The sequence below is a fragment of the Equus quagga genome, chromosome 12, assembly GCF_021613505.1.
Source record: "Equus quagga isolate Etosha38 chromosome 12, UCLA_HA_Equagga_1.0, whole genome shotgun sequence".
In the NCBI taxonomy this organism is placed as follows: Eukaryota; Metazoa; Chordata; class Mammalia; order Perissodactyla; family Equidae; genus Equus; species Equus quagga.
The window spans coordinates 81,620,773-82,064,778 of record NC_060278.1 but is presented as its reverse complement, the minus strand read 5'-3'; the positions used below and the strand labels follow the sequence as shown (position 1 = coordinate 82,064,778).

The window sequence follows — 444,006 nt, the reverse complement described above, 5'->3', positions numbered from 1 at the left end:
GCTCCAGGTGCTGCCGCCCGGGGCTGCGGCAGGGCCGGGGCGCCGGGGCACGCGGGGCGCTGGCGGCGGCGGCGTCTGCTGGCCCGGCGCTGCCCCTGCCTTTCCCCGGGACGCGCGGCTGCTGCTGCTCCTACCGCCGCTGCCGCCCCTGTCGCCGCCGCCGCCGCCGCCGAGCTCCGCGCCCGCCGCCTCCGCCTCCCGGATGGTAATCAGCGCCCCGCGCCGGCGCCGCGGGCGGGCGGGAGGTGGGGGCGGCGAGGGGGAAAGGGCGGGCAGCCCCGCGCCCCCGCCTTGCCGGAGGCAGCTCCCGGGGCGCTCGGGCCCCCCCTCCGACGACCGCGGCCCTGGGCAGCCGCCAGAGCGCGCCTCTGGGGCGCCTCCGCGCGGACCGGGAGCCGGCTCCGCTCCCGCCCTCCCCGCCCCGCTCGCAGTCCGCCCGCTGGCGCTCAGGCCGCGGGGGAATCCCTCCATCTCCCCGCCCCGCGCCCCGGGAGGGGAGGGGACAGCGCCGGCGCTCGCGGACCCGCTTTCTCCGAGGGATCGCCCAAGAGGCTAGCGCGCACTGAGCTGCCGGGACGCGGAGTGCGCGGCGCTCCTGGAGGCGCCCGGTGCCGTCGGGTCCCGCGGAGCTGAGACGCCCGCAGCCTCAGTGGTACCGGATCCCCGGCGGGGAGGGCGCCCACCGACTGCGTGCCCTTATGTTCCCTGCGCAGGACGCTCTGCCCCGCGGCGGGCTCAACCTGAAGGAGGAGCCGCTGCTGCCCGCCGGTCTGGGCTCGGTGCGCTCCTGGATGCAGGGAGCGGGCATCCTGGACGCCAGCACCGCGGCGCAGAGGTAAGCGCTCGGACCGGACCCGGCGCGCTCGGGTTGGACGGCTCCGCGCCGCCTTCCCTCCTCTTGCTGAGCTGCTGGGGCGAGGGGTAGAGGGAGCCCTAACTCTGGACAGTCCCGGCAAGCTCTCCCGCCCGCCCTGCCCCGAGCGCCTGTGCTTCCCCCTGAGGATATGGGGCGGGCCGGGGCGGGGCTTCTGTCTCCAGTCCGGACTGTCCGGGCTCTGATTTCTCGCTGTAGCTCACGGGCTCGGCCGTCCATGGCTCTAGAGGAGGAGGCATCCTGGCTGCCGAAGTCCCTGAGCCATGTCCCACAGGCACCAGCCGTCAAGGGAGGGCCAACCCCTCCTTCCTGGGCAGTCCCCGTACCTCTCCTTGTCCAATTCCGCGGCTCTCTGCCAGGAAAGGCACGAAAGCCAGCCCCCTTTCTGCTTTCCCACGCCCCTCAGAGTTGGAGGATGGGGGTGTGCAAAGCTGGGGAAGTGAAGCGGCTGGGGGCTGAAGAGTGGGGAAGAGAAGAGGTGGGCAGTCGGCTTGGCTGGAATGATTGGGGCTGAGAATGGGCAGGGCCCTTCAGGTTCCGCCCCTCCTCAAGGTGTTTCTCTGGTGGGTCCTGTGGGAAGCAGGGCTTCCTGGGAACCCAGCATCCACGCCCATCTCCTCTGGTTCCTTTAAAGGAGTCTGGGGAGGGGGCTCGTGGGGGGTGGACTCTCAGATTTGGAAACGAAGTTTAAAGGTTTGTTGATCTGCCCCCCACAACACCTGGGCCCCAGGCTTTTTGATCCCCAAGTTGTGAGCATGGGGGGGAGGTTGAGACATCCTCCCAGGAGTTCTCAGTGGTTGGGACTAGGGAGGTGCTGCCTCTGCAGACAGGGGCAGTGGGAGCTGAGCTTCCCAGAGGTCTGAGCAGCTGCTTGTCTAGCAGCCTGAAGGGATTCTAGTGGCCGGATGCCAGGGCAGACCAGGTGTGGCACCCGGGTCACACATTGACATCCTCAGTCCTGTTCAGGGGACACCACTCATAGTCCAACCCCAATCTCACCCCTTAACAAACACATACCTTGTTTCACATGCAAACTGAACTGGTGTTTTCGAGGTCCTGTCCTTCCATGACTGTCAGGAGGGAGCACTGGGGGCTCTCGCTGCAGCTCACCTCTTCAGGAAGAGAAGGGGTCTTGCCTGTGAATCAACCTACATAAGTTTTACTCATAAAGTAACTATATTCCAGGAAAATTGGAAAATAGAAAACAAAACTCCACCTCTCTAATACAACTACTGTCAACATTTTAGTGTATTTCCTTCCATCTTTCTTCCCGTTAACATGTTTTTTCTTGTGCTATGCATACTGTTCTCTATCCTGCCTGTTTTTCTGTTGGTTCATTTTTTTAATTTAACTTGAGATGGGTAATTTCTTAACGCACCCCATCTTTTTCTCTACCACAGTGGTGAGAGCTCCTTGTAAGGTTGGGTGGGGAGTTCCAGTGGGGCCTCTGGGATTTAAGGTTCTTATTTGTCTCCGACCCTCCCCTGTGTCCCTGCCCCAAGCCAGCAGATTTGATGAGGCGGAAGCAGATGTGAATGAGGCAGTGTCCTTGTCGCCTGTGTGGGTGCAGAAAGTGTGGGGATGAAGCTCCTCCCAGAGGATCGGGCCACCAGCAGTGTTGTGGGATCCACATGCAGGGGATCTTGAGTGGGGCTGGGGTGTCCAGTCTGAGTCCCCAGGGCCACATCACTGGAACTCAGAAGGCTTCTCCAGTTGGAAGAGGAGCATTTCTTCAGGCCTGGGCTGCTTATCTCCAAGTCTGGAGACTTCTCCATCTCAGGACACAGGCTGGGAACCCCCACCCCCTTTTGGTTGGCTCTGGGCTGCCTCCTTCCAGAGGTGAGCAGGCTAATCCTTTTTCCTCATTCTTGCCGAGGAGGCCCATCATCTCTCCCATTTGTATCTTGATCCTCAGTCAGTTCTCTGCTCACGTCTTCCCCTCCCAAAACAAAAATGCCTTTCCTGTCCCCACCTCTCTCTTCATCCTCTGCCTGGTTTCTCTCCCTCTCATGTGTGAGAAACTTACCCAGGAGCACCCCCACCCAAGGCAGTTGTCTTTGATGCCTTACTTGCCTTTGCCCCACAGCTACCGGGTGGTCAAGGCTTCTGGATGTTCCCTTTGAGTCCTACTCCTAATCTCAGTGCCCATGGCCAACCTTTAACAGTGACACACCCTTACCCTCCACCACTTTCCTTCCTGGCTTGAAGGTTAACCTATACAAGGTGACCACCTCAGCCTCCTAGCCCCACTGCCCCAGCCCCAGCCTCTGGGCACTCCCCAAAACCATCTGCCATGCACTGGGACCACAGCAATATTTCCAAAGAACTCTTCTCTGATCCTATCCCTCACCGATTAAAAACTTCAGTGACCCCCATTTCCTCCCGGATATTCGGCATTCAAGGCCCATGACAGTCAGACCCAGAACTTCCTTCCAGCCTCTGTATGATACTTGACATCCAGCAATGTTGGAGAATTAGTTGTTTCTCTTGAAACAGTTCTTCTACTCCCAGCACCCACACACCCACTGAATAAAGTCTTGCAGCCCCCGGGACCCACCCCACCCAGCACTGTCTCTCTCTGTGCCCTCCCACCCTGTCCAGGGGAATGGTTTGTAGTGCTGTCCAAGGATGCTTGCCACAGGCCAGAGTCAGCTGAGCCTTGCCTGTCCCGAGCTTCCTTGCCCTGCCAGCCTGTGCCTTCCTTTAAGGCAAGGATGATAGCTCATTCATCCTTGTTACCACAGCACCAGGACAAACTCGAGCAGTCAGTAGAGGGGCAATGAGTGGCTGCTCAGGGAAGCAGGAGTGCATGTCAGAAGGTTTCTGAATCCCTGTCTGTTGGGCTCCCCTTTCCACGTTGGTGGGCTCCAGGGCCTACCCGACCCCAGGAACCAGGTACTGAGCAGCTGCTGCTCCCCAGCTTTACCATGCCAAGGTTTTACAGAAGGTGGAGGAGGAGGAGAAGGCCCAGGGCCTGCTCAGATCAGTGAGGGAGGTTCTGCCAACAGGAAGGAAAGTTCTGAGCAAAAGAAGGAGTAGGTAGAAAAGAGGGGCTGCATACCCTTACACTGAAGGCACCAGGGAACGGGAGGCTGGTGCAAAGGCTGGCTGGGTCTCCCCAGTAGGGAACTCTACACAGAGCCCCTGGCCAAGCTGTGACTGTCCCTACCTGGGCCAGCAGGACTTTATCTCTGAGACCCATATCCCAGCCCCAGCCCACCTTCCCCGGACCTCCCTGTGGACCCATGTCCTCTTGCTAGGGTGCTCAGCCCAGAAGCAGCTCTCGTCTCCTACTGGTGGGATTCCCAGCCTAGGGAGACCCCTGGAGGACCCAGGCCAGCCCTCCCCCTTGAGCTGGTGCCAGTGCACTAACAGGGTCTTGAGAGGGAAGCCAGCTGGGGCTGCCTTTCCTGTAAGCAGCTGCAGGCTCGCCTCCCTGCTAGGAAATGCTTTTGTTTGCTTTAATAATTAATAGCTGCTCCTCAGCCTGGGACCTGGCAGGCAGGCCTGTGGGTGGGTGGCGAGGGGGTAGGCAGAGAGAAGCAGGGTGGGCAGTCTGTAGGTAGAATTGAGGGCAAGAGGAAGAGTGGGAGAGCTGGCTAGTGAGACCCCACACACACACATTTTGGTGGCTGAGACAATTCTGTGGGGCAGATGAGCAGAGTCGCTGCTGGGGCCGTGGGATCAGGATATGAAGCAGCCCCAAAGCCTCCTCTCTGACAGCCCCCTCTGGACACCGGTTCTGGGCAGCTGCATTGTTGAGATGGGTGTGCCCCCGTGAGATGCTGCTTTTATCTTTCCTGGTCTCTGGCACAGCCAGGCTCTGGGCATGTCAGGCTGGGCCAGCCTAGGCCAATAGATCTTGACTGGGGCCAGGAATGCCAGGTCCAGCTTGATGATGATCAGCAGTCCCGGGGGCCAAGGGGATGCCCGCAGGGAGAACGGGGGCCAGTGGGAAGACTGGAGGCAGAGGAAAGGAAGAGGAGACTGATGCAGCCATGCCTGCATGGGGAAAAGAAGAGCTGGATTTAGCAGAGACTTTAGGAAAATCTGAGACAGGGGTGAGATGCAGCAGACACAATTTTTGCTCTTTTCACCTCCTGGGAGGGTCAACAAGGAGCTTCTCCCATTGCTGATGACCTCAGGGCTTGTCCCCATTTCCCCAGCATCTCAGCCTCCAAGACCGTTCAGGCCCAAGCCAAGGCACTGCTCAGAACCTTGGGGTGTCAAGATGGGCAAAAGTTAGGATTTGGTGGGGGGCAAGGGGAAGTAGAAGCCCTGGGGGTGCCTCTGGGGGAGGCCAAAGCTCTGGCCTCGGCTACTGTCCTCTGTGGCATTTGGCATGCTTGTTTGAAATTGCTCGTATTTATAATAAGCGTGTAGTCAAGGATGTAAGGAGCTACAAGTGGGCTTCTGAGTAGAGAGCAGAGACCATGAGGGAGGCGTTGTGTCCAATAGACAGCAGTGGTAGGGTCCAGGGGTTCCCACGAGAAGGGCCCTGGGGCATCCTGCTCAGCCTCGCAAAGGAGCATCTTCAGGGACCCACTGGGTGGCCCCAGCAATAGCAGCCAGACAACTCTGCAGCCCCAGCATGTCCCCACATGCATCCCTCTGTTCTCTGGAGCACAGGCCACCTGAACAGCCCAAGCTGTGAAGGTCAGGGTGTCCTTGGTGTCATCTTTCACCTGGATTCCCAGCACAGTCCTCAGGAGGCCCTTGCACACCCATGTTTGTTACAAGGCAGGTGTCCCCCAACCAAAAAGGTAGCTGTGCAAACCGAAGCTTTTCTGTCACAGTCTCATTGAAATTTTGGGCTATTTCAGAACAAAAGGTGGGAAGGGGGCGAGTGAGCCATGGTGGAAATATGAAAATGAGCACTTTCTCCTCTCACATCCGGGTTCTTTGGTACAGGAGCAAATGCTTCACCGCCTTATCACACTCCGGAGTTGATAGGAAAGTATTTTGAACATTTTGTTGAAAACAATCTTTTTAAGAAAGCGAAGAGATGTGTAATTCATTTTGGAGTCTTACAAAAGTGGTTAATGTGGCTGTTTTCATCTCTCAGCTGCATTTATCTGAAAAAGGTGCTTATGTAGCATACTTTTTGCACTAATGATGCTAAGTGAATGAGATGTTTCTGAATTATAGGCTCCAGCAATCCGTGTACCAGGTGAGGCAGTTCTTATGTATATCTGCCAAGCTGCACTCAGGCCCTGGGCTGCAGCTGTGCTGGCTTCCATCACACCACAGGCCTCTGGATGGCTGGGAGTTGGTGCCCCGCCCTTATCCCCTCAGGGCTCCAAGGGCCTGCTTCCCCTGCCGGCATCTGCTTCCTAAGACTTTCTTAGGCTGCCAGAGCCTGCTCTGCCCACTTGCACACAGGCCAGAAGTACCTGAGAAATGAAGCCCCAGAAGTCACTCCCTGAACCAATGACTGACCGGAGCTGGTGGACGGATACTCCAGCTCCCTCCCCAGCCCTCTGCGGGGATCACTCTGAAGCACATGTCCTAGACTCTTTCCAGAGCTGCCCGTGGGACTGAGCTGCCGTTGCCCACGGTGGTAACTTGTTGATAATGCACCCTTCATGGATTGCCTTTCCTTTTTCCTTCTCTCTCCCTTCCCATCCCCACTAGTGTTTCCTGGAATCACCTCCCACATAAGCTGTTTGCATTTGAATCTTTGTCTCTGGGTCTGTTTCTGGGGAAATCCAAATAAAACCCTTGCCTCTCCAGACTTCAGGGGCTCTCATCTTGCTTCCCTTCTTTCTTTTAGATAAAGGATTCATATCAGTAGACATCTTCGCAGTTTCTCCCCACACCCCAGTGGTCGTCTTGGGCAACCCCACTTTGGAGACCGCAGAATCAGACACGTTGGCCTTCATCTGCACCTCTCAGTCTCTAAGCTAGTGTGAGAGCAGACAGTGCCCCACCTCCCTCCTGCATCCTATACCTGCGCACCCAGGTGCGCCCAGCAGGGGCTCCCAGACCTCTGGGTACCCTCTGTGTCTACCTCCTGAGTAGTTTGAGCGGATCTCTATGTTTCTTTCTTTCTGTTCTTTAATCTGGGTTTGTTTACTCATTACAAGAGCATCAGCTGTTCCCAAGGGGAGAAGAGCAAAAGTCTCCTCTCCCCCCCTCAGGACTCCCCCTTTGGGGCTTGCAGTTCCATCCAGGGATGTCACTGGTCACCTACTGCACATTGAGGGTAGGTGTCTGGGGGAACCAGGAGAAGGACCCACCTCTGGGCTCTTGCTGATGTGCTGATCCTTCTGTCATCCTCTGTCTCTTGTTCACGGGAAGTACTAGAACGTCTTTAAAGCTGAAGCTTTTCTCAGTTCACCTTGCTCTTCTCACATGTCCGGCAGGGGTATGAACTGGGTAAACTGGAGACATTCACAGACCAGGAGCAGCCCTGGTGTGCCCAGCAGGGGTCTTGGCCATTCTGCAATCCTCTCCTGGTCTGCAGGGGGCTGGGGCTGTCACTCATATTGTTCTGTTGTTCATGATAGCGATCTTGTTCCAGAGCCATAAACTAGCCACCTCTGTCCCATTGCTTTGCTTGGATGGGTGTGAGCCCAGGAGGATGATTGTGCCTCAGACCCACTAAGCAAGGTGGGGAAGGAAGGTGATGCTGAGCTGCCTCAGGGGAAGTGGAAATGAGCCTGACCCCACTGCAGAGTAGGGCACAGGCCTGGGAGGCAGTGTGACCCCTCCATGCCCCTCAGCTGGCAGCACTGGATACTGGTCCACAGACCCAGGCAGGGGTGCCTGCTACCTTTCCCCTCCCTGGATCCCCTGACCTCTCTCCCTGGAAATCCCCTCCAGTGTGGAGGGCAAGCCCTGTGAAGGGAGCTTGACCTGGGGATTAGGCCAGACTTCCCAGGTCTGGTCCTCAGGAGCCTGGTGGGAACAGCAGGCAGCCGGGACCCAGGACTGACTGATATTTGCCAAGAGGGATGGGTGAGAGAGGAAGCTCAGCAGCATTGATGGACTCTTGGCCTGAAAGTGCGGGCACGTGTGTAGAAAGGGTATGTTGAGTAGTCCCTGAGAGTTTCTCTTCCCCTCTAAGCTGATCCTGGGGGCAGGAGGGAGGAGTCAAAGTTGCTGCCTCATTAGCATATTCATCAACAGTAATCAGGGACCTGCTGTGATCAAAGCCCTCTTCAGGCCTCCCTGTCTCAGCAAATGGGAAGCGGGAGGGTCAAGGCCTGGACTTGAAAGGACTGTAACCTGACAGGGAGGGAAGAGGAGGAAGGATGGACGGAGGATGGATGTCCCTGGAGAAGGGAACATGTGTAGAAAGAACCTTTGGTGGGAAAGAGAAGGTGTTGGTGGCCCCTCTCCTCATCGTGATCAGGGACAAGCAAGACCCATCACTTGTGCCTCTGAGATCAGCATTTCACATACACCACTGAGGATCCGAAGCAGACTTTCAGGAGAAGGAACAATTTTCATTTTATTGTTTATATATTTACTGTAATCTGTATGAGTAAAAACACAACAAGCCTTTCAAGCCCATGACATCCCAGATATTATAGGTTCACATGAAACAAGTGTCAATTGATGTAAAATTATACGAAGAAAACTATTAAGTAGTAATGAATATGGCAGATATTGTCACAGTGGCACGTCCATGATGGGACTCTGGCCTGAATGGCTCTCAAGGCAGTTCCAACATCCTCATCCTCTCTGCATCGCTGCAACAGCCTCCCACTTTTTCACCACCCTATGTCCTCCCCGCCTGCAGCATCTTCTAACCCCTGCCTGGCTTCAGAACCTTCTGCTGGCCTTTAGTCCTGTTTCCCAAACTATGTCCCTCAACCAAAGAGCTCTGTAATCAAGTAAGCATGGGGTGTTAGTTATGTGCTGCCACATAAAAATTACCCCCAAACTCAGCAGTGTAAAACAACAGACATTCATTATCTCATACAGTTTCTGAGAGTCAGAAGTCACGGAGCAGCACCACTGGGTGGTTCTGGCTCAGGGTTTCTTATGAGGCTACAATCAAGATGATAGCCATGGCTGCAGTCATCTGAAGGCTTGACTGGGGCTGGTGGAGCTTCTTCCAAGGTGGCACACTCCCACAGCTGGCAATTTAGTGCTGGCTATTGGCAGGAGGCCTCAGTTCTTCTCCATGTGGTCCTTCCATAGGGCTGCTTGAGTGTTCTCACAACATGGCAGCCAGCTTCCATGAGAGACAACGAGGCAGAAGCCACAATGTCTTCTATGACCTAATCTTGGAAATGATATGCTATTGCTTTTGCCATATTCTATTGACTACATAGATCAACCCTCGTACATTATGGGAAGAGACTACTCAAGGGCATGAATGCCAGGAGGCAGGGACCCCGGGGACCATCTTGGAGGCTGGCTACCACACATGGGGAACACTTGCCTGAGCGAGGTCAAGCAGGGTCCACTCCTGGAGGGTGTCTCAGGGCCCCGCTCATACACTCATGGGTGCTAGGAAGTCGCATTTCCTAGCAATTGTGGCCATAGCACTTTACTGTAGAGGGAGGATGTGGGGCTATGAGAGATCTAAGGGACACACTTTGGAGGAACTTGACCCAGGGAAGACGGTCTAAACTTTGGTTTTCGTGTCCCTGTATAGTCTGATACTTCACATGCAACCTTTTCTCTCCTCACTTCCCTTTTTGAAATCTGTCGTCCAGCTGTAGGTCACACCTACAGCTATTTCTTATGCTGTTTGTTCTGCCCTTTGCCTGCTCACACCTGCTGAGCTCCTATCCATTCCTCAAGGACTGGGGAAAAAGCCACCACCTCCATGAGGTCTTCCCCTCATCTCTCACAGAAAGAATTCATTTCTTCTTCCTTTGCTTCTATAGTTTTTTCTGTAGTAATATCTTTCGGGGGCTCCCACCACTTCGTCTTGTGTTACAGCTCTCTGTATGTGTCTTCCCTCCCTTTCCAGATATTTGACTCCGGCCCCACTAGGTGCCTTGTGTCCAGCGCTTGGTGTATCACTGAGGGTCAGGAAAGATTTGGTGAATAGGGCCTTGGCTCTTCTCCTCCTGCTCTTGCCCTGGCCTTGCTTCTGGGAATTGTTTCTGATGAGCCAGGAGAAAGCCCTGGGCAAGGCCAGACCAGAAGGTCCTCCTGCTCAGGGGAGCTAGTGGCTGTCTTTCCTAAGGTGTAGAGGCAGATCCCTCTACTTAGAGAGGGCATCCCCTGCCTTCAGCCATGGCCCAGGGTCCAGGCTGAGCAGACTAGTGGCCCTGAGCCAGTTTGATGTCTCAGAGAGTCTGTTGGGCATCGTCATCTCCCAGGCAACACCACAGGCTCGTGTACACAGCCATGCGCTGCATACAGCGAGATATTTGTTCCAGACCCTCCCAGTTGCCTCTTAATGCCCTAAAGGGCAGTCACAGGAGCCTCTGGTCAGTAAGATGGGCTGTTTGTACATTTGATTTTGGAGATCGGCCTTTCAAAATGTGGGGCCTGGGGAAAAGCTGGGAGGGATCCTGGCAGGGATGCCTCTGTTTCCACCTGCTGTGCCACTTGTTCCCAAGGGAGCAGACTGGGGTGACCTTGGTCCCAGGAGGCCTCTGTCTGGAACTGAGATGGCCCTGACAAGGATGGAATGGGCCCATCTAATTTGATTTGTTGCCCAAACTCTTGACATGTCAGAGCCAAGTCCTGTCCAGCCCACCTTCCTGGTCAGAGGCGATGGGGTCTTTCTCGCCGGAAGGCACGTTGGTGGTTTTCCAGCTCCTTTCCTCCCCACAGTGGCATAGGCCTGGCACGAGCACATTTTGAGAAGCAGCCCCCCTCCAACCTCAGGAAATCCAACTTCTTCCACTTCGTACTGGCCATGTACGACCGGCAGGGGCAGCCTGTGGAGGTGGAACGCACAGCCTTCATCGACTTTGTGGAAAAAGACCGAGTGAGAGGCCCGTGGGCTCGCTGGGATGGAGCCTGGGGTGGGGCAGGAGGGCTTCAGGGACCCCCCTTCCCACTGGGGCAGATGAGTGGATAGATGGTGGAGGAGTGGGGAAGGGGGGAGGGGAATGGATGGGATGGAAGGAGAGAGGGTGGGGTTAGGGAGGAGTGTTGGGCGGGGGTGGCTGGAGGATCCCTGGGAACACCAAGCATCCTCCCCATTTTGTCCCTGCAGGAGCCTGGGGCTGAAAAGACCAACAATGGGATCCATTACCGCCTCCGGCTGGTGTATAACAATGGTGAGTGAAGCCCACTGCCCACTGGGCACCACAGCACCATGTGACGTAAAGCCCCACTATCAGAGCTGAGGAGACCCCTGGCTCCAGAGGAGAAGATGTGGAGTGTGGTCCAGTCATCAGAGGCCACATGTGCTCCCCATACAACCAGCCCTCTCCACTTTCCCACCTTTAGGACTTCGGACAGAGCAGGACCTGTATGTGCGGCTCATCGACTCCATGTCCAAGCAGGTAAGCCAGTCCAGGGCATGCTCAGGCCTGTCCCACCCTCCTCTCAGGCCTGTCCGCTCCATGGTCTGAGCTAGCATCCTTGCCCCTGCCCTTGTCTTCCTGGTGCCATCATCCCCACTGGTCCACTAGCTCCCCCAGTTCTCACCCCGCCTACCACAAGAGGATGTGTGACACTTGCCCTCTGGTCTAAAAAAGGAAAATATTTGTATAAAGACCCTGTCTTAGGTCGAGTTTCCTAGAAGCCCAGCCTAGATGGGGATTTAGGTGCATGAGGTTTATTGGGGAGACAGGGAGAGGGGCCTCAGGAGAAGGGGAGGGAGGGAAGTGGGACAGGGCAGGGCATGCTCAGTAAGAATGGGGTCTCAGTTGGAGCCTAACCTCAGCCTGATCCATAGGGAGCTCTGGAGAAGGAATGGTGTTAGAGCTGTCCCACCTTGAGGCAAGGAGGCCAGGATTCTATACCTCGTATCAGTCAGTCTGTGGCTGGGGATCACTCCCAAGGGGAGAATATAACCTTCCGGACATTTTCAAGGGAGGCAGCTCCTATCTGCTGAGAGCAATACTCAAGAGAAAGTCCTTAGCAGCCATCACTAACTGCAGCTGGGGGATGGGTGCACGGGTCCAGTCCAGGTGACTGGCGGGGGGGTGGGGGGGGGGGATGGGGCCCAAGAGCTTCTAATGCAGACCCCCACACCTTGCTGATGTGGAAGGTCACAGGAAGGAGGCTCAGAGGCCAGTGTAAGGTGCTCAGGGAGACTGAAAGCTGAATAAGCCCTAATGGATTCTGCAGAGGCAGGGCCCCATCTCAGGGCTTTTCAGATAAGTTGTACTTGCTGGGAAGGAGGGGGCTGGCTCTCAAATGGGCCCATCAGCAGCCCGAATGCAAGGTGGGGACTTGGGCTTTCTCACCCACGCAAGGTCTTCCGGCAGCCTCTACCCAATCCCAGGGCAGAAGAAGAAATGGGTTGTTTCTAGAAAGTCTGTGGTCGCTGTGGTGTGGGAGGAAGACCAGGCAGTGGGAAAGTGGGATTGTGTGGGGGACAAGTGTGGAAGGGGTGGGAGGAAGTCCAGAGAGAGAGGGACCCCACGAATGAGGGATGGCTGGGAGGCCCAGGGGGTTATCAAAAGGGAAGCCAGATTTGCAGTTTAGGAAGCTCCCTCCTTGCTTCAGGGCAGAGTGGAGGCTGGGGGACTGGTGGAGAGGCTGATCCAACAGTCCAAGGGAGAGAAGCTGGCCTGGGCTGGGGAGGTGAGGGATGGGGAGAGAGGCTGATTAGCTGACGGGGATAGCCTAGAGGGACAATGCTTGTGAGCAGGAGGCAGAGGTGCACTAGGGGCATGGGAACAGTGGAGACAGAAGTGTGCTACCCCGCTGGCAGCCTGGCCTTGGTCCTTGTGTTCTGGGGGCCTCCCTGGCCCCAAGCAAAGCTGGATGTGGAAAGAGCTGCCTGTGGACAAACAGAATCTGTAGACCTCATGCCACTCTTGCCCACCCTGGTGCTGGTCCTGGTTTGGGGAGCCAGTCTCCCAGCTCCTGCTTTGCACTCCTGGGCGCCCCAAAGCAAGTTGGAGGGCCTGATCTTCCCTGGGGGCAGGGCCCATCTCTTCCCCTTACACTTGGACTTAAGAGAAGCCGTCTTGCCCTGAGCTGTGAACTTCCCCCGAGCTGTGAACTTCCCCCTCCCCAGGCCATCATCTATGAGGGGCAGGACAAGAACCCCGAAATGTGCCGAGTGCTGCTCACCCACGAGATCATGTGCAGGTAAGAAGAGCTGGGTCACTTGCACCATGTCCCTTGGCCAAGAGGTTGCCAAGGACTCCCACCAGGCCCTGCCTCCTCCTGCTGCCACCACCCCCCTCCCTGCTGCTCCCCGGGGAAGCCTGGTCGGGAGGCAAGCAGGGAGGAGGAAGGCCCCTGGGCACAGTGCTGGCTGAGGAGAGGGTCCTTGAGGCCCCATTAGCCTGGACTGTTTATGTGGCTTCTCCAAGTGTTTTTGTAAGAGAGGCCTCCTGCTGCTACTGGGAAGCTTAACTAATAAAGCTCTGGGGAGGGCCAGCTGGGGAGATGGGGGCAGGGCCTGGGCCTCCTAGAGTAGCTCTGAAACAGGAGGGAGGAAACTCCGCTGCCTGCTAGTGAACCTCAAGGCGGCATCCTGGGTTGGGTGGAGGGAACACAGCCCTTGGCTCCCTTTCCCCATTATCTGAGAGCATGGCATTTCTAGGCAAGGTATCCCCAGGAGATGCCGGGGAGACGGGGTCCCCAGAAGCAGTTCCTCATGCACGGAAAAGGCAGTAGTGTTCAAAAATCTGGTTGGGACAGTAGCTACCTTCGGGAAGGGCAGTGACAAGGAGAGGGCTCGAGGGGGCTTCTGGGGCAATGGTCACATGATATTTCTTGGTCTGGTACTGGTTACATGGGTGGGTTCACTTTTCAATAATTCATGAGCTGCATGCTTACAATTTGAGCCGTTTTCTATATGTATAAAAAGTGTACAGAGAGAGAGACCCTGTAGGTGGCCAGCAGCCTGCCCTTTCCTGCATCCTCCAGGAGCATCATGCCTTTGGGACCAGGGTTTCCTGGCCAACCTTATCCCCAGGGCTGGGCTCTCCAGGTCCCCGCAAGGGACCGTCACTGCCTTCCTCTCCCAGACCTCTGGGAGTGAGCCCTTCTGGCCCACGGACTCCATACCAAGAGACAGGACATCAGCATCCTCACCCCAGAGCTACACACACACACACACACTCTCCATAATCTCCTTCTCCTTCACTCCCTCCTCATCTTCCTCCAGCCGGTGCTGTGACCGGAAGAGCTGTGGCAACCGGAATGAGACGCCCTCAGACCCCGTCATTATTGACAGGTACAGGCTTGGGGAGGGGGCCTGGGAGCTGCAAGGCCAGGGCGGTTGGCCTCAGTCACAGAGCACTGGTGGTGGCTCCAGGGAGGAGCGGAGCTGCCTGCCCCGCCCCCCGCCCCCATGTTTGTGGCTCCCAGCAGAGAGAGAAACTGTCAGACACTAGGGAGCCGCCAGCCAGCCATGGCTCCCTGAGTAAAGCCCCTGGTGGCAGACTCTCTGAGGCTGGAGTTAGGAGCTGTGTTCTCCGACAGAAGGGGCCCGGGAAGGGCAGGGGATTGGGCGGGGTGGAGTGGGGTGGGGTGGGGTCAGGGAGTGGGAAGTGAACCGGTGCCCAGAGAGAGGCTGCAGAGGATGGAGGGCTGGCGGGGACCTGGCAGCGAAAGCTCGCTTCTGGTCCTGGCGCCACCTCTGTGCTGTTTGGCTTGACTTTTCTGAACGTTTGTTCCCTTCGTTTGAAAACTAGGGAAATGCTTGGCAGGTTGCAGTCTTAGGACTGTCAAGATGGTGCATTGAAAACGCTTTCTCCCACCATGATCTTTTGAAGTTATTTTATTTCTTTTTGAATAGGAAATGCATATATAAGGTACAAAATTCAAAAGATACCAAAGAGGAAATAATGAGAAGGAAGCCTTCCCCCACCCCTGGTATAGCACACTGTACACACTTTTTTGTACGTTCTCTTTATTTTATTTGTGACAATATATCTTAGAGATCATTCCAGATTGGAACATAAACTCTACCTTATTCTCCTTTGAATAGATAAAACATTCACAAGGTGCAGGGATTCAAAAAGTTTGAAAGGGTTTACAGCAAAGTTGACCACCTCTGCCTCTGACCCATCCATTGCCCTCCAAATAAGCAGCGACTGTTAGCAGTTTCTTGAATGTCCTTCCTGAGATAGCCTGTGCATAGACAAGAAAATACAGATATATATTCTTTTTGTGCCTTTCCTTCTATTTTTATAAAATTGTTGGCATACTAAATGTACTTTTTAGCACCTTTCTTTTTCTCTAAAAAACATCTATCTAGGAGCTTATGTCAGGACACAGGAAGTCTCCTTATTCCTTTTTGCCACTGCAAAATATTCCATTGTATGGATGGACTGTAATTTCTTTAAATAGTCTCTATTGCTGGACATTTTGGCTGTTTTCGTTCATTTTCAGGGATAAAATATGCTGCAGTGAATTATTTTCTCCATGTGTCATTTTGCACATATAGGAATTTATATGAAAGATGTTACTAGAAGTAGAATTGCTGGGTCAAAAGATATATGCATTTGTAATTTTGATAGTTATTGCCAGTTTACCTTCTGTAGAGATTATACCAATTAACATTCATACCATCAATTTTGAGAATGCCTCTTCCACACACTCTGGCCAATTGAGTATGTTGTTTATTCATTCAACAAATAATTTTTTAACATCTTCCCCATGCCAGGGTCTCTTCTATATGCTGTGGATTAAGCAGTGACCAAAACAGACAAAAAGCCTTGTGTTCATGGGCTTACAATCTAGCAGAGGAGAGAGACATAAACTACCTGAATGAGTAAAAAGTGTGACATGTTCGTTGGTGATAAAGGCTAAGGAGAAAAAGAAAGCCATCGCGGAAGATCAGAGAGTCCCCAGGAAGGGGATGTTGCAATGTAGAAGATTTAAGGAAAGCCTCACTGATAAGATGACATTTGAGCCAAGACCTGAAGAAAGAAGGGAGTGAGCCATGTATGAATTTGGGGCAAGAATGTTCTCAGCAGGCGTGTACCTGGTGTGTTTAAGGAACAGTGAGAAGGCCCAGGTGATTGGAGTGAGAGGACAGTAAGAGGACATGATGTCAGAGAACTAATGGATGAGGCAGGAGGGAGGCACGATGGTGCAGGGCCTTGTAGGCTGCATGTAGACTATTGTAAAGACTTTGGCTTTTATTCTGAATGACATGGAAGCCATTGGGGAGTTTTGAGCAAAGGGGTATGCCCTGATTTACATTTTAGCAAGATCACTCTAGCTCCTGTGTTGAAGAGGACTTGTAGGAGGAAAGGGTGGAAGCAAGGAGATGAGTTAGGAAGCCGTTCCAATTATCTAGAAAAGAGATGACAGAGGCTGAGATGAGGGATGTTAGAGAGGAGGCTGTCAGAAGTGGCTGGATTCTAGATATATTTCATAGGCAGGACTCACAGGGTTTGTTATGGAAGGAGAAGCAAAGTGACAGAAAGAGAAGTCAAAGACATCGTCAAAGGGGACCAGCCCTGTGGCCAAGTGGTTAAATTCACGTAATCCACTTCGGCAGCCCAGGATTTCTCCAGTTCAGATCCTGGGCGCAGACCTAGCACCACTCACCAAGCCATGTGGAGGTGGCGTCCCACACAGCACAACTATAAGGACCTGTAACTAGAATATACAACTATGTACCGAGGGGCTTTGGGGAGAAGAATAAGGGGGAAAAAAGGAAGATTTGCAACAGATGTTAGAAAAGAAAAATAAAGACATCTCTAAGTTTTCTGGCCTGAGCAACTTAGGAGGATGGAGTTGCTGTTTATTAAGAAGAGGGAGGAGCTGGTTTGGGAGGAGGTTGATCAGGAGTTTGGTTTGGGGCATGTTATATTTAAAGTGCTTACTAAACATCCAGGTAGGGATGTTGAAAAAGCAGCTAAAACCATGAGTATAGATCTCAAGGGAACGGTCCAGGCTACAGATATAAACTTGAATGAAGAAATCATCAAGGGCATGAGTGTTGATTAAACATAGAAGAGGTTCAAGGACTGAATCCTGGGGTGTCTAGTGTTTAGAAGTCATGGAGATGTGGAACCAGCAAAGGAGAATGAGAAGGAACAGCCAGTGAAGTAAGAGGGAAATCAGAGGAGTGAAGTGTCCTGGAGGCCTAGATAAGAAAATATTCCCCAAAGGAGGCAATAGTCAACTGCATCAAATGCTGCTCATGCATGTGATAAGAAGACTAAGACTTGACTATTAGATTTAGCAACGCGGGGACATTGGTGACCTCAACAAGAGCTAGTTCAGTGGATTGTAGGGCCAGGAGTCTTATAGGAGTATGTCTGAGAGAGGACAGGAGAAGAGAGATTAGAGAAATGACTAGAGGGACTCTGGAGTTTTGCTCGAAAAGGGGTCAAAGAAATAGAGTGGTGGCTGGAGCATGGTGTAAAACCAAGAAAAAAGATAGCTTCTTCATATGCTGATGAGAAAAACGCAGTCAGAACTGGGAAAATGATGATGCAAGAGATAGAAGGGAGAATTGCTAAAAGCATGTCCTTTAGTGAGCAAAGGGCACGGGATCTCATGCACGGGACTGATTTTAGCTGGGAGCATAGATGTTTATCCAAGGAAACAGCAGGGAAGACAGAGAACCTGGACACAAAGTGTGTAAATGGGTATCTCCAATGTAGGAGCTTGCAGACATTCTCTTCTGAATGCTTTGTTTTCTCAGTGCAATAAGAAACAAGGTCAGCAGTTGAGGATGAGGATGGAGAGGCAGACACTAGGGCATGAGATAGTTGTCCAGGAGGGTGAATAGGCCATGGAAAGCCTGTGTGATTGCCAGGCAGCGCTAAGGACCTGCCTGAGGTTTGTGGTCATAAATTTAAAGTGAGGGCTTTCTTTGGCCGTGCAGAGCTGCGCAGATGCAGGCACAGAGTGGTGGCATATAACCAGATTTAGGAGTTTGCCAGGGGAGTACAATGAAACACGAGAGGGCAAGAGTGTGCAAAGTGCACGCAAGGGGTGTTTACAAAAATAGAACCAGGAATTTAAGCTAGGTAAGGAGAGGAATATGGGAGGGTGAAGAGAAGGCAGGATGAACAGAACGCAGATTCTGATGGGACCAAAGAATCATTGGAGTTGAGAGACTAGAAGAGGGTTGAGCTGAAGGTTAGAAGGTGGTTAGAGAGTAGGTTGCTTGTAGGCAGGCTTATTCAGGAATTTATTAGTAATGTGTGGCCAAGGGAGGGTGGCCAGGTCATAGGAGGAGAGGTGCTCAAGGACTGGAGAGGAGAATGTGTTGGAAGAATTATCTATCTATGTTGATATTGAAATCACCAAGAATTATGACAGGACCAATGGTCAAAAGCACATATAGTGTTCCAGGAGTGAAATCTTTAAAGAGTGAAGACAAACGATCTCAAGGTTGAGAAATGACTGCAACAAGCAATGGGTGCTATAATTATTTTTTGTCTTTCTCCATCATATAAATGAACTGTGATATCCCAGTGAATTCCATTTCTCTTACACTGACGTTGAGCACATTTTCATGACTTTAAAGTCTGTTTGTATTTCCTTTTCTGTAAAATATCTGTTCATATCCTTTGTTTTTCTGTAAAGGATTGGCTTTTACTGATTTGTAGGAGTATATTTGTATTAAGGGAATTAGATGTTTGTCATGAGTTGTACTTATTTTTTCCTAGTTGGTTGTTGTCTTTTAACTTTTCTTAGGGTGACACTTGCCCAATTCCTCTATCTTTTAAGTACTCTGGATTTTTATCATATTTAGAAAGGCCTTTCTCATGCCAAGATTATTTTTAAAAATTTATCCTGTGGTTTCTTCTAGTACTTTTATGGCTTCATTGTTTACATTTAAATATTGATGCATTTGAAAAAATTTCATTATGATGTCCAATATGATACATACAAAAGAAAAATATAGCAAAATAGAAATTATGAAGCATAATAATCAATGTAGTGCTATGAACCTACCAACAAACTTAGAACATTAAAAATTCCACTGAAGCCACCTCTATGTTCCTTCCCGGTCCCATATCACCGCCTACCCCTCCCCTAAAGGTAGTAAGTAAATTGAGCTGTGTGTTTATCATGGCCTTTCTTTTTAAAAAATACTTTACCACAGATTAGGTAATCTTAAACAATAGGTTGTTTAGTTGTGCTTCTGTTTAACTCGGCAAAAGTGATATCACCTTGTAGTAGTCTTCTAAAATGTTCTTTTTCAATTCTGCGTTATATTTCTCAGATTTTTCTCTGTTGCTGTATTTAGCTGTAGTTTATTGTATCGCATTTTTGCTGCGGTAAGCAAAGGTGCTGTAACCATTCTTGTTTGTCTCTCCTAATGTGAGTAGGTACCAGAGTTCGTTAGGCTATAGACCTAGGATTGGAGTTGCCAGGTCGTAGGGTATGCTCATGGTCAACTTTATGAGTCAATGTCCAGCTGTTTCCCAAGGTGATTGTGCTGAGGAACACCCTGCCCACACTGACCAAGCTCCTGTTGTTCCACATCCTCACCAATGCTTAATATGTCAAATTTCTTAATATTTGCCGGTTTAGTGGGTGTACACAGAATTTTGTGGTGGACTTAATTTGAATTTTTCTGGTTACTAGTGAACTTAAACATCTTTTTATTTGTTTATTGGGTTTTGTATTACTTCTGTTAAGTAGTTGCTGAAGTCTTTTGCCCACTTTTCTTTTTGAATTGTTTGGGTTTTTTCATATTGATGTTAATGGTTCTTGTAGACCCTAGATACTGATCCTTTGTCAAGGAAGTATATTTCAAGCATCTCAGTGGAGTTGAATTTATCAGTATTTTCCTCATGGTCTTTACTCTGTGTTTTATTTAAGAAATCTTTCCCGGGGCCGGCTCCGTGGCCGAGTGGTTAAGTTCACGCTCTCCGCTGCGGCGGCCCAGGGTTCGGATCCCGGGCGCGGACACGGCACCCCTCAGGCCACGTTGAGGTGGTGTCCCACATCCCACAACTAGAAGGACATGCAACTAAGATATACAACTGTGTATGGGGGCGGGGGGAGGGGGGGGGGGGGAGATAAAACAGAAAAAAAAAAAGATTGGCAACAGTTGTTAGCCCAGGTGCCAATCTTTAAAAAAAGGAAGAAAGAAATCTTTCCCTATGCCAAGTCAAAGATATTCTCCTATATTTTCTTCTAAAGGTTTCATAGTTTTTCTCTTTTACATTTAGGTTTGTAATCCATGTGGAACTAATTTGGGGGCATGGTGTGAATTAAGGAATCAATGTAATTATTTTTACTTATATATCACTAATTATTCCACTATTAATTATTTAGTTCATCCTTTCCCACCAAAATGCGGTACCATCTATGTCCCAAATCGAGTTTCCTTCTATTTTGTGGGTCTGATTCTAGAATCTTTGTTTTTATTCCTTTGGTCTGTCGATGATTCTTGTGCTAGCATCACATTGTTTTAATGACTATAGCTTTGTAATAATGATATAGACAAGTGTGTAGGGCAAGTCTCCCACCTTCTCTTGTTCTTCAAGGGAGGACTGGCATTTTGGCATTTTGTCTTTCCATATAAATTTTAGAATTCACTTATAAAGTTACACACACACACACATATCTTTGGGGATTTTGATTAATCTTACAATTAACTTATATGTCAATTTGGAGGAGAATTTACATCTTCTTGCTACTGAGTCTTCCTATCCACAAATATAGTGTGTTTCTCCATTAATATAGATCTTCTTTAATGCCTTTCAATAAAGTTTTATAATTTTCTCAATAAAGGCCACCTACACTTATTGTTTTCATTCATTTAGTCAATATTTATTGAGCATCTAGTATGTACGAGGCACTGTTCTAGGATCCAGAAATACCAGAGTAAACAAAACAGACAAAAATATCTATACTCATGGAGGGAAAAGACATGAGAGTGGGCAATAAAAAATAATTATAAGTATGTTAGAAGGTGATAAGTGGAAAAAATAGAAAAAAATAAAACTGAGCAGGAATTTGGAGTTGAAGGAGGTGCAATTTTAAATGGAGTGGTCACGGTAGGCAAGATTGAGAAGGTGGAGTTTGAGGAAAGACTTGAAGGGGTGAGGAAATGAGCCATTCTGATATGTGGTATGGGTAGCTTATTTCTAGGTACAATTTATATTTTGTTGCTGTTGTAAATTATATCTTTTGTTATGTTTTCTGTTTATTGATAGTAAAGAGAAATGCAATTGATATTTACATGTGGATCTTTGTCTTTAGACTTGTTTTGTTTTGTTTTTTACTATATAGACGGCCATCTTACGCAAACGATGACTGTTTTGTTTTTCCTATCCAATCCTTATGTTGTTTTTTTCTTGCTCTGTTGCACTGACTAGAACGTCAACTACGGCCTTGACTATAAACAGTGGTAATGGGCATTCTTGTCATGTTTTCGATTTTAGAGACAATGCTTCCAGTGTTTCACCATTACAACCGTTGTTAATTGTAGCTATTTGGTAGCTATATATCATCAGGTTAAAAGTCTGGTAACAGTTTTTGGGTTGTTGGGTTTTTTTAAATCATGAATAGATATTGAATTTCACGTGTTGCTTTTCTCCACATGTATTGAGTTGACCATATAGTTTTTCTCCTTTAAACTATTAATGTACTGAATTTCATTAATAGATTTTCTAATACTGAATTTCTCCTGGTATAAACCTAACTTGATGATTTACTATCTTCTTTATATGCTGCAGGATTTGCTCTGTTAATAATGTGTTTAGAGTTTTTGCATTTATGTTCAACAGTAATTGACTTGTAATTTTCTCTTCTTATAATGTCCTAGTATGAGTTTGACAATCAGTGGCATACCAGCCTCAGATAATTAGGTGGAGCATATCCTTTCTTTGACTATTTGCTGAATGAGTTTGGATGAGTTCGGAATGATTTGTTGCTTGAAAATTTGTTATAATTTACCTTGAGTTTTGGGGAATGAGGAGGAGAAAATTTTTAAACCATTGATTCAATTTTTTAGTGGTCATAGAACTATTTAGGCCTTCTATGTATTTTTTACTCTGTTTTGGTGAGTTATATTTTTTAAGGAATTTGTACGTTGTACCTAAGTTTTCAGATTTGTTTCCGTAAAGTTGTTCATGGTGTTCTCTTATCTTTTTGATCTCCACTGTATCTTTAGCCGTGAACCTTTTCCATTCTTGATATTAATTGTTTGTATCCTATCTTTCTCCTTGATAAGTTCCAACAACAATTTGTTTTTTATTAGTCTTTTTCTAAAAACTAACTTTTAGCTTTTTCAGTCTTTTTCTAATGTGTTTGTTTTGCACTACATTCATTCTGCATTTATCTTTATTATCTCCCTTCTTCTTTTATTGGGTTTATTTTGTTGTTCTTTTCTAGCTTCTTAAGCTGGATGCTTAGCTCATTAATTCTTAGCCTTCTTCTTTACTAATATAATCATTTAAGGCTATGACATTTCCTTAAAATACTACTTTTCCTGTATCTCACATTTCCATATCTCATATTTTCATTATCTCTCAGTTCCAAGGATTGTTAAATTTCTCGTATGATTTTTCTGTTAATAAATGAGCTATTTATGTGTTTTTCTTTATTCTTTATTTTTAAATTAACTTTGTGATGTATAATTGATATGCAATAAAATGTGCATAAAGTATACAATTTGAAAAGTTTTGACATATGTATACGCTGATGAAATGATCAGCACAGTTGAGATAGTGACCATATCCTTCCCCAAAAGTTTCTTATGCACCCTTGGAATCTCTCCCTCTATCCCCTTACCTCCATCCTCAGGCGACCATGGATCTGCTTTCTGTCGTTATAGATTTGTTTGCGTTTTCTAGAGTTTTGTATAAATGGAATTATACAGTATGTGCTTTTTTTGTCTAGCTTCTTTTGCTCAGCATAATTATTTTTTTGAGTTTCATCCGTGTTGTATATATCAATAGTTCGTTTCTTTTTATTGCTGAGTAGTATTCATTTTATGAATATAGCAAAATTTGTTTGTGCCTTCATCTCTTGATAGACATTTGGGTTGTTTCCAGTTGGGACTATTACAAATAAAGCTTTATAAACCTTTATGTGCAAGTCCTTGTATGGACAAATGTTTTCATTTCTCTTAGGTAAAATACCTAGGAGTGGAATGGTTGTATCATACAACAAGTGTATGTTTAACTTTATAAGTAATTGCCTGTTTTCCAAAGTGGTTGTACTATTTTACATTCCCATCAACCTGAGAAGGCTCTTTTTAATTTTAGCCATTCTAATAGGTGTGTAGTGCTAGCTCATTATGGTTTTAATTTGCATATCCCTAATGACTAATGATGCTGAACATCTTTTCAGGAGCTTATTTGCCATTTATATATTTCCTTTGGTGACGTGTCTGTTCTAATTTTCCATTACCCTTCTTTTTTTATGGGTTGTTTTTCGTATTACTCAGTTGTGTGAGTTCTTTATATATGTACTGTGGATAAAAGTCAGATATATATTTTGCAAAAAATTTTTCCCAGTCAGTGGCATGTCTTTTCATTCTCTTAACAGTGTTTTTTGAAGAGTATGAGTTTTTAATTTTCATAAAGTCCATTTTATAAATTTTTCCCTTTGTGTGTTGTGCTTTTGGTGTCGTAGCTTAAAAATCTTTGCCTAACTCAAGGCCACAGTAATATTCCCCTTTCTTCTATAAGTCTTGTACTTTTAGGTTTTAAATTTAGGTTTAGGATCCATTTTGAGTTAATTTTTGTAGGTGATGAGAGGTATGAATTCAAGGTGCTTTGTTTTGTGACATTCATTTCTTCTAGCACCATTTCCTTTAAAAAGCTATCTTTTGTCCATTACATTGCCTTTGCTCCTTTGTAAAAAAGTCAGTTGCTTATATATGTGTGGGGTTATTTCTGGACTCTCCATTCTCTTCCATTGATCCATTAGTCTAGCTTTTATGCTAATACCACTCTGTTTTTATTACTGTTGCTTTAAAATAATTCTTGAAATCACATAATTTAGGTTCTCCAAGTTTGTTTCTTCATTACAACTTTTTTCTTTGCATTTCCCTATGAATTTGGGGATCAGCTTATCAATTTCTACAAAAAAAACCCATTGAGATCTTGATGGGGATTACTTTGAATCTATAGATCAATTTGGGAAAACTGATAACAATATTGACTCTTCTAACCCATGAACAAAGTATATATCTCCATTTATTTAAATTTTTCTTTAATCTCTCTCATCAATCTTTTGTAGTTTTTAAAGATTTTATTTTTTCCTTTTTCTCCCCAAAGCCCCCTGGTACATAGTTGTATATGCTTAGTTGTGGGTCCTTCTAGTTGTGGCATGTGGGACGCCACCTCAGCATGGCCTAATGAGCGGTGCCATGTCCGCGCCCAGGATTTGAAACAGTGAAACCCTGGGCCACTGCAGTGGAGCGCAGGAAATAACCACTCGGCCACGGGGCCAGCCCCCTTTTTTTTTTTAAGATTTAACTTTTTCCTTTTTCTCAAATTTTTGTAGTTTTTAGACTACAGATCTTTCACATCCTTTGTTCAAATTTATCCCTTAGTATTTCGTTATTTTCATGCTATTGTAAATGCTATTTTAAATTTTAATTTCCAATTATTTGTTTCTGTATATAAATATGCATAGTTTTTGTATATTGATCTTGTAGCCTCCTTAAACTCACTTATTAGTTCTAGTAGTTTTTTAAAGAGTCCATTCGATTTTCCACATAGACAATCTTGTCATCTGCAAATAAAGACACTTTTATATATTCCTTTCCAATCTGGTTGTCTTTTACTTATTTTTCTTGCCTGATTATACTGGCTAGACTTTCCAGTACAATGTTGAATAGTAGTGGTGAGAATGAGAATGGACGTCTGTCTTAGTCCTTGTCTTAGGTGGAAAGCACTCAGTCTTTCACCATTATGTATGTGTGTATGTATGTATGCAGCTATACGTTTTTCATACATGCCTTTTATCAGGTTGAGGAAGTTCCCTACTATTTTTAGTACTGAGAATTTTGTCAGGAGTAGATGTTAGATTTTGTCAAATGCTTTTTTCTGCATCTATTGAGATGATAATATTTTTTTTCTTTGTTAGTTCAGTATGATGAATTGCATAAATTGGTTTTCCAATGTTAAACCAGCCCTACATTTCCCAGATAAACCTCACTTGATCATAGTGTATTATCTCTTTAATATACTGTTGGGTTTGGTTTAAATTTTGATTAAACTTGATTAAAATCTTTAGAATTTTTGCATCTGCATTCATGATGCAATTTGTCTGTAGTTTTCTTGTAATTTATTTGTCTCGTTTTGGTATCAGGTATGCTGATTCTATGAGGCCATAGAATGAGTTGGGAGGTATTTCCTCTTCAATTTTTGGAAGAGTTTGTGTAGAACTGGTATTACTTCTTAAGTGTTTGGTAGAATTCACTAATGAAGCCATCTGGGCCTGGAGTTTTCTTTGTGGCAAGTATTTTAACTATAATTTTAGTGTCTCTAATAGAATAGGTTATCTACTTCGAGAATTGGTAATTTGTATCTTTCAAGGAATTTGTCCATTTCTTGACTTTGTTGGCATAAAATTGTTCATAATATTCCCTATCCATCTAATATCTCTAGAATCTGTAGTGATGTCACCATTCTCGTTTCTGATATTGGCAACTTGTATCTTCTCTCTTTTTTTCCTGATCAGTCTGGCTACAGGTTTATCCATTTTATTGATCTTCTAAAAGAACCAGCTTTTGATTTCATCAATTTTATCCACTGTTTATCTGTTTCCTATTTTGATATTTATTAGTTCTTTTCTTCGCTTACTTTGGGTTTAATTTCCTCTCCTTTTTCTGATTTCCTAGAGTAGAAGCTGAGGTTGTTGATTCAAGATCTTTTTTTCTGTCTAAAATAGACCTTTAGTGCTATACATTTCTCCCTAAGTACTGCTTTAGGGGCATCCTACAAATCCTGATATGTCATGTTTTCATTTCCTTTCAGGTAAAAATACTCTCTAATTTCCCTTTTGAGTTTTTCTTCCCCCATGTGCTATTTAGTTTCCAAAAATTTGGTGATTCTCCTAGGACCTTTCCATTATTGATTTCTAATTTACCTCAATTGTTTTCAGAGAACATACACTTTGTACGATTTTAATCCTTTTGAATTTCTTGAGATTGTTTTATGGCCCAGAATATAGCCTACCTTGGTGAATGTTTTGTATGCAGTTGGGAAGAATGTGTATTCTATTGTTGTTGGATGGGGTGTTCTATTAATATCAAATAGATTAGTTGACAGTGTTGCTTGAGTCTAGTATATCCTGTCTGATTATCTGCCTGTTGATTCTGTTATTAAAATCGCCAACTATTATCGTGGATTTGTCTCTCTCTCCTTGAGGTTCTATCAGTATTGCTTCATATAATTTGAAAAACTGTGACTAGGTGCATAACTTTTAGGATTATTGTGTCCTCTTGTTTAATTCACTCCTCTATCATGAATCCATGAAACCTATTTTGATAATAATATAGCCTTTCCAGCTTTCTTTTGACTAGTATTAGCATTAAATCTTTTTCCATTCTTTTACTTTTAATTTGTTTGTGTCTTTAGATTCAACATGCACTTTTTGTAGACAGCATATAGTTCAGTCATTTTTTAAATCCAATCTGATAATCTCTACCTTTTAATTGGGATATTTAGACCATTTACATTTAATGTGATTGTTGATATGGTTAGCTTTGAGTGTATCATTTTGATATTTGCTTTCTATTTGTTCTGTCTCTTCTTTATTCTTTTTTTCGCATTCTTTTAGATTATTCAAGTATTTTTTAATTTTTCCATTTTATCTCCTTGGTTGGCTTATTAGCAAAACTCTTTATTTTGTTATTTTAGTGATTGCTTTAGGACTTAAAGTACACATCTCTTTTTTTAATGTTAATTTTTTATTTCTGTATCATTGAGACCTGTCTTGTTATTTGTCTAGCTTTTATTATTTTTTTGTGAGAAAGATTGGCCTTGTGCTAACATCCATTGCCAATCTTCCTCTTTTTGCTTGAGGAAGATTATCCCTGAGCTAACATCTGTGCCAATCTTCCTCTATTTTGTATGTGGGATGCTGCCACAGCATAATTTGGTGAGCAGTATGTAGGTCTATGCCCTGGATCCGACCCTGCAAACCCCGGGCTGCTGAAGCAGAGCACATGAACTTAACCACTATGCCACCAGGCCAGCGCCTAAAGTACACATCCTTAGCTTATTGCAATCTACCTTCAATTATACCGCTTCGTGTGTAATATGCTATTGTTGTCATGAATTTTATTTTTACATATGTTACAAAATCCACAATACATTGATGTTATTTTTGTTTAAACAATTATTTTTAGAGATTTAAATAATATGAAAAATATCTTATATATTTACCCATGTAGTTACCATTTCTAGTGCTCTTCATTCTTTTCTGTAGATCCAGATTTCCATCTGGTATCATTTTTCTTATGACTGAAGGACATCCTTTAATATTTCTTGTATTTTTTGAAAGATATTTTTGCTAGGTATAGAATTCTAGGTTGACAGTTGTTGTTGTTATTGTTGTTGTTTTAAGATGTTGCTCCACTGTCTTTTCTCTTGCGTTCTTGATGAGAAATCTGATACCATCATTATCTTTGTTCCTTTGTACCTAACATGTCTTTTATCTCTGGCTGCTCTTAAGATTTTCTCTTTATTCGTTTTTAGCAACTTCATTATCACGTATCTTAGTATCGTTTTTCTTCATGTTTCTTGTGCTTGGAGTTCATTGATCATTTTGGATCTATAAGTTTACAGTTTTCATTACATTTAGAAAGTTTTTCACCATTATTTCTTCAGGTATTTTTTCTGCCCCCTTCCTCCTTTGAGGACTCCAATTACCCAAATACTAAAATGGTGGAGGTTGTCCTGCAGCTTACTAATAATCCTTTCATTTGGGATTTGTTTTTTTTTTTTTCTGTTTTTCATTTTGGATAGCTTCTACTGCTATGCCTTCAAGTTCCCTAATCTTTTCTTCTTCAATGTTTCATCTGTTGTTAATTCTGTCCAATATATATTTTATCTCCAACATCGTAGTTTTCATCTCCACAAGTTTGATTTGTATCTTTTACAAAGTAGAGACTTCCATGTCTCTATTTACATTTTTTTAACACACCAAGTACAATTATAGTAACTCTTTTAATGTCCTTTTCTCCTAATTCTAACATTTGTGTCTATTCTGTATCAGTTTCAGTTGATTGATTATTCTCCTCATTATGGGCCATATTTTTTTGCATCTTGGCATGCCTGGTATTCTGTGATTGGATGCCACACACTGTGTATTTTTCCTTGTTGGGTGGTGGAAATTTTTGTACTCCTATAAATCTCCTTGAGCTTTGTTCTGGGAATAGTTTGATCTTTTTGAATCTTGCTTTCATGATTTATTAGATGGGCCCATAGCAATACTCAGTCTGGGATAATTATCCCAAACTGCTAAAGTAAGATCTTCCTGAATACTCTACCCAATGTGCCATGAATTATGAGTTTTTTCAGCCTAGCTAATAGAAACAGGCACTATTCCTATCTCTATGTGAGCACCAGAATTGTTCCTTTATTTCTTTTGGGTGATTCTTTCCTTGGCCTTAGGCAGTTTCCTCATATGCATGCACTGATGAGTACTCTAGTAAATACTCAAGGAGGACCCTCCACAAGTTTCTGCTTTCTCTTTCTGTGTACCTCTCACCTCTTTGAGACTCTGTCCTATGAAATCTAGCTACCTTGGTCTCTCTGGACTCTCAGCTTCATCTCCTCAACACTGGGAGTCTGCTGGGCTCTGCCTCAGTTTCCCCTCCCTGTGCTGCAGCTTGGAAACTCTCAAAATGATATGGTGGGAGTTTTGTCAGGTTCACCTCATTTATTTCTCATCTTTCAGGGATCACTGTCCTTTGTTGTCTGATGTCTATTGTCTTGAAAAATGTCGTCATGTATATTGTATGGTTTGTTTTGTGTTCTATTTTTTTCAGGCTGTAGGTAAATGTGGTCTCTGTTATTCCATCTTGGCTAGAAGCAGAAGTGAGTTTTGTAATTTCCAAACATGTGGAATTTTTGTAGTTATTTTTGTCACTAATTTCTAACCTAATCATGTGTCTAATTGGGTCTACCATTTTACATATGTCCATTAAATCAAGATTATTAATTGTGTTTTTCAGAGCTGTCTTTATCTGCTTGATCTATTAAAAATTGAGAAATTAGGTTACAATCTTCCATGAGAACTTTCAGTTTATCTTTGTGAGTTTCATCAATATTTGATATGTATTATATATATAATATATGTGATATTTATAATTAATATATAATCAGTAATATGTATATTATTGACTGTTTTATTAAGTGTGGATAAGTTTTAAAATCTTAGAACTTTCTTCTGAATTGAAACTTGTATCAGTATTTATTGATCCTTTATTTCTAATAATATTTTTGCTAAAAAGTCCTTTTTGTCTGATATTATTTAGAGGCTCTCTCAACTTACTTTTGGTTATATTTACCTCATATACCTTTTTCCATCCTTTTATTTTCAAACATTGTGTGCCCTTATGTTTCAGATAGTTCTCTTTTAATGGCACATTGCTGATTTATTTTTTAGAATCTAGTCTATTTTTTAACTGGCAAGTTTAGTCCACTTTATTGAGATTACTGATTTATTTCAACTATTTTCTACCGTCTTACTTTGTGCTTTCTAATTGTTCTGTTTCTTCTATGTTTCTTTGTTTTCCCTTTTTCCTATTTAAAAAATTGAATATTTTGTTTGGTGTAGTGTATGTGTTTGTTTTTCAGTTTTTCCCTTTATTGGTTTAGAAGTTTATTTACTTCATTTCTATTCTTTTAGTGACTACTCTTGAAATTTACTATATATTCTTAGTAAAATCATAGTTCCTTTCCTGACTAATATTAGAATCTTTAACAGTGGTATGCTGGAGCTGGCTCATACCAGTTCACAAAAGCTAATTGTTAGCATCTCTTCTCAACTCCATAATCACTGACATCACGTTGGTAGCTTGAAATCAGCCATGGGGGGACATATATATCCGTGGAAATTAACAAACATTATAAATCAGGGGTTTTTCCTCTCTGAAAATGGTTGTTAAACATTTACCAGCACACCACTGATCTTGGACCATTCTACTGCTCCTGCCTTATTTATAAGGCTTATTTATAAGCCATGTAGTTCAGAATTTCAATTCTTTTTAAATTCCACATATTGTTATTATTCTTTTTATTATATGTGAACAATTTTTCTATAGATTTACCAAATTTTTGCTCATATTTTCCTTCTTGCCTCTCACAACTTCCTCTAGGGTCATTCTCTCTCTTTCTGAAGTACATCTTTTAGAAGTTCCTACTTTAGTGAAGGTCTGTGGTGGTAAACAGTATGCGCACCTTTGTTTTACTATTAGTGTCTTTATATCACTCTCTTTCTTGAAAGATGGTTTTCCTGGGAGCACAAGTCTAGGCTGACAGTTATTTTTTACTTAGCACTTTGAAAATATTTGTGTTGTTGCTGTTGAAAAGTACGGCATAGTTGTCATTCTTTTGTGGGTAAACTCGCCTTTCTCTCTGGCTGTATAGAAGAACTTCTCTGGGTTCGGCCCCATGGCCCCCCCGTGGCTGAGTGGTTAGGTTTGCGCTCTGCTTCAGCGACCTGGGCTTTCACTGGTTTGGATCCTGGGCGCCAACATGGCACTGCTTATCAGGCCACGCTGAGGCAGCATCCCACATGCCACAAGTAGAAGAACCCACAACTGAAAAATATACAACTATGTACTTGGGGGATTTGGGGAGAAAAAGCAGGGGAAAAAAAGATGAGCTTCTTTTTGTCATTGGAGTTCTTCAGTTTCATTCTAAGGTATCTAAGTGTGGATTTTTTTTTATCCTGCTTAGAATTTGTTGGCCTACTTGTATCTGTGGATTTATATCTTTCATCAGTTTTGGAAATCTGTTAGCCTTTATCTAATGTTACGTCTCATTCATGTTCTCTCTTTTCTCCTCTGGCACTTCAAATGACACTCCAATTTAGACTTTTGATTCTACTCTCCATATAGCCTAAACAATTTTATATTTCTGACCTACTTTCCTCTTTGTGCTGCATTCTGGGTAATTTTTTATTGATCTTCCAGTTCATTAATTCTCTGTTTAGTTGCATCTAAATTATTATTTAATTCATCCATTAAGCTTATAATTTCAGTGATTTTACTTTTCATTTCTAAAAGTTTTATTTAGTTCTTTTTCAAATATGTCTAGCTACTTGCATAGTCTCTTGTTGCTTACTCATTTTCCTTTAGTAAACTTTTTTATTTCTGTAAAGTTTTTGTGGTTATTTCCCATTCTGTATTTGATGATTCTGATATCTGAAACTTGGGGTACTAAATCTCTTGTTCATTACTTCTGCTGACTCTCATTCTTGATGGTTTGTTTCTTTGTTGGGTGTTTTTGTTGTTATTGTTGTGATAGTGATGATTTTGGCTCATATATAGTTGAACCAAATCTGGGCCAAAATGGGATATGCTTTCCTCTGAAAGAATTTATGTTTGAGGCTACCAGGAATAGAGGGTGCTACCAACATGGGACCTTTCCAGATTCCCCTGAGGATCCAGCATCATCCTCTGAGGTGAGGTGGTCCCTATTCTGCATCCCAGTGCTTATATTGGCATTTGCCACCAGTACAATCCTAATATTTGTGTTAGCTCATAATTCATGGTTCCCACTCAGATTTCAACTCGCTTCTGTTTTTTAATATCCTTGGAGATTCTCCTTGCCTTTTGGATTAAAGCTCATGATCTAGTTATATTGGGAAGGCACTTCAAGATATGTAGTCTGCCATAATACTGGACGAGGAAATCATCCATTTGGAATTGACTCTGGTGAAAGGGAGGAAACATGGGTCCACTTCTATTTTTTTTCTGATGGCTTCCAGTTGTCCCAACAGCAATTATTGAATAATCCATCTTTCCCCACTAATTTTAATGTCACCATGCTATATTCTAAACATAATTGTATGTATTTCTGGATTTTCCATCCTATTTCATTATTCCATCTATTTATTCATTTATAAATATGCTGTTTCAATTTTTGAAGCTTATAACATGTTTTACTAACTGGCAGATCTAGTGCTCCCTCCCCACTACTCTTATATTTTAGAATTTTCCCAACTATTTTAAGTTATTTTTTGTATCAACTTTACAATTAAGTTGTCTAGGTCACCAAAACATTACCTCCTGATGTCATATTTTTAATTGGGGTAAAAAACACATAACAAGGGGCCAACCCCGTGGCCGAGTGGTTAAGTTCATGCGCTCCACTTCAGCAGCCCAGGGTTTCTCTGGTTTGGATCCTGGGCGCGGACATGGCACTGCTCATCAGGCCATGCTGAGGCGGTGTCCCACATAGCAGAGCCAGAAGGACCTACAACTAGAATATACAACTATGTACTAGGGGGCTTTGGGGAGAAGAGGAAGAAAATAAAATAAAATAAAGATTGGCAACAGATATTAGCTCAGGTGCCAATCTTTAAAAAAATAATAAATAAATAATGTAAAATTTACCATGTTTACCACTTTTGTTGTCATTGTTGAGCACATATGCTGTGCCTGGGACTGTGCTAAATGCTTTACTTCAATCTTATTTAATCCTTGCAACATCCCTGTGAGGCAGGCATTATTTCCTCCTTTTCAGCTGAGGTACTTGGGGCTCTGAAGGTTAAATACCTTGACCAGAGTCTTACAGGTGAGGAACTAGGAGAACCACAGCTGTATCCAGATCTCTCTGTCTCTTGAGCTTAAGCGGGCCTGCTGCCTATTCCCCGATGTCTGATCTGTCGTAGGGCCTTCGCAGGGCTTTTTGGTACCGTCTCTGGGTTGGCCCCTTAACTCTTCTGTCTCTCTCATGAGCCTGGTTCAGACCCTCCTCACCCTTTTCTCATTATTGCAGCAGCTTCCTTGCTGTTATCCCTGTCTTTACCAAGTTGCTCCTGCTTCCACACCATCTCACTCTGCTACCAGTTTAATCTTCCAAAAATAGTTTTTCTTTCTTTATTTATTTTTAATTATTTTATTGAGGTCGTAATGATTTATAATATTGTGTAATTTCAGGTGTACATTATTATTTATCTGTTTCTGCATAGACTGCCTCGTGCTCACCACCAATAGTCTAATTTTTATCCATCACCATATATATGTGCCCCTTTACCACTTTCACCCACCCCCTAATGCCCTTCCCCTCTGGTAACCACTAATCTGTTCTCTTTATCCATGTGTTTGTTTATCTTCCACATATGAGTGAAGTCATGCAGTGTTTCTCTTTCTCTGTTTGGCTTGTTTCACTTAAAATAATACCCTCAAAGTCCGTCCACGTTGTTGCAAATGGGACAGTTTTGTCTTTTGTCGGGGGTAGGGGGGAGGAATATTGGCCTTGAGTTAACATCTATGCCAGTCTTCCTCAATTTTATGTGGGATGCCACCACAGCGTGGCTTGATAAGCAGTGCTAGGTCCATGCTGGGATCTGAACCTGTGAACCCCAGGCTGCTGAAGCAGAGCATGTGAACTTAATCACTACACAGCCAGGTCGGCCCCAATTTTGTCCTTGTTTTATGGCTGAGTAGTATTCCATTCTATATATATACACCACATCTTAATACACTTGTCAGTTGATGGGCACTTGGGTTGCTCCACGTCTTGACTAATGTGAATAATGCAGCAATGAACATAGGGGTGCATAAGTCTCTTTGGATTGTTGATTTCAAGTTCTTTGGATAAATACCCAGTAGAGAGAAAGCTGGATCGTATGGTATTTCTATTTTTAATTTTTTGAGAAATCTTCATACTATTTTCCATAGTGGCTGCACTAGTTTGCATTCTGACCAGCAGTGTATGAAGGTTCCCTTCTCTCCACATCCTCTCTGTCGTGTGTCATTTTTTGTCTTGGTGATTATAGCCATTCTGACATGTGTAAGGTGATATCTCATTGTACTTTTGACTTGCATTTCACTAATAATTAGTGATGTTGAACATCTTTTCATGTGCCTGTTGGCCACCTATATATCTTCTTTGGAAAAATGTCTGTTCATAGCCTCTGTCCATTTTTTGATTGAGTTTGTTTTTTTGTTGTTGAGCTGTGTGACTTCTTTAAATATTTTGGAAATTACCCCCTTATCATATATATGATTTGCAAATATTTTCTCCTAGTTGATGGGTTGTCTTTTTGTTTTGTTCCTGGTTTCCTTTGCCTTGCGGAAGCTCTTTAGTCTGATGTAGTCCCATTTGTTTATTTTTTCTTTTGTTTCCCATGCCTTGTTAGACATAGTATTTGAAAAGATGCTGCTAAGACTGATGTCAAAGAGTGTACTGCCTATATTTTCTTCTAGGAGTTTTATGGTTTCAAGTCTTACTTCAAGTCTTTAATCCATTTTGAGTTAATTTTTGTGGATGGCTTACTGTCATTCTTTGGAGTATGACTATCCCGTTTTCCTAACAGTTTATTGAAGAGACTGTGCTTTCTCCATTGTATGTTCTTGGCTCTTTGTTGAAGATTAGCTGTCCATGGATATATGGTTTTATTTCTGGTTTTCTATTCTGTTCCACTGACCTGTGTGTCTGTTTTTGTGCCAGTACCATGCTGTTTTGACTACTATAGCTTTGTAGTATATTTTGAAGTCAGGGATTGTGATGCCTCCGGCTTTGTTCCTTTTTCTCAGGATTGCTTTAGCTATTCGGAGTCTTTTGTTGTTCCATATAAATTTTAGGATCCTTTGTTCTATTTCCAGGAAGAATGTCATTGGGATTCTGATTGGGATTGCGTTGAATCTGTAGATTGCTTTAGGTAATATGGACAATTTAACTATGTTTGTTCTTCCAATCTGTGAGCATAGAATATCTTTCCATTTCTTTATGTCATCTTCGATTTTTTTCAATAATGTCTTAGAGTTTTCAGTGTATAGGTCTTTCACCTCCTTGGTTAAGTTTATTCCTAGATATTTTATTCTTTTTGTTGCAGTTGTAAATGGGATTGTATTCTTGAGTTCTCTTTCTGTTAGTTCTTTTATTAGTGTATAGAAATTAATGTGTGGAAAACTGATTTTGTAAGTTGATTTTGTACTCTGCAACTTTGCTATAGTTGTTGATTATTTCTAATGATTTTCTTGTGGATTCTTTAGGGGTTTCTATATATATAGGATCATGTCATCTGCAAACAGTCAGAGTTTCACTTCTTCCTTGCCAATTTGGATACCTCTCATTTCTTTTTCTTGCCTAGTTGGTCTGGCCAAAACCTCCAGTACTATATTGAATATGAGTGGCAAGAGTGGGCACCCTTGTCTTGTTCCTGTTCTCAGAGGGATGGCTGTCAGTGTTTCCCCATTGAGTATGATGTTGGCTGTGGGTTTGTCATAGGTGGCCTTTATTACATTGAGGTACTTACCTTCTATACTCATTTTATTGAGAGTTTTTATCATAAATGATGTTGGATCTTGTCAGATGCTTTCTCTGCATCTGTTGAGACAATCATGTGATTCTTATTCCTCATTTTGTTAATGTGGTGTATCACATTGGTTGATATGCATATGTTGAACCATCCCTGCATCCCTGGTATAAATCCCATTTGATCATGGTGTATCATCCTTTTAATGTATTGCTGTATCTAGTTTGCCAATATCTTGTTGAGAATTTTTGCAGCTATATTGAACAGCAATATTGGCCTGTAAATTTCCTTCTTTGTATTGTCCTCATCTAGTTTTGATATGAGGGTGATGTTGCCCTCATGGAATGAATTAGGACGCATTCATCTTCTTCAACTTTTTGGAATAGTTTGAGAAGGATACATATTAAATCTTCTTTGAATGTTTGGTAGACTGCTCCATAGAAGCCATCTGGTCCTGGACTTTTGTTTTTTGGGACGTATTTGATTACTGTTTCAATCTTTTTACTTGTGATTGGTCTATTCAGATTCACTATTTCTTCTTTTTTTTTTTTTAAAGATTGGCACCTGAGCTAACAACTGTTGCCAAACTTCTTTTTTTTTTCATTCTTCTCCCCAAAGCCCCCCAGTACATAGTTGTGGGTTCTAATTGTGAGTGCCTCTGATTGTGCTATGTGGGATGCTGCCTCAGCATGGCCTGATGGGTGGTGCCATGTCCGCACCCAGGATCCAAACTGGCAAAACCCTGGGCCGCCAAAGCAGAGCACGTGAACTCAACCACTCGGCCATGGGGCCAGCCCCCAGATTCTCTATTTCTTCTTGATTCAGTTTTGGGAGGTTGTATGAGACTAAGAATTTATCCATTTCTTCTCGGTTATGCAATTTGTTGGTAGTTTTTCCTAGTATTCTCTTATAATCCTTTGTATTTCTGTGGTATCCATTGTAATTTCTCCTCTTTCATTTCTGATTTTATTTATTTGAGCCTTCTGTCCTTTTTTCTTAGTGAGTCTAAGTGTTTGTCAATTTTGTTTACCTTCTCAAAGAACCAGCTATTTGTTTCACTGATCCTTTCTACTGTTTTTGTTTGGTTGGTTGGTCTCTCTTTCACTTATTTCTTCTCTAAGTTTTATTATTTCCCTCCTTCTGCTGACTTTGGGCTTTGTTTGTTCTTCTTTTTCTAGTTCTGTTAGGTGTAGTTTAAGATTACTTATTTGAAGAGCTGGCCCCATGGCCGAGTGGTTACATCCGCACACTCCACTTCAGCAGCCCAGGGTTTTGTCAGTTCAGATTCTGGGCGTGGACATGGCACTGCTCATCAAGCCATGCTGAGGCAACATCCTACATAGCACAACCAGAGGCACTCACAACTAGAATCTACAACTATGTTCTGGGGGACTTTGGGGAAGAGAAGAAGAAGGAGAAGAAAAGATTGGCAACAGTTGTTAGCTCAGGTGCCAATCTTTTTTTAGAAAAACAATCCATTTTAAAAAAAAAGATTACTGGGGCTGGCCCCGTGGCCGAGTGGTTAAGTTCGCGCGCTCTGCTGCAGGCGGCCCAGTGTTTCGTTGGTTCGAATCCTGGGCACGGACATGGCACTGCTCATCGAACCACGCTGAGGCAGCATCCCACATGCCACAACTAGAAGGACCCACAACGAAGAAGATACAACTATGTACCGGGGGGCTTTGGGGAGAAAAAGGAAAAAATAAAATCTTTAAAAAAAAAAAAAAAGATTACTTATTTGAGATTTTTCTTGTTTGTTAAGGTGGGCCTGTATTGCTATGAATTTCCCTCTTAGGACCACTTTTGCTGCATCCTGTAAGAGTTGGTATGATGTACTTTCAGTTTCATTTATCTCCGCATGTATTTTTTATTTCTCCTTTGATTTCTTCATTGATCCAATGGTTGTTCAGTACCATGTTGTTTAGTCTCCACATACTTGTCACTTTCCCAGCTTTTTTCTTATAGTTGATTTCTAATTTCATAGCATTGTGGTAGGAAAAGATGCTTGATATTATTTTAATCTTAAATTTATTGAGGCTTGTCATGTTCCTCAGCATATGGTCTATCTCTGAGAATGTTCTATGTGCACTTGAGACAAATGTGTATTCTACTGTTTTGGGATGAAATGTTCTATATATATCTATAAAGTCCATCTGCTCAAGTGTTTCATTTAAATCCACTATTTCCTTGTTGACTTTCTGTCTGGATGATCTATCCATTGATGTAAGTGGGGTGTTGAGGTCCCCTACTATTATTGTCTTGCTGTTAATTTCTCAGTTTAGGTCTGTTAATAGTTGCTTTATATAATTTTGTGCTCCTCTGTTAGGTGCATATATATTCATAAGTGTTATATCCTCTTGGTGGAATGTCCCTTTATCATTATATGCTCCCCCTCTTGCCTCTCATTGCCTTTTTTATCTTCAAGTCTGCTTTGTCTGACGTAAGTATGGCAACACCTGCTTTCTTTTGCTTGCCATTTGCTTGGAGTATCATCTTCCATCCCTTCACTTTGAGCCTGTGTTTGTCTTTAGAGCTGAGATGCATTTCCTGGAGGCAGCATATTGTTGGGTCTTGTTTTTTAATCTATCCAACCACTTGTGTCTTTTGATTGGAGAAGTCAATCCATTTACATTTAGAGTGATTGTTTATGTATGAGGCTTAATACTGCCATTTTATCTCTTGTTTTCTGGTTGTTCTATATTACCCTTGTTTCTCTTCCCTTGTATTTCTGACTGTCATTTCAGTTTGGTGGTTTTCTGTGATGGTTTTTTGTTTTCTCTTTCTATACTAATTATGCCTCTGCTCTGAATTTTTGTTTAGTGGTTACTGTGAGGTTTGTATAAAAGATCTCATAGATGAGATAGTCCATTTTCTGATAGCCTCCTCTCCCTTAGCCCAAGTAGCTTCCATCTCTTTACTCTTCTCCTTCTAAGTTATTGTTGTCACAAATTATTCTGTTTTGTGTTTTTGGGTTTGTGATTAAAATGAAGTATTTATAGTTATTTTTTATGCTTTCCTTCCCTTTGTCTTTTATGTTATAACTGTTTGCTAACCTCTTCTGATAGAGAGCTGTAGGTTTCTAATTTGTATATCTATTTGTCTCCTTGCTCAAAGCTTTGTAAACCTTTGCCTTTTTGTTTCAGGTATGACGCCTTCCTTCATCATTTCTTGTAAGGGAGGTCTAGTGGCAATGAACTCCCTCAACTTTTGTTCATCTGGGAAAGCTTTTATTTCTCCATCATATCTGAAAGATAGTTTTGCTGGATGGAATATCCTTGGCTGAAAGTTTTTGCCTTTAAGTATTTTGAATATATCATTCCACTGTCTCCTAGCTTGTAAGATTTCTGCTGTGAAATCCGCTGAAAGCCTGATAGGGGCTCCTTTGTAAGTTATTCTCTTCTACCTTGCTGCCCTTAATATTTTTTCTTTCTCGTTGACTTTTTCCAGTTTTACTATTATACGCCTTGCAGAAAGTCTTTTTGCACTGACATAATTAGGAGTTCTATTGGTTTCATATACTTCCAAGTCCAGTTCCTTACCAGGTTTGGTAAGTTCTCAGCTATTATTCCTTTGAACAAGCTCTCTGTTCCTTTCTCCCTCCCTTCTCCCTCTGGAATATGTATAGTCCTTACATTTCATTTCCTAATTGAGTAGGATATTTCTCAAAGAGTTTCCTCATTTTTTTATGTCTTAGTCCTCTCTCCTCCTCCACCTGAAGCATTTCTTTATTTCTGTCCTTTACATTACTAATTCTGTCTTCCATAAAAAGTCAGCTCTATTTTTTAAGGTTTCTAGATTGTTTTTTATCTCATTCATTGTGCTCTTCACCTCCAGAATTCCTGTTTTTTTTTTTTTTTAGTGAAGAATTCCTTCTGCTCATTAATTTTATTCCTGGGTTCATTGAACTGTCTTTCTGTGTTTTCTTGTAACTCATTGAATTTCTTTATGACAGCTATTTTGAATTCTCTGTCATTTAGATTGTAAATTTTTGTGAGTTCAGGATTGGTTTCTATAGACTTGTCATCTTCCTTCTGCTCCAAAGTGTTAATGTAATTCTTCATGGTGTTTGATGAAGTGATCCTTTGCCAGTACATAATGGTAGTATCAGGTCACAGATCCCATCAGCCACCTCTGGGGGGTGGGGACAGCAGCTGTGTCTTCTGAACCCTTCTTGTCTGCTGGAAGTTGTTCTTATAGGGCTCATCTGTATTTGCCTGCTGGCCACAGCTGCTTAGCAGGTCTCACATGCACATGCAGGTGTTCTGGTGGAGAACCACTGCCTTGGCTGGAGACTAGCCAAGCTAGTGTGCTAGGCAGGAGGGGAGCGGTGCTTTCTTTTGCACACACGGGCCCGCTCTGTGCTCATGGGTGGTTTGTCTGGGCTGCTGCACTTGGTAGGGGCACCCACATGCTGGCTGAGCCATGCCACTCAGTTTGGAATGTTCCCACAGGTGGGACTGCAACTCCAAAAGTGAAAGCATTCACACAAGCCTGCCTGCTCCCCCTCCTCCTCTTATAATCGCCCACTGGCTGCTGTGTGAGGACCCATGACCCAGATTTCTGCCTCTGAGGAGGGAAAGGGGATCCGCTCACCCTTTTCCACTGTTTCCCTGGGATCCAGTACCCCTACCTTCAGATATATGGCTGCATGGATCTTGCAGAAGTCCTATTGTGCTTTGTAGGAGAACCTCTGTTGGTTAATGAATGTCCATTTGGTTGTAACTTAGGGGGAAGAGACTAAGGGAACAGCTCACTCCACCATGATGCTGACCTCACTCCTCCATCTTTACCATTTTTTTGTACAGTTCAGCAGTGTTAAGTATATTCACATTATTGTGCAACACATCTCCAGAACTTTTTCTTCTTGTAGAACTGAAACTCCATACCCTTTAAACAACTCCCCATTTTCGCTTCTCCCAAGTCCTGGTAGCCACCATTCTACTTTCTGTTTCTATGAATTTGGCTACTTTGGATACCTCATATAAGTGGAATCATACAGTATTTGTCTTTTCATCTCTGGATTATTTCACTTAGCACTGTTCTCAAGGTTCATCCATGTTGCAGCATGTAACAGGATTTCCTTCTTTGTTGAGGGTAAATAATATTCCATTTTATGTATATATCACATTCATCCATCAATGGACACTTGAGTACTTCCATCTCTTGACTATTATGAATAATGCTGCTATGAATATGAGTGTGAAAATATCTCTTTGAGACCCTGCTTTTAGTTCTTTTGTATATATACTCAAAAAGGGGATTGATGGATCATACAATAGTTTTTTAAATTTTTTTGAGGAACACCATACTGTTTTCCATAGCAGTTGTGCCATTTCATGATCCCACCCACAGTGCACAGGGTTCTAATTTCTCCACCCCCTCACCAAAATTTGTGTCTTTTTTTTCTATAGTAGCCGTCCTAACAGCTGTGAGATGATATCTCATTGTGGGTTTGATTTGCATTTCTCTAATGATAGGTGATTTTGAGCATCTTTTCAGATGTTTGTTGGCCATTAGTACATCATTTTTGGAGAAATGCCTGTTAAAGTCCTTTGCCCATTTTTTTATTGGGTTATTTGTTTTTTTGTTGTTGAGTTGTAGTCTTTTATATATTCTGTATATTAACCCCTTATTAGATATATGATTGCATATATTTTCTACCATTCTTTATGTTTTCTTTCCACTCTATTGATTGTGTGTAATTTTCATTGAGATCATGTTTAATGTATACTAACCTAGGTAGAAATGAAATCTTTATGATGCTACATCTTAAAAGTGTTACATAAAATGTAACATTTATTTTATGAGCTGCAATAAAGAGGGTTGTTCAAGTCTTCTGTTTCCTTGCTGATCTTCTGCCTAGTAGTTCTATCCAAAAATAAATTTGTAATGTCTTTTATATTCTGCATAGTTACTTTTCCTAAGACTCTTTGTTTCTTCATGTGGATTCTAATTACTGCCTTGTGTCCTTTCATTTCAGACTGAAAGACTCACATTAGTATTTTGTGTAGGAAAGATCTGTTGGTGATGAATTCTCTCAGTTTTTGTTTATCTGGAAATGTCTTAATTCATCCTTCATGTTTATTTAATTTTAATTAATTTATCCTTCATTTCTGAAGGATAATTTTGCTGGATGTAGAATTTTTGGTTGACAGTCATTTTCTTTCAGCTCTTTGAATATGTCTTCCCACTGTTGTCTGACCTCCATGGTTTCTGATGAGAAGTCTGCTGTTATCTTACTGAGGATCCCTTGTATGTGATGAGTTGCTTCTCTCTTTTTGCTTCCTTGGTTCTTTCTTTGTCTTTGTCTTTGAACAGTTTGAGTGTGATGTGTATACACGTAGATCTCTTTAGGTTCATACTACTTGGAGTTCATTATGTTTCTTGGATGAGAGGAATAAGATTTTTCATCAAATTTGGAAAGTTTTGGGGCATTGTTTCTTCTTTCTTTTCTGCCCCTTTCCCTTTCTTCTCTCCTGCTGAGACTCCCATTTTTCCTATGTTGGTATGCTTGATGGTGTCCCATAACATCTTAGGCCCTGTTCATTTTTCTTCATTCTTTTTTCTTTCTGCTCCAGAACTGGATAATCTCAATTGACTTATCTTCAAGTTCACTGATTTTTTTCTTCTGTCAATTCAGATATGCTGTTGAGTTCCTCTAGAAAATTTTTGTTTCAACTCCAGAATTTAAATTTGAGGGTTTTTTTGTAATTTGTATCTCTTTATTGATGTTCTGTATTGAGTGATATATCATTCTCCTACTTTTCTTAAATTCATGAGACATAGTTTCCTTTAGTTCTTTGAACATATTTATAATAGCTGATTTAAAGTCTTTGTCTAGTAAGTCTAACATGTGGGCTTCCTCAGGGACAGTTCCTATTGAGTCCTTTATTTCTCACATATGGTCCATAATTTCCTGTTACTTTGCATGTGTCATAATTATTTGTTGAAAACTGGATATTTTAATAATAGAATGTGGTAAGTCTGGAAATAAGATCCCTCTTCCCAGTGTTTGTTTGTTTAGTGACTTTCCTGGACTACTTCTATAAAGCCTGTATTCCCTGTCATGTGTGATCACTGACGTTTCTGTTCAGTTAGCTTAGTGGTCAGTTCGTGAGTGGACAGGTGTTTCCTTAAATGCCTTGAACCAGTAAGTCTTCAACCTTTTGCTGAAAGGTTCTCTGTGTGTTGGGCATGACTTCAATGCTCCAGCAATTTAAAACTCTCCCTTAACCTTTAATTTGTGCTTGTACAGGGTTCCTAGGTCAGCTAGAGATGAGAGACTAGGGCCTTCTGAGATCTTTCCTGGGCATATGCTGTTCCCTGCACATACACATTGCCTTCTAGATCTCCAGGAACATATAAGAACTTTTCAGAGCCCCCCAAGAACATCTCATTCCCACTTTTCCTTTAAAATTTTTTGGCCAGACTCCTGTCTGCCCCAACTGGTATCTCTGCCTCAATCAACAGCAGTGTTAAACAGTTTCCCCTGGTTGTTTTCAACACCCTAAGGATAGGGCTTTTCCCACCAAGCAAGCTCTGAGTCAGGTCAAAGTGACAACAAGTCCTGTGAATGGGGTTGTCAGGGAGCTGCCAGACAGGTCAAATAATGACAGTTGTCTGGGGATACAGACAACTGTTGAGAAGCTCCAAATCCAGTCTGTCCCTTCCAGTGGCTATTAGGCTGCTAGTTTTCACAACTGCCATGTTTGCAAGGCTGCTGATTTTCAAGGCTACGGCAGAGCTGTGGAGAGGGGGATGGGCATAGGGCAAATTAAAACACTGCAAAGCTCTCTGTTCTTACTAAGATTCAGCCATTTTTCTTGGGTAAATACTCCTTGGATTGTTGCAAGCTTTTGTTAATTTTTAGAGTTCTGAAAAAGTTGGTTTTGACTGTTTTTGCCTATGTTCCTGTTGCTTTATGGAGGAACGCATTTTCAGAGTCCTTGATCTGCAATTCTCAATGTTCTATCCTGCAATTGACATTTTTAATCTAAGTTTAAGATTTTACCTTGTTTCCTGTTAAAAGTGATTTGGGGGCTTTGGTCTAGCATTCATTCTATCACAGTAATTTTGACTCTTGAATTCCATAATGAATCAATGAGCACCTGCTGTGGGGCAGGTACTATGATGGATGCTTGGGAGAAGAGAGAAAAGTTTAAACAATGATTCCTGCCCACTGAGAGCTTATAGAGCAGTTGAGGGGACAAAACATAATTATGTGAGCCTTTATATAATGATAAGAGGAAATAGAGAATAATATAAGGCTTTAAGACGACATTATCCAGTAGAACTTGCAATGATAGAAATGTTCTGCTCTGACCAATGCAGTAGCCAATAATCACATACATCTGCTGGACACTTGAAATGTAGCTACTGTCACTGAGGAATTAAATTTTTTATTTTATTTTATTGTAATTAATTTAAACATAAGCAACCACATGTTGCTACCTTATTGGACATCACAGCTCTAAGACCAAAGGTTTCCTTAATTGGCCAGGATGACTGGTGTAGGAGTGGGTGGGGAAGATTCCCACCCATGGGAGGCCCACAGCTCTCCTTCTCTGGCTCCCAGGGGTGGGCAATGGACACTCTCTGGCACGTAGTTGTGCTTGGTGCACGGTGGATGTTGTGCAGTGACGCTGTTGAAATAGGTTTTGTCTAAGCCACTTGGCAGAGGTAAACTCTAGTCTATCTTGTTGTGGGCAAACTTAGACCCCAATCCCTAGATCAGGCATAACCTGACAAGTGCAATTTGATGAGAAGGGTTACGGAGCTGCAAAAGAATCGGCCCCGCTTCCTTACCCAGTGGTCAATGTGACATTCACTGATTTTTCTCTGCAGCCATAAAATAAGCTCACAACAGCATCCATCTCCTTCCAGCCTTTTCAGTAGATTCTCTTTGCTCCCCCACTGATGCTGTAAGCATAGGCTTCTGTCTAGGGCCCATTCTGGCAATTTCCCCCTTAAGGTCCTAGAACCTTCCTGCTGGGTCAATGCTGAAGAGGGGCTGAGGTTTTCCCTCTTGCCTGCAGAATGAACTACACTTCCTTCCCTCACCCCACCCCTTTCAGAGCTGGGAGCATTTGAGGGAGGGAGAAGCAGAAGGGGTTAATGAGAGATTCCCTCATGCACCCTGGGAGTCACGTGGGCTGGGATGCCAGTTACAAGGACAGGGTCCCCCAGCCGCCCTTAATTCAGAGCAAGGACTTAAGAGAAGACCTCTGGGCAACTGAAGCCAAGCTCAGAGTCAGAGTGGCCCCCATGCTGAGGCAGGAGTAGAGCTGTGGACAATGTCCCCAGAGGATATTGGAGGACAGGGTGAATGAAGGCATGAGGAGGCCTGGGGACCGTAATAGGTGGAGTGGGAGATGGCTAGTGAATGAAATGTCTGCAATTTGACAAATTCTTTCCATAAAGTGAAGGGTTCTTCAGGGTTTGAGGACTCAAGCTAACCTGGAATGTCCGGCTATATGGCTCAGAGCAAGGGCTCACCTCCCTCAGCTTCAGTTTCCTCATTTGTAAAATGGAGCTGACTCTTAACCCCAACCAGTAGGGAGGTTGTGAAGTTAAGTAAGATGCATTTATGCAGTGCCCAGCCCAGGGCCTGCCACCATATCATTTCATACCCGACTCCGCCCTCCCTGCAATGGACCATCTTAGAGGGTATGTGCAACTGAGCCTAGACAGCAGCAAGAAAGTCAGTTAAAGCCAAGGAAGAACTTTCTGACTCTGACCACAGTCAGATGAGCAGGAGAGGAGTATGAGCCTCTGCCAGGGGCCCTAGGATGTCCGGGCTGGGATTGGGTCCTTCTCCGAATAGGAAGGGGACACTCTCAGCCTTCTGTCTGTTCTCTCTGCCCTGGGTCGCTTGGCACATTGTGGAAGGTGCCAGGCCTTGCCAACCCCCACCTCTGCCTCTCTCATGATTCATACATAGGAGGTGCCAAGGTCTCTGGCTTTGGAGCCTGGTTCACCCGCCCAAGGCCAGAGGCGCATTCAACTTCTTCCCTTCAGTCTTGGGACCCCCATCTTCCCCTTTATATCCCCAAATTACTCACAAGCACACCTTCCTCCTCTGTGGCTCCGTCTGCCTGTCCATCCCCCAGCCCTGCATCCTACCTGTTCTCCATCCCTCCTCCTCGTCTCTTCTTCCCATGGAGTCCAATATTCTGCATTTACAGAAGACTCCCTGGGCTGGGGGGACATGCAGGTGATGTGTGTTCAAATGAGCACAAATGGACTTCATGCTTAGGTGACCCACTGTCACCACTCCAGCCTGTCCCTGACACTCCACATGGGGTGCCCAGAGGCCTCCCATTAGCAGCCCCTTCACCCCTTTCCCCCTCCCCTCAGGCCCCGTAGGGGAAAGTGGAGTCACCACCACTCTTCATGGGCAGCTGGGGGCCCCTTAGCAGTCTTTCCAACTCCTCTCCCCCTCTCCTCAGGCCCCATGCCCAGCCCCGAGGTTTGGAGAGCCTAGTAAGTGCCCTATCAACATGTTAATCAAATTACTTAGGAGCTAAAATTGACGCTGTTCATTAATTATACAAGATTATGCTAATTGTGCATGCAAATGCATGCAGGGGAACAGAAGGTGTTCAGGCGCATGGTGGGCCATTAGCATAGAGGATGGGGTGCGGGTGCATTGGCATGCTAATGTATGCGCTGGCTATTTATAGTCCCCCAGCCCATCTGCACTGCAGCCACCTCTGTCCCGAGTGGGGATCATGATGGGGAGGCCAGGTCCAGGCCTGGCAGGTGGCTATGGTCCTGGGGACACTGGGCCTTGGCTGCTGTCCCAGATCAAAACTGGGAAGTAGTGTGTGCCACCCCCACCTGGGCCACCCCTACCTGGGCCTGGACTCTCGCACCAACTCCTCATTCACCATCACTTCTCTGGCCTAGGCCCTTTGGTACCTGCTTCTCCCTGGAGGCAAAATGACTCTTCCAAATGACACAACCAAGAAGGCACCCCCTGCTGACTCTCCATCACCCACAGGTCAAAATCCACATGATTTGGTACCAACTCCCCAGGGCCAGGTCCACAGCTGCCCTCCTCAGTCTTGTCAGGCACCACTGGGAAAGTGTGCCATGCATGCCACCTGCCCCTTGGCAGGGCTGTAATTCCCTTTGCATGGAGAGCCCCTGCCTCCTACTCCTCTTCTAGGGAAAATGCCCCTGGTCCTCCAAGACCCCAAATGCCCAGGATCATATGCGACCTCTAGGAACCCTTCCACCTCCCCCAGGCCAAGTGACTGCTGCAGATTACACTTGGCAAGTTATCTTGCATGCCCACCACTCTATCTTACTGGTTGTACTTTGAGTTTCTCTCTTTCCTGCTTGATTGTAATTTCCTTAAGATCTTGTTCAGGGGCGGCTCCGTGGCCGAGTGGTTAAGTTCACCCGCTCAGCTTCGGCGGCCCAGGGTTTTGCCGGTTCGGATCCTGGGCATGGACACGGCACTGCTCATTAAGCCATGCTAAGGTGGCATCCCACATACCACAACTAGAAGGACCCACAACTAAAACTATATAACTGTGTACCTGGGGGCTTTGGGGAGATAAAGGAAAAATAAAATCTTTAAAAAAGATCTTGTTCACCTCTAGATTCCACTGCCTGACACATAGAAAGTGTTGAATACATTTTTTAAATGGTCCAGTCATCTGTACCCTCCTCTGTCCTCGAGCTGGAGGCAGGGAGCAGCAGCAGACAATGAAAACACAGACGCTGCCCCAGAAGATGTTCTGTTTCTTCTGAGCCTCATGAGCTCAAAGGCAAGCCGTTTGGGGTTAAATTAGCAGAGGACACCCCCCCCGCCCCGCCATTTCCCCATCACAGGCTGTAGGCTGTAATGCCAACTTTGGACTTGGAAATAAATACTAGTTTTATTCTACCCTTTGCTCCCAATCTGCTTTCTTTCCCAAGGCATTCATACACAGGGTGCTCTGTTGTTTTGAACACGCTGCCCCAACCCATGTATCCATTCACATCACTTCTTCGTTCTAGGTCTGCACTGTCTGATACAGTAGCCATGAGCCACATTTGACTACTTAAATTTAAATTAATTAAAATCAAATAATGGGGCCGGCCCCATGGCCAAGTGGTTAAGTTTGCGTGCTCCGCTTCAGCGGCCCAGGGTTTCACCAGTTCGGATCCTGGGCGCGGACCTGGCACTGCTCATCAGTCCACGCTGAGGCAGCATCCCACATGCCACAACCAGAGGCACAACTAGAATATGCAACTATGTACTGGGGGGCTTTGGGGAGAAGGAGGAACAATAAATAAATAAAATCTTTAAAAATGAAATGAAATTGAAAATTTAATTTCTCAGTCACACTAGCTGCATTTCAAGTGCTCAGTTGCCACATGCAGGTAGTGGATATCATTTTGGGAAAAGCACAGTGCTTGCAATCCAGACATTCGTTTCTTTGCTCCTAACAGTCTGTAGTTGCAAGCACTCTTGGGCTCAGTCCAGCTCTTTCAGTTACTAACAACTTTCTCTTTGGAAGTGGGAACATAATTTCAGCTCTAAGTAGGTATCTCATGGGGATGCAGGGAGGAAAAAGCTGGTGAAAAGCTCTGTGACCTGGTTTCTTGGGATAAGATTCCTAGAAGCAGAGCCGGATAGGGGAATCCTTGTGAAAGTGATTTATTGGAGGAGAGCTCTTGGGAGAAAAGGAGTGAGGGGAGCAGGATGGGCAGGAGAAGGAGCTTAGAAGGAAATAGTTTCAGCTGCAGGATAGCATCCTCCTGATCCTTTGGGAGTTCTGGAGTATGAATAGAGTTGGTCCTCCTTGTTATGTCAGTCTTTGGCTGTGGGTTGCTGGTGGGGAGCGTATGCTTCTGGCTGAGGATAATTCTTGGGTAGTGGGGGCAGCTGGGAGCCCTTTAACAGGCGACACTCACAGGAGCTGGGGCATGGGGGAATCCAGGCAGGCACCAACCCACCACATGATACCGGGACACTGGCTTCCAACAAGCAGCTCCATCCTGCTCTGCTCTCCATCCCACTCTGCGTTCCATCCCCTGAGAACCCAGAGTTTAACAGTGGACTCACATCAGTCACCTCCACATTTCGCTTATCTGTTGTCTCTTTTGAGTAAAGCATTGCAGTAGGGGAACTTTCCTTATGCAGTGGTGTCACCCCTGAGAAGTTACGTATAAGTCAAACTTTTGCACTTGAGTCATGTTCAGTGCAGCAGTTGCTTCTTTGGTAGGAATATTCCATTGACAAGGAAGGTTCATTTTAATTTCCTCTTGAGTCGTTTTTACAGAGAGGAATAAAAAACATTTATTAGAAGTTTTTAGGAAGGCTAGACTAAGTTCAGATACGGTAAGGTAGGTGTGTGTGTGAACTGCTCTTATGTCTCACTGAAATCATAGGCATCAGAGTCATGATGTGTAACCACCACCTTTTAATTACTTTATTAACTGAATGACCACTGCTCACACCTCTTCATCTGGTATTTTGTTAAACTTTTTTTTTTTTTTTGACGAAGAGATTAGCCCTGAGCTAACTACTGCCAATCCTCCTCTTTTTGCTGAGGAAGACTGGCCCTGAGCTAACATCCGTGCCTATCTTCCTCTACTTTATATGTGGGATGCCTACCATAGCATGGCCTGCCAAGCGGTGCCATGTCTGCACCCGGGAACTGAACGGGTGAACCCCAGGCCGCTGAAAAGCAGAAGGTGCGAACTTAACCGCTGCACTGCTGGGCCGGCCCCTGTTAAACTTTTCATTGTGGAGAATGTTGAACATGTAGACAGAATAGAGTGACGAACCACGTGTACCCTCCACTGAGCTTCAGCAGTTGGCTTATCTTGTACAACTGATCTTTAACCCTGAAAATCTTCTCAGACTAAGAGCAGCAGTCACAATAGCCAAAGGCCCAAAACTAGGAGCAAGGGGACCTGAGTCTCCTTTGCGACCCTGATGAATTTGTAACCTTGAGGAAATCCCCTGAAGTAGCTGGCTGGTCCCTGCACAGCCTGCTTCTCCGGGCTGCTTTGGAACCCGAGCTTGCTGCACCTGCTGCAGCGCCACCCTCAGGGCTGGGGCGGGGCTGCACTCTGAGAACCCCACTTCGAGGGCCTTTCCCATGACTCTTGTCAGTATCAGTGATTCATGAAGTCCTGAGTTCGTATCCCGACTTTGGCATTTACTGTGACTTTGCAGTTTATTCTCGCTCATCCTCGGTTTTCTCATCTGTAAGGTGGGAATGATTGCAGACCTACACCCCCTCAGGATTATGAGAGGCTTAAACAAGGTAATTCAAGTGACGTTCTGCAGAGTTCCAGGCACTTTCTTGATAGATTGTGCTTGATAGATTAGACCCAGATCACTTTTTAAATTTTTTTGCATAGTTTTGCATTTTATCTGTAACCCTTGCTTATATTTATGGTGTTTTCTTCCAGTCATTCTAACAGCAACTCCTGCACTTGACCCTTGTCTTACAACCCTTTCTATGAGGCCCAGATGAGGAGACCATGCCCCTAAAGAGCCTCATGACCACAATGGGGATGACGCTGGGCACAGGTCCTGCTCCAATCCAGGGGGCATCCTAAAATGCTTACCCTCCTTGGGGGTCTCAGGTCAGCCGGGGCTATGGGCTTGGCCTCCTCTTGCATCCCCCAGCCTGTGGCCCTGCCCAGCCAGGGAAAAGGGACTTCCCCAGGCTCCCTTCCAGCCCCATAGGGCAACAGAGGTTGGGGTGCTGCTCACAATCCCCTATCCCCCTACGCTCCCTACTCTCCCACCTCTCTGTCCGCAACCCCACCCTCTGCTCATCCAGGCTTGGTGGAGAGTGCTTCCCTGGTGACAAGCAGGACTTCACAGACCCTCAACAAAGTACACATCCCTTCTTACTTCAGGACCCTGTGGGGTGTCCCAGGTCCCAGAATCTTGCCCTCACTTACTGAGACCCTGCCCAGGCTCTCTTCTTTCCAGCAGAGTCCGGTGCCTCAGTTTCCACATCCACATGTATATTTGTCTCTCTCCGGCTCCCTTCCCACCAGCTTCGCTGACCCTCCCCAGTTCTCAGCCCTACCCCTGGCCTCCCCGCAGACATGGCCTGGAGGACCTGCTGCCCCTCCTTCCTCTTCCCTGACTCCATTCTCATCCTTCCCCAACTGCTCTGGGTGGAACAGAGTGTCACCCCATGGGTTCCAGCCTACAGACAAGTCTCCTGGGCTGTCCTCACATTATTCCCCCAACCCCGGCCCTGCAGCCTGGCAGCTGTGGATGCTGTGTCTGCCCCTCAGTGGTGGGAAAGCCAGGCCCAGCACCCTGCCCTGAGGCTGAGGAGTAGCCAGGCACTGCTGGGACAGGGGAGAGTTTGGGCCCTGTTTCCTGTTCCCCTAGAGCAGAATGGAAGTCCCCCAACTCCAGGCCCTGTGATGCAGCGTTCGTGACACTAGCCTTGGAGGCAGGATCCTTTGGGTGCCAGGCACCCTTGTTAAAGAATAATGTTCAAAATGTTAGAAACGTAATTCTCATACATATTGTTACTGAGCATGTGTTGAAGTTTTCTATGACTTATTGATGAGAGAACTAGCAGGATGACATAGCTGGTTCAAAGAAGGCTGAGAGGAACTGACATATACTATATACATATATATATATATGGAGGAGCGGGGAGGGGAGAGGGAATTATTTACGTTTCCCCAAAAAACACATTTGCAGCTTTCTGCAAATTAACACTTAACTTTACAGAGTCTGGGCCCCAATCAATAGCAAATACAGTCAAAGTTACTTCCTCCTAGAGAATCAGATAACTCATAAGTGGCTTTGTTAACATAACACTCTAGAGCAGCATTGTCAATATAAATATAATGCTAGCCACATATGTGATTTAAAATTTTCTAGTAGCTACATTTTAAAAAACAAAAAGCAACTGGTAAAATTAATTGTGACAATATACTTTAACCCAATATGTCCAAAATATTATCATTTCAGCATGTAATCAATACCAAAAAATTACTAATGGGATATTTTGACATTCTTTTTTTTCTAACTAAGTCTTTGAAATCCAATGTATATTTTACACTTCCAGCACATCTCAATTCAGACTAACTTCATTTCTGGTGCTCAGTTCCAAGCAGGGCTAGTGGCCACCACATCAGATAGTGCAGCTCTGGAGCAGTGGTTCTCAAACCTTAGGGTGCGCCAGAATCACCTGGAGAGCTTATGACAACACAGATGTCTGGGCCCCAGCCCGAGAGTTTCTGATTCAGAGGGTCTGAGCTGGGGCCTGAGATTCTGAATTTCTAGTAAGTTCTCAGATGATGCTGATGCTGCTGGTCTGGGCACCACTCTTTGAAACTACTGTTCCAGGATGACTTTGAAAGGACTCGCAGTCATCCTTATGCCTATTTTCATGTTGTGGATAATTGTTCTCAGTAGCCCTGAGGCTCTGGGGGGCAGGGTGCAGCGATAGCAGCAGGCTCTCTAGAGGGTGTTTGCGTTGGTTTGGCCTCTGGCTGAGTGGGCTGCGGGCTGTGAGCAGCTCACGCACTACCAAGTGGCAGTGGGAGAGATTTCAGCAGCTCTACCACTGATGGCATGAATGTGTGGCTCTGACCAAGAGTTCAGAGGGAAGGGAAAAGGGGACTGACCCTCAACACCCCCACAGAGGGCCCAGGCCTTGGCTGCTTCTTACTCAAAACCACTCTGCCAACCAGGCTCAAAAACAGATGTTCCGGGGCAGGTCTGCATAGATGGAGGTCCCGGCAGGGCCCTGGGGCTCTCAGGGAGGGATGGCCCCCAAACCTAGAGTTGGCCAGAAAGACTGGACAGACAGGAAATGGTAACTGGTGTAGACCCAAAGGACAAATGCAACCTGTAACTTATTTCTTCAAATAAGTTATACTGGAAAGGGGAAAGGTAGGAAAACCTACTGAGCAAGGGCTATAGAAGGGCCAGAGGGGGCTCCCCCATGGGGAGCCAGGACCCTGCAGGAAACAGCAGCCTGAGGCCTTGGGAGGTCAGAAGTAAAGAATGTCCTAGAGGCAGCACTGGAAGGCATCTCAGCAGCCATGAATCACTGCTGCTCTCCTGGTTCATAGATGAGGATGGATACCAGAGATGCAGGATCTACCCCGGGTCTCACAGCGAGTCTGTGCCTGGGCCGGAGCCTACATCTCTGGCCCCATCCCAGGAACCCTTCCTCTGGATCCCGTAGGTTTAGGGGCAGGGTTGGGTGCAATGGGCACGCGTGTGGATGTAAGGGAAGTACGTGTCATCTTTGAGACACTCCTATGCTTGGTGCATCATCAGTGATATCCAAGAATTAACATTAATGCCCTTTAGGACAGGGACTGTGTCTTATCTTGGTGTTTTGCCCTCCTCCTTCCAGCACCTTGTAAAGGACTGAGCACATGAATATGGAATTTAAATGAACTTGTCTGCACTATGTGTGATTATGATGTCTACACTCTATGTCACATAAATGTGGGACATGCAGGAGGTGACTACTGTAGACATAGGGGTGTCTACACCATAGATGTCTTATAGGGGTTTAGGGAATCATACTATGGCATATAATGTGAGGCGAATAGAGTGTCTACACTGCGCAGGTGTACTATTTGGGAGCATTTGCTGTGTCTACACCTTGGGGTGACCTATAGGGGTATATAGGGCGTCTCTACTATGATGACTACTGTTTGGGGCATATAAGCTGTCTGCACTGCGGGGCATAGGGGGGTATGGAGTGTGTACATGGTGGGCGTGCATTGTTTGAGGTCATACAAGGTGTATGTCTGCACCTCAGAGTGCTCTGCAGGGTTGTGTAGAAGGTCTACACTACAGGAAAGTATTTTGGGTGGTGTCCACTGTGGATGGAAATGCATGCGGATGTAACGTCTCTATGGAAAGAGAACTGAAAGGGGCTCCCAGAGGGGCTCCTCTTGTGTGGGGGAATATGGCAGATGCTGAAGGGCCAGCAGGGGGACAGAGGCAGGGCCCGTGGGGAGGTGCATCTCCAGGAAAGTGACTGGTGGCTGCACCAGTCACCAATGGGGGGCTGCCCCCGGCACACCTCTGTTCCAGGTGTCCCAACACTTGAGGACCTCCTCTTTAGGGACTAGCTTTCAGAGCCTGTAACAAATCTTCCTCTGAATGTGAATTTCATGTTTGTAGACTGGAGGCAACTCTGATGAGTTCCATGGATGTTCAAATTTGAGGTTCAAAACCAGAGGGCAAGGGGCTAGGCCCACGGCCGAGTTAAGTTTGCGTGCTCCACTTCGGTGGCCCATGGTTTCTCCAGTTCGGATCCTGGGCGCGGACATGGCACCACTCATCAAGCCATGCTGGGGTGGCATCCCACATGCCACAACTAGAAGGACCCACAGCTATGTACCAGGGGGCTTTGGGAGAAAAAGGAAAAATAAAATCTAAAAAAAAAAAAAACAGAGGGCAGTGGTAAAACAAAGAAGCTGGCTGGAGAAACTCACAGTGTGGCCCAGAAGGCTGTGCCACAGGCCAGGACCCCCGCACACTTTAGCCAAACACCTTACAGTTTATAAAGCACATCTCCCCAGATACTCATAGAGTCCTGTAGAGGCTAAGGCAGATATTGATAGTATCCTGAGTTCACTAAGGGTACAAAACCAGAGCATTGTCCAGGGTTATCTTACTGGTGCATGGCAGGACCGAGGCCCCACCATCCCAACCAGCTGCCTGGAAGGACTGGAGGACCAAGGGCTCATGTGTTTGTCTAAAAAGCAACCTCATCACTCCATATACTGTGCCTTTTCCTGATTCCTGTATGTGAAAAGGAAGATCTTCACTGTGTATCTGTACAGCGTGTCTGAAGGTACCTGTGTGTCTGTGATGGGCATCTACTCTGTGTAATTAGGTTTGTACTCTGTGTGTAATGGACATAGAAGGCATGGAGATCTGTTTCCAGGGGGACGTGCTGGGGCAGGGCATCTGCTATGTGTGAGAGAGATCTGCTACGTCTAAGGGGGATCTGCTATGTGGCAGGCGGATTTGTTGTGGGGGGATCTGCTTGCTATATGTGATGACTATACAGTATTTGCAACAACCGTCTTTTGGGTGATCATATACAACGTAAAATGGTGTATTCATATATATAATCTATGTGTTCCATATTCTTTCAGTGCATATACTATGTAGGATAGTTACACACTCCACGTGAGGGATACAGACTTTGTGTGCATAGTGTGCCATGTGTGCGTGATGAGTACAGGCTGTATATGGAGCACATATTGCATACGCTCCTGTGAAGGGTATACCCTGAGTGTGGGGTACACGCTATGTGTTATGGCTATGTTTTGTGAGTAATAGAATGTAAGGCATATGCAGTGTATATAATGGACATACAGTTTATGGCGAGTATGCATTGTGTGGGTGATGAGTATACTCTGGGGGAGGGATATGCCATGGGATATGGATGCACTCTATGTGTGATGGGCATATACTATGACAAATATGCATGGTGCGGGATGTTTACAGGTAAATGTGAGTGCCTGCTATATATGGAGTATACATTGGGTGATGGGTATAGCTCATGAGTAATCAGTATACATACTACATTTAATGGACATACTCTTTATGATGAGTATATTTGTGTGAATGTGATGAGCATACACTTTGTGGGACAAGCACTGTGTGATCTGTACACCATGGGGACATATTCTGCGTAGTGAAGGAGTCCTTGGGACCGGTCTCCTCAGTGTGTACACCCTGTGTATATGCAGCTTATGATGGGAATATGGGGTGTGAACCTGTGTGTGAGCAGGCAGAGGGGAGTCACCTGCAGGAGGGAGCATGGCAGGAAGCAGTTGGATCTTCATCTGTTTCCAGAACCCCAGACCCTTGAGCCCACCGACCACACTGTTTCAGGTTCTTCCTCAAGTTCTTCCTCAAATGCAACCAGAACTGCCTAAAGAATGCAGGGAATCCCCGAGACATGCGCCGCTTCCAGGTGGGTCTGGGGGGATAGTTCCCCCTGCAAACCCACCCTTTCCAGATAGTGGGGGAGGGGGAGGCTGTGGCCCTGCCACGCTGGGAAAGGCCCCAGGGCAGACCTCTGCCCAGCCCTGTGCTTCAGGGCCTGACGCCTGCTGGGGGTGGGGCAGCTCCATCTCAACTGACGCTGGCTGCCAAGGGAGGCTTCATTAGAGTCCCACTTAAGGAGATGCTAATTGTGACATTTTTACATGATTAACGACCCAGCTAATTTGCATAGCGTGAAGCAGAGAGCAGCTGCCCTTAGCACATCCCCAACCTGTACACCCCTCCCAGTGAAGAGCTGGGGGGAGCAGGCAGTCCCAATTTCCTCCCAAGGGTGGGGGCTCCCACTGATAGGTTCTCTAGCTAATGCTGCCCCCCAACCCAAAACTCTTATTCCCAAATGCCTAAGACCCATCCCTGCCTTGGAGCCCCAAGGATACAGCCTGGGGGGCTGGAGGGGGGAGTTCAAAAACAGGAGTCACTCTGTCCAAGGAGCCAGAGTTTTTTCCAGGGTTCTTGATTTTTCTAGCTCCTGGGCGTCAGTTCCTCTAGGCAGCTAGAGACTGTGCATCTGTGGGTGTCACCTAATCCAGCTGACCCCTTTCCACCAGCTCAGTCCCTGAGGGCCTGAAGCTCTTCCCAGTGCTAGTGACCCTGAATTCCATCATGTAGCCATCAGCCTCAAGTTGCTGGTGCCCGGCATCAGTCCCCTCTCGCGAGCCCCCGAGGGCCCCAACCAGGCTGGCCTCGGCTCTCCCCGCAGGTGGTGGTGTCCACGACGGTGAGCGTGGATGGACACGTGCTGGCCGTGTCTGACAACATGTTTGTGCACAACAACTCCAAGCATGGCCGCAGGGCGCGCCGCCTGGACCCCTCCGAAGGTCAGGACGCCTGGCCCAGCCCGGGCTGCCGCGGGTCCAGCCAACCCCCCAGTTCCCACCTTGGCGCGGGCCCCTGACCTGCCTTCTCTCCTGCCTCCCAGCTGCCACCCCCTGCATCAAGGCCATCAGCCCTGGAGAGGGCTGGACCACAGGGGGCGCCACCGTGATTGTCATCGGCGACAATTTCTTCGACGGGTTGCAGGTCGTGTTTGGGAACGTGCTCGTGTGGAGCGAGGTGGGCCACCCCGGCCAGTCTCCCTCCGGACCTCGCGGCTGGGCCCTCCCCTCGCCCGGTCGAACCGCAGGCCTCCCCTCTCCCCTCACAGCTCATCACGCCCCACGCCATACGGGTGCAGACGCCCCCGCGGCACATTCCTGGGGTGGTAGAGGTGACCCTCTCCTACAAGTCCAAGCAATTTTGCAAGGGAGCCCCGGGCCGCTTTGTCTACACAGGTAAGGAGTTGGGTTGGTGGAAGGAGCCACATCCCGCGGGAGCCCAGGGTCCGAGTTACCGAGTATCTACTGTGTCACCACGCCCCCTAAACAGCTGCATCTCCGCCCATGCCCCAGCCTGTACCCTGTGACTCCTCGTCTCGCAGGACAGTCTTCCCCTGTTTCTTCTAGGTTTCCCTCCCTGGCCTCTAGTTCCCGATCCCCTCCCCGGAGTGGCATGGAATCCCCTCCCTGGCCAGACAATTCTCCTGGCCTTGGGCTTCTTGCCAGGGCGTCTCCCCTGCCCCCATCCCTTCTCAGGGTCTAAAATATCTCCGTGGGAGTGTTTATTTCAAAGATGTCCCCAAATAGGCTCGCTGCTCCCCGAATCTTCCCTGAGTCTGTTGGTTCCCCCAAGCCACCCCAGGCTCCACTGTGCATGCACATGAACATACCCCCCACCACACACACACACCCCTTGCAGGAAGCCAAGGTGAGAAGTTAACACAAGACATGAGTGAATGCCATTCTCTGAAGAGCCATTGTAGAATTCCCCCATCCTGGCTCTCTTTGGCCGTGGGCCAGGACTCTCTCTGCCTCCACCCTCCTGCCCTGCCCCAGCCCAAGCCTCTCACTTCTCCCCATCCCCGCACCCCACCCAACGGATATACAACAAGCCTTTCCTGGGGCGCTGGACACTAGGTAGTGACCCTGCTTACTGTCAGGGAGTTCCAGTCTAAAGTGGGGAGGCCAAGCAGTGAACACAGGGTGGGGCAGATGGAGTTGCAGGTGGCGGGGCTGGCAGTCAGAGAAAACCTCCAGGAGGGAGTGTGGGCTAAACTGGCCTAAGGTGGGACAGAGGGATGAATAGGGAGGTAGAGATGGGGAAGGAAAGGCTTCTGGGAGAAGGAATACAAACACAAAGACCCAGAATAAAGAACATTCACTAAACCTGCAGTTGGAGAAGATAGGTAGTTTGAGGCTGGTGAGTTAGATTGGGCCAGGCTGCAGAAGAGGAGGAGGAGAGTAGAAAAGGAGAGGATGAGGGCTTCTGGAACCTGGTCAGGAGGCCACTGCGGCCCCCTGAGAGCTCTGGATGTGGGCCAGTCCCTTCCTTGGGAAAACATGCTAACCTCCAATGGTCAGAGTCCACCTGAGCTGTGATAAATGGAGATGGTTGAGTTTTTTCTTTTTTACAATAAATAATTTGCTCCTGATAAGACCAAATGCAGACAGAAAATTCTCCCTTCAGCCCTGCCCCTAGGAATATAGAAGCTAATATGTACATACAGTTTCCTTTTTTTCTAATCACAAGTGGGATCTTTTAGTGCATGTGGGTTAATGCCAAGCTCCTGGCCCAGGGCTTGGCTCAGTAAATGAATGAGCAAAGAAAGGAACTGAGGAAACTTCCTAAATCTCGCTGACCCGGGTGCCCTGAGTTTTCCGAGAGGGTTGGGCTGGGCGGGGTGGAAGGGGTCTGCAGCCAGGCTCCTGGCCTGGTTGCTTGAGGGTTTGCCCTGAGTGCCTGGCGCTGGGAGGGGCCTTCCTCCAAACACAGCCCCTCTCCCCAGCCCTGAACGAGCCCACCATTGACTATGGATTCCAGAGGCTACAGAAAGTCATTCCCAGACACCCCGGAGATCCTGAGCGGCTGCCCAAGGTACTCAGAGGGGCGCTGCCGGGCAGGGATGAGGGTGTCCTGTGGCCGAGGTGGGGAGAAGGAGGAGGCTCCCAGCCCCTCCGCCACCGCAGGGGCTGCCCCTCCGTCCCTCTGTCTCCTCCCCTGCCCCCAGGAAGTGCTGTTGAAGCGGGCGGCCGACTTAGCCGAGGCTCTGTACGGAGTGCCCAGCAGTAACCAGGTATGGCGCTTCCGCCCGCCTCCTGGCGCTGCCAGGCCCGGGGCTGTCCCCCTCCCGGCGCCTGCGGCTGCCTCGGCCGTGCCCTGCTCTTGTCTTCGCAGGAGCTCCTCCTGAAGCGCGCGGCGGACGTGGCTGAGGCTCTGTACAGCGCCCCCCGTGCGCCCGCGCCACTCGGACCCCTGGCTCCAAGCCACCCGCACCCCGCCGTCGTGGGCATCAACGCCTTCAGCAGCCCGCTGGCCATCGCTGTCGGGGACGCCACGCCCGGGCCGGAGCCGGGTGCGTCCCGCCGCCCCCTCCCGGCAGTGCCCGGCACCCGGATGGCCCCTTCCCTGCCGGCGCAGGGCCCCTGACTGCCGCTCTCTCGCAGGCTATGCGCGCAGCTGCAGCAGCGCGTCCCCCCGCGGGTTCGCGCCCAGCCCCGGCTCGCAGCAGAGCAGCTACGGCAGCGGCCTCGGAGCCGGCCTCGGCGGCTACGGGGCACCTGGCGTGGCCGGACTCGGCGTGCCCGGGTCCCCTAGCTTCCTCAATGGCTCCACAGCCACCTCACCCTTTGCCAGTGAGTGTCCCCTACCCGCAGAGGGCGGGACCGGGGTCCCGGGAAACAGAATGGGGCTCAGCCCTGCCCATTCTGAGCTCTTAGGGCGGGCGGGCGCGGGGACGGGGGTGGCACACATGTTTCTTGAGGGTGGACCCTGGCCTTCCCCTCGGGAGCCAGGCCAGCCCTCTCTGCCTGCAACCTCTCTGCGTTGGGCACCTGTGCCTTAACCCCACCCTCCATTGCACATCCCAGGACCTTAGGGCCAGAGCAGTTCTTGCACGTTTAGTTCTTTTCGCTGACTCCAGTGGTACACATCGCTTCTAGTGCTCCCCTCCTCCTGAAACGGGCTTTGATGAGCAGACGTCCAGCTGAAACCTGGCGGACTGCCACCTTTCCATCTCATGCCAGGACTTCGAGAGGAGGCTGGCGCCCCCTGCCGGAAGCCTGAGGGAACTCAGGGCTCGAGAAAAGCGGTCCTTCCCCTGGCCCCGAGCCCCGCCGGAACCTGAGTCTGAGAGGCAGGGGTCGCGGGAGGGAAGATGTGGTCCCCTGCTATCTGGCTGCGCAGAGCGAGCAAATTTTGCGTGGTCAGACATCTGGATTCAGAGTTTGGATGTCCAAATCAGGAGCTGTCTGACATTCAGCAAGTTACTTTACTTCTTTGAACTTGAGTTTCCTCTCTGAAAATGAGATCAGTATCTCACACACACACACACACACACACACACACACCCCTTGCTTAGGGTTGTTCTCAGAACAGAGTGTGCCACTGTGCGTAAAGAGCCCAGGCACAATTCAGAAAGAGTGTATGATTTCATAGTCTCAGCACTGACTGTGGGCACTGTGACCATCCTCTGTCTGGCGTACTGGGGGGGCAGCTCAGAGCTGGGTAGATGAGCAATAGAGATTTTCTGCTTTTGCCATTTTGCACTGCCTTCAAGTCACTCCTTCCAACACCAAGTTCAAGAATGTCCTGTTTCCAGCTCCTTATAGTTTAGCTATTCAGCAGACATCTATAAAACATCTATGGTGTGCCAAGCACTGGGCTCGGGGTTTAACTCCATCCCTGCTCGCCTGCAAGGAGCCTCCCTATCAATTGTAAGAGAGGTTATACCTCAAGTCCTGGGAGACGCTGCTGAGCCAGAGGAATGGGGAAGGCTGCCCAAGGGGGAGCTGGTTGTGGCTTTTCCTGCAGTTCCCTCTCCCCATCCTCTGGCTTATGTTTGCTCTTGCTAAGGACTGAATATCTGGCCCCTGCCCAGCCTTCCTGGGTGCTGTTCCTTCTGACTGCGCATGTGAGATTGGCTCTCTTCTCATGGCCTGCGCTCCCTTCTGGGACCCAAAGCCTCGTATGGCAGCGTCCACGCAGACCATGACGCTCTGGTGGCCCAACCAAAACCCCATCTCTCCTGGCCCTTTGCTCACACCAGGCTCCACTGCTCCCACTTCCCTTCACTTCTGGGAAAGTACTTTTACAGCCTCTCTCTGGGTGCCCCTCAGATTTGAAACTGGTGGGGACTGGAATACCAGCCACTCTCCCCACCGCACACAGTGCTGTCGGCAGAGGAACACACTACTCCAGGGGGCAGAAGCCAGCCCACCTGGGGTCTCCCCATTTAGCCAGAGGATTGAGAGTTCTAGAGCTGCTTAAGCCCCACTTCCAGCATCAGCTAGGGACACCTTGGACACACCTGAAGGTCCATCCCACCTCCTGATATTGTCTTAACCGGTGCTTACCCAGATCCCCATCCATTCTCCATGTGCATGGTACTTTGTGGCACACCTCCAGGGGATGTCATTCTCATTGAGTTTGCCAGGACCTGCGTGGAATGACACCCACAACTGTTCCAGACAGAGAGTCTGGGGCTGTCTGCTTGGACCTCCCTTTAGTCTTCTGCTTTAGCTGCCAGCAGCCGTGGACTGACCCACAGCTCCCAGTACTACCCAAGCTACACTATGTGGCTGTGAGCCCCAGGCCTGAAGAGATATAGTACATTTTCTGGCATCCGTCTCAAGTCATCTATGGAGATCCATGGGGCTGAGAACATTTAGAACAGGGACAGCTGTTGAAGGCATCTTTGCATGAGGGGCAGGGGCAGCTCTGATACCAAAGGCAGCCTTCTCAGGCTATTGGTTTCCTCCAGGAGGGTCCCAGCCCCACCGAGTTGCCGGCTACTTGGACAACACTCAAAATCACAGCCTTATGGGTCTTCAGAAGAAAGAGTCAGGGAATTGGGCTCAGATGAGGATGTAGAAAGGGGATCCAGAGATGCCTTGGGCAGGCAGGAGCTCCCAGGAGAGGACGCTGCAGGAAGGAGGGGCAGGCCAAGCCTGTTTGCAGGAGGCTCCCTGGCTATTCCCAGGAGAAGAAGCCACAGCCCTGGATGGCTGGGGGCTAGAGAACAGGAAGATCTGAGGATGTCGATCCCTACACCTTCCTTTAAAATGGACCAGCTGGAAGAGGGAGATACAGGAGGCCTCTTGGACCCTGGCTGGAGATGGCAAGGACCTGCATTAAGCTGGAAGAGAACAGAGTGCCTGGGGTGGGGGGTAATTGGTAAGGGAACATATTTGTGGAGGAAGTTAGGGTGCTTGTTGTGTGAGCTGTGATTCTAGACAGAGAAGCCTTATAACAGGAGCTTATGTATACCCCCAAACTTCATCCCTGACCACTTCCCCGAGCTCTGCTATGAACTCTCATCTTTGACTCTAACCTTGGCACCCCAGGGCCTATAAATGTTTCTTAGCATCTCAGAATCCTGGTGGTTTTCAGTGGGAACTCTAACTTGTTCCTTCTCTTGCTCATCCCTCTTTGAGCATACCTCCCAGTCTTCAGTTTTGTTGGATGTTCTGGTTTTGCTTTCATTTTTACCTAGTCTTATCCTGTCACCTCCAGTTCTGAGAAGGGGTCTGCAAAACCCCCAAAAAGGCGAGTGCTGGCCCAAGACCCCAGACGCTTCCAGCTTGTCTCTAGTCCCTGCCCTGTGCTGGTCTCCCCAAAATCCTCACAGCCCCCATTGAGGTCTGAGCCTGGTGCCCAGGTCAGCAGCCCATGTGGGGCCCACTGCCCAGACCAGGGCCCCAACTGAGCTGCTCACTCTGGTGCTGTCTCCCTGTTGTGTCTCCCACCGCCTTCCCTGCTGCACCTGCCCCTCCCCGCCCCGCCCCGGAGTCATGCCCTCTAGCCCCCCGCTGGCCGCTGCCTCCTCCATGTCCCTCCCGGCCGCTGCCCCCACCACCAGTGTCTTCTCCTTCTCGCCTGTCAACATGATCTCCGCTGTCAAACAGAGGAGCGCCTTTGCCCCCGTGCTGCGCCCGCCCAGCTCCCCACCCCAGGCCTGCCCCAGAGCCCACGGAGAGGGGCTTCCAGGTGAGTGAGCGGGGCTGCCCCACTGGGGCGTGGTGGAGCAGCAGGGCTTGAGGGGCCCACTCCCTCCACATCTCACCATACCAGTTGACCAGTTCTCCCTGGAGGCTGCAGAGCAGGGAGCTCTACGGGTGCCCAAGGAGGTCCATCTGGACCTCACTTTCCTGGGCCTCATAGCTTGGGATGCTCACCACTCTGGATGCTATCAACTGGCCACTTGGTTGGGGAAGGAGACTCACATCTCAGTTGAAGAAGGTCTGGAAACTACCCCAGGGCCCCACCCCCATCCACCTGAGCCCAGAGCAAACTCTCGGAGCTGAAGGGACTCCACCCAACACCGGCTGCGTGCCTTTGACCTGTGCCTCCCTGTGTCCACTGGGGGGTAGCACACACCATTGTGAGAGACTGGGTAACTGGATGGAAGGGACTGACCTTCTATATGGTTTAGCCCAGCTTCCCCTCCCCCATTTTACAGATAAAAAATTGAGACCAAGTCCTCCCTCCTGCACCCATTAGTGAAATGGTTGTCGTTTGCCATTTATCAATCTCCTCCAAGTCAACATCCAATTTAACAAAGCCTAGCCCTAACCGGTAGTGTATAGCAAGTCAAAAAAAGTCCCCGAGAGTAACATGACCCTTAGGGTGGGCTTGTTAGATAATAATGCTCTAGGATGATTTAAAGGGTACCCAGTCACTTTTTGCCTTGTTTCCAATTTTTGGATAATTTGTCTTAAGATGTCTAGAGCTTAAAATATGAGGGGTGCGGAGGACAGTAGGCCACTGATTTCTCCTTTGAGCACATCATGGGAGGGGGTTAGGCAGGGGCCGGGGGTGATGGAAGTGATGAATTTCGTGGAGATGTGGGAGGAAGACAGGCTGCTGCTGTGTTGGCTCTTTCCTTTTCTGTCCTGGTACTTGGTCATATGTCAGACAGGCCCTCTGAAGGAGGCAGGGCTGGGAAGAAGAGCCCAGAGTCATCTCTCTCGATTGAGGAAGCTAGGGGAGCCAGGACTCAGGGCTGCACCTCGTAGGAGGTCTAGTTAGAGACGTCACCTAACTCTCTGCTGTGCTGGCCCCAGGCCAGGGCTAAGGGTGACCAACTACCTTCAAGGCTCTTGATACCTCTGCCCTCAGAAAGTGCTATACACCCTGCATGCTGTCCCTAGCCCAGAGAGGGACAGGAGATAAGGTCCCCATGCTACACGTGGATTATGGCTTCTCTCCATGTGTTATCTCTCCTTGTGTTATTGCAGACCAGCCTTTTGAGGATTCCGACAAGTTCCACTCTCCAGCCCGGGGGCTTCAGAGCCTGGCATACTCCTAATTGTGGTAAGTCTCTGGCTGGGTCAGCCCTGGATGGGCTCCCTCTCCAAAAGACCTTAGCAGGAATGGGGAGCTGGGGTCCAAGTCTCTTTCTCTAGGTCCAGGCCACATAGCCCATCCTGGTGGCCCAAGCTGAGCAAGTGGAGAGAAGTGTTTTCCTGTCTCCTTGCAGCCAGCCTTCCTTCAGGATCTTCTTTCGTTCCACCCACCAGGTCTGCAGGTGTTGCCCCCACTGAGACCAGACTGTTGGTCCCTCCAGGAATCACACCCACGCCCTGGATAGCAGCACAGACAGATACAGGGCCAGCGCTGCAGACAGACCTCAAACCGTGGGCCTGGACGGGGAGAGGCCTTCCTCCCCATGCTCAAGGCCCCACCCAGCCCCACAGGCTTCTCTCACCTCCCTTTCTTGGGGCTGGTTGGAAGCCCAGCACTGTGCTGATGCTCTTGGCATGAGAGCATCCCGGGGAGGTGCTAGGATGCCAGGCCTCACTCCCTGGGTCGGTTCCTCTGGAAGAGAAATACCTTGTACAGACCAAGGGCATTGGGTGACAGGAGCACAGGATGGGCACTGTGGGAAAGAGGACAACTCAGGGAGAGGTGGCCTGGGAAGGTCCTGTTTGCATCTGGCCAAGCATCCCAACTTACCTCCAGGGCAAGGGGTGGTGGCCAGCAGCCTCGGGAGGCCTGCCCAGGCTCCCATGGAGCTTCCGATGGCCACTTGACCCTGTAGCTGCCTCACTCCTTTTGAGACCTGCGCACTCATGCTTGCCACATCAGGAATCTCGGTGGGGGCTTTGGACATGGAGGGTGCAGAAGAGGGGGTGCCAGGCCCCAGAATTGTGGGTCTTCCCCATAATGGATGTCTCATGGACTGTGGCCCCCACCCACACATGACTCTGGCTGGCCCCATAGAACCATGGAATGGATTCAGCTGCCCCTGACCTCACACTCTGCTCTGCTGAGGTTGGGGAAAACAGAACAATAAACACAGATGCAGGTGGCCACCCAGCCTCTCTTGTCTGCTTCCTTGGCATGGGTCTGCTTTTTTCAGCGGTGCTGTAGCTCTCATGGGGCCCCTCTAAACCATGCCTCTGGGCAGTCTTCTTGCACCCTGGGCTTTTCAACAGCCCCAGAGTTCAACTGAGCAAGTATCCTTTGCTCCATCTCTGCTCTCAGGTACTGTGGTCTGGGTAGGGGCACGCTAGCAGGCCTGAGAACCCAGGACACAGGCTCAGCCCTGAGAACCCTGGCAAGGAGCAGAATCTGGCCACAGAGGACTCAGTCCCCCAGCTGTCTGGCCAGGACCAAGGTGGTAGTTGTCAGAAGGACATTACTCAGAACCAGAACAGAGCAAACTAAACACTACCCAGATGTTTTGAGCTTCATCCCACTCGGAGGCTGCAGGGCCTCACCTGGGCTGTGTCAGGCAGCTTTTGGCTCACAGGGGAGCCTATTTTGAGTAACGCCACCCCTCCTGCCTCCTCTCTCCTCCCCAGGCTAGGTACCTTCTGGTTCTCCTGTCTCAGAGATTGGGACAAGGGGTAGTAAAGAGGCAAGGCTCCCAGGCTCATTTACTGCCCCCCCCCCCCCCCCCCCCCCCCCGCAATGAATCCCAGTTGTCTCCATGAGACATGTTCCCTAGACCCCACAGGCCTAGCTGTCTGACCCTGGAAGCCACTTTTTTGACCCACTGTCCAGAGAGCCCACTGTCCAGCCCCAGTCTCAGGCCTTCCTCTCTCTCCTGGCAGCACTCCTTGGCTCTGGCCTTTGGAAACCCTGTCCTTTCCTGACCCACTTGCCCACACTCTGCAGCCCTCTGGACAAACACACTTGCCAAGGCAGATGGGCTGGCCCTGTCCATCAGAGGCCTCCACTGCCTTCTCTTGTCTTATTGGCCAGTACCTGGGATTCATCTCACCTAGGACCCGTGACAGGGTTAGTGTCTGTCATCCTGCCCTATTTTCAGTGCTCACCTGGCCTGTCCGTCAGTTCCTGCTTCCAGCCTGTGTTGCAGAGCCCCAAAGCCTGCGAGCCCATGCCCTGCTGCATTCAGGCTCCGCACAGTTCCCACTGCCTAGGGCCCTCCCAGGCTGGGCACCCGCAGGACTCCACTCTGACTGGACGTGGGTGGTTACTGGATGGTGATCACACTCTGCTTCTTGGGATGGGTCAGGTGCCGTGGTTGATATAAATGAGGTGTGATATCTGTCCTCAGAGACCTCACAACAGTGTGCTCCAGCCACCATGTGGGTCAACACTGCCCTCTCCCTCATTCACAGCAGGCAGAGCTAATCAGTTATGAAGTTTGCTATGGACTGAATTGTGTCCTCCCAAAATTCATACCTTGAAGCCCTAACCTCTCCTTCCCATGGGACTGTATTTGGAGACAGAGCCTTTAAGGAGGTGAAAGGTTAGTAAGGTCGTAAGGGTGGGGCTCTAGTCTGATAGAACTGGTGTCCTGTATAAAGAGAAAGAGACTCCAGAGCTCTCCCTCCACCATGTGAGGACACAATGAGAAGGTGGCCGTCTACAAGCCAGGAGAGAGTCCTCACCAGGAACCAAATCAATTCAACTGCCACCTTGACCCGGGACTTGTAGTTTCCAGAACTGTGAGAAAATAAATCTCTATTGCTTAAGCCACCCAGTCTATGGTATTTTATTCTGGGAACCCGGGCTGACTAATACAATGTTCTTTCCCACATGTTGTAGTTTTGGTTCCCCTAGAAGCAGAAGCTGAGACAGTCCCTGCCGGAGAACTCTGGGAAACACTTTAGAGCACACCACAGAGTTTTTGCACCCAAGGGACAAAGGATCTAAGATGCTGATCCTCCAGCCCTCATCTCTCATTGCCTGAGGGCTGCTCCCAGGAGATTAACCCTCTAGCACTTCTGGCCTGCCCCTCCCACCTGCAGAGAAAAAACCACCAGTTAGGCTTCTGTTATACAATGTAGTAAGCAAATTCTAGAATAATGAGTCAAAGGGATATAGGCCAGGCACCGATAGCCTCTGCTATGCCTCAGAGCCACCAGGATCACAGAATCCTTTTCAACACAGCCCCTGATTAGAGCTGTAACTTGAGATGAAAACTATTAACCAAATGTGGTAGATATCACACCAGGCCTTTTTGTAGCCAATAAATCAGTCACAAGTCCGTGTAAGACGAGCCTGCAGCAATCCTGGGCCTGTGTCTGCGTCTGCGTCTGCAGCACCTCCAACAAAGCAACAAGGGCATCTTCTGGGCCTCACAGACGGATTACTTCCTGGACTGCCCACATTCTTTAGTCTACTCCATTTTCAGTAGCTCCAGCAATCCTAAATCTGAGGATGACATTGAGCCAAGTGACAGAAGCTCAGTCTTGATCTTACATAAACCTGTATGGAGACCCCACTGCCCAATAAATGCTATCAGATAACCAGGTCTTAGTTTAGCAACAGTCCTGAGGCCTCGTACACAAGACAGAATTGATTGATTCCTGGGGCTTGACCCCTACATGTGCTGGACATCCCAGACCAGTGATGGAAATCCTAATCTTGGCTCCAAAGCCTACGTTCATGTTGGTCAGAGTGGTATCATTCACTTGGAATGGAGGTTATCTTAGTATGGATTCCTCTCAGGAGCAGAGCCCTGAGACAAGGATTTGGGTTCAGATGGTTTATTTGGGAGGCAATCTCAGGAAGCACCAGTGAGCGAGGAAGGAAGAGAAGCAGCGAAGGGAAGGAAACCCAACACAGTGTGTTATTGAGCAAGTTACTACTGTGGGTTTTCTGGACCTCAATCCCACTGGGGAACTCTGGGAAACATATTAAATAAATGCCTCAGAGATTTCCCACCTGAGAGGCGAGAGAGCTTGCGTATTTGTATACTATCTTCCATCAGTCAGGGGTTGAGGGCTTCTGGGGGCAGTGGGAGGGAAGCACTACCTTCCTGGCACTACAGTTGGCCCCTTGGGTGAGAAAACAAGGCCCCAGACACTAGAGAAAGCTCTCAGGCAAAGAGATGCAGGTGCTGGCAGATGGAGTCAGACAAGTATACACCAAAAAGGTAAAGATGAGGGAATACAGATGGGGTATTACAGGATCTGCCCTGGAGGTGGTCCCTGGCAGTCAGCCTGTGGAAAAGGAGGCTGGCTTTTCATACTTAGTACATTTAGAGTGGTCATGAATTTTCCTCTACCTACAGATCCCACTGTTCTTGGGACTAGGTGACAGAAACTCTGCCCAGGCTGTTTCTAGTTGAGGTATCAAGATGCCAGGTGACAAAGGGACCCTTCGCAGCATCAGCCCGCCCCCAGGCTTTTTCCCACAGGGCCAATGAGGATGGGGGTTGGATGGGGGTCAGACCCTTAGTTGCTTGCCCTTCAGAGAGAAAGCATCTCCAGGAAGTCCTCTGCTTTCTCCCCATGTATGTTTCCCGGCAGAACCAGACTGCTGTGTTCTACATCCTACCCGGGGGATCATACAGCCTCTGGGGCTGCATTTGGCTGGAACAGGACCCACTGTGGATAGGCCTCACTGATTCAAGGGAAGCCACACAGCAGCTTTGACCAGCCCTACTACTGACTATTCTGCAAAATATCCTTCTTCCTCCCACCCACGTCCATGTTGGTGGGGCCCTTAGCTTCTTCCAAAAAGGAAAAATCTCCCAGAAAAATGGAAACTGCCACACAGTGGGGAAAGGATGGTCTTTTCAGTAGTGGCATTGGGTCAGTTGGATACTCATATAAAAACATTAAACTTGACCTCTGCCTCACACCATATACAAAAATCAATTCCAAGTGGACTGTTGATCTAAACGTGAAAGCTAAAATAATAAAGCTTCATGCCCTTGAATATAGACTAGAAGTCTCTTTCCAGAGTAACCTCCAAGGTCTATTTCCTCACTGTATGATCAACTTTAGAATGAGGCAAGCATTGAACATATTTGAGGTGATTCAAATGGACCCCAAGATCTCTTTTCCCTTCCCTAGGATAGCGTTTATAAATAGGAAAAATTTCACAGATCACAGTGTCTTTCTCTCCTGGAATAGACAGGCTCTTCACAGTTAGTGATTCTCTGAAGCTCCTAGCTCCTGAGCCTAGGGTAGCTCCCTTCCCCCTCCCCATCCACACCTTCGAGGCTATAAGTATACCCTTCAGCTTCCTTCCTCTGCTACCACCGCAGTGGCAGTGACAACACTCATTGGATGGTGGCAAAGAATGAACCAGCTCCTTGAAGCCACCAGGCTTGAAGTTCTGTGTTCACAAGACTCCCACTGTGAGAGTCCTCATAGTTGTGGGGCATTGGCTACTCCTGTGGACTCAGATCCTCCTGTCACTTCTTTACATTCCCCTTCTCTTCACTCTCATTATGAGCTTTTGATGACTGGAACTTATTAACTGAATGTAGTGTAAGTTGTCAATTTTTTCTTTATAATTAGTGCTTCTTGTATCCTTTTAAGAAATCTTGGGGCCAGCCTGGTGGCATCGTGGTTAAGTTCATGGGCTCTGCTTCGGCAGCCTGGGGTTCACAGGCCCAGATCATAGGCAAGGACCTAGCATCGCTCAACAAGCCATGCTGTGGTGGCATCCCACATAAAACAGAGGAAGATTGGCACAGATGTTAGCTCAGTGATAATCTTCCTCAAGCAAAAAGAGGAAGGTTGGCAACAGATGTTAGCTCAGGGACACTCTTCCTCACACAAAGAAAGAAAGAAAGAAAGAAATCTTCACCTACCCCAAAATCAAGAAGATAATTTGATTTTTTTGTGTATGGTATAAGCTAGGAATCAAGTTTAATTTTTTCTTTTTTTGTATGGATAGCCAATTGGCTCCACACCACTTATTTGTTGTTGTTGTCGTTGTAAAGATTGGCACCTGAGCTAACATCTGTTGCCAATCTTCTTTTTTTCCCTTCTTCTCCTCAAAACCCCCCAGCACATAGTTGTATATTCTAGTTGTATGTCCTTCTGGCTGTATATGGGAAGCCGCCTAAGCATGGCCTGATGAGTGGTGCTAGGTCTGTGCCCAGAATCGGAACTGGCAAAACCCTGGGCCACCAAAGCAGAGTGCATGAACATAACCACTTGGCCATAGGGCCAGCCCTCCCACACCGCTCATTGACATGACCATCTTTTCCCCTACTGCACTGCAGTAGCATCTTTATCATAAATGAAGTGTCCATATATGTATGAGTCTGTTCCAGATTCTCTGTTCCTATCCATTGATCTTTTTGTCTATCTTTATACCAATACTACACTATCATAATTACTTTCAATTTACAGGAAGTTTTTATATCCAGTACAGCAAGTCATCCAACTTAGTTCTTCATGATTATCTTGGCTATACTTGGTCCTTTGTGTTTCCATATAAATTTTATAATTAGTTTAATAATTTCTATTTTTTAAAAACCTGCTGAATTTTCATTGAGATTGCATTAAGTTTATAGATCAGTTAATGGAGAATTGACACCTTTAACAGATTGAATATTTCAATCTATGGATATTGCATATTTCTCCATTTATTTAAATCTTTTAAAAGTTCTTTTAATAGGATTTTATAGGTCTCTATGTGGGAGGCTTACACATCTTTCATTTATTCCTCAGTATTTGATTATTTTGTGCTATTATAAATATATCACTTTCTTAATTTCACTTTCTGTTTGTGGGTACATAGAAATACGACTGATTTTCGTACAATAACCTTCTATCCAGCAACCTTGCTTAGCTCACTTATAGCAAGACTTTATCCATAGATTATCTTGAATTTTCTTAAGTAAATAATTACGTCATCTGAAAGAAGACAGTTTCATCTCTTCATTTTCAGTCCTTATTTCTTTTACTTCTACACTGGTTGGAAGCTCCAACACAATGTTGAATAGAAGTAGTGGTGGTGGACATCTTTATTATGTTCCTGGTTGCAGAAGGCAAATTTTTAACATTTAACCATTAAGTATCATATTTGGTTTTATACATATCCTTCTATTCTTAATTTTCCTTTAAAATTTTAAAATTGTGAATAGATGCCAAATTTTATGAAATGCTTTTTCTGCATGTATTAAGATAATCGTGTGACGGTCTCCATTATTTTGTTAATGTGCTGAATTACATTAATTCTATGTCTAGTGTTAAGTAATTGCATTAACTGTTTAATTATATGTTTAATGGTACACTCCTTTGTCTCCTTTACCCAGAGTATACCAATTGTTAACGTGTAGCCCCATCCCCCCCACGTTTGTACTACTCTCCCAGAAGGCACCCTTTGGCCCTCACCTTCCCCACTTCTCCTCAAGAAGCTAGGCTTCTGGGAAACAAAATGCAGAGATCTGCAGACTACCTCGGTCCTTCACCCTGCCATGCTACCTTCTGGGAGCAGGGGAGGTAAAAAAAACCACAAGAGCAAACACAAATTAATCTCTCACTAAGTCATTCTACCTCAATTCTACCCTGTCTCTCCCCAGCTGGACTCTTAGTTCTGGGTTCCCTCTACTGGAGCTCCAGAATAGCACTTGTGGGCCGTCTGTCCAGGAGCCCCTGCCTCCACTCACTTCCCAAGGGGAAGGTGTCCAAAGCACCCCGCCTCGCCTTAGCCTTGGCAAGGGAGTGCAGAGTGGCAGCCCCCAGGGGGATTGCGGGGTTCTGCTTTTGGAGCTGCGGGGACTGCCAAGGAGAATGGGTGGGAGGGTTCTGAGTGCACAGACCCCTTTCCCCACCCCCCGCCCCCACTGGAGACACAATGGAAGAAACTTCGTGACTCCAAAGATATAGAAGAGGCTTCCCAGCAGGGCAGTAACAGAAACAAGATCGTTTTTGCACATGTCTTTGGGCTATTTTATTCCTTGAGAGAGAAGGAGCCAAGCATTTAAAGGAGAAAGGAAAAATGCCGTCAAGTAGCACTGTTTTTTGGGGCCCAGCATCCTGGCATCTTGGTTCTCCAAAGCCTTTCCTTCCTCAGCCTCTGCCAGCTTGGGAGTGAAAGCTGCTCCCAATGTAACCTGGGCTGTGCGGTGGGCCCCTCAGGCTAGGCTGCTGGAGTTCAGGGGATGAGCTGGGAGAAGCTGCGAAGGTGCCAGGAGAGGGGAGGTGTGGATGTCGCCCCACGGCAGGGTTGTAAAGTCCTGTCCATCCAGCACCGTGGCCAAGGGCCACTCCATAGCCTGGCAGCCATCCCCTGAGTCCAGTTCCTGAAGGCCTGCCTCGGGATGGAGTGTGGGGCAGGAAAGTCCTTTGGCCTGGGTCCTTGCCCTGCTTCATCTCCCAGGGTTCCACCCACCTGGGAGCCTGGCCCTCCTCCATACATCCATCAGCTCACCTAGAGCCTGAGTCCACTTTCAGGTGAGTGAGGGAGAGTCTGGCCACTTCCCAGCTGGCACCATCCAAAGCCCAGCCAGCCTTGGCTTCTGTGGTAAAAACTGGTTTGTCTGGGCTGTTCCCCAGGCCCTTCTTGGAGCCAGGCCTAGAAGGCCACCTTGCCAAGACAAATTGTGGCTGCTGGGTGGAATGTGGTAGAATGGCTGCTGAGCAGGCCCAAACCTGACAGGCCTGTCAATCGTGTCCCTGCCAGTTCCACAGCAGGGAGCCCCTTTTCCACAACAGGGTCCCCAAGGTGAGGCCAGGCCAGGACCAGGTACCAAGAGACTGTCAGGCATCTCTCCACCCTCTTTTGAGTGAGTAGGGGCATCCCCTACCTTGGTCTCACCTGAAAACCAAAAGCCCATAATGAGGCCTCAAGGTTGACAGAATTCCTCCAAACCCGCTTCCTCCGGGGGAGCGGGGAGAGGCTCAGTAGCAGAAGGCGGGAGAGGAAGGGTGCAGGGAGATGTGTGTGCCTCTGTGTGTGCCTGTGGGTGTATGTGTGGAGTGGGGGCTGCCAGAGCAGGAGAAAGAACCCCAGCAGGGCTTCTTCCTCCCTCAACACAGCCCAGTATAAGGGGGCTACATTGCCATTAGATCCTCCACTTACTCAGCACTTGCCATAAACCCATTCCCTTAGGTGGGATTCCCTGAAAGCAGGACCTGAAATGGGGATTTGGGAGCATGTGAAAGTACTCTCTGGAAGAAAAGGGGTGAGGGTGGGGGAGCTAAGCAAGAATGTGCTCTCGGCAGGCTCTAGCATGATCCCCCCGGGAGCTCTGGAGCATGAGGCACAGGTACCACAGTTGGACCCTCTTAGTGGCAAGGAGATGGCTGTAATACCCCTGTGCCAGTCAGTCATTGGCTGCTGGTTGCCAGAATGGGGTGGAACGTAACCACTGGGTCAAGTAGCTCCCTTTGGCCAAAAGCAGTACTTGGGGGCGGGGAGCATCTGTGAACTGTTAGCAACCAACACCCCACAGTTAGGGGATGGGTACACTGGCTAGGAAGGAGGATCTTGGTGAGACGCTAAGGGACTCCACTATACCCATCTGTGTATTACCTCCAAGACCAGGGCCTAGGCCTTCCTTTATGGTACCACCCCTTCTTGGATGGCAAGGACTCTCCTTCTGTTTCAAGCAGGGCTTATAGAGAATATCCTGGGCTGTTGACAAACAAAGGGCAGCGATCCACCCATCAGATGAGGCTCTGGAGAGCTCTGCAGCAGAGGTGGACTTATAGCCAGTGGAACAATTGACTCAATAGCGGTCACTCATTGGAAGAGTGATGGGTGGTGTCTACAACACTCTGCTGACCCAGGGCTCCTCATTCATTGCCACAGATGTCTCTGAAAGCTGGCCCACCCTCTTGTGCCTGTCATTCTCTGCCTCCTCACCCCTGCTACCCAAGTTGGCCCCATTTCCTTTCTCTTCTACCTCCCAGATCAGGTGACCCTCAGCCAGTCCCCAAGGTAGGGGGAGGGGTGGCAATCTTGCTGTCCCTCTAGTCTCTTTCCAAGAGATCATCTTGGCATCCACTCCTGCTTCCCTCAGGCCTTCCCTTTTGATATTCAAAAGCCAACTTCCAAAACAAAACAAAAATTTCTGAGCCTGCTCTGTTCCCCCTCTGACTTGCTGGGATAGCATCTTAATTCTCCTTTGGGCAATGTGGGCATTACTGACTGACTGGGGGAAGATCACAGAAATGAGGGAAGAGAGGAGGAGGGAAGTTCAAAGGGATGCAGTGTCCGGAGCCTGGGAAGGGGACACTAACAGGAAGCTGATGGGAGGGAGCGTTAGGAACAAATAAAGGATGCGTGGAAAGCACTTCATGCACCAAAAGACAAGCAAAACAAAGCAAAAGCGCAGTAGAGACTCCCACTTTGAGAAGACGGAATAGATGTACTTTCCCCTATTCCTTCTGCTAAGTATAACTTAAAACCCTGGACATTATATATAAAACAAACACAAAAAGACTCTGAAAGGTAGAGAAAAGGAGATAATCTGGGGACTTCAACATCTGAGGAAAGAAATGGCAGTGAGTTCCATGGGTTTTCTTTTTGCCTTGTATATTCCAGATTTGGAACTGAAGAAGCTGGCAACCCCAAAATGCCAATGGGTACAAACAACAACAAAAAAAGGCCCCAACGAAAACCCACTCTTTCTAGCCAAGGGACCAAGGAAGGAGCAACCTGGTAAGATAAACTTTTAGATAAAAAAGTCTCTACTCCAGCCAAACCCCTAGAATAAACTCTGGCCCCACCTATGCCCAGGCCAGCAAAGGCCCAGTGGAGAGCCTAAACTTCCACCCTCCCGAGGCTGCAATGAGGTACCCAGCAACCCTGCTGGAGTGACGTCAAAGAAGACCAAGTGGAGAGCTGAGACTTTCATCCCTGCCAGCTGACAACGAGGTCTCCACTTGGCCCCACCCATGTGTTCTTACTGACTCCTCAGTGAAAACCACGTAAGGAACCCAGATTTCCACCCCACTCAGCAGTTACAAGCGGCCTCTCACCCTCCCTGCTGGGATGGTGTCACAGGAAGCCTAATGGAGAGTCAGGACTTAGGTAACAAGGCTACTCCCCCATGGAGGTGTCAGTGGCAGTCACACTTGGAGCCAGACCTCCCACCTCTGTCCATCAGTAAAAAGGAGCACCCTCATCTCCAGGTGTCAGCAGAGGTCAAGTGAGAAACTTGTACCTTGGACCTCCACCTAGCAGTTCCCACCGCTTTCCCTGACAGATTGGTGTCAGAAGAAGCAAGTTAAAATATAAAATTTAAATAAGATCTAGAGTCTCGTAACATAATGCAGAACTTTCAGGTCCTAATTGAAAGTGATTCATCACACCAAGAACCAGGAAGATCTTAAAATGAGAAAAGACCATCCATAGATGCAACACTGAGATGACAGAGGTATTAGAATTATCTGACAAAGATAAAGTAGACATGATAAAAAAGGCTTCAGCAAACAATTACAAATACTTTTAAAACAAACAAAAAATAACCTCAGCAAAGAAACAGAAAATATCGGTGAAGAATTATAACATACAAAGAAGAACCATATGGAAATATTATAACTGAAAAATACAGTAACTGAAATTAAAAGCTCAGTGGATGGGCTCACCAGCAGAATGGAGGACACAAAGGAAAGAATCAGTAAACAGAAGACAAAATTATAGAAATGACCAAATCTGAGTGAAAACAGACTGAAAAAAAATAAAGAGAGCCTCAGAAACCTGAGGGTTTATAACAAAAGAGTTAACATTAGTGTCACCAGAGACCCAAAAGGAGAGGAGAAAGAAAGGACTGAAAAAGTACTTCAAGAAATAGCTGAAAACTTCCCACCGATGTCGTAAGGGCCCTCCACCATTGAGAAAGACGCTATTTGAAAAAGAGACCTCTGACGGCTCTCTTGAGTAGTAAGCTAATTCCATATATGCTTGTGTTTCTTATAAAGCTGTAATTAAAAGAACATTTGTAACTTCAAAGTTCCAAGAAGCCTGAGGAGTTGAGTCACTATATTGGGTGTGCTCCCCCAATTCTTCTTCTTGCACACAGATTTTAGTAAGTGATAGTTTGACATTGAATTGTGAGCCTGTGGCCTCTATTTCCTCCAGGCTGCTTTCACAAACTTGGGGGCATTTAGCTTGAGACTCATCTTTCACAGGCTGAAACCACTTGTGTCTCCCTCTCCATGGATATCAAACAGGTTTTGTCTCAAGCACATACTAGTACATATGGTGTCTTTGTACAAATTAGAAAAAAAATCACTTTCTCAAGGAGAAAAAAAGAAGTATGTCATGTGATTTATTTCTTAACAATAATAATTAGGACAAACATACAGAAGCACCTGGTTCCTCCCAAAACTGAGAGCCCTTTATGTCACCTGATATGTTTCTAGATGAGGAATGTGCTATCTGCAGAATCCAAAGAAGCCGCCAGGCATTGTGCTTCCTTCCTTGTGGTGGGGCATGCAAGATGCAGCAATTGGTCTCTTACTTTGGAGGAGACATCCTGGCATGCCCTTGATTAATGGATCCCATAAAACTTTATTGAAGTAGCAGTTCCCTGAATCTTCATAGGGTTTATTTCCCAGCATCTGGAGTGCATGTGTCTTACCAAGGCCTGTAGTGTGCTAGCCATGTCATGCTCATCTTGCCCAATCAGCACGATGTCAGCAAAGTAAAGAGCCCTTGTAGTGTTCCACAGGATGTACAGATGGTCCAGATATCTTCAAGCTTACACTTAACGTAGCCCTAGGGCAAAACTCTAGATGAATATTCTTGACCATTCTGTGTGAATGAGAAGTGTTTCTGATCCTCTTTTCTAATTGGGATGGAATTCTAATATAGAATTCACCATATTAACAAACTTAAAAAAGAAAAAATATATGATCATTTCAATAGATGTAGAAAAAGCAGCTGACAAAATCTAACGTCCATTCATTCCGATAAAAATTCTCAGCAAACTCAGATTAGAAGGGAATCTCCTCAAGATGCTAAAGGACATCTTTAGAAAGCTAACAGATAACATCAAACTGAATGTTTCTCTCCTAAAATCATGAAGATGGCAAGGATGTCTACTCTCACCACTCCTGTTTGGGGTTTCCTGTACTTCTTTGATCTGCAAATTTATGTCTTTCACCAAATTTGGGGCGTTTTCAGCCATTGTTTCTTAATTCCTATTTAATATAGTACTGCAAGTCCTAGCAAGTGAAATAAAGCAAGAAAAAGAAATAAAAGGCCTAATGTTGTAAAACAACAACAAAAAAACTATCCCTATTGACAAAGGACATGATCATCTATGCAGAAAATCCTAAGGAATCTATTTTTTAAAAAGCTCCCAGGGAGCCGGCCCCACAGCCCAGTGGTTAAGTTCGTGTGCTCCGCTGCAGCGGCCCAGGGTTTCACTGGTTTGGATCCTGGGCGCAGACATAGCACTGCTCATCAGGCCACCTTGAGGCAGCGTCCCACATGCCACAACTAGAAGGACCTGCAACTAAGATGTACAACTATGTACCGGGGGGATTTGGGGAGATAAAGCAGAAAAAAAAAAATTGGCAACAGTTGTTAGCTCAGGTGCCAATCTTTAAAAAAAGAAAAAGCTCCCAGAACTAATAAGCAAGGTCACAAGAATTGAGACCAATATACAAAAATCAATCATATTCCAATATACCAGCAATAAACAACTAGAAAGTGAAATTTTTGAAAAGAGTACTGCTATTAGTTTGCTAGGGCTGCCGCAGACTGGGTGGCTAACACAAGAGAAAGTAATTTTCTCATAGTTCTGATGTGAAGTCCAAGGTCAAAGTGTTTGAAGATTTGGTTTCTCCTGACACATCTTTCCTTGGTTTATTGATAGACGCCCTTTCACTGTGTCCTCACATGGCCTTTTCTCTTTGCACGCGTTTCTCTGGTGTCTCTCCCTCTTTTTATAAGGACTGGATTAGGGTCTATGCATCTGACCTCATTTATCCTTAATTACCTCTTTAAAGGCTCTATCTCCAAACTCAGTCACATTCTAAAGTTCTGGGGGTTTGGACTTCAACATAGGAATTTAGGGGTACACAATTCAGTCCATATAGTACCTTTTACAATAACTAAAAAAAATGAAATAGACATAAATCTAACAAAATATATGCAGGATTTGTAGGCTAGAAACTGTAAAATGCTAATAGAAGTGATCAAAGAAGACCTAATAAAAGGAAAAACATACTGTGTTCATGGATTGGAAGACACAGTACATTTGAGATGTCAATTCTCCCCCAAATTGACCTATAAATTTAATGCAATTCCAGTCAAAATCTCAGCAGGATTCCTTGTAGATATAGACAAGCTAAATCTAAAATGTATATAGAAAGGTAAAGAAACTAGAATAGGCAAAACAATTTTTAAAAAGATAGAGGATTTACACTAGACAATTTTTTGTAGAGTTTTTTTATTGTAATAAAAGTTACCATTATGATAATTTTTAAGTGTACAATCGGTGACATTAAGTACGTTCACAATGATGTAATGCTGGAAGTACTATCCATTTCCAGAACTTTTTTCAACATCCCAAACAGAAACACTGTACCCATTGAAAAATAACTCCTCACTCCCCCTCCTCCTAGTCCCTGGTAACTTCTATTCGACTTTCTGTCTGTATGAATTTGCCTATTCTCAATACCTCATATAAGTGGAATCAAATGATATTTGTCCTTTTGTGTCTGGCTTATTTCACTTAGCATAACATTAACAGGTTTTGTCTCTATTGGAGCTTGTATCACAATTTCATTCCTTTTCATGGCTGAGTAATACTCTATTGGATGTGTATACTACATTTTGTTTACTCATTCAATTTGTGATGAACACTTGGGTTGTATCTACCTTTTGGCTATTGGGAATAATGCTGCTATGAACATTGGTATGCAAGTATCTGTTTGAGTTCCTGCTTAAAATTGGGGGGGGGGTGGTATATACCTAGGAGTGGAATTGCTGGATCATTTGGGAATTTTATGTTTAACTTTTTGAGGAACCACTAAACTCTTTTTGACAGCAGCTGTAACATTTTATATTCCCACTAGCATTACAAGGGTTCCAATTTCTCCACATCATTGCCAATACCTGTTATTTTCCATTTTATTGATAATAGCCATCCTAATGGGTATGAAGTGCTGTCTCATTGTGGTTTCGATTTGCATTTCCCTAATGACTAATGATGGTGAGCATCTTTTCATGTAGTCATTGGCCACTTATATATCTTTTTTGAAGAAATGTGTTGAAGTCCTTGGCCCATTTTTTTTTTTTAAGATTTTATTTTTTCCTTTTTCTCCCCAAAGCCCCCCGGTACATAGTTGTATATTCTTCGTTGTGGGTCCTTCTAGTTGTGGCATGTGGGACGCTGCCTCAGCGTGGTTTGATGAGCAGTGCCATGTCCGTGCCCAGGATTCGAACCAACGAAACCCTGGGCCGCCTGCAGCGGAGCGCGCGGACTTAACCACTTGGCCACAAGGCCAGCCCCCTTGGCCCATTTTTTAATTGGTTTGTTTCGTTGTTGTTGTTGAGTTGTAGGAGTTCTTTATATATGCTAGATGTTTAAATTTCTGTAAATATTTTCTCCCATTCTGTGTATTGTCTTTTCACTCTCTTGTAGTGTTATTTGATGCACAAAACGTTTTAAATTGATGAAGTCTAATTTATCTATGTTTTTCTTTTGTTGCCTTGCTTTTGGTGTTCTATCCAAGAAATCCTTGACAAAACCAACGTCATGAAGATTTTCTCCTGTTTTCTTCCAGGAGTTTTATAGTTTTAGCTTTTAAGTTTAGGTTTTTGATCTCTTTTGAGTTAATTTTTGTATATGGTGTAAGGTAAGGGTACAACTTCATTCTTTGGCATGTTCATACTACCCAATTTTAAGATGTATCATAAAGCCACAGTAGTCAAGACAGTGTGGTATTGGTGAAAGGATAAATACATACCCATGCAATAGACTAAAAATTTCAGAAATAGACCCACACAAATATGGTCAACAGATCTTTAACAAAAGTATGAAGGCATTTCAATGGAGAAAGAATGGTCTTTTCAACAAAAGGTGCTGGAAAAACTGGACCTCCATATGCAAAAAAATAACCCTCAACTTACATCTCACAAATATAAAAATTAACTCAAAAAGGGATTATAAATCTAAGTGTAGTGTGTAAAACTGTAAAACTTTCAGAAGAAAACATAGGAAAAAGTCTTTGTAAGTTTTGGTTAGTCAAAGAGTTCTCAGTACACAAAAAGTACCATGTATAAAAGAGAACATTGATAAATGGAACTGCATCAAAATTGAAAACTTCTGCTTGGCACAGAACACAAGTAAGAGAATAAAAAGATAAGCCACAGATCGGGAGAAAATATTTGCAAATCACGTATCAGACAAAGGACTTGTATTCAACTCTCAAATTTTTAAATGGACGGAAGACTCCCTTTTTTGCCCCCTGTACGTGATGAGTCACTTCTCTCTTGCTGCTTCCGAGACTCTCTCTGTCTTCTGACAGTTTCATTTTATATCTACATGTGGATCTCTTTGAGTGTATCCTGCTGAGAGTTCATTGAGCTAAGGCAAAAATAGAGGAACAGAAAAGTTATCAGTGATGGCCTAGGGTTTGCACAAGGGAATTCTTTATGTTCGTGTCTACAAACAGGTGATGGGTACAAGAATCTATGTATGTGACTCACTGAAGTGTACTTCCAAAAAAAGTGAGTTTCATTGTATGCAAATTTTTAATAAATGAAAATGGTTACTTTTTAAAAACATCAAATGTTCACACAAAGTTTACCTTTTTTTTTTTTTGAGGAAGATTAGCCCTGAGCTAACTACTGCCAAACCTCCTTTTTTTGCTAAGGAAGACTGGCCCTGAGCTAACATCCATGCCCATCTTCCTCTACTTTATACGAGGGACACCTACCACAGTATGGCTTTTGCCAAGCGGTGCCATGTCCACACCCGGGATCCAAACCAGCGAACCCTGGGCCGCCGAGAAGCGGGACGCACGAACTTAACCACTTCACCACCAGGCCAGCCGCCTTAACATATATTTTTAAGTGAACACCAATGTACTCCCACTAGGAAGAGGAAAAAAATATTGCCAAGCTCCAGAAGCCTGCCATGTTCTCCTCCCTAATTGATGCTCCATTGCTCCCCCTAGGATCAATCGCTATTCCTAATTTTATCATAATCATATCCTTGCTTTCCTTTATTATTCTATCACTCAAGCATCCATAAACAATTTAATTCCATTTTCCCTTTGTGTTTTGCTTATTTCACTCAAAATTGTTTCTATGAGAGTCTTCCATGTTGTATATGGCAGTTGTTCATTTTCATTCCTCTATACAATTCCATTGCATAAATGTACCATATTTTATTCCCCATTGTACTCTTGATGGACATTTGCACTGATTCCAACGAGGGTCTATGACAAATAAAGCCACTATAAGCATTCATGTACATGTATCCTTTTGCACATCTGTGAGAGTTTCTCTATGGTATATATTGTACACCCAGAAATAGGGGCACGTGTGCCTTCAATTTTGCTAAATTATGCTGAAGTGTTCTTCATCTTGTCATATAAGTCAAGTGGAATGCAAAAGCAAACACCTCTAGTGACACATGGTGCAGACACCAAAAAGGATTTATTGGAGAAAACTTCTAGGCAAAGTGTGGGGAGAATGTACATAATGCCCAGAAGTCCTCTTAGCTAAAAGATGGCATGCTAGGCCAGGCAGGGCTGATCTCACTGCTAAAAGAACTCCCGCAGAGGGGCCCATTCTCACGCCACTTTACATATTATGAGGAAGGAAGGAGGGACCTGAGAACCCCTTGACAACTATGTAACAAAGGGAGTTTCTGGCCAGGAAAATGTCTCACTAGATGTGGGAAAAATTCAGAGTGTGGACATCACCTGGGGGAGATCGCACACCATTTCAGTTATGCTGAACTAGCTGGTTCTAGGCTACCCAAAGAGAGAAGGGAGAGAGTCAGTGGAAACTTCCAGCAGACACACCTGAGTGTGTTCAGTTAATCATTATATCATGTCTGTCTCTGGTAGTTTTCTTTGCCCTGATGTCAACTATATCTGATATTAAAATAGCCACTCCTGCTCTCCTTTGATTAATGTTTGCATGACATATCTTTTTTCATCCTTTTACTTTCAAGATGCCCATAGCTTTACATTTGAAGTGAGTTTATTGTAGTATATAGTTGAGTCATGTCTTCTAATCCATTCTGCCAATAAGCTGTGCACTTCTCTTTATGTATATTAAACTTTGATGAATAAAAAGTGTCTTTTTTTTTGGAAAAAATGATGTTGTACAAGAGGAACTGGAGGTAGGGAGAGAAGGAGCAGGGAGATGGGAGGCGTGGCCCCAAATTCCTCATGGTGATCTGGCATTGAAAACATGACAGAGAAACAGACATACCTCGAGAAACAAACAACACAAGAGCCCAGAACCAGGCAGAGCTTACATAACAAAGGGCTACATGCACATCTGTGTGCCATATTTTGCCTGTCAGTATCTGCCCCGTTCCTGCCCTTGCAAGCTCTCCTCTGAATTGCAGGGGGCTGGGAGCCTGGAAACCACAATTTGTGGGCTTCTTTGCAAGCTAGGTTACAGTTGGATTTTGCCAGTGGCCTTCAGAGGTTGGAGATTAGAAACTGGAAAGAAGGGAGAAATTATTCTACTTCTGGTTCTGGCCATGGCAGGTGACCACAAGTGATCACAAGTGGCTACAGGTGGCCACAGGTGACTGTGGGCTCCAGCACCATCAGCAAACACAGGCTTATCAATACCAGACCAAGGGTGTTATCAGATTCCTGATTTCTAGGTAAAACTCCCTTCTCCCTTTTTCTCACCCAGCTCTTCCAACACCTTTATATCCAATGCCCAGCATTAAATTTCCGCCTGCTTGAAATACCTAGACTGGGTTGTTTTCCTGGCAAGACACAGACTGACACATAACTTCCCCTTAGTCTGAAAGAAACTATTTAAATCCTGTCATTTACCAACTCTCCAAAAATGGCTAGTGAAGCAAATTCAAATGCTGTCAGCTGTTCTCTTTAATTCTCTCTCTTGGAGCTATCTCTGTCCACACCCCTACACTTGGCCCACCCCCCATCTAAACTCCTAGAACCATGGCCTCTATCGCATCCTTGACCGTTTGAGCTCCTGTTGATCTGAAGTGCTGTATTTCACTCCCATGGATGTAACTCCCTTGTCTGTGCTCCCACAGCAACCGGCCTTCACCTTAGCACACCTCACACTGGACTGTACTAAAGTGTCCTCTCTCTTGACTGGTCCTGGGTGGGCACTGTTTATCTTTGACTCCTTGCACACTTGGCACTGAGCAGACGCCTACAGAATGTTTAACTGCACTACAATGGCACCTGCTACCGAAGTTGATGGTTGATGAGTTGAGTCACTCTGCCAAGCCCTAGGTTCAAAAAGAACCCAGGCAGGATCCTCTTTCCACGCTATTTCTCCAGAAGTCAACTGATGAGAGTATGCAAGTGTGTGCAGAATAGGCTGGGGGAGAAGGGGGAGCTGAGGCCTGGCCCAAGGGGAGGACCTGAGAAATAAAGACCACAGGAAGATTGGCTGAGGTACCAGGTAGCTTTAATGGGTCCAAGCACCTCTTCCCCCACTTTGTCCCTCCCTCCCCACTCTCAACCCCCCTCCCTCAGTTCTAGACAGGTCCAGCCTGCCCAAGGCTCTGGGGCTTTTCTGGAGGTGTTAGTCCTTCTGTCCCCTCAGCCGCTCCAGCCGCCTCCGAAGATCTGGGGGCACCTTCGCCCCAGCTGCCAGCAGCTCTCGAAGTCTCTGTTTGGGAGTCTTGGTGAGGTGGAAATTGCAGGGCATAGGGCCCTCTTCAAAGGTGACCCGGCAGCTTCGTGTCACTGTGTGGTAGCCCTCAGCACTGGCAGTCACCATATAGTCCCCTGGGGTCAGCAGGCGCCAGTAATCCCCGCCCCACGCTGAGAGAAGTGAAAGGCAAGATCAGGGTCCAGTGATCCTCGGCTTCTGACTCAGCATAAAGCCCTCCTGCACCTCCGCCATCCCTTCCCCAGACACGCACCTGTTGTCACATCATGGTTAATCCCGTCCACGGCAATGACAGCATCAGCAATCCCAAGCTCCGTGTCCTTGTCCCGCACGACTCCTGCAATGCCCATGCGCACCTGTGTGGGGACAGGTTATCAAAATCCTTTCCCTTCAGCATGAGAATGTTCCTTCAGTTCATTTCCTGGCTCTGCTCCCCTGTGAACTTGAAAAAGACAGTACGTCTACCACGCTCCCAGGTGACAATACACTGGTAAAAATATCTGATTGATCAGTTGCATCTGGACTGGGAGAACTATAAATACCTGACAGGAAGGCGTATCTTCGGGCTTCCCCAAGTTCAATGACCCTTGTTACTGGGCTTGTCGTTTTAGAACCTTTGGAAACTATACCGATGGAGCCAGTGCAAGGGACATGAGTTCCTGTGGAATATGAAGCGTCTATGCCAGGGCACTTCCTGCACTTGCCTTATGTGAACCTTTTGTGAGAACAGCTCTCCCGAGAATAGCTCTGGGACCACCGCCCAGACTGCCATGGGGTCTACTCCTACTGGCTAACAATGTCTGACGCCACCCTGCTGGCAAACTGTGCTTCCTGTCCTACATCCCTCCAAGTCAATCTGATGCCAAGTACAACCCACGGCATTTGTGAGTCAGAATATTCAGCTGGACCTTAGGAGACCCCTGTGGGGAGCTGCAACCTACACGGAGGGCAGACCAGCCAGGAATGACTTGGGCAGGCTGGGGGTGGGGGATTTGGATCCGACCTGTTCCAGGTAGGTGAGGAGGGCATCTTTGTTGTTCTCCCACTCCTGGGGCAGTTCATTCTCGTGAGGAAACTTGTCACAAGACAGCTCCACAGTGACCTCAAAGCAGTTGGTGTGTAGGTAGCTGAAGTCATTCATGCCTAGGGGTACCACAGACACTGGAGCCTAACGGGGAAGGACGGGAGCCCCACCCTCCTGGGGCCCTCTTCTGGGAGACACTTCCCAGTGGGAATTGACACCAATGCTGTATGTGACAGCAGACTGTCTTATTGGGGTGGGGTTCAAGGGACAGGGCTAACTCCATCCTCAGGCACCTACTCCCAGGGACTGTGTGCCAGTCAGCCCCGTTGATGACGTTGCCATGCAAGGAGAAGTCCTGGTTGTGGCAGGGTCGGCGATCTGGATCCTGCATGGCCCGATTAGTGCCGGCATAGACGGTGCTGAGCCAGCGAAACACGGCATCATCTGGGGTGGGCGTGAGTTCACGGGCAGCCCACGGGGTCCGAGTCATGTCAAATGGGTAGGACACCACGAGCTCACCCCCGTGGAGGTTGGCACTCAGCACAAAGGGGATCCGCTCCATCCACTGGATCACTGCCCGCGTTTCAGGAGCCACCTGGACAGGGGCAGGTCAGGAGGGGAGGGAGACAGAGACAAGGGCCCCCAGGGTGGCTCTCCACCACTGCCCCCAGAATACTCACAGTGGCATTGGGCAGGGTATAGTAAGTGGGCAGTGGCAGGTGATGGTTGGGGACAGTGTCAGGCACCAGCCCATCATCTTCTGCTTCCCAAAGTGGTGTGTTGAGGTCAGCAAAATTATGGTTAAGGTCAATACCCTGCTGGTTCCAGCGGCCCTCTGCCCAGCCCACCAGCTCTGAGCCCTGCCAGGGAAAGGGCTTGTTCAAGACAAGGAGACTCCAGGCACCAGGGAGGAAAGAGCAGGGTGGCCCCTCTGCCAGGCTGCCTACCCGGCGGAAGGCAGTCTCATAGCCATCAGGGTTCATGGAGGGTAGCAGGTGAATGCGCATCTCAGTGAGCAGCCGGGTCACCCGTGGGTCTCCTCGCAGGAACTCACGGCACAGGAACTGCATCAGAAGCAGGAGCAACTCCCGCCCCAGGGCCTCATTCCCATGCATGCCGGCCACATAGCGCACCTCAGGCTCCCCTGGGAACACACAGGGGCTTGCAGCTGGCTCACACCCATGGCTCCTCCCTGTGCCTACCTTTCCCCACCCGGCCTGCCAGTACCCAGCTCATGCTCCCCAGGCTGGTCCGACATTTCCATCACATACAGCTTCAGGCCCTGGTGGCTCTTCCCGATGCTGTAGACGCGGGTGATGTTGGGGCATTGCTCGTTCACCTCCTTCATCAGCTGGGGCATAGGAGGATTAGACCCAGGGGTCAGACCACATGTGGCTGTGGAAGGACTTACAAAAGCCAGTGGTGGCCTACACAGATGGGGGCACCACGGCATGGTACAGGAGGGGAGCACCAGACAGGAAGGAAGGGTCAGAACAGGAGAGGCATTCATAACAAGGGAAACTAGGGAAGAGTTTAAGGGTCAACAGGAAAGAAAGATGAGACAGCAGGGGATAGAGGGGGCCATAAGGGCAGTCATAGCAGGTTACGCCGTGGTGGGAAGGGGACTTGAGATAGGCAGCTCCTCCCTCCTGGCTCATAGGGGTTACATCTGACCTTCCTCATGGCCTTATAATTGTGATGCCGGAAGTCCAGAGGGTCGGGGGATCCCAGCACAGGGGCCTCAGGGAACAGGCTGTTAGGATCTGGTGGAGAGGGAGTTCATGGGAAAGGGTGAGTTCACAGTGGAGGTTGCACCCTGCCCATCCAGCCTTGTCCAACTGCCCACCTGAGACAGGGCAGGCCAGTATCTCTGCCCGGAGGCAAGATGCGCCTCCCTGGAGCCACGTCTGGGGCAGCAGGCGAATGAAGCGAGCCACCTGGGGCTCAGGCAGGAGGTTCAGCACTGGTGTCTCTGGGTCTGAGTTGGCAGGAAATACCTGGCGGCATCAAGTCCTTTGTTGGAGCTGCTGGAATCCCAGCAGCTTGGCTCAGGATCCAGGAAAGGAGCTGAGGCCTCCAAGCTCACTGTCAAACCCACCCTGGTGGGCTCAGCTGGAGACTTGCACTCTGTTTCAAACACAGACACCCTGCCCACAACCCCTGCCAATGGGCAGCCCTAGGCGGCCGTGCTTTCTGGCTTGGTCACAGCTCATTAGACCAATAGGGCCACATGACTCAGGAGGAGCCCATCCTAAAGCTGGCCAGGACCCCACCCCATAGCCTGGTGTGAAAAGGTCCATGAGAAGGGGAGATAAGTGATGCAAGGACCAGAGGCCCTTTGCCAGAAGGGGTGTTCCAACAGGAGGCATGAATGGCACCCACGTCACAGAGGAAGTATTTGGGGAAGATGCAGGCATGTTCCAGAGCAGCCTGGCTCCCAAGGCTGCCTGCTGGTGCCACTCATCCTGACAACAACCCCCTTTCTCCTGGGATGCCCAAGTTGGCATCTGTTCCTTGTCCTCAGAGGAGCCCCAGCCCAGCCCAGCACCTTAGAGTGACCCGGGTGCCCAACTCCCAGCACAGAGGGCCAGAGCCACCATGGGACCACTCACCGCGTCCATTCCACTGCTGCGGTTCCTACTCCCCCACCAGGTCCGACTGTCATTGCTAAACTGGACCTTGTATGATGTGACCCAGTCGTACCTGGCAGGAGTGGTGGTGGAGATAATCAGTGGCCCCAGGACTCTCACTCCAGCCCTCCTAAGTCTGTGTATGACTTCCCGACCTGGAGCTAGCCTGCCTCACCTCCAGATAGAGTTCCTGCCCTGTGTGATAACGCCTGAGAAGCGGGTAGGGTGCCTAGCATCCACTTGAAACCACGGCTCAGAATCCTGCTCCTCGGCACACCAGGCCCCATCATATAGATCACCATCCTCTAGGCCTGACTGTGGGCACAGAACATGGTGATTAGACCACATGGGCAGTGTGGGGTGGGCCAGGATGGGGAGTGGGGAGCAGCAGGAAGAAGGTCTTCGAGGTCGCCTTGCTCTGAGCCAGGGGTGCTGACCTGGATGTTGAGCCGTCCTCGGTGTGGTCCAAGACCAAAGGACTGGCTGCTGGATGCCTCGAGCTGGCTATCTGTAACTCGCAGGGACTCCAGGCCCAAAGGGGGACAGCCTGGGGCAGTGACAGAGCAGTGAGACAGGATCAGAGAGAGAGTGGTGGGGGCAGGTGGGAAGCTGAGCCTCAGCCTGCCCGTGTGCTGGGCAGGCTGGGGGCGTGCCTATGCCTCTGAGGCCAAGAGCAACATTACTATATGGGCCAGTGGCCACAAGTCTGGGCAGAGCCCCTGGAGGGGCGGTACCTGGTTCTTGCTTTTCAGGGAGATCAAGGGCCTCTGCAGGGTTGGTGGTCACTGGAGGCCCAGCAGTCACCGGGGGTGTGGGGCGAGTTAGCTTCTTTCGTTTCTTCATAATGATCTTTTTCTTCTTGATGATGCGAATCCGGACATGCTGTTCTGAGGTCCCTGGAGACCGGGGAGGCACAGCACCAGGGGAGGGAAGAATGGCAGATGGAGTGGTCTGCCAGCCCAAGAAAGCATGCAAGCCCACAACAGCACGCCCCTACACACAAGTATCTAAGGACCTCAGCACGGACTCAAAGGCCTACACAGACGGACCCCAACCTGACTCTCCAGACACCTCCTTGCCTCCTTCTCCCTCCTGACATGAGTACATGCTTGGTCAGCCTCACCTCTGACCCTCTCCAACGGAGAGCTACATCCAGCCACTGGGAACTCTCTGGTTGCTCCAAAAGCTGAGTTTGGTTCTTTACCTCCAGGCCTTTGCCCTGGCTGTCCCCTCCCCATCATACTACCCACCACTTCTGATTTTATTGCCTAATTCTCATTCTTCCTTCGCATCTCAGCCCAGATTTCCTTAGAGGAGCCCTCCTATGCCCCAAAGCCCCCATGCCGCCTCCATCATTGCTTCTGCCCTCTGGGTTGAGATGTCCTGTCCGCAAATCCATGTCTGCAAGGGTGCTCAGCCTTTCCAGGACTGGGCCTGTGTCCTAGTCCCCCATCCACCCACCCAAGCTCCACAGGTACCTCCAGAACATGCTGTGCATTTTCGTGTCTGGTGCCCTGTGCCTTTGCACTGTTTCCTTCTTGGCTGCCCTGTCTCTTCAGCTCTTCCTGATTCAGAAATATTCATCCTTCAGAACCCAGTTCCACTTGCCTCCTCTGAGAAGCCCTCCTTGACTACTGTCCCCTTGCCTTCCTCCTCTGTGCTTCCACATCTGAGAAGTTGAGAGGCAGCCTGCCTCTCCCCCTCCCCAGGCAGTGCCCCATTCCTCCAGGCAGCCTCAGCAAAGAGTGTTCTTCCTCCCTTTCTCTTGTTCTTTCCTTCCAGCCCCTGCCCTCAAGCTCTCTCCTACACAGTCTTGCTCTGCACCTCTTAGTCTCAGTGCCTTTGCCTGCACCTCTTTCTCCCCTTCTCCTCGTTCTGGTCTCAGTTTCCTCATCAGTGAAAAGAGAAGGTATTGGGCTGGAAGAGGCAGCATCCCACTGGCTCCCGGCACAGGACTGCTGACTTGGTCTGGCCAAGAACTGGGGCTGCTGAGTCAGCAGCCATTGCACCGGGCAGGGAGTGTTTGTGTGTGTGTGTGTGTGTGTGTGTGTGCGCGCGCGCATGTGTTGGGACAAGGGAGGAGCGAGGGAGAGAAGAGAGTGTGTGTGTGTGTGTGTCCATGTGTTGGGACAAGGAGGGAGAGGGAGAGGGAGAGGGGGAGGGGGAGAGAGAGAGAGAGAGAGTGTGTGTGTGTGTGTGTGTGTGTGTGTGTGTGTGTTTTGAGGCAGGGGGCAGTGGGGCAACCGACTTGCCTGAGAAAGGGCCCTCGGGCCGGGCGGGAGCTCACCATTACTCTTCTCCGCGGGCGGCTGTGCCGAGCTGCTCCGCTGGGCCGGGGTCGAGATCGGAGCCTCGGTGGTCGCAGGCGGCGCATGGTCCGGCACGGAGGCGCTGGGCGCCCCGAGACCCAGGCCGACGGCAGGCGCGAAGGCGGCCAAGGCGAGCAGGAGACCCCACATGGCGGGATCCAGAGGTGGGACGCGCGGGGCCGGCGGCGGTCGGTGGGTCCGTCTCTTCCTGCCGGGTGCTCAGGAGCCCCCCGCCCCTTCCTGCCGCCGCCGCACGCCCCCTGCGGCCTCCGGCCCGCCCACAGCCCGCTCGCTGGCCTCGGACCCGGGAGGGGAGGCGAGGGGGCCGGGCGGAGCGAGCGGGGCGGACCCCCGAGGGGCCGCGGGGTGCGGCCGGGCCGCCAGAGATCTCCGCACCCACCGACCCTGCCCGCCCTCTCGGGCAGTCCCGAGCTCACCCGCTCACTCGTGCGCTGCCCTGTCCAGTCTGCAAAGCCCTCTGCGCCCTCGATTTCACTCGGTCCTGCAAGGCTCCCCCCCACACAGTGGGCACCTACTTTGTACCATGCACCATGCCAGGCGCTTTACACGTGACCTGTCAATCAAACTTCATTTTACAAATGGTAAACTGAGGCTCAGAGCGGCTAATTGGCTTGGCCAAAGTAGCAAAGCTGAGAACATAAGGGAGGAAACTACAGTACAAGAGGGAAATCGATCCAGAGCCAGAGGTCCCCTGATAGGGTGGGTGGGACAGAAAGAAGAGTGGGGGAAACTGAGGCGGAGATGGGGGACCACAGGAGGGCTGGCCCTCCAGGAATCCTTCTGATAGACAACCCAAGGGGCCCAGCCAGAGGCCGCGATTCTCACCACCCCACCCCCGCCCCCGGCCCCGCCTCTCCCTTCCCTCCTCTTTCCTACTCCTTTGCTCGCCAGGCTGCCACGTTCCGAGGTTACATAACCCGAAGAGAGGAGCTCGAGCTGATACCCAGCGGGCTGGGGCCGGGGGTGGAGGGGCCGAGGCTTGATGCGCGTTCTGCCCTCCCTGCTTCCTCTCCCGCCCCCCGCCTCATTCTCCTCCAGGGCAGCCCCCGGGCTCTGTTTTCGGGACTGCTCCAGATCCGGGGATTCCAGAGCGCAGGACCCTGTCCATTCCCCCCTCCGAGGCCCCCTGTGACTCCCCCACGCTAGGGTCGTCTCTCCAGAAGGAAGGAAATGCGTCCATTGTGCGCCTCTGGTCGGTGCTTTGTCCTTGCGAGGAGACCGCCAGGGAGATACGACCATCCCCACGTAAGAAGCAACGCTCAGAGATGGACAAGAATCCTGGGGCGTGCCCGGATCCCTGAGCAAATATTTTTGGCAGGGCTACTGCCTATATAAACAATTCGAATCATCCCACATCACCGTGTCAGCACCACCTTGGCGGCCCAATCTCACAATCTCAGAAATACCGCTCAGCGCTCCTGGAACTGAGACCCACCACCAGCACGGACGACCTCATAGACGTGAGTCCCGGAGCTCCTCAAGGCATTTGGTCCATCCCACGTGCTCTGGGTAGAGAGAGACCCCCCAAAAGGGAGTAACCGGGTCAGGGCCCACGCGGGTCCCGCTCGCCACTTGGAGCACCCCGCCTGGACGGCGATGCCAGGTCCCAGACACCAAAGAGGGACTTAGAAAGTCTCAAGGAAGGTGCGCCAAAGCCGAGGCTCCCTGAAGCGTGGGGCCCGGTCAGGGGCAAGAGGATGGTACTTCGGGCCAGGCCGAGGCTTCACAGGGATGGGAGGCCAGTATAGGCTCCTGTAGAGCTAGAAGCGGATCTGAACAGGTCTTGAGAGCTGCTCCGCCTCCCACTAAAGCCCAGTCTGGCCACTTCCCTGTCTCTGGCCCCACCCTCATCCAGGATTCACAGAGGGGTGTAAGTGGGTTGAGGGTACACCGGCTAGGACATCTCAGCCTCCTGAGACTCCCACCCCCTCCCAACCAGTTCCCCACATAGCAGCCAAATCATGGCAAGTTCCTCCTGGTTTAAGTTCTGAGTGGGCTCACCTGCAAGGCCCTTCATGACAAGGTTCTTCCCTACACACACCTTTCCCATCTCATCTCCCTGTGCTCTCCCGTGGCTCATATCCCTGCAGCCACACTGGCATTCTAACTGTTTCTCTAATGCACCAGCCCCATCCAGCCTCAGAGCCTTTGCACTGCTTCACCAAGTTTGCATCCTCATCATTTGGATTGCCTTTTAGTTTTACCTGCTTCCAAAGGCATTCCCTGACCATTCTGATGAAAGTAAGCTCCATCCTCTGCACACACTCTATCCTCTCGCCTTGTTTTATCATTGTCATCAAGGCACTCAACACTCTCTGAGATTATCTTGTTTTATTTGTTGTGTTCACTGTCTGGGTCCCCCTCCCCCTGCCCACCCAGCAGGAGGTAAGCAGCCCTCCAGAAGAGCCTTTTGCACCCAGGTGTTCATAGCTGTACCTCAGAGCCTAGAACAGTGCCTGGTCCCCTAGTCAGTGCTCAAAAAGTATGTGTCTAATATATTCAAGGGTAGAGGGAACCAAGCAGCATGGAAGGAAGCTGACCCTCCCCAATAGCACCAGGTTTTGCAGGAGAGGAGATGGCAGGCCATGAACTAGGAAAGACCCACCCCCAAAGGGACTGTTGGTATGGGGCAGGCTGGCCACCTCCTACCAGTCTCTTAGGGATTTGGACCTGCAGGTTGCTCGTACCCCTTGTGTCCCCTGTGCCCTCTCATCCCCCTTCTTACCCCACTGTATCCCTTGCCTCTCTGTGCTATTGCAAGCTTTAGGGCCCCTTCATGCCCCTCCATGCCCCCTGAGCCCCTCGGCACCTTCTCACGCCCCTTCATAACTTCCTCATCCCCTCACGCCCCTCTGAGTGCCCAGCCCGGCTGCTACCTTTGGCCCTTGCCACTTGGTTATCTGGGGCTGCAAAGGTGCCAAGCCTGGAAGCACGTTCTGGAGGTGGCAGTTCCAAGGTTTCAGCAGCAGGTTTGCACCCACTTATTGGCACAGCCAGATCTCTAGCCCCAGGAGCCAGGTGGAGGGTTTTTTGTGGCCTCATGAGGATGAAGATATGTTGCAAAACGCAACTGAGCAGGAGTGAGCTGGACTGGGTGGAGGCACCTACCCAAAAGGGATTTTGGTTTAAGGACTGGACTGGGAATTGCCTCCAGCTCCCTGGTGTGGTCAGGTGGCTGGAAGTGGAGAGGATAGATGACTTTGGCGCCATACAGGCTTAATTTCACATCTCACTTCTGCCATTTACTTTGTTTGGGTATCCTCAGGCAATAATTTCACCTCTCTGAGCCTCAGTTTCCTCATCCGAGAAACTAAAGTGGGCACAATACTATCTTCCTCTCAGGGTTGCTGTGATGATCAAGTGATATAATATGTGGTTCCAGGGGCCCCTCAGTTAACCCGATGAATTAAAGGCGGGGGAAAACAGCTTAATACAGTCCTCTTGCTCCCACATACATGGAAGGAATAAAACAGCATCAAGAAAAGAAAGGAGGTTATGTATCTGGCTGTACAAATAGAGAAGTAGTGGAAACCACTGCCTGCCTGTGCCTCCTAATCTGTCCCTGGTGCTGAGGCAGAACTCACTCCCTGCTAGATGCTCTCCCTATGATGCAGGTGAGCATTAAATGGGGGCTCCTGTGACACCTAGATGCACTAGAAGGCACCTCCCCACATGCCCATCCTCCCCTCATCACTACCTCCCCCAGGTGTCTCTCTTTTGTACATCAATATCGTTGAGAGCCTTGCTCTTCATATTGTGGCCAAGGACCAAGAGCACCAGCATCCCCTGGGAGCTTGTTAGAAATACAGAATCCCGGGGCTGGCCCCGTGGCCGAGTGGTTAAGTTCGCGCGCTCCGCTGCAGGCGGCCCAGTGTTTCGTTGGTTCGAATCCTGGGCGCGGACATGACACTGCTCATCAAACCACGCTGAGGCAGCGTCCCACATGCCACAACTAGAAGGACCCACAACGAAGAATATACAACTATGTACCGGGGAGCTTTGGGGAGAAAAAGGAAAAAATAAAAAAAAAATCTTTAAAAAAAAAAGAAAGAAAGAAATACAGAATCCCGTCCCAGACCTACTGAATCAGAATCTGCATTTTAACAAGATCCCCAGAGGATTCAACCCCAGGAGACTCGTGTGCACAGTAAAGGTTGAGAAGCTCTTGGTGGAGATTTAGAGCACCTCCATCTGAAATGCATGAGATTCACTACTTCTTAGTTTGATGGTGTTTGATGCTGTCACTAGAAATTTTATCTCAAGCCCCAAGAGTGCATCCACACAACATTAGGAAATTGGTATTTCACTCGTCCTGGGAGAGTATATTCCTGATCTCTACAATATGACCCTGTATTGATGTGCTTTTTTAAACTAAAGCATTTTTATTAAAATACTACAGAATATAGTTTTAATGGTAAACCACATTTAGACCTGTAATAGAAGACTCTTTTCTATGCTTCTCCACTCCCAAGGCAACCACGTTTCATTCTTTTTATTATTTCTCCTTTTATTTACCTCTATGCTTCTATTGCTATTTCTTTATTTTTCACTTAGATGTTATCTGTGGATTTCCTGCTGCAGAATTAAAGATTTAGCTTTCCTACCACCCTGCCCCATACCGCCCCCCTCCCCAATACACAAACATACACTTTCCCCTCCTTCTATCCTCCCAAAAGAGCTGAATCCCTGGAGTTAATATTCAGTGCTTATGTTATGACCATGTAAATATTATTGCCCAACTTTTTGTGTTCCCCAGAGTTAGTAATTACTTTGTTTTATCTTTTGCTTGGTTTTCTAGGCATCAGTTGCTAACCTAATCCCAAAGCCTCCAACAGAACTGAATATTTATTTTGAACATGTCTAAAAACAGCAGATAATCAACCTCATTTTCTTCTGGAGACATTCCTCCTGGAGCATCTATCTTTTGATTCCAGGCTGGGTTGCTTGCTTTCTTCACTTGGGAGTGCAGCTGACATCCCAGGCTTTTCTCATCATCCCTCTCCAGTGTTTAGCTTCATTTCTGGAATCCCATATTGTCCTTTTTTTTTAGTTTAATTTCTTGTTTTGCTGAAGCACATTCTCTGGTAGCTTCCTAGGAAAGAATGTATGCAAGGTCAGATTTTTGAGAACTTTTATGTGGCTTAAAATGTCTTTATTCTAGCCTCACACGATAATCATTTGGACAGATATACGCTTCTAGGCTGGTAATCATTTTCCCTCAGAATTTTGTGGGCATTGCTTTATTGCTCTAGGAAGAGCCAGAGTGGTCCCGAGGGCCAGTGGCATTGGCTCTATAGGCTCTTGAGCCTATCATCACAAAAGATGCCAAGACCACCAGGCTTGAGTTTTGGATAGGGCCCGCTGGAGGCAGATATGCAGTCTAATTATTGCTCTGTCTCCTCCTCTCCCAGAGGCTGTATGGCCATTGTCCCCTACCTCTCACCTGCATTAGTTTTCCTTCAAAGTATGAAATGTGGGGGCAGGCTCGGTGGCATAGTGGTTAAGTTCGCACACTCTGCTTGGGCTGCCCGGGGTTCACAGGTTTGGAACCTGGGTATGGACCTAGCACCGGCTCGTCAAGCCATGCTGTGGCAGAATCCCACATAAAATAGAGGAAGATTGGCACAGATGTTAGCTCAGTGACAATCTTTTTCAAGCAAAAAGAGGAAGATTGGCAACAGATGTTAGCTCAGGGCCAATCTTCCCCACACACACACAAAAACCAAAGTATGAGATGTGGACAAAGATTAAGTTCTTTCAATTATGATCCATTTCCCTCTTGCCTCTCAAGTCACTAAACTGAGATGTGCTGGAACCTCTGTAAATACCACCCATTTACAGATTATCAGTGGGGAAGGGTTTCTTTTCTAGGTGACCAATCCCTTCATCACATGTTCATTTTCCTTAATTTCATCCTCAGAGGGTAACCTTAACCTCCAGTTTGGGGGTTACTATGTTGCAGCCTTCTTACATTCACATCCTCTGTGCCATTTCTGGAATCCCAGTATCTGGAACACCTCCGACAAACCATAGTGTTTAGAACACCTAAACCACCCCCTCCTGCCCCACCCCCAGTTAGCAGGTCACAGGGGAGCCCAGCCCCAGAAAGCCTCAGGTTGCTTCCTGGCAGAGCCTGTCTCTGCATTCCAGGGCCAAGTCCTGAAAAATTCCCCATAAAGGCCCACAGACATCATCACCCCATTCTTGGGGGAGAGAAAGATTGAATGACTTGCTCCTGGATGCACAACTCTAGAAACCTACAGAACAAAGCAAGCAGCCCTTCCTCCCTTGGTCAGCTGCCCATGTAGTGATGGGTTTAGAATGCCTTCCTGGCAATTCAGATCCCCATGGGAGGGCCCTACTCCGGAGAATTAGCTAAGGCGAAAGGGTGAGTCTTAGTTCTCAGAAATTGCTGACTTCCTTTTGGCTAAGCCCCACCTAGGCCACCAGCTGCTCATGAGGCTGGAACCAGCAGCAGCCCCCTCCCTTTCCTAGGACCCCACCTGGCAATAGGTCACAATGCCCCAGCTGCCGAGTCCCAGAATGGCTGATCAGAGTGGGAGGAGGTGAGGAGGGCTTGGTGGGTGGGTGTGTGGGGAGGGGGAGATTCCCAAGGAGCCCAATTCCCCGCTCCCTGAGCTCACCCTTGAGTGTCACTCAGGGTCCCACCCCCTACGACACTCCCCCCCCTACACTCCCCCCCAGCACTGGTCCTTCCTGTAACCTCCACCTCCCTCCATGACCCATCTCTACTTGCCCGGGCCTGAAGCCCTTGCTTATCCTATCCCAGTCCATCCTAGGGGCCTTGGTGCTGGGCAGGGGTCAGGTAGTCCAGTGGGTCCATGTGTGTCCCCCTGGGGCCCTAGCCTGGCCCAGCTCCTGGACAATGTCCTAGGGCTAGCAGCACTGGGACTGACAACTCTGGCAGTCTCTTCCACGGCTGGCCCAGCCTTGCTGTTGCTGCTGCTACTGGTCAGCTTCCTGGCCTTCGACCTGCTCCACAGGTAAGTGGGCAGTAGCCTGGTAGGTGGGCAGGTGGTCAACCATCTGAAGTCCAGCTGCCACCCTCTCTTTCCACAGGCCTGCAGGTCCCACGCGGTCACAGCATACACTTCTCACAGGGGGCCAGAGTCAGGGGGCCGGCGAGGGTCCAGGACAACAGGAGGCCCTACTTCTGCCAACAATGGCAGTCACAGGACAACTCAGCCTCCCGGAGGCTCTGTTACTGCTGCTTCTGGGCCTGAGGCTGCTCCTGGGAGCTTACGGCATGCCCTTGGCCCTGCTTGGCCTGGCTTTCTGCCTCCATCCTTGGGCCTGAGTGCCTTCCTGAAATACACTGGCCACACTGCTTCCTCAGGCCTCCTTTCCTCCACCCTGGGCTGGGCAGGTAGGAGGGTACCCCTTTATTCCCAGCCTGAACCTTAGGGGACCTCCAGGCCCACAATATGGACAGTGGATGCTTGGGTCTGAGTCTGAGGTCAGTGATAGAAGGTGAGATAAAGGATAGGGAGCCCAGGGCAGGGTGTGGTAGCCATCTCAGAGCCTGCTGGTTGGGGATGGCCATTCTGGCCTTCTCTGTAGTTCTAGAGAATGGGCATCCAGAAAGACTTGCAAGAGAACAGAGTGGGACTGGCTATCGGCCATCAGGGAAGGGACAGAAATCCAGAGAAGATTTCTCACAAGAAAGCATGAGAATCTACATCTGTGGGCTTACCAGACTCCCCTGCCAGCCTGGAGGGTCCATGGAGAGGGGCTCAGGTGACCCTCATGCCCTCCAGTGGCTCCTCTCTTGGCTGGACCCCCACCCCAGTCCGGGTCACAATGGGGCTCCTCTGGGGAGGGTGGGAGTGAGTGAGAGTGGGAGTTTGCCTCTGGCTGCCAAGCCGTCCTGGGCACTCAGGAAGCAACATGACTTAGGTGGCTCTGCCCAGAGGTAAGACCCAGGCCCCAGCTCAAAGCTTCACCCCACACACACTGGTTCCCTCCTGATCCCCTCACCCCCACCTGCCCTGAAGTCTCAGGCATCTCCAGGACTGCTCCTGCAGCTGGCCTGGCTCTCTCCCCAGGTGCACCAGGCATGATGCAGCAGCCGCGAATGGAGACAGATGCCACTGGGGCTGGCGAGGGGCTGCAGCGGGCAGTGCCCTGGTCGGCTTGGGTCACACGGCAGGGCTGGGTGCGCTGGTGCATGCGCCACGTGCCCCAGAGCTGGACCCAGTGGTGGACCACATCAGGCTGGCGGCAACCACTGCAGCGCATGCTGTGGGGTCTGGAGGGGATCCTCTACCTGCTGCTGGCCCTGATGCTGTGCCATGCACTCTTCACTACTGGCTCCCACCTGCTGGGCTCCTTGTGGCCTGTCGCGGCCGCAGCGTGGCGCCATCTGCTGCCAGCTGTCCTCCTGCTGGTGCTCAGTGCCCTCCCTGCCCTGCTCTTCACCGCCTCCTTCCTGCTGCTGTTCTCCACGCTGCTGAGCCTCGTGGGCCTTCTCACCTCCATGTCTCACTCAGGCTACGCTCAGGACTTGGACCAATAGAAGGGCAACCCCATCCCGCTGCCTGTGTCTGTTGAGCCCTGGCCTAGGGCCTGAGGCCCGGGGGGAGAGGGAGGGCAGTGGGACCAGGGCCTTCCTGCTTCAGCAGGCCCCAGACCCCCAATCCTTAGCACTGGTCAGGGCATGTGTGATGTTGCTGGAGCTGGCAGGGTAGCCTGGCCTCTGGGCACCTCCCTAAGTTGATGCTGTAGGCACTTGGTGTAGGGCCTCAAGGGCTTCAAGAAGAGGGGACAGAGCAGAAGGCTTAGCCAGGAACAGAGCTTGGCCAAGCCACCAAGTGCTCCCACATGGGTGTGGCGACACCACTGGGGCCCCCTTAGTGACTGGCAACATCTTCTTCTTGCAGCTGTCCTGCTGTCTCAGCTTCAGACTCGTTGAAAACTACATGGGTACCCCTGGACTTAGCATTCCTCCCACCCCCTCTTTTAACTTCCTGAGGCTCTAGAAAAGGCCCACTGACTGAAACCTAGCTGAGAGAGGGCTGGCCAGAAGCCCCATGAGACCTAAACTAACTAACCCTCAGGCATTTCTGCCCCCCACTCCCTAGACTTCCTACCTCCTGCCTCAGTCCACATCCCAAGTCTGGGAAATGGGCCAAGTAGAGAAGTGAGGGTCCCAGAGAGTACCCACTCTTTAAGACTCCTAAGTTCTGTTATAGAAAAATGAACAAGACATCCCATTTCACCCACCTACACAATGTGTGGCCCTGGCCAATCAATTCTTTTGAACCTCAGTGTTAAGTGTGCTCCAGCACTGTCATGGGGTTGTTGTGAGTCAAAGGCAATACTAACATGTGAAGTACTTTGTAAAGACCAGAAAACTGTAAGATATTGTATTGAACCCTGAGGACGTTCTGTAGGCTCAAAAGGTCTTTTGACCCCGAAGGCCAGTGAAAGAGCAGGAAGCTTCCCTAGGCCTTCAGAGAAATGCTCTGTATCTGGGGATACAGTTTGGGCTCTACAATGGTAAACAGAGGATGGATGGGAATGGACAAGATGTAAAAGGTCTTGTGCTCTGAAATCTCAAAATGTGCACATGTTGAACTCTTCTGATTGTGAAATGCTTGGGGCTGGGGCTTGGTGCCAAGAGATGCTTGCACAGCTGTGTGAGTGGGGACAGCATAACCCATGGGTTTCTAAAACCAACCCAGCAAGCTGCTCACAGCACCAGAAGGGCCTTGGAAGGTGGCATCTCTTGATGCCCAGGATGCTGGCCATTCCATCTGCTGACCCTCCAAACAAAACAGTGAGTGATCAGTTATTACCAAGTAAGGCACATGACAGACAGCTGTATCCACAGCAAAGACCTGCCCACCTGACCCCCAACCCACTCCTGACCCCCACCCAATTCCTGACCCTCCCCAGTTCCCACCCAGTCCTGACCCCACTGTGTACCTAAAATTCCTACTCCTAAAGCCCTAGACCCAAAGTCCCCCTCGTCTGCTACCTAAATACTCAGGCCCTGGGAACCAGCCCCTAGAACTCGGGTTCATTTTTGCCAAAACCCATTTGCTGTGGAGTTTCATAACCCTGCATGCCACTGGTTAGATGCCTTCAGCATCAGTGACTGAAACCCCAGCACCTCCTTCCTGTTCCCTTGTGGTTCTCCTTGAAATATGGCCTGGTAGTGAGGGCAAAGCAGAACTTGGAGGTGGTATGCCTCATGGTTAGCATGGGCTTTGGTGTATGAGCTGAGGCTGAGTTCGAATCACAGCACTGTCACTTTCTAGCTCCACGGCCTTGGAGGAAATTGCTAAACCTTCCTCAACTTCATTGTCCTTGCAGGTAAAACAAAGGCAAGAACACCTGGCTCCTGTGGGGCTCCTGGGGTGTGGGTGAAGTTCCTGGACCGGCGCCTCACACCACTAACTATAGCTATGCTGTTACTATCCCATTTTAGACATGAGAAGTCAGGCTTGGGGTAGCCTCTTGACAGTGGCAAAGCCGGGTTGTTTGAGTCCTAGTCCACCCTACCAGGCTGCTAACGGGAAAGCGATGGAGGAAATACAACCTAACCAAAGACCCCATGGCTTCCCAATGCCTGTTCTTAAAGTTCCCGTCAGAGATAAAGCCAGGATGCTAGCGTCGGGTCCATCGTAGACTTAGCCATGCATTGCTGGCCAGGGATATCCCCCTAGAGGCTTGGAGCCATTCTGATTAAGGGGAGAGGAGGTTTTGGCCCAGACCAGATACACTGTGAGGCAGGATGTAGACGGGAGCAAGGAGAAGGTCCTCTTCCCTTCCCCACATAAATATATGCCTTCCACTCTCCTGCTATGCTGGTGTAGGGTAATGTGGTACAGCCAACCTGGAGAACAGATGGGCAATATTTATCAGATTAGATCAACACATACCCTGTGACATAGCAACCCAAAATGAATTCTCACAGAGGCCCATAAGGCCCTTGCTCCTCAAGGTGTGGTCCCAGGACCAGTAGTGTAGGCATTACCTGGGAGCTGGCTAGAAATGCAGAGTCTCAGGCCCCACCCCAAGCCTGCTGAATCAGAGCCTGCATTTTAGCAAGATTCCCAGGTGATACACGAGGACACTAATGTTTGAGAAGCTCTGCATAAGAGGGGATATGTGTGAGAATGATGATTGCCCTGTTATTGGTGGTGGCAGGAGATGGGAAAGGTAAAACATGGTGCATGAGCACCCCGAGGAGGAGGAGGCAGTTAGAAGGGGCAGAAGCTATATGGGTGAATCTTGAAATCCTAGCATTGAGTGGAAAGAAACTAAGAAATAATACAATTCTTTTTACACAAATTTAAAATACATGTCAGCAAAACAAGACACTTTTTGGCAAGACAAAAAACAGTGGAATGGCCAACTCTAGGGGCGGGCAAATAGGAGTGGAGCATGCAGATAAGAAGGAATAAAGTGAGCGACCTTGCAGAGAGGAAAGAAAAATGATAACATGAACATAATTCCTGAAATTCCTTTAAATGTAGACAAAGTCCTCCCTTTAGAGTTAAAAGGCCTAAAAATGCAAGACTGGGGACAAAGAACATGCTGGAATGAGGGAGTTCTAAGCTTTTCCGGTGTGGGTCAAGAAGGGAAAGCTGTTTAGTGGCTGAGCCTGTATCTTTGCCGGTCCTCCCCCACCCTACCCCACAGCCTGCTCTGATGAGATGGGGGTGGGGGTGGGGATCCAGTCACCCGTTTGGCCTGGCCAGAAAAATAATCAGATCAAGCTGGAGGGGGGTGGGGTGGCATAAAGAACCGGAGCGGAGGATGTGTCAGCCGCGAGGGCCTTGTGTCAAAGAAAGCAGAGAGGAAATCCGCAGCTGCATACACATATCCTGGGGGCTCCTAGGAGCATTAGCGTCCGGTAGGACTTTCCTCTGCCTCAAGGAACAGGCAGCAATGAGTAGGAACGGCCAGGACGCGGGAGGGCGGTGTCAAGAGGGCTGATGAGGCTGGGGGGCACCACTGGAGACATAGTTGTCAGTGGGCACCCTGGGGGAAGGAGAAGGGTCCCTGGAAGTAGGTGGCTGTGCGGCGCCCGGGGAACCTCTAAGGGCCGGCTGCGGGAAGCCGGGAGGGAGCGCTCTCCCCAGACTCGCGTGTGCAGGGGAAAGCGGGAGGCCACGTCCCGCCTGGGGACTGAGGGGAGCGGCTCTGCTCCCTGAGCAGTCCGCGGCCACAGAGGGGAGGGAGGAGACTGGGTCTCGTGGGGAGGAGGAAGCGGCCAGCGCTGCGCGGAGAGGTCGCCCCAGGAGGAGGTGCGGGTTGCGGGCACCGCGCAATCCCCTAGGTTCAGGTGCGCGGGAGGGGGGCCAGGGTGATGGCTGGAGGGCGTCAAGGCGGGCGCGTTGACTGTGGGGGCAGAGCGGGGCGAGCAAAGGCCTGAGGCTGGAAAGGAAATCCCAGACCCAACCGGGGATCGGAGGGCTGTGGGCACCCACACAGGGAAGGTGCTAACCATCTCGGAAGATCGACACCCTCCGGAATCGCAGCTTGCTGACCCGGCGACCGACGGTGCAAGGTGCGTCCCCTGGCGGAGATATCCAGCTCTGGCCACGAAGAGTCAGGCTTGGCTGGGGTGTGGGAAGAGAGGGAAGGAGGAGAGAGGCACACAAGCGGAGACTCGGTGCTGGGGGCGAGGGTAGAACTTGGGGCCAGGGATGGGCATCTCCGGCCCACCGTCATCACAGTGTCGGCGTCGTTGACTCCTCACCCCTTACCCCAAATCTCCAGCCTGGGTCCCCCAGCCAGAAACCTAGAGGCATCGAGGGCAGAGCTCATGAGAATCCTGGAGAAGGAAGGGCCCAAACTAGCCGGCTTCACGGTGTCTCAGACTTCCTGGCCCAGCCCTAGTCTATTATCCCATTCCTCCTGGGATAAAGAGGTGTCTTTGTGAGGTTCTGTCAGGGTCTGAATGCAACCAACTTGGGGCAAGTTATTCCCTCCTGCCGAGCAAACACCTCATCTGTATTCTGGATCTTGCTTCCTTTATGCTGCCTCCTTACCTTTCAAGTATTTTTCCATCTTAAAAATAAAAGAACTTGATTTAAGATCTGTTCCTTCTACCATATTTTCTGGCTTGTATCTTCAAATGTGTAACCAAAACCCAATTTTTTAAAATGATATGTGATACTGTACACTTGAAAATATTTTTAACATATATGGAAGTTGTGAAGCCCTCTATCTGAAGGCTACCACATTGATCTAACAGCCAGGCATTATCAGAATAGGGCTCTTTCTGTGTGTTTATCTTCTGACCGTGCAAGCTGGAATTTCCAGACAATGGCATATGGAATTGCTGTTCATAGGCACCTTTGCCTTGAGCCTGATTTAAAAGAAACTGCTGGGCCAGCCTGGTGGTGCAGCGGTTAAGTTCACACCTACTGTTTTGGCAGCCCGGGGCTCACTCGTTCATGATCCTGGGTGTGGACATGGCACCACTTGGCAGGCCATGCTGTGGCAGGCGTCCCACGTATAAAGTAGAGGAAGATGGGCACGGATGTTAGCTCAGGGCCAGTCTTCCTCAGCAAAAAGAGGAGGATTGGCAGCAGATGTTAGCTCAGGGCTAATCTTCTTTAAAAAAAAAAAAAAAAGGAACTGTTTCCAAGGTTCCACCATTAAGAATTATGTAGATTACTGTAGAGTTTTGGTGGTTAACCTTTATCCAGCGAAGGAAATTCCTTCCCATTCCTAGTTTGCTAATAGTTTTGATCATGAATGGATGTTGAATGATAAAATTGTTTTTTCTGCATCTACTACAAGGACTATTTGGTTATTCTGCTTTATTCTGTTTATACCATGAATTACGTTTTTAGATGTCTTTTCATATTAAATCATTTTGGAAAAAACTCATCCTGGTTCCCTTTTAATTGACATGTAATTCACACACACATTTTACATTCATACAAAACAAAATCATACAAAATGTACTCTAGTGTCTGGCTTTTTTCAAGGTTACATCTGTGAGATTTATCCATGTTGTTGCATTTATCGGTAGTTTGTTCTCGTTTATTAGTGTGTACTATCGTATTGTATGGGAAGAGAACAATTTATCCACTCTCCTGTTGATGGACATTTGGCATGTTTCCAATTTTTGGCTACTATATGAATAAAATTTCTATGAATATTCTCGTACAGGTCTTTTGGTAGACAGATGCACTTATTTCTCTTGAAGTGAAACTGCTGGATCACAGAGTATGTAAATGTTCAACTTTGGTAAATGCTGCCCAATAATTTCCAAAGTGATTTGTACCAAGCAGTGATTCCACTGCTTATTTCAGCCTATGAAATTCATTGTTCGGGGTTTCTGCTCTCTCCTGGTCATCAGATATGGTATTTACTTTCTGTTTCTCATTTTCACTTTTGTTTGGGTGATTTCTGAGAGGAACAGGAAATATCTTTATCACAACCTCTTTCCTTTTTAAAGCCAAGAATGCAAGGTTGGCTTAACATTCAAAAAAAATTAATGTAATTCACATCATCAAACTAAAAAATTTTTTAAAACGATCATTTCAATAGATGCAGAAAAGGCATTTGACAAAATCCAACATCCTATTCCTGATTTAAAAAAACAAATAACAACAAAAAACACATCTCAGGAAACTAGGAATAGAAGGAAACTTCCTCAACTTTATGGAGGGCATCCATGAAAAACCTATAGCTAATCTCATACTTAATGGTGAAAAAATTGAATACTTTTCCCCTAAGATCAGGAACAAGACAAGTATGTCTGTCTCACCATTTCTATTCAACATTGTAGTGGACATCCTAGCTAGTGCAAAAAGGCAAGAAATAGAAATAAAAAGCATACAGATTGGAAAGCAAGAAGTAAAACTGTCTTTATTCGCAGACAACAGGATTGCCTATGTAGAAAATCCAACGGAATCTATAAAAAAGTTATTAGAACTAATAACTGAATTTAGCAAAGTAACTAACATGTGTACATGGTCATGGTTATGATGTAAGGTCAATATACAAAAATCAATTGTATTTCTCCTTACTAGCAACAAGTGATCAGAAATAAAAATTTAAAAAACAGTATCATTTAGAATTAAAAAAATATGAGCACTTAGGGGAAAATCTGACAAAAGATATGAAAGATTTGTACACTGATAACTACAAAATATTGCTGAGAAAAATTAAAGAAGACCTAAATAATAGAAAGATATATCTTGCTCACGGGTTGGATGACACAATATTATTAAGATGTCAATTTTTCCCAAATTGACTTATATATTCAATACAATTATAATCAAAATCCCAGCATTTTAGTAGAAATTAACAAGTTGATTTTAAAACTCGTATGGAAATATAAGGACCTAGAACAGACAAAATAACTTTGGTAAAGAAAAACAAAGTTGGAAGATTAACACTACCTGGTCTCAAGACTTATCATAAAGCTATAGTAATCAAGAGAGTATAGTATTGGCATAAAGACAAACAGATCAATGGAAGACAGTAGAGTCCAGAAATAGATATACACATATACATACATCTGATCTAGACAAAAGTGCAAAGGGAATTTAGTGGAGGACAGGCTTCAACAAATAGTGCTCGAACCACTGGATATTCATATGCAAAAAAAAAATTTCAATTCATACCTTGCACCATATATAAAAATTAATCCAAAGTAGATCGTAGACCTAAATGTAAAACCTAAAACTATAAACCTTCTAGAAGAAAACATAGAGGAAAGTAGTTGTGACCTTGGGTTAGGCAAAGATTTCTTAGATATGACACCAAAAGCATAATTCATAAAAGAAAAATTAAACTACCCTCAATCAAAATTAAAATTTTCAGTTCTTCAAAAGACACTGTTAAGAAAAAGACAAGACACAGACTGGGAGAAAGTATTTGCAAACCATACATCTGATAAAAGACTTGGATCCAGAATAAAGAACCCCGAAAGCCTAATAATAGATTTTTTAAAAGGGGGGGGTGGGTGTAGGGAGAGGATGAACAAATAACTTGAACAGAAACTTTACCAAAGAAGATATATAGATTGCAAATAAGCACAGGAAAGGATGTTCAACATTAGTCATTATGGAAATGCAAATTAAAAACATGCTACCCACCTCCTAGAACGGCTAATATTAAAAAGACTCCGCAATACCAAGTGTTGGCGAGGATGTGGAGGAAGTTCAACCCTCATGCACTGCTAGTCAGAACGTAAAATGGAACAACCACTTTGGAAAATCATTTGACAATTTCTTAAAAAGTTAAACATAGATCTACCATATGATCCAGCCATTTCATTCCTAGATATTTACCCAAGAGAAATGAAAACATGTCCATACAAAGACATGTACATAAATGTTCATAGCAGCTTTATTTGTGATAGCAAAAAATTAAAAATAACTTGGATGTCCATCAAAAGGTGAATGGATAAACGCTGGTATAGCCAAACAATGGAATACTACTCAGCTATAAAAAGGAATGAACTACTGATACACACAAAAATGTGGATGAATTTTCATGTTGTTCCACTAATCTCATTAATCAGACTGAGTGAAAGAAGCCAGATGAAAAAGAGAACCTTTGAATGATTCCATTCACATAAAATTCTAGGAAACGCAAATTCATCTATAGTAACAGAAAGCAAGTCAGTATGAATGGTTGCTTGGGGATGGGAGTGGGGAGATGTGAGGAGGCTGTGGGGAGGGGAGACAGAGAGGGATTATAAAGAGGCAGAAAGATAAATTTCATTATCTTGATTGTGATATGGTTTCACAGATGTATACATGTCAAAACCTATCAAATTGTACATTTAAAATATGTGCAGTTTATCATGTCAGTTATACCTCAATAAAGCAGGTTTTTTAAAAAAAGTGTAGGTCCATTTCCTTGCGATCAGGAGTTTGTCTTTCCCCAACGTACGTGGCACATGTACTTGAACACTAAAATGAACTCACACAATCTATGCAAGGAACTGGATAATGTAACAGAAGGCAAGTTATCTGCTTTTGTTGGGAAACTTCCAGTTTGGTTAAAATGTTTTGAAAAAATTCCACTAATTTTCTTTTCTTAAAAGACTCTTTTCTCCTGGAAAATAAAGGCTGGCATCACAACTGAAGTGCTCAGATATCTTTTACTCCTTTCAGGAACATCTAAGTGTGGCAAAGGAAAGGATACTGGAGCCATTCTTCAAAAACCCATTCCATGAATGAGAGGGAATCTATGTAAGACTGTCTTATTAAATGATTTGTCAGTGGTCACATATGAATGGTTTTTGAGACAATGAAGTTTGCGTTCTGTCATGCTTAACTAGCAAATAACGTGCCTACATACTGGAGAAACATAAGATTTGCATTGGTTTTATATCTCAAAACAAAGTTCAGGAAACAATTTAAATGCATGTAATGACCTGTATGTAGCTATATTGTTGAAGTTTCTTGTTTCCCAGTCACGACTGAACAAAATCTATAAGTGTCTCACACTGTATGCTTATAGGACAATAAACTGAAAATAAAATAACTTATCTCCGTTCTATTCTCATGATAGATTTCAAAGCTATGTTGGGATGCTGAAGAAAAGTTTATGAAACCTCACAGTGGACAAGGGAATACTAAAATGGAGTGGAAATTAGAAACGTAGAGGTAGAAGGATGGGGGACGTGGGGCACGCTGAACAGTCTCAAAGTGCTTACACAGTGAGAATTTCAGAATTGGGATGGGGTTTGAAGAGAGCAGAAAAACCAATAAAGGCTCAGTAGGGAAGGTGACGGAATTCTTAGAGAACAGGAGGGCAAGCAATGGAGAAGACCCCAGAGGCTGAGTGACTCACATTACTTTATTCCACAAATCAGTCCGGGTAGACAATTTTCTCTAGCAATGCTGCAGAGCCCCAGGGTGAGAGGTGCAAAAGTGACCAGACAGAGAAACGGGTTTTGGGGAAAGGCACAAAGGACTACAAGGGATTGGGCAAATTAGATTCTGCTAAGAGGGCTGCTCGAAGGATGCATTTTTGTTAACAAATTTTTTTTTTTTTTGCTGAGGGAGATTCACCCTGAGCCAACATCTGTTGCCAGTCTTCTTTTTTTTTCCTTTTACGTGAGCTGCTGGCACAGCATGGTCGCTAACAGACAGTGGTGTAGGTCTGCATCCAGGAACCAAACCCGCTGCTGAAGCAGAGCACATCGAACTTAACCACTAGGCCACTGGGGCTGGCCCAGGAAATTGTTTGCAAAAAAAAAAAAAAAAAAAAAGATCTAAAATCTTATCTCCCTAACAAGGGGCTTTTTTTCATTTTCGTATGTTCCCTTCCATATTTTTTGTCTATACCAAGGAAAACCAAGCTTTTCTGAGGCAGTGCTGGTGCCTTTGCACTTTCTCATCTGACTCTCAACTGCCCCGTTGAGATTGCTCTCTAAAGGGTTTATTAACTCCCATTGTCTGCACCAGTTGCCCCAGCCCCAGCGTGTGTTAATAGCTTCTTTTGATTTGCATTTAATAGATAGCTACTGAGGATCAACACTTTTCTGTTCTATTTCCATCTCCTTCTGTGCGAGATGTTATATCCTTTGCCAAGGTAAAATCTCAATAAGCACGGAAAATCAATGCAAGAACTCTGCATCCCTCTCTTCCACCCAATTTTACTTGAAGATTAGCTAATGGGTCTTTGTGTACCTTATTTTCCCACCTCACATCATTTATCAGCCCACTGCCATGCTCCATCCCCCACCCCATGCCACCCCATACTCCACCTTTGACACTTAGTGGAGTTATGAACCTACGGCCAAGACCACTTGTTAAAGCTGAGACCTTGTACTCTCTTCTTTAATTTCCTTATGGAGTTCAGCACATCCTCCTACCCCCCACCTTGGAATTCTCCCTCAGGTCCTCCTCTATTGCCCCCCTCCCCCAAAAGAAGTCAATCTGTGTTCACTTTGCTCCCATTGCACATTATATCCATCAAATAATGGGTTTCTAATTGGTCTCCCACTTGGGTTTGGGAGCTTCTTGTTTAGTTCCAACCACTTATTGAGTGTCTACCATGTGCCAAGAATTATGCAAGATAAGGTATGTGTCTTTCTGTCTCCAGGAGTAGATGAATGTTGAATGTACACATGAATGTGTAGTATAGGTGAGAACTAGCCAAATTCAATATTTCATATAAAATGTTGACAACTTCAACTCAACCCTTGATGTTTCCCAAACCTAAAGAGCTGCTGACAACAGGCCCCTCCAGAATCTTTGTTAATCAACATGAGTGTTCTGGTGAGGGTGGAAATGAGTGAGAGACAGCAGGAAGGACATATTCAATGACTGCTAAACAATGTGAGGGGAAATGTCCAAGGTTGGAGAGAGCCGAGAGGCAGCCTCTCCCAAATCTTAAGATTATGGTTTGGGAGACCCACTCCCTCACACAGGAAAATGCCACTCTGTTCTTCCATGCCTTTATTGGTGACAGCAATGGACAAGAACAATGCCAGGCACAGCAGACATCCTGGCCCAGTACCTGGGGTGGCAAGCAGGCCCTGCAGGGCCATTGGTACATCCAGCCCCAGCCCAAGATCCAGTTTACCCAGGCCATGTCCCCGAATGGGCAGGAAGCCGTCTGTCCAGTTTGTATGTGTGGATCAGTCTGTCTGAGTGTCTGAGCCGCTGCCTGCAGGGCCCCCCCATCCTCGGCACATGGTAGGGGCTGTTGGGAACACAGCGTGGCATCCCCCGGTGGACCACTGGGCCCCAGTGATGACCATGGGGGATAGCGCCTGGGCCTGGAGGTGGCAGGGGGCCAGGCACAAAGTTCACTCCAGGGCCGCATCCTACAAAAGAACCAGTCATTATCAGAGTGGACTTCTGGCCAGGGTGGGCCAACTCTCCCTTCAGGCAGCTCTGGTCCTCCAACGTGTTTCTCTGCACTTCCCCATCTGCAAAATGGCAATACCACTTCCCCTACCTCCGAACCAGGAAATTATGACAATCAATGAGTTGATTAACGAGTCTATAGATGCTGCTCCAGACTCAGCTGTGACTGAACCCAACACTGGGGGGGCACAAGGGCTACCCAACTCCTCTCAGCCCACCTTGGCACAGGAGGTTAGGCTGGGGGGGTGTAAGGGCAGGCTGAGGAGGCACCTACCTAAGTGGGGTGGCATCGAGAAGTCTTCCGTTGGATTATAATTGAAGAACTGAGGGGGTGGAAAGGGTTGGCCTGGGAAAAAAGTGGCATCCTGGGGCAGGGGTGGGAACAGAGGAGGTGGGGAGGGCTGAGGAAGAGGGTAGGGAAAAGGCATGGGAGGGGGCAAAGGAGAGGGCGGGGGTGGGGGCAAGGCCAGCTGCTCCCCGAAGTCTGGGGGCTGCCCCTGGTTCCCCTGGAACAGATGATCCGGCTCTGGCCAGTCCTCAATCCATGGGTCTAGGAATGGGATGGTTGTCTTAGGTAGGCCTGGGGAGCCAGGCCACCCTGAACTCTGGCTGTCCACACTTCTAAACCTCTACTAGCTCCTCTCGGAGAACAGGACCACCAGGCGGGAGCACCCTCTCATTTGCCTGCTTTCTAGCCGGTTTTCCTCATTCTCTCCATTTCAGGCCTCGCCCAGGGTGTGTTCCTTCTTTCTTGCCTTTCTCAAGTCACGGATCTGCCTTTGTTCTGACCTCATGCTTCCCTCCAGAGCCTTCTCCCTTTGTACGCCCAGATCCTCTGTCTTATGCTGTGTCTTCTCCCAACTTCTCCTCATAGACAGATAAGTAACCTTAGTAAGTCTTCTCTTAAAAACATAAAAATCCTGTTGCTCCCTTCTCCCAGTAGTCCTCTGCTCCTTCCAAACTTCCAGAGTATTTTGCTTAGTTTCCCTTCCCCCATCAACTGCTCAGTGCCTCTTTTAACCCCACCCCACTTCTTCAACACCTTTCCTACTAAAACGTAACCACTTTTTGGCAAATTTAACAAACTCCTTTCTTCCTAACACGGCCAACAGCCTCTGTCCTCCCTGAAGGTGCATCTACCCTCATCTCCTTTTGTTTCCTCCATCAGCCCCTCTTCCCTTCAATTCAAAAACGTGGCCATTGTTCTGCTCTCTCCTGCATGGTTCACACTCACACCCTCAGCTTCCATCTCTCTGTAGGCACCACTCACTCCAAATCTAGTCCACATTTCCACCAAAGTCACCAACTCATCCTCCCACCCAACGCTTTGTTTTGATGTCCCTACTCCTGTAGCTCCAAACTGGATTCAGAAGACCTGAGCCACCATGAACTAGCCTTAACAACCTTTAGAGCATCCCTTCCTTTGCTGGGGATCAGTTCTCTCATCTAAAAAACAAGGAAATTGGACCATTATATAATCAAAGTCCTAATTCACCTCCATGAAGCTCCAACTCCTGGCTACCGAGTCCCAGAAGTCCACTTCTAGGACATCCCTGGCCTTTCTGTGTCCCCACACCCTCTAGTGCTGCTACAAACAGCCTTGTAACGTGACTTGTGTCTCTGATTCAACAAACACTATCCTGTAGGTGTTATGTACACAGCAGTTGTGCTAGACACTGGGGTCAAAAAGGGGTAAGCTCTCAACAAGTGAGGTGGGAACTTTGCCCTTTGAGAACATGACCCAGTGGGGAAGTAGACATGGAAACAATCAGCCACAACACCCACTTTGTGAGGAGGCAGGAACTGAGAGCACAGCCAAGGGGCTTCTTTGCTTCTGCCACACTGCCTGGATCGTCCTTCCTCCATTTCTGTCTTTCTACTCCCCACATCCGTGCCTAGCTAAAAGCACCCTCATTTCTTCCCTGTTCGCCTATAGGGTAGAAGTGAACAGCTTTTGACATGCTGCCTCACGTGCTCAACACTTGTCTAAGCTCACTCATGTACACAGAATTGACTACATGGCTAGACCATAAAGAACCCAAACTTGGACTGGAATACCGCTCCTGTGATCTCACCTTCCCCAGGGGATGAGGAAGGAGCACTCAGGGGCCACAACAGTCCTTTAAGGGGCCTCTACTCCCCCTGAGTACTTGTTCTGTTCTCTTTCTGAGCCCTGTGCTCGGAGGGCCCCCTCTGTATCACTATCCTCCCCCTGTGTGGTAGGGCTCACCAGGGGGATAGTCACGCTTGGGCAGCTCCACACCCCAGGCATCGGCCACATGAGTCAGAAGCAACTGTGAGAGGTGGCGGTGGGCGTGCTGGTCCCAGTGGATACCGTCCCTGTGACGGTGCTGTACTGCATGCCGGAAATGAAAATGGAGGTCCAGGACATCATAGAAGTGGTCCCCAGCCAGCGTAGCACTATAGAAGTTCCCTTCAACCACATCCCGCCGCAGAGAGCCCGCCAGGGACTGGAGCTGAGTGAGAAAGTGCAGTATCTAAGAGCCGCAGAATGAAGCAGGGTCGGGAGGGAGAGTCCTGTATCTACCAGTCAGCTGCCTCCTCCCCGATCCTGAGAGGCCCCCGGTCACTTGCCTCTGGCAGAAGGAAACCCCCAGTGACACGCTCCCCCAGGGGCATTGCCATGTTCCACACCAGCAGGCAGGAGTCTGGCAACACTTGGTCCATGCGCACAAACACCCGCTCCAGGTTCTCTCGGTAGCTCTCCATTGAGCAGCGGCCATACCTGTTGGGCAGCACACAGGGTGGGTGAGAGCACAGGGGTAGATGGCCTCTGAGCCATAGCTCCACCCCCAACCAGTGTTTCCCTCTACCCCAGCCCCCAACCTGGAGAGATCCCAGAGACAGGAGTTGATGATCACCAGGTCCGGGGCAGGCCCACATGTCAGTTCTTCCAGGACGTCCTCGAGGTACTCGGAGTAAACGCGGGTGAGGAAGTAGAAGCGCACAAGGTGGTGGCCAGAACCCGAGCAGAACTGGCGGACTTCCCGATACTGTGTCCCGTTGTGCAGCTCACCCAGCTGACCCCCAGCCACCAGCTGGTCCTGTTCAAAGCTCAGCTCCCCCTGCCCACCCCCCACCCCAGCTGGTCAGACCCATGCCAGGGAGGAGGACCCTGCCAGGCCAGGGTCTGCGCCCTCCCACCACTGTCAGGGCTGCCAAGCTTCCCTCACCTTGGCCTTCAGCTGGGCGGCTGTGAGAAGTGAGTCTTTCTGGAGCAAGAGCACCAGATCCTTGTACACAGCCCGCTGGACTGCAAGGAGACAGAGATCCTGAGGCTGAGGCAGGCCTCACCCCACCCCAGCTCCTCCCAAGCCCAGGCCTCCCATCTTCCCAGGGCAGGGGTTGCCCAACACCACCTCTGTGGAGTGTTGACTTCGAGGCAGCAGAAAAGATGAGGTTAAGAAGTCCTGGCACTGCCTCCATTCCCTCTAGCTGTGCACCACCCTCTAACTTATTAGAAGGTGACCCAAGATCACGTGGCAGAGGTAAGTCTGCCAAATCACCCAGGGGGACAGACCAGCGCTCCCATGAGGGAAATTATGGGGGACAGTCAGGGAGAAAAATGCTGAGCAAGGATGGGGTAAAGAGCTTGACAGGCTACGTCTGTCAGGACACCTGTGGCAGGTGCGTGGGGAAAAACAAAAATAAAACCTACTGGACTGGAACAGACTAGGGATCAGAGAGGAGGTCTGACATGGAGACAAAGGGTCTAGATGTAGACAACAGGCTGCAAACGCAGGACTAGGAAGTGTGATCCTAGAGGGGCACTCACTTGAGTCTCCCAAGATGACCACGAACTTGTTGTGTAGCAGCTGCTGGACTTCCGAAGCCTGGAAGTGGACCATGGTGCTTCGCAGCGGGCGGCGGGGCTCTTCGTTTTCCAAACAGAAGACCATGCCGCAAGCAACGACGGGCTGCAGGGAGAGGCTACTAAGCTGCGCGAGGGCGGGGACTCAGGGCAGGTCCGCCCGAGGGACGGCCCCAGGATAAATCAGACTTGCGCCGGGTCCTCCCGGGCTGCTGAGGGCTACAGGGACAAGGTGGCAGCGGCAGACTGGGGCCCATGTTGGCGCCGGCCTCAGTCACACTTGGCACCAGTGGCAGGGGTCGCCCCGCCCGCAGGCCTCCAGGGCATGGAGGCGCTTCCCGCGCGGCCCCGCCACGTGCCCGCCGCCCTCCCGCGCATGCGCGCACCCGCTCGCGCCAATTACCGATTCCCGGGGCTCCGCGTTGTTCACCCGCGACCAGGGCAAGCCTGCGCCCCACGCGCCTCGCCCGCGGCGGGCTCCGGGCCTAGTCTCATGTTCCCGTGCCCTGGGAGGCCGCTCCGTTCTGCACAGCCCACGCCCCGCAGAGCCCGTGCGTCCCGGTTAGCCGTGGGTGCGCAGCCCGGCGCCCAGCCCTCTCCATGCGTGCGTCGCGGCGGCCCCGACGGCGCCTCGGGCCTGGGCGCCCCGGGCAGAGACGCTCACAGTTCCCACTTCCGGTCACCCATGTCCCGCCCTGCGCGACGCCCAACGCCCGAGGGGAAGAGGAAGTTGGCGGGGGTGGCCGCCGCGGGGGCCAGCAGCCAGGGCCGGGCCCACCCGGGCGGGCACGCGGCCCGGGTGTGGGCGGGGGCGCGGCGGCGGCTGAACGCAGCTGCCCACAGTGGTGATGGCCGCGGCGGCGGCCTCGCCACGTGACCCGGACGGGCGGAAGCGGAAGTTCCGGCCTGGAACCCGCTAGGCGGGTGTCCCCTCAGCGCTGCCCAGCCGCCGCCCGCACCAGCCATGGACTGCTACACGGCGAACTGGAATCCCCTCGGGGAGTCCGCCTTTTACCGGTGAGCAACCCGCCCGCCCGCCCACGGCCCAGCTTACCCGCCTCACCTGCCGCCTCCGGTCTCCGGGTGGAGCCGGCGGCGCGCGCCCCTGTCACCGCTGGCTTGGGGTCCGCCCCTCGCCGGCTCTGCCCCGGCGTCTACCACTTAACGCACAGCCGCCTGTGGGGAGGAAGCCGGGCCTTCCCCTCCTCCACAGAAGGAAACTGAGGCAACACTGTAGTCACACAAGTAGGAGCGGAGCCCAACGCTGAAGCCCAGGTCTTTCAGTCCCCGGAAGGATGCTCGGGTCACGTTGAGGGAGGCGCCCACGGGTGACAGCGAGTGCCCAGTCTCCTGCCGGGAAGCGCTGCTAAAGTCAGAACACAGGGGCACTCCGAGGGCGGCGGGATCCCGCGGCGGGCCGGGTAACAGTGCTGACCACGGCTGGGAGAAGGGGGGAGTCGTCAGTGAACCCAGGGTCACCGCGAGGGAGGACTGCCAGCTAGGCGCAGCCCTCTCATGGGAGCGGTCGCCTGCTACATCACTAATCTTTCTCAAGTGTAAACCGATCACATCATTACCCTGATTAGGATTTTTCAATGGCTTCCGTTCTTTATAGGATAAAGTACAAACTCCTTCTCGTGGAACATCTATAAACAACTATAAATCAGTTTCTATGTCTCTCCAATTTCACCTGCCCCTCTCCTGCCCAAATCTTGTGCTCCAGTTGCACAGAATTACAGGCCCCAACACACCATATGTATTATAGCTCCTTGTGTTTGCACCAGTCTGCATGCAATTCCCTCTCTGGGCACTGCCACTTCTCTCTTTATCTCACTGGAGAATTCCTGCTCATCCTTCAGGACTTAGTTCAAGGGTTCTTTCTGAAACCTTCCCTGGTCCAACCCCAGGAGAGTCAGCTGACTTGCATTTGGGACTCACAGGTCCCGGTGCTGGGGTCTGTTATGTATGGCACAGGAAGGCAATATTTGTATAGATTTCTTTGAGTGCTGAGACTATGTTTCTTGTATCTCTTTATCGCCAATACCTATTTAGAACAGTGCCTGCTATGTGGTAGTTGCCCAGTAAAGCTTTTTAAAAATACTTTATTGATTGCAACTGAAGATCACAAAGACATCACGTTCAGGTCTGATTTCAATAAAAGACTCCCATTTGTGTTAGAGAAACTGTATACCATTCTTACTCACATATTAGAACTTTTCGATGTAATTTTTGATACAGAAAATGTCAGCCCTTAATACTCCCAAGGTGGGGGCCGCCCAGTGGCGCAGCGGTTGAGTTCATGCTCTCTGCTTTGGCAGCCCGGGGTTTGCTGGTTCGGATCCCCGGCGTGGACCTACACACTGCTCATCAAGGCATCCTGTGGCAGGTGTCCCACATATAAAGTAGAGGAAGATGGGCACAAATATTACTGCAAGGCCAATCTTGCCAATCCTCCTCAGCAAAAAAGAGGAGGGTTGGTGGCAGATGTTAGCTTAGAGCTAATCTTCCTCAAAAAAAAACACTCCTAAGGTGGACGAATGCCTTGTGGTAGCTCTTAGAGATCTATTGCACTTGGTGTTTATTTATAATTCTTCTCTCTTATAAACATGCATATACAATGTGGAAAAATTGCAAAAATGTAGTTAAAAATCAGTAAAGGTAGTAGAAAATAACAGTGATTTCAACTCTTTTTGTGGAGAAGGGATGGCTGTTGACTAAAGTAGCCATGTAATTTTGTTTACATGCGTAGCATACACTTTTTAAAATATTAACTCGTATTACTTTTTAAAATACATGTTGCCTGCACAGGCTTGCGAAATCAGAGAGTACTAAAGATGGTGACCTCATTACCACAGGGCTCCTGCTTATCATATGAAGTCTTAGTTTTGTTGATAACACTGGTAAAATTTTAAATGAATGTAAGTGTTGAGCATATGCCATAGACATGACTTGTGTGGCTAGCATACCCTTATCGTGCTGTACTGCCAGAAAGGAGGAGAGCTCTAAGCCTTGCTGTGGAGGCTATGTTATTTTTGCTAACAGAGTTGAGCCTTTCTATGCACTAGACACTGTGCTAAATACTTTATGTATTTTAACTTAAGTCTTACAACCCCATGAGGTAGACATCGTTAGCCCCATCTTACTGATGAGGAAACTGGGCACAGAGAGGTTAGGTGACCAGGTTACACAGCTAGAAAGTGGTGAAGCCAGGACTTGAACCCAGTCCTTTTCTACAATGTGTGCTGCTAAAGCATAAGATTTTTTTTTTAAACGGGGAAATATAATAGTGTGTTCCAGCTTCTCCACCAGAGTGGAAATGTTTTGAGTGCAGATACTTAGTTTTATTTGTATTTGTGTATAGCCTTCTATCAGGACATAATACATGTTCCAGTAAGTGAATGAATGATAAGCAGGTCGCAGACGTTAACATTTTGAACCCCTATCTATAGAATAGGATTGTTTGCCTTGGAAGTAACGTTCTGGAAACCTCACTGAATTTGGGAAGTCAAGGAGAGGAAATCATGACTAGTTCTTATGGTGCTCCAGAATTTTAGCCATTTTTATCCTAAAAACCCAGCTTGGGCTAATCCCATTAATTAATTTTGCCCAACCCTTTGCCAAGCTGAGTGTGTATTGACCAATAAAAAGATGTGAACCCTGTCTGCCATTATAGAGCTTATAGCCAGCAGGGGAGACAGTTGATAACCACTAATGACTCAGGATTTGTTTAATCATAATCATTATAAAGGAGGGGTATAGGGTCCTAAGAGAGCATTTAACAGACTGGGAGGTTGGAGGTAAAGAAGACTCTCTGAAGGAGATAGTAATACCCCATCCAGGGGATGAGTAAACTTAGATGCAGGGAGTGGGATGGGGAAGAGCATAAACAAAGGTCCTGAGGCAGGAAAGACTGGGACACTCTCAGTGACTGAAACAGAGCCAGTGTGGCTGCAGTGCCACAGGCAGCAGGGGCAGGACAAGAGGTCAGGTTGATGCCTTTCTTCTAGGCCTTGGGGGCCACACCCTGCAGGGCCTTGAAGACCACCTTTATTTGAAGAACAATGGGAAGCCTTAATGACAGGATTGATGTGATTGGATTTGTAGATGTGTGTGTCTTTTTAATTCCTTCTGGAGGCCATGGGGGGACAAGTCAGAAGGGGCAAGCAAGAATGGAAGCAAGGAAGACTGGTTTGGAGGCTGGTGGACCAGACTAGGGAGAAGTTGATGGTGGTGAGTACTGAGCGGGTAATGGTGGGCATGGAGAGGAAGAGACCGGTCTGAGAGAGATTTAGGAGGTAAAATTGAAGGAGATTGTGATGGGTTGCATTTGGTAGGGAGGAAGAAGAGCAAGGAATGGAGGATGACTTGGTTTTTGGCTTAAGATAATGAGAAAGGAAGAGTGAGTTTGGTGGAGAAGAGGTGAGCTGGGTTTTGAACACATTGTTTCAGGTACTTTAGAAACGTCCCTTATGGTGAAAGAAAGGAGACTGAAGATACATTATATATTCCTGAAACTCTTCTTAGAAGAGAGGTTGAGGGGCTATCCCGGTGGCGCAGCGGTTAAGTTCGCACATTCTGCTCCGGCAGCCAGGGTTTCGCTGGTTCCGGATCCTGGGTGCGGACATGGCACCACGTGGCAAGCTATGCTGTGGTAGGCGTCCCACATATAAAGTAGAGGAAGATGGGCATGGATGTTAGCTCAGGGCCAGTCTTCTTCAGCAAAAAGAGGAGGATTGGCAGTGGATGTTAGCTCAGGGCTAATCTTCCTCAAAAAGTAAATAAATAAATAAACTTCTCTATTCAAAAAATAAATAGGTCCCTTCTCCTTGTCCCGTCTTTCTCTGCCCCCTGCAAGTGTCTGAAAACTGCTGTCTATACTTACTTCCATTTTCTCTCTTCCCACTGAGCACTGCTCTGGTCTGCCTGCCCTGTTCTCAGTGATATCTCATTACTGCAGTGGACACAGCTCAGGCCTCATCTGAGCTTGACTCCCTGGAGCATTGGATAGAGTAAACCCCCCTTTTTTCTTGGAAATTGTATTTAACCTTTTACTTTGAAAATTTTCAAGTGTACAACAAAGTAAAAGAGTAGAATGAGCACCCTCATAGCCATTATTTAGGCTTGATGTTACTGTGTTGTGATATTTGCTTCAACTCTTTTAGAAGTTAAAAAATCTTAGTAATTTAGTGAACATCCGTGTATTCATCACCCAGCTTCAACAAATATCAACAGTTTGCCGTTCTCATTTCATCTCTTCCCCATCTTCCCAATACACACACACTTTTTGGGGACTGTTTAAAAACAAACTCCAGACCTATCTTTTCAATCAAATACTTTTTCTGTTGTATTTTAAAGTAGACTACAGACATAACTTCAATGTGCATTACCTTAAAAAAAACCCCACAGTTTCCTCTAAAAATACTCTATTTCACACCTAACAAAATTAACATTAAAATGACAGCCAGCCCTTATTCAGACTTGCGCAGTTGTCTTCAAATTGTCTTTTTTATATCTGGTTTGTTCAAATCAAGATCCAAATAAGAATTACTTGTTTGCTTACCTCTCTTGATTAAGCCTCTTGTAAACGTGAACATTATTATCCCCACCCCACCCCTACCCTTTGTTTTCATGACATTGGCTTGTTCAAGAGACCAAGTCACTTCTAGATTTGTCCCTTTGCTTTCTTGTGGTGCCTTTAAACTTTTTTCTGTATCGAAGCCTGTGTTTCCTGAAACTGTCTTAGACCTAAAGGCTGGATTAGATTCAGGTTGAGTATTTTTGGTGGAAACGGTTTGTAGATGATGCTGTTTGTGCTGCCTCATATCTGGAGGCATCAGTGTATCAGGCTGTCTGCTGTGAGGGAAGTTGAGGTGGACCAGTGGGTTCAGATGCTGGTGGCCACATCCTCCATTGTAAAGTCATATTTTTTACCCATTTGTGAGAAGAAAGTAGTCTGTGGAGTGCTACACTGGTTACATCAGTATGAGTCTAAGCAGGAAACAGAAACTATACAGTGATTAAACAGGGGAAGTTTAATATAAAGAACTATTAAACCATGATAAAGTAACTATAAGATAAAATAAAACTGTCCTCCTCAGGGGCTGAGGAGAGTACCCAAGAGAGGACAACCTTGGAAGGGGGGTACTCTCCCCAAGCTGGAGAAGATGTAGTTGCAGCCCACTGGATGACAGAGAAGTTTGCTGGTTTGCCTGGGCCAGAGCTGGTCCACAGTCACTGGGCAAGAAGGAAGCAGCCCTCTAGGGCATAAATGGGGCACAGGTGAGCCACAGCTGGTGGTCAGGTTCGTGGGCTTGCACAGGGAGTGGGAGCACCAGTGTGGACAGGAGACTTGGTGCGTGCAGTGTCTGTGTGGAGAGAGCTGTGGGAAGATGGACACCAGTCTGAGGCCAAGGCTGTGAAGTCACCAGGGGATTGTGTGTGCTAGGCAGTTGGTTGAGGCAGACCACCACCAGGTGTCCTCATACCCACACTGCTGACTGACTTTGCAGTTGCTGGAAACAGCTAGAGAGCCCCTTCCTCCTGCAGTGTCCCTGCAGCGCCTTCTACCAAAAAAGCTTAACATCCGGCTCACTGTGTAGCCTGTATCGAAGGGTGAATTTGGAGCTGGGAGGCAAAAATTGATACTGGCACTCTTTGGCTACTTGGCTACACACTTTTTTTTTTTTTTAAAAAGACTTTACTTTTCCTGGGGCCGGTTCAAGTGGTGCAGCGGTTAAGTGCACACATTCCGCTTCGGCAGCCCAGGGTTGGCCCGTTCCGATCCCGGGTGCAGACATGGCACTGCTTGTCAAGCCATGCTGTGGCAGGCGTCCCACATGTAAAGTAGAGGAAGATCGGCATGGATGTTAGCTCAGGGCCAGCATTCCTCAGCAAAAAGAGGAGGATTGGCAGATGTTAGCTCAGGGCTGATCTTCCTCCAAAAAAAAAAAAAAGACTTAATTTTTCCTTTTTCACGCCAAAGCCCCCGGTACGTAGTTGTATATTTTTAGTTGTGAGTCCTTCTACCTGTGGCATGTGGGATGCCGCCTCAGCATGGCCTGATGAACAGTACTGTGTCCGTGCCCAGAATCTGAACCGGCGAAACCCTGGGCTGCCGAAGCAGAGCGCGTGAACTCAACCACTTGGCCACAGGGCCGGCCCCGGCGACACGCTTTTGAACTCCCTTGCAACAACAAAATAAGTCTATATTTCTGCTTAACAAGATAGCCCTATCCTTCTTACAAGTAAATTACTCTCCCAAAATGAGAAGACACAGTCTTAACAGTCATTGTATCCACCACTGTATTAATTACTCTTCAAACTGAGCCACAGTCCCATTGAGTATTCTGTTACCTAAAAATTATTATTATTATTATTTTTAAATTTATTTTTTTTTTGAGGAAGGTTAGCCCTGAGCTAACTACTGCCAGTCCTCCTCTTTTTTTTTTGCTGAGGAAGTCTGACCCTGAGCTAACATCCGTGCCCATCTTCCTCTACTTTATATGTGGGACGCCTACCACAGCATGGCACACCAAGCAGTGCCATGTCCACACCGGGATCCGAACCAGCGAACCCTGGGCTGCCAAGAAGCTGAACGTGCGAACTTAACCACTGCGCAACCGGGCTGGCCCCATGTTACCTAAAAATTAAATTGTAAAGTTAATGTCTGGTAATTTGTGTATAAAATAAAGATGAGAAGAAGGAGAGAGAAGATGATGACTAATATATACTTATAAACACATGCATATAACAAGCATAGAGGAAATACGCAAAGTGTCTACAACCTTCATTTCTGTAACTGGTCACGAGATCATAGTTGATATCTGTGGTTTCCTTCTTCACCAGCCCATCTCATATCTCCTTGCCCTTAGCCAGAACCTGCACTGCTCTGGGTTCCTTACATAGTGGAGTGACTCAAGCCTTCATTCCTGAGTCTTACAGCTTTTTTTGGTTGCTGTAGTTTTTCATTAACCTTTACTGTTGGACATGGAAGTACTAGGAGGTGCCTCAGAGGATCCCCTGGGTTTCAGACGTAGTCCTCCTTGCCTCCATTGTGTAGCAGCAACTCGATTTCCCTTTGGTAATCAGGATGTTCACTTCAGCCAGTAAATTAACCCCATTTTCTTATGCCTCTTGGTTCAGTGGCATAAGGAGCCTAAAATGGCAAGGTGGCACTCTTATTTTCCAATTCAGTGAACCCATTGTTGTGTCCCCTGGTGGAAACATTCTCCCCTTGAAGACTAAGCTCTCCAAACCAATAGATCTCAAAGTTACTGTAACTGGAAGCAACATTTTTGTAAGAGAGTCATTAGATGTAATAGTGAGGAGCCACTCCCACTCCCACCCTTTGATTCGTGGTCCCATGTATTCTGACTATGGAGGAGACAATACCATATGATGGTCTCTGATGCCGAGCATAAGCTACGTCTTATAAGATAGAACCCCATCCTTCTAGGATACTGTCTCCCAGTTGGCACTATAACTGAGTTGTCAGTAAATTTAGGCCAGCCACTTCTGGGTGATGGAGTATATGGTAAGACCAGTTGATTCTATGGACCTGAACCCACTGCTGTACTTCCTTTGCTGTGAAATGAGGTCCTTGATTAGATGCACTGCTTTGCAGAATGCCACAAAGGTAAATAAGGCAGAAGTCCACAGATAGTGGGTGCTGGCAAAGGCATTACAGACAGGAAAGACAAATCCACATCCAGAATATGTGTGTATTCCAGTGAGAACAAATCTTTGCCCCCTCCATGATGAAAGAGGTCCAATATAATCAACTTGCAGACTGGTCTTCTGGGAATGGTGCCATTTGGGACCATGTATTGGTCTCTGCTGTTGGCAGATTAGCCACTCAGCTGTAGTGTTAGCCAGGTCAGCCCTGGGGAGGGAGGCATTCAAGACATCTACCCTAAGTGAGGTCATCACAGGGTTTGCAAGCAGAGGAAGGCTAATCTCGGACACCCACCACCTGTAGGTGGACACAGGAGGGCGAGCTACTTCCACTGGTAAGGAAGGCTGAGAATGACTTGGGGGTTCAAGATTGTCAGTTTCATCTGGGTCTAACCAGATATCCCCCTTCTGTTTCAGGATCCCATTCTTTCTTGAACAGTACCCTAATTTTCACATGAGAAATGGTGCGTTAGTGAATTCAACTGTCATAATTTAACAGCCCGCACAGTTCACTTTTGCATTTGATTTTCAGCAGTAGCAGCTGTGTGGCTACAAGAAATAAGAGATTCTTTTAGGGCTGTTATAGAAGCTTTCTGCTTCTTAGACCATGACTTGCACTGAAAGTTAATGGACCCAAGCTTGTCATTTTCTCTTTGCAAATTTTCAAGTGCACTCAGAATAATCCATCTACACCACAGCCCTTATAATCATCATGCACCAAAGTCACTCTCGATGCACATGTTCAACTTGGCATTTCACCACAGTAAACTGCAGACTTGGTTAATTGTGATGCCACTGCATTCACTTGGTTACTAGCATCCGTTTCCCATTGGCAGGGAGCTCAATACTGCTCTCAAGCCCAAGCACACGACCAAACCAATCCCCAGAGCTCATCTTTAGGGGGTCTATCTCCTGGGACCACTCCCTGCACCAAGTCTATGTCAGTCTAGGTCCAGTCAGGAGACTTAAACTAGTAAAGTTTAATGAATATAAAGAATTATTAATTGGGGCTGGCCTGCTGGCACAGCGGTTAAGTGCACACGTTCTGCTTCGGTGGCCCAGGGTTCACCAGTTCAGATCCTGGGTGCAGACATGGCACCACTTGACAAGCCATGCTATGGTAGGCGTCCCACATATAAAGTAGAGGAAGATGGGCATGGATGTTAGCTCAGGGCCGGTCTTCCTCAGCAAAAAGGGGAGGATTGGCGGTAGTTAGTTCAGGGCTAATCTTCCTAAAAAAAAAAAAAGAATTATTAAACTGTGATAAAAGAGTAACTATAAGATATAAGAAAATTTTATATGGTAGCCTATGGCTGAGGGAGAATACCCAAGAACTAGAAACTAGGAAGGGGGACCCTTCCCCAGGCTGGGGTTCAGACCTTATTGGAGAAAATACAGTTGCAGCCCACTGGATGGCAGAGAAGTTCACTGGTTTGCCAGCTGGTACACTGTTGCTGGACAAGCAAGAAGCAACCCCCTGGGATTCAGAGCGTAGGGGGGCAAAGGTGAGCTGCAACTGGTGACGAGGGGTGTGGGGGTGCAGGGTTAGTGGGGGAGCTGGTTCAGGCAGGCACCCTGGAGCCCACGGTGTCTATAAGGTGAGCCACAATCAGTGACATGGGTATGTAGAGTGGGGTCAGTGGAAACACTCAAGGGCGCAGGTAGGGTAGCCAGTGGGGAGGCATCTTGGCATGCAGAGGAAGTGGGGCCTGGCATGGGCAAGAGGCCAAGAATGTGGTGTCTGTCCAGGGAGCCGTGGGAAGGTGATGCCAGTCTGGGAGAGCCTTGGAGGTTGCTGCCTGACTGAGGCAGAGCACCACCAGATGTCCTCACAGCCTGGCTGCTAGCTGGCTGTGCCCGGCTGGAAGCAGCAGGAGAGCCCCTTCCTCATGCAGCGTCCCTCCAGTGCCCTCTACTGAGAAAGCTTAACATCACTCTCACTGTGAAGGAGAAATGCTTAAAGGAATGCTGAATTTGGAGCTGAGCGGCAATGAATTGACAACTGGCTAGGTCCGTGTGACTGTTTTCCTATCAGATTTTCATCCAATGATTTGAGGAGCAAAATATCAAAAGAAATGCATATGGGGTTATAAAAACTCAAATAATACAAAAGTATACAGCCTAAAAGTTGGCAGTCCCCCTACAGCTCTCCCTGATTGACCACCCTCTTCAAAGGTAACCACAGTCTCTGACTTGGTGCAGCTTAGTGTCTCTGGGTGTTTTTCTGTGTATTTACACACGTGATTATCTATAAATATGCTTGTCAAAAATGTGCTCAGTTTTCCTATTACAGAAATGGGTTCATATGGTTCATATTGAGCTGCAGCTTTTTTAACTTAACAATATATCTTGAGATCATTTCATGTCAATATACATAGAGTCACCTTATTAATGGCCACATAATATTCCCCAGAATGGGCCTACCATAGTTTATTTAACCAGTCCCATTTTGATGGACATTTAAGGATTTTTTTGAACTATTTTAAATAGGGCTGCAGTGTATTCACACCTTTGTGCACTTGTGCAAGCAGTTTTATAAGTTACACTCTTGGAAGGAAGTGGCTAAGTCAGAAGGTGTACACCTTTAAAAGGTGGATAGATAGCAGTTCATTGTCTTCCGTAACAGCCAGACCAATTTATACTCCCACTAATGTATGAAAGTGTTTGTTTTTCCACATCTTCACCAATATTGGATGTTATTAGCCTCTTAATTTTTGCCATTCAGAAGGCCAAAACATAAAAAATAATTCTTATTTCATATTTACCTAGTCGTTAGGTATGTCTATTCATATCCTTTGACTGTTTTTCTTTTGTGTTGTTTCTGTTGATTTGTAAAGGAGCTCTTTACATGTTCTCCCTGGTAACCCTTTGTTACAAATGTTACAAAGATTTTCTCCAATGATCACTTGGCTTTTATTTTGTGTGTTAATTTTTAGTGTATAGATTTTAAATTTTTATACAGTAAAACCTATCAGTCTTTTCCTTGATAATTTCTGGGTTTTGTGTCTTCCTCAGAAAGACTTTTAAATAGTTTATTTTTTTTCAAGATTTTTATGTTTAGTTTTTAAATATTTTCACATAGGGCCAGCCCAGTGGCACAGCAGTTACGTGGCACCGCTTGGCAAGCCATGCTGTGGCAGGCATCCCACATATAAAGTGGAGGAAGATGGGCGCATGTGTTAGCTCAGGGCCAGTCTTCCTCAGAAAAAAGAGGAAGATTGGCAGCAGTTAGCTCAGGGCTAATCTTCCTCAAAAAAAAAATTTTTTTTTCACATAAAGTAGTATGCTATAGCCCTTGACCATTTATTTTATTTTTTAAAACTATTTAGAGCCTTTTGTGTTTTTAAGGAAAATATCCTTTTTTCACATGAGTCACAAACATTTTTTTTCCCTTTTCATAGTTTGTCTTCCTAGTTTGTTTTTGGTGAATTTTTTTTTAATGCATAAAATTTTTTAATACATTAATTAGTTAATTATCTAATACATATTATATATTAGATTTGTATTATATCACATATTATGTATTTGTATTATGCAAACAAGTATTTAATACATGAATTAGTTAATCTTTAAATTTTCAATTGTTTTAATAAATAACCATTAATATGGTTTAAAAACTCAAGGTCTCATTCCCACTCCTGTCCCTCTTTAACTGACTGCACCCTTCACCTACAAGTAAGCACTGTTATTAGATTCTTATAAGTCTCTCCAGAGTTTCTCTTTTCAAATAGAAGCAAGTATAAATATGTATTGTTTTTACCCCCCTTTATGTAGAAGTAACCAGAAATTCTTAATTTTTATTTAGACCCGTTTGTTGCTCTTTTTCTTTGTGACTTCTGGGTTTTATATCACGCATAGAAATTGTCTCTACTTTGAGATCGTTAAAATAGCCAAGATTTTTTCTGATGTGGCTTCATATTTTTTAACATTCAGATCTTGAATTCCATCTGGAAAATATTTTGTTGTAGAGATTAAGTAATGAAATATTGTTTCTTGTGATTCTTCCCATATGGCCCATTGTCTCATTTCAAGTATCAATTTGCACCAATTTGAAATGCCATCTTTGTTACAAGCTCAATTCCCAGGTCTTTTCTGGATTCTGTTCTCCACTGATCCATGTTTGCATCTTCCTGTGCCAAAACAAGTTTTAATTAATTTTAGTTTTAAGTGTATTTGATATCTGATATATATGTGTTCTCATATTTTCAAAATGTTCTTAAATATTTTCCAGTATTTTCTCTTTCAGATGGTCTTTTTTCTTTTCCCCAGATGAAATGGAGAATCAGTTTGTGCTTCCCTCCCCACCAAAACATTGAGGGTGATTTTTATTGGAATTCTTGTGCATTTATAGGTCATTTTGGAATATTTCTCCATGTCTTCTGTATCATTGAGTAAACTTTGATTTGATTTTGTAAAAATTTTTATTAGGTCCATTCTTGGGGATTTTATAGTTTTATTGCTATCATGATTAGGATCTTTTTAAAGTTATATTTCTAACTGGTTCTTTCTATGTTATAGAAAATTAGTTGGGATGGCAGATATGATTTTGGTTCATCACACTACTAAGCTCTTTTATTCATTGTTCCATAGACTGCTTTGGATTTTCTAAGTAGACAATCTGATTATTTGTAAATAGTAGCAATCTCACTCTTTCTCCAAAATAGAAGCCTCTCTTTATTTTTTTCTGAAATTATTTTGGCTAGAACCCCAAGAAGAATGTCAAATAGAAGGTAGCGGTGGTCATCTTTCTGATCTTTAATGAGAAGGCTCTTGAAATGATATTAGCCAAAACACTCTCCTTCTTCAACACTGTCTTCTCTTGGTGTGCTGGAATAGTGATCACTCCTTCTCTGTCCCCTTTTCCCCACCTCCCACCATCAAACGATGGCATGCCTCAGCCTCCTGCTCCATCCTCGGTGATCCATGCACATCTCAGATTGCAGTCATCTCATGCCGGCTTGTGGTTTCAGTTACTTCCTGTGAGCCAAGCATTCACAGTTTGACATCTCCAACCCAAGACTCTCTCCCCAGCTCTGGACACACTGAAGAGCTGCTCTTGGTTTCTTTCAGGCCCTGCTAACTCAGTACCTCTAGAACTAAGTTCATTATCAACAAGTGTTGAGCTAGACCCTTGGGTATACAGCCCACAACCTGAGTTGGTGTTAAGTACTAGAACTAGAAGAAAGGCTGCCTACCCTGAAAGACCCTCTCAGAGGGTCTTATGTCCTCCTAATGCAGGCCCAAGCCAGCCACCCCACCCTAGTCCTACCTCAGTTTGTGCCCTGGATATTGGCTATACAGCCTGCCTGTCCCAGGAGCTCCTGCCGTCCTTGGACACTTGCCCCAAGAACCACATCCTTCCCTGCCAACACCCTCTGCTCCCTCACCTGCTATCCCTAAGGTTGCATGTGATCTGTCGGCCTAGCTGTTTCTAGTCAACGCCCTCCTCCCCGCCTCTGGGGGGAGGCCTCCTTGACTGCCCTGTAGAGGCTTTAGGGGGTCCTCTGGGGCTGGCTCCATCCAAATACAGGTCCACGAGGAGGCTAATGTCTGTTTACTCTGTATGGGCAGGAAATATGAGCTGTACAGCATGGACTGGGACCTGAAGGAGGAACTCAGGGACTGCCTGGTGGCCGCTGCGCCCTATGGGGGCCCCATTGGTATGTTATCCCTTTACCACCTCATGCTCTGGGACCATGGGATGAACTCAGGGTCCTTGATTCCTGGGGACCTTGCTGTTGGGTTGTTCTTGCTGGCATATGCCACCCTCTCCACCCTACTGAAATCCTTTTTTTTTTTAAAGATCAGCCCTGAGCTAACATCTGTTGCCAATCTTTTTTTTTTTTCTCTTTTCTTCTTCTCCCCAAAGCCCCCCAGTACATAGTTGTATATTCTAGTTGTGGGTCCTTCTAGTTCTACTGTGTGGGACGCCGCCTCAGCATGGCTTGATGAGTGGTGCATGTCTGCGCCCAGGATCCAAACCGGCAAAACCCTGGGCCACCGAAGTGGAGCGCATGAACTTAACCACTCTGCCACGGGGCCAGCCCCCTGAGATGTTTTTAATTCTGGTTCTCATGAGGCTTGCTTCATATGAGGTGGGCCTGAGGAGCTAGTTCATAAGGCCTGCTTCACATGGGGTGGACCTGGTGGAGCTAGATCAGAAGGTCTCTTCTCAAACTGCAGCACTGCTGAGGAACCCCTGGCGGAAGGAGAAGGCTGCCAGTGTACGGCCGGTTCTCGAGATCTTCTCTGCTTCCGGTATGCCTCTGGCCAGTCTGCTGGTGAGCAGCCCAGACCTGCCCTGGGGCTGGGGGCTGGGCAGGGTTTCTGTGTCCCAAGGACAGCTTCAGGAACCTCCTTCTCCTCTGCAGTGGAAGAGTGGGCCTGTGGTGTCCCTGGGCTGGTCAGCTGAGGAGGAGCTGCTCTGTGTGCAGGAAGACGGTGTAGTACTGGTTTACGGGCTTCATGGTGACTTCCGGAGACACTTCAGCATGGGCAATGTAGGGGCCACAGGGGCCTGGGGAAGGGGGATAGAGTCTGTGACCCCCTGGTTCGCTCAACTCATGGCCCTTCTCCTTAGGAGGTGCTCCAGAACCGGGTTCTAGATGCCCGGATCTTCCATACTGAGTTTGGTTCTGGGGTGGCCATTCTCACAGGGGCCCACCGCTTCACCCTCAGTGCCAATGTGGGTGACCTCAAACTCCGTAGGATGCCAGAGGTGCCAGGTGAGTCCTGACACCCCTGAGACAGCATTCACTGCCCACAGATGTGCCTCCAGACCATGGGACCAACAGAAGCAGAAGCTCTGGGCTCTGGTCATCCTGAGGTTGTCTTCTTTCCTGACCACAGGTCTGCAGAGTGCACCCTCATGCTGGACCACACTGTGCCAGGATCGAGTGGCACACATTCTTCTGGCTGTGGGGCCCGATCTTTACCTCCTGGACCATGCAGCCTGCTCCTCAGTGGTGAGAGCCCTGAGTGGGAGTGAAATGGGTGAGGGGGCTGGAGGAGGCAATAGGGAGGCTCTGAGAAGTCAGTGTCTCTGGTGTCCTCTGTGGCCCTGCCCTAGACGCCCCCTGGCCTGGCCCCAGGAGTGAGCAGCTTCTTGCAGATGGCTGTCTCCTTCACCTACCGACACCTGGCGCTCTTCACAGACACGGGCTACATCTGGATGGGGACAGCATCACTCAAGGTGTGATCCCAGGACAATATGGCGGCACCAGTCCTTGTCCAGGGAAGATCTTTTGAGGGTAGGGGAAGGGCTTTTCAACCAGACTGGTGATTGCTAAGACAGGGCCATGACATTCCCTGCACCCTTTCAGGAGAAGCTGTGTGAGTTCAACTGCAACATCCGGGCCCCGCCGAAGCAGATGGTCTGGTGAGGATGGGGGTGTTATGCTTGGAGTGGCGGTAGACGTAGTCTTGTTTCTTGGGACACCTAGATTCATCCTGTCTGCTGGCTAAGCCAAGTAGAGCTTGCATCTTATCTTCTCTACCAGTGCACACTTGAGGGAAACCCCTACCCCACTGTGGGCCCCAGATGCCCCAAGAGCTGAGAGCACAGGGTGAGGGAAGCAGACAAGTCAGTCAGAGGAATGGGATAAGTGGCAGCAAGCATGTGCAGGGCTGTCCTGAGGCAAAGCAATCTAAGCAGTGATGTGGGAGACGTGGCCGTGGGCCCGGTATCCTGTGAGTGTCCCAGACATATGTGTGTGTGTGGTGCTGCCGACAGGTGCAGCCGTCCTCGCAGCAAGGAGAGAGCCGTTGTGGTGGCCTGGGAGAGGCGGCTAATGGTGGTGGGCGATGCACCCGAGAGCATCCAGTATCCTTTGAGGGCTGCCTGGAGGGGTAGGAGGGGGAGGGCGGAGGGGGTCACCTGCCCTGCCCCATCTCTGCTGCTTTTGGGAACCTTGACCAAGATCAGGTTTGTGCTAGATGAAGACTCCTACCTGGTGCCTGAGCTGGATGGGGTCCGCATCTTCTCCCGCAGCACCCATGAGTTCCTGCATGAGGTTCCAGGTGAGGTCCTCACAAGGGCACCATGTGACCCAGGGCACAGGCTCCTCAGCACCACAGCTGCCCTGGGCCAGTGCTCCAGAGCAGGATCAGGGCACTGAGGCAGGGCTGGGGGTTCCCTGCCCCCATCCCCTACTCACTAACTCCCTCCCACAGTGGCCAGTGAGGAGATCTTCAAAATTGCTTCAATGGCCCCTGGAGCACTGCTGTTGGAAGCCCAGAAGGAGTATGAGGTAAAGCCCTGGGCTGCTTCTTGGGCCCCAGGATGCTCTCCTCCTTCTCCTTCCCCTGATTGGCCCAGCCCCCTGCCCCTGCCTGGGCATGGGTGGGCACAGTGAGGTGCCACCTGTCAAGAGAGGGATCCAGGCAGGACACTAGGCTGGGCTGGGGAGGGCTGGCTCAGTTGGACTGAAGGGACATGGTGTCCTCCATGTCGTGATGGGGAGGGGGAGTCCCCACTATCCCCAGCCCAGGCACAAGTCAGGGCTACTATCGAGAGGTCTCAGGGCCCCTCGCAGGCAACTGTGGGCTGATAAGGGGGGAGTGTGGGCACCTGGGGTGGCCTGAGTGGGCTGAAGAGGTTTGGGTGCAAGCCTCTGCAGCCCCTCCAAACCAGCCCATTTGAACCATAGCCCAGAAGGGCTGGGGGCCAGATGTGGGGGTGTTCTCTGTCATGACGCCCTGTCTTTGGAACTCCCCCCACACCCCAGAAAGAGAGCCAAAAGGCAGATGAGTACCTGCGGGAGATCCAGGAGCTGGGGCAGCTGACCCAGGCCGTGCAGCAGTGCATCGAGGCCGCAGGACATGAACACCGGCCAGACATGCAGAAGAGTCTGCTCAGGGTTGGCCTGGATGGCAGGGCTGGAGGGAGGGGACACTGGGCATGGGTGGACTGGCAGTGGGGGAAGCTCTCTTCTCTTGCCCTCTGGCTCTTCTCAGGCGGCCTCCTTCGGAAAGTGTTTCCTCGACAGATTTCCACCCGACAGCTTCGTGCGCATGTGTCAGGACCTGCGTGTCCTCAATGCCGTTCGGGACTACCACATTGGGATCCCCCTCACCTATAGCCAGTATCCCCAAGCGTGCTGGAAGGGTGTTTACAGCCAGGGGTGGCAGGGGACGGGGAAGGGGCTGGAGATGCCACCTGAAGGTCTTTGGCAAATAGGGTTATTCCCCAGCTGGATCCTTAACCGAGTAAAATGCAGATACAAGCAGCTCACCATCCAGGTGCTGCTGGACAGGTACAGCAAGCCCAAGGGCTGCTGGGAGGAGGCCTGTGGGTGGGCGGGCATTACAGCTGCTGGTGGGCTATTGTGGTCACTGCCCCTGACCCATTTCTCTGGGACCTAGGAGGTCTAAGTTACAGTCTGAGGCCACTCTGCTCTCTCTTTCTGCTCACCTCACCCCTGTACCCTTTATCCTCCTTGCCTGCAGGCTTGTATTGCGGAGGCTTTACCCACTAGCCATCCAGATATGCGAGTACCTGCGCCTTCCTGAAGTGCAGGGTGTCAGCAGGATTCTGGCCCACTGGGCCTGCTACAAGGTGAAGATGTAGGATGGAGTGCAAGGGCATTTAGGGGATTCCAGGCCCTGGTGAGGTGTAGGAAATATAAAGTACAGAGCTGAAGAGGTGGGTCCTGATTGAGGGCCCCTGAGGGGTGAGATCCAGGTGTGTGACACCCCTCTCTCTCTGCAGGTGCAACAGAAGGATGTGTCTGACGAGGATGTTGCTCGGGCCATTAACCAGAAGCTGGGGGACACGCCTGGTGTCTCTTACTCTGACATTGCTGCGCGAGCCTATGGCTGCGGCCGCACAGAGCTGGCCATCAAGGTGTGGGTGCCAGCCCTCCCCAGACGCTCTGATGTGGCTATTAGAGCCCCCAGGCCAGCTCCTTCTCTCTGTGCCTTCCTTCCCACGCCACAGCTGCTGGAGTATGAGCCACGCTCTGGGGAGCAGGTACCCCTTCTCCTAAAGATGAAGAGGAGCAAACTGGCACTGAGCAAGGCCATTGAGAGTGGGGATACTGACCTGGGTGAGCAAGGTTTGGGTGAGGGCAAGTCTGGGGCTCCTGGGCTGAGTGAGGGGCTGAGCTGAAGTCCCTGTCCCACCTCATCATCCCACAGTGTTCACTGTGTTGCTGCACCTGAAGAATGAGCTGAACCGAGGAGATTTTTTCATGACTCTTCGGAACCAGCCCATGGCCCTGAGTTTGTACCGGCAGGTGTGTGCGGTGGGCAGAGGTGGGGGCAGAGCCTCCTGAGCCCCTGACTTGGCCTGGCTCACTGACTACCTGCCTGTGGCCCCAGTTCTGTAAGTATCAGGAGCTAGAGACGCTGAAGGACCTTTACAATCAGGATGACAACCACCAGGAGCTGGGCAGCTTCCACATCCGAGCCAGCTACGCTGCAGAGGAGGTCTGATGTCTATAGAGCGGGTGGGGCCCAGGGCCTGGGCTGCTGGTCTGGTTCTTTCTCCAGGAGACTAGGCCTCACATTTGGTGCTCACCCCATCTAGTCCTCACTGTTGAGGGAGAGTCTGGGAAGATGTGAGGCCAGGATGGGGGTTTGTCGCAGAGGAGCTAGTCTTCCCACTAGGGACACCAGAGCCATGTACCCAATGGGTAAGGCTGGTCCTGGTGACCCTGGGCACAGAGATTGGGGAGAAAACTGTAGCCTGGGTGGGGAGGGCTGAGGTCCTTTGTGCTGTGAGCTCAGGCTTCCTTCTTGCCCTTGTAGCGTATTGAGGGGCGAGTCGCAGCCCTGCAGACAGCTGCTGACGCCTTCTACAAAGCCAAGAATGAGTTTGCAGCCAAGGTTTGGCCTACCCTTTTCTGAGAACCTCCTCTCCTCTCTGTCTTCCCTCCTTGTCCCTCTCATCCCCATCCTGCCTCATCTCTGTCCCCAGGCCACAGAGGATCAAATGAGGCTCCTACGGCTGCAGCGACGCCTCGAAGACGAACTAGGGGGCCGGTTCCTAGACCTGTCTCTACATGACACGGTCACCACCCTCATCCTTGGTGGCCACAACAAACGTGCAGAGCAGCTGGCACGTGACTTCCGCATCCCTGACAAGAGGTGGGTGAGGGCCTGGACTGCATGGAGGTCATGGGACCACCTGCCCCTCCTGCAACACCTCCAAGCCCAGCTTTCTCACAGGCTCTGGTGGCTGAAGCTGACTGCCCTGGCAGATCTGGAAGACTGGGAGGAGCTAGAGAAGTTTTCTAAGAGCAAGAAATCACCCATCGGCTACCTGGTGAGGCAGGGGCCTTCCATCCACCCTATCCCACCCCCAGGAGAGTAGTCCTGGGGAGAGGCCCAGGCCCAGAATAGACAAGGTGGCCCGTTCTTACACCTGTTCAGCTATCCCATGTAGTTAGTGGTTGCCTCCCGGGTATGCATGTTCGTGGGCCAGGTACATGAGATAATGGGCCCGAATCTGCCTGAAAATGTTGGGAGGAAGGAGCATGAGCTGATCTCCCCAAGGAGGGCCTGAGGGCCATGCGCCTGAGGAAATGTAGTTGAGTGGGGGTAAGAGGGGGGACAAGGAGGGCACATCTGCGAGGCAGTGGAGGTTATTGAGGAGGTTTGCTTTCTGTGGCAGGCAGTTCAGAGGTGTGTGGGTAGGTGGGATAAGGGCAATGAGAGAAAATGCAGGCCCTGAAAGGGCAGGAAGCACCAGTTGTGAGGGGGTGGCAGTGGATGGTGGAGTGGACACATGGAAATAATTGGTCTCAAGGCTCTAACAGATCCTTGATATAGTCGTTTCTGCCCTGAGAAAGTTGAGATCACAACTGTTGTATGTGTGTGTCAGGGTGGGGTGGGGCAGGATTATACATACTAACAGGTATATAAAATATATAGGGACGATGTGTCCATTGGGCTTTTGCTTGTGAGTGAGAGGACAAGAGGGCTCTGCCTTATCTTCTCCTCCCCCACCCCCTTTCATAAGCCCTTTGTGGAGATCTGCATGAAGCAACACAACAAATATGAGGCCAAGAAGTACACCTCCCGCGTGGGTCCTGAACAGAAAGTCAAAGCCTTGCTTCTTGTTGGGTGCGTCAGCTGAGAGCCCTGTGGGTGCTGGGTGGCTGAGCCACTGAGCTGATGAGGGGCAGGATTTGAGCCCTTAGGCAGCCCAACATCGTCTCCCCTCCTGCTCGAACCGCAGGGATGTGGCTCAGGCTGCAGACGTGGCCATTGAGCACCGGAATGAGGCAGAGCTGAGCCTTGTCCTGTCCCACTGCACCGGAGCCACAGATGGGGCCACAGCCGACAAGATTCAGAAGGCCAGGGCACAAGCCCAGAAGAAGTGAGGGGCCCACCCTGCACATCTCCCTGAGCCCTGGGCTTGGCAAAAGTGTCTCTGCTCTTCCAGCTCCTCCCTCAGAGCAAAGCCGAGGAGCTAGGGTGGGGTCTGGTTGTAAATAAAGTTGGAACATTTTAGAGTGCTTGTCTTATGCAGTCCAGCTTAAGTGAAAGCAAGCTGGAGGCAGAACCATCCAGACACCTTGGCAAAAAAGAAAAGTATGTTGGGGCTGGAGGGGAAGTTTATCCAGTGACATTTACAGGAGACCTGCCCCTCTGCACAGTTACTAAGGAAAGCCCTCTCAAGCTCACAGCCCCCTAGGAAGATCATGGAGAGAGATGGCACAAAACTTAGTAAGCACCAGCTCATCAAGAACCGCACTGAAAACCATAAAGCATCACACACACACACACACATACACAACACACACACAACCATTGCTATTTCATTTACTGCACATCACAGCCCTGTGAGATAGGTAACATCATTCCATTTTACAGAAGAGGAAATTGAGGACACAGGGAGGTTTGGTAACAGCGAGTATGTAGCAAAACTGGGATTTGAAACCAGGTTGGGTATTTGGGGGTCTTAGAGCTGCTCCTTGACTGCTGTGGTGACAGAGGAGGGATGACTTAGAGCTGGAATTTGGCCCTCTGAGCAGAAGAGCCCGAGGCAAGGCCCTGGGTTTGTATTACTGTGAGGATTGGAGGACTAATGAGAGTCATGTGGCCAGCAGGATGGAGGGGTTGGAGGAGGAGCCATTGGAAACCCTGCCTACTGAACAGTGGTGAACAGAGCAATTCCTGAGTGGTCTCTGGGCTGAAAAGAAAAGGAAGATCTTAATTCTTCCAAGGACGAACTGCAAACTGGAGACCCCTGGCTCCACCCTCCCCCCAGTGGAGGCTTCATCCCCAGTCAGTAGGAACACTGTGGCCCTTCAGTCCCCTATCTTCAGCCTTCAGTTTGCACTCCGGTGCACCTTGGCTTCATGACCCAGCGCCCCCATCCAACAGAGGGCATTACCTTTTCCTCTTGTTGCTCCCTTAGTCTAGAAGGAGGACAAAGGAGGAAACCAAAGCCCTGAGGGAGGGTAGGCCTCATTGGAGCTTCCCACTTTCCCCTCTTTGACCCCCTTAGGCTGATCATGGTTAAAAAGAGCGAGAGACAGCCCAGTAAGGTGTTTCTTTTTCTTTTTCTTCCCCCACCTGATTTGTAAAAGTAAGTTTGTCAAATCCTCCAAGGGGATATAAATCAAATTGTAAAATAACGATTTATTATGCTCACTAATTATGTGGGTCAAGAATTTGGACAGGATAAGATGATGGTTTGTCTCCACAATGTCTAAGAAATCAGCTGGAACTTTCAAAGATTGGGGTGACTTGACAGCTGGGGCCTGAATTCATCTGAAGGCATGGCAATTCACGAATCTGACAGTTGAAGCTGGTTGTTAACTGGAACCTTAGCTGGCCAGGACACCTACAACCTGCAGTACCTCACAATATGGCGGCCAAGTTGCAAGGGCAGCATCCCAAGAAAGCCAGGCAGAGCCATACTGCCTTCCTTAACCTAGCTTTGGAAGTCACACACAGTCAAACCTGCCACATTTATCAAGGCAGTCACATAGGCTTACCCCACCCATTTTGAAGGGGAAATAGACTCCACCTCTTGAGAGGGGAGTAGCAAAGCTCTGGAGGAGTGTGTAGAACTGGAAACGTGGCCAGTTTTTGGAATCACAGTCTGGCACAGCCTATCAGGCTTCTCTCTCAGAATCAGCAGACACCTCTGGGGAGAGGAAAGGAGATCCAGAATACTGGGATCATCATTCTGGGGTTTTTCCTCCCTAGTCTTGGCCCCACAACTCTTCACTGCCCTGATAGTTCTTTGATGCCTTTAAAAAATGTTTTCTCCAGTTTTTCTAGTTGTTCTCAGTGAAAAGGGGTTAGTACCATACGATCCAGTCTGTCCTCTCTGGAAGGGGAGCCCAGGGCAGTGCATTTAGAATATACACAATAAAAAGCCTATGTCCCCAAAATAACATACACCATATCTACTGAAGTGATGTGCAAACATTAATCACTGTACACATCAAGTTGTACAAATATATGAGAACTAACAATGATAACATTTATACAAGCATAGTGATTACAACTTCATAAAAAGTTTGTGTGTGTGGAGAAGCACTGGAATTATTTGTGGGGAGAGTTGTTTGAAAATTAAAGGTAGCTTTGTGTACTTTTTTGTAAAGTTAAACACTGATTTTTTTCCCCAACATTTTATCATAAAAACTTTCAAAGATACAGCTAAGTTGAAAGGATTTTATGGTGAACATCTCTATACCCGCCACCTGGATTCTACCATTAACATTTTATGATACAGTCATGTGCCACATAATGACATTTCAGTTATGAACAGACCACATACATGACAGTGGTCCCATGAGATTAGTACCATATAGCTTAGGTGTGTAGTGGGCTAGACCATCTAGGTTTGTCTAAGTACTGTAGGGAAGGAAGAAACTTTCCTCTACCTTTCTGGGTTCTTCTGGCTGGTCTAGGAATTAAATTGACATGAGACAGATTAAGAGGAGGAAAAAAACCAAGTTTAATAACGTATGCATGGGAAAAACCCAGGAAAACAGTAATTTGCCAAAATGACCAAAGCCCTCACCTTAAATACCATCCTTAGCTAAAGACAAAAGAAGATGTTGGGGGTGGGGAGAGTCAGGGACTTCAAAGAAAAGGAAAGCAATTCACAGGTAGCTGAAAAGAAGCAAACGTTTGGAAAACAAGTGTGTGTTTGGCCACACAGAAACAAGAACACAGAGGGGGACACAACAAACAGACTTTCTAGGTTGCTCCCTGTCTACCACCTAGTTCATGTTATGCTAAGGTGATAGCTTGCTTTCTAAGACAGGTTTTTTTAATCTGAATTCTTTTAGGCAGTTAAGGGGAAGATAAGAAAAACTTTGAGTCTGTCTGTTTCTTAAAAATAGCCTAAAGTAATCTTCAAAAGACACATTTTGGGGTGGCAAGTTTTGTTCCCCTTCAGTACACTCTATGATGTTTGCACAATGACAAAATTACCTAACGACATATTCTCAGAATGTATCTCTGTCATTAAGCAACACATGACTGTAGTTACTTGATTGTACATCTATCCTTTCCTCCGTCCATCTTATTAATCTGGCTTATTTTTAATGCATTTCGAAGTAAGTTGCAGGCATTAGTACACTTACCTCTAAATATTTCAGAATGCACTTCATTAACTAGAGTTAATTATTTGCAATTTTTTTCTTTTCAGACAAAATCTATATATAATGCTGACAAGTGTACATTTGCTGATTTTTGACAAACACATACCCCTATAAATAGTGATGTTTTAAAAACAACTAGGATCTTTTTCAAATCCTCAATTGGTCAGTCGAAATTAGTGTAAAATGCCTGTACCCTGAGTGAGTTGTACGGCAGGCCTGAGCCTGTAGTCATAGGTGGGGCCTAGTCTTGGCCAATGGATGGGGCTAGGATTGGGCCTGGGACCAGGATTTTGGTGCTGGGGGCAGAGAATGTGGAAACATTTCTTCTAGTTTAAGATATCAATGGCAGCCCTGGAGTGAGGGTCAGGGCAATGGCTCCTTTCTCAGGGCTGCAGTCTCTTTTAGGTACAAAGCTCTGGTGAATGACCCTTGGGAGTAGAACTGTGGCCTAGAAAGACACTTGGCTCTCGTTTACTTCAACTTTCTATCTTACTGCCTTGCTTTATTTTCATTACAGCATTTGGAAAGTTTTCTTGTTCACTTGTTTGTTTATTGTCTGTTGGCCCATCCACAATGTAAGTTCCTGAGAGCAGAGACCTTTTCTGTCTTATTCCCTGCTGTGTCCAGCACATGGTCTGCACTCAATAAGTATTTGTTGAGTGAATGACTCATTGTTCCATTTACTACATGGGAAAGGAGGCCCCTAGAGGGGAAGTGACTTGCCTACAGAAACAGGAGTCTTTTACCCCATCTTCCAGCTCTCCATCTAGTCTAGTCCTTCTCTCATGAACCCCATGACTCCTAGGGCACCTGTTGGGTATCTGACAAGTGCCTACTTGTAGGTGTGTGCTCCAATGGGCTGGGACTAAAGCAGGATGGTGAGCAGTCTACCACTTGGGTGGGCCTGGGTACAGGAAGCCTGCCTCCCCTCCCTCTCTCAGTTCTTCTCCCCTCCTCTCCTCTTCAAAGACAGCTCTTTGCCCTATGGTGATGGGGAGAAGCTGTGGACATCCTGGGCAGCAGGTAGGATGAGGAGGCGGGGCAGGCCTCCACAGGTGGGCAGCCCAGGATGGGACTCTGTTGTCTCTCACCAGAGTCAGGGTCTATGTGGTTGCTGAGCTGAACTCTCCTTCCCAGGGTCTCCAGAATGGGACACTCAACACCCTGCCTCTCCTTAGTCTGAGGTTCTGTCACCCCTGCACACACACCAAAAATCCTCTGACACAGTGCAGCTGTCTCATGGAGAGAAGGAACTGTGTTTCCTGAGAATGGGTTACTTGCCAAGCTGTACATGCCTGTAATTCTCAGTACAACAAGGGAGGTTCCGGGAAGAGTAGCAGAAGAAGATTCAGATCACCCAACCAATGCTGAAGCTTGAACTGCAGGGCTCTCTGACTCCCACACCCACTGCAGCACTTTCCCAAGTGTGGTCAGATGGGGTGGGGATCCTTCAGATGACTTCAAGGATGAACATTTTTATTTTAATAGCTATTTATTTCAATGTATCTTAGAAAATATAAGCATGGCAAACCTTTTTATGGGACTATAAGTAAAGCTATAAATAAAAAAATTAATCAAAAGAAACATATTAAGAAATATTAGTGTAGGTCAGATGCAGATAAGGTAAAACTAAGCTGGTGGGGTTTGGTCCTAGGACAGGGCTATCCTAGCTCCCCAGGGACCTCTTACACTCACAGTCATTTTTCAGAGTTTCTTAACACTTTGAGTTCAGGTTTTTCACTTTTCCATTCGGTGTGCAGATAGACTGAGTTCAGACTTCCTGGGAAACATGAATAGTGGGCGTGTGGAAGGGCTTGCCCTCCTTAGCTGCCCCTGGGGTCCAGCGAGAGACTGGGCATGTGGTCTCCAGGCCTTTGGGCTGAACTGTCTGTCTGGCAGAGGCGCCTTGAGTTTCTCGGTTTCATGACGCCTCTGGACCAGCCCTGTGAGAGGGCGTGAGAGACATAACGCCCACTTAAGGAGGGGCTTCCCTGTCCCGGATGGCCTGAAGGAGGCCCACCGCACCCCGTAGTCCCAGGCTGTGGCTCTGGTCAGCATACACTCGCTTACTCCATAATACGGGCGGGGGAGGCGGTTGCACAGAGTCCTCAGTTGGCGACCCAACTGCAGGCGGTGGTGGGACTGGAGGTGGTAGGGGTACCAACCATGTGGAAACGGCAGCTGATGTGGGCTCCTTCTTCTGTGCCGAAATGTCCCTGCCACACCCTCCCCGGCGTGAAGAATTGCCGCCAGCCTCAGACCCTTCCCCTGGGGCGCGCTGAACGTGGGGCTCTGCCTCGCAGGGAGTGGGAGAAGGGGGCTCGGAGCCTGCGCGCCTGGAGGAGCGGCTTGCCTCCACCCACCCCAGGCAGCGCAGTCTCTGGGTCTGGAATGAAGTGTCCGCTGGCAAGCGCCAGCCTACAGACGCCCAGCCACTCTCCTTGAGCCGGCCCCGGTGCGTCCAAGGGACCCTGCGTAAGGGCCACAATCAGGAAAGTGTCTCCCACCACAACTGTGTAATTGGCCTTCAGCTGCGGGCTTCCAGGTCCTGCAGCCTTGGAACACGCTGCGGTCGGCCGGCCGGACGGCTTTGGGGCGCCACACGTTGGGTAGGGAGTGTTGGGGAGAAGGTCCACTCCCCCTATCCCACCCTGTTACCGGCCCCAGCCGGGGTACGCATCTCCTGGTCCTTTGCGCTTGGAGCCTCCCCTCCCTTTCCAGGCTTATGGCAAACGACACCCCCACCGCAGAGCACCATGTGTCGTGTTTCTACCGGCTGGGTGGCGAGCCAGTCCCCTGTATGCGCGTCTGGAAAGTGGGAGAGATTTCCCTGGGACTCGGGTGGGGATGGCGTGGGCTGACTCGATGTAGGAGGACACCCACCATGCCAGGCCCGTTCTAAGGGCTTTGTAGGTTCCTCTCTCCCCAATGAGAGCCTTCGTCCTTTAAATACCTTGCAGCAATTAGCAAAACAAAAAAGGTCTGAATGAAATACGTTTAGATAGAGGAGTGGAAAGACGGGTTTTGAGTTTCAGGCTGCCCTGGTCGCTAGACACTGGAGTAACTTGTATCTGGCCTCAGTTTCCGCATCTGTAAACTGGGAAGAAGGCCCACGTCCAGGGGGCTGGGACGTAGGGCGGAGGAAGGCGTTGGTGCACGGGCGGCCGGTGCTCCCGGGGTCCCGCCTCGCTAAGGACTGGGCTGCAGTGGGACACACATCTCCCAGGCCAAGCGTGAGACCGCGAGCGCGTGAGACCCGGCTCTGCGCCCCAGGCCAGCGAGCGGGCGCTCGGAGGCGCGCACGGGCGGGGCCCACGAGAGTCGGAGACGCCCGTTCGGCGTGGGCCAATCAGCGTCCGTCTCTGAACCACCAATGAGGAGGCGCCTTACAGCCCAGGCCGTGTCGGGAGCGAGGCTGCAGCGAGCGCGGCGCTGACAGAGACGCGCGCGCGCGACCCAGCTCGGACCCGGGGCCGCCGCCATCACCGCCGCCCGCCCAGTCGCCCCTCAGCCGCTTCCCCTCGCCATGGAGGCGAGGCCGCCGCCGCCGCCGCGGGGCTCCGAGCCGCGGGCCGGGCGGCGGCCCTGAGGGCGTGTGGCGGGCCGAGACGCCGCCGCCGCCGCGGAACCGAGGCGGAGCCGCCGTCCTCGTCCCCAGCGGTCCCGCCCAGCGCCCGACTCGGTGAGTGCTCGCGGCTGCCGCCGCCCGGGTGGGCTCTGGAGGGCCGGGCGCTCCGGGGGCGGGTGGGAGGGGTCCTCGGCCGGAGCCCAAATCCCTCTATTCCGGGGAGGACCCGTCGGGCGTCTCCAGTCGGATCCCACCTCCCTGCGCTGTCCGCAGGGGGGTCCCCGGAAGCGTGCCGGACGGGGCGCGACCCCTCTGGACTGCCCGGGAACTTCGCGGGCGTCCTCCCGGGCCGGGCGCCGCCGCAGCTCATTCTGAAAGAAGAAACTGGGACCAGCGAGGACAGAATTTGCTCAGGTCCATTTAATGGGAAGAAAGAGGACAACTGCTGGCACGAAAACGTTTGCTCTTGCAGGGACCAACTTTTCTTCCCCTTAAAGCCCCCCTGGCCCCTCTCCCAGGCCCGCCTCTTTCCCACCCACTCCCAACTGTTGAGGCTGCTTAGGAAGGGGGCTGGGGGCTCCGAGCTGCCCAGAATGCCAAATGGGAATGCTGATCTCGTCCCCCTTTTTTTTTTTACTTTTGGTGAATTAAATAAAGAATACGAGTTCCTAATTGTATTTCCTGAAGATAAAATTAATAATGGCCCAATGTGGACGGCTTTTTGTTTGTTTGTTTGTCTGTTTTTTGAGGTCAGTGATGATGTTGGTAGGACAGGAAAAGAGGAACGTTCAGAACCTCCCTCGCAGGGCGAATGCCTTCCCCAGCCTTGGCCCAGGGCAGGGATTCCTGCTCTAGAACCAGTCGCGTCTCCGGGGAGATTGCTTCATTGCCACCTGCTTGCTGTTAGAGCGGCTCTAGAACCAGAAGATGGTGGGCGAGGAGAGGACTGACTGTGGAAGATGGGCGAACATTTTCCTGCTTGGCCACTCCTTTAAAAACACAGATCTGATGCTGTCACTTGTTTACTTAAAAATTCCCTCCCTCTCCTTTTCCCATGGGATGAATGAAGCCCAGAATGCCTTATCAGGTCATACAAGGCCGTTGACAGTCTTGCCTCAACTTACTGTTTTACTTTTAGTTTAACCTTTCATTTCTCCTTCCCCTCGTGCCCCTCCCTGGCCATTCAGAGCTGCTGGGCTGCCTCTCTGCGTGTTTGGATGCCTTTGCTTGTGTGATTCTCTTTCCTCCCCAGCTTTTTACCTGCCGAGCTTCACTGTTTCCTGTAAAAGCTCTTCTCATTTGAGAAGCTTCTTGAGGGCAGGAGCTGTGTCTTGTTTACCTTTCCATCCCCCATGCTGAGAGGGTTCTTCCTCCCAATTGTCTTGTAGGTCCCATCCCATCTCTTCCCCCTTATGTCGTGGCTTTTTTTGTTGTTGTTTACTGCCAGGTACCCACTTCCCCGAGAGAACCTTTCCTGAAGTCCTGCTTTGAGTGCACGCCTAGGCCTTTTAGTATCTATGATTCCTCCATCTCTCCTTGTCCATCCCATCCAGCCTCCATAAATAGTCAGCGGGAAGTTATTGGCTGATCTCATCCCACTTGCCTCCAGTCTACTGGACTCTGAAAGGGTCTCTTTTTCACCTCTGCCTGCCTGAGGTGGCCTGGCCGATATGTATGCTCTAAGGCATGGTAGGATCTAGGAGGCTGTTCACTGGGTACCTTTTAGCCACTTATTTACCATCTGGGTGACATTCAGAACCAGAAAAGCCAGTCCTCTGACTTAAGTACATTCATGTGCCTTCTATTTGCGAGGCAAAGTGTTTGGGATACAAGATAAAAGTGAGGAAGTCATATCTTTACCTTTGAGGGGCTCACAGTTTAATGCAAGATAGGTGGATACAAATACTTACAGGTGCTATGAGATGTAATAATAATAACTGTTATCTTTTATTTGCCTTGTGACAGGCTATGTCATAAATGCTTTCCACACATTACTTATTTACTCCTTTCAACAGACATAGGGGTTTATTCCTATTTGACACAGGTAGAAACTGAGGCCATACAGTGGGCAGATGAGGAAATAGTTAGGATTTGAATCTTGGCAGTCTAGTTCCAGAGCATCTGCCTGGCTGGATAGACAGCATTCTTTCCTGGATGGTCTGAGAAAGCTTTCTGGGAGGGGGCCTTTGGGTCATGAAGGATGTGTAGGAGTTTGTGGTAGACAGGATATAGGAAAGAGGGACCAGCATAAGCAGGTGTGGAGGTGGAAGGAACCCACTGTCTTTGGAGAGCAGAGAGTGGTTAAGCATAGTTGGATTGGATAGAGAGAAGGATGGGAGATGAGATTAGGGTCAGCTTGAAGGGCTGTATGTGCTGTGTTAGAGTTTGGGCAGTGGAGAGCCATGAAGATTTTAAAGGAGGTCAGGGACTTGGGCTGACTGGGCTTTGGAAGGGTCATTCTAGGGCAGCATGGGGCCAGATGCTCATGCCCATGCAATTTAGGAGACAATGGCAAGGCCCCACAGAGGCAGAATCACAGCCTCTTAGACCCAGAGGGAGGCCTAAAGACAATTCTGCTCAGTTTCGGGAAAAGATAATAAATACATAGGAGAAAAAATTCCAGCAGTACAAAAGGTTATGTAGAGAGAAATAAGTCTCCTTGGTACCCTGACCTCCCCAGAGATGGCTGAAGTTTCAAGTTTCTGTAGCCTTTGACAGACACTTATAAACACGTGTCTATTCATGTCCATATTCTTCCACCCATGGTACATACCAGTAACACCTTGCTTTTTTTTCACTTAACGTGTTTAGGAAATCATTACATATTAGTACATATAGAGCTGTTCGTTCTTTTTGTTGACATTCTTTTACTTACATCTTTTTGTTGACATTCTTTTACTTACATCGTTGTATGGCTGCACCGTAACTTGTAACTAGTCTTTGGGTTAAACGTTTAAGTTGTTGCCAAGTTTTTCTATTACAGCGTTACAGTGAATGTCCTTGTGCATACTTTGTTATGTGCTCTTGTGTAAAATTATCTAATAGTGTATTTCCAAAAGTGGAATTACTGTGTCAAAGGATACGGGTGCATTTTAAATTTTCAGACATGTAGCCAAATCATCCCCCTTCAAGGGGGTTGTCCTAGCTTATCCTCTCCCCAAAAATATGAATAAGACAATAGATTTTTGTCAGAGTATACATCAAGATTGCCTGGGATGCTTTTTCAAATATCATATGCCTACTTTTTCCTTACCTAACTTTCTCTCCCCATGTGATTCTATCTTCTTTCTTTCAGTTTACAGAGGGAGATATTGAGGCTCAGAAGGATAAAGTGACTTGCACAAGACAGTCATTGTGGGTGCTGGTGGTTTTTTAAGCAGCTCTGATTTGTATTTGCCCAGCACCTTTCATTGGAGGCGCTCAGAGTCGACTTGTAAACATTGATGCATTATTTTTCTCCACCTTCATGTGGAAAAAATGAGAGGCAGGTGAAGTTTGAATGATAAGCAGGAAGCTGGCCAAATATAGAATCTTCTGTTTAGTGCAGTAACTAATAAATGTTTCCAGATGCCAAAGCTGAAGAGATGTTTTTTTAGTGAGTCTGAGTACAACAAAAATAGCAATAACACAACACTAACTTAATAAAACTGAGCAGCAAACCCACAAATAACCCAACCTTAAAATTTGTTTTAATATATTCTCAATAGAAAAGAGAATCCATTAAATGTGAAATTAATTTTACGTTTATTCTAAATTTATATCCATTTATGTACAGGCATAGATTTTTTATAAGTGTAATCATAATCAGTACATGCAGTATATGGTTTTTGTATTCTCGAATACAAGAATTACTCATTTATGTATCTCTATCTTAAATCATAGTATAGTATTCTATACTGATAGTATATATGCTATGAATATAGTATTCTATATTGATAACTGTTGCTTGTGGATTCTTTTTAATTCTTTCCACCTCCCCACCCCTCCTTTTTACTATTGTAATGGTACTTCTGAGCACCCTTGTTCAAATACTTATTTTGGATTATTTTCTTGGACTCTTACCCCCTAAAGTGAGTTCACTGAGTCAGGAACAGTTTCATTGCTGAATTGCTATCTGGAAAGGTTTACACAGCCATCGGCAGTTTCCCTGCTTCCTGACAATCCGGCCAGTGCTATTACAAACAAAACATAATATTTGATTTTATTACTTTGAGGGAAATATAATGATACTTTGAATTAGGTTTAATTTATGTTTCTTTAGAAAAAGAAACCAGTAGCTCCTTTAGATTTTGAAATAAGTACAGTGCTGTGATATATATCATATTCACGTGTTATATAGGTAAAGCCAACTTGTTTTTAAAGAAAGACATGGTTGATGGGGCAGAAATATTGTGGAAATTTAGGATAAGATGATATTGTTATGAGATAGAAGACCAGATGCTGTTCAATTGAAAATACCATATATTGTGCCAGGAGCTGAGGATACCTGAGTTACATGGATGTGATGTCTGTCCTTATGACACTTAGGGGCTAGTGTAGTAGACAGATGTTAATCACCTTATGGTAATTACAGATGTGATCAAAGGGGAAGAATAGAATGTCTTGGGAGTGCCAGAGAAGTTCAGTGTTAATACATTTGCAGTTAAACAGCACTTAACAAAGGCCTGGAGCTGGGAAGGGGTTTGATACCTTAGGGTAATACTTCTCTAACTTGAATGTTCACATGAACCATCTGGGGAGCTTGTTAAAATGCCAGGTTCTGATTCAGTAGGTCTGGGGTGGGACTTGGGATTCTGCATTACTACCAGCTTCCTGGTGAGGCACATGCTGCTGGTGGGTGGATCACACTTGGGGTAGCAAGGCCTAGTTGAGAGCTTAATGAGCACCAGAATCTGACTGACTGTGGTGAGTAGGAGAGGGTAGTTCTCTGCCCTGGCTACACTTTAGATTCACCTGGGGAACTTAGAAAAATCAGTCATGCAAATGTCTCACCCCCAAGTATTTTGATTTAATTGGCCTGGAGTGGGGCCTGAGAATGTATATATTTTTAACTTCCCAGGTGATTCTTTTTTAATTTCTTTTTGTTTTTACCTATTTATTTATATTTTTTTTCTCCAGGTGATTCTAATGTGCAGCCAGGCTTGAGAACCACTGAACCAGACAGAGGCAGGGGCCGCCAGAGTTGAGGGCTTTGCATACTGTGCAAGGATTTTGAGCTTTATCCTGAAGGCAGAGCCAAGCCATTGAAAGGTTTTGAGGAAGAGAGTGAACTAATCTGATTTGCAGTTGTAAACAGTTCACTGTGACCGCAATCTAGAGCAGTAGTTTTCAAAGTGAGGTAGATAGATGATTCACTGGGATGCTGGAAGGAAATTTTAGACCTTTTTATTTTTATCTAAAAAATGGTAAAACATTAAATTGAGGGATTGTCACTGGCATCCTCTTAGGTCTATAGGTCAAACAATGTTAATATGTTGACTATGGATCCTGAAGGAGGAGAAGGGAGTTCTGCAGTGAGCAGGCAGAGCCGTATTAATAACAGTTTATATTATCTGGTTTTCATTAAACTAACCTTCACAAAATGGACAAGTGGCTTAAAATGATTTCTGCAAAGAAACCAGTGATTGAAGAAAATGCTAGTAGTACTAGCAAGCACAAGCAAACAAACAGAAACAAAATGGCAGAGCTGACCCTTGCCCAACTCCTATTACGAGCTCCTGGTGAGCTATTAAATCAAGTAACTAAGTCAACTCTTATTACACTGGAAAGTATCAATTCTATTTGAAACATGGATTTACATCCTCTGTCATTAATAGGAATCTTGCTTTGAGAGTGTGTAGAACCTTGAGATATTAAATAATGAAATATGAGACTCTCACTAGCACCAAGACTTGAAAACTAAGCATCTAGAACATAAGAGAACCTCTACATTTTTTTTTCTAGTGATGTTTGAAGTCACAGGCTATTCATTCAGATGCCGTACAAAATTTTACTAACCTGATGATTAAAGTGTATATTTTGAGGTTTCTTGTTCTTATAAAAGACAAAAAGGCACATACCATTGGCAGGTCCCCCCCCCCCCAAAAGGGCCCGCTTTACAAAAAAGACTGATATAGTACATGGAAAATAATGTCAGGAAACCAAAATACTTTCCTTTGTCAGCAAATATTCTTGTAAGATGGGTAGAAAATGTTGCTCAAGATTTGAACAAACAATGTTAGAACAAATTTTGCAGTGTGGGAGGTTTGCTATAGTTATAAAAATATAGAAGCTTCTAGCATGCCTTAGTATTTGCTAGATTCTTTTAACAATTAAAGCCAAGAAAAACCACCTCTTTTGTGAGCTACTGTGAGCTACTAGAGGAAAGTTGTACTGGAGAAGACGTATTCTTTTTTTTTTTTTTGCTTGAGAAAGATTGTCAATGAGCTAATATCTGTGGCATCTTCCTCTGTTTTGTATGTAGGACACCATCACAGCATGGCTAGATGAGTGGTGCATAGGTCCATGCTGGGGATCTGAACCTGCAAACCCTAGGCCACCAAAGCAGAGCGTGTGAACTTAACCGCTGCGCTGCTGGGCTGGCCCGAGAAGACATTCTTAATAGTAAATGACTGCCTTAATAACATTGCTATATGGAATAATTGTCTAATGTAAACTACTGACAGAACAACTGTTTTGATGAATAAAGGATGAAATTCATTCATGCCTCTTCATGGACTATTGAGGCAGGTTATCATTCATTGTTATCTGGTGGTAGAGTTGTTGATGTTATGTGTTTTTCTTTTACACCCCCCCAAAACTGCTGACTTTGTGATAAATGGCTTCCCTGCAAATATTATTTGAAAAAGTAATATCCTTAGTCTATCTCTTCAAGCAAAGATGTTATTCTAACCATGAATGAGAAAGTAACTGCTTTTTTCTTAGAAAGAAATGTGCTATGGGATAGCATTTTTCTTGTAATAAATAACAATAAGCTTTATTGAGATATAATTTACATACTATATGTCACCCTTTTAAAAGGTACAATTCAGTGATTTTTATTTTTATTTATTTATTTTTTTGAGGAAGATTAGCCCTGAGCTAACTATCACCAATCCTCCCTTTTTTGCTGAGGAAGACTCGCCCTGAGCTAACATCTATGCCCATCTTCCTCTACTTTATACGTGGGACGCCTACCACAGTATGGCGTTTGCCAGGCAGTGCCTTGTCTGCACCCAGGATCTGAACCGGCAAACCCTGGGCCGCGGAGAAGCGGAACGTGTGAACTTAACTGCTGTGCCACCAGGCTGGCCCACAGTGATTTTTTAGTATATTCATGGAGTTGTGCAACCATCACCACTATCTAATTTCAGAACATTTTCATCACCCAAGAAGCAGTCTTGTATCCATTAGCTTCACTCCCTATTCTGCCCTACCCCCAGCCCCCGGCAACCACTAATCTTTCTGTCTTTATGGATTTTCCTATTCTGGACATTTCATATAAATGGAATCATACAACATGTGGCCTTTGTGACTGGCTTCTTAGCATTATATTTTTGCGGTTCATCCATGTTGTAGCATGTACCAGTACTTCATTCCTTTTTATAGCTGAGTAATATCATGTTCCATTGTATGGATATAGGACATTTTGTTTATCCATTCATCAGTTAGTGAAAATTTGGGTTGTTTCCACTTTTTGGTATTAGGAATAATGCTGCTGTGAGCATTCATGTACAAGATATTGTGTGGACATGTTTTCATTTCTCTTGGGTATATACCTAGGATTTGAATTGTTGGGTTAAATGGTAATAACTCTGTTTAACTTTTAGAGAAGCTGCCAAACTGTTTCCCAAAGCAACTGCACCATTTTACATTCTAAGCAGCAATGCACAAGGGTTCCAGTTTCTCCACATCCTTACCAACACTTCTTATTCTCTTTTTGGTTATAGCCGTCTTAGTGGGTGTGAAGTCGTATCTCATTGTGGTTTTGATTTGTATTTCCCTAATGACTCATGAGCTCATTGTGATTTTGTTGTACCTCTAAAAACTCTCATAATTTTACGCATGAAAAACTTGGAAACATAAATTTGTTACCTGGTAAAAATCTCCAAATGTATTTCTAAAAAAAATTCCAAGTGGTCTAATGAAATAAAGGACCTAGGCATTGATCATCAGTGACTGTTAAAACAATTAGGGAAGTTTATAATAGAAGGATCAGACTGACAACCTTCTGATCAATCATAACCTCTCTAAAATGGATACAACCAAACCTTATGTTCCTCTGATGTTGTACAATAGGAAAAATATAACACTGTTCATTAAATATTCTTGCCCCTCCTAAATCAAATCAAACCTGTGTCTGATTAAGCTTCTAGATCTAGCACCCAGTTTATAGAATGTAATTATGAAATTTAGAATGTGAGAAGTTCTATAGGACACATGAACCCAGTTACATCAAATAAACGGCAAGAAAAAAATTGGAGGAACTACTGCAGATTAAAAAAGACTTGAGACATATTAACCAAATGTAATGTGTGGACCTTGTTTACATCCTGTTACATACAAAATAACTATAAAAAGATATTTATGAGACCATTGGGAGTAATTTGAATACTACTTTTATATTAGGTGATTTTAAAACAATTTTTTAAAAAAATTTTTCCTTCTCTCTGAAGCCCCCCATTACATAGTTGTATATTTTAGTTGTGCGTCCTTCTATTTGTGGCATGTGGGACGCTGCCTCAGCATGGCTTGGTGAGTGATGGCATATCCGTGCCCAGGATCCGAACTGGCAAAACCCTGGGCCGCTGAAGCGGAGCGCACGAACTTAACCGCTCGGCCATGGGGCCAGCCCCAACAATTTTCATTTTTTTAAGGTGTGATAATAGTATTATAGTTATATTAGGAAAAGGAAAGACTTTTTTTCTCTTAGAGATAAGTACTGAAGTATTTATGGGTGAAATTATGTGATTCTAGAATTAGCTTTAAAATAATTCATTGTGTTTGGAGGTTTATAGATGATTTACCATATATTGATTGAGGCTGGATAATATTTAAGGGTTTATTATAGAGTTCACTCTACTTTGTATATGTTTCAAAATTCCCATGGTAAAAAGTTAAGAAAGAAATACTCCAAGTGCATAGTTTTAGTGAGTTTCAAATTCATTTGTTAGAAATAAAATAAAGGTAACATCTGATTAGTTTTCAAGAGTAACTGTATTAGGGAAGATGGACATTTGCTAGCCCAATTTAAAGGAAAATGTTTATATAATTGAATGGGGTTGGGAAAATAAATAACGATTTGGTTAGCACAGCCATAGCACTTCTTCTTTTTGGACCCATGTTTCTTTTTGGCTGTGATAACCATTAAAACTAAGTATTGACTTGAAGTCAGATTTTCAGATTGCTCTATCACAAAGTATTAAAAAGAGATTTTTCAAGTATAATGAGAAGTAATTGATCATATGGATCACACTAAGATATTTTTAAAACAAGTTTAACATTAATATTTTAGTGACAGCATTAATGGTTTTTATACTTACCCATATAAAAATCATTGCAATCATTATTTTGTTTGAAAATGAATGTTTTGTAGTATTCGTATGTATTAGTACCTTTCTCATATTTATGGGTGAACATATGTGAAGATGTGTGCATTGACTGATTGATTGGCCAGTGTGCAGTCAAAAGGTTTGATGTCATTATTTTGGAGAATGGACTAGACAGAGCATAGAGACTAATTTGGTGATTGTTAGAGGTGATTTAGCCGGTCCTGGTGGTCTGGTGATTAAGATTTGGTGCTCTCACTGCCGTGGCCAGGGTTCCTTTCCTGGTCAGGGAACCATACTAGCCATCTGTTGGTTGTCATACTGTGGGAGCTGCATGTTGCTGCGATGCTGAAAGCTATTTCACATACCACCAGGGTCACCCATGGTGGACAGGTTTCAGCAGAGTTTCCAGACTAAGACAGACTAGGAAGAAGGACCTGGCCACTTACTTCCGAACAAATTGGCCATGAAAACCCTATGAATAGCAGTGGAGCATTGTCTGATACAGTGCTGGAAGGTGAGAGGATGGCCAAAAAAGACTGGGCAGGATTCTGTTCTGCTATACACAGGCCTGCTAGAGTCGGAATGGACTCAACCGCCTCACTCACAACAACAAGAACAGATTTGGCCAGGGATGATGGTGTTCTCGGTTTAGGGTAGTGATGGTGGTGGGGATGGATGATGTAAGTAGTAGAAGCATTAGTAGGATTCCAGATTTCTGGCTTTTTGGAAGAGATGATTGTTAGTGAACTGAACTTTTGTGTGTGGGAAGAAGTTGAAACCTAGTTGCTGTGAATTGTGCAAGTAATTCTCAAATATTGATTGACAAATAGCTTAACCTGCAATTAGTTTTCAAACATTGGTTGACAGGTGGCTTAATACAATATTGTAAATGCATAATACTACCCATTAATAAAGAGAATGTCTTCCATTGATGTATCAGCAGTACTGTTACCAGAGCAGTGTGAAGTTCCAGGACTTCCACTGTTGTTCTAAAATGAACTGGGGGTGAGAGTTGGAACAGAACTTTACAACGATGCTTCTGTTCTCCTGGTGGCCCTTTACGTGCCTCCGGTGATATGAATGCTTCACCCACCTTTCAGGGAGTGAGACCAGTCCCTGAATCACGGCCTCCTGCCCATTCTCTCTGTGAGACCACTCCTCTCCACTGCTCCTTACTTCCCACCTAGACCTTAACAGAGGCTGAATTCACAGTGACTTCCAGCTGGTGTTTCTCTCTTTTCCTGGTCTGGGGTGTTTGCCTGGCCCAGAATCTTGCTACTAGTTGGTAGAAGTCATAGAAGATCCGTTTTTCTTCCTCTTGTTCATAGTCAGTTAACAATAGTGTTGTTGGCAGCACTTGTGACTCTCTAAGGCAGTAATTCTCAATGGTGGCTGACTGTGGTTGGGGGGAAGTAAGTTTGAAAAAGTTTTTTTTTTGGCTTGGAAAGATTCTGCCTGAGCTAACATCTCTTGCCAATCGTCCTCTCTCTCTCTTCTTTTCTTCCCCAAAGCTCCAGTACATAGTTGTATATTCTAGTTGTAAGTCCTTCTAGTTCTTTGTGAGCCACCGCCACAGCGTGGCTACTTACAGATGTGTGGTGTGATTCCACAACTGGGAAGCAAACCCGGGCTGCCAAAGCTGCGAGAGTGCCAACCTTTAACCACTAGGTCCTCAGGGCTGGCTCAAAAAAAGCATTTTTTAAAAAAAGAAAAACATGATTTTATGTTTTTTAGTCAGTGTTTGTATTTTAAAACTTTGTTTCATTTGAAATTGTGTATTTGAATGATTAATACATGTACATGTTAAAATATTCAAATAGAACTAAAAATATACAGTAAAAAGTAATTCTCTCCCCCATTTTCCAAGTTGCCCAGAGGCATCCCCACGTACTTGTGAAACCTTCCAGAAATAGTACATGCCCATACAATATAAGAGTTACTTAATTTTGACATTTCAACTAAAAATAAAGGAGGATATGAGAGTTTTATGTTTATCAAATGGGGTGAGTGTTAAGGCAGATTGACATGTGCTGTTCTTACCTTTGGGTCGGGTTATGTGGAGTTTAGTTCCTTTTGTCCAGTGTTAATGGGAGAGATTGCTTAAGGAATTCATTCTTACTCAGTTGTGCTTAGTTTTCAAAGGTTCTACTTTGAAGAAGGCTGTTGTAGAGCAAGTAGTGGGTAACAAAGCAGCTCCATTATCTGTGATTTTCTTAACATCTGAGGGGGGCTCTTGTGCACGGAAAGGACTACTTAAAATTACTTGGGTTTCAAATTAATATTCTGTTTATTTGAATGGCAAATTAAAAACCTAGTTTTCCTTTAGTCTTGTTATTGTACTTGTAAGCATTGTAATTTTTGTATAAAAATGAGAACAGTAACTTTCACTGGCTCTTTAATTAATGGTAATTCAAGCTTAACAGATTAAATTTTTCCATACCTTTTTGTTAGTGAATTAAATTTCCTTAGATGTTTAAAATACGTTTATAGGTTGTCAAGCATAACCAGTCCTTGGCAGGTCAGAGTTACCACCTTAACAGAATCTCCCTAAGCACTTGAGCAGTACTGAGAAATTAAACTTACAAATATAGTAAAGTGGGTTCTCTTAAGAGTTCCAGTGCTTTTCATTAGCTGAATCTGAATTACCAACATTAAAAAAACACGTATCCTAAACTTAAATCAAAAGTATCAGTATCATGGGTTTGATATACCTCATCTTGTTGCTCGCTTGTTTTTCTTCAGGAGTTGTAATGTCAACCCTGTTAAGGAGGACAGCTTTACCATCTAGCAGAGCCAAGGTTACTGGATTGAAAATATAGGAACATGATACGGCTATTTATTGGTCAGAGGATCAAGACTGAGACAAGAGAACTAAGGGCTCTGTGTTCCAGAATGATTTTACTCAAGAGGTGCCCTTCCTTTTATAATAGTCCTGAATTCAGCATCAATGCGGAATCTTTGGGGTTTGTTTTGCAACCCCTGTACTTTTCTTTTGTTTTTTTTTTGTACCCGATGCAGTTTATTCTATGTCAGTTTTATATCAATAAAGCTGTTTTATTTTATTCTGTTGAGGTTATAATAGTTTATAACATTGTGAAATTTCACTTGTACATTATTATTTGTCAGTCACCATGTGTATGTGCTCCTTTATCCCCTTATGCCCACCCCCCAACGCCTTTCCCCTCTGGTAACCACTAATCTGTTCTTTTTTTATTTATTTATTTTTTTTTTTTTAAAGATTTTATTTTTTCCTTTTTCTCCCCAAAGCTCCCCCGTACATAGTTGTAATATTCTTCATTGTGGGTCCTTCTAGTTGTGGCATGTGGGACGCTGCCTCAGCGTGGTTTGATGAGCAGTGCCATGTCCGCGCCCAGGATTTGAACCAACGAAACACCGCCTGCAGCGGAGCTCAGGAACTTAACCACTTGGCCACGGGGCCAGCCCCTAATCTGTTCTTTTTATACATGTATTCATTTACCTTCCACATATGAGTGAAATCATATGGTGTTTGTCTTTCTCTGTCTGGCATATTTCACTTAAGATCATACCCTCAAGGTCCATCCATGTTGTTGCAAATGGGACGATTTTGTCTTTTTTTATAGCTGAGTAGTATTCTGTTGTGTGTGTGTGTCACCCACACACCCACACCCATATCTTCTTTATCCATTCAGCAGTTGATGGGCACTTGGGTTGCTTCCATGTGTTATCTATTGTGAGTAATGCTGCAGTGAACATAGGGGTTCATAAGTCTCTGAATTGTTGATTTCAAGTTCTTTGGATAAATACCCAGTGGTGGGATAGTGGGTCATATGGTTTTCTATTTTAAATTTTTTGAGAAATCTCCATACTGTTTTCCATAGTGGCTACACCAGTTTGTTTTCCCACCAGCAGAATATGAGGGTTCTCTTTTTTGCACTTCCTCTCCAACATTTGTTGTTTTTTGTCTTGATCATTATAGCCGTTCTGACAGGTGTAATGTGATATCTCATGGTGGTTTTGATTTGCATTTCCCTGATTAGTGATGTTGGACTCTTTTCATGTGCCTGTTGGTCATCTGTATATCTTCTTTGGAAAAATGTCTATTCATATCCTCTGTCCATTGTTTGATTGATTGTTTTCTTGTTGTTGAGTTGTATGAGTTCTTTATATATTTTGGAGATTGGCCCTTTGTTGAGTATATGATTTGCAAATATTTTCTCCCAATTGGTGAGTTTTCCTTTCATTTTGTTCATGGTTTCTTTGCCTTGCAGAAGCTCTTTAGTCTAATGAAGTCCCATTTGTTTATTTTTTCCTTTCTTTCCCTTGCCTGAGTAGACATGGTATTCAAAAAGATCCTTCTAAGACCGATGTCAAAGAGTGTACTGCCTATATTTTCTATAGGAGTTTTATGATTTCATGTGTTACCTTCAAGTCTTTAATCCATTTTGAGTTAAATTTTATGTATGGTGAAAGATAATGCTCTACTTTCATTCTTTTGCATGTCCAGTTTTCCCAACACCATTTATTGAAGAGGCTTTCCTTTCTCCATTGTATGTTCTTAGTTCCTTTGTTGAAGATTAGCTGTCTGTAGGTGTGTGGTTTTATTTCTGGACTTTCAGTTCTGTTCATTGATCTGTGTGCCTATCTTTGTACCAGTACCATGCTGTTTTCATCACAATAGTTTTGTAGTATATTTTGAAGTCAGAGACTGTGATGCCTCCAGCTTTATTCTTTTTTCTCAGGATTGCTTTAGCTATTCAGGGTCTTTTGTTGTCCCATATGTATTTTAGGATTCCTTGTTCTATTTCCTTGAAGAATGTCATTGGGATTTTGATTGGGATTGCATTGAATCTGTAGATTGCTTTAGGTAGCATAGACATTTTAACTGTGTTTATTCTTCCAGTCTGTATGCATGAAATATCTTTTCATTTCTTTATGTCATCATCGATTTCTTTCAAAAATGTCTTACAGTTTTTGTTGTATAGGTTGTTCACCTCCTTGGTTAAATTTATTCCTAGATATTTTATTCTTTTTGTTTCAATTGTAAAGAGGATTGTATTCTTGAGTTCTCTTTCTGTTACTTTGTTATTAGAGTACAGAAATGCAACTGATTTTTGTAAGTTGATTTTGTACCTTGCAACTTTGCTGTAGTTGTTGATTATTTCTAATAGTTTTCCAGTGGATTCTTTAGAGTTTTGTGTTCACAGAATCATGTCATCTGCAAACAGTGAGAGTTTCACTTCTTCCTTGCCAATATAGATACCCTTTATTTCTTTTTCCTGCCTAATTGCACTGGTCAGAAGCTCCAGTACTATGGTGAATAAAAGTGGCGAGAGTGGGCACCCTTGTCTTGTTCCTGTTCTCAGAGGGATGGCTTTCAGTTTTTCCCTGTTGAGTATGATATTGGCTTGGGTTTGTCATATATGGCCTTTATTATGTTGAGGCACTTTCCTTCTATACTCATTTTATTGAGAGATTTTATAATAAATTATGTTGGATCTTGTCAAATGCTTTCACTGCATCTGTTGAGATCATGTGATTTTTATTCCTCATTTTATTAATGTGGTGTATCACATTGATTGATTTGTGGATATTGAATCATCCTTGTATCCTGGTATAAATCCCACTTGATCATGGTGTATGATCCTTTTAATGTATTGCTGTATTCGGTTTGCCAATATTTTGTTGAGGATTTTTGCATCTATGTTCATCAGTGATACCGGCCTGTAATTTTCCTTCTCTGTGCTGTTCTTGTCTGGTTTTGGTATCAGGGTGATGTGGGCCTCATAGAATGAGTTTAGGAAGCATTTGTCTTCAATGTTTTGGAATAGTTGGGAAGGATAGCTATTAAATCGTTGAATGTTTGGTAGAATTCTCCAGGGAAGTCTTCTGGTCCTGGACGTTGTTTTTTTGGGAGGTTTTTGATTACTGTTTCCATCTCCTTACTTGTGATTGATCTATTCAGATTCTCTATTTTTTCTTGATTCAGGTTTGGGAGGTTATATGAGTCTAAGAATTTATCCATTTCTTCTAGATTGTCCAGTTTGTTTGCATATAGTTTTTCATAGTATTCTCTTATAATCCTTTATATTTCTGTGGTACCCATTGTAATTTCTCTTCTTTCATTTCTGATTTTATTTACTTGAGCCTTCTCTCTTTTTTCTTAGTGAGTCTTGCTAAGGGTTTGTCAATTTTGTTTATCTTCTTGAAGAACCAGCTTTTAGTTTCATTGATCCTTTCTACTGTTTGTTTTGGTTTCAACTTCATTTATTTCTGCTCCGATTTTTATTATTTCCCTGACTTTGGGCTTTGTTTGTTCTTCTTTTTCTAGTTCTGTTAGGTGTAGTTTAAGATTACTTATTTGAGATTTTTCTTGTTTGTTAAGGTGGGCCTGTATTGCTATGAATTTCCCTCTTTGGACTGCTTTTGCTGCATCTCATATGGGTTTGTATGGTGGATTTTCATTTTGATTTGTCTCCAGATATTTTTTGATTTCTCCTTTAATTTCTTCAGTGATGTGTTGGTTGTTCAGTAGCATGTTGTTTAGTCTCCACATATTTTTTACTTTCCCAGCTTTTTTCTTGTATTTGATTTCTAGTTTCATAGCATTGTGGTTTGAAAAAGCTTGGTGTGATTTCAGGCTTCTTAAATTTATTCAGGCTTGACTTGTTTCCCAGCATATGGTCTGTCTTTGAGAATGTTCCATGTACACTTGAGAAGAATGTGTATTCTGCTGTTTTTGGATGGAGTGTTCTATATATATCTGTTAAGTCCATCTGGTCGAGTTTTTCGTTTAGTTCCACTATTTCCTTGTTGACTTCTGTCTGGATGATCTATCCATTGATGTAAGTGGGGTGCTAAGATCCCCTACTATAATTGTGTCATTAATATCTCCTTTTAGGTCAGTTAATAGTTGCTTTCTATACTTTGGTGCTCTTGTGTTAGGTGCAATATATTTATAAGTGTTAAGTCCTCTTGGTGGAGTGTCCCTTTTATCATTATATAGTGCCTCTCTTTTGTCTCTCATTGCCTTTTTCATCTTGGAATCTACTTTGTCTGATATAAGTGTGGCAACACCTGCTTCCTTTTGTTTGCCATTAGCTTGTAGTATCATCTTCCATTCCTTTACTCTGAGCCTGTGTTTGTCTTTAGAGCTGGGATGTATTTCCTGGAGGTAGCATATTGTTGAGTTTTGTTTTTTAATCCATCCAACCACTCGGTGCCTTTTGATTGGAGAATTCAATCCATTTACATTTAGAGTGATTATTGCTGTATGAGGGCTTACTGCTGCCATTTTATCACCTGTTTTCTGGATGTTCTGTATTTCCCTTGTTTCTCACCCTGTGTATTTTGGACTGCTGATTCAGTGTGGTGGATCTGTGTGATGGTTTTCTCTTTATTTATCATTTGTGTGTCCGTTCTGATTTTTTGTTTAGTGGTTACCATGAGTTTTGTAGAAAAGCTCTCATAGATGAGATAGTGCATTTTCCTTTAGCCTCTTATTTCCTAAGTGTAAGCAGATTCCATCCCTTTCCTTTTCCCCATCTAAGTTATTGTTATCACTACTTATCCTGTTTTGTGTCGTGAGTTTGTGGTTAAAGTGAAGTGGTTATATTTATTTATGTTTTCCTTCTCTTTATCTTTAATGTTATAATTGAGTGTTTTCTAACCTTATTCTGATAGAGTTGCAATTTTCTCATTTTGTCTGTTTATCTCCTTGCTTAAGGCTTTGTAAACCCTTTCTTTCTTTTTCCAGGTATGAGGACCTTCTTGATCATTCCTTGGGGGCGGGGAGGAGGTGTCTTACGGTGATGAACTCCCTCAGCTTTTTTTTTTTCCTAAAGATTTTATTTTTCCTTTTTCTCCCCAGAGCCCCCCGATACATAGTTATGTGTTTTTAGTTGTGGATCCTTCTAGTTGTGGCATGTGGGATGCCACCTCAGCATGGCTTGATGAGCGGTGCCATGTCCGCGCCCTGGATCTGAACTGGTGAAACCCTGGGCCGCCAAAGTGGAGCGTGCAAACTTAACCACTTGGCCACGGGGCTGGCCCCTCCCTCAGCTTTTGTTTATCTAGGAATGTTTATTTCTCCGTCATATCTGAAGGATATTTTTGCTGGATAGGGTATTCTTGGCTGAAGGTTTTTGTCTTTCAGAAGTTTGAATATATCATTCTACTCTCTCCTAGCTTATAAGGTGTCTGCTGAGAAATCTGCTGAAAGCCTGATGGGGTTCTTTTGTAGGTTATTTTCTTCTGCCTTGCTGCCCTTAATATTGTTTCTTTGTCATTGACTTTTGCCAGTTTTACTAATATATACCTTGGAGAAGGTCTTTGTACACTGATGTAATTAGGAGTTCTGTTAGCTTCTTTTCCTTGTAATTCCATCTCCTTCCCCAAGTTTGGGAAGTTCTCAGCTATTATTTCTTTGAATAAGCTCTCTGGTCCTTTCTCCCTCTTGAGTACCTATAATCCTTATGTTGCATTTCCTAATTGAGCCGGATATTTCTCAGAGAATTTCTTTGTTTTTTTTTTTTCAGTCTTAGTTCTTTCTCCTCCTTTCCTTTCTTCTCTGCTGTCTGAAGCATTTTTATATTTCTGTCCTCTACATTGCTAATTTTGTCCTTTGTAATATCAGCTCTGTTATTTAAGGACTCCAGATTTTTCTTTATCTTTCATTATGTTTTTCATCTCCAGCATTTCTGATTGGTTTTTCTTTATAGTTTCAATCTCTTTTGTGTAGAATTCCCTCTGTTCATTAATTTTATTCCTGGTTTCATTGAATTGTCTTTCTGAGTTTTCTGTAACTCTTGGAGGTTTTTAATTGCTATTTTGAATTCTCTGTCATTTAGATTGTAAATTTATGTGTCTTCAGGATTGATTTCTGATTGTCTTTTTCCTTCCAGTCTGGAGTATTAATATACCTCTTCATATTATTTGATGAGGTGGATTTGTGCCTTTGCATAGTGATAGTGTTTGGTTGTAGATTCCTCCTGCTGCCACTGCAGGGGGACAGGGGCTATGTATTCTGACCATGCCGTGATCCCTGGCTACTGTGCCTGTCCAAGCCTGGGCCACTTCTTGGGACCACAGACCCTCTGTGGACTCTTCCACCGAATTGGAAAGCGGTCATGCGGGGGCTCAGGATTGCCACTGCTGCTCCCACGGTCCCAGTGAGGCATGCTTTCACTGTTAGGGCCACACTGGTTCCATGGCATTCTCAGCAGCTGAGAAGTTGTTGGTCTGGGCCTGCAGGTCCACCGCCCCCTCTTCCTAGGTTGTACTGGCTGCTGTAGTTCATGGACAGGTCCTCCTCACTGGATCTGAGCCTGGACCACTCGCTGGGACTGTGGTGGCACTGTGGGCTCTCCCACCAGATAGGAAAGCGATCACACAGGGGCTCAGGGCTGCTGCCACCTGCTCCCACACTCCTGCTGAGATGCACTCCCACTCTCAGGGCCGCAGTGGTACTACGGACTCTTGTGGCAGCCAGGAAGTCATCCACCCAGGCACGCAGATCCACTGCTGCCTCTTGCCTGGTTGCACCAGCCATTGTGCTTGGTGGACGGGACTTTCCTCCTGGTTCCGAGCTGGGGCCACTCCCTGGGATTGCAGCTGCACTCTGGGCTTTACCACCAGATGGGAAAGCAATAATGCAGAGGCTCAGGATTGCTGTCACCTTTCCTGCAGTTGTGCCAAGACACGCTCCCACACTTGGGGCCCCAGCGGTGCTATGGGTGCTCCAGCCAGGAGAGCAATTCCACGTGTGTACAGGGCTGCTGGAGGACTGTTGAGTGCTCACCTATTTCCACCACCTCCCCAGGGGTAGTCCATCCACTTTCAGATGTATACCTGCTTGGGTCTCTGAGGCATCCTCTTGTGCTGTATAGGTATCCCCCATTGATCAATGAATGTCTATTTAGTTGTAGTCAGAATGGGGAGAGAGAAAGGGAACAGCTCACTCTGCCTTGTTGCTAACCTCACTTCTCTTTTTTTTTTAATTAACCTCTTAATCAACTTTTTCCCCAAATCAAATTGGATTTTATATTCTTTCTTAGGTTTCTTCTCAGGCCTTAAAGTTATTTTAATTTTGGGAGTTGGATGTGACTAGGGTTTATATCTCATGCCTGCCAGGCTTTGTGAAGTTGGGCAAAGCACTTAACCCTTCTGAGACTGTTTCCTCACCTATTAAATGGGTTCATCAGTAGTACTCTTTTACTGCATGTTTGTTTTAAGGATTAGCTAGTGTATGTTAAGTGCTTAGTCCAGTTCATAGCACACAGTAAACCTTCAATAAATGTTAGGAGATACTATAATGATTGTTTCTTTTCTTTCTAGTAGTTTTGTTTGGATGCAGTGTAGCTATATGGATTATCGTAGAATAAATTTTAATCTTCCTGGTTTTAACAGGAAAATTTGGAAAGGGTGGGAGAGAGAAGAGAGAGGAAGAAGAATTGAATAACTATGATAAACTATACAGCATTTACTCCCTGAACTATCTTCCCTGCAGTTCTGTGACACACTGTTTTCTCTACCTCTTTGGCAACTCCTCAGCTCCCTTAGGCCCCTCTTCGCTGACCACTCTTTGTTTAACTTACCAAAGATTCCTTCCTCAGCCCTCTTGTGTTTTGTCATACACATTCTTCCTCTGCCTGTGCCTGTGGTTTCAGCTTCCATCTCATTGCTAATTAGGAGAAAATTTGTCCTCAGCATAGATTGGATGGTAGCCAGCAACCTACTGGTCATCTCCATTGGGCTGTTTCCCAGGCACCTACTACAACCTCAGGACTGAGCTCACCTTCCCTTTAAATGTGTTAGTATTTTTATATTCTTTATCATGATGAATGGCACAAGCCAGTCCCCCAAACCACAAACCTGGTTGATGATGTTCATCTGGTTGATGATGCATTCCTGTCTGTTTTACCTTTAGATATTTAGTATTTAAATATTGAGAAATATTAAAATACCTTTAATGTTTCTCAAATTCACCTACTTTCCTCCATCTCTTCTGTTTCTTATTCAGGTTTCTTCTCACTTAGATGACTGCTGCAGGTTCCCTACTTGTCTACTCATTATTACTTCCTTGTTGCAGGTCATTTACCACATTGCTGCCAAGAGTGATCTTTTTCACTTTCTTCTCTAATCATAGCACTTCCCAGCTTAAAATCCTCTGGATAAAATCCACACTCTGTATCAAAGCAAGCTTTTGGGATCCAACCCCTCTTAACCCTTTAGCCTTACCTTTTCCCTGTGCCTAATGCCCTCAACTGTGCTGCACTCTTTCAGACCCTTTGCCTCTAGCTGGACTGCCCATCTCCCTCTACTTTACTTTGCATTTTAATTTCTTAGATAGGGATCATCTCTTCCAATCAGCATTACCTTCCTGACTGCCCCAAATCTGATCTAGGTGTAGATCCTGTGCTTATTTCTGTCATATTGTGTGATAATCCACACATTGGCACATGCGGGTTAATGGTCTTAGAAGGATCCTGGTGGTCCAAAATGTGTAGTAGTATGTAATGTTGCTGAGGCTTGGGTTCATATTACTTGCACTTTTAGTTTGGTGGTGGCCGGTGAGTTCAGTTAGCTATTCAGTGAGCCTTGCCTTGCATCTAAAGCTGTCTTTTTATTATTTCCTGCTTTTTGCTGTTTATCTTCTAGTTTTCTAGGTTTTATTTTCTGATTCCAGAACTGGAAAGTACATTTAAAAAAGAAACTTTAAGCCCATATAATGCTCTCAAAACTGAGAAGTTTTTTTTTTTTTTTAAAGATTTTTTTTCCCCCCCAAAGATTGGCACCTGGGCTAACAACTGCTGCCAATCTTCTTCTTTTTTTTTTTTTAAGGCTTGGCACCTGGGCTAACAACTGTTGCCAATCTTTTTTTTCTCCTTCATCTCCCCAAACCCCACCTGTACACAGGTGTATATCTTAATTGTAGGTCGTTCTAGTTGTGGGATGTGGGATGCCGCCTTAACCCTGCCTGAGGAGCAGTGCCATGTCTGTGCCCAGGATCTGAACCCTGGGCTGCCTCAGCGGATCACGCGAACTTAACCACTCAGCCACGGAGCCGGCCCCTTAAAGATTTTATTTTTCCTTTTTCTCCACAAAGCACCCCGGTACACAGTTGTATATTTTTGGTTGTGGGTCCTTCTAGTTGAGGCATGTGGGATGCCGCCTCAGCATGGCTTGACGAGTGGTGCCATGTCCGCGCCCAGGATCTGAACCAGCAAAACCCTGGGCCACCGAAGCAGAGCGCGTGAACTTAACCTGGCTGAGAGGCTGGCCCCTCAGAAGGTTTTTAAGATGCCTTTTTCTTCTCCTCCCTTCATCTCATTCCCCTCTATCTTTGGCATTAAGTTAGTCAGGGTTGCAAACTCAATTATGTGTTTGGAGGCCAGGCAGGCAATATGACTGAGAGAAGTAGATTTATTGAGTCTGGTGCCACGCTGGAGGTTCCATGGCCTATCTGAAAGTGTTCACATTCAATTTATTTATTTTTTGGTGAGGAAGATTGGCCCTGAGCTAACATCTGTGCCAGTCTTCCAATATTTTGTATGTGGGACACCACCACAGCATGGCTTGATGAGTGGTGTGTAGATCCATGCTCGGTATCTGAACCCACAAACCCCAGGCCTCCAAAGCGGAGCCTGTGAACTTAACTACTACGCCACCGGCTGACCTCATATTCAATTTTTTCTTTTTTTAAAGATTTTATTTTTATTTGATTTATTTTTTATTTTTCCTCCTTCTCCCCAAAGCCCCCAAGTACATAGTTGTTTATTTTAGTTGTGGGTCCTTCTAGTTGTGGCATGTGGGATGCCACCTCAGGATTGCTTGATGAGTGGTGCTGGGTCCACACCCAGGATCCAAACCGGTGAAACCCTGGGCCATGCAAGTAGAGTTAGTGAACTTAACCACTCAGCCATGGGGCTGGCCCCAAGATTCAAATTTTTTTTAATACACTGTGCACCAATTTACGACCTACACTGTAACTACCAAAGACTGTACATGTGTTATTCACTTTATCTTTCTCTTTGAAATTGAACTCATTAAACAAAAACTTAAGTAACCTTACCACTACTTATTCTTCTAGACCCAGCCAAAGTGTCACCTACTTAGTAAAATCTCCTGGATTCTTCCAAGAATTATTTTTTTCTTTTTTTTAGGACTGGATAACAACTATATAGTATTGATCATAATGTATTTTAATTACTTGTTTTCATGTCTAATTTCCTGGTAGTTTATTGAGGGCAATTTATTCAGGAGCATGTCTTAGCAATCCTATTAGGAGTTCAGTACATTCGTGTTGAACGTTGAAGGAAGTGCTAGGCATATAGTAAACAAAGACATGTTTGTTGATGAACAGATATTGATTAAAACCAAAATATGGGGGTCGATAATATAATAGCATTTTTTTTTCTTTTGATGATTTGAAGGGCTGGGTGTCTACACTAAATTTGATCTTTATTTCTTAGAAAAGTCCAAGAATGTTAGTGATGATAGATCTATTTTGTTGGGTTTGGTGTGGGCAAATCTGTCTGTACACATGATGACTAAACCACCTAATCATGAGTGACAAATATTTCATCCTCCTGAGAAAAGATCCATTACAAGAGGAACTTCCTGGTTTCAACTTCATACAGTTAAGACAAATTAAACACCTGATGATTGTGGAAAATGTAAAGAAATTTGAGTGCATCTTGGACAAGGAAGGAACTTGGAGTTAACAGACCTCATCTCTATTTCTGGCGGTACTAATTAACCATGTGACTTTAGGCAGGTCTCTCTGGGTCACAGTTTCTTCATCTATAAAGTGATAAGTAATTTGATGGTTTAAGATGCTTTATAATTCTAAAACACTAATTTTTTTTTTTATTAATGTTATGTTAGATTACAACCTTGTGAGATTTCAGTTGTACATTTCTGTTAGTCATGTTGTGTTTACACCACTTCCCCCTCTGTGCCCTCCCCCCACCCCCCCTTTTCCCTGGTAACCACCGATCAGATCTCCTTATCAATATACTAATTTCCACCTATGAGTGGAGTCATATAGAGTTCGTCTTTCTCTGACTGGCTTATTTCGCTTAACATAATACCCTCGAGGTCCATCCATGTTGTTGTGAATGGGCCAATTTTGTCTTTTTTTATGGCTGAGTAGTATTCCATTGTGTATATATACCACATCTTCTTTATCCAATCATCAGTTTCTGGGCATGTAGGCTGGTTCCACGTCTTGGCTATTGTAAATAATGCTGCGATGAACATAGGGGTGCAACGGACTCTTGAGATTTCTGATATCAGGTTCTTAGGATAGATACCCAGTAATGGGATGGCTGGGTCATAGGGTATTTCTATTTTTAACTTTTTGAGAAATCTCCATACTGTTTTCCATAGTGGCTGTACCAGTTTGCATTCCCACCAACAGTGTATGAGGGTTCCTCTTTCTCCACAACCTCTCCAACATTTGTCGTTCTTGGTTTTGGATGTTTTTGCCAATCTAACGGGGGTAAGGTGATATCTTAGTGTAGTTTTGATTTGCATTTCCCTGATGATTAGCGATGATGAACATCTTTTCATGTGTCTATTGGCCATATTCATTTCTTCTTTTGAGAAATGTCTGTTCATGTCCTCTGCCCATTTTTTGATTGGGTTGTTTGTTTTTTTGTTGTTAAGCAGTGTGAGTTCTTTGTATATTATGGAGATTAACCCTTTGTCGGATAAGTGGCTTGTAAATATTTTTTCCCAATTAGTGAGCTGTTTTTTTGTTTCAATTCTGTTTTCCCTTGCCTTGAAGAAGCTCTTTAGTCTGATGAAGTCCCATTTGTTTATTCTTTCTATTGTTTCCCTCAACTGAGGAGTTACAGTGTCCGAAAAGATTCTTTTGAAACTGATGTCAAAGAGTGTACTGCCTATATTCTCTTCCAAAAGACTTATTGTCTCAGGCCTAATCTTTAGGTCTTTGATCCATTTTGAGTTTATTTTGGTGTGTGGTGAAAAAGACTGGTCAATTTTCAATCTTTTGCATGTGGCTGTCCAGTTTTCCCAGCACCATTTGTTGAAGAGACTTTCTTTTCTCCATTGTAGGCCCTCTGCTCCTTTATCGAAGATTAGCTGTCCATAGATGTGTGGTTTTATCTCTGGGCTTTCAATTCTGTTCCATTGATCTGTGGACCTGTTTTTGTACCAGTACCATGCTGTTTTGATCACTGTAGCTTTGTAGTATGTTTTGAAATCGGGGATTGTGATTCCGCCGGCTTTGTTTTTCTTGCTCAGGATTGCTTTAGCAATTCGCGGTCTTTTGTTGCCCCATATGAATTTTAGGATTGTTTGTTCAATATCTGTGAAGAATGTTCTTGGGATTCTGATTGGGATAGCATTGAATCTGTATATTGCTTTAGGTAGTATGGACATTTTAACTATGTTTATTCTTCCAATCCATGTGCAAGGAATGTCTTTCCATCTCTTTATGTCATCGTCAATTTCTTTCAAGAAAGTCTTGTAGTTTTCATTGTATAGATCCTTCACTTCCTTGGTTAAGTTTATCCCAAGGTATTTTATTCTTTTCGTTGCGATTGTGAATGGGATTGAGTTCTTGAGTTCTTTTTCTGTTAGTTCATTGTTAGTGTATAGAAATGCTACTGATTTATGCACGTTAATTTTATACCCTGCTACTTTGCTGTAGTTGTTGATTATTTCTAATAGTTTTTCTGTGGATTCTTTGGGGTTTTCTATATATAAGATCATGTCGTCTGCAAACAACGAGAGTTTTACTTCTTCGTTACCTATTTGAATTCCTTTTATTTCTTTTTCCTGCCGAATTGCTCTGGCCAGCACCTCCAGTACTATGTTGAATAGGAGTGGTGAAAGTGGGCACCCTTGTCTTGTTCCTGTCCTCAGTGGGATGGCTTTCAGTTTTTGTCCATTGAGTATGATGTTGGCTGTGGGTCTATCATATATGGCCTTTATTATGTTGAGGTACTTTCCTTCTATACCCATTCTACTGATGGTTTTTATCATAAATGGGTGTTGGATCTTGTCGAATGCTTTCTCTGCATCTATTGAGATGATCATGTGGTTTTTGTTTTTCATTTTGTTGATGTAGTGTATCACGTTGATTGACTTGCGGATGTTGAACCATCCCTGTGTCCCTGGTATAAATCCCACTTGATCATGGTGTATAATCTTTTTGATGTATTGCTGTAATCGGTTTGCTAAAATTTTGTTGAGGATTTTTGCATCTATGTTCATCAGTGATATCGGCCTGTAGTTCTCCTTCTTTGTGTTGTCCTTGTCAGGTTTGGGGATCAGAGTGATGTTGGCTTCATAAAATGTGTTAGGGAGTTCTCCATCTTTCTCAATTTTCTGGAACAGTTTGAGGAGAATAGGTATTAAGTCTTCTTTGAATGTTTGGTAGAATTCTCCAGAGAAGCCGTCTGGTCCTGGACTCTTATTTTTGGGGAGGTTTTTGATTACCGTTTCTATTTCCTTACTTGTGATTGGCCTATTCAGATTCTCCATTTCTTCCTGATTCAGTTTGGGGAGATTGTAGGAGTCTAGGAATTTGTCCATTTCTTCCAGGTTGTTCAATTTGTTGGCATATAGTTTTTCATAGTATTCTCTTATGATCTCTTGTATTTCATTGGTATCTGTTGTGATTTCTCCTCTGTCATTCCTAATTTTATTAATTTGCGATTTCTCTCTTCTTTTCTTGGTGAGTCTGGCTAGGGGTTTGTCAATTTTGTTAATTCTTTTGAAGAACCAACTCTTTGTTTCATTGATCCTTTCTATTGTCTTTTTTGTTTCAATATCGTTTATTTCTGCTCTTATTTTTATTATTTCCCTCCTTCTACTGACTCTGGGCTTTGTTTGTTCTTCTTTTTCTAGTTCTGTTAGGCGTCGTTTGAGGTTGCTTATGTGAGCTTTTTCTTTTTTAGTGAGGTGAGCCTGTATTGCGATGAATTTCCCTCTTAGGACTGCTTTTGCTGCATCCCAAATGATTTGGTATGTCGTGCTAAAACACTAATTTTTAAAATATTAAGACCACTGAAGGAAGTACTTATAGTCTAGTTCATTCTAAGAATTTGAAGTAATTTACTGAAATACATATAGTGCCTTAATATGTGTGTATGTGTGTGTGTGTTTAGGGGCTTGCTAGAAAGATGTGAACAAACTGGTAACTTAATTACCTCTGGAGAGTGGGGAACTGGATAGCTGGTAGGAAGGATACCTTCTATTCAGTGTATTTTCTTTTGTATTTTTGAATTTAATAATGTGTACTTGATTACCTACTGAATGAGGACAAATAAAACGTAAATATATAGGGGCTGGCCCGGTAGCGCAGTGGTTAAGTGCGCAAGTTCTGCTTCGGCGGCCTGGGGTTCACCAGTTCGGATCCCGGGTGCGGACATGGTACCACTTGGCAAGCCATGCTGTGGTAGGCATCCCACCTATAAAGTAGAGGAAGCTCAGGGCCAGTCTTCCTCAGCAAAAAGAGGAGGATTGGCAGCAGGGCTAATCTTCCTCAAAAAAAAAAAAAACCCACAAAACCAACTATGTAAATATATACATAAAGTCAGAGTAAAGAGAAAGTAAGGGTCTTATGGTAAGAGAGAGGCAGCCTGGGGATGTTAGTACAGAGAGTGCAGTGCATTCAATCCTGTGCAGTTGTTTCAAGAAGACTGTATATTGAGCTCTCAAATCATATTGGCCAAAACAAAGCAGTCCTGAGAGATTCACTTGACTTTCAAGATATAAACCATCATCAGTAGTGAAAAACATAGCCTTTCCTGGCACTAAGATTTGAGGCATTTCCCTCTTAAAAGGGGTACTGTGTGATATGGTGGAGGATGTTTTCAGTAATGTAGTCCAGTGTCCCAATGGGGTTCCTAGCATATATTTTGGCGAGAAGTTTCTCTAAGGAGACTCTAATAGTTTTAAGAATTTCAATAATCTGAAATGTAAGCATATAAATGACTGCTTAACTTATAACTGAGTATTACCACACGATTTCAGTGTCCATGTTTGTGTGTATGTTTAAGTTGGTTATATACATCTTTATTTGTGAGTAAATAGTTTGTGGGACAGTGGAAGGCCAAGTAGTGCTGAGTACACTGGATGACTTTGCTGCTGTTGTTGAATGGGAAAGTGGTGAGAGAATTGGTATTATATGGCGTCTACATTTAAGCATGCCAAGTTAAAAAAAAAAAAAAGGTATACTAGTCAGTAGCATATCCATGTTGTGAGTGGTGATTTAATTTCAGCATTAATTCTATCATCTATTCAGTATTGTTAATTTGAATTTCATTAGTTTTATATTTTTCATATTTTATAAATTTGCTTTGGTTCTGTAGCTATATGATAGCATAGTTTTATGTTTATATTTATTCAGTAAATATTTAACTTAGCATTGGAGGCGTGTTAAGAATTTTGTTGCCCAGGGCCAGCCCCATAGCTGAATGGTTAAGTTCATGCACTTTCCTTTGGCGGCCCAGCGTTTTTGGTGGTTTGGATCCTGGGCGTGGACATGGCACCGCTCAACAGGCCACGCTGAGGTGGTGTCCCACATGCCACAACTAGAAGGACCCACAACTAAAAAAATATACAACTGTGTACTGGGGGAACTTGGGGAAAAAAAGCAGGAAAAAAAAAGTTTGGCACCTGAGCTAATAACTGTTGCAAATCTTAAAAAAAATAAAATAAAATAAATTTTGTTGCCCTTTAAAGGGAGTCTGTATATTTCTCACATTTGAGAAGCCCTGCAGTAGTGATTTTGTTGTAGATCTTGTTACAGCTTTGCTCATTCTAAGCAGAGTCCACAAATGCCCAAATGAAAGGCAGTTTTCTAGACATCATTTCTCATAACAATTTTATTGAACTAGAAAAAGAAACTTTGAAGTCATGAGTACAGTTGCTGATTAATGGCAAATCCAACTTACTTTGAAAAGTGGAGTCTGGGGGCTGGCCCTGTGGTGCAGTGGTTAAGTTCGGACGCTCCACTTTGGTGGGCCAGGGTTCGCCAGTTTGGATCCTGGGTGCAGACCTAATGCACCACTTACCAAGCCATGCTGTGGCAGGCGTCCCACATATAAAATAGAGGAAGATGGGTACAGATACTGGTTCAGGGCCAATCTTTCTCAGCAAAAAGGAGTAGGATTGGCAGCAGATGTTAGCTCAGGGCCAATCTTCCTCAAAACAAACAAACAAAAAGAAAATGAAAGTCTAAAGACAGCACTGCCTTGAGTAGATGGTAACATCATCTCTACGTGAAGCAACTGCAGGCAGGACTAAGCTGATTATCAGAAAAGATTTCAACCACTGCAACCCATAAATGAACAGATAGACTAGGCTCCAACCTTTTCTACAGTTGAATAGAGCATGACTTGAATGAGTTTTGTCTGAAAAAATATCAAAGTTCAAGTACCTAGTTGTTCATCTTAGCCATAGGAAGATATCCGTAATCTGCCTGTGAAATGCCTACTTCTAACAGCATAATTTTGTGGTGACTCTAGCAGGACAACTCTTTTGGAAAAGAAACTCTAGAAAACAGAATTGTGCTATTTAAAGAATCCATCGGATATTAACTTCCTGCCCAAAATGATGATTTTGATTTTAAAGTTGTTGATCTTAAGCCATTTTTTCTGATAATAGCTTAAAAGAGGCTTTTTTCTGTTGAAGCGTTTGTTCTTGATATCAAAATATTTGTCAGCATAGAGATAACTTCTTTTTCTTTCACTTTTCAAATAGTTGTGAGAGAATTTTGAAAGAAAGGTGCAAGATTTTATATGTCATTCAGTGTTATCTGGCCAGACTCTGTTCAATCCAGTCTTGTGATTTGTAGGGCAATTTGGCTGTAAATACCATTTATCAGAAGAAGGAAGATTCTTTTTATTCCTTGTCTGCAAAGAATTTTTTATAGATGGGTGTTGAATTATATCCTATGCTTTTTCTGCATCTATTGATATTTGTATTGTTTTTCTTTAAATTGTCAATATAATGACTTATGTTAATCAAATTCTTATGAGAAAATGCTGTTTTATTTTTTCTTTTAACTCATTGTTTTATCCAATTTTTTTTTTTTTAAAGATTTTATTTTTTCCTTTTTCTCCCCAAAGCCCCCCGGTACATAGTTGTGTATTCTTCGTTGTGGGTTCTTCTAGTTGTGGCATGTGGGACGCTGCCTCAGCGTGGTCTGATGAGCAGTGCCATGTCCGCGCCCAGGATTCGAACTAACGAAACACTGGGCCGCCTGCAGCGGAGTGCGCGAACTTAACCACTCGGCCACGGGGCCAGCCCCTATCCAGTTTTTTATTGTAAAATATACATAACAAGATTTATCATTTGAACTATTTTTATTTTTATTTTTATTTTTTTTTGAGGAAGATTAGCCCTGAGCTAACTACTGCCAATCCTCCTCTTTTTGCTGAGGAAGCCTGGCCCTGAGCTAACATCCGTGCCCATCTTCCTCTATGTTATATGTGGGATGCCTACCACAGCATGCCATATCCGCGACCAGGATTCAAAGTGGTGAAACCCCAGGCCACCGAAGCGGAGCATGTGAACTTAACCGCTCGGCCATGGGGCCAGGCCCTCCTCTTGTATTTCTAATTCAGAGACCATTCAGGACCATGCCTTGCATTTAGTTGTCATGCCTCTTCAGTCTCCTTTGATTTGGAATAGTTCCTCAGTCTTTACTTGTTTTCAGTGATCTTGACATTTTTGAAGAATAGGCCAGTTACTTTGTAGAATGTTCCTCAATTTGGGTTAGTCTGATGTTTCCTCATAAATAGATTTAGGTTATACAGTTTTGGCAGGAATACCACAGACATGATGTGTTCTTCTCACAGCATCGTATCATGAAGCACATGTCAATGTGTCTCATTACTGGTTATGTTATATTTTATCACTTGGTTAAGATGTCTGACAGGTTTCTACACTGTAAAGTTAGGTCAAAAGTATTTTGCACTTACTAATTAATAAGTAAATAATATACATTTTGTGGGTTGATACTTTGAGGCTATATAAAATGGTCCACTTCTCCTCACATTTTCACCTACCAGTTTTAGCATCCATTGATGATTTGTGCCTGAATCAGTTATTACTGTAGTGGTTGCCAGATGGTGAATTTAAAAAATTTCGTCTTTCCTTCTGCAATCATCATCTGGCATTTCACTGTAAGGAAAAGCTTACTTTCCTTGTTTATTTCTTTTTTTAAAATCATTTAAATATATAGGTGTGGACTTCTGGATTCCTGTTTTATTCATTTTTAATTTATTTTGATGCTCAAGTTGTCCCGGACTTGGCCGGTGGGAACCCTTTCATCCTGTACTCTTTTTTCATCTCCCCATCATTTTTTTGATCACTTAACTTTTCGGCACAAGATTTTCCATGCTCATTGTGCTTTCACTGCCGCAGTCTTGGAATCAACCATTTCATCAGGGAACTCTGATTCCTTTTATTAGAGGATGTAGTTGGAAAACAAGATCTGGACACCAGATGTGTTCCTTGCTGTTGGGCTGTCGTTGCTCCTAGGCTCTATTAGAGGTCAGAGGTAGGATATTGTTTTAAAATGTACCCAGGATTTAATTTATAGGTAGTATGACTGAGTGATGACATGAAGGGGTCAATGCCATTGAAGGAAGTTTATTATTTATAGTTCCCCAGAAGCAGGAGGCACACCATGCTATGCAGGGCCACATGGGGGAAGCACCAGGGTCAGTTAGGAGGCAGAAGGAGCGAAGGGAGAGCATTGGTGAGAACCTTTATTGCTATAGTGGTGGGAATGTCCCATTTTGGACAGGAAGTGAAACACAAATGTTGGGGTGTGGGTTGTAGGGTTTGTAATATTTTTAAACATATGCATATAAACATACACAAGCATTCATATCTGCCTATAAATATTGAAAGCTGTCATTTCACTCTGATACCTTAATTCCATTCCAACACACAGGGTTTTTCTAATCTTCCCCCTTTTTGAATTTGTACCTCCTTTCTCTGACATTGAGAATCTGGCTCTCGATCCTTTTTTGCTCCATTCCCCTGTAGGTAGCAATCCTCTGACCATGAGGGCCATCCTTTTGGTCCCAGCCCCACTGAGAGTGCTGGCTGAGTGCCCCCATCTAGTTCCATGAGCCATTTTTATATACAGACAGTTCTCACTTTGCATGATTCCAGTATGCATGAATTTCTGTTAACATGGTCCCCAAATAACAGCTAATGAAATGCAGAATATAACTTGGGGTCAGGAATAGTTTCTCCAAAACTTTACTCTGACCCTGTAATAGCTGATTAATACCTCCCTAGACATCATTCAATTGAAGGTAGCCCTTTTATTTTTGAGGAAAATGACATTCTCTACATTGCTCTCAGCTGAACTTTACACAGTTCTGCATTTCCCTCTGTCAGTTCCTCTTGGAATGGTGGGTGGATAGCAGAAGAGAGGATATGTACAATAATGTATTTTTAGTTCTTTTGAACAGAAGGTTTACTCCAACCATTGCTACTGATGACAGGAAATATATTTATAGCTCCAGGGAAGAGGGTCCTGGTTTAAGAAAATCTGAGAGGTTCTATTTAATATATTTCATTAAAGCTCATTTGCACTTCACTGAAAGTTCTTGCCTTTGAAATGTAGTTCAGATGAATGAACCTGTAACTTGTGAAGTATAGGTATTTTCTTAACTATATTCAGCCTTCTCCTAAATTTGGAAAAACTTTCTATTTTGAGATTTCACAGTTTGCAATGTCTAAAACAAAGGACTCTTCTAGAGTATACAGGATGTGTGTGGATAATTCAGATGGTAGCATGCAGTTGTGCAGTAAGGATATTGAGGGGTTACTAAATATTGCTCCCAATTTGATATTATTCGTGAAGTTCTTATTGGTACAGTTTCTATTGTGATTTTCTTTTAGAGATTGAAACCAAAATATTGTATGCAGATTGTAAGATATTTTCTGTAAAACCGGTTTGGGGTTTTCCACCAGGTACCACATTACTTTCTCGCAGGTTTGAGACAAGACTTTTGCCCATGATTATCATGTGCAATGGGCACATTAAACACAAGTTAAATTATTCTGAAGCTTTTCCTCTTTTCCCCCCCCCACTCTCTTTCTTAATTGAGGGAAGCAAAGAGTTGGTTTCCAAGGATACGTCTTCTCTCTTATGCTGATCTTGGATTGATGCAGTCATGGAAACCAGGCAGTAAACTCATTCTTGGCAGCTGCCAGCACTGGTCTGATCCTTTCTTTTAAAAGCATGAGATTCTTTAATAATACATTTTGTGGAGGTTGGTGCCAAATGATTCCAGGCCATCCCAGAGGGGGGTTGGGAATGTTGTTGAATAGATGTAAGTGATTCAGTTAAGTATTAACAGGTTGCTAAACAAAACTGCAGTGATTTGGCTAGAGATTTTTATGTCTGATTTAAACAGAAGGACTATAAAATACAGAATTATTAATGTTTAGTTCTTTTTAAAAATATTTAAAAACATTTCTAATTATAATTTTGGGATTTTTTTTGTTTTTAACTTTATGAATTCAAAATGCTGAGTTGTAGATATGCTGAGCTTTATTTAGCACTGTAAAGGTTTTCAGCTGGCCAACTAAAGTCTGTCCACTAATGAAATGAAAATATGAAGTAATGTGCTCTTTAAAATATTTTGTAGATTTGAGGGGCTGGCCCCGTGGCTGAGGGGTTAAGTTCCAGCACTCCATTGCAGGCGGCCCAGTGTTTCATTGGTTCAAATCCTGGGCGCGGACATGGCACTGCTCATCAAACCACGCTGAGGCAGCATCCCACATACCACAACTAGATGGAACCACAACGAAGAATATACAACTATGTACCTGGAGGCTTTGGGGAGAAAAAGGAAAAAAATAAAATCTTAAAAAAAAATAAAAAAAGATATTTTGTAGGTTTGAAGCTGATTACGTGATTCAAGTCCTCTCTCTGCTACTTATTAGATATAAAACCTTGGGCAAATTACTTCACCTCTGTGGTTCAGTTTTCTCATCTGCAAAATGGGAGTAATAACAGCCACTTCATGGGGTTGTAGTGAGGAGTAAATGAGCTAAATTATGTACATGCCTGACTTACAGGGAGCACTCAGCAAATGTTGCTATTTCATTTATACATTTATACATAAGGAATAGAATTATTGATGAAGTTGTAAAGGCTGAAAAATAAATAGATTTAGAGAAGATTGCACTGAATTCATTTAAAGGAAGGAAGGTATTTTTGACATACGTACTATTTTTTAGATTGCCAAGGGTGGTAGAGGATTAAGGAATCTCGTCCCTACTCCCAAATGAATAAATCATCTGTTTTCTTGTTCCTTTTAAAGATTTAATATTAGGTTTACATAACTTAGCAAGATATTTGTCAGTGTAGGAAACATTGATTGATTGCTACATAGTAGGTAGATGCTAAAATTTCAAAGGTGAATAAGACACATTCTTTTTCCTCAATAGTTTCCTGTTTTGGAGGGATGTGGGTGAGGGGAGAAGGCTGAAGAAGTGAGGATGACCTCTTCTTATAAAATTTAATTCTTTATCTAATCATCAGGGAAATGCAAATCAAAACTACACTAAGATATCACTTTACACCTGTTAGAATGGCAAAAATATCCAAAACCAAGAGTGACAAATGTTGGAGAGGCTGTGGAGAAAGGAGGAGGGTATGTGACACTTGACTATCAGAAAAGATATTTAAGACAGTTTTGCATTTGTGTTAGAATAGACAAAAAGTATTTAGAGCAGAATAGTAAGTTCAGAAACAGACCTGGATATGTATGGGAATTTAGAATGTGATAAAATCACGGAGAAAAGAAGGGAGTATTCAATAAATGGTCTTGCAACAATGGGCTGTTTTAAGAAAAAAATATGTGAAGATTGCTAACATGGATGTGCTCAAATAATCACCAGATTATAGAGTATATTTAACCAAGTAACTGAATTAACTACACTCTATTCTTTTTCTAAAATATATGGAGTGATTCTTAAAATAAGCTGAACACTCATGGCTGGTAGGCTGCTCTCTGGTTTTCCTTGCCTTCTCTAATCACTAGTTGAATTTTATACTTTGAGGGGTCAGTAAGTCCCAAACCTGCTTATACCGGGTATAGTTACTATTGTAATTTTGTAACCTAATTAAATATTATATAAACTAATGAAATATGAGTACAAAAATAGTTGTTTTTAAGAAAGTTAAGTTGAAGATCTTGAAAGGATTAGATAAATATAAGTTCCTTTCTCCCCCAAATTACTGTCTTCTTAGTTGTGGGCACAAACGCTTTAAAAGACTAGGGGGAAAATCGTAAAAATCTTATTAAGAGTTCTGTGCTCAGTTGTCTCACAGTTGTCTAAGTTCTTGTTCCACTTTAAAGAAATTGAAATGTGACATCATGGATATCTATTGTGGGATATGGTATATGCAAGAAAGAATATGTGCAACATTAATTAGCAGATCCATACTCAAAGAAGAGGCCTTGGTCTTTCTACTGAAATATTGGCAGATGAATGTGCATGTATTTGTTTAAAGTCAAAATCAAATATTTAAGTTACATACATATTTTTTTGATTACCTGATTTACTGTGCTTTTTCATATAACCAATCAGTCCTCCTGTCTTTGCTGGGTAAAAGTTTTACCCATCTCTGAAGGAAGTAGAGGAGATGCTTTTATATCCTTAGGCTAAAGAAAACCTTTCTCTAAAGCAGGGGTCATCAAACAGTTTCTGTAAAGAACCAGAGAATAAATATGGTAGGCTTTGCAGGCCAAAAAGCAAAATCGAGGCTATTATGTAGGTACGTACTTTATAACAAGAGAAAAAACACATTTCCACAGATTTCTTATTGATAAAATTTGAATATAATAATAGTTATTTGAGTATGACTTTTTGTAATATAGGTATACTAATGAGAAGAATGGAGTTCTTTTTTAAGGTAATACATTTTGTTTATTTGTGGTTCAGGGTTAATGTGTCCTGTCATCAAAAGTGATTGCAAATCTTCATCTTTTAATACTGATTTGTAATGAGATTTTGCATATTTCATCTTTTAAAATGTTTTCACACACATATACTGCCAAGTATTGATATCAGCCCACAAGCATATTATTTTAGTTGAGCATATTAATCACTTGGGAAGCATTTATAGCATTAGATATAATATAGATTTTAATATTTGCCATTTTTAGCATATCATTGCATTGCAGATTAATTACTTCCAGTTGCAGGTTAGGTGGAAGCTCCATAACTGCACTCTTAAATAGATTTTGAAATATGGAAAAATTTTTTTACTTGCATTGAAGTCCTAAAATGCTTCCTGAACTGTAGTTTGAACTAAGAAAATATATCCACTACAGATTAGTTTTGGAATGGAGATCTCACTTCCTATTTTAACTTTTTGACAGCATGGGAAGTGTATAAAGTAGCTCGACATTACTTATGATTCAAATATTAGTTTTTATCTAAATGACTTAACTTCAGTTTGTTTCACATATAAGTGTTCTTCCCTGTAATTTTAGGTTGAATTTATTAAATATTATAAAATCTGCAGCAAAAGCTAAGTTTCAAAGCCATTCATTATTTGATAATAGTGGCTGAAAGAAGTCTTATTGTTCTGAAAAGTTTCACTCTCAGCCCTGAGCTTTTTAAAGGAAAAAAAAATCACAGTGAAACTTTACTACTGCTAAGCCATCAAACTGCTGTGTGGTCAAGCAAGTCAGATTATTCAGCTTTTGTTTCTGACAATGGTTAAGTCCATGACAGCAAATGAAGTTTGCCATCGACACTATTGGTTCAGTAACACATGATAAATTCAGAAAAATAATAGTGAATAACTGCCTTACATCTTCACAAGCTTTATAAATTATCCACCTAAGCCTTTTTTTACTCTATGCATATTTTTACTATCATCAATTATAACACATCTTAGCAGATTCCACCTCATGTTAAACTGAATTAGTGTTTTCTCAACTTCTGGGCTTTAGTTGTTCCATGCAGACTGTTCATAGAGGGCAATTCTTCAATCCCTTTAAAGTTGGGACTGCCTCCTTGAGTAAACAACAACTGCGGAGTATTGGTAACATCTGTCAACTCATCTAGAGACAGAAGCATCTACTTGAAATAATTTGCCTTGTTTTTTTAATAGATTATTAATCTTACTCCCATTGTCCTCAACTTCTGGAGCAGCTGGCCTTGCTGAAAAGCTGATAGTCTTAAGTTTACTTTCTCTGAATACACTTCTTCAGCCCCTGCAGTCAACCATGATTTAATTAACTCACCATTGGCAAATTACTTGCCTTGCTTGGCTAACAAATCACTCTCTTGGAAACTGGTAGATTTCCAAGTTTTGGTTGCAAAACCTCATATTTTTTTTGATTGCAGCCTTATATCTTTTTCTTCCCTCCTTCCCTTTCTTCTTTCCAGAATTAGGCTGTGACAAGATATTCCACTTTAAATTTGCTAATTTTGTTTCTGACCATTGGTTTCCTGTGAATGGAGATGACTAGTTAGTCTGGTAATGTTGATGTATATTGAATTCTTTTAGCACAGTTATAGTGTCGTTGCATAATAAACATCATGCTTTCCAATCTGACTTGATAACAAAATAATCCACTCTCCACTGTGCCTTAAAAGCACTACAAAGTCCACTTTTCTTGTTTTGACATGATAGCTGTGCACTAGTAGTAAAAATTAATAAATAAACTATCAGAGTATGCCAGGATGCACGTGTAGCACTGGAAGCACTGAGTTGTAACTTTGCCACTGTGATTTGTGGTGCACTGAGCCCCAATGTAGTGCTCTGTGAGCACCGCATGTATAAGTAGCCAGTGACCTTTGCCATTGTGCTCTTGAAGCCAGCCATAGACAATACGTAAATGAGTGAGTGCAGCTGTGTTTTATATTATTTATGGACACTGGAGTTTGAATATCATATAGTTTTCGTGTCCTGAAACATTATTCTTTTGATTTTGTCCAACCATTAAAAAAATGTAAAAGTCATTCTTAGCCTGCAGGTCTTACTAAAACAGATGGTTTTGCTCACCTCTGTTTAGTGTAAAGCACTACACCAAGGCCAAAATCAAGAAGGAAAAGATTGCATAAAATTTGACTGCAAAAAAAGATCATATAAACAAAAGTAAAAGATAAACTGCAAATTGGGGGGAAAATATTTGTAAACATATGTTAGGCAAAGGTTATTATTGTTGGAGAGGAAGACAAGTCCCCTACCCTTTGGATCCTTCTGGCTGGGCTTTGAATTAAATTGACATGAGACAGACTAACAGGAGAAAATCAAACAAAACTTTACAAAATGTTTATGTGGGAGAGACTCAGGGAAACTGAGCCAATTCACCAAAACAGCTGAGCTTCCAGTTTAAATATCATCTTCAGCTAAAGACAAAGGAGGATGTTGGTTTGGGACTTCAGGGAAGAGGAAGGCAATTTACATGGAGATGGAAATGTAAGTGGGCCAACTGCAGACAATGTGACCTGAGAGACACATTTTACATTACACCACAGTTATCTTATAGTATTAGCTCCTTCCTGGAACAGGCCCTTCTTTTTTAAATTCTTTTAGGCAGTTGTTGGAAGGTCACAGTTTCTTTCAGTGTCTTTTGTTCTTAAAAATAATGACCCAAAGAGAGAGATTTTGTGGTGACCAATTCTGATCCCTCACAGTCCTGCCTTTGAAACTTTAAGAAGTTTCACAGTCCTTTGAAACTTTAAGCTTCATAGTCCAGAAGCTGAGTCTGGTAGATTGCTCCATCTCACTAAACACATTTCTTAGTCCTGATAGTAGGTCAGTCCAGTTAAATTCATTTTAGAAGGTGGTGATGCAAGTGGGCTCCCAAAGTTAGGCCTATAGGGTGGAAGCAAGCCATCAGGTATTTAATAAGAAACATTTCTGTGGAAAGAACAACAAGGTTAGTGCTTGGAGCAAATTATTATCCAGTTTCTGAGCCCCAGGGGAAGCCAGTCAAGAAGATTTTTAGATGTCAGGGTTGAAGCATCTTTTGCAGCTTGAAATGTCTTGGATGATGTCATTGGGTTTTCAGGTGTCCTTTTGAGTGGCTTACTGAGCAATAGGCATGGTATTCTGTTGATCTCTCTTAAGGTTATATCAAGTTATCCAGCTTCAGTTTGTAGGGCTTCAGAACAGGGGTGGTTTCAGTTCTCAGTGATTCCAAATGAAAAAGATGGAAAAAATTGAAAATGTTAGTTTGGAGATTTATAGCCAGATATTTCAGGAGATTAGAAGAATTTAGGATCCAGTCTAGTTTACAGGTGGAAAACAAAAACCTCAAAGACAGTTAAGAAAATTAGGGTCTAATAAATATCCACAAATGTGTTATAGCTTTTACTGAAACATAATTTTTCTCTCTAAAATCACCCTCATTTTTGCCAGACATAGCAAAATTAAGACTGATTGGTTTGTAAAGTAAGTCTGCTTGCAATAAATCTGGCCTAATTATTTATGTAAGTACAGCAACAATAGCAAAATAAATAAATAAGTATAGCAAATAGGCTCTTTTAAACCTGATTTGCTGGAACTTTTTATAAGGAATCTCAGATTGAACTTCAAAGGCCCCTTGAGGCCAGGAAAGCCAAGGACTTACCAGACAAAGCCTGTAATACCCACAGATTTGGGTGAATTTCTCTTCTCAGGGTCCCCAAAATATTTTGGGACTCCAGGTACCTGTGAGATAAGTGACCTTCCTTACTTACCCAGTAAGGTTGCTGGGAATCCTGTAAACAGGGTATCAGGCCAATATTTCCAAGTGGCTTTATTCCATAAATCCAGTTTTTGTTTCTCAAAAGTTGTCTGGTTGTATCTGAGTCTATGCCTGTTTCTCTCAGATTGACATTCCAGTCAAAGCTTTGGTAAGATAATCACTGTTTCCAATTGTGTCCTCTTATAAGGAGAACAGATTCTCTTTTTTTTAATTTTTAAATTTTAATATTTTTATTTTTCCTTTTTCTCCCCAAAGCCCCCCGGTTCATAGTTGTGTACTCTTAGTTGTGGGTCCTTCTAGTTGTGGCATGTGGTATGCCACCTCAGTGTGGCTCTATGAGCAGTGCCATGTCTGTGCCCAGGATTCAAACTGGCAAAACCCTGGGCTGCTGCAGCAGAGCACACACATTTAACTACTCAGCGCAGGGGCCAGCCCCAGGAGAAAATTCTGATTGAACTTATGCGAATAACTATGTTGCCATGAAAGTAACAGTGCTTACTAAGTTTCCAAGTTCTGGGCAGATCAAGTAGGGAGAAAAAGATAAATGTTGCAATTCTGTTTACAAAAGGATAATTTACCAAGTTATAGTTCTAAGTCATAGTTTAAGAGAAAAGAGGAGAAGTTTTTCTTAAATCTGAAAAAATAAAACATTTAAAAAATCAGCAATATTTCAAATGAAGTCATAAAAATTGTAATCATCCCCTTCAGTTCATTCAGTCCTGTGTAATTGATTTTTGATCTTCATCTTCTGTTAGCAGTCTTATGGGCTCATCAGTTTCTCTGTTAGAGTTCTGTAATTTCTTACCCAGTTCAGTTTTATAATCTGAAAGTTCATTAGAAACCTGCATTCGAGTAAACGTCAGAGTCCTTTTCATGGATCTCTCTGAGGATGAAGACAGTTGCAAAGGCATCAGAGTAAAGCTATAACTTTCTGTAAACAACAAAAGACTTAAAAATGACAATTGAAAGAAATTTGGTTAATTTTGTGACATATAACACTTTAAGATAATAACTAGAATTATGGATGATAACCAGGACAGATCAGAATTTTAGGAATGTTATATAAGTTTTAAAGCACTTATGTCAATACCTTTACCCACACAATACCATAGGTCACTATGAAACAATGCTTAGTTATCCATTTAACCCTGGTGACAATTAAAGATTTTTAGTTGAATGCATGAGATTAAATAGCTGTAAGAAAAACCTTAACACCTGTGGTTAAAGACCTGATAAAAACAATACAGGAACTTTATTTTGATTAAACACAAAACCCCTACTCTTCTGGTAGACTACTCAAAGCAAAAACCTTTCCTAATCTCTTTACGAAGAGCAGACTACAAAGTTCAAGAAAATTATTCTTTTAAGAGAGGGAAAAAAACAAATTTTAATTTTGCACCAGCTTACTTTTGATATTAAAACTTATTTACTTAAATTCATTTTAATTTTAGCCTACTTGACCATGCACAAAACTCTTAAGAATTTCTCTTTCACAAATCTTCTGTAACTTTCTTTCTACATTCAGAATTTGTCCCATGCCTCCTTTTTTCATCCTAGTACCTTAGGACAAATTTATCTTTCTTAACCAAACAAAAATATTTCCATTCTTTATACCTTCTTTCTGAAAATATACATCTTTCCTTGAATACAAAGATGTTTCCCTTATTAATTTTTAACAGCTTTAATCACATTAAAATTTTTAACCTTTGGGAACCTTAATTTTTATGTAAAAACTAAGAAACAATTATAAACTGTCTTTTACATTAACATTCTGTGGCTTGGCAAGTTTATAAATACGTTTTATAATTTCAGAAACACTTTATCTTTTTATAAAGATACATCTTTTAATAAAAGATGTTTACCAATAGACCCAAAACATCTTTTAGTTTTTCTGTAATAAGAAGCCAAAAGTAGATAAACTTGTATTTAGTAGTTAATGTCTAATATTGTATCTTATTTAGAAATAATGTAGATAGTCAATGAATTTTCCATCATTTAAATGAGCAAAACTTCAAAGTTTCAAGTTACTACGGAGATTTTGGAAGTTATTAAATACATCTCATAAAATATGGTTATTGCTAAAAATTTAAACTTATCTCGTTTACATCTAAATCATTTGTTCCCAATGATTACATTTAGATTACCCATGAAAACTTTATGAGACATTAGACAAAGTTAGCTATCATTTTAACTTATTATTCTGACAAATTTGTAACACGGATAACATGAGTTTATTTAACTAGTAAACCCAGGCTGCATGTCTGCATCATATCCAGTGCTGATAACTCTGATGACATGTCCATTTTAATCAAACCAACCAACTTAAACAAGCTTTCATTCACCAAAGATTATTTCCTATCATGTTAACTTGAAAGACATGTAAGCACTTACTTTAAGTCAATTAAACAGAGCTCTTAATTTTGGCCACAGCATCTGAGGTAAAATATTACACATATATAGCATACATATAGACACACATAAACACACAGGTAGACACAGAGATGTTAAATTTTTGTTAAGAATCAGGTGCAATACAAAACTCAGTAGTTTATGAGAAATTTTTGTATTTCAAATAATGGCTCAGGTCCTAGGGAACATAGCTGCAGAAAATTTATATCATAAAGGCACAGAGAAACCAGTCAGGTGTTCTTCAAGAGGGAATTTCTGGGGCATATTTGCCTTATCAGTTTCTAATGTCTCAGTCTTTTGTCTCAATCGATATCTAGAAGCATTTTGGGAGGAACAGGGGAGGTCCTGGGGTTGGCAAAGGACAGGTGGACTTTGAATTGCTTTCTAGAGACATACCTCCAGCCTTGCAGAGATTTGCAAAACAAAGATCGTTGCTTCCGATTCCCCAAAGAACTGGATTACAGCCTGAGTGACCAAAAGAAGAGGCTGACCCAGCCCACCAACTACACCTTTCCAATTGCGTCTTTATATCAGGGAAATTTTTAAGTTAAGAGGTGAATCAAAGGTTTGTGTGTTCTAAAACTTTTAGTACAATGTATCAGACCTTTAAAAGTCTGCACAAAGCATTTAACAAAGGCTCTTTTTTTCTAAGTGTACAATTTAACCCTAGACCAATTTACCTTGGGAGGGGGCTTTTCCTATCCTTTTATTAGCACCTGATATTAGCCTCTAGTTTTTATCTGATACTGTGTGGGCTCAGGCACCTCCATTGACTTCCCTTTAGCACATTTAGTTAACACTGTCTGAAGGGCAGATTTGTATGCTGTCTTACACTCAGGCATGGGAAACATTCCCTTTCCCCAGTGAGACACAGTGTCTGTCCCCACGATACAGTCTATAATACAATCAGGCAAAAGGAGATGCAATCACTTCACATAAAAGCCCATAAATATATTAATTTTTCTACAAAATTTCATCTGAATTCCATCAATTCTTACACTTCTTATCATAGCTTTCATTAGAACTTTATCAATAGGTCTTGGTCTTATAATTTTGGATAGGGGAAGCATTCTTAGATATTTTAAAACATACTCAGGCAAAGTTGATGCAACCTCTTTATATAAAATTAGCTCAAGCGTTCCAGCCTTTATAATCTTATCAACATCTGTACTTTTACATTTTCTCAGTTTAATTGTAACCTGAGTCAAGGCCTTAAAGCTAGCCATTATTATTTTTTGTATTTCCTCTTTTTCTTTTTTGAGGAAGATTAGCCCTGAGCTAACATCTGCCACCAGTCCTTTACTGAGGAAGACTGGCCCTGAGCTAACATCTGTGCCTGCCTTCCTCTACTTTATACATGGGATGCCTGCCACAGCATGGCTTGGCAAGTGGCACGTAGGCCCGCACCTGGGATCCAAACCAGTGTATCCCAGTCTGCCAAAGTGGAATGTGTGAACTCAACCACTGTGCCACCAGGCTGGCCCCTGTATTTCCTTTTTAATTTGGCCTTTTCCTAGGTACTGATAAGAATTATGATGAGAGCTCTTGCAAATTTTTTTCCCAATTTAGAAGTTTTTCCAATTTAAACAATCTATTATCTGGCCACATTGACAAATAGGATCTTAACAGCGACCCATACTAATAAGCTTTTTTTTTTCTTTTTTTCCCTTTTTCTCCCCAAAGCCCTCTGGTACATAATTGTGTATTCTTAGTTGTGGCATGCGGGATGCTGCTTCAGCATGGCTTGATGAGCAGTGCCATGTCCGCGCCCAGGATTCGAACCAGTGAAACCCTGGGCCGCCACAGTGGAGCGTGCAAACTTAACCACTCAGCCATGGGGCTGGCCCCCATACCAATAAGCTTAAGCATGGACGCAAGAAGCATCCCCAGAAGAGATCCAGAAAGTTCACTCCCAAAAATAGTCAAAGAATGCAAAGGCCTTCATTGCATAACAAGCAATGAAGGTTGAGACAACAAAGTCCGCTATGACAAACTCCCCTGAATCCTGACACAGCTGGACAAAAAGAGCGTGTCCTGGAACTGCAGTCTACTTGACTGGCCACCAAGATGCGTGCTGGTACATGCATCCTCCAGATGGTGGGACCAGAAAGGTCACAAAGTCAAGCTCTCAAGACACAGAATAAGACAAAAGCAAAAACCTCATCTGATATGCACATTAACAGCTTTAGCCATGACTTGGGTCTCTTGGAGCCAGAATAATACCTAGGAGGGGCTACCACGGGGTTTGGGATTGTGTGTGCTTTACAGAGTACCTCGTCATTGCACAGACATTTTCTTGAAGTTGGCGGAGGACCTGTGTCATCTACCCTGTTCTGTGACCAACTCATCCTTTACATGGGGGACTTCTTGACGTGGCAAGCACCCTAATGACTCTTAACTACTCGACCCGCACCCACCACATTTGCAGTCTTTTTGGCTTCCAAGAAGCCCTTAACGACAGCTTTCACCTCACATGCGTATTCCCAGACCACAGGCTTATAGAGATGCACATGTCTTATGACAAATGACAAAAAAGACAGAGACAAGGAAAATAATTACTCTCTCTGGGAGGAAAAGGATCAATTAGTACTGCAACCAAATCCTGGAATTGCTGAGTCCAAGAAGTTAGCTTCACCAATATTTTCTCCTGCTAATCTAAATTTAGAAAAGCAGAAAAATTCACCACTGTCACTTCCATTGGACCCTCCAGGCAGAGATCCAGGAGACTGATGTGGTAAGAACTCTTACATCCTGCTAGCTCTTCTCAGGGGTCCAGAATCTCTCAACTGCGGTAGTCCAGGAATGAGCAGTGTCCAGCCAGTGAAATTTTATCCCGTCCTTGTTGCCAGCCTGTAGGTGAGGAAGACAAATCCTCTACCCTCTGGGTCCTTCTGGCTGGGCTACGACTTAAATTTATATGAGACAGAATAACAGGAGAAAATCAAACGAGTTTAATAACATGTATAACATGGGGAAAACCAAGGAAAACTAAGTAACTACTTGAGATTTTTACAGCAAGCAGATACTATATTTATCAATGTTTATTTATTTATTTTTTGAGGAAGATTAGCCCTGAGCTGACATCTGTGCCCATCTTCCTCTCTTTTATATGTGGGACGCCTGCCACAGCATGGCTTGATAAGTGGTACGTAGGTCTGCACCCGGGATCTGAACCAGTGAACCCCGGGCTACCGAAGTGGAATGTGCAAACTTAACCACTGCGCCACCAGGCTGGGCCCTATCAATGTTTAAAAAGCAAAAAAAAAGTTGTAATTTTTGAATTGCTGCTTGGTTTTCTAGTCCCTTAGCTTTCTGTGTCCCTGAGCAGAGACAGAGAGAAGAGGGTGAGTCCTGTCCATTTCCTGCCTCTGCTTTGCTATAGATGTTGCTGTGGTTCAGAAGACAGACCATGTGGAGTTTAGGCCCCAGCCGCACCCCAGTCCTGGCTTTTGTATCTTCTTGCTGTTTTACTGGGACAACATAATGGGTACTGCTTGCATTGATGCCGTGTTGACTCGGAAGTCTAGGGTTTGATTTTTCAAATGACATTGGAACTTTGTTGGTTCCGTTAAGCATCTTATAAATAATTTTGATGTTAGGAGTTTTGAATTGCTTTTTAATTTTATTTTTGTTGTTTTAAATAGTTATTAATAGAAGCAAGGGAATGGAGGGAATCTTCTAACTCAACTCTTGCTTAAAATAGTTCTACTTTTGGTAGGATTCTAGATTTTTCTAGATTTGTTAAATGTTTCTAAAAATGTTTGGCATAAGTGTTAACTTCATGTGTCTGTTGTATACAAGCCAGTTTTTTTTTCTGTTTCTAAGTTAAGTCAGTCGTGAGCAATAACAAGAAGCTGGTAAGTGAATAACTGCTGCTGCATTTGCTTCGGGCATTAGGTTACCAAGGTGAACCACGAGGTATAAGAATTCTATTTTCCCTTTCTTTTCAAATCAAGAGTTGTGGAATTTGATGTGCATGAATCATGCTATTATTTCTTTCCTATAGCCTATGTAGATGATGTCATTAAACTAGACTTTGGCTTTTAGATCTTAGTTTAAAATACTAGAATGATTGGCTAAGTGATAATTATGTGTATTTCATGTGGAAAAGGAGTGATATGCTTGTCCTGAAATAAGCTGATCTGATCAGGAGGAACCTTATCCTGAGCATGGCAGGAAATAAACTTGTAACACCAGTAATATACAGTGTAGCAGTTATGACTGGGGCAAGATGAGTATGAGAGGGAGTACATGTAAAATGTAAATTATAAGAAGTTTGAGAGAAAGTGGTTTTGTGATCTTTGTGAGAGCTGGAGGTGGGAATATTGGATAGACATATAGATGTGCCTGTATTTTAGGAAGGCATACTTCAAAAAGTAGGGAAGACACGGATATGAATTGATAAGAATGGTATACCAAAAGGGAAGTCAGTTTAAAGAAAAACGAAAAAACTGCTCTCAAACTAAAGATAGATAGGTGGTTGCTTCTAATAGATATTCAGACTTAGAAATTAGAAGACAAAAGTTTTGAGAAATATGCAGAGCCATTAGCCTATCAGCAAATATAGAAAAAGTAAAGTAACTTAATTTCTTTTAAAATCTACTTAGTATTAAAACTAATTTTTAATGAAAAAGCTCTTTAATCTTTTATGGCTTTTGCCGCTATTCTCTAGACCTGCACTATCCAATATGATAGTCATCAGCTACGTGTGCTAGTGTATTGGGCAACGCTTATGTAGAACATTTCCAACATCACGGAAGTTTTTATTGGGGAGTGCTGTGAAAATGAGACACATTATTACAAAAGCTAGTAACAGTAAGTAGGGGAAATTTTCTACCCAGAAATTTTCCTAAGGAAGAACTAGGTTTTTATAATACCTATGAAACATTGGTGTGTGCTTTTTTGTTTTGTATTTTGTCCTTTATTTTGAAATAATTTTAAATTTACAGATAGGTTGCAACAATAATACAAAGAGCCCATTCACTCTCCGGACCATTTGAGAGTAACTTGCTCACTTGATGCCCCATCAGCCCTGAGTACTTTAGTCTGTATTTTCTACAAACAGGGAAATTCTCCAGTGTAACTATAATCCCATTAAAATCAGGAACTTAACAGTGATACAGTAGTACCAGCTAATCCTCAGATCCTGTTCAAGTCTTACCAGTTTTCCCAATAATATCCACTATAGAAGAAGGATCCAGTTCAGAATCACACATTGTTGTCTTTGACTTGATCATCTTGATACTTTTGAAGAGTATAGGCTAATTCTTTTCAGGAATATTCCTCAATTTGGACCTGATGTTTCTTCATAGTTAGATTGAGAATATACATTTTGTTTGGAATACCACATAAATGGTGCTGTATCCTTATTCTGTCATGTCGGGAGGTACACAATTTCCATGTCTCATTTCTTGTGGTATTAACCTTGATCACTTGATTAAGGTAGTGTCTGTCAGTTTTCTCTACTATAAATTTTTCTGTTTTTCCCTTTGAAGCCAATGAGTATTTTGTGAGGAGGAGGCACTTGGAGACCATGTGACTATCCCATTCCTTGTCAAATTTTCACCCACTAATTTCAGCATTCATTGATATTTCTTGGCTGGATTATTACTGTGATGGTTGCCAAATGATAATTTTCTGTTTTCACCATTCCTTCCACATTCATCAGTTGACATTCCATTGTAAGGAAAAGCTTTTCTCCCCATTTATTAATTAACTTATATTAATATAGACTTATGGATTCCTATTTTATTCAATGACTTATTATCTATTAATATAATTTCTTAATTTGATACTGCATTTGTCCCAGATTTGGCCAGCAGAAGCCCCTTCACATTGGCTCCTATATCCTTTTGACATGTCCTGTCATTCTTTTCTTTTTTTCTTTTTTTTTTTTTAGATTTTTTCCCCCCTTTTTTTCCTCCCAAAGCCCCCTGGTACATAGTTGTGTATCCTTAGTTGTGGGTCCTTCCAGTTTTGGCATGTGGGACGCCTCCTCAACATGGCCTGATGAGCAGTGCCATGCCCGCGCCCAGGATTTGAACCAGCGAAAGCTTGGGCGCCAGAAGCAGAGTGTGCGAACTCAACCACCCAGCGTGGGGCCAGCCCCTGACATGTCCTGTCATTCTTTGATTACCTCCCTTCCTTGCTTTCTGGCACAATAAGATGTTCAGGTGTTTTCTTGTACTTTTCCTGCCCCAGTGCTGGAATCAGTCATTTCACCAAGAAGCCCTGGTTCCTTTTATTGGAGAATGTATTTAGAAACCAGGTCTGGACACTAGGTGTGATGTTCTACTGGGGCATCACTGCTCCTAGGCCCTCTCAGTGGTCAGAGCTAGGGAGTATGCACATGTATATAAATATGCAAACGTATAGCTACTCTTAGATGTGCGTCTATATCTGCATTTTCTCTGTGTGTGTATATATATATGTATGTATATATGTATACATAAAATTCTGAGTTTATACTTCTACCTCCAGTTTCAGTCCAACACCTTAGAGTCCAGGTTAGTTTCCCCATTTTCGTGTTTGTAACTCCCTTCTCTGACAGAGAAACTTAGCTCTGATTATTCTTAATTTATTTACTTAATTGATCAAGCCCCTCTAATGTACCCAGTCTTTCTTTCCTTAGGAGACCATGTGGATGACAGCCTTGCTCAGCACCACCTAATGGTTTTTAGATTGAATTATTCAGGAAGGTGGGAAGTACAGTGTATCATCATCATTTGCAGATTCCATATTTGCAGATTCACCTACTTGCTAAAATTTATTTGTAACCCCAAAATCAGTACTTGTAGCACTTTATGGTCATTCATGGACATTCGCAGAGGGGTGAAAAATTTGCGTTGTCCAGTACATTCATTCCCTGTTGAGGTCAAACAAGGAGATGCTTTGCCTTCTTGTTTCAGCTCTCATACAGGAAGCAAGTGTCCTTTTTGCAGTCTATTTAGTGCTATGTTTTTTTGCAGTTTTGTGCTTTTATTGGTGATTTCACTGTTTTAAATGGCCCCCAAGTGTATTGCTGAAGTGCTGTCTAGTATTCCTAAGTGCAGGAAGGCTGTAATGTATCTTATGGAAAAAATACGTGTGTTAGATAAGCTTTGTTCAGTCATCAGTTATAGTGCTGTTGGCTGTGAGTGCAGTATTAATGAATCAATGATATAATACATCCAGAAAAAGGAAGAGGAAATTCACCGATCTGTATGTGAAGTTGCTCCAGAAAGTGCTAAGGTAACATCTAAGTGCATGGCGAATCTATGGAAAAGTGGGTAAATTTGTGAATTTATGAGATGACAAAGATAAAAAAGACATAGTGGAAAGCATCATTGTAAGGCTGAAGGCCAAAGAAATTTCCCATCATGATGCTAGGATAAGGAAAATATCCTTCATGGCTCAAGGAAAAGTCCTTCATGGCTCGTTTGCATGTTTCAAAAGATAATCCTGCGTGAAAAATGTTAAACTTGCAGACAGTGCAAGTTCCACAGATCAGGAAGCTGCAGAAGAATTTTTAAAATACTTGCTAAGCATTATACAGGAAAAGGGTTATGTGGAAGAGCAGATTTTCAATTCTGAGATTGGTTTGTTTCCTGAAGACGTTGATGAATAAACTTATATTAACACAAATGGCATCTTGATTGATGGAAATGTTGTGACCAGAGGCTCACAGGATCCTAACCCTTTATTTCCCCTGAGAGCAACAGTTTGGTATTCACTAATTCAGTATTTGTGGTGACTTTATAGAACTTAACTACCACAAATAACAAGCGTTGACTATAGTTTTACTTTTCTAAAAAAGAAAACTGTTGATTTTTATTCTTCATGTAAAATTGGCATCACTTAGTATCTTTAGTTTTAGTATGACTTGTGAAAAACCATGTTACAAAATCAGAATCTTACCTTTTCTACCAGTTTATGATCGGTCCCATCCTTCCTCTCTTACACATAGATTTGGAAATCTCAGAGTAAATGTTTTCTTTTGCCTGTTGTTGTTTCTTCCTTTTGGCTATTGTGAATAATGCTGCTGTGAACATTCATATACAAGATTTTGTTTAAAAACCTGTTTTAAGGTTTTTTGCATATATATACCTAGGAGTGGAATTGTTAGGTCATAGAGTAATTCTATGTTTAACTTTTTGAGGAACCACCAAACTGTTTTCGACAGCAGCAACATCATTTTACGTTCCTACCAGCAATGTACAGGGTTTCTCCTCATCCTTGTCAATACTTGTCATTTTCCCCTTTTTTGAGGAAGATTGGCTCTGAGCTAACGTCTGTTGCCAATCTTCCTCTTTTTGCTTGAGGAAGATTGTCGCTGAACTAGCGTCTGTGCCAATCTTTCTCTATTTTACGTGGGATGCTGCCACAGCATGGCTTGATGAGTGGCGCTGGGTCTGTGCTTGGGATCTGAACCTACAAACCCTGGGCCACAGAAGCAGACCACACGAACTTAACCACTATGCCACTGGGCTGGCCTCTCCCTTTTTTTTTAAATAGCCATTCTGGTAGAAGTGAAGTGGTATCTTATTGTGGTTTTTATTTGCATTTCCATGATGACTAATGATGTTGAACATTTTTTCATGTGCTTGTTAGCCATTTGTTTGTCTTCTTTGGAGAAATGCCAATCAAGTCTTGTTCCCATTTTTTGACTGGGGGAAGGGGTCTTTTCATTGTTGAATTTTAAGAGTTCTTTATATGTTCTGGTTACTAGAGCAATATCACATATGTAATTTACAAATATTTTCTCCCATTCTGTAGGTTATCTTTTCACTCTCTTGATAGTCTCTTTTGAGGTACAAAAATTGTTAATTTTGGCGAAGTCCACTTTATATTTTCTTTTGTTGCCTGTGCTTTTAGTGTCATATTTAGATAGGATTTTGGGGAATCCATTTCCAAATCAAGATCATAAAGACTTACTATGTTTTCTTCCAAGAAATGTATACTTCTAGCCCTTATATTTAAATCTTTGATTACTTTTGAATTAATTTTTATATACTGTGTGAGATAGAGGTCTAACTTCATTGTTTTGCATGTGGTTATCCAGTTGTCCTGGCACCATTTGTTGAAGAGCTTATTTCTCCCCACTGAATAGTCTTAGCACTCTTGTCAAAAATCAATTGACCAAAGGTGTTTGGGTTTATTTCTGGACTCTCAATATTATTTCTTTGATCTATATATGTCCTTATGCTACAACCATACTGTTTTGATTACTCTAGCTTTGTAGTAAGTTTTGAATTTGGGGAGTACGAGTCCCCCAAATTTGTTTTTCTTTTTCAAGTTGTTTTGGCTATTCAGGGTTCCTTGCAATTCGGTATTAATTTTAGGGTCAGCTTTTTTATTTCTGCAAAAATAGGCTTTTGGGATTTTAATAGGGATTACACTGAATCTGTAGATTGCGTTGGGGAGTATTACCATCTTGACAATTTTGTCTTCTAATCCATGAAGCCAGGATGTCTTTCCGTTTAGGTCATCTTTAATTTTTTTCAGCAATGTTTTGTAGTTTTCAAGGTACAAATCTTATGGCTCCTTCATTATATTTACTCTGTAGTATTTTATTCTCTGATGCTATTTTAAATGGAATTTTCTTTTTTTGGTGAGGAGATTGGCCCTGAGCTAACATCTGTTGCCAGTCCTCTTCTTTTTTTTTTTCTCCTGAAAGCCCCAGTACATAGTTGTATATCTGTATATCCTAGTTGTAGGTCACTCTAGTTCCTCCATGTGGAATGCTGCCACACCATGGTTTGATGAGTGGTGTGTAGGTCCATGCCCGGGGTCTGAACTGGCGAACCTTGGGCCACCAAGGCAGAGCACGTGAACTTAACCATTCGGCCACAGGGCCAGCCCTGTATATGGAATTTTCTTAACTTCATATTTGGATTGATTATTGCTAGTATATAGAAATACAACTGATTTTGTGTGTTGATCTTGTATCTGGCAATTTTGGTTATTTATTAGCTGTCATAGTTTTTGTTGTGGATCTTTTAGAATTTTCTATATATAAGACCACGTCAAGTGAATATAGTTTTACTTCTTTCTTTCTACTTTGGATTCCTTTTATTTTGATTTTTCTTCCCTCATTGCTCTGCAAAAACGTCTAGTACAGTGTTGAATGGAAGTAGCAGAAGTGGGCATTCTTGTTTTGTTCCTGATATTGGGGGAAAGCTTTTGAGTCTTTTCTTGTGAATATAGTGTGGGTTTTTCATAATACTCTTTATTATATTGACGAAGTTCCTTTCTACTCCTAGTTTGTTGAGTGTTTTTGTCATAAAAGGGTATTTGATTTTCTTAACTGCTTTTTCTGCATTATTGGAGATGATCATGTGTTTCTCACCTTTATTAATATGGCATATAACATTGATACATAGACTTCTAAATAGCAATTAATTAGCTGTTAGCTTCTGTTTTATCCCATCTTTTGCATCATATGTAGGGTTTATTATGAATGACTGTTCATCAAGATTGTATTGTAGGCATCTCTTCAGGATATCAGGTGTTAAATGAGATTATCTTTTTAAAAATCAACTTTATTGAGGTATAATCAATCTTCTTACAATAAAATCTATCAATTTTTCATATACATTTGGATGAGTTTTGCCAAATTTATATAGCTGAATAACCATCACCGCAACTGAGATTAGAACATTTCCTTAACTCCCGAAAGTTCCCTTGTGACCTTCTCAGTGGTTCCTCCCCCTGCTCCCCTGTCTGGGCCCCAGGCAGCTATGGATCTCTTTTCTGTCACTGTAGATTAATTAGATTTGTCTTTTCTAGAGTGTTGTTTAACTAGAATCATATTGTATGTACTCTTTTCTCTGGATTCTTTCACTCAGCATGATGTTTTTGACATTCATCCATGTTGTTAGGTGTATTAGTAGTTCCTTTTTTTCTTTTTTCTGAGTAGTATTCTATTGTGTGAATATACTACAGTCTGTCTTCCACATGTTAATAAGCATTGTTTCTAGTTTGATTCCTTCATGAATAAAGCTGCCAGGAACATGTGTATACAAGTCTTTGTGTAGATATGTTTTTATTTCTTTTAAGTAAATCTTAGGAGTGGAATTGCTGGATGTTATGGTTTAAGTGTATGTTTAGCTTTATAAAAACCTGCCAGACTGTCTTCCATAGTTTTACACTTTACATTCTCATCAGCAGTGTGCAAGAATTTCACTTCCTCTACATTCACACTTGATATTGTCAGCCTTTTAATTTTTTAGCCATTTTAATGGATTTGTGGTGGTGAATCATTCTGGTTTTAATTTGCATTTTCCTAATGACTAATGATGTTGAGCACCTGTTTATGTGCCTGTTGGCCATTTGTATATGTGCTTTTGTGAATTGTCATCTTAAATCCTGTGCCCATTTTTTTTGTTGGATTATTGTTTGTTAATATTATGCATGAGTTGTAAGGGTTTCTTATATATTGTGGATACAGTTCATTAATCATGTATATATTTTACAAGTGTTCTGTCCCAGCCTGTGGTTTGCTTTTTTGTTTTTTTAATGATGTCTCAAAGAACAGAAAGTTGCAATTTTGGTGAAGTCTAAATTATCCCTTTTTTTGTTGTTTTTAAATGCTTCCTGCTTTTTGTGTCAAATCTGAGAAGTCTTTGTCAGGGACCGGCCCCGTGGCCGAGAGGTTAAGTTCGTGTGCTCTGCTTTGGCGGCCCAGGGTTTTGCCAGTTCACATCCTGGGCATAGACATGGCACCACTGGTCAGGCCGTGCTGAGGCAGTATCCCACATAGCACAACCGAGGCACTCACAACTAGAATATACAACTATGTACTGGGGGGCTTTGGGGAGAAGAAGAAGAAGAAAAAAAAGAAGATTGGCAACAGATGTTAGCTCAGGTGCCAATCTTTAAAAAAAAAAGTCTTTGTCTATCTGTGGTAGATAGAATCCTAAGAAGACCTCTGATGACCCACACTCTTGTATAATTTCCTTCCTGTGAGTGTGATGGGATTTTACTCCCGTGATTATGTTCCATGACAGTCATGCATAGCTTAGCGATGGAGATAGTTCTGAGAAATGTGTCCTTAGGCGATTTTGTCATTGTGCAAATATCATGGAGTGTACTGAAGGGGAGCAAAATTTGCCACCCCAAAATGCGTCTCTTTAACTTGAGGATTATTTCAAGCCGACTATTTTATTTTTTTTTTGCTTGGCTTTACATCAGTATTGTTGTTATTTAACGAGATACAGTAAATGCACTGTCAATAAAACTGGAAAAGATATTTATTAATTAGGCTGATTATTTTTAAGAAACAAGGCTCAGTTTTTTTTGTTGCCTCCCCCATAACTGCCTACAAGAATTCAGATAAAAAAAACCTCTCTCAGGAACCATGCTATCACCTTAGCATAACATGAAGTAGGTGGTAGATAGGTAGGAACCTTTTTAGAAAAGCCTGTTTGTTGGGCCCCGCTCTGTGTTCTTCTGTTTCTGTGTGGCCAAACACATACTTGTTTTCCAAACATTTCCTTCTTTTCACTTACCTGTGAGTTGCCTCCCTTCCATTTGAAGTCCCTGACTCTCCCCACCCTCAACATCTTCTTTTGTCTTTAGCTAAGGATGGTATTAAGGTGAGGGCTTTGGCAGTTTTGGCAGGTTACTCGTGTTCCTGGGTTTTTCCCATGTATGTGGTTAAACTTGTTTGTTTTTCTACTGTTAATCTATCTCATGTCAATTTAATTCCAGCCAGAAGAACCTAGAAAGGTAGACAAAAATTTTCTTCATCCCCTACAGTACATACACAAGTGTAGATGGTATAGCCCACTACACACATAGGCTGTACAGCACTAATCTTATGGGACCACTGTCGTGCATCATCATGCAGTGCAGGACTGTATGTGGCAAAAGGGATATTAAAGGTGTAATTAAGTTACTAATAAGTTGGCTTTGAGTCAAACAGGAGATTATGCGGAAAGGCCTAACCTAATCACATGAACCCTTAAAGTCTCAGTCCAGAAGTCAGAGCCAGGAGAAGTCATGAGAAGGATTCAGCAAGAGGGAGATTTTTCCATTGCTGGCTTTGAAGATGGAGGGTCCACATGGCAAGGATTGCAGATGGCCCCTAGCAGCTGAGAATGGCTCCAGGATGAGAAGTAGCAAAGAAACAGGGACTTTAGTCCTACAGCTGCAAGGAACTGAATTCTACCACAACCATGTGAACTTGGAAGAGGTCCTGAGCTTCAGATGAGAACACAGCCTGGCAGACATCTTGAGTTTATCCGTGTGAGATTCTGAGCAGAAAATCCACCCATGCTCTGCCTGGACTTCTGACCTCTAACTTAGTGATGTTTTTTATGCAGTAATATAAAATTAATACACCGTGTCAACATTGTGAAGTTTTCTCTTATGTGTTCTTATACTTTCAGCTTTTACATTTAGGTGTAGATTTAATATCCTTTCAAGTTAATGTTTGTGTATGGTATGAAGCTAAGGGTCAAAGTTCATTTTTTCCATATGAGTATCTACTTGTGCCAGCAATGTTTGTAGAAAAGACTCTTTTATCCCCATTGAATTGCCTTGCATCTTTGTAGAATGTCAGTTGATCATATGTGTGTGGTTTGATTTCTGGATTCTCCAGTCTATTCTCTTGATTTATATGTCCTTATACCCATAGCATACTGTCTTATTCAGTGTGTCTTCCAACTTTCTTTTTCTTTATCAAAATTGTTTTGGCTATTTTGAGTTCTTTGGATTTCCATGTAAATTTTAGAATCAACTTGTCAATTTTTACAAAATTCTGCTGAGAATTTGATTGGGATTCCATTGAATCTGTAGATGAATTTGGGACAAATTGACATCTTAACAACATTGAATCTTTTGATCCATGAGCAAATTATCTCTCTTCATTTGTTTATTTTCTTTAACTTCAGCAGTGTTTTGAGTTTTTTTTTTTTTTTTTGAGGAAGATTAGTCCTGAGCTAACATCTGCTGCCAATCCTCCTTGTTTTGCTAAGGAAGACTGGCCCTGAGCTAACATCCATGCCCATCTTCCTCTACTTTATATGTGGGACGCCTGCCACAGCATGACTTGACAAGCAGTGTGTAGGTCTGCACCCGGGATGTGAACTGGTGAACCCCGGGCCACCGAAGCAGAATGTGCGAACTTAGCCACTGCGCCACCGGGCTGGCCCCTGTAGTTTTCAGAGTACAGATCTTGCACATCTTTTGTTAAATTTGTCCCTAAGTAATTTGCATGTTTTTAAAATCCTATTATAAATGGTATTTTGAAAAATTTCAGTTGTAAACTATTTATTGCTAATGTATAAAGATACAGTTGATGTCTATGTTTATATTTTATGCTAACCTTGTATTCTGCTATTTTGAAAAACTTAGTAGTTTTGCTTTTTTGTAGACTTCTTAAGGTTTTCTATCTATAAGATCATGTTCTCTGTAAATAAAGACAGTTTTACTACTTCTTTTCCAATATAGATGCCTTTTTATTTATTTTTCTTGCTTTATTTCACTGACCAGGATGCCCCAATGCAATGTTCAGTAAAAGTAATGGGAGGGTGTCTTTGCCTTGTTTCTAATTTTAGAAGGGAAGCATTCAGTATTTCATCATTAAGTGATGTTAGCTTTAAGTTTTTCATAGATGGCTTTTATCAGGTTGACAAACCTTTCTTATAATTCCCAGTTTGCTGAAAGGAGCTTATTCGGATGATTTGGATTATAGGGAGAGAGAGTGCAAAATGGACTTACTCTTTGAACTCAGATATTATTCTTTCTTTTTCTTTATCAAAATTGTTTTGGCTGTTCTAAGTTCTTTGCATTTCCGTGTAAATTTTACAATCAGCTTTACAACTTTTCTCCAGATATTTTTCTAAACCAGTAATGTTTATTTCTTTGTGCAGCATTTTTGATACATTCTTCAGATATATTTTCCAGTTTATTAATTCTCTTGTCAGCCATGTCTTCTCTAGTGGTTAACCCATCTACAGAATTTTAGATTTCAGTGACTCTTTTTTATTCTGAAAGTTCCATTTGGTTGTTCTGCTTGATTTTATTCTTCTTTTTAATGCTTTTTTTGCCTTAGTTATGGTTTTGATGCTTTTCTCTTTAATCACTGTTAAACGCACTTATAGTCTTTATGAGACTGTTCTGTTTTCTGAATCCTGTGCATTTTGTCTTGAGGGTCTGCCTTTCCGCAGTGATTTTACTTTTGTTTCTATTAGAGATGTCTAGTGGTATCACTGGCATGGGCCAGTTTTGGTAATTTCTCATCAAGAGGTTCACGGATCATATGATAGAGTGAATTTAGACCCCAAATCCCTATGAAGCATATGCCTCTAGTTTCCAATTCTCAAGGGGAGCTTTTTCCTCCCCTTACCCACAGCTCAAACAAGGCGGATAAGCTTTCTAGTCTTCTTGTTCATGCAGGTGTTTTGGGGTTTTTTTTTTTTTTTGATCCATTTCCATTGAGAGCATAGGCCTTTGAGTGCCATAACTTTGGAAGAGGTCTTGAATCCAACTCTCCACCTTTCTCAAGAGCCTTTTCTACTTTTCTCCTGCTTTTTGTCTTCTTTCTTCTACTTCCCTTGGTTACTAAAATGTCTTGACAAATGCTTCTGGGACCAGTGCAGAGGTCAGCACGTGCTTCCAGCTCTGGCTTTTGGTTTGCTCTTTGTTTCATGCTGATGACAGTTTTCTTTACTTTCTTGAGTACTTAGCTAAGCTTTTCAAAGTATGTAAGCATTTATTCAGCATTTCTAGATTTTTGTAGCTGGAGAATTTTACTAGATTTTCTAGATTGCTGTATTTCAAGATAAAAAAGATAAGACTGTGCTTTAAAGATTGAGTTTAATTTACAGAAATATTAGGTGTCAGCCAAAGTATAAAATTACTTTTCTTTTTTTAAAAGATTTTATTTTTTCCTTTTTCTCCCCAAAGCCCCCCGGTACATAGTTGTGTATTCTTCGTTGTGGGTTCTTCTAGTTGTGGCATGTGGGACGCCGCCTCAGCGTGGTCCGACAAGCAGTGCCATGTCTGCGCCCAGGATTCGAACCAACGAAACACTGGGCTGCCTGCAGCGAAGCGCGCGAACTTAACCACTCGGCCACGGGGCCAGCCCCAGTATAAAATTACTTTTTACATATTCATTTATTAATTTCTATTTTTAAATGGCAGCTCCTCTTTAAAAAAAGAGATCAGGAGCCTGATTTTCCTGTCTACTTCCTTAGGAAACAGAAAGGCAGAAACCTGGTGAATAGCAAGACCAGTGGTTGCTGTAGTAAGCATGGGACTTTCTGGCAGTGGCTCTGTTAACTGAACCATGGCAGTGTCTAATTTGCTGCAAGATTTTGTTTCCTATTCTTGGAGTAAGAGGTTCTGCTACATCAAGGAATTGGCTCTTTCAATTTATTTTATTCATTCAGTCAGACAGTGATTAGAAAGCCTCACTGGCTATGTACATTGCGCCATACTTAGGAGTTTTGTAATTATATGACAGTTTTGATACATTTCAAACAGTGCTTTTGAAACTTTCCGTTCAGCTCCTTCTGGAGGAAGCCCATTTCCTCCTGCGGCTATTGACATACGTTGTTTATAGGCCCTATTCAACTAGCAGGTGAGAGCAGAGATTTGGAATCAGATATACCTGGGTTTGAGTCTCAGTATTGTCACCCACCAGTTGTTTGACTGCGGACAAGTTATTTAACTGCTCTGTGCCACAGTTTCTTCATCTGAGAAATGAAGCATCTATTTCCTGGGCTTGTTTTGATGATAATGTTAAATAATGTACAATATACACTTGGACACAATGCCTGACACATAATAAGCACTTAATAAATGGTTATTATTCTCATCCTTGTTCAGCTGCTGCTTTTTGAGATGTCTGGTTATTTCTTTTTTCTTTTAGCATGCCTAGTTTTTCCTTCTTTACTGAATGACTTTCGAATGTAGTTACAGTGGAAGCTGACATGTTAGAAAGGAGAAGTGCATTGAAAGCATGAGGCTGTGCACAGACCCAGCTCTAGTGGTAATCAGCCACTGTATTGGCGTCTTCCAAGATTTGACCAAGTCTGTTTTTTCAAAGATCCAGGCAACATTCCTTGGCCTTGAAAAGCAGAAAAAGTGCCCAGAAAACAGAAATTAAGCAGTTATTGATGCACTGAATAGTAAAGAGTATTATTTGTACTTAATAAAGAATATGCTGCATGTTTGCCTGAGGTTTTATTTAATGCATTTTAAAATTTACTGTGTTTTTATTTTCCTTTTAAACCTTACTGTCAAGTTCAAGAATAAGCTGAACTAAAAAGAAACTAATATCTTAGGATAAAGAAAGATTCAAATTAGTAGGCTATACCACAGTATTGGTGGAGTTTTTCTCTGTGTTTTGAACTAGAGAAAAGACTTATAGGAAGAAAGAGTCCTTTTATAGATTGCTTGCAGTATTCTAAGGGCTCTGCTAGGCTCTGTGGATATTGTTAAGACATGGTTCTTAGCCTCAAAGATCTTACTGTCAGTTGAGGGAGGCCATAAACAGTTACAGTAGTTTGTGACACATACTTTGTTAGAGGTAATAATTGACTCTGGTGGCTAAGGGACAGGAAGGTATTGGGACTCTTGGATTTCCAGCTTGGACAAGGAGGAAGACAAGAGTTGGCAAACTGAGCTGCTGGCGGTTTTTGTATAGCTCACAAACTTAAGAATTACTTCACATCTTTATATGGTTGAGAAAAATTAAAAGAAGAATGACATTTTATGATGTGGGAATTATATAAAATTCAAATTTCAGTGTTCATAAATACAGTTTTATTGGCCTGTAGCTATACTTAAACTTTACCTGTTGCTTGTAGCCACTTTGGTGATACAACAGCAGAGCTGAGTAATTGTGACAGAGTCTATATGGCCTGCAAAGCCAAATATTTACTGTGTGGCTGTTTACAGAAAAAGTTTGCTGATTCCTGGGGTAGATGGCAATTTTTATCCACTGAGATAAGCAGTTAAGGAGGAACAGATAGAGAGGAAAATAACGTATTTCTAGGAGTATGGGTTGTTTGAATCAGAGGTGCTTGTGAGCTATGCAAGTCTAGAAGGCAAGGTCATGTATATCTAGGTTCTGAAGAGATTTTGAGGCTGGAGTTAGATGGGGGAAGAAAAGATGACATCCAGATAGGTGGATGGGGGGAGTGGTTCTTAGCCCTGGCTGCACATTGGTATCATCTGGGGTGCTTGAAAACAACCAAAAACCCCCAAACAAACACTGCCAGGCACACTTCCTACCCCTGACCCCTGAGATTATGATGTACTTGAGCTGGGATGGCGGGATATTTAAAAAGTTCCCCTACGGATTCTAATGTGCAGCCAGCTTTGGGAACTACTGGTGTAGAATGAGAAGGTTGAGGATGGATCCAACATTTAAGGGGCTGTTCTAGATCTACTGAGAAGAAATGCTGATTGAGTAATGATGGGAATTGTGGGAGTGGTCAGATCCTGCAGTTTGGTGGAGTAAATAAGTATTGGGAACTCCCCTTTCTAGATCATTGTTGACTCTATCAAGAGCAGTTCCTATGGATACTAAGAGAGGGGTATGTCAAAGGATTTGAGGTTAGGGGAGGAGAGAACACTCAGTGTGAACTATTGAGAAGACTGGGAGGGAGGGAAATAGGAGAGAGTGATAGCTGGGATGGGAAGGCATTGGAGCTGTAGTTTGTTTAAGAGAGGTTTTTTTTAAGATGATACAGCCTTGAGCCTATTTATGTACTAAGGGAGTCAGTACTCAGAAAGGAAACTGCCTGAAATGACAATATCAGTTGCTACCATTCAGTTTTCACAGAAAGAGCTAGATTTTGAATAGTTCTTAGAATAATCTTAATATTTTAGCCTTTTTTGGAATTGTATGCAACTGTGCTTCCTACGTTTGGACACATTACCAGTATAGCTGGAAAGAAATGGACATCGGATTTAGAAACAAGGCCAACAACTGTTCTTTGCTCACCCTGTCACTGTCATCCTGTCGGAGGCATTGATCTCATCTGTGAGGACAGGATGGTGAACTGAACAGGCTCCATAACAGACTTCTAAAAGCCTTTAGTTTAAACTAGTACAACTTGTAATTAAATAAATGAAGAAGCTGAGCTTATGAAATGTCTTAAAGTCCACTGCCTGATCTTTTAGTTCCTTAGTACCTGAGCATGTGCTTCTTTTGAGAACACCAGTGGTTTGGTTATGATTCACCCCTGGGTGAATTTGGGCACATAGTATACAAAAAATACCACTTCATTTTGCCATTAGAATATTTCTTTAGGGAGCTGGCCCTGTAGCTGAGTAGTCAAGTTTGCATGCTGTGCATCGGTGGCCCAGAGTGTCACCAGTTCAGATCCTGGGTGGAGACCTAGCACCATTCATCAAGCCATGCTGAGGTGGTGTCCCACATAGTAGAACTAGAAGGACCTCCAGCTAGAATATACAACTATGTACTGGGAGGCTTTGGGGAGAAGAAGAAAAAGAAAAGATTGACAACGGATCCTTAGCTCAGGGCCAATCTTTAAAAAAAAAAAAAAAATTAGGAGCAAAGTCTAGCATAAAGTCTTCTTTTAATGTTTTTATTATGTACAAGTAGTAGCAAATAGTTAAATAATGCAGGGATGGTACAGAGATCCCACCATTGTTAACATTTTGAGGGTTTTTATTGGGAGTCTTTCTTTTCCCCAGTGGTTTTTGTTTCTACATCAGTGTAAATACACTTAATATATGTGCCAGTTGCGTTCTCCGGAAAGCAGATTGAGGTGGAGTAGGAGAGAAGAGGGCTTATTGGGGAGCGATGCCTGTGAAGAAAAAGGGAAAGGAGTGGATTGGGCATGGGAAGCCATTAGACTGCAGTGCACACCTGACAAAGTCTCTGGCAGCCCAGATTGCCTGATAGAGGGGTACCTCACTGGATGGAAATGGCTAGGCCATTGTACCACCACATTGCCTAGTCATTGTCTGGGGCAGTCCTGAGGGAAGGGTGCCCTCAGCTTGAAAGCTGAGGTGGATTCTAAAGGAACTAACAGCAGGAAGCTGTCAGCTAACCACATCTCTTGTAGCTGGGCAGCAAGTCCTTTCTTGAAGGGATCTGAGCAGTATATCTTTGTGTCTGCCATGACATAAAATGTTCTGTCCTGCTTACACCCATTAGGATGGCTACTATCAAAAAAACACAAAACAAGTGTTGGTGAGGATCTGGAGAAGTTAGAACCCTGTGGACTGTTGGTGGGAATGTAAAATAGTATAGCTGTGGTGGAAAACAGTGTGGAGGTTCCTCAAAAAATTAAACATAGAATTACCATGTGATCCAGCAATTCCACTTCTTGGTATGTACCCAAAAAAATTGAAAGCAAGATCTTGAAGAGCTATTTGTGCATCAGTGTTTATAGTAGCATTATTCATAATAGTTAAAATGTGGAAACAACCCAAAAGTCCATCGACAGAGGAATGGATAAGCAAAATGTGGTATATACATACAGTAGAATATCATTCAGCCTTAAAAAGGAAGGGAATTCTGCGATATGCTACAACATGGGTGAACTTTGTGGGCACTATGCTAAGTGAAATAAGCCAGTCACAAAAAGACAAATACTGTATGATTCTACTTATATGGAGTACTCAGCGTAGTTAGAATCATAGAGACAGAAAGTAGAATGGTGGGTTGTCAGGGGCTTGGGGTAGAGGAGAATGGAGAGTTATTGTTTAATAGGTATAGAGTTTCACTTTTACAAGATGAAAAGACTTATGAAGATGGATGGTGGTGGTGATGGTTGCACAACAATGTGAATGTAATTAATACTGCTGAACTGTACACCTAAAAATGGTTAAGGTGATAAGTTTTTCATTATGTATATTTTAACACAATAAGAAATATAAAAAAAATGTGTCCTGCTTTTTCTGTTTATCATAAGTGAGTTATTTTGTAGTCTTCATAAACTTTTTAAATGGATACATAATATTGTAACAGTGCTTACTTTATATATCCATTTCCTACGACTCTAAATTTTCCATATTAATAAAAATACAGCAATGCTATCTTTGTATGAAGTTCTTTACTGTATTTAGGATTGTTTTCTTTAGGATTGTTTTCTTTGAATAGATTCCCAGAAGTAAAATAGATTGAAAAGTGTGAACATTCTTAAGGTCCTTCATGTTGAAAGGCCTTTTACAGTGTCAGTGCAAGGTATAAGCAACCTGTGTCATCAGGTTTTCAACAGCTTCAGATCTTTTCTTAAGCTTGGGTCATTTGTAGCTGAAAAATGGTGTCTCTTCATTTCTGAGCTACAGTCCTGTATAGTGTTTAGTGAGCTGTGAATTTCAACTCATTCCTCCGTCCAAAAGAATGGAGAAGATAATGATGATAATGAGGGCACCAGAATCAGAATGACCACGTTCAAATCCTGGCCCTGCTGTTTACCACTTTGTGACCTTAGACAAGTCTCTGTGCATCACTTTGTTCATGTGAATAACAAGACTAAAGATAGCATCTACCTTATAGGGCAGTTTTGAGGGTTAAATGAGGTAGAACACATAAAAACACTCAGTATGATGTCTGGCCCATTGTTTATGCGTAAACAGATATTATTTCAATATAAATTTGATTATTTTAGTATTTTAAGAACTAGAATGGGAGAGAATATTAAATTCAGACTATACCCTTTTTCCAAGAGAAAAATCTGAGGCCTAAATATGTTAATAGATGTGGCCTGGGTCACTTAGCTAATGCGTTGCAGAGCTTAGACCTGAAGCTGGGTCTTTGACCAATGCAGGGTTTTTCAACCTTGGCATTTGGGGATAATTCTTTGTTATGAGAGGGCTCTCGTGTAGATTTATGACTTGTATGACTATCAAAACTAGTGTCAGATGTTGCCAGATGTCCCCTGGTGGGACTAATCCAAGATAAGGGAGAAGTGCTTTATCCTGCCTCCACTGGAAATACCTAATTGCTCATTGAATTTGGTTCTCAGGAGCTCTTCAGTGATCTGAACTAACTACTTAAGATGGAGCTTTGTCCTGTGGCTCCTGGAATCTTCAGTACAGCTCTGTGTGACATCTTGTTGAGTGTGCTCCTCTACTGGGAACAATCCGTGGTGTTTAAATAGAGCTCTTCTATCTTTGTAAAGGTTTTATCCTTTGGTTGCAGGTGGTACAATTGAAAAAAGATATTTATGGAATTCCGATGAGTGGTGATGGATGATGCAGTTCAAATAACTAAGGTACGAGAAATAAAACCAGAGCTTGCAAGGAGGCTTTGTCACCCAAGTTAGTGTCCTCACAAAATAAACATAAAGTCAAGTTCTCTCCTATTCCATTTATTTCCAAGCTATAGGAGTAGTTTATTTTTTTATGATTAAAAGTGTTATAATTATCATTGTTTAAGGCAGTGGTTCTCAGCTTGGTCATCAATCAGAATCACTTAAAAAACTTTTTTAAAAAAAGACCCAAGTCTGTGCCCTGCCATACTGTCCTTGTTGAATTAAAGTTTCTATGAGTAGAGCACAGGCGATCCTGATATGCATCCTTGTTGAAGAACTGATGCACTGAGAGATTCAAAGAATGCAATACTCAGTCTATGTAGCATTAAATAACTTGTATTATAAAGGAAAAACAGATTTGTATTCAGCTTTCCCATTGCTTTAAGTTTTAAGTGGTAGTGCAAACCAGCACTACAGCTTTGGAAAACTTGTGGGTATCTTCTACAGAGCTAAAAATACATATATCCAATGACCCAGCAATTCCACTCCCAGGTATTTACCCTTGAGAAATGAAACTGTATGTCTACACAAAGACTTGCATATAAATGTTCACTGTAGCTTTATTTATGATAGACAAAAATATTAGAAATAGTCAAGTGTTCAAAAATAGATGAATAGATAAATAGTGGTATATTCATACAATGGAATTCTAGTCAGTTATAGAAAGGAACAAACTACCATACAGCAACATGGATGAATCTCACAGGTACAAGGTTGAAGCAAAGAAGCCAGACAAAAAAAATTAGATGTAGTTCAATTACCAGAAGATATGATGATAGAAGTCAGACTAATGGTTGCTCTGACAGGAGGTGGGAGGAGGAGGTATGAGAGAGCAGCACTGAAAAGCTTTTACGTGTTAATGTGTTTGTTTTATCTTGTGGTAAAATATACATAACATAAAATTTACCATTTTAATCACTTTTAAGTGTGCAATTAGTTGGCATTAAGTCCATTCACATTGTTGTGCATCCATCACTACCAACTCTCTCTAGAACTTTTTCATCTTCCCCAACTGAAACTCTACCCCTTAGACACTAACTCGCCATTCACCCTCCCCTGAACCCCTAGCAGCCACTGTTCTACTTTCTGTTTCTCTGAATTTGACTACTCTAGGTACCACATTGTCGATGCAAATAACCAATACCCATCCTATAGATAAGAGGGGTAAGATGAGTTTTACTTGAGCCAAGCTGAGGACTACTAGCCCAGGAAGGCATTCCAGAGAAGCATGGTTTATACGTTTTTAGAACAAAGAACATAACATCAGACATGCCCAGGATACATATTCATCAAAGTTTCAAAGAGGTATTTAGCTACAGATTAGCAGGTCAACATGACTTTGATGTCCAAGAAAGGAAACTTATCTTCTGGAGTCTGACACTGGCATCATAGGAAAGGAAGTATGCATTCTTATCTTCAAAGAGTGCATTCTTTTACTTTGAGATAATGTTTAATGCATTCTTTACTTTAACAGTTAAAGCATATGTACAGTGTATCTTTGATAGGCCATAAGTTAGGCTTCTTTGGTTCAGGCCGAATCAGGTTTAAACCAGAATAGTTACTCCATAGACCTCAATATGTGAAAATTTCTTATTGACGTATAAAGGGAATCATACAATATTTGTCCTTTTGTGTTTGGCTTATTTTACTTAGCATAGTGTCTTCAGGGTTCTTCCATGTTGTAGCATGTATCAGAATTTCTTTCGTTTTTAAGGCTGAATAATATTCTGTTGTATGTATATACCACATTTGTTTATCCATTCATCTTTGAGTGGACGTTTGGGTTGTCTCCACCTTTTGCGTTGTTGTGAATAATGCTACTATGAATATTGGTGTATAGATATCTGTTCAGATCCCTGCTTTCAATTCTTTTGGGTATATATTAAAAGTGGAATTGCTGGATCAGATAGTAATTCTATGTTTAATTTTTTGAGGAACCACCATGCTGTTTTCCACAGTGGCTGCACCATTTTTACATTCCCACGAGCAGTGCACAAAGGTTCCAATTTTTCTACATCCTCACCAACAGTTATTTTCTGTTTTATTGATAATAGCCATCCTAATGGGTGTAAAATGGTGTCTCGTGGTTTTGATCTGCATTGCCCTAAAGATTAGTGATGTTGAGCATATTTTCATTTGCTTATTGGCCATTAGTATATCTTCTTTGGAGAAATGTCTATTCACGTTCTTTGTCCATTTTTAAAATTAGATTATCATAGTTCTTTTTCAAAAGTGAGATTATACCATGGATGTTCTATAACTTGTTTTTTAAATTCTAATTCTTGTTGTAATATGCTTACACAAAGTTATAAAGAAGAAAACTGCAAGAGAACCTGAAATAAATGTGTTCTTCAATTCCTATCCAACTCTGCTGAGACAGTCTTTAATTGTTTTGAGACTTTTTGATGACCTCCATAATTCTAGATTATATATTTATGTTGCTGTTTCTTTTTTTAACCTTTAAAAAAAATCAACACAATTTTCTGCTTCTGCAATATGAAAGATGAAGATTTACCTCACACACTCCCCATCTGATTCTTGCATTATGTTTTGTTCTTCTGTTAAGTATTAGTTTCCTGGGGTTGCTGTAAAAAGGACTACAAACTGAGTGGCTTAAAACAACTGAAATTTATTGTCCCACGTTTCCAGAGGCTAGAGAGCTGAAATCAAGGTGTTGGCAAGGCAGGGTTTCTTCCTTCTGAGGAAAATAAGGGAGAGTCTGTTCTTTGCCTCTCACCTGGCTTTTGATAGCTTCAGGCATTTCTTGGCTTATAAATGGCATTCTCCCTGTGTCTTCATATTATCTTCCCTCTAAATTTATGTCTGCCTCTGTGTCTGAATTTCCCTTTTTATAACTGTACCAGTCATTGGATTAGGGTCCACCCTAATGACCTCATCTCGGTCATCGGCAGAAGCCCTATTTCTACCTATGGTCACATTCACAGGTCCTGGGTGTTAGGACTTTTGGGAGGACACAAATCAGCCATAACAAGTTGGTTACTTTTCTAACTATCAGAAGTGCTCCAGAACCTTTGTTTTTTGTTGTGTTAAGTTTGAACAGTATTTCTTGACTCCCTCTCTTTGTCAGATGAGATTAGTACCCTGCCTTTCTGTCAGATACAGTTTTCAATTTAACCTGTCAGAATTGTTAACCTCTGCATTCTGTCCTCAGAACACAACCAGGCCTTTCATGGTCTGTCCATAAAACTGGAAAGCCAGTAAACAATATTTACATTATTATAGTAAGTAAATACTATGTACTGTCAGGCCAAACATTGTTTCCTGGGTTTATATTTCTTTCTCTATAGGTTCAATGTCATGGACACTGGGCTGTTCAAATGAGAAAATGAAGAAAAAGTTACTTCTCTTCTTGAAACTATCAGTTGCTTCCAGTCATATCTTTATTTCATATTCGGACCATGACTTTCTGTTTTTTTTTAAGATTTTATTTTTCCTTTTTCTCCCCAAATCCCCCTGGTACATAGTTGTATATTCTTAGTTGTGGGTCCTTCTAGTTGTGACATGTGGGACGCCGCCTCAGCATGGCTTGATGAGCGGTGCCGTGTCCACGGCCCAGGGTCTGAACCGGCGAAACCCTGGGCCGCCAAAGCAGAGCATGTGAACTTAACCACTCGGCCACGGGGCCAGCCCCTGTACTATGACTTTCTTTTATAATTTTTTCCCTGGGGTTTCTAATTTTATTTTTTCTTATCTGTCTTTATTATTAGCTTTCTTTTCCCCAGGCTCTCAATCATACACATTCTAGTGTGTCAAGACCCTCCTCCAGTTTGTACTAATTGTGTTTTAGGCTATGTGCACAGCTGTTTTCTTGAGATTTTCCTTACTGCATTTTTGAGTTGGATCCAGTCCACTGATCTTAGATCTCAGTCTTCCTTTTTTTTTTCCTTAATTTTTTTTTTAATATACTGGAATTAATTCTCAAGTAACTTCATGAGAAAAAGAGTACATGGCAGATAAAGTTTGACTCTTTTTGATGTCTGTTATTCCCCCATGTTTGAGTGATGGTTTGGTTGGTTATAGAATTCTAGGTTGCAGATTATTATATTCCCTCAGAACTTTGAAGTCATTGCTCTGTTTCCTCTGACAAATCCATTGTTGCTCAGGAGAAGTAAAAATTTAGTCTCATTTTGTTTCCTGTAGGAAATTTATTTTCTCCCTTCTCTGGAAGCTTCTCTTTTATATTCCCTATATTCTAGAATACCATAATGGTGTACTTGGTGTAGGCCCCTTTAAACTGAAAACTCATGTTTTTTTGTGTGTAATGAATTGTCTATGTTACTTTCTTAGGTAATATCCTCCCCTCCGTTTTCCTGCTTCTTTCTGCCAGAAACCCTTTTTGATATTAGGCCTTCTGGATTGATCATGTAATGTTCTTCCTCTCCTGTTTTTGAACTCTTTGACTGTGGTTCTTTTCTGAGAAATTATCATGACTTTATCTCTCAATCCTTCTGTTGAATTTTTTTTCAGTTTGCTTAAAAAATTTTCTAGAACTGTTTCTTGTTTTCTGATTTTTAAAGATTGCATTCTGTTTTTCTCTCTGAAGATAGTAGTTTTTTGAAGTTTGATTTTTTTTCCTGGAATATTCCCTTTTTCCTTCAGTCATTTTCTTTTCCTCCTTGTTTATCTTTGTGTGGTGATCCTTGTCTGTTCTTTCTTTCTTTTTTTTTTTTTTTAAGATTTTATTTATCCTTTTTCTCCCAAAGCCCCCTGGTACATAGTTGTGTATTTTTAGTTGTGGGCCCTTGTAGTTGTGGCACGTGGCATGCCACCTCAGCATGGCTTGATGAGCGGTGCCATGTCCATGCCCAGGATTTGAACCAGTGAAACCCCGGGCCACCAAAGCGGAGTGCACGAACCTAACTACTCGACCACGGGGCTGGCCCCTGTTCTTTCACTTTTAAGAATGAAAGTTAGTTGAGTAAGAGTTGTAAATACATAGGCTGGGCTTGTCAGCTGGCTGTTACACTTTAAAGAATGCAGGGTTTTGCCCTGGAATATGTATCAACTGCTCCAGGTTTATAGAGTCAGTGTGTTTACTGTTTTCATAAAACCTTCCCTCTCACACTCTTTTTTTTCTCTCTGAGGGTTAACACCTGACCACAGCATTAGTTCCTTTATTTTGTTCTTCTTATCTCTCCAGCTTTATTTAGCCCTTGTTGTATGTTCTTTCTTATTTTTTCTCACATTCTTTCTTATTTTTTAATGTACATCCCTGCTTTTGAACACTATGTAGTCATTAATGAGTGTGAGGTAAGATTATATATACTGACATCAAAAAATGACCATAAAATATTTTAGAGCAAGGGGCCGGCCTGGTGGCGCGGTGGTTAAGTTCAGCTTCAGCAGCCCGAGGTTTTGCCAGTTTGGATCCCGGGTGCCAATCGCTTGGTAAGCCATGCTGCAGCAGGCATCCCACATATAAAGTAGAGGAAGATGGGCATGGATTTAGCTCAGGGCCAGTCCTCCTCAGTGAAAAGAGGAGGATTGGCAGCAGTTAGCTCAGGGCTAATCTTCCTCAAAAAAAAAACCCAAAATTTAGGGCGAAAAAAAATCAAGTTTCAGACTTCTGGTTCATGATGGCAGATTAAAAACATTTATTCATGTTTTCTCCCTTATAACACTTCATTGAAATGGTAGTGGAGGAATAAAAAAGGTTTAACAATGAGAAAATGGGAGTAGGGCTCATTGTAGGTAAGGGATTTTAAGGTTCGTGAAAAATAGGGAATTGATGGAAGAGAGGAACTAGGTAGAGGAAGCCATAGCCTGGAGAACTCATAGAGTGGACTCTGGCTCTGGAGAGTGGTAGGTACCTTGTGCAGAAGTAGGAGAGGTTCAGGACCTAGAAATGCTGGTAGTGAAGCAGGCACTGACTGAAGAAAATTTACTTAAAAGTTTGGGGCTACCCCGACCTAACCCAAGCCAGGCTGCCTAAAGTCAGAAGATTTCTAGTTTATGGCAGAAGAACCCCTCAATAAGCTCGCAACCCCTCACCACATCCCATAGTGGCTGTGGAAATGAGAGACAGAGTGAGCTGTTGTTGTTAATATAAATTTGTTACCGATTTCATCCTCATCACTACTTGTGCAAGTTTGAAGTCTCAAGGAACATGTGGAACACTTCTTAGGGAAAAAGTTTGTGTAAAGTCTTAGGAATTTGAGTTTTATAATAATGAGTTGTATTTGAGTTCCTCATCTTGAAGGTGTACATTAAGGTAAGGGCTTGATCTGAGCCATAAAAATCAAGGCAAAGAAATGTATAAATTGAATACAAATAAATGGTCATTTTGGTCATAGTAAAGGATTAGTGAGTACAAAGAAACATAAGGAACTCGTGAAGAGGGAAACTTGGATAGTGCCTGCTGTGTACTAGACGTTGTGATAGGGGGCTTACATTATAACATAGAGATAGAGTTACATGTGTATTACATATATTATTTTATAATACAGCAATCCTCTGATAGTAGTGGGAGAGATTGCTGTTTTAAAGATGAGGAGATAAAAACTCGAAAGTTAAATACCAAGAGCTTTTCTAAGCTATAGGAGTGTCAGTGCTAAGATTCAAATGTAAGTTTGTGTGACTCCACATTCCACGCTTCTTTTACTCCACCCTATTGCCTCTCTAAGGAAATAATTGCTTTCTCAATTTCTTGTGTATGATGAAAAATATACTAGTATGCTTGTAAACCAAGCAGTGTTAGTCTTTTGTTCGTCACGTGTATTGGGCATTTGCTGAGTGAAGTAGAAGACTTGGATTTTGTTCTCAAGGAGTATATAGTGTAAGTTGGGGACATGAAAAAAAAGTTTGCTTGTGGGCCGTGAGTTCATTGAAGACAAGGACTGGTATTAATTGGCTTTCTAAATCCAGCACTTGGCACAGTGCCTGACTTTTCAGTGAAGGTTTGTTGAGTGAATGAACTGGAAAATGAATACATGAACTTCAAGATAAGGACTTTGTGTTTTTCTTCCTTGCATCCCTAACATTTAGTGCAGTGCTTGGCCCATAATAGAACCCAAATAAAATGTTAACGTGTGAATGGTGGAGGAAGAAAAGGTATTGGAGCTAAAATTGAATAGTCATTGTGTCAAGAAAACCAGGAAACTGAGATGCTTTTGAGAAAGGAGATAACGATCACGTGTCAAATGCAAGTTAAGGAGAATGAAAATTGAGGAAAAAAATTGGATTTGATCAGGAAGTTATTTGTAGAGTTGAGAGTCAGGGTGTTAGGAACATAATGACGTTGTTAAGGAGAGGTAGGAATGAGGAAATAAAAGCAAGGTACATCTTGGTGGAATGAGGAAAGAAGGGAAAAGAGAGGGCTGTGGGGTTAAATGAGGAGATTATTTTGTTTGCATTTTTAAAAATCTGTTTGGAACATCTATGCCTGTTTGTAAACAGAGGGAGGTGAGAACTGGAGAGGGAAAGATTGAAGATGCCAGAAGGAAAGGCTTATTTTGGGGGAAAAAATCTCAAATGGGATCAAGGCCACAGAGATTAGCCTTTGAAAGGATGAGAGAATCTCTTCTTCCTGTCTAAACAGAGAGAATAGAGGCTCTACAGAGAAGGAGGGAGAGGTGATGTCTTCTTGTCACTAAAGCCATCTGTCCAGAGGGAGCTTGGGCTATTGTACTAGAAACTGGCAAAGGAAGAATGCTTTTTGCACAGCACTGAGGCCCCGAGTGTGGACACTTCTGAGCTGTGGTTGGCAGCCTGAGATAGGAATGGCAAAACCAGATGGTATGAATAATCCACAAATCAGCATGACACTTTTTTGTAATTAGGGAATTATGGAATGGAGATTTTCTTAGTTCACTCTAGCTACCATAACAAAATAGAGTCATGTGCCACATAACAATGTATCAGTCAACAGTGGACCGCATATATGATGGTGGTCCCATAAGATTATATAATGGAGCTGAAAAATTCCTATCACCTGGTGATGTCGTAGCCATCATGATGTCGTAGTGCAGCACATTACTCATGTATTTATGGTGATGCCAGTGTAAACAAACCTGCTGTGCTGCCAGTTGTGTAGAATCAGGACATAAAATATTTTTGTACAGCTATACAATGTGTAGTTTAAGCTGTGTTATTATACAAGAGTGAAAAAGTTTATAAAGTAAAAAAGTTACAGTAAGCTAAAGTTAATTGTTGAAGAAAGAAAAATATTTTTTATGAATTTAGTGTAGCCTAAGTTTACAGTGTCTGTAAAGTCTACAGTAGTGTACAGTAATGTCCTAGGCCTTCCCATTCACTCACCACTCACTCACTGACTTACCCAGAGCAACTTCCAGTCCTGCAAACTCTATTCATGATAAGTACACTACACAGGTGTACCATCTTTTTCTTTTATACTGCATTTATATATTTTATATATATATATATATACACATACATACTGCATTATATACCTTTTCTATGTTTAGATACACAAATACTTAACATTGTGTTACATTTGTCTACAGTATTCAGTACAGTAACGTGCTGCACATGTTTGTAGCCTAGGGGCAATAGGCTATACCACCTAGGTTTGTGTAAGGACACCTTATGATGTTTGCACAATGATGAAATCACCTAAAGATGCATGATATTACCACAGACTGGGTGGCTTAAACAACTGAAATTTATTTCTTGTAGTCCTAGAGACTGGAAATCCAAGATCAATGTGTCAGCAGGGGTTGTGTCTGGTGAGAACTTTCTCCTTGGGTTGCAGACATGAGACTTCTCGCTGTGTCCTCATGTGGTCTTTCCTTGGTGCATGTGTAAGAGAGAGAGAGAAGGAGGAGGGAGTTATCTCTTTTTCTTCTTATAAAACCACTAATCCTATCATTAGGGTCTCATGCTTGTGATCTAATCTAACCCCAGTTACCTCCCAAAGGCCCCATCTCCAAATATCATACTGGGGATTAGAGCTTCAGCATATGAATTGAGTGGCGTGGGGGACACAAACATTTAGTCTGTAACAGATGTGCTTTTTATTCACTTTTAAGTTGATGGTTGAGAGATTTTTATAATTTTCATTAACATCGTTAACCAACAATATTGAATACTTATGTGTAGGTTTTTAAATTTAATTAAATTAATTAATTAATTTATTTTTAAAGGTTTTTATTTTTTTCCTTTTTCTCCCCAAAGCCCCCCAGTACATGGTTGTATATTCTTAGTTTTGGGTCCTACTAGCTGTGGCTTGTGGGACGCTGCCTCAGCATGGCCTGATGAGCGATGCCATGTCTGCACCCAGGATTCGAACCTGCGAAACCTTGGACCACCGCAGCAGAGCACACACACTTAACCACTCGGCCATGGGGCTGGCTCCGGTTTTTATTTTCATGTTGGGAAAACAATAAACTAAGAAAATTCCTGCGCGAGGCTTCTGATCTTATTGGGGAGAAATATTATATGCATAAAAAGCAAATTTAGTGTATGGCACACAGCATTATAGACTAAGTACCAAATGAGGACAATAGGTATGTGTCACAGAGATTACAGTTAGAACAGTTACCTTGAGGTTCATTTCTGCATAGCTTGTGAAGATTTAGATATTATCACTTTTATAAATATGTGCCAATTTGAGAGGTAAAAAACTTATATTTATGCCTATTCCCACCTTTTGTACTCCCTTCTGTGGATGTGTTTGTACTTGCTGATTTGTAAATATTTTATTTAATAAGGTTATTTAACCCTTTGCCTGCAACATTTTGCAAATGTTTTTCCTAGTTTCTTATTTTGATTCAAATTTTCTTTATGAAGTCTTTTTGACATACAAGAGTTTAAATATTTTATATATTTGAAGTTATTTGATGTTTCTCTTTTTTGTTTAGAAAGTCCTACTGCACCTCAAGAACAGAGAAATAGTTACATGTTTTCTTCAAATTGTTTTATAGTTTATTTATACTTAGATATATTATAGTATTTTATTTATTATTATTTATACTTAAAACTAAAACATTTGTAATATGTTTTTGGAATATTATGTGAAATGAGGAGCTAATTTACCTTTTTTGCAATGGTTAAGCAGTTTTCCTAGTACTATTTATTAAATAATCCATTCATTTTCTCCTCATTTGAAGTCCTTTCTTTATCATATACTCAATACTTACGTATACAGACTTTCTTGTTAATTTGTTCCTGCACCATTACCACAAAGTTTATTTTTCTTTCTCCGCAAAGCTCCAGTACATAGTTGTATGTCCTAGTTGTAGGTTCTGTGTGGGACGCTGCCTCAACATGGCTTGACAAGCAGTGCTAGGTCTGCGCCCAGAATCCAAACTGGCAAAACCCTGGGCCCCTGAAGCAGAGCATGCGAACTTAGCCACTATGCTACCAGAACGGCCCCACCACAGAGTTTTAATAAATTTAATTATGTAATACCCCATAGTACAAATATCTTTTCATTATTTGTTTTAAAAAATGTCTAGACTATATGCTCACTTGTTTGTGTATTTGAAGTTTTTTGGTTTTTACTTTTTTATTTTTAAATAATATGACTCAAAAAAGGTGCAAAAATAGTACAGTATTCCTGTGTACACTTCATCCAGGGCACCCTAGTGATAACATCTTATATAACCGTAGTACCTTTTCAAAAACAGGCAATTGGTATTAGCATAATACTGTTACCTAAAAAAATAGGCCTTATTTGGATTTTTGCCAGATGTTACATTTATGTATGTATGTATGTATTTATGGTTTTGGTATATATTACTGTGAAATTTTATCAGATATGTAGATTTGAATAACCACAATCAGGATACAGAACTTTTCCATCACCGCAAAGAAGAAATCCCTCACGCTACCCTTTATGATCAGATCTTCTCCCCAACCCTAAATCTTGGCGACCTATCATTATAATTTTTTCATTTCAAGAGTGGTATATAAATGGAATCATATAATATGTAACCTTTTGGCTTTTTCACTCAACGTAATGCTTTTGAGATTTCATCCAAGTTTTTATGTGTATCAACAGTTTGTTCTTTTTTTATAGATCAGTAGTATTCCATTGTACAGCTGTACCACAGTTTTATCTGCTTGTGGAAGGATATTTGTGTTGCTTCCAGTTTGGAGGTATTAGAAAAAAAACACAAAACCTGTTATCAACATTTATGTACACATTTTTTGTGTGGACATGTTTTCCATTTCTCTGGGATACATGCCCAGAAGTGCCGTTGCTGGGTCATATGTTAAATGTGTTTAGTTTTTAAAGAAACTGCCAAACTGTGTTCCAGACTACCTTTTACATTTAACATTTTACATTCCCATCGTAAATGTATGTGGATATGTGGGTATTAGCATCGTACGAGAGAGACGATTTCTCTATATCTTCACTAGCATTTGGCATTGTCGCTATTTTTTTATTTTAGTCTTTCTGATAGGTGTGTAGTAGTATCTCATCATAGCTTTAATTTGTATTTCCCTGATGGATAATGATGGTGAACGTCTTTTCATGTCCTTATTTGCCATCTGCTTATATTCTTCAATGAAATGTGTATGTGTTTTGCCTGTTTTCTGATGAGATTCCTTATTTTCTTACTCTTGACTTTGGAGAGTTAATTATACTTTCTGGATAAAAGTTCATTGTTAGATATATGTTGTGTTAATATTTTCTCTCAGTGTGTGGCTTGTCTTTTTATCCCCCTAACAGGGTCTTTCATAGACCTGGTTTTTAATTTTGATCAAGTCTGATTTATGAATTTCATCTTTTTGGATCTTTGGTGTCATGTCTAAGAACTCTTCCCCTAACCCTAGGTCACAAAGATTTTCTCTTATGATTTCTTTTAAAATTTTTAATCATTTTACATTTTATATTTACATCTAGGATCCATTTTTAGTTAATTTTTACGTAAGGTATGAGATTTTGGTCAAGGTTTTTTTTTTGTTTTCTTCTCCTGTGAAACTCCAGTTCCTCCAGCCCCATTTATTGAAAAGACTATCTTTCCTCCATTGAATTGCTTTTATATCTTTGTCAAAAATCAGTTAGGCATTGGGGCTGCCCTGTGGCCGAGTGGTTTGCAGGCTCCACTTCGGCGGCCCAGGGTTTTGCTGGTTTGGATTCTGGGCAGGAACCTGGCACCGCTCATTGGGTCATGCTGAGGCGGTGTCCCACATAGCACAACCAGAAGGACCTACCACTAGAATACACATCTATGTACTAGGAGGGCTTTGGGGAGAAGAAAAATTGGCTACGGAGGTTAGCTCAGGTGCCAATCTTTAAAAAAAAAATCTTTTTAATCAATTAGGCTTCCTTGTGAGTCCATTTCTAAACTCTCTGTCCTGTTTTATTCATCTTTGTCTATCCCTTCTTCAGTACCATACAGTCTTGATTACTGTAGCTATATATTAAGTCTTAAAATTGGACAGTATGATTCTTCCCAGTTTATTTTTCAGTATTGTTTTATTCTAATTCCTTTTCCTTTCCATATAAATTTTAGAATCACTTTGTCTATATCTACCAAAAAAAACCTGCAGTGATTTTGATAGGAATTGTGTTAAACCAATAGATCATTTTGGGGAGAATTGACAGCTTTCCTAATGCTGAGTTATCCAAAACTTGAACACAGTGTATCTTTCCATTTATTTGTCTAATTTGATTTCTTTCATCATTGTTTTGTTATTTTCAGAATACAGATCTGAACATGTTTTGTTAGATTTATACCTAAATATTTCTTATGTTGGAGAGTGATTGTAAATAGTATTGTGTTTTTAAGTTTGTTTTTTAATTAATCATTGCTAGTGTATAGAACACTGTTGATTTTTCTGTGTTGACCTTATAGCCTGTGACATTGCTGAACTCACTTACTAGTTCCGGGAGTTTTTTAGTAGATTCCTTTGGATTTTCAATGTAGATCATTATGTCCTCTACAAATAGAGACAGTTTCAGTTCTTTAGTTCCAGAGATTAGTTCAATCTATGGAAATTTTTATTTCCTTTTCTTGCCTTATTGCACTATCTAGGACTTCTGGTACTATGTTGAATAGGAGTGGTGAGAGTGGACATTCTGCCCTTGTTCATGATTTTAAGGGGGAAGTATTCAGACTTTAGGGTTTTTTTGCAATGCCTTTTATCAGATAGAGGAATATTCCTTAAATTCCTACTTTGCTGAGAGATTTTCTCATGAATGGGTGTTGGATTGTGTCAAATGCTTTTTCTGCATCAGTTGATTAGGGTCATGTGGTTTTTCCCTTTAGACTGTTGATTCACATTGATTTTTTAAATTCATGGGATAAACCCTACTTGGTCATGGTATGTTATTATTTTTATATATTGCTGCACTTGATTTGGCAATATTCTGTTGAGGATTTTTGTTTCTATGATCATGAGGGAAATTGGTCTGTAATTTTCTTTTGTTTACTCTCTGGTTTTGTTATCAGGATGATGCTGGTATAAAGTGAGAGTTGAGAAGTGCTCCCTCTTCTACTTTTTGAAAGAGGTTGTATAGAATCAGTGTTACTTCCTTATTTGAATTTTTGGTGGGATTTGCTAGTGAAGCCATCTGGGCCTGAAGATTTATTTTTCAGAAGTTAGATATTGAGCCAGCCCTGATGGCCTAGTGGTTGAAGTTCCACATGCTCTACTTCAGTGATCCCAGTTTGGTTCCCAGGCACAGAGCCACACCACTTGTCTGTCAGGGACCATGCTGTGGCAGTGGCTCATGTAGAAGAACTGGAAGAACTTAAAATATACACAGCTGTGTACTGGGACTTTGAGTTGTGAGGGGGAGAAGAAAAGAGGAGGAAGATTGGCAACAGATGTTAGCTTAGGGTGAGTCTTCCCCTGAAGCAAAAAAAAAGAAGTTAAATATTTCTTTAATAGTTATAAGGAGTTTTGATAGTTTGTAGTTTTCAAGGAATTGGTCCACGTTGTCTGTGTTGTTGGATTTCTCTATGTAGTTGTTCTTTGTATTCCTTTAACCTTTTTTTTTTTTTTTTTTTTTTGTTTTTTAAAGATTTTATTTTTTCCTTTTTCTCCCCAAAGCCCCCCGGTACATAGTTGTGTATTCTTCATTTTGGGTTCTTCTAGTTGTGGCATATGGGACGCCGCCCCAGCGTGGCCTGATGAGCAGTGCCATGTCCGCGCCCAGGATTCGAACCAACGAAACACTGGGCCGCCTGCAGCGGAGCGCGCGAACTTAACCACTCGGCCACGGGGCCAGCCCCTTCCTTTAACCTTTTAATGTCTGTGGTATCTATAGTGATATCCTTTCTTTTTTAAAATTGTGAAGGTTTGCTTTTGAACTAGGATGTGGTGTGCCCTGTAGAATGTTCTGTGGGAGCTTGAAAAAAGTGTCTAGTCTGCTGTTGTTGGATGAAGTGTCCCATAAATGTCAGTTAGATCTTGTTGGTTGATGGTATTGTTCAGTTCTTCTGTATTTTTGTTGATTTTCCATCTAGTAGTTTTGTCAATTACTGGGAGAGGGTTATTGAACTCCCAAACTACAGTTGTTGATTTTCCTTTCAGTTCCGCCACTTTTTGCTTAATGTATTTTGGTGCATACACATTTAGAATTTTATGTCTTCTTGGTAAATTGGTTCTTTTATCATTATTTATTATTCCTCTTTATCTCTGATAATTTTCCTTGCTCTGAAGAATACATTATCTGATATTAATACGGCTACTTCAGCTTTCTTTTGATTAGTATTTCCATGGTGTATCTTTCTTCATCCATTTAAAAAAAAATTTAGGCAGTTTTTGTTTTGCAGAACAACTGATTGCAAAATGTTAATAATAAGGGACACTAGGGGTGGGGACTCTTGGGGGGAAGAGGGTGTGTGGGACTCTGATGGCGCAAATGTTAGATCTTTATTATTGTCCCACAGGACTCTGAGGCTCTGTTCATTTCTTTTTCATTTGTTTTCTTCCTCTTGTACAGATTGGACATTTTCTGTTGATCTGTTCTTAAGTTCATTGATCTGTTGTTTTCGTTCTGCTGCTGAGCCCATCCAGTGATTTTTTTTTTCCAATTTCAGCTATTGTATTTTTCAGTTGTAAAATTTCTATTTGGTACTCTATCATCTATCTGTTTGCTGAGTGTTTACAGTTTCCTGTTGGAGAATTTTGATGGTAGCTGCTCTAAAATCCTTTTCAAATAATTCCAACATCTCTATCATCTTGGTGTTGGCATCTATTGATTGCCTTTTTTCATTTGAGTTGAGATTTTCATGGTTCCTAGTATGACAAGTAATTTTGGATTGCATCCTAGACATTTTGAGTATTCTCGTTCTTATTTAAAATTTTATATTTAACGGGCAGTCAACCTGTTTAGGTTTAGAGCACACACCCTGGCCCACTTTTGTTGGCCGTGATTCAAAAGTCAGTTTAGTTTTCCAAGTCCTGTTGTGCTGTTCTGATCTCCCCTACTTATATGCTACCAAGAGGCCAACCAGAAACCTAGGTGTTATTCCATACCAGTGTTCAGTTCTGAAACCTTTGTGTTGTTGTTTCTGGTCACTTTTACACATGGGTTGCTCAGAGGTATATCTAGGATTTTGTACACATATTGAGAGGATTCATTTTTCTAGCTCCCTCCTCACCATAATCTTCCCCCTACTCTCTAGTTGGGCTGGTGATGGAACACTGCCTTGTTATTCCAGGATGGAGATGGAAGACAGGGCTCCACCCACATTCTCCAAAGCTGCAATATGGTGGGAGGGAGAGTGCCCTCATTAATGCCAGGCAGAGTTGGAAGATGGTGCCTGGTGAAGAGAGGGAGGGTCCTGCCATTTTTTTTGTTGTTTGTCTGGCATAGGACAGGTATGGTCAAAATGTTTCTGTCTTGCTGTGCTGACCTTTTCCTGGTCGTTTGTTTAGAGAAAGCAGGCTTCTCTTGGCACTTTTTTGTCTGTAGTCACTGGTGTTTTCCGGTTGTGGGCCTCTCCAGAACTCAGGCCAGGACGTACTAGAAGTCACACCAAACCAAACAAAAAAAAGCAGGAAACTTTCTACTGGGTCAGTCCTCATGTCCCATGGTGCCTAGCCAGTCCACCTTCTTTTTCCCACTTTTCAGAATCTTCTGTCAGTTGCTTCATGAATTTTGTCTGGGGTTTTCTGTTGTAATTAGTGGGAGGAATAGGGTAAAATATGCTTATTCCATCTTGTCCTGAACTAGAAGTCTCTGTTTGAGTTTTAAGTTATGAACATTAGTTTATGAACATTACTTTTTTACCTGTGTACCTTTTTTTTTTTCCCCCTAAATACGCAGTCTTTCATCTGCAGGTAAGTTTTGGGAGATTTTCCCCAATAATTATATCTCATTTTGTTTTCTTTTCTTATCCCATTAGCTAGAACTTCTGGAGCAGGGGTCAGCAAACTATGGCCTGTCTCCCGTATGCAGCCTACTACCTTTTTTTGTACAACATATGAGCTCAAAAATGAGTTTTACATTTTTAAGTAGTTGGAAAAAAACTCAAAAGAAGAAGAATATATGAAAATTATATGAAGTACAAATTACATGAAATTCAAATTTCAGTCATCATAAATAAAGTTTAATTGGAACACAGCCATGCTCATTTGTTTACATATTGTCCATGACTGTTTTCATCATACAGTGGCAGAGTTGTGTAGTTGCAACAGAAACTGTATGCCAGCCCCTGTTGCAGAAGATTAGTAAATCATTGTGGTGATAGCCAACATATTTTTCTTGTCCTGCTTTAGTGATAAATGATTTCAGTGTTTGCTTTTCAGTATGTTGTTGGCCATTATTTTGAGATAATTTTCTCAGCTGAAAGATTCGTGTCTTGTTTCTAAGGGTTCCTCAGAACTTCCCCTCACAAATGTGATTCTTTTCCTCCATTCCCTGACTCATTGAATAGCACCTGCTGGGTAAACCAGAAACCCAAGAGGAGTAGACTGACACTTCCCTCGCCCCCAACTCAAGAGAAAATCCGCTGTGAAGTCCTGGTGCAGTTTACCTCCTAAATATCTCTTTACTTGTAACATTTTACATCTCTGCCAGCACCTTAGACTCTTAACTAGGCTGCCCACGTCCTGTACGCTGTCCTCTATACCCAGCCAGAATATTCATTCCAGAATGCCTGGCAGGTAAATCACCCTCTAGTAGAAGTAGAAGTCATGTTGTTCTCTTCAAAGGCTTGTTAATGCTAGCAGAACAAAGAAAAATCCCACTTCTATGGTCTTGCCTTGCATACGTCTCCAACCTTCTCTGGTACCATGCTCTTCCTTGCTCTTTGTGCTCCAGACACAGTGGCTTCTTTCAGGCCCTGCTCCCACCATTTCTGAGACAACTGACTAGAATGGAGTTCCCTATCCTTATTGACTGTTCAACTCCTAGTCATTCTTCACATCCCAGTTCAGGAATCAGTACCTCAGGGAGGCCTTGACTGAGCTCCCTGACTAGGTCGAATTTTCTTCTTGTAGGCTTTATAGTCCTGTAATTCTCCTCCTGTCACTTGTCACATCTGTGAGGGGATTTGTTTAATGTCACTTTTTTACTCCTAGACTGTAAGTTTCATGAAGGCAGAGGGTCAGTTAGGTTCCACTTACTGTTTCATTTCTAGTACCAGGAACAGAACCTGGCATATAATGAATGCTCAATAAATGTTTTTGTCTAATGAAGGCATTTTTTAAAAATCAGGAGTTTTACAAGCAGGTTTTCTGGCATCCATCAAGGTAATCATATGCCTTTTTATACTTTGAATTATTTTTGTGTAGATTTTTATTAATAAGTTTCCTAATAATAAACCATGGTTAAATCTCTAAAGTAAACCTTACTTGGTCATACTGTGGTATAATTATAACATATGTTGCATTCTCTTGGCTGGAATTTTAAGATTTTGCAGTTACAATTTGTGTGTGTGTGTGTGTGTGTGTATACTTTGTCAGTTGTTGATATTGGAGTTATACTAGTATCTTCATAGTTTGTTTTATTCCATTCCTTTATTTTCAACTTTTCTGCATCCCTGTTTTAAATGTTTCTTACAAAGGGCACATAGTTGGGTTTTTTTGTTATTAGGTCTTAGAATTTTCACATTTTAATTCGAGCATTTAGTTCATTAAATGTAGTTAATATTTTGAATTTAAATCTGTCATCTTACTCCTTGCTTTCTATTTGATCCACCTGTTCTATGTCCCATTTTCTCTCCTTTCTTGCTTTTTGGATTGATTGGCTTTTTTACTATTCCAAATTTTTTCCATCTTTGAAGTTATAAACTGTATTGTTTTGGTGGTTACCCTAGAGATTACAACATGCAGCCTAGAATTATCAAATTAATGTAAACAGTGTATTGGTACATTGATTCTTAAACAATACAAAGATCTTAGAACACTTGTAACTTCTTTAATTTACTTCCCCCTATATATGTTTTTGTTGTATATTTTAACCATATATGTTTTAAACCCCATAAGACATTATTATTGTTTTATATGGTTGGCATACATTTAGATCTACCCACATATTACCATTTTCATTTTTCTTCACTCCCTTCTGAATCTTTTTGGGATTATTTTCCTTCTGCTTGGAGAACATCCTCTAGTAATTTCTTACTGTAGTTTTGCTGGTAATGCATTTTGTTTGTTTTTCTTAGTCTGAAAATTTTTAAATGTCACCTCTAGATTCCTGAAAGATATTTTTGCTGAGTATAGAATTCTAGATTGGCAATTATTTTTGCCCTTTGAACATAGTCACTCTGTCATCTTCTGGCTTCTGTCTGTATTAGGGTTCTCCAATAGGATGTGTGTACATGTATATAGAAAGAGATTTCTTTTAAGGAATTGGTTCATGCACATGTGGAGGCTTGGTAAGTCTAAAATCTGGTGGGGTAGGGCAGCAGGCTAGAGACTCAAGAAAGAGCTGCAGTTCAAGGGCAGTCTGCTGGAGAATTCCCTCTGGCTTGGGGAGAGATCAGCCTTTTATTCTGTTCAGGCATTCAATTGATTGGATGCATTCAATTATGAAGGACAGTCTGCTTTCCTCAGCCCACCAGTTTAAATGTAAATATCGTCTAAAAACACCTTTACAGAAACAGACTAATGTTTGACCAAATATCTGGGCACTGTGACTTAGCCAGGTTGCCACATAAAATTAACTGTCACAAGTCTACCCCTTGTTGACTTGGCATCCATAAGCATCTTCTTAAACCATGCTTGATCTCCAAATAAAGACAATAGCAAGGTCGTGCTCCTGCCTACCATGATTCAACTATCCTACATACAACCAAAACCTCACTAACCCTTTCCAAAGAAGAGGATGCAAAGTCTTTTGGATGATGTTTACTTTTCTTCTTGATATCCTGTAATTTAAATGCTGTGTTGTAAAGTTAGCAACACATAAATACTACGATCAGCTGTTTAGTCTAATTGTTTTTCCTTGAAGAATATATTTCTGTATCTTTTCTATAGCTGCATAATAAAAGATCCTAAAACATGGTAGTTTAAAGCAATAAGCATCTAATTAGCTTATGGTTCTGTGAATGAGCAGTCTACGCTGGGTTAGCTTTTTAGTTCCTCTGTGATCTTTACTGGAGTCATTCATGAAGCTGTAGTCAGCTAGTGGTTAATCTGAGGTTGAGATTATCTCAAGCACACGTCTGGCAGTTGGTGTTGGCTGTCTGCTGGAGGTCAGCAAGGGCATTGTCACATTATGGCAGCAGTGTTCTCAGAGAGGAAATCAGAAGCTGCAAGGTTTCTTGAGGTGTCAACTTGCAAGTTATACCATTATTTCTGCTGCATTTTATTGGTTCAAGCACATCACAAGGCCAGCTCATATTTAAGGGATTGGGAAATAAACACCCTTTGATAGGAGTACCAAAATCTCATTATAAAAAGAATGTGTACAGAAATTGGAGGAGTTTGTTTTCTTAATTATTTTAAAAACAGTTTTATTGAGATGTAATTGACATAAACTATGTAAAGACTACACTTTGACAAGTTTTAACATTTATATACCTGTGAAACCACCCCCACAATCAAGATGATGGACATATTCATCATTCTCCAAAATTTTCTTTGTGTCCCTTTGCAATCCTTCCCTCCTACCTTTGGAATCCCTCCCAGCTTCTTCTGACCCCCAGGTAACCACTGATCTGTTACTACACATTACTTTTACATTTCCTAGAATTTTTTTTTTTTTTTTAAGATTTTATTTTTCCTTTTTCTCCCCAAAGCCCCCCAGTACATAGTTGTATATTCTTTGTTGTGGGTCCCTCTAGTTGTGGCATGTGGGACGCTGCCTCAGCGTGGTTTGATGAGCAGTGCCATGTCCGCGCCCAGGATTCGAACCAACGAAACACTGGGCCGCCTGCAGCGGAGTGCGCGAACTTAACCACTCGGCCACGGGGCCAGCCCCACATTTCCTAGAATTTTTGCATCCTCTCTTCTTTCCTTATATAGTTATTTAAAGCTATACATTTCCAGTGAAACATTTATCTCCCACTAGTTTTGATAGTACTAATTTCAGTTCTAGGAATTTTTAAAATTCAATTTTTTGTTTTTCTTGACCTTTGAATTATTTAAAAATATGTTTTGTAGCCTACAAATGTGGAAGAGGGTAGGGGTTTTTTTTGTTATTGGTTTCTAGTTTAACTGTATCATGATTAAAGAGGCAGCATGAAAAAGTGGTTAAGAACATGAGCTTTAAAGCTAGATTCCCTCAGTGTGAATCCTAGGGTCCACTGTTTACAAGCTGTATTATCTTGGGCTGCAGCAAGAGTGGTACTAAGTGGGAGGAGTTTTTCTAACTCTTTTTGCAAACAGTCTACCAGTGTCTTTTTTTCTTTCTGACTACTTAAAATTTTTTAAAAAGAAGATTCTTTGGTTTTTCAGAAGTATTATTGTGGTGTATCTAGACACAGATTTCCTTTTTTTGTTCATCTGCTTGGGGTTCTTGGGACTTCTTGAATCGGTAGCTTAATGTCTTTTATTGGTTTGGGAGAATTTTCAACCTTTGTTTCCTCAGATATTTCTTTTGTCTCATTTCTCTCTTCCTTCTTATCTGGGACTCAAATTATATGTAGATTAGATCATCTCAATGTATTCTGCATATACTCTTATCTTCTTTTATGTATTTTTTATCCTCTTGCCTCCCTCTGCTTTATTCTAGATATTTCCTTTTGACCTATCTTCCATTGCACTAATTCTCTTTTCATCTGTATTTTATCTGTTCTGAAATCTATGTATTGTGATCTTTGTTTCAGCTGTTGTATTTTCTCAGTTCTAGAATTTATGTTTAGTCTTTTTTTCTTTTAGTTCTGCTATAATATTTTTTTTTATAGGACTGATTCTTTGCTGAAATTCTTAATGCCGTGGTACTGTTCTTATCTGTTTTCCACTGATTCTTATGTTATCTCCTCATGGAGCACAGATTGTATTTTTAAAATTGTAGAAATAATTTGAGACCTAGGAAGATTTCGTTTTCTAGAGAGGTTTTACATTTGTTTCTGGCGTTGCCTAGGGGTCTTGAATCATTTTAATCTAGTTTCAGAGATTGAGATGCTTTTAAGCAGGAATTTAGTCCCTATAGGGGCAGGTCAACTTCAGTCCACTATCTGAGATATCTCTTATGTGTGGGGCACTTTTCTCGGTGCTAGGTAGGTCTTGTGCGCATAGTAGATATGGTCTTTGATCCACATGGAGCACAGAGTCTTGATTATAATTGACAGCTTAATTAAGTTCTGCAAAAGCAGTGAATATCCTGTTATGGAATGGGGCGGGGTTGAGAGTGGCCCAGCATAACTAACTGGGGCAGGTTTTGTTTGAGCTGAGACCTGGCTAATGTGAGAGGACCAGGAGCAGAAGCTTCTGAGCAGGAGCAGTTACCAGTATAAAGACTAGATGTTGACAGAAAAAGTGGGGATGGGAAGAGGTCGGGGGAGAGTTGAGATTGATTTAGAACTATCTTAATGAATGTTGGAGACACCACCCACCCCTGCCATTTTTCTCCCATTTTCCTTTGGAAAGATTAGCAAATTGGGAATTGAAACTAGGCTCTAGATCTAGCTCTGTGATCTTGGACTAGTTTCGTAATTCTTCATTAAGACGAAAGGGATGGAGGGGAAGAAGGAGAGGAGAGACGCGGAAGTGGGATGGGAAGTAATGAAAAGGGCACATGAGGAGAGGGACCATGTCAGATTTCTTCTGTTCCACACAAGTGTTTGCACAATTTGGCACATATCATAGGCATTCTCTAAGTACCTCTTGATTTAGCAAAATGAGAACAGATCAGATAATTTTTTAAATGGGTAGTTGTTGTAAAGAAGAAGAAGAAGAATTTTGCATCTTATTCCTCTGCTTAAAGAATAGAGGATAAATGACTCAAAATTAAGAAAAGCCATATTTATCTACTTCCTGGTTGATAAGAGTTTTATTGACCTGAAATGTTTTGGGTAACGTGAGAAAGGTAGATGAGAAAACACTTGAGATGTAAGCTTCTCGAAGTTAGGAGCTTCTCTCTTCTTTGCATCCCCACCTGGCACGAGACCAGGAATTTAGTTGAACAAATTAGTAAATGAGTGGTTCCCTGCTTTGGAAGAACTTAGGCTGTTCTTACCTTACAAGATGGGTTTACCATCCATTTGCTTTGTGTAAATACCAGGAAGAGATTAAGAAACGATTTCCTCTCATAATATTATTAGCCCAAACTTCTGATCTGATCGATGGATTATAGAACTTAAATTTCCTCAAAGCCAGCAGTCAGAGAACACATTGTTACACTGAAGTAAACAAGAGCATACCTCTCAGAGCCTTGTGAAGCGTATTCTGTCTCTGGCCACAGACCCTAGGTCTTGAGCTGATATTTGAGAGGGAAAGATTGGAACTTAGTCAACTTAAACTCCCTGTATCTTAATTTTCCAGCCATTATGTAAGGTTTTCTTTTTCTAGAAAGAGACTAATCTGGAATGAGAATTAATTCTCGTCAGTAAAATCAAAGCTTTAAGTAGGTCATCTGACTTTGCTTTTGTGCTCCACATTCATCCCAGTTATAAAAAGGCCTTTCATGAGTTTTCTAGGCTTTCCCCACTGCCGGACTCTCCACAGGCATTGTGAAAGCATTAAAACCCTCCCTCCCCCCAGTGCCTGTCTCATGGACCCTTTCATAGAGTATACACTGCACTATGTTTAGCTCAGCGGGAACTCTTTGCAGACACTGAATATATGAACAGTCCGTCTTCCAGATAAGGGATTTCAGTATTGATTAGTGTCATAGCCATAGAAGTTAGTGTCTGCCAGTATATTTAATAGATAGAGTGACTTTCAGCCTAATTTTTGGCAGTTATTAGGCCGAAGTATGTGTTTATGTTAAAATTATTTATATACAAAATTGGCCTCTAGATAATTTCTCTCTAATTGGAGGTTGATGAATGCTTCAAATAGCCTACGTACTCATAATTAACTTTTTAAAAGAAGATAATCAGCACTGAAATAGCTTTTTAAGTTTTCCCTGCAGGAGTGGAGGAGGAAAGTTTACATGGAAATTTGAAGGGATATTAAGCAAGCTGCTTATGGCATTTTTTGGAGGTAGTAAAGGATTTGCATTTTACTGAAATTGAGATCCATGTATCTCAAGGAAACTATAACTATATAGAGTTAACCATATTTATTGATTTTTCAAAGACTACAGCCTATCAGTTAGAATAGATTCCAAACAATTCTGGTAAAATCAGTCTCTTGGGGCCTTCCAGTTTACCTTCTCTGTTATTCCCACTATAGAAAATTGTCTAACATCTTCTGAGCTTTTAGTCACTAAATCCTTTATTTTCTTAATCATCTTTAATATCTACCTTCCTTTCCTGTCAAGGCTAGACTCTTTGGTTCAGTAATTCAGCTGTTCTCTTGCTGCTACTCAATCCTATTGCTTATGTTCTGTTATATTCACCCAGCAAAACCTTAATTCTGTATGTTCTCCAAACCATTACTGCTTAGAGCATCTTTCCAGAAAAGAATTCTTGAAAAATGTATCTCATCTCACCTGGACCCTCAGGGCTGCCTGATGTCAGGCTTCCTGCCATTTCCTGTAACAGCAGTGTTAATCTTAGCACTTCTTAAAACCATCCCACTATTTCCTCTTTTTTTAGGCTTTGACTCTGCTACATACTTTACAGGAAATCTTGAAGATGTCACACTGAAGCTCCCTCACTTTTCTACTAGTTCTCTTATCTCTTTCTGCCTTTCTTATATACCTTCCTATCTGATTCCTTCTTATCAGCATTTACACATGATTCCTTCTCTCTTAACCTGACAACCAGCCAACCCTTTCTTGAGTGCAAATCAGTGGTTATTTTTGCTAGGGTATAATAATCGTATAACTAGTTACCTTGATAACCTGTCTTCTTATTTCTAGTGATTTGCCTGTAGGTTCTTGTGGGTTTTCTATGTAAACAATAGTATTTCCTACAAATAATCTTATCCTATCTGATTTTTATGATTCTGATTTCTTTTTCTTGTTGCAAAGGCTAGGACCTCTCATATGTTATTGAATAGAAGAAGTGATAGTGGATCACCCTGTCTTATTCCTGATTTTAAAGGGAATGCTTGCAGTGTTTCCCCATTGAATATGATAATTATGAAGTGTTATTGTTTGTTATTGTTTTAAAATGGTAACTGTTCTTTGGGTTAAGGAAGTTTTCTTCTATTCCTCATTAAGAGGGTGTTTTAGTTTTTTTTGCTGGAGGAAGATTAGCCCTGAGCTAACATCTGTGCCACTCTTCCTCTGTTTTGTCTGTGGGATGCCTCCATAGCGTGGCTGACGAATGGAGTAGGTCCACATCCGGAATCCGAACCCGTGACCCCGGGCCGCTGAAGCAGAGTGAGCAGAATTTTAGCCACTTGGCCATGGGGCTTGCCCCAAGAGGGTTTTTTAAAATATCATGAATTCATGTTTTTTTTAATCCAGTGCTTTTTCTACGTTAATTGACATGATTGTTAGATCTATTTTCTTTAATATGGGTGAATTATATTTAGTCTGTATATTAAGATGTCCTTGTATACCTTGGGTAAACTCAGACTGATCATGGGTTCTTTTTTCACTAACCAGATTCTATTTGTTAATATTTTGTTTAGGATTTTTGAATCTATATTATTAAGTGGAAATGGGGCTCTAATTTCCTTTCTTGTAGTATTTTTGTCCAATTTTAGTGCCAGGTTTCACTCATCTCTTAGAATGAGTTGGGAAATATTCCGTCTTTTTTCTCACCTATCATCTGGGCCCAATGTGTTTTCTTTGCGGGAAAATTTTTAACTTCTCATTCCACTTCTTTAATACTTATGAGAATGTTCAGTTTTTCATTTCTTACTGAAATACTTTTATGTTTTTCCAGAGATTTGTCCATTTCTTTTAAGTTTTCAAAATTATTTGCCTATAGTGACTGATAACAGTCTCAGTTTTCATCTGTTGTGTCTGTAGTTATTTCCACTTTTCATTCTTAATATTAATTTGTGCCTTCTCTTTTTATCTGTTTTTGTTGGTTTATCAAAGAACCGTTTGGGTTTGTTTCATTTATATTGTATATTTTATGTATTCTTTTCATTGTGTTTATTTATCATTCCTGTAATTTTTGAAAACATAATAATTGACATACAGTTGTACACATTTTAAGTGTAAAATTTATTGTTGCGATGTATGCATACAGCAGTGTGAAACTATCACAATCAAGAGAGTATGAACATATACATCACCCCCCAAAGTTTTCTTGTGTCTCTTTGTAATCCCTCCCTCTTGCCCCTGCCTACTCGTCTATCCCCAAGCAACCATTGAGTTGTTTTCTGTCACTATAGATTAGATTGTATTTTCTAGGGTTTTATATAAGTGAAATCATGTGTTATTGTATTAACCATTTCTGATGTTCTGATGTTTGATGTTTCTGATGCTTTGACATCTGGGTCCTTGCTGACACTAGAGAGACTGCCCCTCTCAGGGTTAGCCACTTTCTAGACATGGTCAGCAACTCACCTGTTAGGACACCTTGCGTATGCAAACCAACCAATCCAGAGCCCATACCCCAACCACCTCCTTTTTGATCTCTCTCACTCTGGGGCACCATCCACCTAATCACTTCACCCCAGTGCCAGGTGCCAGGCAATTAGGGATAGCCTCTAAGCCCCAGAGCCTGCTGATATTATTCAAATTAGATAATCCTATACCTATTTACCTTGCATCAGCCCATTCCTTCCTGCAGAAACCTCCTTCTGTGTCCTGACTAACCCTGGTGCTTCCCTATGTGGCCCCTGTATGGCATGGCATGGTGTGTTATCTCCTTTTGAGAACTGTGAGTAACAAACTATCTTTTCAATGACATTCATCTGATTTGTTGGTCTCACCATACCTGAATAACTCTAAAAACTACATTTTAAAATAAATATATACTCTCTTGTGTCTTGCTTCTTTTGCTCAGCATAATTATTTTGCGATTCATCCATGTTGTTGTGTGTATAAACAGATCATTCCTTCTCTTTGATGCGTAGAACTCCATTATATGGATATATACCAAAATTTCTTTATCCAGTCATCTATTGATGGACATTTGAGTTGTTTCCAGTTTTTGGCTATTACAAATAAAGCTTCTGTGAACATTAATGTATAAGTTTTGCATAGACATACATTTCCTTTTCTCTCGGGTGAGTACCCAAAAGCAGAATGGCTGGATCGTGTGGTAGGTATATGTTTAACTTTTTAAGAAACTGCCAAGCGATTTTCCAAAATGGTTATACCATTTTAGATTCCCACCAGCAATGTGTGAAGGTTCTGATTTCTCCATATCCTTGACAATACTTGGTATCGTTGATCTTTTAATTTTAGCCACTTTAGTGGGCACATAGTAGTTTCTTGTATTTTACTTTGCATTTCCCTAATGATTAATGATTTGAAGCCTCTTTAATGTGCTTGTTTGCTTTATATATATCTTCTTTGGTGAAAATATCTGTTCAAATCTTTTGCCCATTATTTTATTGGGTTACTTGTTTTCTTATTGTTGAGTGTTGAGAGTTTTTTATATATCTGGATACCAATCCTTTATCAGATAAATGCTTTGCAAGATTTCCTCCCAGTCTGTGGCTTGTTGTTTTAAAGAAGTGTGGCTAAATATATACATAACATAAAATTTACCATTTTAACCATTTTTAAGTGTATAGTTCTGTGGCATTAAGTTTATTCATGTTGTTGGGTAACCATAACCACTATCTATCTCCAAAACTTTTCATTTTCCCCAACTGCAACTCTGTACCCATTAAACAATAACTTCCCCTTCTCTCCTACCCCTGGCAACCACCTTTCTACTTTGTCTCTATTAATTTGACTATTCTATGTGCTTGATATAAATGAAATCATACAATATTTGTCCTTATTTCACCTGTATGATGTCTTCAAGGGTTATCCATGTGATAGTGTGTATCAGAATTTTCTCTTTAAGGCTGAACAATTCTCCATTCTATGTATATACCACATTTTGTTTATCCGTTCGTTTGTCGGTAGACACTTGAGTTGCTTCCGCCTTTGGCCATTATGAATAATGCTGCTGTGAAAATTGTTGTATAAATATCTGTTTGAGTCCCTGCTTTCAATTCTTTTGAGTATATACCCAGAAGCAGAATTGTTGTATTATGTGATAATTCTATGTTTAATTTTTTGAGGAATCAGCATACTGTTCTCCACAGCAAATGCACCGTTTTACATTTCCATCAGCCATGCACAAGAGTTTTAGTTTCTCCACATCCTCGTCAACACTTGTTCCTTTCTTTTCTTTTTTCTTTGCTAATAGCCATCCTAATGGGTGTGAAGTGGTATCTCAGTATGATTTTGATTTGCATCTCTGTAATGATTAGTGATGTTGAGCATCTTTTCACATGCTTATTGGCATTTGTATGTATCTTCTTTGGAGAAATGTTTATTCAAGTCCTTTGCTCATTTTTTGACCAGCTTGTTCTTTTCGTTGTTGAGTTATAGGAGTTCCTTGTATATTCTAGTTTTCAGTTGCTTATCAGATAGGTGATTTGCACATATTTTCTCTCATCCATGAGTTTCCTTTTCATTCTGTTGATAGTGTCCTTTGGTACACAGAAGTTTTTTTTTTTTTTTTTTTCCTTTTAGGAAGATTAGCCCTGAGCTAATATCTGCTGCCAATCCTCCTCTTTTTGCTGAGGAAGACTGGCCCTTAGCTAAGATCCATGCCCGTCTTCCTCTGTTTTATGTGGGACATCTGCCACAGCTTGGCTTGACAAGCGGTACATATGTCTGCGCCCAGGATCCAAACCAGCGAACCTTGGGCCGCTGAAGCAGAACATGCAAACTTAATCTCTGTGCCACCAGGCCAGCCCCTGGTACACAGAAGTTTTTAATGTTTTATATATATATTTATTGAAGTTATGATAATTTGCAACATTGTGAAATTTCAGTTTTACATTATTGTCAGTCACCATATAGGAGCATCCCTTCAACCTTTATGTCCACCCCCCATCCCCACTTCTCCCTGGTAAACACTAAACACTTCTCTGTATCCATGTATTTATCTTCCACGTATGTCTGAAATCATATGGTGTTTGTCTTTCTCTATCTGGCTTATTTCACTTAACATAATACCCTCAAGGTCCATCCATGTGGTTGCTAATGGGATGATTTTGTCTTTTTTGTAGCTGAGTAGTATTCCATTGTGTGTGTGTGTGTGTGTGTGTGTACGTACGTGTGTGTACACACCACATCTTCTTTATCCAGTCATCAGTCTGATGGGCACTTGGGTTGCTTCCACATCTTGGCTATTGTGAATAATTCTGCAATGAACACAGGGGTGCATGAGTCTCTTTGAGTTGTTGATTTCATGTTCTTTGGTTAAATACCCAGCAGTGGTATAGCTGGGTCATATGGTATTTCTATTTTTAGTTTTTTGAGAAATCTTCATACTGTTTTCCATAGTGGCTGCACCAGTTTGCATTCCCACCAGCAGTGTATGAGGGTTCCCTTTTCTCCACAACCTCTCTGGCATTTGTTATTTTTTGTCTTAGTTATTATAGCTATTCTAATGGGTATAAGGTGATATCTTAGTGTAGTTTTGATTTGCATTTCCCTCATGATTAGTGATGTTGAACATCTTTTCATGTGCCTGTTGGCCATCTGTATATCTTCTTTGGAGAAAGATCTGTTCGTATCCTCTGTCCATTTTTTGATCAGGTTGTTTGGTTTTTTTTGTTGTTGAGTTGTGTGAGTTCTTTATATATTATGGAAATTAACCCCTTGTCAGATACATGATTTGCAAATATTTTCTCCTAATTGGTGGATTTTCTTCGTTTTGACCCTGGTTTCCCTTGCCTTGTGGAGGCTCTTTAGTCTGATGAAGTCCCACTTGTTTATTTTTTCTTTGGTTTCTTCTCTCCGAGTAGACATAGTATTCAAAAAGATCCTTCTAAGACCAATGTCAAAGAGTTTACTGCCTATATTTTCTTCTAGAAGTTTTGTGGTTTCAGGTCTTAGCTTCAAGTCTTTGATCCATTTTGAGTTTATTTTTGGGTATGGTGTAAGATAATGATCTACTTTCATTCTTTTACAGGTGGCTGTCCAGTTTTCCCAAGACCATTTATTGAAAAGACTTTCCTTTCTCCATTCTTAGCTCCTTTGTCGATGATTAGCTCTCCCTAGATGTGTGGTTTTGTCTGGGCTTTCAATTCTGTTCCATTGATCTGTGTGTCTGTTGTTGTACCAGTACCATGCTGTTTTGATTCCTATAGCTTTGTAATATATTTTGAAGTCAGGGATTGTGATGCCTCCAGCTTTGTTCTTTTTTCTCAGGGTTGCTTTTGCTATTCGGGATCTTTGGTTGCCCCATATGAATTTTAGGATTCTTTGTTCTATTTCTGTGAAGAATGTCGTTGGGATTGTGATTGGGATTGCACTGAATCTGTAGATAGCTTTAGGTAGTATGGACATTTTAACTGTTTATTCTTCTAGTCCATGTACATGGAATCTTTCCATTTCTTTATGTTGTCATCAATTTCTTTCAGTAATGTTTTATAGGGGCCGGCCCGGTGATGCAGCGGTTAAGTGCACACATTCCGCTTTGGTGACCCGGGGTTAGCCAGTTCGGATCCCAGGTGTGGACATGGCACTGCTTGGCAAGCCATGCTGTGGTAGGCGTCCCACATATAAAGTAGAGGAAGATGGGCATGGATGTTAGCTCAGGGCCAGCCTTCCTCAGCAAGAAGAGAGGAAGATTGCCAGCAGATGTTATCTCAGTGCTAATCTTCCTCAAAAAAAAAAAAGTCTTATGGTTTTCATTGTATAGGTCCTTCACCTTCTTGGTTAAATTTATTTCTAGATATTTTATTCTTTTTGTGGCTATTGTAAATGAGATTGTGTTCTTGAGTTCTCTTTCTGTTAGTTCGTTATTAGAGTATAGAAATGAAACTGATTTTTGTTACTTGATTTTGTACCCTGCAACTTTGCTGTAATTGTTGATTATTTCTGATAGTTTTATTGTGGATTCTTTAGGGTTTTCTATATATAAAATCATGTCTGTGAACAGTGAGAGTTTCAGCAGAAGTTTTTGATTTTGATGAAGTTTAGCTTATCTATTTTTTATTTTGTTGTAAGTGTTTTTGGTGTCATATTTTAAAAATCATCGCCAAATTTGATGTCATGGAGCTTTTTCTCTATATTTTCTTGTAGGAGTTTTATAGTCTTAGCTCTTATGTTTAGGTCTTTGATCCATTTTGAGTTACTTTTTGTATGTGGTGTAAGGTGGGGGTCCAGCTTCATTCTTTGAATGAGTATATCCAGTTTTCTCAGCAGCATTTTTTGAAAAGGCTATCTTTCCTTCATTGAATTGCCTTTTCACCTTTGTCAAAAATTATTTGGGCATATTTGAGTGAATCTTTCCAGTTCTCTGTTTTATTCTATAGATCTGTATGTTTAACCCTTTGCTAATACCACACTGTCTTAATTTTGGTAGCCTTAACATTGGGTTGATGGATTCCTTGCATTTTATTCTTCTTTTTCAAAATTGTCCCTGGTTTTTAAAGCATATAGCCTTGTACTATACTTTGGTTTCATATATCTGATAGTTTATTCCAAGGTAAGTTTTAAGCAGAATAAATACTTTTCCATATTGTTCTTTGCCTTCATTAATCTGCAATATAAATTTATACCGAATTATTTTGTATTACTGAAGTAATCTTGTTGACCTCCCTGCCTCCAGGCTCCTCTGTCTCCAGACCCCCAACTGAACCTTGCCTGAAGTAAAAATTAAAGCAGTAGAATTTAACAATCTGTTTCATAGCCTTAGTGGTCCCGATTCTTTATATAATTTCACTTATGGAAGCAAGCTGCTCTTCTGGGCCTCAGATTCCTGCTAATTTCAGGGGGTCCTCTTCCCTTTGTTTTAGACTTCTCTATCATGTTTCCTTTCTCAAGAGAAAGTTTATAATGAAGGTTGATTTCTGGTGTTCTAATACTTCTTCAGAAGCCCTTCAGCAGTTTCTCAAGCTCTTTTCTCTCATGGGCAAGTATTCAGTGTGTTGTTCCTACTCCACACTCCATCGGTGGCATGTATCATTTTTCTACTCATCAACACCCACCTACTCCTGCGCCCGGTGCTTGTCACATGTCTCCTGCCTGGCTCATTGCTGCTTTTCTCCCTCTTTTATAGCTTTCTTCTTCCTTTCTTTGGCTTACTGCCTGACTTCCCTGGCAGCTGTTCTGTCATTGCCTGCCTGCCATTCTGCCCCTTCTCCTACCCTCCACCCCTGCCCTGTGTAGGTACTACATGTACTGTAGTACTGCATATTCTCCATGGTCAGTACTAAGCTTATCACCTTCCCCATGGTATGTCCCAAAGCATGCCTCCTCCTGCTTATAGCATTGCGATTCACCTGAGTCAGATACCTGCGCCTTCCTTACCTCTGGCATCTCATTGTTAAGTCTTCCGTTCTGCCTCCATAAATTCTCTTGTCATCTCCTCTATATATTCCTGCCCTGCTCTGAGCTCTTCTCATTTATTGGCCAGATTACTTCTGAAGGCTTCAGTCAGCAACCCTCCTAATCTCAGCCTCACCAGTTGATCCTCCACCTGCTGTCAGTCAGTTTTTCTAAAATCCAAATTGGTCTGATCAACCTCCCTGTGCTGAAGTCTTTGCTGGTTCTTCAGTGTGTTCACTGGAGAGTCAGAACTTTTTATTGTGGCCTACAGGCCCCTTCATGATCTGATTGCTGCTTCCTCTAGCCTCATCTCCTTCATTTCCTCCACATAGCCTCACAGACCCCAGTCTTTCAAGTCTGCCATTTTCACATTCATTTAACAGGTATTTATTGAGGTCCTGCTCAATTCCCTTGCCCAGCTCTTTATCATTCCTGGAACCGGATAGACTTTTTCAAACTTCCAGTTCTCTGTGCTTAAAAGACTGTTCTGACCCTTCTCTTGGCTCACTACTCTTTATTCCTGCCAAGTTCGGCTCAAGCATTACCTCCCCTGAAAATTCGTTCTTTGTTCTGCAATTTCACCACCTCACCTTAGTCTTAATTGACTAATATTATGTATGGCAGGTGGTAATTCAGGGTTTGAATAAATAGTTTATTTGCACCTCGTTACTGGTTAGTAAACTACTTGCTGATAATGTCCATGTCTAATCTGTCTGTGTAGTCCCAATATTTGGTGAAGCATGAAGGGAAGAACATGAGCTCTGGAGTTTTAAAAACCCTGAGTTTGAATCCTGATAGCCTCTCATTAGGTATGTGGCCTTGAGCAAATTCCTCTATGATCTTTAGATTCTTCATCTGTAGAATGGAAAGAATATCTAACTCATAAGCTGGTTGTGAGGATTAAATAGGTTAAGGTACATAGAATGCCTAGTACGAGGACCTACACATAGCACGCAACCAAGGATTGTAGCTGTGAAAATAGTTTTTGTTCTCAATAATAAATAAAATAATGTTGATTGAGTGAACAATTAGCTGAAGGAACTGAACACTCCTTCTAGGTGCCTTTTCTTCAAATCAGAGAACCTGAAAAGTTTTAAGAGAAGGCCCAGGGCAGAAGTTAACACTCCTAGCTGTCGCTTCTTCGTTTATCCCACACCTGGGAGACATCCTCAATGAGGCTGAGGGTTGAATGCGTATCTTTCCCTCAGAGGGCTTCATGTCTGCAAGAAGTGAGTTTACTTAAAATCAAGACTAGTACTTGAACAGTCATATATATTGAATATCTGAAAATCAGTGGTTGATTTACATGAGCACATTTTAAAAAATTACTGCCCCTTTGTTTAGAACTCTGTCAAATGGAAATAATTATCAATTAGTTTTAGTTGGCATTAGGAAGATCTATCTGTTTCTTCATTAGTCTTGAAACTTTTGAAGGATCAAATGGTGATAAGACACGTGAAGAAAAGTTAGGTAGTCCTGGATTTGAATTCTCCTTCCACAACTTACCAGTTATGTGACCATCTCTCAGTTTCTTTACCTGCAAAGTGGGAGTAAGAGAAGTATCTAATTTGTAGAGTTGCTGTAAGATTTAACTGAGCTAAAATGCTGGATGTTGAGATAAATGTGCATGACACTTGAATATTTTATCAGTGCTAATGTATTGAATATTAAATGCTTAATTTTGAATAAATGGATTCTTAATGGAAGCTATCACAGCCAAAGTTTAAACTTGAGAAAGTGCAGGTCAGCTAAGCTTCTCCCTTGCTAGTGGGGACTTCATAATATTGATTCCTTGTAACAATTTTTCTTTAGCAGATGTATGCAGCATTGTACTTACTAACTTAGAGGACTGAGAAAAATGCATTCCAGAGCACCCTCATCATTTCCATTCCTAGATCATCACAAGTCATAACTTTAGGAGTTGGTCTTCTTATTCCTTATAACTAGCTGTATCAGGATTGGGGTTGGTTGCATATATCAGAAAATAAAATAGGTTTATTTCTTTCTTGTATATCCGAAACCTGAAAGTAAGCAGGGCTCGTATGGCAGTTCAACAGTGTCATCACAGAACTGTCTCTTTCTAGCTCTCTATTCTGCTATGGTCAAAGTCATTTCAGGGTTCATGATGGCTGCTGGGACTCTAATTGTCACACCTAAATTCCACAGGAGAGAGGTCAGGGAAAAAAGATTCACTCTCTTCCTTTTAAACCACCTTCCTAGAGATCTCATAATACACTTTAGCTTATATTTCCTTGGCCAGAATTTAGTCACTTGTCCACACCTAGCTGAGGAATGGGCATGTTTTCCTTAGTACTAGCACTCAGTTTTCTTTCTTCTTTCTCTCCTAACTCTAAGGTGATGAGGATAGTATGTCTCTCAGGATCTCAGGGTTCATTGACAGGGAGTGTATGTCCAGGTAAGGAACGTTTCTCTTTGGCCAGAAGCCAAAGGAATCTTTCTCTAACAGATACTCAGAATGCCCGTGAATGGTTCCTTCATGTCAGGTGTAGGATATATATTTCAGGTGGTTTACCACTAAGTGCGTGTAAACATGTATAATTGATTGTTTATGAATTTAACAGTCAAGGTTTATGCAGTTCAAGAGAGGCCCCCCGCCACTGCCCTGTCCCCGCCGCCCCCCCCCACACACACACACACAAGGGTACACAACATAGGAAAGTTGCAGTACCACCAATATCAGCATCATAGGGTTGAGGAGGATTAGTGAGAGAAGGTGTTCAAAGTGCTCAGTGCAGACTTGGCTTTGAGATGGGAGGGCAAATGTGAATGATATAACAACCAGTGGGCACTGCCCACCATCCATGTTCCCACTGCAGAATTCAGACCCTTTACATGTATCCCTGGAGAATGTCTCAGATCTATTATGCTGAATTTGAATTTTGAGAATATTTAGGAAATGTTCTTAGACATTCAGGCATCGGAAAAACAACAGCTATTATTTTTCAGAACTTCGTTTGTCATTTATCCTTGGGCTTTTAAGTATTGCTGATGGCTCTTGGTTTTCATATGTTATTTGAATGTTAAACTTTCCTGACTGAGCATCCTAATGTCTGTGCAGTAGAAATAATGTTTTTTTAAGTAAGAAATGTTTTTGTAATGAAAGAAGGACTGTTTATTGCTCCTTTGTCTGGGTGAGGTGGGGTAAGAGAGAGAATACAATGTGAATGCGAGTGTCCAATAAATTAGGGAACTGCCCGGACTTCATGACTCATCTCCCAACACCTCTCTGCTCAGTTATTCTATGTTCACAGTTAACTAAAGGTTTATGATTCTCAAGTGCTTTTTGAAAAATGAACAATGTATAAACTTGCGTTACTTTCATTATTTTGACTTTCCTGGAATATATAATTCTATCTTTACTCAGGCCACTCTTGGCTAATCGAAGGTAATATAGGGAATAGGGGCGGAAATCATAGGTAATTAACTCTTACTCTTCAAAAGCGAGCAGAAAGACTGGTTAAAATAATTGTGATGTATCCATATGATGAAACACTGTGCAGCCGTTGGAAAGAAAGGTAGCTAGATGTATTGATGTGGAAAATGTCCAGGATTTTTTATTTAAGTAAAAATGCAAGCTGTAGACAGTATGTGTAATATGATCCTATATATGTGTGTATATATATAAATATATGTATTTTTTAACGTATAGGTAGGTATATGGTGGTATAATATAGGAAATTTCTAAAAGGTACAGAAGAAAATATTTAGTGATCACTTTTGGGAAATGGGACTGCCAGGAGGTGAACGAGACTTAATTTTGCTTTATATCTCTCTGTTCTGTTTGTATTTCTTGTAATGAGCATGCTTTACTTCTTTTTTTTTTTTAAGTAGTTTATAATTTCAGTAGGGGGGTAGAGAACTAGTGTCTTTCCTATGTAACAAAAGCAACCTTTTAATAAATAACATTAAAAGATTCCATTCATTTCAAGTAGAAGACAAAAAGGTCTCAGGATCTAATGTAACACATGATAACTATGGTTGATATCACTGTATCGTGCAATTGAAATTTGCTAAGAGTATAACTTAAATGTTCTCAGCAAAAGAAAAAAAAAGATGAATGTGTTAAGTAACTAGATGGGGGGAGTCCTTTCACAAGGTGTATGTATATCAAATCACCACAATGTTCACTTTAAATATCTTACAATTTCATGTCAGTTATACCTCACTAAGCCTGAAATTTAAAAAAATAAAAAGATTCCACTCACAATGGTTACATCATATAAAGTAATCGAGAATAAATACAGGAAGAAGTAAATATGACAAAAAATACATTAACACTTTGAGGAATACCATAAATTAAGTAAATGGAGAAAATACTGTGTCCCGGGATTATAAAATTTAATATCATAAAATGCCAATTCTCCCTGAACTGATTATTTTATTAGCCTTTCATTATAAAAAATTTCAAATATAAGAAAAGTTGAGAAAATTTTTATACCTACCACCTAGATTCTACAATTAACATCTGTACTTGTTTTATCATGTGTCTGTCTCTTTACTGATCTGTCAATTCGTATTCTTTTTAATGTATTTCAGAGTAAACTGCATGTATCAGTACACTTCTTCCCAAATACTTAAACATGCATATCATTTACAATGTTTGTTTATGGGTGGCGTCTTTTTTAGAGGTGAAATTTAGGTATGGTGAAATGCACAAATATTGTTATCATTCAGTGAGTTCTGAAAAATGCATACACCATGCAACCCAATTCCCTGTCAAGATACAGGATATTACTAGTATCCAGGAAGTACCCTCATGTTCCTTTCCAGTAAATCCTCCATCTCTTTCCCAGGCAACCATTATTCTGATTTTTTCCACTGTGGATTAGTTTTGCTTGTTCCAGAACTTCATATGTATGGAATCATACGTTATAGGCTCTTCTGTGTAAGGCTTTTTTCACGAAGCATGGTTTTTGGATTCATGTTGTTGTGTATCAGTAATTCTTTCATTTTCATTGCTGAGTAATATTCCATTGTGAGAATATACCACTGTTTGTTTAAATATTCTCTTATTGATGGTTACCTGGGTTCTCAGTTTTTTTGTTATTACAAACATTCTTATGTTAGTCTTTTTGTAGACATATGTTTTTATTTCTCTTGGGTAAATATATAGGAATGGAATTACTGGATCAACCTGTAGGTGTATGTTTAGTTTTATAAGAAGCTTTCAGACAAACTAATTTTTAAAATAAAAGAATCACAAATAGTAGCTCATGCTAAAAATCATACTGTGACAAGGCAGAAATTCCCACTATGAGAATGTGTGCACAGGGTTTCCAACATCATGCAGACTACAGCTGGCAGGGCTGGACTCCTTCGGACTTTTGATAGTGCATGTTTCCTTCAGATTCACCACTCAGTATCGAGGCTAGACCTTCATCGTAGAACCAGCTTTTAAAATCTTCAGTCAGAGAGAAGTATGAGGAAGAGAGGAATTTGGGAGAGAATGGGGTATCAATAAATCAGATGTGACAGAGAGAGATCGAGGGATTTAACCACAAAGAGGTCATGTGTGGCTGTGAGTGTGAGTCTGCTTGCGTGGGTGGGTGGGTGTGATGTATGGGGAGAGAGGGGGGGGTGTGGTGAAGAAAGAAATACCTACCAGTGGGCTTTTCAACCTGTGAATTTTAATTTAATTTTTTGTAAAAGTTATTTTTTAAATGGTTCATAGTCAGAAGTGTCTTGTGGACTGAAAGGAAATGATCTGCAAAAAGTCTCTTCAGGGGAGGGCCCGGTGGCACAGTGGTTAAGTTTGCATGTTCTGTTTCGGCGGCCCAGGGTTTGCTGGTTCAGACCCTGGGTGCGGACATGGCACCTCTTGGCACGCCATGCTGTGGTAGGCCTCCCACATATAAAGTAGAGGAAGATGAGCATGGATGTTAGCTTGGGGCCAGTCTTCCTCTGAGAAAAGAGGAGGATTGGCAGCAGTTAGCTCAGGGCTAATCTTCCTCAGGAAAAAAAAAAAAAAAGCCTGTTCATTCTGTGTAACAGCTGCATAGTATTCCATTTTAGGAATATGCCGTAATTTATTTAATTGTGTTCTGCTCTCCCACTGGTAAACATTTAAGTTACTTCCAATGTTTTTTTATTGCAAACAATGTTGCATTGAATTACCTTGTAGGCCACCTTAAAAGTAGGGGTATATCTGTAAAGTTCTCATGTAGAATTGTGTCAAAGGGTTTGTGCTTTCGTATTTCTAAAAAATATTTACAAATCTTATGAGAATACTTGTTTACTCAAACCCTTGTCAGTGCAGTGTTGTTAAATTTTTTTATATTTGCCTATCTGATAGGTGAAAAATGATATTGCAGTATAGCTTTAATTTGGCTTTCTCTGGTCTTGAGTGAGGTTGAGCATCTTTTCATATATTTAAGGGAATATATATTTAATATGTTTAAGAGGTTTTCTGTGAATTGTCTGTTTCATATCTCTTGCCCATTTTTCTTTTGGATTGTTGGGCTTCTTTTTATATACTGCAGGAGTCTTTTATATGTTAGGAAAATTAGACCTTTGTAAACGAGTTGGAAATATTTTTAAAGATTTCATTCTTTAAAAATATAAAAGTATTTGTTTTAGTAGAATGGTGGGAAATGAAGCCAGATTGCCATGGAAACAACTCTTTCTAGAAATTTGGCTGCGACGTGGAGTAGAGAGAATGCTAGCTGGAGGATTGGTGTAGATTCAAAGGAGTTTTTCTTTTCTTTGAAAAATTCTTAATTGTGTTTAAATGCTGGTATGAGAGGAAAGAGTTAAAGCTAGGAGATGGTTGTTGAGGATCACAGGGCAAAGTTCCTAAGGGACTGAGGTTCTTGGGAAGAATTGAAGAGAAGGAGGAAATTTATAGATATGGTGACTGGAAGTTAAGGATGTCCCATTCCAACTGCTTCTGTTTTCTTTGAAGTGAAAGCAAGGCCACCAGCCAAGGATATGTGAGGAAGATGGTTGGAGAGGAGAAGAGGTCCTTTGAAATCACTGCTGTGGAAAATTGAAGAGAGAGCTGAGTAGGGAAATAGAGAAGGATTGCAGAAAGTGTTCAGTGTTCCACTGAGGCAGAAATAGTGATATCAACCTTATGAGTTGTTTGATTTTCTTATGTAGCATTTGACAATCCAAGTGTAGGGCTGACAGTTTAGTTCAGGATTGCATGTTTTGTTTTGTTTCGTTTTGTTTCCCATGTAGGCTTGATAGAAGAACAGTGTAGCAAAGGAATTTAGGATAGTAACAAGGGAGTGATTGAACTGACATTGTTCCTTGGTTAGCTAGAGAAGGAAATACAGACAGAACAGAGATACTGGAAAGAAAATCAGAGAGGGGTTCCAGGGACCAAAAGCCTGGGTGAGATCAGAGAACCTAGGTGTAGTAGACATAACAGAGAGAGAACTGCAAGTGTAGGGAGTGAGGTTGGAGAGAGGGAAGGTAAGATTGGGTATGAGGGCTTTTCCTGGTGATGAGAGAATCTAGAGTGCAGCCATTGTCATGGATGCCCAAGTGGAGTAGAGGTGTAAGGTTGTTGGAGTTGAAGAAGTCAGGGAACTCGGAGGCTAGCCCAGATGTGAATTGTGGTGCCTGTGAGGATGTTGAATGGTCTTCCAGGAGAATATCAGGACTTGGGGATGGGAAGAAATCTGTGAGCCACATTCCAATGTCCAGTGCCAAGGGAGTACCAGGAAATTATTAGGCAAAAAAACCATTAAGAACAGGGACTATTAGAGCAGGCTCCAGGAAGAATGGTTTGCACATGGCATCCTTGAGGAGTGAGGAAACCTCAGCTCTACTTCCTGACGTGCAGCTCTGGGATGCTTGGAACAGAAGACTGGAGACTGGAGAGAGGAAGTAAGCATAGGTGTGGTTGCAGTTTAGCCAGGGGGTCAGGAAGTTACAGGAATTTGCCTGAGGGTCTTTGTATCCTCTGGGAAGAATGAGGCCTTCAGTATGGTTTTCCTGGTTGTGGTATGTGGATGTAATTGTTAGTGACGTGGATCTTCTTCAATTCTGACATGTCTCACTAGTTTACACATACAAATCCTCTGCAACCTGCCACCCTTTATGCATTTGTTCTTTCCCTTACATGCTTTCGCTTGAGGTACACCTTTCTTCTATACTTTCCTTCTTTTAGTTTTGCTTCTTATGTTCATACTCTGTTGTGAAATCTATTTTCTTTTTAACTTTCTTTTATTTATAAAAAGATCATGCTTTTTATTTGAAATTTTTTGGAAATAAAGTGAAATATATATAGAAGAAAATAAAAATCTAAAATGCTATATGCCCAAAGTGTTTATAGAAGATTTTACCTTCCAATCTTACTTTCATGCGTATACATTCATATGCATATATAAATTTAGTTGAGATCATGTGTTATATTGAGTTTTGGTCTGGCTTTTTCTTCTAGCTTAAAAAATGAAGGGTTCGTTGCATTTTCTTAAATTCTTTGCGTATTGCATTTTGAATAGTAACAATATATTATCTTAAATGACAACATAACATTTCAAGAAATCTTTTTCAGATTTTCCCTATTGTTGGGTATTTGAATTGTTTCTACTTTTACTTTTTGGATTTTTTTTACCTTTACTTAATAATAGAACTGTGGAAACGGGTCAGAAAGTAATGGGTTTTTTTCATTCTTAACCAAAACACGTTAATTTACAATTTTAATGTACAATATGAAGTCTGTAATTTCTTGAAATTCTCACTTGGCTCTTGTAAAGAGCTGAGTCTACACTTTAAGTCTTCATCATCAGGAAGGAGGCCTAGTTCTGCATCCATCTACTGGGAAGGATCTGGATGTGGAAGGTCATCCAGCCCAGCATCTGAGTCATGCCAAAAGCACCAGAGAATCCAGAACCGCATGGTTGCACTGAACAACTCTGCCTGGATCACTTAGGATCTGGTCAGCTGGGGGAAGTGCCTGTATCGGGGCTGGATATGCACACCACCACTGGTGTGACGGACTCCACTGCCTCCAGCTGCCCGAGCGGATCCCTCTGAAGAGGTGGCCTCCAACACAAATGAAAGGCGCACATCAGAGCTGACGTGCCAGCCTGTGTCCAGACAGTGGTCCTCAGGCCTTCATGTCCTTCAGATTTTTGTATAACTTTTTTGGAAAGGAGTTTGTTATTGTAGGCTAATTGACATTCCCACCCCTAGTTGAGTCCTTTTCATATGACTCTGGCTAGCAATGAATATTTCATATGATTGATTTTTTCTGATTTGGAAAGTAAAAATGTTACCTCATCATTATATTCCTTTACTTAGTGGGGATGGTCAACACTTTTTTGTGTATTTTTTTTTAGCTGTTTATTTTTCTCTTCTGTAAATTTACTGTTTAGGTTCTTCAGATTTTTCAAAATTGGAGTCTTAATGTTTTCTATATTGATATGAGTTCTTTTTTAATCCTTTGTCTTACTTATGACCATTTTCCAAGTTTGTTCCTTTTTTCTTTAAAAAAAATAAACTTTTTTAAAGAACAGTTTTAGGTTTACAGCAAAATTGAGCAGAAAGTATCGAGAGTTCTCAAATATTCTCTGCCCCCTCCCACACACACACACAATCACCCCCACTATTGACATCCTGCACCACAGTGGTACATTTATTACAGTTGATGAACCTATATTGACATATCATTGTCGCCCAAAGTCCATAGTTTACATTAGGGTTCACTTTTGGTGTTGTATATTCTATGGGTTTGGGCAAACGTATAATGACATATATCCACCATTGTATTAGCATACAGAATAGTTTCACTGCCCTTAAAATCCTCTCTGCTCCACTTATTTGTTCCCTCCAGCCTCCTTAATCCCACAACCACTGATCTTTTCACTATCTCTGTAGTCTTCTTGCCTTTTTAATGTCGTATAGCTGGAATTATACAGTATGTAGCCTTTTCAGATTGGTTTTTTTCACTTAGTAATAGGGATTTAAGGTTCCTCCATGTCTCTTCGTGGCTTGATAGCTCATTTCCTTTTAGTGCTGAATAATATTCCATGGTCTGGATGTACTACAGTTTATTTATCCATTCACCTGCTGAAGGACATCTTGGTTGCTTCCAAGTTTTGGCAATTATAAATAAAGCTGCTGTAAACGTCTGTGTGCAGGTTTTTTGTGTGAACGTAAGTTTTCAACTCTTGTGGGTAAATACCAGGGAGCTAGATTGCTGGATCATATGCTAAGAGTATGTTTAGTTTTATAAGAAATCGCCAAACTGTCTTCCAAAGTGACTGTGCCATTTTGCATTCCTACCAGCAGTGAATGAGAGTTCGTGTTCCACATCCTCACCAGGATTTGATGTTGTCAAGTGTTTTGGATTTTGGCTATTCTGATAGGTGTGTAGTGGTATCACATTGTTTTAATTTGCAGTTCACTAATGACATATGTTGTGGAACATCTTTTCGTATGCTTATTTTCATCTGTATATCTTCTTTTGACTATTTTTTAATTGGGTTGATAGTTTTATTATTTTTGAGTTATAAAAGCTCTTTATTTTGGATAACAGTTCTTTAGCAGATGTGTCCTTTGCAAACATTTTCTCCTAGTCCATTGCTTGTGTTCTCATTCTCTTGACAGTGTCTTTAGCAGGGCAAAAGTTTTTAATTTGAGTGAAGTCCACCTTACTGATTATTTCTTTCATGGGTCATGCCTTTGGTGTTGTATCTTAAAAGTCATCGCCATAACTAAGGTCATCTAGGTTTTCTCCTATGTTGTCTTCTAGGAGTTTTATGGTTTTGCATTTACGTTTAGGTCTATGATCCATTTTGAGTTAATTTTTGTGAAGAGTGTAAGTTCTGTGTCTAGATTTTATTTTTTTGCATGTGTATGCCCAGTTGTTGCAGCACCATTTGTTGAAAAGACTCCATTATATTGCCTTTGCCCCTTTGTCAAAGATCAAGTGACTGTATTTTTGTGGGTCTATTTCTGGGCTCTATCTTCTGTTCCGTTGATCCATTTGTCTATTCTTTCACCAACACCACACAGTCTTGATTATTATTGCTTTATAAGAAGTCTTGAAGTTGAGTAGTGTTTGTCTTCTGACTTTGTTGTTCTTCTTCAATATTGAATTGGCTATTCTCAATCTTTTTTCTCTGTATATAAACTTTAGAACCAATTTGTTGATATCCACAAAATAACTTGCTAGGATTTTGATTGAGATTGCGTTGAATCTATAGACCAAGTTGGAAAGAACTGATATCTTGACAATATTGAGTCTTCTTATCCATGAACATTGTTTATGATTGATTTCTTTTACATTTAGTAGCTTTTATTTTTTCTATTGTCAGATATTCCATTTTTTTCTTTTGTAATTTCTTTTTTCCCCTCCCCAAAGCCCCAGTACATGGTTGTGTATCCTAGTTTTAAGTCATTCTGGTTCCTCTATGTGAGATGCTGCTACAGCATGGCTTGATGAGTGGTACATAAGTCCATGCCCAGGATCCAAACCAGTGAACTCCTGGCCACCAAAGCGGAACACATGAACTTAACCACTTGGCCACGGGGCCGGCCCTGCTTTGTGATTTCTTATATTGGCTTTATGTTTAGAAAATCCTTCCTCATCCTGAGCTCACCTATTCATTATTTCATGAATTCATTATTCACGTATTTATTCCATTTAAAATGTGTTTTTAGGGGGGCTGGCCCCGTGGCCGAGTGGTTAAGTTCGTGCGCTCCGCTGCAGGTGGCCCAGTGTTTCGACGGTTCGAATCCTGGGCGCGGACATGGCACTGCTCATTAGACCACGCTGAGGCAGCGTCCCACATGCCACAACTAGAGGAACCCACAACGAAGAATACACAACTATGTACCGGGGGGCTTTGGGGAGAAAAAGGAAAAAATAAAATCTTTAAAAAAAAAATAAATAAAATAAAATGTGTTTTTAGGCATTTAATTCTTCAACTCATTTGGATTTTATTTTGGTATGTGGAATGAAATGATGGTCCAATCCCCTTCCCTCAAATACATAATTTTTCCCCAAACCATTTCCTATTGATTTATCAAGAATAGACATGTATACATATACAATAATCAGCCTTCCAATCTGTTTCCTAACCCTTATGGAGGGAATTGTATGCTTTCCCAAATTTGGATTATTGTCAGGTTGGAAGAGTAGGAAAACAGTCAAACCTTGTATGGCTGCACCTTGGGAAGGTCACCTCCCAAACCCAATTCCCTGTTTCATACAGTTGCTAGTGGTACCAGAGGCAAACTCTTGGGATGTATATGAACCTCTTGCATCCCCCTCGCCCTCCCTCAGAGATTCTTATGTGCCCCTTGGAGAAGCATGTCTTGATTCCCTTGGAGAGTCATTACCATATTGAATTACCTTTAGTCTGTGAGTCCCTTGAAGATGGGAACTTGAGTGTCTTGCTTCCCAATTGTTTTCCTAGTACTTAGTTTGGTGTAGGGCACAGAAATCTGAACGGATGAATGAGCCATTATTACCAATGGGAATATGCCACAGCCCTATGATGTGGTTTGAGGTGGAATAAAGGTTGAGAACTGCTGTATAATGTCTGCTTTGAAGGGCAGTACATTCATGCAGTCAGCCTACCTTCTCCAAACTTCTCATCTGAAGAATGAGAAGCTGCACGTAGCAATTCTTGGAGGAGCTTTTTAAAAGGACTGCTACATAGCTCTCACCCCCCAGAGATGTAGTCTGGCATGGGAATTTTTTAAAGTTCTTTGGATGATTGTAAAGTGCAGTCAAGGTTGAGAATCACTGCTCTAAAAAGTGTGTTCTTATTAAGTCTTATTTATATTTGTGTAAAGATTCAGTTAGGTAGTTGGATTCCTGGAGAAATGTGCCTATCAGACTCCCAAAAGATCCTTGGTCCTTTGTGCACTTTTTAATAGCTGGGAAGATTTTGCCTAAAATACTCCTTTGCTGAGTAGTTTGGACGTAATTACAAGAACATAGGACCTTATCTAACATGTCTTTCTATTTTCCAGGTCAGCATGGATTCCTGGTTCATTTTTGTTCTGCTTGGCAGTGGTCTGATGCATGTCAGTGCCAACAATGCTACCACAGGTAAACTGTCATTTGATAAGGCTGGTATTTGGAATAGAATTTTGCTTTCACATTTAATGACCCAAATTTGAAGACCTAGGTACTGTTAAAGAAGAAAAATATTAAAATATTACTTAAAAGTGATGGTAAAATAAGTGTTTGGAAATCTCTGAGTTGTGTTGTATGCTCAGCATTGTTCTATATACCACATACTACTTTAAATAAATAAGGAGATTATGTGTTCATTCCTGAAAAGTAAAAAAAGAAAAGAAAATCGTTGCTATAGATTGATTTTGAGGGACTAATCTGGTTTCTTTCTCCCTTAGCACTAGCCCTTTGGAGGTGATAGGAACGATCCAGCATTAAATAAAAGTGTGCGTGTTTGTGTATCTGATCTTTGTTCAGTCTCCAGGTGTTTGAGAGTTTATTAAGGCTTGCTTCTTTGTGCCTCATAACTTTTGAGTTATCATATTCTTTGTATGATGTTTCCTTATTTTTTGGTGTTCATAGTTTCACCGTCAGTAGGCGTTACAAGATCTATTAAAGCATCGACAGCAGAATCAGTTAAAGAAGAGACCAAAACTTCAAATCCTACTTCTTCAGTAACTTTTCCTTCCACGGCACCAACGTTCAGCCCAAATGTAACTCTGGGACCCACATATGTAACCACTGTCAATTCTTCAGACTCGGACAATGGGACCACAAGAACAGCAAGCACTGATTCTGTAGTCACTACAATTTCACCTAATGGGACATGGCTTCCAGATGATCAGTTCACAGATGCCAGAACAGATCCTTGGATGGGGAATTCCAGCACTGCAGCAACCACTCCAGAAACTTTCCCTCCTTCAGGTACTAGAGATAGTTTGTGTTTGTTCTTTCTCTTCTGTACTGTCTTTCGTGCAACAATTCTGTCAGATGACTTGGATAATTATCTCCTTTTAATAGATGCTTAATATAAGACTATAGAGGTTAAATCATTTGCCTTAGATCTCAGGGCTGTCAAGTAGCAAGTTAACCTATTTCTTGTTTTTTTTTTGTGGTCTTTCCACATTGCTGTTAGGGAACTGAATTTTCCATAATCTGCTACAGGTCCAAATTATGCCATAGCTAAGAAACCAGCTATTGTACAGATAACCCATTTCATGTCTCAGGAGACTGAGACTACATTTCACTGGTGACTTTTATTCCAGATCAGTAAAACGCAAGGAAACCTTTATGGTACATGAGCATGTCACATTCTGAAACCCTACATCCTAGCCATCACCACCATCTTGCCAATCCTCCCATATTATTACATCATAATTTTTGGTTAAATCAGTATTTAATGTTTTATGTTATTATGACTATGTAGTATTACTTCCTGCTGAGTTATAGGTATCGTGTGATTATTTTTCCTTTCTTGTACAATTTTTTTCTGTATTTAATAATTACCTTATATTATTGTTTCTTTCGTTTTCTATTTGTCTGTTGCGAACCAATTCTTCCCACATCCTCCATAGCCTCTCAAGACAGTTTTCCACAAAGTCAGACCTCTTACATAATCTGTTATTTCTTTTTTACCTGGAGATCTTCTCCTGAGCCCTCCATTGTCTTACTCAAGTCTAGGCTTGTTGATCACTAGGGCTGCTCCAGGGTTGCTGCCCAGGTGTCAGCCTGGTATTTCCCTTCTCTATCATTCTGGGAATTCCCTTTGCTTTCTGGCTTCTGTATTGTCTTCTTTCTTGGATTACCCCATCATTTGTTATAATATATCTTCCAGTAGCTTCCTGAGAAAGGGGCCCATGGGAGGTAAATTGTATGAGACTTTACATGTCTAAAATATCTTTAGGGCCGTGTATAAAATTTGAGGAAATATTTTTATCCTCAGAACTTTTAAAGCATTGCCTAATTCCCAGGCTTGGAAGATTCTACTGCTGTCCTGATTCCTAATTCTTTATCATCGGTGGCTTAAAATTTCACAGATATACTTCTTGATGTGGGTCTTTTTCACTCATTATGTTGATAGGATCTTTGGAGCTGTGGTCCTTCAGTTTTGGAAAATATTCTTAATTTCTTTGAAAATTTTCTTCCTTCTTCCATTTTCTCTGTTTTCTTCTTCTAAAACTCCTAATATTTGGATATTGGCCATATCTTGAATTAATTCTTTAATCTTCTTAATTTTTCTTTCCTATTGACGTTTGCTCTTTGAGTCTCTGTTTTTCTCCTTTTTAAAATAAGCAAGTGTGTATGTAGTCCTTTTTTTCTTCCACTTATAAATAGTATACTTTGTACATTTCTGCACAGTGTTTTTTTCAATTAGCCTTTCATACTTGTGTATTATAGTAAACAGCTGCTTCATTGTGTGGATATGCCTTAATATATTTATCCAGTCTCCCATATCAGTGTACATTAAGGTTGTTTTCAGAGTACTCTTACAAAGAATTCGTCATTTCAAGCCTATATGAGAATATTGGTGGAATAAACTATTTTAAGCATGCATTTATAAATTGACAGATACTTCCCGATCTCCCTCTGTTGAGAAATATATTCCTGTAGGCAGTGTGTCAGAGTGCCAGTTTTCTATACTCTCTTCAGTGCAGTAAATTATCAAACTGTTGGATCTATGCCAATCTGACAGGTGAAAATTAGCATCTCAGTGTAGCTTTAATTTGCATTTCACTGAGTGAGGTTAAGCATCCTTCCATATTTGGAAGGATAATTTATATTCTTTTTCTGAGAACTGTCTGTTGATGTCCTTTGCCCATTTTTCTTATTAGGATGTCAGGTTTTTCTGACCCATGTGTAGAAGCTCTTTAATGTTAGGGAAATGAGACCTTTGCCTACCTATGATAAAGTTGCAAATATTTTTTCCCAGTTGGTCATCTAGCATTTCTGCATCACAGAAGGTATATTAGCAATTTTTAATTAAAAAACTTATCAGTGTGTTTTAACTGTTTTCTAGGTATTAGATCATAAATAGGAAGATTTTCTTTATTCCAATATTATAAAATAATTTTCCTTATGTTTTCTTCTAGACTTTTATGGTTTCTTTCTTCTGTGTGTGTGCATGTGCACTGTGTGTGTGCTTAAATCTTTGATCCATCTGGAATTCTGTTGTAAAGTGTAAGCTATGGATTTTTTTCCCCTAAATGGTTAACTGCATGTCCCAGTACCCTTTAATGAATTATCTGTTGTTTTCCTCACTGATATGAAATTCTCCCTTTATCATATATTGAATTCTGATATGTTATTAGGTTCCTATATGTATTTGAGTTCTATTTCTGGACATTTGTGTTTTCTATTAATCTTTTTCTCTGTCCGTGTATAGAACCTCACTGTTTTAATAATTGCAACTTTATAAAATATTTCATATCTGACAAGGTAAGTCATCCCTTGTTAAATCTTATTTTTCGTAAGTTTGCTAGCAATTCTTGATTTTTTTTTTATGAACATTAGAATTAACTTGTATAGCAGGGAAGAAGTTTCTACTGACCATGTTGAATTTATAGATTAACAAGGACAATCGACATCTTTAAGTCTTCCTATCCGAGAATGTAGTGTATTCCATTATTCCATTTGCTGAAGTCTTATGATGTATTTCTTGGTAGTGTGTTTTTGTTTGTTTATTTTTCCTTTTTCTCCCCAAATCCCCCCCGGTACATAGTTGTGTATTTTCAGTTGTGGGTCCTTCTAGTTGTGGCATGTGGGACGCCGCCTCAGCATGGCTTGATGAGCGGTGCCTGTCTGCACCCAGGATTCAAAGTAGCGAAACCCTGGGCCGCCGAAGCAGAGTTCATGAACTTAACCATTCGGCCACGGGACTGGCCCCTTGGAAATATTTTAAAATTTTGCCACTGACATTACACCTGTTTTGTTCAGCTTATTTCTGGAAATTTCAGAGGGTTTTCTTTGTCTTTTGTTTTTGTTAGTATAAATGGAGTATTTTCTCTCGTTATATCTTCTCACTGGCTGCTGTTGGGGATATGAAGGCTATTGAGGGTTTTCTTTTTGAGATATAATTGACATATAACATTGTTTTAGTTTTAAGTTTTTTGATTTTAAGTTTATTGATTTTTGTACATATATTTTACACTGGTCATCTTAATTTCCTTAGTGTTTGACATCATTTTTTTCAGTTATCATAAGTCTTCAAATCATGTGACCTACAAATATCTCTTCCAAATTTTTAAATCTCTTTCTTTTGATTAAATGACTTGGTGAATACCTCCAGAACAAAGTTAGGAAGCGGTGGTAAAAACAGACAGCCTTAGCCTTGTCTTATACCTGACTCTAAGAAGGATGCTCTCAGTGATTTTCCATTAAACTTGATGCTGCCTTTTGGGTTGAGAGAAACATATTTCTCATGTTCAGGATTTATCAATGTCTTCCTATTGTAAAGAGCATGTATGTCAAAAATGGGTGTTAAATTTTGTCAATTATCTGTTCAGTGTCAAGGAGCAAGATCTGTATGATTTTTTTCTCTTTTTATTATATGCTATGGTGAATCATCTTAATAGATTTCTTAGTTTTGAACTATTTACATTCCTGCAAAAACAACTCTACTTGGCCGTGTATTTTTCTTGAATGAACTGTTGTAATTTGTTTGATATTATTTTATTTTGGATTTTTCCATTGGTTTTCATAAGTTATTTCTAAAGGAGATTGGTCTGTTTCCTTTTTACATGTGGTATTTTTTGATAAATTTTAGTTGTCAGTTACTTGTTTTGCTTCATGGAAAGAATTGAAGTTTACCTAGAAAACTATGCATTTTAGTCATGTTTCCAAAATTATTGGGATGGATTTGAGGAAAAGTCATATTTTAGGATTAATTTCCTACATAGCTATGAATATTTCCTATTTTATATGCTTACGTCCTTTATCTTGTTTAGGTTGACTATCCATTTATCTATGGTTTGTTACTTTTTTCTCCAAAGAACTTATTATTATATATTTATTAGTTGTGTCATTTTCAGTTTTTATTTCATTTATTTCTTTCTTTTCTTTTTTTTGGTGGGGGGGTGTAGTTTGACGAAGATTAGCCCTGAGCTAACTGCTGCCAATCCTCCTCTTTTCTCTGAGGAAGACTGGCCCTGAGCTAACATCCATGCCCATCTTCCTCTACTTTATATGTGGGATGCCTACGACAGCATGGCATGCCAAGCGGTGCCACGTCCACACCCGGGATCCAAACCTGCAAACCCCTGGCCACCAAGGCGGAAGGTGCACACTTAAGCGCCACCGGGCCGGGCCCCTCTTTTTTATTCTTACTTTTTGTTCTTCTTAGATTTATTTTGTGCTTTTTTTCTCTTCCTTATTTGAATGCTGAATTTTTTATAAGCACAGCTTTAACCATATCCCATAAGTGTTCCCGTAGGTAGTTGTTTTAGTTAGGGTGCATTCTAAGCCACTCTGACAAAGACATACCAAAATTCAGTGACCTAAGTAAGACAAAAGTGTCTTTCTCTCCCCTGTCACATCTGGAGGTAGACAGGGCACTCATCAGGAACCAAGTTCCTTTTTTCTTGTGGCCCTGCTATCCTGACAAAATTGCCCTTGTCTGCTTGTTCAGAGATGGCTCTCATCATTGCATTCTGCTTCCAGCTCCTGGGAAGGGGGAACAGAGGAAATGGGGACATACAATTTCTCTTCCAAAGGATGTGACCCAGAAATTACCCTTATCACTTGTGCTCCCATCCCATTGGCTGGAATTCTTCATATGACTACACCTAGCACAAAGGAGTCTCAGAAATGTAGTCTCCAGCTGGACAGCTTTGTGCTCAGCTGAAAAAAAAAGAAAAAAAGAAAAGGTTCTGTACCAAGCACAAGAAGAGAAAGAGACTTATATTGGGGGAGAGTTGGTGGATTCTGCCACAAGTGTGATTTTGTTGTTATATTTTAGGTATTTTGCAATTTGGTTTTGGTTTTAATTTTCATGTGTTTTCTTACTTTGTTAAGTTCTGGTTTTATTGCATCATGATAAAAAGAATATTGTTTGTACTGTAGGGAATTTATTAGGGCTTGTGGATATTCCACAAGCCTTTGAAAAGGTTTTCTCTGTTAGTATATAGTTTGGTCTATACCAATTAGATTTTATTACCTATTATCATTAAGGTCTTTCATATCCTTAACTTAATTTTTCCCTGTTGCATTTTAATGGCCTAAAAGACATGAAGACCTCTAATACCATTGTGTTTATATTTCTCTTTGCATTCTTATACTTTTTATGAATGTTGATGCTGCATTGTTGTTACACTCAGGGAGAATGACAAACCACTGATCTGGGCAGTCTTGTCTCCCAGTTGTTGGAGGGTGCCTCATTCCAGCTCCAGCTTATACAAAGGGAAACCTATATTCCTATAGAATATTTTGTCTTTCCATAGATTGAATACTACTGTTTTCCTTTAATCTGAGTGAATGTTTTTATTTTTCACTTATTACACAGGTAATTCTGACTCGAAGGACAGAAAAGGTGAGCCACTCACCTTATGTCTGTTGTCCCTTTTACAGTGTACAATATTTGTTGTGTTTCCTCTGCTCACAGTCTATGGTAACTTTGCATCTGTGGTTGTTATGTGTTTACTTTTTTTTAAGTTGTTTCCATAATAACCCCATAGAGAAGAGTAACACAAATAAGTATTCATTATGTTTTTAAATGTAGATTAAATATTCTAACAGCTATGATGTATTTTAACAAGTAATTCTATCAAGTAAGCTGTATCTTACTTTATCATGTGACCTTGTTAATAGTACTCTTTGGTGATATTAGGCCATAATTTTTATGCCATAGTTAATTTCTAATTTCTAGGCTGTAGTTGCCTTGTAAACATTGTAGCTTTGTGTTGTTTTTTGCCCTAGTCCATAAAATGTCAACCCTTTGTCACTTCATATGGATTTTATGGATTTTCAGCTCTCTAGTGTAAAGTCCCTTTGGCTGCAGATGCTGTGTCCGTTGGTCTAAGCAGGACTGCCGTATCCCTGGTTACCATAGAAGAGAGTATGTGGGTACTCATGTATAGAAGTGGCACATTTTGCTTAGGACAACAGTAAGGCTACCATCAAAGAGTGTAAGAGAAAGAGATCATCCAACAGTATCAGAAATGACCATTGCATTTGAGTTTGGAAAAATGTTAATCTATGAAGCAATTTTTCTCATCATGATTTCCTATTTTATCAAATCAGACTTTTTGAGACTTTTTTTCTTGATTCCCTGCATAATTAAGTAATAGAACATTTGAAGGCTTATGATGTCCCACTAAGAAGGGAGCTTTTAAATCAGAAAAGTAGATACTCTAACCCTTTATGTGTTGTCTGTCTGCCTCTGCATTTGTTGAGGAATAGTGAGGTGTTATCATATTGTTGTACAGATTTCCCAGCTCTTGCTTTCCTAGACTCAGGAATGAGATTCGGTTAATGTGTTTTTGCTGTTCACATTCACTTACCAGATTCTCACTATCACATGGAGAACTTAATAGATTTATGTTGCAATAGATACTTATATTTGCTCCCTAAAACTGCTCTTTTAATCAATTTTACAATAAAGTCAGAAGTCAAAGTGGTAGGCTTCAAAATTAAACATAAGATCTGTGATTCCTTCCTCTACATAGTATGTATTTTCTTAATCAGCCTTTTTCTTGACCTAGATAGTATCCCTGTTTTACCTACCTAACTAGTATGGATTTGAGTAGTTTCAATATTATAATTAAAAAGAAATAAAATTACCTAAGTTATCTAGGTCATTGCTAATTGTAACACGCTAATATAATAAATCTTCTTTTTAACTTAAAAAATAATTTTGTATAATTGCCTTTAACCACACAGGAAAATGAAGAGACATACATGTTCTCAGCAGTCTCTAAAAGCCTCATGTGTAATGACAATTTTATCAGGGTGGATCTTAGAAGTATTGCTATAAGTTTAAAACCAAATGCTTTTTGAGAAATGAGGCAATTATTTTGAAATATATATTTGCATTATAATGGGTTTGCTAAACAAATTATCTTATGCAGATGAATTAAGGGTTATAGGTTTTTATGCACTGGCCTTTGGGATGCTTTTGAACAACAATGGCTGATGTTTTAGTCGTCAAAGCAGGAGGGAATAAAAAGAGGAAGGGAGGCAGGCGGTTTTGCTTCCTTTCTTTCAAAGTCCAAGAAACTGGTTATTTTCTCATGTGTGTTATTTTTAAAATGTAGTCCAAGTTATTTTGTTAGGACTAGCTTTTTTTCTTTTCTTTTTTTTTAAAGATTGGCAACTGAACTAACAACTGTGGCCAATCTTTTTTTTTTTTTTTTTTTCCTGCTTTATCTCCCCAAATCCCCCCTGGTACATAGTTGTATATCTTAGCTGCAGGTCCTTCTAGTTGTGGCATATGAGACGCTGCCTCAATGTGGCCTGATGAGCGGTGCCATGTCCGCGCCCAGGATCCGAACCAGCGAAACCCTGGGCTGCCGCAGCGGAGCGCGCAAACTTAACCACTGGGCCACGGGGCCGGCCCCTAGCTTTTTTCCTAATTGTGGTGAAACATACATAATATAAAATTTACCGTTTTAACTGTACAATTCAGTGACATTAAATCCATTCACATTGTTGTGCAGTCATCACTACCATCCATCTCCAGAATTCTTGTATCATCTCAAACTAAACTCTGTAACCCATTAAACATAACTCCCATTTCTCCTTCCCCCAGCCCTTGGCAACCACTATTCTCCTTTCTGTCTCTATAAATTTGTCTCTTCTAGGTAGCTCATTTAAGTGGAATCATACAATATTTGCCCTTTTATAACCAGCTTTTCTTTTAAAGCATTTTTTATCTTGTTAATTTGGATGATTTGTGTAATATATAGTAATACATTAAATCGAGTTCTGGCATTATCTGTCAAGTACCTCTTCACCATGAAGTGAGTGGTCATGAGTATACTCTCCAGTTGTTATTTAGTATTCCCTAGTTTTACATCTCGGTTTTGTTTTGTTCTAGGGGAAACAAACTGAAACAGAGATGCACATGTGACAAGTTTGTTGGTGATACTTTCTACCTACAGCACCTGTGAGGCAGTGAAGGCAGTTCTGTTGGGTAGAGGGAGGAAATGAGGTGCCATCTGGTCAGAGGCAAAGGCAACAAAGGCCTCAGCCAATCCCACAGGAAGCTCTGGAGCTGGAATGGAGGTGAAGGGTAGGGGTTTTCACCTGGGCCAGGTTACTCTCTTAGGCCAGGGCAGTTCCTGGGGAAAGACTTGGCTGAGAGCTCATAGCCACTAACCCTCCCACCAGCTGGAGGAATGAGGTCTTTGGTCCTGAAGAGGAGAATCTGTAACATCTACTAGCATTCCCATGAAGTTTGAGCAAGATAGTGATGCATGCTCCCATTCATAAATAGAGATTTTTCCATCTAAGAAAATGCTATTGGATGATTTTGATATATGTATTAAGGTTGGGGAGTGGCGTAGTGGGATATTTGGAGAGGTAGTATATGCAGTGGTTAAAAGTATGGGCTCTGAAACTAGACCATCCAGGTTTGTATGTTGACTGTACCACTTACCAGCAGAGTGGGGTAGGTGTTTAACTTCCCTATGCTTCATTTCACCATGTGCAAAATAGGATAGGAACCGAATTTCCTTCATGGGGTTGTTGTGAGGAATGAAGTAATGAAGTAACACATATAAAGTGCTTGGCCTAATGCTGGGTTGGCACATAGCAGTTGCTCAGCAAGTGTTGGCTATTACATTTCTCCTCCTACCACCACCACCACTCTGTTACCAATACTATTAGTTGGGAAGCTAAGGAGATAAAGAATCTCAGCTCTTCAGTCAGAACTCTTGGAAACAAGGGCACTCCTAGGCTCCTGGAGGCGGTGTGCAAGGCAGCTCCCAAGGCAGGGTCATCTTGCAGCCATACCGCCACAACTGTAGACACTCCTAATCCTCTGCCCTGTACCTTTTAGACAAAATTCTGCATAAACTCATCTCATGCTATTCTTCAATAGTTTTTTTAATAATAGGATTTTCACATGAAGACCTTATAACTGATACTTGTTAAATAGCAAGAACACAGGATAAAGCTGCTCTAACCATACTTTATTTTAGATGTAATCATTTATATAACTTTTTTTAAAAATCTGAAAATAGTATCCTCTTAATATTTGTGAAGAAGTCCTTGAACTACGGAGTTCTAGAACCCCAGAGGCTCCTTAAAGTTTCTCAGCTCTCAGATCAGTTCACCTGCTCCCCCTGGCTTTCTCCTTCAATACTTTGCTAGTGTTGGAGTCAAGAAAGGGATTGACATTCCTGTTTAAAGAGATCTTTTTGGATTATCATAGTAAGTGACATTATTATTGTGAACTCCATTTATGATGGCTTTCGCTAGGCACCTTTAATAATGTATTCATTCAACAGCTGTTAGATGTGAAGGATTCCAGAAAGGAAAAGAAATGTTCCCTGTCTCATGGAAGAAACACATAAATACCAAGAATCGAGTCCATTCAGCTGCTTGCTGTTGGGTATACTACACAAAGTGCTGTGAGAGAACTTAAAAAACTTATTGTACCTGGGGAGTGGGAAGGAGGCATGGAGGTGAGCTTTGGGCAGTTTAAATTAATATAATAACTGCAGAAAATGAGGACGCACCAGATAAGGTAAAAGCAAAGAGACAGGAAAGAGCAAGTATGTGTTTGAGGAAGTGTGCACAGTTGATGTGCATAAGGTGGGAAGTGACTGGAGGTAGCCTCAGCAGAATGGGCCTGATGGTGCATTGGGCTCAGGAATCAGGGTGTCTCCTGGTAAAGGGAAGGAAGGAAGTGACATAGTCAGATTTTTGTTTTTAGAAAGATAACTCCAGATGCTGTGGTGAAGATAGATGGGCAGTAGAAAGTAAAGTTTCTGAATGATAATTTGGCCCTTGACAACAGTAACGGCTCAGCCCAGTGGCTTGGGCTCTTGAGGCAACCTGATGACTTCTGCTGTTTTTAGAGCCAATAGGAAGCACTTAAAACAACATTCCAACTCTGCCTTTGAGAGTTGATATATATACTTCTACCAAAAACTGGAGATGAGACAAAGAAATCGGCCTTAGAAATTAAGGCTAGAGGAGTATGGCTTTTACTTCACTGATTATTTTTTAGTTGACCAAGGTGTGTCTAAGTCCTTAGGTGACTTAGAGGTGAGCCCTTAGAATATTATGACCCTCCGTTTTCTTGGAAAGGGGATATAGCGAATAGACGTCTGTTATCCCAGAACACCATTTTAGTATTTTTGAAATGCTGCCCCTGATCTGACTCTAGGAAGTGAAATTTTGCTAGAATGGATGCAGGGGAGGGGTGGGAATGGACCAGTGTGTGCCTGCTTTGCCAGTACCAGCTTGCATCATGCAAGGCCACCTCTCCAGAGGACCCAGACCAGGACAAGCCTGAGCATGATGAGACGACAAGTCTGCCCAGTTTGGGAGGAGCCTTAGGAGGGTGACTTGATCCTGAGCATATCTCCAAGTCTGAGATTTGATACAGAGAGCTGTAAGTTCTCTCCTGTTTTCTTGATAAATCTGAATCTCTTTTCCTCACAGAGGCCCGAGGACATCTTTACTATCGGTATTGTCTTTAACTGTATCAGAAACATGGATGTAATTCAGATCTCAAGAGGTAAAATCTGACTTTTATGATAGAGGACTAGTCTGGCCTGAAAGCTTGGAAGAGTTAAAGTGTTGTTGGTCCTATAGTTTATGAAGAGTCTGGAGAATAGTGTAACTTTGTGATCTTGCTTTAGATTTGCAGCTGTGTGATATGGGCAAGTTAATCTCACTGCTCCGTGTCCTCATCCATAAAATAGGGTTAATAACGGTATCTATCTTAAGGTTGTTAGGGTAATTGAATGATATAATATGTGTACGGTGCTTTGCTCTGTGCCTGTTACATAGTGCTTAAATATTAACTTTAATAATAATTTTTATTAATTTCTAAGATATCTGGCCAGCTGACACTCTTCTTGTCTTACTGCTTGTAGTTGTCAACTCTACTAGTAGTGGTCATAAACAATACTGCACTGTTTGTGCCTTCGGGATACTCATTCCATCCATTCATTCATTCAGGACTTTTTCTGACCACCACATCTTACATCACAGAACACTTTCCCCAATTCCCTCTTTTACCCTGCCTTATTTTTCTTCATAGCACTTATCACTTACCTGTATCATATATTTCTTTGATGTGATATCATATCATATCTGTTGTCCTGTCTCATCCACTAGAATATACGCTTCATAAGAGCAGGGAATTTTGATTTGCTCACTGCTGTATCCTCAGGACCTCCCTGGCACAGTCACTCAATATGTACTGAATGAAAGAAATATTGAAAATAGAGATATCTGGAGGTAATCTTGAATCTGCACCCTCAAGAAGTTGATAATTTAATGGACATATAATCAATGACCTCAATGTGATAAGAGTTGTAGCAAAGTAGGTATGTAGTGTTAATGGAAGTACTAGAAAGGAGCAATTACCAAAAAAAAGTGATATTTGAGCTAGAATTGTGTAAAGGGAGAGGTGGTAATAATATTCTAGATCAGGGATTGGCAAATTTTTCTATCAGGGGCCAGATAATAAATAATTTTAGTTTTGTAACCATACTATCTCTGTCACAGCTACTCAGCTTTACCTTTGTAGTGCAAAAGCAGCCGTAGATAGTATGTAAATGAATGAATGTGGCTGTACTCCAATAAGATTTTATTTACAAAAACAGGCAATGGATTACATTTGTGCTGTAGTTTCCCTGTTCTAGACGAGGGAACCTGCCTGAGCCTAAGCTGGACTGAGGTTCTCTGCTAGTATGTGAGCTTCTGGATGCCAAGGCCAAATTGTTTCCCTTTGTATCAGGCACTTTACAAATGTTGCTTCTTTTAAATCTTCCATTAACTGTGAAGAGGTGGAGAGCAATGATATATTTGCATTTCATAGAGCATTCCACAAGGGTTGCAAGAGATTATCACAGTACTACTAAGTAGGGTAGTAGAGATTTGAACTGCCAGATCTGTTTGATCCTAAAGGCCCATGCTCTGGAAATGGCTGTCATTTGACCTCATGCTGAAATGAAAATTGACTAGGTAAATAACACTGGGTTCAAAGTCCTTCCTAAGAATTTAATAGACAGTGCACCATTGACTTCTAGCAAAGATATTTTAGATGAGCAGTCATATGCAAATCTGATTTTTATTTCTCTGTAGGGAAGCTTTTTCCTTTTGCTGGAAGTTTTTAAGGATGACCTGTGGTTGGTTGGTTGATTTCAATCCAAAATTTCAAAAGTTTGTCAGGATGTGTCTAGGTAAAGATCTTTTTTCAATATTACTGCTCAAATTTGATGGTCCCTTTTGGCCTGGTAACTCAAGGAACTTGCTTGTATAATTTCTTCCCCTCCTTCCTTACCATTTTCTTCTTTGGGAACTCCTATTGAACAGATATTAGAACTCCTAGATCTATCCATCTTATCTCTTTTCTCTGCTCTTATAATTTCCATCTTGCTCTTAGTGCTCTGTGTTCTGGGAACTTCCGTGATTTGGTCTTTCACATTACTAATTTGTTTTTCAGTATGTCTTTTCTCCTGTCAGCCTTTCTATTGAGATTGTTTTTCCCCCAATTATGTCTTAGTTTTCTAAGAACTCTTTCTTAATTCTCAGATTGCTCCTTTTTTTCCCCATTTTTTTTATTGTGGTAAAATAGACGTAACAAAATTTACCATTTTAACCATTTTTAAGCATACAGTTCATTGGCATTGAGTTCATTTACATTGTTGTACAACCATCACCACCATCTGTCTCCATAACTCTTTTTCATCTTGTAAAATTGAAAATCCATACCCATTAAACAGTAACTCGCTATTCTCCCCTCCTCCCAGCCCCTGGCAGCCATTCTACTTTCTGTCTCTATGAATTTCACCACTCCAGGTACCTCACAGAAGTGGAATCATATGGTATTTGTCTCTTTATGATGGACTTATTCACTCAGCATATTGTCTTCAGGGTTCATCCATGTTGCAGCATATGTCAAAATTTCCTTCCTTTTTAAGGCTGAAAATATTCTGTTGTATATGTATACCATTTTGCTTATTTATTCATTTGTCAGTGGACAGTTGGTTGCTTCTGTGTGTTAGCTATTGTGACTAATACTGCTATGAACATGGGTGTACAAATAGCTCTTCAAGACCCTGCTTTCAGTTCTTTTGGGCATATGCCCAGAAGTAGAATTACTACATCATATGGTAATTCTATTTTTAATTTTTTTGTGGAACTGCCATACTGTTTTTTACAGCAGCTGTACCGTTTTACATTTCCACCAACAGTGCACAAGGGTTCTGTTTCTCCACATCCTGCCCAACACTTGCTGTTTTCTGGTTATTTTGGTAGTAGCCATCCTGATAGGTATGAGATTGCTCCTTGTTTTATAGTGGCTTTTTTTTTTCAATTGACGCATTGTCCTCTTGCACAAATTGCAATGTATTTTATTTAAAATATATTTAAATTTTATTTGAAAATTGAAAAAATTCTGGTTCTTGTGTTATCTCTGTTTTCCAGAACTGCTGTTGCTGTCCTTGGTATTTGTGAAGGTCACTTGTAGGGCTCTTGGTGAGCTTTGCTCTGGAGCATTGAATGGACTAGAATGTGCTCCCAGCAGGTGTCCCTTGTAGAGGACAAATAGGGACATATCCTAAACTAAGGGTTCAGTCGTTGTTTAGGAAGTTGGAACACGGTTATTCTCTAGGCAGAGCTGCCTTTCTTTTTCTTTTCCCCTTCTTCATCTCCTGTAGCTGCCTAGAATAATTGTAGGCACCACCCTTGTTCTTTCTCTGTCTTCAGAGACCACCCAGGAAACCCTCCATGGACCTAGTATACCTAGCAATCATGTGCAATGTATAGGCCCTCTTTGGATGCCAGCTCTAACCCAACCAAAAAAAGCGTTTATGAGACAGTCAGGGATATTTAAACAGTAACTGAATATTAGATTATATTAAGGAATTGGTGTTGCTTTTTAAATAGGATAACAGTATTGTGATTATGTTAAGAATCCTTCTCTCTTAATGATACATACTGAAGTAACTACAGTTGAAATGTTATATCTCAGATTTGCTTTAAAATAATCCAGTGGGGTGGGGTATAGACCAGTGGTTCTCAGGGTGATTTTCCCCCCAGAGGACATTTGGCAATGTCTGCAGATGATTTTGGTCATCACAATTGGGGTTTGCTAGTGGCATCTAGTAGTTAGAGGCCAGGGATGTTGTTAAACATTGTAAGCGCACACGACAGCCCCCACAACAAAGAATTATCTAGCCCAAAATGTCATTAGTGCAAGATTGAAAAACACTGGTATAGATGAAAAAACTGGTATATAATGATAATGTTGAAGTGAAGTGATAAGTACATAGGGGTTTATTGTAGTGTTCTTTTTACTCCTGTGTAAGTTTGAAAGTTTTCCATCATAAAAAGTTTGAATATTTATATATATGCAACTTCTATTTGTTAAAAAAAGAAGCCATCGACACTCTCTGTGACAAACTCCCACTCTTTATAGAGTGCTGTTTTTCCAGTTGAGTCTTGTTACGCAGCCTGTGGGTTTACTGGCCCTGTGTTGGCAAGCCATTGGTTAAATACCATGCTGCTGCCCCAAGGCCCACTTTCATCCGCAGTCCTGGTTGACTCTAAGCTTGAGGTGTTTCCAGATCTAGACTGCTAGACCTAGAACTTACCTTTCAACTGGAGGTTCTTTGGCTCTGATTGATCTGTTCAGCAGTCCAGTCCCATCTGCTTTGTCCTCTGCAAATCCCTTGGAGTTTCTGGTCTACTGGTGCCACTCTTTGCTGCCTTCCAGTTATGCTTTTGGTTCATTAGTATTTTTATATTGCTTCTATCATTTCAATCTTCTTTTAGAAAGAAGAAAAAGAAGTAAAATTATGGATTCAGCCCACTGTCCTGAGCCAGATGTCTCTAATTATCTTCTTTTAATGCCTGATATACAGCATTTTAACTGGAATTTAACAAAGACATATTTAGGAATAAGTCATTAATTCTTTTATTCATTCACTCGATGTAGTCCAGTATTTGTCTAGTGCCAACTGTGTGTGAAATTCTGTGCTAGGTTTTAGGTATATGGTGAGAAAGAAAGCAGGTATGTAATCCTTACCCTTGTGGAATTTATAGTGTAAAGGAGGGACAATTATTAATGAACTACACTCAAATAAATATATAATTAAAAAGTGGGATTAATGTCATCAAGGGAAATAACAGAGTGCTCTATGAGCATAATAAAGGAAATAATAGCTAACATTGACTGAGTACATAGTGTATCCTAGTTACTGTGCCAAGAACTTTACATGAATGATCCCATTTAATCTTCAGAATAACTAATTTTAGAGATAAATAAACTAATACTTAGGATCCTAATTTAGTATTAGGAAGTTAGAAAAGACCTCTCTAGGAGAAGTAACACTTAAAATGAGAACTGGATGACTTAGCCAGGCAAAGAACAGAGGAAGGCTACGTAAAACAGAAGGAATGACATGTTCAAAGGACTAAGGAGGGAATGAACTCAGCATGGGAGGACGCCAGTGGCTGAAGTTTAGTGAGCAAGAAAAGAGTGGCAGGAGACAGAGTAAGCAGGGGCTAAAGTAGGGAGGTTGTTATAGGCCAGGGTAAGGATATTAGATTTCATTCTAAAGGCTTGGGAAACCATTGAAATAAGAACATGATCTGATTTGCTTTCTTAGAGGTCAGTCTGCCTACTTTGTGGAAAATGGATTGGCAGAGGACAGAGGCTTACTTTGACCCAGATGAGAGGGGATAGAGATTGGGACTGTGGTGATGGCAACAGAATGGAAAAAAGGCAGACAAATTTGAGGTGTTGGTTCCAACCCTAAAACATATTACTTGCAGCTGGGTTGTATATAGAAGATAAGCATGAGGAAGAAACCAAGGAAATTTCCACATTTCTTGAGCAACAGAGTAGGTGGCTACTCTAGCTACTGAATGGTGAGGGGAAGGTTCTAGACACAGAAAGTTTGCATTGCCTGTGAAATTAAAGTGGAGGTGGCATATAGGCTCAGAAGAGAGGTCTGACCAAGCAATACAAATATGGGAATTGCTAGCGTTTCATTTTTGCTTACAACCATCTGGCTGATCAGATTAACTAGGTAGAGTGTAGAGAAGAGTGCCAAGGACAGAGCCCTGAGGAAATCAGACATTTAGAGATCTGATGTTGGAAGAGGAACAGCTAGCAAGGAGAAATGAGATGGAGCAGCCAAGAGATAGAAAATCAGAAGAGTGCTTTGTTGTGGAAGCCAAAACAGGAAAGTTCATTAAGGAGGAGAGAGTAGTCAGCCGGTTTGGATGCTCATTTTAAGATGAGAGCCACATATCAGTGTGTTTGAAAATTGCCATAAAGAAGCATGGTATAATATTTCCCATCTCTTGCAAAAAAACCCAGAAAACTTTCCACCCCACATCTCCCTCCTGCTGCTACTCCTTTTCTCTGTATCCTTTTATGGTAAAAGTCCTCACCTGAAATAAGAAGTCAAGATCTCAGTGTATTCTCTTTCCATCTTTATTTCATTCCATTTAGACTTTCTCACCAACTGCTCAGCTGAAACTACTCTTCAAAAGGTCAGCAATAGTGGCCATCTTGTCAAATTCGGTTTCATGTCCCTGTCTTCATCCTACTTAATTTGTCGGTACTATTTGATTGAGTTGATTACTCCCTCCTTCTTGAAAAACTATTCTTGGCTTCCATGATACCATATTCTGCCGGATTACCTTCCACCTCGTGACTGCTGCTTATGAGTCAGTTTAGCTAGCTAATCTTTTAAAAGAATGTAAATCCAGTTTTATCTCTCCCCTGTTCAAAGCTCTCCAATCACATAGTGTTTCTCATCACATTCAGTATTAAATCCACGCTCATTACCATGGCCTACAAAGCTAAGTCTTCTGGCTCCTGCCCACCTCTCCAGTCACATCTTGTAGCAAAACCGGCCTTTATGCTGTTTTCTGAACCCGCCAAGCTCCTAAGGGCCATTTTGCTTGCTATTCTCTGTGCCCTGAAAGCTGTTTGCCAAGATCTTTGCATAGTTCACTTCTTCATGTTATTTAGACCTCTGCTCAGTATAAACACTTCAGACCTTCCCAAACTACTCTTAAATAGCCGACCAGTGCCTCCCCACCCCATCTCTCTCTGTCCCGTTACCCTTCTTTTCTTCATAGCTCTTGTCTCTGTCTGAAATTATGTGTTTACTTGTTTATGTACAGTATCCTTCCACTTCCCCCAGACTGTAGGCTCGCTATCACTTGTTTACTTGATCGCTTCTGTATTCTCAGTGTCTGAAACAGTGCCTCGCATACAGTTGCTGGTCCATAAATATTTTTTGAATGAGTGCTGCTAAGAAGTTGAATCAGATGAGGATGGGAATGTTTCCATTGGATTTGGCAATATGCCATTTGTTGGTGTCCTTGATGAGCAGTTTAAATAGAGCACTGAGGGGTAGAAGTCAGCAAAATAGATTAAGAAGTACTTGGAGGTAAGGAATTGGGTTAAATAACTGTTTTATAAGACAACTGTTTTGAGAAGTTAACTGTGAAGAGAGACATAGGGCTGTTGGTGGCTGGAGGAGAGGAGAAGTCTTTGAGGTGACAGTAATAGATGTAATCCAGAATATATGTGACAGAATTGACCTTTACATGGGAGGGATATGTCCTCCCTTTTAACAGGATGGAAAATGGTGAAGATAGTTACAAACTCAGACTGGTTGTATAGTTCCTGGTGGGGGCATCACAGTGGAGAAGGAGGAGTCAGTACCTGGTCAGTTGCCATGAGAAAAGGAGGCTAAGTACTGGGTGGAAAGGAACCCAGGCCCTGTGGCATGGAGGGAAGAGTTGCTATATTTCCAAGCCAATGTTGCTATAATTGGGGTCCTGGTAAAAGGTAGCTGTGGAAAGAGGTAGAAAAGAGTACCCAGCATTTTTGGATACCTAGTGCCTAAGGATCTAATAGTGTCTCCTTGCTTTAATCAGGAACAGTATTCTCTGTGTCAGGAAACCATTTGGGCTTATGATAGGAAAATTGTCCTTTTCCGTTCCTCTTCTGTCTTCCTCTAGATGGAGCTCATTGAGGCCAAGAGAGAGTACATTGTTGGCCCTGCACACTCAGCTTGCCATCAGGATTGGATATGTTCATGCTCTCAAATATTCGAGTATTTTTTATATGCTAAGCACTGTTTTAGGCTCTGTACCAATGAATGAAACCAAATCTCTGCCTTGAAAGAGCTTTTCTTTTAATGCAGGGAGACAGAGGATAAACAAATGTATGATAAATCAGAGACAGAGTGGGCATGTCACCCTTGGTCATCACCCTATCCTATCTATCCAGTAGCCCTGGGGTGGCAGTGGGAGATGTTCTCTCTCTTGCTTTATCCATACTCTGCCATCTATTGAAGCATTGAATGAGCCCTTTTTTCTCATCTGGATGTTTCCCTGAGCAGCCAACTTGAGCCCTCCATTGCGCACACAATGGTAATGACATGTTTTGTTCTCTTAATTTCAGATGAGACGCCAATTATTGCAGTGATGGTGGCCCTGTCCTCTCTACTAGTGATCGTGTTTATTATCATAGTTCTGTACATGTTAAGGTGAGCATGCTAATGCTTCTGCATTCTCTCGGACTCTATTTCAATATGCCAGGGTCTCAATAAGCCCAGACAGACCAGAACACAGTAGAATAAGGAAAATTAATAGGATAGAGGGGAACAACTCCTGATAGTGATACTAAGGTTAAAATTCTGCTTAGAATGGTTTAAAAGCTCTGCATAGTCTTGCTGAAGACCCAGTCCCTCCCCTTTGTTTCCATCTGTCTAAGTCCAGGACAACCTAACACCCAGGATCGTGGTTTGGAGTTTGAGGGAAGAAGCCACAGTCTGTATTATTACTGATAGATGTTTTAAGATCTTCAGATCTAGCCCTATTGAAGCAACCCCAAAAGTGCCCCAGTGGAGCTTATGTGCTCAATAAAGGCCTTCTTTATTTCTAATTGGGGCTTTGTCTCCAAACGCCTCTAGGACCCCTGACCCTGGTGTGCTAGACTGAGCCATGTGAGTTACAGGGTTCCCTTTCCTGACTTTCTTTTAGGGTCCTCTAGATGTTACTACTCAACAGGGAACAAAAGCAAGGAAAGGGGACCCAAGGGGGAGAGGAGGAAGGTGCATTTATTCTCTTCCTGTTGAAGTTACTGCCCTGACTAGTTGGGTTTAATTCTGCCTTTGTCTTTGGCTTAAGCTGGTCTGCACTCCCTCTGTTCTTCTTCAGGGATAAAGAGAGGTGAACCTTGTGCCCCGCTACAATTTGTCATGGGTCTCTACCATTCTGCAGGAGATCTGTGGCCAGACCTGTGCCCACTTAGTCTGAAGCTCTGGCTTCTCCCTGGTTGCATTGGGGAAATACCAGGGTTTGTGTTTGATATGGATATTCTTATCTCCCCCCACCATATTCTACCCACTCATCCCTTCTCCACCTGCTATGGCTGTGATCTCCAGTGAGTCCTAGAACTAGAGCTACACAGAGGAGCTCTACAAGCCAGAATATACTGTTGGTGTTACCTTGGTTGGATTCTAGTGTGCTGAGGGTGAGCAGGAGCATCCTGAGGCACTAAGTCACCATGGAATGGAGCTGCCTCAGCATGTGCAGGACCTGTCTCTAAAAGAGTCTGTTTATTCGGTAAAGGAGATTTAGAAAGGCTGAATTGATAAGTGGAAATAACAAAGCCAATGATTGATCTCTACTCACCCTGTGCTTAGTTTTTCACTGTGAACATTTTCTCATTAGGTTTAAGAAATACAAGCAAGCTGGGAGTCATTCCAATTCTTTCCGTTTATCCAATGGCCGCACTGAAGATGTGGGTAAGGCACCCCCTAATGACATGGGGAACTTTCAGGGAGAAGAAAATCAAGAAATTAGGGGTTTCCTCATCCTAAAAGGAAGGAAAAAAAAAAAGAAGAGAGCAGCCCTAGTTCTTGGAGGCCTGGTCCATGAGATTAAAATCCCCAATTTAGTCTCCAGAGAAGGGCTGAGTCCTCAGGGCACCTGACCAACCTTCCCCCTTGTGCACTGCAGAACCCCAGAGCGTGCCACTTCTGGCCAGGTCCCCAAGCACCAACAGGAAGTATCCGCCCCTCCCCGTGGACAAGCTGGAAGAGGAGATTAACCGGAGAATGGCCGATGACAATAAGCTCTTCAGAGAGGAATTCAACGTGAGTTCTCTGCTGAGGCTGGTGTGTCAGCAGGGAGGAAGGCAGACCCAAGGTCAGGCCTTTTGAGTCATGGGGTAGAAAACAGGTTGCTAATGGGTTAAGAGGTGAGAAATTTTTACCAAGCTCATCTGACTCCTTTCCTATGTGATCATGGACAGGAAATGAAAAAAGATTTGCTTCACCTCCCTCATCTACCCATCCATCCATCCATCCATCCATTCGTCATCACATCTGTTATTTTGTTTGTTTAATAAATACTTATCAATATCTAATATGTGCTAGGTGCCAAGAATTTGCTGGGGAGCAAAAACAGATTCAGTTCCTACACTTAGGTAACTCGCTGTCCAGTAGGGAAACCCCCATAACTATGTAAGTTCAAAAATAACTATATATCAGAACAAAAATAACTGTTTAAGTTCGAACAGCAATATAGGACATGGAACGACTGGTGCATTGTTGTAGGAGCCTGTGTTAAGAGATGGCCTTTTAGAGTCTAGAGTGGGGGTCCCAGAGTGCCTTAAGTCGACAATAGGAGTAGATCAGTATGGAAAATGAGGACCGTTAAAGACTGCAGAGCACAGGCCTCATCTTTGGCATTTAGATTTGTATTTTTTATAACTCCCTCCAGGAAACAACATGTTTGTGAATATAGATTGGTAATCCCAGCCCACCAGTTCTGATCCCAGGTCAGAACTTCTTGAAGAAATGATGTTGTAATTGAGACCTAATTATAGGCAAAGGCATTGGGAAGGGGTGGGGAATGTTCCAGGTGCTGAAAATAGCAGGAGCAAACTATCAATAGGGTGGGTGAGGGAAGGGCACATGTGAAAAATAAGTAAGGGCTATGTGTGGCTGAATGGCAGAGATTCAAGGGAGTAGTAAGCGGAAAAAACTGTGCAAGAAGACTGAGCCAGTCAGTAGATCTTGTAGATTGTCATTAGAGAAGTGGAAAGTCATGGACCAACCAGATTTATATTTTGAAAAAATGCCTCTGGCTGCTGTATAGAGAATAGTCCATGAGGAGACCAGAATAGATGAGGAATACAGTTAGGGGCTGCAACACTTGTTAAGACCCGAGGTGCTGGTGGGTTGCCCTAAGGTGATAATGATTAGGGAGGGGGAGTGGATTTGAGGACATAGGGGAACAGTTCCAGAGTTGGCTAATTCATCAACTTGGGCATTGTTAAACTCTCAGTCTCCTTCACACTTTTCCACTCAGCTATGGATCAGCTTTGTCTCTTAGGCTGGCTCCCCTCATGATGCGAAAATGGCTTCCCATTCTAGGTGCCACATGGAGGTGTAACAAGGTTCAGTGAGAAAAGGATGACTGCTTCTTTCTGTGTGTCTCCTTTTATCAGTGAGGAAAACTTTCCCAAAAACTTCTGGAGACTTCCCTTATCACATGCTCCTTCTTAAACCAGTCATAAGCAAGGGAGAAATAGGCTTACTGCTAGTGGCTGAGACCAATCTAGATTATTCTTGTGTCGTGTAGAGGATAGGCAGGCAACCCCACAGAAGGGAGCTCCAGTAGCAAGGAGGAAAGGAGAAATGGTTATTGGGTGGATGAGTGGGTCACCAGTGGTATGTGCTTCACCACTGAAGGGCTTGTAGGAGTAGAGAGTGTGACGTCAGATTTGCACTTTGTGAAAATCACTAGCTACAATGTGGAAAATAGATGGGAGACAGGCAAGAGTTAGTGGAATAACTTGGACTCTTTTTTCTGGCTGTTGGAAAAACAGCACCATTTATTGCTCGTTATTGATTGGGAACATTTACCTCATCCCACAAGATAGGACCCCATCCTCAGCACCATAGCTAAGTCTTCAATAGGTGCTCTACTGTTTTGTAATCTGTAGTGCCAGCTGCTTCTGGATAATAGGTTATGTGACCTCATGGCCATACTTCTTTTTCTGTAAATGAGTTCTTTGGAGGTAATATTCCCTGAGATCCTGTGATAGGGCACTCCAGTAAATCCCTGGATGAAGATGGTGTTCCTAGAGACATAGTAAGCAAATTCAATGGTGAGAGCCAGTTGCCATGCTACCATGGCTACTATGTTCTTGGGCTTATTGGGCCAGCACTGGGATAGTGAGGGAAAGGGCTGACCAACATCTCCTGAGTTCTTAGCCATGAGTGTTATCTGGTAAGCATACACATGGAGCATAAATATTTCCTATCTTTCTTGTTCTAGTTATCCATTATCCAGGGGTTGGCTTAGATCATGACCTCCAGTGAGGTAGATAGTGTGATACCTTGCTTGAAGTTCTGTTCACTAGCAGGATTTCTCATTTATACTCATTCAGAGCCATCCCTTAAGTAGATTATCCTACAGCAATCTACTTCCAGAATGAGCCGGCATGTCTCACAGCAATTTGTACGCTAGACTGGACTTTTTTCTTCTTCAGTCAACTGTTGGTATTGTTGGGAAATCAGAGCTGTCCATTGAGGGAGTATGTGTGTGGCAAGAGTTTTGTACATATCCCTTAAAGCTGGTGATTGGATTTCTGCTGGATGTATTCAAATTTATGGCTTATTGAATCACATAATACTTAGTTTACGATAGGCAATTGAAGTCTTTTGTATCTCTGGTGTCCCATCATCAGGCTTACAGTCTCTACCAGAGTCCAGTGCTAAGCTAGGAACGTGATCTTGCTGACAGGATCATGGTCTTGTCCCCAGATCTAAGGTTTTCATTATGATTCTCCTGCTCAGCCTTAACCACAGACAATTAGGGCCCCATGGATCTACCAGAGCCAGTATCTCTGTGGCCTGGATCAGCTGGAGAGGCTTCTTTTTTCAGATCACTCAATAAATGAGTCAGAGCCGGACACCAGCATGTGGTATATGCTGTCTCCAAAGTCCAAAATGGCCCAGCAAGCGTCACTTCTCCTGCTTAGCAAAGTGGGAAGTGGTGGGGTAAGGAGTGGCAACTTGTGCTTTATGTTGGAGGAGATATCCTGGCCTGCCACAGGCCTTTGACTTTCAGAAAACTTGACTGAAGTAGCATGCCACTGTATTTTTTTTTTTTTTTTTTTTGAGGAAATTAGCCCTGAGCTAACTGCTGCCAATCCTCCTCTTTTTGCTGAGGAAGACTGGCCCTGAACTAACATCCATGCCCATCTTCCTCTACTTTCTATGTGGGACACCTACCACAGCATGGCTTGCCAAACAGGGCCATGTCCACGCCCGGGATCTGAACCAGCAAACCCCGGGCCACCGAAGCGGAACGTGCGCACTTAATTGCTACGCCACCGGGCCAGCTCCATGTATTTTTATTTTTATGTTTAGCATGTACATCTGAGATACATAACATCCTGCTCTTCAAATACTGTCAGCTTGATGTCATCAGCATAGTTGGCAAGGTGATGTCTGGTGAAGCAGTGAGACAAAATCCGGATGAACCAGATCACAGCAGAGAGAGGTGAAGATGATTTATCACTGAGGCTGCTCCTGCCATGAGAAAGGGAAACTACTTTGTGTAGTCTTTGTGCACTGTAAAGGGAAAAAAAACACCACTTGCCTCGTTAGTAGCTATATGCCAGGTACTAGGGCTTATGTTAATCTGTAGGAAGGAGAGTACATCTGGAAAAGCTCAGATCTGCAACTCCACATGATTCATATACTGTAGTCTACTGACATTCTTAACAGTTGTCAATATTCTGTGCTAGTCTTTGGTAGCTTGCATGGGGAGGTGATAGGAAGCATCACGATAGCTAATTTTAGTGGTTGTTGAGCACTTGCTTCATGCCATCACGAAACTCAGACATGTAAAAGAATTATCATTATCCTGCATTATTTTAAGTCTTCTGTAGCACTTAGAATCTCTGTGACTCACCTAGGGACTTAGCCTTTTGGTAAAGAGAGATTACTGCTCCAGCAGCTTGCATTTGCTCTTGCTACTGTAAATGGTCCTTATCTAAAGGGTTGGGGACCGATGTGGGTATCCTGCCACTTGCTATAGATTTTTTTTTTTAAGGAAGATTAGCCCTGAGCTAACATCTGCTGCCTATGCTCCTCTTTTTGCTGAGGAAGACTGGCCCTGAGCTAACATCTGTGGCCATCTTCCTCTACTTTATATGTGGGATGCCTGCCACAGCATGGCTTGCCAAGCAGTGCCATGTCTGCACCCGGGATCTGAACCAGCGAACCCCAGACTGCTGAAGCGGAACATGCAAACTTCACTGCTGTGCCACCAGGCCGGCCCTTGTTACAGGTATTTATTCCAACCATAAATTGGGAAAACAAATAATTCCTAAGGTGAGGCCAGTTCAGGCCAAAATTCCTTCCATTACCTGGCCTGCAAAGGCTCCATTCTAACTGGCATAAAATAGTGGCATTCTGGGTTCCCAGGAATTGGTTAGTTCAAGGCCCGAACCCAGTAGACTCCAAAATGTGTATTTCCAGGGCCAGCCCTGTGGCCTAGTGGTTAAGTTCACTGCTCTCTGCTTTGGCTGCCTGGGTTTGGTTCCCGGACTTTGACCAATACCATTCATCAACAGCCATGCTGTGGCAGTGACTCACATACAAAATAGAGAGAGAATGGCACAGATGTTAGCTCAGGGTGAATCTTGCTCAGCAAAAAAAAAAAAAAGTAGTGTATTTCCCTTTACTCAGTGGAGTGACCATAGTAAATGGCTACAGATTCTTAAGAGAAGATGAGGAGGAAGGTTCATGGTATGTAAGTGTTGATGTGCTGTGGCAGGGTGCTTCCTTACATATGCCCATCATTGAAGGGTTCTGGGTCTGTAAACTGACCCAGGCCTGGGAGTTGGATGAGAAGGGGCCCTTTCTCTAGCATGGCAATCTAGTCAGGCCCCCTCAACTAACCTGGGCTGGCTGCCTCCCCGTTTCCATTATTGGGAGCTTCACAGTGAATTATCAATAACCAGAGATATCTGACCTCTGGTGACTGTGGCCTCTGAGGCTCTTTCAATCCTACCAAGATAAGAATCCCATTTTGAAGCCAGTTCCTTACACCAGCATCTCATTCTGGTAAAGACAACCAGGAAAGCACTTCTGAAAGATTCCAGTGCTTTCCTCACCAGTGTACACCCTCTAGCAAGGTGCGTGTTGTGGATCTCATCAGGGACGTGGTGAAGGTGTCAGTGGGAATGTTGAGACTGTTGGATCCTGTGTAACATTGATCTCTCCTTTGTGCCAAGGCTTTCTGGCTTTTCGTTGTCACCTAGCTATACCTAGCATTCAGTCCAGACTTCCAGTGGCCAATCTAGCCCACTGTTAGAACCATGGCCAGTTTCCTAGGATGTTACACTAATTACAGAAGTTCAGTTAACCATACCATAACTAGAAATTTGGTCTTATCCAAAAATTATGCTCTCCTCTCCTTGGTCTAATGCCGTCAAAATATATATTCCTATGAAGTTTGATGATCCAACTCAGTGGATCCCTGCAGTTTCTTCTAAGTATCAGTGCTTTGCTTTAATACCTTGTTTATGTATTTTACCCTCCACATTGTGTTATGCTTGCATCCTGATTACCCATGAGCATGAAGAGCTGGGTTGTGGGACAGCTTTCATTATGAAAACAAGATGTAGTAGAAAGCATAATAGAGATTTTTAGAAGTTAGCTGTCTCCAACTCATCCATTTCCTTTCAGCATCATTTCAGTTGTCTCACTTAAGGCCCTGTCTTTTTACAACCCAGGAAAGATGTGAATTCCATTGGCATTAACGTTTAGCAACCAGCAGAATTCTGAAATCTTAACATTTGGTTCAGCAAAATACATAGCACAGTCATAGAAGGCACTGAGTCTTGTGCTGTCTTTGGAGATGAGCATTTGCTGTTGGAACTGGGGTTTTTCTTGTTTTACTATTTGAAATTGTCAGAAGTAATCCTACTCCTTGGTTTCAACATTTCTCATCTCCTTTTGATTGGGACTTTGTCACCCCTTTACCACCACCTAGAATGTGTCCCAGGTAATTGGAAGCAATAACTGAAGTAACTGTTGTACAGTAGTGAACTATGAGTGGCTTGCTCTTTCCCATCCTGAAAATTGGTTGACAGTTCCTTTCACTTCATCTGAACCATAAATCAGGTTCACATCACCCACATTTCCCCCATCAGTCTCTCAGCTACAACTCCCTCTGATACTAGCTGCTAAGTCAGTTAAGTTCCTTTATTTAGTAACAGGGGAAGTCACTTAAGCAAAACAACAAAACCATCAATTGAGAAGACACTGGGGAAGCTGGCAAAATCAAAATCAAAAGATGAGGCAGACTCCAACCCTTGGGCAGGACAGACCCTATCCTGGTGACTCTGGGGCCCTTTAGGGAAGCCTCTGCTGCTTTCTGCGTTTCAGAATCCTGGGAAAGAGAATCTGGTTGGCACCATGTGGGTCAGGTATGACTGTGCTTGCGTCAGTCAGCCCTGGCAGGGAAGAAGAAGAGTAATACATAGGGCAAGTGCATCAATTTGTGTCTACTCTCATAGAATAATATTCTTATAATCATGGGGTGAGGAAGAAGGCCTTTCTCAGCAAAACACAAGATTCAGGAGCCAGAATGGAATAGATTGAAAGAAAATAGATGGAAATGTTAAATATCTCTATGAAAAATAATGCCATAGAAAAGAGGCCAACCAGGAGAAACTATTTGCCACAGGTAGAGAATTTTCTATAATATAAAAAGAGCTTCTACAAACCTGTGATAAAAAAAGTAAACATTGCAGTAGAAAAATTGACAGTTCACAGAAGAAAAGCAAATGGTCTATAAACATATGAAAAGAAGCTCAACTATATCTAATAATCAGGGAAGTCCAGATTAAAAGTAACCATTATTTGGTGCCTGTTAAATTTGAAAATTTAAAAAGATTGATATGAAATATGGGCAAAGGTATGGGGATACAGATACTCTGATACATAGGTAGGGGAGTTTAAGTTGGTATAGCATTGGAAGGATGATTTGGCAGTATCAACCAAACGTTAAATGCTTATGCTATCTGACCTAACTTCCGGCACTCTAACAGAAAACCAATTATATATTTGTCCAAGGATACTCATTGCAGCATTGTTTGTAATAGCAAAAAATAAAATGAAAAGCAGATATCCTCAGCAGAATGGCTAAATGATTTCTTGCATTCATTATGAAATTCTATACTATCATTAAAATAAATGTGTTGACATAGAAAGATCTCTAAGTTGTATTATGGGAGAAAACATCACAGAGGACCATACACAGCATAATCCCCTTTCTTAAAAAAAAAACTACGTATGTCTGTGTGTGAGTGTGTTAACACATTTTTTAAGGTCTGGAAGAATACTGTAAACTGTGAGTAGTGGTTACCTACTCCTACAAGAGGAGTGGAAGGTAGGAGAGACGTGATAGGGAACTTCCACTTTCTGCTGAATTATTTGGCTTTCTTTACAACAAGCATATTCTTTTTATAACATTTTCAAAAGCAAGAGTTTTTTTTTTTTTAATATGGTGGTAACTAAAGCTAATGGAGCTTAGTTTTAGCATAATATTTGTTATGCTTTAATGAATATATAGCATGTAGAATAAAGCGTTGATGTCCCCAGCTTGACCTATGCCAAGAGTCTTGTGGTCAGGTCTCTGTGAAAGGAAATATCATTGAATGGGAAGTTGTTCTGGAGAAAAACTGGACCATGGGGGTGAACAGCTGAAGGAACAGTAGGCATAGGATATAACAGCTGTTTTCAGATATTTAACAGGCTAAAAGGAAAGTGTGTAGCATTTCTGTGAATCCCCACCATGGTTGAAAGTTCCAGGCAATGGCTTTCGTCCTAGAGTTATAAACTGGAACTTTTATATTTACCAACATTTGTCTTAGAAGCAAGCGTTACATTTGTTTAAAAGAAACACTTTGAAAAGCCACTTATTGAAGTCTCTAAAGCATGTTCAAGGTTTAAAAAAAAAAAGATAACAATGTAGTTAGGTCCTGAGAAGAAGGGGATAGGAAAGAAGAGAAGGAAAGAGGTGAAGCCAGTGAGATGGTCAAAATCTCTGCATTGTGAAACCACACACGCGGACACCCCACCCTACATCTTTAGTAGAGACAGCTTAATTCTTGGATTTCCAGGTGAAGAAGTGTGAATATGCAATCTGGTGACAGGACTGTGTGACATCTGAGGGGAGGCAGAAGCAAAATAGTGTCTACATTGATGAATTGTCTCTAAATAAATGAGTCAGAGCCAGAGGCCTATGGAACTTAGCAGGAACTTTGTGAAGGGCTTTGGAATTCAAAAGTGCAGGGAATTGGGGGTTCAGGGTTTCCAGGGGCCAGAGAAGGCTCCAGCTGACATCTGGGTTTTACATTAGTCAGTACAAGGGAAAGACAAAAGAAATTGTGTATCTGGCTGTTGGGTCCTTCTAAACAGAACTATTCTAAGATGAGATGAACTGCCTTGGAAAGTAGTAGATTCCCCATCATGGCAGAGTGTTCAGGCACTGGTGACTATTAGGTGAGAATATTTGAAAGGGGGTTCAAACTTAGAAGTGAATGAGATTCAGGGCTGTACTAGAGACCTTGGGCGGCACAGTGAGACACGAAAAGAAATGGAAGATATTGAGGATTGACAAGAAAGAGACAAGATATGTGGTTTTCACAGAGGAGAATATTGTCTTCAGAGACATCCAAAGACTCATCAGATAAATTATTAGAATTAATAAGTTATTTTAGAGAGGTCAATAGATACAAAAACAGCTTAAAAAGTTAATGCATTTCTATATGTAAGACACAATAAAAAAATCTAATAATTTTTAAAAGATGCATTTATAGTAGCACCCAAAATGTAAAGTACCTAGGAATAAATTTAACAAAGTCTTTGGAGGAAATTATAAAAATGTTGAAGACATTAAAGAAAAAAGCCTAAATTAGTGAAGAGATAAGATCAATGGATTAGAAGGCTCAGTATTGTAAAGATGTCAGTTCTCCCCAAACTGATATGTAGATTCAATGCAATTCCAATAAAAATCCCAACAGGTTTTTTGTGGAACTTGACAAGCTGATTCTAAAATTTATATGGAGGAGAAAAGATTCAAGAATAGTCAAGACATTCCTGAAGAAGAAGAACAAGGTGAGGAGACCTGCCTTACCAGATATAAAGAGTTACTAGAAAATTTAGTAATTAAGACAATTTTGTATTGGCACTGGGATAGACGGATTGACCAATGAAATAAAATAGAGAGCTCAAAAGCAGATTCCTGTGTAAATGGAAACCTATTTATGACAGAAATGCTGTTGCAGTTTTGGTGGGGGAAATGATGGTCTTTACAATAAGTAGTGCTGGGACAATTGGGTAACCCTATGGGAATAAACGAAATTGAATTCCTGTCTCATACCAAATCAGTCATCACAAAAATCAGTCCCAGTTTGCATACACACTGAAATTTGAAGGACAAAATGATGAAACATAGAGACAATAATATAGGAAACTATATTTATGATCTCAATTTGGAAAGGATTTTTTCAAACTTAAAATGTTGATAAAGGGAAAGATTGATCAACTTGACTACCTTAAAATGCAAAACTTCTGTTCATAAATAGATACCATAAAGAAAATGAAAAAGCAGGCCAAAATTTTGGTAAAAGATATGTTTAACACTTAAAAGGGATAAAGGGTTAGTATCCAGAAGATATAAAGTACTCCTACAAATTAATAAGAAAATAAATGAGCCAACCCAGTAGAAAAATGAGGAAAACACTTGACTAGGTATGTCACAGAAGAGGAAAACCCTGTTGATTGGTAAACTATAGAAAGATGGTGAACCTCGTTAATAATCAGAGAAATGTAAATTAAACCTACCTCTGATACATTTAAAGTCTGACAGTAGCAAATGTTGATGAGGATACAGAACAACTGGAACACTTTACATTGCTGGTGGAAGTATAATTGGTACAACTACTTTGAAAAACAATTTGGCCTTATCTGGTAAGGTTAAAGATACTCATACTTGAAACTCTTGCACATATGAACAAAGAAATTCATACAGTTAGTTTTCAAAGCAGGATTGTTAACTGTAAACAACCCAAATATTCATCAGTAGTAGAATGGATAAATAAATGTTGGTATGGTCTCAAAATGGAGCACTACAGAGTAGTTAACGTGAATGAACTTTGGCTGTGTGGAAAAACCTGGATGAATCTTCAGAACATAATGTTAGACCAAAAAAGCAAGTCACTACTTGATTATGGTTCCATTTTTATCAAAAAATAGACTGAACCCTAAAAATACATTGTTTAAGGATACAAAATGTATGAGATACAAATAAATTAAAGCAAAATCCCAGGCTTACTTGTGAGAGGAGCAGGAAGAGGATATGATGAGGAAGGGCCCAAAGAAAACTTCTAACTTAAATGGAGTGATGGATATACTTTTTAAAAAAATAAATATAAAAATTGAAAAACAATTTTTAAAAAAACTGATGTTTTAAAAAAATGACTTAGTACATAGCCTTGCTTCCAGTAAAGGCTTAAGCAAGGAATGAAATGGTCTTTGATGCCACCTAGTGTTTCTTGTAAATTTAACATCTTATAGCCTTCTGGTTCAGCGCTAGGTTTTTCAGAGTAGAAACTAAAAGAGGAGAATTCCCCCTGTTTTCATCCCTGACATAGGCTCTTCAATCTGACTCTTTGCATCTAGCACAATATTCTCTAGGGCTTTCTTTTCTCTTGTCAAACAATGGCTCCTGTTTCTTCCTGACTTTGCTTTTAGGATCCTCAGCCTGCCTGATCAGACCTTTTAGGACCAGACCTGGTTTGATTTCATCGTGACTGGGGCAGCAAGGAAGGTTGATAGGACTGTGATGTGTGGTCATTGTCATTACTGACCCTGAGGACTATTTTCAAGAGTCTTGCGGTCCCTACCTCTGTTCTACATCATTTTACTCAAGGGATGTACAGGAAAAGTGATGCCTCTGGATTTGTCATGAGGGCTTTCAAAACTTGTATCTCATCCTGTCCCATACCAGGGTGGAAATCTGGGGAAATCTAGCCTATCTGGATGAAGAGAAGGCAAATTGGGTGAATTGGGACATTCCAGTCTTAAGTAAGGTCTCTGTTCCCTGTGTAAGAGTCCAGCCCAGGAAACTTTTTTTTTTCCCCTTTTTGTATTGGTAGTACAGGATCTGAAGAAATTACCTCTCTTAGTAAAATAATATGCAGAACCTCCAGGGTTTTAACTCTGAAGGGAAAATCTCTGAGTAGTGAAGACAGATGAACTCTGAGACCCTGACTTTCATTTTCCTAAGGTCTTTCACTTTAATTTCTCCTACCACCATCTTGCTGGTTCCCAGGAAATATGTTTGCCCTCTTCTTAAAGCTCTTACTTCCATCTGGCAAAATTGATTCCTTTAGGCTGGCATTTCCTTTATTTAATCATGTTTTTTGATTAGCAAAGCTAGAAACCTGAAAGTCGTCCCTCATTCCTGTATCTTTCTCTCCCCAATCTACCTTCCCTTCATTCTATCTGTAATTCTCACTCCAGAATACATCTCAAATGCATGTATTTCCTTGTACCATCATCTTTCCACGCTTCTGTTCTTGCCTTCTTCCCAGTCCATTTTCCACACAGCAGCCAGAGAGAATGGTCTCCTCATGCACTTAAAATTCAAACTCCCTATTCAAGAACCTACATGGAAATGTGTGATCTTACCTTCCCAAGCTCATCTCCCACTTCCTCTTGCCATCCCCTCCCACTTCCTCTTGCCATCCCCACCAACCACACTTGCTACATAACACCCCCGTTGACCTGTCAGCTCCTCTTGCGAGCCAAGCCTTCTGCCTCTGGGTCATCACAGATGCTGTTCTCTGTGCCTGGAATACTGTTTTCCACACTCCATCCTTCCCCGCAGAGACCTACCTTTAATCTAAATTTGGGTATATGAGTATTTCTTGAGCTTTCTGACACTTTCTCTAATAAGCATTCTGTTCTTTCATTGCGTTTATCATGGTGTGTAATTTTATATTTATTTTTTTATTTGTTTAGTGTCCATCTTTCACCCACAATTTTGTATTGTCCATGAGAGCAAGAACTGTGCATATGATTGATTCACCACTGTTTCTCTGTACCTAGCCCAATACCTAATAAGTACACAATATATATTTGTTGAAAGAATGAATGAAAGTAATATGTGAACCGTAATTTACTTAACTGTTCCCCTACTGCTGAATACTGAGGTTGTTTTCAGTTTTTGGTCATTCAAAATAATGATCAAGTAAATAATTTGAACATAAGATTTTTATTTCTTTAGACTAGATTCTTAGAAGTGGAGTTGCTAGGTCAAAGGGCATGAATATCTTTAAGACTCATAAAACATATTTTCAAATCACTTATCAGAAAGGTTGTATAAGTTGGAATTTTAAACTGTTTCCCTTTCTACTTTCTTAGTTTTGAATATATGGAACATATAAGAAGAAAATATTTCAGATAATAAAGTTTAGCTTCCCATTCCTGTAAAAGTAATTTACTGAATGTTTATTCTGTGCTAGACATGAGATTATCTTATTTACTTCTTATGTGACAAGATGAGGAAACCTGGGCCTAGAAAGTTTAACAGATTTGCTGAAGTTCACACAATCCAGATTATCTCATGTCAAACCATTTATGTTTATCCATATGCCTCCCAGTGCTAGCTAATTTACATTTGCTCCAAAACTGCTGCAGGTTCAGTGTCACCTCACCCAAATCCTCTGCTTCCTAACTGCTGCATCCATGTGAATGCCCTCTCACCCACCTGCCTGTCCGTGCTTCCTTGCCACAACGCTAGAGGCTGGGCTGCCATACCCCCTTGTCAGGCCCCTAGAGAGGGCCCAACTCAACTGACCATCCAGATCCCTCCTGTGTGGTTCGCTCTGAGATGCGTCTCATCTTTGCATGGTGATTAGCATGGTGATAAATGGCTCATCCCTTCAGTTATGTCCCCACTTCATTTACAGGGGTGGTCCATTTTGACCCAGCATTTTAAAAGGCCTTTAACCACATAGTAATTATATAAAGAGCATGCTGCCCCCTGGGGATTCTTGGTGTTAAACTGTAAGGAGCATGCAGGCTATTTAGAGGAGAGGTTCACTCTCTGTGTTAGAGTGCACGTATTCACCTGGGCTCATCTTTTTCCCCCCAAGAAAAGGTAGAACTTGCTGTCAGGTCAGGATATGGTACAACAATTTGCATATGTGATATTTATCTCTGCTAGTAACTCCTCTAATTTCTCTTAACCTTTCAGGCTCTCCCTGCTTGTCCTATCCAGGCCACTTGTGAAGCTGCCTCCAAGGAAGAAAACAAGGAAAAAAATCGATATGTAAACATCTTGCCATGTAAGTGTTTGTAGGGTTTCTTGGGAGGTAACCTGAAACAGCATCTCTAGCCAGATTTTCTGAGGAGGGAAAGAATCTTGCAGTTGATCATGGGAGGGTTGGTAATAAGAGTAGGGTTAGGCCTTTGGACTGAAAGAAGCTTGATGGCTCCCAGGACGACCCCAGGTGTTCATAAAGTCAGTTGGGGTGCTTGGCCAGGTTTTTGATGGCAGGCCTAAAGTTTCTAGGAGGTCAAGGAGAGCAGTTTCTCTAGGACCAGATAGGAAGTGCATGGTGGTTGTGGTTTTTTGTAGTGCTCATTGCAAAGCAATTTGATACAGAGTTCTCTTCATAACCCCTTCCCAGAGTTAGCCATTGCTAATCAGTTGATCTATAACCTAATAGACATTTTTCTAGGCCAGTGGTCTCTAGAATGGGATATGGGTAAACCAGTAGAATGTGAGAGCAAAATGGTTGAACTTTTAAAAAAAATTTTATCCTTTAAAAGATTTCTGGTGTATTTTTGAGTGCATAATATTAGAGATCACTGTACTGCCACTATACTAGGCATTTACAACTACTTTTATCTTATTTGTGTATGAATGTGTATATATATTGTATGTTTTTAAAATGTAATTGGTATGCTGTCTGTAGACATTTCTCTTTTTTTCTTTCAACATATATATTAGCAGTTCATCTGTCAAAAAACAGAAGTATTCAGTTTTCTTTTTATCACCTGCTTACCATTTCATACTGTGTTTCACACATACACAGTTTCATATGTGTATTTCATACAAATAGTGCTGCAGTAACATCTATATACATGTGTGTCTCTGTATACATAGTCACAGATGTCTCAAAAGGCCTGGTTGCATCAGGACTAGTGAGAAATAAAATTGAATTTAATTGAAATATTAATTTTTTTTCTAGATGACCACTCTAGAGTCCATCTGACACCAGTTGAAGGAGTTCCAGATTCTGATTACATCAATGCTTCATTCATCAATGTAAGGAACCTTGAGCTTTTCTCATTATTACCTTGAATGAGTATTGGCTACCATCCACTGGCTCCTTCCCAGCTACACGTTAGGAGGAATATGTGTCATTTCAAGTTTTCCCTGAGGAGTCTAATTTTTTTAAGGGACTGAAAACATTTTTTTAAAGATCAAACTGATAGTTTAAAATGTATTCTTATGTTTACCTTGTCATCATTCCCAAAGGTTTCCCATGCAGAAATCTGATTCTACATGTGTACTTTTCTGTAAGAATCAGTGAATCCTGTATTGAGCTTATTCAGATAACTAAGAACAAAAGCAGGGCTTGCCATCTATAGTAAAAGTAAAGGAGAACAGGACAAGAATGTCTGACACCAGGAAGTCTGGTTAGTCCTGTCTGCTATGAAGCAAGGTCTGAGGGAAGAGCTCAGACTGGGAGGAGGTTTTTAGGGGTGATTTGGAGAATGTTTATACAGATGGTATGAGAGACTTGAGTTTGTTTTATAGGCTTGGGGAAGGAGCCAGTAATGAGAGTTTGAAAAGAAGAGAAAGAGAGAGCAAGCAAGCTAGTAAGAGCAAGCCTGACTACTGAAGCAGGATGCATGAAGAGAATACTGATGGAATTTGTACACCCATGTTCATAGCAACATTAATCACAGTAGCCAAAAGATGGACTAGCTCAAATGTCCATCAACAGATGCACGGATAAGTAAAATGTATACATACATTATATACATACAGTGGAATATTTTTCAGCCTTTGAAAAGGAAGGGAACTTACATGTGCTACAACATAGATGAACGTTAAAGACATTATGCTAAGTGAAATAAGCCAGTCACAAAAGAACAAATATTGTGTAATTACACTTATATGAGTTACCTAGAGTAGTCAAATTCAGAGAGAGAGAGAAAGTAGAATGGTGGTTGCCAGGGGCAAAGGGGAAGGGAGAATGGGGAATTATTTTTGTTTGTTTGTTTTTATTAAGATTATGATAGTTTACAGGGAATTATTTTTTAATGGGGACAGAGTTTCAGTTGAGGAAGATGAAAAAGTTTTCGAGATGGACAGTGGTGATGGTTGCCCAACAGTGTGAATAAACTTAATGTCAAAGAACTGTACACTTAAAAATGGTCAGTTTTCTGGGCCAGTCCTGATGGCCTAGTGGTTAAAGTTCAGCACACTCTGCTTGAGCAGGCCGGGTTTAATTCCCAGGTGCAGAACCACACCACTCATCTGTCATAGAAGAACTAGAAGGACTTATGACTTGAATATACAACTATGTACTGGAGCTTTGGGGACGGAAAAAAAAAGAGGAAGATTGGCAACAGATGTTAGCTCAGGGTAACACTTTCCCAGAAAAAAAATAGGTCAATTTTTGAGCCGGCCCTAACCGTCTAGTGGTTAAAGTTCAGCACTCTCACCACTTCAGCTGCGCGGGTTCACTTCCTGGTCACAGAACCACACCACTTGTCTGTCAGCCATACTGTGACAGTGGCTCACAGAGAACTAGAAGAAGTTACAACTGGGATATCCAACCATGCACTGGGGCTTTGGGGAGAGAAAGAAAAGTTAATTTTATGTTATGTATATTTTGCCACAATTTTTTTTTTAAAGAATACCGATGGTGAGATTAGCACTGAATGTGAGAAAGGGCATTTCTTCCTCTGAGATTGATGGTAAAGGAGAATATAGAATAGATAGAGATAATTCGTAGGTATGGGTAAATCAAGCTGAGGGAACTCATCTGTTTTCTCTAAGAAGTAAAGTCATGATTATCTGCTGAAAGAAGGGGATGGGACTGTGACACGAGAGTGATGAAAGTTTAGAATAGCTTCTGAGATTCGTAAGAAAGAATATTGAAGAGGGAAAGAAAAAGGCATGTCTAGCTGTACTAAAGGCTGGGGCCTCAATTATGTGATTTTCTCCAACTGTGCCCTAGGATTAGTGATACACAGAGAAGATGTAGTACTCAGACAGAGGGACTGGGGATATCAGTTGCAGCTTCAAGTAGTCAGCTGAGGGCTTCATGTTCAGTAGAGAAGGGAAGTGATGTTAGGAATGACCGTGTCTTTTGATCACAAGATGGCTGCAGGAGTTCCAGCTATTCCTTGTAAACACAACAAAGAACATACAGGAGGAACATTTCTGCATGTCCTTTTCTCTTTACTAGGGAGCGTGGCCTTTCCCAGAAACCTCTCCATTACACTGCTCTTCAGGGCTAGTTGGCCAGGATTGGATCACCTGCTTTCACCCTTTCTCCACTCACTTGCTAGGGCATTGAGAATCATCATGATTTACCCTATGCAGCTGGGGAATGGTCACCTTCCAAGCCAATGGAAGGTGACTATCCAAACAAAATGGTTCTGATTGTAAAGAAGAAATGGGAGGAATGGCTTTTGAGTTAGTAACCAGCAGTGTCTGTCACCATAACCAGTCTGTCTTCTTCTCACATTAAAGGTGAAGACAGATAAAAATTAGTTGGATATTAAGGCTGGTAAGCATGTAAGATGGGTCTGTTTATGGTGATGATGAGCAAGGCACTAGGAGCAAACAAGCCTTCTCCTTTGGCCATGCTTAGTTGGAGCTCACAGTAGGGAATCCTATAATGACTTGATGGTTATTGAAGAGTCATTAATAGGTGAGATGAAAGTTTAGATGAAGAGGGTTAAATTTGAGACACCGAACTTAGTAAAAGTAGAAAAGCAGGAAAAGGCTTATGGTTAACCATGATTAAGAGTCAGGCATTAAAAAGATTTAGGTGTCACAATTTATTAAATTCAGTCAACATTTTCTGAGCACCTGCTATGTACTGAGAACTGTGTGTAGGCTCAAAGGTTACAGAGATAAGATATGGTCCCTGGTATGGCATACAGGTCGATTGTTTCCTGTAATGCACAAGGTGTGAAGGGAGTATTGCCAGGTTCTCTGGGGCTTAGCGAAAGAAACATTCAGCCAATCTGGTGATCCAGTAGAGCTAAATATTGAAGGGTAAGTCAGTGTTCAAGAGAAGAAAGACGGGTAGAAACTTCAAAGCAAAAGGAGAAGCATGAGCAAAGTCAGAGACTGGAAACAGCAGTCTTAGATTATAAGGTACAAGATGGGAAGTCTTGGGGGATGAGGCTTGGGGATTGGTAGGGACTTGATCTCAGAAGGCATTGAATGGCAAGTGTGTCCATTGGGGTTCTTAGTTGCAGACAACAGAGTCCACTTTTTGTCTACTCTTTTAAGCAGGAAGAGGTTTATCATAAGCTGTTGGGTAGCTTACAAAATCTGTGGGAGAGCCAGTGAACTAAGCTAAGGTGCTGCTCAGTGAGGAACAGACCAGCCATAGATGTACCCAACTACCCCATGTAACTCTCATAGTGAAACCTCTGTACAGGTGCTACAGAAGAACTGGATGCTTCTGCTGCCATGTTTGCCCAAAGACCAGATCTTCCTAGCACAGTCACCATCTCACATTGCTCACTTCTACCCGAAGTCTTGTGTGGGAGTCTGGTAGGAAGAAGCTAGGTTTTATGCAGAACTGAGCTGTAAGGGAGTCTAGGGAATTTATCTTTTAGTTTCTCAGCCTCTGTAGTAAGAGTCAAGCTAGAAGAGGGTGGGACTGGGTGCTGAGTGAGCCACTTAGAGTATCTGCAAATTTTCAGTACAGCTAAGGGTTTTGATTAATTCTCTAGGAAATTGGGTAACTGAAAGATGTCAAAGACAAGGAGTGACATGGCCACATCTGGATATTGATCACCCAGGTTACCATGTACAATGTGGATTTAGGAGGGGCTGGTTGGGGCCTGTTAGAATAGCAGGTCACAGACGATGAGGGCCTGTAAAAGGGTTGGAGAGGAAGCAGCAAAGTAAAAGCTACTTTGGAGGTAGAATTTAGCAGGACTTGGTGAGTGTATATGCAAGAGAATACAGGGTATATGTAGAGTATAGGGTGGTCCACATGAATATATCCAGCATACAGTTGGTCATATTGATCTCTATCTCAGAGGAGATACTCCAAAGCCATGCCCTTGGAAGTCTTTAGAGAGAGAAGGGTGAACACTGGGCCCACTGAGCCCTGGGGCCAGGCACACTGAGCAAGAGGAGAGAAGAGCATCTCAGAGGGCAAAGACTAAAGCATGGAGGAAGCGTTAGGTGGCCACAGGGTTAAGTAAAGATTAGAGCCCCTGGGAAAGAGAGTGGAAGTGCTTTGGACTTCGGGTATAGGGGCAGACTATACTAAACTAAAGTAAGCTTACCAAGTTATGCTGCCATTACTACAATTGTTTTAGAACATTTTTTCACAGCTTTATTGAGATGTAATTCACTTACTGTGATTTTCACCCATTTAAAGTTTACAATTCACTGGTTTTTGGTATATTCACAGATATGTGCAGCCATCACCAGTCAATTTTAGAACATTTTCATCACCTCAAAAAAGAAACCCTGTACCCTTTAATAGCTGTTACCTCTTAGTCTTTAGAACATTTTGCTCACCCCAGTAAGAACCTTCTTCTCCATGTACATCTATATACAGTTAATCCCCTATCCTACCCCCTGGCAACCACTTACCAAGCCTTACCAAACCCTTTTTGCACGGAGAACTAAGATCACACATAAATCTTGAAGGGAAGTGTTACCAGGCACCACAGAGGTTAGTAACAGGCAAGGGGGAATGGGACCTGTGGTTTGGGGAACACAAAGGTCTGAAAGTGAACCTGACATTGGTCACAGGAAGAGACGAAACAGGCAGTGGCACTGTTGGCAAGTGGGCCTCCAACCTGGAGCGTTAGGAGGGACCAGTTTCCTCACTTACCTTTAGATGTCTAAGAATATATAGGGTCTAAGAGTGTGGGTTTTTTTAACTGGTAGGAGTGTAGCTACCAGCTAGAGCCAACTGGGATTTGACTTTCAGAATCCAAAGATGTCTTGTCTTCGGAATCAGGGAGCCACATTTCATCAACATAACACAGGGAAGATTGGTAATTTTGCTTCATTCTAGTTACACCTTACTGGTTAAGCAATGTCACCATATCACTATGCAGGCATGCTTTCCTGGGGGACATATGGCACGTTCCTGGTAATGATGGCATAGGCAGCACTTTGGAACTGGGCCCTCCAACTGTGCTTTCAAATTATTCATGGCCCACATGCTCTGGTGAGAATTTAGCAGTGACTTCTTGTGGAACCAGAGATATGACGAGGCTTAACATACTCTAAGAGCTTCTCAGTTGTAATTGCAAGTTTAGTACTATAAGCAGAATGCAATGTCCTGAAGAAAGGCTTTCTCAATTTCCATCTTCTAATGAATAAAAATATTTGTGGAAACTTAAATTCCTCTTCTCATCAAAAATTTTAACAAGCTTCCTATGCTGACTCTAAATGTGTCCATCTCGAGGCCTAAAGCTTTCTCCTTCTGTGTTGGGAAGCAATCCTGTCCTGCCCTTGTTTGAACTGGAATAGGAAGTGGCTTCTCAGACTCAGGTCCCTCTTTATTCTGCCACTACCTTGGAAACTTGTATTTCACATCATCACCTTGGTGTGACATGGTGTCCCATCCATGAAGCTGCCTCCCTCATTGCCTGTGTTACTGCTAAGAGTGGCAGGGGGTAATTTACAATCCTTGCACCAAATGGTTTTTCACTTAGCTGGAAATTCTCAAGTAAACACTACATTTAAACAGTGAAGTTGGGAAGATGTATAACTGAAACAATAAAGACTAAAAAACAAAGTTACTGCCAGTTGTCAGTTTTTCAGAGGCTCCTTATCTCTTAAATGGCACCCCCAGGCTCCTTTGCTTCTTATCTCCCACTACCTGTAATGGAGAATTCTGCTGTCAAACACTGGGAGCTGTTCCACCATACCCACAGGCTATTCCCAGAAAGTTTTAGCACCTGGGTAAAGCATCATCAAGAAAACAACCCCTTTCCATTCCTAGTGTGGGCCCAGCTTTACCCCTAGAACCACCACATATGCTTCTGCTTTGGAGAGTTCTCAACCATTAACTCTAAGACCCAGATGTCAGCTGCTGAGAAAGTATCACAAACAGAGTCTAGCCTAGGAGTTGGTGTTTGGATGTTCTTACACTGGTGTTCATTAATAATTCACTTTGAGAAGACTACCTAGACTGTGTAATCTTTGTAATCATTGATTCCTGCTACCCAAAGCTAATCCCTTGGAAATTTCTAGAATAGAATCCTTGTTAATTTCCTGGATCTTTTACAAGAGAGGCTTTGTTAATTGGTTGGGAGTCTGGAGAATTTCATTCCAATCCATTTTTGGTTTTCACTTTGTTTTTCTCCCCAACTCCCCCCTGCCTTCTTCCCCAACCCAGGGCTACCAGGAAAAGAACAAATTCATTGCTGCACAAGGTAAAGTAATGATAATTTTTTACTCTTGGGCTTAACTATGAGCTCATGGTGGATTTGGGTTTTTCTTCCAAATGCTAAACAGATTAATCAGAAGGTAGTAGTTTTTCTGCACTTATTACCCCTTGAAAGAAATGTAGTCCAGCTTGCAGTTTTATAACTAAGTGCCTTCATCTTGATGACTTAGTAGCTAGGGATCCTTTAAAAGAAGTCCTTTTATATATGTGCATTAAAAAGACTGGAGAAGGACATACACACAAAACACAGTCTTATGAGGCCCTCTGTCTTTGGGGCCCTTTGGGAATATTAGGTTCAAGCCAGGCTACTCAAGTTTGGATTCAGTCTCCAGAGAGGATTGGCCACCTCACAGGGTACAGGCTGGCTCATCTCCTCCCCCTACCCATGGGCCTGAGCTCCACTGTTATTTATAGATAAGTGGCCTAGGAACCCTCAGAGCAGGGGCCTAGTGCCGTGGTCCTGCACATTGCTCTGCACGCATTTCCCTAGACCAAAGTTCTGACCAGCAAAATTATCTTGATGTTTGCAGCATTAAAAAGTAATTGACGTTGGGGCCAGCCCGGTAGCATAGACGTTAAGTTCGCACTCTCCGCTTCGGTGGCCTGGGGTTTGCCATTTCGGATCCTGATGCGGACCTACACACCACTTATCAAGCCATGCTGTGGCAGCATCCCACGTATAATATAGAGGAAAATGGGCACAGATGTTAGCTCAGGGCCAATCTTCCTCAGCAAAAAGAGGAGGATTGGCGGTGGATGTTAGCTCAGGGCTAATCTTCCTCAAACAAAAAAAGGAATTGATGTTATTGTGGTCCATCAAAGCCCATTTATTTAGTCACTCAACAAATATTTATTGACCATCTGTTGTGTGCCAGGCACTAGCCTAGGTGATGGGGATATGTAGGGAATAAAACAGGATATGGTCCTGCCTTTTTGGAGCCTTTAGTTGGTAGAGGACAATTTATAGCAAAATTAACAGAAATTTTGGTGAGTAGCTATGCTGTTCAATATGGTAGCCACTAGCCATTCGTGGCTATTTAAAATTAATTTTTAAATTAATTAAAATAAAATTTAAAATTCACTTCCTCAATTATACTAGTTTAATCGTACATTTTAAGGCTCAAGAGCCACACGTGTCTAGAGGCTACTATAGTAGTACAGATATGAAACATTTTCATCATCGCAGAAGGTTCTTTTGGACAGTACTGGGACAGAGATAAAATAGAGAGGTAAAAGAAGGTGGTCAGGAAAAGCCTTAGATCCTCCTGGTCCTAGCAGTCTCCCACTGGGGCCTGGCCATTGCCTACCAGGCCCGGCTTTCCCTTCCCCTGTAGCTGTGAGGCCTTGTTGACACTAAAATATTTATTGAATTAAGGTCACCTGTGACTTCCTGGTGGCCCTTTGCTCAGACTCCCATCCCCTGAAGCCTCTCCACAATACTTCACGCTCCTTAAAACCCTCCTGATACTCAGATACCTTGATTTTTCTCACTTTTCTAAATATTCCTTCACTGGTTCTTATTCTTCTTTCTGCCCCCTAGGTATAGCTTGCCCCCCAGTTTGTGGATGACTACTTCCTTGAAACTCCTTTTTTGTCTTTCATGGCACCATTTCTCTCAGTTCTCCTGCCTCCGCCTGCTCCTCTTTAGTTTCCTTCCCAGGCTTTTTGTTCTGTCTGAACTTAAGTAATGCTAAGGATCCCCAGCATTCTTTGTTGGGCCCCTTCTTTTCTTCTCCTCCTCTGTATTCTCTCTGAGGCCTCATCTAATACCCACCTCTGTTTGACTGGCTGCTGTCTCTCTTGAGCTTCTGAGCCACATTGCCATATGAATTTTGTACTGCTCTACCTGGATACCCCCACAGACTCTTTAGATTCAATGTCAGAAACTGAAACATGACTCTTCCTCAGCCCCTAAACTGCTTTTCCTCCTGTATTGTCTGGCTGTCACCATGACTGGAATGTAATCCACCTAATCACCCAAGCCAGAATGGGGATCATCTAGATCTCCTCCTTTCCCTTGCTCAGAGTATGACTAGTCCTCATTTCTCTCTCCGATGTCTTTCTTCTCTAACACACTGCCTGACTCCCATCCTTTCTTCCAGTTCTCTTGCAGTAGCCTACTGACTGATCCCTCTAGGCCCTACCCTTGCTCCTTGCATTCCTTCCACCAGAATGGCCTTTCTCCCTGTGAAACTTTTATCAGGACTCTCATGAAAGTCCTATAACAATTTTCCATTATCAATAGGACAGGCTTTCCTTAGCCTGGCCTCTACCCCCTTTAGATTCTGATACTTACCAGCTCTGATATCTTTCCAGCTCCCTCTTGTACCAGTCTGTGCACAATGACCTCACTAACTCCTTACCGTCCTGGATGTCTCATGCTCTCGCTTGCTGCCAGCCCCCTGCACCTCTGCCTGAAGTGCCTCTTCTCACTGTGCCCCCTTTATGAACTCCCATCCACCTGGTCTACCCTAACAAATGGCTCAAGTGTCACCTCCTCCAGGAGGTTTTCCCTGACCTTGCCAGGCAATAAAACAGTTTCCACTCTGTACATCTTTCTGGTGTGTGTCCAATTCTATCATTATTTGTTTTTCTTTTTAATACTTATTTTTTTATTTTACTAAAGGGAATACAAAGTTTAAGAAAGTCAAAAGGTATTACAAAGCTAATAAAAACAAAGCTCTCCCCCATTTCCTCTTTTTTTAGTCTAATGCAACCATTTTTATCTGTTGACTTATTCTTATGGTAGATGATAATTTATTTAAACCTCTTACAAACTTCCTCACATTCAATCAGACAGACATGCATAGACATGTCCCTTTTCCTTATTCTCCCAGTAGAGTTAAATCACAATTTGGAGTTAAGATAATATTTATTATTTACATTTTTATTACTATACCAATATTATTCACAGCTAAAGCATATAATATTATATGATTTTTTTGTACAGTTTTTGGTTTTCCTCTTTTCCAAGAGTTAATAATTATCTTTTTTTCTTATTCACTTAGTTTTGAGGTTTTTTGGGGTTTTTTTTCTCCTTTTCTTTCTCCCTGAAGCTCCCCAGTACATAGTTGTATATTCTGGTTGTAGGTCCTTCTGGTTGTGCTATGTGGGATGCCTCCTCAGTGTGGCCTGATGAGTGGTGCCCTGTCTGCACCCAGGATCCGAACCAGCAAAACCCTGAGCCACCAAGTGGAGTCCATGAACTTAACCACTTGGCCACAAGGCCAGCCCCTCACTTAGTTTTTTATGTACCTAAGGCTGATTTTTTTCCCCTAAACTCTTACTAGAAGTATATGTTTCTTCTCAGTGCCTTCAGATACATGAGTTTTAATTTTTTTAAGTTCAATTTTTTATCTTGGGATCCTTCTAGGACCTTCTTTCTTCAGTTCTATTCTGGATTGGTTTCCCTGTAGCCCTCTGGCAGAGTTATCACCTTAGCCTTCCCTTCACCCACACCCTGGGAATTCCATTAGCTTCTCTCCTGTGTTAGATCCCATTTCTTTCTCTCTCTCTGCTCCCTCATTTTTGTTTAGAAATCTTCTACTGGCTTTCTGGAAAAGGCGGTGTAGGAGGTGAATTTTAAATTCCAGCCTAAGCAAGTCACCCAAACTCTTTGTGGCTGATGACACCTACCTCAGAGCATGGTAGGAAGGAGTAAATCAGATATAAAGCACTTATCTCACTGTCTGGCCCATAACGTCAGTATTCAATCAGCAGTCATGATTTCTAATCCTCAACTGTTATATCCTTGGGAGACATTGTTCATGTTATCTTTATATTTTGACAACTTTTTACACCCACTTCACTTTCTGGTGAAGTGCTTGGCACATACATGGTGGATACATGGGAAATGTTCGGTTAGTAGGTGAGTGGATGGATAGACGGACTGGATATTTAGCTGAGGACATGTGGGCCCAGGCTTCCAAAAGTCAGGAATAAATGTTCCCAGTTTCCCCAGCATCTTTCTTCACCTTAGTGTTTATTCTCTTCATCTTTGCTATTGGCTACTTTAGGACCAAAAGAAGAAACAGTGAATGATTTCTGGAGGATGATCTGGGAACAAAACACAGCCACCATTGTCATGGTGACCAACCTGAAGGAGAGAAAGGAGGTGAGTGGAGAAATTAGATTGGTGGGCCCCTGATACACACATGACCAGCAGAGGGACTGCTCTGCTGGAGGTCTCTGTTGGAACCTGTGCTATCCACCCTTTCTGGCTCCTCTGCCAGTCATTCATCCAGACAGAACCCCAGCCAGTATGCCTACCAGACTTTCCTATGGCCTGGAAGCCTCCAGTGAACCTCAGAGGTGTGTGTAGGGTATGTTTCTTGTGTCTAGTAGTCAAACAGCTCACCCTGGTTCCCGAACAACGTGGAAGAAAAAATTGAGCCATTAGCCAAGGAAAGGCCCCAGAGTGGCTTTTCTCCCCTGGCTTCTCTAGTTTCTCATTCCCTTGATTTCCTGACCCTTCTCCTGAGTCAGCAGAGGGAGCTATATGAACTGAGACCCTGAGGAATGCAAAGGAATCTGAGGCCGTGGCCTTATCTTGCAGGCAGCTTTCTGACTGGTCCTTTTCTTCTTGTGGCTGCCAAGTCCATACCTGGCCAGCGCCATCACTGGGCCACAGCCAGCACCAGTCTTGAGTCCTGGATCAAGCCCCAGAGAGAAATCCCCGTTCAAGAGTCTTTCTCCAGATGGCCCTTAGCGTCACCTTGATCCCCACACTGGGGTGTTGGGTGTGTCGAGCAGCACCTCCACAGTGCTTAGGAGGGAGAGCACTAAGGCTGGGCTTTAGGTTTGTTTTCTCCAGCTGGGCCTCTGGCTTTTGGAAGCTGTCCAAGGCCTAGGCACCAGAGAAGACCTTGAGCTTCTCATGGCAGGCTTACAATCAGCATCAGTCCACCCTGGTGACTCCTCATAACGAGTTCCTAGTTCTAGAGCATCAGATAGGCTTGCCCCTGGAATATTGTGAAAGTGCAGATTTTGCTGGTAAAATGGCTTCCAGTTTGCCCTGAACTGAGGGAATAGGGGTGGGAAAGAGTGAGAAGTATGGGGTTGGAACCATGCGTAAGTTAAGAGACTGTGCTAAACAGGATGGAAGCTGAGGAACTTGAAGAAAGAACAGTTAAAATAAATAAGTCTACAGTAGACTGAGGTAAGAGAAGAGGCCACAGAGCTTTCTGGGACTTCAGTCTGGACTTTTGTGGTCTTTTCCTTTCAGGCCCTTTGCATTTGCAGGGGGCTAGAGGTCTGAGGTCAGGGGATGAGTGTCTGTTCCTTTCCAGTGCAAGTGTGCCCAGTACTGGCCAGACCAAGGCTGCTGGACCTATGGGAATATCCGTGTGTCAGTAGAGGATGTGACCGTCCTGGTGGACTACACCGTGCGAAAGTTCTGCATTCAGCAGGTACTATTTCCTACCTCCTTTCTCAGTTCTCATTTAGGATCTGCTGACCATTAAGAGGGTGGCACAGGCTGTGTCATCACCTCTCTTACTCAGGGTGGTCAGGAATCGCGGAGTGGGTGGTACATTTGGACTCTGAAATCACAGATCTGGGTTCCCAGGGAACTTCTTTATCAAAGCTAAGAGAGGAGCGTTTCCATGACTGGGAGAAAAAGTATTATTGAGATAGTGTTTGATCATCTTGGGTATGAACCACGTACATCGGGAAGTGGTGTAATTTTCTGAGTACTTGACTCACCTCTCCTCATTTCTTATGCCAAGGGCTCCTGACATCAAGGTTGTGGTGGGCCCTGTCCTAGCTCTCCAGAGTGACCCTGGAGGCTTGAGCAAAGGTTGCTTTCAGCTGAGGGGCATGTGGTGCTGTGAAAAGGGGGTTTACCAAGAGTCAGGAGACTCTGCATTTTAGTTCTGACCTTGCCGTTTACTAGTTCTGGGACCTTGATCAGGTCATTTAACTTCCCTGAGTTTTACGTTCCATATCAATAGGCTGAGAATAGTAGTAACAGCCCTGCCTACCCCATAGGGTTCCTGGGAATATTCTCTGTCCATGGTTAACCTTCCTTGGGTATATTCTCACTTCCCCATTATCACTGACAATCACAGCTGGCCCCAGCCCCTAAGCCTCACCCTCCTTCCCCTGGTGCTACCCCAGGGTATTAGGACCAACACAGTCTCCTCACTTCACAGGTCGGCGACGTGACCAACAGAAAGCCACAGCGCCTCATCACTCAGTTCCACTTTACCAGCTGGCCAGATTTTGGGGTACCTTTCACCCCGATTGGCATGCTCAAGTTCCTCAAGAAGGTGAAGGCCTGTAACCCTCAGTATGCAGGGGCCATCGTGGTCCACTGCAGGTCAGTATGGCCTGACCCTTGGCTCCTCACTCATATCACATTCTGCTCCCATGGCCAGAGCAGGGCAAAGTGCAGAGGCCCTGGCTGAGGAGGCTGGCACAGAGCAGATGAGCTGTTGGGGCCCTGGGGCAGCAGCCAGAGAGATTCCTCAAGTTTTCGTGCTGGGTGGAGAGCACTTGAGGAAAGAGGGAAGGCAGTCCTCCAAGATTGGGGGTGGGGAGACTACTGCTATGCTTGGTTAAGTGCTGCCTCATGTACTTGGAGCCCTCAGACCCTTCCAAGCGTCAAGGTTTCCTGGTCCTGATAGCTAGAGGTAAGGAGTGCAGGGTGCAGTGAGGTTGTTGGTTCCATGAGAGTCCTAGCTCTACCCCATTCAGAATCTAGAATTTAGAGGCTTGAAGAAAGAGCCCTAGCCTGTGCTGCCCCCTCCCTGTATGTTCCCACAAGGAATGCTCACTATCCTGGTAACACCCCTGCTCTCTGGCTACAGTGCAGGTGTAGGGCGCACAGGTACCTTTGTCGTCATTGATGCCATGCTGGACATGATGCATACAGAACGGAAGGTGGACGTTTATGGCTTTGTGAGCCGCATCCGAGCACAGCGCTGCCAGATGGTGCAAACAGATGTGAGTGATTTGTGGGTGGAGTGAGGGTGGGGGCATTCCAGGATCAAAACATCTACCAGCCTTGTGGATTACTCAGCCTCCCAGGTTATTGTAAGTGATCATCATACAGTGTGGTGAAGGGTCCTTATAAATTATGTATTGAAAGGAACATGGAACACAGAGGAGGTTGTGCCCAGGGGAATTGGGAAGACAGAGCAAGTGTCGTTTGCACTGGGCTCTAAGGAGAAGGAACAGGTCTTGAGGGAAGCAGTGCCCACAGCATTGTGATGCAGCTCAGCTGTGTTTGGAAGCATCAATGAGATCAGCTCTGTGGTTAGGGCACAGGATTCAAAGGGCTCAGCATTGGGAAGGAGGATGGCACAGGTTTTGTGTGTCACCAGATTTTGATGGCCCCTTCAGGCTATCGAATCTTTACTCTTGGAATGAGCAGGAGTTGGATTTGTTCTTCTCTCCAGGAGGGTGCCATGGTAGGACCCTCCTTCCCCAGTTAAGCACCCCCAGAGGGACTCATGCATTTCAAGTTCTGCCTCACTGAATTGGGACAACAAGAGCAAATCATTTTATCCCTGCTAGGATCAAAGAAGTGGACTGGAGTGAAATGGGAGTGGGAGTGGGAGAGGGTGCTCTTGCACCACAAGAACCATGTTGTGTGTAACTGGGAACTCATCTGTGTTTCAGATGCAGTACGTCTTCATATACCAAGCCCTTCTGGAGCATTATCTCTATGGAGATACAGAATTGGAAGTGACCTCTCTAGAAACACATCTGCAGAAAATTTACAATAAAATCCCCGGGACCAGCAACAATGGATTAGAGGAGGAGTTTAAGGTGAGTTGGAGCTGAACCACCTCTTTCAGAAGGAAGGATCCCTATGATCTGGTGCATGTGGGATATTTGACTCCAACAAATGGTGAGTCCCCTTGCTAGGAATGTGGGTGGTTAAAGAGTTCGGTCTCTGGCCTTTGACTCATACCCTAGTCGTTCTCAACCCATCCTGCATGTTAGAATCACTGGAATTGTGTTTAGGGGGAAAAAAATAGTCAGTGGTACTTTTTCTAGTTTCCCAGCTCCTCCCTACCACCCCCTCAGGTGATTATAATGTACAGCAAAAGCATACTTCTATAAAGGGCCAGATAATAAATATTTTCAACTTTGCAGGCCATGCAGTCTCTGTTGCAGCTACTTAACACTGCGGTTGTAGCACAAAAGTAGCTATAGCCACTAAGTAAACAAATGAGCATGGCTGTGTTTCCATAAAACTTTATTTCCGGGCAGCAGGCCCATGTATTTGGCCCATGGACCATAGATTGCTGACCCCTAAGGAATATGTCACACTGTCATCGATAAAAGTACTCCCAGAAGCCAGAGAGTCTGGGATGGGATGGGGAAGACCACATTCCTTAAAGCACTCCTTCTCAGGCTATAACATGCAGACAGATTACCTCAGAAACCTGTTACAATGCAGGTTCTGATTCAGCAGGTCTAAGTTGGGGCCTCAGAGTCTGAATTTCTAACAAGATGTGGCTGATGCTGCTGGTTTATGGTCTACACTTTGAGTAGCAAAGATTGAGAAGGAACCTCAGAATCGGGAAAGGAGGATATACATTTGAATAAGGTTTTCTGAAGAGTCTGAGATAGCCTCTGGAGGTAAAACAGCAGGGAGAAAGGGAAGGAGGGCACACTCCCTCCTGTGGGGCTGGGATCCTTGCTCCAGGATCATAAAGTTCTAGTCCAAGGGAATCCCAGAAGGGTCCACGGGAGCCCAGAAGGCAGTGTTTTCCCAAACACTCTCTTGGCTTGTTGACTGAACTTAAAGACAGAAGAAACAGTGTTTTGACATGTAGAAATGGAGGTCAGGGCTCTGGTAAGAAGAGCATTGTGCAGCCAATGTGACCTGGAGATGCAAGTCCAGTGACAGGCATAACCTTGTCAAATTCAGTTATTGGGATCAGTAATGTTTCCCCTCCCCTTCCCAATTTAGAAGTTAACATCAATCAAAATCCAGAATGACAAGATGCGGACTGGAAACCTCCCAGCCAACATGAAGAAGAACCGGGTTTTACAGATCATTCCATGTAAGAGTCCTCTCTCCACCCAAAAGCCTTAGTACCCCATTCCCCCTTTCCCTTCACCCCTTCCACTTCTCAGTTACTAGGTAATGATCGGCTTGGAGACAAGAATTATCACATTGCCTCTTGTTGCTCCCAGTTCTTTAGTGGCTTCTGGAAATAAAAGAGCATGAAGGCTAAAGTCTTTCTTCCTGGGCTAGGAACAGGCATGTTGTTGCCCAGCTGGGATCTGCCCAGGGCCTGGGGTGGGGAGGAGAGGACAAGTGATGTTGGGGAGCCACAAGCCACTGTCCTTCCTGCAGATGAATTCAACAGAGTGATCATTCCAGTTAAGAGGGGTGAGGAGAATACAGACTACGTGAACGCATCCTTCATTGATGTAAGTGGTGGCTTTGTCCCCAGAGCTCCCAGCACACCATGGAGAGTCAGCTGGGCCTTGCAGTGTGCCCTTCCAGTGCTTGGGAGGATTGTTTTTGAGTCAGTCATCAAATACAGAACTGATACCCACCTACCCACCCTGTGCACTCAGTCTGTCAGGCCCCAGAGAGCAGAAGGTGGGGGAAACAGGGCATGCACTAGGGTAATAGCTGGAGGAAAAGATTCACAACACAAACCTCAACCAAAGGTTGAAAACACGAACCTCTGATCCTTCCCCTTCCTGCTCTCTTCCTCCTAGCCCAGGCCCCCCTTCCCTCGCCCTCATCAAAAGAGACCATCGTGTCATAGGGTTTGGTCCTTGGCCAAAGGGGCACTCTGCCTGGGATGAGTTTGCCTCCAAGCAGCCACCATCCCTTCCCAGTGGCCTGTCTTCTCTGCTAGCCCCTCCCTGATCAAACCACCTCACTCCTACCATTGGCCTGGACTGTACAGGGCTACCGGCAGAAGGACTCATACATCGCCAGCCAGGGCCCTCTTCTCCACACAATTGAGGACTTTTGGCGAATGATCTGGGAGTGGAAATCCTGCTCTATCGTGATGCTAACAGAACTGGAGGAGAGAGGCCAGGTGAGCTGAAAAAGGTCCTGGGCTGTGGGAACCAGAGACTGTGTGAAAAAGGGGTAGAGGGAAGCTGAAAGGTATGTTTGGACTTTTTCTTTCTCTTAAACTATCCAAAGAGCCATTTCCAGGCAGTATTGCACAGCCAGTTGATGTCTGAGCAATTGGTAGCTTTTCTCGGGACTGGAAGAGCAGTGCGGTCTGAGCCTCCATTTGGTTCCCAAATCGTTCACATGCTCATACTTCTCTTGTGAATACAGTTCCCCTGTGCCTAACTTTATGCATACCCTCTCCTCCCCAACTCCGCAGGCAGGACAAGCTAGTGAGATGAGGGATACAGAGCCAGACCAAGGCTCTGATATGGAGCTCCTGTGAGTGTCCCTAAGAAGAGGGTGCCTTCCAACCCAGAGAAATGAACTAGAGACCTGTGGGAAGATGTTGCCTCTTTGCTGATTACATAGCAGAAAACAATAGAATTTGAGAAATAACAACAAAAAAAAGAAATTTGTAAGTTAACATTCAATAACAAGGAAATCTTTTGAAGAAAAAAGCCCTCAAGTCAATTATAGAGTTGTCTGTGAACTGAGAATATACAGGGACCTTCGAGGCCCCCTAAGTCAGCTCCCACTCAGTATAGGAAATCTCATAACACTATTCCTGAGTCAGAGTCTTGCAGCCTCTGCTGAGTACTTTCTATCTCAGGGATTGCTCTTTCTCTGTCCACCTCCCACCCCCACTTCTCTCTCTGTTACTGGGTGGCCCAGCCTGTGTTCAGACAGTGCACCTGAAACAGTCAATGCCTCCCCCTCCTCAAAATGCTTTCTTCCCTTGACTTCCATTATGTCACCCCGTCACTGACCTGGCAGCTCCTTTCATTTCCTTTGTTACCACCTCCTCCTCTGCATGACATGTAATCATTGTCCTAGACTTAACCTTAACCCCCTTTTGTTTTCTTTTGACACACTGTTCCTTGAGGATCTCATCCTGTCCTGTGGCTTTAAATACTATCCGTATGCCAGGGATTCCCAAATCTATGTCTCTAGCCCAGTTACCACCCCACCTTCCCAATTGTGGACTGGTGAATCCACGTACCCACTTGATATCTTCACATAGATGTCTTTTAAGGATCTCAAACTTCACATGGCTCAAATAAAATTTGGTTTCTTCCTTCCCCATATAGTAGTGCACCCCACTCTTACCCATCTTAGTAAATTGTACCACCTTCCACCCAGTTGCTCACGTCAGAAGTCTAGGAGTTACCTTCATTACTCTCCTTTCCTCACTCCCTGCATCCAGTCTGTCAGTGTGACCTGACATATGCTGAGCATATCCCCTTCTCTCCACTGTAACTACTGTCACCCTCATACAAACCATCATCATCTCTCACCTGCATCACCAAAGTAGCCTGGCAACCTGTCTGCCTGCTTCCAATCCCACTCCCTTTTAGTCACTTCTTCACATGGCAGCCAGCAATCTTTTTGAAAATATAAATCTGTGTCACTCCTTGTCTTAAAATCCTCTTTGGGATTCCTGAGATCTTGAGGGAAAATCTACCCCTACACACGATAAGTTTAGAAACTTTTCATGTTGATATCCAGTCCCAAGACTTGATATCCTCTTCCTCTCAGTTTCACTTGCTTATTTTAAATCTCCTAGTTACCATTTTCCCCCGTCCCCATTTGCCCTCCAGATGCTAAGTGGGGCATGGTTTCTGAGATAGGTCACAGCCTCTCCTCCTTGGGAGCAGGATCCCATATTTGTTGTGGCCTTCCATTCCCTTCAGGCCTGGTCTCCAGCTCTGTGCTCTCATGTCTCCATCCTCAGCAGGATCCCAAGGCATTTTTAGCCCTGGGCCACACTGGGTACAGCCACTGCTGGCCCCTACCCAGGATTCCTCAGGCCCATGTTCTGCCTTGTATGGAAGGGGTCCCTGTCCTTTAGCCCAGTGGAGAGTTACCTCAGCAGTTCTCTGAACTGAAGCTGCTCTTGTTGAATATTCCACAGCCTGTGCCTTCTCTGCTAAAACCTTGTCTTCAGCTTAACTCAGCCTTCTGAACTAGTGTTACTTCACTAACAGCTCTTTCTGCCATCTCCCTCCCCACAGTCATGAGAGACACCTCTGGGTACCATTTCCCTCCATTGTTCCCTTTTTCTCTCAAATAGCTGGCTTTGTTTTTAAGTCCAACCTACTCCTCTGTGTTTTTGAGCCTGCACAGAGGGCTGAATTAAATAAACCCTGTAGCCTTCACCTGGCTGAGTAGAATATGTTCCTGCCATCAATCCAGCATCTATAATTGTCTGTGTGGCTTCTCTTTACTTCCTATCATCCCTTAAATCATAACTCTCTAAGGTTCCCAGGCTTGTTTTCTCTCAGCACATCATACCTACTTCCCTACGATAGCTGTGTCACCTTGAGACTCACTCTGCAGTGTTGATGTAACCTCTTGGTTGGTCCCAACCACAGGTAACCACCTTGGGTAGTTGTCCCCATTTGTCTGCCAAAGCAGGCTCCCGATTTGCTTTCACTGTTGACCAACTCCCTGTCCACAGTTTGAAGAGGGGGCTCTCTTGATAGTTCCCCAGCTCTGCCTCTCTGGGACCTCCTTCCCATCTGCCCTTTACTTCTCTGTTATGCCTCTGCCTAAACTAAGAAGATCTAAAATATCTGAAAGCCTTTAAGTATGGGAACATAGTATTGTTTTTTCTTGTCATAGTGTGATTCTAACTCCTACACTCTTTTGCTCTCGAGCCCATTTGGATCTTAATTGTCTAATGGCTTTAAGGCCCCAGTCTTCTGTCCTGCCTGATAAAGGGCCGTGTTGGGAGGGAGCTGTGGTAGCAACCTCACTACACCCTCCAGTGCCTTAAAACCATGCAATCTCTGGGTATGGGAAGCCTTAGTTAGAATTTTTTTTTAAAAGCTGTTCTGGTTGAAGGGAGGGCCCAGAGCCCTGACCCCCAAGACACCCTCAGGGCTCCTAGTGGGCACACGTAGAAAAGCCCTGGTCTGTGGCATTTCCTTGATCCCCTACTTTAATAATCCTTTGTTTTAAAATGAGCTCAGTATCATTTACAAGGGGGATAATGAATGATCACACATATGTAAAGCAAGAAAAGTTACTAAACTGGACTTTTAATAGTGATTTTATTAGACCTAAGAGGCTGTCAGTCATTTTTATTTTTGTACTTTTCTTAATTTCCCCAAATCTTTTCTAATGAACATACAGTACATTTATGGTTGAGTATTTTTAAACTGCCAACAGTGATATCTAAGGTCTTCCCCAAAATGCTCTAAAGAAATAACTATATTTTGTTTTATTTATATATTTATACCCTGGCTTGTTCTGCAGACATTAAAAAATTCATTGATCAGATACTTACTGAGAACCTACCATATGCAGGCAGTGTGCAGATGCTGGGAGTACAAAGATTAAAAGAGGCCGCCTCTGCCCACAGGAGCTGTAGAGGGAATTGAGCCAGGTGCAAGCAGAGATAGACAGTAAACCATCTACTGCTCTCCTGCTCACTAGCAAGGACAGAAATGCGAGTGCTAGCAACTTTAAGGTGTCATTGCAGATACAGAGATAAAGAGGAAAGGATGCTGTGTCCTGGGGTATGGTAATGCACCGTGGCTGGTGGGAATGTCATTGGGTTCAGTTTTTCTGGATTAGCAGTCTGACGTATGTAAGCAACTATAAAATCTGGAAACGCTCTAAGGGAGAGGGGGGAAAAAGGAATTGGAACAAAGACACTCATTCCTCCTCTCCCTCCACCTGCCATTGAGGGTTGGATGCAGCTGTGAGGCAGTGGTCAGAATTCTTCAGAGACCCTGTCAGTGTTGCAAATTAGACTATAAATAAGTAGCAACAAAAGGTTAAGTGATTATCTCTGGTAGTGGAATTAAGTTTTTAAATGTAGATGTCCTGGTGAGGATCAGAAGTTAATTGGAATGATGTTAAGTGATGTAATAACTCTCTGAGTTTTTGATAACTTGAGGATGACGTGTGTCGGCATAAGAGGTGCTGTACTGAGGGAGGGACAGGCTCATGGGGCTGCCCTGCCTCAACTACACATGGTACCCTGAGCCCCTCACCGCTCCCATTTGTCCCTCCAGGAGAAATGTGCCCAGTACTGGCCCTGTGATGGACTGGTATCCTATGGAGACATCACAGTGGAGCTGAAGAAGGAGGAGGAATGTGAGAGCTACACCGTCAGAGACCTCCTGGTCACCAACACCAGGGTAAGATGGCTGGTAGTAGGCTTCTCCCACAGGGAAAGCAGGGTTGCCCCTACCTCTCTGATCTCACTTCCTCCAAAGGAGAACAAGAGCCGGCAGATCCGGCAGTTCCACTTCCACGGCTGGCCTGAAGTGGGCATCCCCAGCGACGGAAAGGGCATGATCAGCATCATCGCAGCCGTGCAGAAGCAGCAGCAGCAGTCAGGGAACCACCCCATCACTGTGCACTGCAGGTACCGCTTGCCTCGGCCCTCAGAGGGGAGAAGGGGGAACTGATCGTGAGGGTATCAGACAGGAAAGCCAGACCAGAGTGGGATGTTAGTGAGCACCTGGCAATCAAGTTTGATGACCAGGATAAGTCCAGATGATAAAAGAGGATCTTGGAGTTTGAACTTAACACTTTAAGTGCTAGGGAACCAATCATATTAAGATATTGGGCAGGGGAGCATTTAGGATGGTGATGGGTACAGGAGAGCAGCAGGGGAGGCTGACAGTGGAAAGACCAGTTGGGTGACATGGGGGTGAGGGCCTGGCCTCCATAAGAAACACAGGAAAAGAGAAAAGGGCAAGTATTTTGAAAGAAAATTAACAAGACTAAGACTTAAGAAAGTTGTGGAAGAGAAGAGGAGTCAAGGGTGTCTCTCAGGTTTGAGACTGGATAACTGGTAATGGCTGGTATCACTGACAGAAGAAAAATGGTAGGAGGACTCATGAGGGGTGTAAATTTTGTTTGAGGCATGTTGTTTGAGATTGCATTTTAGAAAAAAATTTTAGAAAAATTTTACCATGAGTTTGTATTGCTTTTATAATTAGGGGGAAAAAAATGTCTCTTTTAAAAGAGAAGGAAGAATATATTAAAAATTCCTACAAATTGGTTTTGAAAATGAAAAAGGAGCAAAGGAACTTCTAGGAATATATCCAATAAATGTTCTTCAAGTGGCCAAAATGAAATAATTACAGGAATTGAAGCACTGCTTATAATGGTAAAAGACGGTAAATAATCTAAACCTGTATCACTTGGGGCCTGATTCAGTAAGCTGTGATATATCTCGGACTACAGAGCTGCAAAAAATGAACAAGGAATCTGTTCATGTACTCGTATGGAATAATCCTCTAGATTTATTGTTTGGTGGGAAAAGCAATGGGAGACAGAGAAAGAGTGCGTATATATTTATGTTGGTATATGCATAAATTATCTCTGGAAGGACACACAAAGACTTGATGACGTTGGTTGTTTGCCAAGAGGAAAACTGAAGAGTGTAGAAATAGAGCAGGAAGGAGACTTTTCACTGGTTCAGACATTTTTGAAATTCAAACTATGCTAATTTATTACCTTTACAAAAATAAATCATTTAAAAAATGTTTTAAAGAAGAAAGGTGCCAAAATACAGATGGACAGTAAACATGAAAAGATGCTAAACCTTACTAGTAATATGAAAAATGGGAGTAAAAACAATGAAACACGGCTTCTGGCCCATTGGATTAGCAAAATTAAAAGGATTCCTTGGCCTACCAGAATAAACACTTCCTTGCCCACATTTTCTTATCTTCCATGCTTCTCTCTCCCTTGGTCACCCTCTCCTGGCAAACCCCATGTTCTCTAGCTACCCTGCACCATCCAGCTGAATGTGTCTGAAGAAAAGCACCATGTTATAGGCCTCACTTTACATTTCTGACCTCGGACCTCATGGTTGGCCCTTAGTGCTGCCCTGCAGGCCTTTTGCCTCTCCCACTCTTCTGCGCTAGGCCTAGGCAAACTAGGGCCTAAGGCCAAATCCGGCCTGCTACCCGGTTTTGTGTGGGCCTGCATGCTGAGAACTGTTTTTACATTTTTAAATGGTTTTTTAAAAATCAAAAGAAGAATATTTCATGACATGTGAGAGTTAGATGAAATTCAAATTTCAGTGTCTGTATATAAGGTTTTATTGGAATACAGCTATGCCCATTTGTTTATGTATTGGCTGTGGCTGCTCCCATGCTCAAGCAGCAGAGTTGAGACCATATATAGTGCTCTCATCACCTCACACTGCTGTTCAACACATAAGAAGTCACAACTGCACAGTTATAACTCGATTTTGTCTTGTCCCCGCAAAACCTAAGATATTTTCTGTCTGGCCTTTTACAGAAAATCTTGCCAGCCTTTGTCCTAGATGATTAATTCACACTTTCTTTCAAACCTCCAATACCTTTCCCTTCTCATATTTAAGAAATGACCATGTTTTCTTTTTGTCTAAGAAAAGAGAAGCAATCAGAGAGAACTTACACATGCTCCCACCACCACAGCTCCTCATCTACCTGCATTGGTGCTGTGGACCCTGCATCCCCCCTGTTCAGTGGGTGGCTTATTTGATCTCTCTCTGAAGCCAGATACATTAGTCATCTATTGCTGTGTAACCACCATATTACCACAAACTTAGCATCTTAAAACAATACACATGTATCTCACAGTCTCTGTGGTCAGAAGTCTGAGCATGTCTTAGCTGAGTCCTGTGCTTTAGGGTCTCACAAGGCTGCAGTCAGGGTGTTGGCCAGGGCTGAGGTCCTATCTGAGGCTTGACTGGGGAAGGATACACTTCTCAGCTCATTTGGTTGTTGGTAGCATTCAGTTCCTTGTGGGTTGCTGGACTGAAGTTCCTTGCCACATGGACCTTCCTGGCCTGGTTGCTTGGAAGACCAAACCAGCAAAGGAGAGAATATCTCCTTACAAGACAGGCATTATGGTCTCATGTAACATAATCACATACATGTAATGGTGGACATCCCATCACCCTTGCTATATTCTGTTGGTAAGAAGCACATGCCAAGTCTCACCTACACTCCAGGGGAGGGTACACAAGGGCATGAACACTAGGCGGCAGGGATCTTGGGGGCCAAGCTAAAGTCTTTGTGCCACACCCAACTTCCACATGGATACCAGTTCCCCTTTTGTCTCCTCAGGGACCTGACTTCATTATCCTCCATCATCAGGTTCTCCTCCGCATAACTACCATCTGCATACAGACATGCTATAATTTCTCCCATCTTAATATTTTTTTAAAAAACTCTTGCCTCCAATTCCCCTCCAGCTACCCCTCTATTTCTCTGTTTTCTTTAATAGTAAAGTTTCTCAAAAGATTTGTCCATACTAATTCTCCAGTTCTTCTTCTCCCAGCCTCTCTTGAGCCCATTCCAGTTAACCCCACATACACACCCCATTGCAGCTGCCCCTGTGAGGACTATCTGTGACCTCCATATTGCTGAGTCCACCGATCACTTCTCAGTCTCATTATCCTTGGCCTTCATCAGCATTAGACACAGCTGATGACTCACTTCTCTGTGGAATGCTTTCAGCATAGCTTCTCTCCTGGATTTTGTCCTCATTGGCTATTCTTTCTCTGTCTCCTTTGCTGATTCCTCCCCATCTGTGATTTAAGGCCCAGTCCTTGGACCTCTTCTCTGTCAACTGACAGTTACTCCCCTGGGTGCACTCATCCATACTCCTGACTTTAATACCAATTCCCAAATCTTTATCACCATTTCACCCTCTCCCTTAAATTCAAGATTTATATATCCACTTACTTACTCCACAGTTCCACTTGGGCATCTTCAAAAGGGTTCAAATCAGAACTTCTGAGCTTTCTTTCTAAGCCTACTGTTTCTACAGCCTTCCCCAAAACAGAAAGTGGCATTTCAATCAGCCCTTTAACTCAGGTGAGGAGCCTGGGAGCCATCCTGTTCTCTTCTCTTTTTCCCATATATGTACATCTAATGATCTACCTGCAAAATAATTTCAGAATCAAGTGTTTATGACTCCCTCCACCACAGCCCTCTGTCTAAGCCACCATCGCCTCTCCTCAGGAACTCTATTGGCCTCACTGATTTCCCTGCTCCCACCCTTCCCCCTTCAATCTGTTCTCAACACAGGAGCCTGAGAGATCCTTTAAAAACTTCAGTCAGACTACATCACTCCTTTACTCAGAAGTCCAACAGTGGCTTACAAGGCGCAACGTGATCTGAGGGCTCCTTGCCCAGGCCAGGCAGGGGGTACAACAGTGGACTAGCATTCTCCCTGAGCGCTCTGACCCCATCCCTACCATGCCCCTTCCTTTCTCAGATCCAGTTATGCTGACTTCAGCACCTAGACACACTCCTGCCTTGTGCCTGAGATGCTCATTTCCCAGAGAGCCATTGGGCCTTGCCCTCACCTTCTTCAGGTGTCTGTTCATGTGACACCCTATTAGAGAGCCTTCCCTGATCACCCTGTTCACAGTAGCAGCTCTCCCCACCCAGCAGGTACTCAGTAAGGGTCTGGTGAGTGAATCAACTGATGACATTGAATGGGATGGATAGTGTCAAGGTGAGAGTCTGGATTCCTGGTATTATTTAGGAAAAAATGAGAGGCAAGGAAAGGAATCAGCAGACATACACCAATGCAGAAGGGCATGGCTTGTCAAGGATAGGAAAGAGAGGACTAGATGTCCAGCATGAGTGAGCAGGAGGTCAAGGCAACCCAAGCACGTTTGTAGGTGGACAGTGAAGGTTCAGTGCTGAGGGTGGGTGAGTATGAGGTTCTTTGCCACTGTTTCACAGGTGAGTCCATCAGCAAGCAAAGTGGGCCGTGCAGGAAGGGCAGCAGGGGTGCACCTACCTTCCAAGAGCTGTGTGAACATGGGGCTTATGTGGAGAGAAGGAGTTGGGCCTCCTGTCCCCACCCCCAGCAGCTCCATTGGATAACAGACCTTCCCTGGAGCAGCTCCCTCAGCCTTTATCTGCTCATTGCTGCTTCACTCGCCTCCTTGGCACAGAGGGCCGTAGCAGGTGTGGTAAATGTATCTGTTTTCTTACAGTGCGGGTGCAGGACGGACAGGGACCTTCTGTGCCCTCAGCACAGTCCTGGAACGGGTGAAAGCAGAGGGGATTTTGGATGTCTTCCAGACTGTCAAGAGCCTACGGCTGCAGAGGCCACACATGGTCCAGACACTGGTATGCTGCCCCACATATTCGTCCATGCCACCACACCATCTGCATCCCTTCTCTGTCAGGGCCAGTTCAGGGAGGAAGCTCTTCCGAGGGGTCCATCTGGTAGTCAAAGACTGTGTAACCACAGACTCATCCTTCCCCAAGGTGCCCCAGACAGACAGAATGAGCTTTGAGAGGCAGGAGATCAATGAGGGGATAGTCCCACACCAGTAAGAGATGCAAGTGGCCTCTGTGAAGGCTAGAAGGGGCTGCCCAGGTACCTCACAGGGCTCTTCTTTGCTTCTCATGGGTCCTGGGCTGGGGGAGACTCAGGAGTACCTCCTTTCTCAGGCTCCCTGTTAAGAGATCTGACTCCTGACAATCTAGATGACAAGTAAGTACTGAGTATGGGGACAGACATCCAAAAAGGTTCCTGAACCCCATGAAGTTGGCACTGTCTGAAGGGAAAGAAAAGGAAATTTTAAGAGGTTTGGGAGTTGATGAGGCTTTGAGAAATGAGACACCTCCAGGCTGGCAGCCATGGTGAAGGTGTGGTCCACACAGAGCCATCTTCCCAGTCTTCCAGCCCAGCGTGCTCACCCCTGACCTCTGCAGGCCTAGGACCATCATCTTCATGTCTGGTCACCGCTATCTATAGAAAATTGGGTGCACTCAGCCGAGGAGTGCTGTCAGAACTCTGGTGGGCAGATCAGGGCTCTGGGGGAAGTCCAAAAACATTCATTTCCTCTCAATTTTCTATTTAAGAAAAGCGAGTCTGTCAGTAACTGCAGGTACTTTGTTCCCTACAGTAACTCTGGCTTTCCCCCTTCTTTCCCTCTCCAGGAACAGTATGAGTTCTGCTACAAGGTGGTACAGGAATATATTGACGCGTTCTCAGATTATGCCAACTTCAAGTAAGAGGCGAGGAGGCCCCGTGGACAGAATTGCCTTTAATATTTTGTAATATTCTGTTTTGTTAATATACCCAAAATTGTGTATATATCTTATAACTGTTTTAGAAATTGGTACATAGGCTTCTATTACATATTAGGTGGAGATTTTATATGTAAATGTGTTAGCACTGATAGTCCTTTTTCCAATGTTTTATTGGGGAATTAAATAGTGTGATGTTTGGATTGATATCGTGAAATCCTCTGCCTGGAAATTGGGCTGTACTGTTCTTTGGTTTATACGTCTTTTCCTAAAGAAGAAAAAGCTACCATTCCAGGTAGCTTGGCATCAACCTAGAAAAAAAAGCACAAAGTTCTCAGAGCTGTTGAGGAGATTGGTTGTCCCAGTGCCCCTGTTCAGGCCACTGTTCCCTCCATGCTCTGTAAATAATCTCCCTCCTCTCCTCCCCTGCCCCCTTCTCCCACCACCCACATCCCACCATGGGGAGTAAAGGAACCAGGGCATTATCTCTGCCACCACACTAGGGATTATCAGGTAATAAAGCTTTGACTCCCAGAGGAAACGTCTCTCCCTTTGTCTGGGGTAGGGCAGCTAGACCAGCACTGGGGCTCTTCTAGGCCATTCCTGGCCCTGCTGTTCCTATTCTGTCTCAGCTGGCCACAGAGAGGCCATAGTCCTCCTGACTCCTCCTTTCCAACAAGTGCTGCCCCTCTGGCTCTTCGCTAGTTGCCAGGACCCTCCCTTCACTCCTAGCACATCTTTGGTGCAGTGGTCCCAGCCAGCCTCACTCCCTGGGAAGATGGCCAGGGTCCTCACTGTTTCCCTAAGTACAAGGGCCTGGAGGAGAGAGGGGTGGCGTGGCTTTGGGGCTGAGGCCAGTCTCACCTCTCCAGTCCTTGGTGCTTTGCTACAAAAGTGTCTGGATTGTGTCACTCTGTCCAGAGTAAGTCTCTATATCTATACTTATTGTGTTAAACAGCTTCCCTTTCCTTTCATATCTGTCCTCATTGCCAGGACTTTTATGTGGAAGTTCCTCAGATCCATAGGCCAGGATGGCGGGAGTCTTAGATTCCAACTTGATTTCAAGCCTGACATGTTGTACAAAAGTGTCTAACTTTTGTATCTTAAATAAGGCAGATGTTCATTTATTTCTCATGTGACAGTATCCAGAGACCTGGTCTCCTCCCATCTCATGGTCCCAGTGTCCCTTAGGATGTTATTCTCATCCTCATGGTTGAAGCCAGGTCACTGTCTTTTCCCATGGAGAAGCAAAAAGAGCATGGAGAGCAAGAACTTCATTTTTAAGGACATGAAGCAAAAGCTGCACTTTTCATTTCCACTCATATCCATTGGCTAAAACCAGCCAAAAGGTGCTGGGAAATGTAGTCTTTAGTTGGGGCACAGCTGGGAGGGTGGGTCTGTCCACTGCCTCCTATCCTGATGAGCAGCTCATCACAGAAACAGGAGAGTAAACTGGTTGCCACGGCTGTCAGTGGAGGGCTGAGAGAGCCTTGTGGCCTGTGGGGTCTTTCTTGGGGAGCAGGAGCAGGCACTGGGCTCCTCAAGGGCTGTCAGGAGTGAGAGGCAGCACCCCAGCCTGGTCTGTAGAGGCAGGCTCAGAGGTCATTGCTGCTGTGCTGCTTGCAGGAGGTGGGACTTGAACTGGACCAGAGGGATGCTGGAATTTAGATGAGTGAAAGGAAAGGTCAAGTGGAGCCACATTACAGAGGGCCTCAGAGGCCAGGCAAACAAAGACACAGTGGCTCCAAGATGGGAGCCAAGTTCTGCACCACATATTCAGAGTGTCTGCAGGAGGCAGGGACGCCACACAGGGCACCTCTGGAAGCTTGCAAGAAGTGAATATGAGTCAGCAGAGGTACTCGGTCCTTCTGTAGGAACCAAGGAACTTCAAGGGGCAATAAATTTAAAAGTCAGTAGTTTTTAAAAGAAGCATGGATAAATTAAGCAAAGACAGAATCAGGAATTTCCTCTGTGTATGTATTATTTTTTTTCCAAGTAATTTTATTGAGATCATGATGGTTTATAATATTGTGTAATTCAGAGTCAGGACTTTCTGATGAGGGGTGCCATGTTTGGGAAGGAGACCCTAGCCCCTTGCAAACTACCTTTTGGTGCCTGTGTGACCAAGTCCAGGCAGATGGAGGAGGGCAGGCCTTGGGTCAGCAAGCCACGCAGTGAACAGGCAGGTGAGCTGTTCCTGTGCTCTGCGCTGCCTCCCCACCTCCCAGCAGGCTGCCTACCTCCCACTGCCAGGGCTGGTATTAACAGCTGCACACCAGCGTGGCCTGGCAGCTTTCTGCTGGAGTCCATGCTGACTTGGCCAGTGGCTGGGCCAATATTGTAAATATCACCTAGTTGCTAAACAGATGTCTTCAAGGAGGAATTATCTCAGCTCTTTGCTCCCCTTCTCTCCCTCAGCTTATAAGGTATTACTCATCCCTTCCTTTTCACTCCTTTCTTTTCCTTGTATTACTCAGGGCTCACATGGTCGCAAGAGACATGAACTGACAGGAACTAGTCTAGGCTAAAAGGGGAGTGTATTGGGGCTCACATGGCACAATTGTGTGAGAAGGGCAGGGTGACTGCTTCATCCAGTGCCCACCCCTCAGCCAGTCAGTCATGACCCATGGGGTAGAGCAGGGGTGAGGATTTCTCAGAAGGAGAGCGGCATCCAGTGCCCACCACACATCCAAAACTTGGGCCTGCCACACTCTCAGAGACCTCACTTCATCCAGTCAGCCCCCTCCTGGGTTTTCAGTTTTCTTATAATGCACCCTCTCTCCACCCACTGCCACCCAAATGCTCGTCTTTCACTTAAAAAAAAAAAAAAAAAAAGCACATCCCCAAGGTCTAAGTTCTTCCTTCTTTATGCTAGACTTCTTGAAAAGTCTACACTCTCACTTGTCCCTCTTCCCCACTTCATTCCCACACATTCTTTTCTTATCCCATCTTGTCAAGGTTGCCTCAGTGCTGAGCCCCAGGGATCCAGTGTCTGTCTGTCCACTAGTTCCCCACTTGGTATAGTGATTCCCTTCTGACTTGTATCCTCAGTCTGTAGCTGCTCCTCTGGTGTCTCCTTCCTCAGAGGCCAGGCATTCCTGTGGTCTGTATGGTGTGCACCCTGAGCTCCAGGTCCACATATCCTCCTTCCTGCTGTGACTCTACTAGGGTGGCCCAGAGGCACCAGTCTCAGGCTCCCCATACCCAAGTGTTCACCTAGTCTCTCCAGAGTCCACTGCCCTTTCCTGCAGCCCTCCAGCATCCTCTGCCCAGCCCCTGCTCACCCTCATTCCCACCACGCCCCAGCCAGGATCCACTGGCAGTTCCTGTGTTAGCTCTTTTCAGTTTTCTTCCTTACACTGAAGCCCCCACTGCTGCCTGGTTTGTATGACTCTGGCTAACTCTGCATCCCTCATCCCAGACCACCTGTTCAGGGGCTTGTGCCCCTCTGTGCTCTGACAGCACCTGAGCATGACACTCTAAACCTCTGCTTTCCCAGCTGACTATAAGCAGCTCTCAGACTGGAATGATGTCTGAGCATTAGTTGGAGCTCAGTGGTGAACAAATGGCTTTCTGTGTCCTGCTGAGAGGGATACGAGGATGAATGCCAGAGTTTATGTCTGGAAGGAGACAGCAAACATTCCTGAAAAGTTAAGCATGTTGCCAGAAAAAAAGGTACCAGAGCTTTCCCTGGGAAGCTTGGTTGTTCTGGTGTGGATTTTTCAGAAAAAAACACAAATTACAGAAAAAATAAAAGCACCCCATTCCTCTTTAAAATAAGCACCAAGGACTTTGAATAAAAGGTTCTATAAACCCAAACGAGAACTAAGCTAGTTTATTGAACTCAAAGAATCATTTTCACTAAACCACAAAGCAAACGTTTTCCTAAAAACCTACTTGGTTAACCAATGCATAAAGGAACAAAGTCTGTGTATTTCCCAAAACAATTTAACTGAACATACAATCGACACGTTCGTTTTAGGTGCTTGCTAAATAAGTCAGTTTGGAAATTCATCTGTGCCCTCCTGCCTGGGCAGCTGAAGTCCAGGTGCCCAAGACCGATTGTAGTACCCATTATGCCATCCCCTCCCCCATCTTTGCCACAGGATTTGATGCACATGCTCTCCCAGTGACTGGCCACCACGATGCCCAACCTGACCCTGGCCCTCACATTTGCTGTTCAACCCAAATGCGGAGATTGGCTATTAACCCTGTAAATAGGCCTCTGCCCCCCAGAGGCTGATGGTTCATGGTGGAAAGCTGAGCTGACGCAGACTGAGGGGCGGGAGCCTGTTTCTAGCATCCCAGGGCAGCTGTGCCTGAATCCATGTGTGGTACTGTGCTGAGCACAGGATGTGGAGGGTTTGGAACCTTGGGAGGCAAAATTATTCCTACCCACTGCTGATAACCCCACAGAAGCTGCACTGCCCCCTTAGCTGGGCCCCCTCTCATGGGCCTGCTTGGAGAAGAGAGAGGCCACCTCTGGGTAGGTGTGCCTCACCTGAACCTGCCTCCAACTCAAGTGACCCAGCCCTGGTGCCCAGGTGTGTGGATGAGGTCTGTGCCACCAACCCATTTTACAGGTGGGCAAACAGAAGCCCTCAGGGAAGGTGGTCATAGCCTCCCCCAGACCTCTTAATTCTTAGGCTGCCATTTTTCCTCTGAAGAGAGTTCTGAGCTGGTTGGGACCCAGGGAGTCACCAGGCTTTCCCCCTCTCCCAGCTACAATTTCCTTTTCAGGTCACGGTGGGCTGTGAGGGCTTTCTAGACCTAAGGGCAGGAGCGTGAGGATGTGCAGCCTGGGAAGTAGTAAGATGATTCTCCAGGGCACGGGCCAGGCTGCAGCAGGAGCCCTATGACTTCAGATCCCTGGGAAGATGCAGGGAGGGAGCATCTGTCTGGTGATCCTAGGGCCAGCACTGAACGTACACCAGGAAGGGAAAGGGGTAGGTGGCGAGCTGCTCCCTTCCCTCTTTGAGATGTCACTGCAGTCTTGGCCTGGAGCAGGAGGTGGAGCCACCTGATCAATAAGTCTAGGGCTGGCTGGCTGTGGTCCCACTGCTGCCTAGAGGAGCCACCTCAAGGAGCCACGCTGTCCACAGCTCTCCCTTGGTGAGTGAGGAGGCTGCCCTCTCAAGGGCTTGGACTTCTGGATGGAGTTCCATCCTGGGTGCATGGCACACTGCTCCTCTTCCCCTCCCAAGTCCCTCTGTCCCTGACTCATGCCCAGAAAACCCCCTTCTACTCGTCCCCCAACAACACTCTGTTCCTGTGCCTGTGGCCCCTAGCATGGGAGGAACAAGGGGTTAGAAGCACTTGTCCCTGTCACCACCACACATCCATTCCACATTTCTAAGTGCCATGGAAGAGATGGCAAGCCACAGAGGAAAAGGGCAGGGAAGTTGCCACTCTGGTCCCCCAGCACCGGGTGCCCCAAGTGCCCCCACATTGCTGCCTGTCTCATGGAGAACTCCCTGTCCAAAGTCTCTGTACCCCTCTCCAACCTTCTCCCACTTCTGGAATCCCTGAAGGAAGAAGGGGTAGGCCTGACCAACTAGGGAGGACCCTCAGCTGGCGAGGCTGGGAGTCTCTGTATCCCAGCGGCTCTGGGAGAAAGCTAGTTGCCAGGAGCCCTCAGGGTCCAGACTCCTGTACTCCTGGGATGAGGAGCAATGGCAGAAGAGAGAAGGGCATTGGGAGACACTAAAGCTGCCCCTGAAGTGCCAGTTGTCCAAGGGGACCCTCAAGGAAGAGGCAGGGCGTATGCATGGGAGTGTCAGACTCCTTCAGTGCTGTCCACTATACATGGGAGCAGTGCTGCCATGGCTAGCTTCGGGCTAGGCCTACTACTGCTGCTGCTGCTGCTGCTGACCACCCACCCTGGAACTTTGGAGGCTCAGCACTGGTCACATGGCTGGTACCCTGGAGGAAAGCGAGCCTCTAGTTCACCCCAGAACACCCAGCATGCCCTTAGGCCCCCAGGTGGATGATGGGTTTCCTCACCCTGAATGAGAAGAAGAAAGTGCTGGCTGGGGCTCCTTCACCTACCTTGAGCCTTGGGTGGGGGTAGGGAGGGCAGGCTGCAGCCTCAGCTCTCTGCTGAGGAAGGATCCTGGGCACTGCAGCAAGCAGCCCAGGCCAGATTGCCCATAGCTACCCAAGCGATGCCCTGGTTCCCCATGAGGACAGTGTGCTCTGGGAGAGCAGGACCATGGCTCCGTGGCCCCTCCACGGGAAGCAGCACCTGGTACAGAGACTGCTGGTAAGTAGGGTGACAGGCCCCCAGCATTGGCCACCAGTAGCCATCAAGACTAAGAACTGGGGGTTATGAGGGGAGGGAGGCATGGTGAGATACCACTGAGCTTGGTGCTCTTGCTGCCCACAGTATGGTGCCATCTGCTATCTTATTTCCCAGAATTCTACACAATGTGTAATACGTTTATGTTAAAGTAAAATCACTAGTGGAGTAGAAGAAGATAATTGTACTAAAAACCTCCATAAATAAGACAGTGGTGGCGGTGGGATTCCCCAGGCTTCTTAACAGTCAAGAGAAACCAGTAAGTCTCAAGGTGGGCAGGCCTCTGGCCAGGGGGCGCCCACTCACACTGATAGGCAGCAGCAGGGCCCTGAGAACCGTGCTCAGTGACATGTGCAGTAGGAATGACTGGTTGCAGAGCTCCGCAAGGCCATAGCAGAAGATGAGTGTGGGGAGATGGTTTATTACTATTTTACAGATTGTACTTTAAAGTGCACCAGGGGAGTACAGTAACTAAAGGAGAAAGGGGTAAATTTTTCTGTGAGGCAACACCTTATCGCCTAATTTAAGTCGGTGTTAGCTCAGATTTTCGCATATCAAGTTTGTTTAGGGTGCGCAACGCCGCATGCCCAGGGAGCTAGAGAGACCCGACGCTGGGTTCCCTAGGAGCCGGAGCGCGCGGGGCGGGGCGAGGGGCTTGGGTCGGACGACGGACGCGACGACACATATCCGCACGACGTAGGAGCAGGCAAGGGCGCACCCTGGTCGGCGAGGCTAAGGCGGGTGGGGAGGGGAGGCGAGGGGCGGGCAAGGCCGCAGGTTGGCGGCCAGGTGACCAGATCTTCCGCTGGAATGACCGCACCATCCTCCCGCAGACCGGACTCCGACCGCCGCCCCCCGCCGCCCTCCAATAAAGATGTGAGGTGTCCGAAGCTGTTGCCTCGGGTTCTGTCCTTCGTCCTCTCCCTCTCCCACCCCTACCAAGACCGTTCCCTGCGTGCGGCTAGAGGGACGCTCGGCTCGCAGGCGGAAGGGACACGGGGCGAGGCCGGGCCCCGCAGGGAGGGCGCAGCCCGGGCCCGCTGGCGGGGGGCGGCTGCAGACCCGCAGGCTCGCAACCTGCGCCGCTAGCTCCAGAGGGTGGGGGTGGGAGTGAGTAGCCTGCGGACTACACGTTCCGTGCTGCCCTGCGGCCGCTTCCGGCCCCCGTGATACTCTGCGGCACGCGGACTCGGACGGCCTCGGTCATGCTGCGCGCGCTGAGCGTTTTGGGCGCGCGGCCCCGGTGCCGGGCCCCGTGCCAGCCCCCGGCCCTGCTGCTGCTACCCGCGCGCGGCCGCAAGACCCGCCACGACCCGCCGGCCAAGTCCAAGGTCGGACGCGTGGCGACCCCGCCCGCAGTGGATCCTGCGGAGTTCTTCGTGCTGACGGAGCGTTACCGGCAGTACCGCCAAACCGTGCGCGCCCTCAGGTGTGTGTGACGGAGGAGAGGTGTGTCGGGGCGGGCCGGCGAAGAGGGTGCTGACTTTGGGCACGTCTCGGTCCAGGCTGGAGTTCGTGTCCGAGGTGCGGAGGAAGCAGCACGAGGCCCGGGCCGGGGTCCTGGCAGAGCGCAAGGCGCTGGAGGAGGCCGCTGAGCACCGCGAGCTGATGGCCTGGAACCGGGCGGAGAACCAGCGGCTGCAGGAGCTGCGGTGAGCGGCGGGCCGGGGCGGCGCCGCTGGGCGGGCCGGGAGACCCACCCGCGCTCAGGCTCAGCCTCTCGCCCTTCCCAGGATAGCGAGGCTGCGGCAGGAGGCGCGGGAGCAGGAGCAGCGGCGGGCGGAGGAGAAGGCCCGCCAGGCCCGGGAGGCGCAGGCCTGGGCGCAGCTCAAGGAGCAGGAAGTGCTGCAGCTGCAGGTGGGCCGCGTGTCCAGGGGGCGGGGCTGCAGCCGGGGACTCCTCCTGTGCGGCGGTGGGCGTCCTGGGCGCAGCCAAGTGGGGCGCTGGCTACGTGCTAAGAGAGGCAGCGCAGCCTGAGCCTTGAGAGAAGGTTAGCAGGTGACGATCCGGGAGACGGAGTGCAAGGAGAGTGCCTGTCGGGCGCAAAGACCCGAGGTGAGAGTTGACACTTGAAAGTGTTCCAGTGGCTCACGGGCGGTAAGCCGATTTCTGTGGGAGGGACTCCTGCCGTCCGCAGGGAGTTTGTATTTTGCCTTATGGGTGATAAAGTCACCGAAGGGTTAAATATTCTGGGCTAGGATGGCAGGGTTGAGACTCAAAAAGCAGCGAGACATGTTAGGAGTGATCCAGCGAGAATGGATGAGGCTTGAATAACAGTAATAGAGAGAGGAGGAGGAGTTTGAGAGAGTCTGAGAGACCCAGGCCACACTGAGGGACTGACTCCGCCCAGCGGGACCGAGATCCCTGCAGCTGGTGTGCTTGGGGTTCTGGGCTGAGGTGTCCAGCGGACGATTATCTAAGAAAGAGGAATGTGGCACGGCTGCCTGACCTCCTTCCACTGGAAGGTCAGTGAGGCACTCAAAGAGCACCTAGGCTCCAAGCATCCTTCCCAGGAGAGAGTTGCGGCTTCCTGAGTGGGCTGAAGCCCAGCAGGCATGTGCTGGGAGCTCCCATTCAGCTGGCCTTCTCTCTCCCAATAGGAGGAGGCGAAAACCTTCATCACCCGGGAAAACCTGGAGGCGCGGGTGCAAGAAGCATTGGACTCTCCGAAGAGCTACAACTGGGCCATCACCAGAGAAGGGCTGGTGGTCAGGCCGAAGCACAAGGGCTCCTAAGGGCCCAGTAAAGACAGTGCCCATCCAAGGACCATGCATGTAAGGGGTAGGAGGGTTGGGCCTGATCTGGAATAAAGCAGTTGGTGTTTCCCATGCAGAAGGAGGCTCAGCCTGTTGCCACACAGCCCTCGCGTTCTGGCCTCTGCACCTACCACTTGCTCAGAAACTCCCACGCACAGTGCTCTGCCCTGCACTCATGTGCAGCTCTCACAGAGCACCAGACCTGAGGGGTGTCCATCTCACAGAGGAGCAGATTGGGCCATAGTCCCTGTGGGCAGCCAGGTCATCTCTTGAGTATCCTCGAGGGCAGGGGTTGGCAAATTACAGTTCTTGGGCCAAATCTGGCCTGCTGCTTGTTTTTGTAAATAAAGTTTATTGGAACACAGTCACACCCATTCATTGACTACTTTCACACTACAGTGGCAGAGATGAATAGTTGCGAGAGAGACCATATGACTTGCAAAGTCTAAACTATTTGTTATATGGCTTTTTTATAGAAGTTTGCTGACCCCTGAACTAGGGCTTTGGTTCCAGCCAGGAGCAGGTCTCATGTCTGATACCTGAGACATAAGCTGACCATTGGCCAAACACCTGCTTCAGTTTCACCCTGGGCTTTGCTGGCCAGGGTCTGGTGTGCCCAAGCCACAACAGGCAAGGAGGAGACCCCATTTCTTCTGGTGGTCCTCTCCACCCGTGGCCTCAGTGACCCATGTTTGCCTTGGCATTACCAGCTTCCTCAGACCACACACCAGAATTGTGCTGGGAGGGGAGGCCTAGTTGACCAAGGTTTTACAAGGTCAGTGTGGTTTGTCAAGCACTTGGACCAAACCCTATGGGTACCAGAAGTACTTGGGATTGCAAGGTTAAATAAACGAGCATATAGATCCATGGCCCCTATTCAGATGCAGGCCCTCAAGCAACATCTGGGATGAGATTGAAGAGACATGTTTCTCTGAGCCAGAGCTGCTGGCCCTTTGCCACCTTCACCTGAACTTGCCCCGATACCACCAGAGGAAAAAAACCAGAATCTCAGCTTCTTTCCCCAACTCCCATGTTTTAGAAAGGATCTGGGAACCCCCAAGAAAGGAAAACCTTTTAGGGAATATGAACAATGGCTCACATTCAGGTGAGGAAGCAAGTAATAGAGGTGCAAGCAGAGGGCCAGTGGTTATAATAGTGCCTTGCACCCAGCCCTGATCAGGGCACTGCACCCCTGAGGGCAATGGCTTCCCTCCTCAGGCTGGTAACAGAAGCTCTTCGCTTCCCTGGCACTGAGGCTGGGCACTGCACAGTGGAGTCCTTGATTTCAGGTGCTCAGCATAACTTCTGGGGTGAGAGCCAATGGGCACACCTTGTGGGCCATGGATTCGCAACTGTGCCCACAGCCTTGGGCTTTATTGTGAGGCGTGGACCTTCCCCTGCAGTGGAAGCCTTTGGTAAGCTTTGACATGGGATGCTGGGCCCGGGTTTGGAAGTCCAGTCCCCGCCCCTCTGCACCAGCATCCAGACAAGCCATCTGTCTTCAGGTAAAGGAGACAGTGTCATACCTTCTTAAAGCTCTGTCTTTGGGCTGCTTTTCTTCACTGCCAACCTTTACTGTCCTGCATGGGACTGTAACTCATTAGGTTTCACTGCTCATGCCAGTATGTCATGAAGAGCCACCCGTAAACCAAGTTTCAGCATTTGTATTCTCTACCCACAGCATCTCACTGGTATAGGCACAAATAGGTAGCTTACTGGTACCTTTAGGGTTAACTCACGCCCAGTCCCCTCTGTACCTGCGTCTAATGGGTCATAGAGTACTGCTATGTGCACAGGTAAGCTGTTAGATAGTATCTAGTCTGGGTTGCAGAGTTGTGTGGTATCCCACAGAGGAATGCCTATCTCCAGTAGAACCATGATGGGCATGGTCTTGCTCAGAATCACCAGGGTCTCTTCCTGATAACTTTTTTTTTTAGGAAGATTGGCCCTAGGCTAACATCTGCTGCCAATCTTCCTCTTTTTTCCTTTTCTCCCCAAAGCCCCAGTACATAGTTGTATTCCCTAGTTGTAAGACATTCTAGTTCTATGTGGGACATGGCCACAGCATGGCCTGATGAGCAGTGCTAGGTCCGCGCCCAGGATCCAAACCAGCAAGCCCTGGGCCACCGAAGCAGAGTGTGCAAACTTAACCACTCGGCCACAGGGTTGGCCCCCACGAGGGTCTCTTCTGATTCTTACCTTTTAAGTTCCAAATATGGTTTGGGTCTGCTGCAGACCATGTGAGCCTGGACCTCCTAGAGAATCTTCTCTTGCTCAAGACTCCACTTGTGGGTAGTAGATTGGAGGGCTACCCGGTAAATGCATTTGGAGCACGATACCCAAGTGTAAGTGCTTTCACCAAGGTTTCAAGAGGCCCACAGTGCTTTGTGCACAATGGGGTAGAGAGGCTACATTGGAGGACAAGCATGGTTTGTGTTTTACTTGTGGGGAGAGGTTTGCTGACCCCCCAGGAACTTTGCTGAGTGAGCAAAATTTTTCCCAGGATTTCTCTCCCCTATCAAACATAAGTGTTTTACCAAAACACTCAGGATTCCTGTCCCTTCCAATTCTCCAGGGTAAGCAGCATGACATCAATGAAGTGGACCACCGTGATTTCTGGGGGGTAGGTCATCAAGGTCTTGAGGATTGGGTTGTACACAACTTACAGCTGTTCACTTCTTGCGCTGGGTGGTGATGGTCTGCTGCTGCCAGGGGAGAGCAAATGCTTGTAGTGGTCCAAGTGGACAGGAGAAGAGAAGACAGCATTTTTAGGCATGGATGGGTGCTGGGTGCCTCCTTAATCTGTTCTGTCGAGACCACACTAGACGTGAGTAAGCCTGAAATCACCCATATTTTTCCCGTATATTCCAAATTTTCTGTGTGGAATACAGTCACAGGTGTCCAATATTCCCTGAAATCTTTGGGAAAGCTCCCCCAGAACTTATCCTGTGGTTATTTTCCTGGCACACGTGCAGAGGTAAAATGGATTCCTAGGAAACAAGCCCAGTTGACTGCTGAAATAAGGACAGTTGTGAATTCTGACAGGAAGAGTCAAGCTTGGAACTCTTTTTTCCTTCCCAAATAGGAAGTCTGAAGCATATTTGCAGCCCCAAATCCTGAGACAGGCAGGCATTTCTCTTGTTGGGTGCTTCGATGAGTATTTCCTCAGTGCAGGTAAGTGCATAAACCATAAATGTGAACATCCATGTCAAGAAACAGAATACTCTGGGTCTAATTCATAGTTCAGTTTACAAGGGCTGAGATCAAGAACCCGTAAGGAAGAACACTGTGCTGCCACAAAAGGGCCCAGTAAAGTGACGTTAAAAAGTCAGAGCTGCATAAGCCCCAGCCACAGCAGTGCTCCACTGGTCACTCCACTAATGGCTCACAGATACCCAATAATCTTCCCCAAATGTTGGGGCATTTCGCCTTGCTGAGGGTAAGAACGCAGGTAAGTGGTTGGAAGTTTCTGGGAAGTTGTGTTCTAGTTCATGCTCTTTCATTTTTTCATTTTAATGCTGGCTGCCGGGGGAGAGAGGGTCTGGGAGTGGAATTGTGCGTCTGGGAAATCCAGAACAGATATAAACGTCAACCACGGCGGCTGCCCCTTCGCCCGTCACTCCCAGAGCCTGAGCCCTCGGGTGCTGGTGCTGGCTGACCCGCAGCTGCTCCTGTTGGGACTGCAGCACTCCTGCAGGAACCCAGGAGCCACGCTCATCCCGCTTCTGCCGCTGCAGCTGCCGGAGGTGCCCCAGAAGCTGAGGGGAAATGTGGAGTCGCCTTCCCTCTGGCCTCAGAAACAGATCTTTTGTCGGTGACTCCTAGGTTATTGTCATACTGGAAGCCAGCTGGCAGGGAAGTCTGGGAAATGCAGTGTGCAGCCTCGAGCCTTCTGTGGAGCTGAGAGCTGTGGATGAATGACTGGTATAAACTAATTCTTTAGAAGCACTATGTCTCACAATTTATAGTATTTAGAGTGGGATCGGCAGAATTGTTTTGTGTGGACTTTTTTGAAATAAGAGGATGAAACTTGACACAGGAATATATTTTGACAATTAGGGATTTATACTTTCTTAAATTCTGAAAAAATTATCAATAGCTGCAAACATAGCCTATCACTAGCTTGTTTTTTAATCTGAAAACATTCTGATACTTTTAAATGTAATTTTGTCTGAAAACAAATATAGTTCACTTCTAACTTTTAATAATTGACAAACTGTATTCGTCAAGAAGGGTTTCATGTAAAATATCTTCAAATTAACGTTTGGCAAAAGTCATCATTAAAATATATATTTTTGAAAACAGTTTATAAGCAGCTGTTCTACCTCCCTTTTATCATTATTTATTAGGATTGTCACTTCCTTCTGTGAGACACGTCGTTTTTTGCCTCTGAATATTTTATTGCTGCCTGTGACATTCAGCACTTAGGAAAAAAGTTTAAATAACGAATTTCCAGTATTTCAGTTACTTCCTGACCTGGTGAAATTTGTGTTTGTTTTGGGGTGATCTTTGCAAGTATACTAACTGTTGTTAAGGGGAAAACTGATTTGGGGATGACTTGAGCTGCTTAAGTCACACCTCGTGGTTTCCTGAGCCCTTTTGTGAGTTTATAATAGAAATAAAATAAGACCTTGTAAAAAAAATCTCCCAGAGAGATGGGAGTGTTTGCATGACTGCTCCGCTCACTGCTTCAGCCCATAAATCCATAGGAATAAATTAAAATGAGAGAAAGCACTGTGAGAGGCTAGGTAGCTTAGTGGTTACAAGCCTGGTGCAATCTGCCTGGGTTTGAACCCCAGCTACCCCTTTACTACCTTGAGTGTCTTTGGGAATATTTCGTAGCCTCTCTGTGCCTCAGTTTCCTCAAAAGCAAAATAGGGATAATACTGGTATCTACCTCTGAGATTGTTGTGGCAAGTAAATGAGACATTCGTGTAAAGCTAAGGTCAGTGCCTGGGAAGCAGTAAGTGCTCAGTGTGTGTTAAATGCTGTTGTTGTTATTTTTCTAATGAAGCTAGAGAATGGCCTCAAATTCATACCATTGACTAAGAAGAATTACATGCCACGTACAGTCAAACTGGGAAGGAATTTCTGGAGGAGGCCAAGATCTGCCCTGTGGTTCCCCTTATCTCCAGCAGAGGGCAGGCTCATCAAGACAGTGACAAGGCCCTCAAAAATGTAAAACTGAAATATAAGATTGGTAAATTTCACTACATTCTTTTTTTTTTAAATGAAAGAAAGGGGGCCGCCTGGTGGTGTGGCAGTTAAGTTTGTGTGTTCCACTTCAGTGGCCCAGGGATCGTGAGTTTGGATTCCTGACACAGACCTATGTACCCACTTAACATGCTGTGGGATGCATCCCACATATAAAGTTGAAGAAGATGGGCACAGACGTTAGCTCCGGGCCAATCTTCCTCAGCAAAAAGAGGAGGATTGGCAGTGGATGTTAGCTCAAGGCTAATCTTCCTCAAAAAAAAAAAAAAGAAAAAAGAAAGAAAGAAAGAAGGAAGGAAGGTCTTTAGGAACCTAGGTAGATGTTGTCCCAGGCTCTCCTCTACAACCAGTCTCAAATCTGTTGCTCTCTGTGCATTTGCAGCTTCAGTCTCTGTCTCTCATTTGAAAGTAAGTTGCAGACATCATGACACTATACTTTATCTCTAAACACTTGAACATATATCTTTTCAGAACAAGGTCATTTTCTAAAATAACCATAATGCCATTATCTACCCCAGAAATCAAACAACTCCCCATTTCCTCCTCCCCCTAGCCCCTGGCAACTACCATTCTCTATGAATTTGACTACTCTGGATATCTCATGTAAGTGGAATCATGCAATATTTGTCTTTTGTGACTGGCTTATTCCCTTAGCATGATGTCTTCAAGATTTGTCCATGTTGTAACATGTGTCAAAATTTCCTTCCTTTTTAAGACTGAATAATATTCCATTGTTGTATATACCACATTTTGTTTATCCATTCATCCATCCATGGCCACTTAGGTTGCTTCCATCTTTTGGCCTTTGTGAACAATGTTGCTGTGAACATGACTATACGAATCTCTCTTTAGGACCATGCTATCAATTCTATTGGATATATACCTAGAGGTAGAACTGCTACATCATATGAGAATCTTATTTTTAATTTTTTGAGGAATCACCATACTGTTTTCTGTGGCAGCTGCACCATTTTACATTCCCACCGATGGTGCACAAGGGTTCCAGTTTCTCTACATCCTTGCCGACACTTGTCATTTTCTGGTTTTGTTTGGTTGGATGGTTGGTTTTGATAGTAGACATCCTGATGGATGTGAGGTGATATCTCATTGTGATTTCTATTTGAATTTTTAAATGTTGATGAAGCCTAGATTATCAATTTTTTTCTTTTATGGATCATGCTTTTGGTGTCACATCTAAGAACTCATTACCTAATGACAGGTAATGAAGATTTTTTCCTACTATTTCTTCTAGAAGTTTGATAGTCTTATATTTTACATTTAGATCTATAATCCGTGTCAGTTAATTTTTGTATAAGGTGTAAAGTTCGAGTCAAGTTTCATTATTTCACATATGATGTCTAGTAGTTCTCAAAACATTTGTTGGAAAGACTGGCTTTTCTCCTTTGAATTACCTTTGAACCTTTGTCCAAAATCACTTGACCTTGTCAGTTTCTTGGTTTTGACAATGTGCTGTGGTTGTGTAAAATGCTATCAATAGGAGATCTTGGGGGAAGCTGGGTAAAAGGTATAGGGTAAATCTTTGTGCTATTTTTGCAACTTTTATGAGTCTTTAAATATTTCAAAATTTGATACTTTAGAAATCGGTTGTGTTTGTGTGGGTCTATTTTTAGACTCTCTATTCTGTCCCTCTGATCTATGATCTGTGTGTCTTGATTTTTGTAACTTTATGGTAACTCTTTTTTTTTTTTAAGATTGGCACCTGAGCTAACATCTGTTGCCAATCTTCTTTTTTTCTTCTTCTTCTCCCCAAAGCCCCCCAGTACATAGTTGTATATTCTAGTTGCAGGTCCTTCTAGTTGTGCTATGTGGGACATTGCCTCAGCATAGCCTGATGAGTGGTGCCATGTCCGTGCCCAGAATCCAAACTGGAGAAACCCTGGGCCGCCAAAGCGGAGCAGGCAAACTTAACCACTAGGCCACTGGCCAGCCCCTATGGTAATTCTTAAAATCGAGTAGTATGATTCCCCCATCTTCATTCTTCTTTTGTTACTGAGCCCCAAGGGACTGGTGACCCTCAAGTGGGTCCTTTTGCCTGGAACCTCCCGCGCCAATAGAATGAGAACAAGTTCGGAATAGCAGAGCAGAAACGTTATTCATTGATCAATGAATGGAGGAGGCAGCGCTCATGCTCTAAAACGCCTTCTCCCCAGAGAGGAAATAAGCCGGGTTCTTATGGGATGTGAAGGGGGAGGGGTCTCACTCGGGGCGGGGGCATTTGGGGCATGCACAGATTTTCCTTTCTTGGAGATGGCGCCTTTTGCACAGGTTTCCTTTCGCGCATGGCACCGCATCGCCATCGTGGACCTTTCTGGTTTGGACTGGTTCTGCCGTTTGGCTACCTGGCTTTGTTCTGCCTTGGTTCCTGTACGCAAGCACAACTTAAAACAAAGCATTAGACATAGAAAATGTTTTAGAGACTTCCTTGGGTGACACTTTCACAAAATTGTTTTGGCTGTTATAGTTCCTTTGCCTTTCCATTTCAATTTGAGATTCAGGGTGTCTGTATCTACAAAAATTCCTTCTGGAATTTTTATTAGAATTGTGATAACTGTTTTATCAATTAGATATTGTTTTATGACCCATAATATAGTTTATTGGTGAGTATGTTCCATGTTCTTTTGAAAAGAATGTGTTTTGTTTTTGAGTTAAATATCGTATAAATGTCAGTTAGATCTAGCTGGTGGTGGTTGGTGTTCAGTTCTATGTGCTTGTTGATTTTCTGTCTACGACTTCAATAAGTTACTGAGAGTGAGTATTAAAGTCTCTGATTATAATTGTGGATTTGTCTATTTCTCCTTTTTGTTCTGTCAGTTTTTGCTTCATGTATTTTGAAACTTCATTGCTTGGCACACACACATTTAGAATTGTTATGCCTTCTCGATAAATTGACAACTTCATCATTATGTATTTCTTTCTTTCTTTTTTTTTTTTTTGTGAGGAAGATTTGCCCTGAGCTAACATCTGTTGCCAGTCTTCCTCTACTTTGTATGTGGGTTGACTCCACAGCATGGCTGATGAGTGGAGTAGGTCCATGTCCCGCATCCAAACCTGCGAACCCGGTGGCTGAAGCGGAGCACCAAGACTTTAACCACTCAGCCACAAGGCCAGCCTCCCATTATGTATTTCTTTATCACTGGTTCTCTTCTTTGCTGAGAAATCTACTTTGTCTGATGTTAATTTAGCCACTCCAGCTTTCTTTTGATTTGTGTTTTCATGGTAAATCCTTTTCTATCCATTTACTTTTGAAAGCTGGATGTGACAGATCTGGTAATAGAAACTGAGGTAATCAGGCTTTTAGTATGAGGTTTTTAGGTTAATTTGATTAGAAGCTGGGCTGTGTTTAAATGTTTGCTGTAGCTGTAGGTTCCTGAGGCTTCTATTTCCTATAGTTTCTTTGTTTTGTTTTGTTTTGCTGCCCTGTTATCTTTGGTTTTCTTTAAGGATTCCTTCTTAAATAGAGTCTATGTCTTGCAGCTCTCTCAGTTGTAATCCACTGTCATTGTATTGGAGCCCTATTGGTGTAATGGTAAAGTGTGGCGAGGGGAAGCATTCTATAATCTTATGATCAAATCTCAGGCTTTTTGGTTGTTTGTTTTTTTTTAAAAAAAAAAAATGGGCCTATATCCCTGGGCTGTGACCTTCAGAAGCCTATTTTAGCCTTTCTCTTTTTGTACCCTTATGTGAGACAGGCCGACTAAAGGGGGCTGGAATTGTCTAATTGCCCTTCCCCAAGTCAGATAAGGCTTTGATAAAGTAGTTTCCCTTGAGGGCAGGTCTTTGTTACAAACAGTCCTCTGGGTATATTTCAAAATGGTTACTCGATTTTTCTCCTATCTTCACTATGACAATCTGGTGGTATTCCTGGAGGCAAAACCCACAAAACTGTGAGGGTGCACCCCAAGACTGGGTCCCTAGGATTTTTTAACTCTCAAGCTGGTCCATACTCAATCTCTAGCAATTAGTCAATCATCATTTAAACGTTCCTACAAGTTGCTAACTCCAGTGGCTTCTGCTGCCTAGTAAGCTGGTTTGGGCTCTGATTATCTATATTCACAAATCTCCAATTTTCAGGGTGGCAGTTTGCCCTGTAACCTCAGTTCTCTGATGGATCTAAGAAAAGCCATTAGTTTTCGGTTTACTCAACTATTTTCTTGTTGTGAGGATGGGAGTGATGACTTCTAAGCTCTCTACATGTCAGAGCTGAAACTAGAAGTCTATCCATTTACTTTTAATCTACCTGAATCATTCATTATGTTTCAAGTGAGTTTCTTATAGACAGCATATAGTTGGGTTATTTTTTTTTCCAATCTGTTCTGAAAATCTTGTCTTTTAATTGGTGTCCTTAGACCATTTATATATAATGTATTTTTTGATATTTTGGATTCTGGGCTACCTTTTTTCTTCTGTTTGTTCTCTCAAGTTTTTGTCCTCTGTTTCCCTGCTTCTGCCTTTGAGTTCTTTAGACATTTTTTTCCTAAAAATAGCTTTATTGAGACATAATTCACCTATCATACAATTCACCCATTTGAAGTGTATAATTCAGTGGTCGTTAGTGTAGCCACAGAGTTGTACAACTATCAAACAATAAATTTTAGGAAATTTTCTTCCTCCCAAAAGAAATCTCATAATCATTAGCAGTCAATTCCCATTTCCCACCTTCTCAACCCCTTCCCATCCCTAGACAACCACTAATCTACTTTCTGTCTCCATATTTTCCTATTCTGAACATTTCATATGTATGGAATCATATAATCTGTGGTTCTTTTGTGACTGTTTTCTTTCACTTAATATAATTTTTTCAAGGTTCATCAGGTTGTAATATGTATCAGAACTTCATTCCTTTTACAACCGAGTACTGGCCCACTGTATGGATATACCGTATTTATTTTTTGATTGTGGTAACATTGGTTTATAACATTATATGAACTTTGGTTGTACATCATTATATTTTGATTTCTGTGTAGATTACATGATGTTCTCCACCCAAAGACTAATTACAATTCACCACCACACACATGTGTCTAATCACCCCTTTCACCCTTTGCCCTCCCCCCTTCCCACCTGGTAACCACGAAGCCAATCTCTGTCTCTATGTGTTTGTTTGTTGTTCTTATTGTCTACTTATGAATGAGATCATATAGTATTTGACTTTCTCCCTCTGACTCATTTTGCTTAGCTTAATACCCTCAAGGTCCATCCTGTTGTCACAAATGGCCAGATTTTATCCTTTTTTATGCCTGAGTAGTATTCTATTTTGTATATATACCACATCTTCTTTATCCATTTGTCCCTTGATGGGCACCTAGGTTGCTTCCAACTCTTGGCTATTGTGAATAATGCAATGAACATAGGGGTGCATGTATCTTCACTCATTCACGTTTTCATGTTCTTTGGATAAATACTCAGCAGTGGAATAGCTGGATCATATGGTAATTCTATTCTTAATTTTTTGAGGAATATCCATACTGTTTTCCATAGTGGCTGCACTAGTTTGCACTCCCACCAGCAGTGGATGAGAGTTCCCTTTTCTCCACATCCTTTCCAACACTTATTATTTCCTGTCTTGCTAATTATATCCATTCTGATGGGCATGAGGTAATATCTCATTATAGTTTTGATTTGCATTTCCCTGATTATTAGTGATGTTGAACATCTTTTCATGTGTTTACTGGCCATCCGTATTTCTCCTTTGGAAAAATATCTGTTTATATCCTCTGCCCATTTTTTTTTTTTTTGAGGAAGATTAGTCCTGAGCGTACTACTGCCAATCCTCCTCATTTTTGCTGAGGAAGACTTGCCCTGAGCTAACATCCATGCCCATCTTCCTCTACTTTATATGTGGGATGCCTACCACAGCATGACTTTTGCCAAGTGGTGCCATGTCTGCACCTGGGATCCGAACTGGAGAACCTTGGGCCGTCAAGAAGTGGAACGTGTGAGCTTAACCACTGTGCCACCTGGCCGGCCGCAGGATTTTTCTTGTTTGTTAAGGTGAGCCTGGATAGCTATGAATTTTCCTCTTAGTACTGCTTTTGCTGCATCCCATATGGGTTGATATGGTATGTTTTCATTTTCATTTGTCTCCAGATATTTTTTGATTTCTCCTTTAATTTCTTCAATGACCCATTGGTTATTCAATAGCATGTTGTTTAGTCTCCATATCTTTGTCTCTTTCCCAGCATTTTTCTTGTAATTAATTTCTAGCTTCATTGCATTGTGATCAGAAAAGATATTTGTTATTATTTCAATGTTCTTAAATTTATTGAGTTTTGCCTTGTTTCCCGACATATGGTCTATTCTTAAGAATTTTCCATGTGCACTTGAGAAGAATGTGTATTCTGCTGTTTTTGGATGGATTGTTCTATATATATCTATTAAGTCCAACTGGTCTAGCTTTTCATTTAATTCCACTGTTTCCTTGTTGATTTTCTGTCTGGATGATCTATCCATTGATGTGAGTGGAGTGTTGAGGTCCCCTACTATTATTGTGTTGCTATTAATATCTCCTTTAGGTTTGTTAATAGTTGCTTTATAAACTTTGATGAACCTATGTTGGGTGCATAGATATTTACAAGTGTATGTCTTCTTGGTGGAGTGTCGCTTTGATCATTATATACTGCCTTCTTTGTCTCTCTTTACCTGTCTTATCTTGAAGTCTACTTTGTCTGATATAAGTATTGCAACACCTGCTTTCTTTTGTTTGCCATTAGCTTGGAGTATCATCTTCCATCCCTTCACTCTGAGCCTGTGTTTGTCAGGGGGCTGAGATGTGCTTCCTGGAGGCAGCATATTGTTGGGTCTTATCCTTTAGTCCATCTCACCACTCTGTGTCTTTTTATTGGAGAATTCAATCCATTTACATTTAGGGTGATTATTGATATATGAGGGCTTAATGCTGCTATTTTATCACTCGTTTTCTGGTTCTCCTGCATTTCCTTTGTTTTTTGTCCCATGTGTTTCGGTCTACCAATTGAGTTATGTAGTTTTTTATGTTGTGTTTCTTTGTTTTCTCCTTATTTATTATTTGTGTCTCTGTTCTGCTTTTTGGTTAGTGGTTACCATGAGGTTTGTATTCAAACTCTCGCAGATAAGATAGCTCATTTTCTGATGGCCTCTTATTCCTTAGACTAAGCCAATTCAGTCCCTTCTCTCTTCCCCTCCTAGGTGTTTTCTCACATCTTATTCCATCTTGTGTTGTGAGTTTGTGGTTAAAATGACAAGATTATCTTTGTTTTTGGTGTTTTCCTTCCCTTTATCTTTAATGTTATGCTTGAGTATATGCTAACCTGTTCTGATATATAGCTATAATTTCTGATTTTGTCTACCTATTTATCTCCCTACTCCATGCTTTATAATTCCTTACTCCTTTTTTTTTTTTTTTTTTTTTCAGATTTGAGGGACTTCTTCAGGATTTCTTGTGTGTATGTGTGTGTGTGTGTGCAGGGGTGGGGGGTAGGGGTCTAGTGGCTACGAACTCCCTTAGCTTTTGTTTATCTGGGAAAGTTTTTATTTCTCCATCATATCTGAAGGATATTTTTGCTGGATAGAGTATTCTTGACAAAAGATTTTGTCCTTCAAAGATTTGAATATGGCATTTCAGTCTCTCCTAGCCTGATAGAGGTTCCTTTGTAGGTTATTTTCTTCTGCCTTGCTACCCTTAGTATTTTTTCTTTGTCATTCACTTTTGCCAGTTTCACTACTATATGCCTTGCTGTAGGTCTTTTTACATTGACATATTTAGGAGATCTGTTAGCTTCTTCCACATGGATTTCCATCTCCTTCCCTAAGTTAGGGGAATTCTCTGCTATTATTTCTTTGAACAAGCTTTCTGCTCCATTCTCTTTCTCTTCTCCCTCTGCAATACCTATAATTCTTATGTTGCATTTCCTAATTGAGTCAGATATTTCTCGGAGACTTTCTTCATTTCTTTTTAGTCTTAGTTCTCTCTCCTCTTCTATCTGGAGTATTTCAATATGTCTATCCTCACTTATGCTGATTCGCTCCTCTATGATGTCCACTCGAATGGTCAGGGAATCCATATTTTGTTTTATCTCATCAATTGTGTATTTCATCTCCAATATTTCTGATTGATTCCTCTTTATAGTTTCAATCTCTTTTGTGAAATAGCCCCTGAACTTGTTGAATTGTTTGTCTACATTCTCTTTTAACTGGTTGAGTTTTTTGATGACAGCTATTTTGAATTCTCTGTCATTTAGATTACATAATCCAGGGCCAGCCCCGTGGCTGAGTGGTTAAGTTCACACACACTCTGCTTTGGCGGCCCAGGGTTTCACCAGTTCAGATCCAGGGCACGGACATGGCACCGCTCATCAAGCCATGCTGAGGCAGCATCCCACATGCCACAACTAGAAGGACCCACAACTGAAATACACAACTATGTACCGGAGGGCTTTGGGGAGAAACAGGAAAAAAAATCTAGATTGCATAATCCTGTGTCTTCGGGACTGATTTCTGGATCCTTGTCATTTTCTCTCTGATCTGGAGATTTAATATAATTGTTGATACTGCTAGAGGATGCAGCTTTGTTCTTTCACATTCAGATATTATGTGGTCATAGTTACCACCTATTGCCAATGGGTAGGGATCAACAACCATGTATTCTGAGCCCTCTGCATTCCAGTGGGATCCCAGGCACTGGAGCCAGCACTAGGCAGGTGGAAGCAAGGTGGGTACTTTCTCCTGTGAACTCTCATGGGCTTACTCACACTACTCTCTGCTCTCCTGGGATGTTGGCTTGATGAGGTCACCCCCGTGTTAGCTTTCATCTCAGTAGAGACTTTCCCCTAGGCTGAAAGTGCCCTTGGGGATCTTTGATGTTCCTGTGAATGAGCCTCCCCTTCCCTCTTCCTTCCCTCTCGGAGGCCAAGCGCAGTCTTTTGGGGAGGGAGTGAAGTTTTCTCTTACCTGGTTCCACCTCCTCCGAGGTGGTTCCAACCTCTCCACCCTCCTACATGTGGCTTCATGGGTCTCTCAGACGTCTTTTTTGTTGTGTGGGTCTCCTCTGTTGGAGTGTGAATGTCTTTTTCGTTGTATGGTGGAGGGGAGAGATTACAAGGAGAACTCATTCCACCGTGATGCTGATGTCACCCTAATATTTTGTATTTTTGAGGTATCCCTTATAATTTCTCCTCTTTCTTTTCTGATTTTATTTGTTTGAGCATTCTCTTTTTTTTTCTGGTGAGTCAAGCTAAAGATTTGTAAATTTTGTTTATCTTTTCAAAGAACTAGCTCTTAGTTTCATTGATTTTTTTCTTTTTTTTTAAAGATTGACACCTGAGCTAATAACTGTTGCCAATATTCTTTTTTTTTTTCCTCTCCCCAAAGTCCCCACCAGTACATAGTTGTATATTGTAGTTGTAGGCCTTTGTGGTTGTGCTATGTGGGATGCCACCTCAGCATGGTCTGACGAGCAGTGCCATGTTTGCACCCAGGATGTGAACTGGCACAACCCTGGGCTGCCGAAGTGGAGCACGTGAAATTAACCACTTGGCCATGGGGCTGGCCCCTTTTCTATTGTTTTTTGTTTCTATTTCATTTATTTCTGCTCTGATTTTATTATCTCCTTCCTTCTACTGATTTTGGGCTTTGTTTGTTCTTTTTTTTCCAGTTCCTTTAGGTGCACTGTTAGATTGTTTGTTTGAGATTTTTCTTGTTTGTTGAAATAGGCCTGTAATGCTATAAACTTCCCTTGTAGAACCACTTTTCCTGCACCCCATAAATTTTGGCATGTTGTATTTTTGTTTTCATTTATCTCCAGGTATTTTTTTATTTCTCCTTTGATGTCTTCATTGACTCAATTGTTGTTCAGTAGCATTTTGTTTAATCCCCACATATTTGTGGCTTTTCCAAATTTCTTTCTGTAGTTGATTTCTAGTTTCATAGTGTTATGGTCAGAAAAGATGCTTGGTATTATTTCAATCTTCTTAAATTTATTGAGACTTGTTTTGTGGCCTAATATGTGATCTATCCTGGAGAACATTCTATGTGCTTTTGAAAAGAGTAGTATTCTGTGGTTTTTGGATGGAATGTTCTGTATACATCTACTAAGCCCAACTGGTCTATTGTGTCATTTAAGGCCAATGTTTCAATATTGATCTTTGGTTTGGATGATCTAGCCATTGGTGAAGTGGAGTGTTAAACTCCCCTACTATTATTGTGTTGCTATCTGCTTCTCCTTTTATATCTGCTCATAATTGTTGTATACATTTAGGTGCTCCTATGTTGGGTGCATAGATATTTACAAGTGTTATATCCTCTGGTTGGATTGCTCCCTTTGTCATTATGTAGTGCTCTACTTTGTCTCTTGTTACAGTTTTTGTTTTAAAGTCTATTTTGTCTGATGTAAGTATTGCTACCCCAGCTTTCTTTTCATTGACATTTGCATGGAGTTCCTTTTTCCAGCCCTTCACTTTCAGTTTGTGAGTGTCTTTAGGTCTGAATTGTGTCTCTTGTATGCAGCATATATATATGTGGGTCATGTTTTTCTGTCCAATCGGCCACCTTATGCCTTTTGATTGGAGCATTTAGTCCATTAGCATTTAAAGTAGCTATTGATAAGAATGTACTATATTGCCATTTTGTTACTTTTTTCCTGAGTATTTCAGTAGTTCTTCTCTGTTCCTTTCTTCTCATGTTCTTTTCCCTTGTGGTTTGATGGCTTTCTTTAGTACTATGTTTGAGTTCCTTTCTCTTAATTTTTTGTGTATTTATTATAGGTTTCTGGTTTGTGATTACCATGAGGTTCACATATAATAATCTACATGTATAGCTATCTATATTAAATTGACGGTCTCTTTAGTTTGACCTCTTGCTAAAAGTTCTACTCTTTTACTCACCTCCTCCCACATTTTATGGTTTTGATATCATATCTAACCTCTTTGTGTGTGTGTGTGTGTGTGTATCTGTTACCCTCTGATCATGGAAATAAACAATTCTGTCTTTTGACCTTCATATTAGCTTCATAGGTGGTTGGACTTTTTTCATATTCCATTTTAATTAATCTATTGTGATTTGACTATATCTTTGTATAGTTTCCTTTACTCTTCACTCTAGGGATTACAATATGCATACTTAATTTTTCATAGTCCTCTCAGAATCAACATTTTACCACTTCAAGTGGAAACCTTAGCCCAATAAAGATTCCTTTACCCTCTTTCTTTACGTTGCAGTTGTCTTATTATTACATTTACATACTTTAAAACCCCATTAGACGTGTTATACTATGACTTTTTCCTTCATCCCTGATGTTCCAAGTTTCCCTCTGGTATCATTTTCTTGACTTGCAAAATATCCTTTGGCAATTATTTTAGAGTATATGATGTATTCTCTTGGTTTTCCTTCACTGAGAATATCTTTCTTTTATTTTCATTCCTGAATGATATTTTAACTGGAATAGAATTTGGGGTTAACAGTTCTTTTGTTTCAGTACTTTAAAAGTTGTTACAGCTCCTTCTGGCCTCCATGGTTTCTGATGAGAAATCTACAGTCATGCAAATTGTTTTTCCCCAATTAAGTAATGGGTTGTTTTTCTTTGGCAGCTTTCAAAACTTTTTGTTTTCCTGTAGTATTCAGTACTGTTATTATGACTGGTCTGGACATGAATTTCTTTGACTTTATCATGTTTAAGGTTTACTGAACTTCTTGAATCTGTGAGTTTATGTCCTTCACCAAATTTAGGAAATTTCTAGGCATTATTTCTTCAAATATATTTTCTGCTCCATGCTTCTTCTCCTTTCCTCCCAGACTCTGATGAAACAAATGCTAGACACTTTGGTATTATACCACAGGTCCTTGAGGCTCTATAAACATTTATTTTCAACCTGGTTTCTCTCTGTTGTTTGGATCAGATAATGTTGACCTTAGATAGTCACTTATTTCTCCAGGGAAAAATAGATTATTTGGGATCAGCAAAGAATTGCAATTAGGGGTCTGCAACCATGGCAAGCCACATGCAAGTTCCCTGATGGCAAAGAGAAGAGAAACTCTTTTAGATGGGGGAGGGTGATTGTAAACAAATTGTCCATTGGAGGAATTGAGAGTTCTATGTGTAGTGGCTTTTCACTGGATGAGTTGTGACAGTCTCTCATTGGCTGAGCTTCTTGCCTGTCAAGAAGACGAAGTCTTTCTTCTTTCTGGTAGGCTCTGCTATCAGTGTAGGGCGTGAGAGCTCCCCATTTTGGCCTCCCAACTTAATGAGGTTTCTGTTTATTAGTTTCCACAATAATTTCTATTGATCTATCTTCAAACTTATTTATTTATTCCTGTGCTATCTCCATTCTGCTACTAAGCCCATAGAGTTTTGTTGTTGTTGCATTTTTTGGCTCTAAATTTTCCATTTGTGTCTTCTTTATGTCTCCTGTTTCTTTGCTAAGACTCCACCTCTCCATTCATTTCAAGAGTGTTCACCTTTACGTTCTAGATTGTGGTTATAATAGCTCTTTTAATGTCTTTGTCTGATAATTCCAACATTTTGTTGTTTCATTGTTAGTGTCTGTTGATTGTCTTTTCCCTTGCCAGTTGAGATTTTCCTGATTCTTCATGGACCAAATAATTTTGGACTGTATCTTGAACATTTTGAATATTGTATTATGAGGCTCTAGGTCTTATTTAAGTCCTAAGGAGAATTTTTATGTATTTTTTTTGTTTTAGCCAATAATTGACCAAGTTAGGTTCAGGCCACAAATTCTGACCTTGTCTGTGAGCTGTGGTTCTAATGTTAGTTCGATTTTCGAAGCATTTGTAGTGCTATTTGGATCCATCCCTCATGTGTGCCACCCAGTGGCTAGTCTGGGATTTGCACTGTGGTCTACCTGGTAGCTGAATTCTAAAGTCTATAGTCTACTGTTTGGGTGAGATCTTCCTGTGCAGCTTGGAGACACATTCACTCAAGAGAGTGAAGTATGTTTGTTTCATCTTCTGCAGAACAAGAAACTTTCTTCTTTTTTTATTTTAAACCTTTTAATTGAAGTATAACATATATACATAAAAGTGCACAAATCTTAAATAGGTAGCTAATTTTCACAGAATAAGTATACTGTGAAATCAACACAAGATCAAGAAATAGAAGCACCTCTCAGGCCCTTCCCAGTCAATACCTCCCAACAGTAGCCACTCTCCTCTCACCTTTAACACAATAGATTGAATATGCCTCTTTTGAACCTCATATAAATGAAATCAAACATTTCTATTCACATGCATTCTTTCACTTGACATAATGACTGTGAGATGTTTTCATATGTAGCAGTAGATTGTTAGTTTTCATTGATTTATGGTATTCTATTGTATAAATTTATTTATTCCATTTTACTATTGATGGACATCTGGGTTGTTTCTAGTTTGGGGCTATTATAAATGGTGCCACTATGACAAACATCCTTGGATATGTCTTTTGATGTTTATCTGTATGTATTTCTGGAGTGAAATTGCTAGGTCATATGATATATGCATATGTTCAGCTTTAGTCATATTGTCAAACAGGTTTCCCAAGTAATTGTACCAATTTGCACTCCCTCCGGCAGGGTATGAAGGCTCCCGTTGTTCTGTATTCAGTTGGTAATACCAGCCTTTTTAATTTTAGCTATTATAGTGGGTGTGTATCTCGTTGTGGTTTTAATATGAATTTCCCCAATAACTAACTGGGTAAATACCTCTTCATTTTTATTGGACAATTGCACAGCTTCTTTTGTGATCTTCTCTTGACTCATTTGTCTTTTTTTTTTTTTTTGAGGACGATTAGCCCTGAGCTAACATCTGCTGCCAATCCTCCTCTTTTTACTGAGGAAGACTGGCCCTGAGCTAACATCCGTGCCCATCTTCCTCTACTTTATACATGGGACACATACCACAGCATGGTGTGCCAAGCGGTGCCATGTCCGCACCCGGGATCTAAACTGGTGAACCCCGGGCCGCCGAAGCAGAACGTGCGCACTTAACCACTTCACCACCAGGCCAGCCCCACATTTGTCTTTATTAATTGATTTGTAGGAGTTCATTTTAGATTTTTGACTATGAGCCCTTTGTTGAATATATATGCTGTGCTAAGAAGAATGGTTTAACCCACAGGGGTCTTTGGGAGGTACTAATTAGTCATGGGTGTCCCAGGACTGAAATAATCAAGAAACCCATTAGGGTCCCTCTTGTTCTATGTGACCAAAAATACTCTATTTGTATTGAATCCGGGCCTAACCTGAGCCACCACAATAAAGCACCCTAGTCCCTTACCCCATTATCAGACCTCTGTTTTTGTTCACAGACCCAGAGCCACTTGGATGAATGAGAGACCAGATGAAGGAAGAACCCTGCAATAACATTTATATTTTACTATATATCTTCCTTCTAACATTTGCCAAAGACACCTGTGACTGTGTAGCTGGAATGGGGAAAGAAAATCACCCAGACTTTCCTGTAATTACTGGGTAAACTAATCCCCAGGGACCCAGGGTTCCACTGTGGTCTACTGATCAGAGCTGAAGCTTGTGGTCGTCGGGAGATAAGTAAGACCTAGGAAGCAGGGAGTAACATCATGCCTTTATAAAATATAAGTGTGTTGGAAGGTGGGAGATAAATCCCATGAAAACACAGAGGCTTGCCATGTCAATGAAATTTCTGGAAATGCAGTGGTCTGGGGCGTGTTGGGACAGCCTATCAAAAATGAAAGAGAATTCTCACACTGCGCTGGTGGGAAAAGCTAAACCTACAAAAATTCTTGAGTCTAGGAATTCCACTCATAGGTATATACCCAAGAGAAATGATGCTTATGTCCACCAAAAGATAAGTAGAAAAATATTCATAGACGCTTTATTCATAATAACTAAAAACATAATAACTAAAAACCCCAATAACCATCAACAGAATAATGGATAAACACATTGTAGTATATTCTCACAACTGAAGAATATTCAGGAATAAAAAAGAAATGAACCACTCCTGTGTTCATCAGAATGAATGCATCACAATGAGATTCTGTAGAGCAAAGAGAGCCAGAAGTAAAAGAGCACATCCTCTACAACTAATCTATATGAGGCTCAAAAACAGGCAAAGCTAGTCTGTTGTGATAGACATTACAGCAGAGGCTGCCTCTGAGGGCATGCTGACTAGGAGACAGCACGGGACAGCCTCCTAGGGCACTGATCATTGTGGTGTTTTACACAGTGTATAAATAGGTAAAAATCCATTGAACTGTACGCTTAAGATTTGTATGTAAATTTTACTCCAATAAATATGTAAATTTTAATCCAATAAATAAAAGTGAAGGAGAAATATTTCCCATCAGAAGGACAAAATGACATAGTGAGAAAGGACTACATAAATTTGGCCACAAAAGTAGAGAGAGCATCTTATGAATGCCTTCTCTTATGTAAATACGTGTGTTGCTCTTATAGTAATAGCAAAAGAGATGGTCTTTCTACCTCTAAAACATGATGGACAAGTTGCTATACCTTGCACCCTTTATCCCTGAAAAAGAGACGCAATGCACAGTGGACCTCTGGATTTTGGAGTCTACATTTGAACATGTTGCTCTGACTCATTTACCAGAACCAGAAGGGCTGTCAGCTTTGAGGGTCATACAGGGCAAGAGGACACCACAGAAGATCCCACTGCAAGGCAGGCAGCTTTGCCTTTTAGGCCTTATGACCAAGCAGGTCCACTCATGCTCGAGATGTCACAGTTGATCAGAAGGCTGGGGGAGCCTGTGGCAAACTCCAGTGGGATCTCACATCAGAAGTCCCTAGAGTTTTAGAACAAAGCAGTGGCCCTTTTTGACAAGTCCTAGCTCCTTTTGAAAAAAACCTCTTTCCTTGTCCCCCAGCCCTGCTGAGACTGCCTGATCTTGAGACTCAGGTGTGTATGAGCTTACTCTGTATAACAAACCACCCCAAACCATAGTGGTCTGAAACAACAAATACTTATTACTGCTCATGGGTCTATGGGTCAGCTGGATTATCCTGCTGCTCTTCGCTGGGCTAATTCATGCATATGTGGTCAGCTGTGGGACAGATAAGCAGCACAGGCAGATGGACTCTTCCTGAACTCATGCTCTTTCCTTAACTCCTGTTTGTGATCTCACAGAGAGCCTTATATGTCCAGTTGACTAAAGAGGAAACAATGGAGGCCAATTTTCAGACAGCTCATATCCAGATGGCAGGTGGCTGTGGTGTTGCTCTCTTGCTCATGAGTGGCCCTGAAGGATAGTAAGGAGATGAAATTCTCCAGCTGGAAGTACTTGAAACATTACATTGCACCCACTTTACCTGGAACTAGAGAGAACCTTAGGGACAGACAGGTAGCTAATGGTGTGTCTGCATGATAAGGGACTTAGCAGGAATATGATGGTAGGATGGTAACATGGAGGCTTGTGAATGAGTATGTGGATGAACCTCTCAGAATGGACCTAAAGTTGGAGAATATTGTGTTCCTTTAGGAAGCTCACCAAAAGGACTCACTGTAGAGGCGGCTGTCAATAATCAGGCAGACAAGGTGACTGGCGCATGTCAGACATCTTCTATCCCCATCCATCCCAGTTCTTGCTCATTGGACTCATGAACAAAGTGGTGATGGTGGCAAGGGTTGAAGCTGTGCGTGGGCTCAACCACATGGACTTCCCCTCACCAAGGCTGACCTGGTGACCACAGTGCTGAGAGTCTAACCCACCAACAGCAGAGACCAAGTTGGGCACCCATTCCCTGGAGCCTAGCCAGCCACTGCCAGCACTAACATTCATAGACACATTGAATGCCTCATACAGCATGATAGATATCCTGCTGAATCACTTTTGATCAAGGAACTTCCTGTATAGAAAAAAGGAGGGCAGTGTTTCTCTGGTCTTACTGTGCACCCATCCATCAGAAGCAACTGGCCTCAGAGAACAACAGAACAGCCTATTGAAGGTTGAATTGTTACTGAACACAAACAGAGGTTTGTTTACCCACCACACAGGAGGGTCAAAAACTGGAAACAACAGGCTTGTGGTAAGGAAAGGGGTTTATTATTGAAAGGCAGCCAGATGAAGAGATGGGAGTTAAAACTCAGATCCACCTCCTCAAAGGGAAAAAGGTAGGGGTTTTTATCCAGAGTTTTAGTTAGTGGGGGAGAGTGTGTGTTGGGGTTTCTGGTAGGGTAGGGGGAGCATGTGCCCTTGCTGGTTGGCACCTTCCCACCAGCTTGCATTTGGCCTTGAAGACTGAATTTCTTTTTCCTTGACTGTCTGGACTTTTCTGGTTAGTTTTCATCATTAGCCTGAGTTTGGCCTCATGAGGCTGAATCTTGATGTCTGGACCTTAACTTCCTGGGAAAGACAGCTCACTCCTATACTAAGGAGGGACAGAAAGGCCTGGTTAGTGTTAAACAGCAGTTGATTATGCTGACGATGCACAGCTGCAGTGAGCAAAGCTCTTCTCAGAGTTTTTGCTTCAGGGAAGATTTTTTTCTTCTTCTTCTCCCCAAAGCACCCCCGTACATAGTTGTAAATTCCAGTTGTATGTCCTTCTGGTTGTGCTATGTGGGACACCGCCTCAGCATGGCTTGTTGAGTGGTGCTAGGTCCGTGCCCAGGATCCAAACTGGTGAAACCCTGGGCTGCCAAAGTGAAGCAAGTGAACTTAACCACTTGGCCATGGGACCGGTCTTAGGAAAGATTTTTTAACTTCTTCATTCTCGGTTTCAGTCCCCATTGTCTATTTTGGGGAACCTCAAGAGAAGAGAGGAATTCTCCCAAATATGTAGGTATTGCAGGCAGAGTCTGATGACAAGCCCTTGGCTTGGCTTTCCTGTCTTCCAGAAGCCTTTAAAGTTCAATCTGAGATTCCTTATAAAAAGTTCCAGAAAAGCAGATTTAAAAGAGCCTATATGATCAATTGCTATTCTTGTTGTACTTGTGTATATAATTGGGCCAAGTTTACTGAAACTAGACTTATTTTGCAAACCAATGAGTCTTAATTTGGCTATCTTTGGTATAAATGACAATGATTTTAGAGAGGAAAATTATGTTTCAATAGAAACTATAATACATGGGCCGGCCTGGTGGCGCAGCGGTTAAGTGCCAACGTTCTGCTTCAGTGGCCCGGGGTTCCCGGTTCGGATCCGGGGTGCTGACATGGCACCGCTTGGCAAGCCATGCTGTGGTAGGCGTCCCACATATAAAGTAGAGGAAGATGGGTATGGATGTTAGCTCAGGGCCAGTCTTCCTCAGCAAAAAGAGGAGGATTGGCAGTAGTTAGCTCAGGGCTAATCTTCCTCAAAAACAAAAAAAAGAAACTATAATACATGTTTGTGGATATTGGATTCCGGTTCTGTTCATTGTCTTTGAGACTTTGTTTTCCAGCTGTAAACTGGACTGGATCCTGAGTTCTTCCAGTTTCCTCAAATATCTGGTACAGATCTCCAAATTTATGTTTTCAGTTTTTTCTGTCCTTTACATTTGGAATCAATGAAAACTAAAACCACCCTTTTTCCTGAAGCCCTAAATACTAAAGCTGAACAACTTGATATAAACTTGAGAGCACCATGATAGCTCATGTTTAGACAATCTTCATGCCTGTTGCTGTATAAGCCATCCAAAATGTTTCTTCGACTCTGACGTCTAGAAATTTTCTTGACTGGTCATCCCCTGGGCTCAGAAATTGGTTTATAATTTGTTCCAACCATAAACCTTGTTTTTCTTTTTATTTCTCTAGAAATACTTCTTGTTAAATATCTGGTTACTTGCTTACACAGTATAGGTCTAACTTTGGGAGACTCTTCCTATGTTCTAGAGATGATCCAAAAGACCTGGAAGAAACTCAAATTAAGGAGCTAGACACTGTCAGATGTTTCTCTGCACCATCTTTTTTGTATAGACTGGGTCTTGTTGAAATCCTGGACTTTATCCCTACTGAATGAGACCCTACAAAAAATGCCACAAGGAACAGGAACCATGCCATAAAAGTACATCGTAACTGGGATCACCCAAACCTTGGCTACCTTCATACTCTAGACACTGACTCTTCTGAATGGACAAATGAGCCTCTGACAGACCACAGGTTGCTGTTCAGAAGATGGGCTTCTAAAGATAAGTGATAAGTGACGCCCGCATTCTTACCTTACTTGTTGGATTATTAGACAGCAGGCTACTTGGCTACATCAGATGTCACCTGAGGTTCTAGGCATTAACCTTGATTAGTTTACAGGCCTCTTCTCCTGGATTCCCCAAGGATTGAGGTCCATTATGGAGGGGATACTGAAATTTGGGCTGTTTATTTTGCTAATCTGCGTGGTCATCTATATAATTATAAAATGTGAACTTAAGTGTTGTTCCAAAGCCATTGATCAGAGTACTAAAATATTAGTCATGCTGGGGCTGGCCCCATGGCTGAGTGATTAAGTTCGTGTGCTCCACTTCGGCAGCTCAGGGTTTTGACGGTTCAGATCCTGGACGCAGACATGGCACCACTCATCAAGCCATGCTTAGGTGGCATCCCCCATGCCACAACTAGAAGGACCCACAACTAAAACTATACAACTATGTACCAGGGGGCTTTGGGAAGAAAAAGGAAAAAATAAAATCTTTTAAATATTAGTCATGCAAAGCATATCTCATTCTCCCCACCTGGTACCCAAAAATATTTTAAAATAAAGGTAAAACACTTTCATTCCTCTGTCCCTGATCTCCGCCCTTTCACAGCAGGAAGTGGCTGGAGTGGTCTTTGCCCCTCATTCCCCAAGATTGAGGAATGATCATAAGACAGTGGGGATTGAAACTGAGGATGAAGAAGTAAAAAAATCTCCCCTAGAGCAAAAACTCTGAGAAGAGCTTTGCTCACTGCAGCTGTGCATCGTCAGCATAATCAACTGCTGTTTAACACTAACCAGGCCTTTCTGTCCCTCCTTAGTATAGGAGTGAGCTGTCTTTCCCAGGAAGTTAAGGTCCAGACATCGAGATTCAGCCTCATGAGGCCAAACGCAGGCTAATGATGAAAACTAACCAGAAAAGTCCAGACAGTCAAGGAAAAAGAAATTCAGTCTTTAAGGCCAAATGCAGGCTGGTGGGAAGGTGCCAACCAGCAAAGGCACATGCTCCCCCTCCCCACCTAAAACCCAAGCACATGGTCTCCCCCCCTACCTAAAACCCTGGATAAAAACCCCTACCTTTTTCCCTTTGAGGAGGTGGATCTGAGTGTTAACGCCCATCTCTTCATCTGCCTGCCTTTGATAATAAACCTCTTTCCTTGCCACGAGTCCGGCATTTCCAGTTTTTGACCCTCCTGTGTGGTGGGTAAATGAACCTGTGTTTGTGTTCAGCAACAGAATTATGATGCCAGCTCAGAGCTGGGGGTGGATTATATTCTGAATCTGCAACCAAAGTATGGAACTGTCTCCCATAGCCAGTGACATAGGAGAGAATGGTTAGCCCCAGCAAGGAAAAACAATTCATGAAGAGTACCGAGAGCCTAGCTGAAATTAGAACCTGCTCACCAGTGCTACTGTCACTTTTTGCAGCTGTGAGATTGCCATCAGCAGTGCTCAGCCACTCTGGTGTAAGAATAGAGAAGACCGCTTCAGCATCGAGGACCAAAGTTGTGCGGGACACCTTTAGGCACCATCTCAGAATCCTCTCAGCCCTACTTTTGCTCCAGCCACCGCTGGAGGACCATTCCACGCAGGCTTCAACTGGCTCTGCACCAGGATCATCAGGCAGTGCTTCCACTTAGGTGGAAATGATACTCCTCACCTCCTAAAAGGTTAATTGGACCCTTACCACATGACCCAGCAATTCTACTCGTAGGTAACCTACCCAAGAGGAATGAAAACATACATCTGTTCAAAGACTTGCACATAAATATTCATAGCAAGACTATTATAAAGGCCAAAATGGGAAGCAATTAAATGTTCATCAGCTGATGAACGGATAAGCAGTTGTGGTCCATCCATGGACTACTTCTCAGCAATACAGAAGAGCAAACTACTGACACACACACAATCACTTGGATGAACCTCAAGAACACTATAGTAAGTTAAAGAAGCCAGACACAAAAGATTACATACCAAATGGTTCCATTTATAGGAAATTTCTAGAAAAGGTAAATCAATATCAGTGGTTTCCTAGGGCTGGGGGTGCAAGAGGGAGTAACGGCAATCAGGCATGAGGGACCTCTTCATGGACGGAAGTGTTCTGAAACTGGATTGTGGTGATGGTTGCACAACTGTTCGCTAGAAATCATCAAACTGTGCACTTACAATGGGTGAATTTTGTGCTATGTAAATTATATCTTATTGAAATTGTTTAAATAAAGAAGTTTAACTTTCATGTCAGCAATGTTGGGCATGGCTGATCATTTCCTCCTTGAAACCCTGTCTTCACTTCATACTCATTGTTTTCTCCAACCTTACTCAGGTTCAATCATTGGTCCTCTTCTCCATCTCTACTCCTAGGTGGTCTCACTCAGGTTTGTGCCTTTAGATATCGGTTCTGATGATTTCCAAGTTTATACACCTTCAGCTTAGCCCTCTTGCCCGAACTCCTGACTCTTGTATCCAAATGTCTGCTCAAAGTCTCCTCTGGATGCATGATGGGCATCTCAAATGACCTGTGTCCACACTGAGCTCCTGCCCCTCCCAACTCAAATCTGTACCACCCTCAGGGTTCCAATCCCAGCTGTTGGCAGCTCTGTCCTTCCCATTGCTCAGGCCAAAAGCCTTGGAGTCATCTTCAACTCCTCTTTTTATCTCCCACCCATATCCAACCCATCAGCCAACCCAAGCTGGTCTTCCTTCTAAATACACTCAGAATTGGATGACTTCTCCCCTCATGTGCCCGACCCCCTCAGTCCAGCCTGCCATCATCCCTCTCAGGGATTGCTGCAATAGCTTCCTCATGGCTTCCCTGATCCTACCTTTGCCCCACAGCCTTTTCACAACACAATGTCCAAAGTTGTCCTAACAACATGGAAATCCAATCATGTCGCTCCTCTGCTCAGAGCCCTCTCTGGCTCCCCATTTCATTTGGCCCCACATTACTGTTCTGACCCCAGGACTTCAGTCTCTCTGCTTCAGCTACACTGCCATTCCTTGAACATGCCACACACATTCCCACCTCAGGACCTTTGCACTTGCTCTTTCCCCTGCCTAGCATGCTCCCCTACATGGTAGGCAGAATTCTAAAATGGCTGCTGTGATTCTGCCACTTGTATCCACACCTTTGTGTAATCTCCTGTTGCATATGGATGTAGGACCTGTAACTTTCTTCTAACCAATAGAAGAATATGACCAAAGTGATAGGGTGTCACTCCCAGGATGACACTACATTATATGGTAAAGGGAAAGGGATTTTGCAGGTGTAATTAAGGCCCCAATTACAGAAATTAATAAGTTTGGCTTTGAGTTAAAAGGATTGTGATCCTGATGGGCCTGGCCTAATCAGAAGAGCCCTTTAAAAGGGGCTTCCCTGCACTCAGGGACTTGAAGCCCGGAGACTCCTCTCTGTTGCTGGCCTTGAAGAAGCAAGCGCCGGTGGGTTCCACAGCTGCAAGGAAATAAATTCACCCGACAGTCTCCCAGGCTCCAGAAAGGAATGCAGCCTGGCTGACATCTTGACTGCAGCCCTGGGAGACCCTGAGCGGAGGACCCAGCTGAACCGTGCCCAGACTCACAGAAACTGTAGGAGAGTAAGTGGGTGCTGTGTTAAGCGGCTGGATTTGTGGTAATTTGTTACATAGCAACAGAAAACAAGTCCTCCCTAGATAGCCACACGGCAGCTTTCCTCACCTCCTTCAAGTGTCAGACGTCATCTCCACAAAAGCCTCCACCCAGCACCCTAAGGAAGATTGCAACCAGCACCCCCTTTTTCTCCATAGCGCGCTGCCCGCTCACCTGCTGAAATCGGTTCATTGTCTACTGCCTCTTCCCCCCACTAGCATAGAGGCCCCTGATGGCAGGGCTTTTTGTCTGGGTCACTGGTGTTTCCAAGCACCTATCCTGGGACCCAGAGCATCTTCAGAGGAGGAGTTACAGGACAGAGGAAGGGCTGCCGCCCGTGGGGCCCTTAAGCTGCGGTAATTTATGTGCATGTGTTAACTTGAGTGAGGTCAGCGTGCCCACAGGCAGGAGGCAGGCCTTTCTGGGACCAAGGCTGGGGTCAAGCCCTTGCTTGCCCTTCTGGCCTGGCAATGCCAATGAACTGATTTGGATGAGAAACAAGACCAGCTGCTGACTGGTAGTCCAGTTGGGCCTGACCAGTTCCTTAGTAGCGGGCAGCTCACACCAGTGACTCAGGGTCAGCCAGGCTCTGTGACCTTCTCAGACCCGGTGGCCTCAACACCCTTCTCGAAGAGGATCAACAGCGTGGAGGAAAGGCTTGGGGCTGTCCCAGTCTCCTCTCCTGAGGGTGACATTGAGGGACTGGCCCTGCTGAGTCTGCTTTTTCTGACATTGGCCTCATTTCTTCTGTGCTACTGCAGGCTGGGTGCCCTGGAGAGCAGACTGGCATGCTTATCACCAAGGGCCCTTGGGACCTACGCCTGTGGAAAGGAGGGGGCCAAAACAGGATTGGGCAGAAGGAAAACTTCCATGCTGGCCTCAGTTGATCCCACAGGGAGCTGAAATAGGCCTTCAGAGTTGTCCAGCCTTGGGCCAAAATGGAGCAGTCATTGGATGCGGCCACCAGGGAAGGGTGTGGCTTGGGCCAGACGGCTCTAGCAGCTGAGGCAGGCTCTGGGTGGGCTACTTCCAGCTGAAGGCTGTCGGCTGACCACACTCCCAGCACCTGGGTGGCAAATCCCTTCTCCAAGGAGGATCCGTGCTGAGCATCTCCCTGTCTGTGAAACGGACCAGCACCCCTTCCACCGAGGCAGTCTGTCTTTCTTTCATTTTTAATTATTTTCATTTTGAGTTATATTAAAATGCAAAAAAAGCACTCTTTCTAAATGCATAAAACAAAAGACATGGGATTACAAAAGAAACCAATTATATTTATATTCAAGTATCAAAATGTTGAAAGACGTTTTTGATATAGTCACAAATGTGCTTCTTTATTTAAAGCATTAGATAACAAGATCTAGTGGCAGGGCCAATAAAGGCCGTAATTTCAAAGTGATGACGAGCCTAAACAGGGTTTAGAGACATTTGCAATAGCTGTAATGTGATAGGAGGATGTCTGTCATTTCGATTTGTGACAAAGCCACAGGTATTGCAAATTCCACTGTGGTTTGTTGCCTGCCTCATAACTGAAGGAAAGCTGGATTTCACTTAGGGGTTAGAGAAAACAAAGATCTTACGCAGCCGAGTTCCAAGTGCGTGGAAGTGGGTGTTGGTGTGGGGAGTGGGGGTGAGGGGTGGGTTCTAGGAAATTTAGGTTCAGAAAGAGGAGACCTTCCTGACAGAGGGGACAAGGATGCAATGTGGTGCGCCAAGAGGCCCAGAGATGGAAAGTCCTGCCAAAGCCTCTTCTGGCCTGGAGGGGGAGTGCCCACCGTTTTCCCCTCACTCCCAGCTACTGGGAATGGGCTACATAGTACTTGATTGAGCCACACTGCCCCCAGGCCCCATACTCCCTGTCCCACCCTAGCGGCCCAGGCCACCGCACCGGCTACCTTCCCCCCGCGCAGCATTCAATATCGGCGCCCGGTCCATTAGCCCTTAGCTGACGCGGTGACCTTGACCCGGCCGGGTCTGGCCCCTACAAATGAGGGCGCCCAGGACCTGACCCGCAGCGACCCGCTGTGACCAGTCATGCGGCGACCCTCTTAGCCAGCGCTCCGCCCGCGCGGCCCCCAGGCATAAAAAGGCCGGGCGAGGAGCCGGACGCAGCCACCGACCCGGAACCAGCGCACCCACACCATGGCCGGCCCCAGCCTCGCCTGCTGCCTGCTCGGCCTCCTGGCGCTGACCTCCGCCTGCTACATCCAGAACTGCCCCCTGGGCGGCAAGAGGGCCGCGCTGGACCTCGACGTGCGCAAGGTGAGCGCCCCAGCCCTGGTCCCCCAGCGCCGGGGGCGCAGGGACCCGCAGCCCAGGGTCGCCCCGGCCACTCCCTTCCCCGCGCCAGGCCCGCCTGGGAACGAAGGAATGTGGGAGACTTTGACCCCCCCTCCTTTGACCGTTCTGGGGCCAGAACAGCGCCAGAGCGACCCCGAACCTCCGGGGCTCCTCTGCCGGCCCTCGCCGCCCAGAGGGGCCCGGACTCCCCGCCCGGCTCACCCTCCTGCCTCGCGGGTCCCCCGACGGAGCCCGGCTCGCCGCCCCGGCTGCCGGCTCACCCCTGCCCTCCCGCCAGTGCCTCCCCTGCGGCCCCGGGGGCAAAGGGCGCTGCTTCGGGCCCAGCATCTGCTGCGGGGACGAGCTGGGCTGCTTCGTGGGCACGGCCGAGGCGCTGCGCTGCCAGGAGGAGAACTACCTGCCGTCGCCCTGCCAGTCGGGCCAGAAGCCTTGCGGGAGCGGGGGCCGCTGCGCCGCCGCCGGCATTTGCTGCAGCCCGGGTGAGCCGGCGCCGGGGCGAGGTCGGGGGCGCGGGGCCGGGGCGGGGGCCTGGGGGCCGGGGGACCGGGGCCGGGGCGGGCCGGGGCGGCCCCTGACCCGGCGTCTCCTTCCAGACGGCTGCCTCGCCGATCCCTCCTGCGACCACGAGGCCGCCTTCTCCCAGCGCTGAGCCGAGCGGCCCCGGACCCTGTCGGAGCGCACCCTTCGTCCCCTCCATAGCCACCTCCAGAAATAATGAAAATAAAATAAAGCAGATTTTTCCCTCTCCAACTCGACTCGCGTCTAAGTGTCACAGCTGGGAGGGGAGGGTATGGGGTGGGCGTCGGTGGGGGAGGGACGGTAGAAGATCGCGCCCGGCTCGCCCTGCGTCCCGGCTCCCTCTCCAGAATTCTGAGCAGGAATTCGGAGCCAAGGGGAGCGGCGTTGGGTTCTGCTGACCCGGGGAGGGAGGGCGCGCTGTTCTCTCGACAGCGATCTTCTACGGGGTGGAGGAAAGAGGGGGACCACAGGGCGGACTCCAAGGGAGATGGAAACAGCCCCCTGCTGACTCCCAAGAGAGCTGGGGGCCTACAGCAGGCTGCGCTTGAGAGGAACTTTCAAAGGTCCAAAGCGACAGAGCTAAGGGTCTGACAGGGAAACAGAGGAAAGGCAAGTGGTCAGTGGAGAGTGAATGACTTCCTGATGTCGGGAAGGAGGCTTGAGTCACAGAGAGCTGGCCGAGGGGACTGGAGCTTGGCTGGGGCAGCTGAAGGCCTGCATGTTTCCGGGTTCCAGACTCTCAGACAGGCCACAGGCGACAGTTGGTGTCTCAGAAGAGGTGGCCAAGCTGGGGAGGATGGCTTGAGGACCAGCACCACCCATGCCTGCTGCTCATTGTCCTGCCAAGGAGGCCCTGGGTCCCCAGTGCTGGAGTGAACACAGCAGCCCTGCTCCTGCCTGTGCAGTAAAGGAATGTGGCAGCATTGGGGACCTGCAGGGCAGGGATTCCTGAGAGCCCCCAGCCACAGAAATGACCACAGAACACAAAGGACAGGAACAAACAGAGAGACTCCCTCAACCTACTCTTCTCACCTATTCCTGGATCAAAGACAGTTTTGGGAATCAATAAAAGCCTGATCCTTCTCCAGAACACCCACCCGTGCTCTTACCCTTGCTGTGGGCAGGCAATTTCAGAAGGCCCATGGCCACACTCCCGCTCCAAATAAAACAGGAGCATCATTATCTGTTAGTAATTTTAAAATGTTATTTCTGTGGCTTTCTCACCCCCTGGAGTGTTACCATGCAAAGGGCACGATCTGCTCACCACAAGACAAAAGCCAGTCTGTCAAGAGGCAAGATGGTGGCAGAGAAAGGGCATTTTATTAAGTGATGAGCTAGCTGATCAGAAGATGGTGGACTAGCATCCTAAAGAACCATCTTAAAGGGGTACAGAATCTTGAGCAGTTATACAGGCTAGTGGGCTATAGGGGAGGGGGTCAGGGGTGTTGACCCAGACTGGGAGTCGCCACATCAGATCTTTCAATTGTCATCGATGATGGATACCAGTATAGAATCTCTGTCCAGGGGTTATCACATTCCTAGGGAAGTTAAAAAAGTTATCTTATCACAGCTGAGAGGTATATCTGTAAGCAGGGGCCATAAATCCATAAAGCATGTGTGTCTCCTGGAGGGTGCGTATCCAGCTGTGTTAGTCAGAGGTCATTCAAAGTCAGAGTATGCCTTCTTTTCTACAATATGGCTTCCCTTATGTCAACCCTGTGTTGAGGCCGAATCAGAAGGACTACAGAGCAACCGGAATGCGCTCAGCTGCCTCCCACCCCACCCGACCCTGAGCAGTGTGTGGGTTCCACAGACAGAGTGGAGAGAGATAGTATACTAAAGAGGTCTGTAAGCTTCTTTATATAAATTACAAAAACAGGCAGAACTAAACCATGGCGCTAGAGGTCTTGGGTGGGGCAGTGACTGGAAGGGTTGGGAGGGGGCTTCTGGGGTGCAGGTCATATTTCTTGGCCTGAGAGCTGATAAAACAGGTGTGTTCCATCTATGAAAATTCATCAAACTATGCAAATGTGATGTGTTGACTTTTGTATTATATTATACTTGAATAAAAGTTTTTTAAAATGAAAAAAAGATTATGATTGCTGAGAAGTATGCAGAGAATAGAGATGAGGCTTTTGAAAGCCCAGTGGCCAACATCTTAGACTGGGGCTCCTGCTGGGCCTGTCCCAGCAGGTCCCTCCTCCGGCCTCCTATTTGGCGAGGGAGGGGTGGAGGGGGCGTTAGTCACTGAAGGGACGAGAGATGAGTCAAAGTGGGTCCTGTTCAAGTCAGCTGTGGTGAAGTATGTGATACATACACATGAGTATCTGAGGAAAGTCGTCAAGGTTCTGTGGTCCCTCAGAAACCACAGACAGAAAGGGGAAGTGACCAGTGGGAACTATACTCCTCCACTAGAGATGTGGTTACAGTTTGTGCTTTTCCAAGCTCGTCCACCTGCCACGTCAGCAGGAAGCCCAGGATCTCCCCTGGGACCGCTCTCTCTGCCCTGAGTGCCCTGCATACCCTCCAAACCCCAGTGGCTAACACAGAGCAGAGGGGTGTCAGCCCAGCTTTCCCCACCCTTGGGAGAGAGTGCAGAGTCCCCCCATGGCCTCTAGCATCTGCCCACTGTCCCGTTCTTTCCCTGGGATCCAAAGGCCGGCAGTATTTTCTTTTCTAGCTTCAAAAACACAGGGTCCAATGAATACTTCTTTTCTTAGGGATGTTCCAGAGCTGACATCATCCTGGGTCCCACGGACGAGCTGAGGAGGAGCTGGGAGAGTTGCTGAGGAAACGCATGCCAAGTGACATCGTTCAGTGGCCAGATGGAGCTCCTTGTCATTCTTCTCTCTGTTGCTCGCTCCCAGGGGCCTTGGTCCTCATTGGAATGTCCCCCTCAGACCCGCAAAGTGCCTGGGGCTTGTCCAGGGCAGTGGTTCCCAACTCCCCCTTTGTGTAATTAGTACTTTGTGAATTCACTTTATTAGCAGGAAGTGAAATTCCTAGATAATATGCCTACCTACACACAATTTCAAAAATATATAATTAGTCCTAGCAGGGATATAAAGTAGACAAAAGGAAAGTAATTTATTAAAAATAACATTATTTTAATACATAACTAAACAAGCAAGGCTACACTAGGTGATATAGACACAAAAAAGTCATCTGATGATGACACCTGCTTGCAAGGATTACAATAGAAGGAGATGGGAAGCTATTCCCTGCAAGAAGTTCAGGAATATAAGACAGTAGAAGGCCATGAGGATCCACATTCTCTTTTGTGCCTTAAAAAAAGACAGACTCAGATGTCAACGAATTGCAAAGAATGTATTCATGAAACGTTTGGGGAAATTCGAACAGTGCCTGAATATCTCACGATGATAATATACTGTTGAATTTGCGATTGGGGTTTGTGTGCGTGCGTGTGTGTGTGTGATGACAATCTGTGGTCATGTTTTTAAGAAGAGTCCCTCTCTTTTGAGATGCACAATGCAGTGTTCACAGGGGTGGGGGTAGAAAAGAAATAAGTGACCCCATGTTGATAATGAAGCTAAAGGGGCGGGGTCCCCGAGGGGTCTTTGTCTATTGGCTCTACTTTTTTGTATATTTGAACTTTCTCATAATAAAGCTAAAAAACAAAAAGATTGTGGTAGAAGTAATTCTTCTGATATGAAAAGATGCTTCAAATTTACTTTGCTAAAAAATGCACAAATTAGTACATATGGATTATGAAATGATACTAATTTGTAAGATAAAAATGTGTATGTGTGCATACCTGGGTACTGTGGGCAACGTCGGAGATGAGCTCTTTGCAGCTATGGGAAGCTTTAGGACAGAGCTCTCCTGTCTAAAAACTATAAACTTCAACTGCATCATCCAACACTTATTATTTGTTTTTTTTTAAGATTGGCACCTGAGCTAACAACTGTTGTGAATCTCCTTTTTTTTCCTCCTGCTTTTTCTCCCCAAATCTCCCCAGTACATAGTTGTATGTTTTAGTTGTGGGTCCTCCTGGCTGTGGCATGTGGGATGCTGCCTCAGCATGGCCTGATGAGCGGTGCCGTGTCTGCGCCTAGGATCCAAACCAGGGAAACCCTGGGCTGCCAAAGCAGAGTGCGTGAACTTAACCTCTCGGCCATGGAGCCGACCCCCATCAAACATTTATTGCTATGATTTATTTTTATGTCACACTGTATGGGTGAGGCCCTCCAGTACAAGTTTGAAGGGCAGCATTTTCTGTTTTCTGTAGGGGTCTATATGCATTGGGTAAGCAAGTTCGCTTATCTTCCATACCTACTAAGTATGGTGTAGTTTTTAAATCTGGAATGGTGTGGAATTATACCAAAACTTTTTCCAGCATCATAAATGATGATTGTCCATGGGGCAGAGGTGCTGATATTTCTTTCCATGTAGAGGGGTTTCCTTGAGCTAATACTCCTCCCTGGGGAGAAAGAAGCAGCTGATCTGATGGGGGTCTGCGAGGAAAGGAGTGTGCACAACCCCACCCCTTCCTCTCTGATTCCTCTTGGGATCCGCCTGCCACCCCAGGAAGCACAGGCTAATGCAGAAGCTTAAGGGGAAAGTGCTGTGAAGCCCTTGGTGCCTGGGACGGTGAACATTTCTAACTTGTAAACATCCCTAACTTGTTACTCAGCTTTGTGAAGCCCACTTGCTAGCAGATTTCTTTCTTTATTTTTATTTATTTTTTTAAAGATTGGCCCTGGGCTAACATCTGTTGCTAATCTTTTTTTTTTCCTTCTTCGTCCCAAAGCCCCCCAGTACAATCCTATTACTATACAATTCCCATCAAACTCTCAGAGGATTTTTTTTCTGTAGAAATCATTACGTTGATTCTAAAATTGGTATGAAAGGGCAAAGGAGCTAAAATAGCCAAACCAATTCTGAGAAAGAACAGAGTTGGAAGAGTCACTCGAGCTGATTTCCAGACTTTCTATAAAGCTACCATGTTCGAGACAGGGTGGGGCTGGAGAAAGGACGGATCTGCAGATCAATGGAGCAGATTAGAGGCCAGAAACGGACTCACATGCAGATAGCTCAGAGATTTCGAGAAAGTTATGAAGACGATTGAGTGGCGAAAGAATAGTCATTTCAACAAACAGTGCCGGGACAAATGGATGTCCAGATGCAAAACACGAACGTCGAGCCGTAGCTGGCGCTCTCTACAAAAACTAACTCAAAACGGATCATAGTTCAATCTGTTTAAAACATATAAAGCTTTGGTGATCACGAATAGAGCCACTGTGAACATCCACACGCAGGTTTTTGTGTGAATGTAGATATTCATTTCACTTGGTAACTACCTATTATATTAATGGGGTTGCTGGGTGAAATGGTAATTTTAAGGTTAACTTTATGAGAAACTATGAGACTGTTTTTCAGAGTGGTTGACTGATCTTGCATCCTCACCAACAATAGCTGAGAGTTCCAATTGCTCCATATCCTTGTCAGCAGCTGATATGATCAGCTCTCTCTTGTTTTTTTTTTTTTTTAAAAAAAAAGCCCTTGTAATGGATATATCACTGTGGTTTTAATTTGCATTTTCCTAATGATTAATGATGTTGAACACCTTTACATGTGTTTATTTGCCATCTATACATCTTATTTGGTGAAGTATTTGCTTCAATCTTTTGCCCATTTTAAAAGTTGGGTTGTATTATTATTGAGTTTGGGGAGGTCTTTATATATTCCGGATATAAGTCCTTTATGCGTCATGTGGTTGTAAATCTTTTCTCCCAGTCTGTGGCTTGCATTTCATTCTCTTGATATTGTCCTTTAAAGAGCAGAAGTTCTTAATTTTGATGAATTCCAAATGTATCAAATTTCTTCTTTTATGGCTTTTGCTTTTGGTGTTGGAGCTAAAAAATCTTTGCCTATCTCGAGGTCATAAAGAATTTCTCCTGTTTTTCCTCAAGATGTTTTATAGTTTTAGATTTTACATTTAGCTCTGTGATCCATTTTTTAAAAACCAGCTGCCCTTCCCACCTCCCTCCATCTAGAAGGGGTACTAAATTCCCCTTAGGTCTGGTCCTGCTCCAGCCCTTCCCGGACCTGGGGACTGGCCCTGAGTGGGCCGCAGCGGGGCAGAGGCAGGAGGCCACGGCAGGGATAGAAGCCTGCAGGGCTCCTACACAAACACACACACACACACACACACACATGCTAGACTTACTCATGCTGGACACTGGCCTGGGTCAGCGGTGAGAGCAAAGCGGAGCTCTAAGACAGAAGACAGCCTGATCTTGGCTTGGCACCTGGACCCCGGCCAAGGCTAACTGAGACTGAGTCAGGAGGCTCTGCCCCAAGACCGGGTGTTGGGGTCAGGGCTCAAGGTGACTCCTCTCTGCCTGTGCTCCCTTCTGGCCTCCAAATCAGCAGAGGATTCCAGAGGAGATGTAGCCCCGTGTGGCATCAAGTCCTGGAGCAATAAATCCCAAGTAGAGGATGCAGAGAACAGAGCGGGCAGAGAGAGGATGAGAGGTAATGGAGGGGTGAGGGGGCAGAAGAGGCAGGAGAGGGAGGCAGGGTGACAAAGAGAGAAGCAAGAGAGGGCCAAGGAGCTGGGGGGGGGGGGGGGACAAGAGAGGGGAGTGCCCCGGAAAGGGGATAAAGGGGAGGATGAGATGGAGGGGACAAAGAAGGACAGAGAAGAGCAATGGCCAAATGCCAGCGGACATCTGCCCTGAAGCTGCATGTGTCAAAGGATGGAAGGTCCTAATGTGAGTGCGCACGTGCGAGTGTGTACATGAGCCTGCCCGTCATGGTGTCCGTCATCTGTGTTTCTCTGGGTGTGTCTGTGCTTCTGATTGAGTATCTCACGGTCTGGATCTGTGACTGTGGTCAAGAATCACAGAGCACATCCCTAACAATTATTCTCTTGTCCATGGTCCATGTTTGTCTCAGTGTGTGTGTGGTTTGTGTAGCTGGAAGGGGGTGGGGGGAACGACGAAAACATGTAGCTAGGTTCTCAGTCTCCCACACTGGCTGAGGGGCCCCAGTGGGGGGAGTTCAGTTTCCTCCTGGACAGATTGCACCTGGCCCTCTCTCTGCTGGCTCTGGGGTGATGTTGCCTCCCCGACCCCGCGCCCCCCCACTTCCCGGCACGCCCCAGCGCAAAGCACAGCCTTGGATGAAATAGACAGTGGACTGGGAATCTGGGGACCTGGGTGGGTCCATGAAGCTCTTTGTGCCTCAGTCTCCTGGGATGTAAATGGGGACAGGAACTCCTGGTCACCCCTTGGCTGTCGTTCCCTTCTGCCTTTCTCTCTCTCTTCTCTCCATCACTCTCGATGTCTCTCTCTCTCCATCGTTCTACTATTTCTGTCTCTCTTGCTATCTTGTTCACACGTGTCTTTCTCCTTCTCTGCCTTTACTTCTATCCCTCTGCCAGAGGATCCCCGAACCCAGCTCCTCCACGGCCAGTCTCGTCCTGTTCCTGTCTCTCCTCACCCCTCCAGGTCGCCCGGTCCTTAGTTTTGTCTAGAACTCTGCGGGCCCAAGATCTCTTCCCCTACAGGATCTGGGGACTGGCTGGGGCGGGGGCTGCGGTGTCCGCGCTCCATCTTCCCACCACCACGCCCCCCGCCCCGCTCCCATCCCCACCCCGAGAGACGGAGACAGACACCGGCCAGTGCAGTTTAGAAGGTTTATTTTTCGTGTTGCGAGGGCGGGCAGGGCGGCGGGGCCTCAGTAGACGCCGGGCTCTCCGGGCTCGGGCGCCCCGGCCAGCTGCACCAGCCGCAGCAGCAGGGCCCCGGCCGGGCCGTCCAGCTGGGTGGCGTTGCTCCGGTCGCTGGCGCGGGCGCGGCGGGGGAGGCCGGCGCCCTCCCGGCACTCGGGCTCCGTCACGCAGCTCTCTGCAGGGGGCACGGTCTGAGCGGCGGCGCGGGCGGCTGGGGGCGCAACTCGGGTGCCCGCACTGCCCGCGCCGGGACCAGACCCAGATCGGCCCGCCCCGCCCGCCCCACCGGGTCCCGGTGCCACCCCGCCCGCCCCGGGCCGGACCCAGGCCACCCCGCCGCGCGCGCACCGTCGTTGCAGCAGATGCCGGCGGCGGCGCAGCGGCCCCCGCTCCCGCAAGGCTTCTGGCCCGACTGGCAGGGCGACGGCAGGTAGTTCTCCTCCTGGCAGCGCAGCGCCTCGGCCGTGCCCACGAAGCAGCCCAGCTCGTCCCCGCAGCAGATGCTGGGCCCGAAGCAGCGCCCTTTGCCCCCGGGGCCGCAGGGGAGGCACTGGCGGGAGGGCAGGGGTGAGCCGGCAGCCGGGGCGGCGAGCCGGGCTCCGTCGGGGGACCCGCGAGGCAGGAGGGTGAGCCGGGCGGGGAGTCCGGGCCCCTCTGGGCGGCGAGGGCCGGCAGAGGAGCCCCGGAGGTTCGGGGTCGCTCTGGCGCTGTTCTGGCCCCAGAACGGTCAAAGGAGGGGGGTCAAAATCTAAACTCCCCTTGTTTTCAGGTGACTGAGAACCGGCTCTCGGTGACAGCCTTCAGCATCCTCCCGCTCCGTTGAGGGCGGGGTTTCGCATGGGCTGCAGCATGGGGGAGACCTTCCTCCTCTCTCGGCTGCCCATCACCCACCCCCAAATCTAGACCTTTCTCCCCTGCCCCTTGGCTCAAGCTGGATCTCTAGCACCTCGCACCCTACCGCGTGGCGCGGGAAGGGGGGTGGGGGTGAGGCGGGGCCCCGCCTGCCCCGACATATCCAGGCCCTTCCTCCCATTTCCTGTCCCTTCTCCAGCCTTGCCCTCCACCCCCGCCCCCCAGCTGATGGATCTCACTGGAACCCTGACCTCCGCTTACCTGCTTGTGGACTAACCACGTGAGTGGCAGAGGCCTGAGCCCTAGAGGGGGTCATGAGGCACCAGGGGGGACTCAGGCTCCCAAAGGTGCCAAGCAGAGGGAAGGTAGGTGCTGCCCCCCTACACACCCTAGCTTGTTCACTAGCTCAAAATTGAGCCGCCTGTAACCTGGAAAGAATTGAACATGGTAACTGGATTTCCTTCAGCTCTGCTGAAAATAGAATAAAAGGAAATCGCCTGGACATGCAGCACGAGAGAATTGGGCTAGGTACCCAGCAGAACTTTCTTACAGGGTGCTTGGGTGACACCTCCCACTCAAGCAAGCTCGGAGAAATGGCCTGCTTCTGGCTGGGGGCGGGGAAGCCAGTGGCTAGGAGAGGCTGGGAGCTGGATGCAGAAGGCCCCGAACGCCAGGGTGGACAGATCCTCTGCTGCTCCAGCCAGTCCTGGATGATAGGCACCCATGGGCACAGAGGAGGCTTTACTGCCCAGTTCTCCTCACCTAGCCCCAATCCCAGTTACTGGGGAAACGTCTGTTTCCTGCACCCCTTGTCTAGATGAGGATGGTTCCAGGAAGCCCTGCCGCACCCCCTAGCCTGCTGGCAGCCTGGTGCCCTCTGCCTGGCCATGCCAAGCCTCTCTCCTTCTGCTGGGCACTCCCCTAAAGCCTGCCTCTCCCACGACATCGCCCTTGCCTAGCCCTTGCACTGTGGTACTGGCCCTGGGACTCGGCCCCTTCCCGGCAGCCCTCAGATGGCTGTGGTTGTACCTGTCTCAGCTCCAGGTCGGACATGGCCCTCTTGCCACCCCTCGGGCAGTTCTGGAAGTAGCAAGCGGAGGTAAAGGCCAGCAGGCCGAGAAAGCAGGCGGGCAGCATGGTGTCAGGCATCCTGGCGCAGGTGGGCACAGTGAGCGATGCTGCTCTGTGGACTGTGCTGCGCTGCCTTCGCTGGCTGCCTATTTATGTCCGCAGGTGTTCCCCCAGAGGCAACGTGGCCGCCACTCCCCTTCCCCTGTGGCTCCCCAGGAGCCCACGGCCACCAGGTCCCAAGGCGTCAGCAGTGATTCAGGCATCTGGGGACACACGTGGGCCTGTCTGTGCGCGGAGGGGGGCGGCAGGGGGAGTGGTACCGGCCTCCGGGCTGTCATTGGCAGCAGTATGGCATGGTGTGACAGGAGCTGTCAAGACTGTGATTGCGGCTCTCCGGACTCAGGGACGGGGACAGACAGGGGTCTCCTGGAGACCGTCTCCAAGCTTTCTGGCTGCCCAGAAGAAGCTGGGGGTCTGTGAGCCCTGTCCCTTGACACAGCCCCCTGGGAATGGGGCGAGGGGGACCCCAGGGGCTGGTATGTATGGAGAAGGGTCAGGCCCTGGCCCAGGAGTGGTGGGGGAGGGGACAGTCAGGTGTGCGGGACCCCACTGGGAGGCTTAGCCCCGTGAGAAGACAAGGACCAAGAAGGGCACACACCCAAGGTGGTGGGGACAGAGGGCTTTATCCTGGCTGCCTCAGGAAAGGGAACTGCTGCCTGCAGCCCCGTGGTGGTCCACGGGGCCGCAGTTATGGAGGCAAGGGGCCAACATGGACTCAGTGCCATTCCCACAGGCTGGGTGGAGCAGGCTCCCGGGGGAAGCTGAGGACGCCCCACCCACATACACCCAGAGCAGGGTCCAGGGGCTCAGAGACCGGGGGCCTTGGGGACAGCTTTTTGTCATGTTCCCATCACTCCCCTCTGAGGCAGGAACATGGGGGTAGGGGAGCTTCTATGGGGGAAAGGAGAAACGCAGACCCAGTAGGTTCAAGGGTGGGGGAGCCCCAAGGAAGCTGATAGCCAGCTTGCCCCAGTTCTTACCCCTGCCAGGTCCCTATTTTGTGGGCAGCAGGGCAGGTCCCATCTCAGGCCTGGGGTGGGAGTGGGGACACCAGGGCTATGGGGCTAGGGGAGGGAAGACAGTCAAATGGGCTCAGCTTGAGAAAGCAGCCTCTGATACATGACCCGGGGCTGGTGGGTTGAAGGGGCCGAAGACTCCCTCCTCCGGGCCACCAGATTGCCCCCCTGGTCCTGGGACCCAGGCTAACCACCCCACACCTCGTGGGCTTTGCACGACCCCCAGCTCTCCCCAGGCTCTTGGCCTCCTCTCCAAGGGGCTGCAAGGAAGCTCCAGGGGACACAGCTGCCTCCTCCCCACCAAGTGCTGTGAGGGGGTCCAGCGTCCCAGGGAGGGGGCCTTCCACACTCAGGACCTGATGCTGGCTTTTTAGGAACATCCCCTTAGAGGCTGTGAGGACGCTGGAGCCCAATGGCCTGTTGAAATCTGGCCCCTGTTGCTCGAAACTTCATGACGTGGGCAGGTCACTTGACCTCTCTGTGCCTCGCTTTCCTTCAGTGTAAAGTAGGGAAAAGCTTCCAGGACCCACCTCACAAGGCTGTTGTGAGGACTGAACTCATGTAATATAGAAGAGGTTTAGAAAAGGGCCTGCACCACTGTAAAGTTAATTAATAGTAGTATTGTATTATTAATGCCATTACTCTTATTAAGAGCTGAAGAGATTTTTCCAGAGAGAGTAGCTTCCTGGGTTATCCCAGGAGGAACACTTTCATTCCACTCATGGCCTAGAAAGAAGCTGGGTCCAAACTGTTGCCCTGCTGACACTCTGGGGGTTGGAGGGGGCAGGCTGCGGTAGGGGCAGACCGTGTGGCCTTGGCCCAGCACCTTACCCTCTCTGCGCTTCAGGTCCAAGTTATCAACTGAAAACGGATGGGGCTACACTAACTGAAGGGCTGAGGCCCTGGGACGGGCCAGCACGTGTGTGTTCTGACCGGCTATGTCTACCAGGATCATTGTTCTAAGACTTGCCTCCCACACTAGGGCCTCCTCAAACTCTACCTCCAGAACGAGAGGGCCTGCTTCTCCCAATACCCACCTTCTTGGAACTCCCACTGGCTGGAAAAAGTCTCATTCCTGTGCTGACTGCTGCATTGCAAGTACGGCACCACACGTAACTGGACCCTCCAGATACCCCACACGCCTTCTATACCTGCTTTATATGTCTTAGGTACTTCTTCACACCTTCTCCATCCTTCCGTCTCCTACACCTCGGCTCATTATCTTGACTTACACATCATTTTAAAAGGGAGGATTTAGCTCTTTCCAGTCCCTCCTTGCCCTCCCCCAGATGTACTCTCCCACCTACCATTTTCTTGATATAATGATATCATAATGGTTAGATCAGTATTATGAGTTAGACCACAAATCTGCCCTCTGCGCTAAGCCATGTGGTATATTACGATGACATTTCCATCACTGAACAACTTTTTGTGTTCCCTGGAGTTAGCGATTGCCTTGGTTTTCACTGTGATCCATCTACCACTTTTGCCCAGAAGTCAACATTTACTCTTTAGTTCTCTTCACGCAGGCCCAAACTAGTCCACTGAAACTCCCATTATCAAGGTTGGTTGTAAGTTACCTCCATATTGCCTAATTTGGTGGTCATGTCTGTCTCCTCATTTGACATATCCCCCTGGCAGCATTTGAATGGTTGAGCACATATTCTTTGTTAAAAATATGCTTCATTTGGCTCCATTGACACTACGCTCTCCTGGTTTTTCTCCCACCACACTGAATGTTCTTTCTCAGTCTCCTTTTCTGGCTCTTCCCCTTTGACCTTGACTTCCAAAGGTTGGAGCATCCCAAGACTCAGTCCTGCATCCCTTCTCGTCTCCTCTTCCTAGGTAATCACTTCTAACCCCATGATTTTACATACTTTCTGTAAACTAATGATTCCAAAATTCACATCTCTATCCTGGGCCTCTCCCCTGAGTGCCAGACTGCCCAATGACACCTCCCCTTGGATGTTCAATAGGTCTCTCCAACTTAACATGGTCAAACTCATCTCCTGATTCTTAGCTGCTCTCCTGCTGTCCCCCAGGGTTCTTCTACTCTGTAATCCACCATTGTCTAACCATCTGCTCCTCCTAGGACCTGAGACTCACCCTGGTCCTTCTCTGTCCCTCACTCTTTGCTCGTCTTACCTCTAAAATGTATCTCAAATCTATCTGCTTCTTTCTGCTCCTGCTTTGGAATCTCAGAACCTGCTGTTTCCTTGTCCTAGAATGCTCGCCTACCCTCACCCCTCCCTGGGATTCTCCTGGCCGCTTAAGTGTCATCTCCTAAGAAGAGCCTTCCCTGACCACCCTCCTGGACCATCCCTCACCTCCACCTCAATTCTTTTCTAACTAGGGTCTATGTCAATGGGTTTAATAGCACCTACTACGACTTGCAGGTCATTTGTTTGTCTCTTTATCTTTTTGTGTGTGTATGGTTGTCCCCCTTCTAGAATAAAAGCCCCAGGGGAAAAAGGGCTCCATCTTTCTGTTTCTTACTGTAGCCCCACTCTTGGTACAGTGCCTGCCAGACAGTGTGTTTTCAATAACTTATGGAAAGAAGGAAGGGAGAGAGGGGAGCCCTGGGTACCAACTTCAGCTCTCCAGGGAGTTACCGTGTGACCTTGGGCAAGTCACATCTGTTCCCAAAGTTACTTGTTTGATGTACTGACCCCACTTCCTATCTCACTGAGGTCTTAAGGGAATCAGATGAAGGTGCTATAAAGGGCTAAGATTTTCTGGAATCTTTACAGAACAAACAGTTGCCAGCCTCCAGATTAAGCCCCAAATCTCAGAATGTTCTGTAAAGTACTTCCTTACCTTTAGACCATCTTTCCTGAGAACAGTTAACTGCCCCGGTCCCCCTACTCCTGTTTCTTCTTCCCCTTTGCTCGGGATCAACCCAGTGTCTGTACCACATGACATCCTTGCTACCTGGAAGGGCGGTTGGTCTCATTTTCAAACAGAGCCGGCTGCCAACAGCAAGTACAGCTTCTCTTCTCATCTGTTTTGCACTAGTCTGACTTGAGGACCCTGGACCGTGAAGACACACAAATGCTCTATAAACTAGGAAGAGGTGACAAAAGTGAGCAAAATTTGTAGGAGCCCAAGACCTGCCTACTGAATTGAATCAAAGAGGCTGCATGGAGCAGGGATAACAAACGTGAGAAAAATCCTGGGCCTTAGGCTACAGCTGTGAAACTAAAACGGATCCACATTAGGACTAAGAAAAAAAAAATCCCTCCCTCCTTAATGAAACCGGGGAGCTAAACGTGAATATTTCCCAGATCTCTAGAGGCGGCAACATTAAGCTTAAAAGAAATAAGAAATGAAAAGATCTCATAAAAATTCTTACTTGCCAAAAAACCTAACTGAAAAGCAAAATAAACTAGGGAAAATATTTTTAACCAACTCTTTCCTATATTCAAAGCCTGTACAGCGGCAAGATGGACGCCTTCACTTCTGGGGACTCTGAGCTCCAGCTCCAGGTCCCAAAAGCCCCCTTGGCGCACCTACTGGGGACAAAGGCTGCAGCCCGGGAGGTGGCAGATGTTGCCCCCTTTTGCTGGGCTGGGCAAGAGCCAGGGTGCGTCCACATGCCCTCCCTCCACGAAGCAGCCAGACAAAAGGGCAGGAAATGCGCGTGGGCTGGCGGGAGCAGAAGCGAAGAAAGTCAGAAGAAAAGACAGGAAGGTCTGTGGGCCTTGGGGACCCGACGGGGCGGGCGCGCGGCGGCCAGGGTCGAGCACAAATTGGGCGGCGCGGCCCGGGCGCACGGCCCCTGCGCCAGCGGCTCTAATGAGGCGGCGGCCGGCGGCGGGCGAGCTGTGCCCGGACTGCTAAGAGCCGCATGAGCGCGGCGCCCGGGGAGCGCGGCCCGGCATCACTCAGCGCCATCAGCGCGCCGGGCGGGGCGGCCGCTCGGTCCCGGGTCCGGCTGCGATTTTTCAAAGACTTGACTTCGGTTTATTGAATCTCCACAGTTCGTTTCTTTAATTTATATCTTTCTCTTGGCTATTTCATTTTATCTTCTTTCTCTGAGTTAACTCTCTACTTCTTTTCTGACTTCTTGAGTGGCATACTTGGCTCATGAATTTTCACTCTTCCTCCTTTTTAAATATGTATTTTTTAAGGCTATAAAACTTCCTTTATTCCATGAGTTGTAGGTCCTTTATTGTGATTTGGTTCTACATTTATTTTACGTGTTTGGTAATGTTACATGAGTCCTTGAAAAATCATGATGTTATTCACGAATTAGGTGATCAAGATTGTGGTTTGAATGGTCATAGCTCTCTGCCTTCCCAAATGTGTGTTTCCTTAGCTGTGCGTCTCCACGAGCAGTCTGTTAACACCTCCAGTATGATCGTGGGTTTGTCTGCTTCTGTCACTTTGAAGATACGTTGTTAGGTGCATACAGGTTTCTGATTGTTACCTGTTCTTGATACTTTATTCCTTTTATCATTAAATAAAATCTCTCTTTATCACTATTAATATTTTTGCCTTAAATTCTCTTTGCCTAATATTACTGTTGCCACATTAGCTTTCTTTTTCGTCATCCTTTTATTATCCAGCATTCCATGTCACTATGCATTTGGTATGTCTGTTGAAACAATATGTGGCAGGACTTCATTTTTTTATCCAACGTGCGTGTTCCTGTTTTAACAAGAAGCTTAGTCTGCTTGCGTTACGGTGGTCACTGGTCTACTTGGACTCATTTACGTACAGTTCACTTCTGTTTTCTGTTTGCTATGATACCGGCTCACTTCTTTTTCCTTCTTTCCTGTCTTCTAGTAGATTGATTATCTTTAAATTTTGTTTCTACTGTAGTAGTTTAACTAAACAATGTCTAAGGCATTTCACAATGTCACAAGAGATGTTTATCACCATTTTATTGATGTGGAAACTTGGGCACAAAGGGATAAAGCAAATTTCCTGAAGTACCACGGCCAGCAAGGAGCAAGAGCTGGCCGAGCACCCCGATTCCGGAGCAGCCCTGACGGGGATCACCAGCCCTGCATCCTTTAAGGCTTTCATGGATTCGCCCAGGTTGTAATCTGCCATTTTGATGGGAAGAGGGAACTCCAGGAGCTGCCACCATCGTGCTCTAAAATTGTTCATCTGGTGCCACCCTAACTGGCTTCAAAATAATGGAGAGGGGCAACCCAGGTGAGGGTAAGTAGGAAAGAAACAAGAGGAGCCATGAGTTGAGAATTGTTGAAACTGGGTGATGGGTACATGAAAGTTCATGATACTAATCTGTATTTTCATGTGTGGGGGACATTTTCCACAATAAAAAGTTTTTAAGTATCAGCTCCACCTTTTGTGGGAACTTGGGTAAAATATGATCAAATATTTAAAAGTTGCAAGTCAAGCTAACAAATGTTAAATAAAACGTATTCTATCCTAAATACATTGGGGTGGCTGGCCTCTCCCTGCAGCCTTGTTCCTTCCCACATCCCAAGGGACATGCACGCATCTGGGCACACCAGCCTGTGGGTGTAGGTCTGTCAATGGGCCTCACAAACTGCCTCCCCTTTCTGCCACACGGGTACATTTGCACACCTGAGGGCCCACCTGGGGCACAGACCCAGGGAAGAGGACTTCTCCAGCCCTAGAAACAGTCATGGGAAAGTTAGGCAGGGTGTTCCAGGCCACAGCCCACAGGGCTCAGATTCTGGGTGGGCATATCCCCTGGCCTCACTCTAAAGAGGGCCAGAACAGGCCCTCTAAGGCGTGGGGCCAGGGCCGGGGCCTCTCTTGCCTGGGTCTTAGGTATTACTGGTCCTTGACACCCTCAAATCCTGAAATCCTTTGGCAGCAGAAGAATCTGCCAGACCAGAACCTTGCCCTCAATAGGCACATGGCTCCAAAGGCGTGGCTGCTTCGTCCCCACCTGCTGTAGGACAGTGGGGTCCAAACCAGAATAGGAACATCCGCTTCACTGCCTTCTGGCCCTTGCTGGACAATCCTTCACACCCTCATGTTCTTGAGAGTCTGTTGCTAGCCCCCTACTCTCGCTTCAGTGTTCTGTATCAGGTTTGGAAAATTTGAGCAAAAGGAATTTACTGGAAGGCTTTTGAGAGCTCACCATTTAGGGGAAAGCTAGAGAACCAGGCTTGGAAACTATGGTTCTGGAAGGCCACAAAACATGAACAGAGGAAGTCTCTTGAAATGGACATGTCAGTTCCCCCAGAAGGGGCTTCTTGTACATGTCACTTATGAGGGAGGGCTCTCAGGAGTCAGTGGAGCTGGACAGGCAGGGGAAGGAGCCAGGCAAAGGTGAGGGTTCCGCTGGAGCGTGGCCTCAGCCTGATCCCACGGGGAGCTCCGGAGTATGAGTGGCACCACAGTTTCCCTAGCATGGAGCAAGAGGGGTGATTTTTTTCATACTTGCATATTACTCAGTCATTGGTCAAGGAGGTTCGGGGAAGGGAATCTCCCAGGCATTTTCTTGATGAAGTGGCTGTCATTGGCTGAGGGCAAGTCTCTGGAGACAGACCAGCTATAAGCCATTGGCAACCAATGCCCACAGCATCTGGGGGACAGATGGGCACAGCATCAACAGTGTCCACTATAGAATGACTTCAAGTGCCTCCAGTCTTGTCTCTCTTCTCAGATTCACATTCCGGGAGGGGTGTCTATTTGGCTCAGCTTGGCTCTTGTGCCCATCCCTTATACCTCTGAATAAAGCTCCCTCAGACTGTATCCACTGGAGAAAGGGTAATGCCTTGAAGGAAAACCAGGGTGATACTACTGACAAATAAAAATGGCAAGCAATAGGATATATTGGAGTATATGAGGAAGCCATTTGATGTAAGCCTAATTCGGCCTGACTTTGTTTTTTTTAAAAGGGCCTGACTGTGGCCGTTGAGCATGTATTGTATATACATTTCCTATGGCAAGAACAAAGGCCCTTGAGATAAAGGTGCAACTTCCCTCCCCCTCCCAACGTTGGCATTTCCTTAAAGATTAAGCATCTTTCCTTAGGCTAGGAACTGATTGCAGAGTTCACCTGTGACCACTCAGCTGGAGACAACAGACCTGCCATCCTGCTGTGTTCACCAAGACAGCAGACCCACCTGCTAGAGACAGCAGACCTACCTGCTATTTCCATCAATCGCTGTGCCGACAGAGCAGTCTCGCGACTATTGTGAAAGGGACATTTCAATCCTATGTGAAACATCCTCTCTGGGGGTATATAACCACTCTGTGCACCCCACTTCTTCGGTGCCCTTTCTTCCTTTGGGAAGAAAGGCCCCGGGCCATGGTCCTCAGATTTCAGCTCAGAATAAACTCACCCAAATTTTCATTTATAGATTGGTTATGGATTATTTTCTTCGACACTATGAAGGGGCAATGGATGCTGTAGAGCTACCCCCCACCCAAATCCACTGAGACGTTTTTCTGAAGTCAGAACCAGAATCCCATCTTTCCTGCCTCCACCTCTAACCTTAGCAGAACTGACCTCCTTTGCCTGCAGGTCAATGTGGTACCCTAGAAATGCTTTATTCACCTATTTCCCCGTCTTTCTGCTCCACTAGGCAGTGTTCCTTTCATCAGTGTGTCCCCAGGATGCTGCAATGGTCCCCACATTGGTTCTTCAGTAAATGACCGAGTTAGCGTGCTGGCCAGCCCCCGGGAGCAGCACTGTCCTCCATCTGTGCTCACTGCCCACAGTCAGACGCTTGTCAGGGCACAAAGTATTAGCATAGGGACATTTCCAGGCTCTCCTCTCCCCTCTCTGCTAAGAGGATCCTCACTTTGCCTCCTGGTTTCTCTTCCTCTTCCCCCGGCCCCCTCTGTAGCAGTCTTCTAGGATTTTGGGGTCGTTCCAGTTACTACTGCTGTCCAACATGCCACTCCAAAATGCAGAGTACAAACCACCACCACTTGATTATGCTCATGGATTCTGAAGGTGAGGCGTCCAAACAGGGCACAGCAAGGACGCCATTTCTCTGCTCCACAATGTCTGGGGCCTACACCGGAAAGAGTGAATGGCTAGGGGCTGGAATCATCTGGAGCCTTCTTTACTCACATGCCTGGACACAAGGGCTGTGATGACCCAAAGGCTGGGCTTGGCTGGGACTGCTGACTGGAACGCCTGCCTACCAGTGGCCTCTCTGTGTGGCTTTTCATAGTTGGGTGGCCTTGGGACAGTCAGACATCTTGCATTATGGCTCAAGGCTTCAAGAGTGAATGTTCCAGGGGACAGCCGGTGGATGTAGCATTCCGCTTCGGTGACCTGAGGGTCGCTGGTTTGGATCTGGGGCATGGAGCTACACACGCTGATCCAGCCATACCGTAGCAGGCGTCCCACATATAAAATAGAGGAAGATGGGCACAGGTGTTAGCTCAAGGCTAATCTTCCTCAGAAAAAAGAGGAGGGTTGCTGGCAGATGTTAGCTCAAGGCTAATCTTCCTCGGAAAAAAAAAAAAAAGAGCGAATGTTCCAGCAAACAAGGCAGAAATAACATAGGGTTACTGCTATGGTGCTCAATTGGTCGAAGCAGCCACAAGCCTGTCCAGAGTGAGGGAAAGAGCAGAGTGCCCCTTTGGATGAAAACAGTGCTGAATAATTGACAACCGATCATTTAGAACAGTCACAGTGGTGAGAAGTTAGGAGGAAAGGATGAAGACTAAGGTTCCGAATAGATTTTTCCATGGAGTGTTGAAGAGAGAGATATGGGAGCAGCTGCAGAGCAGTAATGCGGGAGGTACCTGGGAGGATGAAAGGGGGATTTGAAGGAGTGTTGCTGAGTAACGTCACAGTGGGAAATGGTATTTTGGTTGCCGAATCTGTGTTTCTTTTGCTCCAGATCCCTAAGACTGAACTGAACCACATGGCTCACAGCTTTGTGGGCATTATACAGACCAAGCTCGAGCAGGTCCAGCCAGGCCTTGCCCACATCTGCCCCCAGGTTTCTTAAGTCAAGGAAATTTTCAGGGTTTGAGGCACTTCCGTCATTTCCGTCACCCCATTAGAAAGGTCAATTTGCCAAGGCCATCTCATGCATAAACTCGTGCTGGCATCTCATTTCCCCTGGTGTTCCTGCTCCCCTCCCCTTCCTCATTCCCAGGGGCCAGATCCCCCCAAGCCTGATCTCATCCTTTGGGTGGAAGGGAGAGGAAGGCAGGTGAGAGGGGTTCTCTCTAGAGGATCGTTTTCTGAGACTGGCTAATTAGAGGCTTCCTAATTAATGAGCTATGGGGTTGCATTTCATCAGCTGAGTCACAGTTTATGTCTGGGCCCTGGGCCCAGGGGGAGGGTATCAGGAATCGGGGCAGAGGGGCCGGTGTCTCTGCCTCCCCAACCTGATTCTCTACCTCTTCTCTTTTCAAATTCAGTTCTCCCTACCGGTTTAGAGGGTATCAGCAGCCTCCCTCCCTCCTTCCTCCTGCCTCTGCTTCCTGACAGCTTCCTGGGACTGTCCCCAAGTTTGACCATCCTTCGTGCCTTCCCACCCCTCCAGGACCATGCAGGGCTCATTTGGTTACTGTTTCCCAGTCACCCAGTTTCTCTTTCAAACTGAATCTCCCTCAGCCACACAAATCACACAACTGGGGTTGCTATCTGCAGTGTGGCAACCACATCTCCATAGGATCTGGTGGGCTCTAGTACCCATTGCCCTCGGCCGCAGCCTGCTTAGAGACCCTCTGGAGCCACTCTGTCCCCGCTCCTTCCCTGTATGGCTCCTTCCCATATCCTCCTCTTTCAGTAACTGTGTGTGACGGGTACTTTTCCACTCACATTTCAACCAGGAGATTTATCCATTTACATGAGGTTAACTCTGCTGAGTCTTTGGGGGGGGGCGGGGGGGAATTTTTATTTTTATGTCTAGAGTTGTGATATTTTTGAATTTTCAAAAGCTGTGCTGTAGCTTAGTCATGAGTTATCCCGTAATTAGACTTTTTTGTGCCTCTGGTTCCAGGCTGCATGGTGGACTTGGACCTGAGTGGAGAAGTTCCTATGTGTCCTGGAGTTGGGTGGTCTCTCACCAGATCAGTGCTCACAGGGCCCCTGTGCCCTGCACAAGGTCCCTGTTCAAAGGAGGGCTCCTTAGAGGCCCTTCAGTGACAATATTCAGGCCATCTCTGTAGAGGGGACTTGAGTCTGCTCTTTGCCAGCCTTTGCTACCTACAGAGCATCTCAGGGGTTAAGAGTTGGTGGTCTTGGAGTCAGTCAGATGAGCTCCTCATGGAACGGAGCCTCAGCTTTTTCCTCCCTCCAAGAGTTGTGAGGATGAAATGAGACAAGAATATAAAGCACTTAGCATGATGCCTGTGTGCTCGACACATAGAAACTTTTTTCTAAACTTTTGAACGGCGAAAGTTTTTCTTAATACACATGGATGGCTTTCCAATTCTCCATAATCTTGATAATATATGCAAAATCATGTATGTGTAAACCCCTTGTTCCAGGGCCCATCTTCTGGACACAGCTGGCCCCTCCACAGGCGGCAATATGGCTCCTGAGCTCCCCAAGGACCAGCCCTGGCTCATCAGGCTGCTGGCTGGTGGGGCCAGAACTGTTATTTTGTATTTATGCCACAGAGTCTTTGGGCTGCAGTCCTGTAAGTGGGATGGCTGGGTCAGAGGGTACATGCATTTGTGACTTTGCTAGATATTGTCACATTCCCCTCCATGGAGGTTTGTCCCCCTTGCATTCCCACTGGCAGTGTGTGACAGTACCTGTTAATCTACAATTTCACCAGCAGATTGTGGCCAAATTTTGAGATTTGTGTCAATTTGCTAAACAAGAAATGGTATTTCGAGTCATTATTTCATCATATTATGAGCAAGGTTGAGTATCTTTTGACATATTTAAAAGGTCATTGCATTTCTTTGTGAGTCTTTCTTATTTTTAGGAGCTATATAATAGGGATATTAACCATTGTAATACAAGTTACAAATACATTTTCCCAGCTTGGAATTTGTTTTTACTTTGCTAATGGCGGGTTTTTTGGTTTTGGGTTTTTGCTATGTAGGAGGTTTTTTGGTTTTAATTTTTATGTAGTCAAATTTATTGATTTTTTTTCCCCTACTGCATCTGGATTTTGAATCAGAAAGTTTTCCTCTCTCCCAGATTTACAGGAATTCCCTCGTTTTCCATTTCATTCTCCTTCTTAGATGGTTTCATTCCTCCAGTGACTCCAGCACCACTTTTTGGAAGATCTGTCTTTCCTCGTTATTGCTGCTGCCGCCGTTAAAAGCAGCACACTGAAGATCCATATGTGGCTGGGCCTGTTTCTGGATTTTTTTTTGAGGAAGACTGGCCCTGAGCTAACATCCATGCCCATCTTCTTCTAGTTTATATGCGGGATGCCTACTGCAGCATGGCTTGCAGAGCGGTGCCATGTTCACACCCTGGATCCGAACCAGCAAACCCCAGCCCGTTGAACTAGAACGTGCGAACTTAACTGCTGGGCCACTGGGCTGGCCCGTTTCTGGATTTTTAATTCTGTTTCACTGGTCTGTGTATGCATGGGTTAGTTCTCCATTCCCAACCCAAACTGTTATTCATTTTCAGGGTTTTCTTGGTTATTCTGGCTTTTCTTCCAAATGATCTTTTTAATAAGAATAGTGTCTAATGACAAGGGCAGATGTCCATGCAATATTGTTAAGAGAAGTAGCAGGCAACAGAACCACACAGTATATACACACACATTTTTTTCCTTATAGAAAAATACTGGAAGGGAAAAAACCAAAATGTTTGTATGGTCATCTCTTGATCGTATGGTTACGGGTAGCATCACCTTGTTACTGGCACAAACCTTGATGGAAAAAAACTTGCCAAGTGCCACAAGGCTGCCTCCTCCACCTTCCTCCTCACCTCATCCCTGTGCCACTGGAGGTCACGTCATCCCTGGACCACAGCACCTGTTTGTACAGGAGGGACTGCGTGACAGCAGGGTGGATGTGGGGTGGCAGGCAAGGCTCAAGCTCACCTGAGTCTCCACCCCATTAGCCTGCCCTCCATTATAAGCCCTCCATTCCCATGTAGGGCTGTCTCCCTACTCTCCTGACAGGTTCATTACAGGTAAGAGGAACACCAAGGGCCAGTCTCACCAAGTTCCTACTCTGGCCCAGTACTGCCCAATAGAACTTTCTGGAATGGTGGAACATTCTTCTTCTGAGCTCTCCGACAGGTAGCCACTAACACATGTGACTATTAAGTACTTGAAATGTGGCTGCTGCGACTGAGGAACTGGGTTTAAATTTTATTTGCTTTAGTTAACTTAAATAGCCACATGTGGCTAGTGGCTACTATATCGGACTGTGCATCTTTGGTCAATTCCCAACCCAGCCAATTCCAACCTAGAACTGGCAGGAAAGATCCCGCCTATGCAAGTGGGCTGAGGCCAGGCAGGCTAGCGCAGGCTGGGGAGAGGGCTGGGCAGGAAGCTGAGAGGGGGCAGAGGGGGCCAGCTCAGCCTGAGGCAGCCCCGCCCCTCTCCCAGTGGCCATCACAATAGTAACCAGCCCAGAATCACAATACCACTGCGGGGAGGTAGCTGTTTCCTCCAGGGGCAGGTCTCTCTGTCTGCAGACCTACTTAGAGCAACCCAGGCGGCAGAGGACCAGTTCCTGGGGAATGGAAAAGCCCCCAGCGGCTGAGCGGCCTCAAGCTGGAGACCCAGAGGAGGAAGCGGGGTAGGCCTAGGGATGGGGGAACCTTCTTGGCCCCAGGACCCAGGCGCTGCAGGGCCCTGCAGCTGGGCGGCCAGGAGACACAATACCCTGTGAGCGCCGACCAGCTGCTCATCTTCCTCCTGGCGATTTGGTTCTTCTACTTCTTCTACCTTCAGAACTACTTCTGAGTGGCCCTCCCTTCCACCTGCCCCCTGGGCTGGAGGACAACAGCAGCAAGCAGTGTGGCCCAGGTCCTGCGTGTGAGGGCAGAGCACGGCCAAGGCCCCAGCCTTGACCCTGCAGGGAGAACAGCCAGGACACGGCAAGGGCTCACTCTGCACCTCGGGCATGGAGATTGGGAGACAGCCACGGGGGCCAGGCCCAGCCTCTTGTTCTGAGGGCCCAGGGCTGCATGTCCAAACAGCCTTTGTGTTGAGTAAATGATACAGGAGAGGAAAGGACACGCGCCCCACACAACGCAGACCATGACATCTCCTGTGAAGTTGTGTCCAGGGAAACGCCACCAGGAGGCAGAGGGAAGGATGTGCCGGCCTCTCCGCAGCCGCCTCTGTGGACGTACAAACCCCCAAGGAACTCTCAAACACACAGGCTCTCTAACCCCAACCCCAGATCTCTGAATTCCTTTGTCTGGACTGGAGACCAAGAATCTGAATTTTTAATAAGTTCCCTCCTTCCCCTGTCAGTCTAAGGACCATAGTTGTTCCTGTCCCTCGTGCAAAGCACGGAAGCCAGAGAGAACGGCAGCCTCCATCCCTCAGCGTACCCAAGAACAAAGCAGAGGCAGCAGGCCTGTGGGAGGAGAGGGGAGCAGGCGGCTCAGATTCCTGGGGGCCTTGAGAGAACCCCCCCCAGTCTATCTACAGGGACCTTTGATAAAATCTCAAGGATAAACTATGAAGTATTGCTGGGCTGCTCCTTCCCAAACGTGTTCAGAAAGGAACAGGGAATAGCACGGTGTATTTTCTCACTGATGTTCTCCTAGTGACTAAAATCTATTCCACACAGTAAACAGTTGTAAGAATACATATTTTCCCTCTGGGACTCCATAAAACTAAATTTTGAATGGAAAAACAAAAGCAGCCTATATACAAGTAGTTTTCCTGAAACGGGCCCCCTGCAGAAGAAGGTACCTTCCCCTCGGAGGGCTGTGGAGCCAGCTCCGCCATCATGCAGCTGAGCACGTTCTGGCACCCTGGCACCCAGCCTGAGAGAGGCTGCTCGACCCTCCCTGCCTGCACGCACACCCACCTGCACACCCTCACACATCAGACACATCTGAAAATGTGACTTCTTGTCCCTTCAGGCCATTGACCTGAATTACAGGCTGAAGGGGTTGCAGTGACTGCTCACGGCTGCTCTACCACAGTCCCACTTTGTCTGGGTGCAGGTAGGGAACGGGTATGACGACACAGACACGCATTCTGCCAGGAGGAAGCCTACAGGGGACGTCAACCATTCTTTATTAAGGCTCGGAGTGGTCTGCCAGCTGGGGGGCTGAGTCTATTCACTCCATAGACCTCTGCCCCGGTCCACTTTTGGGTGACACTCAAGGTGGAGGCTCTCTTCGAGATCCTGAGCCACAGTCTTTGTGCTCCACTCACATCCACCCTGCAGGATGGGGGTGGGCGTGCAGATAACTTGGGGGGCCCTCAGCAGAGCGGGGCTGGCTCTAGCAGGCCCTGGGCCCCAGCAGGGAGTGGCAGGGAAGCAGAGGAGGGCAGGGACATCTCCCCCATCCCTCCCAGCCCAGACTATGGCTTTGTTATCCTATTGCCACTGGAGCAGGAGTGGAGTGCTCCTCCTCCACCCCTCACTCCCGGCCTGTGCTACGCTGTGTGAGGAGATAAAGGGAAAGCCCTTGGGAAAGAAGAGGCCCCTCTGTGCCTGGGACCTGGCCAGACTTCAGGGGAACTGTGACCCCCACTCCTGCTCTCCCTCAGCTCCTCCCAGTGATAGGTCTTCTCGAGTTGAGGAGCTGGTCACTCAGAAGTGGACTCGCAGCACGTCCTGGCTGGCAACTGGCTGCTGGCAGGCTGTGCATGTCATGGGCAGGGAGTGCTGCTTTTCACCCAGGCAGGGCCGGCACAGGAGGTGGCCACAGGGAAGCTGATACACAGGCTCCTTTTTGAAGTAGGCAGAAAACACTCTTTTGCAGGAGGCACACTCGGGGCCCAGGACACTCCCAGGCTGCTCTGGTAAATCAGGGAGGAAAATGGGCCAAGGTTAGGGAAAGCTGCCTCCTGGTCCAGGCTCCATCCTGGAGGCAGGGCACGTGCCTGGAATGGGACAAGAAGCTTCCCCACCCTACACCCCTGCAGCAGCCTGGCTTCATCCCTCCCTAGGCCTCCTCTGCCTGACCTGGGAGGAGAGGGTACGAGGGAACCTGGGAAGCTGACAGGCCTCTTCTCGATCATCAAATCTCAGTGCTCCCATGAATGCTCAAGAAAAGCTGACTTCTGAGGGCAGCTGGGCAGCACTGGGCCCTTCCTCTCAGTGTGCCAGCAAGATGTACTTCAGCTTTTTATTACGCTCACGGATTCTGAAGGGGCTGCCAAGGCCAGAGCAAGGCACAAGCTCACCCTGACAATGCTGATAAACTGCAAGAGAGGTGAGATGTGACAAGAAAAGGAAAAAGCAGAAAATGGTCTGGTGTACCAGGGTTGGGCAGGTCAAGGGGAGGTCAGCAGAGGGGCAGGGCTGAGGTCTGTCTGCAGCAGGCCTGCTTGCTCAGCCTGGCCTGCTTCTGTTCAGTCCTGCAGCCCGGCAGCTCCCCTCACGACCCATCATTCCCCTTCCTATGTGGCAGGCTCTCTCTCCTCCCATGATTCCTACAGGGCCTCCTGAACGAGGGCTACGGGGGCAGGTCCTGCCAAACCCCTCCCCAAGCTGTACTCACAGCTCTTCCCCATCTTGGGCCCTAAGGAGGCTGCTCTTTCTCCCCCAACCCACACCCCTCTGGAGAGGACAAGGATGGCCTCTTGGGGGGAAGTGCCAATAAGAACGAAAAGAGGCCAGCCATGCAGAGTGAAGGGGACAGCAAGAACAAAGAATGGCTAGTCCATTAAAGACAGAGAAAAGACACAGAGGTGGGATGTGTAAGAGTATGGCTTCAGAGGAGACTGCAGAGGAGGGTGGACGAGGGTTGGAGCATGCAGGCCCTCACAGGCAGCAGGAGTTGGGTTTTACTCCAAATTCAATGGGATGTGCTGGAGGGATTCTAAGAAGAGGGGTACCATGACCTGGTTTACATTATGAGAAGATCGCTCTGGCTCCTGTAAGGCAGGTGGCTGTGGGGGCAGTAGCAGCTGCTGCAGGAATCTGAGGGAGTGGCACAGGAGCTGGGGCCAGGGTGGCGGCAAGGGCAATGGAGCAGAGAAGGCCACTCTGAGATCTACTCTGGAGGAGCACGAACAGGACTTGATGATGAAAAGAACGTCAGGATGAGCATGTCGAGGGAGACCAAGGAGGACCTCCGTGTTAGAGGCCTGACCAAAGGGTAGAAGATGCTGCTCTCTACCCGCAATGGGGATGATAGGAAGTGGGGGTGGGTGGTGGGGGGAGAACATTTGGAGGGCAGACATCAGCAGTTCTGAGTTAGAACGTTCACTCAAGGTATCCATGAGTTCCCATGTAGAGGCACCAAGCAGCTGTCAGGGAGGTTGGGGTCTGAGTCCCAATGGGAGCTATAGGTGAACATGGGCAGTCACTGGCCAAGTGGGCTCTCACTTGGGTGACAGACAGTACAGAGTCCAGGAAGAGTCTGGAAGAGAAGGAAGAGTCGGCAATGGAAACTGAACAGGAGCTGCTGAAAATGGGGAGAAAAAGAATGTAACATCTGGAAGGCCAAGAGAGAAGGTATCTGAGGAAGGAGGGGCTGATCAGTCACACCAGACGCTGCTGAGAGGATAAGTGACCAGTGTATGTGGGGTCACAGAAACCCCTCATCACTTAGACAAGACAGTTCTTGGGAATGGTCAGGATGGAAACATAATCAGAGAGACAGGGAGGTGGGGACAAAGGGAGGTAAGGAGGACAAGAGGCAGAGGAGGTAAGATGGCCTGGGATCCAGACAAGAGAAGGGACTGGCTCTGGACAGGCAGGAGGAAGCAAGTGTGCGGCTCATCATAAGCCCCACCAGGCTTCATCTTGTAGAAAATGCCCCAGCATTCCAGTCAGATCCTCTCACTTTATATCCTAACCAATTCTATCATTCTAAGTGATCCCAGGTTCATTTTAGGAAAAAATTGGCTCAGTGAGCTACCACTGTACTTTTCTAAGACTAAGAAAATGTTAATAGGAAGAGATGAAGATGACATACTCAACCCCAAATCCCTCCACACTTACACAAAGCACTCCAGATGTCAGACAGGAGACAGACTAGTCAAGAAAAATATCTAAAAAGTACAAACCAAAGTCCTCAGCATAGAATAATCAACATTAGATCTTACCAAAAAACACAGCAGAGGGTAGCCAAGCCCTAAGTCCACAGAATTACTAAGAGTTGACTAAAGAAAGCCTTTCTTGTGAAGAGTTAAACTTCACAGGCAGACCCTCAACTCTCCCTGGAAGAGACTGGGTTCTCCCCTCAGCCCCGGGTGTCAGAGTTAAGGAAGCTGGGGATGGAGGTCCACAGAGCCCCACAGCATGGCCCAGCATCCCGTTCAGGGGCTCAAAGGGGACGGATGGGGCCCATGTTACCCGAGCCTGTGCCTGGCCTCCAGGAAGTGCTGCTCCCTCTTGTGCTGAGGTGCTGGAGCTGTCCCCTGGTCAGCCGAGCCGTGAAAGAGGGCCTGGAGCCAAGGGTTGATGTCAAGGCAATTTCCAAGCTTTGTGACAGTTTCTGCTCATGGGACACTGGACCTGTTGAGAGACGCACAGAGGTTCGGCAAAGACGACAACCAAAACACAAAGTCCTCTGAGGACTATAAAAACGGCACTTACAACTTCGAGTAGACACAAATGTGAAGAAAGTTCTCCCTAACGTCTACTAGTGGATTGTGATGCCAGAAGACAGAGAGCGAAAGTCTTGGGGATCCTGGCAGTTTGTACCCATCCCACACCCCTTTCGGTGTTCCCAGGCTCTGCACTAGAGTTCCTCCTCCCAGGACAGACTGCTGAGCAGGCACGGGCCACCTTGTGGCTCCCCTGCAGAACTGCACCCTACTTTCTGAAGGCCTCCCTGCTGGCCATGGAAATGACTCTGCAAGCAAAAGCCCCACCTCTGCCCCTGCTCCATGCCCCCATCCCCTCCCCAGCAGCACCAGTCTGCTCTTTCCTCATCTCCTCCCTTCTGGGGCCCGACTGGTCTGCGACACCACTGGCCTGTCCTTTCTCTCCTGTTAAGTAAAGCAAAGCTGTTCTCATCGAGCGGCAAAACGAAGACCTCACTCTGCCCACTCCACGATCTAGGGGGCCTTCTCTGCATGGTCCGCAGAAAGTCAAGCAATGGACTGAGAATAAAAGCAATGTGGGAAGGGGGAGAAACCTCCAAGAAACAACCCAGTGACCTGCCTGGTAGCAGGGTTCAGAAAACTGCCCACAAGTGATGAGTGGAACATTTTGTCTAGTCTGTAGGACATAGAACATCAGCTTGGGGCTGTGGAGCACTGGTCGGTGTGGTCCTGTGTCACCAACAAATGTGTCAAAGCCGACACCCCTGGAGACATCACAGACATAGGGTCTAAGGACCTTTCTCCTTGTCTCGCCCCCCCTGTACCTCATATGCTTCCAGGAGTTTCTGGGGGTCATGTCAACCAAAATTTACACTCAAAACCAGAGAAGACACAGATGTAACTTTCAAGCACACTATTTTCATAGGCTTTCTAGAGTAAGAGAGGAAATTAAAAGAATGCTAAAATCTAAACAGACTAATTTCCATTTAGAAAAAAGAAAAAGAGCTATGTCCAAAGCACCAGGTGCTGACAATCATGGGGGAAATTCTACCAAACGTGAAGAGTGAACGAGTCTAACACTGTTAAATTATTCTAGAGTTTAGAAAAGGAACATTTCCTAACTCTTCTTATGGAGTAAATAAATCACTGACACCAAAACCTGACCAAAGATGGCATGTGCACGCCTACACACACACACCACAGTCCAATCTCACTCAAACACCAGCAAACAGAATGATGCAGCATGTTAAAAGAAGCAAGACCAAATGTAGTTCCTTCCAGGAATACAGTAATGGTTCAATATTAAGAAGTCTATTAATGTACTTTCTCACATTAAAAGATCTAAGATGAAAAATCCTAATATGATCTCCATTGATACGGAAAAGTCATTTGACAAGATTCAACCACCAATCTTCGAAAAAACACTGAAAAAAATAGAGATCAACAGTGTGGGAGAGTGTCTGAATGGCTCCCAATGAACCTCACCTCCTGATCCTCACACCCTTGGGTACCCCTTCCCCTTGAGCATAGGCTGGACACAGTGACTTGCTTTTAAGAGAATATAGCAAAGCAATGGGATGTCATTTCCATGATTAGTTCTGTAAGGCTGTGACTTCCATCTTGTTTGCTCACTCTCTCTGGTGTACACAGCTACCATGTTGCTTGCTGCCCTTGAGAGGCCCACATGGCAAGGAATTGAGGTAAGACTGGTCATGAGCCAACAAGGAAGAGAGTCCATCAGTGCAGCAATTCCGCAAGGCACTGAATCCTGCAACAATCACATGACAGAGCTTAGAAGTGAAGCCTTCCAAGTCAAGCCTTGAGTTAGTCAACTGCAGTCCAGTCAACACTTTGACAGCAGCCTTGGAAGACCCGGAAGTAGACGACCTAGCCAAGCTACACCTGGATTCCTGTCCAGAGAAGCTATGAGATAACGAATGTGTGGTACTTGAACCCAGTAACTTTTGGGGTAATTTAAGCTGGCAAAGCAAAAACCAAAGGGCAATGGTGCCAATTGTCCCCTGGGAGGAGGAGGGCTGACAATGGGCATGGAGATAGGAGGGCAGATTACCTGTTGAGCAGTCCATGTGTGTCAGACCAAGCTCACTGGCAGCTTTCATTTTCTTAGTGGTGTGTTCTGAGGTAGTGGGTGAGACCAGAAGGCTTGTGGTAGAAAAACAGGAAGCATTTATACCAAGGCTACTGTCTGGGGCATGGTCAACCTGCTCCATCTTCCTTTTCCGAGAAGGCAGAGCAATTGAAGACGGGGTAACTGCCAACGCAGTCTGTGCTCTCCCAAGCAGGTAGCAGCCAGGGATGGAGTGCTGGAGCAGGAAATGGTCAATCCGGGCCTTCAGGGAGGGGTGAGGCAGGGGCTGGGAATGTGGAGTAAAGGCTACCCCTGTGAAAGGGTCACTGGGCACTCGGCCCCATGTGGCTTCACTGCGGTTACACTTCTCCAGTGTGCTCTGGTCGATGACCTTGCCTGAAGGCAGCAGCATGGGGCAAGGCATGATTTCCAGGGTGATGGGATCCAGGAACTCCTCAGGCACATCCTGAATTACCTCGGCCAGCTCTTGCAGGCTGGAAGGGGCCGGTGGGCTCTCAGACTGGCCCCCAGTGTCACAGTCGCTTTCCATGGGCAAGGCGGGGGCCTGCAGAGCCAAGTCTCGAGGGAGGCTCTCTGAGGCAACCAGCAGGACACTGTCTATCACCTCTTGAGAGCAGGTTTTGGCTGGCTGACCCCAGACTTCCAGCCGCTTGATGCAAGGTATACCGCTGCCTGTCACATGGGTGATACAGATCTTGACATGGGCCACGTGGCTAAGAGAAAGAGCCCCTTTATTCCAAAGCTCCTGTGCCACAACAGCAGGGGAGGGGAGCGTGGCTTCCACTGGGCCAAAAGGTGGCCTAGCCTTGAAGCCCCTGTGGTTAAACACGACTTGGCTCTGGTTTTTCAACAAGACTTTGCCTACCAAGGTGAATGCTTCCCTGTCCGGGACGGAAGGCTCAGCTGAGCCCAGGGCCCGGCACTCGAGGGTATTCCAAGACGCTCTGCTGGATAAGGCAGATGTGTACATTTCCAGGCCAGTGACATTCTGGCCTCCCCCAGCTGTGAGGTCTATGTTAATCCTACAGATTTCCACACTGAAGGGAAAGGAAACTATCACATAGACTGGTGGCTTAATGAAATACTCTGTCCTAAAACCATGACTTCTCTTTGTGAGATCTTCAGAGATGAGATTTTCTACTTCATAACCATCAGCTGATATCTAGATTTAATGACAAATACAAGACACATTTATTTGATGAGATCCAAACAAAGACAACTAGTTTTCAAGAATTCATCACTTCTAAGAAACTTTAACATAAAGTCTGAAATTCCTCACTTAAAATTTCTTCTAATACATCGAATTTTCCTGGGTTTTTTGCAGCCATCTAAGATCAGGTCAAAGGCTGGAAGCAACTGTATCCCCAAGTACTGCCCATCCTTAAAGAATACGAGCAACAAAACACTGCCCAACCCAACCAAAAATCTCTTCAAAATAACATCTCCGTAAAAGGGGGCAGATATACTAGTGTTTTTTTTTTTATTTCAAAGGATGAAAACAAGCCAATTTAGGGAAAAACAAAGATGTTCATTAAAGTTCTCAATTTTGTATTTGGACTCTATCAATTATAACAGTTTCCTTAGGAAAGCACAACAAATGAGCTTCTTGTAAATTTATGAATGATGGAAGTAAGCAAAAAAAAAGAATGTGTGCACAGGAACAAGAACCACAAAAAACTATGGGAAATTTAAAACAGTCAATGTTCTAGGAGAGGTGGGATTGTAACTTTTTCCCCTTTTAGTATTTCTAACATTTGTTATAACCAATGGAGATTTTAAGATATCTTTGTCTGAAAGAGTCAGCTTAACAATGTGGGACCCTTCTGAAATAGTACAGTGTGGGCATAAACTTTTAGGGGAGGGGTTCAATTTTCCCCTTGGAGTTTCCTTATTCCCTTCTCTGAGCTGTGGAAAGATACTCTCCTTTGCACAAAATGGAAAACAGCTTAATCCAAGCAATAAAGAACAAGAAATCCAAATAACAAATATAAGCCATTATATCTAGCATGAGAAGTTAGCAAGAAGAATGGGGTAGAGGGTATTTCCACCTTCACTAGGACTTTGAGTGGAATCAGAACTTATCATCAGAGGGAAGAGTACAATGACTACGACCCTCCAGAAAATGAGTCACAGCTCACCCTGTAACAGTGCTAACTCGAGAGGGGCAGCCTGACCCATGCTTACATATCAGCTGGTGGCATCTAAAACAATGAGGGTGAAAGCACATTAAGCCTGAATTAAGTCCACATAGACAAGGTAGGAAATGGGGAAAAACATGAAAAATATCGTATATTTATTTACATGCATATACTTGCTTTATTTACCTTGTTGCAGTAAATTCTTGGTCTGAACTGTGGAAGGCAAAGATTTATTACCATCTTTGTGGCTGAAAGGACAGCTTCCAAGCATCAGAAATAGCCTTAAATAAAAGATAAAACTTGGTGTGAGACAAGTTAAAATTTAATTCTAAACTTTTAGCAGTTGATTCCTAAGAGAAGAGAATCAAACAGGATAACAAAAACTTTAACACTCACACTCTTGTGATCTATACTCACTCTCTTTGTATCCTACATGTGATGCTGGGAAAAAAGCTAGTCACTAAAAAACTGCAGAGGAGATTTCTATTGCTGACTGACCAGGGTGGCAAAGACTGCCGGTTCTCTGGCTGACAGCTGGAGGCAAAAGCCTGTCACCTCTGCAGGTGGGGGGGTCTCCAGAGGAAAAGGAGGGTCAAAAGTGGCTGAGCTCAGAGAAAGAGCAGGACTGCTTAACTAGAGGGTTCAGAATGGAAAGAGTCACAGAAAATAATCATAGTGGTGCTAGGCATCTTTGTCATTTAACACTTGTCAATGCAATTACATTTTCTTATTAAAACAAAAACAATTAGAAGAGTCAAAAACATCATTATTGAAAATCTTAGGGTTGGAAGCACCTTAAAAGGACATCTAGGGGCTGGCCCAGTGGTACAGCGGTTAAGTTCGCGCATTCTGCTTCAGCGGCCTGGGGTTCTCTGGTTCGGATCCCAGGCGCGGACGCACACACTGCTTATCAAGCCATGCTGTGGCAGGCATCCCACATACAAAGTAGAGGAAGAGGGCACAGATGTTAGCTCAAGGCCAATCTTCCTCAGCAAAAAGGGGAGGATTGGCAGTGGATGTTAGCTCAGGGCTAGTCTTCCTAAAAAAACAACAAAAAAAGGGACATCTAGGGGCTGGCCCAGTGGCACGGTGGTTAAGTTTGTGTGCTCCACTTGGGCGGCCCAGGGTTTGCCAGTTTGGATCCCAGGCTCAGACCTACACACTGCTTATCAAGCTATGTTGTGGCAGGCATCCCACATATAAAATAGAGGAAGATGGACACAGATGTTAGCTCAGGGCCAATCTTCCTCATCAAAAAGAGGAGGACTGGCGGTGGATGTTAGCTCAGGGCTGATCTTCCTCAAAAAAAACAAAGACATCTAATCCAAGTAGTCATTTTAATGACCAATGTCCAGGGTGGGGGAAACAGGTGAAAGTGGTCAAAAGGTATAAACTTCTGGTTGTAAGATAAATAAGTAATGGGGATGTAATGTACAGCATGTTGACTATAGTTAAAATAACATATTGTGTATTTGAAAGTTGCTAAGAGAGCAGATCTTAAAAGTTCTCATCAGGAGCTGGCCGAGTGGTGCAGCGGTTAAGTTCGCACATTCTGCTTCGGCTGCCAGGGGTTTGCTGGTTCAGATCCAGGGTGCGGACATGGCACTGCTTGGCACGCCATGCTGTGGCAGGTGTCCCAAATATAAAATAGAGGAAGATGGGCATGGATGTTAGCTCAGGGCCAGTCTTCCTCAGCGAAAAGAGGAGGATTGGCAGCAGATGTTAGTTCAGGGCTAATCTTCCTCAAAAAAAAACAAAGTTCTCATCACAAGAAAATAAATTCTAACTGTGAGGTGATGGATATTAACTTATGTTAATGATTTTGCAATATATACATATATCGAATCATTGTTGTGCATCTTAAACTTACATAATGTTATATGTCAATTATATCTCAATAAAAGTGGAAGAAAAAATGACCAATGTCCAGCAGCCTTTGGTACTCCCTGGAGAAAAGCCGGGAAGCCACTAGCAACATCCCTCCCAATGGCAAGCCTCTCCAATGGATCCGAAATCCTTGGGTGAGGCCAGCCACCCGTTTTTCCATGTGGCAGACAAGGCCATGAAGAACTCTTTTTCTTTTTTTTTTTTTAAGATTTTTTTCTTTTTCTCCCCAAAGCCCCCTGGTACAGAGTTATGTATTTTTAGTTGTGGGTCCTTCTAGTTGTGGCATGTGGGATGCTGCCTCAGCATGGCTTGATGAGCAGTGCCCTGTCCAGGCCCAGGACTCGAACTGGCGAAACCCTGGGCCACCACAGTGAAGTGCGCGAACTTAACCACTCGGCCACAGGGCCGGGCCCCGTGAAGAACTCTTTTAGCCCAACAGGGACAGGGTCACTCTCTGGGGTCATCTTGTTGTCATGATCAGTAGACGCCACTTGCAGAGGCCAGGCATGTTGGGCATCCTACAACATTTTAGTAGGCCGTTTCTGCACAGTGAAGAGCTGCCATGGGACCTTTAAAAGTTTATCATCTCAGCCTAGTCCCCTAACTCAGCTTTACATATGAATACAAATTTTTTTTTGCTTGAGGAAGATTCGCCCTGAGCTAACATCTGTGCCAATCTTCCTCTACTTTGTAGGTGGGGCACCTCCAGAGCATGGCTCATGAGTGGATTAGGTCTGCATCCAGGATCCAAACCTGTGAACCTGGACCACCGAAGTGGAGCACACAGAACTTTAACTACTCAGCCATGGGGCTGGCCCCACAATGTATTTCTTAAATCATTTTAATATATGCTTAATTTTCTAGGAAGGGAATTTCCATGTAAATCATAGAGAGATCATACTTTATTTCATTCAGATCTTTGCTAAGAGGTGTTCACCATTTCTGAAAACTACATCACTGACAGCAATGCTAATAAACCTGACAATCATCTGCATTTACAGCAGCCTATATTCTAGGTTATTCTACATGTTGGTAAAAGCTTCTGATTACTTTTTTATGCCTTCCAGTATGGTCATATCAAACATTTACACATGAGAATAAATTTTACTATCACACTTTAAAATTTCTCCTTTATATTACTGTTAGGGCATCTGTGTGTATGTATGTATGCATGTCTATGTGTGTATGTACGTAGGAATGTATGTGTGTCTATACCTACACACACATATACATGCACACACGTTTGTTTTTTAAAAAATAATGTACATAAGTGGGGCTGGCCCCGTTGCCGAGTGGTTAAGCTCATGCGCTCTGCTGCATGCGGCCCAGTGTTTCATTGGTTTGAATCCTGGGCGCAGACATGGCACTGCTCATCAAACCACGCTGAGGCAGCATCCCACATGCCACAACTAGAAGGACCCACAACTAAAATACACAACTATGAACGGGGGGGATTTGGGGAGAAAAAGCAGAAAGGAAAAAAAAGCTTTCTTATATATGGCAATAACTGGTTAGAAAAATTAATGGGATAAAAGGGTCCTATTCATAAATAGCAACCTTAGCAAGAAACACATAAGACCCCTTGAGGAAAAAATTGACGAGTGGTGCCATGTCCACGCCCAGGATCCAAACCAGCAAAACCCTGGGCCGCCGCAGCGGGGTGTGCGAACTTAACCACTTGGCCATGGGGACAGCCCTAAGAAAGATTATCATTTTGGTATCCTTACTATGTGTCCGCTTGTCTTATTGAATTCATTGATTTAACAGATTTTCAGTTATTTTCTACAATCTCAGTAATAATGAGAGCCTCTTTTTCAAGATGGTAACTCTTATTTCTGTCTCTCTTCTTACTACATTAGTTAGAACTTCCAGAATTATATGAAATAATAAAGAGTTGCCATGATTGTTTTGTTCCCATTAGGAAATGCCTCTTGTGTTTCATCTTTGAGCATAATTCTGATTTTTAGATTGAAATATTCTTTTTATGTTAATAGAGCATTCTAATTTTCATAGTTTTTTGAAAATTGGAGATATGCTTTGAATTCTGATTTTCCCTATATATTGTGTTTTATTATTTTTCTTATCTTACAGACTGAGATATAGCACATTTTCCTAATTTTAAACCATCCTTTTATTCCTAGGATAGGCTTGATTTGGTTTTAGCAGATTGTTCCTTAAATGTTATTCAAATTCTATTGAATTTGATTGCTCATATTTAATTTTAGATGAGATATTACTGCACATTCACAGAACATTTACAAGCCCTGTGCTAGGTTCTGGAGTATAGAGATAAAAATGAAATGGTCAGGTGGTGAAACTATTCTGTATGATACTATACTGGTAGATACATGACATTATGCATTTGTCAAAACTCACAGAACTGGGGCCAGCCTGGCAGCATAGCGGTTAAGTTCACACGCTCCATTTTGGTGGCCTGGGGTTCGCAGGTTCGGATCCCGGGCAAGAGCTATCACTGCTTGTCAAGCCATGCTGTGGCAGCATCCCACATAAAATAGAGGAAGACTGGCACAGATGTTAGCTCAGTGACAATCTTCCTCAAGCAAAAAGAGAAAGACTGGCAACAGATGTTAGCTCAGGGCCAATCTTCCTTACATACACAAAAAAACAAAACTCACAGAACTGTACAACACGAAGAGTGAACCTTAATGTAAACTATGGGCTTTGGTTAATAACAACATATCAATATTGCCTCATCAATTACAACAAATGTACTGCACTAACGCAAGATGTTAATAATAGGGGAAACTATGTGCAAGGGAGAAGAGGAGGTATTTGGGAACTCTATATTATCTGATCAATTTTCCTGTAAATCTAAAACTGCTCTAAAAAATTAATAATAATAATGAATGATTGGGGAAGAAAGTGACTGAAAACAAATTAGGACTAGAGATCAAACTGAAACAAGTGACTGTGTCATTACAGGACAAGGGTGGCAGACCCTTTTTAAAAAATCTTACAAATCATGCTATCTGTTTCTTTGGGAAATAGTGATGCCTAAACACTGTAGAATTCTATAGGATTCTGGCTGCCAACGAGGTCTTTGTATTATGTTTTCATCTCTCTGGTTCCAACATCCCTGATCTTTTAAGGTCAAGTGCCTCCTGCCTTAATGCCTAATCCAGAAAAAAAGAAAGGCTTACCATATGAAAATGCAAACAGCCTTATCCAGGAAGACTGCCTCCTCAGCCCTGACTAGGAAATGGCCATGTAACCTGGGCTCATTGCAAATACTGTCCAGTAAATACCTATAAATTATTGTCTCCTTCTCCAGATTTGGCATCTAAATACAAGAGAGACTGAGTAGAAATTGCGGGCCACAGATCATGGCTAAAGTTCCCTGCAGCTCAGAGAAGTAGCCTGGAGCCAAATAACGGCACTATAAAACAGCAAGATAATAGAGGTTATAAGCAGATAATATATGTCAACTTTCATTATAGAGATTTTTTCTTTTTATTACAAAATATTTCAGATAAAAAGGTAAAGAACATAACATAGTAGACACTCTTATGCCCACCACCTAGACTGAGCAAATGTTAACATTTTGCCATGCTTGCTTCTCATTTCAGTATAAAGAGAAAAATTTTAAAGGTATAAACAAAACCGACCAACAATCTTATTTTCTCTCCCCTTTTACCAAGAGGAAAGCTCTATCTTAAGTTTGTGTCTCTCATTCAAATCAGTATAAGTACGTGTGTATACAAAAGCACGCAGCAGTCTGTGTATTTTCAATGTACCTTAAAGATAAAATACCATGTGTATCATCTTGCAACTTGCTTTTCTATGAAGCATTATTATTTTAAGATTTGAAATGTATATGTCTAGTTTATTCATTTTAACTTCTTCATAGTCTTCAATTATATGACTGAAATACAGTTTATTTCTCCATTGCCCTATTACTTACGTTGTTTGTAATTTTTTACTATGAAAAAAAAGCTGCAATAAATATTCTCTACAAGTCTTCTTGTGAAAAAAAAAAATGAAATGAAATGGTCTTGTCCTCCAGTCTTGAGGCATTACAGATTTTCTTCCAGCAAAGATTACGGAATACAAAGGTTTGTAATAGAGCTTTCCGCAGATGACACTTAGAGTGGGAAGTGTGGCCTAAATCAACGTTTTTCAATTTGTGGTTTCAAAATCAAATTATGGGTTGAAGAAAGGAAATATTAACTAAAAGAGAATACAAAATACCAAAATGCACATAGTATGGGCATTATTTCATGAAACTTTTGTTTCAGTTTTCTACAAACACATATAACAAATGTATTTACTAGATCTAATATAAAATGAATTTCTTATTGGGGCTTTTTTTTTTTAGGAAGATTAGCCCTGAGCTAACATCCACTGCCAACCCTCCTCTTCTTACTGAGGAAGATTGGCCCTGAGCTAATATTCGTGCCCACTCTCCTCTACTTTATATGTGGGACGCCTGCCACAGCATGGCTCGACAAGCGGTGTATAGGTCTGCATCCAGGATCAGAACCAGCGAACCCCGGGCTGCCGAAGAGAAGTGCATGAATTTAACTGCTTTGCTGCTGGGCTGGCCCCTTAGTGTGGCGCCTGATGAAAAAAATGGAAAACCTCTGGCGAAAAGTATACCCAGAAGTCAGGGAAGAATTCACAGGAGTAATGTTTGAACTGGAGACAACTAAGACACACGCCTGACTGCATGGGCAACTCTGAAGAGGGACAGACACCACATCCTAATGGAACAATATGCTTGACTATAGGAGCCAAGAGGCAAGAACAGGAACAAAAGGGGAAGGGCTAAAGGGAGAGGGACCAGGAAGAGTCAAAGCATAGAGATGAAACAGTGTGAGGTAAGTCCAGGAAAGGCTGAATATGCCACTTAGCTAGAGGGGAGAGGAGGAGGCAGGGCTGGAAAGGCAGATGGAGTCAGATGGACAGGGCCTTGAATGTCATGCCAAGGAGCTTCAGACTACTTTACCTGGTGGGCTGTGGCACTGTTTTTCCAAACTGCAGATCAAGAATTAAGAATTCAAATTACTGAACCACAACTAGCACTTTTTTTTAAGTAGAATAGAAAGAAAATGTCACAGTGTACCACACGAGGGTGAAACTCTGAAATATGTGTGTCTCTATATAGAGAGAGAGAGAGACACACACACACATTTATCTAAAACTATATCTAGCTATCTATCTACTTATTCTGGGTTTTAATGTAGAAGACACTTCTTACTAAGGGTTGTAAAAAAACTTTGAAAGCTACTGGTCAGAGGAAAGTTACAGAAAGCTTATAACCAGGGAAAGAAATGACACTAATGAAAAGTCTGCCATTAACCTCCCAGATGACAATGGCAATTTTGAACCACTTAGAGGCAATTCACCCTTCAGGGGTTTCCCCTTTCCTCCGGCTGTTATGTTCCCACTATACTTTTTGTACTACATGAGGGGCTATCTTTGCAAATGGCTTCCTGAAGACATCAAAGATGAGCATCAAAGTACAAACTACTTAGAAATAAACTGGCAGTCTCAGTTTTTTCCTTCAATTTTTTTTGAGGGAGGGGTATTCTTGAAAAAGAGGAAGGAGAAAAATGAACTATGCATAACGTATTACTAAGCATTTCACAAGGATTTCAAAGCTACCTTCTAGGAAATCTTTTATTTTAAAAAATTTTAATTAAACTTTTTATCTTAAGATAATTATAGTTTCACATGCAGTCCTAAGCAGCAATACAGGGATCCCATGTACCCTTTAACCACGTCTCCCCACTGGTAACGTCTTGCACATAGTACATCACGACCAGGAAACTGACAATGATACCATCCACAGATCTTACTCAGATTTCACCAGTTTTACATGCACTCATTTGTGTGTGCCTGTGTGTTTAATTGTAAGCAATTTTACTCTATGTGTAGATTTGTGTAATCACTACCATAGTCAAGCTATAGTACAGATCCATCACCACAGGGATCCCCTGTACGCCTTTTAAGAAGCCTTTTATTTTACAAATCCAAATGTCTATTACCACAGAAGTCTTGAAGGTCTTCACCCAGATATAAACCCCTCAACTGAAGACTCCAGTTAATCCCATTATCAGTGTAGATACACTGCAAGAAACAAACTTGAATGACACATGTTTATGCTTGGTGTACCTGTCACTTAAACGATAAATATGACTATGTAAAAAATGCAAAAGTAGGGGGCTGGCCTAGTGGCTCAACAGTTAAGTTCACATGTTCCGCTTCGGCAGCCCATAGTTCGCCAGTTTGGATCCCAGGTGCGGACCTACACACCATTTATCAAGCCATGCTGTGGCAGGCGTCCCACATACAAAGGAGAGGATGGGCATGGATGTTAGCTCAGGGCCAGTCTTCCTCAGCAAAAAGAGGAGGACTGGCGGCAGATATTAGCTCAGGGCTAATCTTCCTCAGAAAAAAAAAACCCAGCAAAAGTATATATAAAATAAAGAGAAAGAACACAAAACAGAAGTATTACGATCACATATTAGTTAAAAGTCTACATCTAGGAATATGTATGCAGGAATAGTTTGGGAGGTAATGGTAGACATGTAGAAATTTAAAATATGCAATGTATTAGAGTGGTAGGAAAGTTTTTTTTTCCTTTCATGTGTTTAAAAAGTTGACATGAGTACTCAGACAACTGGACCGGGTCCCTGATGTCGCAGGATGATATCAGAGAGGAATGAGGCTCTAGATACAAGCTCAGAGTATTTCTTGCAGGTGACAGCCCCTACAGGACTGGATATCCAGATGGAGTCAGACCTTTCTCCTCTGCCTCCCTGTACTCAGGCTGAGGGAGGGAAAGTGCAAGGGAAGGGATGAGAAGGGATCCAGAGGTAGGGTGACCCACTATGTGGTCTATCTGAAACTGAGGGGTTTTCCAGAATTCGGAACTTTCAGTGCTAAAACCAGGAAAGTCCTGGGAAAACTGGGACAAGTTGGTCATCCTATCTGAAAGGTTTCTGTCTGCGTTTCCTTGGAGCTTGAAGCAGCCAAGCAACCTTTTTGTTGTTGAGGACACTTGGGGGTGGGAAAGTGTAGAGGGATAATTTAGAAGAGAATAAGGTGACCATGACACTTTCTGAACACCTCAGCATCCATCTTCCTTTGGCCTACAAAGAAGCTGCCATAGATGAGTTATACAACCTGATTTTTGAGTCTCACGAAAATGTAATGGAAAGTAATTCTGGCAGACACACATAATTTTAAAGACTAGGCTCAAACAGGTTACAGAGGGAAAAAAAAAAGAAGAAAAGATTACCTGTCAAATAAGAGAAAAGCATTTAACCTCAAAGAGTGGGTGGAATACCAATGCACTGAGCAATTTTATAAATTGGGCACTTCAGCTTTTAAAGAAGTACAATACTTCTTATAATTTCTAAATTGAGATACTTGTCCATCCGTGAAAAAAATCTGGCTGGTGTGCATTTTCCTTAGAGCCGGTTAAAATGAAAGACAGCTGTCCCAGCCCATCCCACACAGTCACCCACCAGTGCGAGGTAAGCAGGGAGACAAGAACACAAGAGCAATCCTATACACTTGTAGCCAATTCACCCTTCAATGGCTTAATATGTACAAGGGATTCTGCTAGGCACAAGTGGACACAGTTTTTACTCTTTAGACATTCACAGGTTCAAAACAAGGCAGATGGGCAAAGGGTTCTAATACTATTTCCTCAGTGCCTTAATAGCAGTGCCAGCAAAACTGTATGGGAACCCAGGTGAGGCAGCCAGGCTCTCCATGTACAAACCTGAACCCTAACTCCGTCCCTCTCTTCCAGGGCCTTATTCCATCTGTTCTTGCCTCTTTCCTGAATCCTCAACTTATCTCTGACTACAGAATCCTTTCCTTAACAAGTAAACATTGCTCCAGTCTCTTCTGCCCCCAAGAGCCCCCTCAAAAAAAGCCTTGCCTTGCTGCTATATGTCTTTCTTAGGGTTGCCAACCTAACAAACAAAAACACACACTTAAATCTGAAATTTGGATAAATGGATTTTTTTTTTTTTTAGTAAAGCAATGTTCCATGTACTATTTGAGACATACTTACACTAAAAAATTACTAATTGCACATTCAGCAAACTATGAATAGAAAGGAACTTCCTCAACATGATAAAGAGCAATTATGAAAAACCCATAGCTAAATCATATCAATGGTGAAAGACTGATACCCCTAATATCAGGTCTGAGACAAGGATGCTTTCACCATTCCTATTCAATTTTGTACTATAAGTTCTAGCCAGAGAAAGTGGGCAAGAAAAAGAAACAAAAAGGCATCCAAAGTGGAAAGGAAGAAGTAAAACTCTCTACCCACAGATGACATGACCCCATACACAGAAAATCCTAAACACACACACACAAAACCTATTAGAGCTAATAAAAGAATTAAGCAAAACTGCAGGGTAAATTAGTTGTAACTTCTATACACTAGCAATGAGCAATTTACAAAGGCAATTAAGAAAATAATTCCATTTACAACAGCACCAAAAAGAATAAAATACTCAGGAATAAATTTAACTGAGAAGGTATAAGACTTGTACACTGAAAACTACAAAATGTTGCTGAAAGAAATTAAAGAAGACAAATAAATGGAAAGACATCTCGTGTTCATGGATGGGAAGACTTACTATTGTTAAGATTGAAAAGATGCTAATATCATTAGTCGCTAGGGAAATGCACATCAAAACCACAACGACATACCACTTCACACTCATTAGGATGGCTATTTTTCAAAAAAAAGTGTAAGCAAAGATGTGAAGAAAGTGGAACCCCAGAACACTGCTGTAGCAATGTAAAATGGCACAGCCACTGCAGAAGACAGTTTGGCAGTTCCTGAATAAGTTAAACATAGAACTAACATACGACCCAGCAATTTCACTCCTGGGTACATACTCAAAAATACTGAAAACAAGTGTTCAAACAAAAACTTGTACATGAATGTTCACAGCAGCAACAGTCACAATAGTCAAAAGGTCCATCAACTGAGCAATGGATAAACAAGATATGGTAACATCCACACTATGGTCTATTATTAGCCATAAAAAAGAATGAAGTACTGGTACATGCTATAAAACATGGATCCTTGAAAACATTACACTAACTAAAAGGAGCCAGACAAAAGGCTATGTATTGTACAATTCCAGTTATATGACGTATCCATAATATGAAAATTCAGAGAGACAGAAAGCAGACTAGCAGTTTTCAGGGTCTGGGGGAGGGGGACGTAGGAGTGACTGCTTAATGGGTATGTTTCTTTTTGGAGTGAAAAAAATGTTCTGGAACTAAATAGTGATGACTAGTTACACAACACTATCCATGTACTATCACTGAATCGTACACTTTGCTTAAAATGGCCAATTTTATGTGTATTTTACCACAAAAAGTATTCATTACTTATCTGAAATTCAAATTTAACTGGGCATCCTGTATTTTATCTAGCAATCCTAGTCCCATTCTAAATCCTGCTCAAGTTTCCCCTTCCCCTCAAAGCTTCTCAAGGAATTTCCTCAACATTTGCAATCCATTCCTTAACTCCCATTCGTTCAACAGGTGTGCAATCCGGCTTTGCCCCGCCAATTAAACTCCAACTGCTATTGTTAAGGTAATCAATGATATCCAAGTCGCCAAATTTATTGAAGATTTTTCAGTTCTTGCCTTAATTGCTCTCTCCCCAGCAAGTGACATACAAACTCCCTCTCTTGAAATACTCTCTTTTCCCTTTGGCTTCTTTCTGTGCAGTAAAAGTTAACTCAGCAGGTGTGGGTGTTCAAATCCTCCGCATTCAAAAGAAACTGGCCCTTCATCAGTTCCTAGGAGATAAACTCTAAGCCCTGGAAACATCCTGCCTAATAAGACGATCTATATATACTTGGGGCCTTGGGCCATGCCGGACAGTTTAGGCTAACAATATGATTTATGGTGGGAGCCTTGGGCCATGCTGTATCAGCCCGACCTCTGGAAGGGCTGGAGACTGAGTGACTAAGCTCTGCCATGTGGGGCACTCCAAGCTTACATGACTGACTCCCAATAAAACCCTGCAATGCAAGGCTCAGATGAGCTTTCCTGATTGGCAATATCTGTACGTGTTGTCAAACATCACTGCTGGGAGAATTAAGAGCTGTCCTCATGACTCCACTGGAAGAGGACAACTGAAAGCTTGTGCCTGGTCTCTCCACTATATTTCTTGCTGATTTTAATCTCTATGCTTTCACTGTAACAAACCATAACTTTGAATATAACAGCTTTTTTGAATTCTGTGAGTCCTCCAAGGGAGGGTGGTCCCTGGGATCCCTGTCATACTTCTCTGTCACCGTTTTTCCTAAGTCAGATTATCTAGCTGTTCTTTTTCTGTCTTTATCACTGGATCTCCTTTGCTTTGCCCTCTCACAAACGCTGGTATTCCATTCTTGGTAATCTTCCCTGTTCCCCACCTGCATTAACCTCCTTCCCACCAGTCCCAGGCAATTTCACTCATCTGTAGTTCTGACTGCCACCTGTCCTCATCCTCATTTGAGACCCCAATCTGGACCTTTCTGCTTGAAGGCCCATCTGAGCATGACCAGGGCAGACTCATCATTAACCCTCTACCCAAACATCTTTCCTGCTTTGATCCCTATTTTAGTTGCCGACTCTGTATGAATCAAGGCATCAAAATCATCATTCCTCAGTCCAATCAATTAGCAAGTCTTGTCTTTTTCCCCTTCCAAACATCTCTGGAATTTGCTTTCCATTTCCATAGTTCTGGCCCTCATTATCTCTCACCCGAGCTCGTGCACACATTGGTGAAGCATTCTCCCTGACCTATCTCACATATCCTCCACTCCTCAATCTAGTTCCATCCTGCTCTTTACCTAACATTTCTAAAACATGAATCTGTCCAGTTACTGTCTGACTTAGATCTTGTTAGCAGCACCCCAGCCCTTGCAGACTTAGGCTCTTTAGCAAGGCCATAAGGCCTTTGTGACCCAGATACTCTCCACCTCTCCTGACCCACCCTCCACCTTCCTTCCCCCTGCAACTCTCCAGCATTGTCCAGTCACTCTAAATTCCCAGACCACACTCACTAAACGATATTATCGATGTGCCAGGACCCATTCTAGGTGCTGGAGATAAATTAGTTAACCAGACCAAGTTAACTCAAAGGGCTGTCTTCCAAAAGGGAAACCAAGAAGTAAATAAATAAAGCATAACTTCTGATCCTGCTGAATGCAGTGAAGAAAATGAAGCTGGAGAAGGTGAAAGCATGATCAAAGGCCAATGGGGTACTGTTTTAGTTAGCATGGATGGAGAAGTCCTTTCTGAAGAAGTGATCTTTGAGAACTACATAATGGTGGGAGAGATCCTTTTTAAAAGAAATTCTCACAGACTCCACATGTTTACAAAAGTTGCTTACATATATGCAATCTCCTTATGCTTGTGGCTATAATATAACCACACCTGAAGCCCACTAGACCTCCTATTAGGGAAGGTAACGTTTCCTTCTCATCTGAGCTACTTGCTATGAAAAACATCCTGCCTGGTCTTCAGATGTGGAACCACTGGCCCAACAGGCACTTAAACATTTCTACTCTTCTAGGTCCAATTTTAGGAAGAAAATGTCCTGGAAGCAGGGTGGTGGTGTTATGCAAGAGAAGTAGAAACACAGAAGAGTGGGCTAAGAGGAAGATATTGAGCTCACTAATTCTGAAATGGCTCTTTAAAACAGGAAGAACCAGCAACTACTGAGGACAACCAACCAAATCTAAACAAGAATGAGAAGGACTTTAGAAGGTGTGAAGAAAACATGCATGGGGGGAAGAAATCCTGAAATGTAAGTGAAGTGGGAAAAGATTCTTATTTTAAAACAAGGTATATGAAAACTACTTTTAAAAAATTGGTTTTATGGGGCTGACCCGGTGGTGTAGTGATTAAGTTTGTGCACTCTGCTTCGGTGGCCTTGGGTTTGCAGCTTCAGATCCCTGGCATGGACCTACACACTGCTCATTAAGCAGTGATGGCCTCCCACATACAAAGTAGAGGAAGAATGGCATAGATGTTAGTTCAGTGACAATTTTCCTCAAGCAAAAAGAGGAAGATTGGCAACAGATGTTAGCTCAGGACCAATCTTCCTCCCCCGCAAAAAGGCTTTAGACAATGTCTGACTATACCTTTGTCCTAAAAATTCAAAGTAACTGTGAGATAAGGCTGGTAAACAGAGAAATAAAAATGAAAACAAATTACTTGACCATAGGACACTTTAAGATGTTTATTATTTACCAGCACAAATTCGCAGCAATTTGTACAACTGGACCAGGTTACAATTAATTCACAGTGACATACACTAGCTTCAATCTGCCACGGACAAGAGCACAACTAAGTCTCCTCCACAGGTGATTTTATTATCAAACCTACATTCTGGCTTTTATAACTGTTTCATAACATCTGGTACAGGGCACATCTACAGTCTTTGAGTAGAAATGCCCCAAAGGTCCTTCAGAGAGCAGCGGTGAACACTTTCTCATGGAGGAATGCCAGCTTTTCTAAGCGAGTTCGTTTCAGTAGTGGGAGCCATTCCCAGTGAGATAACTCTACCACACGGTACCCAAGCCGATTCAGCTGCCGCCTCTTCATATTGTGCAGTCCAAGCAGATTCCTGGAACCATAGCAATACTGGTTCTTGTTTGTCAACTGAACAGCCAGTTTCACTCGTGGGGCCTGCATGTAGCCTGGGGGACACAGGCTAGCCATCTCCATGGCCCCCAATCTGTCTGCCACATTGCAAAAGGAGGCCCCCAAGTGTATGGCTGCCTTCTTCTCTAATTCCATGGGCTGCTGCCCAGTCTCTGACTCAGCTTCCTCCTGGAAATGCCCTCTTGATTTCCCTTTTAGTAGCTGATTCATCAAATCATCCGTAAGGCTGACTCCCACATGCTTAAGCCTTAATTTGGCTACATCTTCAGTTGGTGTGGCTTCTCTGTTAAATGGTAATGGCTTCAGGTTAACATCAAGCTGGACTTCTAAGTCAGAAGATCGGGTATGAGTCAAAATCATATGGTGCTTGATGTACTGAGGCCCACCCAACATGGTCTCAAGTAAAAAGAGAGCTTCTAGGAATTCAGGCTTTGACATCATATCCTTCCTTGCTAAATTCCATAGCATTTCCGACCCCTCTTGCTGAAGGTGAGAACAAAGACGATTGCCTCTGTAATCTGGACACTCAATGCCAACTATACCATCAAGAGTATACAGCTCCTTAGTGAGTTCAAACTTACTTCTCTCTTGAGCTAACCTGATAAACCCTGGACTCAAAGCAAAATCGATGAGCTCTACCGGAAAGTATTCAGAAAATGCCAGGCCCAGCAGGCAGGTGAGCAGGTGTTCTGGATATCGGTTGAACTCAGGCATCTTTCTGTGAATCTCATTTATCAGGCTAGAATAAAACTCTTCTGCATTGGGTGGCTTATAATTCAGAGTTCCAAATGACCACAGAATCTTGGCAACATCTTTACTTCGACAGTATGCTACCCTAGAAGGCAAAGAAGCAGCCACGGCATTCATTACCCCTTCATCCAAGAAGTGTAAGGCTGAACAGGCAAGAGTCAGGTGCATGACACCCTGAACTCCCAGGGAAGGAATTCGCTGAGGAGCAATCTGTCCAAATTGCTTCATGAAATTTATGTGATCCACATGAGTGAAACGAAACATTTTAAGAATATTCACTAAGGCATAACTACTCAGATGCTGCATGTCAGCACAAGCCAGGTCTCCAATTTTCCGCATGACAAATTCAGAGAGACTACTACTTGATTTAAAGAACCCCAAACAGATTGTACCAACCTCCTCTAAATTGATCAAATCTATATACTTGAGGATCAATGATTCCAGTTTTTGCATTAGGTCCTGGGGTACCTGACGACTTTCACCTATAATATAAATTAAATGAATCAGCTGGGACAAGGATAGACCTTTCCAGTGCAAATTAAGATAACTAAAAAAGATTTTTAAAAACCGAGGTACTTTGCGGCCCAAGTACCGCCAGAGGTCAGCCACCAAGAGAAGTTGATCCAGACTCATCTCCCATACCTTATGGCAAAAGTTGGTTTCATACACATCTAACATTGGATGGGAGTGAGGGATCCCTAAACTGACAAAGGCTTTCAAGATATTGATCAGATCTGGGGAGTCAAAGAGTTGTATGTTTTTCACACTCAGCTGGCAGAGCAAAGCAAAGCTGGCACTAGATAGCAGAACAGAATGCTGCTCTGCAGGCAAAGAGCTCAGCTTACAGAAATAATCAGCAATGATTTGAGGCTGGAGATTATCCCGATACACTGTAACTTTGTGCAAAATTAGTTCACCTTCTGAAACAGACAAGGGCTGACAAGTCTCAGATCTGTTATAGCTGTGAAGTTGGTACTCTGGTCTTAGCTGTAGGAAAACTCGGGGGTCTTTAAAGGAATCAAAAGCTTCTATATCCTCTTTATCAATCCTCATGGCCCTGGGTGAGCCCGGATTCAACGTGCTGGCCTTAGAGGCAGAAGCTCTACTGAATTCCAAACTTGGGAGAGCACTGCTGGTTGTCAGGATTCTCCGAGAAGAGAAGGTAGTACAAATGTTCTCAACTTTTTTGGTAGGATGGCAGAGGCCACTGTGTTCTGGAGGGTCTTGTCCCTTGGGCCATGTGTAGCTTCCTACATTCCAATATGCCGCTCTTTGGGTTGCACTGTAGGCAGAAGGACTGCAAAACGCTTGACGTACTAAAGGTTTTAACAGCTTGAGAGTGGCTGCCATTCTGGTGTCAGTACTGATCGTTTTGGCAGTCAGAACACAGTCCTCACAGGTTTGACCAGGTACTTTCTTGTTTACATGGTGCTTGATTACAGCTGGATGGGGAGGCGTTCCACAGAAACTGCCTGGAAATCTTCGGCATTTCACAAGAGCCATGGATCACAAATGACTGGGCCAGAATTGGTGCCAGATACTGAAAAAAGGGTAGATGAAGAATAAGTGGCTTCCACCTATCACAATACCAAAATTTACACATTATAAGAAATGGATTAAAGCTACACTGCCGTCCACTCAAGTAAGTTCAATGCTAGTGAATGCCCAAACCACAAGACAGCATACATCAAGGATAAATTCCATGTGCCTTGCATAAAGGCACAGGAAAACCACAAACCCAAGGTATTATTGGGCAGTTCTCTGGACTGCTGCTCAGTCCAGACTTCCTTCTGGACTTCCTCTTCCCTCTGAACAGACTTCTTTTATTGTAGAAGGAAAGCAGCAATGGTTAGAGAAGAGACGGTTGCTCTGCTAACACTCAGAAGGAAGGAGGAAGGTAGATTCCCAAAAAGGAAGCTGGGAACAAAAGTGAGCAACATATTCCATCTCTGATATCAACACATAAACGTCCCACTTGGAGAATAAGAAAGCTGGTAAAAGCTGACGTGCTAACATCAAAGTAAAAAGTGGAACTCGGTGTAAGTTTAATTAATTATACTCTGTTCCTAAAGTACAGAACTTTTTATTACAGAATTCGGTTGTTCTAATACTGCTCCTGTACGTTTTAGAAGATGCCTATTCTCCTCTCCAGGCTTATAAGAGAGTTTGAATCACTGTTACACGGTAGTCATGCACTTGGGAAATATATAGCCATGCGTCACTTAACAACAGGAATACATTCTGAGAAATGTGTCACGCAATTCCACTGTTGTGTGAACATCATAGAGTGTACTAACACAAACCTAGATGGTATAGCCTACTCACACCTAGGCTATATGGTACTAATCTTACAGAACCAGCATTATATGTGTTCTGTCGTTGACTGAAACATCATTACACAGCACATGACGGTACTCAAAAACGCACGCATTTTTGTGGTGGAGGGCAAAAGGCTGAGGCCCTGTTCACTGTCAATTCATGGGTGGGAAGCAAAGAGCATCTCAAAGCTGGGCTCAGGGAACACCAATTCACACGACTGCCCCTGCTGACAAACCAAGGGAGCAACACAGCTTTCCTCCGCAGGAGGTGGATTTGCAATGCTTCCAGCGAGTCAGGTGTTGATTATCCAGCCTGTGAGTAGCACAAAACCCATTTTTCTCCCATGGTAGAAACCATGAGAGGCTATGAAATTGACTCTGCTGTACTCTTGCTTTCTCTAAATGCTTACTGTCTTTCCTTCCACTTGAGAAATGCTAAAGCCTGACAAGCAAAACCCAGGGAGCCCTGAGCTGCCAAGATAGGGAGCAGACAGGGCTGTGCTGCAGAAAAATCCCATGAGGGTTCTGATGGTGTCAAAATGACTCCCTGAAATGCCTGCCCAACTCTCCTGTCAGCCCCTTCCTTCTAGAGCCCACAGCATAAGAACTAGGGGAGGCCAGTGGCTTTATTTGGTTAGCCCAATTACATAGGCTTCTCTGGGTGGCAGGAATATATGATCTAATTTCTTTGTAAACCAGAGCAGAATTCTTTTCCATTAAATCTTTATATACTTGATTCTTTACTGTGGCTTGTGGACCATTCTGCCTACCAAGTTTCAATCCGTGGGTCCAGATGCTACAGACCAGGTGGCAGCAAACTACGGCCTGGGGCCCAAATCTAGCCCTCCACCTGTTTTTCTAAGCAAAGTTTTATCAGAACACAGCCAGACCATTCATTACATATTGTCTATGGCTGCTTTCTCACCACAAGAGCAGAACTGAGTAATTTTGGCAGAGAACATGTCCTGCAAAGCATACAATATTTACTACCTGGCCCTTCAGAGGAAAAGTTTGCTATAGACCATCAGCTTATTCCTATGAATGCAGATGGCAACATTTTACAAATTAGAAAACATTAGGTAAATAGTACTGAAATAATTTTTTATTTAATATTTAGGTGATAATTGAAGATTTATGGCTCAAAATAGTCACTAGGAATCTCAATTAATACTGCAGCACAGGCATAGTGGGAACAAAAGAAACAGAAAGTAATGGAACTCTCCAGTTGACAGAACAAGGCTTTTAAGAAGACCTACTTTGGAACCTGGAATCTAAATTTAGTTCAACACAATGTGCAACTAAAACCATAAACTGTTCAAATCTCTGGTCTTTCACTGCATCTTGGGAACTAGATCTGAAGAAATTTAAAAAAAAATACAAAATTTTTTACTAAACAGCTGTGCTACTCTAAAGCAAAAAAGTGAAGATCCAAATGTCCACCCAGAAGGAGGCTGGTTTAGAGGATAAGTGTGAGGCAGGCATCAACACATGAAAAAGTAAATACAAATATTCAGCGCAACAAACAGAACAAACGGTGCGATCACTTAAAATAGCCTTACATAAAAAGAAAGTGACTATACAGATTCTTTGTGGGGAGATTTTCTATTATATCTTTGATAAATTAATTTTTCCCACTTTATATTGGGGTTAAAACTGTTAATACAGGGGCCAGCCGGTGGCCAAGTGGTTAAGTTCGCACGCTCCACTACAGCAGCCCAGGGTTTTGCTGGTTCGAATCCTGGGCGCGGACATGGCACTGCTCATCAGGCCATGCTGAGGCAGTGTCCCATATGCCATAACTAGAAGGACCCACAACTAAAAAAATATGCAACTGTGTACTGGGGGGAATTTGCAGAGAAAAAGCAGGAAAAAACAAAAAAAGAAGTTGTTAGCTGAAGTGCCAATCTTTAGGGGAAAAAAACCCAAAACTGTTAATACAGAAGAGTCTATGAATTAATTTAACAAATATCTTTATAAATGATATAATTTTAAAACCACATTAAATAATTTACATTACTTCAATTAATACTACCTAAGAGTACTTAATGAAATTAAGGCGCATGGTCTTGAAATGAACAAAAGAACCATTTCCTGGAACATCAATGTTTGACTGGTACAGATCCAGTGTTTTTAACTGATGTGGCTCTTTTTGATTTGCAAAAACATAGGCTAAGTCCCAAAATGGAAATAACAAAAGCCACAATTGTCTTAGCGACTCCTCCGTGCCAAGCCTTGTATGAGCTGTTTTATCTGCATTAGCTCCAATCCTTACAACCTTTCTGAAAGGGAGGTTTTAACCTCTCCATATTGTTGATGAGGAAAAGGAGACTCCATGAGATTAAGAAATCTGACGAAGGTTACAGCCAAAGCACAGAGTGGGGTCTGATGTCAAAGACTGATTCGAAAATCCACGTTGCTGGTGTATTGGAGAGATGAGAAAAGGAGCCAGATCCCAAACAAGGGAATGGGCAGGATCCTGAACAATGTATAGGCTTTCCAGGTGCAGGGAGCTGGAGGGTTAGAACTGGGTGAGCTCAAAAGCCCCTCACACCTCTAACAGTCTAAGATCCTAGCTGTCACCATTGTTAGTTTATACTACTTACAAAAAGAACAAAGAGAAGACCTCAGACTGAAATCTACATTTAAAAAATGGGTTTACAGGGGCTGGCCCCGTGGCCGAGTGGTTGAGTCTGTGCGCTCCGCTGCAGGCGGCCCAGTGTTTCGTTGGTTCGAGTCCTGGGCGCGGACATGGCACTGCTCGTCGGGCCACGCTGAGGCAGCGTCCCACGTGCTACAGCTGGAAGGACCCACAACGAGGAATATACAACTATGTACTGGGGGGCTTTGGGGAGAAAAAGGAAAAAAATAAAATCTTTAAAAAAAAAAAAATGGGTTTACAAGCTGCCTTAGTTATCAAGGTAAAGAGAATTACCACAATCTCTGAAGACCTGAAAGTTGACACAAGAGATATGGGATCCAGAATTTAGGGTTCAACATAGGAGAGAAGCAAAGGGAAACCCCAGGACAATGATGAAAGAACATCCCAGGACTACAGCTGTGGGCAGACATAAAGAGCAACGAGTTCTTGCTGGAAGAGATGGATATTACCTAGGAGAGGAGACTGACACTTCTAATGGATAATTTGGGGACCAAGAAGTAATAGGGAGAAAACCAAGCCATAACAATGGTAACAAAAATTATTAACGCGAGGAAAACAAAAAAGTTGTCCAAGACAGAAAATGTTATATTATACTCTGCTCAGCTGTGACTAATATTTATTAATATAAACCTTGAGTATCAGCCTAATCAAAACTTATGAGCAAACTATATTGGGAGGATGAAGGGAGGGGAAAAGGAGTAGGGGAGCTTGGGTAGTTATACAAGAGACCTAGAGCCTCAAAGTCAATAATAAAGAAATCAAAAGATTTTATAGGTATAGGTATGTCCTAAAAATCAAGAAATAGCAACACAAATGTTATCTAGAAATACACTGATAAATGCCAAAAGAAACAGACAAATAGTTAAACTGCCTCTGGGAAACAAAAATAGAGGGAAAAAAGAGAGGGAATTAACATTTAGTATTCTAAGCTCTACCAAACTATTTGATTGTGTAAACCATGTATATGTACAACTCTGACAAAAATTAAATTTACAAAATTTAAATGTACTAAGAGGAAATTAAGGTATTCTTCAAGAAGACAATCAGTGAATAGAGAAAGTAACCTTAACATTCAAGGAAAATGCTGAAAAGTTCTTTCCAGTGTAAGCACTTCCTACTGTCTAGAGCTCCTTTACGGATGCCCAGTAACAGAAATAATGACAAAATAAAGAATCTTAAAGGCATGCAGAGCCAAACTGCAAACAGCAAAACAGTAGCTACTTATTTTATCACCATGCAACTTTTAGCATTACTGTAGATACCATATCTATACACACAGGTCTGAAACATGACCACTTCAGAAGTTGGGTCTTGAGTACTGTGGGGAAGGAAAGGAAATAAACACAGGAAAGATACAGAACCAATAAAGCAGAACCATGGGAGAAAAAGCACTGCAAAGGAGAGGTCAGAAAGTGGTGCTCAAATAGAAAAAACACAGCTGAAAGAGACTTAGTTCCTCCTTAAGGACGCCCAGAGACTCTATAAGAAAGCTGGGAAGGGAACACTTTGAGACGTACAATCAATAACTCCTGACACCTTCTCTAAAGGTTCAAAGGTATTTGGCGTCATTTCACAAAGTCCCTTTCTTAGTTTAAGTGTCCCAAGTATACTCTCCTCCCTATCTCCTCTTTAGGGGTCCTAAAGAAGCAGAGTGGAACCTCAGAGACCCCTGGACTGTGGCTGTTTCAAAAGGCACTGCCCAAACCGCCCTGAACGATCTGACTCCACAGGAGCGAGGAGTCTTACCTTTCCACCTTCCAGTTACAGGTCTGAGCAAGGCTGAATAGCTTCATTTTAAACTACAGTCCAGAAGTTAGAAGTAAGCTAGGTAGAGGAAGGGAGCCCCCACATGCTAACTGTAAACTAAGTATATGACACTTCAGAATATTCAGTTTACTAGTTACTGGATCTCATCTTTTTTTTTTTTTTTGAGGAAGATTAGCCTTGAGCCAACATCTGCTGCTCATCTTCCTCTTTTTTTTTTTGCTGAGAAAGCCTGGCCCTGAGCTAACATCCGTGCCATCCTCCTCTACTTTATATGTGGGACGCCTACCACAGCATGGCTTGCCAAGGAGTGCCCTGTCTGCATCCAGGATCCGAACCCGCAAACCCCAGGTCACTGAAGCAGAATGTGCGCACTTAACCACTGCACCACCAGGCCCGCCCCAGGATCTCATCCTTTAATTCTGATTTCTGATCCTTTTGCTAGAAAGGTTTAATCCTCTTCTGTCCTGACAAAATTGCCACAAATAAATGGATACTTCAATCCTCATTCTTGTCTTAGCAAATAATTTGTTGAGCAACCCTGAGAACTAAAACAGCAAAAAACTAACTTTCTCTAAGTGCTGGAGTCTTCTGCAGAGTCTACAAAGCTTTAAAACCCCTGGTAAGGGCTTAGAGACTGACAGTAAGGACCTTTAGCTATCAATGCGGGCGCTAACTAGGCTAGACTCAACTTCTGCACTTCTGTTTCCACACAGGAGCAGAGCCTACATGAGAGGGGTCTGCTACTACTATGAAGGTAAAGCACTAGTGCAAAGGTGTTTAGGTCAAGTTAAGTGTAACCCACAGAACTAAGCCAAACCAAAATCAAGTCTAACAGCCCATCCCCTCCACTTTGTTCTAGCTTCCACGCTTATCAGAGAGAAAACAGCACATCACAATCATCTTTGAATTTTTTTTTAGCTTATATAGCCCTCTCCTTCCCTTCTAAGACTCTGCTATTCCTCTATCAGAATGGCAAGCAGGGTCTGGGTAGATATAGTCTGATACGACCCCATAGATGATTCTATTAGAGCCACTGCTGTTGAAAGGTTTCAGAGGACTCTGTCTTTAGAAAATCTCTGGGTATAACAACAGAGAGCAGAAAGTCATGTCCTCTCAGCCCATCTAAATGACACTACTACAGGGCTGACAAAATTCATGCAGATAAACAGAAGTATCTGGGGGATGGCTCAGTGGCCTAGTGGTTAAGTTTGCACACTCCACTTCAGAGGCCCAGGGTTTGCTGGTTTGGATCCTGGGCGTGGACGTACACGCCGCTCATCAACTCATGCTGTAGCGGCATCCCACACAGAAGAACTAAAGAACTTATAACTAGAATATACAACTATGTACTGGAGCTTTGGAGAGAAAAAAAAGTAAAGGAAAACTGGCAACAGATGTTAGCTCAGGGTCACTCTTCCTTACCAAAAAAAAAAAAAATTTTTTTTAAAAAGAGATCTATGTGTACCCACAGTCACATGAAAAAAATTCTCAAATAAATGGTCCAAGTATCTATCACTGTTAACCAAACACTTGATTTTATCTGTTTTCCTAGATTTGCAAGGCCACACAGTACAGTATCTCAGGCAAGTGGTGGGGGAACTTCAGAATTCTTTGATATCAAAGTTGCCTAATTTGCATGATGAATGACAAGGCCTTGCTGGGGATGAGAAAAATAAACCAATGAACGGGGAGGAAAACCATACTGACAAATAAATTAGACCTGCATAACTGCCAAAGGCTTCATTTCCTCAGTTGTCATGCAGCGCTGCGTCTCCAGGTTTTATTTTGGTCTACCAGGCAGCAGTGATTCCATCCCAGAACCTGCCCAAGGCCATTCAGAACAGTAAGTCGCAGAATCTAGTTCTGGAAAGGCAGCTGTTCTTACTATTCACAAAGTGAGCCCAAAGTGCAGAAAACACGAATTCAGATTACAGCAGCAACAAATGACTGAAGCACAAAACACCAGCCATGTTGGTGCTAAAGCACTTGGCTACCAGCTCCACAGGACGAAGCAGTGTCCAAGGGTCTACAGGGAGTGAGCAATGAAGCATCACTGGGGCAGATCCATGAACGTAACTGGGATAAACAGGGCCCAAAGTTCCCTGAGTCAGGACAGAAGAGCTGTGTCATGATTCATACGGATAGATAAAGAGCAATTATTTTTCTCAACCCTGAAAAGAAAAAAAGGAGGGGGACATCAATAATACTCTTAGTTAGGCTTGTGCAACCAGAAACTGTCTGTTAAAAATGGGCCAAAGGTATATATCGTAGTGATATTTACTGAAGACTCACCCCATCCCAGCTACTAAGCAAAATACTTTGCTGTTCAAAGTGTGGCCTGCGGAGCAGCGGCCTCAGCCTCACCTGGAAGCTAGTCAGAAACGCGGAATCTCAGGCCCCACCTCAGACCTACAGAATCAGATCTCCAGATCCCCAAGTGATTCGCATGCACGTTAGGTGCGGCAGAATATCTCACTACATTCTCACAACAGCCTTGTAAGGCAAGTACTGTTATTATCTCCGCCTCACAGAAGGAAGATCAAGGCTCAGATAAGCCGCCTGCCCAAGGTCATATAACTCCGGAGTGGCGGGGGTCGCCGCGGTTCTCCCTAGAACCGGGCCTGCGAGAGGCGCGGAGCCGGGCGTCGGCACGCGCCGCCCAGGAAGGCGGGAGGCGCGGGCCAAGGCCTAACTCGGCAGGGAGCGGCCGCCCCGATCTCCTCGCCGGCCGCCGCCACTCACCTGAGCCTGGCGAGCGCGGGCGACGCGACACTAGAGCCCAGCTCCCGCCGTCTGCCGCGCCACGGCGACTCCTCCAGCAGCACCCGGGCCTCACAGCCCCACTTCCGGCCAACTGCCCGCTACTTCCGGCTGCTGCGCGAGTGACGGGTGCGGCCGAGGCTCAAAAGACTCCGTCAGCGTTTTCCAAGGACGTTTTCTATGGGAGGACGTTGCTGAGGAGACAGCTGGAGTCTAGGACCTGCGGCAGGGAAACAGCGCAGTGGATGGACCGCTCTGGAAGTCATCGAATAATCTATATACAGGTTCGAATCCCAGACTGGCACTCAGGGTTTTATGGCCTTGGCGAAGTCACGTGAACTCTCTAAACTGAGTTTCTCATCTATACAATGAGGATAATCATGCATTTATAGTAGAGATATATCTATAAAGTGCTCTCAGGAGAAGACTTAGTGATGGATAGACGAGCCTGTTAGCAGAAATGGATGTAAGGAGCTGGAGGTTGAGGAGGCCAGTGCTATGGCGGATGAGCTAGGGTGATCCCCCACCTTCCTAAGTAGGGGGGTTCACAACTGAGTCAGTATGGGCAACTAGGCAAGGAAGAGACTCTACCGAGACCTTCCAGGAGGACCTGGCCCCAGGCTGCCACGCCTAGTGACACTGGAGAGCTGCTGGTCAGAGTCGTCAATGCACTTGTCAGTGCTCTGGCTGCTGTTTTGCCCATCCTAAGAGATGTGAAGGGGACCTGAGAAATGGTGCTCCCTCCTGGGCATCATCTTGTCAGAGAGACAAAACCAATGCAGGGAGGACACTTCACCGCAAGAGGAGGCAAACTTGGCATCCCAACTCCTGAGCTCTGTAGAGGGCACTGTTTGCCTGGGTGTGAGCATTTGGAGCCTCAGACCACGGACACCACTGCTCAAGGAGAGTTTTCTGCGGCCAGACCAGAGCAAACACTGTTAGTTGCTGATTATGATGTTGTCCTTGCCACCTGAACCCAGAGAGAGTGGAGGGCCCATCCCCAGAGGATGAACTATGATTGCTCCTAGGCAGCCATGACAATCTTAGCCAAATGCTCAATTTCCCAGCCTTCCTTGAAGTGGGAGGAGCATGTGACTTGGTTCTGGCCGATGAAATTTAAAGGAAAATATGGTGGCAGAGTTCTGGGAAAGCTTTTACTCTTATGATAAAGTGGTGCTGCGTCAATCCCTTCATGGAGCTGTGGCAGCCACCTTGTGGCATGGAGGGGACAACATGCTAAGGATGGGAGAGGGGGATGAGAAGTCCAAATCCTTGATGAATCAACACCTCTGACACTTATGACCACATCCAGACTTTTTGTCAGGTGAGAGAAAATAAACAATTCTTTGAGGTCCCTGTAAATCACATGTGTTACTTATACCAGAATGCATTCTTGATTGGGGGCTTCGTGACAATAGCCAAAGGAATTATCTTAAAGGTCAGCACTTACCCCCAATGGTCAGCTCCCTGCTTGCAGCTTGCTTCGGTCCCTTTTGCCTTTGGGGCCTCACCACTACTTACAAACCCGTTCTCAGCCTTCATGCCTATGTATTCCACCCTCGAACACTGGCCAATTGCTGTAAGGTGGCTCAGGCTGCATCTAGCTGTCTTGAATCACCTGCCTTCTAGCCAGCAGCCTGGTGTCCAGATTCTGAGCTGGAACCAGCTTGAAACCCTTTTGGTGACAGTCTGGGCTAAAGAGAAAGCCCCATCCGGCAGAAGCGTGGAACCACAACTCCCCCTGGGCAACATGGAGGAACTTGGGCTTTGGGCCAACCTCCTGGCATGGTCCAGTGAGCACCTCCGGTCTCATGCCTCCTCTGGGAAACCTGTTTACTCCAGCTTTGCCCTCCACACCCCCTCACCCAGGCTTCACTTCCCACACCTGCAAGGCACAAGCAGGCCAAAGAATGCCACACAAGAGGCTTTCTCCATTTTATTTCTTTGGGAAAAGAAAATGAAGTCTAGTCTTTCCATCACATATGGTAGAGATATATATTTATATATATTTATATATAATTTCTTTTGTGGTTGGAAGTCCCAAAGCTGTCTGTTAATATTTTTCTTCTATCTTTTTTCGTACTAATGCCTTCTCTTCCCCCCACCCCTCTGGCCCAGGTTCTGGGGCAGGTGCAGTGAGGGGTGAGTGGAATGGGCAGTGATTGCCAGGATGGCCCCTCACTCAGCTCAGAGATCTGGTGAGGGCCACAGGGAAGGGGCTGTGCAGAAGGATAGAGGCCGCACAGACAGGCACTCCTGTTTTTGTGGGGGATGCACAGCTCATTAAACAGTCACCAGTCATGGGAGGAGGCTGGTCAGGGATTGGGGGACGTGCTCACAGTAGTTGTCAGCTCTCTCCACCCTGCCCTCCAGACCCAGTCTTGGGGGAGGGAGGAAGAGCGTGAAAGAGAAATACCAGGGTTGAGGGCCAACCCTCCTCCAATTGTTATTGCTGGTGAATTAGAAATTTGCCTTTCCCTTCCTATTGCGGGAAGATGGACTCTGAGAGGGCCCCCAGAGGAGGAAGGAAGTGACATTGGCTGTCCCAACCCCCACTGATGGCCATGCCAGGCCTACCCTTGGCAAACACCAGGCTACCTCAGGGCCCTGGGAACCCAGGGGTCAGTGTTCCCCTCAGGGCAGCCTTGTTCTTCACGGGCAATCACAACCACCCCCCACCCCCCCAAAACAAGGGCCTCAGGCTCAGGCTTGGACCCAGTGGAGCTTGGAAGTGGGCAGTGCACCAAAGATCAAGCAGAAGTTTCTACTGGAAGAAAAGGTAAGGTTTAGGGGAAGAGGCAGCCTGGGACAATGATGTTTGGAGCATGAAAGGAGGCTGGGGGAATTGAGTCGGGGAAGACACAGGAAGACATCACAGACACTCATATAACCTCCGAAACTGGGTGAGGGGAGTGCCTGAGAGGCAGGTAGCACTTAATAGCTGTAGTTAGAGCCGGAGAGTGGCCCTAGGTGAGGGGTCAACCAAGCAGATGGGGCTGTCGCCCTGTGGATCCTGGCTAGAAGGGTGAGGGTAGAGCTAGGAAGCTTCCAGGTGACCCTTCCCAAGAACAGGAGGGCAGAACTTTCCTGGGCAGAGCCTCCAGCCCCAGCCCTTCCCTCCCCCAACACATACATATGGACCCATACTCAGGACCAGGCTAGGCTCTGAGGCCTGAGCCCGAGAGACCTTGCAGGGAGGGGCTGGGAAGGTAGCCCTCTCAACCACAGACAGGCCATCTGCTCTCACTTGTCCTGCCAATCTGCCCAGGGAGGGAGACTAGTGCAGGAAGGAGAGAGGCCAGGAACCCAAGGTCTGTCAGCTTCAGCAGACCCCATGCAGGCCCCCTCAGGCTACATGGCCTAGGATGTGAGCACAGAGAGCATCACTGGACACAGGGTGGCCAACAGTAGCAGCCCAAACCCACTGAGGGGTGGGGGCACCTCACAGCACTGCAGGCCTGCTGCCTCCATCTCCAATGAGGGAGGGCCAAGAAAGGGAGCATGGGCTCCCCTGCTGCCGGAGCCCCTCATCCCCACTCACTCTGCCCTCCCTCCATTCCCTCTTTGGGAAGAGGGTTCGAGTGGGCTGCCCAAAGGGGCAGTGGTAGAGCTGGGAGGGACCTGGTCACAGCTGCTTTGAGAACCTCTTTGGTCTGGGGATATGGTAGGAGATGTGGGGAAGAGAGATGGCAGGGAGGGGGATATTGGGGACTCTGGCCTTTGACAGGGAATTTGTCAAAAGGCCACATGCCCAGCTAGGGGATCAGATTTCTGTGGACTCGATGCGTTCGAGGCGGGAGGGGGTCCAGGCTTTCTTCTCCTCGCCATGTTGCGGGGTTGGTGTGCTGGCACCTCCGGCAGCCCCACGCTCTCGCAGCCGCCGCTCCAGCTGCTGGTTGCGCTGGTACATCTCCACATAACTAAGCTGCAGCTGCTTCTGGTACTCGATGACCTTCTCCTTCTCCTCCAGCCAAACGCGGCGCTCCTCTGCGAAGCTGGCACCCTGGCGCTCCCGGGCTCGCCGCTCAGCGGCCAGCTCAGCCTGCAGCCGCCCCACCTCCCGCCGCAGGGCCCGCGTCCCACTCTCTCCCCCAGCATCCACCTCCCCATCCAAGGAAACCAGGGAGGCAGCAGCAGCCACCCCGGCCTGACGGCGCATCTTGGCTTCGTCGCTCTCGCAGGTGGCCAGCGCATCCTGTGACTCGGCCGGGTCCACAGGGGTCAGTGCTGGCTTGAGGCAGGCCGCGGGCAGCTCGCCCTCCCCCAGCTCCAGGCTGGCCTGTTTGCTGCTGAAGGAGTCCCTCAGGCTGAGCAGCTGCTCCTCCTTCTCGCGCAGCGAGGCCCGGCCCTCCCGCAGCTGCGAGCGCAGCCCCACTATCTCACTCAACTTCTGGGACACGTCCGCCTGCGAGTCCTTCAGCTGCTGCTTCAGGAGGGAAATCTCTCCAGCCTTCTGGCACACCTGGGCGGGATCAGGTGAGAGAAGAAGCCAGGGTGAAGGCAGAGCTCGCTCACCCCACCCCAACCCCCAGGGCTCATGGGCGGCTCCTTGTCAGACTGGGCAGAAATGACACGGGGCACCCTCCTCAGACTCAGGACAGACACGGCTGATCTCCACGGCCCAGGGACAGCTCTGGTCCTCAGACATTCCTAATCAATTTCGCACTGCCCCCCCCCCCCCCCCTTCACTCCTCTTGTGATAGTGGTGGGCTACTCCTCTGGGTTTCTCCAGAGGGATGGAAGGAAGGGGATACCAAGGGAGAAGGTCCAAGCCCCCAGCCCGCACCTCCCACTTAGTTTCCTCCATCCGGGGCAGAAAGTCAGCCTGTTCCTTCTGACAGGCCGCCACCTTGTCCTCAAGCTCTTCCCGTTGCCGCATCAGCCGGGCTGCCTCCTCCTGCAGCTGCTTCTTGTCCTGCTGCAGCCGCAGCACCTGCAACTGTAGGCCCTGCTGGGCACGCTGGGCACGGCGGGCCACCTGCTGCAGCTTCCCGCTGCAGCCCTGCCGCAGCTCGGCCAGCTCGCGCTCCCATGCCTTCTGTCGCTCCTCCAGCACCTGGGCCACCGCCGCCTCACTCTGCTCCAGGCTACGCCGCAGAGCTGCCACCTCCTGCTCCTTCTCCCACAGCCGCTCCTCTAGCTCCTGGATCAGAGCACTGGGCGAGGGTGGTGAGCAGGCTGCAAATGGCAGGCCTCCACCTCCGCCCTCCCCGGATCCCAGGTGGCCTGGCCGCCCCATGGATGAGGATGACCCACTCTTACTGGAGGCCCGCCCACTGTCAGACGTTGCCAGGTCTTGGTAGCCCGACCCACCACCGCTACTGCTGCCGCTGCCACCACCATAGCTGGCAGTGCCAATGCGGTTGATGTGGCTGGTGGAGGCACTGAGAGGCGCCAGGTGCTGGCTATAGCTGGAGCTGTAGGTGGGCAGACTTGTGAGTGAGTTCCGGCCTGAGTCTGAGAGGCCGCCCCCACCCCCACCTGCTGGAGTCATGGTCCGAGACTTGTCCAGCCCACCCTTGAGACCACCAGGGCCCTGTCGTCCCTCAGGGGTCCCATTGGTCTGTGGGGGGCACAAGTTCTGCATGGAGTGGAAGTTCTTAGGTACAACGGGCTTGAAGGCTGAAGGCCGAACTAGCGGCTCTGAGCACTGTGTAAAAGGAAGGAAGGGGGAGTGGGCATCAGGATGGGCCTTAGCCTCGGCCCCAGCCTTTCCGTCTGGCCAAGACTTATTCAGCAACCCCCCCCCATTAGATATCCATCCTGGGAGTCCCTCCCAGCTGAGTGTCCACCTCATGCCCCCTCCATACCAGGTCTCTGCCCTAGACCCACCAGGTAGACTTGGCCCCAAGGCCCCACCCCATGGCTCCCCAGCCCAGCCTCCATCCTGGCCCCTACAACCCAACTTCCAAGAAGACCCACTTCACCCTCCTCTCTGGGCTGCTTCCCATCCCCATAAAAGGCCTGGGGACTGACCTGGTCTAGCTTGCCAGAGGTGGCCAGGAGCTTAGGTGGATGGCTGGGCTCACGATACTGTGGTGGGGCCTTGTCACTGCCGCCGCTGCTGCTGCTGCCACCACTGCTGCCCACCACATTGCCACAGACATCTGTGTGGTCACTGCCCCGCAGCTCGCCATTGAGGTAGAGGGAGTTGGCGAGAGCCTTGTCTTCTGAGGGGTAGCGGCCTGGCCTCTCCCTGCTGGCCCCACTGCCGCTGCCTCGGGGGCCAGGGAAACTGCCCTGGCTGCCCCCACCCCCTGTGCGGGTGCCCACGCTCTTCATGGCAAACTCCTGGGCATGGGCCACCCCACTGCCCACAGTGCCCATGGCCAGGCGAGGGTCCGGGGGTCCGAGCTCAGAGGGCCGCGGGGCAAAGGCCAGGAGGGGATCCCGCCCTGGGTCAGCGCGCACAGGCAGTGTTTCCAGCTTCGCCATGACTAAACCAGGAGGGCACTGTGGGCACAAGGTGGGAAGGCAGAAATAGGTCAGTCCCACCCCCCACCCCCCAGCCAAGTCTGCCCCAGCACCACTTGCACCTTGCCCCTTAGTGTCCCCTTCCCTACAATGGGTACAAGAGTTCCCAGACACCCAAGGTGAAGGAATGGGGCTGGGGTAAGAGTGATAACTTGGTAATGGGGGCTGCCTGTTGCCCACCCGACAAAGCCCAACCCAGGGCACCATGCACATACCCTCCTGGCTTTGCTCAGCTCAGCATTCCACGCCTCAAGCCCACCTACTCCATGAGCCTCAATTCTTCACTACAGCCCCCAGAATTTAGGCGTTCTTTACCCAGGGTCTGGGCCTGGATATCCCAACCTTATGGGCTGAGGAGATGGGATTGGAAGGAGACAGCAATACCTGAATCCAGTAGGGAACCTCAGATGTAAAGGGAAGGAGAGAAACCCACCCCTATCCAAAAACTGTGGGCGGGGGTCCTTCCCGGCCCCTAACCTAGAGCGTTGCAGTCAAGGGCAGAAGTGGAGGCTCACTACCAGCGCAGGCTCCTCTCCTTGCCTTTCCAAGGGGGTGGGGGGCCGACGGGTTCTCAAGCCTGGGACCCTCCTCGGCCCGGTCTGCAGGGGCCATGTGCCTCACTCTCGCAGTCGGGGCTCGGCCCGAACCAGTTGCGCGACTTTGGACGGGCCGACTGGGCCATCCCGGACTGCAGTGTTCTCCTCTGCGAAATGGGAGGAACGAAGGACCTACCTCGCCGAGCTGCCGCATGCCAGGAGCCCCGAGGCGGCGGGCGCGGGAGGGGACGGGGGTCTCGGTGGCGGTACGCGGGAACTGCCGCGGCTGCGCGCCTCTGGGTCGCCAGAGGGCGCCACCACGGACACGCCCCGCCCCCCGTGGACGGCCGGGGACCGCGGCGGCAGTGCGGGGCACGGGGGCCCCCCGGAGGTCTTCCCAACTCGGCCGCACGGGGAACTGGCACGAGAGGGCCCCCTCCCCACGGTCAGGCCCTAGGCAGAGGCCCCCAGGCTAGCCGAGGCCAGGGCAGAGGCCGCAGGGCCGCCGGCCGTGCCTCCCTCCGGGCTGGCGTTCCCATAGGTGGGCGGGGGCGGGGCGGGGCCTCCGCGCTCCGCGGCGCCCGGGCTGCTTCGGCACCCGCCGAACCCCTCTAAGAATTCACTGCCACCGGGAAGACTTCCTGGATTCCGCCCCTTCCTCGCTCTCTGTGGACCTTGACCCTGCTCAGTTCACCGCGAATTCCTCCGAGCCCTCTGTGGGAGTGCGCCCCATCCCCTAAGGCCGGCCCACAGGAGCCGGGGGAGCAGGGCCTCGGGTTACCTGTACTCAGGGAGGCCCCGCTTCCTGGTTCCTTTGTCTCAAGTCCGCACCTGGGAACACCTGCCCCAGAGAGCTGCATAATCCAGCTGGGCAGAGGCACCAGGTGCCTGCCGCGGGTGTAGATGCTCAAATGCGTGTATCAGAGATGGCAGGGGGCGCCCTTCAGGCCTTTACCCCCTACTCCCATCAGAAACCAGGCAGATAGCCCTCCTCATTCGAGGTGAAGGGGTCCAGGTGGCACCCCACAGCCCCTTGAGTGCTCTTCGGACTGTCTTCTACCCAGATGCCCACTTCTAATGCTGTGTCTTTCCTATCAGGCCCCAGACCAGTGGAGCCTGACAAAATTCTTGCCCTCCAGGAATCTTCTAGCCACCACACCTGGAGTTAAAGCCCTAGGTGGTTGGAAAGTTCACCACTAAGCCAGTCCCCACTGCCTTTGTAAAATTTCATTCTCTTGGTGTCTGCCCCCCACAGGTGCGGAGAGCTGCACTTTACCACCTTCCTCCCTCAGCCAGTTTGTCCCCACAGGCAGGGCTGAGACTAGGGTGAGGCAAGAGAGGCACCGAGGGTGCAGTTTAAGTGCAGGATCAGCAAGTGCAGGTCCCTGAGAGTGAGTGCCTCCTTCCACTTGGGGTCCTCATGCCTCACCCTGGTCCCCACTCTGCAACATATTCCAGCCCGGCTAGCCCTCAGCCCAGAAATCTCCATCCATCCACCCTAAGCATAACCCCCTTCTTTTGCTATCTGAATGCAGTGTAGGGAGCAGCTTAGGATTAGGAGGATGGAAGCTGAGTGGCCTGAGGCTTGGAACCAGTAGGAAGGCCTGGGCAGGGTTTGGGAGGAACAACTGACAAAACTTCATAGAGATGGGGCTTAGGGGGTGGGGGCAAGAGAGGAATCCAGGCTAGGGTGCCAGTTTGGGTGTGACACCCTTAACGTGACAGGGGGAGAATGTTTGGGGAATTAGGTGCTTTGCGGAAGACCAGAGAAAGCTCTCTCTCACATATGGATGGAAAGAGAGACTGGGATCACCAGCATTCAAGGGTGGTGTGGGTGGGGCCCAGCATCGAGCTAGGGTGGCAGAGCCCCAGAAGCCTGGGATGCAGTGTGGGAGCAGGAAGAATGGAGCAGGCCCTGCTGACCAAGATGAGGGGCTTCAAGAATGTGGGAGCAGCTCCCTCCCTAAAAAAAGGCCTGGCAAAACTGGGATTGGAGAGTGTGCCCTGGATTTGGCAGGTGGAAACATCACTGGCATCTATGAGAGAATGGTTTCAGAAAAGTGGCACAAGGCAAAGCCAGACTACAGGAGTAGAGAGGTCTGGAGGGAAAGATGGGAGAATTCCCTGCTAAGAGAGAAGGCCAAAGAAAGCTATAATTTAAGGTGGTTTGGGATCCAAGGGCACTTTTCTAATTTTAAAATTAAGCATGGTATAAACTTGAGTGTGTTGATATGCCAAAGGAAAGTGCCCAAAGTGAGATTAGAGATCTAGGCATGGGGACTATGCCAGAGGCCTGGATGTGGGCAGGAGCAAACCTCAGAAGTGAGCATGTTCGTTGTGAGAGTGACAGGGATAATGTTTGGGAAGGTGCTTTGTAAACTGTAAAGTGCAGTACTGCCTTCTCTGAGATCCAGGAAAGGAGAATTTGACCATAGGTTGGGGCTGATCATATGCTACTCTACCCCACCGTTCCCTTGGAGTGTGTATGGTCCCAGCCAGGCTCTGATGCCCAGAATCCTGGATGAAAATGATGTCCCAAGACTGTCTTCTGAGCCTCCTCTCCCTGTGCTCTACCTGGGGAATCCTTGACTGCCAACCCACAGCAGCTCTCCCTGGAGCCTTGCTCCCCAAAGAGCTTCTTGCCATAATTCTAACATGTCACAGTCAATCCCATGCAAGCGTTCCCTGCCCCTTGCCTTTCTCAAGCTTGGGCTGCTGCAGATTCTTTCCTCAAAAGCCAGGCAAGGAGCTGGCAGGACAAGGAGGGGCATATGTCTCCCTGGCAGGCAGAAACTGAGCCCAGGGGAAGGGTTTGAGCCTCTTCTATGGGTCAGAGACCTGAACTGGCCCAGTTTACTGAGTGTGGTCTGCAAAGGTAGCCTCATGGCATCAGCTCAACAACCTGGAATGACAGCCTGTTGCCTGACTCTGCCTCTATCTCTGTCCCTCAGTGTCTGGGACATTACACAGAGTATAAGCAGTCACAAAGGGGCAAAATGGACTCTACCTGGGGGTTCCAGGGGCAGATCCCTCCAACCCACAGTGACTACCCAGCCCCTCCCTACCTGTGTCCCTCCCAAAGCTGGGAACACTCCACCCTTCTGTTGGGGTCTCAGAGGTCCCAAGCTCAGCCCATTCACCCCCTGAAGATCTCAGCAGCCCCTCCTGCCAGCACCCTTACTGGGTACTCTTCACTGGCCTTTCTTCCGCTGCACTCCCTCCCCTGTGCAGCTGCCAGGGGACTCTTTCTAAAGGGCAAAGGCAGTCTTGTCCCTGCTCTGCCCAAATTCTTCCATGAGCAGTGCCAAGTGCAGTAGACAGAGTTCTGGAGGCATCAGCTCCAAGTGTAAATCCCAGCTCAGCTGATTAGGGGTGGAACCGCATGCAGGTTATTTCACCTCGGGTTCTCACATCTACCTTACAGGAATCTTAAGAAGTAAATGTATTATGGGTAAAACCCGTGGCATTCCTCCCAGCCCCCAGAACCAGAGCAGAGCTTGCAGCTGCTCTAAGGCCTCTCCTGCTGCCCATCCTATTTCCCCCAACCTGAGCCTCTCTCCACTCCACACAAAATCTCTTCCCATCTCTCTGTGCCCATCCTGCATCCTTCAAGGACCAATCTACATGCTGCCTCCCAGGACAGCATCCCTGATCTCCTCTAGTGGGGAGGGGTCTTGGAGCATTTGGCTCAGGCTACTCCATGGAGATTTCACTCTGAGGTTTCCCCGGAGCTGGCCTGTGGATGCCCCGGTGGCACAGATGGCAGAGTCCTGGGGTCTCTTGGCCTGACACTGAGGAGATGCAGAGGGAATGCGTGTGGGAATGCTAGTTATGAGCAAGGCAAAGAGGCAATGAATCCGGACAGGAAAATCAGGAAGGGCTTCCTGGAAGAAGGACTTTTGGAGAAAAGGGATTAGGGGCACTGGAGGGCCTTTGGGGGTGCAGAGGTCTCCAGAACTTCTTGGTTGGGATGTGTGAGGGGAGATCCATCTTCCCTTGGCGACAAAGGGGTAAGGGGCCTATCCCCTAGCTTCTGGCTCTGATGAAGCCCGTGTTTCAGGACTGAGGGGGCTGACAGCGCCCCCCCTTCCCCCAGCACACACACGCGCGCACACACGCGCCTCCGCGCGGGGGGGTGGGGGTGTTCGCCATTCACCAGCAACCCATTGCCCGCAGCGCCAAGAGATAGAGACCCCGGCCACAGGCCGCCCCGAGGAGGTGCCCGGGGGTCTCTGCGGTGGAGGAAATCCCACCGCACCTCCCCGTGCTCCCTACCAACGCGTGTGGCCCCGGGGGGCGGGGCGCAGAGGGAAGAGGTGACATAATCCGGGCCGCACCCCCTCCGGCCGCCACCTCCCCCCAGGCTCCGCGAAACATCCATGACATCATCCGCCTCATCTCCACTCTCCTCCCCTTTGGGACCCCAGCAGCGGGACGCGCCCCCTCCCCAGCTCCAGGTCTGGCTGGACAAGCCTCGCAGTGCAGCGAGGACGGCGACAGGTCGGAGCTGGGAGGGGCGCCACGGTGGGCCTGCCTCACTTACTCGCTGCCTCAGGGTCCAGCGCGGGGTCTTCGGCGAGGGCGCCACCGGCCCGGCTAGCTGGCGCAGCCCGAAGCCCGCCCGGCGGGGCGCGCGGCGCGGGCCCGGCTCCGCTCCGCGCCCCTCCCGCTCCCCGCCCGGGCCCCGCCTACCCGCGGCTGCGGCAAACGAGGGCCCGCCCTCCGGCCACGCCCCCCAGAGCCGCCAATCCCCGGGCTGGGGCGGGGCGCAGTGCCTTAACCCCTTCGTGTCTGCGTCCCGGCCCCCGCGTGGGACCCCTCTGTCCCACCCACTCCAGGGGGCAGTGAGCCTGCCCCGAGCCTTTCTGCTCTTCGTCTGTTACTCCCCAAGCCCTTGGGCTCAGCCCCTAGTCTCTCCTTTCCAATGAAACCAGTGGGACCGCGCCCTCCGCCACATCTTTGGCGACCGAGAGGAGCCCCTCTCGCTTGGGGAAGGGTCTCCGGACGCTGAGCCCCGAGCCCCATTCGTCTCCCGCTGTTGCTCTTCCGGACGCGGCCTCCCAGCGGATGCTGTGAGACCCTGCAAGTCTGCACGCTGGGGGCGGGGCGAGCCGTCGCGAGTGGATCTGACACTGCCGAGCGAAGACCGCCCGGGCGCAGGGACCGCAGCCGCGCGTGTGGGAGACTTCGAGTGGCCGTGACTCCGCTCGTCAGGAAACGCAGCGGGTTTGAAACTTGTTGCTTGCGGAGGGTCGCCGTCCTCGGGAAAGGGCGGACGACGAGGAAAAAGACATTACAATCCAGCAGGGTTTGAGTGCTTTCACCCTGTGCCCCGCACCTGACACGAGGCCCGGCCCGGGCCCGCACGCTGCATCCGGGGGTGAGAGGGAGGGAGAGGGGCGACCTGGAGCACCAGCTCCGCACGCGCGTGCCGCGTTCTGTGCCGCGAGTGCTTATTTCGCCCCGGGTGGCCGGGGAGGACTGCCGGGAGGAAGTCAGCCGGGAACTGAGGCTTTAGCCTTGAATAGGGTCGGGAAGAAAGCCAGGCCTAGGGTTAGGCATTAGCAAAAGCCTAGAGCCACAAAGGGCTTGTCCTAAAAGCTGGAGTGCCTCCACTTTGGCTGGGATTGCACCCATTATATCTCAGCTGTTATAGCTGATTTGTTTGGTCATCGATCATCCTATTTTATAGTTTTTATTCCTTGCTATTTTCTGAACTTTTCCATATTTGCTTTTATCTTCTATAGTGATTTGCAAGGCAGAAAGCCTGTTTTTAATTCTCCTGGTGATTGCCTTTAAGTTTATCGAATAAAACTACAGTTTACATTTCACAAATTATTAAAATGACAAGTCATTCGTTTTTATACTCCTCTTTACATAAAGAGAAACTTAACGTGTCTTTCCATCTCCTGGCCTACTGTCCTCACACCTACTTTTTTTTTCTGCTTAATCCAGGATGAGAGATCCAGCTTTTGTTTACATTCTTTTTTTTAAGCCACAAAATCCTCTTTTGCAATAATTGTTTTTGGCTTTTGCCAACCCTTTGTTTAATTGGTATCACTGTCACTGCCAGTTTTTTATGCTCTAATTTTTCTATTCCTCTTTCAGATCCATCTTTCACTTGACTGGTGGTTTCAGGGAAGACCCTGCATGTAATGTTTTTCTAAGCCTTTACCCTAGGTAGGTAAGAAGGCCTTTCTACTATCTTTGCACACAAATGGTGGCTTGACTGTTACAGAATTCTTGAGTCTCAAACTTTTCCCCTCAAGACTCTTGTCCTTATTCCATTGTCTTTTGGCTTTCAAAATGGTATAAGTACACCTGAAACTAATATAATGTTATATGTCAATTATATCTCCAAAAAAACGGTAGCAAAGCTACACTGGTCTGTTTTAGGTAAGCGATTTCCCCGGTGCTTGTTGGGATTTTTCTTTACCCTCAAAAGTCAAACATTTTGCCAGTATAAGTCTCAGTGTGGGACTTTTCCTATTAATTTTCCAGAAATAAAAGAGATCTTCTTTTCAGCTTAAAAAAAGTTTTCTTCTAATTTGTTTCTGTCCATTCTGTGAACAGATTGTTTTGGGGTTTTTCCTCCCCTAAAATTATCACATTGATCATCACTGTCAATGAGATCTCTGTCCTTTTTCTCTGTCTCCTGGGAGAGTATCTCAAGTTTTTCTTCACCATCATGGATTTAATTTTCTTCTGAGTCAAGGGTACTCTTTGTTTTCTCCAGTAAGATATTTAATTCTGCTTGTTTATTTTCCCTTCATTTCAGCCAATTTCCACCCCACCTTTGTTTTGATCTCAGTTTAATCTCTCTTTATGGTTCTGTGTTCCTATTTCTTACAGAATGTGGTTTTGCATCTGAAGAACACCAAGAAAATAAGAGAATACTACATCTGACTCTTTTTTTTTTTTAAGAAAGGCTTTTTAAAATTTTTATTCTTTTTATTTTTTAAGATTGGCACCTGAGCTAACAACGGTTGCCAATCTTTTTTTTTTTTTTTCTCTGCTTTATCTCCCCAAATCCCCCCGGTACCTAGTTGTATATCTTAGTTGCAGGTCCTTCTAGTTGTGGCATGTGGGACGCCACCTCAATGTGACCTGATGAGCGGTGTCGTGTCCATGCCCAGGATTCAAACCGGCGAAACCCCAGGCCACCCCAGCGGAGTGCGCGAACTTAACCACTCAGCCACGGGGTCGGCCCAAGAAAGACTTTTTTAAAAAAAAATATGTTTTTCTTCTTCTTCTTCTCCCCAAAGCCCCCCAGTACATAGTTGTATATTCTAGTTGTAGGTCCTTTTGGTTCTCCTATGTGGGATGCTGCCTTAACATGGTTTGATGAGCAATGCCATGTCTGCGCCAGGATCCGAACCAGCAAAACCCTGAGCCACCGAAGTGGAGGGCAAGAACTTAACCACTGGGCCATGGGGCCAGCCCCCTGACTCTGTTCTAATGCATATGAAAACGTTGATAAAGTGGACTATTTTCTGGGAAATAACATTATAAAATAAGAAAGATCTTGAAAACCTTATCCAAGAAATATGTCCCAAAAAGGCTCTGGGCTCAGATGGTTTAATGGAAGAATTCTCTCAAACTTTCTGTGAACAGATAATCCTGGCCCTGTAAATCACATTAGAGCCCAGAAAAGTTAGAATGCTGTTTCATGTTATGAAGCCACAATTCCCCTTAAATAACACTATTTCCCAATAAAGATAGCATAGAAGGAACTGCAAACCAATCATATTTATAAGTTCAGGGGGGAAAACATTCCTAAATGCAACTCAAGGAAATAAAATTAAATATTAGTGTATATGAAATTAATAATCCATGAGTTTGTTAAATGAAAAAAAAATCATAATAGATGCCAAAAAGTCATTCAAAAATCAATACCCAAAAAGAACTCTCATAATTCACTAGGAATAGTTGAAATCAAGATGCAATATTTTATGCTACCTTGACATCTGGTAAAATTAAGAGGGCCTTGGGGCTGGCCCCGTGGCTGAGTGGTTAAGTTCCCGCACTCCGATGCAGGTGGCCCAGTGTTTTGTTGGTTCGAATCCTGGGCGCAGACATGACACTGCTCATCAAACCACGCTGAGGCGGCGTCCCACGTGCCACAACTAGAAGGACCCACAACGAAGAATATACAACTATGTACCGGGGGGGCTTTGGGGAGAAAAAGGAAAAAATAAAATCTTTAAAAAAAAAAAAATTAAGAGGGCCTCGAATGGCCTCACTAAAAGTTGCCCTGGCCAAACAATTCTCCTTATCAAGTGGACAGACCAGGTGCAGTTCTGCTTATCTCTGAGCAGCAGGTTTCAGTTCTCTGCCAGTCCAAGGAATTATTCAGACAAGCCAATCACATCCCCTGCAGGAACCAGGGGCACACCTCACCCTCTTGCTGCTACAAAGCCTGCCCCCCACCCCACCCCCAGCCTCAGGTTGTTCACTATATTCCCGAGTGCAACACCTGTGTGGCCCTGAATGGTTTGTGGTGTCCTCCTCCCCTGGCCTGTGAGTATATGTAACTAATAAACTGCTGTCAATCTCACCTGTCCAGTGTCAGGTATTGTATTTGGCCATCCCCATAACCCATAACCCTAGGGTGGGAATCCCTCACCAATGGGGTAAAGAGGAAGTGATTGAAACAAGAGTCTATCATCTCAACAAAGCTGAGAAAATAAAGAGACTATCAGACTGACAAAAATTAAAGAGACTGAGGATATGCCATGTCGATGAGGCTGTAGAGAAATAGGAACTCGCATAATGTTTTTGAGAATATAAAATTGGTACAACCCTTTGGGAGGACAACTGGGTAATATATAAAAATGTGCAATGTATGTATCTTTGGACCCAGCAATTCCATTTCTAGGAAGAAATGCCATCACAAGTAATATGATACATGTACAAAGATAGTCACTGATGTACTGATTGTAATAGCAAAAAAAGAAAAATTTAAACCCAAATACATCAATCTATTAATAGAATGATTAAATGAATCACAATGTGTCCAATGCAAGGTAACAATAGAAAGCTATTTAAAAGAATGACATGGATAGCTATGTATTAACTTGGAAAGATGACTATATTAAGTAAAAAAGCAAGTGGCAGAATCACTATGTACACATACTATACTCTAATCTTTCTATTATTTTTAAAAGGATATATATGTGCATGCATAGAAAAGTCTGGAAAGATACACATCAAACTATTAACAGTGGCTACCTTGAGATGGTGGGATTGCAAGGGGTATGGCAGAAAAGAGGACTCTAGATTCTGTAATGTAGGCATTTTTTACAATAAGCATGTATTACTTTTGTGAAAAAAAATTAAAAGATAAAGAAGTTTGCTTGGAAGAATAAACAGGTGAGTAAACTCTGAAAATGTAGATACAACAGACTATTTGTTCAAAAATCCCTGCCCCAATGGAGTTTGCATTCTATTGAGAGACGGTAGTAAAACATATAGTGGATTAGAAAGTGCTAAGTACTAAGGAGAAGTTGAGATTGCAGGGGGATCCCAATTCTAGATACGGTGGAAGGACTTGCTGAGGAAGTGACATTCAAGTTGAAGACTTGGAGGGGAGGGAGCAAGCCAAGAGTAAATCTGGAGGTTTCTAGGATGCAATCATTTTATCTAATAAAATTAGCTCTTTTTCAATATTTTCTTTTTTTTGTCAAACTAGCTACAGCTTCCAAACAGAAATAGCTACTTAAACTTATTTTAATTACAGTTTTTAATAAGATCAATAACTTCAAAAGGAATTAACTTTGTTAAAGATCTACTTCTTTCAGTGGCACTAGTCCTAGACTAGTTTGACGGCCAAGTTCTACCCAATCTATAAAGCGATCACTCTAAGTCATAGCAAAAGATGAAACGCTCCCAAATCCATTTTATAAAGGTAGAATAATCTTAATGCCAAAATCTGACAAATGATATAAAAGAAGAAAATTGTGATTAATCATCTGTCTTCCCCACTAGCTTGTAGCATCTATGTGGATAGGATCCTTTTTTAAACTTCCATATCCCCATCTTAATACTTTGGTAGGCACAATAATGGCCCCCCAAAGATGTCCCAGTCCTAATCTCCAGAACCTGTGACTATGTTAGGTTACATGGCAGAGGAGAATTAAGGCTGTAGATAGTATTAAGATTTCTAATCAGCTAACCTTAAAATAGGGAGATTATCCTGGATTATCTAGGTAGGCATGATGTAATCACCAGGGACCTTAAAAGTGGAAGAGGAAGATAGAAGACAGTGAGGGGAAGATGTGATTATGGAAGAACGGTTACACAGATGCAACTGTAGCTGGCTTTACAGATGGAGGAAAGGGGCCAAGAGCCAAGAAATGTGGGTGGCCACTCAAAGATGAAAAAGAACCTCCAAAAGGAACACAGCCTTACCTTGATTTTAGCCCAGTAAGACCTGTGTTGGACTTCTAACCTACAGAACTGTAAGATAAATTTGTGTTGGTTTACGCCACTAAGTTTGTGGTCATTTGTTTCAGCAGCAATGGGAAACTAATGCAAGCGAATAACAGACACTCAACATTCATTTGCTGAATGATGAATGAAATCACAAAAACCTTGGGTCTATAGATAAATGGGTAAAAGATAGAAATACATTATTTACAGAATACAAATGGCCAATAAGCAGTTGAAAACTTCTTCAGCCCTGCTGATACTGAAGAGATGCAAATCAAAATCAAATCAGCAGGCTATTGTGATCCTTTGGGGTCCTACCCACCAAGTCACCCAGAAGAGAACTCTTCTCTGGGATGACTGGACAATCCCAGTGACCTCCAAACACCAAATGGGGGCAGACCAAACGGCACTTTAATCCATGCTCAAGTTTGGATGTTTGTACCAAAGCTTTTTACAGCTGTGTTTGCTTTATGAGGAAATAAAAACTCTGGAATTGGGCCAAAAATTCCTGAGAATGACCAGTAAAGGTCTTAGGAGTTATCTAGACCAATATAAAACTGTAACTGAAACGTTTATGATCCAAGTATGTTGAGGTCTTTTACAAGCTGTTTTATAAACTGATTAGCTGATGTTTACACACACACACACACACACACACACACACACTCGGCCCATGAAAAATAAAAGTTAAAGGAAAAACTACAAAAAATTATTAGACTGTATACTACTACTCTTTACTAATTTCACATTTTACCTAAGAAAAAAGATGGTTTATGCTTTTATGTTCCCCAGGCTCCTTCTTTAACATTTAATTTTTCTTTTCTGTTCTTTATATAATTGATGCTTTATTTATAAGAGACTTATCTGTAGCTGTACAGTGTAAACCTCATTGCAAGATATTTAGAAACAAAGTAAAAAGGAACACAAGTCACCCCCTCACCCACCATCCCAAGTGAGACTTATGTACCCACATCTATTTGTGAAGCATGTTGGCCCTTCTTAAAGCTGCAAGCAGAATAATAATAAGATGATTATTGTATCACAGAAGTTATGGTCATGCCCAAATCTTTAATCAGTTTTATAGAAACATGCAGACTCTAAAAATGTTACCAGATCTGGGGGCCAGCCCAGTGGCCGAGTGGTTGGGTTCGTGCGCTCCGCTGCAGCAGCCCCAGTGTTTCGCCGGTTCAAATCCTGGGCGTGGACATGGCACAGCTCGTCAAGCCATACTGAGGTGGCATCCCACATGCCACAACTAGAAGGACCCACAACTAAGAATATACAACTATGTACCAGGGGGCTTTGGGGAGAAAAGGGAAAAAATAAAATCTTAAAGAAAAAAATGTTACCAGATCTAATTTTTGTAAAAGCTTGGGTAAATTTGTCCAGCAGAAAGGCTTCTTTGTAAACTTTTTATGTTATCATTACAGATAGACACAGTGGTAGCTAAAGAAACTTATTACCTGCCCTTGGGGCCCAAACTTCCCATGTGTTCTTCACTAATGTTTGCCAACTTTTCCTCTCCTAAATTGCTACCGCCTGGCAGAGACAGTAGATGAGATGTGGAAAAAATGAGAATTTGCTGCGGCTGATGGATTACTTGCTCAATAATTTCTCATCTATTCCTATTTGTTACTATGGTCTATTTTGATATGAGGCAACATGCACAAACTAAAAAGGGATCAAGACAACTGCAGAACTAGACATCAAGCACATTTCTACACAGTTACACCGTTCTGTGAACTGTGGAGTTTAGCTAAACAACAAAGTGACTTGACTTACCTCATTGATGAGAAATAGTTAAAGGAAAATAAAACAACAGAGCTATTAAATTTCAGTTACTAAGTTATGATACAGTTGGAACACTGCTAGTTTTAGTTTGGTCTTATTATGATGGATGTGTTTTTTGCGTTATATGTTAGAAATGTAAGTCAAGGGGCCAGCCCCATGGCCGAGTGGTTAAGTTTGTGGGCTCCACTTTGCTGGCCCAGGGTTTTGCCTGTTTGAATCCTGGGCGGGGACATGGCACTGCTCATCAGGCCATGCTGAGGCAGTGTCCCACATGCCACAACTAGAAGGACCCACAACTAAAAATACACAACTATGTACCAGGGGACTTTGGGGAGAAAAAGGAAAATAAAATCTTAAAAAAAAAAAAGAAATGTAAGTCAAATTGTACAATCATGTAAGAAAGTTAAAATGACTAAAAGCAGTCAGAGTAAATTTAGCAGGTTAGAGGCAAAAGGTTACACTTAAGTACGTTTAATGTTACAGTATCAGTATTTCATAAGGTTCCCTGATACATTTTGCTGTAATGAATAATCAAATAATGTATTAGCCAGCCAAAAATTATATATGGTGTCAGAATAAACCAAGTAAAACTATTTTTCAATGTCACTACTATAGTCTACATGGCTTTTGGTACAATTCTGTGACTATCAAGTTAGGTATGATACACAACTCATCACTCAGATACGGATTCTCAGCCCTGTCCTCCATCTAAAGGAACAAGCTCCTTAGGACCCTGTTTTTCAAACTGTAGGTTGCAATCTGTTAGTGGGTTATGGAATCAATTTAGTCACCATCAGCAATGAAACAGAGCAGAGAAGCAAACATCAACATGTATCAAACCACGAGGAGTGGAGGACTACTGTGAAACTTTTGCTTCAGTTATCTGTACGAATGCACACACACATAGAGCGTACTGCGTCTTTAATGTAAAATGGATCTCTTACTAAGAGATACTGTCAGAAAGTTTGAAAAACACAGCCTTAGTGGAATAGTCATCTCCAATATAGGGGTAGGGGCTTGGGACTGGAGGTATCTGGGACATGCACTCGTGAAGGCTTCCAGTCATACTCTGGACCAGCACTACAGGGAAGTGGAGGGTATGGAGGGAGGAAATGATGGAGTAATGACCACTTGTAGGATACAATGTTAGCAAAGAGGGTTTAAGAACTGAGTTACTGATTCAAAATGCTAATTAATTAAACATCCCCCCCTTCACCAAATACAGCCCAAATCTCTGGGCTAAGCATTCATCACCCTTCCCAGCCAGGTCCCAACCTCCCTTTCCACTCTCTCTCTCCTTTGCCCCTGCCTTTCTTCCACCCAACACTCCATGCCCCTCAGTGAACCACAAGCCTTGACGTTCTCCGCACCTGTCCTCCCCTCAGCCTGGAAGGCCTCTCCTTGTGAGCCGCTGGTCCCTTTTTTAAAAATTTATTACGGCATTTGGCCACGCACCTGCTGCTTAGATGACTGGTGGTCTCCCTGTTAGAGTGGTACCACTGCCCTTGCCTCCACTGTGGATGGGGCCATGGTTTCTCATTGTAGCTTCCTGGGGTGCTTAGCATCCTGCCTCTTACTCAGCAGGCTCTCTATAAATGGCGAGTGTTTTTTAAAACACACTTTAGATGTATTTAAATAATTTTTTTGTGTTACAAACATCCAACATGCATGCTGCACTGGTGTCACCGTGGCAGCCTGGGGGAGCCACTGAATTGTGGAGAGAGTGAAGTGACTACTGGTGCCCTCACATGTCCACTTTTTGCAGCCCCTCTTCTGAGGCTTAGCTTGAGCCAAGGATAGAGGAGGCCATCTAGGGCTCATTGTCTTTAAGCTTTTATGGGAAATTTTAAACATGTATAAAAACAGATGAGTATAACCTCCGTGTACCCATTATCTAGTTTTAATAATTTTTCAACTCATGGCCAATTTTGTAAATAACCATTTTTGAAAAGACAAGTTGTATTATACACCTCTCCAACTACAGACTTGTCAATAATAGGCCGTGAAGGTCCATAAAAAACAGGAGTGTGATAGAACCAAACCGAACCAGACCGGACTCTGCAGGGAGCAAGTGGTATTAAAATAGACCTCTTGGGCTGGGCTGTGAAGACAAGGCCTCCAGAACAAGCATATCAGGCATTTTGTAACTTGGGAGTTACAAAAATCAAAACTTATCTGACTGGCTGGAGCCAAGTCTAGAGTTTCTGATGGAGGAGGAAAATCTGACTATGAAAGAGGGGCCACACAATGGGAAAAGGACTCAGATAGGGTCACAGTAAAGTCCTGCTCCCTCACTCTGAATCATCATCTTCCAGTCAGATCTACATCCTCAGGCACCTGAGACAGTCAGCCTCGTGCTCCAGGATAAGCGAAAACTGTACCCTCATGATGAAATAAAAATAGAGCCAGTGAATAAGCAAATGTAAATCCATGGTATTGAAATGTTTATCATCAATTTTAGTATTACATGTACAGATCAGTAATGTAATCATTATGATACTATGTGTGTCTGGTCTAGTTTTTAAGGTGTAAAAGCATGGGGGCTGGCCCTGTGGCCGAGTGGTTAAGTTTGTGTGCTCCGCTTTGGTGGCCCAAGGTTTCGCTGGTTCAGATCCTGGGCACGGACATGGCACTGCTCATCAGGCCATGCTGAGGCGGCGTCCCACATGCCACAACTAGAAGGACCCACAACTAAAAATATATACAACTATGTACCAGGGGGCTTTGGGGAGAAAAAGGAGAAATAAAATCTTAAAAAAAAATAATAAGGTGTAAAAGCATTTAAAATAATTTCATATATTAAATGTGGGACTTTAAATGCTTAGACATATTAAGTAATAAACGTTTAAATGCTCGAAAAATTGCAAGCTGTTAAACTTGTAAGTTTTCATTTATTTGTTGTGAAAGCGGTTTGCACATATTTAGAAAAATGTTAATCACTTACTACCTGAAGAACTGTTCATTTGATAAATCTATTAGTAGCTCGATTACTAAATAATGCGGAAAGGGTCACAGGATTCTCTCACCACACTAAACCGTTGGGACATAAAGAATCTTAGAAGGCTTCTGGGATGTGAGGAAGGAATGTGCCTGTCCCCACTCCTGGGTGGGCAGTGTCTTGAGGGTGGAGTGACGGGACTGTGGCTGAGGAGGGTTGAAGGAAAGGACAGAAGAGACCCGGAGCTGCTGTGTTGCTCTGTGAGAAGCCCCGTCCAGTGTGGAGTTTAATTATTTGCAATGTCATGGCCTGCCTCTCCCCTCCACCCCCACCTCCCTTCACTGGCTCTCAACCTTGGCTGCACACTGGAATCTCCCGATGCTCCCTGAGTCCCATCCCCAGAGACTCTGACTGAACTGTCTGGGGTGCAGCCTGGCACAAGACTGTTGAAAACTCCCCAGGTGATTCTAATGAGCAACCAGGGCTGAGAACACTGTTCCAACTGTAAGCCATCTACTTTTCCCTTTGTAATTTTATGTTTCTATCTCATACTGTGGGTACCTATGTCTGTTTCTTCCCTTTCCTACTAGACTCTGGGCTCCCAGATGACCTTCCAAACAATGCATGCGGCCCTTTCCAGCTCCAGGTGACTCCAAGTGCCCACTGCTGATAGAAGTAGCAGAGTCACACCTTACTTTGAATTTAGGTTCTATAGTTAATGCTTATGGCAACAAATTAGTCAAAACCACACTGGACAACCCCTCAGGAAGGCTCCGCCCCAGAGCCTGATGTCCTGTCTTCCCATCACCATCCACATAGACAGCTTCCTTCTGGGCTGGAACAGAAAGCTGCCTCCTCCACCAGGCACCCGAGGTAGTAGGTGGATTACGCTCAGGGGCCACCTTGCATAAAAAATACACATTTAAGCACATGCCTCACCCTTAGCACAGCAGGATGCTCACACCATGAACAGCCCACAGGAACTAGAGTGACTGACCCTACAGGAGACACACGCCTCCCATCTCTCACCCACTCCCAAGCATATGGTCCTGACATCCACCAGTGGGTGGAATCACCCACACTATTTAAACATTTTGTCAAGGATGTAGAGCTGAATCCATGTGATGCAATGTATGAAGCAATGTGCCTCCACTGTACAATTCTATCCAGCTCAAGCAGGTGCTCCCCTTCCTTCTACCTGCCCCACAAGCAGCTGGCCTAGCCTCTCTCCCCTCCTGACCTCCCTTTCCTCCCTCTTAAAGGCTGCCATTCCCTAGGGCTCTATCCTTGGCACTTTTCCTTAACTATTCTCCCTAAGCGCTCTCAGCCCTCCTTAGGACTCCTGAATCCATACAAAAAACAGCAAGACCTCCCTCCCCCATTAGGGGAGATGTGGCCCAAGAGTTTTTCCACTTTTGCGGTAGCCACAGCAGGGAGAGAGAGAAGGACCTCACCCAGGCCTTGGGGGCTGGGTTTGCAGGGAACATAGGAAGACAGAAAGTGCTCAATATTTTTCTGAGTGAATGAGTGCATGATAAGAATGGAACTTCCATCTGCCTCTAAAGGACCACCCCCCCCCCCCCCCCCCCCCAGATATATTCTCAGGTTCAGATTTCACCTGCTTATCTGGGATCCCAGGCCAGGCCTTCTGCCACACCAAGCCACACCACGCTGAGCAGTGCTCACAGGCCTTTAATCTAGAACAGCCTGGCCATACTCCATCACAGCCCCAGGATGGTAGGGAGGAATAAAGATGTATGGCCATGTAGGCTGTGCCAACTCCGAGTCCAAGAGGGAAGGGCTAGGTCAGGCTGGGGCCTGGGCAGGGGCCTCCCGGCCCCAGGAGATGAGGGAGTTGCTGGCCTGGGCAAGCTCGGCGATGGACACCCGACCTCGCTGTCGGATGAAGTTAGCCACAGCAACCAGTTCCTCTGGGGTTATGTAGATGAACTTGCCCCGGTCGTCAATCACACCTGTGGGGATACACAGGTTGCAGGGCTGAGCCTTCCTGGGCCCTCCCAACCTGACCTGACATTGCCTGCCGGCCCACCCACCCATTCAAAAGTGGCTCAGAGCTCTCCTGGACTGCTTGCCTGCCTGGCCTTTCCTGGCTGCATCCATTCCTGGCCAGGTGAGTCAAATCTGGCTTTCTTGCCTGTCGTCATCATCCGAAGCCAACCCCAGGCCTCAGCACGTCCTCCTTGTGACCATGTCCCCCTGCTAGTGCCCTCATTGCACACCCCTCCCTCCACCCAGGGTGGTCGCCCTGCCTCTGCAACAAGTCCCTGCAGCCCCCTGTGGCTAGATACTCCCCAGGGCTGGGGCCTGTAGTGATTGATTCTCATCCTCTCACCTGTCAGAGTCCCCTCAGCCAGCAGGTCCTGGATGCGGTTTATGGTGTCCTATGGGGAGAACAATTTTCAGAGCAGAAAGGGACGCTGCCATCCCCAGAAAAGGCACCTGCATCCTCCCTCCCACCACAGCCAAATATCTTCCTCTCCCTCTCATGGCTGCCCCCCATGGTGACTCCATGCTTCCTTTGGAGGGGCCTAGGGGAGAAGTGACTCTGGTCTGGGGGCCCTGCAAGACCCCCAAGAGAGGCTCTCTTCCAACCACAAAAGGAGGGATGGTGACATTTGGCTGTGAAGGCTGGTGCAGCCTGTTTGCAAGACAGTTGTCAAGGTAACTGGATTTGGGCTGCTTCGGTTACAAGGGCTGCTGGAGTGATGGGGTTTGGACTTGTTTCTTTTCCTCCCTGCCTGTTCTTCCATCTAGAAGAGAGGCAGGACTCCTGCGGTGCCCAGAGACTCCTACACTCTACTCACTCTTGGTTGGGGGCATCAAGACTCTATCTCTAGGGCAGGCCTCCTCTGACAGCCACACAGACCTCGTGGCCACACTCCACATAACTGGCCACCTTCCAGGGCTTACCTGAGTCCGCAGGCCCACTTGGGAAGCCAGGTCTTCCAAGAGCACAACCTTGGACTGCTACAAAGAGAGGGAGGGAAGGGAGAGAGCCTGAGTATGGGCAAATCCCTCTCCGCACTGGAACCCTCTGACGTGTACATCCTGATCTGATCTGGGTGGCTGGATAAACACTGAGCAGATTCCTATGGGAGAGCCTTGCTCCCCTCACACTCACTCACACATGCTCACAATCACCCATATATAAAGATACACACACTCATAAACTCTCTTATTCTCCTGTTTGTAGGGAGGGATCTCCCCATCTCACCCGCCCCACAAGCCCCGTCCTGGACTGGGGACGGCCTGAGACAGACACACACGTGGAGAGCCAAGCACACCTGCCACCTTCTCCTCTGCATCCAGCCGTATCTTTTTAACATCATGGACAGGTTGGAAGCACCACAGAGATGTAGGGAGCGGGTGCAGCCACTGAAAGCTATTTTAAAAGACTGTCACCAGGATTTGTGTTTCCTGAAGACGTGCTAGGACAAAGTGCTGAGGTGTAGGGGATGCAATGGTGAAAAAGACATAGCGCCTGCCCTTGAGCTCGCAGTCCAGCTGGGGAGGCAGGCGAGAACAGGGACAAGGAGAGAGCAGATAAAAGGCCCCAACAAGCCAGGGTCTCAGCAGAGGCAAGACGGCTCATTCCTGACTCCTCTTTGCTCACCGCTCCCCCGCCTGGAGACCCCCACAACCCTGACACACCCACACTTCTTCACCCATCCTCTTCACACCATCTGAGACACTGAGCCCACCCTTAAAATAACTACCGCTAACACTGCTCGGTGCTTTCCACGCATGGCCATGTTTCACGTGCTTCCCTCATATCCTCAGTAGCAACTTTAGTTCCTGGGCGTGCAGCTGAGGGTCCACTGCTGGGTCCCACACGTGCATCTGCCCCCGCCTCCCCCACAGACAGATAGCATGTGACTTGAGAGAAGGCAGCCTTTTGCATTTTTGTGAATCTTCCATAGCAAATGAGCTGCAAGAGGAGTGACACGGTGACACCTCCCCAGCTGCAGATGGCATGTGACTGTTCAAAACGCCAAAGTGAATGTGCAAGCGGGGAGGCAAGTGAGCGGCAGTTGGGCCAGGGGGTGGGCAAGCACAAGGTGACCTGGCCAGCTGGCCTCTACCTACAAAGCAGGGAGCCGGCACTGGGCTCTTAGTGACAGCTCAAAGTGGAAACATGGAGTCACCCCAGATAGTCCCTGCAGACCTGGCCTGAGGGGCTGCTGGGGCCAAGTGTGTTTGGAAAAATAAACAAACCCAGCTGTTGTCAGAAAAGGGAGTGGACCGACAGGAGCAAGCCAGCCTTATGCTTCACATAAACTCCGCTGGGCACAGAAACATGCCTCCGGTTCTGAAACCCTAAGGTGAAAGGGTCCATCCCCTTGGGGCCAGGAGGAAAGAGTGTGGGCTGAATTTCAGAAGTCCTCCTTCTCCCTGCAGACAGCAGCTCTGGGACAATCGGTCAGCACAGGCTAGAAAGACCTCTAAGCTCCAGAAGAGCTTGAAGAACCCCTAGAGAACGGCACTTCCAAAGAGCCACTGAAAGGGAGGGCTGGAACTGCCCTGGGAACCTTGTCCCAGGTCTCTGCAGAGGAGAGGGGGAGCTGACGCTGAGGGAGGAGGGCTCCCTGAAGAAGGGACTCAGGACCACGTTGCTGCCCACTGGGTAGGTGTGGACAGTGAGTTCCAAACAGCAGCAGGACTGTGTGAGAGATGTCCTGCCTGGGGCTGCAGCCCTCACTCAAGAGTGCCAGGGTGAAGAAGGGGCTCCATCAGAGGTGAATGGTCACAGCCTGAGGGAACAGAACCCTCTGGAAGCTCCCTCTCAGGAACCTCCGGCAGCCCCTCACTGCTAGGAGGTGTCTAAACCCTGCCCTCTTTCAGAAGACGTCAGGGGAGGATTATGCAAGCCCTGGCTTCTTGGCACCCCCTAGTACCACCCCCACCACCACCCCCGCTCCCTCTGCATTCCTTCCCTCAGCCGCCTCTGCACCTCTGAGTTGCACTTGAAAACCTCTCCCCTCGTCGCATCCTTCGTGGGAGAGGAGAAGTTGCTTAGCAGCAAAGCAGAGCAGGATGTGCTTATGCAACCTGGAGCAGCATCCGGGCAGCCTGTGCCACGGCTGCAGACAGAAGGGGACACACCTGCTGCCCCAGCCTAGACTCCAAAGGAAACAGTATCCTGTTCCCCCCGGAAGACCCAAGTTCCTGGTCAGGAACACATGGCAGGGGACACTTGTTTCAACTCAGTGGAGCCTCAGTGAGGCAGAACTGACAGAAAACACATGGGAAGAAACTTGGAAACACAGTGACTCAGTGAGCGTGGGGTCTGAAGAGCAGGGAAACTGTCAAACCCAGAGTGTGAGGAAGTGATCAAAGGCTTGCGCCTCCCACACAGACCAGGTCCTTCTCTACCTTTGGAGGCAGAGGAGAAAGGACTCTCCCGGCCAGGACCCCAACAATTCAGCCTCTCTTGGCCTCCCTGCCCACTCCTGCATGAGCACAGCCCCTGCTCAGGTCTGCTCCCTCTAGGAGAATGCACACAACACGCACACGCGAGGCAGGGAGCTGACACTCAGGCTCTACTCTGCAGCTTCTTACCTTAATGTAGTTGATGAACTCTGTCAGGAAGCTGTGGGACTAGAGGAGCAGAGAAATCAGGGTGAGTGTCCCCTTTGCAGCGGGCACCCCTATCCACCTGCCCACCTGAGTGTCACCTGCCTGCTGTCTGTGTCCCCACCCAACCATCTGCATGTGCCACTGGCCCACTTGCCTGCCTGAGCAGCAGAACCTCCCATGTTGAGGGTTTCAGAGGCACCACTTCTCCTGAGGACAAGGCCTCTGGCTGCTAGAGGCTGCTGGTCCTGATGCCTATCTGCCTCTCACTGCCTGACTAGGGAGGCAGGTGAGGAGCAGCAGGGTGTCTGGGATGGGGTGGCCGGCCTTGGGTCTGATACAGGCCTCGTCGTGGTGGGCGCAGGGAGGGGTTTCCCAGGGGCGACAGACCCACCTGTTCCTCAGTCATGGTCTCGCCCACACCCTCCTCTTCCACCACGAAGGCCTCCTTCAGTTTCAGGTACTCCTCATGTTCCCGCTGGGCCTGCTCCTCCCGGGCCTTCCTCTCTTCCTCTTCCTGTAGACAGAGGAGGCAAAAGTCAGGTATTTTGGGGTGGGTATCCATCCCATCCCTGTTCCAGTCTCTGCTGCCTGCAAAGGGCACCCAGGCATAGAGCCCGGCCTTTTCTCAGGGACAGAGCTCCTTCAAGAGCCCATCTCCCTGGCCCCAAAGTGGAAAGGCAGGCAGAGGCCCCTCTTCTTGTCAATTCCATCACCTCCCAGACAGATGCTGCTCAGCTCCCTTCTCAAAAATCCTGCCATGACCCCACCCCACAATATCTTCCAGTCACCCCCACCTTCTCCCTCCCTTGTCATGTCCAAACTTCATGAACAGACCCCCAGGTTACATTTCCTCACCATCTATTCACCCCTCTAGCCCACTGCAATCTCGCTTCTGATGCTCAGCTCCACCAAAAACACGATTCCTGCTACAGTCTCACCCATGCCCTCCATCCCACTAAATCCAAGGGAGGGGTATCAGGCCTCACATCCCTGTCCTCTCAGCTGTTGGGCAGAGCTGACCATCCCCTCTTCCCTTCCTGGGCTTCCAGACCCCACCCTCTCCTGCATTTCTTCCTGCTCCTTAGGCCATTCTTCCCACCTCCTCCATCACTCAGCCCTGTCCCTTCTCTCTCCTTCACTCTTTTTCTGGCCACCTCACCATGCCCACAGCATCAAAATTATCTCTTTGTCAGTGACTGCCACAGTTGTATCCCTGCCCAAATCTCTCCTCCCAAACACACGCCTGCCCATGTGACACACCCACTAGGCCATCTTACAGGCAGCTCAAACTGAATTTGTCCCAGAAAGATCCTGTGATCTACTCCCCACACATCTGGTCCTCCTCCTGGGTCCCTGCTCAGTGAATCACACAGCCACCTGGCCAGCCGCTCTGGTCAGAAATGAGGTCTAATCTACCACTTCTATCTTTAACTTCTGGAAAACTCAGTTCGTGCATGTTGCTCCATCACCACCACCACGACCTAGTGCAACAGTCCCCACAACCCAACTCATTTTCCAGAGCTCTCAGAAAGATCTTTTTAAAACATGAAGCTAAAGCTGCAACAGAGAATATACAAGATGAGCCTGGAGCATCTTGCAGTGCCAAAAAGTAAGAAAGCACTCAAAAAACAAAATAATGAGTGTATGTCAAAGGTACACAGGAGCCAACTGAAAGAGCTTCCAATGGCCAAAGCAGGAACAATCGAAGCAACAAAATAAATAAGACAGTATTGAATTATAACACAAAGCACAAAATAAATATCCATAAGTCCAAGTAGATATAAATAAACGACTGAATCTATAAACAGAGAAGAGATAAATCTCCTGTACAAAAGAATTCCAAATGTTTTCTGTAGATACTCTCCACTCGCTGAGGTGGAGCGTAACTCCCCACCTCTTCAGTGTGGGCTGTGCACGTCGACTGGTTTCCAAAGAGTATGGGAAGGGGGAGAAACATTGCAGTGGAGGAATCCAGCAAACGCCACCTCAGCTAGGTGATCAAGGTGTACATCACTAGCGGTAAGTCAAGTTGATAAGGTGTACCCTTGATATGCTATATTGAGAATGGCATTGCACCTGTGGTATTCCTCCCAGAAATCCATGACCCAAATCTAACCATGAGAAAAACATCCGCCAAACACAACCTGAGAGACATTCTACAAAACTTGCCCAAGACGCCTCAAAATTGTCAAGATCAAAAGCAAGGAAAGTCTGAGAAACCATCACAACCCAGAGGAGCCTAAGGAAACCTGACAACTAACTATAATGTGGTATCCTGGAAAAGAAAAAGGATAGTGGGGTAAACTAACGAAATGTGAAGAAGGTGTGGAGTTTAGTTAATAATAATAATGTATCAAATTAGCAGTTGTGAGAAATATACCACAGTAAAGGAAGATGTTAATAATAGGGGAAACTGAGTGCAGGGGAGAAGAGCCCCAGGATATTTAAGGTACATCAGGTAGGATCAATCTTCAGAAAGGTGAAAAAACTCTCTCCACAAATGCCTCCTCTCTGCTGTGTTCTGGCCCATCCCCCAGCACCCACAGCCAGGCTTTCTACCATCCAGTGTCCCTGGATAACACAGTCAGTTAGAAGCCAAGGGCGCTAGGCTATGAGGTCTTCCCAAGTAGGGCAGCCCTGGCTCTCACCTTATATACACCAGCTCTTTGGGACATTCCCTTTCTCGGGTACCTAGTTCTCAGGAGGAAGGAAGCACCTGGCAAACAAATGCTCATTAACTACCTTTACTGCAGTGGCCCCCATTTCCTGAATGTCTCCTCTATGCTAGGCCCTAAACAGAACCTAGTTCAGGTAAGATCTAGCATCCCTTACAATGACCCTTATCAGCCTCAAGGCTCAGGATCCAGACGCCCCCTTACTCTATGACCCTCCTCTATCTTGTGTACCCTGCTCTAGCCACTCTAACCATTTGAAAAACCAACGTTTTTCAAATACTCCAGGTATGTTCAATAAATCACAGGCACAAAAATCCCCATCTCAGGCTCTGCTTTCCAGCAGCAGCTTTACACAGGCTGCGCTTAGAGCACAGGGACCAGATAAACCGGGGCCTCCCCTGCGCCTGGTCCATGGCCCATCTCCTCGGTTGGAGGTGTTGGGAAGCAAGGCTGCCTGGCGTCAGAAGTCCGGATCAGGGGTTTACCTCACCTTCTGTTTCTCCTCCAGGCGAAGCCGCTCCTCCTCCTTCTTCCACTCTGCCTCACGCTGGGACTCCAGGCGTTTCCGCTCCTCACGCTCAGCCTCCTCTGCCTGAAGAGAGGCCTTCATAGGGAACACATCCCCACCCCCAGCTGGAGCTTTCCCACCTCCCAAACAGGCCAAAGCAGACAACGCCTGAGCCAGGCCACGGACCAAGGCTGCAGGAGACAGGCAAACAGCAAACCCGAACCCAGTGTGCAAGGAGCCTCGAGGGGAGTGTCTGCCATAGGGGACAGGGAAGGCAGGGCCCTTTCTCACTTCCCAGAACTGCACCCCATCCCTCCTGCTTGCCTCACGCTGGGCTTTACGCGCTTGTTTCTCCTCCAGCTTCCGCAGTTTCTTGGCTCCAATTTTTCCTGATGAGTGAGTTTCTGTTGGCTTCTCGATGCCTTCTTCCTCCTGGGCTGAGTATGGTCAGGGAAAGACATTTCAGGTCCTGTCCAGAGAGGACCACTGATGATGGATCCACTTTACCACTTGTCCTTCTCCTCATGGGGGGATCCCCTTCCACCCACCTGCAAATTTCATGAGGTCAGCTCTGTCCTCCAGAGGCATCTGCCATGAACGCAGAAATTCACCCTCTGGGTGTGTGTGTTAGGGATAGGGGAGGGGTGAGGCAACCATGCGGCAAGGGAACAAATGATAACTTTAGATGCTGCATAGCCATAAAAAGGGAAGTGCCAGGTTCTAATATATGACTGTATGAAAATCACATGCAGGACTGTTTGGGCTTGCAGAGTTCTCTGGTTTCTGTCTCTGAGCCAAGCCTCCAGGGAAGCATGGCCCCATGGGGCTACTTATCTGTGTCAAATCTGAAATCATGCTCACTGTGATCTGGAACTGCTGAGGGTTCTGGGCTCTGCCCCTGGCCAGGGTTTTGCCATTGTCCCACCAGACCCAGGGCAAAAAGACAGCCCAAACCCCAGGACTACCCCAGGAGCTACTAAAAGTTAAAGACCCACTGATGCCTAGCAGCAAGGATGTCTGACTCCAAGTCCGAGATGGAGGGATGGCCCAACAGAAGGCCTCTTTTTTGAGCCAAAGGGGCTAGTTCCCAAGGGTATAAGGGCAAAACCCCCAAATGCCTCCTCCTCAGGCTCAAGCCAGCTGCTGAGTAGCAAAGAAAAGAGATTCTTTCTCATAATCCTAAGAGCTCTGTTGGTTTCCCTGCACCACGGATATGGAGGCCTCTGTCAACACAATGTCTCTATCTTCAAACGCTGCTTCTAGGGTTACAGGTAAGCCTTCTCCAGGAACTGGAGATGCTCTTGGCCAGGCACTCTGGCCCTAGGGTGAGGCCCTCAGGCAATGAGTGTACCCATACCAGGAAAGATGCTGGGACATAAGGAAGGGACTGAGAAACTCTCTAGGACAATCTGAAGACCCTTACGCTCCTGCTTGGACACTGAGAGCCAACATGAAGGAAGAGGGGGTTGGTCCAGAGGAATAGGGGCCAAGGTCCAGAACTGCTGGTCCCCAGGACCAAAGGCTGGTCCCAAGTCTCCCCCTACTCCATCCTATGGCTCCCAGATATCCCTCCCACACCGTGGCTTGACACCTGACTCTTCCACCCAGTTTTGGGGGTCCTCTCACCTCCTAACCCAGCCCCCTTCCCTACCAGGTTGGGCTCCTCTCACCTGGAATGATGGCCTCCTCCTCGTTCTCATCCACCTCTGACCAGGCCACGCGCTGGGCTCGACGCTGGGCCTGCAGGCGGCTGCCCAGGTCCCTCCGGCGCCGGGGCCTGCCCCCAGCTCTCTGCTCCTCGGGCTCCAGGGGCCGAGGCTGGGCCACTTGGCCTGCTACTATTGGCTCCTCTTCATTATTCAGTGGCTCTTGGCCAGCTGTAGGGAAGAGAGGAACCACGATGCTGTCCAGCAGCCCAATCCACCTGATGGCAGGGGAGCAGCATCCTGGAAGCCTTACCCTCTTCCACTTGACTACCTCCAGGCTTCCGCTGCCCACAGCACAAAGCCCCAGCTTCCAAGACCATAGTGGCCTTTACAACCCAGACCCACACCTTGGTCCTATGCAGCAAGATCATCTCTTCCCTCCTGCCTGTGTCAATACCTTTCTCTCCCCTCAAGGCCCCCACCTTTCCAGTAGGCCTGTCAGGAGACTACCACCCTGCAAGATGGAGCTGAAGCTCCACCTCCTCCAGGAAGACCACCCTGACCTCTCCAGATCTCATCTGAAGGCCCACTGCAGTACAGCATTTATTTCTTGCCTGACACCACCTGCCATAGTGTTACCTGGCACCTCAGAGAGCACACCTGAGGTCTGAATCTCTCTTCCTAGGAAGATCTGTTGGCTTACCTCAGCTTCTCTCTCCCCTGCCCCTGGAGCATGCAGGTGCTCTGAAGTAGCTTATGGGCCCAAGAGGGGAAGAGACATACACATAAACCCATATGCTGACAAGAAATGGGGGCGGCGACGGGGAGAGGATGACAGGTATGTCTGTTCTGTGCCCTGGCCGATGACATGGCCTTCCGGTCGGGGTGGAGAACAGGGTGGAGGATGCATGGCCGCATAGCTGCTGTCCTTGACAGGTAAGGAGAGAGTTTCAGGGTGTCTCCGGGAGCTGCGTCCTGCTCTCTCCAGCTCGTGGGTAGGCAGAAGACACTCAGGTGCCCCCTTCTCGGCCCTGGCTCTGGAGTCAGCCTGGCGGGGATGGAAAACCCCTGCGGCCTCTTCAGTGAGCGCAGAGCGGGATCGTCCCGATGAGGGACGGGAGTGTGTCCTCCAGGGCCGGGCCCCTTTGGGTCTGGAGGTCGGGAGTGCTAGGGGGCGAGGAGAGGGATAGGACGAGGCTGTCTTTTGGGGCGGGGAGAAAGGTGTAGAGGCGCTGCCCGCCGGCCACGGGCTGGGTTCTAGCACTGCATCTCCCCGCCAGACCCGTCGCGCATGCGCGCGGCCTGCATGACGCGCAGCTCGCTGCCCGGCGCCGGGATCCTCGTCAGCCCCGCCAGGCATGCCAGCGCATGCGCAGGAGCTGCAGCGCGACGGCCTACGAAAGCTCAAGAGGCCAGAGAACCAGGCCCCATGGGCCCCGGCGCGGTGGCATCTCTTACCTGCTGCCGCCCGGCCCCGCCTGCGAGTCAGGAAAAGGATAAGGCCGACAAGCAGAGCCGCCGCCACTAAGTACACCACGGGGGCCATCGTGACGACGGCTTCCAGGGGGAACGAGCGCGTCCGCTCTAAGCCCCGGGATCTCCCAGGCCCCGCCCACGCCACTAAGGCCCCTCCCGTTTCCCATCTTAGACTCCGCCCACCACTCGGAGCCCCGCCCAGGTCGTACACGTCACAGGCCTTAATTTTTTAGTTTAAAATGAAGTTGGGGGTCGTAAAAAACCATAATGTTAAGTGGAAATTATTGCAAGTAGTTATGTCAGCATGGCAACATTTATGTATGTTTTAAGAGCACTAAAAAATACCACATAGTGTTTATGGAAACATATGTGGAAAAACTACAAAAAGATGCTTAGAAATGATACGCACCAACGTCAGGACAGCAGTCTCCTCTGGGGAGAGAGATGGAATGCATGGAATTAAGAGCAGAGCTTTGCCTGTATCTGTGACATTTGATTTCTTTAAAAAAGGAGAGGGAGAGACCAAGTCTTCTATTTAAATAAATTGTGATATACTTTTGTACTCGGATCTGCAATTTTATACCTATTTAAAAATAAAATTAGCTTTATTAGGTTGTACAAGAATTAGTTATCCAATTTTCCATAGTGAACACTCAGAATTTAAATGCCCACAGGGAATTTAAATTTTCCTTTAATTCTTAAGAATCTATTTTAAAAACTGGGGACAAATTATACCTGAATCAAGTTGCTTATTAAGAAACGAGAGGATGTAAACTCAAGGTTTTTTAAAAAGCAAATAACAACTACTGGGAATTTGCTATTACAGTATTATGAAGCTTTTTAGATGTGATAACATAACTAAAGATTGCTGGCCCAATGGTGTGTGTGTGTGTGTGTGAAGACTTGAAAAAATATGGCAACATGTCAACATCTTAATACCTGTTAAATTGGAATGGTGGGAACTTTAGCATCTATTTTATTATTTTCTGTAAGTTTAGAATATAATTTATATTTTTAAATTTTACACAAGCAAAAAGGGCAGCATAGATAAAATAAAAATAGCAAGTGTTGATAATTGTTAAGGTTGGGTGATGGGTAAATAGGGGCTCTTATACTGCTCTTTTCTCTATAAGTTGACATTTTTGTGAAGTTTGAAATTTTCCATAATAAAAACTTTTATTAAAAAGTAAAAGATGAAAGGCCAGCTCCAGTGGCTGTTTGTTTGGTGTGCTTAAGTTTGGTGTGTTTGGTGTGGTTAAGTTTGGTGTGTTTGGTGTGGTTAAGTTTGG

At 44.8% G+C, this 444,006-nt stretch overlaps 14 protein-coding genes and 1 long non-coding RNA gene across 42 annotated transcripts; 9 read left to right on the top strand and 6 right to left on the bottom strand.

Moving 5' to 3' along the window:
* Positions 1–6: 6 nt before the first annotated feature.
* On the top strand, positions 7–64,702 carry EBF4 (EBF family member 4). 8 transcript variants are annotated; one of them, XM_046680119.1, is made up of 18 exons: positions 7–205; positions 714–835; positions 10,622–10,778; positions 11,010–11,073; positions 11,246–11,301; positions 12,990–13,063; positions 14,091–14,159; positions 55,182–55,263; positions 56,056–56,173; positions 56,275–56,408; positions 56,500–56,626; positions 58,177–58,265; positions 58,399–58,464; positions 58,566–58,743; positions 58,835–59,023; positions 62,178–62,375; positions 63,626–63,701; positions 63,908–64,702. In XM_046680119.1, the coding sequence occupies exons 1-17, from the start codon at positions 203–205 to the stop codon at positions 63,694–63,696; spliced, it is 1,797 nt and encodes a 598-aa protein (XP_046536075.1). In that variant the 5' UTR covers positions 7–202; the 3' UTR covers positions 63,697–63,701; positions 63,908–64,702. The 8 variants fall into 8 exon arrangements, 6 of the variants coding, with proteins under 6 accessions (XP_046536075.1, XP_046536073.1, XP_046536074.1 ...); XM_046680117.1 differs by having other exon boundaries at positions 10,604–10,778; XM_046680118.1 differs by lacking the exon at positions 7–205 and having other exon boundaries at positions 699–835.
* An 18,505-nt stretch (positions 64,703–83,207) lies between these two features.
* CPXM1 (carboxypeptidase X, M14 family member 1) lies at positions 83,208–90,133 on the bottom strand. Of its 2 annotated transcripts, XM_046679968.1 has the most exons (14): positions 89,308–90,130; positions 87,755–87,916; positions 87,458–87,567; positions 87,196–87,335; positions 87,003–87,093; positions 86,237–86,387; positions 86,065–86,153; positions 85,618–85,741; positions 85,338–85,534; positions 85,071–85,250; positions 84,688–84,985; positions 84,370–84,509; positions 83,620–83,722; positions 83,208–83,518 (listed from the first exon to the last, which is right to left on the bottom strand). In XM_046679968.1, exons 1-14 carry the CDS (start codon positions 89,477–89,479, stop codon positions 83,277–83,279), a joined length of 2,199 nt encoding a protein of 732 aa, XP_046535924.1. In that variant the 5' UTR covers positions 89,480–90,130; the 3' UTR covers positions 83,208–83,276. The 2 variants fall into 2 exon arrangements, with proteins under 2 accessions (XP_046535924.1, XP_046535925.1); XM_046679969.1 differs by lacking the exon at positions 85,071–85,250 and having other exon boundaries at positions 89,308–90,133.
* Positions 90,134–96,088: 5,955 nt separating this feature from the next.
* C12H20orf141 (chromosome 12 C20orf141 homolog) lies at positions 96,089–96,729 on the top strand. Its single transcript, XM_046678414.1, has 2 exons — positions 96,089–96,354; positions 96,431–96,729. The coding sequence occupies exons 1-2, from the start codon at positions 96,089–96,091 to the stop codon at positions 96,666–96,668; spliced, it is 504 nt and encodes a 167-aa protein (XP_046534370.1). The 3' UTR covers positions 96,669–96,729.
* Positions 96,730–96,795: 66 nt separating this feature from the next.
* On the top strand, positions 96,796–97,886 carry TMEM239 (transmembrane protein 239). Its single transcript, XM_046678031.1, is given in 4 exon segments — positions 96,796–96,841; positions 97,203–97,244; positions 97,247–97,268; positions 97,352–97,886. Coding segments are annotated over 4 exon segments (645 nt in total).
* A 10,864-nt stretch (positions 97,887–108,750) lies between these two features.
* PCED1A (PC-esterase domain containing 1A) lies at positions 108,751–113,706 on the bottom strand. Of its 2 annotated transcripts, none has more exons than XM_046679251.1 (8): positions 113,415–113,706; positions 112,976–113,117; positions 112,374–112,453; positions 112,027–112,265; positions 111,835–111,925; positions 111,410–111,656; positions 109,454–109,729; positions 108,751–109,136 (listed from the first exon to the last, which is right to left on the bottom strand). In XM_046679251.1, the coding sequence occupies exons 2-8, from the start codon at positions 113,097–113,099 to the stop codon at positions 108,889–108,891; spliced, it is 1,305 nt and encodes a 434-aa protein (XP_046535207.1). In that variant the 5' UTR covers positions 113,100–113,117; positions 113,415–113,706; the 3' UTR covers positions 108,751–108,888. The 2 variants fall into 2 exon arrangements, with proteins under 2 accessions (XP_046535207.1, XP_046535206.1); XM_046679250.1 differs by having other exon boundaries at positions 111,775–111,925; positions 113,415–113,700.
* Positions 113,707–113,835: 129 nt separating this feature from the next.
* VPS16 (VPS16 core subunit of CORVET and HOPS complexes) lies at positions 113,836–134,140 on the top strand. 3 transcript variants are annotated; one of them, XM_046679248.1, is made up of 24 exons: positions 113,836–114,028; positions 127,256–127,344; positions 127,868–127,965; positions 128,056–128,184; positions 128,265–128,409; positions 128,534–128,649; positions 128,754–128,876; positions 129,007–129,062; positions 129,417–129,506; positions 129,609–129,703; positions 129,857–129,933; positions 130,411–130,542; positions 130,640–130,767; positions 130,903–130,938; positions 131,132–131,240; positions 131,394–131,528; positions 131,622–131,730; positions 131,822–131,919; positions 132,005–132,112; positions 132,434–132,511; positions 132,603–132,772; positions 132,854–132,950; positions 133,647–133,750; positions 133,866–134,140. In XM_046679248.1, the coding sequence occupies exons 1-24, from the start codon at positions 113,976–113,978 to the stop codon at positions 134,008–134,010; spliced, it is 2,520 nt and encodes an 839-aa protein (XP_046535204.1). In that variant the 5' UTR covers positions 113,836–113,975; the 3' UTR covers positions 134,011–134,140. The 3 variants fall into 3 exon arrangements, with proteins under 3 accessions (XP_046535204.1, XP_046535203.1, XP_046535205.1); XM_046679247.1 differs by having other exon boundaries at positions 130,900–130,938; XM_046679249.1 differs by lacking the exons at positions 113,836–114,028; positions 127,256–127,344 and adding an exon at positions 127,761–127,779 and having other exon boundaries at positions 130,900–130,938.
* Positions 134,141–140,659: 6,519 nt separating this feature from the next.
* PTPRA (protein tyrosine phosphatase receptor type A) lies at positions 140,660–311,761 on the top strand. 5 transcript variants are annotated; one of them, XM_046678497.1, is made up of 23 exons: positions 140,660–140,938; positions 204,586–204,658; positions 249,510–249,588; positions 250,078–250,419; positions 255,992–256,018; positions 269,105–269,189; positions 270,379–270,452; positions 270,667–270,803; positions 284,005–284,095; positions 285,005–285,081; positions 291,386–291,422; positions 295,453–295,550; positions 296,725–296,844; positions 297,589–297,755; positions 298,246–298,381; positions 299,060–299,209; positions 300,363–300,456; positions 300,753–300,829; positions 301,321–301,455; positions 305,561–305,686; positions 305,765–305,916; positions 310,510–310,645; positions 311,465–311,761. In XM_046678497.1, exons 2-23 carry the CDS (start codon positions 204,632–204,634, stop codon positions 311,537–311,539), a joined length of 2,442 nt encoding a protein of 813 aa, XP_046534453.1. In that variant the 5' UTR covers positions 140,660–140,938; positions 204,586–204,631; the 3' UTR covers positions 311,540–311,761. The 5 variants fall into 5 exon arrangements, with proteins under 5 accessions (XP_046534453.1, XP_046534455.1, XP_046534454.1 ...); XM_046678499.1 differs by lacking the exon at positions 204,586–204,658; XM_046678498.1 differs by lacking the exon at positions 255,992–256,018.
* A 3,635-nt stretch (positions 311,762–315,396) lies between these two features.
* Positions 315,397–318,115, top strand: LOC124248261 (progonadoliberin-2). Its single transcript, XM_046678115.1, has 2 exons — positions 315,397–317,536; positions 317,659–318,115. The coding sequence occupies exons 1-2, from the start codon at positions 317,227–317,229 to the stop codon at positions 317,883–317,885; spliced, it is 537 nt and encodes a 178-aa protein (XP_046534071.1). The 5' UTR covers positions 315,397–317,226; the 3' UTR covers positions 317,886–318,115.
* Positions 318,116–318,902: 787 nt separating this feature from the next.
* On the top strand, positions 318,903–320,687 carry MRPS26 (mitochondrial ribosomal protein S26). Its single transcript, XM_046678114.1, has 4 exons — positions 318,903–319,281; positions 319,358–319,504; positions 319,586–319,709; positions 320,453–320,687. The coding sequence occupies exons 1-4, from the start codon at positions 319,058–319,060 to the stop codon at positions 320,585–320,587; spliced, it is 630 nt and encodes a 209-aa protein (XP_046534070.1). The 5' UTR covers positions 318,903–319,057; the 3' UTR covers positions 320,588–320,687.
* A 29,950-nt stretch (positions 320,688–350,637) lies between these two features.
* OXT (oxytocin/neurophysin I prepropeptide) lies at positions 350,638–351,579 on the top strand. The gene is made up of 3 exons (XM_046679811.1): positions 350,638–350,790; positions 351,107–351,308; positions 351,423–351,579. The coding sequence occupies exons 1-3, from the start codon at positions 350,671–350,673 to the stop codon at positions 351,476–351,478; spliced, it is 378 nt and encodes a 125-aa protein (XP_046535767.1). The 5' UTR covers positions 350,638–350,670; the 3' UTR covers positions 351,479–351,579.
* A 7,463-nt stretch (positions 351,580–359,042) lies between these two features.
* Positions 359,043–361,048, bottom strand: AVP (arginine vasopressin). Its single transcript, XM_046679837.1, has 3 exons — positions 360,929–361,048; positions 359,396–359,597; positions 359,043–359,222 (listed from the first exon to the last, which is right to left on the bottom strand). The coding sequence occupies exons 1-3, from the start codon at positions 361,046–361,048 to the stop codon at positions 359,053–359,055; spliced, it is 492 nt and encodes a 163-aa protein (XP_046535793.1). The 3' UTR covers positions 359,043–359,052.
* Positions 361,049–376,116: 15,068 nt separating this feature from the next.
* LOC124248540 (RING finger protein 37) lies at positions 376,117–410,366 on the bottom strand. Of its 7 annotated transcripts, XM_046678706.1 has the most exons (7): positions 410,095–410,354; positions 408,627–408,864; positions 405,380–405,435; positions 384,021–384,115; positions 381,658–382,858; positions 379,393–379,554; positions 376,117–376,886 (listed from the first exon to the last, which is right to left on the bottom strand). In XM_046678706.1, exons 4-7 carry the CDS (start codon positions 384,072–384,074, stop codon positions 376,678–376,680), a joined length of 1,626 nt encoding a protein of 541 aa, XP_046534662.1. In that variant the 5' UTR covers positions 384,075–384,115; positions 405,380–405,435; positions 408,627–408,864; positions 410,095–410,354; the 3' UTR covers positions 376,117–376,677. The 7 variants fall into 7 exon arrangements, with proteins under 7 accessions (XP_046534662.1, XP_046534663.1, XP_046534661.1 ...); XM_046678707.1 differs by lacking the exon at positions 405,380–405,435 and having other exon boundaries at positions 376,117–376,881; positions 410,095–410,355; XM_046678705.1 differs by lacking the exon at positions 405,380–405,435.
* Positions 410,367–410,566: 200 nt separating this feature from the next.
* On the bottom strand, positions 410,567–420,339 carry LZTS3 (leucine zipper tumor suppressor family member 3). Of its 7 annotated transcripts, XM_046678708.1 has the most exons (5): positions 420,198–420,339; positions 415,659–415,821; positions 414,621–415,097; positions 413,431–414,294; positions 410,567–413,106 (listed from the first exon to the last, which is right to left on the bottom strand). In XM_046678708.1, the coding sequence occupies exons 2-5, from the start codon at positions 415,728–415,730 to the stop codon at positions 412,408–412,410; spliced, it is 2,112 nt and encodes a 703-aa protein (XP_046534664.1). In that variant the 5' UTR covers positions 415,731–415,821; positions 420,198–420,339; the 3' UTR covers positions 410,567–412,407. The 7 variants fall into 7 exon arrangements, with proteins under 7 accessions (XP_046534664.1, XP_046534669.1, XP_046534665.1 ...); XM_046678713.1 differs by lacking the exon at positions 415,659–415,821 and having other exon boundaries at positions 420,198–420,301; XM_046678709.1 differs by lacking the exons at positions 415,659–415,821; positions 420,198–420,339 and adding an exon at positions 415,851–417,059.
* A 61-nt stretch (positions 420,340–420,400) lies between these two features.
* LOC124248543 (uncharacterized) lies at positions 420,401–422,610 on the top strand. Its single transcript, XR_006891066.1, has 3 exons — positions 420,401–421,034; positions 421,763–421,834; positions 422,507–422,610. It is a non-coding gene; the product is annotated as an uncharacterized LOC124248543 (long non-coding RNA).
* Positions 422,611–432,490: 9,880 nt separating this feature from the next.
* On the bottom strand, positions 432,491–442,859 carry DDRGK1 (DDRGK domain containing 1). Its single transcript, XM_046679595.1, has 9 exons — positions 442,700–442,859; positions 441,266–441,472; positions 439,920–440,032; positions 439,578–439,679; positions 436,804–436,926; positions 436,395–436,433; positions 433,746–433,802; positions 433,168–433,216; positions 432,491–432,787 (listed from the first exon to the last, which is right to left on the bottom strand). The coding sequence occupies exons 1-9, from the start codon at positions 442,785–442,787 to the stop codon at positions 432,621–432,623; spliced, it is 945 nt and encodes a 314-aa protein (XP_046535551.1). The 5' UTR covers positions 442,788–442,859; the 3' UTR covers positions 432,491–432,620.
* Positions 442,860–444,006: the final 1,147 nt, after the last annotated feature.

What these genes read in the sequence shown, in the direction of transcription:
- C12H20orf141 (XM_046678414.1), top strand. Translation starts at nt 96,089, where the DNA reads ATGACCCATCTCTACTTGCCCGGGCCTGAAGCCCTTGCTTATCCTATC. An exon ending in GCCTTCGACCTGCTCCACAG is followed by an intron (nt 96,355 to 96,430) that starts GTAAGTGGGCAG and finishes CTCTTTCCACAG; the next exon opens with GCCTGCAGGTCCCACGCGGT.
- MRPS26 (XM_046678114.1), top strand. Translation starts at nt 319,058, where the DNA reads ATGCTGCGCGCGCTGAGCGTTTTGGGCGCGCGGCCCCGGTGCCGGGCC. An exon ending in CAAACCGTGCGCGCCCTCAG is followed by an intron (nt 319,282 to 319,357) that starts GTGTGTGTGACG and finishes GTCTCGGTCCAG; the next exon opens with GCTGGAGTTCGTGTCCGAGG. An exon ending in CAGCGGCTGCAGGAGCTGCG is followed by an intron (nt 319,505 to 319,585) that starts GTGAGCGGCGGG and finishes CGCCCTTCCCAG; the next exon opens with GATAGCGAGGCTGCGGCAGG.
- DDRGK1 (XM_046679595.1), bottom strand. Translation starts at nt 442,787, where the DNA reads ATGGCCCCCGTGGTGTACTTAGTGGCGGCGGCTCTGCTTGTCGGCCTT. An exon ending in AAGTGGGCCTGCGGACTCAG is followed by an intron (nt 433,217 to 433,745) that starts GTAAGCCCTGGA and finishes TTCTCCCCATAG; the next exon opens with GACACCATAAACCGCATCCA. An exon ending in GGCTGAGGGGACTCTGACAG is followed by an intron (nt 432,788 to 433,167) that starts GTGAGAGGATGA and finishes GTATCCCCACAG; the next exon opens with GTGTGATTGACGACCGGGGC.
- EBF4 (XM_046680115.1), top strand. Translation starts at nt 699, where the DNA reads ATGTTCCCTGCGCAGGACGCTCTGCCCCGCGGCGGGCTCAACCTGAAG. An exon ending in ACTTTGTGGAAAAAGACCGA is followed by an intron (nt 10,779 to 11,009) that starts GTGAGAGGCCCG and finishes TTGTCCCTGCAG; the next exon opens with GAGCCTGGGGCTGAAAAGAC. An exon ending in CCGCCTGGACCCCTCCGAAG is followed by an intron (nt 56,174 to 56,274) that starts GTCAGGACGCCT and finishes CCTGCCTCCCAG; the next exon opens with CTGCCACCCCCTGCATCAAG.
- CPXM1 (XM_046679968.1), bottom strand. Translation starts at nt 89,479, where the DNA reads ATGTGGGGTCTCCTGCTCGCCTTGGCCGCCTTCGCGCCTGCCGTCGGC. An exon ending in GCCTGGGGAGCATGAGCTGG is followed by an intron (nt 85,535 to 85,617) that starts GTACTGGCAGGC and finishes GTGTGTTCCCAG; the next exon opens with GGGAGCCTGAGGTGCGCTAT. An exon ending in ATGAGACTGCCTTCCGCCGG is followed by an intron (nt 85,251 to 85,337) that starts GTAGGCAGCCTG and finishes TTTCCCTGGCAG; the next exon opens with GGCTCAGAGCTGGTGGGCTG.
- PTPRA (XM_046678497.1), top strand. Translation starts at nt 204,632, where the DNA reads ATGGATGATGCAGTTCAAATAACTAAG. An exon ending in GCCAGATGGTGCAAACAGAT is followed by an intron (nt 298,382 to 299,059) that starts GTGAGTGATTTG and finishes TCTGTGTTTCAG; the next exon opens with ATGCAGTACGTCTTCATATA. An exon ending in CACACATGGTCCAGACACTG is followed by an intron (nt 310,646 to 311,464) that starts GTATGCTGCCCC and finishes TTCCCTCTCCAG; the next exon opens with GAACAGTATGAGTTCTGCTA.
- LOC124248261 (XM_046678115.1), top strand. Translation starts at nt 317,227, where the DNA reads ATGGCAGAAGAGAGAAGGGCATTGGGAGACACTAAAGCTGCCCCTGAA. An exon ending in GCATGCCCTTAGGCCCCCAG is followed by an intron (nt 317,537 to 317,658) that starts GTGGATGATGGG and finishes CTCTCTGCTGAG; the next exon opens with GAAGGATCCTGGGCACTGCA.
- PCED1A (XM_046679250.1), bottom strand. Translation starts at nt 113,099, where the DNA reads ATGGTCTTCTGTTTGGAAAACGAAGAGCCCCGCCGCCCGCTGCGAAGC. An exon ending in CCGCCCAGCTGAAGGCCAAG is followed by an intron (nt 112,266 to 112,373) that starts GTGAGGGAAGCT and finishes GGGGGTGGGCAG; the next exon opens with GGGGAGCTGAGCTTTGAACA. An exon ending in GGGGTTTCCTTCTGCCAGAG is followed by an intron (nt 111,657 to 111,774) that starts GCAAGTGACCGG and finishes TTTCTCACTCAG; the next exon opens with CTCCAGTCCCTGGCGGGCTC.
- AVP (XM_046679837.1), bottom strand. Translation starts at nt 361,048, where the DNA reads ATGCCTGACACCATGCTGCCCGCCTGCTTTCTCGGCCTGCTGGCCTTT. An exon ending in CCGACCTGGAGCTGAGACAG is followed by an intron (nt 359,598 to 360,928) that starts GTACAACCACAG and finishes CCCTCCCGCCAG; the next exon opens with TGCCTCCCCTGCGGCCCCGG. An exon ending in CGGCATCTGCTGCAACGACG is followed by an intron (nt 359,223 to 359,395) that starts GTGCGCGCGCGG and finishes TGCCCCCTGCAG; the next exon opens with AGAGCTGCGTGACGGAGCCC.
- VPS16 (XM_046679247.1), top strand. Translation starts at nt 113,976, where the DNA reads ATGGACTGCTACACGGCGAACTGGAATCCCCTCGGGGAGTCCGCCTTT. An exon ending in CCGCCGAAGCAGATGGTCTG is followed by an intron (nt 129,063 to 129,416) that starts GTGAGGATGGGG and finishes TGCTGCCGACAG; the next exon opens with GTGCAGCCGTCCTCGCAGCA. An exon ending in CCCTGAGTTTGTACCGGCAG is followed by an intron (nt 131,920 to 132,004) that starts GTGTGTGCGGTG and finishes CTGTGGCCCCAG; the next exon opens with TTCTGTAAGTATCAGGAGCT.
- LOC124248540 (XM_046678703.1), bottom strand. Translation starts at nt 400,643, where the DNA reads ATGGCTCTTGTGAAATGCCGAAGATTTCCAGGCAGTTTCTGTGGAACG.
- OXT (XM_046679811.1), top strand. Translation starts at nt 350,671, where the DNA reads ATGGCCGGCCCCAGCCTCGCCTGCTGCCTGCTCGGCCTCCTGGCGCTG. An exon ending in TGGACCTCGACGTGCGCAAG is followed by an intron (nt 350,791 to 351,106) that starts GTGAGCGCCCCA and finishes CCCTCCCGCCAG; the next exon opens with TGCCTCCCCTGCGGCCCCGG. An exon ending in CGGCATTTGCTGCAGCCCGG is followed by an intron (nt 351,309 to 351,422) that starts GTGAGCCGGCGC and finishes GTCTCCTTCCAG; the next exon opens with ACGGCTGCCTCGCCGATCCC.
- LZTS3 (XM_046678708.1), bottom strand. Translation starts at nt 415,730, where the DNA reads ATGGCCCCTGCAGACCGGGCCGAGGAGGGTCCCAGGCTTGAGAACCCG. An exon ending in CCTCTGGCAAGCTAGACCAG is followed by an intron (nt 414,295 to 414,620) that starts GTCAGTCCCCAG and finishes CCTTTTACACAG; the next exon opens with TGCTCAGAGCCGCTAGTTCG. An exon ending in TGGAGGAAACTAAGTGGGAG is followed by an intron (nt 413,107 to 413,430) that starts GTGCGGGCTGGG and finishes GATCCCGCCCAG; the next exon opens with GTGTGCCAGAAGGCTGGAGA.